Raw genomic sequence first — 576,716 nt, 5'->3', positions numbered from 1 at the left:
GGGTGGTGCAGGCCTTCAAGGGGGTGCAGGCCTTCAAGGGGGGACAGGCCTTCAAGGGGGGACAGGCCTTCAAGGGGGGAAAGGCAGGCAGGCAGGCCTTCAAGGGGGGACAGGCTTACAAGGGGGGGGAGAAGCTACAAGGGGGTGGGACAGGCCTTCAAGTGGGGGACAGGTCTTCGGGGGGTGCAGGCCTTCGGGGGGTGCAGACCTTCAAGGGGGGGACAGGCAGGCAGGCCTTCAAGGGGGGGGACAGGCCTACAAGGGGAAGGGACAGGCCTTCAAGGGGGGTGCAGGCCTTCAAGGGGGGACAGGCAGACCTTTAAGGGGGGACAGGCCTTTGGGGGGGGGACCATGATTTAGAAGTACACGGAGGGAAGGGGGTGTTCAAAGAGACATGCATATGCCAAACTTTGGGGGGGGGAAGAAATAATGGGTCTGAAAATAGAGGAGAGGGAGAGAGATGATGGACCATCGGATTTAGGGAGGGAAGGAACAGAAAGGGAGAGAAATTGGACACAAGGGATGGTGTGGAGGAGGGATAGAGATACTGGATAGGAGGGTAATTAGGAAAAGAAACGGAGAGATGGTGGACTCTGGGATGGTGGGGAAGGAGGGAGAGATGCCGGATGAAAGGGTATTTAAGAAAAGGTGGATCTGTGGAGGGAGATGAAAAAAAGGAAAGATACCAGACTTCCTGGGAAGGGAAGGGAAATGGAAAGGGAGGACAGAGTTGGCAGATGGATGGTTAGCATGCAGAAAGAAGGAGACCCTGGCAAGCAAGTTATCAGAAGAAAACCAGAGCCTTGGACCAACAAGATTTGAAATATAACCAGACAACAAAAGGTAGAAAAATTAATTTTATTTTCTGTTTTGTGATTATAACATGTCAGATTTTAAATGTGTATCCTGCCAGAGCTGGTGTTGGACTGCAAACGTGAGCTAGGATTTAACAGAAAGAGGAAAAGTCCTTTTTGTTTCTTTATTTTATTTACACCACAGCGCCAGTGTGGTTAGGAGAAGCCAAAGGGGGTGAAAAAGCTATAAAACCCACCAGGAGTTTTGAAAAAAATCACCCAACTGGGCAGGAAAATCGAATTGAAAAACCAATTCAATAGGGCTGAATCGAATCAAAATTTTTTTTTCCTGTATCTGGCAGCATTAGTTTGCGCTACTGTCTTAGACTTTAGGACCTGGGATTGGGGAGAGATGGCATCCTCAGTACTTTATAATGCAAGTGAAACGAGGATTTGGTCAGACTTTTGAAGGGTCTGCAGAAAAAAAATATTGTATAGGCTGGGGACATGAGACAGCAGGAAATGGGAACTTTTCTTCCTTCTATTTTTGTGAATGGAAAGGCTGAGGATGTCAGAGAGGTCAGTTAAAATATGTGCTTTATAAGAAAATATAATAATGTGTTTTATAAAGTTTATAGCATAGCTGGCCTACCCAGTGAGGTGTTCCTAGTGGTGATGGTGGCAGCGTGTCAATGTGTTGAGAGGAAGAGGTGGTCTGGGAAATTCTGCTGAGCAAACTCCGGGCCCATTTCCACCCCCCAGTTAGTCCACTCCACTCAACTGATTCACACACTGAGTGGGTCTTTGGGTGTTGTTTTGGGATCTCTTCCAGTGGTTTATCTCCTTCTGGTCCAAGGAAGGAAACTTTGTTATCCTTAGCATTGACCTACAGAATATGTTTGTAACAGCGCTGCTTGTGTGGCATTAGGCTATGTAGTGATCGAAAGAAAAAAACAGACCTTTGCACATTTTTGCACTATATGGTGGGTGTATGAGGAGATTCACATTTCCTGCACAGCTAAGTCCATGTGAAGTTACCTTGTGCTGTATTTGACATCTAGCAAGGTCTCTGTTTGAAAGGAAAGATCTAAACTTAAAAATGAAGTGGCCAGAAGTTATGGTAAAAGCAGATAGTGTAGCTGGTTTTAAGAAAGATTTGGACAAATTCCTGGAGGAAAAGTCCATAATCTGTTATTAAGACATGGGGGAAGTGTCTGCTTGCCCTGGATCGGTAGCATGGAATGTTGCTACTCTTTGGGTTTTGACCAGGTATTAGTGTCCTGGATTGGCTACCATGAGAATGGGCTACTGGGCATGATGGACCATTGGTCTGACCCAGTTAGGCTATTCTTATGTTATGTTCTCATCTATAGGGGCCTTTGTTTTCACTTCTTATTTTAATGTATTTTTTTTCTGGGAACTTATCAGTGTTTTTTATAATGGGAACAAAAATGGAAGAGAATTAATGTGTGTGGAATGGGGGGTAACTAATTTCTTCAGCTAAATAATTCAATCCACTTCAAACAGACATAGGAGAACTTGTGCACCATTCACACACCCTCCAACCAAAAACGTCAAAAGAAAAAAACTGTTCGACAACCTCCTAGCCATTCGAGCTGCAACACTCGACCCCCAACTCTACAACCAATTGATATCAACCACAGACTGCAAAACCTTCAAAAAGAAATAAAAACCCTTCTATTCAAAAAACACATAAAACCGAACTAAGACAATCAGAACTGTCCCAAGCATCACCTGCAACTACTCCATATGTACTTCTAATGTCATGACAATTTAGACATAATTTATGTTATGTTATGTTTGGAATAATGGTTACATATATGAGGTTCAATAAAAGAAAATTTTCACTGCCTGTTTCTATTCTGACCATTTATTCCATTTCATGGTTATTGCAAAAAAAAAAAAAAAAAAAAAAAAAATTTTTTTACATGGGGGGGGGGGTGTCAAAAAATGATGGGCCCCGGGTGCCACATACCCTAGGTACGCCACTGAGCCAATGGACCAACTTCCTAAATTCTGAGCGTTGTTTTGCCACTGCAGCTGAAAAGAGCGTTATCTTATTTCATTAAGTGCCAATTTGCAGAAACAAAATTCTATGTTTTCACATTGTTTCAGATCATTGATTAAACCATATCCACATCATTCTCTTCTTGGTTGGCTGACATCTTTTCTGCACCCCTTCATGTAAGTGCCTGCTTTCCTTTATAGAGCATGAGCATAATAGGATATATGCCCATACAAGCACATTGGTGTGAACCTCTATGCCAACCATAGAACTGCATAGGTGCCAGTGATATATGCATAACTTATACCATTTCCTGCAGTATTTTATCATTTATATTATAGTTTCTATAGGGGTCCTTTTACAAAACGGTGATAGAAAATGGCCTTAGCAAGCTCTTACACTTGTCTTTCTGGTGTGCTAAGGCCATTTCTACCGCAGCCAGAAAATGGGCAATTTTCCATTTTCCCAATTAGTGACCATGTGCTAATGTTGCCATTAGCAAGCAGCCATTACAAATTAACACGTGTCCTTCCTGCCACCTATTATGTAGATTTTAAGGGCTCACATACTTATCCTGTGCTGATCAGTTAACAGGTGGCATTGCCAACGCACTGATAGCACAGAAATGCCCACTCTCTGCCCCCCCCCCAACACACTCTCTTGTCTACAAAATAAAAAATATTTTTTAACACACAAGTAGTAAGCATACATTTGAAACATACTGCAGGAGGCCTCAACTTATCCTGCGGTGAGCCATTTTAAGCTTAGTAAAAGGACCCCATGGTATTTTATAAGCTATGTAGGTGCACTGTTACAGAATTACTCCCTTCAGGTCCAAAATGATGTTGAGACTAATAAAGTGGTCAAATGAAAGTTACCGTAGTTTCTTTCTATTTCATATCAGTGGAAAGTGTCTGAAGTGTCTCATATCTTTAAACAGAGGGAAAGACTTCCAGAGGGTGAAGTTGCTACAGAACTTTTACTTAACAGAGATGAAAGCTGTAACTCATCTGCTTTTCTTCAGGAGGCATTATTCTACCTGAGGACTGACATATATCAAGTGATTCAGATTCTAATAATGCAAAACAAAAGGCGGGTCCACCTGTAAGGCCTAATATGTGCAGTACTGCTGCCCGATTTGCTGATTCGAATCAATTCATCGATTCACTTTGGTGAATCGATTTGAATCAATTCATTTTCTGAAAAAATCAGACTCACTGATTCATTGATGACTCCCACCTACCCCCATGGTGAAACCTGACATACCTTCAGGCCTCCTAAAGCAGCAGCAACAGCGGTGGCAGTGGCTGGTCAGCAGAGGCAGCACCCTGAATGGGCTGCCCGACCTGCCCTGCTGGGCCTTCCCTCTGCTGCATCACTGATGATGTCACTGATGACACTGCAGAGGGAAGTACTGGTGGGGCAGGCTGCAATCAGCTTATTCACAGCGCTGTCTCTTCAAGACTGGCCACTGCTGCTGCTGCTTTAGAAGGCTCAGAGGTATGTCAGGTCTCACAGTGGAAGGGTTAGTGGGATGCTGCTGCACAGGGGGATGGGAGGGAGGGATGGACAGCTGCTGCACAGGGGGATGGGTGGGAGGGGAAGAAAGATGCTGCACATGAAGGAGAGAGGAGAGGGGAAGAATTGTTGGGGTGGAGGAGAGGAAGGGAGAGATGAAACAAAGAGGTAGAAAGGGGTGATATGGAAAAATCCTGCATGGGGAGAGAGAATGGAAATGAGGAAGTGAAAGATGCTGCATGGAGAGGAATAGAGAGGTTTGACCGAGGGCAGGGAGAGCGAGAGAGAGAGAGATAGTAGACAGTGGGAAGAAACAAATGTTGTATATGGCAGTGGAAGATAGAAAAAAATAATTTTATTTTCTATTTTGTGATTACAATATGTCAGATTTGAAATGTGTATCCCACAAGAACTGGTGTTAGACAGCGAGCGTGAGTTAAGACCTAACAAAGAGAAGAAAAGTCCTTTTTGTTTATTTTGTTTACTCCATAGCGCCGGCATGGGGTTGGAGAGGGCAAAGGTGGGTAGGGTGGGTGGAAAGGCTACAAAATAAATCTGCCAGGATGTTTAAAAAAAAAAAAAAATGCCTGATTGGGCGGGAAAAGTGAATCAAATCTAATTTTAAAAAAATTGATTTGACAGGCCAAATTGAATCAAATCGAATCAAAAAATTTTTCCTGAATTGAGTAGCACTAGTGTACAGATTGCATTAGCAGTGAATTTCTGGACTTTTGATTTTCTGTATGGACTTTACTAGACTTAAATGTGTTGTCTTCCAAATTATTAATTTGTCTGAAATTTGAGAGTGGATCAAAAATTAAAGGCAATTTTATGTATGTTTTTATGTAAACCACGTAGGTTTTATGTGGTATAAAATATTTTTAATAAATAAAATTGTTAAATTATACAATAACTGGAACAGAGCTAGTGAAATATGTACTCGTACATTGCCTGTTGGATAGTTCGTCCACACAAAGTGCAGCGCTCGACCTTTAGTCGTGTGGCAGCCGTGAAGTCAGAAACATGGATGCAGTGTGTGGCACAGTGGTTAGAGCTACAATCTCAGCACCCTGAGGTGGTGGGTTCAAACCCATTGCTGCTCCTTGTGACCCTAGGCAAGTCACTAATCCTCCACTGCCCCAGGTGCATTAGATAGAGCCCACCAGAACAGATAGGGAAAAATGCTTGAAGTACCTGTATGTAAACCACTTTGAGTGTAGTCGTAAAACTACAAAAAGGCAGTATACAAGTTCCTATCCCTATCTATTGCAAAATGGCATCATTGAAGAACATGCAGTAGTGCACTTTCTATGGGCAGAGGGAGTAAAACCTAATCTAATCTTTCTAATGTAGTGTTTTTTTTACACACCTAGTCTCTTGTTGAGATCTTTAAATGACAATAGAGTAGCTGTTCCCCATATTTCAAAGGCCCACCTTGCCTCAACCAGAAATGGTGCATTTTTCTACTTAGTTCCAATATTGTGGAACAATTTACCAGTAGAGTTAAGGAAGGAAGAATCATTTCAAAATTTTAAGAGACATCTAAAAGCATATTTTTTTCAAATGGCTCTCCCAAATTGAATAATGGAATGGGGACCGCAATCTGCATTAATTTGTATTAATTTGTACTGATTCGTGTTGATCTGGATTTATTTATTTCATATAACAGTTTTAGTGGATATGTTTTAGAATTGTTAATTTCTTTGATGCTTTCAAGCTCTGCCAGTGACGGATCTGTGACGTGTGCTGTGCCGGGAGTTGTATTAAGACCTGCACTAAAATATGACTGTTTGCTATCAGGCCGCTTCAGAGACTTTTCTATCTCTTAAATTTGTTTTATTTTATTTTTATCTTCTTTCATTCTTTCTATTTTCTATTTCTTTGATTTTTGATCATGGAAATGTATTATATGTTGTTATTATTTATTTTTAGTTTATCAGGTACTTTAGCTAGATTATGAGCCTTCGGGATAGATAAGGAAGTTTTTCTCAAGTACCTAATTTCATTTTAGTTTGATACATTGTAAACCGCTTAGGTCAGTAAAATGCAGGAGCAGTATATCAAATCTTAAATAAACATAAACTGCCAGATATTGACTCAGTATGGACTTACCACCATGAATCAACAAAAGATTTATGATTGGGTAAAAAGGTTTAAAGCGGGAAGAACAGGTATAACTGACAAAGATTGTTCTGGTCACCCATCAACATCGCACACACAAGAGCGCAATGACAGGTCGGATGCCTTGATTAGAGACAGATAACAGTGTCTCAATTGGCTGCAAATTTGGATATCAGCTATGGGTCTGCATTTGCCTTAATGCATGATGACTTGGGATACAGGAAAGTTTGTGTACAATGGGTTCCCAAGCAGCTTACTGATTTGCACGAGGAACAGCGTGTGGAGGGTGAGACCCTGTTCCTGAGATGGTATGAAGGATATCCGAGTATTCTGGAGAGAATTATCACCGGCGATGAGACATGGGTGCATCACTGCAACCCAGAGAACAAAAGCCAAAGCATGATCAAGTAAAGGAAGCAATGCTCACCTGGCTAGTTGACGATACAACAAATGTGTCATCTTACATGGGGACTATATGGAAAAGTGATATGTTCAATTGCACACAGTTACTTCTATTAAAGCCATTAAATGTATTTTGCCTTTACTTTTAATATACCCTCGTATCTCACTAAAATATAAGTATATGAGTATTTTCCTTTTGGGAACAAACCCATCTAGGCATGTTATATGGTTTATTTTTTGTTTGACTGGAAAACTTCCAAACACTTTCACAAGCCTAGAGGCCTTGAAGGACTAACTTTTCTCCCTGCCAAGAAAGAACCCCCAGAAGCTCCCTGCAGAATTGGAGGGTAGGGAAGGAGCTAGAATTAGAAAGGGAAATTTGATTTAAAATGCCTTCAGAAAAGGGAAACAAAAGTAATGAAAGGAAAAGTAGATCTTTGAAGAAAACAAATGCCAGGAATTCTGGGGAGAAAAAGAGACAAGAGGGTGCTGAAGTGTTCTCAGCCTAACCAAGAAGAGAATGATGTGGATATATTTCAATCAATGATCTGAAACAATATCAAAACATAGAATTTCATTTCTGCAAATTGGCACTTCATGAAATAAAATATTCTTTTCAACTACAGTTGCAAAATAATGCTCAAAATTTAGGAAGTTGGTTGGGCTGAGAACATTTCAGCACCCCCTCGTTGAAGTACAGCGACCAGTGATGATGCAGGACCAGATGACATTAGAGAAAATCTGTCACATGGGGATGCTAATACTGACTGCAAGTGTGCGACCCAGCTGGAGGCCCCAAGAGTAATGAGTGGACCACAGTCAAAGATCAGAGTCTGGAGAAAAGGCGAAATGAATGAAGACATTGTAAAGAAGAGCAGTGTAAGAAGAAGGATGGGGAGGGGGGAAATTGAGGGCTCTCGTGCATGCTACATCCTCAGCAAGTGTGGAATCTTCACATTGGCATATTCAGAAAGAACACAGCCTGGTCTTTTTCCCTGCCAGGTACTTGTGACCTAGATTGGCCGCTGTTGGAAACAGGATGATGGGTTCTCAGTCTGTCCCAGTACAATGATACTTACCGGTATTTATGTTAAGTGAGCATGTGTAAAACAGCATAACACATACCTGAACAGATGCAAGCTAGAATTCCCAGAGCAACATAAAAGTTGTATTTTATTTACAAAAATGACATCATTGGAGGAAACACTTTAAGCTTCACAGGGCAGTAAGAATGTATGCTATTATTTCCAACTACTAAATGAATGAAATATGATCTAGCACAGCAGCCACAAATGTGCAAAAAAAAAAAAAAATCAGAGATGCTTGCCACTTAAAAAGAATAGGCAGAAGTGTAGAATAGAGTATAGGCAGCAGAACGCTTTATTGTTTGGAGGGGCCTGAAAGCTCCGCCCCTGACCCTGCCCAATCTCCACCCCAGAACCCATCCCTATAATAGTACTAATTGTAATACAATTTTTTCCATCCATTTTTCATATATACACATAATATAATCTTATTAACAACACCTGAATGGTTAACCACAAAATTAAACTACACAAACACACAGTATGCTTCTAAACATTGCCTTATTTCCATTTCCTATTTATAAACTTTTAATACAGTTACAATACTACTTGATTCTACAAAAAGCAACAAAAAATGTATTTCTACCTTTTGTCGTTTCTGCTTTAATCATCTTCTCTTCGCTCTTTTTTCTATGCAGCGTTTGTCTTCTCTCCCTTCCATGCAACATCTGCCCTCTCTGTGCCCCTTCCACCCAGCCTCTGCCCTCTCTCTCTGTCCACCCTCTCTCTGCTCCTTCCATCCACTGTCCGCCCTCTCTCTCTTCCATACGGCATCTTCCCTCTTTCTATGTCCCTTCAATAAACTGTACAGTATATACTGTGCCCCTTCTCTCCTTTGTACATGATTCATTTCAGCTTCACCCCCTCTCCATTTTTCTGTCTTCACCCCCTCCCCTATGCTCTGGGATCTCTCTCTTCTCCTTTCTTTCCTGCCCACTCCACCCCATGGTCTGGCATCCTTCCCTCCCCCCATGCTCTGGCATCTCTCTCCTCTCTGATCTCTCCCTCCATGCTGCGGCATCTCCTCTCCTTCCTTTCTCTCTGGTCTGGCATTTGTCTCCTTAGTTTCCCTTCTCTCCCCCATGCCCCGGCTTCCCTTACTCCCCCTCCATGGTCTGGTATCTCCTTTCCATTCTCTCCCTCCCAAGGGCTTGGCATCTCTCATTCCTCTCCTCTCCCATCTCTGGTCTTCTTTCTTCCTCTTTCCCTCTCCCCAATTGGGCACAGAAGCATTTCTTTTCTCTGGTCTTCCTTCTCCCTCTTTCCCTCTCTCTCCCCAATTGGATGCTGCTGCAGCATTTCTCTTCCTCTTTCCCCCCTTTCTCTCCCCCAATTGGGCGCAGTAGCAGCATTTCTCTTCTCTGGTCTTCCTTCTCCCTCTTTTCCTCTCTATCCCCAATTGGGTGCAACAGAAGAATTTCTCTTCCCCCCCTTCCCTGGTCTTCCTTTTCCCTATTTTCCTCTCTCTCCCCAATTGGGTGCAATAGAAGAAATTTTTCTTCCCCCCCCCCCCCATTCCCTTCCCTTCCCTGGTCTTCCTTTTCCCTTTTTCTCTCTCTCTCCCCAAAAGGGTGCTGCTGTAGCAGAATTCCTCCTCCACCCCCCCCCCCACGCGGTCTCACACAGCCATCGGCAGCATTTCTAATTCTCTCTCTGCCACCAGCTGCAGCAAGTAGCAGAATAAGCTATACCGGCTGCTAGAGGACATCGTCCGGTAGGGCTTGGGGATTCCCGCCAGCCATATCAAATGTGTGAGAATTTTGGTTGGGGAACTGAGAGGGCTGAAAAGAGCAACTTCTTGTACCCTCCACTGATTTGGTTGGCAGGAGATGAAACCTGCATGGGCACAGGCACCGTGCACCCCCCCCCACCCCCCCAAGTCTCACACAGCCATCAGCAATGCAGCATTCACAACTCGCTGCTCCTGCTTGCTTCGGGCCTTACTTGCTATGAGGTCCCACCTACTTTGTTTCCATGAAGACAGGACCCAGCAGCAAGGAAGGCCTGAAGCAAGCAGGAGCAGCAAGTTGAACGCCTCCCTCCCTGCCTTATCTCCCGCCGACGCCATCTTAGCCAGCAAGCGACTTCGCTCATGCTCTGGGGCTCTAACACTCTACTTGCCGGCTTCGCTTCTCCTTCTTTCCCCCTCATGATGTAACTTCCGGTTTCATCAGAAAAGGGTCAGGAAGCCAGCAAGCGCAGCGTTAGAACCCCGGAGCATGGGAGAAGTCGCTTGCAGGCTGCGGCGGGAGATAGGGTATTTTTGGGGAGGCCTCTCATTGCAGAGTTTCCTTTTAAATTAAAGAGACTTGACTCATGCACATTTGCATTACGTAGGTATTTAAATGTCTCTCAAGAATCCAAATCGCAATAACAAAATATAAATACAATCAGCAAAAAAATTGTTATTAGTCTAGTGGTGGAGATACCCCATGAAAGTACATTTATAATAGATGGAGAAAAAGCCTCAACTTATCAACAATATACGGACAGCAACCCAATGAGTTCTTAAGCCAGTCCTGCTCTGTATCATAGGCAAAGAAACTCCACATGTTTCAAAATGTAACTTTTCAAAATGGGACCAAAGCACAGGGAGCCAGAAAAAGAACAAAACAGTTCACTTATCTTCTGATGATGACAACAACAGCAGTGAGTAGATCTTCCTGCTATAGCACTTCTCACGCTGAAAAAAGACAAGATGTCACCAACAAGGCTCTTGTTTCACCGAACAACGGCTGCATCAGGGCAATCACATTCTCTCCTGCTCCGTCCACACCCGGCTCAGAATGGCGCTGGAATTTATACTTCCGGGTTCATAGGGGTTACTGTCAAAAAACTTTATTTACTGGAACAAATGATCTCACCATCAGTAGAAGGCACACCATTCTACTTTCTGATTAAGTTCATTAGGCCAGATAGTTTTCAAAAAGAAAATAGACCGCTGTTCACTTTGATATAACAATCTTTTCACATCCCCACGACGAGCTGTAAGGGGAATATGATGTAATACAAAGCACCTAAATTCCTCAAAAGAGTGATTTTTTTCAACACAATATCGTGTGAGTATATCTACCTGTCTTTTGTGTGAAATATTAGAACGATGTTCAAACAGCCTTGTTTTAAGACCGCATGCAGTATGTCCTATGTAGCACAGATCACAAGGGCAGAGTATTGCATAAACTACTCCAATGCTTTCACAAGTAACAAACTGGGTCATCCTGATACATTTTCTTCCGGGTATGCAAATTTGGTCTCCCTCATTTAATAAAGAACAAGCAGTGCACTGGTTACACCAAAAAAAGTACAACCCTCCCTCCTTCCTTCTTTGTCCAAACATCCGCAGGGCACAGCAAATCTTTCAAATTTCTATTCCGAGTGAATGCAATTTTAAAATCCAAATCCTGACAGTTTTGCTTAGTTTGCAGCATGGGCCATAAAGATTTAATCTTTCTACCAAGCTGCTGTGATATGCCAGAATATCGTAGAACACATGCTATCGAATCACTCTTGTCTTTCTTTGGTCTATATTGTAACAATTGTTCCCGAGCACTAAACCTCGCCCTTTTATAGGCTTTAGAGATGATAGACTTTGGGTATCCTCACTGTTCATATTTACTTTGTAACAATTGTGCATTATTCACAAAATCTTCAGTAGAATGACATATTCTTCTATACCGGAAGAATTGTGACACCGGCACAATTGTTCTTCAGCATGATAGGGTGCATACTAGTGTACTGCAACAAGGTATTCCTGTCTGAAAGTTTCGTAAAGACAGATGTTACAAATCTACCATTATCCTGTATGATTTTCACGTCCAAAAACATAATTTCTACACTGTCACATTTTATTTCAAATTTAATTGTGGGGTGGCAGCTGTTTAAATATTGAAAAACACTTTCAAGATGTTCCTGCGTCGAGGTCCATAGCAGAAAAATATCATCTATATACCTTCTCCACACTTTAATATGGACCTTGAAACTCGATGCATATATCCAGTCTTGTTCAAACTTAGCCATAAACAAATTTGCTATGGAAGGGGCAAACGATGCCCCCATTGCCACCCCCATTGCCACGGTCAACTCGTCTTCATCATGGGTCCCTAAGTATGGTGGTTGAAAAAAAACTCGCAACAAATTTTTGCATGATTCTATAAAGTCCGTGAAAATGTCACACTTCTGCAAAAGCTGTAGTGATAATGTTAACAGCAGTTAACATAGCTGATTTTTTTAAAAAAAGGTTTGGGCAAGTTCCTGGAGGAAAAGTCCATAATCTGCTATTGAGCTAGACATAGAGAAAGCAATAGCTTGCCCTGGATCAGAAGCATGGAATGTTGCAACTATTTGGGTTTTTGCCAGGTGCTTGTGACCTGGATTGGCCACTGTGGAAACAAGATTCTGGGCTAGATGGACCATAGGGATGACCTAGTAAGGTTATTATTATGAGTGTGCAGTGGATGGTGAATAGGATCAAATGTTTTTACTGCATGTTAAACTGTTAAAATGGCAGAAAATGCAGTGTAGTTAAAGCCACCTTAAGAGTGTAAGCTAATTGCATCACATTATGGATTAAATCTACAAATGATGCTGAAAAAATTAGTGCTGACTAAACACAGTGTAAAGCTATGATTCTTGTTATAAAGTTTATAAGCCAGTAGTATTTTAAACATTTTCAAATAAATCTAATTTTTAATTTGCATTATGTTTCAGAGACAACAGCACCTCAGGAAAAAAAACTTTTTGAATCTATTAATCGGTTCCCTGACGCAGGATCAAAATGGGCCACGTCGGAACCTGCAATTTAAGATAGGTTTGTCATTTTGGAATTTTTGACTCCATAAGAATGTGATAGACGGTGGGAACACAGAATAATGAAAATTGTGATATCAATTGAAATATATTAATATGTGATGATTGGGTGGTGATGCGATATTCTTGGGGTTCGCCCCTTGTTTTTGCCTCTATGTCTCTGAGCATATTCTTTCTATTATAAGTTGATATGATGTTTGAAAGAAAGAATATTTGAATATTAAAGAGTGATTTTATATCAGATTTGCCATATTTTCTTTCATTCATACAATATAGAGTACCAAGTCTGTGGTCGCTCTTATTTATTTATTTGATTGAGACTAAACAGACTGAGCATATTCTGTAAATAGCGCTCAAAGTTAGGTACCTTTTAAGAACATAAGAACATAAGAAACGCCCTCACCGGATCAGACCGAGGTCCATCCTGTCCGGTGATCCGCACACGCGGTGGCCCATTTAGGTACTCCTTTTTGAAGACCCGGATTTACCGTATCCCTCAATACGATATGCAAGAAGGTGTGTATCCAACTTTCTCTTGAATCCCAGTACAGTAGTCTCCTCCACAACCTCCTCCGGGAGCGCATTCCAAGCACCCACCACACGCTGTGTGAAACAGAATTTCCTGACGTTTGTCCTAAACCTGCTGCCACTCAGTTTCAGGCTATGACCTCTTGTCCGTGTCACCTCTGAATATTTCAGCAATGGTGCCTCCTGGTCTATTTTATCAAATCCTTTTAATATTTTAAAGGTCTCTATCAAATCCCCTCTCAGTCTTCTCTTCTCAAGGGTAAAGAGTCCCAGCCTCCTGAGTCTATCTTTGTAGGTCAAATGTTCCATTCCTTTGATAAGTTTCGTGGCTCGCCTCTGCACTCTCTCCAGCAGAGTTATATCCTTTATAAGGTATGGAGACCAGTATTGGACACAGTACTCCAAGTGCGGTCTGACCATTGTTCTATAAAGTGGCATTATGACATTTTCCGATCTAGTCGTAATCCCCTTTTTAATTATGCCCAACATCCTGCTCACTTTCTTCGCCGCCGCTGCACATTGTGCCGAAGGTTTTAGGGTACTGTCAATCAGTACCCCCAAGTCCCTTTCCTGTTCGCATTTTGCTAACTTCACCCCCAACATCCTGTACTCATGTTCCTTGTTTTTCTTTCCTAAATGCATCACCTTGCATTTGTTTATGTTAAAGTTCATTTGCCACTTTATTGCCCACGTTTCCAGCTGGTTCAGATCTTTCTGGAGGTCCTCGCAGTCCCCTAGAGAGCCAACCGCCCGACATAGTTTTGTATCATCTGCAAACTTTATTATATTGCATGTTATTTCCTCTTCCAGGTCGTTTATAAAAATATTGAACAAGATAGGCCCAAGAACCGAGCCCTGGGGCACGCCGCTAGTCACTTTCTCCCAGTCCGAGAAATTCCCATTTATGCTAACCCTTTGCCTTCTGTTTTCAAGCCATTTGCCAATCCATCTGTGTACTTCCCCTCCTATTCCATGGCTTAGTAATTTCTTCATAAGTCTTGCATGAGGGACTTTGTCAAACGCTTTCTGAAAGTCCAAGTAAATTATATCCACTGGTTCTCCATTATCTATCTGTTTGCTTACTTTCTCAAAAAATTGTAGTAAATTTGTCAAACATGATTTCCCTTTCCTGAAGCCGTGTTGACTAGCCCTTAATAATTATCTTCCCTGGAACCGATGTGAGGCTCACAGGTCGGTAATTTCCTGGATCCCCTCTTGAGCCTTTTTTGAAAATTGGAATGACATTTGCTATCCTCCAGTCTTCTGGTATTTGCCCAGTTCTAATTGACATGTTAGCTACTGTTTGTAATAGTTCGCCAATTTCCTCCTTAAGTTCCTTTAATACTCTCGGGTGAATTCCATCCGGTCCAGGGGACTTGTCGCTTTTTAGTTTGTCAATCTGAAAGTAAATCATGTCCAACGTCACGTTCACTGTTGTTAGGCTTTCCTCTGTGCCCCCGTTGAAAACCTTCCCTGTGTCTGGCATTATTGAAGTGTCCTCATTTGTGAAAACTGAGGCAAAGAATGAATTTAACCTATCAGCAACCTGTTTGTCCTCTTTAATTGACCCTTTCTTTCCATGTTTGTCGAGAGGGCCCACTGCCTCTCTTGCTGGTTTCTTTCCTTTTATATATCTAAAAAAGGGCTTAAAGTTTTTGTCTTCCAGCGCTATCTTCTCCTCATAAACTTTTTTGGCTTCTCTTACCACTTTATGACACTTTTTTTGGTCTATTTTGTGACAGTTCCAGGCTTCCTTCGTTTTTTCTCGTTTCCATTTTTTAAACGAGTTCCTCTTCTCCCTCACTGCATCTATTACCTCTTTGGATAACCAAGCTGGTTTACCATTGTTCTTTTTACGCCTTCCTTTGGATATCCTTGGAATATGTAGATTCTGTGCTTCTGTGATGGTGTTTTTCAGTAGAGACCATGCTTGTTCAACTGTTTGGATGTCTGCTGTGCCCTTCCTAAGCCGTTTTCTAACCATAGTTCTCATTCTGTCATAATTTCCTTTTTTGTAGTTAAAGGTCGTGGTTTTAGTCTTGATTGGTTTCCCCTTACCGGTGCCAATGGTAAAATTGATCATATTGTGATCGCTTGTTCCTAGAGGGACCGTAACTTCTACATCTGCCGCCCTTCCAGCAATGCCATTTATGACCAAGTCCAGGATTGCATTTCCTCTTGTCGAATCTCCTACCATTTGTTCAAGGAAGCAATCGCTTAACATTTCAAGGAATTTTAACTCCCTGCTGCAGTTTGACGTTGCCAATTTCCAGTTGATCCCCGGAAAGTTGAAGTCCCCCATGATCGTTGTATTTCCCGATTTACTTCTACGAATAATTTCCTCCATCATTTCATTATCTGTTTCCTCAGTCTGTCCCGGGGGTCGATAATAAAGTCCAATTTGTATATCTGCTTTTTTTCGTCCAGGAATCTTTATCCAGAGAGACTCTAGTTTACCATCTGCTTCTGTATCTCCTTCTCTAACAAACTCTATTTCTTCTTGGACATACAGGGCATTACCTCCCCCTTTTTGCCCGATCCTATCTCTTCTATATAGTTTATATCCTTTCAATGCCGTGTCCCATTCATTCTCTTCTTTCCACCATGTTTCTGTTATTCCTATGATATCGAGATGTTCTCTACTTGCTACTTCTTCCAGCTCGCCCATTTTGTTTCCTAAGCTTCTGGCATTCGTGTACATACATCTAAATCTCGCTAATTTCCTGGATTTACTAGTTCTCACATCCTCTTTTGAATCCTCTTTTGTATCTATTTGATCTTTTATGGAAGATCGCTTGGCACCAGGAACTGCGCCTAACTTTGGGCATGAGGATTTACACCAAATCTCTGATGTTAGGCGCAGATCCCCCTTATTTCATAACAATGTGCATAAATTACAGGAATACTCCCGATCTCAACAATGCCCCTCCCATGGTCGCACCCCAAAAATGCATACATAAAATTTAACTGATGCTAATTAGTGCAGATAATTAATAGCACCTAATTATTGGCGCTAATTGGATGGTGATAGCAATTGGCAGCTGGAAAGGGGCCTAAGTCTCTGATTGGCCCATAGAATGGGATCTAAGCAACCTGAATCAATCAGAGCCTTAGGCTCCTCCCTGGCACATCCCAGGATGCCATATTGCTGCTGCGGGAGTGGGGAGTTGCATTTGCAAGAAGAAATGGGTATTCCTCCTGCCATTTTTGCTGATTTGGGGGGGGGGGGGGCATCTCATAGTGCTGGTTCATCGAGGAGGAAGGTCCCGTCATTGGTAGAGGGGTGCTTTTTTTCTTTTTATGGGACAGATGTTTTGCATGTGTAACACATGCAAAATATCTGTGCCTTTGAAAAAAAATATGAAAAAAAATCAGGCAGACCTGTTTTTTCCGACAGCTAAAATCCCTGTTTTTTTGGTTTTTTGGTTTTTTTTTTGCATAGCCAAGTGATGTTAATGCCTCAATCGCTTGGCTACTCTGCATGGGGTTTTAGCTAATTTGCATGGCCAGATTGGTAAATGGGTGATCGAATGGAAAAACATGCGGTGAATCAGGTCGGTAATAGCGATCGCCGCTAAAGCTGTGAAAACAGCTTTAGTGCATTTGGGGGCTATGTTTTTAGTTCTTTGATTTCCAAGTTTTGAATTGTAACCTGCTTAGTATTGCAGTAGATAAACAGGTGGAAATAGTCTAAATAAATAAATAGCATATCGTTGAGAGAGCCCCCAACAGTTAGTGCAGCAGTTTTGCATTTACAGTACAGTCAAACCTTGGTTTGCGAGCATAATTCGTTCCAGAAGCATGCTTGTAATCCAAAGCACTCGTATATCAAAGCAAATTTCCCCATAGGAGATAATGGAAATTTAGACCAGTGTTTTTCAACCTTTTTACACCTATGGTCCGGCAGAAATAAAATAATTATTCTATGGACTGGCGATTGAAGAACACTGGGCTAAGTCGCGGGCCAGACCCCGCCCATCTCTACCCAATCTCCACCACAGACCCCGCCCCCATAATAGTACTAATTGCACCTTGCACGTCCCGTGCCTCATCTGGAAGCCTTCCCTCTGACGTTGCAATGTCAGCGAGAAGGCTTCCGGTTCAGGCGCAGGATGCCCGTAGGAGCCACTGCCCGTGGCTTTGTGCACTGAATCAGTTAGGAAGAGGGAGCTGGCTGGAAGATAACGCCGCATCGATCGCACCGTGGACCGGTGGTTGAAGAACACTGTTTTGGGCCTGATGCACGTGCTGGCCCTGTGGACCAGCAGGAAATTTCTGTGGACCGGCACCGGTTCATGGACCGGTGGTTGAAGAACACTGATTTAGACGATTCGTTTCACAACCCACAAACTTTAATACAAAATACTATATGTACTCGTATTGCAAGACCTCTCTCGTTTAGAACAGTCACTACACTCCCACAGCATCAATAAAAGAAGAACCATCGGCTCAGTTATGATGATTTGACGTGTGTATACTGTATGTACTTGTATTGCAAGACCTCGCTCGTTTAGAACAATCACTGTACTCCTGCAGCGTCAGCGAAAGAAGAACCATCAGCTCAATTGTGTTTTGCTTGTCTTGCAAAACACTTGTAAACCAAGTTAGTTGCAATCCAATGTTTTACTGTACATTAAATTAAACCAACCCATGACAACTGCAAAACCATACAGCCTTTTAGTAAACAGATGCCAATCTGAATTAGACTGTTGTACACTTGATTTTTTGGGTAAGTGTTGGAATCAACTGCACTTTATTTTCAAAGGACAGTTAGAACAGTTGTGAAACAGTTTGAACCCTACCTGAAATAGGGACTATATATCTTTTTAAAAAAATAAAATCTGCAATCTGAATCTGAAACAATATATTTTCGCACAAGTACATTTTTTATTTATATGTTTGAAAATAAAAATGTGGTCAGTAGCAAAGCCAGGTTCTTGCTGTTGTCGCCTGTGCTTTAAATTGCAGTGTGAACCTTAACTTGTTCTTCTTCCAAATTGTTGACAGATGTTGGGATCATACCAGGAGTCAAGAAAAGTCCAGGCATGTGAAATGAAGCTCAATACATTAAGATAACTTTCTGAAAAGAAAAGAAACCCCTTCCTCTCCCTAATTCATGTACCGTACATCACAGAATGATCAAATATGACTCTACTAAATACTATAACATGGTAAACCTTAGTTGCTTGTTGGTGTTCAAACGGTGCCCAGCTAACTCCCCAAACTTCACTGTGAAGTAAAACCTTCTGCATGGAAACAAATGTAGCAGCCAGCTCCAGATGTTTACATAAGATATGCTCGCACAGAGTTGCATGTGTAGAATGAGTATTTATTTTTCTTTCCCAGATTGCACATTGACATTTATACATGTTCTAGTTTAGCAGAAAATGAAGAGAGCCCTGGCATTTCTGGAAATGTTTAGCAAAAGCAAGCATGTCCCAGTATGATGCAGCAGGGTACTCGGTAGTCTCAAAAGGCTTTTTGGTGCGAGTCAAACATTAAGGTGTTATTCCTTTATAGTTTATATTCATTATTCCTTTATTCTGTTTTGATTTGAATTGTACAGTTAAGCAAGGGCAGGACCGAGTTAGTGCATATATTTTGCCATTTTTTAAAGCTGTATTTTATCATTAATCTGAGGTGCAAGGGGGTGCTGAATAGGTCACAGCCCAACCAAGAAGAGAATGGCGTGGATATGATTCAATCAATGATCTGAAACAATGAAAAAAAAAAAACCCCAGAGAATTTCTTTTCTGCGAATTGGCACTTAACGAAATAAGATAATAATACCCTTTTTAGCTAAACTGTCAAAATAATGCTCAGAATTTAGGAAGCTGGTTGGTTGGGCTGAGAACTTTTCAGTACCCCAACCCCCCTTATATTTTGATTACTGTATTGTTGTCAGCAGCTTTGGGTTAAACTCCTGTTTGAAGGTCAGTCTACAAGTTTAACATAACATATGGTATGCGCATATTACACCATTTTTACGACAGCTACATCGGTTGCTTGTGATGTTTAGAGTACAATATAAGGTGTTGACAATTTTTCATCAAATGTTATATGATACCATATCAATGTATTTTAAGAGGGGAGTGACTATCTATCAGCCCAGTCAGTCATGGCAACCAGAAAATGTGGCACTTATGAGAAGTAATGTCAATCCGAGATATGTTGAAACTAGGGCAACTGTTTTCTCTTCTGCAGAGGTCAAACTCTGGAATTCCTTGTTGGGCCAGCTGAGGATGTGTGCTGACAGGGTGGGATTTAGAAAATTGTTAAAAAACCAATTATTTAAAAAAAAACCCAATTATTTTATGAGATCGAAATGAACTCTGAAGCAGAATGGACTACAGACTTAGGCCCTCTTTTATCAAGCCTCATTATCACCGGCCGCTGCGGGAGAAGCTCCGATGCTCATAGCGGTTGGCGATAAAAAAAACCCTAACGCGGCGTGACAAAAGGGAGCCTTGATTTTTACTGTGTTGTTTTATTTATCACTAGCTGATGCCCCGGCGTTGCATGGGTATTTAATTATAGCAATAACACTGTAAATGGATTCAAATAAAGATACTTTATAGTGGTGAATGAAATTATTTTTTACAGCTTTATAAAAAGTACAATATTCAAATTATAATGTGAAATATTTGACAAAATGAAAACAATACAACTAACACAAAACTTGATTATAAACAACATTTTTAGTTTCACCTCCAGGAGCAAGAACATATAAATTCTTGGGTGAACCCACCCTTGAGCAAGCAACATAGAGTTGTCCATGGGAAAAACAGGGGGATCCTAAATCCACTCCACAGTATGTAATAGTCTGTCCCTGTGATTTGTTGATTGTGATAGAGAATGCAAGTCTCACTGGAATTTGCAAGCTCTTAAACTGAAAAGGAAGATGTGTTGCAAGTTTCATTCAAATCGGGCAAGCCGTTTTTGCGTTGGCAGCTTTTTACATTTTTTCCATTGACATGAATGGGTGAAATCTGATTTTCTGTTTGTAGCTCCGCCCACGTATGCAGGAGGGCCACGAGACCCACAGAACATATCACCCCAGGTAGTGAGGGTTCTGCATACCAAGTTTCGTTCAAATCGGGCAAGCCGTTTTTGCGTTGGCAGCTTTTTACATTTTTGCCATTGACATGAATGGGTGAAATCCAATTTTCTGTTTGTAGCTCCACCCACGTATGCAGGGGGGTCGCGAGACCCCAAGAACATATCACCCCAGGTAGTGAGGGATCTGCATACCAAGTTTCGTTCAAATTGGTCAAGACGTTTTTGAATTACTGTGAGAATGGCAGCTTTTTACATTTTTTCCATTGACATGAATAGGTGAAATGTGATTTTCTGTTTGTAGCTCCGCCCATGTGTGCAGGAGGGCCGCGAGACCCCCAGAACATATCACCCCAGGTAGTGAGGGATCTGTATACCAAGTTTCGTTCAAATCGGTCAAGCCGTTTGTGAATTACTGTGAGAATGGCAGCTTTTTACATTTTTTCCATTGACATGAATGGGTAAAATCTGATTTTCTGTTTGTAGCTCCGCCCATGTGTGCAGGTGGGCCGCGAGACCCCCAGAACATATCACCCCAGGTAGTGAGGGATCTGCATACCAAGTTTCGTCCAAATTGGTCACAGTGAGAATGGCAGCTTTTTACATTTTTTCCATTGACATGAATGGGTGAAATCTGATGTTCTGTTTGTAGCTCCGCCCACATGTGCAGGTGGGCCGCGAGACCCCCAGAACATATCACCCCAGGTAGTTGGAATTACTGTGAGAATGGCAGTTTTTTACATTTTTTCCATTGACATGAATGGGTGAAATCTGATTTTCTGTTTGTAGCTCCGCCCATGTGTGCAGGTGGGCCGCGAGACCCCCAGAACATATCACCCCAGGTAGTGAAGGATCAGCATACCAAGTTTAGTTCAAATCGGGCAAGCCGTTTTTGCGTTGGCAGCTGTTTTACATTTTTTCCATTGACTTGAATGGGTGAAATCTGAAGTTCTGTTTGTAGCTCCACCCACGTGTGCAGTTGGGCCGCGAGACCCCCAGAACATATCATCCCGGGTAGTGAGGGATCCGCATACCAAGTTTCGTTCAAATCGGGCAAGCCGGTTTTGCGGAGGCAGTTTTTACATTTTTTCCATTGACATGAATGGGTGAAATCTGATTTTATGTTTGTAGCTCCGCCCACATGTGCAGGTGGGCCGCGAGACCCCCAGAACATATCACCCCAGGTAGTGAGGGATCTGCATACCAAGTTTCGTTCAAATCGGGCAAGCCGTTTTTTGCGTTGGCAGCTGTTTTACATTTTTTCCATTGACATGAATGGGTGAAATCTGATTTTATGTTTGTAGCTCCGCCCACATGTGCAGGTGGGCCGTGAGACCCCCAGAACATATCACCCCAGGTAGTGAGGGATCTGCATACCAAGTTTCGTTCAAATCGGGCAAGCCGTTTTTTGCGTTGGCAGCTGTTTTACATTTTTTCCATTGACATGAATGGGTGAAATCTGATTTTATATTTGTAGCTCCGCCCACATGTGCAGGTGGGCCGTGAGACCCCCAGAACATATCACCCCAGGTAGTGAGGGATCCGCATACCAAGTTTCGTTCAAATCGGGCAAGCCGGTTATGCGGAGGCAGTTTTTACATTTTTTCCATTGACATGAATGGGTGAAATCTGATTTTATGTTTGTAGCTCCGCCCACATGTGCAGGTGGGCCGTGAGACCCCCAGAACATATCACCCCAGGTAGTGAGGGATCGGCATACCAAGTTTCGTTCAAATCAGGCAAGCCGTTTTTGCGTTGGCAGCTCTTTACATTTTTTCCATTGACATGAATGGGTGAAATCTGATGTTCTGTTTGTAGCTCCGCCCACGTGTACAGGTGGGCCGCGAGACCCCCAGAACATATCATCCCGGGTAGTGAGGGATCTGCATACCAAGTTTCGTTCAAATCGGGCAAGCCGTTTTTGCGTTGGCAGCTGTTTTACATTTTTTCCATTGACATGAATGGGTGAAATCTGATTTTCTGTTTGTAGCTCCGCCCACATGTGCAGGTGGGCCGTGAGACCCCCAGAACATATCACCCCAGGTAGTGAGGGATCTGCATACCAAGTTTCGTTCAAATCGGGCAAGCCGTTTTTGCGTTGGCAGCTGTTTTACATTTTTTCCATTGACATGAATGGGTGAAATCTGATTTTATGTTTGTAGCTCCGCCCACATGTGCAGGTGGGCCGTGAGACCCCCAGAACATATCACCCCAGGTAGTGAGGGATCCGCATACCAAGTTTCGTTCAAATCGGGCAAGCCGGTTATGCGGAGGCAGTTTTTACATTTTTTCCATTGACATGAATGGGTGAAATCTGATTTTATGTTTGTAGCTCCGCCCACATGTGCAGGTGGGCCGTGAGACCCCCAGAACATATCACCCCAGGTAGTGAGGGATCGGCATACCAAGTTTCGTTCAAATCAGGCAAGCCGTTTTTGCGTTGGCAGCTCTTTACATTTTTTCCATTGACATGAATGGGTGAAATCTGATGTTCTGTTTGTAGCTCCGCCCACGTGTACAGGTGGGCCGCGAGACCCCCAGAACATATCATCCCGGGTAGTGAGGGATCTGCATACCAAGTTTCATTAAAATCGGTCAAGCCGTTTTTGCGTGATCGCGGCACATACATACATACATCCGATTTTATATATATAGATTATGTATGTTTCTCTTTTGGAAACTGTCTATAGACAGTATATAAATTTTAAAATAAATAAATGACAAATGGCTCCAAAGTTTAATCCCTATTGGGGCAAGCTGTATTGCCAGTTACTGTCAATTACAATTACATACCCTGAGCTGAAATAAGGGTGCTCCACAGAAGGTGAAAGCATTCACCTCACCATACCCTGCTACTTAAAATATAGCCATTACTCTCCCCATATGTCGTAAGAGGACAAACAGATTTCTGTCTGTCAGGGGTAGATGCACAAAACTCCAACGCTGTTCCTCTATAGTGCTGGAGAAACACATTTATTTTAATGGCCAATGCTTAACACTAACAGCTAAAGGGTTCGGGACTTCCTGGGGGATGCCAGGGACCCCTCCCAACTCCTCCCAGCTAAAAATAATCCATAGTGGTCCACCAGACCCCTCCCAACCTCCCCCCCCCCCCAGTGTTCCAGCCAAAAAAAATTCTTGGTAGTCCAATGGCTGAGCCAGGCCCCTCCCCTACCTCACATGTACCTTTTTGGCACAGGCAGGAGGGACGCCTATTCCCTCCTACCTCAGGGCCTGCCCTCTTCAAAATGGCAGAGCTCTGCCCCTGTCCGGTGCAACCTGGATGTACTTAGAGGGGCTTAAGCCCAATATAAGAAGAAATTTTTTTTTATAGTGCTTAGACCCCTCCCAATGTATCCCAGGATGCACAGGATAGGGGCAGAGTACTGCCATTTTGAAGAGGGCAGACCCTGCTTGCGCTGAAAGGGTACATATGAGGTAGTGGAATGGTTGAGGGGTTGGGAGGTGGGGGGGCCACTAGACAACCAAGATTTTTTTTTTTTTGCTGGGGGGCTGCTGGACCCCTGGGTTTTTATGCTTGGGGGTTTATGAGGGGTTTGTTAGACCATCAGAGTTTTTTTTAAGATTGGGAAGGGGGCTGTGGGAGGGGTCCACTGGATCACCAGGGATTTTGGGGGGGGTTGGCTTAGGAAAGGTTTGGGGATGTGATTCCCTGACTTTCCTGTCAGCATCTGAGTCAATCAATGCTCAGGCATGGACAGGAAAGTAAGACAGGGGAACCTACTAAGAGTGCTGAGCTGGAGTTTTTTGTATGCCTATTGTTCTGGGCATTACACGGATCTGCTAATGAGCTTGTTTTAATACTAACAAGCTCATTAGCATGGGACTTTTGGTCTCTGCTTCTCTGCACAGCAAAAAAGTGGTCACAGGCCTCTGTGCATTGGTCATAGAATGTTTCATTTATATTGGCTAAAATGAGTCAAAATGAAAGGTTGCACCTCAGAGATAGCTCAGCAGTAATCAGTACCTCCACTAGATGTAGGTATGCAAACTTTTGACATGGAAAGCTCTTGAAGATTTTAGAGCCCAGACCTGATCCTTCTATTGGGCAATAATTGTAGGAGGAGACATCCCTGTGGAGAGAAAACGAGGAACTATAAAATCCTAGTTCTAGGAAGTGACCTTTTCTTTGGCTCTGCTCTCAGGCCACCTCACAATTAAACAAGAGGAACTTGAGTGACTAACACAGCCAGTGCAGAGGGGAGGGAAGTAGTGAAAGAATAGGGATAGAGCATATTACATTGATGCCCATTGGAGGTTCTGGATAGCACCCAAACACCACACTGGAAAATGAGAGGAGCAATGGAAACCATCTATCCATACCCTTCATTATTAAGATAGACAGAGAAACAGAGAAACATGATGGCAGATAAAGGCCCATTCAGTCTGCCCGTCCACAACATCCACTATCTCTTTTTCTTCTTACAAGATCCCATATGCCAGCCCACACTTTCTTGAATTCAGACACAGTCTTTGTCTCCACCACCTCTACTGGAAGCCTATTCCACGCATCTACCATCCTTTCTGTAAAAAAGTATTTCCTTAGATTACTCCTGAGCCTATCACCTCTTAACTTCATCCTATGCCCTCTCACTCTGGAGTTTCCTTTCAAATGAAAGAGATTCGCCTCATGTGTATTTATGTCATGTAGGTATTTAAATGTCTATGTAAATGTTTATAGCTCATATTGAAAGTTGCATTTTGCTAATGTGGAGTTTTTTTGCCTGTGATATCTAATTAAACAGCTAGAAATTCGATTGGATTGTCATTAGGGCAACCCTACCGCTTGGCTAATAACATTATTTTTTTCTTTTTGGATAAATTTAAATGTCTCTATCATATCTCCCCTCTCCTGCCTTTCCTCTGAAGTATACATATTGAGATCTCTGAGTCTTCCATTTTAGTAGCCTTCCTCTGGTCTGACTCCATCCTATTTATATCTTTTGAAGGTATGGCCTCCTAAATTGTGTACAATATTCTAAACGAGGTCTCACCACAGTCTTTTATATAGGAGTATTAGTACCTCCTTTTTCCTACTGGCCATTCCTCTCCCTATGCACCCAAACATCCTTCAAGCTTTCACTGTCTCTTTTTCAACATAAAGAAGTTTTTCTTCACCCAGAGAGTGGTGGAAAACTGGAAAGCTCTTCCGGAGGCTGCTATAGGGAAAAACACCCTCCAGGGATTCAAGACAAAGTTAGACAAGTTCCTGCTGAACCAGAACGTACGCAGGTAGGGCTGGTCTCAGTTAGGGCACTGGTCTTTGACCTAGGGGCCGTCGCGGGAGCAGACTGCTGGGCACGATGGACCACTGGTCTGACCCAGCAGTGGCAATTCTTATGTTCTTATGTTAACCTGTTTGGCTACATTAAGATCATCACATACCACCACAACCAAATCACATTCTCTTTCGTGTACAAAAGTTATTCACCCCTAAACTGTACCGTTCCCTCAGGTTTTTACAGCCCAAATACATGACCTTGTATTTCTTAGCGTTAAATCTTAGCTGCCAAGTTTCAAACCATTCCTCAGGCTTCACTAGATCCTTCCTCATGTTATCCATAGCATCAGGGGTGCCTACTCTAATGCAGATTTTGGTATCATCTGGAAAGAGGCAAATGTTACCAGATAGCCCTTCAACATTATCACTTACAAAAAATGTTAAAAAGAACAGGCCCAAGAACCAAACCTTTAGGCACACCACCAGTAACATCCCTTTCCTCAGAGTGATCTCCATTGACCTATACCCTCTGTCACCTTCCACTCAACCAGTTCCCGACCCAGTCCATCACTTTGGAGCCCATCCCAAGTGCACTCAATTTATTTATTAGATGCTTTAATGGAACACTGTCAAAGGCTTTGCTAAAATCTACATACACCACATCTAGCACACTCCCTCTATCCAATTCTCTGGTCACTCAATCAAAAGCATGGAAACAATCTACTTCATAGGTTCTTGCTAGGTACTTGTAATTAGGATTGGCCATTATTGAAAATAGGATACTGAACTTGATGGACCTTGGGTTTGCTCAGTAGAGGTCACAGTAGCCATTTTGAGAAAAGACCACCAGGGATAAACAAGGTAGATTCATGGGGCTGAGGGTAGACTTATACAGAACATTCTGTCATCAGGAATGGGAGTGAGGAAGCACCAGAAATCTAAATTCTGCTGTCCAGCAGTTAGCTGGGCATCAGCCAATATTTAATCTGGTTTGCTAACCCACCACTAACCAGTTAAGTACCAGTTCCACCTAAGCTCCATCCATGGACCGCTCCAGCACTAACCAAATAGTGCAGGGGTGATTAGAGCTAATATTCAGTGGCACTGTCCATTAAATATCAGTGTTTAGGTTGGCACACGTGATATAACCCAGCAAGAGGCTTTCCTGCTTGGTTTGAACATTGGACCATTAGAAACTGACTATACCATTCCAACTCTATATAATTTAGCACTGCAAATACTCTATAACAGGGGTGCCCACACTTTTTGGGCTTGCAAGCTATTTTTTAAATGACCAAGTCAAAATGATCTACCAACAATAAAATTTTTAAAAAAACACAAAGCACATTGAAAGGCAGAGAAAATGTTAATTATCATTCATATTCCAGGGTTTTTTCAAAGAGGTTAAGGCAGATGACTCTATGCAATGTCACCTCAGTAACAACCATACAAAAATAGAGAAATATACCCCCTTCCTTTTTATTAAACTGCGATAGCAGTTTTTAGCGCAGGGAGCTGCACTGAATGCCCTGCACTGCTTTCGACGCTCATAGGCTAAAAACCGCTATTGCGATTTAGTAAAAGGGAGCCATAATGCAAAATAGAGACAGCAGATATAAATTCTCAAAATGGACACATTTTGATCGCTAAATTGAAAATAAAATCATTTTTCCTACCTTTGTTGTCTGGTGATTTCATGAGTCTGGTTGCACTTTCTTCTGACTGTGCTTCCAATATTTCTTCCCTTCTTTCAGCCTCCTGTATGCTTCCTCTCTTCCAGACCTCATTCTCTCCCCCAACTTTTTCTTTCTTTCTCCTGGCCCCCTTCTTTCTTTTTGTCTCCCTGCCTCCCTTTCTTTCTTTTCTCTCTCTCCATGCCCCCTTTCTTTCTGTTTCCCTTCTTTCTTTGTCTCCCTGCCCCCCTTCTTTCTGTCTCCCTGCCTGCCCCCTTTCTTTCTTTCTCCCTGCCCTCCCTCAAGCCACTAGGTTTGCCGCTGCCACCATCAGGGAACAGGCTCCCAAGCCACTAGGTTTGCCGCTGCCACTGCCATTGGGGAACAAGCCCCCAAGCCACTGCTGCCCCAAGCTCTCCCTGCAGAAGTGTTGCGCTGACCAGCATTCCGCTTCCTGACATCAATTCTGATGTCGGAGAGGAAGTTCTGGGCCAGCCAGGCAGCGACTGGTTGGCCCAGAACTTCCTCTCTGACATCAGGAAGCGGAATGCTGGTCAGCGTGACACTTCTGCAGGGAGAGCTTGGGACGGTGGTGGGGGACGTTAGGGAGAAGAAGGCTGATCGACCCGGTAGATCGGGATGGCAACACGAGTCTATCACGGAGCCCTGGATAGGCTCCGCGATCGACTCGCGTTGCCTTCCCAATCTACCGGTCGATTGCAATCAACGTATTGAGCACTCCTGCTCTATTATATCAATATATCAATCCCTCACCTCAGCTACACATGGAAAACACAGACCAACACTTAAAACATTACAAATTAGAAACAAATGTGCAGACCAAAAATGAAATAGAACACCCAAGAAACCAGACTCCTTGAGCAGTGGAACACTGAAGAAATAAATAAACATGCATTTCCTCTTATAGTGAGCAAACTACAGACATAAGAAATTAGAAATGCATATATTCAAAGCTGACATATTTCATTCTCTAAAAACTGACAGTAATCTTTATTGTACCTTTATATATTCCCACTTAGGTTGGTTTTGGTCTCTTGTTACTACTTTCTATTATTGATCTTTTCCTAAATCCTTTTCCAGGGTTTTATTTTCACTATCTCCTCTCTTCCTGTCTTCTTCCCTTCCTCTTCTACATCTGCCTCTGATGGTAAACCTTCTATTTAGGAACACAAAAAAGTACAAAGGGCCTTCAAGTTCTTGGTAAACCTGCTATAATGATGCACCCGACACAGGCCGCTTTTCAGCATTTCCAAGTGCATCAGGGGGTCAGAAGGTCCTGTAATTCAATATAAAAGATCAAAATACTCAATGAACAAAATTTTTGCCCAAACTACTGAAAAAGAAACATACTCAGCTGAGCTGCTTTCCAATGGTTTTTTGAATTGGAAAGCAGAACCTACACGTGTGCAGCTCAGCTCTTTATGGCACCACATTAACTAGTCTGACTGTGTTTCGTTTTCAGCAGTTTGGGCAAAATATTTGTTCTTTGAGTATTAAGATCTGAATTACAAGACATTCTGACCCCTGACACAGGTGGAGATGCCAAAACACGGCCCATTTCGGGTCCATCATTAAAGCAAGATTACCCAGAACTTGAAAGCTCTTCGTGTTTTTTATGTGTTCCGTTGTGGTTTCTACTTTGAATCTCTCTTCTTTTCTATGGTTTGAATCCTTTTATTTAATCATTTTCTCTATTTCTCTCATCTGCCGTTTTATTAGGACCAGAATAATACTATAGTGGGTCCTAGGAAAACTTGCATTGGTGGGTCCTTATCATGGACCCCCCCTCCCCCCCATTTAGTGCTTATCTCTCCAGAACCAGCATGGGGAAAACTGCATGGCCTAGTTCTGGGTGTCAAGGCAATAGCAAGTTGCAATCACATGCTTTGAGCAGAGTGGCCTAGTTGAGCACTAGACTGAGAATCAGAGAAGTTAGGAAATCATATATTTATCTTACATTGTATCTGGTATACTATAAAACAGAGATGACAAGGGTGTGCTGCACCAAAGAATGAGTTTCAAGGGAATTCTATCTGAGTGTGATCATATGATAGGGCCAAGCGGTCAGCACCCGTCACATATCTTACCTCAGGCACCTTTGTACTTCCATCCTGCTACCAGCAGGTCGTGTTAAAATAAACAACATGGTTAAACACACTTCATTCATATACTCTTAAAACTTGTGATCAGGTCCCTCCAGGCTTTTCCTGGTCATCTCTGGGTCCTCTTTGGACTCCCCGGTCTTCTGGTTCTCTCCTCACCCTTCATTGGCCCTTCGGGTCTTATGGCAGCTTCCAGTACCATTACCGGTCTCTCTGCTGGTCACTACTGGCCTTGCTGGTCCCTTGCCAGACCCCCTCAGCCTTGGACCTTGACTTTTCTGGCTCTTCTTTTGGGGCCACCGCTGCTCCAACCTCTTAGGTCCCCATAGGTCCTGGATACATCTTCACTGGTCCCTCTGCTAATCATCAAACCTGAGCCCCTCCCTAGACTCCAGCCTCTACCAGACTGTCTGGCTATTCCTTCTTCCAGGCCCTTCCAGTCACTCAGACATCTTTTCCTGGACGCATACACTGAGGACTCTCCCAAGCATTCAGTCATCTTATCCCAGATACACACCCAGAAGACTTTTCTGATCTCCCAGCCAGTCTGCTCTCTGTGAGGACTGTTCTGTCATTCGCTCCCCTGGTCTCTCACATCACCACCAGTGATGCCAGTTGTCAACCCTGGGATACCCTCCTGGTCACCCCCAAGGTCTACTGGGCAGTTCAGTCTAACAGACATACTGACGGTTAAGTAAGAGACCAGCATTTCTCCCCTCGAGGGTCGCCTGGTTCCTGAAGGAACTTCTTATTTTCCTAGCTTTCTGCTTTGGACCCGTTATTTTCAGCAACATTGTTCCCTCAGAGTGAGTGGACAGCTCCCAGCAGCCTTTGCAGGATGTCCATGACTGAGATACTCCTCTGTCCTCCTAAACCCTCTGCTCCTCCTCCTCCTTTCTCTATCTCTGTAAATAATACTGTCATTGTTCCAGTCTCCTCTGCTCGCAACCTTGGAGTCATCTTCGATTCTGACCTCTCATTTTCTACGTATATCCAACATGCTGCTAAAACCTGTCGCTTCTATCTCTTCAATATCACCACAATTTGCCCCTTCCTCTCTGAGCACACTAGCCAGACCCTTGTCCAAGTTCTCGTAGCCTCACGCTTAGATTACTGCAATCTACTCCTAATTGGTATCCCTCAGTGTCGCCTCTCCCCCTTGCTGCGCGACTCATCTTCTACAAACCTTGTTACGCTCATATCATCCCTCTCCTTAAGTCACTTCTCTGGCTCCCTATGTGCCATCATATACAGTTCAAGATCTTATTGATGACCTACAAGTGTGTTCATTCTGCTGCCCCTCAATATCTCTCCTCGCTTCTCTCTTCTTATATACCTCCCAGAGAACTCCGTTCCTTAGATAAGTCACTCTTAACGTTACCCTTCTCCTCCACTGCCAATTCCAGACTTCGTTCCTGTCATCTAGCTGTCCCCTATGCATGGAATAAATTACCTGAGTTTGACCGTCAAGCCCCTTCCCTTCCTTTGTTTAAAAGCAGACTGAAAACCACTTTTTTGATATAGCTTTTAATCCTTAACCCTACTCCTCTGCCCTCCAACCCAGACAGCTGATTAACTGTTCCCCTTAACTGTATCCATGACATCTTGTTTGTCTGCCTTGCCTGTTTAGATTGTAAGCTCTTTCAAGCAGGGACTGTTTTCTTACTCTTTGTGACTCTGTACAGCACTGCGTGCATGTGGTAGCGCTATAGAAATAATTAATAATAGTAAAAGTAGTAGTTATGCAAAATAGTTCCTTCTTTTTGTTGCTAAGGCTCCTTCCACTGGTTAGTGACAGGAAAAAAGACTACGTCTCCTCAGCTACTGCTCCAGCCTTCCCCTGAAGCCCATTGGCCAGATATTCCTTAGCCAGCCAATAAGCTGCAAAGGAAGCAGAACCAGCAACTTAGGAGACATCATTGGTCAGACAGACTTTAGCCAGCCAATAGACCACAGGGGAAAGCATGAAGGAAGGTTGATGTTTCCTAAGCTATTGGTCTTACTTTGCAGCTTGATTTTTTTTTCCTGCTTTCTCCTATAGCTCTACATCCCGAAGATTTCAACTCTGATTGCAGTGACACCTATGGATAGAAGTCCATTAAGGGCTAATAGCAGGGAACAGAGAAGAGCTGCAGTGTAGTTCAGAGGAACTTCCTGCCTTTGGTCTATCATAGGGAAGAGGAGAAATGCTAAGATAGGTGTAAAATCCCCTAGTGGTAATGTGATGCAATTACATTACATTGTATTACAATTTGATGTATTAGATGTTATAATCACAGTCAGATGTTTGAATGGGTTCCCCTTCAATTCACACCAACACAGAGTTTAAACATTTAAATATTTGTATTTATTTGTTGCAACTTAAAAAAAACAAAAAAACAATTGAGGGTGAAAAAAACTAAATAAGTATGTCCAACAATTGTTATCAGATGTTGTTTAAACAAGGTAAATTATATTTAAATATAACCCCCTCCCCCTTTTACAGCTCCTATGCTCTTAGGAATTCTATGAGCATCGGAGCTGTTACCACTGTGACTGGCACTAAAAACCACGCTAAGCTTTTGTAGAAAGGGGGAGGGGGATGAATAGCAAAGCTAACTTACCATTTAGATGTGATCAAATTTACATTGATTACACCATTATAGTTAGTGGTAATATTCAAACTTCAAACAAACATTTCATGCCTTTCAACTTAATACCAACTTTGTTCCAGGATTTCTAGAACCAGAGGTAAGTATTTGACTAGGTGACTTTTTTAAAACCAGAAGTGAATTCTGTGAGGAAAGGGGAACAGTAGAGTAGTCTCTTCAGGAAAAGATTATTCTCTTCAGAGTATATTAATTCTTACTAAAAGTATTTTTCTTCATTGTGATTTTAATGTTAGGAAGTTTGGTTTGTTTTGAGTAAGGGATATTTTGCCTTGTTAACCTTCTCTGTGTCTATGATTTATTTAGGGCAGGCTAGAGAGACCAGATTCCTGGAGACTATACAGGATTGCTTCATGGATCAACTTGCCAGAGAATCGACAAGAGGGAATGCCACTCTGGATCTAATCCTAAATGGGCTAAGAGGACCTGTGAAGGAAGTGGAAGTAGTGGAACCGTTGGGAAACAGCGATCATAATATGATCAAGTTCAAAGTTGAAGTAGGAATACCGAAGGGAAAGAGAACCATAGCGACAACTTTTAACTTCAAGAAAGGAAACTAAGAAGCGATGAGAGTAATGGTAAGGAAGAAACTTAGGAACACCTCAAAGAAATGGCAGATTGTAGAGCAAGCCTGGTCTTTATTCAAGGACACGGTGATCGAGGCGCAAAATCTGCATATCCCAAGATTCAGAAAAGGATGCAAAAAGAATCGAACAAAAGACCCGGCGTGGATAACCAAAGAAGTGAAGAAAGCGATAGGTGATAAGAAGAATTCATTCAGGAAATGGAAAAAGGGCAAAACCGAGGAGAACTGGAACGAGCACAGGAAGTATCAAAAAGAATGTCACCGTGTGGTTAGAAAAGCCAAAAGAAAATATGAAGAAAGGCTAGCCAAGGAAGCACGAAATTTCAAACTTCTTCAGATATGTTAAAGGGAAGCAGCCGGCTAGGGAGGAGGTGGGACCGCTGAATGACGAAAACAGGAAGGGAGTGGTAAAGGAGGAGAAAGAAGTGGCGGAAAGACTAAACATGTTCTTTTCGTCTGTATTTTCAAAAGAGGACACATCCAACATACCGGAACCTGAGCAAATCTTCAAAGGAGACCAAACAGATAAATTAACATCCATGGAAGTAAGCCTTGAAGACGTACGCAGGCAGTTAGAAAAATTAAAAACTGACAAATCGCCGGGCCCGGACGGAATTCACCCAAGGATTCTGATAGAACTAAAGGAGGAAATAGCGGAACTACTACAGCAAGGGAAAACAGGAGTGATCCCAGAGGATTGGAAGATAGCCAATGTTACACCCATCTTTAAAAAGGGATCTAGAGGTGACCCGGGGAACTACAGACCAGTGAGTCTGACCTCGGTTCCGGGGAAAATGGCGGAAGCGCTGATAAAAGACAGCATCGATGAGCATTTTGAAAGAAATAAACTTACTTCATTTCTTCGAAGGAATTAACAAATGGATGGACAAAGGGGACCCCCATAGACATCATATATTTAGATTTCCAAAAAGCCTTTGACAAGGTACCCCATGAACGCCTACTTCGGAAACTGAAGAACCATGGGGTGGAAGGAGACGTACATAGATGGTTGGCGGGTAGGAAGCAGAGGGTAGGAGTAAAGGGCCACTACTCGGACTGGAGGAGGATCACGAGTTTTTAGTTTTTTTTTTAATTAGGATTTTATATACCGCCTATCAAGGTTATCTAAGCGGTTTTTACAATCAGGTACTCAAGCATTTTTCCCTCTCTGTCCCGGTGGGCTCACAATCTATCTAACGTACCTGGGGCTATGGAGGATTAAGTGACTTGCCCAGGGTCACAAGGAGCAGCGCGGGGTTTGAACCCACAACCCCAGGGTGCTGAGGCTGTAGATCCAACCACTGCGCCACACACTCCTCCGCAGGGGTCGGTGCTCGGACCGCTGCTATTCAATATATTTATAAATGATATAGAAACAGGGACGAGGTGCGAAATAATAAAATTTGCAGACAACACCAAACTATTTAGTGGTGTTCGGACTAAAGAGGACTACGAAGAATTACAAAGGGACCTGAACAAACTAGGGGAGTGGGCGACAAAATGGCAGATGAAGTTCAATATAGAGAAATGTAAAGTATTGCATGTAGGAAGCAGAAACCCGAGGTACAGCTTTACGATGGGAGGGATGTTATTGAGTGAGAGTAACCAAGAAAGGGACTTGGGGGTAATTGTGGACAAAACAATGAAGCCGACGGCACAGTGTGCAGCGGCCGCTAAGAGAGCGAATAGAATGCTAGGTATAATCAAGAAGGGTATTACAACCAGAACAAAAGAAGTTATCCTGCCGTTGTATCGGGCAATGGTGCGTCCGCATCTGGAGTACTGCGTCCAATATTGGTCGCCTTACCTTAAGAAGGATATGGCGATACTCGAGAGGGTTCAGAGGAGAGCGACACGTTTGATAAAGGGTATGGGAAACCTTTCATACACTGAGAGACTGGAGAAACTGGGGCTCTTTTCCCTGGAGAAGAGGAGAATTAGATGGGATATGATAGAGACTTACAAGATCATGAAGGGCATAGAGAAAGTAGAGAGGGACAGATTCTTCAAACTTTCGAAAACTACAAGAACGAGAGGGCATTCGGAAAAGTTGAAAGGGGACAGATTCAAAACCAATGCTAGGAAGTTTTTCTTCACCCAACGGGTGTGATAGGACAGAATACGGTATTAGGGTTCAAGAAGGGATTGGACAATTTTCTGAAGGAAAAGGGGATAGAGGGGTATAGATAGAGGTCCTGGACCTGTTGGGCCGTCGCGCGAGCGGACTGCTGGGCACGATGGACCTCTGGTCTGACCCAGCTGAGGCACTTCTTATGTTCTTATGTTCTGTCAGGTACTGGATTTGTGCCTAGGGAAGCAGAGGCTACTACAATGGACAGTGGCAGTTTGGGCTGTTCTGTGGAAGTTTAACAGCCTGACAGCACAACAGTCCCCTGTGTGGAGCAGCAGTTAGTGTTGGGCTACCATTTGGTGAGTTGTCTGCACAACCGGAAGCGGAGAGAGAAGCGGAGAGAGAGGCAGACTGTGTGGAGGGGGTCAATAAGAAGGAGAGGAGAGCTGAGTGGAAACAGGCAGAGGAGAAAGCAGCAGGACAGGAACAGACCGACCAGAGTCGAGGGGAAAGAGGTGAGAGATAGCTCCGCCTACCCCCCGACGTCACCAGCTGACTCCCCCATAAAAGGGGTCGAGCCAACGGCAAGGAGACCAGCTCTTTTCTTATTCTCTTACTGCATTTAGGAGGTGCTGAGCGGTTTTAGCTGACCCGAAGCACGTGGAGAGAAGGTGCAAGCCGAGCTGGGATAGCGAGGAGCTGCAGGGAGAGAGGCAGTCTGAGCGCTGAGAGGCAACAGGGAGGAGCGGAGAGCGGAGAGGAAAGAGTTGAGAGAAGCGGAGAGAGAGGCAGACTGTGCGGAGGGGGTCAATAAGAAGGAGAGGAGAGCTGAGTAGAAACAGGCAGAGGAGAAAGCAGCAGGACAGGAACAGACCGACCAGAGTCGAGGGGAAAGAGGCGAGAGATAGCTCCGCCTACCCCCCGAAGTCACCAGCTGACTCCCCCATAAAAGGGGTCGAGCCAACGGCGCGCAGCCGTTCGGCGCGCGGCGAAGGCGAGCGGCAAAGGCGCTCGCCTTAGCGAGAGCGCCTTTGCGAAGGGCCTTTGCAAAGGGCCTCAAGGGAAGAACCTTCAACTTTAAATCTGTACTTGAGCTTCTACAACTACTAATTACCAAATTAACTTCAATTTAACACCCAACTTCCTACCGAATCTTTCCATTCTCTACCAAACCACCAAGCACCTACAACCTCCACACTAAGCAGGCAGACCTCACCAGTCACTTTCCTCAAACCATTTAAATCAGGCAGACCTCCCTAGCCCACTAAGAAATAGACAGTCTTAACTAACAATTATCTGACTACTAACTACCTCTATCTCTCATACCTCTACACTAGCTAACCTATAACCTCAACACTATCTAACCTATAACAAATTAACTATAACTAATTATCTAAATAAAAATAAAAATATATATATATATATAAAATTAAAAAAAAAAAAGGGGGATTGCATAATAATTTACACCTTCTAAAATGGCAGGTAGAACCAGAAACAGCAAGACTTCAATCAAGACAGACAGTACAGTCACCGGGGGTATCCAGGGGGTGGCTACGGCACATGTGCAGATGGAGGGAAAACCAGGACGGAGTACTGAGATCTCTTGAAAATGTCTACAGTCGCTACACAGACGGATGCAACGAATCAGCTAGACGAAAACCTTTACTGGAGCTGAGGAACCTGAGAGAGGAGGTCCAGCGCTTAAGAAGCATTCGAGACGATGAGACCTTCATCGACGGCGTCATTCAGGAACTGTCCCAGATCACCAAACAGGAACCTAACGGGACCATACCCACGACACCCAGACAAACTACCAATCCCGATACCTCCAGACCAACCATCGGAATACAGGAGGAGGCTGGAGACGCTGACTCCTGGCAACTGGTAACTTCCTCCACAGGAAAACGCAGAAAACCTTCCTCATCTTCTGTCTCTTTCTCTCACACACAGGGCTGTTCTACATCGACCCCGCAGATCACCTTGAAGAACAGATTCCAACTGCTACAGGTCGGACCTGACAACGAGGTACAGAGAGATGATCAACAGGAGATTCCAGTTCCAGAGACAACAGGACGACCCACCCCTAAGAAGCGCAGAGTGGTTGTCATTGGAGATTCGCTACTGAGGGGCACCGAGGGACCAATCTGCAGACCAGACTTGCAATCAAGAGAGGTTTTCTGTTTGGCAGGGGCCAGGATCCGGGATGTAACCGCTTGCCTGGATAGACTCTTCAAACCTCAGGATCACTTCCCCATGATCCTCATACACGTCGGAACAAACGACACAGCCAGGAGCACCCAGGATAGCATACCGGCAGACTTCAGAGCCTTGGGTGAGAAGCTGAGGAGGATGGATGCACAGGTGGTCTTCTCCTCGATCCTCCCTGTAAGGGGCAAGGGCAGAGCCAGGGAGGATCGCATCCAGAGGACTAACGACTGGCTGCGAGATTGGTGCAAGGAGATGAACTTCGGGTTCCTGCAACATGGAGAAACATTACTAGGACTACAGGGACCAGATGGGCTACACCTGACTAGAAGAGGGAAGAACGTCCTTGGACACCGACTGGCACGCCTACTTCACAAGGCTTTAAACTAGGTATGATGGGGGAGGGTACAAGCACAAACAACCTATCTGACGAGCTATGCCATCAATACTTTTCTGAGACTGGGGTAAACAAACACCACAATTCTGGGTCTGGGACTGGGACGAGTAAACACATTTCTAAGTATGGGGCGAGTACACACATTTCTAAGTCTAAGGTAGGTTTACATTGTAATTCTGGGTCTAGGGAGGATACACACATTGCAAGCTATACTGAAAGAATTAAGGTAGCTCAAACAGGTATTCCACCACAGGGTACGAACACTTTCAAACAAAGGGTAGGTACACATTGCTATACTGGGTCTAGGGAAGGTACACAAACTCCAAGTAGTACTGAAAAGGTCCATGCAGCTCAAGCAGGAACAGCCCCAGGGAGGCATAGCAAACATACTACATGGAGGGCTATGTACGTCAACGCCCATAGTCTGGGCAACAAGATCCTGGAACTTGAGACTGAAATGAGAAACGCTGACCTGGATGTGGTGGATAACTGAGACCTGGCTCACTGACTCCCACGGGTGGGACATGGTGATACCAGGATACAACCTTCTTCGCCAAGACAGGGAGGGCAGAATGGGAGGAGGTGTAGCAATATACACTAAGGATGATATTAAAGTCACCAGAATCACAGATATCAGGTACACAGGTACCCTTTGGGTAAATTTGGCCAGGGGGAATGACAAATGCCTGTATCTTGGCATAGTATACAGACCCCCAAGGCAACAGGATGACATAGATATAGAATTAATAGGTGACATAGAGAATATCACCTTACGTGGGGATACAGTTTATTAGGAGACTTCAATATGCCTGATGTGGATTGGAACACACTTTCCTCTGCATCAAGCAGCAGCAGGAGACTATTGAACTCTATGAAGGGAGCTAAACTGAGGCAACTGGTATTGGAGCCAACAAGGGAACAGGCAATACTGGACCTATTGCTTACCAATGGCGAAAGTGTCACTGAGGTCTCAGTGGGAGATAAGTTGGCCTCCAGCGACCACAACATGATATGGTTCAAACTCAGGAAGGGTTTTGCCAAAACTAACACATCGACCAGGGTCCTTAGCTTCAAGAACGCCAACTTTGAGGGTATGGGGGATTTCATCCATCAAGCACTACAAAACCGAGCAGGAACAGATAACATAGAGGAATTGTGGTCGACTCTGAAAACTACCATTCAGGAGGTGACCAATCGCTATATAAAATCAGTGAGTAAACGGCGCAGGAACAATAAGCCACAATGGTTCTCAGCGGAGATCTCGGACCTCATAAAAGAGAAGAAAAAAGCGTTCATCTCCTACAAACATACAGGATCTCAGGACTCTAGAGAAGTCTATTTGACTAGGGCAAGAGCTGTCAAAACAGCAGTTAGAGAGGCCAAATTCCGAATGGAGGAAACTTTAGCAAAGAACATCAAGAAGGGCGATAAATCCTTCTTCAGGTATATTAGCGACAGAAACCGCAGCACAAGCGGGATAGTACGCCTTAGGAAACCAGACGGGAACTTTGTAGAAGCAGACTCGGAAAAAGCTGAATTGTTAAACAAATACTTCTGTTCGATCTTCACCCGCGAGGCGCCGGGATCCGGCCCTCAGCTACAGAAAAAGGATGGCTCAGTGGACCCGTTTAGTAATTTCAAGTTTACAACAAGCAGTGTCTACTGTGAACTGACTAAACTCAAGGTTAACAAAGTAATGGGGCCAGACAACCTACACCCCAGGGTGCTCAGGGAGTTAGGGGACGTCCTGGCGGAACCACTATCCGCTCTCTTCAATCTCTCCCTTAGTACAGGTAGAGTCCCGTTGGACTGGAAAACGGCTAACGTCATTCCACTCCACAAAAAAGGTTGCAGAACAGAGGCTGAGAACTACAGACCAGTGAGTCTCACATCTATAGTGAGCAAACTAATGGAAACCCTAATCAAACACCAATTAGATAAGATCCTGGATGAGGAGAATCTACGGGATCCCCGTCAACATGGATTTACCAAGGGGAAATCCTGCCAATCCAACTTGATCAGCTTCTTTGACTGGGTGACGGGGAAGCTTGATATTGGAGAGTCCTTGGACATTGTATACTTGGATTTCAGCAAAGCATTTGATAGTGTCCCACACCGCAGGTTGTTGTGCAAAATGAGTTCTATGGGATTAGGTGACACTTTGACAAAATGGGTTGGGGACTGGCTTGGTGGTAGGCGTCAGAGGGTGGTGGTGAATGGCACCCCCTCCGTAATGACGGCAATGATCAGCGGGGTGCCACAGGGCTCGGTCTTAGGCCCGATCCTTTTCAATATCTTTATAAGGGACCTGGCTGAGGGGCTTCGTGGTAAAATAACGTTATTCGCCGATGATGCCAAACTGTGTAACATAACAAGCAAGAGCACAACGGACAATATGAAACACGACCTACTCCTATTGGAGCAATGGTCAAAGACCTGGCAACTGAGTTTTAAAGCCAAGAAATGCAAAGTCATGCACCTTGGCAGTCAAAATCCATGCGAGACTTACACCCTAAATGGCGAGATCCTAGCAAGGACGGTTACAAAACGGGACCTAGGTGTGATCATCAGTGAAGACATGAAGACTGCCAATCAAGTGGAGCGGGCTTCATCTAAGGCTAGGCAGATCATAGGATGTATACGTAGGAGTTTCGTCAGCCGTAAGCCTGAAGTCATTATGCCGTTGTATAGATCTATGGTGAGGCCCCATCTGGAATATTGCGTGCAATTCTGGAGGCCTCATTATCGCAAGGATGTTCTGAGGCTTGAGTCGGTCCAGCGAATGGCCACCCGGATGGTCTCGGGACTCAAGGATCTCCCGTACGAGGAACGGCTGGACAAATTACGGCTATACTCACTCGAGGAACGCAGAGAGAGGGGAGACATGATCGAGACGTTCAAATACCTCACGGGCCGTATCGAGGTAGAAGAAGATATCTTCTTCTTCAGGGGTCCGACGGCAACAAGAGGACATCCATGGAAAATCAGGGGGGGGAAATTGCATGGCGACACCAGGAAATACTTTTTCACCGAAAGAGTGGTTGATCGCTGGAATAGACTTCCACTTCAGGTGATCGAGGCAAGCAGCGTGCCTGATTTTAAGAAGAAATGGGATTGTCACGTGGGATCTCTGCACAGAGTTAAATAGGGGAGGGTTATTAAGGTGGGCAGACTAGATGGGCCGCGGCCCTTATCTGCCGTCTTTTTTCTATGGTTCTATGTTTCTATGTTTCTAACCGTGGGTAGAGTGGGTTGGCTGTGAGGGAGATTGTATGTGAAAGGTGTTTGCTCGCTAATGTACGGTATGTGAGAGAGGGACTTACCTGTTGGGGTTATTTTTGTGTGGCACAAAGAGGTCTTTCTGTTGAGGTGTAATTTTGCCAGGTTATTTCTTAGTAGGCTAGTTTGGGGGAGCTGGCAGGTGGTTGGTCTTTAGTTCACGAGGTGACTGGCTGGTCTGTGTGCCACACGTTTGGGCACTTCTGGAAAGGTTTGAGGCTTTGATGCTGAATTCTGGTGTTGGAGGTAAGGAGGGAGTTGGGAGGTGTCAATGCTGCAATTGGGTGTTTGTTTTTACTGCTAGGCAGAGTTGCGGCCTTCGCAGATTTTGTGTTCCCGTGTCTGAGAGCTGAGGAGCACTGGCAGCTGCCTTTGCAATAGTTGTGTGCTCAGTGGCTGCATGACTGTATGACATCACCATTTTCACAGTATTGTGGTTTTAAATTTTGTTTGGAGTGTCAATAGGGGCCATCTTCCTAATTCTCCTTTTGTGCTGTGGCCTTTCTGGGTCTCTTAGGACTTCCTGTGACTGGTGTTCTTTCTGTGGTGATTCAGCACGGTATCAGCGGCGATTCAGCACGGTATCAGCTGTCCTGATTCGTTAACTTAGCTGGAGAGGACCTGTTCTTGGTGTTTCAGGTGCATTCATATTATGTACTTGTGGTGTTTTTCTGGGTATGTGGTGTGTGTGTGTTAGGGGGAAATACATCTTGAAGCTGGAACATTAGATCATTTACTATTCTGTTGTCCATTGATTCTTTCTTTTTGGAAGTTAATTTGGGGGCAAATAAATAATTTTCTGGAAAATCCGGTTGAATTAACTTATCATTCTGTGTTATTTGGCACATCAATGAGGGCTAAGAGCCAATTATCTTCGAACAATAACAAGCTAAGCTATTACTCATCATAGAAACATAGAGTATGACGGCAGAAAAGGGCTGTCAGCCCAACAAGTCTTCCCACTCGAATAACTCACCCCCCTAAGCACTTCCTCGAAGTGAACCCACATGTTTATCCCATTTATTCTTAAAATCGAGCACGTTGTTGGCCTCTACTGCCTGAAGTGGAAGATCATTCCATCGATTAACCACCCTTTCGATGAAGAAATACTTCCTAGTGTCACCGTGAAATCTCCCACCCTTGATTTTTAGCGGATACCCTCTTCTCGCCGTAGGTCCTGTAAGGAAAAAGATGTCTTCTTCCACCTCAATGAGGCTAGTAATATATTTGAACGTCTCTATCATGTCTCCCTTCTCTCTGCGTTCCTCAAGAGAGTATAGTTTCAACTTACCTAGACGTTCTTCATATGGGAGATCCTTGAGTCCTGCGACCATCCTGGTGGCCTATTGCTGAACCGACTCCATTCTCAGCACATCCTTTTGATAATGTGGCCTCTAAAATTGAACACAGTATTCCAGATGTGGTCTCACCATGGACCTGTACAGTGTCATTACCACATTGGGCTTTCAGCTGATGAAACTTCTCCAGATGCATTTGTCTAGCCTTGGATGAAGCTTTCTCCACTTGATTGGCCATCTTCATATCTTCACTAATGATTACTTCCAGTTCCGTTCTGTGACAGTTCTAGTTAAGGTCTCACCATTCAGAGTGTAGGTTCTGCATGGGTTTCCGCTACCAAGGCGCATAACTTTACACTTCTTGGCATTAAAACTCAGTTGCTAAATAGTAGACCATCACTCCAGTAAAAGTAGGTCCTGTATCATAGTGTCAGGCACGGTACCTCCGCCCACTACACTGCATAATTTAGCATCATCGGCAAATAATGCAATTTTTCCCTGAAGCAGGAACCCAGGACCAATCCCTGCGGTACTCCACTGAACACCTCCGACGTTTTGGAGGGAGTACCATTTACCACTACCCTTTGAAGTCTGCCACAGAGCCAGTCTTTAACCCATGCAGTTAATGTTTCTCCTAGTCCCAGCGAGCTCATCTTGTTCAATAATCTACGGTGTAGGACACTATCAAAAGCATTACTGAAGTCCAGATACACTACATCCAGGGACTCTCCCTTATCTAGTTTTTTCATTACCCAGTCAAAGAAGCTGATTAGATTGGATTGGCAGGACCTTCCCTTTGTAAATCCATGCTGATGGGGATCCCTCAGCCTCTCATCGTCCAGAACCATATCTAATTTGTGTTTAAACAACGTTTCCATAAGTTTACACACTATTAAACATAGAAACATGTAAGACTTACCGGCCTGTTATTTGCAGTCTTTGACCTGCATCCCTTTTTGTGAAGCGGAATGACGTTAGCTGTTTTCCAGTCTAATGGGACTTTTCCCATGCTCAGGGAAAGATTGAAGAGCTTGGCTAACGATTCTGCTAGGACATCTCTCAATTCCCTAAGCACTCTGGGGTGCAACTTATCCAGTCCCATGGCTTTATTCACTTTGAGCCTTGACAATTCTTGGTAGATGTTGCTGGTGGAAAATTCAAAATTCTTGAACAGGTCTTCTAAGCTCTCCCTTGTTTGCAGCTGTGGACTGGATCCTGGCATCTCACAGGTAAAGACTGAGCAGAAGTATTTGTTCAGTAGTTCGGCTTTATCGGAGTCCGATTCTGCAAAGTTGCTATCGGGTTTCCTCAGGCACACTATCCCGTCAGTATTCCTCTTTCTATCACTAACATACCTGAAAAATTATTTATCCCCTTTTTTAATATTCCTAGCTAAATTTTCTTCCATCCAGAGTTTGGCGTGTCTGACCTCTGTTTTAACAGTTCTAGATTTCTTTAGATAAGATTCTTTGGCTTCTGGTCGTTGTGATTGTTTGCAGAATACAAATGCTCTTTTCTTCTGTTTTCGAGTTCCGAGATCTCCACAGAGAACCGTTGGGATTTGTTATTTCTCCGCTGTTTACTCATGGTTTTTATAAAGAGGTTGGCTGCTTCCTGCAGGGTAGATTTCAGAGCTGACCACATTGCCTCCGCATTATCTGTTGTGTCTTGGTTTTTCAGCGCCTCATAGACAAAATCTCCCATGCTCTTGAAGTCAGTGCCTTTAAAGTTAGGGCCCATAGTTGACATGTTCGACCTCGTGGATCCCTTCCTGAGGTGAAACCACACCATGTTGTGGTTGCTGGAGGCCAATGCCTCACCTACCGAAACCTCTGTGACGCTATCTCCATTGGTGAGTATCAGGTCCAGAATTACCTGATCCCTGGTGGGCCCCAATACCATTTGTTTGAGTCGTGCTCCTTGTATAGAGGTTAGTAGCCTTCTGCTGCTGCTGGTCATAGCTGAAAGTTTATTCCAGTTTACATCCAGCATGTTGAAGTCCCCCAACAGTACAGTGTCTCCACGCAGAGTGATAGTTTCGATGTCTTTGATTAATTCTTTGTCTATATCGTCTTGTTGTTTAGGAGGTCTGTATACAATGCCAGATACAGGCATTTGCCACTTCCCCTGGCAAGGTTCACCCAGAGGGACTCCCCTGTATACTTGACACCTGTGATTCTAGTAACTTTGATTTCCTCCTTGATATATAGCGCTACCCCTCCTCTGTTTTTGCCTACTCTGTCTCGGCGGAGTAAATTATATCCTGGTATAGCCATATCCCGTCCATGGGAATCCGAGAACCAGGTTTCAGCTAGTGCTACCACATCTCCTCATTTCCGTCTCTAATTCCAGAATTTTATTGCCTAAACTGTGGGCATTAATATACATAGTCTTCCATACTTCGTGTTTGCCTGGTCTGTGTGGAGATTTTCCCGTTTGACTTAGTTTGTTCCTTTTGAGTTAGTTTGTCCCCTGCAGTACTGTCTGCAACGTAAGTACTTACCTCAGACTCAGTAATGGAGTGGTTACTTACCATACCGGGATGGTTACTTACCTCCCCCAACTCACCTAGTTTAAAGCCCTTTGGAGCAGGCGAGTTAGTCATCTACCAAAGACATTCTTCCCTTTTCTAGTCAGGTGAAGCCCGTCCGATCCCTGTAGTCCTTGAAGTGCTTCTCCATGGTCCAGGAAACCGAAGTTCATCTCTCTGCACCATCCGTGTAGCCACTCTTTTGTCTTCTGTATACGATCTTCCCTGGCCCTACCCTTGCCTCTCACTGGAAGGATGGAAGAGAAGACCACCTGCGCTCCCATCTGCTTCAGCTTCTCACCCAGGGCTCCAAAGTCTTCGGGTATCTTCTTCGGGGTGTTCCTGGCGGTGTCGTGAGAAATTGGAAAAATTGGGATAGACTGAATTATAGCTTTTGGTGGAACACCCTATGTCATATATTTTAAATGGAAAGAGTAATTGCCATGCAGCAGGGGAATTTTAAGAAATTTCAGGCTATTTGGGAACCATTAACAAAATATTGTAATGAATGAATATAATTTTTTTCCCCTTAAATATGCACATCCAAGGTGGGGGGAGAAGGGTGGGGGGTATTTTGGTTTTCTTATGAATGCAAATAATGTGGAGAGGGGAGGGTTATTATATGTCTTCTTATGTTTGATGAAAGTCATTGTATATGGGGGAGGGAGGGTTATGGGATCTGAATTAAATTTTAATAGGATATTAAATATAAATTGTTCTTATATGCTGTTGCACTTGAGTGTTTTTCAGTCCCAAGGTTCAACAAAATAAAAAAGTATATATATATGTGCACACAAAAATAAAATTTTTAAACATGTTTTTACCAGTAGCTCCACTTCTTGCATTGGGTACTGCTGAATTGTTGTCCTGCCACCTGTCTGGAACCAGTAGCTCCTTGGAAAATCCAGATGGTTGCTACCTTCCTATCTGAAGTTTCAACACACAGAGTTTCAACGCACAATATCTGAGCCACCTCAGCTTTATCTGTAAATACAAGCATTTGTGATTCAGAATTAATGAAGTTTCTCAGTAATTACCTCACAGTCTCACACACAGAACCTTCTAGTATATCATAAATACTGACTGGAAACGGCTCTGCACCACAAAATTTCTTAGAATTCTAAGTCAAGAAATCACTCTTAGGGGTTTAGACCTTCAGTTCTCAAAAGAACATTTAGCTTTCAAAAATAGTTTCTGATTCTTCAAGCTTCGCACAACTGTGTATACTGGTTAAGGAAGGTCTCAGCAGATTAGTAATCAGAAAAGACTGCAGGAATGCACTCCAGCAGATAAACTGCTGAATATTATTACATACAACATTTGTTGTAAACACCAATAATACTGGGCAATCTGAGTTGAATCAGTGGTCTTACACAGTGAAGAGATTAAAATTTTCTATTTCACAGTACTTAATACTTCTTTTTAGCAACAGAAGTCACAAAATTCCAGTTTAAACTCTGGTATTGAGAGAGGCTATGGTCAGAGATTGAACTGAGGGAGAATGAAGAGTAGCACTATTCCCATTCTTCACAAAAAATTAAAATTATTGTTCCTCCACTATATCCCACAGGAGGTAGGTAGAAATGGTGGGGCACTGGGATGTGTGAACCTAAGAAGTGCCTCAACAGCAGGAGCAAGACGTGGTAGGAGGCCACTGACAAAGTTGGAGAGAGGGAGAAAAGGGACATGTCTCACAAACTCTGTGTTTCTTGATTTGGCTTTGTGGTGTTTCTTCTGTTTAATTGCTGAATCCTTGCTCCCCTCTTTACTCTTAGCAAAACTCTGCAGCCATCTCCAAGGTCTGAACTTGGTTCCTTGAGCTGGGTGTTTGTTCCTTGGCCACTGGAGTGATATCATGCAGGCAGCCGAGAACATAGTGGCTTAGTGTGAGTGCAAGTTACTGTGCCCTGGGCTTCTGGAATATGTTTTCCCACTCAGTTTCAAACTGTGATCCTTGCTGGACTTCCAGAGCTCAGGGTGAGCATGTGGCAAAGATTCTCATGTGAACACTGCAGGCAGTGAGTGGCCATTGGCGTGGAATCTGTGAGTACCAAGGGAAGTGCTGCAGTACAAAAGAGGATAGGAAAACAGAAATGTGTCCGGAGCCAGGGAGAGCAGAGTAAGGAAAATTATCCAAGCCTGTGGTCAATAGAGAATCACAAATTGAAGATGAGTTTAAACTACTAACAAAATGAAGCGGAAAATGAGAAATGGGAAGCAGTAAAGGGATGCTAAACCTGCAACCAGAGCATAAGAATTGCCTTACTACTGGGATAGACGGAAGGTCCATCAAGCCCAGTATCTTGTTTCCAACAGTGGCCAACTGAGGTCACAGGTACCTGGCAAACTCCCAAGGAGTAAAACAGATTTTATGTTGCTCATCCTAGGAATAAGCAATGGGTTTCCCCAAGGCATCTCATTAATGGACTTCTCTTTTAGGAAATTATCTAAGTTTTTTTTAACTGATTTCACTACAGTCTCTGGCAACAAATTCCAGAGTTTACACATTGTGTGAAGAAATATTTTTCTGGTTTGTTTTAAATCTACTACTTAGTAGTTTCCTTGCTAGAGAAAAGTGTACTGGAGCTTGCTGGGAAATAGAAGGCTGGATCAAGGGGAAATGAGAAGCAGAACAGACTATAAATAAAGCTATTAAACTCCCTGCCTCTAAGAATAAAATATCAAGGGGTCCTTTAACTAAGGCACTCTAGCCATTTTTGCGTGTGCTAAATATTAGCATTCATAGATTATAATGCCTTCATATACTATACTATACTATAATGCATTCATATACTATACTATAATGCATTCATAGACTATACTATAATGCATTCATAGACTATAATAGATGCGGTAGCATTTAGCGCACTAATATTTAGCACGCGCTAAAATGGCTAGCGCACCTTAGTAAAAGGACCCCCAAATTATGCCTGTACATGAGGAGAAAAAGAGTGCAGAGGGATTAGGGAGATGGGAAAGAGGGCAAGGAGGATCAAGGAAGAAGAAATAGGGGAAAGTGAAAAAATTCTGAGAAAAGAATGTGATGTAGATGGGCTGAGGGAAGAAGAGGACTGGTTGGAGAAAAGTACTATGAATGGCCAGAATGAAGGGGGAGAGAGAGTATGATGCTGAAAAGTTGCGAGGGGGAGGACAGAGTGGCAGGACCCTAGATTTTGATATGTCCACATTACCCACCCTGTTCTTGACATTTAGATATAAACATAGAACCATGATGGCAGATAACGGCCAAATGGCCCATCCAGTCTGCTCATCCGCAGTAACCATTATCCCTTCTTCTCTCTAAGGCTTTCTTAAATTCAGACACAGTCTCTGTCTCCACCACCTCTTCCGGGAGGCTGTTCCACGCATCTACCACCCTTTCTGTAAAAAAGTATTTCCTAGATTACTCCTGAGCCTATCACTTCTCAACGTCATTGGTCTGACCTAATATGGCTGTTTTTATGTTCAACAAACCCCAGATATCTCTTGGAACAACCGCAGGCGATAAGTATGATGTCAGTGTTTGTTTTATATGTTGGGATTATTATTTGTGTATGTTTGATCGTGGTCTGTCAGGAATAGTAGTTTTACGGGATATTCGTTTTTGAATAAAAATAAAAATTGTCCTGATGCTGCTTCATTGGGTTTTCTCAAGCCTTTCTCAGGAGATGTACCAAATATTTTCTGTTTCTGGAACAGGAGCAGCAGATACAACAAGCTATGACTGAATTCTATGAGCTGGCACACTTCCCCTCTCTGCTCAGAACCACTGACTGCACACACATAGTCATCAGACCACCTACAGACAAGGAGGCTATCTATAGGAACCACAAGTATTTTTTCCTTAGCATGCAGGTGGTCTGCAATATTTCAAATATAATAACAGATGACAGTGATTGTTATCCAGTCACAATGCCTACATCCTGTTACAACTAAACCAACATAAATGCTTTAAGAATGGCAAGATCACCAATGGATGTTTCTAGGTGAGCACACAACACCCACCTATGTTCTAAAAATCACCAACAAGCTATTATTCTCCCTACATATGATTCTCACTATGTAATCCAACCAGCTCTGCAAACCTCTGGGACCACCTATGCAGTGACATGCCAACTCCCATAACATCAAGTACACAATCACTCATATTCTTACTGCTCTTTCCCTTGCTGGTGACAGAGGCTATCATCTCAAGACCTAGCTGATGACCTCCACAGTCAACCTGGAAGGGACAGCTGAAAAGATGTACCGTATAATGAGGCATACAAGAAGAACAGGGGTGTGAGAGAGAGAATATTACCATGTTGAAATATTGCTTCATGTGTCTGGACAGGTCAGGGGAAACTGTTCTACACCCCAGGCAAAGCTTGTGGAATATTTATAGCTTGCTGCATGCTCCACAATCTAGCCCTCATTCACAGGATGCCTGACCCAAAGGGACCCAATACTGCCAAGCACAAACAGTGATCAGGAGGGGAAAGATCTACAACCCCAGGACCCACTGGTGTGCTCTGGTTGCAAGGAATGAACTCATCGAGACATATTTCTTGTGCATAAGTAAACATATGTGCTCAGAAATACAGAAACACCTCCACCCATGTGTCTTAGTATGCCAATATGTTCACTGTGTCCCCAGTAACAAACATTCTTCTGCCATGTGTGTCAGTGTGCCAAGGTGTTTGTTATGCCCCATGAACCTAGCCCCCCTGTGCCCTATGTGTGTGTGTGTGTGTCACACCTCTCATTCTCCTGTCATGATGGCACATTAAGGTAGCTGAATGCAGGCTTGTGCTGCAGTGTAGAGATTACTTTGATATCAAGAGTTGTCCTATAGAGACTGATCTACCTTTATTTGTATATTTTTATATACCACCTATAGCCTAAGTGGTTTATATTCAGGTATTCAAGTATTTTTCCCTATCTGTCCCAGTGGGCTCACACTCTATCTAATATACCTGGGGCAATGGGGAATTAAGTGACTTGCCCAGATTTACAAGGAGCAGTGTAGGATGTGAACCCACAACCTCAGGGTGCTGAGGCTGTGGCTCTAACCACTGTACCACACACTCCCCTTACCTGGCTTCCCCATAGAAGTTAGCTGCATTTCTCCACTGTGGTGAGGCTCAGGGATAGGGTGAGATGTACTGAAGAGGCCAGGGCACCAAGGTGACTGATGAGTATGTCCCTGATGTTTGTAGGCACTTCAGTAGCTGGGAGAGCAAGAATGCTAGGTTATGATTCAGGATCTGGCTGTCAATTTCAGTGTCACTCAGTCATATCCAATGTATCTCACTGACTTCTGCACTGAGCAAGGTATGTTGCCACTCAATGTTGTGTCCTTTGCCTCAACCTCCTCTGGCTGATGGCCACTCTCCTCTACTGGCTCCCTTGCAAGACCCTCCTAATTTTCCACCTCCTCTTCCTCTGATGATATATCTTCTGGCTCCTCCACAATAGATATGCCTTCTTCACCCTCTTCAACATGGTCTTCCTCCTATGCAAATTCCTCAGCAAGGCCCTCAAGTACCACTCCCTCTGGTACTCACTGCCTGCTGGTGTTCACTGCCTGCTGGCTACCTGAACATTCTAGGGATTAGCTCTGTCCTCCCTGCCGCCATTTTCTCCAGCCTGGTTTCCTGCTTCAGCATCTGCAGGAGAGAAAATAGCAAATTGTAACAATATAAAAGTTTGGTGACTCATGAATGCACAGGTGAGTGTCTGGTGTTAAAGTGCATATCATTCACTGTTGCTTTGTAAGATATGCCATTCCTGCTGAACAGACTGTAACTTTACTACATCCTTTAAAAGAACAACTGTTAACCTTTACCCTTTACCATGTCTTCATAGGATGTCTAGTGGCAAGACCAAAAGGCTAGATTTAGTAGCCAAGTATGTACGTGGAGGGGCATAATAATAAAAAAGTCTAAGTCCCCTTTTGGCCTAAGGCCTTAAACGTTGGAAATAGAAGCAGGGAAAATGTCCATTATCAAAAAAAAGTCCAAAAGGATGTTTTTTTTATAATGACCTGCCTCTACGTTCAGCTGTTTAAACGTCCAAACCACCACAACGTCTACACTAACACCATATAATCAACCTAAAAAAAAGCCTAAGTCCCAAACGTCCAAAACAAGGGCTTTTAGGCGAAGGAGGAGCTAGTCCTTCACCTAAAAGCTGGATTCTGTAACCGGTGTCTGTCAAAAACAACATCAGTTACAGAATCCCCCCCCCACAACGATCGGGGAAAGAGGGAGCCAAAGCCCTCTTGCCCCGTGGCACTCCCGAACTGCCCGACATTATCGGGGCAGGAGGGAGCCCAAGCCCTCCTGCCCCACGGCACCCCCAAACCCCTGATGAAGATTGGGGCAAGAGGGAGCCCAAACCCTCTTGCCCCGCGACACTCTCGAACTCCCCAACACTATCGGGGCAGGAGGGAGCCCAAGCCCTCCTGCCCTGCGGCACCCCCGAACCCTCGATGAAGATCAGGGCAAGAGGGAGCCCAAGCCCTCTTGCCCTGCGGCACCCCCGAACTGCCCAACACTATCGGGGAAGGAGGGAGCCCAAGCCCTCCTGCCCTCGACGCAAGGGCCCTCCCAACCACTGATCCCCCCCCGGCCGACCCGCGACCCCCCGGCCGACCCCACGACCCCCTCCCCGTACCTTCAAAAACGTTGGTCAGATGGATGGATGCCAAGCCCGTCCGTCCGACAGGCCAGCCATCCCATATGCCCATAAGCCTAAGGCCCCGCCCACAGGAGGGGCCTAAGGCTACTGGGCCTATTCCGGTTGGCCCAGGCATCTCAGGCCCCACCTGTGGGCGGGATTTGAGCCACCTGGGCCAATCAGGTCCTAAGGCCAGCCATTCAACAGGCCAGCAAATGGATAAGAAGGCCCTGGAAACACAGTTAAGAGCACAAAGAGAATGAAGTTCAACCAGAGACTGGGAAAAGATGATTAGAAAAATAAATTCAGAAAACAAAGGTAGGAAAAATTATTTTATTTTTCTAATCATGTTTTCCCAGTCTCTGGTTGAACTTCATTCTCTTTGTGCTCTTAACTGTGTTTCCAGGGCCTTTTTATCCATTTGCTGTTTTTTTCTCCTTCACTTTCTGCCCTACATCCATCTTTTTACTTAAGTGGTTTCAGGGATACTATAGTGTAATATAGTGGCGAAGTCAGAAAGAGGTAGAACGTCGCAGTCCAAACCAGAATGTTACATCAGAGGAGGGGCAGGACGTGGCAGAGGGAAAGTGCATCAGAGGCTGTGAGCTGCCTGGCAGAAATGCTTCAGCACTGGCGATCCTCTGCAGATGGTAATTAACTACTAAAGTTAGACCGGGAAGGCCAAGGGGATGCCAGACAAGGGTGGAAACAAGGAGGAAGCATGCCGGCCTTCGGGGGTGCCCCTAAAACCACGGGGCTGAGGGCAACTGCCCTATCTGCCCTCCTAACACTGGCCCTGTGGTCATGTGATGTCCCCAAAATATTGGGGGTGCTCGGGTATCCACTGCACCCACAGAGCTGATGCCTATGCCCAGGAGCCAATCCAGACCACCAGAATAACAGCTTCTGATATTGGGGGTGCTTGTTTATCTACTGCACCCACAGAGCTGGCGCCTATGCCCAAGAGCCAATTCAGAGCACCAGAATAACAGATTCTGCTACAGTCAGAATGTGGTCCAACTAACATGGGTTAAGGGGCAGTATTATATAGGATTTTCTTTATTATTAGCCAAATGGTCAGTCACGAGTCATCTCCTGCTAACCTTTGGGATCATGTAATAAAACTTTTTTAATGTTTAAGTATCTTTGATATCTTGTTTCCTTATCAAGCTCATGACACCAGTGGTTGCAAAAATGCCATTCTCTTTCCTGGGAAAGGAAAGGAGTGTGTAGTGTGGTAAATTTCTCAGGTTTGCTATACAGTCACAGCCAGTATTCTTAATGGGGGAACAATGAAGTGTGTTTACCCAGCTGCTAATCAGCCATGTGGCTCTTAGTCTCATCTCTGACCTATCCATGTGAAACTGTTATCAGAAGAAAGAAACAGAAAAGCAAGATCCCTTTAATTTTCTAGTTCTGTAGAAAGTGGGGGCAATTATGTGGGCTACTATCACAAAGTTAAAAAAATTCACTATATTATCAGTAAGCCTCTTCCAAATTACCATGCTAGTTTTATTATTTGCCACAATCTCTAGGCCCATACAAAAGAGTGATTTGAGCCAGCCAGAAAGCCCTACAAGGACACCACAGTAATTATTTATATTCATAGAAAAGCTCAGGAAGAAAGGTCTGGGAGAAAGAGTGAAGAGAAAACATCAAAGAAGCCTGTATATTTTAACACCTTTTGATGAGCCCATTTAGTTTGTAAGGTGCCAGGCCTAATCGACATTTTAGAAGAAAAATATCCTCTTCTCTCTCCCTATAGTTAACTCTTGAGGTAACACAACTCTGTAGGCCACATTAGTTTTTCTGCTCAGTGCCTAAAAAAAATGTAAGGTGTCAAAAGTGTTTTTATGAAAAAGTAAAGACATGTAAGCTCATAATACAAAAAAACATAGACGTCCAAAAAGCATCCTAAATCGGCACTTGGACGTCCTAATCATCAGGACGTTCAAATGCCGATAATCGAAACTACAGTGGTGCCTCACACAACGAACTTAATTGGTTCCAGGAGCAAGTTTGTTATGCGAAAAGTTCGTTATGTGAAACGCGTTTTCCCATAACAATACATGTTAAAAAAAATAATTCGTTCTGTAGCATAAAATATGCTAAGATGACATAAAAAAAGATAAATTTTTTGTTATTATTTTTATTTAGATACATCTAAAAACATACATCTCCCTGTCCTTTTACTTCCACTATCTTCCTATCCCATCTCTATTCCCTTTTGTCCCTCTCCCCATGATCAATCATTTCACCACCTCTCTCTTCCCTCACCCTCAGGGTTCAAGATTGCTTCCACTCTTTTTCCTGTTGTTCTCTCTGCCTGTCACCCTATGATTTAGAATCCCTTCTGCCCTTGTCCAATATTTCCCCTTCTCTCCCTCCCTCTCATCCCCTGCTCCAACATACCGTATTTCGACTGCCCTTCCATCCCCAGGCCTGCCAACTTCCACTCATTTACTGCTTTCTCCCACCTCTGCCAAAGCCCGCCCCCCTCCCCCCCCGCAGTGATCGGCAACACCAGGCACCCCCCCTCAATCGGTGAAACAGGGCCCCCCCTCGATCGGCGAAACAGGGCCCCCCCTCGATCGGAGAAACAGGGCCGGCGACTGCTTTCTCCCACTGCTGTTGAAGTCTGTAAACAACTTTAACACAAGCCACGGGGCTCTAACAGTGCGTATGCTGCCAACGGCTTCCTTCCTCCTTCCTCTCCCCTCATGATGTAACTTCCCATTTGGTTGATGGAGGAGGAGGAGGGTAGCCGGTAGCGTCACGCACACTGCGCGGAAGGATGCAGCTCGGGCGACTTCGTTGTGTGAAACGAAATTCGTTGTGGGAAGCAAGACCTGAAGTTCGTTGTGCGCAGCGTTCGCTGTGTGAGGCGTCCGTTATGCGAGGCACCACTGTATCTTTCTGGACATCTAGTGAGGTGTCCCAGCCTTTGTGCATCCAGAGCATGAGATGGGCATGGTGGATGCATGCTATGGGCAGGCTTTGGGCATTCCCAAGGGTGGGTTAGACATGGACATCTTGCAGTGATAATCAAATATTTTGCAAGACAACTTGCACGTTTGGAACTAGACCTGTTTTAGAAGTGTCTAAGTGACACAAAGGTGCTCAAGCTGACTAGATGACCACTGCATGCATCAAGAAAAGACACCCCCATACTTCCCCAGTGTTCACTGTCTCCCTTCCATCACACAAAAATGAGAATAAAAAGGTATATACCTGTTTCTAAAATAGCAGCATCTGGTATGGAAAAGCCTATTACAGCAGTACACAAGTGTCTTAAGTAGCCTTGTGGGTGGGCTAGTGGACCACAGAGAGGAGGGCACAGGCACAGGAGGGCACTACTCTAACCACTACATTTATGGTAGAACCTGTGAGCCCACCCAAGACCTACTATACTGCCATATAGGTGCCACCTGCAGCCATAAGTGCTATTGGGATGGTACACAGGATGGTATAATAGGGTTGTTGTTTTATTTTGGATTTTATTTTTTTTGGGGGGGTGGGGGACTCACCAAAAATTATAAGGGGGTTATGGTGAGATATACAGCTAGCATCCTTTATGTAAAGTTCATAGCAGAACCCTCTAAGGTGTTCCATTGCTCTGTTGGGATTTCTTTGTGGCCAGTCCATTACTATGCTGGCCCCACCCATATCCAAATGGTCAAGAATGGGATGTTTTCAACATGAGTGGCTTTTTATCAAAAATGGGGTATAAAGTTAGATGCCCCGGTGGCCAAGACATCTAGCAGTTTGTCATTTGAAAATGGACATTTTTGTTCCTCCAACTTTGGACGTTCAGTTGGAAACATCCAAGAAGGACATAGACCTTTTTTTAAAAAATGCCCCTCCATAGTCTGTTAGTTAATCCCTCTCTTACACACCCTACTCCAGGGTGTCTCCAACAGATATTCCACCAGAATTCTTTTCCGCTTAAAATTCCCAGTATGCAACAATATAAAGTCTACCAGGTAAATTACCTTGTTTATCCAATATCAATTAGCAAAATGCTGGAACCAACTACCATTTATACTACGATCTTGTGATCACTATCTCAGGTTCAGAAAACTTTATAAAGCATTTCTGTACGAAGACAGGGAGCCAACCTAGAAATGCAACTCCTGGGACCTAATGATGAGCCAATGATAACCTACTTGATCTTATAACTATGTATTTGTAACTATGACCTAACTGTATTAATAACTGTACTGATCGGTGACAGGTCAATTGTGCGCCGACAAAAACACGAAGACAACTCAGCGCAAAGACAATACCGCGCAAAGACTATAGCGTGCGAGACAATTGCGCTCAGTTGTCCTGCTCGTGCACATTACAGAAAATAATTTGCACTCAATTGTCTTGCGCTAGCTTGTCTCCGCGCTCAGTTGTCTTCGTGCTCAGTTGTCCTTGCGCTCAATTGACTAGCGCTCACTTGTCTTACGCTCAGTTGTCCGCGCCCGATTGTCTTGCGCGCAATTGTCTATGAACCGTACTGATCTACCTGTACTAGCAACTCTATTGAATGTCCATGTCAAACTGTCCATTGTAACTACCTGGTTAACTGGCCCAACCTCTTGTAATGTAATCTGACCTTGAACTGAATAGGTAAAGGCAGAATAGAAATCAGATTAATTTAACATAGCATAACATAATAAAAGTTGTGTTTTAAAATGAACAAGCATCCATTTGGCTTTATAATGTTGATGCATTACAATATCATGTCTGATCAGAGACAGCATACTGCAGTGTTCCTGGGAGACCCCCCCAGCCAGTCGGGTTTTCAAGATATCCCTAATGAATATGCATAAGACAGATTTGCATGCTTGCCACATCTATTATATGCAAATTTATATCTTGAATATTCATTAGGGATATCTTGAAAACCCAGCTGGCTGGGGGACCCAAGGACAGGTTTAAAAACCACTAGCATACAGTATTCATTCCTCCCCTATTTCAGCTGCCATCAGAGGAAAAGCCTATTCAAAAGGGAAAAGGAAGGGAGGAAAGAGTGAAATGATGCTACTAATATGTTATTCTACTCTCAAAATTCATGAAAAGGCCATTTATGCTACAGTTCTGAGATACTTCCTTTCAATACCTTTCTCTTTTTCCTAAAGGTATGGAGGGGGCATAATCAAAAGATATGTCTAAGTCTGTTTTGGGCCTAAGTTGCTAGTCGCCCAAAGTCGAACATGGGAAAAGGTCCATTTTCGAAAAATACGTCCAACATATTTTTTTTTTTCAAAAAATCGTCTAACTGTACATCCAGCCGTCTGATCGTCCAGACCACTAAGTCGTCCATCCTTATACCCCATTTTCATCCAAAAATTTGTCCAAGTCAAAAACACCTAGAAAAAGACCCTTTGGACATGGATGGGGTCAGCAAAATGATGGAGTGGACATCCAAACATTGCACCAGAGCAATGGGGTACCTTACAGGCACTGCTTTGAACTTCACAAAAAGGTGCCACATATACATCTCACCACAACAACCTTATAGGTCATGGTGAGCCCCCCAAAACACCCCTCAGAACCGAATAGACCCACCAGTCTACCACCCCAATAGCCCTTATGGCTGCAAGTGCCACTTATATGCCAGTACATAAGAGTTTGGTGGGGGGGTGCACATGTTTCACCATGCTTGCAGTGGTTAGAATGGCTTATGGGCCTGGGTCCTCCTTTCCATGGTTCACTAGCCCACCCCCCAGACCACTTAAGCCACCTCTGTGCAGCTCTACTAGGCTTTCCTATGCCAGGCTGCCAGGTGGTGATATTCTGGAAGCAGATATGTAAAGTTGTTATTACGATTTTTATGGCAGTGGGGAGGAGGGGGGGTCAGTGGTCATTGGGGGAGTATGTAGGGGTCTGTACTTTGTCCCTACAGTGGTAATCTGGTCACCTTGGATACCTTCTTGTGACTTAGACCTAGTTTTAGATGGCATAAGTCACAACGTCCAAGTTCCATCTAGGCAGTGTTATAAAACTTTTGGTTTTACATGCAGTACAACTAAGTCTAGGACAGCCCATGTCCCACCTAAATCCAGCCCTCACCACTCTTCCTAAAACGCCCCTTTTAACTCTGGGCGTGCCGCAGTACTGTGAAGGCCTAAGTCATTTTTAGATACTTCTAAAACCCGGTTCAATTATCGGCACTTGGACGACCTGTCTCACTGATCATCTATGTGCCGATTTAGGCCGGTTTGTAGATGTATTTCCGTTTCGATTATGAGCCCCATAATGTATGCCTTATTTGTATTCACGTACTAATATGCAGCCTCTTTATTCCTTTCCGCTGTCAGTAATATAAATCATACCAAATTAAACAGCATTTATATCGTTTGTTTCTGTATTCAATAAAAACAATTTTTGAAAAAAAATTTTGAAATTTTTTTTTTTAAATTTTGAGAATGTGCCAACCACCATCCATTTGATTCTAGGCTCGGTCACTCGAGCGGCAAGTTCATGCTCATTAGACTTGTTTTTATATATTGTGCTTGTGCTTAGTGCATTTGTGCATTCTATGTGCAATACATAACTTCTACCAAATCTTTTTTTAAAAAGGGTAAAAATTTTGTACTTAGCTTCATGCGTTATTTCTACATGAGAAATGCATTATCTCTTCTTAGAATGTCCGGTAGGGACCTGTCAGCTCCGACATGTTTCGCCCGAAGGCTTTTTCTTGAGAAGAGGTTTTTTTTTTGAAATCTACAAATTGGCTTTTTAGCAGAGTTCTTTCTCTGAATCTCTGTGATACTCATCAACAGCTCTTGCGTTACAAAAACATATGTCTTGGAAAAGCAGGGTACGCAGCAGACACCCTCTGTTCAGATCCAGCCTTCAGCAAGTGTTAGTAAACTCTAGCATTATTTTGAAAGCTGTCAGTATCACCAAAAAGAAATAATACCTAGCTCTCTCTCCCTTTTCAGCCTCAAACATTCATTTTAGCATCCTGTAACTTGAAACCCTTACTTTAAAAGAACTGTGGGTGGTGTAAGCTATCCAGTCTGCCACCTAAATCATCTGCCCCTCAATGTTTATCAGCATTCTGACATGGTCACTTCCTTTTATAGCTGAAAACTGCTATTTACTGACTCCTTCACATCTGATAAAATAGGCTCTTAACAGGTGGTACAACTGCCGAGCAGCACTCTGAGCTGCCTGTGTGCCTTTGTGCATGCGTGTGTGTGGTCTCACGTTACCGAGCCCAAGCAGTGCCCACACACGAAGCCCTTGTAAAACTTCCAGTGTATGATATTGGCCTGCATTGTCTGTTCGCAGCAAGGTAAACCAGTGTTACAAATGGGCAATTCTCTATCTGCAGGCCAAACAGAATTATGAGGGGCCAAGTGAGTTTACAGCCAGCAAAGCCCACCGCTTTATTTTCTTTATATCCTTGAATAAGAAACGTTGCTCCTGAGCTGCTCTTGCATTCTCCGACTCATAAATGTTGCCTGATATCTGGAATGTTTGGAGGACTGAAGGCAAAGGCAAATGCTTAAATCACGGCAAAACAAAGGAAGGAGATGAATAGTGACTCGGAGGTCACATCACCTGCCTTTTTCCCTGTCGTGTATTCTTGCATTAAATCTGCTTCTGGTCATACATTGCATAAGCTGGCTGCCCTGGATATCACAGGGGTGTTTGAGGCACCCATAAACAGTCCACAAAACTCAGCACGACTAGGTGATCTTTTATTAAAGTTCTGCACCAGTTTCGTACTACAATTATCTTTTGCTGCTGCGATGCTTACATATAGCAAAACTTGGTGTGTGTTTGTGGGTGGGGGGGGGGGGGATCTGTATTAGTCAAATGAATCACCTTTAGTATTTTGGGAGGTGAACATCAGAGACATAGCAGAAAGCATGTAGGGCCAAATTTATTGACCAAAGCTTTGTCTGGAACGTTGAATATCATCGGCCATCAATATTTCTTTCTTTTAGTGTCTGACTTTCTTTAAGATCAAAAAATATATGAAATATATAAAGAAACAACAGGGTAGAAACAAATATACCCCTCCCCCTCCCTTTTATGAAGCTGCATTAGGCTTTTTTTTTAAATCACCAGCCGCAGCAGTATTAGCTCTGACGCTCATAGGAATTCTATGAGCGTCAGAGCTAATGCCACTGTGGCCAGCGATAAAAAAAAGTCTAACGCAGCTTCGTAAAAGGGTGGAATAGTTCATTATGAGTATGCCACAGATGTATAATATGTATTATTTTAAAGTTCAGTGTCCATTTCATTAATTGCAATATTGTTTATACATTTTTTTAAAAACTCCTTAGAGGGGTGCCATTGAGCCCATGACAGTCACCATATTCTTTAAATGGCTGCCACTATGTGTAAAACAAAAAATAACAAAAACAAAACACCTGGATATATATCAGCAGTATCCAGATAGTGACTAGTACTGGATATATGGAGTTTCCGGTAAGTACTGTAGGTATCCGGAGCACAACAATACTTAGTCGCTATCCAGAGAACCAGCCAGCCTACACTTAGGTTGGCCTTTTTCTACCCTAAGATATGTGGATACCTATCCATATGATAACACTGAAACTTACCGCTATCCAAATGACTGCTGGCTCCTCCCCAATTCCGCACAGGAATGGCTCTAGCACTATCCAGATAGTTCTACTGAATATTGGTCTCACAGTAACATAGTAAACAATAGTACATAAAAGACCCTCATAGTCCATCCAGTCTGTTCAACCATGTGGCCAGAGCTGAACTATTTGTATGTTATGCACTTTTCTTAAAGAGTGTGTGCTATTGGGGAAATTCTATAAATGGCGGGTAAAGTTAGGCGCAATCCCATGCCCAAATTTTGACATGGAAATGAGTTCCAATAGATGCAAGGAGCCACAACAGGAATGAAATGACAGATTGGATCAGGAATACGCATGGAGGGGCATAGTTAAAAAAAACATCTAAGTCCCCTTAAGGCCTAAGGCCCTAAATGCTGAAAATATCAGCAGGGAAAATGTCCATTCTCAAAAAAAAAAAAAAACACCATTCAAAATGAGGGTTCTTTTTTAGAATGGTCTACCTCTACATTCAACAGTTTAAACACCCAGATCACCACTACGTCTAAACTTACAACACATTATCAACCAAAAAATAGCCTACGTTCCAAACACCCAAAACAAAACCTTTTAGGCAAAGGAGGGTCCAGTCCCCCAACCACCCCACTGCCACCCCTCCACCCCCTCACCCCAACACCCCCTCACCCCCAACGCCCCCTCAACCCCAATAGCCCCCCTTCACTTATGGTTAGTTGGCCAGGCGGACAGGTCCCAAGCCCATCCGCCGGGCAGGCCCGCCATCCTCTGAATAGCGGGCCTTAGGGCCTGATTGGGCCAAGCGCCTAAAGCCCTGCCCACAGGAGGGGCCTTAGGCACCTGGACCAACTGGAATTGCCCCAGTTGCCTTAGGCCCCTCCTATGGGCGGGGCCTTACCACATGGGCTGGGTTGGCCCCCATGTGAGTAAGGCCCTGCCCACAGGAAGGGCCTAAGGCAATTCTGGTTGGCCCAGGTGCCTAAGGTCCCTCCTGTGGGCGGGGCCTTAGGTGCCTGGCCCAATCGGGCCCTAAGGTCCACCATTCGGAGGATGGTAGGCCTGCCAGGCAGATGTGCTTGGGACCTGTTCACGGCCAACTAACCATAAGTGGAGGGGTGTGTCGGGGGTGAGGAGAGATGTCGAGGGTGGGGGTGGGTGGTCATGGGGTGAGGGGAGGTATGATCAGGGATTGGGAGGCCATTTGGGATCCCTCCTGCCCATATTTTAGGGGGGTGGGGGGGTCATGCATTGGCAGGAGGGTTTGGGGGTCCCTCCTGCCGGTATTGGTTTGGGAATGGAGGGTCACGTCTCGGCAGGAGGGGTTGGGCTCCCTCCTGCCGGTATTGTGTGGGGGAGGTGTATCGTGGCAGGAGAGTTTATCTATCTCTCCTGCAGCAATCGCGATCCCCTGAACTGCCGTGAACCGTGGCAGTTCGGGTGGGAGGATCATGGCAGGAGAGATGAGACATCTCTCCTGCCATGATCGTTGCAGTGGGGAGTGGGCAGTTTGTCGCAGCCCCTTTTCGGCACTTATACCTGTTTTGACATGGTCTAAGTCAAAACATATAAATTCTGACTAGGCAACCTGCTAAAGGTTTTGGTTATACTTGCTGTAAGTCTAGGTCAGCCCACCTCCCCCCCTCTAAAAATACCTCTTTTCGCTCTAGGTGTTTAGAGGTAGGGGAAAGGCCTAAGCTGGTTTTAGATACGTCTAAAATCAGCTTTGATTATCGGTACTTGGACGATCTGTCTTTTTGATCATCCAAGTACCGATTTAGGCAACTTTATGGATTTTTTTTTATTTTATTATGAGCCCCTTACTGTATTGAAACAATTTTAGTGAGTCTTCACTCATTGCCTATATCTGCTCAAATTGATTTTAAGGTACTCTGATTTATAAGTGGTGGCAGACGAAGAAACTGGTAATGATAAGTAACCTTTTCAATCTATATCAGCCAATTTGAACATTGCACTCTGATGAGAAGCTCTGCTTGGAAGTTCCATCTCTGAAACAGGTGAAATTGACTCGATTTTGTCGTTTGATGATTGCAGTGCAAGGCGTTCTGTTGTGGAACACATTACCGTTTGAGGTAAAGTGTACTCTGTCCTTGCTGAACTTTAGATAGTTGATTAAAACGATGTTGTTTGAGAGATATTTCTCATGTAAATGGGAAGGCTGAGGTTGAATCCTTCTATTGCTGCTGGTCTGATATCTCATTGTATTCTGGTTGTTTGTGTGTCTGTTATTTAGTATTATCCATATGTTTTAAATTATGAGTGTTTTTTTGTAACTCGCTCAGAATTGTAAAGGTATTAGTGAGTAAGAAATCTTTTACATAAATAAATAACCCTGGAGATCTAGGTGGCTGCCTAAACCATAGGCAGCAAAACGCTTTTTTGTTTGGGGGGGCTCAAAAGCTCCGCCCTAGACCCAGCCCCAGACCTACCCAAACTCCGCCCCTAACTCCACCCCATAATAATAATACTAATTGTAATGCAATTTCTTCCATCCATTTTTCATATACACACAATATAATCTTATTAATACATAATGGTAACCATAAAATAAAATTAAAAAACCCCGCAAAGCACACTGTACGCAGAAAAAATGTTAATTATAATTTATATTCGGGGGCTTTTCAAAGATGGCAAGGCAGATGACTTTAAAATATGCAATGTCACCTCAGTAACAACTATAGAAAAATAGACAAATATATTGCAAAATATAGACAGCAGATATAAACTCTTAAAACGGACACATTTTGATCACTAAATTGAAAATAAAATCATTTTTCCTACCTTTGGTTGTCTGGTGATTTCATGAGTCTCCGGTTGCACTTCCTTTTTCTGACTGTAAATCCAATATTTCTTTCTTTCTTTCTTATACAACATTTCTTTCACAATCCAGCCCCATCCCCTTTGGGTCCGGGTCTCTATCTCTTTTCCCTCTGCTTACCCTCCCCAGATTCAGTGTCAGTTCTCCTTTGTACCTACCAGCACCTTTGTTCCAGGTCTTCCTCTCTCTTCCTCCTCTTTTATGATCTTCCATCTCTCTGTTCTTCCTCAGGGTCTCTCCCCCCTCTGTCTGCACCTCCCATAGTCCAGCATCTGCCTCCTGTGTTTCCCCTATGGTCCAGGCCTTTCTCTCTCTGTCTTTCTTCTGCTTACAACCCCCCCCCTTTCTCTGCCTCTCTCTCTCTCTCTCTCCTTCTTTCTTCTCTCCCTCCCTCCTTCCTATGTCCCCCTCACTGCCTTCCAGCCTTTGTCCCATCCCCTCCCCCGAAGCCTCCCTGCCTCCCTTCCACGCCAAAGCCTGGCCTACCCGCCGCCGATTCTTCTTCCCCCTCCAGTCCACTGCCGCTCGCCACCCACTGCTGCACCAAATCCAAGAAGGGAAGGAAAGGGCCAGGCACTTGCAGTGGTGCCGGCCCACAAGCCTTCCCCTGACGTCAATTCTGACATCAGAGAGAAGGTCCGGGCCAGCCAAGCAGCGATTGGCTGACCTGGACCTTCACTCTGACATCAGAATTGAAGCCGGGGGAAGGCTTGTGGGTTGATGGCGTGCATTCACTGCATGCGCCTGGCCCGTCCCTTCCTGCAGTTGTGGCGGCAAGCACCGGCAGCGGGTGGGGAGCAGCAGTGGCAGCGGGTGAACCCTGACCTACAGAATGGGCAATTTTTGGGAAGGCCATGGCCCCTGTGGCCCACCCTGTTCTGACGCCTATGGCCTAAACCCTTCCTGGATGCTGATTGATGGGACACACAAAATTATTTATTTGTTTGGATCCAACTTTCATGTTGGGGGCCTGCCAAAAGCACACACCAGACCATACCAGGTATTACACTTAAAACTCTACTTTACTCTTCTTATTAGTGAAAGAGGCACTCTTGAATGTTTCCAACTGTCTAATAATTCAAACTTATATACAAACTTTCCAGTCCTTAGAATGAATTGGTCAATGGGAAGAAGAAAATCCAAAGACCCTTTTGACACCAAAAACAAATCTTAAATCCCCTCTGGGGGAATAGCTACTGCCACTATGCCATCCCCCTAGAGCAGGGGTGCCCACACTTTTTGGGCTTGTGAGCTACTTTTAAAATGATCTACCAACAATAAAATTTTAAAAACACAAAGCACACTGTACGTAGAGAAACAAATGATCATTTATATCCGGGTTTTTTTCAAAGAGGTCAAGGCAGTTGACTTTATACAATGTCATCTCAGTAACAACTATACAAAAATAGACAAATATACCCCCTCCCTTTTTACTAAACCGCAATAGCGGTTTTTAGCGCAGGGAGCTGCGCTGAATGCCCTGCGCTGCTCTCGATGCTCCCGATGCTATTGCGGTTTAGTAAAAGGGGGCCATAGTGCAAAATATAGACAGCAGATATAAATTCTCAAAACGGACATATTTTGATAACTAAATTGAAAATAAAATCATTTTTCCTACCTTTGTTGTCTGGTGATTTTATGAGTCTCTGGTTGCACTTTCTTCTTCTGACTGTGCATGCAATATTTCTTCCCTTCTTTCAGCCTCCTGTATGCTTCCTCTCCTCCAGACCTCATTCCCTCATCCAACTTTTTCTACCTCTCTCCCTGCCCCCTCCCCTTTCTTTCTTTCTCCCTGCCCCTTCTTTCTTTCTGTCTGTCTTTCTCTCTCCATGCTCCTTTCTTTCTGTCAACCTGCCCCCCTTTCTGTCTTTCTCTCTCCATGCCCCCTTTCTTCCTATCTCCCTGCCCCCATTTCTTTCTGTCTTTCTCTCTTCATGCCCCCTTTCTTTTTCTCTTTCTGTTTCCCTTCTTTCTTTGTGTCTCCCTGTCCCTCCCCTTTCTTTGTGTCTCCCTGCCTGCCTGCCTCCTTTATTTCTTTGTCTTTCTTTCTCCCTGCCCTTCCCCAAGCCACCACCACCGCCATCGGGGAACAGGCCCCCCAAGCCACCGCCGCCAAGTTCTGAGCTCTCCCTGCTTCCAAACACCATAAAGAGGATGCAGAAGTTCCGGACCGACCAGCCTTCCCCACCCGACGTCAATTCTAATATTGGTGGGGCAACTTAGAGGGTGCTGCTGTGAAATTCACATAAATGGTACCAGATGTATACCCCCTTCTAATTTATGGTGAACCCTCCAATACTCCCCTAAAACCTATTATATTCACCTGTAGCTCTTATGGCTGCAGGTGGGTATAATAGCCCTTATGGGTGCAGGTGGCACCTATATGGCTGTATAGTAGGGTTTTTGTGGCCTCACACTTTCCACCATAAATATAGTGGTTAGAGAAGCTTATGTGCCTAGGTCAGGAACTGGTTGCGTGGAAGGCGACAGAAGGTAGTGGTCAATGGAAATCTCTCTGAGGAAACATAACATAACATAACTTTATTCTTCTATATCACCACAATCAAATGATTTCTAGGCGGTTTACACAGAAGAGAACTGGACAATCAGCAAAATACAAAATATTAGTAGTAAAAGTACAACATGTTATCGGAGGAAGTGATCAGGCAGAGTACGGTACAGGGATTCAAACAGAGACTGGATGGATTCCTGAGGGATAAAGGGATCATGGGATACTGAGAAAGCTAACCAGAAAATAAATGTAGAAACCCAACCAGGTCGTGCAGGTGCAAGACCGGAGGGCTAGGACGTTGATGGGAAGATAGGACTCAATTAGGAAACCGAGGTGGCATGGGGGCCCCTTCTGGTGATTTAGACAGGTCGTGACCTGGGCCGCCGCGGGAGCGGACTGCTGGGCAGGATGGACCTATGGTCTGACCCGGCGGAGGCACTGCTTATGTTCTTATGTTCTTATGTTCTTATCTAGAGCAGTGATTCCCAACCCTGTCCTGGAGGAACACCAGGCCAATCGGGTTTTCAGGCTAGCCCTAATGAATATGCATGAGAGAGATTTGCATATGGTGGAAGTGATAGGCATGCAAATTTGCTTCATGCATATTCATTAGGGCTAGCCTGAAAACCCAATTGGCCTGGTGTTCCTCCAGGACAGGGTTGGGAACCACTGATCTAGAGTATAAACAATGTAAAATTTTTGTTATGAATAAAACTTCAGTTAAGAAATGAATTTATCAAATAGTACAGTCTTAATTTCTTTTCGAAAGGGATGTTACCAGTAGTGTGCCTCAAGGTTTGGTTCTTGGGCCTGTTCTTTTTAACAGTTTTGTAAGCGATATTATTGAAGGGCTGTCAAATAATATTTGCCTCTTTGCGGATGATACCAAAATCTGCAATACAGTAGACACCCAGGATAGTGAGAATAACATAAAGAAAGGCCTGATGAAGCTTGAAGAATGGTCTGGAATTTGGCAGCTAAAATTTAATGCTAAGAAATGCAAGGTCATGCATTTGAGCTGCAAAAACCCAAAGGAATGGTACAGTTTTGGGGGTGAAGAACTTTTGTGCATGAAAGAGGAACAGGACTTGGGTGTGATAGTATGTGATGATCTTAAGGTGGCCAAACAGGTTGAAAAGGCAAAGGAGAAAGCTAGAAGGATGCTAGGGTGCATAGGGAGAGGTATGGCAAATAGGAAAAAGAAGTTATTGATGACCCTGTATAAGACTCTAGTGAAGCCTCATTGTATACAATTCTGGAGACTGCACCTTCAAAAAGATGAAAACAGGATGGAGTCAGTCCAGAGGAAGCTACTAAAATGCTCGGTGGTCTTCGTCATAAGGTATATAGGGGCAGACATTTATTTATTTAGATTTTTATCCCAACCTCCTGGAAGCTCAGAATGGGTTACAACAAAAAACATACACAGGAGGTTAAGGGCATGACTGGTCACAAAACATGACATATATGGGAGGAAAGATGTAAAGAGGAGTCTGAATGCTAGTATTTATTCAGTTGAAGAGAAAGGTCTTCACTGCTCACTTAAAGATTTCAATATGTATACTTTGGAGGAAATGCAGGAGAGGGGAGATATGATAGAGACGTTTAAATACCTACGTGGCATAAATGCACATGAGGTGAATCTCTTTCATTTGAAAGGAAACTCTGGAATGTGATGGCATAGGATGAAGTTAAGAGGTGATTGGTTCAGGAGTAATCTAAGGAAATACTTTTTTACAGAATAGTCTCCCGATAGAGGTGGTGGAGACAATGACTGTGTCTGAGTTCAAGAAAGCATGGGACAGGCACGTGGGATCCCTTGGGAAGAGATGGAGATAGTGGATGCTATGGATTGGCAGACTGGGTAGGCCATTTGGCCTTTATCTGCCATCATGTTTCTGTGTCCTCCTTTCTATGGTTCATTAGCCCACCCACCAGGCTACATAAGATAACTGTGTGCTGCTTTATTTGGCTTTTCCATACCAGGTGCTGCTGTTCTATAGATAGGTATGTACTGCTACATTCAAATGTTTGTGGGGTGGGAAGGTACCAATGACCACTGAGGGAGTGCGTATGTGTGTGGGGGGGGGGGTCAGTACTTAATCCCTCCAGTGTGTATCTGGTCAGCTTGGGTTCCATTTTGGCATTTAGATGTTTTTAAAACAAGTCTTGCTCTGGGTGACTAAATTCCATCCTGGACGTCTTGGAAAATGTTTAATTTTCAGCCATTGCCACAATAGGTTTTTTGCCATATTTTTCTGGTTCTATGCCTGGTGTAAGTGTGGGTGCCTACAAATTAGGCATGCCAATACTGTGTTATTCCAGTGTTCTAGACAGAAAACAGAAGAAAGCAAGTCCACCACAGATAACTCCAAGCAAGAAGACAACAGTGGAGCTAACAGAAACACAAACCAAATTAGAAGTGTCTCTACTGTGAACTTTATTGTATCAATAGAGAATTAATTCATATGACTTTATCGACAGTAGGAACAATGTTCATTTGGTTTATGTTTCCATCATTCCAGTATTCTATACAAGAATCTAGGTGCCTTGGTTCCACTGTAGAATAAACTTCTACCATATAGCCTCAGAGCTCCTAAATGGAGACACCCAGTAAGGGCTCTAGCTAGAAATGTGTAGCCGATCTGGCCACACAGGATGCAAGGAAGGTGGGGCACCAAAATTGGCTGTTGGCATCCCTTGCTCAGCGCTGATGTGCTGGGTGCACTTGTTGGTGTGCTACATAGACTTCATTTCCGGGCCACTATGCTCCTGCACCTAGTCATAGAATTTCCCCTTTTGTGATCCAGCTGTGGGGAAGTGAATCAAATGCCTTTTTGTAGTCAATTCAAGCTCATAAAAAGATTTGTTGTTTTTTTGCAATGATGCAGGAGCATGAATGACTGGATTATTGTTATTATTTGGGGGATTGATATTGAAAGCACTTTCACCAGGCAGGAGAGGCTTGCTGCCCAGTTTACTTGGGCTGGCCAACCCTGGGGCATATGTTCAGAAGCACCTAACAGGATATTGCTCTGAATATCTACTTGACTACATCCTAGAGTACTTAGGGAGTTGAGAGATGTCCTTGCGGAACCGTTAGCTATGCTTTTCAATCTTTCCCTGAGTACAAGAAGAGTCCCATTGGACTGGAAAACAGCTAACGTCATTCCGCTGCACAAAAAGGGATGCAGGACAGAGGCTGAAAATTACAGACAGAGGCTGAAAATTACAGTCTCAAATCGATAGTGTGTAAACTTATGGAAACGTTGATTAAACACAAATTAAATACAATCCTGAATGGTGAGAAACTAAGGGATCCCCACCAACATGGATTTACAAAGGGAAGGTCCTGCCAATCCAATCTAATCAGTTTCTTTGACTGGGTAACGAAAAAGCTAGATATGGGAGAGTCCCTGGATATCGTGTACTTGGACTTTAGTAAGGCTTTTGACAGTGTCCCGCACCGTAGGTTAATGAACAAGATGAGTTCTTTGGGATTAGGGGAAATATTGATGGCATGGGTTAAAGACTTCAGAGGATGGTGGTAAATGGTACTCCCTCCGAAACATCGGAAGTGATCCCATCCTATTTAATATCTTTGTACAGGACCTGCCTCACGGATTTTGAGGTAAAATTGCATTATTTGCCGACAACGCTAAACTGTGCAACATAGTGGGCAAAAGCACAATGCCCGACAGTATGACAGGACCTACTCTTACTGGAACAATGGTCCGCAACTTGGCAACTGAGTTTTAATGCCAAAAAATGTAAAGTTATGCACCTTGGCAGCAGAAATCTATGCAGTACCTACACTCTGAATGGTGAGACCTTAACAAGAACTGCTGCAGAACGGGACCTGGGAGTAATCATTAGTGAAGATATGAAGACTGCCAATTAAGTAGAGAAAGCTTCATCCAAGACTAGACAAATGCTGGGATGCATCCGAAGAAGTTTTGTCAGCTGGAAGCCCGAAGTTGTAATGCTGTTGTACAGGTCCATGGTGAGACCTCATCTGGAATATTGTGTTCAATTTTGGACAATATTTAGTTCAAATTTGGACAATATTTGGAGGCCACATTATCAAAAGGATGTGCCGAGAGTGGAGTCAGTTCAGCAAATGGCCACTAGGATGGTCTCAGGACTCAAGGATCTCCCATATGAGGAACGTCTAGGTAAGTTGCAGCTATACTATCTCAAGGAACGCAGAGAGAGGGGAGATATGATAGAGACGTTCAAATATGTTACTGGCCTTATTGAGATAGAAGAAGTTATCTTTTTCCTTATAGGACCTACGGCAATAAGAGGGCATCCATTGAAACTCAGGAGAGGGGAGATTTCATAGCAACACTAGGAAGTATTTCTTCACCGAAAGGGTGGTTGATCGTTGGAATGATCTTCCACTTCAGGTAATTGAGGCAAGCAATGTGCTCGATTTTAAGAAAAATGGGATAAGCATGTGGGTTCACTTCGAGGAAGTGCTTAGGGGGGAGGGTCCTTAGAGTGGGCAGACTTGTTGGGCAGTGGCCCTTTTCTGCCGTCATATTCTTTTTTTTTTTCAATTCTTTATTCATTTTTTCATCCTACATCAAGTACACAATATTACATCAATTGAATCATACACATCACTTGAAATTCTTTCTATTGTCATCTTAAATACATAAAATATCTTCCTCCCCCACTCACCCTTTTCACAGATATTATAATCAAAAAATAACATAAATGTGCTATATTCATAGATATTGATTAAACCTATATTATAACTATATACCACCCCCTCCCATAATTATAATTATACTTTCAATGGAAAAAGGCGTCTAATCATTACAATAAGTTGTCAATGGCCCCCAAATCTTCTTAAAATTATTATAATTCCCTTTTTGTATGGCAATTGTTCTTTCCACTTTGTATATATGGCACAACGAATTCCACCAGAAAGTGTAATTAAGTCTTGTGTAATTTTTCCAATTTCTGGTGATATGTTGAATGGCAACTCCTGTCATTATTAATAAAAGTTTATTATTATTTGATTAAATTTGACTTTTTATTCTCATTGACGTCCCAAATAGGATTGTATCATATGAGAGAGCTACATGGTTTTCTAATAAACAATTAATTTGTGACCAAATTGATTTCCAAAAGGCCATGATACAGGGACAAAAGTCATATTCTATGTTTCTATGATTCTAGCTAGGCACACTCAGATCCTTAAAGGAAGAAGTAACCAACTTGCTAGTCACACACATGCAAGGACTGTCACCGGCTGCATGTACTAAAGCATATTTTTCCATTCTACCCTAGCTGAGATCATTTTCAAGCACATTTCTGACCTCATGTGTAACTTTTTTTAAATTAATCTCCTTATTTTCTAATTCTATCTATCTATATGTTCCATTTTTGCTTACACCATATGCTGTCTATTAATACAGTAGTTTACTTGTTTAAAAATACATGGTTTACCACCCTTCAACTATTGTCAGAGTGGTGTACAATTAATAATTATATAACATAGTAACATAGTAAATGACGGCAGATAAAGACCCGAAGGGTCCATCCAGTCTACCCAACTCTATAAATTCATGATTTAAATTAAATTGCCCCTTTTCTTAGATATTTCTGGGCCAGAAATCCAGAGCTCTGCCCAGTATTGTTCTTAGGTTCCATCTACTGGAGTCTCCGTTAAAGCTCACTCTAGCCCATCTAAACTATTTCAGCCATCGAAGCCCTCCCCAGCCCATCCTCAACTGAATGGCCATATATGAGACATAGATTATACAAGTCTACCCAGTACTGGCCTTAGTTCAATATATACCCACTATTTTCTGATTAGAGATCCTCTGTGTGTTCATCCCATGATTTTTTGAACTCTTGTCACCGTTTTCCTTTCCACCACCTCCCTTAGGAGGGCATTCCAGACATCAACCACCCTCTCCGTAAAGAAGAATTTCCTAACATTACCTCTCAACCTCAAATTATGCCCTCTGGTTTTACCATTTTCCTTTCTCTGGAAAAGATTTTGTTCTATATTAAAAATCAGTTCATAGTTAAAATTTAACAGTAAAATTCATCATCTCATATAAACAAACAATTACCAAATAAATAAAAAATAATGCAACAAATAAAACATTAAACTCCCCCCAAAAAACCAAAGAGGATGACTGAAACTACGTTAGCGCACTCAACTAACCCCACTTTTTACTAAGCTGCGATAGAGATTTTCTACTGCGGCCCGGAGTGCTAAATGCTCCGATTCTCATAGGAATTCTATGAGCATCAGAGCAGTGTCGGAGCATTAACACCCCGGGCTGTGGTACTAGAAAAGGGTCTAATTGCCTTTTCAATAAAATAAGTTTTCAATTTTACTATGCTATTCCGTATGAACATAAGAAAGTTCTTCTTCACCCAGAGAGTGGTAGAAAACTGGAACGCACTTCCGGAGTCTGTCATAGGGGAAAACACCCTCCAGGGATTCAAGACGAAGTTAGGCAAGTTCCTGCTGAACCAGAACATACGCAGGTAGGGCTAGTCTCAGTTAGGGCGCTGGTCTTTGACTAGAGGGCCGCTGCGTGAGCGGACTGCTGGGCACGATGGACCACTGGTCTGACCCAGCAGCGGCAATTCTTATGTTCTTAATGTTGACATTGTAATATAGCATTCTTTGCCATACTTTATACTGTTATTTGAATATTTTTACTGTTGTAATTGTCTGTTGCCTATGTTTGCCTTATTTGCCTTGAGTGAATTCCTTCAAAGAGGTAGCAAAAATATCCCAATAATTGCCATAATTAGTGCTGGGGTGGTCCAGGGCAGAGTCAAGGAGGAGGTAGGATTTATCTGGGAGCTGCTGAATTCAGCAGTGGTACCCAAATACCTAGAGCAGTAAAAAAGACTGCATTAACTTAACCAAGTAGCTATCTGAGTACTGCCGTGAATATCAGCAGCCCTCATGTAACTGCTGGTGGTCGCCTTGTGCCCAGATGTTGAGAGCTGATACATGGATATGGGCCAGCACTAAATATCTGGGTTTAATTTAGCCAGCAATGGCCAGTGTTTAAAGAAATGCTGACTGCCACTGGCTGAATACCAATTCTTCTTCTTCTTTATTATAACTAATGATAGGTCCAATATTTATAGGATTTATGCTCCCAACTTGAGCCCTTTTACTAAAAAAGAGTTAAGAAATGGGCTTAGTGCTCTTTAATGTGGGACTTTCCTGCACAATAAGCACATTTCTTATGCAGTCCAAAAATAGGGCTTTTGAAGGTCCGATGCAAATGTTTCCATTAGCACATGAGACTAGCGAAAAGAAAATTAATGCAGGAGCAATCCCCCCCCCACCCCCCGAATCTATATGTGTCGCCTAAAAAGTCAGCTTGCATGCACATGACATCATCATGTCACATCCACTTATGCACAGATGCCTTTCTGCCTGACGAACAGGCTGTGTGGGGGAGGGGGGGGGGAGGGGATGGGACCTGGGGGGACGGGACTAGAGGTCCTGATTTTACTGATGTAAAATATGATATCCTTAACATGGATCAGCATCCAAAATGTTAATTTTTATTTATTTATGTGGTTTTATATCCCATCTTCCCAGGAGAGCTCAGAATGGGTTACAAGTTTATATACATAACAAAGCATTGTAAAACATAACATGGAAAACATGGTATGGTATGACCTGGCATGATGAGCATTGTATGATAAAACATAGGATGGCTGCTTAGCATGACAAACAGAGTATTATATATAGAAGCTTAGCATAGCATAATAAACATAGTATTACAAACGTGGCTAGCTTAGTATGGCAGACATAGTATTATATATACAAGCATAGCAAAAGGATTCAACAACCAAGCATTTTACAGTTTGGATTTAGCAACTGTATTATGAGGTTAGGAGTAGAGGTCTGCATGGGAACGGGGATCGCGGGAATCCTGTGGGTCCTGCGGGGGTCCCGTGGGAATCCTCCCTAACCCACGGGACTCCCACGGGGACCCCACTCTGGCCCACGGGACTCCCACGGGGACCCCCTCTAGCCAAAGGGACTCCCACGGGGATGGAAGATTTTGGAAGCAGGGTTCATCTATATAATATAATGGACACGTCAGCCTTAGTAAAAGAGGGGGTTTATAAGTTAATTACCTGAACAGAAAACAAAAAAAGGGTTCCACCAAAGAGATTCCACAAGGAAAGCAGCAGCGCAAACACAAAAGAAACTGTGGAATTGATGATCTTGTCACAAGTAATTGCTGCTTTTTATGGGGACGGGCAGGGATGGAGGTAATTCCTTGTGGGGATGGGTGGGGACGGAGAGGATCCTGACGGGGACGGGTGGGGACGGAGAGGATCCTGGTGGGGATGGGCAGGGATAGGTGGGATTTCTGTCCCAGCGCAACTCTCTAGTTAGGAGCCTCTTGATTATTGGTTCAGGTCAAAGTTTGCATTTGTGTACATTTTATGTAAAAAGTAAAGTATTCACAGTTCTCCTGAAAGTTAAAATTCCTTCCAATGCTCTAGTAGGTGATGTGATTAGGTTCCACAATCTAGTCTAGGTTAGAATTGGGAATAAACTCTTCTACGGGCATTTTCTAAGTGAAATACCTTGGTGAAATATACAGTCGTCTCTCTATTTGTGAGCAGAGAGATTGGCCAGGGACATAAATTAATCATTTCTTCAGCATATAATCTGGGATCATATTGTGGAAGAATTTATAGGCATAAACATGCTCGAGAAATGGGCCACGACATGGCAAATGAGGTTTAACGTGGATAAGTATAAGGTGATGCATGTCGGTAACAAAAATCTTATACACAAATACGGGCTGTCCGGTGCAGTACTCAGAGAGACCCCCCAGAAAAGAGACTTGGGAGTACTGGTCGACAAGTCAATGAAGTCAATGAAGAATTCGATCTATAAATACTGGTGTATTGGTATGTCGGGTCTTTAAAGTAAGAAGGGCGATTTTACATGGTAAGTGTTTCCCGCTCTACCAGAAAGACGCTTAGGGCCGCCTAGGTTTGCCTAAGGCTACCGCCTAGCCTTAGGCAAGATTAGGCGGGCTTGCGGGCCTCCCTATGCTCCCGAAGGCACCTTCAATATAGGTGGCCTGCCTGGGGAGCATGTTTTTAGAAAACGTGCCTCCCGATTGGCTGATTAGACAGCTGTAGGACGCCTATAGCTGCCTACAATTGGGATGCACTTTGCAGAATCAGGGCCCTAATGTCCTTTTGGTGTAAATCTTTATATAGTGAATTGCAGTAGTCGATTTTGGATATTATAAGAGAATGAATTAGGTTATTGAGGGAGTTAGAGTCAAGGAGAAGAACTAAGGATCTTATCATCCTTAATTTATAGAAACCGTTTTTAACCAGAGCACTAATTTGAGGACGGTAAGTAAGATTGTTGCCAATGAGGATACCTAAGATTTTTACTGTCGAAGTAGATTCAAGTGGGGTTTGATCAATAGAAATTGGTGAAACTAAGTGCTGGCCCTCCTTCCAAGGAAAAAGAAAAGTACTAGTTTTTGTGATGCTTAACGAGAGCATGTTTGAGTTTAGCCAGTCATGAACTTTAGTTAATTTACAGTTGATAGAAGCAATATCGTTAGAGTCCGAGGGGTCGATAGTATGAAGAAGTTGGAGGTCATCAGCATAGGCATACACTGAAAACCCAATGGATTGACAGAGTGTTAACAGTGGAGCAAGATAAATGGTGAAAAGCATTAATGGCCTTAATGATTTAATTTGCTTAATCGGTGCTAATAAGCTTACTGGTAATTAGCTTAAATTAAAATTAATTGTCAGTTAGGAACCTAACTTAGTCGACACCTACTAATTTAAGTTAGACGCCTAGCCTGAGGCACCTACCAGAAAGTAGACATGGTTAAGGACAGGTCTTGGGGATGTTTTCCATGTGGGCGCCTAACTTAGACACCGTTATTTAGGGCAAGAAAACCCTGACATAATTTAGGTGCCGTTTGACACTATTATATAAATGGTATCTAACTGAAGATTGATATCCACTATACGCCACGTACCTCAGCGCATATATTTTAGACATCATTTATGGAATCGGGGCCTGAATATCTGGGTCTAATTCAGCCCACGACAGTCAAACACTGAGTGGTGTGAGCTGATATTGACTGGTAGGAGCCTAACTTAGGAGTTCAGTTTTTTTGAATATCGCGCCTGATTTGTATATAGCGCTACCAGATGTGCAAAGAACTGTACAGAGCAAAATAAGAAACAGTCTCTGCTCCTTGGAGATTACAATCTAGTCAAGACAAACAGAAAAGACACACACACACACAACCCCCCACCCCCCACCCCCCAAGAGGCTTTGAATTAAAACAGTGAGGCCATAATAAGGGAATGTTGTCATTGAACTGGAAGAAAATCTCTCATTCTTTATCATATGAAAGAAAAAGCACTTCCAAGAGCTCTGCTGGAATGTTATTTTTCAGCACTTCACTAGAGCTCCACTAATTAAGCTGGCCATTCTGATATGTCAGATAGATTCTTAGATGCTGGAAATGTTAACTCATGAGACAAACATGCTAGAGATGTCAGTAGAGTGCTGGAGATTTGGAGGTTATGCTCTGCCTAACTCTGGAGGTTGCAGGTATGAATGACTAATGAAGGTTTGGCCAGCAATGCAGATCTTAAACTGGAAAGCAAACAAAAGAAGAGATTTATTTTTTGTACCCAGAATTCTTTTGCCTCTGTAAATTCTATTAGTGGAAAATAAAGATGAAGTTGGGGTCTTTGTGTAATCTGAGACGGTCGTGCTTAGTAGAACAAATACTGTATTTGCAGCTTTATGTTGGCTACAGGAAAGTGAAATTTGAGCTTCTTTCATTGTTAAGCCAGGAGCCTTTAATATATAATGTTGAAAATACAGCGTTTTTTTTTCAATTTCACTTGCCAAAGCTATTTCAGATGTCAAGAAGGGACCTGTGCGGGCTTGAAAGTTCATGTAGTACATCTTCTTTTATTGATCCTTTAAAATATATAAGGGCAGATATATAAGGGCATTGCACTATGGCACATGCCACCCCAACCTCCACCCCCCTAAAAAAATTGAATTTCATCTTTAGAATGTCACTACAGGGGGAAGTTATCAAGCTTGGTTATGGCTCTTAACCACATTGTTTTCCCCCTTAGTATGTGTTAAAAGGCACTAATGCATGTTCCAGGTCCATAACACACGTCACCATGAGGTAAATAGTAATGAGAATCAAATTATGCAAATACATATAAAGCAGGTTATTACTATGCAAATTCTATAACATGGCTTGTGGCTGGAGCTATTTTACTGGCTGCTAGAGTATGAATAAGATTTTTGTTTTTAAGTCTTTATATGATTAAACTTTGGAAAAATTAGTTTATAGTTTGAGCATTTCTAAATCATTCCTTACTTCTCATAGTATTAATTGTTTTAAACTTAACTTTCCATCAGTGCAAACTTTCTGCTGAAAACATTTTCATGAATTTATATTTGCTTACCAGGCAGATTTTGTCTGGAACAAACTACTTTTTCGAATTAGACAAATCAACATTTACACTCAGTTCAGAAAGAAATTGAAAACTTTGTTTACATTGGATGATAATTAAGATGGATTAAGAGCTGGACTATTTCTTGTCTTATTTATCAAGCTTTTTTGTAACTTTGCCTCAAATAGAGGTTCTCTTAATTTTGTAATCCACATTTAATCAAGAGAAAACTGCAGAATAGAAGTACAGTACTAATAAAAGGATAGAATAGAATAGTTTTAGGAGCATCAGGCTACAAAGCCATGGTCTGATGCTTCTAGGCTTCTTCTTAAAGAGATCGGGTACAGTTTCTTCGAGGTGCTCTCAAGTCCCTCTTTCCCCAACATAAATTCCATTCCTGGGCCCCAACTCCCAATTAAAGTGAGTGATGTGATAATAAATCATGGTTATTTACTTGTAATATATGTTATACAGGAACTGCAGGTAGATATTCTCACAGATGAGTGACATCATCCACAGAGCCTGTTTTGCTTAGTTTGATTAGGTTTTTCTTATCCTTTTCCCTCTCCTTCCTCCCCTCTTTACCCAAGATACTCTTTTCCTTCTTCAAGTTGCCTAGAGCCTGTTTAGGTTTGTGAGACACACAAAGATTAGATTAGATTAGAGCCCTGGTACGGATAGTGTAAAAGTGTACTGTCACTTAAAACTTCTTCAAAAGTCTCAAGACTGCCCGTACCACACATGCACTGGCATCTTCCTGCCCAATGTTGGCTTGTGAGACTATCAGCTAAGTAAAAAAGCAAGAAGCCAACTAGGGGAGGTGGAAGAGTTGTGAAAATATCTGCCTGCTGTCCCTGGATAATACCTGTTACAGGTACGTAACTGTGCTTTATCCCAGGACAAACAGGCAGCATATTCTCACAGATGGGACTCCCTCGCTAATATGGAAGGGATGGAGGGAAGTTGGCATCTAAACAGAAAATAAATTTTGTAGAACTGCTTGACTGAGCCAACTATCCTGCCTGGAATGATTCTCCAGACAGTAGTGGGATGTGAAAGTATGAACTGAGGACCAGGTTGCTGCTTTACAAATGTCCTGAATGGAAGTGGAACGTAGATAAGCTACTGAAGTTGTCTTTGCTCTAACTCAGGGGTCTTAAAGTCCCCCCTTGAGGGCCGCAATCCAGTCGGGTTTTCAGGATTTCCCCAATGAATATGCATGAGATCTATGTGCATGCACTGATTTCAATGTATATTCATTGGGGAAATCCTGAAAACCCGACCGGATTGCGGCCCTCAAGGAGGGACTTTGAGATCCCTGCTCTAACTTTATGTGCTGTGACATGACCTTCCAGCGGCAGCCCAGCCTGAGCATAGCAGAAGGACATGCAGTCCGCCAACCATGTAGTGATTGTTCTCTTAGTTACCAGAGTTCCTAGCCTGTTGGGTTTAAATGACAGGAAACAATGAGTGGAAATTCTATGAGCCTTGATCCGATCCAGGTAGTAAGCTAAAAAAAAGTTTACAGTACAATGTGTGGAGTGCAGCTTCACCAGGATGAGAATGTGGTCTTGTGAAGAAGACAAATAGAACTATAGATTGGTTGAGATGAAATTCCAAGACTACTTTTGGTAGGAATTTGGGATGTGTGAGAAGGACAGTTTTATCATTATGGAATATTATAATGCTTGTAGAGACATATGACATTATAGAATGTCATATGCTTATAGAGACAAGTGCTTGTAGTTTACTAACCCACCGTGCAGAAGTGACACGACTGAACATCTGAACCAGCTCAATGTAAAAATGCAAGGCGTTGGAAATACAGTCTTATCCCTTCAACAAGCAGTGTTTGCATTTGAAAACAAGCTAGAACTCTTCATCACTGACATTGAAACTGGTCGTTTACTACACTTTGAAAAACTGGGAGAGTTTAAAGATGCATGCACAGCAAGTGACCCTGCTTAACATCTTGATCTTCAGCAGCTAGTGGGCTTTACATCTAATCTCCTGCAGTCAATCAAAGCGCGCTTTGGAGAATTTTGTGAGCGCGCTCGTCTTTTTAAGTTCATCACCCATCCACATGAGTGTGCAGTGGACAGCGCCAACCTGAGGTACATCCCCGGTGTCTCCGTCAGAGATTTTGAGCTCCAAGCTGCTGACCTGTAGGCCTCAGACATGTGGGTGAATAAGTTCAAGTCACTGAATGAAGATTTGGAAAGACTTGCACGACAGCAAGCAGAGTTGGCGAGCAAAGACAAGTGGGGAGAAATGAAAAAACTTCAACCCGCAGACCAGCTGATTGTCAAAACTTGGAACGTGCTTCCCGTCATATACCACACACTGCAGCGTGTGAGTATTGCTGTACTGACAATGTTTGGCTCTATGTATGCATGTGAGCAATCTTTCTCACATCTAAAGAACATTAAGACCAACCTATGATCACGTTTAATGGATGGAAGTCTCAACGCCTGCATGAAACTTAACCTCACCACGTATCAACCAGACTACAAAGCCATCAGCAAAACCATGCAGCACCAGAAGTCGCATTAATGGTAAGAACTACTGTATTCATCATTGGTTAGCAACAGCATAACAACGTTATTAAAAAGAATTCAGAGACTTATTGTACTTTAAAAGTGTTGGTCTTAAATAAAATGCACACATTTACTTGTATTTAGTTTTAAACATATTGTATGGCTCTCACGGAATTACATTTTAAAATATGTTGTGTTTATGGCTCTCAGCCAAAAAGGTTCCTGACCCCTGCTCTAAAGTATACATATTGAGATCTTTAAGTCTTTCCCATACACCTTGCAACTGGTCTCCAGAATTGCACACAATATTCTAAATGAAGTCTTGCCAGAGTCTTATACAGAGGCATCAATACCTCCTTTTTCCTACTGGCTATACCTCTTCCTATTTACCCTAGCATTCCTCTAGCTTTCACTGTCACCTTTTCAACCTGTTTGGCCACCTTAAGATCATCACATACAATCACACCCTACTTCCGCTCTTCTGTCTGTTCTTCGCCCCATAAACTGTACCATTCCTTTGGGTTTTTGCAGCCCAAATGCATGACCTTGTATTTCTTAGCATTAAATTATAGCTGCTAAATTTCAGACCATTATTCAATCTTCGCTAGGTCTTTCTTCATATTATTCACGCCATCCGGGATGTCTACTCTATTGCAGATTTTGGTATCATCCACAAAGAGGCAAATTTTACCTGACAGCCCTTCAGCAATATCGCTTATAAAAATGTTACAAAGAGCAGGACCAAGAACAGAACCTTGAGGCACACCACTGGTAACATCCATTTCCTTTCTCCATTGACCCTCTGTCATCTTCCACTCAACCAGTTTCTGACCCAGCCTGTTACTTTGGGGCCCATTCCGAGGGCACTCAGTTTATTTATTAGGCATCTGTGTAGAACACTGTCAAAGGTCTTTAGTCTTTTTCAGTATGAAGAAGTATTTAGAGTAGAACCCCTGGCTTTTCTGCAAAAGAGGTATTGTGGTTCAATGGTGTTGAGCTGTAGAAGGGTTGAGAGTTCTTAAAAAGGAGGGTTGTCTGTTGGGAATTGAAAGAAGAGTCTTTTGGAGGATTGTTTGGGGGTATGCTTTACAGGTGATAAGTGTAGCCCTGTCTCACAAGTTGTGGGGCCCAACTGTCTAATGCAATGAGGGCCTAACATTGATGGAAATGGGTGAGATGCCCCCAATGGGAAGAGTGTGAGGTAGAGACTGTAGGATACTGGCTAAGCTCTCTAGACAAAGGTCAAAAAGATTGTTGAGATTTTTGTTGTGGTTGAGGCTGGGTCTTTTGAGACTTTTTCTGTCTTGGATGCCTCTGTGCAAGTGTCCTGAATGTAGTGGAAGATGGTATGTATCTCCTGGGAAGAAGTGTACCTGGGATTGAAATAACATTTGGGAGGCTGAACCTTGGTGGCTTGAAAACAGGGAGTGTTAACATGTACTGCTCATGCCTAGTGATTTTTTTGTGCGGCCTCATCAAACTTTTCACCAAAAATCTCATCTCCAAAACATAGGATATTGGCCAACCTATTTTGTTCTAGATCTGAGACCCGCAACCAAGCCTGTCTCCTCATGGCTCTAGAACAGTGTTCTTCAACCTTTTGACACCTATGGACCGGCAGAAATAAACTAATTGTTTTGTGGACCAGCACCGGTCCGCAGACCGGCAGTTGAAGAACACTGGGCTAAGTCATGGGCCAGACCCCACCCATCTCCACCCCAGTCCTCGCCCCATAATAATACTAATTGTAACACCATTTTTTCCATTCATTTTCCATATATACACACACAAACACAATATAATCGTATTAACAACACATAATGGTTAACCACAAAATTAAACTTCACAAAGCACACTGTATTCTTCTCAATATTCATTCCTACCAGAACACAGATAACCCCATGCAAATATGGGACCAAAAACTAAAAGTACTAATATATACAAACAAACCCTATGATGCAAGACTCTGCATGCAGTACATCCACCAGAGAAATAGAAACAAAAGCATTTCTTTCCGAACAGTGCAAAATATAGACAGCAGATGTAAATTCTCAAAATTGACACAATTCAATCACTAAATTAATAAATAAAATCATTCCTCCCTATCTTTGTTGTCTCCCTCCCTCCATGCTGTGCCTTGCCTTTGGCCTGCCCCCCATTGTTATCTTCGGGCCGGCTCCCTCTTCCTCAGTGCTGTGAGCAGCAGCTCCTTGCATGTCCCACGCCTCATCTGGAAGCCTTCTCTCTGACGTTGCAACGTCAGAGAGAAGGCTTCCGGTTCAGGCGCAGGATATGCTTAGGAGTCTGTGCCCATGGTTTTGTGCACTGTAGCACTGAGGAAGAGGGAACCGAGCCGAAGACAACGCTGCATCGATCGCACCGTGGACTGGCGGCTGAAGAGCACTGTCTGGGGCCCGAAGTACATGCCGGCCCTGTGGACCGGCAGGAAATTTCTGTGGACCGGCGGTTGAAGAATGGTCTGAAATTTGACAGCTAAGATTTAATGCTAAGAAATGTAAGGTCGTGCATCTTGGGCTGCAAAAACCTAAGGGAATGGTACAGTTTAGGGGGGTGAAGAACTTTTGTGCACGAAAGAGGAGCAGGACTTGGGAGTGATAGTTTGTGATGATCTTAAGGTGGCCAAACAGGTTGAAAAGTTGACAGCAAAAGCTGGAAGGATGATAGGGCGCATAGGAACAGGTATGGCCAGTAGGAAAAAGGAGGTATTGATGTCCCTGTATAAGACTCTGCTGTATAAGACCGAAATGCAAGGGACCTGGGGAGAGGAAGAAGCGATATGGATTGCTCTGAAAAGAGAAGATGGAACTTCTATCTACGTGGGTGTAGTCTACAGACCTCCGACTCAATCGCAGCAAATTGATAAGGATCTGATTGTGGATATCCAAAAGTTTGGAAGGAAAGAGGAGGTTCTGCTGTTGGGAGATTTCAACCTGCCGGATGCGGACTGGAAAGTTCCGTCTGCGGAATCGGAAAGAAGTAGGGAGATTGTGGATGCCTTTCAAGAGGCTCTGCTCAGACAAATGGTGACGGAACCCACAAAGGAAAAAGCGATATTGGATCTGGTCCTCACAAATGGAGAGAGTATCTCTAATGTTCGAGTGGGTGCTCACCTGGGTAGTAGCGATCATCAAACGGTTTGGTTTGATATAACGGCTAAAGTGGAGAGCGGCCGCACGATACTTAAAGTCCTAGATTTCAAACGTACGGACTTTAATGCAATGGGAAAGTACCTGAAGAAAGAGCTGTTAGGATGGGAGAACATAAGAGAAGTGGAAAGACAGTGGTCTAAGCTGAAAGGAGCGATAAAAATGGCTACGGACCTTTATGTGAAGAAAATCAATAAAAACAAGAGAAAAAGGAAGCCGATATGGTTCTCCAACCTAGTGGCTGAGAAAATAAAGGCGAAAGAGTTGGCGTTCATGAAATATAAAAAAACCCAAGAAGAGGAGAGCAGAAAGGACTACAGGGTGAAACTGAAAGAAGCCAAGAGAGAGATACGTTTGGCGAAGGCACAGGCGGAAGAACAAATGGCTAAAAATGTAAAAAAGGGAGATAAAAATTTTTTCAGATATATTAGTGAAAGGAGGAAGATAAAAAATGGAATTGCTAGGCTAAAAGATGCTGGGAACAAATATGTGGAGAGTGATGAGGAGAAAGCAAATGTGCTAAACAAATACTTCTGTTCTGTGTTCACAGAAGAAAATCCTGGAGAAGGACCGAGATTGTCTGGCAAAGTTACACGAGAAAATGGAGTAGATTCTGCGCCGTTCACGGAGGAGGGTGTTTATGAGCAACTTGAAAAACTGAAGGTGGACAAAGCGATAGGACCAGACGGGATCCATCCCAGGATACTAAGGGAGCTCAGAGAGGTTCTGGCGAGTCCTATTAAAGACTTGTTCAACAAATCTCTGGAGACGGGAGTGATTCCTGGGGATTGGAGGAGAGCGGATGTGGTCCCTATTCATAAAAGTGGTCACAGGGATAAAGCAGGAAACTACAGGCCGGTGAGCCTCACTTCAGTTGTTGGAAAAATAATGGAAGTGTTGCTGAAAGAAAGGATAGTGTATTTCCTTGAATCTAATGGGTTACAGGATCCGAGGCAACATGGCTTTACAAAAGGTAAATCGTGCCAAACGAACCTGATTGAATTTTTTGATTGGGTGACCAGAGACCTGGATCAAGGACATATGCTAGATGTAATTTACTTGGATTTCAGCAAAGCCTTTGATACAGTTCCTCATAGGAGGCTGTTGAACAAACTTGAAGGGCTGAAGTTAGGACCCAAAGTGGTGAACTGGGTCAGAAACTGGCTGTCGGACAGACGCCAGAGGGTGGTGGTTAATGGAAGTCGCTCGAAGGAAGGAAAGGTGACTAGTGGAGTCTCTCAGGGTTCGGTGCTGGGGCCAATCCTGTTCAATATGTATGTAAGTGACATTGCTGAAGGGTTAGAAGGAAAAGTGTGCCTTTTTGCAGATGATACCAAGATTTGTAACAGAGTAGACACCGAAGAGGGAGTGGAAAATATGAAAAAGGATCTGCAAAAGTTAGAGGAATGGTCTAATGCCTGGCAACTAAAATTCAATGCAAAGAAATGCAGAGTAATTCATTTGGGGATTAATAATAGGAAGGAACCGTATATGCTGGGAGGAGAGAAGCTGATATGCACGGACGGGGAGAGGGACCTTGGAGTGATAGTGTCCGAAGATCTAAAGGTGAAAAAACAGTGTGACAAGGCAGTGGCTGCTGCCAGAAGGATTCTGGGCTGTATAAAGAGAGGCGTAGTCAGTAGAAGGAAGAAGGTGTTGATGCCCCTGTACAGGTCATTGGTGAGGCCCCACTTGGAGTATTGTGTTCAGTTTTGGAGACCGTATCTGGCGAAAGACGTAAGAAGACTTGAGGCGGTCCAGAGGAGGGCGACGAAAATGATAGGAGGCTTGCGCCAGAAGACGTACGAGGAGAGACTGGAAGCCCTGAATATGTATACCCTAGAGGAAAGGAGAGACAGGGGAGATATGATTCAGACGTTCAAATACTTAAAGGGTATTAATGTAGAACAAAATCTTTTCTTGAGAAAGGAAAATGGTAAAACCAGAGGACATAATTTGAGGTTGAGGGGTGGTAGATTCAGGGGCAATGTTAGGAAATTCTACTTTACGGAGAGGGTGGTGGATGCCTGGAATGCGCTCCCGAGAGAGGTGGTGGAGAGTAAAACTGTGACTGAGTTCAAAGAAGCGTGGGATGAACACAGAAGATTTAGAATCAGAAAATAATATTAAATATTGAACTAGGCCAGTTACTGGGCAGACTTGTACGGTCTGTGTCTGTGTATGGCCGTTTGGTGGAGGATGGGCAGGGGAGGGCTTCAATGGCTGGGAGGGTGTAGATTGGCTGGAGTAAGTCTTAACAGAGATTTCGGCAGTTGGAACCCAAGCATAGTACCGGGTAAAGCTTTGGATTCTCGCCCAGAAATAGCTAAGAAGAAAAAAAATAAAATTAAATTAAAAAAAATTTAAATTGAATCAGGTTGGGCAGACTGGATGGACCATTCGGGTCTTTATCTGCCGTCATCTACTATGTTACTATGAGACCTCATTTAGAATATTGTGTACAATTCTGGAGATTTCACCTTCATAAAGATAAACAAGATGGAGTCGACCCAGAGGAAGGCTATTAAAATGATCAATGGTCTTCATCATAAGACTTATGGACAGATGTAAAGTGTTTAAGGTGATGTGTATATCTAATGATTTCTGTTATTCTTATTTATTTATTTGGTTTTATATCTTATCCTCTCAGAAGAGCTTAGAATGGGTTTCAAGTTTACAAACATAATAAAGTGTATTTATACGAAATGATGACAAAGATGGCAAAACATAGTTAACAAAGCATGGTATAACATAATATGACAAAACATGATATGGTGAGACATATCATGGCGAGCATAGTATGAGGCAGAACATAGTATTACAAGCATAGGCTAATTACAACAATCCCGTAAATCATTGGCAATGGAATGCTGTTTTTTTTTTTGGGGGGGGGGGGCCAGGGGCTCCGTCCTAGGCCCCAGCGGAGTCTTGCAGCACAACCTCTCACCAGCTCCCGACTCCCCCACCCACCTCCTCCCGGTGCTGTACTTTTAAATCTTCGGGCAGCTGCCACGCAGCATCACCAAGCAGGCCTGCCCCGGAAGTAGAATGAAGGGTTCTGGGGCAGGCCTACTCATTGATGCTGCACAGCGGCTGCCTGAAGATGTAAAAGTACAGCACCAAGAGGAGGTGGGCGGGGGAGTAGAGCCATAACCGACCAGCAACCAACAATGTTTTGGGAGGCCTTGGCCCCTGTGGCCTCCCCCCGTTCTAACACCTGTGCTGTAAATAATCCCTCCTTTGCAAGCCAAGGAATTTTTGTGGTCTCTATTTCCAGTGAAAAAGTATTTCCTATTGCCTAAGAAGGATATATTTGACTCCATGAATCTGCTGCTTTTGTGCCTCATATCATACGTAACCCATTACTTAAGAGCTTCTATTTCACTGGAAAACCCTTACTTCTTGTGCATTACGTAGTTATGCTTATGAATTATTTGAATGGTTGCTTAAAGTAACAGCCATTGCCATGGACTCATGCTTCTTGCAATAATTTGAAGGTAAAATCTGTAGTATTGTGTACTTTGTTGTGGGGCCAAAAGGTTTAAATTTTGCAGCAAATCTGTGGCATGACTGAAATGTAAAATATCCCATATATTGTCATTGAAATTGTTTGAACTCATTGTACATATAAAACAAATGTTTCCTTTATAATTAGATAGTGAAAACCATATTATTACAGCTTCCTGTGTATATATAACAATGTCATTTTTCTTCAGATCTCTTTTGTGTTCCTGGTTTTGATGTGGGGGGGAGTGTTATTTAGCACAAATCTCTTCACTTCCATAAAGTGAACCGTCTTGAACTGTTGACATTCATTCACTGATAAGAGCTCAGTAGACAGGCAGAAGTATATAATAAATAGTGCTTTAATCTTAAATCCTATGTTGCTTTCATCTCCATCCGTTGAGAATGCTAATTTTCTCAGTTTCTAGCTCTTTCATGGAAAATAAAGATTATTGAACCTCCCTGATCAGTGTGTTCATAATCAACACTAAACCCAACATTTTTTTCTCTGCAAAAGATTTTAGTTTGAATTTTATTTATTTTTTTCTCATCACTCAAAAAATAATACAAAAGATGGAAAAGATTAAAAAATGGGAAAATCTGTATCAGTAAGTCCACTATGTAAAAATTAAGACATTTATTTATTCCCATATTCTGTATAGGACATCCAAAGATGGGCATGTACCTTAGATCCACACGCAAACTAATTAATTAATCAGTGTTAATAATTCAGAATTGGTGTTAATTGGCTCTCATTTGGGTTTAGGTATGGATCGGCCCTTCAGTGGCATATCAAGGTCAAGGCAATGGGGGCGGTCCGCCCCGGGTGCAGACCCCATGTGGACCACGCACGCATGCACAGTTCTGCGTTTCTCTGCCTCCACCCCTGCTAGGCCACCACTGCTGCTGCTTCTCCTCAGCTCTTATAGACTGGCAGTGGCGGTGAGAACCCCCCTCCCCATCAAAATCAGGATCGCAGCCAGGTGTGTGGGGGTGGGGTGGGCAGTCTGCGTTGCCTACCTATATCCTTCCCTTTCGATGATAAATCCACTTCTGGAGCAGTAGGAGATCTCTGGATAGATTGGTTGGAGACATCCACCAACGGAGTGACTCTGAGTTTGGAGGTCTCTATCAGACACCGGGACAGAAGACCAGTTGCTTATGACCACTGGGACGATAACGCCCATTGAGGTTGTCTGAGATGGGGATGGGTAAATGAAACTACATAGACTAAGGAGGCCATGTGACCGAGAAGTAACATTTGATGTGCAGTCAGATGGCAACAAGAAGATGCATCTTGGCAGAGCCATAGGAGCATGATGAGTCTGCTGGAGAAGGAAGGACGAGTTTGGTTCATATCCAGAACAGTTCCAATAAACTTCAAATCCTTTTCTTTCCACTCCCCTTATGTACTTTCCTTCTATGTACTTTTTCTTTAAAATTGTAGTTCTCCCCCTCTTTCTTATTGTTTCTTGTGGCTTTAAAATGCAGTTACCCAAGTATCTAATATAATAAAATGATAGGCCGCGCATGCGCACTAAAAAAACGTGTTCCCTGATCCCGTCGCGGAAACACGACTGCGCATGCGCGCCCCTGGCTCTCACTGTGCACTATGCTCAAGCTGCCGCCACGGCTCCTCTCTCGAACCGCAGCGGGATCGAGAGAGGAGCTGCGACAGGGGCTTTCAGGACAGAATATGATTACCATGTTTCTTTAGGCAGCCCCGGTTGTTTACTTGGATTCAATGTCAGCATTAGGATTCGCCGGCCGCCAGCCGTGAGAGCCGGGTGAGGAAGGCCACCGCAGCCTCGCGCCTAGGTAGGGGGACAACAATCGCGCTTATGCTCAAGCCGCCGCCACGACTCCTCTCTCGAACCGCACCAGGATCGAGAGAGGAGCTGCGGCGGAGGCTTGAGCATAAAGCGCCATTGTTGTCCCCCTACATAGCCGCGAGGCTGCGGCGGCCTTCCTCACCCGGCTCACATTGAATCCAAGTAAACAACCGGGGCTGCCTAAAGAAACAAAGTTTCACGGTGCTTGGCCCGCCACACAATTCCTGCCATTGCCGAAATTTGCCCCACCGTTCCTTCCCTTCCTCCATCAGGTACAGTTCAGCTCCGCCTATGTTAAAAGGAGCTGCTTTGAAATTGGAGCCCTGCCGCCACCGTAACACGTTCCCTCTGCCGCGGTCCCATATGTCAGAGAAGGGGCGGGACCAAGGCAGAGGGGAAAGTGCTATGGCAGTGGCAGGCCTCCGATTTCGACGCGGCTCCTTTTAACATTGGTGAATTCACTGCACCTGATGGAGGAGGGAGGGAAGGAAAGGTGGTTGTGCGCTGTTGAGCCCCTCTTTGCCCTCAGACCCTCTCCTAACTGCTCCCTCCTGACTCAACCACTGGGGGGAGGTGCCTGTCTTCAGCTGCAGGGATGGAGAGAGGGAAGAAGAAAGAAAGGGCCCTGGCAAGCGAGTTATCAAAAGCCAACCATAGCCTGGGACCCCTACATGGTATGAATAATGACCAGACAACAAAAGGTAAGAAAAATAATTTTATTTTCTGTTTTGTGATTACAATATGTCAGGTTTGAAATGTGTCTTGAGGGAGGCTGCCGCCACGGCTTTGGACAGAGGGGTACCATTTTCATGGGAGCCGGCCTTCGGAGAGGCTTGGGACGCGGGGACGGATGCGGGAGGGGCTGCCGCTGCGAAGAGCTTTGGTGGGGGAGCCAGCCAGACCGCGAGTGTGGGGCCGTTGTAAGCGCGGATTGGTCAAGGAGCCGCCGTTGCTGAGGCTTTGAAATTGCTCTCCCACCGTCACTCCCTCCCGCCCCGGCTCTGCCTCTGCCCCTGCCCAGGTTCAAAAGCAGGAGAGGCGGTCATCTAGCACCCGTTAATCTAACTGGCTTAAACACTAGTGTCCTATATTGTATAATGTATATTTAATTTTTTAAAATGTTAGTGTCCTTTTATTTTTTATTTTTTTTACTTTTTGTACAACGCTTTGTATCTTAGGATAAACGTTTAATCAAAAACATGAATAAACTTGGAACTTGGAAGACTGAGTGGGTTCCAGATGGATTTTTGATAACTGATTGCCAATCTGAGGAGGTTGAGGAGTTGAATTCTTGCATTCAAAGTGTGTTGAGCCTGTTGTGTAGAGATTTTGATTAACCGGTCGTCTAAGTAAGGGAAGCGAAGGATTGCAACTATCACCACCAAGCACTCTGTGAATACTCTGGGCACCGATGCCAGCCCAAAGGGAAGTACCTTGTATTGGAAGTATCCTGTTCTCATACAAAAGTGAAGCAAATTTCTAGGAACTGTGAAGATGGAAATATGAGTGTAAGCCTCCTTGAGATCTGCCTATACTCTCTTTGAAGTCATGTCTGAATGTATTGACTAGGACCCCTGATGTGCTGGGAGTTTCTCCCCTCCCCCAGCCCAGGTGAGAGGGGAAGTATAGGGAAATGTGATGTTAATATAATAGCTTAACTAGTTTAATTTTTTCCTATGATGCATCTCTGTAATATTAACTCTTTCAGCACAAAGAAAAGCCAGTCACACACAGGCCAAGAATTATAACATAGTAACATAGTAGATGGCGGCAGGTAAAGACACGAATGGTCCATCTAGTCTGCCCAACCTGATTCAGTCTAAAAAAAAAAATTTCTTCTTCTTCTCCTTAGCTATTTCTGGGCAAGGATCTAAAGCTCTGCCCGGTACTGTTCTTAGGGTACAACTACTGAAGTCTCCATCAAAGCTCACTCCAGTCCATCTACACCCTCCCAGCCATCAAAGCCCTCCTCAGCCCATCCTCCCCCAAACGGATATATACAGACACAGACCGTGCAAGTCTGCCCAGTACTGGCCTTAGTTCTTCTATATGTACTATTATTTTTTGATTCTAGATCCTCTGTGCTCATCCCACACTTTTTTGAACTCCGTCACCATTTTCCTCTTCACCACCTCTCTCGGGAGCGCATTCCAGTCATCCACCACTTTCTTTGTAAAGAAGAATTTCTTTACATTGCTCTTGAGTCTCCCACCCCTCAACTTCAAATTATGTCCTCTATTTTACCATTTTCCTTTCTCTGGAAAAGATTTTATTCTACATTAATACCTTTCAAGTATTTGAACGTCTGAATCATATCTCCCCTGTCCCTCCTTTCCTCTAGGTGTACATATTCAGGGCTTCCAGTCTCTCCTTATACGTTTCAAGTTTCAAGTTTTATTTATATTTGATTAATCGCTTAATTAAAATTATTTCTAAGCGAATTACAATGTATGAGTAAACATGATACTAAAATAGTAAATAACATGAAATAATATAAAATTAACAATTTATACAGTAAATAAAAAACAACATGATACTAAATAGGAAATAACATATGAAATATTATAAAATTATAAAATAATAAAATTGAGAAATTTACTTAACAAATATATAGTAGACTAATAAGTTTATAAGTAATGTAAAATATATTTACATGTAGGAGGAGCTCATAAGTCATTCAGAAGTTAAACATTAAACTTTAAAGGCATCCTTGAATAAAAAACATTTTAAATTCTTTTTAAAGTCGCTTAAATTATTTACCACTTCTCTTAACTGAAAGGGTAAGTTTCGGCGCTGATACAGAGAACATATCTTGACGGCGGGTTCCAATAATTTTTAAAGAGGGAATCGTTAGAAGTTTATGGTTATTTGAACGTAATGGACGTGAGGTATTATATGGAATAAGTAGTTTATTTATAAATTGGGGTTCATTAGTGCTGAGGGTTTTGAATGTTAATAATAGGATTTTGTAAGTAATCCGATGATTTATGGGGAGCCAGTGTGATTTAATCAGAAAGGGAGTGACATGATCATATTTTTTTCCTTTGTAAATAAGCTTAACGGCAGTGTTTTGTATAATTTGTAAACGTTTCTTTTCTTTATATGTAATATTTAACAGTAGAGAATTGCAGTAATCGAGTTTAGAGATGATCAATGAATGAAGTAGGATATTTAGCGATTTCGGTTCTAAATATTTTGAGATTGATCGGATTAAACGGAGTCTGTAAAAGCATGATTTAACAGTATTATTTAAATGATCATGGTAGGAAAGATTATTGTCAATAGTGATACCAAGTATTTTTAAAGATGATACAATCTCAATAGACATATTGTTAAGAGTAAAGGGAACCTGTAGATTGATTCCTTGTTTCCAAGTAAACAATATAGCCTTAGTCTTTTGTACATTTAGGGCTAACATGTGTGTAGTAAGCCATTGTTGGACTTTTTCTAGTTTTGAATTAATTTGTTGAATTTCTTCTTTATTTTCAGGATCTAAAGGGTGAATAATTTGTATGTCATCAGCATAACTAAACGTAGTAAATCCTATAGATTGGCATAACGTTAGTAAAGGAGATAAGAAAATATTGAACAGTAATGGCGATAAAATGGATCCTTGTGGGATATCATAATTAAGAGAGTATGGTTTAGAAGTAGAGTTGTTGAAAGTCACTGTCAAAGAACGATTGGATAAGAATGATTTAAACCAGTCAAATATTTGATCACAAATTCCAATGGCTTTCAATCTTTTGTCGCAAACCTCCTATCATTTCCGTCGCCCTTCTCTGGACCACTTCAAGCCTTTTTGTGTCCTTCACCAGATATGGTCTCCAAAACTGAACACAATACTCCAAGTGGGGCCTCAACAACGACCTGTACAGGGGCATCAACACCTTCGTTCTTATCTAGCCATTGAGCTAATCTAAGGGGAATGGAAGAAATGCAGAAAAATGCTAACACAAATATAGGCATTTCATTCTCTTCTGTTCTGGTTAACAACAATTTTTTCTCTCTTATGATTCTCTGTCTCTCACAATCTTAGATTGCAATAAATAACTACCTAGACCTGTTTTCTGCGAATTTTCTGTTTTCTGTTTCTCTAACAGATAAGGCACATTATGGAGTCATGTAAGAGCAAAAGAGGACCCTTATGTCATAAGGAGACATGGGTAGCCATGGAGATGTGATCTACTCCCCAATCAGTGACTTCTAAATAAAAAAAAACAGTCCTGTTAGCAACATGACAACTGGTACAATTTAGTTTAACTACACACATGCAAGAGTCAGAGCTAATGAATATGCATTTTCCTCTACTGAGAAACCTATACATATGGAACGCCAAGTGTCAGCAAGCAGGGGTCTTGCATTCACCCGACACTGGAATTCTGTGTTAGGAATGCAACACCTCTTAGGGGAATTTTATTCTTTGATCTAAGAGGATGTTCTGCCAGGCGAACAGATCTTTTCTCTCCTCTGTCTTTGTCTTTATTTCCCTGAAAGATTTATATCTACTATCGTAGTGAATATTACTGATAACTCGTCTAAAAGATTGTTTCAGATTATTTTCTACCTTGACAAGTACTGAAGTAGTTCTACAAAAGTTTACTATTGATCAGCCTAAAGTTGAAATTTTAGCAAGTTATTTCCAAGACAAAATAAATAAAATTACAGGTGCATTTCTATTAGACAAGGATAAATTGAATTATATAGAGAATGACTCTGGATGAGGTTTTAGGTGACTGATGCTGGAATACATTTGAATATGTGATAGATAAGCATATTACTCAATTATTGAGAAGGTTAGCTAAAAAGTGTTGTGCACTTGACGCTTGTCCGTTATATTTTTTGAGGATAATACCACTAAATTTTGTGAATTAGGTTAATACAATGTATTATATTACAAGAGGGTTTCTACCCTAAAAAATATTTTGGATATTTTGTTACCTTCTATTCCTAAGACAATTATGACCAACTAGCTTTATAGCCCGTTACATTAACGGGTGCTATAATATATGTGTGTGTGTCTGTCTTTATTTTTTTCTCTCTCTGTCTCCTTAGGCGCTTTCTGTATTTCTGTCTTTCTTTGTTTTGGCTGTCCACCACCACCCTTGCGTGCTTCCCCTGTCCATTCTCCCTTCCTTTTACCTTCCCTGTGTCCTCCACCACCCCTTCACTGCTCCCCTTATCCAGCAGCAGCCCTTCTCCCTTTGCTTTACCTCCCCCCTGTCCATCAGCACCTCTTCCTGCTCCCCCTGTCCAGCAGTAGGCCACCCTTCCTTTTCTTCCTCCCCTATCCATCAGCACTGCTTCCTGCTTCCCCTGTCCAGCAGTAGGCCTCCCTTCCTTTTCCCCCCCTGTCCATCAGCACCTCTTCCTGCTCCCCCTGTCCAGCAGTAGGCCTCCCTTCCTTTTTCCCCCCATCCATCAGCACCACTTCCTGCTCCCCCTGTCCAGCAATAGGCCTCCCTTCCTTTTTTCCCCCCCGTCCATCAGCACCTCTTCCTGCTCCCCCTGTCCAGCAGTAGGCCTCCCTTCCTTTTCCCCCCCTGTCCATCAGCACCTCTTCCTGCTCCCCCTGTCCAGCAGTAGGCCTCCCTTCCTTTTTTCCCCCCATCCATCAGCACCTCTTCCTGTTTCCCTGTCCAGCAGTAGGCCTCCTTTCCTTTCCCCCCCTCCATCAGCACCTCTTCCTACTCACCCTGTCCAGCAGTAGGCCTCCCTTCCTTTCCCCCTCTATCCATCAGCACCTCTTCCTGCTCCCCTGTGCAGCAGTAGGCCTCCCTTCTTTTTTTCCTCCCCTGTCCATCAGCACCTCTTCCTGCTCCCCCTGTCCAGCAGTAGGCCTCCCTTCCTTTTTTCCCCCCATCCATCAGCACCTCTTCCTGTTTCCCTGTCCAGCAGTAGGCCTCCTTTCCTTTCCCCCCTCCATCAGCACCTCTTCCTACTCACCCTGTCCAGCAGTAGGCCTCCCTTCCTTTCCCCCCCTATCCATCAGCACCTCTTCCTGCTCCCCTGTGCAGCAGTAGGCCTCCCTTCTTTTTTTCCTCCCCTGTCCATCAGCACCTCTTCCTGCTCCCCCTGTCCAGCAGTAGGCCTCCCTTCCTTTCCCCCCCCTCCATCAGCACCTCTTCCTGCTCCCCCTGTCCAGCAGTAGGCCTCCCTTCCTTTCCCCCCCTATCCATCAGCACCTCTTCCTGCTCCCCTGTGCAGCAGTAGGCCTCCCTTCCTTTTTTCCCCCCTTGTCCATCAGCACCTCTTCCTGCTCCCCCTGTCCAGCAGTAGGCCTCCCTTCCTTTTTTCCCCACGTCCATCAGCACCTCTTCCTGCTCCCCCTGTCCAGCAGTAGGCCTCCCTTCCTTCCCCCCTATCCATCAGCACCTCTTCCTGCTCCCCTTGTGCAGCAGTAGGCCTCCCTTCCTTTCCCCCCCTGTCCATCAGCACCTCTTCCTGCTCTCCCTGTCCAGCAGTAGGCTTCCCTTCCTTTCCCCACCCCCCACCAAAGCAGAATCTCCCCTCTGTCTATCCCCCCAACAATCCAGCATCTCCCTTCTCTCTATCTCCCATCAATCCATCATCTCACCTCTGTCTCCTCCTGTCAGCCACTACCGTTCGCCATGTAGTCGATCCGCAGCCAGCAGGCGGGGTCCAACTCCAGCGCGTCGCTCGCGCACAGCAGCGGGAGCAGCGCTGCCATCGGGAGCCCTTCTTGAGGAGGCGGGACAGGCTGCTGAGGAGCTTCGGGGACTGCTAAGACGGCAGAGACAGAGCGGCCGAACTGAACTGGTGTCCCCCCCCCTCCCCTGTGCCAGTGCCGCTCTCCCTCTCAGCGGGCCGGGACGGAAAAAGAGGAGACTGTTGTGTGGTGATATATAAGCGCGCATGCGCACTCTTGTGGCCACATCGCGACAGATCAGGGAACATGGCTTTAGAGTGCGCATGCACGCTTACCATTTTATTATTATAGATTGACCAATAGCAAGTATGCCGTGGATTGCTAAATTGCATGAATCATTGGTTAATTATCAATTGAATAAATTTGTCACTCAAGTTGGAGTATTATATTACACTCAACATGGTTTTAGAGCCTTTCATAACACTGTTGTTAGAGATGGTTTCAGCTGTGCGGGAGCACTTGAGCATGGGGCAACATGCAGTGTTAATGCAGTTTGATGTTTCCGCTGCATTTGATGCTGTGGATCATCAGTTAATGCTATTTAGCTTGAGTGAATTGGGTATTTCTGGTAATGTTTTTCAATGGTTGAAAGGATTTTTTTGAAGGTAGCAAGAAGCACTGAATTATCTGAAATATGGAAAGCTAGATGTGGTGTGCCTTAAGGTTCACTCTTACACCTTCTTTATTTAACATATATACTGTTTAAGAGAATTAGGAAAAATATTTTCAAATTTAGGCTACACAGTATATACTAGTGCAGATGACATATTTCTACTTATGGAAGCGACTATAAATGTTCTTGAATATATCAGTCAACTTATAGGCAAAGTTAGAAATTGGGCTAGGAAAAACTTTTTCAAATTGATTATAGCTAAGACAAAATTTATTGATTTTGGAAATTATGAGACTATCTGTATGAATGAAGTTAATATTGGGTGAAGTTTTGAGAATAGATAATGTATCTAGAATCTTAGGTGTAATCCTGGATTCTGATTTAGAATTAAATCATCATATGAGAATGCTCTCAAAAGAATTCTTTTCCATCTTCGACAACTGAGAGTTATAAGACCTATCTTGTCACAATCCAGTTTTCAAATTCTTTGCCAATCGATATTAACATATTTGGATTATTACAATTCAGATTACAGATGTTTCAAAATACAGCTGCCAGAGTAATCTTTCATTTAGAAAATTTGAAAGAGCTTCACCTCTTTTGTGCAAATCGCACTGGCTTCTGATTAGGTACAGGATTAAGTTTAAGGTATCATGTCTAGTACATAAGGCTTTATATGGTAATGCTCCAAAACAATTAACATCTCTTTTATGTATTCCTGCTAATTTTATTACTACACAGATTAAGTATAGCTTTAAACTTCAGTTTCCAACTGTTTTTAGAGTAATTAGGAAGAGTCAACCGGTGGGATCATTTTCTTATCAGGCAGTTCAGATGTTTTAAGGACTTACTTTTTTAATAAATATTATTCTTGATATTTTATCTCTTACTCACAAGGCACGCTTTTGAGCATCATGGACTGAGTATCACCACTAATTAAGTGTCAGCTTTGCCTAAGCTCCACCTACAGACAATCACTTCAATAATTGAACAATGCAGCAGTGCTCAGAGCTGATATTAGCACTGTCTGAATATTAGGCAGGAGTTTCTCTTACCCACTTAAATCATGCTGAGTATCGATCCCATAAATCTATAAATATTTGGGGCCAATGATGCATTTTTGCAAGATTGTTGTGGGAGGGATGATATTGGATTGAACATGACTTTTGAATGGACGTAGCAAAATTTGGGGGAGAAGGGGAATTAGGAGCCTTACAGTTAGGGTGGAGGGGGGAGATAAGACAAAACCTGAAAGTTAATTGAGGGAGTGGGTGTTAAGGGAAAGGACTTGGGGGATGCACAAAACTTACCGATCATGTGCTAATCATCGCCCAAACTGGTTTGACCAGTTTAGCGATCAATTGGATCGGATTCCCCGATGCACAAAACTGCCCACTGCATGTTTTTCCCTCGGTCGCACATTTTCTGATTAGTAACATCCTATGCAAAATAGCCAAGCAATTGATGCATTAGCATCACTTATCTATTTAGCATTGGGTTTTACTGATCATAAAACCCAATTGCTCTAGACCTGTCGGTACCTGTGTTACCAAAAGGTCTGCGGAAGGGGGAGGGTTCATTTTTTTCAATGGCACAGATATTTTGCGTGTATTACACATCCCCCACTGCCGCCGCTGGCCTACCCCAACAACCCCCGACAATTATGCCCCCCCCCCCGACAAATGCAGTAACCCCCTTAACAAACGTGGTGCCCCACCCAAACCTAAACCAAACAGCAGGAAGGATGTCCACTCCCTCCTGCCATTAAGGACCTCCCCCCCAAAAAAAAGATGGCAGGAGGGATGCCCACTCCTTCCTGCTACTGGAGGACCCCTTCTCCTTGAGGCCCCCTCCCCCATACCTTTTGTTGTGTAGCAGGAGGGGTGCTCAGTCCCTTCTGCTTCCTCCGATGCACTGTCCAGAATTCCAGGCCTTAGGCCACTCCCCAGTGTATCATGTGATACACGGGGAGGGGCCTAACACCCTGATTGGCTCAGATGCCTCAGGTCCCTCCCTTTGGAGGAGTCTTAGGCATCTGAGCCTATCTGGCCTTCCTCAGGCTCCTTCCTGTATCCCAGATACAAGGGGAGGAGCCTAAGGCCTTGACAAGTGCAGTCAAGCCAATCAGGGTCTTCCTTAGGAAGGAGCCTAAGGATGTCCCTGATTGGCTCAGACTTCTCAGGCCTCTCCCTTGGGAGGGGTCTTAGGCATCTGAGCCAATCAGGGCCTTCCTTAGGCTCCTTCCTATATCCTAGATACAAGGGGGAAGAGCCTAAAGCCAATCAGGGTCTTCCTAAGGAAGGAGCCAATCAGGGACTTCCTTAGGAAGAAGCCTAAGGATGTCCCTGATTGGCTCAGATGCCTCAGGCCTCTCCCAAGGGAGGGGTCTGTGGCATCTGAGCCAATCAGGGTCTTAGGCCCCTCACTGGTATATCATGTGATGCATGGGGAGGGGTCTAAGGATCAGTGTCATAGTTGGAGGGAGGAGGAGCAGGAGGTGTTCTCAGTACCTCCTGCTCCCAATTTTTAAGAGGTATGGGACAAGGAGGCCTGGAGGAAAAGGGGTGCCTCCGGTGGCAGGAGGGAGTGGGCATCCCTCCTACCTTTTTTTCGGGTGTGGGGGAGTGAGTTCCTTTGTGGCAAGAGGGAGTAGGCATTCCTCCAGCCATTTTGCAGTGGGTCGTAGGGGTGGACGGTGGCTCAGGGTGCCAGCGCAGGGAGAGAGGACATGGCGCGGGGGGATTTTTTTTAATGGGACAGGTTGTGTTTAACACACACACAACATCTGTGCCATTCAAAACAAAATAAAACCAGAAGCCCTGACAGCAGTGACAGGAGGCTGCTTTCCCTGTCACTGCTGTTAGGGCTTTGTTCGTGTCAATAACATAGCATAACATGAGAATTTATTTCTAAACTGTAATTACCTTAAAGTTCAATGCGGTTAACAAAAGATTAACTCAAAAACATAATTCAAAATGATGGATACATTAATATTAGGAACCAAGAAACTTAGAGAACAAAAAGTCTTGAGTTGTTTCCTATAGTGAAGATAAGAAATAGATGAGGATAAGAGCTGCTTAAAATCTTTATCTCACAATGCAATCTGAAAAGAAAAAGTTCTATCATGATATCTTTTATACCTACAGCCCTTGAATGGTGGAAAAATGAAGAAAGCTTTGGTAATACGTGAATAATGCGTAAAGGAATAAAAAAACAAATCTGTCATGTAAGAAGGGACCTACCCATCAGTACTTTGTAATAAAGACATCCCAATTTAAAAAGAGCTTGTGCCTCCACAGGCTGCCAGTGCAGTTCATGATAACAATGCATGATGTGATCATATTTCCTCAATCCATTAATGAGCTTAAGGTTTTCTTAGTATTTGCTAAGTAAATGATATTACAATAATAGTCACTGAGCAAGTGAATCAATCGTGTTTGCATGCAAATAATTTGCATCTCCATGGCAGAAGGGCCGGTGGGCTTCACATCACCAGAGGTCTGCTTTTCCCTCTTCTGCCAGTGAGGGGTAGAAACCCTGCTGGAACTCTGCATTACGTCTAGCCACTCTGCTGGTAATACATGTATACAAAGATGAAAGGATAAACCAGCAGACAGACAGGCATTCGATAATCGGCACTATCACTTCAATGGCTGATAACCACAAGTTTCTCCAGCAATGTGATGGAGGAAAGGCCACTAGTAATTTTGCGCACTAGAGGACCCTAACACACTTCCCAGTTGCTGCAGGGAATGTAACCTTTAGTGGCTGTGCTTCAATGCAAATCCAGAACACGCAACAGAATTCTTTAGTGCCTTCTGTGCCACATGTGACATCACACACTTAGGCCCAAATTCTGTAACCAGCGCCTAAAGTTAGGCACTTATTTCGGAGGCGCCCAACTGATAGGCGCCTATCTAAATTGAATAACAAGCTCAATTAAACTTTTTAATCATCACTGATTGAAACATAGGTGGCTATCAAGAAAGCACGATTCTGTAGCAAGGCGCCTCTAAAAATTTAGGTGGCCTTCAAAAAAATAGGCACTATGCATGTTAGGCATGAGCGTGGCTATATTTTAGGCGCCTTGTTGCAGAATCGCTGCTCTTAAGCATGCTTAAGCGCTCAGCTGGGCACCTACCTTTTAGTTGTGCCTAGAGCTGGCCTATTTCTTGGGCGCCTCAAAAATAGGTTCTACTCAGTGTGATTCATTAAACGGCACCCGATTTTACTTGAATCGCACTGAACAGTGGCCTAATGCGCCTAACTTTTGGCTGCTTCTTATAGAATTTGCCCTTTAATCTTAGGGTTGCAAGCTTTCCTCTATGAAAAATAGGACACTGGGCCCCACCCCGTCCTGTCTCCAGCCCCTAGCTCCGCCCTATTCTACTCCCCCATCCCATCCCCACAGGAAGCTCCCCAAGCTCGGGACCATGTCTGCGTTTGCGTGGATGTTGACTTGATAACATCACATGCATGCATAAGATGTCAGTGCATTCGAAACATAGAAGATGACGGCAGATAAGGGCCATAGCCCATCAGGTCTGCCCACTCTACTGACCCACCCCCAAGTCTACTATCCTAGGGATCCCACTCCTGGTGACAGGTTCCCTTGGCTTAACCCTCTAAGGGATCCCACATGGGCATCCCATTTGCTCTTAAATTCGTTGACGTCCACGCATGTGTAGACGACCTCCAGATGCGGCCATGAGGTCATGGACTTTCAAAATCTGGACAAACTCCCAGGTTGTGGAAATCCCTCCTGGCACGGGTTTTCCCAGGCGTCTGGTAACCCTACTTAATCTGCTATTCTTAATTAGATGAAGCAGTGAAAAATGTTTCTGTCTTTAAACAAACCTCCCCCCCCCCCACCTCGCATACACATATGCACAAACATACATGCATTTTGCAAACCATGCTATTCTGGTTCCAGAACCACTAGACACGTACATCTGTGCAGCACAGCCCGGTCTGACAAATAACATCTTATTCTTTTTTCATTAACCAAGTCAAAAAAAAACCCTCCTGTATTCATTCAGAAAAAGCCAATTTGGATTTGTTTGTTCCAATATGCTGGGTAGGAAGGAGGTCACAAATGAAACTGAGCATCAAAGAGATTGCAATGTGTGTGGTCCACAAAGGAAAGGCCACCACTGCAGATTTTCATGTTTCATGATAAGAAAATAAAACAAATTGGTATATGTTTGCTCCAATCACTTTTGCTTAGTCAGAGTTCCAATGTGTTGCTTGAGGGAACAGAGCTGAGCTGGGTGGGGAGAAATATTTTTCTAGGTAAACAAAAAAACATTGGCTATTGATTTAAATCTTAGTAAAGTTCTCAAACTTAGAATGCACAGTATGGAATATTGAAATTAGAAGCATATTATCCTATCCATGATCTTATTCTAGACAATAACAAAAGAATATAATAGAAAAAATGTGATTTATACGTGGTGTAGAGGTCTAATAGCCATTTTGCTCCTACAGGAATTTAGATTATTTGTAGGTTATGATATAATGAAACACGCAAGATAACAGTAAATAAAACCATGGCCCACCCAGACAGTTAGCTTCTGCCTTTCTATTCTGCAGTCATAGGTCTTAATTCAGTGGTGTACCAAGGGGGGGGTGGTCCACCCTGGGTGCACGGCTTGGGGGGGTGCACAGCCAGCCAGGTCCGGGTCCTCCTGCCCTTCCTTTACCCCGGTCCGCACCCGCAATCTTACCTCCCCGCTGCTGCTGCTAATCGCCGACAAGAATTCTTCTTTCCGACGTAAATTCTGATGTCGGAGAAGATGTTCCGGGCCAGCCAGGCAGTGATTGGCTGGCCCAGAACGTCCTCTATGACGTCAGAATTGACATCAGAAAGAAGACTTCAGTCGGCGATTAGCAGCAGCAGCGGGGAGGTAAGATTGCAGGCACGGACCGGGGGAAAGGAAGGAAAGAGGCGCTTTCTTTTTTTCTGCGGCAGGGAGGGAAGGATGTAGGCAGGCAAGCTGGCTGGCTTTAGCGCGGCAGGGAGGGAGGGTGATAGGTAGCCAGGCAGACAGGCTGGCTTTGGGGGTGGACAAAATCTGGAAGATAGTGGGGGGACATAAGAAGGAGGCATTGGGGCACTAAGGACACGGGAAGGGGGCACTGGGGGCATTATGGACACAGGAAGGAGGCACTGAAGGCAATATAGACACAGGAAGGAGGCACTGGGGGCACTATGGACACGGAAGGAGGCACTGGGGGCACCAAGGACACAGGACGGAGGCACTGGGAGCACTAAGGACATGGGAAGGAAGGAGGGAGGGAATAGAAAGGGACAATTGTTGGGCCTGAGTGCAGAAAGAAAGAAATGAAAGAAAGGATACACAGTCAATTAATAGATGTCCCCTTTTGATGAAAAAATAAATGGTCATGTTACCTCTGACTTACTTTCTCTGCAGCAGAGTTGGCAGCCGCACTGAGGTGCAGGAAGGTCCCATGATGATTGTAGCTGCCGGCTGCCAGTTCACCCCACTCCGACGTACTTGCTCTGGAGCAGACTCAGCAGCTACATGCTGGAAGGTCTCGCGATGACTCATCTGTTGGCTCTGCTCCGGAAGAAGTAAGTTACGTTGGAGGGGGTGGACCCGGCAGACGAAGTCATTGCGGGACTTTGCCACAATTCCCTGCGTCTGCTGGGTCCATCCCCTCCGACGTAACTTACTTCTTCCGGAGCAGAGCCAGCAGATGAGTCATCGCTGGACTTTCCAGCATGCGGCTGCTGAGTCTGCTCCAGAGCAAGTACGTCGGAGTGGGGTGGCCTGGCAGCCGGCAGCTACAGTCATTGTGGGACCTTGCTGCATGAAGGGAGAGAAAGAAGCAGGATTGCTGGAATGGAAGAGTGGTGGAGGGAAAGAAAAGGGGCAGGGTGGTATGGAAGGGCGGTGCTGATGGAATTGATGTACAGAAAAAAGGGAGAGACATAAGGGGGAAGGATATTGGAGGGAAAGAAAGGGGACAGATGCTGATTGAAGAGGGATGGATGGCGAGAGAAAGGGCAGACATTGGATGGTAGTGGGGAGCCAATGCTGGATGGAAGTGCAGATGGGAGAGATAAGGGAGCAAATGCAGGAAGGAAATGGGAGGAGAGAAAGAGGGAGCAGACGCTGGATGGAAGTGGACAGAGAGAGGAGAAGGTACTAAATGGAAGTGTTGGAGAAAGAGGGTACATGATGGAAGGAGGGGATAAATAAAAGAAGGGCACATGATGGGGAGAAAAGGATTGAATTAGGGAAACACTGGAGGGGTGAGGGAAAGAGGTGGCAAGCTTTAGGTAGACAGTAAAAAAGGACATTGATGAGAGGGTAGTAAGAACGTAATCTAGACAGATGCAGAAAATAAACTGAAAAGGAAAATGAGGGAAAAAAGGGAAAGGGATTGCAGAGGAGAGGTGTGGGAGAGGGAAGGAGAGGAGAGAGATGCCAGACCAATGGGGGTGAAAGGAGAGATAGAAGGGGGAGGCATACAGTTTCTGGAAGGGGCATAGAAGGAGAGAAGATGCCATATAGGGGAAGAGAGACGGCAGACAGTGGATGGAAGGAAGAGAGTTACAAGAAGATGAGGAAAGCAGAAACCAGAGAAGACAAAGGTAGAAAAAAATTTATATTTATTTATTGCTTTAGGAGACATGTGTCACTGTTTCTGTGGTACACTGTATGCAGAATCCAGCTTCTTACTGGTTCAATTTAACCTTTGTCTATATATTTCTATTTTATCCCCCCTTTTACAAAACTGTGGAGCGTTTTTTAGCGCCAGCCGTGGTGGTAGCAGCTCTGATGCTCGGAATTCTATGAGCGTCAGAGCTGTTACCACCGTGGCTAAAATCACACTACAGTTTTGTAAAAGAGGGAGGGGTTAGTTTGTGATTACATATTCCATACTAGGCGAAGGTGTTTTCTGTGTTCTGTGTGTTCGAAAGACATGTTTTTTTGTTAGGATTGACTGCAGGATTGATGTGTACTAGTCTGGCTTGTTTAGTTTTACAATGGGTGTATTGATGTTGTATTGCTCACTGCAGTATGTAAGATGCTGTCTTTTCCTAGGTACTCATGTGTGACATGTGGCTTGTTACTAAAAATCATGTTTTTGTACAGAGGGGGAGGGGTGTAAAAAAAATGATGGGCCCCGGGTGTCACATATGCTAGGTACGCCACTGCTTAAATTATCTAGTTTTTTCCTTCTCTTTTCCACTAATATTCATTTGTATTTCTGTCTCATTTTCTCTGTATTTTCTCTGCCCCCTGTCAAATAGGAGCCAACTTTTTCAAAATGATTGGGGGTGCTGAAATCAACACAATATCCTTCCTGTCCCTGTTTCCATCAAAAAGGAAAAAAACATCCTGGGCTCTTTCCGACCTCTTTCCCCGTCCCTTGACTCTTACCCATTCATAGCCCACCAGATTCTTCAGACTACCTCTTGATTTTTTACCAGCAGGATTGGGAGAATGGAGGCCAATGCCAGATAGGCTTGTACAGTCTGTGTCCCGCACATGACCAGATCCAGCATGGGGGACAGAGGCTGATACTAGACAGACTTGTCTGTGTCCCGCATGTGGCCAAATCTAGCATGGAGGAACAGAGACCCGCAAATGGAGAGACAGATGAAGGTTTGAGAACCCCAGGGTGGTGATCAGTTTATTCTAACATACTGCAAGTGTGGGGACTGTTCAGCTTAGAAGGGAGGGAGGGGGAAGGCATCTTGACTGCTAAGTTGAATACTATCAGCAGTACACCACTTAACAACCCCAATATGTTTGGCTATCTATATGGTCGGCATGGTGGTAACTTCACATCCAGCATTTAAATATTGGTGACCTGAGCCTACACGGAGTGGTGGGCAGGGTTCTGGTCATCTTGTTGGGCAGACTGGATGGACAATGAGGGGGGTCCTGCCATTATTTAGAAACATGATGACAGATAAAGGCCAAATGGCCCATCCATTCTGCCCATCCGCAGTAACCATTATCTCTTCCTCTCTCATAAGAACATAAGAATTGCCACAGCTGGGTCAGACCAGTGGTCCATTGTGTCCAGCAGTCCACTCACGCGGCGGCCCCCAGGTCAAAGACCAGTGCTCTAAATCAGTGGTTCCCAACCCTGTCCTGGAAGCCTACCAGGCCAGTCAGGTTTTCAGGATAGCCCTAATAAATATGCATGAGAGAGATCTGCATATAATGGAGGTGCCAGGCATGCAAATCTGCTCCATACATATTCATTAGGGCTATCCTGAAAACCTGACTGGCCTGGTGGTCCTCCAGGACAGGGTTGGGAACCACTGCTCTAAATGAGTCCAGCCTCACCTGCGTACATTCCAGTTTAGCAGGAACTTATTCAACTTTGTCTTGAATCTCTGGAGTGTGTTTTCCCCTATAACAGACTCCAGAAGGCATTCCAGTTTTCTACTACTCTCTGGGTGAAGATGAACTTCCTTACGTTTGTACTGTGACAAACCGGCTGGATCCTCAAGGTTAGTCACAGAGAAATATAGGAAAATATACAAACCCAGGTTCAGAAGGGCTGACCAAGTCAGGATCAGCTGACTATCCTGTAGAAAGCGAGGAAGAAATGGAAATAGAACAAAGAAGCTATAACTTTCCTGATGCAGTACTAAAGCCAGGCAGGAAAGTTCTGCCCATTAGGCAGAAGACAGATCAGCAGGGTGCCCAGAAAGAAACATTCAAGCAGAGGGAAGGAAACTCTCCCCCCTGCAGCTACAGGGGAGTGGTTTGAGACTGTAGGATTAAAAGGGGCAAAGTTTACTGGCCGTATAGCACCAGTGCAGATATCAGTGCTTGATATCAGATTAGCTAAACCAGTGTTTTTCAACCGCTGTTCCGCGGCACACTAGTGTGCCGCGAGATGTTGCCTGGTGTGCCGTACGGTCAGGGCCGCCATCAGGGCAGTACCACCAGTCTAGGGAGAGGGGCGGTCCGCCCCACGTGGACAGGAGAGAGCTGGACGGGGGACCCGCGGAGTTCAACACATCTCGAGCCGCGAGGCTCGTCTTCTGTTCCTGCCTGCCCTGCAGCTAACATATAGCCGATCGCAAGCGTTCCCCAATGTCAGCGCTGACGTCGGAGGGAGGGCTTAAGCAAAGCCTGCCCTCCGACGTCAGCGCTGACGTCGGAGAATACTTCCGTTCGGCTATTTGTGTGCGGCATGGCAGACAGGAAGCAGAAGACAAGCCTCGCGGCTTGAGCTTCGTTTTGCTGAGAAAGTTGCAAAGATGGGCTGGGAGGCAAACACGGAACACAAAAGGGGGGAGGGAGTGCGTTTTGGACACAAGGCATGAACTTGGGAGAGAGGAAGGGAGGGAAAGAGATGCTGAGGTGGGGGAGGGAATGGGTTTTTGGACACAGAAGGCATGGACTTGGGAGAGAGGAAGGGAGGGAAAGAGATGCTGAGGTGGGGGAGGGAATGCGTTTTTGGACACAGAAGAAATGGACTTGGGAGAGAGGAAGGGAGGGAAAGAGATGCTGAGGTGGGGGAGGGAATGCGTTTTTGGACACAGAAGAAATGGACTTGGGAGAGAGGAAGGGAGGGAAAGAGATGCTGAGGTGGGGGAGGGAATGAGTGTTTGGACACAGAAGAAATGGACTTGGGAGAGAGGAAGGGAGGGAAAGAGATGCTGAGGTGGGGGAGGGAATGCGTTTTTGGACACAGAAGGCATGGACTTGGGAGAGAGGAAGGGAGGGAAAGAGATGCTGAGGTGGGGGAGGGAATGCATTTTTGGACACAGAAGAAATGGACTTGGGAGAGAGGAAGGGAGGGAAAGAGATGCTGAGGTGGGGGAGGGAATGCGTTTTTGGACACAGAAGGCATGGACTTGGGAGAGAGGAAGGGAGGGAAAGAGATGCTGAGGTGGGGGAGGGAATGGGTTTTTGGACACAGAAGGCATGGACTTGGGAGAGAGGAAGGGAGGGAAAGAGATGCTGAGGTGGGGGAGGGAATGCGTTTTTGGACACAGAAGAAATGGACTTGGGAGAGAGGAAGGGAGGGAAAGAGATGCTGAGGTGGGGGAGGGAATGCGTTTTTGGACACAGAAGAAATGGACTTGGGAGAGAGGAAGGGAGGGAAAGAGATGCTGAGGTGGGGGAGGGAATGAGTGTTTGGACACAGAAGAAATGGACTTGGGAGAGAGGAAGGGAGGGAAAGAGATGCTGAGGTGGGGGAGGGAATGAGTGTTTGGACACAGAAGAAATGGACTTGGGAGAGAGGAAGGGAGGGAAAGAGATGCTGAGGTGGGGGAGGGAATGCGTTTTTGGACACAGAAGGCATGGACTTGGGAGAGAGGAAGGGAGGGAAAGAGATGCTGAGGTGGGGGAGGGAATGCGTTTTTGGACACAGAAGAAATGGACTTGGGAGAGAGGAAGGGAGGGAAAGAGATGCTGAGGTGGGGGAGGGAATGAGTGTTTGGACACAGAAGAAATGGACTTGGGAGAGAGGAAGGGAGGGAAAGAGATGCTGAGGTGGGGGAGGGAATGCGTTTTTGGACACAGAAGGCATGGACTTGGGAGAGAGGAAGGGAGGGAAAGAGATGCTGAGGTGGGGGAGGGAATGCGTTTTTGGACACAGAAGAAATGGACTTGGGAGAGAGGAAGGGAGGGAAAGAGATGCTGAGGTGGGGGAGGGAATGAGTGTTTGGACACAGAAGAAATGGACTTGGGAGAGAGGAAGGGAGGGAAAGAGATGCTGAGGTGGGGGAGGGAATGGGTTTTTGGACACAGAAGGCATGGACTTGGGAGAGAGGAAGGGAGGGAAAGAGATGCTGAGGTGGGGGAGGGAATGCGTTTTTGGACACAGAAGAAATGGACTCGGGAGAGAGGAAGGGAGGGAAAGAGATGCTGAGGTGGGGGAGGGAATGCGTTTTTGGACACAGAAGAAATGGACTTGGGAGAGAGGAAGGGAGGGAAAGAGATGCTGAGGTGGGGGAGGGAATGCGTTTTTGGACACAGAAGAAATGGACTTGGGAGAGAGGAAGGGAGGGAAAGAGATGCTGAGGTGGGGGAGGGAATGAGTGTTTGGACACAGAAGGCATGGACTTTGGAGAGAGGAAGGGAGGGAAAGAGATGGTTGTGTACACGGGGAATAGAAGAAAGGAGAATTTTTGGTCATAGGGAGGGAGTGAGGTACAGATAGTGGCATACCAGGGTGGGGGGGGCGGTCTTCCCCACCCCGGGTTTACGTCCCAAGGGGGTGCACAGCTGGCCACCCTCCAGTGTTGTCCCTAGGCCGGCAAACTGCGGCTCTTTAGCCACTTGAGTGCCACCGCCGCCATCGGGAACAGGCCGGCGCCAAGTTCTCCCTGCTTTTCCCTGTGGGGCCGGCCAACTCTCGCCACTCGCGTCAATTCTGACGTCGGAAAGGACGTTCTGGGCCAGCCAATCACGTCCTCTCCAACGTTAGAATTGACGACGGGTGGCGAGAGTTGATCGGCCCTGCGGGGAAGAGAAGCAGGGAGAACTTGGTGCCGGCCTGTTCCCGATGGCGGCGGTGGCAGCATTATAAAATACTTTCTTTGTGTTTATTTGATTCCTATATATTTATATATAGTCAATATAGGCACAGTTAAATTTTTTAACTTTTTCTAATGGTGGTGTGCCTCGTGATTTTTTTCATGAAACAAGTGTGCCTTTGCCCAAAAAAGGTTGAAAAACACTGAGCTAAACAACGTGGAGCAGAACAGTTGAAGAACTGTGGTGTCAGATTACCAAACCTCCTTGCCTGTTCACAGCTGCAGTTCTGTGTAAAGTAATTAAGGCTGCCTGCTTGAGCAGTCTTGAGGGAGAACGCTGCATAGAAGATTGCTCCGTTGCACTGTGAAAACTCGGGCTAGCCTTACTGCACAAGTTCAGATAGCCAGTTTCACTGAACAAGAATAAACTGGCAGAGCTGTTGCTCTAATAGCAAATGGCTTAAGACAATATCTAACTCTGGTGAAGAGGACTGTTGGGACTATGTTATATGCTGTACTAAAGTCCAGAGCAAAGAAGTTTATATTTTGTGTTTTGAGAAAGTTCTTTTGTATTCCTGTGAATGTAAATTCATGCCACCGGAAGTACCTGGAGGGGCATGGGAGTGCTGTGAGCAAGGCTTTAATAAAGCTCAGTATTTCACCTTGAGCCCGCACAGAAGTTGTGCTAGTGAGCAAATCCAGGTATCCCAGTTGAATGGTTTCCTCTACTTCAAAGGGGGCTCACGCCAGTAGTTGAGCGTATGTTGCTGCCTGGCTACCTAAAACCGCTCGGCCAAAGCATAGGTGGTGACAGTACGGAATCTATCCCCTTTCAACTACCTACCTTGGAGAGGGTGAACAATCTGTCTTTATCTGTTAAGCCTGTTCCCTTCAGTATTTTGAATGTTTCGATCATGTCCCCTCTCAGTCTCCTCTTTTCAAGGAAGAAGAGGCCCAGTTTCTCCAATCTCTCACTGTACGGCAACTCCTCCAGCCCCTTAACCATTTTAGTCGCTCTTCTCTGGACCCTTTTGAGTAGTACTTTATCCTTCTTTATGTATGGCGACCAGTGCTGGACACAGTATTCCAGATGAGGGTGTACAGCGGCATGATAACCTTCTCCGATCTGTTCGTGATCCCCTTCTTTATCATTCCTAGCATTCTGTTCGCCTTTTTTAATGACAACGCACATTGCGCGTATGGCTTCATTGACTTGTCGATCAGAACTCCTAAGTCTCTTTCCTGGGAGGTCTCTCCAAGTACCGCCCCAGACATCCTATATTCGTGCGTGAGATTTTTGTTACCGACATGCATGACTTTACACTTATCCACGTTGAACCTCATTTGCCATGTCGATGCCCATTTTTCGAGCTTGATTATGTCATGTTGCAGATCTTTGCAATCCCCCTGTGTCTTCACTACTCTGAATGACTTCATATCGTCCGCAAATTTAATCACCTCACTCGTCATACCAATGTCATCATTTATAAAGAGATCCCATGTGCCTATCCCAGGCTTTCTTGAAATCAGACACAGTCTCTGTCTCCACCACGTCTTCTGGGAGACTGTTCCATGCATCTACCACCCTTTCTGTAAAAAAGCATTTCCTTAGATTACTCCTAAGCCTTTCATCTCTTAACTTCATCCTATGCCCTCTCATTCCAGAGCTTCCTTTCAAATGAGAGACTCAACTCGTGCACATTTACGCCACATAGGTATTTAAATGTCTATCATATCTCCGCTCTCCTTCCTTTCCTCCAAAGTATACAGATTGAGATCTTTAAGTCTGTCCCCATACGCCTTATGACAAAGACTATGCACCATTTTAGTAGCCTTCCTCTGGACCGACTCCATCCTTTTTATATCTTTTGAAGGTGCAGCCTCCAGAATTGTACACAATATTCTAAATGAGGTCTTACCAGAGTATACAGAATTGTACACAATACATATTCTACCTCAGGGAATCACAAAATTTTGCCTTCTCTGTCGCTATTCTACATCAACCCCGCCCCATGACCCCAAGCCCTGACAGCAGAAGCGCTCCTCTATCTGCAGCCTGTGCATTCCTTGTATGAGGAAAGACTAAAAAGGTTAGGGCTCCTCAGCATGGAAAAGAGACGGCTGAGGGGAGATTTGATTGAAGTCTACAAAATACTGAGTGGAGTAGAACGGGTACAAGTGGATCAATTTTTCACTCTGTCAAAAATTACAAAGACTAGGGGACACTTGATGAAGTTACAGGGAAATACTTTTAAAACCAATAGGAGGAAAAAAATTTTCACTCAGAGAATAGTTAAACTCTGGAACATTGCCAGAGGTTGTGGTAAGAGCGAATAGCACAGCTGCTTTTAAGAAGGGTTTGGACAATTTCCTGGAGGAAAAGTCCATAGTCTGTTATTGAGACAGACTTGGGGTAAGCCCTGCATATCCTGGATCGGTAGCATGGAATATTGCTACTCTTTGGGTTTTGGCCAAGTACTAGTGACCTGGATTGGCCACCATGAGAACGGGCTACTGGGCTTGATGGACCTTTGGTCTGACCCAGTAAAGCTATTCTTATGTTCTTATTTACTTGTGTATCCCTGGTTGATGTATCAGTTCCTTCCCCACTTCTTCATTATCTACAATCTCTTCATGGGATATCTTTTCCTAGTTATCCAGTGGATCAGACTGGAGTATCTCTCAGAATTATTAGTGGGTGGCATTGTCTATCAGTGACTTTGATTAAGTTGAACTGTGAGTGATCAAAAGAACTGAGGCCTAGATTCACTAAACTGCCCGATTGTGCCCAATCCGTGGCTGATCCACGGCAGGCTGACTGATCCACAACGGGTCAGCATGCAAGTGGGGGCAATCGGCGGAATGCCCCCCACCGACCACATGGATCGCTAGTGAGTGATCCTGAAGCATGCACAGACCATCTTCTTTGCCTGTAGATGGTCTGCGCATGCTCTCCGCACTGGAAACTGTTTTTGTTTTTTTTTTTAAACTCCCCTCTGCCTTCTGTCTTTAAAATGTGTTGCCACATTTCCCATGCTTTCAGGAAGTGGCTACCCAAAGTTTAGACTCCAGTGGGGGTGTTTGCACTCGTGAAAGGGCTGTGATTGGACTTTTTACTTTTCGCGAGCCTGTGGTTTTAACCCGCAGGTTTAAAGTGGGTTAAAACCACGGGCTTGGCTACAGGGAAGGGCAGTGAATTGGGGCAGAGAAGAGAGTTGGGGTAGGAGAGAGAATTGGGGCGGCTAGCAAGAGTCGGGGCAGAGAGCGTGGGGCTACAAGCAGAAGAATCGCAGCAGAGAGCAGGTAACAGAGTTTTTTTGTCTGCAGAACAGGAGAATTGCGGCAGGGAGCAGAGAGCTTTATTAATATTGTCGGCAGAGAGCAGGAGATGCTTTATTGGGGCAGAGAGCAGGGCTGGTGGAAGTTGGCTGGGATTTCAGGGCGGCAATGGAGCAGGAGAGTCAGCAGGGATGTGTGCGACTGGTCCTCAGCAGTTGCTTGTTTTGGGATTGACCAGCCTAGTTGGTGTTCCTCTTTTTATTTTTTTTAGTGAATTGCTGCCTGCCTACATTTGCATGCCGTTCCCTCTCATTTGCATGCTCGGATCGGATCGGGTGCGGGAGAAAGGTTAGTGAATCGGGTTCGGGGTCGCAAAGGGTTCGCTAAGTGGTCAGTACTTGATCGGTGGGCTTGACTTCAGATTTGCCATGATATGCTTGGTTGTAGCCACTTGAACTATTAGCTGTAGGATTGCAAGCTGGCTGCAACCTGCAGATAGTTTTGAATGTATATTTGGACTGAGTATGGCTTGTCCTCCTGTGATTGTTGCAAATGGTGCATGATGGGGGATGGGGACACTAGGAAAAGAGTGGTTCTGTGGGGGCAATGTGTGTGATATATATTTTATGTAAGCATATTGGGTCTTTCCCAAGTGTCCAGTGTCTTACTAGTCATGTTAGATATAGGATACTGTCCAGTTATCGCCAGTGTATAGGTGATCATCTTGAGTGCTATGGTGAGAGTGTGTATAGGGGAGGATATGAGTGTGGTTTGGTGTTTGGGATGAGTGAGAGGCTCGGGTAGTTTGAATGATAGGGATCTGGAACTGGATGGGGACCTGTGCGAGGGTTAGTTTGTTAGCTACTTTAAGGAATAATGTGGCTAGATGGAATATTGTATAGGATGTTACAGGAGTAAGAATCCCAGCAAGTTTAATATTAAAGTAGTTAATCAAATTACTTTAATATTAATTAATATAAGTATGCAGTAGGGACAAGATAAAAGATGACTTAGTGAGTTGACAAAGGATGCAGGATTTGAATTTAGCTTAAGTGGGGGTGTGGGCTGAAGGGGAGAGGGGACCGAACATCCATGCCATGCGTGCATTGACACGTGTGTTTGATGCGGAGAGGGGAGGATGAGGTAAAGAGGTGGGTACTGAAATAGGATCGGAGAAATGAAAATTAGAGGAGCTGGAAGGCAGTGCAGCTGGTGGAAATGAGAGTCTTGGACAAGCACAGATGAATTTCTCAGTTGGGAACCTGCAATTTCTGGGAGATGGAGGTCAAAGAGCTGGTGCTCTGACCTACTGGGAGAGGAAATGGCATGTTTGGGAATGTTTTGTAAAGCCAGTTCGACTATTTTAATGAAATGTAGCAGGTATGTCGTCACCAAGAAAAGCAACAAAGTTCTTTAGGCTTTGCGCAAGCATGAATGTAAGAGATTGGTGGATCAGGAGCATCATAAACTGGAGTAGGATTTAGTTGGTGAGGTATTCTTTGAATCTTCAGGAGAGAAAAAAAAGACAGAAATAGTCTACTGTGTAATGAACTGGTGGACACACCACAAGTTGTGGCGAAAGACATAAGAACATAAGAATAGCCTTACTGGGTCAGACCAATGGTCCATCATGCCTAGTAGCCCGTTCTCATGGTGGCCAATCCAGGTCACTAGTACCTGGCCAAAATCCAAAGAGTAGCAACATTCCATGCTATCAATCAAGGGCAGATACCTTATAGTGAAATTACAGATACAGGACTAGGAATTGCTTATTGTAGTTATCTATGCTCCAAATGTACAAAACCTAAGATTTAATAAAACTACAGTGTACAAAGTCAGTGTGAAATTTTTGGACTTGCTGATGATCATTGCAGGAGACTTTAATATGATTTTAGACTTAGACATAAACAGATCCCGCCAAAAGCACAATCACAGAATAGGGACTTAGAATTAGTCAATGTGTGGCACAATGTGCATCTAGGATTATATACATTTAACCTGAAGCCATGCCACAATATCACACACTGAATTACTGGTACATAGTCAGTCAGTAGAAGAAAGAAGGTGTTGATGCCCCTGTACAGGTCATTGGTGAGGCCCCACTTGGAGTATTGTGTTCAGTTTTGGAGACCGTATCTGGCGAAAGACGTAAGAAGACTTGAGGCGGTCCAGAGGAGGGCGACGAAAATGATAGGAGGCTTGCACCAGAAGACATATGAGGAGAGACTGGAAGCCCTGAATATGTATACCCTAGAGGAAAGGAGAGACAGGGGAGATATGATTCAGACGTTCAAATACTTAAAGGGTATTAACGTAGAACAAAATCTTTTCCAGAGAAAGGAAAATGGTAAAACCAGAGGACATAATTTGAGGTTGAGGGGTGGTAGATTCAGGGGCAATGTTAGGAAATTCTACTTTACGGAGAGGGTGGTGGATGCCTGGAATGCGCTCCCGAGAGAGGTGGTGGAGAGTAAAACTGTGACTGAGTTCAAAGAAGCGTGGGATGAACACAGAAGATTTAGAATCAGAAAATAATATTAAAGATTGAACTAGGCCAGTTACTGGGCAGACTTGTACGGTCTGTGTCTGTGTATGGCCGTTTGGAGGAGGATGGGCAGGGGAGGGCTTCAATGGCTGGGAGGGTGTAGATGGGCTGGAGTAAGTCTTAACAGAGATTTCGGCAGTTGGAACCCAAGCACAGTACCGGGTAAAGCTTTGGATTCTCGCCCAGAAATAGCTAAGAAGAAAAAAAAAAAAAAAAAAAAAAAATTTTTAAATTGAATCAGGTTGGGCAGACTGGATGGACCATTCGGGTCTTTATCTGCCGTCATCTACTATGTTACTATGTTACTATGTTACTATGTTACTATCATGTAGTTTCATTTTCAGGAGTACATTAGGCCACACTAGGACCTACTGAAGTATCAGATCACACCTTCATACGAGTAGACTTGGAGAGTCTTGGGGATATCCTGGGCAGAACAAATTGGAGATTTACAGCAGCCTTTTAGGAATACTTAGAAAGTCTCCCAACTTCGGCTTGTTAGCTTAACTCCCAACATATCGACCAACTTCTATTATTTTGGTATTCAGCAAAGATGGTCCTTTGGAACAACAAAGGTGAGCTTTAGAATAGAAATTATGAAGTGTAAAAAAGCAAAATTATGTGTAAAAGAACAAGTGCAGAGGGACACGAAACATATGTTGAGGCCCTCACTACAGATATTAGAGGGAAATTCTTTGCCATACAGAATTCTCTTAATATTCTTCTTCATGAAAAAAAGAAATCCTTCAGTTATATTTATAGATAGATAGATATAATAATATTATTTATTTGTTTAGTCATTTATTTAGCCTGTCTTCCCAAATGAGTTCAGAATGGGTTACAAGAGTACATTCATAGTATGGGTAGGACAAACTTTGATGAAGAATACATACTTTACAGCATTTATAGTATAGAAAAAGGGAGTGTAGATTATAGCATTTACAGTATAGACAGAACATACAGTCTTAAAAATACAGACTTAATGGACATAGGGTGGATTCAATTGTAGTGTTTTCAGTGTAGATATACCATGGAGGTAAAATACAGTAGCTTTTCTTAGCAGGTGGGAGCATCTTTGTTGGAGAATGTGGTAGTAACTCTGGTTATATTTGTGGTAGCTTGTAAGTTTTTAGTGAGATTCCGTTTGGTGTAATTAGGTGGTGTCTTTGAGATCCATCCGTCAGGGGTGTAGATGCGGGTCATTAAGGAGCTGGGTTTGTAAAGAGGAAGGTTTTTACGGCTTTCCTGAAGTTCCAAAGATTGTCTAGTGTTCTAACGGATGGAGGGATGATGTGCCATAATCTAGATATGTAGTGCTACTAAGAGCGTCTTCTGGCTGTCTCAGACGTGAGTGAGCGGCCAGGTGGCAGGATCAGCCATTTTTCTGTTTGAGATCTCAGTGATCGGTCAGGGACATAAATTTGTAGTTTTGATGCTATGTAGTTTGGTGTCATCTTGTGGAAAATCTTGAAGGCTAACACCAAGGCTTTAAAAGCGCATCATTTTTAAATAGGCAGCCATTGCATGGAAGTTGGTGTAGGGGTGATGTGGTATTATATATTTGGCAATAAACCGGGAAATATGCTTGCACATTTGGTGAAAGCATGGACAGGAACAAAGAATGGTTTGATGCTATGGACTCAGGAGGGAGAGCTCATAAATGAAGCTCCAGCCATAGAAGAGTTTTTTTAAGGCTGTTACAAAAGAATTTACATTGAAGAGTGTCTGCTTCAAAGTATTTTATCAAGTGCGATTACTTGGCCTTATGTCTAAGAAATCAGATGAACTTAATGCACCTAGGCCCAAGAGTTGCAATGAGTGATTAAGGATCTTAGGTTACATAAGGCCTCAAATCCATATGAGTTCAATAAAGAGTTTCAAAGACTTTTACAGCTTAAAATATGTAGACTTGAGTATTATCAGGCAGTGATAACACAGGGTACTTTTACCTCTAAACTCAAAAAAGCACTCATTTGCGTGATTTTCAAAGCCTAGTGGTGATGTGATGTAATTACATTACAAATTAGTTATTACAATTAAATGAATCAGAGGTTAATTACATTACATTACATTACATTACATTAGGGGTTTCTATTCCGCCATTACCTTGCGGTTCAAGGCGGATTACAAAAGGTTAATTTAAAAAGGACAGAATTACAATGATTATCTAGAGAGGTAAGTTGTAGATCTTAAGGGCATTTAGAGGTCGTGTTGTTATTGCTGTTTCAGGAATTTTTTGAAAAGTGTGGTTTTTATTTCTTTTCTGAATGTCTTATAGTCTGGGGTGGTCATCAGAAGGTTGGAGATCTGGTTGTCCAGTCTTGCGGCTTGAGTGGCTAGGAGGCCGTCGTGTAGTTTTGTTCTTTTTACTTCTTTGATTGGGGGGGGTATGAATGGGGAGTGCGTTTTTCTGTGTCTGGTACTGGGTGCTTGGATGAGGCGATTGTTCAGGTATGATGGGCTGTCTCCGTGTAGGGTTTTAAATAATATGCAGTAGAATTTGAAATGGATTCTTTCTTGGATTGGGAGCCAGTGTGAGTTGATGAAGGCTTCAGTGATGTGGTCATGTTTTTTCAATGAGAAGATGAGTCTCAAAGCTGTATTTTGGATTGTTTGGAGTTGTTTTATCGTAGTTGCAGGACATGGAAGGAAGAGTATGTTACAGTAGTCCAATATACCTAGTATTAGTGATTGTACTATAAGTTGGAATTGTGTTCTTTCAAAGAATTTTCGGACTTGTCTCAGGTTTCTCATGATTGCGAAAGATTTTTGAATTGTTTTGTTTATTTGCGGTTGCATTGTGCAGCATCTGTCTATGGTCATGCCTAGTAGTTTTATGGTGGTTTGGATGGGATATTTGGTTGCGTTTATGTCTAGGTTGGTTGTGGTTTGGATCTTGTCATTTTCTAGGAGGATGAATTTGGTTTTGTCTTGGTTGAGTTTAAGTTTGTGATTTTTCATCCAGGTTGTGACTGCTTCAAGTGTTTGGTGAAGTTTGTCTGTCATGGTAGGTTTAGAATGGTCATATGGGACGAGGATGGTGATGTCATCCGCATAACTATAGGAGGTTATGCCTAGATTATCCAGATGCGTTCCTAGAGAAGCAGTGTAGAGATTGAAGAGGGTGGGGGATAGTGGAGATCCTTGTGGTACGCCGCAGGGGTTTGACCAGGATTCTGACTTTTCTTTGTTTGATTTTACACTGTAGGTTCTGAGTTTTAGGAATCCTTCAAACCAGGAGTATACTTTATCTGAGATGCCTATTGCATCTAAGATCTGTAGAAGGATGTTGTGGTCTACTAGGTCGAATGCCGCCGATAGGTCCAGTTGTATGAGTAGCATTTTTTTCCCTGTACTAAGTTGTTGTCTGACGGTATCCATAAGGGAGCCTAGTAGTGTCTCTGTGCTGAAGTTTGTTCTGAAGCCTGATTGCATGGGGTGGAGTAGGTTATGGTCCTCTATGTAATTGGTGAGTAGTTTGGCTACTAGGCCTTCTATAATTTTGACATATAGCGGAATTGAGGCTATAGGTCTAAAGTTAGATGGGAGGTTTTGTGGTGCTTTTGGGTCTTTTTGGATTGGGGTGATGACAATTTCGCTGAGGTCAGCAGGGAATGTGCCTTCTGTGAGCGTGAATTGGATCCATTGTAGAGTTATGGTGCGGAATTTTACACTAGAGGTGGTAAGGAGATATGAGGGGCAATGGTTGAGGTCACAGGAGGCATGGCTGTATTTTTTGTAGCATTTGTTGAATTCTGACCATTGTATGTTAGGGAATTGAGTCCAAATTCTGTCTGCTGCGATTGCCTCTTTTCCTGTAGGGTGGATTGTGATTGGATTTTGATGGGATGGGTTTAGGATGAGTGTGGCTCTGGTGTTGGTGATTTTGTTCTTGAAGTGTTCTGCTAAGAGGGTGGGTGATGGTGGAGGTGTGTTCGAGGAGGTAGTGTATGGTTTGGTGTCTGTTAATTCTTTCAGGATTTGGAATATTTTTTTGGAATCTTGGGTTTCCGTGCCTATGAGATTAGTATAGTAGCTTTTCCTCTTATCTTTTAGTAGATTTTTGTATTGTTTGTTGATTTTTTTCCAATCGGTTTTTGTTTGATCTTGGTTCTTTTTTCTCCATTTTCTTTCTAATCTTCTACACTGTCTTTTGAGTTGGAGTAATTCATTATCAAACCATTGGTCTGATTTCCTTCTGGTTCTGGTTTTGGTTTGTAGGGGTGCCAGATCATCAAGGATGTTGGTGGATACATTTTTCCAGTGGGAGATGAAGTTTTTTGGGTCGCAGTCTTGGATAGTTTCGTCTACCTTTGACCAGAAAATGGTTGGGTCGATATGTTTGCGTGAGGTATATGTGGTTTTTTTTGATTGAGGTGTGTGTTTGGTCTTGGTCCAATTGATGTTGAAGTTATAAATGTAGTGGTCTGACCATAGGGATGGGGACCATGTTCCGTTAGGAGTTTGGATTGCTGGATTGGATGGTTGGTGAGACATGAATGCAGCAATGTCCAGTTGATGACCTTTTTCATGTGTGGTTTGTGGGTTTAGGATCTGGAAGGATAAGGCATTGAGGAAGGATAGACAGTTATTTGCTGGTGTGGAGGTTGTGTCTTCTAGGTGTAGGTTAAGGTCTCCTAGGATGAGGTTATATTCAGCTGTTAGTGAGTTTTGGTAGATGAAGTTTTCAAATTCAGGTCTCACTGTGGTCCAGTTTCCTGGTGTTATGTAGCAAAGCAAGCAGTTTAGAGAGTTTTTTAGTGTTGGGTTTGTGAGTTGACACGCTAGGAAATCCATTTGTGGAGTGGATGTTTTCTCAAGTATGTTTAAAGTTAGGGAGTTCTTGAATATTATTGCTAGTCCTCCTCCTCTTTTTTTCTCTCTGCAGGTTACTGTTATTTTGTATCCTGGTGGGCATACTTCTTTTATTCTAGGGTCTGTGTCTGAGGTTAACCAGGTTTCAGTGAGGAATAGGCAGTCAAGTTTTTCTGTTTTTATCCAATTTTTTATGTTTTCTGTTTTGGGTCCTAGTGCTCTGATGTTAACATAGGCACATGTAAGGGAGGTCGTGTCAGTCTGGGGAGTGTGAGTTGTTTCCGGGTATATGAGTGTTGTGGGAGATGGATGAGATTTTGTTTTCGGAAGTGTTGATCTTCTTCTCCAGGTAACAGTGATGGAGTGTTGAGTGCTGGCGTGGTGGTTCGAGTTTCTTGATGTGAGTATTCTTCTGTTGGGAAGTTGGAAGTTGGTTGTACTGGAGGATGTGGTAGTGGTGGGTAAGTTGTTTGCTGCTGCTTTCCAACTAGAAATGAGGAGGATTATCAAAAGGGTGGCTAGTGTGTGTGTGTGCAGGGAGAGCTTCATTTTTGAGCAGGGCTCCCACGCTGGCCCGATCTGGCTGGCTTCTGTGAAGTGGTGCGCTGGGTCGTTTTTAAATGTAATATGTCCTCCGGCTGGATTGGGGGGGCGGAGCAGGGCTCCCACACCGGCCCGATCTGGCTGGCTCGAGTTGGTGTTGTGCGCTGGCTTTTTTAAGGTAAAATGTCCTCCTGCTGGATCAGGGGGGGCGGAGCAGGGCTCCCACGCCGGCCCGATCTGGCTGGCTCGTGTTGGTGCTGTGCACTGTGGTAAAATGTCCTCCTGCTGGATCGGGGGGGGGGGGGGGGGGCGGAGAAACAGTTGAAGAAAAACAGGTAATCCTTGGTGGATTTAAACAGTGTACAGAGTCAGGGTTGAGTAGTGATTGTGGACTAGGGTAGGATGAAACTTGACATGTGTGGTGAGACTTGGTAGGAATAAGATCAAGAAGTTTGAACTGCAGGTGGCCTTAGGTGACGGAGCTGGACTCCCACGCGGCCCGAGGTTCTCTCTCTGCAGCTGAGGGACGAGTCTCGCGTTGGGGCAGCTCCCGGTATCGATGGTGCTGCCCTGTAGAGTAGCGCTGGAGAGAGCTTGGTTGCAGGGGGTTTCGGGAGGCGGAGCTGGACTCCCACGCGTCCCGAAGCTTCGTCCCTGCAGCTGGAGGGTCGGACAGTGATGGGGTAGCTCCGGATTCAATGGAGCTGCCCGAGAGTGTAATTAACGTAAAAACCAAACAAAGTAATTAACGTAAAAACCAAACAAAGTAATTAATGTAAAAATCAAACAAAGTAATTAATGTAAAAACCAAACAAAGGTTAAGCCGCAGGAGGCCTCGGGTGACGGAGCTGGACTCCCACGCGGCCCGAGGTTCTCTCTCTGCAGCTGAGGGACGAGTCTCGCGTTGGGGCAGCTCCCGGTATCGATGGTGCTGCCCTGTAGAGTAGCGCTGGAGAGAGATTGGTTGCAGGGGGTTTCGGGAGGCGGAGCTGGACTCCCACGCGTCCTGAAGCTTCGTCCCTGCAGCCGGAGGGTCGGACAGTGATGGGGTAGCTCCGGATTCAATGGAGCTGCCCGAGAGTGTAATTAAAGTAAAAACCAAACAGAGGAAGGCAGGCAAAGCGCTGGGGTTTCGGGGGGCGGAGCAGGGCTCCCACGCGGCCCGAGGTCGGAAGAGATGTGCAGGCAGCTCCCGGTGGCAGAGGAGCTGCTTTTAGAGTAAGGCAGGCAAAACGCTGGGGTTTCGGGGGGCGGAGCAGGGCTCCCACGCGGCCCGAGGTCGGAAGAGATGTGCAGGCAGCTCCCGGTGGCAGAGGAGCTGCTTTTAGAGTAAGGCAGGCAAAACGCTGGGGTTTCGGGGGGCGGAGCAGGGCTCCCACGCGGCCCGAGGTCGGAAGAGATGTGCAGGCAGCTCCCGGTGGCAGAGGAGCTGCTTTTAGAGTAAGGCAGGCAAAACGCTGGGGTTTCGGGGGGCGGAGCAGGGCTCCCACGCGGCCCGAGGTCGGAAGAGATGTGCAGGCAGCTCCCGGTGGCAGTCACAGTCTGATGTTTCAATACATTTCTCCTTTAATCCACACCAACACAGGTGTTAAATATTGTTTTTATTTATTACAATTAAAAATAATAATAATTGAAGGTGATAAAACTAAATACAGATGTGCAACAATTATCAGAAGTACTTTAAACAATGTGAAATAAACAAATTTAAATATAAATGAACAGCAAAGCTAATTTACCATTCATGGGTAATCAAATTTATATTGATAACACCATCATAATAAGCAGTGATATTTTTAAACCTCAAGAACATGTGACGTCTTCTAGCTTAAGACCAACTTTATTCTACTTGTAGTTTACAAATAACTGCAATTACAGCTTACTTTAAAGAATCAGAACAGTATTACGAGTTATTATCTTAACCAAAACTTCACAACAAGTTGTAAATGTGAGCTTAATTCTTTCCTAAAATATTTGAGTTTCTTTTACAGGTACTTCCACAGATTGTTTCCAGAACCACAGGTATGTATTTGACTGCCACTTTCTTGTGTTGGGTGCCATTGAATTATTGTTTGGCCATCTGTCTGGAACCAGCAGCTTCTCTGAAGATTCAAAGGTTTGCTACTATCCTATCTTTAAACAAATGAAAGAAAGAAAACTCATAACCTCCCTTAATTAATGCAGACTAAAGTCAGGGTCTTCATAGGCTAAGGCCATGTATTTCTAATTAACCCCCCTTTTACAAAACCATGGCGAATATTTTAGCGCCGGCCATGGTGGTAACATCTCCAGTGCTCATAAAATTCCTATGAGCATCGGAACTGCTACTGCAGTGGCCGGTGCTAAAAACCATGCTATGATTTTGTAAAAGTAGGGGGGGGAATTTTACAAAAAAACAAATAATTATTTTATCCCTAAGCTGATCTTCTCATTAAAAGAAATGTTTCAGACATGAAATCAGCACACAGGGTTTCAACACATATATTCACACAGTATTTGATCAACCATAGATTTCTCTGTGTATCAATCAAATATTTTGATGCAGTAATTATGAAACTGTTCAGTAATTATCTCACAATCCCACAGCTTCCCCATCAGAGCCTGCTAGAATATCAGGGATACTGACGGGAAACACCTCTGCACAGCAGAACTTCTTAAAGTTCTAAGACATAAAGAGACAACTCAATTTTTTTAGCCTTCAGAAAAAAAAAAAAAATTTCAAAAAGTTTTAACTTCTTCAGTGTTCATCAGTGTCTCAGCAGATTAGTAATTAGAAAAGGCTACAGGAGTTCACTTCAGCACTGCAGCAAAGAACTGCTAAATACCAAACTAGATGAAAATCATTTTTTTCTTTTTAATCTCCAGCGAGTTAAATTCTCCGATGTTTATAGGAATTCTACTTCTACCGCTGTTTAGTAAAACCCAGCATTAATTAAGAAATTAAGGAGGGAATTCATTCAGTTACATACCACATCCTCACCATCCTCCTGTACTACCTTAAGCACTTTGCTCTCCTTCAGGCTCACCATGAGATTCCCTGGGGCTTTTAATGAGGCAGCTTAATTTCAGCTTCCCCCAGGCTTCTACTCTCACTCTCTCAAAGTGCTCCCATTTTCATGCCCTTAACATCTAAGAGATTCAGGCTTGGGCAATATTCACACCTTTGTCATCCGGGCCTCTGCTTCCTTCAGGAACTGGCTTCCATGGTAACTTCTCCATTACTATTGCTTACTGGAAATGCAACATTTCCTACAGGAGACACTTATTTGTTTTTTAAACAATAGTATGAGAAAAGGATTTGGATACTAAGAGATGTCACAGACCCTTCAGGGAGCCCAGAGTCATCCCAGGCCATGTGTTTTGAAGAGCCATTATTTGCCTATTTATACTTATGACACTATATACAGAGTCTGTTAGGTGCCATCGACTCATTTTCGAGTCCTAGCAACTTGATAATGATATCAAGTTTTCATGGCAAAATACAAGAGTAGATTGTCAGGCCTTTCTTCTGCGCAGTATAAATTTGATGGTGTCACCATTGTTGCATCAAACGCAATCTTCCACTTCCATTACTGCCCACCTGCTGTTGCCCAGATCGGTGGTACATTGTTAGTCTGACTTCTACGCTGAAACCTGTCCACCTTGGGAGACCCTGCTGGTAGTGAAACTACCGAAGGCTTCACAGATGCAAGCAAGCCCCAGTGGCACAACAAGCCCATGTACCATGACTGGAGTCCACCAGCACAATATTTGCAGGAAGAAATAGTCCAAGCCTTAGTGACCGTCCTAGGCTTAGAGCTAGAGGCTAAGCCCATGTAGTACTTTACCACTGTTCTGTAGAGAAGACAATACCAGAATGTAATTTCCAAGAGATAACGGACAAATAGGCCAGGGAACTGAACCCTGAGGTAACAAATGAAACTGTCATAGATGCCTTATGTGGCGTAAACTCTTGGACAGATAATGTTCCAATGTGTGAAATGCAATATAAATTTATACTTAGTGCTCATTCCACTATTACAGGCTTTTAAAGCAAGTATTGTTGCAAGTGATGGATGTCTGAAATGTGGTGAACTAAGCATTCCTTTGGATCATCTATTCTGGGGTTTTTTTAAAATTCAAATGTTTTGGAAAGGAGTGGTAGATGCTTTAGCAACTAGTTTGAATGTGACCATTCCTGGCATAGATGAAAGACTCCTTTTTGATGATTATACAAATATCCCAGATCAGGACATTGATCCTAGTTTGTTGGTGCAAAGGGCATCCTTGATGGTGCAGAGATGTATACTGCTTCAGTAAAGAAAGCCTGAGTTCCTAAATGAGTTTATGGAAAATATAAATCATTTTGGATGATGATATTAAATAAAATGGCAGTGGATGAAACAAATGTGACAAGATGCGAGACGTTTCTCAGTGTTTGGGAGCACCTTTAGAATTTAATTCTACAAATAGTCTATGGTTATTTGTTTAGAGCTTTTTGTGAAAAAGGTCCATGGGCCTTCTGAGATGAGTTTCTGTTCTGTATTCCTTAAAATGTTATAGGGAGGGCACATTTTTGAGTACTGGCTCCCAATGCATACGGTTATTTCACAGAGATGTTAGAAGTTTACGGAATCTATTCTAGAGCCAATATTTTAGCTATGTCTCCAATCTCTCCTTTATAACCGAACTACTTAAACAAGTTGTAGTTCTCCAAATTCTTGACTATATTGAAAAAGCCTACATGTAGCACTCTAGGCAATTCAATTCCACGTTGAATATGGCATGGAATCTTTGGACTCTGGCTGGAAAGCAATTATTGTTTGTTAGATCTAAGTGAAGCTTTCAATCTTATTGACCACTCTCTTCTAATTGCTTGCTTTCAAGTGCTAGGTTTAGGGAATAGAGTAAAAACATGGTTTACATCTTTCATTAGCAGCTGAACTTTTAAAGCATGCACAGTACAATACAAGATTTTCTATTATTTTCTTCTTTTCAACCTCTTTCTTACTCCACTTATGACAATTGTCCAAAGTTTGGGCTCACCAGTTTATACTATATTGACAACATTCAGATTGTGGCCTACAATGATCAAGACCACCCAAATGGAGGCCCTTTAAATTCTTGTCTGGATGTTGAAACTCAAACTGAACCCATTAAACTCTGAATTCACTTAAACTGCCAGAAAGATAACTCCACCAGCTATTTATCTTCATATTCTAGGCATTCCTATAGTAGTGTAGAACTTAGTTATCTCCCTAGGGGTCTGCGTGAAATTGGTCCTCATTTTTGAGGCCCAAATCACTGCTATTGTGAAGATCACATTTTTTGCAGTACAAATAATCTACTCAATCAATCATTATTTAAGCTTAAGATCTTTAGCTCTTTATTCATGCACTTATCATGAATAGAATAGATTATTGTGATGTTCTCTTCAACAGACTAAATAAATATCCCTTAAGCAGCTCCTACAGCTTTTCTAGAAACACAACTGTCAAATTACTCTACAATGCTCACTGAGTTGACCAGGCCACCCTGCTTCTAATCAATCAACACAGACCATTTATCTCGTACAGAATCAAATGAAGATCCTTTTGCTGGCCATTGGATAATTCACACTGGGTTGCCTGTCTATTTAGCCAGCCAACTTATTTTCTATGTTCACAGTGATTACTTCATTCATCTCAGGCTAACTTATTGCTAATTATCCCACCTACCAGAATTTATTTGGAGGTCACACACCATACTGCTTTTGCTAATCTAGCTTCTTTCCACTGAAACACACTCTCTCATGATCTCAGATTCAAGTCATGATCTCATGATCTCAGATTCAAGTCATCATAAAAGAATTATAAATCTGGCTTTAAAACATGGCTCTTCACAAAGGTCTTTCCATTAAATTTGCAGATTTGTCTGGGACTAATCACTGGACATGATGGCATAACCTTTCTGCAATGTTAAATTCTCCTTTCCATAGATTTCTACCCTTCCCTTGAGCAAAAACCAGTCAACTTCGTCTTCTATTACGTTTCATGGACTCCTCATTAATCCTATGAGTTTTTGCAATATAAGTTTGCAAGGCAGTTAATCAAGTCTTCCCATAAACTAAACTAAGGGATGATGGCGAGTCAACATAAGAGGTGAATAGTGTACTAAGGCAAATTTTGCAGCATGGTCTTATGGTTCCTCCCTATAAACAGTTAAAGAACATGCTCATAAATGCAGTACTTTTGAAATATTTTATCAAATGATTTGAGATTTGAGCCAATTTAAAAAGAGTTTGAAGACATTTAATTTAGATGTGCTTTTTTGGCTGAAGTGAGGGGGGTTGTATGTTTTAAGTATTACAATTTTAGTGTAGTGTGACTGCACAACATATTACCTGGATATTGTGGTATATAAATGTGAACAAAATCAAAATGCACAGTTTCTCCCTGGTGTTCTAGAAGCAACAATAAAGGGCAGCATTTTTCAGATCCATAAAAGATATGAATTATTCCAGACACTGCTAATGTAACACTTCATAACTGTCATCCCTTTCTGTAGAAATGAAAGCATGACAAGCATTATTGAAAATGCTGAGAAAGTAACCCCTATTTTACAAAACCGCAACACGGTTTTTAGTTCCGGCCGTGGCAGTAACAGCTCCAACGTTCATAGGAATTCTATGAGCATGGGAGCTTTTACCACCGTAGCTGGCGCTAAAAACTTCACTGCAGTTTTGTAAAAGGGGAGGGAGGGGGGGTAAATAAGACTGCCTTAAATACCACTTCATTTAATTTTCTATGTCTGGTAAATTTTCCCAGTAGAAGGCAGCTGTAAGGAGAGATGAGTAGCTTCAGACAGAGATTTTTTAATTTTTTTTTTTTAAATAAGCAGATTGTAAAATTTTCTCCCAGGTTCACTTTCAGATACCACAAGGTGAGTATCATTCCTGTGGATTTTTTTTTATTTTTTTTTACACGTTTAGAGGTCTAGCTGACAAAAACTTACTGTTTTACCAACTCTCACTGACAAATTAATGCCATTCTTTCAAAATGATACACTGGCATTTCCTCCTTACCAGTTATCTGTGGGAAGCAGAATTTCTTCCTAGAGACCACACAGGACGGTCCAAAAATAGTCTCCACTATTTTGTCATTTCTCAAAAGGTCATGAGCACTGTTGTCCACAGGATGCTGGCAAGCTGAATGATGTGACTAAGCTCATCTTAACTCTTAGGGCAAACTATACCATAATATGCCAGCATGATTTTGTCCTAGGGATTTCAGATAAAATTATTTGGAGTATGAGATCACAGGGATCCAGAAGAAGCTCTGAGACCTGCTATTGACATGACTGTACTACAGTAAGCTAAAAATGAGATATAAAATAGGGGGGGGGGAAGGGACTTGCCAGGAGTTGCGTTTCAAGGCTATTTGGCCAGATTCTATAAAAGACACCTATAGTTAGGCACCTAGACTTTTTAAAAAGCTTAGTCGGTGCCGACAACAAGCTTAATTAGTTTGATACGAGTTGGCTTAAATTAACAATAATTACTTTCTAGGTACCTAACTTGGCACCTACCATGTTCAGCTAGGGGCCTAGTCCAAGTTGCCTACCTGAAAACAGGGCAGATCTTAAGCAAATCATGGGTGTGTTTTGTGTGTAGGTATCTAAATTGGACTTAGGCGCCAGTATTTAGGCCAAGAAAATCCTGGCATAAATAGGGAGTGCCTATGGGTTTTGATGCCTACCGGCTCCTAAGTCCAATTTAGGCACCTCTAGGTACAGTTCTATAAATGGCACCTAACTCATGATTGACATGTTCCTTGTGGTCTATGTTTTAGGAACTGAAAGGGGTTATAGCTGAACTGCTTCAACTAATAGCCAATCTGTCGATCAAATCAGGAAAGATTCCGGAAGACTGGAAAGTGGAGAATGTTACGCCGATCTTCAAGAAAGGTTCGCGGGGAGATCTGGGAAACTACAGACCAGTGAGTCTGACTTTGGTACCAGGAAAGATGGTAGAGGCGCTGATAAAGGACGGACACGAACTAATGAGGACCAGCCAGCATGGCTTCAGCAAAGAAAGATCTTGCTTGACAAACTTACTGCACTTCTTCGAGGGAGTAAATAGGCAGATAGACAAGGGTGACCCAGTTGACATCATATATCTAGATTTTCAGAAGGCATTCGACAAGGTCCCATATGAATGTCTACTTCAAAAAATTGCAAGCCATGGAAACGAGGGTGATATATTCACATGGATTAAAAACTGGTTGGCGGATAGGAAACAGAGTGGGGGTAAATGGACAATACTCGAACTGGATAAGCATTACTGGTGGAGTGCTGCATGGTTCGGTGCTCATGCCTGTGCTCTTCAACATATTTATAAATGACCTAGAAATTGGCACGACGAGTGAGATGATTAAATTTGTGGACGATACAAAGTTATTCAGAGTAGTGAGGACACAGAAGGATTGCGAAGATCTACAACGAGACATAAACACACTCGAGGAATGGGCCGTGAAATGGCAAGTGAGGTTCAACGTGGATAAGTGCAAGGTGATGCATATTGGCAACAAAAATCATATACACGAATACAGGATGTCAGGTGCTATACTCGGAGAGAGCCCCCAGGAAAGAGACTTGGGAGTACTTGTAGACAAGTCAATGAAACTGTCTGTGCAATGCGCAGCAGTGGCAAAAAGGGCAAACAGAATGCTAGGAATGATTAAGAAGGGGATCACAAACAGATCTGAGAAGGTTATCATTCCGCTCTACAGGGCCATGGTACGCCCCCACTTGGAATACTGCATCCAACACTGGTCGCCGTACATGTAAAAGGACATAGTACTACTCGAAAGGGTCCAGAGAAGAGTGACAAAAAAGGTTAAGGGACTGGAGGAGTTGCCGTATAATGAGAGGCTAGAGAAACTGGGCCACTTCTCCCTTGAAAAGAGGAGATTGAGAGGAGACATGATCGAAACATTCAAGATATTGAAGGGAATTGACTTAGTAGAGAAAGAGAGATTGTTCACCCTCTCCAAGGTGGAGAGAACGAGAGGGCACTCGCTAAAGTTAAAAGGGAATAGATTCATTACAAACGCAAGGAAGCTCTTCTTCACCTAGAGAGTGGTAGAAATATGGAACACTCTTCCAGATGCTGTTATAGAGGAAAGCATTCTTCAGGGATTCAAGAAAGGGTTGGATAAGTTCCTGCTGGACCAGAACATAAGCAGGTAAGACTAGACTCAAATAGGGCACTGGTCTTTGACCTAAGGGCCACCGCGTGAGTGGACTGCTGGGCACAATGGACCACTGGTCTGACCCAGCAGCGGCAAATTTTATGTTCTTATGTTCACCGTTTATCGGGGCCATTGTGCAACTGGAAAACCAGAGTAGCTGAGGGAAACTGTTAGGTCAACCAAAGCCAAACATAGCCAATATTTGTTACTTACCAATTGTAATAGCTTGCTTTTTAACATGCGATGCATAGAAGTTATAATATAATCAAGTAATCAGGTGCACATCTAGTTTTGTCCCAAGGATCTTTTTAAGTTTGAAGTTTAATACAATTTTGATTAAAATGCATTATCATTTATTCAATGTTATGTACAAAATTTAAAATAGGGTATAACAAACATAGTATTTGTGGAAAAAATACTGAAACATAGACTAGTACATGATGACAGGAACAAAAGGAAAGAGGGAAGAACTATAATGCATATGGAAAGGAGAACATAAACATAGATGGCAGATAAAGGCCAAATGGTCCATCTAGTCTGCCCATCCACAGTAACCATTATCTCTTTCTCTCTCCAAGAGATCCCACATGCATATCCCAGGCCCTTTTGAATTCAGACACAGTCTCTGTCTCCACCACCTCTTCTGGGAGACTGTTCCATGCATCTACTACCCTTTCTGTAAAAAAGTATTTTCTTAGATTACACCGGAGCTTATCACCTCTTAACTTCATCCTATGCTCTCTCATTGCAGAGTTTCCTTTCAAATTAAAGAAACTCGACATGCACATTTACATTACGTAGGTATTTAAATATCTCTCAAGAACAATATCTTAGTGACAATTAGACAACAATTACAAAAAATGTCAGTCATCAGCTGTGGGCTACCTCTCCAAGATCTAACATTAAGATCCGAAACAGGTGGAGAAAAAGCCTCAAAATCTAATATGACTCAGCAATCTTATATGATTTACAGCTGGCATTCTTGTTGTCATTGGCAAAAAACTCACACCCGCAGCACAATGTTAAAAGATCTAAAGAGGGGGAAACCCACTACTGTGCATAGTAATAATTTTTAGTTTTTAGTCTTTAAATCATTTTTATAAATACAAAAATACAAAAAAAGCTGAAAAAGAAGAAGCAGAAAACACATGGAGGGGCATAATCGAAAGGAACGTCTAAATCCATTTTCGTCTAAGTAGCAAGTCATCCAAAGTAAAAAACAGTCTAGGACATATTTTCGAGAAATACGTCCAAAATATTTTTTGTTTCAAAAATCGTCTAACTATACATCCTACCGATCTAATCGTCCGAGTCGCTAAATCATCCATCTTTATACCATATTTTCATCCAACTTTTCATCCAAGTCAAAAACACCTAGAACAAGCCCTGTTGGACGTGAGAGGGGTCTGCAAAGTGATGGACTGAACACCCAGACATGACCCCTAAATAGTGGGGTACCTTACAGGGTACTGCTGTGAACTTCATAAAAAGGGTGCCATGTCTTCTCCTCACTACAGCTCTCTTATTCAGGTCATGGTGAGCCCCACAAACTACCTCCAGAGCCCCCTAGACCCACTTATCTACCACCCCAATAGCCGTTATGGCTGCAGGAGCCACTTATATGCCAGTACAAAAGGGTTTTGGGGATGTATAGGGGAGTGCACATGTTTAAGTATCAATGCAATGATTACAGGGGCTTATGGTCATGAATCCTCCTCTCCATGGTCCCTAACTCACCCCCAAGACGGCTTTAGCCACCTATGTGCTGGACAACTAGGCTTTCCTATGCCAGGCTGCCAGGTGATGATGGTCTGGAGGCTGAATTTTAAAGGTGTAATTATGATTTTTATGGGGTTTGGGGGTTGGTGATCACAGGGGTAGTGTGTGTGTGGGGGTCTGTATTATGTGTTTGCAGTGCTTATCTGGTGACTTTAGGTAGGTTTTTGTGACTTAGACCATGTTTTAAATGGTCTAAGTCACAACATCCAAGTTCTGTCGATCCTGGGCTGTATAACTTTCGGTTATACATGCTGTAAGACTAAGTCAAAGCCGTCCCACGTCCCACCCAACCCCCGCCCTCGACACTCCTCCTGAAACGCCCCGTTTAGCTTTGGTCATTCAGCGGCACTATGAATGCCTAGGTCGTTTAGAAATACGTCCAAAACCCGTTTTCATTATCGGCACTTGGATGTATTTTGACAATGTTCGTCCAAGTGCCGACTTAGGCCTGTTTTTGGATGTTTTTCTCTTTCGATTATGAGCCCCTTAGCTCTGGCGCCAGAGAACGCTACTGGAAGAGATCTGCCGGTACTGAATGAACTTCTTATTTTCAACGGTGTTCCTCAGTCTCTCACAGTAAGCTACCAAGTCCACAAAAGAGCCAAACACATCCCCAACAAGCATTCATTTCACCAAAAATCATTTGGTTTCTTCAGGGATTCTCAAATCAGCTTCCAACAGCCTGGGATTCTCTAATCAGTTTCCAACAATTTTTGAGGCTTTTTCTCCATCTGTTTTGGATCTTAATATTAGATCTTGGAGAAGTAGCCCACTGCTGGTAAGTGACATATTTTGTAATTGTTATTTAAACATCTCTATCATATCTCCCTTCTCCCGCTTTCCTCCAAAGTATACAGATTGAGATCTTTAAGTCTGTCCCCATAAGTCTTATGATGAAGACCACATACCATTTTAGTAGCCTTCCTCTGGACCGATTCCATCCTTTTTATATCTTTTTGAAGGTGCGGCCTCCAGAATTGTACACAATATTCTAAATGAGGTCTCTCACCAAAGTCTTAAACAGGGGCATCCATACCTCCTTTTTCCTACTAGTCAGACCTCTCCCTATGCAACCTAGCATCCTAGCTTTTGCCATCACCTTAAGATCATCACATACAATCACACCCAAGTCCCGATCTTCTGTCATGCATAAGCTCTTCGCTCCCTAATCTGTACCGTTCCCTCAGGTTTTTGCAGCCCAAATGCATGACCTTGCATTTCTTAGCATTAAATTTTAGCTGCCAAATTTCAGACCATTCTTCAAGCTTCGCCAGGTCTTTCTTCATGTTATTCACACCATCTGGCGTGTCTACTCTATTGCAGATTTTCGTATCATCCACAAAGAGGCAAATCTTACCTGACAACCCTTCAGCAACATCGTTTATAAAAATGTTAAAAAGAACAGGCCCAAAACAGAACCTTGAGGAAATAACAGTAGGTTAAAGCACTTATAATTTGGTGACCTTGTAGCTTTACTGTTTGAATGCATCTTTAAAAAGAAAGCATTTAAAATTACCTTTAAATTTATCTAGATTGGTTTCTTCTCACACCAAAAGACCTCGGGACATAAAATGATCTTTATCTTCTTTAACTGTTCCCGGACTTCAGCGTGTCCTTTAGAGCTTGATTACTCTCACTGTTCTAAGATTTATACACCCACCTCATATTAATCTTTTATGTTTATCAAACACTACTCTCAAACCAATTTTTGGGCACTTGAAATAAATAGCTACTTATTGCCGATAAACATTTTTACAGCTTACTATCTTAGAACTATTCTAGTCCATCGGCCAGGGAGGAATATATCCAAAATGTTTTGCCACAAAATGGCTTTTTCAGGGATCTTCCCTACAATAAAACAGAAATACTTATTTCCCTGCTTTTAAAAAAACACACTTTCAGTTGCCCAGTAATTACCACTTTAATTCACCTTATCCTGCCAAAAAGCCACATGTTCCAGCTCTTTTTGGACCAAAATGGCCACAGCGCATCCAACTTTCTCTTATAACCCGCCTTACTGACGTCGCTATCACCCACCAATCAGAATCTCCCTCGGACTAAATCAATGACACCTATTCAATCTCCATGTTTAAACCGAAAGGGACTGCCATATTCTATGTATAAATCCAGTACTGCTCTTTAAAGTTTGAAATCTTTTCAGCATTTCCACCCTCCCTCCCCATCCTCACTATATCTATCATTCTCCATTTAATATCTTCAACCTGAGGTATTTTGGCAAAAGTTATAATATGTTTAAAGCAGCAGTATTCAAATGATCGTATTGAACTATATATTCCCAGGCCCTTACTCAAAATTAGTTATGCAGTTAAGCATTTACCAGCAAACACATATTTGGCCTTTCGATGGACTTTTAAAAAATTTATAGATAATATTGGGATATCTAAATTGCTTCTAGATTCCCAAATACGTTTCCTCTATTTATGAGATCCATTAGGAGAAAAGTGAGGACAGGCCAAAAAAATATCTGGATAGTAGGGATATTCAGTTAGTTAGCAGACAAGCTAAATCAATAGTGCTGGCGTGGTGAGTACAGTTTGTTTATATTCAGTGTCATGACCCCTATATGGAGAGTGGTGTTGAAAATAGGTAATGTTAAGCACTCAGTTTAATATAGTTCACTCATCAACTTAATATTGACCCCTTCCATTCTAATTCTGCTTCACTTTTGTTGTCCCAGCATATCATATTATTTACCCCGAAAAATTTGAATATTTAAAAAGGGATACAGGATGCCATTCTCAGGAAAGAGAGGTAACCATCAATATAAGAGCTCTCTGACCCTTCCCAAACAAAACCATAAGGGCCCCTGGCCTGTGTTCTCTTGGAAATTTTAAATTAGAGACTTGGAGCTTGGAAACATACTTTTATCCTCTCCAAAACAAAAATTAGGACTTTCAAGCTCTGTATAATCCCACCATCGCTACCACCACCTCCAAAATCTAACACAACCAAGAGCCTCCAAAATTTAACTTCCTTCCAGCTTAACATAATTTAGGGATACCAGCTCTCTCCTGCTGGTTATAATAATAATAATAATTTATTTTCTTGTATACCGCCCCACCAACAGTTCTAGGCGGTTCACAACAAAGAAACTGAAACATTTCAGCAGATCATACAATTTCAAAAACACACTTCTACATACATCAGTCAAATGCAGCAATAGCTAAGATGCGATTTCAACTCATTGCTATCATTAAAACATAGGTTACAAACAATTATAAAACACCATCGTAATATTTTTTTTAAAAAATCAGCATTCTTGTTTATCAAATAGATAAGTTTTTAATAATTTCCTAAATGTTTTTTTGGAGAATAAATTGGTAGATGTGAGGCCTGAAAAGGATTTTGAACTTGGCAGTAAGGTTCATAATTACAATTTCAATTATGAGCAGCGGGAATGTGGCTTTGGGAACTCTGCATCCTATTTTTTATTTTTTGTTTTAGATAAGTTCAGTAAGATGTGTATTGATGTTAATTTTTGTATATTTTTTATTTATGTTTTGTATTATGTTTTGTATTATGTGTTGATTATTTTTTGTATATTGTGTGTTTTAAATATGTTTCAGATTGTAAGCCGCCTTGCAGGTTTTCCCAAGAGCGGGATAGAAAATTTTAAATAAATTTAGAAACTTGGAAAACATGGAATTGCTGTTAATGTATATCCAAATCACATCAGTAGTAGACTCAAAAATTAAATCTCATAAATGCTGGCATAGGAGGTAATAGCATTCCTATGTCCTCTTCATCAAAACTCTCTCAACACTAGAGCCATCAGAAGTGACCCTCCAAAGAACTGGTTTAATGGAGGTTTTCTGTCGCAGGGCTTCCTCATCAGCTCACGTGTGGAGGCCAGGAGGGGAAGCCGGACACCAGTGGGAAGCCAGGGCGAACACACAGGCCTTCCGTTGGGGGGGGGAGCAGTCCTTCAGGATGGGGGGTGGGACAGGTCTTCAGGGGTGGGATGCAGACCTTCAAGGGGGACAGGCAGGCCTTCAGGGGTGGGATGCAGGCCTTTAAGGGGGAACAAGCCTTCAACGAGGGACAGGCCTTCAAGGTGAGGTGCAGGCCTTCAGGGGGGGACAGACCTTCAAAGGGGGGGACAGGCAGGCAGGCCTTTGGGGGATGCAGACCTTCAAGGGAGGGACAGGCCTTCAAGGGGGGGGAGACAGGCCTTCAAGGGGGGGGAGACAGGCCTTCAAGGGGGGAGACAGGCCTTCAAGGGGGGACAGGCCTTCAGGGGTGGGATGCAGGCTTTTAAGGGGAGGGGGACAGGCCTTCAGGTGGGGGACAGGCCTTCAAGGGTGACAGACCTTCAAAGGGGGGACAGGCAGGCAGGCCTTCAGGGGAGATGCAGGCCTTCAAGGGGGGAGGAGAGGCAGGCCTTCAGGGAGGACAGGCTGGCTTTCAGGGGTGGGATGCAGACCTTTAAGGGGGGACAGGCCTTTAAGGGGGGGGACAAGCCTTCAAGGGGGAAACAGGCCTTCAGGGGTGGGGTGCAGGCCTTCAGGGGGGGACAGACCTTCAGGGGAAGGGGCCCCTGGTGTTGAAGTACACAGAGGAAGGGAGGGCAGGGGGGTTCAAAGAGACGTGCATATGCCAGACTTTGGAGGGGAAGAAATAATGTGTCTGAAAATAAAGGAGAGGGAGAGAGATGATTGGCAATGGGATTTAGGGAGGGAAGGAACAGAAAGGGAGAGAAGTAAGACACAAGGGATGGTGTAGAGGAGGGGAATAGAGATACTGGATAGGAGGGTAGTTGGGAAAAGAAAGGGAGAGATGGTGGACCCTGGGATGGTGGGAAAGGAGGGAGAGATGCTGGAGGAAAGGGTAGTTAAGAAAAGGTGGATCTGTGGAGGGAGACAATAAAAAGGAAAGGTGCCAGACCTCCAGGGGAGGGGAGGGAAACAGAAGGGGAGGACAGAGATAGCAGATGGATAGTTAGCACGGAGAAAGAAGGAGACCCTGGCAAGCAAGTTATCGGAAGACAATCAGAGCTTGGGACCAACAAGATTTGAATAATGAGCAGACAAGAAAAGGTAGAAAAATAATTTTATTTTCTGTTTTGTGATTACAATATGTCAGATTTGAAACGTGTATCCTACCAGAGCTGGTGTTAGACCGCAAACGTGAGCTTGGATTTAACAGAGAGAGGAAAAGTCTTTTTTGTTTGTTTACTCCACAGTGCCAGTGTGGTTAGGAGAAGGCAAAGGGGGTGAAGAGGCTATAAAAGGGGTGAAGAGGTTATAAAATAAACCTACCAGGATGTTAAAAAAAAAACCAACCCCAATTGGGCAGGAAAATTGAATCAAATTGAACCGAAAAACCAATTCAATAGGCTGAATCGAATTGAATCTAAATTATTTTTCCCTGAATCGGGCAGCACTAGCATCCACTATCTCCTCTTCTCCCTAAGAGATCCCACGTGCCTGTCTAGAATCAAGCCCATTCTGGAAATATCATTTATCCTGAGCAGAAACTGTGACAAAAGTTCACTTTTTCCCCTTTCTGACACATCTTTGCTAATTAAAATGTTTGCCATTAGAGAAGCAACCAAGTGAAAGCAAAACCTTGGTGTATGGTGTGGTTCGCTTGCAGTTCGTTATAATATATAGAACTTGGGTTGAAAGACCAATTATGGACAAACAGCATTGTCCCCCCTCCCCTTCCCCCCAGGTTTTGCAAACAGTAAGCCTCATTTACCATTAGTAATGCCAAAATTGTTCAATTGCAAACTTAGCATTCACTACAGGATTTATTCACCAGTGTATGCTACCACTGACTATGCCTCTAGTACATCCACATAATCCTCAGTCCCTGCAATGGGACATTTCATTAATATTTCAGTGAACTAGGCCAGATGTTTAAACTAGCACATTTTATGTAAAAGAAATCCTCTGTCTTGGCCAAAATATTGAGCCGACTCCCTTATGCATGCAGCCCTAAATCTTACATTGCAGAGTTTTGTTTTATCTTGTTCAACCACACTCCTCCTCCCCAGAAAGTGATAGCTTGCCATGTTGTATTTGGTCCTCACTTTGATGGAAATTAAATAAATCATGGCACCCTTTTTTCTATGATTCTCCTGATCTACTCATTTAGCAGTCAGCCTGGACACACACGATGTGCTGGCTCAGTTCCCTTGGATTTCAGTCTTCCGTAGAGTAGGGTTTAGAATTTCTACCTCATCCAAACCATCACTGTCAGGCTTGCACAGTTCTATTTTTCTTTAAAAAAAAGAATCTCTGCATTTGAAATCTTCTTCTGTTAAAAAAAAAAAAAAAAGCTATAAGTTTAGAAAAGAAAGCAAACTAGAATTTAAAAAAAATCAGCCAATTTAGACATTCTGGGGCCACTATTCAAAAGATTTGATCAGCTAACGTTGGGGCCCTTATTCAAAACCATGTTAAGCACTAATGCACGCTTAACATAGGAAAAAAGGTTTACCATAAAAAGTGTTAAAGTGTTTTATGATAATCTATATAAAGTGATTAGACAACTTCCTTTCATGGTATATAGTGCTTATTATAGAGAGTGCCACTATTGTACATTGACGACAGCATATTTTTCACAGACATAAATTTTCTACGTAGGTAATATTGATTCTTCTATTTGTCCTAAATATGACTTACAAGATAATTTTCTATCTCATGCTTTTCGGTCTTGTAATTCTATATAAAGATTTTGGCATCAGCTCTTGACTTTTTAGAGCAGGGGGGGGTCAAAGTCCCTCCTCGAGGGCGGCAATCCAGTTGGGTTTTCAGGATTTCCCCAATAAATATGCATGAGATCTATTAGCATACAATGGATTACGGCCCTCGAGGAGGGACTTTGACACCCCTGCTTTAGAGGAAGCTTCTGAATAAGTCTATTTCTTTACTAGTAGGTTTATTATTGGGAAATTTGGAACATTGTGGTTCTCTTTTGAAGGGGGAGGGGTTGTACTCTATTATATAAAGCTAGCATTTGGGGGAAAAATGTATTATGTAGATCTGGATACGTGATCATCCTCTGTCCTTTTGGCAATGACGTAATGCATTTCATATTTTAATGATGTGGGAGGCACAGGATGCAAGTCTTACAGTTAAACATAAAAACTATTTCGGTTCCTGTGCCCATAGTATGGTTCTTAATGATTTACAATTGTGAACGTTGTCTCTTTTGTGAATATCTCTCATGTGCTCCCTTGGGTTGGGGGATAGGGGTGGTTAGGGAGGTATGGGAGAGGTGTGGATGAGGGGTACTTAGTGTTTATGGTTGTGTTTCTCTGAGGGGGGAGACTTTAAGAAATCTTCTACTTCGGTTCTTAGTATTGCTAGTATTGTATTTTATTTTATTAATGGCTGGAATTTGTACGATACTTTCAATGTTAATATATCTTGTTTTCTCTTTTTCAAAATATGTAATAAAAATAAGTAGTACTGCTTGTAGAGTTGCTGGGTTAATTTTTGTTGCTTTATAGAAAGGAATTTTGTTTAGAAGCATTATGGAAGGTAATTTTTGAAAGAAGCTTTTTACTGCTGGACTTGTTTTTGTAGCTTTAATATTAGAAGTTGAAAGGGGATAAAGCTAAATACCTTTTAAATTCACAGCTCTTCTTCTATGCCACTGTAAGCAATCTATAAGCTGATAAGGGGTCACATGCAGGGATCGCTTACAGCACTCCTGGTATGCAATAAACCAGTGCCTGGGGAACAAGTATATGTGTATTGATATTATCTATATATATATATAAGACTCTGTTCTGTATTCCCAAGATCCAAAGTCTACTCTGTACAGCCCAATCCTAACAAGCAATGACCCAGGCTGTGTATTATAAAAATAGAAGCTTTTATTTGCAGTACAAGCTAGCATAAATACATACAGGTTGGAAGAAATAAAAAAACTCTTCTGCTTATCTACCAAGAAGAGCAAACACACAACAGACTGCTCACTAGGCCACAAAGGGCTAGATGCACTAAAAATGGTTGTTAAGACAGTGCAGGTCACTGGGTGATAATTTTTTAGCCGATTTCTAAACAGTGATCGATGTTCAAATGGCTTCCCATGCAAATGATCGCTCGCTTAGAAACCGGCTCTCATACATGCGCAGAGCCGGTTTGAGGAAGCCCATACAGCTGAGTGTCAGGGGAAGCCCCATAGCAGCTTCCTGCCACTCAGCTATTTGGGGCTTTTTTTTTTAATGGCACAGATGTGCTTGTGTTACACACGCACAAATATCTGTCCCCATTTTTAAAAAATTCAATCGTTTCCTCCCCTCCCAACGGCCTCTGGAACCAAAGTAGAGGCAGGAGGGATGCCCACTCCCTCCTGCTGCTGTGAACCCCCCACCTTGCACCGAGCCAAACTGCCTCCATAGGACCCCACTCCCCATAATTTAATAAATGCCTATTCCCTCCTCCCACTGCAATCCCCCTCCCCGCCAGGACCCCCCTGAACTAATCCCTCCTCTTCTCCACTTAAAAAAAAATTGGCAGGAGGGATGCCCTCTCCCTCCTGCCACCAAATGCTCCCCGGGCTCTCTACATTAAGATGACAGCATACACCTAAGGCCCCTCCCAGGGAACAGGCCTTAGTTGTTTGAACCAATCAGGGCCTTAGGCTCCTCACTCTGTATCCTAGGATGCACCACGCAGAGGGCCTAAGGCCCAGATTGGCTCAGACACTTAAGGCCCCTCCCTGTCAGTTTTTTCAGGTTGCTATTAGTGATTCGATTATGGCATGCAATGTTAGGCCATCAATTGGATAGCTTGTGTTAATATTAATGACCTCATTTTAATAGTAATTAGGTAATTTGCATGCCTAGAGGCCTATGGGAAATTATATCACTCTGACCCTGGCATGGGAAGGCAGATAGACCCTTAGTGCAGGGAGACTGTGTTAAGTATCCCTGATATGTTTTAAGTTTCCCTGATTGAATCATGACTAGCTAAAAGGTGTTAATGTCTGATTAAGAGGGTGCTTAGGACAATGGTGCACAGATCAAGCCAGAGACTTAATCCCATCACCATGCTTGCAGATGTCACACTCTCCTTTGTCAATTAAATTGACCATTGTCTCAAACAGTTTGCAAGTTCTAAACAGAAAGATACTGGGAGATACAATATTTTCTCTAGTCAGAATAAGATTCCAAGGTATAAAAGCCTGCTCTCTGCTCTATCAATATGTCTCTTCTTCTATCAAGCTATCAGGAGAGGGGTCTTGGCCCTCTCTCTCTCTTTCTATCTAGCTATCTCTTGGCTCTTGGCTTGGCACTCTGGCTCTCCCTCTCTCTGTCTATCCTTCCCTTTATCTATGGAACACAAAGCTTAGACCATCCCCCTTTTCTCTTTCTCTCTGCCTTTCCCTGCAACTTCATGCTTCCTTCTGGACTCTGTAAGGCAGTGAGACTGCTTTGCTCTCTGCTTAAGTGTAATGCTCTCTGCTTAAGTGTAATGCTTATAAATATTACTTTTCTGTAAGACTATTTCTATAATATATTCTTTATATAATCACCCCTGGCTGTGCTTCTTATTTGATTCTATCCCTAATGAAACTTCTGTGAAGGTATCGGGACCGCGGATTGTAAGGCCGTTCAAACATAACCCCTCCAACCTAACATTGTGGAGGTGCGACCATCCTTACATTTTATTATCCTTACAGACTGCATGGCTTATATAGAAAGGGAAGGCTTTGTCCCTCCTACTATTACACAATACATTGTTCAGAAAGTTTCAGGAAAGTCTCAGAATGTCCTAGGTGGATGAAATCATCTTTTGAAGACCACATGAGTCTCCCCTAGTCTTTGTAATTTTTGAAGGAGTGAAAAATTGATCTACTTGTACCTGTACCTGTACTCCACTCAGGATCTTGTAGACTTCATTCATATCTCCCCTCGGCCGTCTCTTTTCCAAGCACCTGAATATAATAGTTTCTTTTGGATGTAAGATGGCTTTCTTATAACTATTTTGTCATTATTTACAGATGACATTCAGTCGAACAGTCATCTGAAATTTGACAGGTCTTCATGTAATCAGATGGAACTTGGCTGAGAGTGAGTGCAGACTTTCTGCAAAGATGTTATGGCATCAGCAGTATATGAAAGAGCTGAATGCCACAGACCAACCTTTCTCAAGAAATTGACTAATGAAAAGAATGACAGATTCTAAATTATATAATACTCTCCCTTTCTGAAGGTAAAGAAGAGATTGAAGAAACCTTGGAGCATCTTATTTAGAGATACCCATATGCTATAAAGGTAAAAGAATCAGAGAAATTTGACCTCTTAAGTGGTGCCTTAGACTAGAGAAAGAAAAGGAAGGTACAGAGCTTCTTTGAAGAAGTCAATCAGAGGGTAATTGGTGCATATCACTGAGAGGGGGGTACATGTCAGGCTCCAGTTCTCAATCTCACCCATGAGGCGAGAATATCTAATGACTAGAGAATTGCCTTATTTGCAGATCCTAAAGAGATCCTAAAAACCTGCAAGGGACATTGGGGTTCAGGGATTAGTTTAAATTCCAAGGAATCACAAACACAGATTTTATTTCATCTCTTCTGTGGCCGCAACTGAGAACAAACTACCAGCTGCATTTCTGTTTATTCTCCTACTACACATTTTTCAGTAAATTTATATTGGAATGCCACATCAGCTTTCTTGTGATTTTATTTAAACAGTTTGCAGTCAGGCTTCTACTTCTTAGCACCTGGGCTTTGAAATGAATCTTCCCCCTCAGTGGAAAGCCATGGTAGGAATTGAGAACGAAGTGGAAATAGAGAGATGAGACATTCCTGAAAGTGAATGTGGATCTTAAGAAGGGGTTACATTTATTTTCAATGTTGTTCATCCAGCTACTATTTTGAATGCGCCAGTCATTTACTTACCCCTAGATTATTTCTTAGAATAATGAAGCCGTCTGTGAGAGCAGAGAAATGTAGGATTTATCCTCCTTGAATGAATGGGATTTTTAAGCTGAGACCGGAAAAATGTTTGACTATGATTCCAAAGAAGTCATTCTGGCTATAACTACAGTTTGAGGAGCCACTGAAAAGTTCTCAGCCCAACTAATAAAGTTGGGGCAGTCTCCATCGAGGGCTATATACTTAGTCTAGTGATTTCCCACTTTTTTGTTATGTATTTTTCTGACAGAATGGAAAAGTGGAAAATCACTGGACTAAGAGTATATAGCCTTCGATGGAGACTGCCCCAACTTTGTTGATTGGGCTGAGAACTTTTCAGTGGCCCCCTCATATGTAGATATTTATAAGAGAAATAGATGGGTGTCTGGAGGACATGAAAACCAGTGCCTTTCTGTCTAAAAAATAATTAATATGAAACCAAAAAGTATTAATTTTATAAGTCATCATTCCCTTTACCATTGCAAAACCAAAGCAGCTTATTAGTAATATAGTACATTACAGCAGATAAAGCCCACCAGCATGGCCCATTTAGTCTACTCACTAAGGTGCCTAGGGTTGAAGCTGCTGCTCCATGCTCCTTTATGCCTTTTTGAAGTAGGAAAGTCATTTGTTTTGCTTTCAATAGAAATGCACTATATTTCAATTCTATCCTGTTATGTAGGAATACTCAGGGCACAAAAATCATCATTAAAATCCTGTGGGTTGCTGTGGAGCCTGGGCCAATCAGAGTCTTAGGCCACTCCCTCCCAGTGCATACCGGGTAGGGGCCTAAGGCCCTGATTGGCTCAGACACCTAAAAACATGGAATGAACACTGAAGATCTCTAATTAGAAAATGAATGGTATAAAACAAACTAAGGCCAATACTGGGCAATCCTACACGGTCTGTGTCCTATATATGGTGATTTGGTTTAGGGTGAGCTGGGGAGGGCTTTGATAGAAGCTCCAGTAACAGGATGGTTAGGATAAGCTAGAGTAGGCATCAATGGCAAATCTAGTAGTGGGAATCTATAGACAGTACCGGACAAACTTCTATGGTCTATTGCCCAGAAATATTTAAGAAAAGACAATTAAACCATGAATGTATAATGAGTGTTACTATTGGGAAGACTGGATGGACCGTTCAGGTCTTTGTCTGCCATCATTTACTATAATACTATGTTATCTTTATCTACAGGTTTATTCACACCTTCAAAGAAATGAAGCAAATTGGTGAGGCATGACTTCTTTTAGCTGAATCCATGCTGATTCTGTCCTATTAAACCATGTTTTCTATGTGTTCAGTAATATCACTCAGAAAGATATTGGAATGAATTGGCCCCAAGAATAATCCTGCGGCATACCACTGGTAACATCTTTTCCTCAAAATGAGCCCCGTTTTCCAGTACCCTTTGTTACCTTCCGCTCAACCAGTTACTAACCCAGTCTGTGAATTTTGGCCCTATATAAACATAGACAAACAAAATATATACATTGAAAGCACAGTATAAAAGTGCATGCTTTAATATGTTGGCACTTGCATTACTGGAAAACGTGGGGTTTGGACAAAGCATACTTGTACACATGCAAATTATAAAATATACTAATCTCTCTCATACTCTATTTATTTATAGTATTTATATACCACTTATAGCCTAAGTGGTTTACTTTCAGGTACTCAAGCATTTTTCCCTTCTCTGTCCTGGTAGGCTCACGCTATCTAATGTACATGGGGCAATGGGGGGGGGGGGGGGAGGATTAAGTGACTTGCCCAGGGATAGTTATAGTTATGCACAGTTTTGGTCTAGGGTCATGCAGTATATGATCAGGCTTTTGGGTACTTCAATTTTATTCTCTTGTCTAGGTATTCTATTTGGGGAAACATCTTCCAGTGGGATCTGTGGTTTGGAGAGATGTTTAGGCAGGTGGAGTGGGGCATACATGTTTAATTCAATAGTGGTATCAAGACAAGCCACCAAGTTATTGGCATTGGAGAAATAGAAACAGAGAAAAATGAAGGAAGTTAAAGACCATATGGCCTATGTAGTATGCCCAACCATGCTATCCACTATCCCCTCTTCTCCCTTAGATATCCAACATAAAAATTTTGACTAGAATCCTGGCATGCCCCTCCGCTACCTTGAAACGGCCCTGCAAAGCAAGGGGCTCATCTGAGAGTTGAACCCAGGACCTCTCACACCCAAAGCGAGACTCATACCACTGTATTTCATTGACTGATGATGTCAGATACCAGAGATGATGGGACAACCTAAAATCAGAAGAGAAGATTATTTGCCATTTGGGACTCATATCTGCAGAATCATTCACATTGAGAATGAAGAATGATGCAAAATGACTTAATTGATTTGCCCCATTTGAAATTCTTTTTTAGCGTCACTCATAGGGGATGGTGTTTGTGAAAGGAGTTTAGGGGAGTTGAATTTTGGAGGGTGGGGGGTCATAAGAGCACAGTCCTTCTACTAATTTGTTTGTATTTGATTGATGTATAAGTTGTCTGTTCCTTTGTACATCAATAAAAAAAGATTTGTACCTAAAATAAACTTATCTAAACATGTCTTTAAAAATTATAGGTGTGGACATTTACATCTTCTTCAGGGCAGGTATAAATATATGTGCCTGAAATGTAAGTGTTATTTCTACCCTTACGATTGTATTTTATAAAGAGAAGAAGAAGGTACCTCTTAATCTTTACAAAATGAACTTAAAAGAGGCGGCTGAAAACACACTTTAGGTATGCATCAGGTATGTGTATTGAAGCACTGATCCATCTGCCACCAAGCTTGTCAGTACTAGAAATATTTCAACTGATTACAACCTATAGTGACTTCAAATCTGATAAATTATAGGAAATGACTTGTAAAATCCCCTGATGCTTTCTGCTTCCAAATAATACCATTTCCTTATGTAATGAATGAGAAGGGTTACAGAAGAAGATGCAAAAATATAGGAAGCCCCATTTTCCGTCTAAGGCAGAACCACTTTCTCCAGCTGTCCAGATCCAGACATGATTTCTCCTGCCAGAATAAACAGTTCTCAATCTCCACGTCAGCTGGTTTTGCAGTGAGTCAATCATAAAATTTGATCCTGATGACTTTATAAATACACTTTCTATATATTTGAATAGACCCCATTAATATATTGGGCAAAATTGTCTGTTTGTGTGTGTGTGTGTGTTTGTGTATATTATCACAAGCAGAAGGGTAATGGCTTGATTGCATTTATGGCATTCCTAAGCCACCAAAGCTCTCCCAGGGGAACATGAAAAATCCCATGTTTGGAAAGAAAAGAGCTTGAAAGGTCACCTTTATTTGGAGGCTTAATTGTTAGTCCCTCATTAATCTTTTATTGCAGGGATTAAGGAAAATCTATGAGAAAAAGAATAAAGTTTCAGATAAATACACTTTCAAAAAGCTTCAGTTAAAAAAGTGAAAAAGTAATAAACTATTTCTCTAGTATACTGGTTTGACTTTCTGTTGCTCTTGAAATTATAGTGCCTTTTGTAACCTCCTGATTTTCTTTCATTCCCGTCATTTCTCAGTTTTCTTGCCTGTTCTCTTCCAATATTACTCAGAACAGGTTACAGAATTTCATAGACTACAAACATGTGACATAAACACAGAGCATTCACATTTAACTAAACAACTCACAATACATATATTTCTGGATTCTATATATGTCACCCAGGTCTGGGCGCCTACATTTGGGCACAATCCCATGCGGTGGCGTAGCAAGGGAAGGAGGTGCCCAAGATGGTGGTGCTTGACATCGCTGTGTCATGTGCCTACCTACTCTTCACTGCCACTCGAGCACTCTCCCCCTCCCCCATGTACCTCTTGAAATGTTCACCACTTCCTGCTTACTCTGGCCTCAGCTCACTTCTGATGTCCCGTGACCAGGAAGTGACATCAAAAGGGAGTTGAGGCCGGCACGAGCGTAAGGTAGAAGATGCTGATCATGCCAGTGAACATTTCAAGAGGTACATGAGGGCATAGAGGAGGAGAGGCACTGGTGACCCCACCAAGATGGCACCTGGCGGTCTGCTCCCCTTACTATGTCACTGATCCCAAGATGCATGCACAACTTTTAATTGGATAATGAGCCATTAACAATCAATAATTGGCCACTAACAACCGATTATTGCTGTGAATTGGCACCCAAATCCCAGAGCCTACAACTCAGAAGGGGACGCAGCATGGGCATGTCAGGGGCATTCCGAAAAGTTACATGCATTGTTAAGAACATAAGCAGTGCCTCTGCTGGATCAGACCAGAGGTCCATCGTGCCCAACAGTCCGCTCACGCGGCGACCCATCAGGTCCAGGACCTGTATAGTAATCCTCTATCTATACCCTTCTATCCCTTCTATAATGGGTCAGCACACCAAACTTGGGTGCCAGGATTTACAACAGGTTTCAGCAGGCATAAGTTTGATGCCCAAAGAATCAGCACTAAGCACTATTCTATAAAGGTCACCTATCTTTTATGGAATAGAGCTTAGCGCCAATCTTATCAGGAACCCATTTTTGTGTCTTTAACAGCAGTATGCTCTCTTTCCATTATCAATAACTTAGATTTATGCACTATAAATAGTGAAATAAAGCAAGACAGAGGAAAAAGCCTCAGCACTCTGGTAAGCCTCTAAAAATAGCTCTACCTCTCATGCTACATCGCTGACATAATAAACCTCCATTAATCTTGCTCAGTTTCCAACAGTGTGAAAACACCACCACTTGCTCCCAAAAATACACAATACATTTTTGGAGAAGGTCCCTCCAATGGTGGTTGATGTTTCATGGTATCCACCACTTCATCAGGGCAATAGGACCTTTAAAAAATAATGAAGCAACAAAAGTACCAAGTACCATCCAGAATTGGGAATAAATGCTTTATTCTTGGATGGGGTCATACTGGACTTAGTGCTTACAAACGGGGAAAGTGTTTCTGATGTTACAGTGGGTGATCATTTGGCATCCAGTGATCACTGCATAGTATGGTTTAATATTAAGATGGGTATAGAGAGGGCTCATTCAAAAGCAAAGGTTCTGGACTTTAAAAAAAATAACTTTGTTCGGATGGGAGTTTACGTCAAGGAATTGTTGTCTGGGTGGGAACGTCTGTAAGGAGTGGAAATGCGGTGGGCAAAACTGAAAGGAGCGATTGTAAGGGCGACAAATCTTTTATAAGGCAAGTAAGTAAAAGTAAGAGGAAAAGAAGGCCACTTTGGTTCTCAAAAGTAGTAGTTGAGAAGGTAAGGAATAAGAGGTTAGCTTTCATAAACTACAAAAGATTGCAGAAAGAGGAAGACAGGCAAAAATATCTGGAAAAGTTAAGAGAGGCTGGTCGTGTAGTCAGGAAAGCAAAGATGCAAATGGAAGAAAAAATAGCTGACACCGTAAAACGGTGAAACAAGTCATTTTTTAGATATATTAGTGATAGGAAGAAGTGCAAAAGTGGCATTGTGAGACTCAAAGGTGAAGCAGAGGAATATGTAGAAGCTGATAAAGAAAAGGCTGAATTGCTTAATAAATATTTCTGTTCTATGTTCTGAAGCGCCGGGAGCGGGACCACAGAAGACAAACGTGAATAGGGATGGAGGAGTAATAGACCCTGATCGATTTTCAGAGGGTTGTATTTGTGAGGAGCTAGCTACAATAAAGGTAGACAAAGTGATGGGGCCAGATGGTGTACATCTGAGGTGCTGAAAGAACTTAGGGAAGTTCTGGTAGCTCAGCTGACTGACCTTTTCAATGAGTCTCTAGAGTCGGGAGTGGTACCGGAGGACTGGAGAAGGGCGGATGTGGTCCCTCTCCACAAAAATGGAAGTAAGGAAGAAGTAGGGAATTACAGGCCAGTTAGTCTGACTTCTGTGCTAAGCAAATTAATGGAAACACTTTTAAAACAAAGAATGGTCAAATTTCTGAAATCCTGTAGATTACAGGACTGGGAGCAACATGGATTCACTAGAGGTTGGTCTTGTCAGACAAATCTGATCAATTTCTGTGACTGGGTGACCAGAGAATTGGATAGCCCTTGGGATGGGTCACAAAGTGATGGGTTGGGTCAGGAACTGGTTGAGCGGAAGGCGACAGAGGGTAGTGATCAATGGAGAGTGCTCTGAGGAAAGGGATGTTAACAGTGGTGTGCCTCAAGGTTCTGATCTTGGGCCTGTTCTTTTTTTAACATTTTTATAAATGATATTGCTGAAGGGATGTCGGGTAAGATTTGCCTCTTTGCGGAAGATACCAAATTCTGCAATAGAATAGATACACTGGATATTGTGAATAACATGAAGAAAGACCTGGTAAAGCTTGAAAAATGGTCTGAAATTTGGCAGCTAAAATTTAATGCTAAGAAATGCAAAGTCATACATTATGGCTGCAAAAACCAGAGGGAGCAGTACAGTTTAGGGGGTGAAGAAATGTGCAAGATGGAAGAGCAGGACTTGGGTGTGATTGTATGTGATGATCTTAAGGTGGCCAAATAGGTTGAAAAGGTGACGGCGAAAGCTAGAAGGATGCTAAGTTGCATATGGAGAGGTATGGCCGGTAGAAAAAAAAGGAGGTATTGATGCCTCTGTATAAGACTCTGGTGAGACTTCATTTAGAATATTGTGTACAATTCTGGAGGCTGCACCTTCAAAAAGATATAAAAAGGATGGAGTCAGTCCAGAGGAAGGCTACTAAAATGGTGTGTAGTCTTTGTGATAAGGCATATGGGGACAGACTTAAAGATCTCAATCTCTCCTGCCTTTGGAGGAAAGGTAGGAGAGGGGAGATATGATAGAGTCATTTAAATACCTACATAATATACCATATTTTTTGCTCCATAAGACACACTTTTTCCACCCCAAAAGAGGGCGTTCCTCTTGTGGAGTGAATACTCCTCCACACACCCCCTCCGACATTCTGCAGCTGCTCGTCACCCCCTCCATCGCTCCCCACTGCTGCTGCTCTCTTACCCACTTGCCGCCGCAGGAAAGGAAGAAGGGCCAGTGGCATGCAATTGGGCCCACAAATCTTGCACCGTCAATTCTGACATCGGGGCAAGATTTGTGGGCCCGATTGCACGCAGCTGGCCCTTCTCTTCGTGGAGTTGCGGCAGCAGGAGTCAGCCACTTTGCCGTGTTGGCAGCAGCGTCAGGCGTGCGAGTTGGGAGCGCTGAAGTGCAGGAGTGCAGGAACCTTGTTTTGGTCGGAGGAGCCGGCTGTTTTGACTTCCGTTGAGGGATCTCCCAGGATTTTTGGGCTCCTGGGACGTCAGCAGTGCTCCAGTTCCTGTGGTGTGGCCTTGAGGATCTTGACAACCCATTTCTGTGGCAAGTTCAGTGGGGCTGTGTGTGTGGGTGTGGGGAGCTTGGTGCGGGTGTGCTAGTGGCACTGGTGGGGCACGGCCTGGGAGGTGAGCCTCTGGTTATTTGGGGTAGTGGGGTGTTGGCAGGTTGGGGTTTTCCAGGGTTTGGTGAAGATGTTTTTTGTGCTTCTTATGGCGCTTGCTAAAAGTCTGGTTCCAGAGGAGGGAGGGGTGGTGGAGCTCGGATGGGTCGTTCTGCAGTGGTGGCAGTGCCTGTTGGCAGACCAGGGAGGAGGAATCGGCGTGGCAGGGAGGAAGGCAAGCTTTGTTGAGTTGCAGCAGCAGTGGGCGAGCGACGGACCAGGGAGGAGGAATTGGCGCTGGAGGGAGGGAGGAGGGCAGGCAGGCTTCAGTGCAGGAGTGAGGAAGGAAAAGGCTGGAAGGCAGTGGGAGGGGGCAAGAACTTGGGACATAGGAAGGAATAGAAAGAGACAATTGTTGAACCTGAATAAGGAAGGAAAGAAAGAAAAAGAAAGAAAGATAGGAAGGACTATCTAGCGAAACCAGAAATCACCAAACAACAAAGGTAGGATTTCAATTTAGTGATCAAAATCTGTCTGCTGCAGTATATTTGTCTATTTTTCTAGGGGGCTGGGTTCAGAGGCACAATTTGGTTCAGAATATTTTTTCTTGGTTTTTCCTCCTCTAAACTAGGGTGTGTCTTATGGAGCGAAAAATACGGTAAATGTGCATGAGTCGAGTCTCTTTCATTTGAAAGGAAACTCTGCAATGAGAGGGCATAAGATGAAGTTAAGAGGTGATAGGATCCGGAGTAATCTGAAGACATACTTTTTTACGGAAAGGGTAGTAGATGCGTGGGACAGTCTCCCGGAAGAGGTGGTGGAAACAGAAACTGTGTCTGAATTCAAGAAGGCCTGTGATAGGCACATGGGATCTCTCAGAGAGAGAAAGGGATAATGGTTACTGTGGATGGGCAAACTAGATGGGCCATTTGGCCTTTATCTGCCGTCATATTTCTATGTTTAAAAACAACAAAAGTGAAACAAACTGTAATAGATCGCCAGCATTACATAAAAGAGTTATAAATAATACATACATGTATAAAATCTATATTATATAAACATATGGACAAATGGTGCATTAATGAAAATCAAATAATGAACAGTGTGGTTATATGAAAAATGATAATTAAGCACTGACCCGTGAGGTTTGAAGAACCAATGTAATTTACCTCAAAGTATCAATAATAACTTGAGAACATAAAGTGAAAATAAATAAATAATGTAAACTAGTGAAATGAACATGTTGAATTGTCCTGTAGGAATTAGATACAAAAAACCATTTATTTATTTTAAATCTTTATTCATTTTTAAACTTATAATAAGTGTGATAACATATCCATACAAATAACCATAAATATATCAATTAATAATCAACAATGATACATATAATATTCTCTTATCTCCCCCCTCCCCACCTTTATCTATCATATAATCAATACTTATACAACATGTAACAATAAAAATACCCTCCCTCCCACCCCATAATTGAACTTGTAAATTTAAGGGAAACAAGATTTTTCTAATCATTACAATACTTTGTTAATGGCTCCCAAATATCTTGAAATTTCCTGAAACAACCCTGTTGTATTGCAATAAGTCTCTCCATTTTATAAATATAACATAAGGAGTTCCACCAAAAATTATAATTTAATCTATTCCAATTTTTCCAATTATATGTAATTTGTTGAATGGCAACCCCAGTAATAATTTGTTATTATTTGTAGATCTGACTTTTTGCTCTCATTGCCATACCAAACAGCACAGTATCATATGATAATGCCACAGGGTTATCTAATAAACAGTTAATTTGGTCCCAAATTGATTTCCAAAAATTCATAATGAATGGACTATAGAATAATAAATGATCTAAAGTCCCTGCTTCGAAATGACAGTGCCAACATTCATTAGACTTAGAGCTATCCAATTTTTGTAAATGAACAGGAGTCCATAAAGCTCTATGTAACAGAAAAAAACAAGTTTGTCTCATGGATGCCGACACTGTACATCTCATCCTCCAAGACCAAATTCGTGGCCATTGAGATGCATTAATTTGATGCTTAATCTCAATGCTCCAAATGTCTCTCAGACCTGTATTTGGGAAAATAAGGTCTCGGCTTACGCGGATGATATTGCTCTATTTGAGAAATCCTGAGACAACCATTCCTAGCTTACTTAAAATGATTGAAAAATTTGGAAAATTTTCAGGTTACAAGATAAATTGGAGTAAATCAGAAATTCTTCCACTCAATGTCCATTGTACAAAAGGATTGTTTGACTCATTTCCCTTTCTTTGGAGGGAAGATGGAATAAAATATTTAGGCATTTGGATTAAAAATACGTTGGAGGAAACAATTAAAATAAATGAAAAATTGTTAATACAGAAGGTTACAGAATTGTGTAAGCAATGGAATCCTTTACAACTTTCATGGTGGGGGAGAATCCAAACTATAAAGATGATGATCTTGCCTGTGGTTTGTTATCAGTTGGGTATGTTGCCGGTTTATTTTCAGGGGTCCTTTTATAAAAAGTTAAATAGTATTCTTATAAAATTTATTTGGCTGGGTAAAACTCCTAGAGTGGCCTTGGTATCTTTACAAAGACCAATTTCAGAGGGAGGGGTAAATTTTCCCAATTTTTATAGGTATCATCAAGCCTATATTTTACGCCAAGTTATGTATTGGGTTCTCCCAGAGCTCATGGAAAAACTTCCAGATTGGTTATGGCTAGAATGGCAACTCATGTCTCCATTACGCCTTTGTCATGTGCTCAGTATCAAAATGCCTAGTTATAGTAAAGATAATTGCATATTAGCTGATACATGGAAAACATTACGGTACGTAAGTAATTTAACAAATATTCCAATTCACAAATCTACAAATCAATCTATTTGGGTGAACTCCAAGATTCAAATTGGCGGAGAAAGACTTGTCTGGAAGCATTGGATGATAGCAGGAATACGTATATTAGAGGATGTTATTTCTAATGGTAAAATGCTTGAATTTTCACAGTTGCAGCACAAATATGGCCTTACTAAATCAGAAAGTTTTAGATGGTTGCAACTGAAGCATGCCATTCAGGTGGGGTTCCCTGATTAGAAAAACCTTAATAATCAATATAGTCTGGAGTTCCTATTTTTTCAGACAGACTTCTTGGGTCACCAGGCCGCTCAGTGGTATAAATTATTAACTGGACTTATTAAGAAAAAAACAAAAAACCATTTAGAAATGGTGTATGTTTAAGATATCATTAAAATAAATAATGGTGATCATGCAATAATGAATGCAGTGACTAAGCACTATGAAACATATAATCAACTTGCAGCACATGTTGCATCTTTATATAATTACATTACATTAGAGATTTCTATTCCGCCATTACTTTGCGGTTCAAGGCGGATTACAAAAGAGTTATAAACGATGGGTTACAATGGAAGATCATTGGTCATTTCTAGAGAAGGTGAAGAGTAGATCAGGTAGTATCTGTGTGGCAGGAAGAAGGAGGGAGGGAGGAAGGAAGGTATTTGTGATGTTAGGACTGTTTCAGGAATTTCTTGAAGAGTATAGTTTCTATTTCTTTTCTGAACATCTTGTAGTCTGGGGTAGTTATAAGTAGATTGGAGATCTGGTTATCTAGTTTTGCTGCTTGGATGGCCAGGAGGCCATCGTATAGTTTTATTTTCTGTTTAACTTCTTTGATTGAGGGGTGTGTTTTTCTATGTCTGGTTGAGGTAGTTTGGATGAGGCAGTTGTTCAGGTAGGTTGGGCTGTCGCCATTTAAGGTTTTAAATAGCATTCAGTAGAATTTAAATAGTATTCTTTCTTGGATTAAGGAGAGCATCTACCGACATGATTAAAAGAGTGTCATGAATGAAAATGCTTTAGGAGTAAAGCAATTTAACAAAATCACACAAATAGATAAGCATCAATAATACTAAAAGCAGTATATTACTGTTATATATTTTTTTAAAAAAGTGCATATACATACTGTTACCAATGATGTCGTTAAGCAACTACGTGAAAACCTTCGCGTAGAGAGCACATAAAAAACAACTGGCTCATATCCATATTACTATTAGTCAGTGTAAACAAGATAAAAAGATAAAACCACCAACAGCATTAAACAATGGTAACTGCCAAAGGCTAAAAGTTACTGAGCTTGTAAATAAGGTTTATAGGTTCCAAAGCTTGTAAATGAAATATTAGGCTCTTACAGCCGCCGCACTAACAAAAAAGAGCTGTGAACTGTTGGGACTATTGCATGGAAAATATGAAAGTCATATCCTCATGAGTAAATGTAAATAAAATCAGAAAGCCAACAACTATACATTGCAGTCTTTAAAAGTGAAATATATGAAATCTTGTAGCCAACGTGCCTGCACAAAAAGATGGGAACCATGGCATAAACACTCCAGAACTGAGAAAGGGCCCCAATAAGATAACAATGGCAGTAAATATAAAAAAATTGGAGCTCTAGAAAGGTGGTAATTGTCAAAAGAATGAGCTATAAAAAGGTTATCAGCAGATCTAAATCATACATACACTTACCAATACCTTGTCTGCAAAGAAAATGCCAATCATCATCATCAATCTTCAATCAATCATCAATCTAAAATAATAAAACGCTAGCCGCGCATGCGCACTCAACTGCGTGCTTCTGTGATCCCTGTTCCATGAGATGTAGGTCCGTGGCTTTGCAGGAGTGCGCATGCGCGAGTCCCCAGCCTTACTTAAGTTTCCAGCACCTACCACTCGCCGCTAGTGCTGGACTTCCTGCTCTCCGTGTCGGCTCTTCTCACCCTACCTCGGACTTAAACTGCTGTTGTGAGACATGTCAGGCGGGGATCGACAGAGGAGCTGCGGCACCTTTTCAAACCCTCCCCAGCACTGCCACCATCGTTGCTAAGTTTTTAAAGTCCGGAAAAGCCATCGGCCGTGAAGTATGCAGGTGGCATACTTCACGACGATGGCTTTTCAAACCACCCCCCCCCCCCCCAGCATTGGTAAGTTTTTTTTGTTTGGTTTTTTTTTAAACATGGTAGTCCAGCAGTATCCCTACCTCGCTCTCGCGGCTGCCAACGCTGGAGGGAGCTTTGTTGTTAAGGCCTGGCTTCTTCGGGCAGCAGCAGCATTTAAAATTCACTGCTGTTGCCAACTTCAGGCCTTACTCTCTGGCGGGTCCTGCCTACTTCCTGTTTTCATGAAGGCAGGACCGGCCAAAGAGGAAGGCCTGAAGCCTGGCAACAGCAATGAATTATGAATGCTGCTGCTGCCCGATGAAGTTCAAGGAGGAAAGGGAGCAGAGGGGGAGAGAATGGCTTGGAGGGAAGAAGACATAGCAGGGCATGCAGAAAAGGGGGAAGGTATGCCACACCAAGTGAAAAGGAAGGGGGAAAGGAAGGAGGAGATGCCATATGGAACAGAGAGAGAGAGAAGGCGGACACTGGATGGAAAGAGAAGAGAGGGCAGTGAATGGAAGGGGAAAAACAAGAGGGTGAACAGTAGATAAAAGGGGTGAGAGAGGGAGACAGACACTGAATGGAAGTGTGGGGGAGAGGAGGGACAGCTGCTGAATGGAAGTATGAGGGACAGGGGGAGCAGACGTTGGAAAGAAGTGGGGAGAGAAAGAAAGACAGATAGTGGGAGGGAAGGAGACAGAAAGGAAAGAAAAAAGAGACAGGGACAGGGAGAGAGACAGAAAGAAAGAAAGACAGCGGCAGAGAGAGACAGAAATAAAGAAAGACAGATAAACATATATTCTAGCACCTGTTAATGTAACGGGCTTAAAGACTAGTAGTGCTATAAAATGCTAGAAATCAAATAAGACTGGTGTAGTGACCTGTTTTAAATACTACTGAACGTGATGAGCATATATGAAGTCAGAGTGATTTAGAGAACGCCATTGGCTTCAAAAGTAGAATATTGTGTACAATTCTGGAGACCGCACCTACAAAAGGTAAAAACTGGATTGAGTTGGTCTAGAGGAAGGCTACTAAAATGGTCAGTGACCGTCATCATAAGGCATATGGGGACATACTTAATATATATACTTTGGAGGAAAGACGGGAGAGAGGAGATAAGACAGATACCTACATGGCATAAATGTGCATGAGGCAAATCTCTTTCATTTGAAAGGAAGCTCTGGAATGAGAGGCCATAGGATGAAGTTAAAAGATGGTAGACTCAGGAGCAGTGTTCCCTCTAAGCGGGCGGGTGTTGTGAGCAAACTTTTTTCACTGTGAGCTAAAAATATCGGGCGCCAGCAAGTTATGAGCCAAATAAATATGTTGCTTTCTACCACAGAACTTCCTTACGTTTGTATGGAATCTATCCCCTTTCAACTTTAGAGAGTGCCCTCTCGTTCTCCCTGCCTTAGCTACTAAGTCTATTCCCTTCAGTACCTTGAATGTTTCTATCATGTCCCCTCTCAATCTCCTCTGCTCAAGGGAGAAGAGGCCCAGTTTCTCTAATCTTTCGCTGTACGGCAACTCCTCCAGCCCCTTAACCATTTTAGTTGCTCTTCTCTGGATCCTTTCGAGTAGTACCGTGTCCTTCTTAAAGTACCAGTGCTGGACGCAGTACTCCAGGTGAGGGCGTACCATGGCCCGGTACAGCAGCATGATAACCTTCTCTGTCTCTTCAGTCCAGCATCTGCCCCTTCCATTCACTGTCTGTCTTTCCCTGCCATCTCTCCTCCTGCCCCCCCCACCCCCCAATTTGGTCTAGCATCCATCATCTTCCTTCTGTTCCCCTCATGGTCTGGCATCTCTATCCTTCCCTCCCCCCTGTGGTTTTTAGCATATCTCTCTTCTCATTTCCTCCACTCAGATCTGATCATTCTCTGCTCTCTCTTCCCTTTTCTTCTCTGGTCTTCCTTCTCTATTTTCTGCCTCCATCTAAATTAAATTCTTTCTTACTATTTAGTCCCGTTTCCCTCTTTTCACTGTGTCTACACACAGCTTGTCACCCCTTTCCCTCACCCCTCCATTATCTTACTATTTTCTTCCCCCTTTATTTATCTCCTCCTTCCATCCAGTATGTGTTCTTTCCCCACTTCCATTCAGCATCTGCTCTCCCTTCTCAACTGACATCCATCTGCCTTCTGCTCTCTCTCCCTTCTTCTCACTTCCATCATCTGTCCCCTTCTCTCTCTCTCTCATCTCCTCCATTCCATCATCTGCCCCTTCTCTCTCTCTCTCTCTCTCTCTCTCCCCCCCAACTTCCATCATCTGCCCCCCTTCCCCTCACCTTTGTGGGTCACTTTCTTTCCCCTGAGGGTGGCTCATGTCACAGGGGAAACTTTGGCCGAGCAGAACCGCTTGATTGACAGTGGAACTTACTTGATTGATGTCGATGCTGGGGCCCGTTGCCGTTTGAAGGAAAAAAAAAAAGGTGGAAAAAAGGAACCTGTAAAGGCGAGAGGAAGGGAAACCTCCAGGACAGCTGCTTTTTGCCCTCCTTCAGCGGCCCAAGAGTTCAGACCAGCAGCGGCAGCTCTGTATGCTTTTAACTTCGGCACAGAGCTGCCCCTAATCAATAGTTTAGCGCGGTTTCATGAGGCAGCCTCGGGGCCTTTGATAGCCGGCCCGCTTCGATGATGCGATGTGGGCCGGCCTAGCAAAGGCCCCGAGGCTGCCTTATGAAACCGCGCTAAACTATTGATTAGGGGCAGCTCTGTGCCGAAGTTAAAAGCATACACAGCTGCCGCTGCTGGTCTGGAGGTGCGGAGACAAGGCAGGAGGCAAACGCGGTGGAAGGCAGGAGTCCCGGCGAAGGCAGGAGTCCCGGCACAGCGACTGCAACAGGAAGTTGCAAGTCAGCTGACGCCGGCCTTTCGTTGCGGCGGGGACCGAATCCTTCGCGGACCGGCAAGATTTTGTTTGCGGACCGGCGGTTGAAGAACTGTGCTCTACACTGTGTGCGCTGTGACGAGAAACTTGTGCGCTGCGAGGTAATATTTTGTGCGTGAGCGCACCCCAGCGCAGCTTAGCGGGAACACTGCAATCTAAGAAAATACTATTTTTTACAAAAAGGGTTGTAGATGTGTGGAATAAGCTCCTAGTAGAGGTGGTGGAAACAAAGACTGTGTCCGAATTCAAGAAAGCATGGGACAGGCACATTGGGTCTCTTAGGGAGAGAAGGAGTTAGTGGATGCTGCGGATGGGCAGATCAGATGGGCCATTTGGCCTTTATCTGCCATCATATTTCTTTGTTTCTTTTGACTACCTACCCTCTGGAATTCCCAATCCCTACCTAAAACTCTATAGCTTCAAAAAAATCTTGAAAAATTCAAAGCAGACTTTAAAACATTCCTATCTAAAGACGCATTTCAATGAAGGCGATTATGGAGGTGGGTACCTGAGAAACATGTGAACTCCTTTGTGTTCCTTAACCGCCCCCCCCCCCCCTTTCATCCTATTGAAATTATAGTTCCACCCATCTAACCCCCACTGTCAAGTCTTCGTGTATAAACACTCTATTCTTTATTTTCTTATTTTAAAATTGCAAGCTGACTTGAAAGTTTTTACCATTATGTGTGGGATAGTACATTTTAATAAACTTGGAAGTAGAGTTCACCCTCTAATGTTCCTCTTACAAATGCATGTTATACCTTATGAATGCCTATTTGTAGAATACCACTTATATAAAGTTGTGGTCAAGATTGATGGCGTTTCACTACTATTAGCTGTGTTATAGGGACCCATCCTTGAAAAAGCGTTTGTCGTGAAACATGTTGGCAAAAGCAGTCCCTAACAGTAACCACAAAAATAAAGCTAAGTACTTAAAATTAGAACACATTAAGTAAGAAATAATATTTATAAAGTTAAAATAAGTATTTAAAATTAAAAATGAAATTTATCCAAAGAAGATTCCGCACATCAAGCTTAGTGTGATGAAATTGTTTTGAACGTGGAGTGGTGCATCAGAGGATAAAAGTTAGCATTTAGTTGGCTTGATTCTGAGGGGGATCGGGTCTATGTGAGGATTCTGTTGAATGAATGCTTACGAAGCAATATTTTGAACAGTGCGGTATTATTATTTGTAGAATGCAACATAGATTCCTAAATGATGTTTTCATGGGTTAAGTGTACACTAAGGCACCTATAAGATGAACTTATCAGTGTGGGTTCTTGTTAAGGCATGATATTTTACTGCAGCCCCAGTTATTAGTAACTAGGTCTTACTGCACAAAATGGGACCGGTGCTAAAAATAGCACAAGTTAGTAATAAAATAGCAAGTCTTAAAGATAGCGCACATTGATAACTACACCCTTAGATGTCAGTTTGGGTATATCAAAACTTCAAGCCTGGGCTCAGTCGGTCCGGATGAAGCTTAATACAATTATTATGGTTAGGCCCAAAATTGGATTGTCTTACCCTTTCTATAGCTTTGGTTTCTGGATCCTCCTTACAGATTGAGTTTTGGGAGTCCTCTTTGACTCCTCTCTCTCTTATAAGGATCAAATTAACTCTGTGGTCAAGAAATGTTTTTTTTATCTGTGTTTGTTGAGGAAGGACAGACACCTCTTTCATCATCTTCATTTTTCCATATTACTGAGTAAAACCAATGGTCCATCTAGCCCAGTATCCTGTCTTCATGGTGGCCAATCCAGGTCACAAGTACCTGGCAAAAACCCAAATAGAAGCAACATTTCATCCTACCGATCCAGGGCAAGCAGTTGCTTCTACAAAGTCTATCTCAATAGTAGACTATGGAAATTAATTTGAGCTCCAACGCTGTCATGTCTTCTCCAATCTTCTTGACAGCGTTGGAGCTCAAGTTGTCTTTTGTCAGCTAAGTCCTTGAACGTGCCTCCGGGTGACTTTGCCCTTTTCTAAACCTGAGCTGTTCTGTGAGGGAGTGTTTTTTTGCCAGTGAAAGTATTTAAAGCAGTTTTGATTTGTACCTTTTGGTTCTATACTGCTACATTAGTCTGAAGCTTTTTCTCCCTCTTTTTGGGTGCACGCTGGGTTTGAAGAGGGGGGTACCTCGGTGCCATGATCACACAACATTTTGACTCATTATATGAACATATTATATGTTGTGCGTCCTCGTATAATTGGTTTACAAATAATATATAATGATAAAGCAATACATTAAAACAAAACACATTAAGGCCCCCTTTTATCAAGCTGTGTTAGGGTTTTTTTAAATCACCGGCCACTATCTTAAAAGCTCCAATGCTCAAAGGAATTATATGAGTGTCCTGGCTTTTACCTCAGGGGCCGGTGATTTTAAAAAAAACCTAATGTGGCTTGATAAAAGGGGGCCTAAATGTCACTGCGAAACCCTCCCAATCTGCATACAATTCCAAATTTAACTAGTTAAGTGGAAGGTTTCAATGTATTTTCTACAATGACACCCAGATCTTTTTCCTGGGCACTTACCCCCGAAGGTGGACCCTAGCATTTGGTAACTATGATTTGGGTTATTCTTCCCAATAGGCATCATTTTGCATTTGTCCACATTAATTTTCATCTGCCATTTGGACACCCAGTCTTCCAATATCCTAAGGTCTGCCTGCAATTTTTCACAGCCTGCATGCGTTTTAACTACTTTGAACAGTTAAGTGCCATCTGCAAATTTAATTATCTCACTTGTCATTCCAAGTTCCAGATCATTTATAAATAAATTAAATAGCACCGGTTCCAGAACAGATCCCTGCGGCACTCCACTATTTACCCTTCTCCATTGAGAAAAATTATCATTTAATTCTACCCTCTGTTTTCTATCCGATAACCAATTCCTAATCCACAATTGAACTTTGCCTCCTATCTCATGACTCTTTCATTTTCTCAGGAGCTTCTCTTGAGGAACTTTGTCAAAAGCTTTCTGAAAATCTAGATACACTACATAAACTGGCTCACTGGCTTACAGTAATTGAAATCACTTATTATTATACCGTTGCCCAATTTCCCAGCTTTCCTAATCTCTGAAAACATTCCTTCATCTGTCTGCTCATTCTGTCCCAGGGAATGGTAGTATAACCCTATCTGTATATTCCTTCCCTTAACACATGTAATTTCTATCCATATGAATTCCACACTGCTATCTATGTCATGCAGAATGTCTATTTTGTTTGATTCAATTCCCTCTTTAACATATAGTGTAACCCCCTCCTCCCTTCAATTTGATCTACTCTATCCTTGCAATATAATTTGTATCCAGGTAACAAACACAGTGTCCCATTGATTGTCCTCCTTCCATCAGGTCTCTAAGATGCCTATTAAATCTATGTCATCATTTAGTGCCATATACTTCAACCTCTCTTATTTTATTTTTTAGGCTTCTAGCATTACTTCAAACTGTTTTTTTCTTGCATCTACAGGCTACTGAGAAGATGACAGGGATAATTTGAGTCTTTACTCTGCCTTCTTCTTAAGCACTCCTGACTTTCTTTCACCATTATTGAAACTTCTCTATTGAGACTCCCTAAATATCTAGTTTCAATAGAATCCTTCAAAGATACTCTACACTGAACCATCCACTCCTGGTTGACTATCAGCTTTCCTCAACATCTTAGTTTAAAAACTGCTCTATCTCCTTTTCAAATGTTAGCTCCAATAGCCTGGTTCCATCCCGGGCCAGAAGGCAAAGAAAAATAATTCCTAAAAATTGCAGCCGTGCCACCCAATTTTCATGACTGCCTGCAATCTCTGACAATTCCAGACTTCGGTCCTTTCATCTAGCTGCCTCCTTTGCCTGGAATAAATTATCCGAGTTTGTCCACCATGCCACTTCCCTTGTTTAAAAGCAGACTGAAAACCCACCTTTTTGATATAGCCTTCAATCCATAACCCTACTCCTCACTGCCCACCAGCCCAGCCAGCAGATTAACTGTTCCCCTTAACTGTATCCATGACATCCTGTTTTTTCTGTCTTGCCGGTTTAGAGTGTAAGCTCTTTCGAGCAGGGACTGTCTTCTTTGTGACTCTGTACAGCACTGTGTATGTCTGATAGCACTAAAGAAATAAGAGTTTCTTTTCAATGATGCAGTTGTAGAGGACATTTGTTGGAGGAAGGACATGTAAATAGATAACTGTTGGTATTCTTATCTAAGGAAATTTCCAACAGGGGTGCAGGGTGTAAGACATATTAATAATGCTTCTCAAACAGCAACAAGGTCATCAGATGTTCAGATTTGGGTGAATCCTACTATGGGCTGTATTGTATGAAGCTGCAAAGCTTAATACAGCAACAGCTGTGATGAAGTTTTCATTTATTTTGTTTTGTAACCAACATGGGAAAAGAAGAATGCAATTAACTATTTGTGTCATTAAATAAAACTTTTTGCTTTTTTTCCCCGACTCTGTACTTAGACTGTAATGTTCTCATTCATCATTTTGTACAAGATTTACTAAAAGGCACTATCTTGTTAACCCTGTCATGCATGCATGTCCTTTAAAGCAGGTCCCATTTTCTACAATTGGACCTATCAAAAATGTTCCTTAATGGCTCTAGCACAGTGGTTCACAACCCTGTCCTGAGGGACCCCCCAGCCAGTTGGGTTTTCAAGATAACCCTAATGAATATGCATAAGACATATTTGCATGCCTGTCTCCTCCATTATATGCAAATCTCTCTCATGCATATTCATTAGGGATATCCTGAAAACCCAACTGGCTGGGGGTCCCTTAGGATAGGGTTGAGAACCACTGCTCTAGCATAAGCCAATGTTGTAGTGGACCTTACTTAATCTAGCCTTTACTGTGATTTGTATATTACAGTGATCTTCATTGTCTTGCAAGAGTCAAGTTAGCAAAAGAACTTCAGTATAAGGGCCCACAGCATTGCTGGACAAAGAAAACAGCACACTAATATGGTCAGCCTGCCTACTCAAGTACATTCAGACTGGCTATTTTCAAAAAATGTAAATTCTTCTGCTCTCTATATAATCACTAATTCTTATTATATTTTCCTTTCTTTAAAACTCTTGTAAATCGTGCTGAGTTCTATCTCTATAGAGAAGATGCGGTATATAAGCTTAAGGTTTAGTTTAGGTTAATTTCTGTAACTAAAACAGTCTCTCCTCCTATATATTTTCCCTTTTCCTAAGTTCATCTCTCCCTATACATTTTCTATTCCTGTTCCTCAGGTCCTCTCCCCAACATGTTTTCCTCCAGCTCCATTCCAGCTTGTCCCAATCCCCATCCCCATCCTTACAATTCAACCTTTACCATTTTTTCTCCACTTCCAAACCTTCAGATTGGCTCTCCCCCCAGTATGTGAACCGCAGGCTGGTTGGCAGTGCCACTTCTAAAACAGCGAGTCTGTTTTTTTCCTGCTAAGTGCTCAGCAACCTGGGTAGTGCTGGGTGGAGCATGGATGGAGCTAGAACAATCCTGGAACTTATCCAGATAATGTCAACCGTCAGTTACTTATCCAGTAGTTTCTCTGGAGAATTTAAGACACCAGATAAATTAAGACTTCTTTTCTGCTAAGTTGTCTGGGAAGCACATTGAATATTGCAACTATCGAGATATATTTCAGCACTGATCGCATTATTCAGATATTCATTGCAGGCCACTGTCTGGATAGTAGCACTAAATACTCAGATATATAATACTCAGCTGGCATTTTAAAAAGTAGTGGATTGATATTGAACATAAGAACATAAGGTCTTTGCTGGTTCTTCGTTTTGTTCAATATTTAGCACTTAACTTAGTCTTTGACCTGGGGGCCGCCGCGTGATCGGACTGCTGGGCACGATGGACCACTGGTCTGACCCAGCAGCGGCAAGTCTTATGTTCTTATGTTCAATATCAATCCACCACTTTTTAAAATGCCAGCTGAGTATTATATATCTGAGTATTTAGTGCTACTATCCAGACAGTGGCCTGCAATGAATATCTGAATAATGCGATCAGTGCTGAAATATATCCCGATAGTTGCAATATTGCTCTAAATGTTGCAATAGTTGCAATAGTGCTCTAAATGAGTCCAGCCTCACCTGCGTACGTTCCAGTTTAGCAGGAAATTGTCCAACTTTGTTTTGAAGCCGTGAATGTATTACAAATACATAAGAAAGAGAAAACCTGGGAGAATTACATTGCATTACATTAGTGACTTCTATTCCGCCTTTACCTTGCGGTTCAAGGCGGAATGATTACAATACCAAAATTCAGTGATAAAGTCAACCTTAATGCATGTCTCTGTTGGAAAAACGTGACCCCCCTATTGAAGACCAGTCATCAGTTCATATTCAATAAGGTCTTTCTAGCCTATTTATTGTTGGGCAGTACACATAGCACTTTTTTCCAATATTGAAACTTTGTCTCCATATATACAAATGTCCAGCACTTTCTGTTACTCATTCCCCACAATACAATGTCCACACCCCAGAAAATGTAATTTACAAGACCTCACTCGAAGGATCACAGACAACTGTACCCCAATGACCTTTGTGGTGGCTTCATCTTACTTTGGAACAGCATACTGATCTATTACTGAAGAAATGCTTTTCGGTGCTTTGGAAACTTCGCACCATTAAGAAATATTTTGATGAGGCTTCATTCTGTCTGTTAGTGCAGTCATATGTTTTAAGTATTCTTGACTATTGTAATATTATCTATCTGGTTGCCTATAAGAAAATTTTTAGATAATTGAGAGTGGTTCAAAACACTGCAGTTTGATTGATTTTTGGTTTGGAAAAAATGGGAGCATATTACGCCATATTATCAGAAACTTCATTGGTTGCTGATTGAGGCCAGAGTTTTGTTTAAGTTTGCTTGTATTTGTTATAAATCAGTCTTTGGCTTGTCGCCTGGCTACCTTCTTTGCCATTTTTCTTTGAACCACTCAAATAAGTCCACACGTAGAGTTTGTTTGTTTACTTTTCCATCTGTTAAATTATGTTGTTATAAAAGATTTCTTGAGAGAACTCTCTCTTTTCAGGCTGCTAAATTGAATGGTTGGTTTGGAAAAATTAAGCTAGGAGCTTCCCCCTATCTTGATTTTAGAAAATTATTGAAGTCCCAGTTATGTGATAAATTTGTATCCTAATTGTATTCTGTCGTCTTTTTAAAATTTTATGCATTTCTTATGTTTTATTATCTGATGTATTTCCATTTTATATTGTATTCTTCGCTGTATGATCAGTTTTTATTTGTTGTGAACTGCCTAGAACCATTCCTGGTTAGGCGGTATATAAAAAATAAAAATTATTATTATTATTAATTCACAATCAATTCAGGATTTGTTTTCATTCTCAATGGTAAGGCTGTTCTCACGTTAAAATCGATCTGGCACATATCTGATTTAGAGGGTGCCGCCCACTAGATTTATGATGGTGAACATAGTGTCGCTGAATATTCCTTCTGACTGCCTCAGCAGTATCTGAACAGTATCGGGATGGCCCATATGCAGAGCTTGGGTGGAGCTGGAGGATATCCCATTACTAATGTTATTCAGAAAGGCTGTCCTAACTTTGAATATGCTGCTAACTGGTCAGAACTGATTACTGGATTTCCCATCTGAATATCCAGTAGGGGGAATATAGTAAACCAGTAGTGGTTAGCGATATTGTTGTAATCACTGGCTTTATACCTGGATATTCAATGCTGGGCCATGTCCAGGCACCAGCATTAATATCCGGGTATGTGTGGCCAGCTGGCATTTATCCAGACAAGAGCAATTATTCAGCTTTAACTGGATAAGTTAAACTGGACAGTGATAGGATCGTTTTTCATACAGTCCTATTTGTCAGATTAATTTATCTGGTTAAGTGCTAAATATTGGACAAAACGAAGCCAGCAATGACCTATTTGTACTTATAACTATATATTTGAATCTATGACCTTACTGTATTAATAGTTATACTGACCTACCTATATTAGCAACCCTGTTGAATGTCCACGTCAATCTGTCCATTGTAACTTCCTGAGTAATTGCCCCAACCTCTTGTAATATAATCCAACTTTGAACTGAATAGGTAAAGGTGGAATAGAAAACCTGATTAACATAACATAAGTGTGTGGGAGTGTGTGGTGCAGTGGTTAGAGCTACAACCTTAGCACCCTGAGGTTGTGGGTTCAAATCCTGCACTGCTCCTTGTGACCCTAGGCAAGTCACTTAGGGCTAGATTCACAAAACTTACCAATCGTGTACCGATGGTTTTGCGATCACTTCCCGATCCGATTGTCGCCATCGATTTAATAAACGTCAGAGAAGGGGGCGGGACTGCGGCAGAGAGAAGAGAGCTCAGAAGACCCGACGGTAGCTTGCATAGATCGCTAGCACTAGCGATCTTATGCAGGCTAATGGATTTAGGTAAATTTGATGCTGGGAGGCCAAGGGGGAAGCCGGACACTGCAGCACTTCCCGACTGACCCTCCCTCCTCGCCCTCTAAAGCAGGAGCAGCAGCAGCTGGCCAGCAAGAGCAGCGCAGCCATTCCTGCTTTAGTGGGCCAGGGGGGAGGGACCGAATCGGGAAGCCGATTTTTTTATTCTTTTAAATCAATTCGAATCGGTTCACCCGAAGTGAATCGGTGAACCGATTCAAATCGTGAATCGGGCAGCACTATTGTACAGGTCTTCAGGGGGGGACAGGCAGGCCTTCAGGGATGGGGGACAGGCAGGCCTTGGGTGCAGGCCTTTAGGGGGGACAGGCAGGCCTTCGGGGAGGACATGCAGGCCTTGGGTGCAGGCCTTCAAGGTGGACAGGCAGGCTTTGGGTGCAGGCCTTCAGGGGCGACAGGCAGGCCTTTAGGGAGGACAGGCAGGCTTTGGGTGCAGGCCTTTAGGGGGGACAGGCAGGCCTTGGGGGCAGGCCTTCAGGGGTGGGATGTAGGCCTTCAGGGGGGGACAGACCTTCAAGGGGGGACAAATCTTCAGAGGAATGGGCCCTGATGTAAAAGTACACAGAGGGAGGGAGGGAGGGAAGGGGGGGTTCAAAGAGTTGTGCATATGCCGGACTTTGGGGGGAAGAAATAATGGGTCTAAAAATAGAGAAGAGGGAGAGAGATGATGGGTAATGTGATTTAGGGAGGGAAGGAACAGAAAGGGAGAGATGGCGTGAAGGGGGGGATAGGGATACTGGATAGGAGGGTAGTTGGGAAGGAGGGAGAGATGCTGGATGAAAGGATAGTTGAGAAAAGGTGGATCTGTGGATGGAGACGAAAAAAAGGAAAGATGCTAGACCTCTAGGGAAGGGAAACGGAAGGGGCGGACAGAGATGGCAGATGGAAGATTAGTACGGAGAAAGAGGAAAGAAGGAGACCCTGGCAAGCAAGTTATCAGAAGACAACCAGAGTCTGGGACCAACAAGATTTGAATAATGACTAGACAACAAAAGGTAGAAAAAAATCATTTTATTTTCTGTTTTGTGATTACAATATGCCAGATTTGAAACATGTATCCTGCCAGAGCTGGTGTTAGACCGCAAACGTGTGCTAGGATTTAACAGAGAGAGGAAAATCTTTTTTGTTTGTTTACACCACAGCGCCAGTGTGGTTAGGAGAAGGCAAAGGGGGTGAAGAGACTATAAAATAAACTTATGGATGTTTTTAAAAATCACCCAATTGGGCAGGAAAATCTAATCAAATCAAATCGAAAAATCGATTCAATAGGCTGAATCGAATCAAAATTTTTTTCCTGAATTGGGCAGCACTAGTGTGGGGGTCTGTTTTATGTGTTTGCAGTGCTTATCTGGTGAGTTTAGGTGGGTTTTTGTGACTTAGACCATGTTTTACATGGTCTAAGTCACAATGTCCAAATTCCGTCTAGGCTCTGTTGTAAAACTTTCGGTTATACATGCTGTACGACTAAGTCTAAGCTGGCCCACGTCCCGCCCAACTCCCGCCCTTGACACGCCTCCTAAAATGCCCCATTTAGCTTTGGTCATTCAGCGGCACTATGAAGGCCTAGGTCGTTTAGAAATACGTCCAAAACCCATTTTTATTATCGGCACTTGGATGTTTTTGAGAAATGTTTCCTCCAAGTGCCGACTTAGGCCGGCTTTTGGACGTTTTTCTCTTTCGATTATGAGCCCCATAGTACTTAGCTCAGGTGTAGTTTCTCTACCCGGCCATCTGAGAATAATACAGTTTACGATGGAAGATCTCCGTTTTGCTCTCACTCTAAACAAAGAGCTTCTTCAGGAAATGAGCGTTTTGCGATTGCCAGCACTATCCGTTTTTTCAGTGCATCCTCGGTATATTCTAGCTTTTAATGGGCAGCTGGCATTTTTATACATTCTGACCCAAATGGCAGAGTTTCAGCCCTGATGGGGTTTTCTTCCTAAATCACTCTTTTTAATGCCACGTTTAATTTATTCTCCTTCTGCCCTCTTTGCTGGTTCACTGTTGAACATTTCTTACATTGGTATACATTTTGCAGTATATGTACAGATAATAAATGTGAGTGCATAGTACTGGAGTTGGATAAGATTAAGCATAATGTCCTCATTTGAAGTGAATGTTAACAAAAATCTTAAGAAAAACCAGCTGAGTGCTGGAGAATGGGTAAAACCTGTGTTTACAGAATATGTGGGTGGGCAGCTCCAGAACTGTTTATGTGTACAGGCCTAGAGAAAAACAACAGTATGAATTCCAACCGCTGTGAACCAGATGAGAAGGTATGCAGCAACCAGCTCAATGGACTGAAGTGCAGGAATAGACTCCCTGGGGACAAATCATCACAGAGACAGACATGTCAAGGAAGTGCAAAAATAAACAGAGAAACCTACAGCTACACTGCTCACTTACTATGTGCCTATGTCCTTCAGTCAAAATTATTCACCCAAAATTATTTTGAATATAATCAGGAATTTTACCAACAGACACAAGGAGAGGCCATGGGGGCAACGCTAGCCTCCTTGGTTGTTACCCTTTAGGTAGGGAGATTTGAGGAGAAGGAAATTTATGGCTCTAAATATTTTTCACATATTTTATTGTGGAGAAGGTTTTTAGATGACGTCTTTTTCCTATAGACAGGGTTGAAACAAGATCTAGATGAATTTTTGGAATGGATTAATACTCGAGATCTACATCTCCAATTTTACAGCTACTTGTAGTTTGGACACTTTGGAGTTTCTGGATGTTTTAATAACAAAACAGGGGTTAAAATTAAATACTACTCTTTATAGAAAACCTATTGTCCACAATACACTACTCCATTTCTCCAGGTTTCACCCATATCGTTTAAAGTTTAGCCTCCCGATTAGCCAATTTCTAAGAGCAAGGAGAGTATGTTCAAGTCTTAAAGATTTTAAGACAGTGGCTATTGATTTAGAACAGCGTTTTGAGACAAGAGGTTACCCTAAAAGATCTATCCGCCAGGCTTACCTTCAAGCACGTTATGCTCAGCGATCTTTGTTGCTACAAGAGAAAACTGATAATCAGAACATGGAAAACTTGGTATTTGTAATGCCATATTCAGAAGCGTCAAAAATAATGATCTCCTCTGTTAAAAAGTTTTGGCATAGGCATTTGCATAGGCAGCTAGTAGATCCTCCTATGTTCGCCTTTAAAAAAGGTAGAACTATTGGACAAATATTACAACATAAGGGGAGAAATATTCAAGAAAAAGACATCCATCAAGCATGTTCACATTGTCAATGGTTTAGCTCCACAATTGAAGGGTATGAATGGAAAGATCCTCAAACGACCCAGACCATTAGGGCACATTCTCACACAAATTGCAAATCAGTTTGAGTAGTTTATATTATAATCTGTCCTTGTAACCTTGTTTATGTGGGATGCACTAAGCGTCCCATTCATATTTGTTTGAATGAAAGCGCACCTTGGAAATCCTATGGGTAGAAGTTCCATGCGCAAAGGGGAAATAGAAAGTGATAAGAGTGCATCACCATCCACATGACCAGGATGAACAGACAGATTCAGAAATGTTATCAGAAATTAGGGAGGCTAACAAACTGGGTAACACAATAATTAATGATTATTTCAATTACCCTGATAATGACTGGATAAATGTAACATCAAAATATACATACTAAGGAGTTAAAAAATTCCTTGATGGGCACTGCTTAACCCAAGGGAGAAGTTGATAAAATATAAAGAGCAGAAACAAGAAAGAGAGGTACTCCCCTTTGTCATGATATTCAAGTCTGTCCCTTCAACTTCAAAAAGTTATTTGCCCACATTTTTCTATATTAAAGGTTCATCCATGCTTTGAGGATTCAAACATGATTTTCTCATTTCAACTTAATACAAATTTATGTGATATATTGAGCCCCAATGTATTCAGGAATGAGACATCATCTACAGAGAATGGTTTGAGTGGGCATCAGAAATGTGGCCATTGTATATTATGTCCACTGATGACAGAGGCCAATGCATTTGAACACCCTAGAATGCATAAAATCTACCATTTGAAAGAATGTACTACCATGTTTCCCTGAAAATAAACCTTCCCCAAAAATAAGCCTTAGCATGATTTTTGGGGTAGGTCTTAATATAAGCCCTACCCCCAAAATAAGCCCTAAGATCACCCCCGAAGCCCTTCCCCCCGCCCGCCCGTCCCACCGCACAGCTGAACCCCGCTGACCCTCCCACCGCAGAACCGACATACCTCCCTCCAAACAGCAGCGTTGGCAGCACTCTAAACAGGCTGCTTCGTAGTCTTCTCCCGCCGGGTCCTACCCTCTGCCGCATCACTGATGATGTCATATATAGAAAAGCAAGGGGGGAGAGGTAGAGCACACGAGGGGAAAAATAGAGTAAAATGTGCCACATAGCATAATATTTAGAATTTCTGTAAGGAGTCCTGCTTTCTGAGGAAAATTGGTAGGGATTCCATAATGTTGGTGCTGCCACAGAGAATATGGATTTATGAGCGGTGTCGTAAATAATATCACATAGAGAAGGAACAGATAAGAAGCATTGATTAGTGGATCATAGTCTCAATAACAGATTATGGACTTTTCCTCCAAGAAATTGTTCTTAAAACCAGCTACACTATCCGCTCTTACCACAACCTCTGGCAATGCGTTCCAGAGCTTAACTATTCTCTGAGTGAAAAAGTATTTCCACCTTTTGGTTTTAAAAGTATTTCCCTGTAACTTCATCATAGTTTCATAGTTTATTAAAATTTGATAAAACGCTTCTCCTGCAATACAAAGCGTTGTACATTAATATTTAAATATAAATAGGGTACAAACAGCAAATAATAAAATAGACCTTCCGAGACCGACATACTTGGTTGGGGTTACGACATGAAAACAGTAGGAAAAAGGGAAGAACTACAATTTGTCAAGAAAGAGCACATAAAAGGGAGGAACAATAGGAAGAATATGACAGGGCAAGTGATAATGAAAATTATATATACAGTGCTCCCCCGCGAATCTTGAAAAACCACAAATACGGTTTTTCATTTGGGAGCCTGAAGAGGGCAGCAGAAGAGCAGCCGGAGTGCCGCGAGTGCAGGAAATCACAGTTCGCTCCGATCGCCTCTTCCTGCACGAAGTCAGGCCTTATCCAATCAGGAGCTGCGTGTCAAAGCAGCTCCTGATTGGATAAGGCCCGACTTCGTGCAGGAAGAGGCGGTCGGAGCAAACTGCAAGTGATTTCCTGCACTCGCAGCGCTCCGGCTGCTCTCTCCTGCCTTTCCTGCTGCCCTCTCCTTGGCGGTTCGCAGTCCAAAAATACCGCAAAAGACCAGGACCGCGAACCGCCAACCGCGAACAACCGGGGGAACACTGTATAAGATAAATCAATTGTAGGCATCTTTAAAAAGAAAGCATTTTAAACTACTCTTGAATTTATCCAAGTTTTGTTCACCTCCGAGGTATAAGGGGAGAGAGTTCCAAATTAAAGTGGCGGTAACTGAGAAAATAAGAGATTGACGGGTGCCAATTATTTTTAAAGATGGACCATTAAGGGCTCCTTTTACAAAGGTGCTTTAGGGCTTTAACGCACGGACACCACGCGCTGAATTGCCGCACGCACTAGACATTAACGCCAGCATTGAGCTGGCATTAGTTCTAGAAGCATAGCATAGGTTTAGCACACGCTAAAATCCTGTGTGCGCTAAAAATGCTAGCGCACTTTAGTAAAAGGAGCCCTAAGAGAATGTTGCGAGGCTGATCTTAAGGTTCTGGGGGGATCATATGGAATTTATAGTCTATCTATAAATGCAGGTGCATTAGTCTGTAGTGTTTTGAAAGTTAGAAGAGCGATTTTATAGGTTATTCGGTGTGGGATTGGCAGCCAATGAGCTTTCTTCAACAAAGGGGTGACATGATTAAATTTTTTTCGAACCCTAGTCTATGAGAGCTAGTCTGGTTAGAGTCAAGTATATATTGTAGTGCAGGGGTGCCCAACGCGTCAATCGCGATCGACAGGCCATTCGCTCAGGCGACCCCAGTCGATCGCACAGCAGGTTCCCTTCTTCCCTTCTCTTTTTTTCCCCTCCTGACTGGTCCGCCTCTTAAAGAACGCTGGCCAATCAGAGTGCTGGAAGGGCGGGGTGAAGGTCGGTGGGGGACGGAGCTCAGCGCATCACAAGAAATAGAAGCCCCTGTAATGATTGAGGTAAGAGCGAGGCCTAATGCTGCCCGATATACAATTTTAAAACCCCCAAAATCGGCCTCCCAATCAGTGGCGTACCGAGGTGGGGCGGTCCGCCCCCGCCCCGGGTGCACGGCTTGGAGGGATGCACAGCCGTCCGGGTCCTCCTGCCCTTCCTTTCCACCGGTCTGCGCACGGGGCTCGCACCCGCCGCCCAAATGGTGCTGTTGGTTATCGCGAGACTCGCGGGAGTTGACGGCACCATTCGAGCGTCGGCGCAGGACCAGGCAGGCGCGAGTCCCGAGTGCGGACCGGGGGAAAAGAAAGGCAGGATGACCCGGACCTGGCCGGCTGTGCACCCCTCCAAGCCGTGCACCCGGGCGGATCGTCCCCCTTCTAAATCCACTTGTCTTTTATTCAGTTCAACTAATGAGCATTGTGACAGGCAGTTCTTATGGGGCAGTTGTTGGAGGTATTTCTTTGTTTTTCTGTGCCTAAGTATTCTATTAATTTAACTTCCTTATTCCTGTGGGGATCTCCAAAGGGGACGAATGGGAGACGGCCGGTGGCAGGTGGTACTTTAGCAATTCTTACAGGTTGCCATAGGCCTCAGGAGCTGTTTTCCCTCTGCCGTGGTCCTGCCCCTCCTCTAAGTCAGAGACAGGCTTGGGGCATAGGGAAGACAGCTCCTGAGGCCTATGGCAACCTGCAAGGATCGCTAAAGTACCAGCGATCCTCTCTGCAGACTGCTCTCTGCTGGAATTAGGTAAATGGATGTGGGGAGGGTAGGCCTTCGGGGGGGGGGGGGGTGCAGTCCTTCAAGGGGTAGTGCAGGCCTTCAGGGGGGGAATCAACCTTTGAGGGGGAATGTGCAGACCATCAGGGGGGGGGGGGGGGGTCAGGCCTTCAGGGGAGGGAGGCTGTATATTTGAACATAAATATTTGAACATAAATACAAAGTACACTCGGTGTATATATATATATATATATATATATATATATATATATATATGTTTAGCATTTTTATTGTTGGTAGATCATTTTGATTGGTCATTTTAAAAGTAGCTCTCAAGCCCAAAAAGTGTGGGCACCCCTGTTGTAGTGGATGCATTCTTGAATTGTGATACTGTCAAGGCTGAATAATCTGATTTCTTGGTTGCCTTATGTCAATGCGTATTTGTGCCCTTATAACTTGGTTCTCCCCCATCTTGCAATATTTTTCCTTCTCATGTCAATTAAATTTCTCAGAGTTGTTCTATTATATGAAAAATTCTTATGCTTTGCAACTATCCCTGTTCTTTCCCTGCCAGCCTCTTACCCCTCCCCCCACATGATTGAAAATAGTGGCATATGAAGAGGTGATGATTTTGCTGTGCCTACCATGAAGGAGAGGCTAAGGTCCCAAAGAGGAGCTGCTAGTGATCCTCTGAGAAGACTGAGAGAATCCTAGACACTGTCCTATCTTGCCTGGCATAAGAGCCATAATTGTTTAAGTCTTCATAGAAGAGTAGATTAAAAAAGCAATGAGCTAAGATGCAGGGAAGCCAGGGTTCAAACTCCGCTAGTTTCATACCAAGTGCTGGGTAAGTGGTGCAGCTGCACAGGGCAAAAATATGAAGGAGTGCAATAATTGCTCCCAGCCCACCCTCTTCTCTCATTGGCAGCAGTGAATCAGGTGGGATGGAGACAGGGCAGGATTAATTCTTTGAGGGCCCCTAGGCACACAAGTATACTGGGACCCCCCTGGCCCTCCTCTGCCTTACCCACACCCCACCCATACCCCGCCCCAATTTATCTCTTTTCTTATTGACTTCTATTTCTTTTTTTTTATTCAAAACAAAGATTAGCATACCAGAGCACAGTTTTTCTTCTATGCAACTCCCAAACATCTCTGAACAAATCCCCCTTCCTTCCCTTCCCACCTACTTACCCAGGACTTTAACTCTGAACCCTTTCCATACATATATAAAAGTGTTCAAATATATTGTAAAGCAGTAATACTATCCAAAATATAAGTCTATATTAATAACCAAGTTTACAACACCTCTCAACTGCCTCACTCTATGTCAACCAACTGTTACCCATATGTATGTATAAACAACCAAATCTGTAACTCATCTAGTATGTTCCACTCCATGTATGTTAACTTGTAATGAAACAACAAGGCAAGCAGTCCACCAAAGAATCCAACAAGAAAAAAAGAAGATCAGCAGAAAATAAGGAGATTCAAATCAGGTTTCTTAAAGGTGCTCCCAAGAACCATGCCCGATGTATTCGCCAAACAAGGAGCAGGGTGCAGAGATAAGGATGGGTGCCAGCGCCCCCATCCAAAATGGCACCTGGAGTAGACCGCCCCCCTTACTACACCATTGGCCCTAAGCAAACATATCTGAGGACCTCCCTACTTAGACCCCTCTTGCCCACCATTATTTCATCTTTCCAGAATTAGCAGGAAAAAGTGCAGAATCTGTTTCCCTGAAAATAAGACCTATCCCGAAAATAAGCCCTAGCATGATTTTTAAAGATGCTCCTAATATAAGCCCTACCCCCCAAAAAAGCCCTAGTTAAGAATGAGAAATGGAAATAGGAGTGGTTGAAACACAAACTAATACACTACAATCTGTCTCAGTGTCTGCAATTAAGGATTCCATATTGTTATTTTCTAAAATGGAAATGATGGAAAACATGTATAGGGGAAGGAATCTCCGCTTGGTTAATTTCCCAATATCTCATTTGTTATCTTCTGAAATATTGTTAAGGAAATACTTTAAAGAAATATTGGGATTACCTAATGCGGAAAACTTCCCATTAAGTAATTATTATATACCTCAGAAAAAAAACCAAACTGACCAGGAAGTGGACCATCTAGTAACAGACGAAGTTAATCTTACAGAGTTTTTGGAAGATACTCAGGATGTTATTCAGACTAGGTCTACTTTGGTAATAATATGTATGTCTGAGACAGATAAAATGTTGATAATGAAACTTTACTTCAAAAATAGGCTTACCAAGTTTTGTGGAGACTTGGTCAGCATTTTTCCTGATGTCTCAAGAGCTACACAGTTAAGAAGAAAAGAATTTTTGAAATTAAGAACAAGAGTGTTAGCTCTTGAGGCATCATTCTACTTAAAGTTTCCTTGTAAATGTCTTGTTAAGATACAGGACATTGAATATGTCTTTTGGGACCTCATTCAATTACAACAATTTTTGGTAGCTCGTGAACAGAAATGAGTTTCTTTTTTCTTTTAATTATTTGATGTTTCATCTCTGAGAAAATGGTAGGATGTCAAGGTCTTATACAGTAGGAATGATTAGGATTCATATGAATTCAACCCATTTCTTTGATTTCCTTTTAAAAATTTATGGTAAAAAATGGTAATGTGTCTCTCCAGATAGTGGGCTTTAAAAGGATTGTTTGTTTGAGTATTGTATTATATAAGTATTCATTTTGTGAAACCATTTTCTTTGATATCATCTGATATTATTAAATGTATTAAATTTATAAATTAAAAAAAAAAAAAGAATGAGAAATGGACATTGACATGGCAAATGAAGTTCAAAGTAGATAAGTATAAAGTGATACATGTCGGTAACAAAAATCTCATGCACAAATACAGGATGTCCGGGGCAGTACTTGGAGAGATCTCCCATTAAAGAGACTTGGGAGTTCTGATTGACAAGTCGATGAAGCCGTCTGCGCAATGCGCGGTGGCGACATAAAGGGCGAACAGAATGCTAGGAATGATTAAGAAGGGGATCACAAACAGATCGGAGAGGGTTATCATGCCACTGTACCGAGCCATGGTGCGCCCTCACCTGGAGTACTGCGTCCAGCACTGGTCGCCGTACACGAAGAAGGACATAGTACTACTTGAAAGGGTCCATAGAAGAGTGACTAAAATGGTTAAGGGGCTGGAGGAGTTGCCATACAGTGAGAGATTGGAGAAACTGGGCCTCTTCTCCCTGAAAAGAGGAGACTGAGAGGGGACTTGATCGAAACGTTCAAAATACTAAAGGGAATAGACTTAGTAGTTAAAGACAGACTGTTCACCCTCTCCAAAGTAGGGAGAACGAGAGGGCACTCTCTAAAGTTGAAAGGGGATAGATTCCGTACAAACGTAAGGAAATTCTTCTTCACCCAGAGAGTGAGTCTGTTATAGGGGAAAACACCCACCAGGGTTTCAAGACAAAGTTGGACAAGTTCCTGCTAAACTGGAACGTACGCAGGTGAGGCTGGACTCATTTAGAGCACTGGTCTTTGACCTGAGGGCCGCCTCATGAGTGAACTGCTGGGCAGGATGGACCATTGGTCTGACCCAGCAGCAGCAATTCTTATGTTCTTATGACCCCTGAAGCTCCCCCCACCCAGAATGTCTCAGACTCCATTCCTGCCCGATTCACCAAAAAAATCAGACTTGTCGATTCAGCAACCCCCACCCCGGTGAGACTTGACGTACCTCTGCTCCAAGGCCTCCTAAAGCAGCAGCAGTAGTAGCACTCTAAATGGGCTGCTTCGCAGCCTTCCCCCTGCTATGTCACTGATGACATCATCAGTAATGGAGCAGAGGGAAGGCTATGAAGCAGCCCATTCAGAGCACTGCTGCTCCTACTGCTTTAGGAGCTTCGGAGAAGAGATCTGTCAGTCTCACGGTGGGAAGGTCGGTGGGGTTCTGCTGAACATGGGGATGGGAGGGAGGGATAGAAAGATGCTGCACAAAGGGATGGGTGAGAGGGGAGGAAAGATATTTCACATGGGGGGTAGAGAAAGGAAAGAGGAAGAATTGGAGTGGAGGAGAGGGAGAGATGATTGTTGTACATGAAAAAAATAAGCCATCCCCCGAAAATAAGCCCTAATGCATTTTTTGGACCCAAAATTAATATAAGACACTGTCTTATTTTCAGGGAAACATGGTAGCAGTAATACGGTAGTTTGTGAGTGAGCATGGGAACAATGCAAGTACATGCTTTGAATGGAGAAGCTTAATGGTTAGAGCTGGAGAGCAGCCAAGTTGTCCGGTTCATATGGGAAACTCAGTCCTAGATTTCTACAATCCTATCCTGGTACATAATGGGACCTGAACTGCTGATATCAATTGGTGCTATCAGGGACTGCAACTACTAATTCAGAATGCTGCAGAACTGATAGAAGGCTGCAAGTGGTGTGACCACATTACACCCTTCCTGCAAAAACTATACTGGCTACCAGTACCCTTTAGGCCTAAATTTAAAACTCTTTGATTTTCAAGGTCCTCCCAGAGGGGCCACGTCTAACTCCAGACTTCTCTACTTCAGGAAGCAGGTGAAAGTCTGGCTCTTCACCAAGTCTTTAATACATAGGGTGGTTTACTATACACTCATTCTGCACCAGGACTAGCTTGCTACACACACTGTAACTAAATCAGTTCCTTATATCTTGTTTAACTGTATAATCAACTTGCCTTGAGTTTAGACACCCATCTGTTTATCCCAATTGATTCTGTACCACCCATCTTGTTCCCATCTAATAACTGCACTTGACCCTTGGCTATTGAATAAACTGCACTTGCCCTTAGCTATAGGATAAGCTGAATCGTAGATTAGCATTAGCGTCATATCTGTTATTTTAATATTCTGATATATACTTATTAGTTGTTTCATAAGTATTATGCTGACATTGTATTATATCTCTCATTTGAATTTCATAGTTCCCATACTGTTCTCAGGTTTATTTATTTCTTGTTATACTGTGTATCACAAGTATCTATTCTAGATGGTTTACAATAGGTTAATAAAAAAAAAGGACAAAGTATTATCTAAAAAACTGAGGAGGGAAGACAGATGGACAAACATGACTGACAGATGTCCAAGAGAGAGGTTGGAGGATGGAGGTAAAGTTACAATAAAATTAGCTTTGGAAAAGGGTTTTAGGTAGGAAAAAATAGTAGGTGAGGGAATCTCTTTCTCAGAAGGGTATGAGATGGTTAACCTGTATAGTCCTAATCTTTTTCAACAACCTCCACCCCAGACCACACACTAACTCCACAGCTCTTGCAGCTCAGCCCCTCTTTCCTGTGACTAGAGCAGCCTTCCCATTGGCTGGATCGTACCACAGCCCAGCTCAACCCCTCCTTCCTATGATTAAAGCATCTTTCCCATTGGCTGGATCCTCCTACAGACCACTCACTAGTTTTACTGATTCTCACTAAAGACCCTGTGCAGAGATCTGCTTCCCCCACAATTGGGGTCACCAGATGTCCGGATTTACCTGGACATGCCCTCTTTTTAGAGAACCGTCCAGACACCTGGACGGGTTTTCAAAATCCAGCAGTTTTGAAAAGCGTTGAGCTTGGGGCCATGTCTGGAGGACCAATGGTCCATCAAGCCCAGTAGGCAGTTCTCACGGTGGCCAATCCAGGTCACTAGCACCTGGCCAAAACCCAAGGAGTAGCAATATTCCATGTACCGATATAGGGCAAGCAGTGGAATCCTCCATGTCTTTCTCAATAACAGACTATGGACTTTTCCTCCAGGAACTTGTCCAAACCTTTCTTAAAACCAGCTACACTATCCACTCTTGCCACATCCTCTGGCAACACGTTCCAGAGCTTAACTCTTCTCTGAGTGAAAAAAAATTTCCTGCTATTGGTTTTAAAAGATTTTCCCTGTAACTTCATTGAGTGTTCCCCTAGTCTTTGTAATTTTTGACAGAGTAAAAAATCAATCCCCTTGTACCCATTCTATTCCACTCAGGATTTTGTAGACTTCAATCATATCTCCTCTCAGCCGTCTCTTTTCCAAGCTGAAGAGCCCTAACCGTTTTAGTCTTTCCTCATACGAGAGGCGTTCCACCCCCTTTACCATCTTGGTCACTCTTTGAACCTTTTCTAGCGCCACTATATCTTTCTTGAGATAAGGATACCAGAATTGAATACAATACTCCAGATGAGATTGCACCATGGAGCGATACAGGGGCATTTAGTCTTGTTAACCATCTCTTTTTTAATAATTCCTAGCATCCTGTTTGCTTTTTTGGCCGCTGTCACATATTGGGCGGAAGGTTTCATCGTATTGTTTACGATGATACCCAGATCCTTTTCTTGGGGCTAATCTGTGCTCAGCTCATATCCCCACATTTATTTGAGCCCACAAGCTTTATTCACATGCATTTCACCGAAGTGTTTGCAAATCATGCACTGAGGGATGAACACTCAAACACTTGGGAGAAATATCTAATCCATCACAAAATTTGTTAAATATATCAATGAATTTCTGTGTGAGTTGGCTTTAGTAGATTCTAAAAACTGCAAAGTCAATCTATTCTGAAAAGTAATAAGGGCTATGGGGGAAGGCCTTCTGGTAATTCTGGCTTTCTGGACATCTACAATCAAAGTGTTTAAGCCCGTTACATTAACAGGTGCTAGTAAAGCCTCCTTCCCTCACATGTCCCCTATTTTCAGCCCCAGTTCCAGCTCCAAACCCATTTTTACCTCCCCCCCAAGACCTCTTCTCCCATCTTTTCCCTTTCAGCCCCAGCCCCCTTTTATCACCAGCAGCATTTCTCTTCCCACTCCACTTCTCTGTGCAGCAGCAGCAGCAGAAGCATATCCTCCCCCTCCATTTTCGTGTGCAGCAGCAGCAGCATTTCCCTCCCCCAAGCCACTTCCATGTGCAGCACCACCTCTTCCGTGCTCCCCTGTCCCTCTTCCCTGCTCCCCCGGTCCAGCAGCACCTCTTCCCTGCTCCCCGGTCCCTCTTCCCTGCTCCCCCTGTCCAGCAGCACCTCTTACGTACTCCCCCTGCCCCTTTTCCTTGTTCCCCCTGTCCAGCAGCACCTCTTCCCTGCTCCCCCTGTCCCTCTTCTTTGCTCCCCTGGTCCAGCAGCACCTCTTCCCTGCTCCCCTGGTCCAGCAGCACCTGGTCCAGCAGCACCTCTACCCTGCTCCCCCTCACTGTCTTCCAGACTTTGTCCCACGCCCACCCTCTGAAGTCAGCTTGCCTGCCTGCCTGCCATCGCCCTGTGCAGTAGAACTCTCTTCACCCCGCCAGCAGCACCTCTTCCCTGCTCCCCGGTCCCTCTTCACATACAGTATTTGTAAAATGGCCTAAAACAGAAGTCTCAAATGGAGTCTACCTACCTCCCAATTTTTTCGTTACCGTCACCTTTGTTCTGACATGAACGACTATAAGTTCAAAAGTAAATAGCTATACGGGAGACTAAAAAGAAGGGGCTATCCTACACAGATTTTGAGAAAAGCTTATAAAAGAGCCAAATTTCTCAACAGGGACCTACTGTTTACTCCAACAAATAAAAACAGTGAAGAAAACTTAGTGACATGTATTTTACAATATTCACCAGGTATTAATGAAGTCACCAGGATACTTAGGCGACACTGGGAAATTATGGCACTACACTCCACTTTTACTGATACTCATTTTCGGATCGCATTCACGAGGCAGAAGAATTTTAAAGAACTTTTAAGTCCTTCAGATCTGAATAAATTTTCTGGACCTCTGGTGTCTCCCACTGGTCATCATAAATGCGATAAATGTTCCATTTGTCAAGTCACCTTGGAACTTAACAATATTTTTGTACATCCATGAACGGGGCAAATTTTTAAGCTAAAACATCTGACTACCTGTACTTCTTCTTTTGTTGTATATGTGTTCATATGTCCTTGTCCTAAACTTTATGTAGGACAAACTACACGTCCATTTAAAACACGAGTCATAGAACATAAGAGCTGTCTTCGCAACAATAGATTACAGGCTCCCATGGTGACACACTGTTTGGAACACAATCATACATTTTTTGACCTACGTTGTTGTGCTATTAACCACGTAGTAGATAATCTGACTACTAGACCTCAACGTCTTTTACAAGCAGAACAATTTGGGATCCATAGATTAAACAGTGAGGAACCCGTTGGTCTAAATGTTAGATCTGATTGGAACATTGTTTTTTAACTTTTGGTTCTCAGTTCTTGTTCTTGGTTACAGTTTTTTGAATGGAATTTTCTTTTAACAATAAAATATGAGAAAACATATTTATAAAAACAACATAATAACGAGAAATCATCAAAAACATCTATAAAAGATAAAAATACAAAAGTTAAAAATAGAATACATAAATAAATAAATAAAAAGAAATATATATATATATATATATTTTTTTTGGGGGGGGGAATTTCCAACAGGATTTTAGTTAAGAACAAATATTGCCTTATCAAGGAGTTGTCTTATGTTATTGAATTTTCTGCTTTACTATTATCAGTACTCACCACGAAATAAAAACATAACCAATACCGGCATTTTTCAGCCGGTCTGTTACTTCCGGTGCTGATGCATGTTTACGTTATTGCACCGGAAGGATTTAATCTGGTTTGCTTGTCATGTCGCCATCTTTGGATCTTTGAGACGCGATCGGCGTCGGGATGAGAGGTATGTTGCCGGTTTTACAATGTATGAAGATTGAATACGTACCGGATTTTTAACTTTAATTTTGATTTGAATGTTTTGTGTTTTTTAGTGTGATCGGACTTGTTACACCCTGAGGCAGCTTGATAGTGAAACGCTGGCCACAGTTGGTGTACCGATCCTTAAAGAAGAAAGTTAAGTTATCTTCTTCTATTTCACTCAATTTTCAAAGCAATTATCAAACACACTGCTTGGACCATCTAAACAGGAGGTTTTGTGCCAGTGAAGTGACCGTTATTCCACCATTGTGGAGGTGGGCGGGCCCCTGTTTGAAGCATTTTCCTCCATCAAGACTGGTCTCTGCTTGTGTTCTATTACTGTCATACCATTATTTATTCCATCTTGGTGAAAGTGTTTTGTTTACTAAAACAGAAGTCTGCCATATTGCATTGCAGTTACAAAATGATTTGCAGTGGATCTTTGTACCTGCCTGCCAGCCATCCCCCTGTGCAGTAGAACCCTCTCCCCCCACCACTATCGCCGCCATACAGCCGACCCCAATGACCCTCCCACCGCGAGACGACCATCAAACCTACTGGCTCCAGCAGTCTTTCAGAGACGCCGGCAGAGGAAATCAGAGCATGGGAAGGCTGCGAAGCAGCGTCTTTAGTGTGATGCGGCCGCTGCTGGAGCTGGGAAATTTGTGCGTCTCACAGTGGGAGGGTCAATGGGGGTTTGTGTGCGCTGGGAAAGGGTGCAGGGGGGAGGGGGCAACGACGGTGGCGATCATACAGTGAGGGAGGGAGGGAGTTGACACGCACATGCGCACTCTTGCCGGCCGCGGACCTACAGATCATGGAAAATGGAAAACGGAAGCACCCAGGTAAGAGTGCGCATGTGTGCATAGGGTTTTATTATATTAGATAGATAGATAGATAGATATAATTTTATTTTTTTAATTTAAGATCACTGGAAAAATTAAGTCTAATGACCAGATTATATATTCAAAAGGTAAAAAATAAATTAACGAAAAAGCACTATAGTAGATAAAAACAATACAAGTTCTCAGGATAAGGGATAGTCCCAAGCACACAACAGTTCCTTTTTAAAAGGCATTTGCTAATTAATGCAGAGAAGGTCAGTAAATGAGTAGGACATGCTTCATTACAGCTATCCCATAGCTACTCTAAACCTAATTTTGCAACAGCATGGGAAAGAATGAAAACTTCTTAAGCCGGTTGCCCTCAGCTCTGCGACAGGATAATCTTAGGGAAACATTTTACGGTGCGTCGTTTGAAGAAAAGTGCATTAGTCTTTACTGAAAAAACGTTTGGTTGACCTTGAAAATAAAGGCATTCATGGGAAGTATGAGTAGAAGTTTTCATTATTCCTTAAGCCCTGCCTTCAGAGACACAAAAAATTCCACCCTCCATTGCAGCTCCACAATACCCAGTTGCTAGGCAACTGATCTTTTATGGTGGATCGCCATGGATACTGATGTAAACAAAATCATAAATCCCATTACCTAGCTAAATACTAGCACTGTGCTACAAAAGGAGCAACAGTGTAATTTTCTTGTTTTAAAAAAGATAATTTAAAATAAAGAGGTGAAGCATTTAGAGCTGGTACAGTTATCACATTGGCAGTAGTCTTAATTAATTATGCTTTATTATGTTGATAGTTAATGAGAGGGATGGATTTCCTACATGTGAAATGCAATGTTAATGTCCATTATTCATGATAAATAATTAGCAAGGCCTACTAAATAAACCCTTAGAGTTAATGACAAGAAACTCCCCAGTAAGCTCAGTGTTTCTTCCTAGGCCTGCAGCTAGCAGAGCAAAAAAGAGGAAGTAGTAAAGAAAAGTTTTTGCAGAAAAAACTGTTTCACTAGAGCTACAGATTTCCGAATGATTCTGTAAGCATACACATAGGAAATATCATGTGGGCTTCGCACATGCCACAGAACGAAACAAAAATAATTTTTTAAAAAACTTCCAAATCTGAGTGTGAATAAGAAAAGAAAGATTGTGACTTTTCAAGGAAGATGGTCCTTACTCCAGGAACAATGATAATAATAATAATTATGATAGAAGTAGTGGCATTTATAATCCACTTTTAACCATCAGACGAGGAACAGAAAGTCTATGCCTATCACTCATATTCCCTGGACATTATAATTAATGAAACAGTAAACAATAGTTATATCATCCAAGAGGCTAAAAACTTAAATCTACTTGAATTTATATATTACACACATGGGCTCCTTTACTAAGGGGTGCTAGCGGTTTTAGTGCGCACTTAGCACATGCTAAACGCTAACATCTCCATAGAGCTTGCGTTAGTATTTTTCATTTAGCGCGTGGTTTGCATGCACTAATCTTTTGTGCGTGCTAAAAACGCTAGCGCACCTTAGTAAAAGGAGCCCATACTTTTGCTTTGAAAATTACCCCTCAGAAATTATGCACACACTTTTGCACCTGATGTGTACCACAAAGAAATATTCTGAGTTATTTTCAGATGTGCTTGTACATATTTTTAAAAGTGTATGTATAAATGCAATCCCTTCCCCGAAAATGTCTCTACCCAGTTTGGAAAAAGTTCTGCATACAGAATACAAGCTGTATGGGAGCAATTGTACTGAGTGCCAACATATAGGTTTCAAGTACATACAAACATGAATGCCAATAGTCCAACAATACGCTATACTTTAAGCATATATTTTCAATAGTGAGCAATTTACAGGTGGGCATTCACATGGGTTGAGTCTGGGTAGAGTATGGGCGGAGCTTACAGGTTCAGAGGCAACTTATGGAACACTGTAAGTCAGTACTTGTCAATATTCTTTATATCATTTGGTAGTTGTGTGCCAATCATATTTTGAAGAGAAGCAAGAGTACTATGTTTCTTGAGTTGTAACCAGCAAGAATTGTAGTTACATTTGAATCAGTGATAATTGAACAGATTTGGGAAATTGACACTTCCTTTGTCTTTTGAGAGAAATAATTTGGATAGTGCTATGTATATGTAGTCATTTACCGCTCTGTAGGACATCAAACAAAATGTCTATTCAATGTTTTGTAAAATGCAGTCTTATAAAATATAGGGAAAACCAAAAAAGCTTTGTGGAGTGACGATGTTCCAAAATGGACTTTATTTGAAAGTGTCAAAGTTCCAAAGGTACACTGAAATCATCCACATAAAATAAATTCATCCACATAAAAATAGGTTATCCACATAAAAGCCTTAAAGGACCTAGTCCGCTAGGGATACAGGACCCAAAACGGTCCGCATTTCAACAAAAAGTCTTCTTCAGGGGTCCTGGGGGTCCTATAAAGGTGAATACGTGGGAAACAATTGTGTGGTGAACCGGAATTGAGACACTGCTTGCGTTTGCAATAGGACTAGGTCCTTTAAGGCTTTTATGTGGATAACCTATTTTTATGTGGATGAATTTATTTTTATGTGGATGAATTTATTTTATGTGGATGGTTTCAGTGTACCTTTGGAACATCGTCACTCCACAGAGCTTTTTTGGTTTTCCCCGGATTTTCTTCTCTGTGGATATTTTGGGATCAATTCCTTTTGTTTTTTGCCTGTTGCTTTTTATAAAATGTAGGGAAAAAAACAGTATGTTTAGGACAATTGATATTTTGATTGCCTCAACTCTGCCCCACCATGATAACCACTTTGGTTTCCAACAGGAGCAAAGGTATTTGATCTTATTAATAATTTGTTGTTGATTAGACATAATAGTAGATCAGGTAGGATTTTCCAAACCAAGATATTTAATACCTTGAGGTTGTCATTTAAAAGGAAAAATTTCAAATAAGCCCTTTTTAGAGTGAACATTTAAAGTAGGACCTTTCACTATGAGCAGTTAATTTTATATCCTAAAAAGAACTGAATTTATCAATTAACTCTAATAACTTCTGTATAGTAGAATTAGGTTTGGTGGTCAAGTATAGTAGTATGTTGCCTGCGCATGCAGAGAATTTATAGTTGATATTACATATATTACCATATATGTCATTTGTTTATTTTATGATCAAAAGTACGGGTTCCAATGCCAGATCAAATAAGAGCGGTGACAGAGGACACCCCTGACGAATGCCTCTATGTAGATAAAAAGGTTGTGCCAGAATGTTATTGACATAAAGGCAAGCTGATGGACAAGCATATGATGTTTTGATCATATCACAAAATTTAGGACTAAAGACAAACAGTTCTAGAACCTGAAACATTTAGGGTTCCTTTTACTAAGCTGTGATAGCATTTTTAGCGCATGCAGGATTTTAACGCACGCTAAACCCGCGCTAAGTGGCTAGAACTAACACCAGCTCAATGCTGGCGTTAAGGTCTAGCGCAGTGGTTCCCAACCCTGTCCTGGAGGACCACCAGGCCAATCGGGATTTCAGGCTAGCCCTAATGAATATGCATGGAGCAGATTTGCATGCCTGTCACTTCCATTATATGCAAATCTCTCTCATGCATATTCATTAGGGTAGCCTAAAATCGCTATCACAGCTTAGTAAAAGGAGCCCTTAGTTTCACTCGACTCTGTAAAATGCCTTCTCAACATCAAGTGGCACCAAGAAAGCTGGGATATTCATTCATTTAGTTATTTGTGTAAGCAGAAGACAATCTTGTACGTTATTAAGAGTATGTTACCAATATAACCAATTTGATCAGGTTGTGTTAATTGTGACATACATTTTGCATGAATTTTTGCAAAAATTTTTCCATCAATTGAGTGCTTTGGAAATAAACTTTTGATTTATTCATGCCTGACATGCTGGAAGCCTTTTAGACCACCTCTACTTCTTCTCTCAAGTTTCCTCACATAGGAGTTTTTCCTTCCTAGTTCTCCATTTTTTTTTTCTCAGCTGGTTATGGCTGTGGATAGGATGGCATATATATCATGCCAGTTTTGAAGAAATTGTACTGGCTGCCAGTAGCATTTCGGATTATTTCTGTCATTCATCAAACTATTTGCTATCAAACACCATGGTATTTTTGCCAAGTTGTTCCTATCGGTCAAATAGATCTTTGCGATCTGAAAACCAAAGGTTATTGGACCCGATGCAGATACTAAGGCAATGTTGAAGTACTAAGGCAATTGGACCCGATGCAGGTACTAAGGCAATGGCTTTCTCTATTGCTGCAATTATGATTATGTTCCAATTGATTTCAATTTAAGAAACAGCTAAACACCCAATTTTTTGTTTCAGCATTTCTGTGATATGTTGGTTGATTTTTGTATAGAAGAACTTAACCCCTCCTTTACAAAATGCACTAGCATTTTTAGCACTGGCTGCCACAGTCACAGCATTCCTATGAGCATCTGAGCCGCAGCTGGCCCTTAAAACGCTAGCACGGCTTTGTAAAGGAGGGAGTTAATTATGAGTGAAGATTTTAATTTTTATATTCTGATGTTGATTTTATGTATATTTTAATTTTGTAAACCGTCTAGTAGTTACAGTATATAATTTTGTAAACCGTCTAGTAGTTACAGTATATAAATTTTTAAATAAATAAATTTGATATATTTGGAGAACCCCCAAGTATGGATAAGACTGTTATTAGAGCTTCTGTCATAGTACCTAGCACAGCTTTGGAGGAAATCATGTCATTATAAATTTTTAGGCGATAAGGAGTTAAAATGGGTTTAAATGTGTCATAAAATGCTGCAGTTAGGCTGTCCATGCCTGGGGTCTTACCTTTCTGTAATTCTGAGGTAGTCTTATCAGTTTCCTCTGCTGTGATATCAGATTCTAACATATTGCATTCATTATCAGAGATCATAGACATGACAATTATTGACAAAATGCTATCAGAGGGGCTTTCAGATGTGTTGAAGGATTTATAAAATTTTACAAATTGTTCAACTATCTTTTTTGTATTAGTAAATTGATACCAGTGCGATTATTGATTGCAGATATCTTTTCCTTTTATTTCTTTCCTTTTGATGATAAAATCTTACCAGCTTTATTAGAGGATTCATAATAGATTGTTTATTGGATAAATTTTATGCTGAACTACTAGCCACCAGAGCAACGAATATAAAACGAATATAATATAATATAAACGAATATAATATAAACGAATATAAACGAATATAAAACATCTCCAAGCTACTGACCAAGACAACCAACTAACAAAACTTTCAGGAAAGAACTGAAAACTATGTGTTTCAAAAAATTTGTCATATGATCTAACTAAACCTTATAAACCCTTCCCAAGATCCCATCGCCCATTCTATCCATCAATTCTTGTAAGCGCATTCTATCTGTTCAACTTTGTAAGCTCCCTGGGAATGCCCAGACCAGTTCTTTTTGTACACCGCCTAGAACTAAAAGGTATTAGCGGGATAGAAAACAGTAATGTAATATAATGTAAACAGATCACCTCGTGCTTTATTTTTTTTCCTTAATATATTACTATATTTAACTTTAATTTCCATAAGATTAGTACGAGTGGCATGAGACCATTTATTTATGAGTTGGTCCGCATGACATTTTAATGCAGTTTCAAATTCAGTGTGATGAATTTTTGTTGTTTCTGTAACTTGGCAGCATAAGTCATGATAAACCCTCTTAAAGTTGATTTTAATGCAGTGTTGTTTTAATGCAGTGTCGATCGGCTGCTTGATAGAGGCTATGTTTTAGCAATAGTATAGCAGCATTGCAAGCTGATTTAAAAGTGTCTCATCAAGCAATTAAAGAATCTACCGAGCCTTCTTTAAGCTTAAAATATTCAGTGGCAGTTTTTATCAACTCTGATTTAAAGTTTTCATTTGCAATAGTGAGGCTACAATACCTGAGAGAACTGCCAATGAAGAAAAATAACCTGAACTCAGTAGTTTATCTAGGGTGGGAAGTGTTTAATTCTATCTCCAAAGATTAGATGTATTCCTTTTATGAAAGGTCTAAAACTCAGCAGCATAGCATGGGAAGGAGGCCCACTGGGCAATGGTACCTCATCTTTGTGCCATGTGCTCACTGCACTCTTCTCCGCTGTAGCCATGCCTGCCCACATTCTTTCTCAGGTGGCAAGCAGCATCTCTAATCTGCTGCTCCCACCAGCCTCAGCTTTCCTTCTGACATCATTTCCTGGGCCCAATACCAGGATGTGACATCAGAGGGAGAGCCGACACTGGCGCAAGCAGCAGTTTGAAGATGCTGCTTTGAAGATGCTGCTCACTTCCAGTAAAGATTTAAAGAGGTAAGTGAGGGCAGAGAGGAGGTGAGATGCTAAGATGGTACCTGGTGTGGTCTGCCTCCTGTACCCACCCCCACCCCTGCTAAGATCTAAGGCTTTCTATGAGAATTCCATTACATATCAGTCAGTGAAGATTTGGAACTCTCTATCACAGGAAATTATTATATTTATTTTATTTTAACTTTTGAAAATAGTTGGTCTTATTTGTTTAAGAAATATTTGTTACAATAATACTTTGTTAAATTATGTTATAGTTATTGTATTAGCCTGATTTTATTACTTAGCTTCTTAATTTGTTATCTCACTCAGAACCTTGATTTAGGGATAAAGTGGAATATAAAAACCCTAGCAACAAAATTGACATATATGGAAGACAGCCAAGGTAATAGATATCTTTAATTGTATTCAGACAGGACTTGACTTTTGTATGTGTCCAAATAGGATCCAAGACAGTATTAGTAGCCACTGTTTTGGGTTTGGCTAGGAGCCAGCCGCAGCAACAGAGTATTGACAGTGATATGTGAAAGAAACAGAGATGAATAGACTTAACTAGTGCTAGATTAAAGCCTGTAAAATAACAGGTGTGCACATGCTGAATCATAAAAATACAGTATATTCTTTTCCTTGCAACTCTATAGGTATGACTATGTTTATACAGACACCAAAGCACACCTTCAATCATGTTACCATAAACCCATTGTTTAACTAAGGTGGTATTGCCTGGGACTGCCTATAAATGAGGGAATGATTAGTGCACTCTGACCTGGAACTCCCTAGTTGAGAATGTTCTAGAGACTTTTAGTCTGTAGGAGGATAAAGGCAGCAAGCTATAGACCCTACGTGTTGGAGGGAACATCCACCTGTCCTTGTCCCTGTATTTATTCTATTATCCTATTATACTTAGTAAAGAAAATGGTTCAAGAGAAGACTACTGGAAGTTGAAACTCCCATTGATAGAACCTACTAAGAGCAATGCTGGAGAGTAGTTAACTACATAGTTAAACTACTTCTCAGCAGTTAATTCAAAAAGTGTAACCATTCAAAAATAGTTGGTAGTTGTCTAGTAGTTAAACCTCATTTTTAGTAGTTAAAATAAGCCTGTCCAAATATAAGCCAAGGTAACAGTGTCCCCCCTGAAAAAGGATAGAAAACTATTCATTTGAGTATAAACTGGGGCATTATACTCTGAGATGGTGGGAATCGGGATGCTGTGAACATATGCAGATGCTCAAGGCCCCATACTGGTCCAGCTTGCTTTCACTTCCCTGTCAGCAGCAACCAGAAGGGAGCTGTAAGAAATGCTGGTCAGTGTAGAGGGAGGATGTACAGGAAGCAAGAGAGAACTGCCAGTCACTGTAAGAGGAGGGGGAAGCAGAGAAATTTCCAGTTTGACTATAAGCCAAGATCCCAATTTTTGGCTTTTTGGGGCTCAAAAATCTGGGTTTATACCGTATTTTCACTCCATAAGACGCACCTGACCATAAGATGCACCCATGTGTAGAGGAGGAAAAACCAAGGAAAAAAATTTGGTTCAGAATTTTTTTTCTTGGTTTATCCTCCTCTACACATGGGTGCGTCTTCTGGTCTGGTGGTCTGAGGATGCTTTAGGGACATGTGGGTGATGCAGGAGCATGCATCAGGGCAGCATTTGAGCACAGGAAGTGCAGGAGTTTGTGGCTCTGGAGCTAAGTATCCAGAGAGAGTGAAGAGCTTTCTGCAGCCTTTGTTACTTGCTGCTGGCTTCCCTCCATAAAGAAGACAGTCCCTGTGCTTCAGGCCTCAGACATCCCTTCCTCTCCTCCCTCCCTTTCCTCTCTGGCTTCCCTCCATAAAGAAGACGGTCCCTGTGCTTCAGGGCCTCATACCTCCTCTCCTCTCCTCCCCCTCCCTTTCCTCTCAAGTGTTACGAATGCCAAGACACTCCCCCCCACTCCCACAGGGCCCATCTCCCTTGCTGCTGTGGAGTCTGGAGGCCATGGTATCCCCGTCACTCACCATCGTAGCAGACCTTCTTCCCTCTGCCTTGACTGTATGCCATGAAGCAGGCAGAGGATCGATGAATTGGCAGCAGAGAGCAGGAGCATGCGGGGGAGAGGGTGGGGCCGGGCACTAGGAGCAACCTTAACCTGCGGCAGGGGGCAGAGCTTGGCTCTAGCATCAAGGCAGGGGGAGGCGTGCGCCGTGGGGCTTAGAGAAGAGAGCAACCCGAAGTAAGGAACATAAATGCCTAGTGGGGGTATGGCCAGCTGCATCATCTTGAAGCACATTGTAATTGGCTATGGCGGGACCTGCCTTGGTCGCTGCTGCTCTGACCCAATAGAATGATCAGAGAGGTGGGGCTCTGTGAATTTTGGCTGAGGAAGGAGCGGGGCTGAGTGTGAGGAAGCAGCATTTAAGAAAAGGTACTGGGGAGAGGTGTTTACAAAATGTATTTGCTTCATAAGATGCATCCACTTTTCCACCTACTTTTTTTGGGGGAAAAAAGTGTGTCTTATGGAGCGAAAAATACAGTAGTTGAGTATATATAGGGTTACCAGACATCCAGATATCCTTTTTGACATTTGTGCTGGTGGCAATGAAGAAAATGGTAGTTCATGCTCAACAGAGTCCAACAGCCAGTCACTTTCTGAGTCAGATCTCTATTTGATGAAAAGATGAATCATAGAAACAGATGTCAGATAAGGGCCACGGCCCATCAAGTCTGCCCACCCCAATAACACTCCCCTACCTTTCTCTGTGAAGAGATCCCACGTGACGATCCCATTTTGTCTTAAAATCAGGCACGCTGCTGGCCTCAATTACCTGTAGTGGAAGATTATGCACTGACAACGTTGACACCAAATGGTTTCACAAGCACAAGAAAGGTGCCAATCATACATTCAATTTTGTGGCAATTACTGATTGCCGTGAAGCATGAAAAGGTTTGCGCTATAAGAGAACGTTTGACAGGGGGCCCTGAGGAAAATACAGATTATTAGTAATGCAAATTGGAATACTAAACTTGCAGATATTGTTGAAGAAAAGGCTGGTCTTACATTCCTCAATCCAGCCTGCACAAGGTGGGTTTCAGATTACTTTAGGGACAACTATCAAACTCTCAGATGAGGTTAAATACCTGGGAGTCATTTTAGATGCCCACTTGTCCTTTCAACCTCACATTCTTGCTATGATTAAGAAGATTTATTTTAAATTACGATTGCTGAGCAATCAAATCTTATTTATCTGGTGCCAATTTTAAGTGCGTGCTACAATCTGTAGTGTTGATCAGTTTGGACTATTGCAATTTGGTACTCTTAGGTGTTCCCAAGAGTGCGATTCATGTGCTAAAAGTTGCACAAAACTCGATTATTCGCGTTCTGTTTGATATTGGGAAATTTGACCATGGGTCTGAATTTTATGTGAAACTTTATTGGTTGAAGATTGATTTTAGAATACGATATAAACTGCTGTTGCTAACTTACCTTTGCGTAATGGTGCCGAGATATTTGATCAACTGCATATCTGAGTATGTACCATCATGTAGTTTATGCTGTGCTCAAGCTGGAGAGTTATATGTTCCTACTATACAGCAGGCAAGGTTGAAAGTCACAAGAATGGGAGCTTTTCTTATGCTAGTCTAGATGCGTGGAATGCTATTCCATTGTACATCAAAAAGCAAAAAGATGTGATTGTTTTTAAGAGGCTTTTGAAGAGGCATCTTTTTTGTGAAATGAAGCATAGGTGTTGAGCATTTTCATTGGGTAAATTGTATGATATGTTGATGAAATTTATGCATGTGTGTCTTATGGCTATTTGTAATGCTTATTGTGAATGTGGAATTGTAACTCACTTTGTTAAAGGGGGGTATAACTAAATAAACCATAAACCATATGTTTAGCCATCAATCAATTGGTTATACACTTTCCCCTCTGAATCCGCGATTTTAAAACAAAAAACCCATTGTAATTTTTCGGGCTATTTTAAGCCCTGTAAGCCCCCCCTTAAGCCTTACCTGGTGGTCTAGCGGGTTTCCGGTGATAGAGCGATCTTCCCACGCTCCTGCCTCATGCAGATCGCTCACAGGAAATGGCTGCCTTGAGCTCCCGTCGTAGTCTCGAGAGTCTACGGGAGCTCAAGGCAGCCATTTCCTGTGAGCGATCTGCACAGGGCAGGAGCATGGGAAGATCGCTCCTGCCCCGAAAACCCGCTAGACCACCAGGTAAGGCTTAAGGGGGGGGGCTTACAGGGCTTAAAATAGCCGGGGGTAAGCAGGGGTTAGGGGCAGAACTGGCCCGAATATTATTCATGTTTTTTTTTAATATTCGCGGGCTGGCTCTGCCCCTAACCCCCGTGGATATGGAGGGAGAAGTGTAATTGGAGTGGAGAATACACAAAAATGCCAACAAAAATAGGACTAGAACTGATGACTGATACTGAGATGGTGTTCTACATCAGTGTCATGAAGCCATTGACAGCTGCAATTAATATTCTGCAAGCTGAAAATGACTGCTAGATTGGACATATAATCCCCATGATAATGGGAATTCAGTCAAATTAAAGGGATTGGCTGATGATGTCAACTTGGATAAGAGAATGCTCTGACATAAGGAATTGCCTTGAGGTTTGGTCCATTTGAAGATGATGACTGCTATATTGCAACAATACTTGTTCCGAAGTTCAAGTTGAGATATCTACCAGAAGAAAAATAGAATGAGACGATGTAGCTGCTCGTTCATTCTGTGGCTGCAATAGAGACTGAAGTCAGAGCTAGTAGTATAGTTCCACTTTCATTTGTTCAGGCGTTGCGGTCAGCCTTCAAGGAAAAGACTGCTACTGGAGGTGAATATGTTTAAGCCTATTAACGCACTTATATACTGCCCTTTGTAATACCATCAAGGCAGTTTTTACATTCAAATACTCTAAGTATTTTTCCCTATCTGTCCTGGCAGGCTCACAATCTACCTTTGATATCTGGGGCTCAAAATCTATCTATGGTACCCAGAGTCACAGAGAGCAACATGGGAATTGAATCTGCAACCTCAGGGTGCTAAGTCAGTGGTTCTAACTGCTAGGCCACTCCTCCTCCTCCTTCTTTGATTTTCTATTCACTTCAGGACTGCCTGATAAGCAGCCATGCACTTCAAGGATTTTCCATTTATCCCCTGATGAGCCAATGAGTTGGCGAAACAAGATCACTTGTTGGGAGGTTTGAGGAGACGTAACAGCGTTGGAATTCAAATCGTTCCTTTCCAGCTAAGTCCTTGAGTGTGCTTCTGGGTGGCAGTTCTCATTCCTGAACCTAAGCTGTTTGTGAGGAGGTTTTTTTTTTAACCTATGACACTATTCAAAGCAGTTTATCTTGTACATTTTGGTACATGCACTGCTACTTTAATCTGAGGCTTTTTTCTCCCTCGTATATTGGGTGCATGCTGGGTTTGAAGTGGGGTGCCCCTCAGTGGCCATGACCATACAACAAGTCTTGTGGTTATATGTGAAAATATTTTCTATTCACTGCAAAGAACAACCATTCAGCAGCCAAATCTGGAACAAAGGAAGAGATTGAACGTTACCTGGAATGTTCAGACATTTCCACAAACAATTTGCTTGCATTTCTAAAAGTGGCGAAAGCTTTTATCATGTTTAACGCTGCACTTGCTAGCAGTAGAATGATTATTTAGTTGCTCAGACAAATTTAGTGCTAATACAATCCTATCTTAGTGACAATAACTTTAAGATACTATGGGGCTCATAATCGAAAGAGAAAAACGTCCAAAAACCGGCCTAAGTCGGCACTTGGATGAACATTTCTCAAAAACGTCCAAGTGCTGATAATAAAAACGGGTTTGGAACGTATTTCTAAACGACCTAGGCCTTCATAGTGCCGCTCAACGTCCAAAGCGAAATGGGGCGTTTTGGGAGGCATGTCGAAGGCGGGAATTAGGCAGAACATGGGCCGGCTTAGACTTAGTCGTACAGCATGTATAACAAAGGTTATACAGCCCAGGATCGACGGAACTTGGACGTTGTGACTTAGATCATGTAAAACATGTAAAGCATGGTCTAAGTCACAAAAACCCACCTAAACTCACCAGATAAGCAGTGCAAACACATAGCACAGACCCCCACACACTACCCCAGTGATCACTAACCCCCCCACCCCCATAAAAATTTTATTCACAACTTTAAATTTCAGCCTCCAGACCATCATCACCTGGCTGCCTGGCATAGGAAAGCCTAGTCGTCCAGCCCAAAGGCGGCTTAAGCCGTCTTGGGGGTGGGTTAGGGACCCATAGAGAGGAGGACCCATGCCCATAAGCCCCTGTAATCACTGCATTGATACTTAAACATGTGCACTGCCCTATACACCCCCAAAACCCTTTTTTACTGGCATATAAGAGGCTCCTGGGGTGGTAGATAAGTGGGTCTAGGGGATTCTGGAGGTGGTTTGGGGGGCTCACCGTCACCTATAAGGGAGCTGTAGTGAGGAGAAGCCATGGCACCCAGTTCACAGCAGTGCTCTGTAAGGTACCCCACTATTTAGGTGCCGTGTCTGGGTGTGCAGTCAATCACTTTGCAGACCCCTCCCACGTCCAACAGGGCTTGTTCTAGGCGTTTTTAACTTGGATGGAAAGTTGGCTGAAAATGTGGTATAAAGATAGACGATTTAGTGGCTTGGACGATCAGATCGGCAGGACGTATAATTAGATGATTTTCGAAAGTAAAAAAAAGTTGGACGTATCTTTCGAAAATGTGTCTTAGACTCTTTTTAACTTTGGACGACTTGCGAGATGGACGTAAACGGACTTAGACGTCCCTTTCGATTATGCCCCTCCATTTGTTTAAACTGAAGTGACATATTGAGAATTCTGAGACTTTATACATAAAGCAAAGTATTCATAAAGCATTAATTAGTGATTTGCTGAGAATTTATCAACTCTTCATTTAAACATTAAACACATTTCTTCCTAAGTGGAATGATTGTGCAATTGATTTTAAGGCAAATTAAAATGCCATTGACGTTGTTAACTTGTACAAGTTAATTATTTTTACAGTAGTTAACTCCGTTCCTCAGATAAGATGTTTTTAGCTGTATCCTTTTCCTCCACTGCCAATTCCAGACTTTTGCTGCCCCGTATGCCTGGAATAGACTGACTACCTGAGACCATGCATCACACCCCTTCCCGTCCCTTGTTCAAAAGTATGCTGAAAACTCAACTTTTTTGAGTTTGCCTTCAACTCATAACCCTACTCCCCACTGTCCTCTGCTCATCACTCCAGCCGGCAGTTTAACTAGCCCTGCTAACTGTAACGTCTACCCTAGCATCCTGTTTGTCTTGATTGATTAGATTGTAAGCTCATTTGAGCAGGGATTGTCTCCTTTGTGACTCTGTAGAGCGCTGCATACATCGGTAACACTCTAGAAATAATTAATAGTAGTAGTAGTTAAACTAATACAAAAGAAATGTAGTTAACCAGATAGTTGAACCACTTTTTTAGTAAACTAACTATAGTTAAACTAAAGTAGTTGGAACCTAGCACTGGATAAAGAGACACACAATAGGTGAACTTTGGGAGTATGATGCAGTTTTTGGCAACCACCTTTTATGGTTCAGTATATTCAGACAATCAGGTCCGGATTTTACAAATGGCGCCAGTATTGGCAGCCGCCTACAAAATGGCCGCTGATCACATGTCAATCATGGCTATCTCAAACATAGGCGCCCAAAATGTAGGCCAGAGCTTTTGAGGCCTACATTTACGGTGCCTCTGTTTGACATGAATCATGTCTACAGAGGCGCCTAAGGATGTCTAAGGTAATTTCCAGAGTTAGCCACACCTACTTCATCCTTAGGCGTTCTAAGCAGCCCCTGTAAACTCGATCTAGGCACAAGTTTTGTAGGCATCTCTAGGCGCCTGCATTTTTTAATAAACTATTTTAAATTCATTTTTGAATGGCTTTTCCACTTAAGTTAGGTGCCAATAGGATAACTACTGGTGCCTAACTTAAGAAGCATCTGTACATTAGGAGCAAAGGAAAGGTAGCATGCAATCCTTTGACATAAGGCTGGTTATGAAGATGCAAGCAACCGGATGAGGCCTTGATCTGCATCCATATTTGTATTATCTTCATTGTGTAATGGGTGAACATTTCTCCACCGTTCATACAGAATCAGCACGAAGACTGGCAAAACTGTTTCCCAAGAGAGGAAGATGCAATAGAAGCGCTGGTAATAATTCATCTGATGACAGTATTCAAACTACAATTATGGAATGCAAGTGTTTCTAATTTTTATTGTGCAAAAGCCTGTGATTAATTTATTTTTTGCATGAATTTTGCTTCAGTTATCTTCTCTGTGGAAGAAAGCGATTATTAAGCAGGACCAGTACAGATTTGCTTAACCAGTGATTTTTGAAGGTTTGTTTCTATTCCTACATAGTATGTAGGAATAGAAATGTTTTACTTCAGCCAGCAATTTGAAGGCTACCTGATCAAGGTACTGTTCCTTCACACTTATTATAGGTGTTGCTACTTCTGCCTGGCACCTGAATCAGCACTGAATCTTAGAGGCTAGACTTGAACCCATGCCCAAGGAGAAGCCTACACTTCTGCGTGCTTGAGCTTCAAGAATCCAGGTTGGCACCCTGACACTTGAGAGTTCGTAACCCGATTTCCTCATGCTTTTCAAAAGAATGGCTACATAGGATATTCCAAATTAATAAAAGGGCTGGTGTGGGGCGGGATGTCCCCCGTGGAGTTTGCTGAGTTTGTTGCCATTCCATGCTATCATTGACTTCTTTGTTTCCTGGAGTCTGGGAACCCTGTTAGCCTTATTGTGTTTGTCACTGCCACACATTTTAAAAAATTAGAACATCCTCCAAGAGCCAGATTCAACCATAGTGAGGAAAAGTAGGGCCGCCTAGAAAACTGTGGGCCACATTAGGCCTATGGACTGTAGTTTGGAAACCTCTGCACTATACATTAGACCAAAGCTCTACAAATCCAGAGCATCAGGTTGTCATGGCACCTAAAAATTGCACCCTGGTGCCTGGGGATTTCATCACAAATTTCATTCCCTTTGTATGAGCTTCTTTTACCTTGGCAGCATGATGACCAAGCTCTCCATAGGTTTCAGCCCCACAGTGCTTGAAGTTTGGATCTCACGGTTTCAAGTCTGGAGAGGGGTGCATGAGAGAGATATGATGAGGGCTGGAGAGGGGGCCATGAGACAGACTGGGTGAAGGCTGTGAGAGGGGAGTTATTTGAGAAACAAAGTGGGTGAAGGCTTAGGCGGGGGAGGAGGGGGGGTAATGAGAGAGAATCTGATTGGGTCCCAGCCAAGGGTGATAGGTGAAATAGAGGCAATTGCTTTTTTGCTTCACTTATCTAGAGGGCGCTGTCACATAGCTGACAGCATGTTTTGGGAAAGGAGACTAATGACTTCTGCGATGGTTAGCAAAGGCACCAGAAGCAAGAAAGGTCTTAAACTGTGGCTCCTAGATTTAATGAAAAAGTTTCAAGGCCTGCATTAGACTATGAAAAACTGAGTCCATTCAGATATAGCACTGCATTTTTGCTGGCCATTCAATGCAGCTCCCTGCGCTAGAAACTGCTATCGTAGTTTCATAAAAGGAGGCTTTAGTGTGATAACCCAAGGTTTTAGTATAAAATTGGCCAAATTTGAGATGCTGTAATCTATCGTCCACAGTTTTACCCTTAATAAAGGCTATCCGAGGAAAATCCAAAAAGCACTGGTACAATCGTAAGATATACCACTGTTTTCTCAAACTTCCAATCAAATGTTGAGCTACTTTTGAAAAGGGTAAAATACACTAACCCCCCTCTTCTATTAAACTGTGCTAGCAGTTTGTAGCACAGAGAGTCGCGCTGCTTCCAACGCTCATAGGAACTCTGAGCGTCGGGAGCAGCATGGGCCATTCAGCCCGGCTCACCGCGCTAAAAACTACTATCGCAGTTTCGTAGAAGAGGGGGGGGTAAGTCCTCCATATTTTCTTTTCAACGTAATTGATGTTGAGCAAAACATGCCCGTAAGTATGCCTGATGGACAGCCCTTCTAGGGTATCCTCTCATTAAAAAATATTGTTTTAAACATTGTGCTTGGCGCTTAAACTCCTCTAATGAAGTGCATATTCTTCTAATTCTCAAGAACTGGGAAAGAAAATGTAACAAAGTGTTCTGTTCAACAGATTTTCTAAAAAGTGTAGTAAAAAAAGTGTTATTTTTTTTAACATGGATGTCCAAGAGTTGGGAGTTTCTCCCATTAAGCCATTGAACAAAAGTTTTCAATTCATTTTCAGATCCCGCCCAAAGGAAAAAAATGTCATTCAGAAACCTACACCAAAGAGAAATAGATTTAAAAAATGATGTATAAACATAAGTCCGTTCAAACTTGTCCACATACAGGGTTGCTACTGAGGGAGCTATTGCAACCCCCTGAATTTCTTAACAAAAATAATTCTCACAAATCACCCACTGTGCTAATCGCATCAGAAATTCAGTATAGATTTGAGATACTCCATTCTTCTCCAGGGTCTCAGGAATCACTTGTCATGCCCCCTCTTGTGGAATTTGAGTGCAAAGAGAAACTACATTCAAAGTTACCAACCAGACATCTTGTATAGACCCCCTATATTGATCTAATATATTCAAAAAGTATGAAGAATCTTTCAAATATGATTGTACCTTTACTACTTCCTTGCATAAAAAGACATCCACAAACTTTGATAGTGGTTCCAACACAAATTGTCTAGTATTTACTATTGGTAGACCCAGAGCACTTCGTAAAGTTTTATGACCTAAAGGGACAAAATATATTCCAGTTGCTTCAGATGTTTCTCCAGTACATATTGACTTTCTTAAGAGCGAGCATTCCCTGTTTCTATAAAAAAAATTCACCCATTCAGAGATCTCCTCGATCAGTTTAGGAGTGAGATCCTCCTTCATTAATTTACATGCATTCAATTAATTATCGCATAGCTTTTTTCTCATATTGAAATCTATCCTGAACTACTGTGGCTCCCCCTTTATCTGCTTTGGTAATCAACACCATTTGAAACATTCCTCCGATATCCGTGATTTGATGGCATCCGTTCATATATATCTAAATTCTTCAGTCTAAGAGATCTTATGGCAGTAGGCCACTTGAATCTCTTCCATTAGCTAGCCTAGTCATTACCAACAATAAAACTGCTCTGGCAACATAATCTTCAATACCCTCATTCTTGTTCTGTTGGATCACGGTACTTTGTGCCTTGAACTTTCTCATGCCAAAAGAGACATAAGCAGCAGTTGCCAAGTGAAGCAAGGAAAAACCAACCTGTTTGGCCACACCAATAGCTTTTTCCATCTGCTCTGCATATTCTGGCTTAATACAGAGGTAAAGAATTATAATCAGTTCCTCCGCATTCGGTTTTTCATCCTGCTCTAATTTCCACAGCACCACATAGGCTTGGGGAAAATGATTGGGGTCTATCTTGCTTACCTGCTTAGCCATCACTTCCATATCTGCCTGGGATATGGGCTGGTAGCTAACAGTTTGAGTGACCTTTCCCTCTATGGGGTGAGACTGTGATACCTTTATCACAGCTGACACAGGCTTAGCCATGGTTAGATTTGTCTGACTGCATACATGGAAGTCCAGTAATGGCTGAAATTTGCAATCGGGAGTCCTGAAGCTCTTGTTGCAAGACCTGTATCTCCTTATGACAATGGGCATGATCAGTATCTTCACCTAGAGTCTGCAATGTTAATTCTCTAACTAAGGGCTCCTTTTACTAAGTTTTGCTAGTGGTTTTAGAGCGCGCTTCGCACATGCTAAATTGCCCCGCGCGCTAGACGCTAACGCCACCATTGAGCTGGTGTTAGTTTTTGGCGCATTGTGCCGGGTTAGAACGCGCTACTCTGCAGCGCGCACTAAACACGCTAGCGCAGCTTAGTAAAAGGAGCCCTAAATGTTTTAAGACTGGTGCCTGGCTTGCAAAGCTGCAATCTGAGTTTGCGTTTGGCTTTCTTGAGCTATTTGCTGCTGTAACTGCTGTTTTAGGGAGTCTGACTGGTAACATAAGCAAGAATTCTGTGTTAACAAAAATTCTATTTCCTGCTCTCTTATAGCACATTCTCTATATTTTGCTTGTAACTTATCCCTCAATTCTGCATTTTCCTTTAACATTTTCTTACATATGGATCATATTAATCAAAGACAAGCAGAATTTCTTTTACTCTCTGTCTTGACTGAATATAATGAACAGTACTTTTCAAATTTTGTTTCAGTATCAGAAGTAGTGGTGATGTCATCAGTTACATAAAAGTTCCGGGGATCACACATATGTCCACTGTTCTAGGTGTAGACAACCCCGCTTTATTCAAGCAGTGTATAGTGATCTCTTATGTAAGTGTATCAGTTCTCTTCTTATGCAAGAGCATACCTATGCACTAAAAATTCATTAATCCACAGGTTGGTAAAGGGGAGAAACTGGGAGAGGCTTTGTGTATTAGAAATGCTCTCATTTATGGAGAAGAGAGGATTAGAATGATAGCTAGAATGGCATTAGTTTTATAGGTGTACAGTAGAGATTACTGCTATGAAGACCACGCTTCAAAACTATGCCTGAATAACAAAGTGGGCTCCAACCTCTAACAGGATGGAGGTTTATAGTGGAAATAAGAGGGTTGTTAGAAGATTATGGTAGTCAGGTACCAGTTCCAACACACTTTAAAGTATGTCTTCATCAGGGTACATGCTGAAAGAAAAATAGAAATAAATTAGGTTTGGTTACCAGAATAGATGTGTAGTGACTATTTCACTAATACCAACTAGGATGTTATTACTGAAACAAGATATTAAATGTTCCTATAAAACAGTACAATACCATCTCAGTATTAATTTAACTCTTAGGAAGGCAATATTAATCTTGGCCATATATTTTAACCAATAAAAATATAACAAGAAACTATATAATACAAATAGATGTTAATTTGGGAAATGCACTACCTACTTACATATAACTCAGCTCTGTGTAATATTTCAGGACAATATATTTAGAACATTAAGAAAGAACTAGAATTTTATTTTTACAGAGCAAGTTTATTTACAAGATTATGAAGGCAATGAGTAATTTTAGTAACAATTTAAAGATCTTTAAACAAGGGAAATATGCTACAAGATAAAATATTGTTAGAGAAGCAGAATGATTAATTAAGCTGGATTAAAAGTAACTCACTGATAAAGAACCAAAATTATTTTCTCTTATTTTTGCTTCTGGTTAGAAGTTTGGAGGAAGTCTGTTTGCAAAGGATAGCTTGAGGAGATGTCCTTGCTGAAAGAAACATTCCTCAGTTGCAGAATAGCTGGGAGTTAAACATGGTGTATTGGGTGCAGATGAGAAGTCCAGCAAGGTGGACAGGGGTCCAGTGGAGATCAAAAAAGGGAGGAGCTTAGGTGAATCTCTACTTTTTAAGGACTATAGGGACTGGAAGTCAGGTCCAATCACAACTCAGGAACAGTGTCCAATCACAGCTCAGGAATTCAGTTCCAAATGGTTCTTTGTTTCCTGATGACCAGATACTGACAGGATTGAGAGGGACTGGGAGTTTCAGGTAGTTGGCATCTCTTTTGCTATATCTCAGTTTCTGAATGCTTAGGCAATTAACACTTTTGTTCCAACCCCTGTGTCTTTTTGTTCTACTTCAGCCTCTGTTTGCTGTTCATAGCTTAGAGAATAGAGTTCTGTTTGAGACTTCTGCACGTTCTATTATTGTACATATCTTCCAGAGTAAAGTTCTGTTTGGCACAGGTACCAAACCCAGCTATCTTTTGTATTCACTGAAAGGGGAACTTAACTTCTTTGTTTCAGGCTTGCAATATTATGAAGACAGATGGCTAGAACCTTTCAAAGCTTGAGAAATAATTTAAATAAGTCTTAGCTATAATTTTCTTAGATTCAGATACCCCATAAAATTAATCATATCATGCTACATACCTAAAGGCTCAAATTGCCCTACTATCTAACAGAGACATAGGGCCCTCTTACTAATATGCGTTATAAAATGGGCTTAGCATGTTTTAATGTGGGATATTCTCGTGTGCTAAGCCTATTTTTAATGCTGTTCTAAAATACTGATTTTTCATCTTTCTTTTTTGTCAGACTTGCAGCACATGAGACCTGCATATAAATAAATAAATTGGAATGTGCTAGCTGGTTAACAGAAAACAAAAGAAAACTGATGTTCAAGATATTGGCTTTATTAAAAATTGAACTGGGCAATCCACATAAAAATACACTGGGAACTCTGGACCCAACACGGTCTGTGCTTTGACAATGCAGTCTTCCTCAGGTGTCCTATGAATAATAATGTAATAAAATAAATATAATGTAATGTTTATGGAAAACTTGTGTATTTTGAAGTGAAATTAGGTCCAAATTTATATATATTGTATTAAAGTGACTGGTGCCGTCATCTATAGATGTGGATGGACGAAGTCTAAGCATGTTGAAAAAATGCATAGTGATGACTAAGATGTCAAAGGCGGTGATGGGGAGGATGAAGTGGTGAAGTGTGAAAGGTTGTTAAAGCAAATGACAATAAAAGTTCTTATCGTGCATAAGTGACACTTGATATTGTCTAGAAAGAAAGGAGGGGATAATATAACCAAACCCAAAGATAAAGTAACTTTGAAAAAAGGAAGTATGTACCTTGTAGGTCCCTAGGATAAAAGTTCATGGATTAGGGCATCGTCCAAATGAACTAAAAATCCAATACAATAAAAATAAGTATTAAAAATATATATAAATAAATACTTGAATTATCTGATAAAGAAGTTGCAATACCTGCTACATTGATTGTGACCTTGGACCTTGGCTATTACGTTGGAAAAGAACTGACTTTTGAGACTATTCTTCAAAAATAAAGAGAAAAAGTTTCTTGATTTAAAGATACAGATGTTCCCAGATTTGGCAAGAGATACACAAAGACGTAGAAAAGAGTTTCTATTATTAAAACCTGGAGTTTTGGCTCTTGGGGGAACTTTCTATCTTCGACATCCCTGCAAATGTATAGTTCAATATAATTCTCAGAAATATGTTTTCTTTGAGCCAAACCAGTTGACGGCCCATCTCTCCTTGTCCCGCATGGAGAAGGGGAAAGAATGAGGGCTTCAAGATACTAGACGCCTGAACATCAGTTAACCACGTACCAGTTATCTTTAATGAATAGTTCTTTGTTAATTCCGTTTATTTTACATCATGGATCATAATGGTGGACTTGAGAGATTATACAAAAATTTGGTTTCTATGTAAAATTATGAGGTTTTTTTGTTCTTTTGTTGTAATCACTTTCTGTACAAGATTTATCTTGATTTGTTAATTTGAAATTCATAAATAAATAATAAAAAAATATATATATATATATAAATAAAGATAAATACGTATCAACCTACATCAATAATTTAAGCCAAGGTACAACAGAAATCTTAGCTGATGTATAAGCTCAAAGGCCCTGAAAAACCTATTGATGTTCAATGGTGATATACGCTAAAATGCAACGGAGATCATTGTATAATCATGGACAGCTCTGATTTAAGCTAAAATGCAACAGAAATCATTGTATATGTATATCATAAACAGCCGGTCATTAAAATTCCATGAAGGGCATTAGTGCACTCCTGTGAAAATGAGCAGGAGACTGACGTTAAATGAAGAATGCTAGTGGTTAAGTATGGGATGAAAAACAACCGTGGTGATGAATCTACATATGCTAGACAAAACTGCAGTAGAGTGTAGGACAGATAACCAACATATAAATCTTCTTAATGCTGTGCAAACCCTTATAAAGAGTGCAGGACAGAAAACCAACAAAAATATAGGCAGAACCGTATGAATGCTAAACCTTCTAAATGCTAGACAAGACAACGATAGAGTATAGGACAGGTAACCAACATCAGTATACTGTATACATCAGTATACTGTATATGTATACTATATACAGTATATGGTATACTGTATACCAGAGCTGCCCAAGTCCGGTCCTCGAGATCTACTGGCAGGCCAGGTTTTCAGGATATCCACAATGAATATGCATGAGAGAAATTTGCCTGCACTGCCTTCTTGGTATGCAAATCTTTCTCATGCATGTTCATTGTGGATTTCCTGAAAACCTGGCCTGCGAGGACCGGACTTGGGCAGCCCTGCTGTATACCATATACTGTATACCAACATCAGTATATATTTTAGAAAAATGGGAACGTACCTGAAGAAAGAGCTGTTAGGATGGGAGGACATAAGGGAAGTGGAAAAACAGCTTTATGTGACGAAAATAAATAAAAACAAGAGAAAAAGGAAACTGATATGGTTCTCTAAACTTGTGGCGGAGAAAATAAAGGCAAAAGAGCTGGCGTTTGTGAAATATTTAAAAACCCAAGAAGAGGAATACAGAAAGGACTACCAGGTGAAACTGAAAGAAGCCAAGTGAGAGATATATCTGGCGAAAGTGCAAGCAGAAGAGCAAATGGCTAAAAATCTTTTCTGATATATTAGTGAAAGGAAAATGAAAAATGGAATTGCGAGACTAAAAGATGATATGAATCGATATGTGGAGAGTGATGAGGTAAAAGCAAACATGCTAAACAAATACTTCTGTTCTGTGTTCACAGAAGAAGATTCTGGAGAAGGTCTGAGGTTGTCTGGCAAAGTTACACATGAGAATGGAGTAGATACTGTTCTATTCATGAGGAAAGTGTTTATGAACAACTTGAAAAATTGAAGGTGGACAAAGCAATGGGAACGGACAGGATCCATCCCAGGATATTGAGGGAGCTCAGAAAGGTTCTAGCAGTTCCTATTAAAGATTTGTTCAACAAATCTTTGGAGATGGGAGTGGTTCCTGGGGATTGGAGAAGAGCGGATATGGTCCTTATTCACAAAAGTGGTCGCAGAGATGAAGCGGGGAAACTACAGGCTGATAAGCCTCACTTCAGTTATTGTAAAAATAATGGAAGCGTTGCTGAAAGAAAGGATAGTGAAATTCCCAGAATCAAATAGTTACAGAATCCAAAGTAACATGGTTTTACTAAAGATAAATCATGCCAAACAAATCTGATTGAATTTTTTGATTGGGTAACCAAAGAATTGGATCGAGGGCATATGCTAGATGTAATTTACTTAGATTTCAGCAAAGCCTTTGGCACAGTTCCTCAAAGGAGGCTCTTGAACAAACTTGACAGGCTGAAGTTAGGACCCAAAGTGGTGATCTGGATTAGAAACTGGTTGATGACAGACCCCAGAGGGTGGTGGTTAATGGAATTCACTCAGAGGAGGGAAAGGTGAGTAGTGGAGTCCCTCAGGGATCAGTGCTGGGGCCAATCCTGTTCAATATGTTTGTGAGTGACATTGCTGAAGGGTTAGAAGGAAAAGTTTGCTTTTTTGTGGATGATACCAAGATTTGTAAAAGAATAGACACCAAGGAGGGAGTGGAAAACATGAAAAAGGATCTGCAAATGTTAGAGGAATGGTCTAATATCCGGCAACTAAAATTCAATGCAGAGTAATGCATTTGGGGATTAGAAATTAGAAGGAGCCGTATGTGCTTAAAGGTGAGAGGCTGATATGCACGGATGGGGAGAGGGACCTTGGGGTGATAGTGTCTGCAGATCTAAAGGCAAAGAAACAGTGTGACAAGGTGGTGGCTGTTGCCAGAAGGATGCTAGGCTGTATAGAGAGAGGCGTGACCAGCAGAAAAAAGAAGATGATGATGCCCCTGTACTGATCGATGGTGAGGCCCCACTTGGAGTATTGTGTCCAATTTTGGAGACCATATCCAGCAAAGAACATAAGAAGGCTTGAAGTGGTCCAGAGGAAGGCGACAAAAATGGTAAGAGGTTTATGCCAGAAGATGTATGAGAAGAATGGGTAAATGTGAATCGATTATTTATTCTTTAAAAAAAATAAAGTCTAGGGCACACACCATGAATTTACATGTTGATATTCTTAAAACAAATAGGTGAAAATATTTTTTTCATACAAAGAATAGTTAAGCTCTGGAACTTGTTGCCAAAGGATGTGGTAATAGCAGTTAGTGTATCTGGGTTTAAAAAAAGGTTTGGACAAGTCCCTGGAGGAAAAGTCTATATCTGCTATTAATATGAGGAAGGCCACTCCCAGGGATCAGTAGCATGGAATCTTGCTACTATTTGGGATTCTGCCAGGTGTTTGTGACCTGGACTGGTCACTTTTGGAATCAGGATACTGGACTGAATGAACTATTGGACTGACCCAGTATACCTATGTTAGTATGTCTGAAGCAATCCTCTTGTCCAGATTACACTACAGTAGACAAGCATTATGAAATAAAATTAACCTCTGTTTTAGGCTAAGGAAATTGTGATCTTTGTGAGATTTATTTTTTCTGCTATGTGCTATTGCTACGAAACGATCATGAGAGTAAGAGATGGGAACTCTGATTTTGAATTCTCTCTATGATCTCCTTTCTGTTACCTCAGCCAAATCATTTTTGTATGCTGGAAGAATAACTAGATAGGACCAGCAATGCGGTTTCTTCTCCTTTCAATCCACTTCAGAATGTATCATGGAGTTTCCATCTACATGAAACATTCTGTGATACTTCAGACACGATTGGCTGTAAATTCCTGGACCAACATCAAGTTGGGACTCTATTCAAGAGTAAAATAGCGTTATGTATCGAATATGGGTATCATTACTACGGGGTCCTTTTACAAAGGTGCGGTAGCGGTTTAACACGCGGAATACCGCGCGTTAAACCGCCTGTCGCGCTAGTACCTAACGCCTTCATTGACGAGGCGTTAGGATTTTAGGCTGCCGCGGTGGTTAGCACGTGATGAAATGTCCGACGCGCTAATTCCCGGAGCGCGCCTTGATAAAAAGGAGCCCTATGGTTACAATCATTATCCCAAAGTAATAATTTCCTTTGATGCACACACTCCTTGAACTGCTAAGTAAATACTGAATAGTCCTATAAGCACCTGAGAAGTCAATGCCGATTGCACAGTTAATCCTGGGACTTTTTTATTTTTTTTGTAAGTGAAGCGATGGCGCTGGCACCTAATTTCCCTTTAACTGTTGTCTGGAATATAGTGTTTCTGTTGCTCTGTTTCATCTCCATTCTCCCTGCTTCCTTTTTCTTGTGGTGGGGACCTGGCACCAGTTGTGGTGTCTGTGGTTTCTGAAACTCTTCTTTGTTTGCCTCTACCTCCTTCTCACTCATAAGAGGCTTCCCTTTTTTTTTTTTTTTTTTTTTGAAAGAGTAGGTCAGAAGATATGAATAATCTTTTGAAGATGGTACGAAACGCTGCAGCCCGCTATTAACTTCCATTCTGACGTGCTCTTCAAATCGTCTTCCCTTTCTATCATAGTCCTTTGAACAGACACATGTACCATATTGCTTCAGTTACTAAAACGGGTTTACTATATACACTGGGGATTAGTGGAGAGTAAATTCCCACTAGCTGTGGTTGGCTTATTTCCAAGGCAGCTCTGTTTGAAGGATTCCTTGCACAGATAAGGGAGTTTTTAGAAATAGCTTAACCATGTTCTTCATTTTTGCTTGCATTTCTTGCTAGGTTTCACCCCAATTATTTTCATTTATCTAATTATCAAACTCATAGAATCTCAGGATCATGCCAGAATAAACTCCATACTGCACACATTAACTCTCTGATTTAGGAGGTCAATGAATTCTGGGGGAAAAAAAAAATTGTGTGAAACATTTCCAATACAAACTATGGGCTCCTTTTACAAAGGTGCGCTAGCGATTTTAGCGCACACACAGGATTAGCAAGCACTATACTGCCTGCTCAAGAGGAGGCGGTAGTGGCTAGTGTGGCGGCAATTTAGCGCACGCTATTCCGCATGTTAAGTCCCTAACGCACCTTTGTAAAAGGAGTAGAGAGTTGCTCGGGGACAGAAATCCCACCCGTCCCCGTGAGGAATCCCACCTGTCCCCGTGAGGAATCCCCTCCGTCCCCGCCCGTCCCCATAAACTTCAGAAATAGTTATTTCATTTAATTATGCTACTGAATTAAAGGCTCTGGTAGAGACCCATTTACAAATAAGCAAAGAGACTTTATTAATTTGGAAATATTAATTGGGAAGAATACATACTTTGTAAATGGGTTTCTACAAGAGCCTCTAATGTAAATATAAATAAATACTCAGCTGATGAGAACCCCCAAGCTGTCAGCAGAGGACTTCCTTTGCAGTTGGCCAGGGGTCCCTTTTGCCAAGCTTGGCAGGCAGCAGTAGCGTCCCTGAGTCACAGATGCTGGCACTTCAGTGGCTCATGGATGCTGCCAAGTGACTGCTGCGCATGGTGGAAGGGAGTTCTGGCCGTCTCTAGAGGAGGTCCTCTGCTGGCGGTGCTTGGGGATCTCCACCAGTCACAGCAAGTGTTAGCAAGTACTTCAACACTGTAGAAATAAAACCAGAAATGCATTTCCTTTTCCTTTGAACACAATACAAAGACATCTGCTATATACATTTCCCAAAGCTAACATATTTTAGTCAATAAATTCCGTTTTTTACCCTTGTTGTCTGGAAACTTATTTTTCCATCAAGTTGGTCCCGGTTTCTTTTTTACACTTTCCCATCTTCTGTAAATTCTTCTGTTGCTGTCCATTGGTTCCTCCTACCATGGCCCAGCATTTATCCCTCTGTCATCCCCGGACCATGTGCAGCATCTTTTGCCCCTGCCCACCAACTCAATGCCCAACATTTCTCCAGCACCATGCCACATCCATTCCCTTCACCACTATGTCCAACATTCCTCCCTTTTGCATTCCTTTCAATCTGTCATACTGTACCCTTTCCACCACAACATTTCTCCCTCATCTTTTTCTTCCCTATCATCTGTACCTCACTCCCTCCCTAAGACTAAAAATTATCCTCTTTCTTCCATTCCCCATGTACACCATCTCTTTCCCTCTCATTGACACACTCACGCCCAATTCTCCCTTTTACATTGTATTTTTTTTAACCTTCTATCTATTACTTCAGACCTATCAGTTGACTCATTTCCATTCTGCACTTATATAGTCCTGCACTTTGATACACACACTAACAAAAAGAATTCTTAAATGCTGATTTCCCCTTAAAAAACTAGATAACAGTACACTATGATATGCATGTGGTTATAAGTCAATAACACACACACAGAAAATACAGAACGGGCCATCTAAAGAAAGCTAACCCTCCCCCCCCCCCCAATGCTGAAAAGCAAAAATCCAGAGAAAGTGCAATAAACTTTGAAAGGACAAAGCCTAAAGGAAAGCCCCCCAAAATGCATTTAAATGATCACTTACCAGATATGTGTTCTGAATACACAACACAAAACAGCCCTGTTTCTCCCGACTGACTGAGCTGCACTTCTTTGCAGGGCAGCGAACCCTGCCTTTTTTGCCCCCCCCCCTCCTGTCTCCCAAGTGCTGCACTTTTTCAGGGCAGCGGGCCCTGCCTTTTCTCCCCCCCCTCCTGTCTCCCAAGTGCTGCATTTTTTTCTCCCCCCCCCCCCCCCTCCTGTCTCCCAAGTGCTGCAGTTCTTCAGGGCAGCGGGCTCTGCTTTTTTTGTCCACCTCCGAGGCTCCTGAAAGACTTTACTGCTCCCGAGTGCTGCACTTCTTCACAGGGCAGCGGGCCCTGCTTGCTCCAAGTGGCTGACCCGAAGCCTTACCTCCGACGTCAGCTCGGACGTTGGGGGAAGACTTCCGGGTCGGCTACGTGTGATGTGCTGGGAGCAGAAGGGCAGAAAAAGAAGATGAGCCATATGGCTCAAGCTGCCTCCCAACCCCGCGAGATCCCCAAGACCATGAGGGGCATCCCCCATGGGATCCCCGTGACCCGAAGGTCGTCCCCGTTCCCATGCAGCTCTCTAAAAAGGAGCCCTTTGTTTTATGACCAAGTCCTCTAAGGGATGTGTCAGAAATTAAAATAAAGAAAAAATATGTAATAAGTCCTGGACTGTGGATATTGGTCCACTAGAATTTTGTTGAGCTTATGCGTCCAAGTAAATAACACTATAAAATCAAGTAACGGTGGACAAATAAGTGTTTTGAACTGAATTCTGTAAACGGTGCCCAAATTTAAGCAGTGAAAAAATAAGCGCTATTCTACTCACAACTTAATTTTCATTTGTGGTAGCAAAATGTTTGTTGTATATATAGGTATGAATTGAATACAGCAACTCAGTATGGTTGGAAAATTCATTTTGAGAGGATTTGGGAACCTGTTAAAAACTGCATAAGTTCATAGTTTAGATTTATATTGCTAATGAGAAATTTACTTGGCAGGAATGACCTCTTGTCCTTATCTCTTGAGTTTATTATGGAATTTTGTTTCTTGTTTCCATTATTTTATGTTCCAATTCATAGCATTCATGTTTTGTATGCACCTCCGATTCAAAATGTTTCTTTACTCTGCTGATGTTTAATTTCATTTTATGTATTATAAGGAAACTAATAAACATAATTGAACTAAAAAAAAAAAAAAAATGCTATTTTATAAATGGAGCTCAGGGCCAGAATCCATGCCCAATTTTGGGTATGAGGATTTACACCAACTGAAATCTGTGCCTCAATTAGGCACCGATCTGCCATATTCTATAACATTGCGTGCACATTCTAGGAAAGCCCTTGACCCACCCATGCCCCTTCCGTGGCCAGGCCCTCCTTTTTGGATCCACAGTTAAGAATGCACATGCACATCTGTATAGAATAACAACTAGGAAGGTGCATGCAGAAATTCAGATTGCTGCACATTTTTAGCACCACTAATTGATGTGAGTACCCAATTACGGCCCATTATGTTTCAAGTTTCAAGCAGCATCGGTGGAGTGTTGGAGAGGATGCAGAGCGGGAGTGCGTCGGAGCGGACTGAGTTGGAGGTGGTGGCTGTTGGCGGTGGCGCTACCAGTACCGCAGCGGTTGCAGTGGCAAGCAGTCACTGGGGCGGTGCAGAGCTCGCGGACATCAGGGGAGATTGCTGCAGGAGGCGTCTCTGTCACGGAGGAGGGACCTTCAACTTCGGGTAATGTGGTGCCTGCTCTGGTTGCTGGGGGGAAGAAGTCTATGAAGTGGGGGAGGGGTCGGTGTCGGCGGAACACGTCGTCTTCTTCGAGCGGGTCTTCATCCTCGTCTTCTTCTTCTTCCTCTTCTGTATCTTCGACTCCTGGTGCGGCGTGCGGGGGAGAAGGGGGTCACTCATTGACGGGGGTAGGCCCGGTTCTGCATGGGGAGGGTCGTGGCGTGCCAGCACTGGTGGCTTTGACGGAACTTTGGGAGAGGGTTCCCCGCGACCTGCATTGAAAAATTAGGTGACGCTCCTGTATCAATATTTTTCGACTCATGGAGGGTAGGGCGCTTAGGCGGAGTCGAAGGAAATCAAAACGGGAGGCCAGCACGGCCAAGCCCTTGCTAGTGGCGTGGACCATTCTTAACTGGGTGCATTCTTTTATGCAGCTTGCAAGTGTTTGGGGGCATGCCCATCCCGGTGATTATGGATTACTGTTAGCTTACGCGGACTTGGTGCTTGACGCGTATCAGCGATTCGGGGGCTGGAAGTGGTTGAACTATGACGAAGTGTTTCGGGACAGGATGGAAGAGAACACCCATAAGTCGTGGGGTATGCAGGATGTTAACCTGTGGCTTACACATTTGTCCTCCAAGTCTGGGTCTGTTTTGTTGAGTGGAGGGCACGAGCCGGCGGATTCCATGGGCGGTGGGCGTCTCTTTTGGTCCGGGGTGGGGGCGGGGTCAGGCGTTGTGGCGAGCAATGATCTGTGTAGGCGGTTCAATAAATCGAGCTGCCCCTTCACGGACTGTCAGTTTCGGCATGCGTGTTCGCAATGTGGGCAGCAGCATTCTCTCCTTAAATTCCCCAAGAAGATGCCCGGCGGGCTTTCAGGAGTCGGCAAGTAGGGGTGGGCCGCGTGAAGTTCCCACGCCTGTTTGGGTGGGAGCACTGCGACTGTGGCTGAGATGTTTTAGGCCTGTTCACATTGCAGTCATGTTGGAGCGAGGTTTTCGGTCGACTTTGCGATTCCATTTTGTGGGGAGTTGTCCAGTGTCCGGGTTCGCAACGAGTCTTCAGTTTCTCATCTGTGTGGTGTTGTTTATCGTAAGTTGGGGGAGGAATTGCGGTGTGGGCGGATTGGGTTAGTCGCTGCTCTGTTTATGGGGGGGGGGGCTTTAAGGTTACAGGTTCAAATAATAGAGCAGGTAGAATACTGGCCCATAAGTTGAAAAAAAGACAACTTTGCAACGCCATCACTCGTGCACAGAGCCCAATTGGAGATTGCACTACTTTAGATCATATTCAGCAAGCTTTTATTAACTACTATCATCAACTATATCAGCCTGAACATATAGTGGAAGGAGCGGACATTCACGCCTACCTGGATCCTATACAGTTATCTGGTCTTACTTCTGGTGAAACCATGGAACTTTCCCTCCCCATTATAGTGGAAGAATTAAAGATACAGCTAAATTTTATAAGACATTTTGAATGATTTGATCCCCCCCTTTGTTGCATTTTTTAAATACTTTGGTAGATAGGTAGAAATTGCCTTATTCATGGCGTTTAGCTGGAATAACTTTGATATTAAAACCAGGTAAAGATCCAATAACCTGTTCCTCTTATAGACCTATTTCACTGTTAGATGTGGATTATAAATTGGTTTACTAAGATTCTAGCAAAACGTTTACAAATCTATATGCCACATCTAATAGTTGATGAGCAATCTGGTTTTGTAAGAGGTCACCAGACTTTTGATAATATTTGACAAGTTTGTCATATACTGTGTCAAGTTGGTGGTTGAAATGACTCGACTCTCATTTTGGGTATCGATGTCGAGAAGGCATTTGATAGGGTTTATTGGCCCTATCTATTTCAAGTATTAGAAAAGATGGGGATATCTGGCATTTTCTTACATTGTCTCTGATTGTTATATACGGCCCCTTTAGCTTCAATTAATATCAACGGAGGATATACTGAAAGCTTTACCTTGGGGAGGGGGACCCGTCAAGGTTGTGCTTTGTTATCGGTGCTTTTTGCACTAGTAATAGAGCCTTTGGCACAATTGGTGCGACAGACTTCTAATATCTCAGGAATAAGTTGCGGTAGATTGGAGACAAAAATATAATTATTTGCAGATGATATTCTTTTTACAATAAGAGATCCCTCCACCTCATTGAAAGCTAAAGTAGAAGCTCTTATGGCTTTTGGACAGATGTCAGGATTTCGGATAAATATGTCTAAGTCAGAAATTCTAGATATTACCTTGTCAGATTTAGATCGCGGATGGATTTCGAGTAATTACTCTTTCAAATGGGCACAACAATCACTATGATATTTAAGGATTAATTTAACAAAGCATGTTGAATTGCTATATGCTGCTAATTACCCTCCTCTTTTGAAAGCGATCTGGCAAGATATGGAGAGATGGAAACATCTAAATATTTCCTGGGATGGTGGCGCTCCCGAGGTTGCTGTACCCTTTTTCAGCTTTACCGATTCCTCTATTGAAAAAATTCTTTCTACAATTAGAACGGAAGATATTTGCTTTTATTTGGCAATATAAGACTCCAAGAGTATTCTGAGCAATGATGTACCAACCTAGGAAATTGGGAGGAATGATAGTACCACAATTTCGATATTATTATCAAGCAGCCCAATTAGGATATTTAGTTAATTGGAAATGAGATAAGGGAAAATCAGGGTATGTATGGAACAGGAGATATTGGGTGCACCTCCATTATGGGCGATACCCTGGCTCCAACTCCCAAAACTTTCTGTAATACTTAAGAAGTCAAACCCTGTATTACGACATACTCTTGATCTGTAGATCCAGGTACGCAGGTGATGTTATGGGGGAAAAAATTATTTAATGGGGGCAGCTATTATACATATACCTAACTTTGTTCCAGGAGAAGATGTGGCCTGTCAACTTTGTGAAAAGAAAAGTCTTCAAACATTAGGCCAACTTTTGGAAGATGGGAAAATTGACTCTTTTGAAATATTGAGAAAAGAATATGGTCTCGCATCAAGTGATTTATTTTATTAAAGATAAATTGAATGCTTTATCAAAAACGTAGTTTTTAGAGAAATAACAATTGTTTAACAGTCGGACTTAGAGAAGGCTATGACAAAACAGAGTGGAAGGATCACTAGATTATATAATGCACAATTGGAGCATCTTAACTCTCCTTTGAAATACAGACACCGCTGGGAAAAGATTATAGGCAAATCTTATACTGATAAAGAATGGTTTAAAATATTACATTCTCTTTTATTTGGTACTATAGTTAGCAATATGATAGAGAGTGGGTTTTTTTGTTGGTATTATACACCAGTACGACTGCATGCCATGTATGGGAAAGGATCAGATAAATGTTGGAGAGGATGTGCAGAAGTGGGTATTTTTGAACATATTTGGTGGTATTGTACTAAAGCACTAATTTATTGGGATAAAGTAATTTCCTTTATTGAAGAAGTACTAGGTGTTGAGATTCTCAAGACAATGGAATGCTGCTTGTTGAATAAGGGACAGTTGCCCTGCCTCTGAAATAGCAGAAATGGATACATCTGATAATGACAGCAGGTCGACTTGTCCTGGCATCTGCTTGGAAACAACCAGATTTACCGGGGCCCCGAGTATTATTAAATAAAGTTCAATATATACAACAAATGTCAAAACTGACTGCTCTTAGGAGAAATCAGATACATAATTACAACACTATCTGGGGTACGTACGAAACCTGGATTAATTCCCAAAAAGATAGTCCTATTGATTTTTCATAGTTTTTTTTTTCTTTTATATCCTATAAATCTCCTGCACACATCCTTCCACTGGGATGGGTGGGTTGGGAGGGTTGAGAAGATAGTAGCTATTAAAGGTATTTTGATATTTTTAGTATTTATCATAAAATAAGTTATGCAATGAATTAATGTATTGCTTTATATATGAATATATAAACTGGATGTTTTTAATTGTATTAAATTTTTTAAAAAAATCAATATGTATACTTTGGAGGAAAGATGGTAGAGGGGAAATATAATATGTGGCATAAATGCACATGAAGTAAGTCTCTTTCATTTGAAAAGAAACTCCAGAATGAGAGGGCATAGGATAAAGTTAAGAGGTGATAGGCTTAGGAGTATTCTAAGGAAATACCTTTCTACAGAAAGGGTGGTAGATGTGTGGAATAGTCTCTTGGTAGAGATGGTGGAGACAAAAGCTGTGGTCTAAATGCACTAAAGTCACCGATCGCCTAACGATCATTGCTAAACCGGTTTGGCTGGTTTAGCGACCGATTGTAATTGCCGACCCAATGCATAAAATGGCTTACCATGTGTTTTTCCATGCAATCACTTATTGATCAATCTGGCCAGTTAATATTAAAATGCCATGCAAATTAGATAAATACCATGCAAACTAGCCAACAACGCGATGCACTGGGATACAGAAGGAGGAGCCTAATGTCCAATGTCGCTTGGCAACGGGAGAGAGTGGACATCTCTCCCACTACAGGGGGGGTGTTGTGTGGCAGTGGAAGAGAATGGGCATCTCTTCTGCTGCTGGGGGTGGGGGTATCGCTTCTCAAAATGGCTTTTCTAGCAGTCTCCAACACTGCCATGCCAGGGTTTCAAACAGTGCTGTCACTGTACCAGCACCCTGGACCAATCGCTAATTTTTGTCACCAAAAGCCAACGCTGCTCTTGAAGAATGGATTGACGATTTTGAAGAATCTACCAGAGTGCTCATTTCAATATTGAAGAGCCCATTTGCATGGCAGTGTCGGAGACTGCTAGAAACCTCGCTAAAAACAGAGATAAGCTATTTTGATAATCCGCCGCTAAAATGTGTGTAGGCTAAACCATCAGAAAACAGTTTAGCGACAGCGTTAATCTTTTGAGAATCTTGGCCAAATTCTATCCCCTTTCGCTTCCTCCCTTATCCTTTGAGAAAACAGATGGTTAGTATAGGAAGAGTTCTTTGGGGACAGTATGGGAAAGAATTAGTCATGTATATAATATTGTAACTCAAATATGAAATGAATATTTTTAAGTGATATTATATATCTTCACTTTCATAGAAGATAATGGGTATCCTCTTTCTCTCTTTTACTCTCCCTGTTTTTTCTATGGTTTTCTGGATGAGAGTAGCACTACAATAGTATCTATTAATCCACTAGGGGCTAGATTCACTAAGGCCATGGATCAGATCAGATACGATCCATGGCCAGGGGGCTGATTTATGAAGCACTCTTAAGCAAATGAGGCCATTCGGAATCACAGCCCCAACCGACCACCCGGATCGCTCTCCAGCAATACTGACACATGCATAGACTTTTTTTTTTTAACTTTTTCGTGAGCCCGTGGTTTTAACCCGCTTTAAACCCATGGGTTAAAACCACGGGCTCACACTGCGGGGAAGGCAAGGAGAGTCGGGGCAGAAGCAGGGCAGCGATCGGGGCAGACAGAGAGCTGGAAAGTCGGGGGGAGAGAGCAGGAGATGCAGTCGGAAAGACGCGAGTGACTGGTCCCCAGCAGTTGCTTATTTTGAGATCCGTCAGCCCAGTCGGTGTGCCTCATTTTTTTAGTGAATCGCTGCCTGCCTATATTTGCATGCCGTTCCCCCTCATTTGCATGTGCTTATCGGATCAGAGGATGATCGGGACAGAGGTCAGTGAATTGGGTCGCAAAGGGGTTGCTAAGCGGTCAGGATTTGATCGGTAGGCTTAGTGAATTCTAGCCCTAGGACACTTATTAAGCACATAATCAGGCTCTTCTTGAACCACAATGGAAGGTTTTAATCACTGGCTTCAATCAGAGGATATAATATAGAAGAGACCTCTTTAATTATTTTCAGTATAATATCATAAGGGTAGCACCTGTCCTCTGCAAATTCTCCTCCCACCCCCCCCCCAAGTTATGAGAGGCAGAAGAGATAAGCAAAGAATTAGGGTTTAGTGCATAGAGTAAATATAGTGATTTATTTACTGTTTCTATGTTAAATACCAGGCACACCAGGGACCACACAACATGCAGTGTCCTTGTAAATCCAAACATAAACACACAAAACAAAAGCCTGACTCCAGCCAGAGCTCAAACTAAACACTTGCTGGCTTTACCTGCCATTACAGGAAGCCTCACTCAAAACTAGTTTATTCAGAGAATTTAACAAAACCCTGCTCTTAGATAGAGATAGCACCCCAAACAAACAAACCGCCTTTATCAGCAGTGGATCAGCACAAGCTTAAAACATGTTCTCTCCCTCTCTAGCAGTCATCCCAGGACTTTTCTCATTCTTTTTCCTCTAGTTCAGATTTTAAAAGGCCGTTGGCCTCATCGGTCAACAGCATTCGAGTAGTCATTAAAAAGAAAACAAAATTTAAAAACCAATAAACTTTCCCAACTATCACCACCATAAGATGCTTCAGACCAAAGGTCCAGTAAGCCCAAAATCCTCTCTTTGGCAATGGCCAGCCCAAATCGCAATTACCAGGCAGTATCCCAAGGAGTAGATCTATATCTTATGACTTATGACAGGGGTGTCAAAGTCCCTCCTCGAGGGCCGAAATCCAATCAGGTGTTCAGGATTTCCCCAATGAATATGCATGAAATCTATTTGCATGCACTGCTTTCATTGTATGCTAATAGATCTCATGCATATTCGTTGGGGAAATCCTGAAAACCCGACTGGACTGTGGCCCTCGAGGAGGGACTTTGACACCCCTGGCTTATGCCCAGAGGCAAGCAGTGACTTTTCCAAGACAACATGGCTAAATAGTGGTTTATGGATTTTTTTTCTGCAGGAACTTGTCTAAACCCTTTTAAATCCTGCTGTGCTAACTGCCTTGACAGGCACTTATTAAGCAAGAAAAGCCACAGTTTAACTTCATGTAGCAAGAGATTTCTCTCCAGACTACAGCTAACCCTATCTTGCTGCAGGCTAGAAGTAACCTGTGCTACAATCAAGCAGAGCCCAGGATACAACTGGACAGAATTAAAAGTGCCTGTCCCTGTAAGCACAACCCTTAAAATCTGCTTCATCCTACCAGAGCTGTCAAGTTCCCCAGTTCCAAAATGGAGCTTATACACTAGTCCAGGATTCCTAACAACCCTATCCTGATGCACCAGTTCTCTTCAGAAGTATAAGCCCCATAGGCAAGTTTCAGCCTTCTCTTTCTGGTTTCACTACAGGGGCAACTAAGCAACAGGTAACATTTAGGAAATCATCCTATTACAACAATCAATCTAACTATTCCTTGTCTTTCTTAAGTGGGGTTTCCAACTACAGTTGTTAGTATCAGATAACTATCTTGCTTCAATTATTATTTTGTACTTTGCAAAGTGTTTCCAGTATATCAAGATTCTTTCCTTAAATCTCTTTATTTTAATTGGGAGCAAATCTACGAGGGGCGTTCAATAATTTATCTACTACAGTAGGACCGAAGAGTTTTCAAAAAATTTTTGTTTTATTTTTCAGTATAGTCCTCTAATAACTCCATACACTTCATCCACTTTTCCTGCAATGACTTTAACCTCCTATGAAAATAATTCTTCTTTTTGACCGTCAAACCAGGGACGTCACAGCTTCCTGGATGTCTTCATCACTTGAAAACCGCTGTTCACAGAGAGATTTCTTCAAAACTTGGAACAAGAAATAATCTGAGGGAGCCAGGTCAGGACTGTAGGGTGGATGGTTCAGCTGCTGAAAGCCACATTCTCGGATGACAGCCTGTGATTGTCATTACATGTGCCCCAGTGCATTGTCATGAAGAAGCAGCACACCTGCTGTGAATTTTCCTCGTCTTTTCTCCTTGATTGACTCCTGCAAAGCGATCATTGTGTTGATGTAACTCTCCCTGGTTATGGTTGTCTTTTGTGGCATGAACTCCAGAAGCAAAAGTCCTTCATCATCCCAGAAGACAGTTGCCATGAATTTGCCTGCAGATTTGTCTTGAACTTTTTTGGGGTGGTGGATGACTTGTGCTTCCACTGCATTGACTCCATTTTGAACTCAGGATCTCTGTGATAGACCAAGTCTCATCTCCAGTCATCAAACGATGAAAAAAAAAATGTATTTGGTCTTCACGGAGCATCTCCAAATTCTCCTGACAGCACTAGAGCCTCATGGTCTTCTGACATGGCGTCAGCATTCTTTGAACCCATCTTGCACTAACCTTGGACATGTCCAACTTAATACCTGCCAAGATGCCCATTTCTTCAGCTATTCAGGAAATCTTAATTTGTCTGTCTGACAAAATTAAATCCTAAACTGTCTTGTACATTTCTGTGTGAGAGTCATTTTCAATGGACTCTCAACCCCACTTAAACTGCTTGCTCCAAAATTTTATTTTGTAAGATGATGGCAGACACTGCAGTCATGCATTCATGGATCTCCTTTGGCTTTTTTTCTTCTTTTGTGAAAAATTTTATCACTGAACGGCAGTGGCGTACCAAGGGGGGGGGGTAGGTCTGCCCAGGGTGCACACCTTGGGGGGTGCACAGACAGCCAGGTCTGGATCCTCCTGCCCTACTATGCAACTGGACCTGCACCTCCTTCCTTACCCCGGTCCGCGCCGCTGCAGTCTTACTTCCCCACTGCTGCTGCTAATCGCCGACAAGAAGTCTTCTTTCTGACGTCAATTCTGACGTCAGAGAGGATGTTCCGGGCCAGCCAATCACTACCTGGATGGCCCGGAACATCCTCTCTGATGTCAGAATTGACGTCGGAAAGAAGACGTCTTGTCAGCGATTAGCAGCAGAAGCGGGGAGGTAAGACTGCAGTAGCACGGACTGGGGGAAAGGAAGGAGAAGCTTTTTTTTTCTGCGGCAGGGAGGGAAGGATGTCGCCAGGCAAGCTGGCTGGCTTTAGCGCGGCAGGGCGGGAGGGAGATAGGTAGGTAGGCAGGCAGTCTGGCTTTGGGGGTGGACAAAATCTGGAAGGCAGTGGGGGACATAAAGAGGCACTAGGGGCACTAAGGACACGGGAAGGAGGCACTGGGGGCACTAAGGACATGGGAAGGAAGGAGGGAGAGAATAGAAAGGGACAATTGTTGGGCCTGAGTGCAGAAAGAAAGAAATGAAAGAAAGGATACACAGTCAATTGATAGATGTCCCCTTTTGATGGAAAAAAATAAATGGTCAAGTTACCTCTGATTTACTTTCTCTGCAGCAAAGTCAGCAGCCACGCTGAAGTGCAGGAAGGTCCCGCGATGACTCGTCTGCTGGCTCTGCTCTGGAAGAAATAAGTTACGTCGGAGGGGGTGAACCTGGCAGACACAGTCATTGTGGGACTTTGCCACAACTCCCTGCGTCTGCCGGGTCCACCCCCTCCGACGTAACTTACTTCTTCCGGAGCAGAGCCAGCAGACGAGTCATCGTGGGACCTTCCAGCATGCGGCTGTCGAGTCCTTTCCTGAGTAAGTACGTCGGAGTAGGGTGGATTGGCTGCCGGCAGCTACAGTTATCGCGGGACCTTGCTGCATGAAGGGAGAGAAAGGAGCATGACTGCTGGAATGGAAGAGTGGTGGAGGGAAAGAAAGAGGGCATGGTGGTATGGAAGAGTGAAGCTGATGGAATTGATGTACAGAGAAAGGGGAGAGACATAAGGGGGAAGGATATTGGAGGGAAAGAAAGGGAGCAGATGCTGATTGAAGAGGGGTGGATGGAGAGAGAAAGGGCAGACATTGGATGGTAGTGGCGATACCAATGATGCAAATACAAAAAAATGGTGTCTAAATAAAACAGTCTTAGCCAAAATACACCAAAAATTAGATGAAATGAACAAAGCCTGGAATTGGCAGTGGATGAGAAGGATGCAGCTAAGAGCAGTTGATCTTAGGAACAGAGTTCTCTGGGAGGTGTATAAGGAGAGATACTGAGGGGCAACAGAATGAACACACTTGTAGGCTAATAATAGGAATTTGAACTGTATGTGAAGGCAGATAGAGAGCCAGTGAAGTGATTTAAGGAGAGGGGTAACATGGGTATAGCGAGGCTGGTAGAAAATGAGTCGTGCAGCAGAGTTTTGCACAGACTGTAGGGGGAGAGGCGGCACAGTGGGAGACAGACCAGTTAGAAGTAGATTGCAGTAATCTAAGCATGAGGTTATGCGTGTCCTCAGAAAGGAAAGGGCAAATTTTGGTGATGTTGTAGAGATAGAAGCGACAGGCCTTAGTAGTTTGTTGGATGTACATAGAAAATGAGAGGTCGGAATCGAAGATGACTCCAACGTTGCAGACAGAGGAGACTGGACGATGATAGTATTCTTTTTCTTTTTAATAATTTATATTCCGCATATCCTATAATTCTATGCGGATTACAAATTATTCAGGTACTCAAGTATTTTTCCCTAATTGTCCCGCTGGGCTCCCATTCTATCTAATGTATCTGGGGCAATGGGGATTAAGTGATTTGGGGGTCCCGGTTTATATTTGGGCCAGCGCCTCCCTCCCAGAATTATTGCAGGCCACTGCCAGGCTCTGCACCCTGTCCCCCCTCCCTGCCTTGTCCTCGTACAAACTCTGCTGATTCCTGGTGGTCCAGATGTGCAGCGTGAAGGAGCAAGCTTTCTGTGCTCCTGCCCCGCTGCTAACCCGGTCGGTGGTGGCTGTCACGAGATCGGGTTTCTTCAGCCGCTGAGCGGCACCAAGCAGGAGCGCACTTTGGCACTGCTGCTCAGCGCTGAGCGGCTTCTTGACAGGTTCCCATGAATTCTCGAAAGCCTGATTGTAGAGGATCAATAGTCTGTCGAGATGAAAGGAAGTCAAGGCAGCAATGGAGGACAGCCCGCACGAGTAACTTGGATAGAAACAGAAAAAGGGAGAAAGGGCGATAGTTGGATTGGCAGGTGGGGTTAACAAGGAGTTTTTGAGAAGCAGCTTAACCACCGCAAGTTTGAAGTCATCGGGGACAGTTGCCATGGATATGGATAGGATGAGGATATTCCAGATGGAAAGGATAATAGTATGTGAGATGAGGTGGGAAGAGGGTCTGAGGAGCATGTAGTAGGCTTCAATGAGGACAGAAGTTGTGCAGTTTCTTTCTTCCTCTATAATTTCAGGGAAGGAAGAAAAGTTGGCAGTAGGTGAAGGAGGGTCAAGAGGGTGGGACCAGGTAAGGGAAGGATATGCGGGTGCATCCCGAGTTGTTTGGGCGAAGGATGAAGGGATGTTGTGCGCTTGAATGTCAGGAGAGTGGATGATGGAAAGGGGAGAAGGATGTGAGTTTGTGGCAAATTCAAAGGTGATCTTTTCATGGAAATATTCAGCCATCATGTGGGGAGAGAGAGCTGGAGGGGTCAGGGGAGGGACATTTTGAGGAGGGCATTTAGTGCGGTAAAGAGACGGCATGGATTGGAAGAAAGGGAGTTGATTAGTTGGATGTGGTAATCTTGCTTGCACCAAAAAAACCCACTGAGCATTATTCTATAAATGGTGCTCAAAGTTATGTGTATATATGCACACACTGGTATAATTAGTGCTCAGAGAACCATTTTTGCTTATGAGACCGATGGGTAAGCACAATTTAGCCCACTACTAACATGGCTCAAATTCTTAATCTTTGCACTACTGTCTATATGCTCTGTGTGCACCCATACATTGAACATTTAAGTAAAATCAGAAGAGGAGAAGAGGGTGCACCTTTAGTTCATCACTGGGTACGGCAAAATCATTCCTTACAAGATTTGAAATTTGTGGTTTTAGAAACAGTTGGCTTACCCCGGGATGGGAATCTTGCAGGGAGATTGTGGAGAAGGAAGTAGGAGTGGATATTTAGGTGGCAGGCAGTTGAACCCATGGGGTTAAATACAGAGTTAGAATGGCGGGCATTTTTGGGATTTTAATCAGGATGATATTAAGTAGGTTTATAGTGGCTGTTCTGGCCTTAAAATCTGAGTGTAAAACTCGTTTGGAGTGTTATCCTATGAGTAGGATGATAGGTGGAGTTTAGATGGGTTGCATCAGGGTTGAGTGCCGGGTGTATAAAAGGGGTAGAGTTTGTAGGGTCAGCGTCTTAGAGAGAGCAGCTAAGTAAAAACAGGTACTGTGTGTCAGCATGTGCCAGACGTTGTGTAAAAGCAATGGTATAAAGTTGGTAAGAATACTGTTGATATTGTTTTTATGTTTTGCAGACAGGGTGGGGGCAGAGTTGTGCCTGTGTTAATGCGGGTTCTCTGAGGCAGCATGGCGAAACGCGTCAGAACCCGTTGAACCCCTTCACTTAAAAGCTAAGTCTGTTTACTCAGCTATTTGAAGTTATTTAAAGCTATTTAAAGTTGGTGAATTAATTCAAAGTTTAAAGTTTATGAAAAGGTTTAGCATACAGACAGTAGTGTAATGATTGTCACTAAGGGCTCCTTTTACTAAGCTGCGCTAGCGGATTTAGCGCGCGCGCTAGACACTAACGCCAGCACTGAGCTAGCGTTAGTTCTTGGTGCGTTAGGTCTTGGTGCGCGGCAATGCAGCGGGCGCTAAAAATGCTAGTACTCCTTAGTAAAAGGAGCCCTAAGTTTGTGGTGCTAATTATACCAGTGTGTGCATATATACATATCTGTTTCTAGTTCAGTGCACCTGGGGTAAACAATTATTCCCGAATATATTTGGGCCATTTACAGTATATCATTCAGCATCATGAACCATGCTTAAATGTAGGCACAGCCATTTACACCAGAGGAAATGTGGTGCCAATCTTCATGCCTAAATTAAGTGCAGATTCACCGCTTATTCTACAACTACACACAAAACTTGGAAGAATTTCTGCCCTCCCCCCCAATCCACCCATGACCCTCCCATTTCTACACTCCTTTTTTCTTGCATTTCAAATTTTAATTAAAACCAGTTAGCGCTAATAATTGCTTAAGAACCCAGTTATTGGAGCTAATTGACTGGTTGTTCAATTAAATTTTGCACACACAATTTCTAGTGCTTTTTACAGAATTCAAGGGAAAAGGCACACAAAATTGTGTAATTGAAAGCCCCGCCCATGTATACGTCCCCTTGCATTTACATCCTATAGCACACATGTGCACCCTTATTCAACAGTACTTAGAGCACTAATGCACTACTCTTCTCTGCATTTATATTCGTGAAGAGAAAGAAATTTGTAGAATTGCCTTTAGGTTTTCTATTCCACCTTTACCTGTACAGTTCAAGGTCGGATTACATTACAAGAGGTTGGGTCAGTTACCCAGGACGTCACAATGAACAGTTTGACACGGACATTTAATAGAGTTGCTAGTACAGGTAGGTCAGTACAGTTATTAATATAGTTAAGTCATAGTTACAAGTTCAAGTAGGTCATTGTCGAGTTATCTTTATGTCCCAGGAGTTACATTAGTTTAGAAATGGTCTTTTACAATTATCATTTTAGGGTTGGCTCTCCGTCTTGGTACAGAAATGCTTTTAAAAGTTTTCTGAACCCGAGAGAGTGGTCACAAGATTGTAGTGTAAGTGGTATTTGGTTCCAGCATTTTGCTAATTGATATTGGATGGATAACGTAGACTTTATATTGTTGCATGCTGGGAATTTTAAGTAATCCAGATGCACATAATTCTCAGATGTTTGCAGTAGTCCAATTAAATCAGGGGTCTCAAAATCCCTCCTTGAGGGCCGCAATCCAGTAGGGTTTTCAGGATTTTCCCAATGAATATGCATTGAAAGCAGTGCATGCACATAGATCTCATGCATATTCATTGGGGAAATCCTGAAAACCCAACTGGATTGCGGCCCTCAAGGAGGGACTTTGAGACCCCTGAATTAAATGGTACTTCATTTGATCAGAATGTACTGTATGTGAATATTTAATCCTTTGATTGTGTACATACTGGGTCAGATCAGTGGTCCATTTAGTCCAGTGTCCTGTTTCCACAGTAGCCAATCCAGGTCACAAGTACCTAGCAAAAAAACAAATACAGTGGTGCCTCACACAACGAACTTAATCCGTTCCAGGAGCAAGTTTGTTATGTGAAACGTTCGTTGTGTGAAACGCGTTTTCCCATAACAATACATGTTAAAAAAAATAATTCGTTCTGTAGCATAAAATATGCTAAGATGACATAAAAAAAGATAAATTTTTGGTTATTATTTTTATTTAGATACATCTAAAAACATAATTGTTTTTTAAAACAACACACATTTTTTAAATTTAAAGACAGACTAAGTAGAGTCTAATTTTACAGTGAGAGGGCAGAGTCTCAGCGGCAAAAACTGGGACTTAACTGTTCATTTTTTTTTTTTTTTCTACCGTGTTTCCCCGATGATAAGGCAGGGCCATCAAATAAGACAGCCCCCCCTTTTTAGAAAAAAATGTAAAATAAGGCACCCCCCCCGCAAATAAGCCACCCACCGATACCTGCGCTTACCCGAATCGGGTGGTACGGTGGGTGACTCCGTGTGGTCCCTGGCACCCCCGACACGATCGGGGCAAGAGGGAGCTCAAGCCCTCTTGCCCCCCCGACTCCCCGACACGATCGGGGCAAGAGGGAGCTCAAGCCCTCTTGCCCCCCCGACTCCCCGACACGATCGGGGCAAGAGGGAGCTCAAGCCCTCTTGCCCCCCCGACTCCCCGACACGATCGGGGCAAAAGGGAGCTCAAGCCCTCTTGCCCCCCCGACTCCCCGACACGATCGGGGCAAAAGGGAGCCCAAGCCCTCTTGCCCCGCCGATTCTCCAACTCCCCGACAATATCGGGCCAGGAGGGAGCCCAAGTCCTCCTGGCCACGGCGACCCCCCTAACCCCACCCTGCACTACATTACGGGCAGGAGGGATCCCAGGCCCTCCTGCCCTCGACGCAAACCCCCCCTCCCCCCAACGACCGCCCCCCCCAAGAACCTCCGACCGCCCCCCCAGCCGACCCGCGACTCCCCTGGCCGACCCCCACGACACCCCCAACCCCCTTCCCCGTACCTTTCTGTAGTTGGCCGGACAGACGGGAGCCAAACCCGCCTGTCCGGCAGGCAGCCATCGACGGAATGAGGCCGGATTGGCCCATCCGTCCCAAAGCTCCGCCTACTGGTGGGGCCTAAGGCGCCTGGGCCAATCAGAATAGGCCCGGGAGCCTTAGGTCCCTCCTGGGGGCAGGGCCTGAGGCACATGGTCGGGTTGGGCCCATGTGCCTCAGGCCCCGCCCCCAGGAGGGACCTAAGGCTCCCGGGCCTATTCTGATTGGCCCAGGCGCCTTAGGCCCCACCAGTAGGCGGAGCTTTGGGACGAATGGGCCAATCCGGCCTCATTCCGTCGTTGGCTGCCTGCCGGACAGGCGGGTTTGGCTCCCGTCTGTCCGGCCAACTACAGAAAGGTACGGGGAAGGGGGGTGGGGGTGTCGTGGGGGTCGGCCAGGGGGGTCGCGGGTCGGCTGGGGGGGCGGTCGGAGGTTCTTGGGGGGGGGGCGATCGTTGGGGGGGGGGGGGGTTTGCGTCGAGGGCAGGAGGGCCTGGGATCCCTCCTGCCCGTAATGTAGTGCAGGGTGGGGTTAGGGGGTCGCCGTGGCCAGGAGGACTTGGGCTCCCTCCTGGCCCGATATTGTGTGGGGAGTTGGGGAATCGGCGGGGCAAGAGGGCTTGGGCTCCTTTTTGCCCCGATCGTGTCGGGGAGTCGGGGGGGCAAGAGGGAACCAGGCGGAGAGAGGGCAGTTAAGCGCAGTGCCTGCGCGGAAGGATGCAGCTCGGGCGACTTCGTTGTGTGAAACGAAGTTCGTTGTACGGATCAAGACATAAAGTTCGTTGTGCGCAGCGTTCGCTGTGCGAGGCGTCCGTTATGCGAGGCACCACTGTAGTAGCAACATTCCATGCTACCAATTCTAGAACAAGCAGTGGCTTTTCCCATGTATATCTCAATAGCAGACTATGGACTTTTCCTCCAGGAACTTCTCCAAACCTTTTTTTAAACCAGCTACCACACCCTCTGGCAATGCATTCCAGAGCTTAACTATTTTCTGAGTGAAAAAATATTTCCTACTCTTGGTTTTAAAAATATCTCCCTGTAACTTCATTGAGTGTCCCCTAGTCTTTGTAATTTTTGATGGAGTAAAAAAATCAATCCATTTGTACCTGTTCTACACCATTCAGGATTTTGTAGACTTCAGCTATATCTCCCCTCAGCCATCTCTTTTCCATACCTAAGAGCTCCAACCTCTTTAGTGTTTCCTCATATGAGAGGAGGTCCATCCCCTTTATCATCTTGGTCACTCTTCTTTGAACCTTTTCTAATTCCGCTATATCTTTTTTGAGTTTCAGTGACCAGAACTGAACACAATAAGTAAGCTGACCTTTTACCTAGTAGAGCCCTTCTGCTTGTGGACACTGCAGTTGTCTCTGGTAGACACAGTGGTACTGGTGGAAATCTTGTTAGTATGCTGCCTCCCAGTCCTCAGGATCATATGGATTGGTCCTCTCATCTGCACTTGCAAATTCAGAACAGAGCCTCACTACATTTTCTCCAAATAATCTTCTATAGACTAGGTGTAACAGTGTACCTTCAGTCCTCAGGATATTAATGGGTATGTGGCTGGGGGTTAAACTGGGAGGGGCTGGGGTGGAACAGGACAGAACCCAAGGTGGCTGGGGTTTTGCAGGCCAAAATATGGTAACCTTACCTTGAGGGAGTCTACAGGATGCCACCACTCCCCTAGCTGGATACTCCCTTACATTTTAAGAACTACCTTAATATAGGTAGCTCCTCCTTAATGGGAAATGATGGAAGGGGGAGTCAGGGTGACAGGAATCAGGAAGTAAAAAAGGGCAGGGCCAGAGCTAGGTCAGTGAGGCCCAGGGGAAAGAAGGAGAGAGAGGTGATTCCCACTTGCACCTTGACTACAACTCTTAGACACTCGGCTTGGCTGAGGTAAGCCAATCTTCCTTTAGTTGCCGAACACCTGAGTGTGTTCTGAGTTCTGACTGGGCCAGACTCTGTTCCCCGACTGAGGAAAACTGTTGAAAGACTGTGTTTGGAAGGGGCATAGCAGTCACAAGCCATGGTCCATGTTTTGGCTGTCAGCTACAGTCCCCTCTTAGAACTTTTTGAACAAGAGACTGTTCCATGTATGCCTGGCCCTGTGAAGAAACAGGGTACATGATTTTCCTTTCCTTTGAGTTAATAAAGAAGCTTCCATTACCTTTTGTGCTTGTGTCTGGCTGTTTGTGTACTGGCCCAGACCCAACCCCACTCATGCTGTTACAGTCTCCCTGTAGCTCTTTTGCTTCTTTTTATCCTGGGTTTCTCCCTACCTCTTCAGGCAGCCTTTCGGACAGCCCAGCCTCCTCCTGCTTCTTACTTACAAAAGCTCACTTTGTTTTCTTTGGGATGTACGTTCATTAACATGCATTCAGTTCATTATCAAGCCTTAAAATATGTTAATGTGCAGAGTATTCTCCAAAGGTAACTTGGACCATCTGTAATAGAAAATATTTGTTTAGAGGCAACAGGGAAGGCAAACTAAATCTGGAGGGAGCAAGCCAACAGGAACATAGCACCTTTCGAGATCTCATGAACAGGGGATCTGCTCTTAGATCCAGGAAATATAAGGAATGGGATACCAAGTCCCCAGGTGAATGTTTGGTAGCAGTACCAAACAAAGGTAAGAAATTGTGTGAGGGTTATAGGATAGGATTACCATATGACTCCAGGAAAAGGAGGACGGATTGAGACATCCGGGTTTTACTTCCAGTGAAAGCAATGGAAATAAAACCCGGATGTCTTAATCCGTTCTCCTTTTCCTGGAGCCATATGGTAACCCTACTATAAGATAGTATGTGCTCTAGAGCAGCACTACACAGTTTCCTAAGTAATAGGAAAACCCTGCCCCCTCCACCCTTTTGACCTCCACACTGATTTTCTTTTAAGATTGGGAAGGGGACAACTTTGGTGCCCCCCTGGCTGGGCCAGCACCTTGTGCTGGAACATAAACCACATATCCCTAGAATTGGCCCTGATCCCATGGCGTGGCCTCTGCCTTTCACTTGGTTATAAAAGGCACTACAAGAAAAGTCCCGAGAGCCTTTTATACACTATTCAATAGCATTATTCAACCAATTCTATATGGGAGTGAAGTGCAGGATACGAGAGAACTCCCAATAGAAATCCCCCTCCCAAACTTGCATTGTATAAAACATGCTCTGCATTCATAGAAACTGTCTCAACAATGGGCACAGAATAGGATGTTTCCCTTTACAAAATATTCGATAAAAATAATTAAATTCTGGCATCATCTCAGCAATACGTATACCCTCCTCCACCAAGCAAACTATTATAAAACATAAAGCTCTCCCAAAGACACTCAGAGCCTATGAAGCAAAGCTGCTATACAAAAATAGGACTGCAAATATTATACTAAATCCTCGAACATCAACACACTTCTTATTGGGAAAACAGAACAAGCCAAACACACATGCAGACCCTCACCAAATGCAGACTAAGGAAACAAAAAATTAGGAAAAGATATAGGGAAAGTCAAAATTCAGCTGGAAACCCCGAGAAGCCAGAGGAAAAACTCCATTGCTGAGCAAAATGCAAAGAAATAAGAAATGAACATTTCCATAGCTTATATATTGCAGGCACTGAAAACCTCTTAATTATGAGCTTTCCATTTCTCAGTCTCAGACCCAGTTTTGACCATTCCATTTGCCTTGTCTCTCACCTCTTCCCTTTGAGCCTCCTGGTTCCTCTGTTGTTCACTCACTCCTTAGTTTCTTATTTCCATCTTACGTCAAAATATTATTTCCAGACCTTATCCCTGCTCTAACCCCAGCTCATTCTCTGTAACTCACCTGCCCATGCCTCAAGCCCCTTTATTTTATCTCTTACTCATTGCCAACGTTCCCATTATCCCTTTTTCGGAACCCTGTCTAAAGCTCCCATCCTGCCCACTGCATCTTAGCCACGCAGGGAAGGCAATGGACAGGTCATGATTTTAGAAGCTCTGCCTCACTTCCACCCTGTATGGCTGTACTGCCCATACATAGCTCGCTATGGCCTTGCCCTTTTCATTTACTGTCCAGCAACTGCCACCTTCTCTTGTCCCTTTCACAAATATTTCAGATATAAGTTCCTCCATCCCTTTGTATCCCTCTACCTGAGAAGCATATATTGATCCACCCTGTGTCCTGTGTGTCTGGGGAGAGTGTGGTGCAGTGGTTAAAGCTTTAGTCTCAGCACCCTGAGGTTGTGGGTTCAAACCCATGCTGCTCCTTGTGACCCTGGGCAAGTCACTTAATCTCCCCATTACCCCAGGTACATTAGATAGATTGTGAGCCCACCAGGACAGACAGGGAATATGCTTGAGTACCTGAATAAATGCATGTAAACCGTTCTGAGCTCCCCTGGGAGAACAGTATAGAAAATTGAATAAATAGATTGCAAGCTCTTTTGAGCAGAGACCGTCTCTTATATTTTTAATGGACAGCGCTGCATGCATCTGGCAGTGCTATAGAAATAATAAATAGTAGTAGTAGTAGTAGAAGTAAGATTAAGAGGAAAAATTGACTTCACATGTTTCCTGTCTTGAAGATGGCTACAGATAGATCAGATTCTAGTCTGTCACCTAGATGCCAGCTTTTCATGACTTTGCTTCCGGTCTTTGTACTGAACTACAGCCTGTTCCCCATCTCACTGCCTGCTGGTGCTTTGAACCTCCTGCTAGATTTACGACCTTGCTTCTCCAAATGCAAGAAAAAGATCTGGGTGACATAGTGGACAATATGCTGAAATCTTCTGCCCAATATCACATAACATAAAATTTTATTTGTATACCGCAATAAACCGTGAAGTTCGATGTGGTTAACAGAAGTCAACTGAAAAATCATATATAAGAGTTGTGGATACAAGTAACGTAAGAGTACAAATAACAAACAATCATAGTAAGGTTGGAGTCGAATACAATAGAAGTAAGGTAATACAAGGTGAACCCAAGAAATGAACAGGGTTAGAGTCTCGGTACAGGTAGTAAGAGAAGAAACAGTCCGTACCTAGGGCTGTTCCTTGGTCTAGACCAGGGGTGTCAAAGTTGGTCCTCGAGGGCCACAATCCAGTTGAGTTTTCAGGATTTCCCCAATGAATATGCATAAGATCTATTGGAATGCACTGCTTTCATTGTATGCTAATAGATCTCATGCATATTCATTGAGGAAATCCTGAAAACCCGACAGATTGCGGCTCTTGAGGAAGGATTTTGACACCCCTGGTCTAGACTCTAGAGGAGCGTGAGAGACTCGCAAAGAGGGCGCAGGGTTTTGTGATTTACAAGGAATTTGTTGGACAAGTATGTTTTTAAACTTCGCCTGAAATACACGTATGAAGAAGAGGAACCTATAATGGGGAGTAATTCCCAGCTGTAGTGAGCTGCTTGATAGGATAGTAGTTTTGTCACATAAGCTTTCTTAGGTTTTATTTACAGGGAGAGGTAGGCGAAGATGGAGCGCAAAAGGCAGGTTGGAGAAGAAATCAAACATGATGCTAAAAATTATTAGAAAAGGGATGGTAAACAAGACTAAAGCCCTCCTTTACAAAGCTGTGCTAGCGTTTCATATAGCTTTCAATCCTTAACCCTACTCCTCTGCCCTCCAACCCAGCCAGCTGATTAACCATTCCCCTTAACTTGTCTGTCTTGCCTGTTTAGATTGTAAGCTCTTTTGAGCAGGGACTGTTTTCTTATTCTTTGTGACTCTATGCAGCGACGTGTGCGTCTGGTAGCGCTATAGAAATAATTAATAGTAGTGGTAGTACTGCGTTCAGTTCTGGTCTCCTTATCTCAAGAAAGATATAGCGGCACTAGAAAAGGTTCAAAGAAGAGCGACCAAGATGATAAAGGGCACCTCTCATATGAGAAAAGACTAAACAAGTTAGGGCTCTTCAGCTTGGAAAAGTGACGGCTGAGGGGAGATATGATTGAAGTCTACAAAATCCTGAGTGGTGTAGAATTGGTACAAATGGATCAATTTTTTACTGCATCAAGACTTATAAAGACTAGGGGACTCTCAATGAGGTTACAGGGAGATATTTTTAAAACCAAGAGGAGGAAATATTTTTCACTCAGAGAATAGTTAAGCTTTGGAACGTGTTGCCATTGGATGTGGTGAGAGAGGTTAATATAGCTGGTTTTAAAAAAGATTTGGGGAAAGCCCCAGCTTGCCCTGGATTAGTGGCTTGGAATGCTGCTACTATTTGGGTTTTTGCCAAGTACTTGTGACTTGGATTGGCCTCCATGAAGACGGGATACTGGGCTAGATGGACCATTGGTCTAACCCAGTAAGGCTATTCTTATGTTCTTATTGTTGCCCCTCTTTCTCTAGAATCCACTCTGCCTCTGACTTTCTCTCCGCTCCCCATCTGGTATATGCCTTTTTGGCAGCTGATATCTAGATGATCAACTGAAAAAAGGAGTGGCTGTTTTAGGTGAACACCATGCTTCTTGTAGGAAACGGATCACAGGGTTTGACCTCACAGCATGATAGAGCCATCCATGGATCCTTCAGTATCAACACAGTTCTATAACATTCTTTCTCATTCCCCTTAGAAAAACAGCTCTCTAATCAGATGGAAGCAATACCTAGAATCTTTGAATCACTGCTAAGTAAAACTTGAACTGGAACGAACGCAGGTCTCGGTTAGGGCACAGGTCTTCAACCTGGGGGCCGCCGTGTGAGCGGACTGCTGGGTGCGATGGAACACTGGTCTGACCCAGCAGCGGCAATTCTTATGTTCTTAAGTTGCCTACTGTAATTCTTGACTCCAGCTTTTTCCTGATCCTTCTTTGTTCCCAAGTATATCACTTCGGCAGGGTGTCAGTTGCTGAATTTGTTATCCAGTTCTGCACACTGCTGCCAAAAGCAGATTAAATTGAACAGGTTCCTTCTATATGCTTCTGTATGGCCTTATTTGAGAGCATTAAGAATGAACTAGCCTGCAAGGAGATACCTACAAATCTGGAATTATTTATTGCTCTTGCTAGTAAAATAATGTTCAGCTCAAAGAATAGCAGCGTGAAAGGGATCATTCACAATAGTTTGCTCCACTCGTTAATTCCTAAGTTCCAAGACAGCCATGCCCACCTCACAGAGCAAAAACGCAAACATTGTTTTACTTAATATCCCTGCACTGTGGCATTACATGCCATTTCAGGAATCATGGCCTGGAGCGACAGAATAATGGACCCCTCTAGGTGGAGAAAAGAGGAATACTGTGAAATGGAGCACCTCTGTCCACTCTAGGAAGCCAAGTCTCATGATTCCTGTTACTCTCTTCTGGAATACTTTCCTATATGTATATACATTTAGGGGCATTTTACAAACACTAAAATGTTTAAAAAAAAACAACAAAAAAAAACATACCCGGCATAAATTGGCGATTGGATGTCCTATTCGCCAGGACATCCAAGTGCTGATTTTCAAAACCATCTTTCTGGACATCTTGCGAGGCATCCTAGCCACTGTGCATCCAAAATTCAACAGGGACGTGTTGGAGGTGTGTTCTGGGTGGGCTTAAACTTGGACATCTTGCGATAATAATTGAACTTTTCTAAGACTTAGTTGTTCTAAGCTAGACCTGTTTTAAAAGCATCTTAGTGCCAAAAAGGTACCCAAACTGACCAGATGACCACTTGAGGGATTAAATTATGAGCCCCCCCCCCACTTCCCCAGTGATCACTAACCCCCTCCCACCCCATAAAGATCTAAATGAAGCAGTACATACTTGTCTCTAGAATAGCAGCACCTGGTATGGAAAAGGCTAGTAGAGCTGCCTGATGGGTAGGCTAGTGAACCATAGAGAGGAGGATCCAGGCCATAAACCACTCTAAACACTACATTTCTGGTGTAAAGTATGAGGTCACCAAAACCCTTCTTAAGGGCTATTGGGGTGGTAGACAGGTGGGTATAGTAGGTTTTGGGAGCGTTTTGGAGGGCTCAGCATAAATTATAAGGGGTATAAGGTGAGATGTACATCTGATCTGGCACCACCTCTAAGGTGCCCCATTGCTATGTTGGGATGTCTGTGTGGCCAGTCTATTACAATGCTGGCCCCTCCTACATCCAAATGATCTGGATTTGAATGTTTTGAACGTTGACATTTTTGTAGTCAAAAATGGTGAAAAAATTGGTTGGCCTAAGGTTGAATGTCCTGGCGGCCAAGACATCTATGTAGACAATTTAAAAAAAAAAAATTGGGGCATTTAGCGGTTTTGCTGGTTTCAAAAGGGCTATTTTTCCACCTCTGATTTTTGGACTTCTTACAGGAAACATCCAAAGTCAGACTTAGACATCCTATCGAAAATGCCCCTCTATGTATAGGTATACCCTCAGTGCTGTTACCAGGAGATTTCATAGATCCAGCCATAGCTCATAGCCTTAATATTTTACTTATCTTTGCCCTAATATTTTCCCTATCCAGTCCCTGAATGATAAACCCCTGTGCGAGGAGTTCACTGCCAATAAATGGTTTCCCTTATCTTAAAAGTGAAGAGTCATCACTCTGAACTCAGAACCCTACTAGAATCTTCTGCTTGCCCAATAGACTTAAGGCTCCTTTTACTAAGCTGTGCTAGCGGTTTTAGCGCGCGCTACATTGCCGCACACGCTAAACGCTAACACAGCATTGAGCTGGAATTAGTTTTTGGTGCATAGCGCGGGGTTAGCACAAGCGGCAATGTAGCGCACGCTAAACATGCTAGCGCACCTTAATAAAAGGAGCCCTTAGGATTTCCCAAGTTGGAAAAACAATCTTTCCATTTATATCACCTAAAGGGAAATTTCTGTAGTTCCCATTTTTTGCAGAAAACTGTTTCCATGTTGTTACCCACTACAGATTATAATGTACTGTATATTACACATCTCTTCTCCTGATAGTGAATATTCTTCAGAGGAGTCTATGACAATTGGTAGGAAGACAACTGACAGGGCGACAATTCATAGGATACGACAATTGGTGATTGCGAGAGGCCCGATTATGCTGCTCTTCGAGCAACACGCTGGATTTGTGCTTACAATGTATAGATGTGAAGTATTCCAACACCATCTAGTGGATTGATTTACCTATACCCCTGATGCAGGCTTCGGTGTTAAAGCCGAAACATTGGAACTCCTGTTCCTTAAAAGATACTGTACTTCTGTCTACTCGCAGACCCTGAACTTTTTTTTTTTTTCAGATCACCATGTAAGTTCTTCACACAAGTCTGGGAGAGAAGCTATTCCTACCTACGTCAGAGCAGAAATTTCTTATAAGGCCTTCTCTTCCTCCAAAACTGCCAAGAATATGCAAGACAGAAATTTTCAGTTTGATTTATCTTCAGGATAATTATCCATTCGTTTTGTCTTTGACTATGAATTATTCAAATTATTCAAGCCTATTGAAATCAATGGGGAAATTAATTTTGCACTCTAACACTGGGATTGTCCATCCAAATTAATCAGACCTGGCAAGCATTTGTCAAAGAAGCAACAGCACTTCATATCGAGTAGCATGAAGATCCATTGGAGCCAAAAGAGGGGCAAAGAGCACTAGCATTGGCATGAAGACTCCAAACCAACATCAGAGGGACAAAGTGACACTAACCCAAAGCATTGGCAGAGGGCAAAGCAGAACTGACATTGGCAGGAAGACCTTAAGATACTAGGACAGAGGTAAAGTAACACTGTGAGGGAAAATGGGTTGATGTCAGCATACTATGACACCAACATTCAAGCTTCTGCCTCGTGATCTCTCTTTTTCTTTCATGGGCAAAAATAAAGGTTAAGCATAGGGGAATTCCTCTGAGCAACTTACCAGTGACACAGATAAGTATTCCTGATATGTTTGCAGGATCGTGTGTTCCAGTGGAGTCAGGGAAGTCCATTACTGCTGTGATTGAAGAGGGAGCTTCAGCACACTTGAGGTTGAGGATTCCCTCTATCCCAATGGTCGTGTGCTCTCAAATATGCCATATTCTGCTGCAAAGCTTGGTGGAAGAGTTGGAGTAAACCCTAGAAGCAGTTTCCCAGGATTGTCTGCTAAGGAGATGGAGATTTTGGTAGTAGCTGGTGCTAACAAATGGCAGATTGTGCAGAGGACTCAGGTCTAGGGTGTCAGCAGGGTCTAGGGTGAACTCAATTGCCCTCAGAAAGGAAAGGAAGGCTGCTAAGAAGTCAGCAGCCTGTGAAAGTGAAGAGCTGTGTTCACTTCTGAGGGTGTACACCTTCTCAAACGTGGTTATCACATTAGAGTCCATATGACAGGAGAATGTTTCAGGGGAGCATACAGTGAGTCTGAAACTGGCGGCCTTGGAGATTTATCAGGAGGAGGGGAGTGCTCCAGGAAACTATAGAGAAGCTGGAATAGACAATAGTAAAACATGCTGGGAAGCTTTAGAAGGGCAACAGCAGTCAGTTAATCCTTAATGTTTAGTTCAAAATAGTGTCTTGATACTTTGGAAGTTGGAACACTGTGAAAACAGTTTGAAGAATTTGAACTTGGATTGCTCAACCCCTGTGTCTCTATTCTATCACCCATCACCTAGAGATTTGTTTAAAACATACCTATTACAAGATGGGCAAGTTACCAATGGAGGTTATTCTGCGTATAAACAAGATTTTCTGTATTTCCTTTAAGCATCAGGTGGCTCAAGGAGAAGGGAGAAATGTAAGCTTTATGGATCAAACTCAGGTACCTATGGACAGCTTGTACCTTACTTCTTATCTTGAGCAAGACAGAAGAGTTGTGGCCCTGAGACATCTCCTTTGCTGTTTAATCTGATAAAGATGTAGCAAAGACACTTTTCTTCAGAATCAAATATGATTAGTAATTCAATAAAGTGGGCACTAACATTTATGTAAAGGGAATGGGTCTTGATTTACTGCTTTTTCTGTGTGGTTTATACAATCAAAGTAGTATACAAGGGGCAATGAAGTATTAAGTGACCTACCCAGAGTCATTTGGACCTGCAATGGGAATTGAATTCACAACCTCAGGGTGCTAAGGAATCTGCTCTAACCATTAGGCCACTCCATCTGATTAGGCATATAAACATTTTGCATATTGGCTAAAACACTGCCTAACTGGAATTCTGTAAATATGTCCATATCTTATATAGCATGTATTTTACATGTAAGTGTTCATGTAGGTAGAGCCTGGGCAGAGCATGGCCAGGACTCAACTGCACATAACTTACAGAATATTATAAGTCTTGTGTGTATCTCTAGCCTTTAGGCTCAAGCACTTACACCAGCTCTATGGCTGATATAAGCACTTGTGATCAGTGATATAGCAAGGGTAGGAGGTGCCCGGGGCAGTGGTACCCTCCTCTCCGCCCTTCCATTCCTTCTAGTGATTGGCTGGCCTGGAACAACCTCTCCGACATCAGAATTGACGTTGGAAAGAAGACTTCTTGTCGGTGATTAGCAGCAGCAGCTGGGAGGTAAGATTGCAGGCGAGGATCGGGGGAAAGGAAGGAGAGAGGCACTTTTTTTCCCGTGGCAGGGAGGGAAGGATGTAGGTAGGCAAGCTGGCTGGCTTTAGCGTGGCAGGGAGGGAGGGAGATAGGTAGGCAGGCAGGCTGGCTGGCTTTGGGGGGGGTGGACAAAATCTGGAAGGTATTGGGGGGTTCATAAGAAGGAGGCACTGGGGGCACTAAGGACATGGGAAGGAGGCACTGGGGGCACCATGGACACATGAAGGAGGCACTGGGGGCACCATAGACACAGGACGGAGGCACTGAGGGCACTATGGACATGGGAGGAGGCACTAAGGACACGGGAATGAGGCACTGGGGGCACTAAGAACACAGGACGGGGGCACTGGGGGCATTATGGACACAGGACGGGGCACTGGGGCATTATAGACACAGGATGGGAGCACTGGGGGCACTATGGACACAGGATGGGGGCACTGGGGGCACTATGGACACAGGATGAAGGCACTGGGAGCACTAAAGACACAGGATGGAGGCACTGGGGGCACTAAGGACATGATAAGGAGGCACGGGGGCACTAAGGACACAGGATAGAGGCACAGGGAGCACTATGGACACAGGACGGAGGCACAGGGAGCACTATGGACAGAGGACGGAGGCACTGGGGGCACTAAGGACACAGGACGGGGGCACTGGGGGCACTAAGGATACGGCAAGGAGGCACTGGAGGCACTAAGGACATGGGAAGGAAGGAGGGAGGGAATAGAAAGGGACAATTGTTGGGCCTGAGTGCAGAAAGAAAGAAATAAAAGAAAGAATACACAGTCAATTAATAGATATCCCCTTTTGATGAAAAAAATAAATGGTCACGTTACTTCTGACTTACTGTCTCTGCAGCAGAGTCAGCAGCCGCGCTGAGGTGCAGGAAGGTCCCGTGATGACTCGTCTGCCGGCTCTGCTCCGGAAGAATTAAGTTACGTCGGAGGGAGTGGACCCAACAGACGCAATCATTGCGGGACTTTGCCACAACTCCCTGCGTCTGCCAGGTCCACCCCCTCCGACGTAACTTCTTCCGGAGCAGAGCCAGCAGACGAGTCATCGCTGGACCTTCAAGCATGCGGCTGCTGAGTCCGCTCCAGAGCAAGTACGTCGGAGTGGGGTGGACTGGCAGGCGGAAGCTACAGTCATCGTGGGACCTTGCTCCACGAAGGGAGAGAAAGGAGCAGGATTGCTGGAATAGAAGAGTGGTAAGAAAGGGGGCATGATGGTGATGCTGATGGAATTGATGTACAGAGAAAGGGGAGAGACATAAGGGGGAAGGATATTGGAGGGAAAGAAAGAGGACAGATGCTGATTGAAGAGGGGTGGATGGCAAGAGATATTTTTAACATTGTATTAAAGTTTAACTAACCTGTTATTTGTATTATCTTTTTTTTTTTGTAAATCGCTTAGTAAATTTAAATAAGCGATTCAACAAATCTAAAATAAACTTGAAACTTGATAGGGCAGGCATTGGATGGTAGTGTGGAGCCTATGCAGGATGGAAGTGCAGATGGGAGAGATAAGGGAGCAAATGCAGGAAAGAAATGGAAGGAGAGAAAGAGGGGAGCAGACGCTGGATGGAAGTGGACAGAGAGAGAAGAAGGTACTAGATGGAAGGGTTGGAGAAAGAGGGTACATGATGGAAGGAGGGGATAAATAAAAGGAGGGCACATGATGAGGAGAAAAGGATTGAGTTAGGGAAACACTGGAGGGATGAGGGAAAGAGGTGGAAAGTAAAAAAGGACATTGATGAGAGGGTAGTAAGAACATAATCTAGACAGATGCAGAAAATAAATTGAAAAGGAAAATGAGGTAAAAAAGGGAAAGGGATTGCAGAGGAGAGGTGTGGGAGAGAGAAGGAGAGGAGAGAGATGCCAGAACAATGGGGGTGAAAGGAGAGATGGAAGGGGGAGGCATACAGTTTCTGGAAGGGGCATAGAAGGAGAGAAGATGCCATATAGGGGAAGAGAGACGGCAGACAGTGGATGGAAGGAAGAGAGTTATAAGAAGATGAGGAAAGCAGAAACCACAGAAGACAAAGGTAGAAAAAAATTTTCTATTTATTTATTGCTTCAGGAGACATGTGTCACTGTTTCTGTGGTGCACTGTATGCAGAGTCCAGCTTTTTACTAGTTCAATTTAACCTTTGTCTATGTATTTCTATTTTATCCCTCCTTTTACGAAACTGTGGAGCGTTTTTTAGCGCCAGCCGTGGTGGTAGCAGCTCTGATGCTCAGAATTCTATGAGTGTCAGAGCTGTTATCACCGTGGCTAAAATCCACACTACAGTTTTGTAAAAGAGGGAGGGGTTAGATTGTGATGACATATTCCATACTAGGCGAAGGTGTTGTGTGTGTTCGAAAGACATGTTTTTTTGTTAGGATTGATGTGTACTAGTCTGGCTTGTTTAATTTTACAATGGGTGTATTGATGTTGTACTGCTCACTGCAGTATTAAGATGCTGCCTTTTCCTAGGTACTCATGTGTGACATGTGGCTTGTTATTAAAAATCATGTTTTTCGTACAGATGGGGAGATGTCAAAAAATGATGGGCCCCGGGTGTCAGATATGCTAGGTACGCCACTGAGTTGCTCACACTGGCGAAGATTCAAAGAGATACAGTGGTGGGAAAGGGAGGGCATGAGCATGTTGGGGGGGCGGAGAAGTTCTAGTGCCTCCACCAAGACAGCACCCGGGGTGGTCTGAACCCACTGCTCCCCCCTTACTATGCTACTGCCTATGATAAATTACAAGCACATATATTACTGTTACACTAGTATCCTAAAAAGGAAAATAGACACCTTCTGCACCATAGACACTCTTAAGGCATCTAAATATAGACACACAGTTTTAGAGTTACTCAGGCTAATATTCAAAGCGATATAAGTGGGCAAGAGAGGTTTCTGCCCACTTAAATTGCTTGGGGCTGCCCAACCAATATTCAATGGCACCTAATCAAGTACTACTCTTGAATATCAGCTCTGACCGGCCACATTTAAAATGGGCAGGCAGTATAAAGGGTGGATTTGGGGAGGAGCCAGTAGCTATACAGGTGTCAGTAATATTCAAACTGGACAAATTTCACTTGATTAACTATGCAGACCCTGGCTGAATATTTCTGGGACTCGTATATCATTTCACAAAGTTCACGCCTTCCAATTCCTCTCTCTTCAAATATTGCCAACATCTCCATAACTTCCTGTTCTGCCTCTCACCTGCCCACTTCCAACATGGCCGATGAGTGCTGATATTCAGCAGGACTGTCCAGTTAATTGCCAATGAATTTCGGAGACTAGGCAAGCACAAGTGATTCAAATGGGCAGATTTTCTTCCTGTTTAAATCTCTTTAAATATCTCCGTTAAGATTCTAGAATCACATGGTATCATGATAATTGCAGAGATACTTCCATATACGTATCTCCTTTCTAAGTACGTGTTCAAATTTGCCCAAAGTTATGGAAGCACATGTTATCAACTTGGGCTACCATTAAGACATGTTATTTTACTGTTAAATTCCATTAGTAGTAACCAGAACTCACTGCATAAAATGGAACCTCTGCTAAAATAACATGTTAGTGTCAGATAATAGGGTGGAGGAGAGGGAGGGAACATGTTAGGTATTTGGGGAACATAGGGAGACTCAAGAGAGTTGTTGGACATGGAGGGAGGGGAATCAAAGGTGCATGAAGGGCATATGCTGGATTGAGGGATTGTAAAAGGAGGTTTTGGACATGAGGACATAGGGAGATGGAGGGAAGATGTTGGATATAAAGGGAAATGGGCAGAAGTAAGTCATGAGGAGAGATGGGAAGAAAGTGCAGAGAGTGGCTGTTGGGAGATAGAGATGATATAGAGAGATGGAAGATAGGGGGTACAGTGAGGGCATATTAAGATGGAGGGGAGATGCTGGACATGAGAGAGACATAAGGAGATGTTGAACACAGAGGCTTAGGGAGATGGGACATATAGATGGAGGGGAGATGTTGTATATGGGGAAGCATAAGGAGATAAGAACATAAGAACATTGAAGAAACAGAAATGGAGGTGAAATGTTGGGCACAGGGACAGAGGAAAATGGACAGGATATGCTGGACATTGAGAGGAATAGGGAAAGAGTACTGATGGTGGTCACAGGAGGTGGAAATTGAGAGACAGAGGAGATGCTGCACATGGGAGGTGGGTATTAAGAGAGATGAGATGCTGGACTCAGGGGGCATAGGGAGAGTTAAGGCATATACTAGATATAAAAGGAGAGAAAGAAGAAGGCAGATACTGGACACAGGCAAGATATACAGAGAGAGAGGGGAGAAAGAGAAGCATGTGGGACACAGAGGAGAAAGGGAGGGAGATGCTGAGTAGAGTATGATAAAGCAAATAGGATTCTAGTCAATAAGAGCATAACTGAATCCCGGTGATTCCATGAGACCCTGTTCCAGACACTTCCCCTAGGCCAAAGGCAATTCTAGAAGCTATTTACCTGAAGAAACAAGGGGACAGTAAAGAAAGAGCATATAATTCCCAAGTCCCTGAAAAAGTATAGGTGAGAATGAATTGCCCAAGGAGGAGGAAAAGCTGATCTGGGAATCTCAGAACGAGGAAATTGATAGCCCTATGGAAGAGGAAGCAGAGGAGCAGGAAGATATGAAAATAAGCCAGAAACCTTGAGGGCACCCAAGGGAAAGGGGGAGAAAGTTGTGAGGAGCATTCTGTGTGGGTGGTGACTTTCTCCCTTACACACAGGGGGAAAATTATAAAACCAACGCCTAAACTTAAGTGCTGGTAGGCTCCCTACCAACGCCTAAATTAACTGAAAAACACCATTAGAAACTGCAAAAAAACAGCAAGGCATTAGAATCACACATACGTAGGCAAATTAGGTTGCTGAATACCAAAGTAGGTGTGGCCAATGCTAGAAATGCTGTTAGGCGGACTAAAGTGCCTACATAGGCATGACTCACGCAAAGGCGCCTGAAATGTAGGTTTGGAAAACCGTGGCCTACATTTCAACCGCCTTATCTTTACCAGGGAAATCCTGAAACTAGACTGCAGCTTGCCATCAGCTGATCGCAGCATGGAAATCCCCGATCAGCTGAGCCAGCAGGACTCGCCGAAACTGAAGCTTCAGGAAGTCCTGCCGGCTCAGTTGATCGTGGGAAATTAAGACCGTAAGAATAGCTTTACTGGGTCAGACCAAAGGGTCATCAAGCCAAGTAGCCCGATCTCATGGTGGCCAACCCGCGAGAATGGGCTACTGGGCTTGATGGACCCTGCTGCAATCAGCTCAGCTGGCTATGGCAGGCAGAAGACACCCCACCCTCCCAATTGGCAGGAGAAATGCCACTCCCTCCTGCCTGAATGCCCCCCCCCCCACGACACTTCCCATACTTTTACTGGAAGACCGGCAAGAAGGATGCCCACTCCCTCTTCCCGGTCTTCCAGTAAAGGTATGGGGGTTATTGGGAGGGGAGTGTTCAGGCTGGATGGAGTGGGCATCCCTCCTGCTGATTTCAGGTGTGGGGGTTATGAGGGGGTGTCTTCAGGCAGGAGGGAGTGGGCATCTCTCCTGCTAATTTTGGGTGTAGGGGAGTTGTGGGGGTTGCTAGGCAGGAGGGAGTAGGCATCCTTCCTGCCAATTTCATATGTGTGTGTGGGGGGGGGGTGTCTTCAGGCAGGAGGGAGTGAGTATCCCTGCTGCCCATTTTGGGTGTGTATGGGGGTGTCTTCAGGCAGGAGGGAGTGGGCATCTCTCCTGCCAATTTTAGGTGTAGGGGAGTTGTTGTGGGGGTTGTTAGGCAGGAGGGAGTAGGCATCCCTCCTGCCAATTTCATATGTGTGTGTGGGGGGGGAGAGTCTTCAGGCAGGAGGGAGTTTGCATCCCTCCTGCCAATTGGGGGGGGGAGTCTTCTGCCCGCTGCAACCAGCTGATTTGATCCAGGGGAATTTCCCCTGATCACTGAGTCACTGGCTTTGAATATCTGGGGCTAATTCAGCATGTGTTAGCCTCCAAAATTTATGTGGCCCTGACTGATATTCAGCAGGATCCGCATAAGACACTTATGCAGGCCCTGGCAGAATATCAGCTGAAACACATAAGCATATGGATCCTCCCCCCCCCACTGGAAGCAACAAAAGACCCCTCTGGATCCCCCTGCTTTCCCTCCATCCTTGGAATTGCAAACCCTTCCCCTTGATGTCAGTGGGATTTCCTGCCTGTTTGCCTGGTGGTCCAGTGAGATAAATGGGTAGGAGGAGAAATGCCCACTTGCTCCTTTCCGCTGTGGCAGCTAGACACTGCAGCCATATTTGGGCGACATTGCTCCTGCCCATTTCCTCACTGGAGCACAAGGCAAATGGTCAGATAAACCCATTGACATTGGGGGAGGAGCTTGCTTTTCCAGGAGTGGGGGATGGGGAGGCAGAGAGGTCTAGGGTGATCTTTTGTTGGGGGGGAGCAGGTATCAGAAGGGGGAACCTTGGAAGATTTTCAGGAATCGCAGAGTGATGGATCTTGCTGTGCTTCCGGGTAGGAGGGAATGAGGAGGATCAGGGGTTGGGGGCCGGATGTTCCAGGGTGGATTGACAAGGAGGGGGAATAGCACAACATAAAGCGAGGACCCGGAAATTAACCAGGCAAGGCCGATATTCAAACTGGTGCCCAGGTGACTTTACCGCATAAAGGGCTTCTTTTACAATGTCATGCGGCAAACACTCTGACATCCATTAATTCCCTATAGATGTTGGAGCGATTACCGCAGCAGCAGTCGCTAGTGTGGCTTTGTAAAAGGGGGGGAAAGCAGGGATAGCCTTTTCTCTGTCCTAACTTTATGTAGTTTCTCGGATGGTTAGTAGACTAAAAATCTCTGCTAACCAGCTAGGTGACCACACCGTCCTAATGCCACCCCTGGACCACCCACAATCTAGCTGTTTTCAGCATGGGCAGATAGAGGGGTTATTCAGCAGAAGCACTGCCCAATTAAGTGCCACTGAATATCCTTGGTTAGCCCTGAACAAGCAATTTAAATGGCCAGGAGCCTACTGTAAATCATTTTGAAAATCGAGCCCAAGGAGGCCTGAAGGCGCAAGAGACAGAAAGTGAGCCAGGATGGGGCAAAAAGGGGGCGGGAAGAAAGCGTGAGAGTGAGGGAACAGAGGAGAGGGAATGCTAGAATGTAGGACAAAGCTATCAAAGGGAGAGAGGCGCAAGAGGAGGAAAGACTACATAAGCCTCTTAATGGAAACAGGTTGCAATTTTGTAAGCAAAAGCATTTAAAGTAGGGGGAAAAAAACATTGCCCTAGCCTTGGTGCTTTGAGACATATTAGCATTTGGAAATGAGCTCTACCTTCCCGGGAACTGCTTGAGTGTTCACTGACATCTCCATGGTTGAGCAGAAACCTAAAAACTGTCTGGATGTTCAATTCTTATTCTAAAGAATTATTAAAAAAAAAAAAAAAAAAGATTTTGAAAATTCCCTCACTTCAAAGGCCATTGCACTTTTCTATTGAACTGACCTAAAAGAAATGTACAAAGCTTTCATTTGTGTATTTTCCAAGAAGAGCCATGTCTGAGCTGATAATGAAATGCGCTCCTGACTGCAGGAAATGCTGATGGTGGGGGGGGGGGGGGGGCCTTATTTATCTTGTAACTAACATTTGTTAACCGGGGATTAGCAGTAGATCAGCATCTTGTAATTACGGTGGCTGTTCCATTCCTGGCTATCTGCATGAGGCCAGTGAGTCGCAAAATTACAGACTGGCCACCCTGGAGCACAAAGATTAAATCAGCCACATCCCCCCTCCCCCCAGGCATCACATTTGGATGATTATCCCAAAATAAGACATTCTAGCAAAAAAAAAAAAAAAAAGGGAGAAGTTTATGCTCCCAACCCCAGAGCCACTTTCAGCCCCTTGTTGTTGCTTCTAGGTCAATAAAACCTGGGTGGCCTGGACACAAGGTTTTCCATTCTAGCAGATTAGGAAGCAGCTCCTAGGACAGCCTTTTTTTTAAAAAAATATCTGCCATCCTCAAAGCCTTTCATATATTTCCAAATACAGTGAGGCAAAAAGTTGCATCTCAGCAGACCGGACAAGCATACTGCTTTGGAAAAAGCAACTTTCTTTCTCCTATTTTTGAAAGCAAACCAGAGATATGGATATAGGAGATAATTTTTATATGGAAGATGCCGAAAGTTAGGTAGGTTCCTCATGCATAAATGCTGCTATTCTGGCTCTTTACACACGTAACTGACAATATGTATGTGCATATCTTCAATAGTATGGACTATTGTTTACGTGGGTAGGGTCTGGACACTTACAAGGGTAATATACAGAATATTGTAAGTGACACACCTGTCTCCTACGTATGAGCATTTATGCCATTTCTATGGCTTCTATAAGTGCTTAAGCCCAAGCTCATACACATCTAAAACCGGTTGTGCTAGTATTCAAAATCTACTAACAATTCCATCCATAAGAATTGTTTTATGATATGACCCGCAACTCCATCTTCTCTGTCACGGCCCCCACATTATGGAACGCTCTCCCATCAGATATTAGACTTGAAAATTCCCTTGACAAATTTAAGTCCAAACTAAAATGCTACCTGTACAAAGACGCATTTGAGTCATAGATAGGATAATTCATCTATCATTAACCCCAGGCTCAAATACCTAATTTTAACCAGACCTTATATATAGGTCACAACCTCCTTTAGCCTCTTTTTAGGCTTAGCCATATTTATAAAATATTCTTCATCATCCTCCTGATGTTGTTTTTTTCCTTTTACTTTCCTCAAAGATTGTAGTTCACCCCTCTTCCCTTTTGTATCGCTAATTAGTTGTGTACATGCATTGTATGTTTATGTGTACAAATTGTTTTATTTTTGTCTCCTAATTTTAAGTTGTCATACGCATTGAAGTATTTGATATTGCGTGTACAGCAAACTTTTAATAAACTTGAACTTGAAAAGACTTTTCTATGTAGGGATGCTTATCATACCTAAGAAAGGATGCTTTACACAGCCAACATGATCAGCTTTAGTAATGAATAAGAACCGCTTTACAGAGGCGACCTCCCCCCCTCTTATGTTCTTTCCACTCCCACTTACCTCCCTTTTAATTTTTTCTTTTACCTCAATGTATTTTTTATCATCCTTCCCTTTGATTCCTATCGTATCAGTGTACCTTGTCTCGTCTGTTTATCTTCTTTTAGCCATAGAACATTTCCCTTTACTTTTATTTTGAATTATATTTTATCCTTTTAAATTTAGTATTGTAAACCGTCTGGGTATACTTTGATAGACGGTATATCAAATATAAAATAAACTTGGAAACTTGGATTGTATTAAAGAAAGTAAGTGCCTACTTTTCTTTCTAGAATAGGCTCCAGATAGGTACCTCTTTACAAAACTGCGCCCATAAAGTTTAATTTTAGTCAAGCAAATTTAAAAAAAAGAAGAAAATGGCTCAACTGCTACCTTTAGAAAAGAAGAGGGATTCAAAGTACAAATCACATAGGGCCTTCAAGTTCCAGGTAATCCTGCTGTACCCAGAACTTGAAGGCCCTTTATGCTTTATTTGTGTTTCAACTGCTACCCTTGCAAGACAGACATAAATATAGAATCGAACCCCTCCACCCTCATGTAGTTACAGCATTAATCCTAAATGTCCTATATGATGAATTCGGGATTCCCCTTTGCTGCTAACTCACTGAGCAAGTCATATGTTTTTCACATGTGTTTGCAGGACCCCATTAACAAGAAGGTGTTTTGTCTTCATCTTGCTTTCCTAACCAACATTACAAAAATGGAGAAGTAGAAGCTTCCAACGTAATGCCAAGTAGGAATATGCCATAGTCTTCTTGCATTTCATTATTTTCGCTAATCCTCTTTTTTGTAAGCTTGAAAAAGCCTTTTGTAATGTGGGCAAGGTCTGGGAGTGGGAGAGTTTAGCATTATGACATCAGCAAGGTATGAACTCAAACAAGGCTGGGCCTATGGCTGAGCTTAGGGCATAAATGGTGAAAGCACTTGTGGGGCTTTCATGTAGGAATCCTTGTGCAGAAGTTACCATGTGTGCAAGCACTTTACACCCAATGTATAATATGTAGGCACAAAGGAACCCACAGCCACTATTCCTTCGAAGCTGAGCTGGCATCTTCCAACTGCATTGCTGCCAATATGGGATGGTGCTTCAATATGGTGACCCGTCAAAAGTGCGCCAGACTTTGGCACACTGACAATCCTGCGGCAACATTTGCGCACAGGACATATGCGCACCGCCGTTTCCGCTGTTTTTAAGCCTTTCCATTAGTGCTGTGAGGGGTATGATGGGGAAACCCCCACTACATTTACAAGTCCTCGCACTCACGTTGGGAGGAGGGTGTGGGGGGAACCTCCCCACTACACTGAAAACTCCCGTTTTCCTTTCCGTTTTCACTGTTCGGGAGTTTTCTGTATATTTGGGGTGTTCCCCCACCAAGCCCCCCCCCAACGGGAGCGCGAGGACTTGTAAATGTAGTGGGGGGTTCCCCCACACACCCTCACAGAACTAACAAAAAGCCTTAAAAATGGCGGCACGCATATGTCCTGCGAGCAAATGTCGCTATGGGATTGTCAGAGCGCCAAAGTCTGGCGCACTTTTGACGGTGTACCTTCAATATTAGTATGTTTTCAGTCACTAGAGCAGTGTCTCTCAAACTTTTTATTTTTTTAGCTTCAGCACACTAAACAGACCAAATGTTTTTTTCTGTGGCACATTATAATTTAAATTATAAAATTGCAAAACCAACAAAAAAATTAAATTTGAGAGTTATTTCTTTAAGCTATGTATGGGTAATTGTAACAACGGTTAGACTAGCCCCCTCCTTTCCAAAGCCGCACTAGCGTTTTTAGCACAGGCCACTTCGGTAACAGATCTGAGGCTCATAGAATTCCATGCATTTTATTCTTATAGCTGGATATTCAGTGCTGACATCTAGCTGGGTACCAGCACTGAATATCAAGGGAGTTAGTAGCCTGCTAGGAGTTACCTGGGTACCACTTATATTCAATGGTGGTACCTGGAAAGGTACTCAGTTAATTTAGGACAGCGTTTTTGTCTGCTAAACACTGTACTTCATATGAAGCAGCTCCGAGAATTTGGAATGAATTACAAATAGACATCAGAGGTTGCTCTTACCTGAGGTTTTGGAAAATGATTACGATCTGGCTTTTTGAGAAATTAAACATTTATAATTCTGAGGGTTCTTTTACTAAGCTGCGGTAGGCACTAGCACGTGTTTACCACAGGACATATTCTAGTATGAAGAGAAGCTAGCCAGGGAAGCAAGAAATTTCAAACCATTCTTCAGATATGTTAAAGGGAAGCAGCCGGCTAGAGAGGAAGTGGGACCGCTGGACGACGGAGACAGGAAGGGAGTGGTGAAGGAGGAGAAGGTAGTGGCAGAAAGGCTTAACATGTTCTTCTCGTCTGTATTTACAAACGAAAACATGTCCAACATGCCGGAACCTGAACAATTCTTCAACGGAAGTCAGGCAGAAAAATTAACATCCATAGAACTGAGCCATGAGGACGTTCGTAGGCAGATAGAAAAACTAAAAACTGACACATCCCCGGGTCCGAATGGCATACATCCAAGGGTTCTGAAGGAATTAAAGGATGAGATAGCGGAACTACTGCAGCAAATTTGCAACTTATCCCTGAAAACAGGCGAGATCCCGGAAAATTGGAAGATAGCCGACGTTACGCCCATCTTTAAAAAGGGATCAAGAGGTGACCCGGGAAACTACAGGCCGGTGAGCCTGACTTCGGTTCCGGGGAAAATGGCAGAAGCACTGATAAAAGAAAACATCGATCAACATTTTGAAAAACATGAACTTCTGATAACCAGCCAGCATGGTTTCTGCAAGGGAAGATCGTGCCTAACGAACTTATTGCACTTCTTCGAAGGGATCAACAAACGGATGGACAAAGGAGACCCCATAGACATCATATATCTGGATTTCCAAAAAGCCTTTGACAAGGTGCCCCATGAACGTCTACTCCGGAAACTGAAGAACCATGGGGTGGAAGGAGACGTACATAGATGGATCAGAAACTGGTTGGAGGGTAGAAAACAAAGGGTAGGAGTGAAGGGTCACTACTCCGACTGGAGGAGGGTCACGAGTGGTGTCCCGCAGGGCTCGGTGCTCGGGCCGCTGCTATTTAATATCTTCATAAATGATCTAGAAACAGGGACGAAGTGCGAGATAATAAAATTTGCGGACGACACCAAATTATTTAATGGAGCTCGGACTACAGAGGACTGCGAAAAGTTGCAAAGGGACTTAAACAAATTAGAAAAATGGGCGGCGAAATGGCAGATGAAGTTCAACATTGAGAAATGTAAAGTATTACATGTGGGGAGCAGAAACTCGGGGTACAACTATAAAATGGGAGGGATGTTATTGAATAAGAGTACCCAGGAAAGGGACTTGGGGGTAATGGTGGACATGACAATGAAACCGTCGGCACAGTGTGCAGCGGCCGCTAAGAGAGCGAATAGAATGCTTGGTATAATCAAAAAGGGTATTACAGCCAGAACGAAAGAAGTTATCCTGCCGTTGTATCGGGCGATGGTGCGCCCGCATTTGGAGTACTGCGTCCAATATTGGTCGCCGTATCTTAAGAAGGATATGGCATTAGTCGAGAGAGTTCAAAGGAGAGCAACACATCTGATAATAGGTATGGAAAACCTGTCATATTCTGAGAGATTGGAGAAGCTGGGTCTCTTTTCCCTGGAGAAGAGAAGACTTAGAGGGGATATGATAGAGACTTACAAGATCATGAAGGGCATAGAGAGAGTAGAGAGGGACAGATTCTTCAAACTTTCGAAAAATAAGAGAACAAGAGGGCATTCGGAAAAGTTGAAAGGGGACAGATTCAAAACAAATGCTAGGAAGTTCTTCTTTACCCAACGTGTGGTGGACACCTGGAATGCGCTTCCAGAGGACGTTATAAGGCAGAGTACGGTACTGGGGTTCAAGAAAGGATTGGACAAATTCCTACTGGAAATGGGAATAGAGGGGTACAGATAGAAGATTACTGCACAGGTCCTGGACCTGTTGGGCCGCCGCGTGAGCGGACTGCTGGGCACGATGGACCTCGGGTCTGACCCAGCAGAGGCATTTCTTATGTTCTTATGTTCTTATAGTGTCTTGTGGTAACATGCACTTGAACACCCTATAATAAAATTTTTCTGATAGAGGCATATATGAGGGCAGGGTAGGTAGGCATAACAGCATAAACCAGTTAGCACTACTTGGGGTATTACTGTGTGCTACTTGATTTAATGCACTGCACTGCATGCGTCTAGCAGCGCTATAGAAATAATACTTAGTAGGAGTGTAGGATGAATGTGGGGGCCCTTACCACCTACAAAATAGGAGGAGATAGGGACTCGCACTAATGGCAACACGCCAATAGCGAAATTAGTACATGGTCAATAATTTGGAAAATGGAAGAATCGGCCTTTTTGCCAGCTGCGGGAAAAGTGGCCATAGCTTACGGGAAAGAACCGCGTAAGTGGGGCACCAAAGTCACTTTTTGCCGTGATTTAGTAAAAGAACCTCTAAGTGCACCATAATTTTTAATTTAATTTTGATGTTTGGTTGATCTCTTTTGGGGGGTTTTATGTTTTGTTTTGGAGTTTTTTTTAAAGCTTTATTTATTGTATTTGATGATATTTTGTAATTATGTATAAAAATTAGGCCTTCTTTTATCAAGCTACATTAGGGGTTTTTTTTTATCGTGGGTCGCTGTGGTAAAAGCTCCGACGCTCATAAGAATTCTGTGAGCGCTGGAGCTTTTACTGCAGCGGCCTACGATAAAAATCCCTAACGCACCTTGTTTTTAAAGAATTCTGCACATCACTTTAACCCTTACTGGATTGATATGTAGCAGTGTATACAAAGCTGTATAAATTAAAGTAAAACTAAAATCAGAAAACTTAACAAGTAACATTGTGAATTAACATGACAATGGCTGAAGCAATCAGACTAGGAGATATTCCAGGCTGGTATGCATGAGAAATAAAGAAAAGATAGCCCCCCTCCAACCCCCCATTCTTCCTGCTTCCTTCCTTTAGGCACTTGTCTGACTGAATGCTGTTGGTTAACTTTACATACTGATTGAGCAAACAAAGTTGGGCTTGTTATAATCCATAGCATTCCAAACTGAGCCTGCTAATTGTAAGTACAGTGTATTCAGCTAATAATCTAGCCTTTCAGCTTTATGGAGAGGTGGGGGTGCCTTCTTCATTTAAAAAAAAACCCAACACAGACACAAAGATTGGAAAGTGAAATAACATGCATTTTCATTGCTTCCTTGCAAGCCTGTGCAAGGCATTTGTGATTCATTCAAAATAAATTTTAGTCAACAAGTGACTCTGGTTTACTCTTGAATAGGTGCCTGGTTTGCTTGCGCAGTCTCCTATCAAACAGTGTATGGACATGGGAAGAATATTGCTTTTTTTCTTACCATAAAAAAAGACCACACACATGCTCCAATGTGGAATAAGTATTTGACCTAATTCAGAAACAGAGATATGCTCTATTTTCTTATACTTCCAGGAATTGCCTAAATGACTACAGTAATAAATTACAGTCAGGGGAAGTATTAATATACTACTCTGTATACATTAACGCACATTATTGCACAAGAAACAAACCCTTCCCAGAGGAAAGAAGGTTCTAGAACCGGGAGACAAGATAATAAGTTCCAAGGAGGTAAACTCAGGAGCAGTTTTTAAGCCTTTCCATTATTGCTGTGAGAGGTATGGGGGGAACCCCCCACTACATTTACAAGTCCGAGGCTCCCGTTGGGAGGAGGGTGTGGGGGGGAACCTCCCCACTACACTGAAAACTCCCGTTTTCCTTTCCGTTTTTGCTGTTCGGGAGTTTTCAGTGTATTTGGGGTGTTCCCCCACCAAGCCCCCCCCCCAACGGGAGCGCGAGGACTTGTAAATGTAGTGGGGGGGTTCCCCCACACTCCTTCACAGCACTAACAAAAAGCGTTAAAAATGGTGGCACACACAAATGTCCTGCGCACAAATGTCGCCATGTGTTTATCAGGTGGGTTGTGCACCATCTGTGCTCACACTGACCCAATGGAAATAGTTCAGGCTGGATCTCAGAAGGTGATGTGAAGTGGTAGGGTTGCTATGGCACCATGGGCCCCCAGCAGTAGTCCTAATTGGGAACCCCTCCATATCAAGGGCAGCCCTTCCTCCCTACTGACACCATTCATAATGGAGCAGTGAAAGCAGCATAGGGTCCACAGTCTCTAAATGTGCAGCACTGTCTGTCTCTTTGGACCCCTCCTCCTCCCTCTGTCTCAGTGCTTTCTATGCAAAGGAGGGGAGCTGTGAGGACATGCAATGCTGCAAATATTTAGGCACCTTGTGCCTCTGCTGCTGACACTGCTCTGTTTTGTAATTCTTTATTAATTTTCAAAACTTATAAAAAGTGCAAATAACAGCACTAATATTCTTACAAATACTAAAACAAATTACCCTTCTCCCTCCCATGTTTTCCTCCCACCCTATATGGATGTGTGTGAAAATCCAATTAAATCTAGGAACTAATCATTTTTGCATTTGACAAATGCCTCCAATGGACCCCATATTTCTTTAAACCTCTTACTGTTTCCCATTTGTTTCCATTTCATCCTTTCATCCCTATAATACAAACAAAGTGTTTCCCATCTAAAAGAAAAGTTTAACCTATCACAATTTTTCCAGTTCCTAGTTATCAATTGCATGGCCACCCCCGTCATAATAATAATAAAGTCTACTTTTATGTGCGTCCATTGGACTCTTAAGTTTCAACAATGTCCTAAATAAAACCATGTCACATAAGACAATGGAATAGAGCCACCTAATGTCATATTGATTTTGCCCCAAATTGACTTCCAAAAATTGAGTATCAATGGACAATAAAATAGCAAATGATCCAGTGTCCCTACTTCAAGTTGACAGTGCCAGCATCTATTAGACTTTGAATTATCCAACTTTTGTAAACGAACTGGGTTCAAAATATTCTATATAACAAAAAAAACAAGTTTGTCTCATAGATGCTGATGCTGTACATCAGTGATTCCCAACCCTGTCCTGGAGGAACACCAGGCCAATCGGGTTTTCAGGCTAGCCCTAATGAATATGCATGAGAGAGATTTGCATATGATGGAAGTGATAGGCATGCAAATTTGCTTCATGCATATTCATTAGGGCTAGCCTGAAAACCCAATTGGCCTGGTGTTCCTCAAGGACAGGGTTGGGAACCACTGCTGTACATCTTATTTTCCAAGTCCAAATCCGTGGCCATTGCATAGCAGAAATATGCTGTTTTGTTTCTATATTCCAAATATTTTTTAAGCTTGTTTTTAGGTTTATTATTCAAATAATTCAGATATTAATTTATATCACTTGGCAGCCTGATGTCCTTGAAAATCTGTCCTTGAAAACCCGGCAGACTATACTGATTTGTTATTTTGCGCCAGTCAGGGAACCCCTTCTGAATGGCCTGTTTCAACTGCAACCTTTTATAACCTTGAGATTTTGAAATATCGAATGATTGTTGTAACTCCAATAAAGAAACCATTTTTCCATTCAAAATTTCATCATTTAAAGTTCGTTAGCCTGCCTGTAACCAATGTTTCCATAGGATTTTAGACTTGCTGATTTGTATCTTGGAGTTTAACCATAGGGATTGACATTTAGGGCTCCTTTTACTAAGCTGCGGTAGCGTTTTTAGCACGCGCTGAAGATTAGCGCACGCTAACCCCCAGCGTGGAAAAACTAATGCCAGCTCTATGGAGGCGTTAGTGTCTAGCTCACGCAGCATTGTAGTGCGTGCTAAGCGCATGCTAAAACCGCTAGCGCGGCTTAGTAAAAGGAGCCCTTGGTTTGCTGTGTCAGAATAGGAGTTAAAGAGCCAATAAACTTTAACGTGATCTATGTTGAATGAAAAATAATATTGTCCTTATATATTCTAGGAAGCTTGATACTCAATATATGGTTAAGACGAAGTGGGGCCATAAGATGACTTTCCAGAATCAACCAATCCTGTAGATTGTCCATGAGTTCAGGAAGGATCCAATACATACCCTGACATAAAATAAAAGCTTGATGATATCTGTAAAAATCTGGAAAATTTACCCCTCCCGCCAACTGAGATTTTTGCAGAGATACTAAGGCTATTCTAGCAGTTTTACCAAGCCAAATAAATTTTGTAATAATCCCATTTAATTATTTATAAAAAGAACTCTGTTACCAAATGAGTAAGTTACCAGTTTATTTTCAAACTACAGGCAAAATCATCATTTTGATGGTTTGGACTCTCCCCCACCAAGAAAGATGTAATGGATTCCAATGCTCACACATTTCTTTGACTTTCAACAATAAGGATTTTTCATTTACTATAATTGTATCTTCCATTGTCTTTTGAATCATTAAACCTAAGTATTTAATTCCCTCTTCCTTCCAAAGGAACGGGAATAGATCAAGTAATCCTTTTATACAATGCAGAGATTGCCTCTGAGGCATTGAATTGAAAATACTCATTCATTTATATTTGAATTTCCTCAAGAAAGTTTGAGTCTGCAAGCAGTATATTACTAAACCTCCAAACAGGTCTATTAGAATCTTTTCAGTGAACTAATATTCTATCCAAATTCCAGCATGAACCGACAAAATGATAGGATCTATGTTGGCTTTTGTAACCTGTTGAATTAAATGATCTGAAACAAAAAAATAGTCAATTCTTGAAAATGATTTATGAACTTGGGAACAAAACGTAAATTCTCGAGCATTGAAATGAAAAATCTGACATATATCCTTTAATCCACATGTCTGCATAAGATTATCCAGACCAGTGGCGTACCTAGGGTATGTGGCACCCGGGGCCCATCATTTTTTGACACCCCCCCCCCCCCCCATGTAAAAAAATTTTTTATTTTTTTTTTTTTTGCAATAACCATGAAATGGAATAAATGGTCAGAATAGAAACAGGCAGTGAAAATTTTCTTTTACTGAACCTCATATATGTAACCATTATTCCAAACATAACATAACATAAATTATGTCTAAATTGTCATGACATCAGAAGTACATATGGAGTAGTTGCAGGTGATGCTTGGGACAGTTCTGATTGTGTTAGTTCGGTTTTATGTGTTTTTTGAATAGAAGGGTTTTTATTTCTTTTTGAAGGTTTTGCAGTCTGTGGTTGATATCAATTGGTTGTAGAGTTGGGGGTCGAGTGTTGCAGCTCGAATGGCTAGGAGGTTGTCGAACAGTTTTTTTCTTTTGACGTTTTTGGTTGGAGGGTGTGTGAATGGTGCACAAGTTCTCCTATGTCTGTTTGAAGTGGATTGAATTATTTAGCTGAAGAAATTAGTTACCCCCCATTCCACACACATTAATTCTCTTCCATTTTTGTTCCCATTATAAAAAACACTGATAAGTTCCCAGAAAAAAAATACATTAAAATAAGAAGTGAAAACAAAGGCCCCTACAGATGAGAACATAACATAAGAATAGCCTAACTGGGTCAGACCAATGGTCCATCATGCCCAGTAGCCCATTCTCATGGTAGCCAATCCAGGACACTAATACCTGGTCAAAACCCAAAGAGTAGCAACATTCCATGCTACCGATCCAGGGCAAGCAGACACTTCCCCCATGTCTTAATAACAGATTATGGACTTTTCCTCCAGGAATTTGTCCAAATCTTTCTTAAAACCAGCTACACTATCTGCTTTTACCATAACTTCTGGCCACTTCATTTTTAAGTTTAGATCTTTCCTTTCAAACAGAGACCTTGCTAGATGTCAAATACAGCACAAGGTAACTTCACATGGACTTAGCTGTGCAGGAAATGTGAATCTCCTCATACACCCACCATATAGTGCAAAAATGTGCAAAGGTCTGTTTTTTTCTTTCGATCACTACATAGCCTAATGCCACACAAGCAGCGCTGTTACAAACATATTCTGTAGGTCAATGCTAAGGATAACAAAGTTTCCTTCCTTGGACCAGAAGGAGATAAACCACTGGAAGAGATCCCAAAACAACACCCAAAGACCCACTCAGTGTGTGAATCAGTTGAGTGGAGTGGACTAACTGGGGGGTGGAAATGGGCCCGGAGTTTGCTCAGCAGAATTTCCCAGACCACCTCTTCCTCTCAACACATTGACACGCTGCCACCATCACCACTAGGAACACCTCACTGGGTAGGCCAGCTATGCTATAAACTTTATAAAACACATTATTATATTTTCTTATAAAGCACATATTTTAACTGACCTCTCTGACATCCTCAGCCTTTCCATTCACAAAAATAGAAGGAAGAAAAGTTCCCATTTCCTGCTGTCTCATGTCCCCGGCCTATACAATATTTTTTTTCTGCAGACCCTTCAAAAGTCTGACCAAATCCTCGTTTCACTTGCATTATAAAGTACTGAGGATGCCATCTCTCCCCAATCCCAGGTCCTAAAGTCTAAGACAGTAGCGCAAACTAATGCTGCCAGATACAGGAAAAAAAAATTTTGATTCGATTCAGCCCTATTGAATTGGTTTTTCAATTCGATTTTCCTGCCCAGTTGGGTGATTTTTTTCAAAACTCCTGGTGGGTTTTATAGCTTTTTCACCCCCTTTGGCTTCTCCTAACCACACTGGCGCTGTGGTGTAAATAAAATAAAGAAACAAAAAGGACTTTTCCTCTTTCTGTTAAATCCTAGCTCACGTTTGCAGTCCAACACCAGCTCTGGCAGGATACACATTTCAAATCTGACATGTTATAATCACAAAACAGAAAATAAAATTAATTTTTCTACCTTTTGTTGTCTGGTTATATTTCAAATCTTGTTGGTCCAAGGCTCTGGTTTTCTTCTGATAACTTGCTTGCCAGGGTCTCCTTCTTTCTGCATGCTAACCATCCATCTGCCAACTCTGTCCTCCCTTTCCATTTCCCTTCCCTTCCCAGAAAGTCTGGTATCTTTCCTTTTTTTCATCTCCCTCCACAGATCCACCTTTTCTTAAATACCCTTTCATCCGGCATCTCTCCCTCCTTCCCCACCATCCCAGAGTCCACCATCTCTCCGTTTCTTTTCCTAATTACCCTCCTATCCAGTATCTCTATCCCTCCTCCACACCATCCCTTGTGTCCAATTTCTCTCCCTTTCTGTTCCTTCCCTCCCTAAATCCCATGGTCCATCATCTCTCTCCCTCTCCTCTATTTTCAGACCCATTATTTCTTCCCCCCCCCCAAAGTTTGGCATATGCATGTCTCTTTGAACACCCCCTTCCCTCCGTGTACTTCTAAATCATGGTCCCCCCCCAAAGGCCTGTCCCCCCTTAAAGGTCTGCCTGTCCCACCTTGAAGGCCTGCACCCCCCTTGAAGGCCTGCACCCCCCCTTGAAGGCCTGTCCCCCCCCCTTGTAGGCCTGTCCCCCCCCCTTGTAGGCCTGTCCCCCCCTTGAAGGCCTGCCTGCCTTTCCCCCCTTGAAGGCCTGTTCCCCCCCTTGAAGGCCTGCACCCCCTTGAAGGTCTGCACCCCCCCCGAAGGCCTGCACCCCCCTGAAGGCCTGCCTGCCCCCCTTGAAGGCCTGCACCCCTTGAAGGTCTGCACCCCCCCGAAGGCCTGTCCCCCCTTGAAGGCCTGCCTGCCTGCCTGTCACCCCCTCCCCCTTGAAAGCCTGCTTGCCTGCCCGCCCGCCCCACCCTGAAGGCCTGATGCCCCGACCCACCCCGAAGGACCGCTCGCCCCCCTGGCCTCCCCGCACCACCTATGAACAGCCGCAGCAGGATCGCGAAGTCAGCGTCAGCGATCCCTGCGCTGCTTCCTGCGCCACGGTCCCGCCCCTCCTCTGACGTCAGAGGAGGGGCGGGATCGCGGCGCAGGAAGCAGCGCAGGGATGCTGACGCTGACTTCGCAATCCTGCTGCGGGCTGCTTCACAGGTGGTGCAGGAAGGTCAGTGGGGCGAGCGGTCCTTCGGGGGTGGCGGGGGACTGACCGGCAAGGCCGGGAACACCCCCTTAGGGCTGGTACCCGGGGCGGCCCGCCCCCCCCGCCCCCCCTAGGTACGCCACTGATCCAGACCTAAGGATTTTAATTGTCTACTCAGTTTTTTATCCATCATTGGATCTATTACAGCATTGAAACCTCCAGCTACAATTAAATTAGATGTAGCCAATGACAGAATTGTTTGTTGGAGCTTCTTAAAAAATTCCGCCTGATTCGTATTTGGTGTATAAATATTTAAATGCATCAGGGTATCATTTCCTGAAGTCATATTAATATAGAGCTGTCTACCCAATGGATCAACCCAAAAGTTATCAAATGTAGCAGAGATCTTCTTATTAATCAGGATTGCTACACCTGTCTTTTTCCCAATTGCAGGAGCAAAAAAACAATGTTTCATCCATCCTCCTAATTTGGCCGCCTCCATTGCTGATAAATGGGTCTCTTGTATAAAGTAAATATCCGCTTGTTGCTGTTTCAGAAAATTAAGTATCTTTTTCTTCTTGATGGGATGATTGAGTCCATTAACATTCAATGAGTAAAATTTTAAAGCCATTTAGTTAAATATGAAGGTATTTGTGACTGGAAGCTTGATATCATATTCTCAAATTGTGAAATTAATCTTTCCACACACATCCAGAACCCCAATATAAATAACCCCCACTCTCTCCCATATCCCATCCCTTAAAATAATACAAAAATTTGGATGCAAGCATTAGACTTACAGTTTCCAACTTCTTCCAAATGCCCTAAATCCTTCCCAACCCTCCATATGCGCTTAAATACAGGCGAATTGACATATTCCCTAACACCTTGTGATTACCATACAATACATTGAATAAAGTTACTTAAATCATCCCTCTAATACGTTAATATAATAATAAACTTTCATGTAATCCCATTCACACTTAAAACAATCTGTTAAACAATACCCCCAGTTTAGCAAAATATATATATAATACATATATAATAAATAAAACATAGCAATTATATAAAATATATGTACGATAATACATAGCCTACAACATATTCCATATAAAAATTAATTGAAGACATTTATCTGTTAAAAAGCCTAAACACATGAACATGCTAGAACTATTACCAGCAATTTGCGCAATAGTTTATCACCTATTTATTACCATATATTGCAATTCATAAATACTTTTGTTTATTGCAGCAACCAATCAACCAATCAATTAAATCGATAGTGGGAAATATCCAAGAGTCAAGTAAAATAATAAAGAAAATAAACTGAACTATCAATGTTAGTATTCTCTCAGTAACTAAATATTCCATAAATATCAAATCATTATAAGTAGCTAAAATTGAAAGGTGAAATCAAAAATAATATTAACTGTCCATTATCATTATAGAGCATTACATAAAATATTTTTGATTCCTTTAAGTGTAACTACAGACCATATGATCTTACTCAAAAAATAATCAGTGAACCCCTATCCTGAATTGATTTTGGAGATCATGCTATCAAGTCTCATGACACTAGTGATTAATTCTGCCTTTTGTATTCCAAACATAAGAACATAAGAATTGCCGCTGCTGGGTCAGACCAGTGGTCCATCATGCCCAGCAGTCTGCTCCCGTGGCGGCCCTCTGGTCAAAGACCAGCGCCCTAACTGAGACTAGCCCTACCTGCGTACGTTCTGGTTCAGCAGGGACTTGTCTAACTTTGTCTTGAATCCCTGGAGGGTGTTTTCCCCTATGACAGACTCCGGAAGAGCGTTCCAGTTTTCTACCACTCTCTGGGTGAAGAAAAACTTCCTTACGTTCGTACGGAATCTATCCCCTTTCAATTTTAGAGTGTGCCCTCTCATTCTCCCTACCTTGGAGAGGATGAACCTGGTCTTCAATGATGATATGAAACTCCATGAAGGCGAACTTCCCAACAGCCATACAAAACTAGAAAGGCAGTTAATTCATGGCCCCATCTGGCATTTGATTTCCTACAGATGACTGCTTGCTGGTATGTTTGATGTTGGACTTATGTTCTATCATTCTTGTTTTAAAAGATCTAGTCGACATCTCCACATAAAACTTATTGCAGGGGCAAGAAATAACATATATTATGTAATTAGAAGAGCATGTAAGGAAATGCTTGAGTGAATATATATTCCCGTCATTTGGATTTCTAAATTCCTTTAGAGATACAGTGATCTCACAAATACTGCATTTTCCACAATTGAAGAAACCAGCTGGTAACACATTTTTATCAACTTGGTCTTCTGTGTTATACATAGTGGGAGATAAAATGTCCTTTAAGTTTTTGTCTCTTGAGAAAGCAATACGTAAGTCCAAGTCTTCAAAAATGGGATGAGTTTTGATGATTTTCCAATTATCTTTCACAATGTTGGCTATCTCATTACCATGAGCTGAATACTTTAATACACGTCAATAAGTCTTTGATTTCTTATCACTATTTTGGGCTTTATCCTGTAATAACCAATCCCTATGATAATACTTCGCTCGTTTAAAAGCTTTCTTTATGATGTTTTTTTGGATAACCCCGACTTTCCAACTTGTGTACCAAAATTTGAGCTTGAAATTTAAAGTTTTTTATTGTGGAGCAGTTACGTTTTAAACGTAAGAACTGAGAGAATGGTAAGTTCTTTTTTAGACTGACTGGGTGACAACTATGAAAAATTCAAAAAGGTATTCCTGTCTGTAGATTTTACATAAATATCAAAATCAAAATGATCTTCTTTTTGGATAATCTTTAAGTCTAGATATTCTAACTGATTGCAAGAATGGTGCATGCTGAATTTTAAATTTAAATCACAACTATTCAACCATAAAGTAAACCGATGTAAATCTTCCTCTGTACCACTCCAGAGCATCAACACGTCATCAATGTATCTAAACCAACTGCTAATACAACTTTCAAAAGGAGAATTTTGTATCCAAACGGACTCAAACTCAGCCACATATAAATGGAAACACTATCCCCATCGCCACTCCTGTTTTTTGTTTATAAAAATTTTTATTGTACAGGAAAAAATTCTCTTTCATTGCGATTGTTGCTAGTTTCAATAAAAAATCAGTTAGTATAGTATGTGGTCTCTCTCTTTTGTTCAAGATTTTTCGAATAATATCCAAAGCTTCATCCTGTGGTATCACTGTGTACAATGAAGTTATATCAAAAGTCACCAAAATGAATGGAAACAATTCTTTCGGAATCTCATTCAATTTCACCATAAGGTCTCTTGAATCTTTTATATATGACTTGATGTGCACAACTTCAGATTTTAAAAATTCATCAACAAACTTAGAGAGCGGTTCTAAAATCGAACCCCATGATGACATTGTAGGTCTCCCCGGGGGATCTTCTAAGCATTTATGAATCTTCGGTAAGGTGTAAAACACCGATACTGTAGGAAATTTGTTGTTCAAAAATTTATAATCTTTATGAGTTAAAAAACCATCTAGGACTCCTTGATCCGTTAATTTTAAAATCTCTCTATAATCTCTTTGTAGGATCTAAAGATATTTTTTCATATACACTTTCTTCATTCAATTGTCTCATATTTTCTAAATCATATTTGTTCTTATCTAGTATTACTATGGCCCCACCTTTGTCAGCTTTTCTTATTATTATAGACCTATCAGTTTTTAATGAATGAATTGCCTGTATCTCTTCTTTATTTACATAGAATTGTGTCCATTTTATTTTTTTAAAAGGACAAAGTCACACTTGTTTAAAAAAAGGGTGGAGTGGCTTGGAAAAGAACAAGGGCAGGCAAAAAGCTGCTACATATAGCAGTAAAACTCAGCCAATAAGCATATGCAGTAAATTATACATTTAAGTACCAATAGCTAAACAGCAAGTAATAAAAAATAAATATGCATGAACTTTCAGCAGTGGAAATTATCCAGTCAATATTCACAGTCAATTATCCAGTCAATATTCCAGCCAATTATCCAGTCAATATTCAAACAGGCAGGAGAGGCTGCTGCTTGTTTAAATCACACTCTGCAGATCAGCCACTGAGACTCTGATGAGCCTTGTTTGAAGTGGGCTGGAGAGGAGAGTTCCAAAGGCAGAGGAACTGGCAGCTATCCGGGTACCGGCAATATTCAGTGCTGGTGCCCGCATAGCTAAGTGACCAAATAGGGCATAATAAACTAAACTAAACTAAGCTTTAGGTTTATATACCGCATCTTCTCCACTGATCACATACCAATGCAGGTACTTGCATAGCTGTCAGTGGTGAACTATAGTACATCTCTCACACTTGCTCCCTTCCCTCCCAAGCCCCTCCTACAACCTGTCACCACCATTACAAATCCTCCCCCCCCTCCCGATTCCAAACCTTCCCCCTAAAGACCCCGACGTTACACAAATTACTCCTCCAGACCCGATTCCGATCATTTCCCACCCCCCATGATTAAGTAGGCTCTCTCTCCCCCCCTCCCCCCGGCCTACCTTAAAGTCCCTAGTGGTGAAGTCAGTTATTGCGGCATGAGGCAATAACACTTGTTTCTGTTCCTAATGGCTATTGATTTAAAATGGAAGCCGCAACTCTAGCAGTAGTCTCATGGTGCTATCGCTAGAGGTCAGCCAGAGTCATGGCCACCATTTTAAACCAGTAGCTGTTAGGCACAGGAATCAGTGGAGTTTACTCCTCTCTTGAGTACCTTCTTGGAAAGTGGAAAACAAACAGCGAAGGATATTCTGGTGTTCAGTGCCTTTTATTATGCATCAAGACTCGACACAATCGTGTTTCGGCCCCAAATGGGCCTGCTTCAGGAGTCTAAACAAACATGGACCTTAAAGTACACCAGAGAAGCCTCGTATATGGAGTGAGTTCAGAATAGGGGGAATTAGAAATAAGGGTAAGATTTTTGGTAATGCTGTCAGGATTCAGAATTGGGGGATTGGAAACAGGGGGAAGGAGAAGGATTTTGTGAAATACTGTTAGGGTACTTAATACTCAAAGCAAACTGAGATCTTGATAGATCATATAGTCCTTAAACTTAAAAACACAAAAGGTCTACCATTGTGCAACAGTAAATGAAGTTAATTTGATGGTTATGAGCCCCTTTTACAAAGTCACAGTAGTGATTCCCCTGCAGGAAATGCACCAAAACCCATAGGAATTGAACAGGCTTTGGCACATTTAGTACATCAGCATTGTTACCACAGCTTTGTAAAAGGGACCCTATATTTAGAGGAAAAATGGACCTCAGAAATTAACAGTATAGATATATATATAAATCTGACTTTCAGTGGCTCCAATCATCAATCACTGGTTCGTAAAAAAAAGACATGTTTTTTATGATCTGTCTTTTAACGTGATGCTTAATGTGCACAAGTATTTTAAAAACAATCATTGAAATGACTAGGCACTTATGTATGACTCACAATTATAGAGAAGAGCAAACACTAGTTAAAGGGCCCATTTCACTCCTTAACTAGAGCTTCCTCAGGGGTTAAATCATCCACTATTCACTTGTTGTTATCACTTCACACACTCTTCTATACTGCATTGTTAGCTCACACATTCTTCATGTCAGACTTTGTGACTGAGAACAGAAGACAAGGAGCAGACCATATGAAGAAAAGTTGGGGGGGGGGTTAATGAAACTCCCAGGAGACAGTGCCCAACGTAGTTGTGTTTCACCAACAAGGCTGTATCAGGGGCATACAACCAACTGGCGACACATAGCAGGAAATGACATCAGAGGAAGCACTGAGACCAGTGTAAGTAGCAGGTAGGAGATGTTGCTCGCTGCCAGCAAAGATTTGAAAAGATGGGTGGGTGGAGAAGAGGAGAGGTGCCAGCACCCCCGCCAAGAGGTATGTGGGGTGGGATAGGACTGGGCCCCCTGCACGTGGCAGAGAACAGTACTGGGTGCGCACGACGACAATGCCAGTCACCCTTGCTACAGGTGCCTCCTTCCCTCGCTACACCACTATGTGCATGTCAGATTTGTGCCTAAGTGCTATTCTATAACCAAACTGTACACATACTGTATCTCCAATAAAGCATAGTTTGTAGGCAAGCATACACACGGGCAAAGTCCTAGCAAAGCATGGGTCAAGTGAAAAGTTAAACTTATGGACAACTACGAGGGTTGATTCACAATTCATGGCAACTTTTTTTTTTCTCTCAAAAATTTGCTAACACTGGAAATCTAATATATATGTTTGAAAGTGTGTGACATGTACTTCTTAGTGTTGCCACCAGATAAGAAATGAGTGCAGGCGTCTATGATAGGGGTGAAGCACAAAACATGACATTTGAAATCATCATTTTATTGTGGCATACAGTGTACAACTTTTTATCTTGTTCTGCCAAGAGAACAAGCTCAGAATCACCACCTCCTTCTTCACCCATCAAAGCGATGCCTCTACACCTGGACATCCCCAAATGGTCAGCATCACAACCAAATTGACTACATCATCTGCAAGCAAAAATAGAAGGGATTGATTTTCTCTACAAAAACACTATCAGGCGCAGAGTGTGGATCTGATCACCAACTCCTTGTAGCTAAAGTCAGGGTCAGACTATGCAGGAAAAAGCATCTAGACATGCAGAGGAAGTGTGATGTCAGTGAGATCCCTCTGCAGTAAGCAATCAAAGTGAGTAACAGGTTCAACCTGCTCAGTCAGGAAGGAGGGGGCCCAGATGAATTGTGGACAGAGATCAAAGGAATCATCACTGAAACTGCTCAAAAGCATGTGCCATACAAGAAGCCAGTACATGGTAGGAACTGGTCAACTGCAACCACCCTCCAAATCTCTAATAAGAGGAGAGAGGCTAAGGGCAGGTTGAAAGAGGTGAGGAAACTCAATGCTGATTTCCAAACAGCAGCCAGGAAAGACAAGAACAACTTCCTGAATGCTTGATGCATGAACCTCGAAGAAGCATATAAGGGCCACATCAGGGAATTATTTGTCATGATGAAACACGAGAAAAAGCCTCTCAGCACACCAATCAACTATCAAAGACTGTGATGGGAATGAAATTAGCAACTGGCAGGACATCAAGAAGAGATGGAAAGAATACACAGAGGAATTATACATCAGCACTAGCATTGGCTACCCTGAAGAGCTTGGGGGTCAAGAGGAAGTAGAACCAGATCTATTGGAAAGTGAAGTGGACTGGGCACTGAGGTAGCTGCCAAACAACAAAGCACCTGGCATTGATGGAATCCCTGCAGAGCTGCTCAAATCAGTTCCAAGAGCTACACTGACAGCACTATGCCGGAAGATTTGGAGGACTTGAACATGGCCAAAGGACTGGAAAAGATCAGTTTTAATCCCACTGCTGAAGAAAGACAATGCCCTGATCCGCCATGCCAAGGTGCTTCTAAAGATCATCCAGAGGTGCTTGAACAACATCCTTGATTGAGAACTTCCTGATGCCCAAGCTGGATTCTGTAAGGGCAGAGGGACCCATGAACACATCGCAAACTTGAAGTAGATCATTGAAAAGGTGAGGGAGTACCAGAAGAAGCTCTACCTATGTTTCGACTTTGTTGAGCATGACAAGCTTTGGAAAGCACTGAGTGAGGAAGGAGTGCCAGTGCACCTGATCAGATTAATCAGTTTGCTCTACTACGATTAAAAAGCTATAGTGAGAACCAGGTATAGAGATACAGAATGGTTCAAGATCAAAAAGGGTACAAGACCAGGATGCATCCTCTCTCCTTTTCTTTTCAACTTCTATGCAGAAGTAATCATGAGGAAGCTGGACTTAGATGATTCAAGTGTTGAGGTGAAAATAGGTAGAAGAACCATCAGCAGTCTGAGATTTATCAGATGAAACTACCCTGCTGGCAGAGATTGAGAAGGACCTCAAGAAGTTGATCTTGAAGCTAAAAGAAGAAAGTAAGAAGATGGGGTCTTTACCTGAATATCAAGAAGACCAAAATCATGACTACTGCCAACAAGAAAGTCCACATAAAGATCAACAAAGAAAAAATAGAAGTAGTTGGCAGCTTCGTTTTCCATGGAGCCCTCATTGATCACAGTGGCCATAGTGGTCATAGTTTGTCATAGTTACAGTGCAAGATTTTTCAATACAAGTTTTTATCCTACCGTAACAAATACTGAGGATCCAATACCACTGGCCATAGACAGGGGAGTTAGATGAAGAGGTATGTTTTTATTCCTTTCCTAAAGTTCAGGAGTCCTTCAAGGGATCTGATCTGTGGCAAATCACTGTTCCTGCAATTTGGCATGTTCCTTTCCTATGAGGACAATAGGTCCATGTGCCTTCACCTCTCCATCTGTTTCATATGTTTTCCAAGGTCTCTTCTCCCCTCACTTTTATCCTCTATTCTGCTCCTTATTGCCTCTTCTGGAGAAATAATAGAATGAGCTTCTTGGTCTACCATTCTTCCTGCTCCCCTTCCCCCCACCCATCTGAGAACCTCAATTACTGGTCTCTCCAACTTTGGCCTCTCCCGTTACCCCGACCCCAGTATTGACTAATCCTACCAGGACTGTTTTCCTGCCTGAGAATCACCTTTTACAAACAAGAAGAGAAGTTCTTTTGTCACAACACCAAGGAATGGTTTTCTCTGTGAAAATTCCCAAGTGTTTTACAGAATGAAAGGGATTGTTTAGGTTTAAAAAAAAAATTGAAGACCTACTTGTTTCAGTGCTCTGGTTGAAAGCTTGGTGTTAATGGAGATGGGGGAGGGGGAACGGGGAAGATAATGGCAGTACTGATGGTGATTCTTATTATTTTTGCCTACTGTAAAGTACCAGGGGTGGATACAGATTGACAGTATATATATTTGAATAAATACATAAAAGAGAAATGTAAAAGCAAAGAGTTACTGGCAGTGAATTAATGACATCTCTGGTGCATCCAGCCTGGATAGTTCTTCATGCTACAGTAAAAATCAGCTTCTGAGAAAGTGTTACCTTGATTTTCCTCAGTAGGTCAACTTAACACATTAAGGTTCTACCTCTTTCTTATCGTAACTCATATCTGCTTCCTTGCCTTCAGAGAATAATTGAACAAGTGACTCCAAACAGAATCCTCCAATTCCTCACTAGTTTAATACAAAAAGATAACACAACTACCAAGTTCGGAAACAAAATGCCAATCAGTAACTCTTAACTCCATTCAATAATGGAGTTAAGAGTTACTGAATGGAGTTAAGAGTTACTGAAGGACATTTAGAAATGAACTTGCACAACACACAGTTTAGGAGGGGGGGGGGAAATGTTACCACTGTCTTTTTCTTCTATTCATTTTACACATTGCAACGGCAAAATTAGCGATCATGACTTCCCATCTCATGCTCTGTGCACAATCTGAATGACTGCCAACACAGGAGCAAAATTTTGTGTGGATTAAATTCCTGGAATCTCCTTGCCATGAACACAAGTGTTATAAAAGGGTGCTGAAATGGAATGATTCAAATACTGCTACATTCACCCCCTTTAATTCCTTGAGCCTTCCTATTTCCTTTGGATTTATTAACTTCTGAAATCTTTCAGGGTGCAGTGTAGGCCAATACAGCGAACAATTTAACACAAGAGGCAGGGGTAGGCTGGTATTTAGGCACACCTGTAAATACTGGCACAGGTAGTAAGCCTACTGTGCTCTTCTATGGGCAATAAAATGGGAGCCTGCAGGTGAACAGGAGATTGATCAGTGTGGTGCCTAATTTCTCTAAACAGGGGTAGTGAAGTGTAATGACATCCTGTGCTATTACACAGACACAACACGCTGGAATTCCCTTACTTCCCCTCACCCTTTCATTCTCTTGTGCTCTCTCGCCGATACTGATTCTGGAAACTTGTTGGCATGACAATTTATACAAGTGTTGCCAAAGTAATAATTGAAAAAGGACCATTTTCAGTAATTCAAGCAAGTGTTAGGGTCATTGGGACTTTTGCATGTGCATGCTTTGTGGCTAATTTCTGAAGGAACACAAGTAGTTTCCTCATTAAAAAAAAAAACACAAAAAACTGGTTATGAGGAGCAGAGTTACCATGTTACCCTGGTCTAAAAATGAGATTTTGTTTGGTCAGTGCTAGATTTCGGAACCTACTGTATATCCCAAAGCACTGTGGTATTTGTAGCTTTTGATTCTTCCCTTGGACATAAGTGCTGGAGAACCCATATGGCTTCAGAATAGGGTGGTCAATAAATATAAAAACTATTTAGAAGAATCCTTAAATTAAATACCGAATTCCCAGAACCTAACAGTAAATTTTACTGGAATTCAAAAAACTAAACATTAAACAAAACAAAAGAAAGCAAAATAACATTTAACATATAAAAATGTTTTTTTTTAATTTTCAACTATGATGTGCTCAGTCAAAACCACCCATCCAGCACTGGCAGCAGTTCATTATATGGATGTTGTTTAAGCATCATTGCACGCCCTGCCTGCCTACCAATATTATTGCTAGATTATCACACTCTCAATGTTCAATAATTACAGATCAGAACATGTTGAAAACGTGGTACTTAGCTCGTCTCTATGCTGCGGTAAGGCGAAATGCTGTCCATTTAAAAATGAACCACTGCCGGGATAGCCCAAATGATCAATTATTTAAATCCCTTAAAGTGATGATCCATGTCCCAAAGGAAAAAAATGTTAAAAATTCCTGTGCAAAATCTTCAAACAGTCCACGATAGCAGCTTCCTCAACACCGATCGTGTTTCCCAAAACCTGCTTCATCAGGAGGAAGACGTGATATCTGCAGGTTAAAATAAGTGTTTCAAACATCTTATCATGTGAAAAAAAAATTTCAAACTGTATTGTCATAAATATAAATAACTCTTTAACTATATTCTTCAAAATACCAAAATTCACCTTTGGGGCTCGCATAGGATTGTGAAAAGAAATACGGGCGCTGTTGTCTTCAAGTGCACCCAACTCCACCGTTCTTCCATACAACGAGGTGACGATTATATTATGTCAACTCGCCATGATGTACAAAACCCTGATTAGACACAACCCACTTCCCCCGAAAACGAGGGAGATTCAAAAGATGTAGGTTCACTATAGATCAGAATAGGGTTGCCAGAAACTCAGGAATATAACGAAAAGCTGACTCCAATAAGAGACTGCTATGCAGAGTGGTCAATAAGGTATGTAACTCGCTCAGAGATGTGAAACTCTGGAAGGAAGGTTGTTAGACCTCCCTAAAAAAGAGTTCACCTTCCAGTCATTGCAGGTTGATAAACCTATGATCACGCTCCAAGGCACTGGAATATATTTATATAAATTTTTTTTTTTTTTTTAATCCTTCAAAGTGCTTCAAATATGGGAAAATAATATCTTCTCATCTGTTTATCACAAGCGCGCCATCACTGCATTGGTAAAGTATATTAAAGTTCACTTAGCTTTCAAATTAAATTCAAGGGGTCCCGACGTGGCCCTGTTTCGATCCCTGCTTCAGGGGACCCAAATGTGGATGTTCAATAAACTTGATGTTGTAAATTATGCACAATATTTTCAACTGTTCGTGATGAAATCACATCTATAAACATAAAAAATTATTATCTAGTTACGTGTGAGTGAGCACACATACTCACACGTTAACTACTGCGTAGCAATCATTCATGCGGCAAGACATGGACTAGAAAACACATCACAAACTTAACATACCGCTGCTGGATCTTAATGTACATTCTGAAAATTCTAACCACCAGAATGTACATCAAGATGCTAACCCTAACCCTCCCCCTGTTCTGCCCCCATTGCTCCCCAGCCCTGCCCCTTTCTACTCCCAGCCCTGCCCCCACACACAAACCTTTTCTCTTCTTCCCCGAGTCTAGGCCGCTTGTGGAGGGCCTCCAAGCATACACAGATGTGACCGGATGACATCATGCGATTGTGTGTGTTGTCGTGTCACATCCAAGCATGCTCGGAGGCCCTTCACACGTGGTCTCGAGATTGGGGCCATCCAAAACCCAAACAAACTACTGGGTTCTAAAAATCCGTTCAGGCACCCGGACAGTCCTTTAAAATGAGAACATGTATGGATTTTCTGAAACGGCTGGTAACCCTACACTTAACTGGTCAAGTATTTATTTATTTTAAAAACTTATTTCCCGCTTAAAACTAAGCAGGTTACAAAAACAGATACATAATGTTATCACGTAAAAACAATACACAAAACACACAGTAAAATAATTCTTATGTCATTCTAAAACAATAAAAATTCTTAAAGTACCTACTCTGCCCCCTGAACACCCCCAAAATTGCCAGTTATGACAAAGACATTAACTGGGGGTTTTGGAGGGGGGGGTATCCGCAGCATTAACCAGTTAAATGCCACTGAAAATGACCAGTTAGCCCCAAACATGATTTAACTAGCCAGGAGCTATTTCTGGCCAGTTAAATTGCATTGAATATCAACCCTATTAATCACAAAGTACATATGTCTCACACAATCTAAGAAAACGTACCAAGTCTTAGTGCACACTTATTTGAGAAACAAGGCAACAATGCCAGTTAGGTTCTATTTATAACTAAAAAATTTTGTTTATTAAAATGGCATATCTCTGGCAATATGAAATGATAGAAAGATGTGGTTTGTTACATTTGAATCATCTTCTTGATTCTTAGCCAGCTGAATAACTCAATTTCTAAGACTAAGGGCCAGATTCACTAACTTGCCCGATCGGGGCCCGATCCAGGCAGGTCCAATGAATTCACAGATATGCAGATGGGGTGATCGGAGGACCTCCAGCCTGGCACTTTTTATTTTCTTTTCTTAAACTTTTTTACAGCCTGTGGTTTTAACCCGCTTAAAGCCTGCGGGTTAAAACCACGGGCTTACACTGCGGGGAAGGGTGGGAGAGTCGGGGCAGGCAGGCGATCAGGGCAGCTACAGTCGGGGCAGGCAGGCAGATTGGGGAAGCAGGGGATCAGGGCTGACAGGGCTGAGAGCAGGGCGGCAGAAGGCACTCAGAAAGGGCTTCAGCGACTGGTCCTCAGCAGTCGCTTTTTGGGTTGATCGGCCAGCATAGTCGAATCGGCAAATTTGTTTAGTGAATCACGTCCCTGCGTATTTTGCATGCAGTTCCCCTCATTTGCATGCGCGGATCGGAATCGGATCGCAAAACTGAATACTGCAGGCGGGAAATCGGGTCGCAAAGGGCTCGCAAACCGATCGGTACACGATCAGTTTGCTTAGTGAGTCTAGCCCTAAGTCCCTTTTCTTGGATTATGACACATTTATGTACCCAAAACACAAAATATAGAAATGATAATAGAAACATCCTCATCAAAGACCAAGCAATGAAAAGGAGAAAAAAATCACAATGGCTAATGAAAGCACAGTGCAGCAACATAAGTAAGACATACTGAAGAATGATCCCTGTCCTATCTAAATGAGTTCTCATATTTTGTTTCTTTTCCTGTTTAATCAATCCACTGGTCTCTTCCCCCCACCCCACCCCACCCCACCTCCCCACCCCCTTTTAATGAGCGCAGCTGCTGCATCTTTACTCTTTTCATTTAGTAAAAAATGTAAAAGGTCAGAGATCTGTTTACACCCCTAATGATGAGCTATGGCAAGATGAATAAACGTTTTTGGTTGGAGCCATAAACTTGTCCGTGTTCCTGAGACAGCTGTTAAATACATGCTGTTTAGTTGTTCGGACAGCTTACGCCAGTTGGGATGCAAAGGCCTTAATAACATGCCCTGCAAAAACTAGCTGGAGCCCGAACTTGATTGAAAAGACATTTTAGATTCTGCCAACAGTTTGTTCTTCTTATCAGAAAGAATCAATATTTATTTCTTCCCACAGGCCACACACACTAAAGAAGCATGTTTTCCCTTCCCTGAACTTCAGATAGCCCAGACTTGCTTAGAGAAATCTATCTTATCACCCTGGATCTAAGGTTTCAAAGAAGCAGGAAGTGAGACAGAAAAGATAGCAGAAGGAAAGCCTCTCACTTGTCCTCAGCCCTTGTCACAGCTGCAGAATAACCAGCACTATGCTTTTCTTTCACATAAAGCTCTTAAGTGGTAGACATGGAGGGGAACATCAGGCCTACCATGAATTATGCAGAATTTAGGGACAAACCATCTCTTTCAATCAGTAAAACAGTCCATTTAAATCTGTTTCCACATTGTCTCCAGATAGGGTGTTACCAGTTGTCCAGATTTAAGTGGACCTGTCCTCTTTTTAGACGACTGTCCGGGTGTCCAGATGGATTTTTAAAACTCAGCAGTTTGTCTGGGTTTTGGAAGGCTCCGGGCCGCGTCTGGAGGGCCTCCGAGCCTGCACTGATGCGATGCAATGATGTGATGTGCATGCATGTGATGTCATCGTGTTGCATCTGTGCATGCTCAAAGGCCCTCTAGACAAGTGGTCTCAAACTCGTGGCCCACGGGCCACATGCAGCCCGCCAGGTACTATTTTGAGGCCCTCGATGTGTTACCATTGTTCAGTAACATTGCTTGCTTCACTGCTGTAACCTCACGCAAGCGCTTTCCTGCGTCTGTATGCGATTGTGAGGTGAAGAGGACAATTGCGTACAGACGCAGTAAAGCGCTTGAGTGAGGTTACAGCAGTGAGGCGGGCAACGTTTCAGAACATAAGGTAGCCACTGGAGGCAGTGCAGCTTGTGCGTGTGTACATAATCTCGTGAACACTTGTGAAATTCGGCACCTCTCCTGGCAGTGACTTCTTGATGTAAGATGGCGGCTGTGTCCAGTGCTGGAGGAGGTGAGAGCTGAAGGCGGTTGCAGACATGACCACCGGACACTTAAGGCACAAATTTTCCAGACACAAGTCGGATATTGATTCTCCCCTCTACAAAAAAGCCTAGAGGATTACTCCAAAATCTTGTCTCTTGCAGTTGATACTTTAGATTAGAATCTAAATCACAATTTTGCATGAGGTAAAACTCTTTATAGTTTATAAATCTTTCCTTTATTACTGCTGATAATTTCAACTGTACACAACTGAAAGCAGTGCAAAATGCAAAAAGTGAAAAACTATCTAAACTTCACTTTCTGCAAAGGGTTTGAGTTTGAGACCACTGCTCTAGAATAGGGATGCCCAAATGGTTGACCGCAATCAACCAGTAGATCGCAAAGGCAATGAGAGTCGATTGCGTTGCCTTTGCAATCTTGTTCTTCCTGCCTCCCCAAGCCAGGCCAGGTGCGTACAAGTGCCGAACCCATAAGCCTTCACCTCTGAGGTTAATTCTGATGTCAGAGAGGAAGTTCTGGGCCAGCCAATCGTTGGCCTGGAACTTCATCGCCGATGTGAGAATTGATGCCGGCAGGGGGGGAGGGGGGGAGGGAAGGCTTGTGCGCCCGGCGCTTGTACTTGTCAGGCCTGGCTCAGGGAAGCAGGGAGAAATCGGCATGGTGGCTTGGGGGGAGCAGGGAGCGAGAAAGAATCGGGGAAGTGGAGAAATTGTCACGATGGCTTGGGGGGGCAGGGGGAGAGAGAAATAAAGACATAAAGAAAGAGGGGGGCAGGGAGAGAGAGAAAGAAAGAAAGAAAGACAGGCAGGCAGGGGGAGAGAGAAAGACAGAAATAAAGAGGGGGCAAGGGGAGAGAGAAAAAAAGAGAGACAGAAAGAAAAGGGGAGGGAGCAGAAAGAAAGAAATATTGGATTTACAGAAGAAGGAAGTGCAACCAGACTCATGAAATCACCAGACAAAAAGGTAGGAAAAATTATTTTATTTTCAATTTAGTGATCAAAATGTGTCCGTTTTGAGAATTTATATCTGTTGTCTATATTTTGCACTATGGCCCCCTTTTACTAAACTGCGATAGTGGTTTTTAGCGCAGGGAGCCTATGAGCGTCGGGAACTGCAAGAGGCATTTAGCGCAGCTCCCTGCGCTAAAAAACGCTATCACGGTTTAGTAAAAGGGGAGGGGGTATATTTGTCTATTTTTGTATAGTTGTTACTGAGGTGACATTGCATATTTTAAAGCCATCTGCCTTGACCTCTGAAAAAAAAAAAGACAAATGCAAATGATAATTAACAGTTTTTCTGCGTACAGTATGCTTTGTGTTTTTTAAAATTTTATTGTTGGTAGATCATTTTGACTTGGTCATTTTTATAGTAGTTCACAAGCCAAAAAAGTGTGGGCACCCCTGCTCTAGACACAGTCCTGAGCTCAGGGAAGAAGAGATGAGGTTTGTGTGGGGGCGGGGCTGGGAACAGAATGGGGTGGGGCCACATCTTTTTTTGCTTGAACAAATCTGCACATTCCCTCCCTCTCTCTGCACCCTGCCCCATCCTCCTAACTCCTCTGGTCTGGTGGTCCAGATGTGCAGCGGGCAGGAGCGAGCTTTCCTGCTCCTGTCCCGCTGCTAACTGACCGGTCGCAGCTGGTTTCTTCTGCCGCTGAGTGACAATGAGCAAGAGCATGCTTTGACGCTCTTGCTCAGCGTTCAACGGCTTCTTCGACTGGCTCCCGCAAATTCTGATTGGGCTTTCAAAATTAGAAGAATATTGCTGGGAACAAAGAAGCTGTTTCTGGCAACTTTAAGGTGACATGGCACAGAACTGCTAAGTTACCTAGTTCCAGGAGGAAAATTTAAGACCACTCCTGGGTTTCTGACAACTCTGTCCTGATGCATTATTGGTCAAACAATACTGATTTCACTGGTAGAATCGTAGACTACAAATATCTTGCTGCTTTGGGGTATAATTTAAAGACTAGGACTGTCCAAAACATATTCTTCCCCATTCGCTCCTGCATACATCCAGCTCCAGGTCAAAATAGCTGTCAGGACTTCCAGCAACAGTTTCGAGAGACTGTCACTTGCATGAGCAATAGCAGTCATCCTCACTCCTTCCCATGCCAGTTCCTTCACAAGCATTTTTGACCAAAACAGAAATAAGGCTGAACACAGATTTCTGAACAGTTTCAGCACTGAAACCAAAACCAAAGCTGAAATTCAGTCAGCCTCTAAAACACACTACCGTACATATTTATTTCACTTCCTAGCCAAAATGTGCTGCTGGTATCACCTCCTCAGTACTGCTAAAAATATTGAGCCTTTCATGTGTGGGAGCAGGAACAATGCATGTACTTTTTGTCACATTGAGGGAGGGCAATTTTCAAACAGCTGATATGCAGCCCAAATGATTTTTACCTGCCTCAGTCATTTGGAAAATTTGCACTCCCTCTGTAAAGAAGCCAAAGATAGACTATGGTATTGTGTTCCGGTTTTATTGCAGGCTGACAAAGTTGTTTCTGTTGTGGCCAATGCTGTCAAATAAATCCTGTTTGGTTTATTCACTGGTTTGTTTGATCTATGGGTTTCACCCACCCCAGCCTCCCACACTTCCCTTTCCTCTTCTCGTTCAAAGAGTGCAATATCCCCTATTAGTATGTAGAGTCCTCTAGGCTGCTTCAGTAGAATAAAATGTGCACATACAGTACAATAGGGAGGTTTCTTGGTTAAGAAGATTCCCCAAGAGTGGTATAATCCCTTGAATGATGTGTCGGCCCATCAATAAGGGCTGCTGTAATTGAGCAGAAGTCACAAGATTTGAGAGATGTTGGCCAAGGATCAGGAGAGGTAGCTTAGGTGGTGTAGCTCTTCAGGATGTCAAAATGCTGAGGGGCACCCATGGGCTATGCTCTCAAGCTCCAGAAAAGTGAGACAGCCCTTTCTCATCTTCCACCACGAATATCAGATCCAATCGCTTCTGCCTTGAAGGTTGGAAAAATCCAAAAATGGATTCAGCCGTCTACTGTGCTCTAAAGCAGGGGTCTCAAAGTCCCTCCCTTGAGGGCCGCAATCCAGTTGGGTTTTCAGGATTTCCCCAATGAATATACATTGAAAGCAGTGCATGCACATAGATCTCGTGCATATTCATTGGGGAAATCCTGAAAACCAGACTGGATTCCGGCCCTCAAGGAGGGACTTTGAGACCCCTGCTCTAAAGGATCCTCCAATTCTAAGTTCTAGGAGAAAGAATCCATATCTGAGTAAATGACACCATCTAAATACTATTTAAACTTTATCAAGGGATAAGGATACCAAATTTGTCAAGCCAAAAAAAGAGGACGCCTGACCCCGCCCATGTCCCACCCCCCCTCGCCACACCCAAAGTATCCTGCCCCCCACCCTTGCCTGCCACTAGCCTGGCTCCTAGCTCACCCCACTCCTCCTGTGCAGCCTCTCTCTCTCTCCAGTTCCCCACCCGGGCCACCCCGGAGTTCAGTTGGCTCTCTGAGTCTTCCCTGTCCCCACATACCTCCTCCGGCGCTGCAATCTCAAAACTTTGGGCAGCTGACAGCATTAGTGACATGATCCTGCTTAGGGCTACCAGACATCCGGATTTCCTCAGACATGTCCTCCTTATGAGGACACGTCCAGGGGTCCGGATGGGTTTTCAAAACCCGGCACTTTGTCAGGGTTTTGAAAAGCTTAGAACAAATCGCTGTCAGACAGGAGTGCATCCACGCATGCGCAGATGCCACACCATGTCATAACACGCACACGCGTCTGCACGTAAAATCATCACGTTGCATCCGTGCATGCGCAGGTACGCTCCTGCCTGATGAGAGCGGATAGGGGGCGGGACTGGGCTGGGGCTAGGGCAGGGATGGATGGAACTGAGCGAGCCTGGGGGGCGGGTCTAAGGGTCCGGATTTTCCAAACGGAAAATCTGGTAACCCTAATCCTGCTGCCATCAGCCTGTCCTGGGAGCCTTCACTGTGCAGCACTTCCTGTTCCGGCTTAGGCGGGATGCTGCAGAGGGAAGGCTTCCAGGGTAGGCTGACGGCAGCAGGATCATTTTGCTAACACTGCCAGCTGCCCGAAGTTTTGAAATTGCAACACCGGAGAAGATACACAGGGACAGGGGAGACTCGGAGAGCCTTACCCGAATCCAGGGTCCCTCCAGTCCAGGAAACAGTCCAGTCCAGGAAACAGTTTGGACACCTGCCAGTTCTCTAAAAAGAGGACATGTCCGGGTAAATCCAGATGCCTGGTAACCCTATCAAGGGTTGAAGAGAATTCTTGAAGGTCCAAAAAAGGCCTTTAGAGAGTGAAAGACTCCCGAGGAAACTAAGGGAAATTTCCACAAATGGAAAAGGCAGATGAAGGTCAAGTCTGCATACTGCATATCACGTTATTATCATATGCTACAAGTAAGGGTGTGGTAAATCTTAAGGGGAAGAGAAACGCATCCTAATGTTGAAATTAGCATGTTAATCAAAAGTATTGCTAACAGTATTTATAACATATATTGTCCCAAGATTGCATCATATTTAACTGCACATAGGTGGTTTGCATGAATGACTACAACATGCACAGAGAAGCAGATGCAGCTCTGGCCAGCTTGTTGGGTAAACTGGATGGATCTTGTAGGTCTTTATATGTGTCATCTCTCTATATTGCTCAAGGTGCATGAAAATCTGAGTGTTTGGATTTTTCCTCTGCTTTGCACTTGACCTTTGTGTTTTTGTGAAATGGACTGTATAAATTCTAAAGACAGCCCTCTTACATTTTGTGTGTAGAGTTACGAGAAGCATCAGAATCTCTTTCCATTACCCTTGCCCTTATTTTTTCTGATTCCGAATAATAAAACCAGAAGAGAATGAGAGCCAAGCGGTGTCAGGTCAAAATTGCGGAAGACAAAGGCGCGTGCCGACAACTGAGCGCAGTGCGGAGGCGCGCGCCGAAGAAAATAACTGTTTTTAGGAGCTCCGACAGGGGTGTGTACAGATCGCGCCGCGTTGTGGGAGCGTTGTGGGGGGTTTGGGGGGTTGTAACCCCCCACATTTTACTGAAAACTTCACTTTTTCCCTAAAAACAGGGAAAAAGTTAAGTTTACAGTATAATGAGGGGGGTTACAACCCCCCAAACCACCCACAATGCCGCCGCGATCTGTATTAAGTAAAGTGGGGGGGCTCCCCAACAAAACCCCCCGGAGCCCCTAAAAACTGTCATTTTCTTCGGCGTGCGCCTCCATCTTGCGCTCAGTTGTCGGCGCGCGCCTTTGTCTTCCGCGGTTTTGTCTACGAACCGAGCCAAGCAGTGCTCAGGAGCTCCCTCTAATGGAAGGAGTTCTTAGAAAGTGAAGTGTGAACAGAACTCTGTGGTTAATTCTATAAAATTGCCTGAAGTTAGGCTCTAAAGTGCTGAGTGCTAAGTGTGATGCGTATGCCAGCAGTTATAGAAGACCGACACAAATCCATATTTTAGTGACTAATTTTTGTTGTTAAACGCTTACGCCATGTAAAAAGCTGGTGTAAATCTCACAAATAGAAAGACCTGTCCCCTCCCATTTCCATGCCCCTCCCCCCCCCCCCCCCCCCACTTAGCAGTTGTACACTAAAAGAATTACAGTAAAACCTTGGATTACAAGTAACTTGGTTTGCAAGTGTTATGCAAGTCAAGCAAAATATTTGATTAAAGTTTAACTTGATAAACAAGCAATGTCTTGCAATACAAGTACGTATAGTATACAGTACACACATCACATTGTCAGCTCCTACTGGACTAATTCATCTTCCTGCACCCTGACTGCAAAGATCTCCTACTTCTCTACTTCCTCAGGGGAGATATGATAGAGACTTTCAAGATCATGAGGGGCATAGAGAAGGTGGATAGGGACAGATTCTTTAGACTGAAGGGGACAGCAAATACGAGGGGACATTCTGAGAAACTGAAGGAAGATAGGTTCAAAACAAATGCAAGGAAGTTCTTTTTCACCCAAAGGATCGTGGACACTTGGAATGCGCTACCGGAGGAAGTGATCAGACAGAATACGGTACAAGGATTCAAACAGGGATTGGATGGATTCCTGAGGGATAAAGGGATCGTGGGATACTGAGGGAAGAGCTGGGAGGTAACACAAGTATAGGAAGTAAATCAGGTAATGAGTATAAACTAACCTGGTCGTGCATGTGCAAGACCGGAGGGCTAGGACTTCGATAGGAAGGCAGGACTTAAATGGGAAACCAAGGTGGCAAGGGAGCCCCTTCTGATGATTCAGACAGGTCTTGACCTGTTTTGGGCCGCCGCGGGAGCGGACTGCTGGGCGGGATGGACCTGTGGTCTGACCCAGCGGAGGCACTGCTTATGTTCTTATGTTCTCACACATGCTGTATCACCTCAGAGCTGGACACTTTTGTTTTCACCTGTTCTTTCCACAACGCTTTGCTGTACAGTTCAACCTATTTACTGAACAATACAACCTACTCCACACCTCTGGTAACTAATGATTCTGTGGACATTCCAGACTTTATTTCATATGCTGTGCATCCACTCCCTCTTGGTATGGGGAGACATTTCACAAGCTGCTGAATTTTACAGAACTCCATTGAACAACTTAAGAAAACCTCTAAAAAAGTGAATCATACCATCACTTTTGAAAATGGACAGATTGCACAAACTGTTGAAAATTTGCTATGAGACGCTCGTGTCTCAGTTTGGGAACTTTTCTTTGAGTATTTGCCCACTGCAAATCATGTGTTTAATATTTTAATTCACCCTATCGTTATCTTAATTATTGTACAAATTTTGCTATGTATTGTTATGATTTTCCTTTGCTGTAATATGAAACACATGTACATTTCTTTACAACGCATATCCCACAAAGTTCCTCCTAGCTTTTAAGACAGTTATACATGAATTTCCAGAATCTTCTCTGACACTTGCTAATTTGGTTCTAATTTGGTTGATTTGGCATGGCCTATTGCATTGCATACCAGGGTCAGACATAATATATGATCTCATATCCCATACTCTCATACTCATGGCATCTTGGTACCTTTATGCCTGAACCTCCTGAGAAAGCTTCCTGCATCCCTTATGCAAGATTCATTCGCTCAAAGACGGGTAAGATATAGCATATTGGGTGTCCCCGCCCACATGACTATACAACCTAAGATAGAGGTCTGAACTCATAATGAGAACTGTTTATCTTCATAGCTTGGAGATTGTGCAGGACAAGGGGACATGCTGATATAATGTTGGAAGTAAGAGAGGCAAACTTGCTGTTTACAAAACAGTTGCAGAAGTGCATGCCATATAGAAGGGTCCTGCAAGTTTGCCTTCATTTCAAAGAATAATAATACAAATTAAAATTTAAAAAAGTATGGGAGATGTCAGTCTCAGCATTTTCAGTGGGCCTAACCAATGTCAGCAAAGACCTATGGGAGATCATATCATTCATGTCTGATCTTAGGACATGTCATTGCAAATAGCCTAAATTAAATTAGAGCTTAAAGGTAACAAAGGACCTTGGTACAATTAAGAGGTGTGAAGAGGTATTAAGATGTGCTAAAATGTGTTATAGTCTGTTGCTTAAGATGGACAGTTTAAGATATACAATAAGTCCAGGTGCATGAGAAATTACATTTGACTCCAGTCTGTAAGGGACAGGTTCGTCCTCTATTCTTCTCCCGTCTCTCACACCTCACCCACCTTCCTTATCAATTAAACTAACCATCGTTTCAAACAGTTTACAAATTATAAACAAAAAGATACTGGTAAATACAATAGTTTCTATTTATTCCAACCTATAAAAGCCTCCTCTCTGCAACACCCCTCTCTCTCTCTCTCTCTGGAACCCAAAGCTTGGGACATCACTCCCCCCACCCCCGCTTTTTCGCTCTACCTCTCTCTCTTTCTTTGTCCTCACAGCACCTATTCAGGAAGGTGTCTTTGCTCTCTCATTCACAAGAGCACAGATGCAGTCTCTGTATTTGTAAAGCTTATTTCTATAATTGTAATGCTTGATGTATCTTTATAAATCTTGCTTTTCTATAATATTAAGCTTATTTCTGCACAATATATATATTCTCTATGCAAGCACTCTTAGTGATCTTTGTCAGTAATTTTACTTCCTACTGAATCTTCAACAAGGGTATCATAGAAACATAGAAGATGACGGCAGAAAAGGGCCACAACCCAACAAGTCTGCTCACTCTAATGACCCACCCCCTAATTTCTTCCTTGAAGTGATCCCACATGCTTATCCCATTTTCTCTTAAAATCCAGCACGCTGCTGGCCTCAATTACCCTGCAGTGGAAGACTATTCCAATGATCAACCACCCTTTCGGTGAAGAAATACTTCCTGGTGTCACCATGAAATCTCCCACCCCTGAGTTTCAACGGATGTCCTCTTGTCGCTGTAGGTCCTTTAAGACAGAAAATATCCTCTTCTACCTCAATACAGCCCGTGACATATTTGAACGTCTCAATCATGTCTCCCCTCTCTCTATGTTCCTCGAGTGAGTATAGCTGCAACTTACCCAGCCGTTCCTCATACGGGAGATCCTTGAGTCCTGAGACCATCCTGGTGGCCATTCGCTGAACCGACTTCATTCTCTGCACATCTTTTTGATAATGTGGTCTCCAGAATTGTACACAATATACTAGATGAGGTCTCACCATGGATCTGTACAATGGCATTATAACTTCGGGCTTCCGGCTGACAAAACTTCTTCGGATACAACCCATCATTTGTCTAGCCTTGGATGAAGCTTTCTCCACTTGATTGGCAGTCTTCACTAATGATCACTCACAAGTCCCGTTCTGCTGCAGTTCTTGATAAGGTTTTACCATTTAGGGTGTAAGTTCTGCATGGATTTCTGCTGCCAAGGTGCATGACCTTACACTTTTTAGCATTAAAACTTAGTTGCCAAGTTGAGGACCAATGTTCCAGTAAGAGTAGGTCCTGCGTCATACAGTCGGGCACTGTGCTTTTGCCTACTATGTTGCATAGTTTGGTGTCATCGGCGAATAATGTAATTTTCCCTCGAAGCCCCTGAGCCAGGTACCTTAAGAAGATATTAAATAGGATTGGACCCAAGACCGAGCCCTGCGGCACTCCACTGATCACTTACGACGTTTTGGAGAGAGTACCGTTCACCACCACACTCTGAAGTCTACCTTTAAGCCAGTCTTTTACCCATACAGTTAACGTTTCTCCTAATCCCATCGAATTCATCTTGCTCAATAACCTGCGGTGTGGGACACTATCAAAAGCCTTACACGGCATCTAGGGACTCCCCCATATCCAGCTTTTTCGTTACCCAGTCAAAGAAGCTGATCAGATTGGATTGGCAGGACCTTCCTTTTGTAAATCTATGTTGATGGGGATCTCGTAGATTCTCATCGTTCAGGATCATATCTAATTTGTGTTTGATTAGTGTTTCCATAATTTTACTCACTATTGATGTGAGACTCACCGGTCTGTAATTTGCAGCCTCCGTCCTGCATCCCTTTTTTTGGAGTGGAATGACATGAGCTGTTTTCCAGTCCAATGGGACTCTTCCTGTACTTAGGGAGAGATTGAAGAGCGCGGATAACTGTTCCGCCAGGACATCACTCAACTCCCTAAGCACCCTGGGATGTAGTTTGTCTGGTCCCATGGCTTTGTTCACTTTGAGCTTTGAAAGTTCATAGTAGACGCTGCTGGACGTAAACTCAAAATCTTGAAACGGGTCTTCTGTGCTTTCCCTTGTCTGTAGCTGTGGACCAGAACCCAGTGCCTCGCAGGTAAAGACTGAGCAGAAGTATTCATTTAGTAGTTCGGCTTTATCGGAGTCCGATTCTACATAATTCCCGTCTGGTTTCCTAAGGCGCACTATCCCATCTGTGTTCCTCTTTCTGTCACTAATATACCTGAAGAGGGATTTATCCCCTTTTTTAATGCTCTTTACTAGATTCTCGTCCATCCAGAGTTTGGCTTCTCTGACTGCTGTTTTGACAGCTCTAGACTTGGCCAGATAGTCTTCTTTAGTCTCTCGTTTCCCAGATTGTTTGCAGGAGATAAATGCTTTTTTCTTCTTTTTTACAAGGTCCGAGATCTCCACAGAGAACCACTGAGGTTTATTGTTTCTCTGCCGTTTACTTACTGCTTTTATATAGAGGTTGGTTGCTTCATGTAGGGTAGATTTCAGAGCTGACCACATTACCTCTACATTATCAGTTGCGGCCTGGTTTTGCAGCGCCCGATAGATGAAATCACCCATGCTTTTGAAGTTAGTGCCCTTAAAGTTGAGGACCTTTGTGGATGTGTTAGATCTAGTGAATCCCTTCCTGAGGTGAAACCATTCCATGTTGTGGTCACTGGAGGCCAACTTATCGCCTACCGAAACCTCTGTGACACTTTCTCCGTTGGTGAGTACTAGGTCCAGTATCGCCTGATCCTTAGTGGGCTCCAATACCATCTGTTTGAGTTGTGCTCCCCTTATGGAGGTTAGTAGCCTTCTGCTGCCACTGTTCGTAGCGGAAAGTGGGCTCCAATACCATCTGTTTGAGTTGTGCTCCCCTTATGGAGGTTAGTAGCCTTCTGCTGCCACTGTTCATAGCGGAAAGTTTGTTCCAATCTGCATCAGGCATATTGAAGTCCCCTAACAACACCGTGTCTCCATGCAGAGTGATGGTCTCTATATCTTCGATTAATTCTATATCTATGTTTTCCTGTTATCTTGGAGGTCTGTATACAACACCAAGATACAGGCATTTGTCATTCCCCCTGGCCAGGTTCACCCAAAGGGATTCCCCGGTTTACTTGATGTCTGCGATCCTGGTAACTTTGATGTCCTCTTTAGTGTATAGTGCTACCCCTCCTCCTGTTTTGCCCTCTCTGTCTCGATGAAGTAAGTTGTATCCCGGTATAGCCATATCCCACCCATGGGAATCCGTGAACCAGGTCTCGGATATTGCTACATCTAGGTCGGCGTTCCTCATTTCTGTTTCTAATTCCAGAATTTTATTGCCTAAACTTTGGGCATTAACGTACATAGCCCTCCATACTTTGTTTGCTTGGTCTCCGTGGCGATTTTCCCGCCTGAGTTAGTGTACTTACCTCAGACTCAGAAATGGAGTGGCAACTTACCCCACCAGGATGGTTACTTGCCACACCAGTATGTGAGTGAGTACTCTTCCCCAACTTACCTAGTTTAAAGCCCTACGAAGCAGGCGGGCTAGTGGGTGTCCAAAGACGTTCTTACCCCTTCTGGTCAGGTGGAGCCTATCTGGTCCCTGTCCAGAAGGGGTAAGAACATCTTTGGACACCGATTAGCTCATCTGCTTTGTAGGGCTTTTAATTAGGTAAGTTGGGGGAGAGTACCCACTCACATACTGGTGTGGCAAGTAACCATCCTGGTATCGAACCCGGGACCTGGCGAATTGTAAGGCCGCTTCAACATTACCCCTCCAAACCTTACATTTGGGGAGCTAAACCTTACATACATCATCACAATTGAGCAGATGGTTCTTCTCTCTCTGACATAGCGGGAGTGGTAGTGAGTGTTCTAAACGAGTGAGGTCTTGCAATACAAGTACATACAGTATTTTGTATTAAAGTTTTTGGGTTGTGGAACGAATCATCTGAGTTTCCATGATTTCTTATGGGTAAATTTGCTTTGATTACAAGCATGGTTTCGGAACGAATTATGCTCGCAAATCAAGGTTTCACTGTACTTGCTAAAGTTATAGAATTAAAACTAAGAGCAGCTATATGTGTATCTATAAATTAGAGCCAATTGGCACCAAATAACTCCAATTATAACCTATTTTGGTAGTCAGTGCCAATTAATGCCTCATTTAACAATAACGCTACGCATGTAGCTGCCATTATTCTATAACTTGCATTTGCAAAACTGCAGGCTAAGTGCAAAACCGTGCGTGCAAAATTATAGAAGTAAGAGGTTCTTTGCTCCGAGTTCCTTTTGTTCATCTTCTGTCCTGGAAAGGTTGCAGGGGAACAAGGTTTATTTATTTCTATATTTGGATTTTGTTCACACCATTTTCACTAGTAGCTCAAGGTGAGTTACATTCAGATACACTAGATATTTCCCTAGCCCTGGAGGGCTCACAATCTAATTTTTTGTAACTGACTTACCCAAGAGATCACAAGAAGCAGCAGAGAGATTTGAACCAGGCACCCCTGGATGTTGAGCCCAGTACACATTTCCATAAACTATCTTTCTTACCATTTTGTACTAGTGCTGCCTTTTTTAAGCAACTCTTGAATTATCCCACTGTACACTCAACATTATCGATTTTGAGGAGAGTGGTGTTGTACTTGGGGCTGGAGGCTGAATTGCCATCCTTGGTTACTATATTAGGCAAGCCTGAAAATATAGTAACATAGTAGATGACGGCAGATAAAGACCCAAATGGTCCATCCAGTCTGCCCAACCCTACCCACTCTTTACAGTACTCCCCCAAAATTTATGGTTGCTCTGTTCCAGGAACACCCGCAAATTTTGAAAAACCGCAAATACGGTTTTGCAGTGGATCAAAGGCAGGAGAGGGCAGCTATGGCGGGTGCTGAAAATCAGGTACAGGATCATGCTTAGTATTTTCCAACTGCCTCTTCCTGGTACTAAAGTCAGGCTTCACCAATCAGGAGCTGCTTTGAAAAAACCACGAAAGACTTAGTCCGCGATTTGTGAAACAAAAAATTAGCAGGGGAACACTATACTGATTTAATTTAAATTTTCCTTCTTCTTAGCTATTGCTGGGCCAAAATCTGAAGCTCTGCCCATTACTATGCTTAGGTTCCATCTACTGAAGTCTCCATCAAAGCTCATTTCAGCCCATGTAAACCATCCCAATCATCAAAGCCCTCCCCAGCCCATCCTCAGCCAAATGACCATATATGGACATAAACCATGCAGTCTGCCCAGTACTGGCCTTAATTTTTTTCTGATTCAAGATCCTCTGTGTTCAAGCATTTACGAAAAGATAACAAAACAGGAATATGACAAATCTGCTCGGTGGACCTGTAACAGGTGCTGAGATCCAGACCTCAAGAAGCAAGAAGGTACTTACGGGCAATCAAGGAACCCCACTACTTTTGGCTATTCCTGCCACATGGCTTTAAACACTAGCACCAGTTTTCTTGAACTGAATTCTCCAAGCTACTGGTAACCACTAGAATCAAATGAGCACTGGACTGATTTTTCTTTCTTACATCAAGTTGCTCAGTAAAGGTTTTACTTGTGAAGGACTGCAACCAGGTGGACTATGCATTTTTCCTGCCGAACCGCAAATTGAGCTCAGAAACCTAGAACTCCAAAAGAATGCCTTTCTATCCAGGGCCAGATTAAAGGGTAAGTCTAGTAGGCATATACTTCAGGCCCAAGGAGGGAGGGGGCCCTGATGCACTGCTTTGATGACATCATGGAGAGTTTGTGACTGAATGGTTACTCTGAAGCTGGCAAACAAGTGTGCTGAGCGACCTCAAAACATTTCAAAAAGAAATCAAAACCATGCTTTTCAAAAAATTTATCCAGCTATCTTAACACCCCCCTCCCCCTCCTCCCAGATAAATTCCCCTCCCAAAGCCTCCACCTAGGTAATCTCTTCCTCCTCAAAACACCAACCAAGAATACAGATCCTGAAATGTAATGTAATCTTATTTGTAACCTATTTGTTATATTACCTAGAAATGTACAGTCATCTTACTATCCCAAAAAAAAAAAAAATCTATTGTAACTTCATTGGAAATGTCCAGTCAGCTCTTTTGTAATCCGCCTTGAACTGCAAGGTATAGGCGGAGTCACTAATGTAATGTAATGTAATGTATTTCGGGTTTCTGTACTAGGAAAGCCATGTGCTACTACTGCCATGTCTGTTTTGTTGAGCAGTGATCAGGCACTTCTCTGTTGCTGTTCGCAGTCGTGAATACCCATCAAGAGTTGCTTCCTGAATACTTGAGAGCTCCCTAATGTTACAAGTATTTGCATCCTCTTTTGGTGGCGCATGCTCCTCCTTGTTCTCCTGCTCCTATTCCCCTCCCCCCCCAACCTTGTTCCTGGGCTATGGATAAAACCGAGCTGATCCAGAAAGCCAAGCTAGTCAAGCAGGCTGAGTGCTACGACAACATGGCATCCTGCATGAAGTCAGTAATGGAGTATGGCGAGGAGCTCTCTAACGAAAAGCTCAGTTTGCTTTCCACCACCTATAAGAATGTGGTGGGAGTGTGGCACTCCGCCTGGAGGTTCATCTCCAGCATTGAGCAGAAGACCGAAGACCCTAACAAGCTGCAGATGGTGCAGGAGTACCTTGAGAAAATGGAAGCTGAGCTCCGATCTATCTGTAAAACTGTCCTGGTGAGTGCTTCCTTTCAAAACATAGCTAGAAGGAGGTGGAACATAGTAGATGAATAGGTAAAAACCAAAATGTGCCAGTACATTTTACCCAGTAAATGGATAAGGTTTTAACTGGTGTAGGAAGTAGCTTTTCAAAACGTGGTAAACACTGGAAATACCTCTCCCTGGACAGTGAAAGAGTTTGTTCAATGTTGGAGATGCTCAAGCATCCACAGAGTTGGTTCCTATGATCAACTAATGCTCCCTATAGGTTCACCTCTCCCTAGCACACACCAAATGACGTGTGTGTCTCTACCTTTTCTAAAGACCTTTGGTCAGGGAGTGGCAAAGGAGTATTGGCAGTCTCCGTGCATGTTGTCAGGGCTGATCAAGAATCAAAGCTGGAGGCCGAAATGGAAAGAGCTTGTTTCTTTGGATCATTTAACTACCTCTTTTAGGAGGGGTGGGTTAACCTGTATGGGTAATATGATAGAGATCTTTAAAATACTGAGTGCAGTAGAACAGGTATGTGGGACTTGCTTGACTAATCTTTCCAAAAATACTAGGATCAGGTGGCATGCAGTAGCGTAGCTAGGGAGGTTAGCTCCTGGGATGGTAGCATCCAGCATCACCACACCATGCCACCCCTGCTCTTCCTGTCGTGCTGTACACCCCAGCCCCTCACCACTTGAGTGCTTCCCTCCATCCCACCCCCATCCCCGCATACCCCTGAAATGTTCGCCGTCTCGAGCAGCACCTTCCACCTGCTCTAGCCTCGGCTCCCTTCTGATGTCACATCCTGGTCCTAGCATAAAGTCTGTTTTACTTTTTGGGAACTTGCTAGATACTTGTGACCTGGGTTAGCCACTGTTAGAAACGAGATACTGGGCTTGATGGCCCTTTAGTCTGTTCCAATATGGCATCTCTTTTCTTTTCTTCTTTTTTCTTACTGGGTCTGGGCCCCATAGTTCTAGGAGGCCCCGTGGTTTGGCATCTCCCACCTATTTCCCAGCATTGCCTGATGTTAAACCACCCCCCCCCCACACACACACACACACACACATACACTTACCATCCAGTCTACAAAATCTGATGCTCAGATGGCAGTAACTCCTATTGGCTGCCTCCGAGCAGGGCTGGGGTAGGGCATGGTTGGAAGTGGTGGCGGGCAGGGCGGGTCCAGAGAGCCCAGAGTACTTGTGTGCCTAGGGCCCATCGAAGGATTAATCCTGCCCTGTTTCTACCCATTCATGTAATAATAATAATAATAATTTATTCTTATATACCGCCAAAGCCATAATAGTTCAAGGCGGTTTACAAGAAGTACTGGACAAGCAGTAGAAAATACAATGAATAAAAATAAAATTAAACAGAAATACATTAAGAGAGAAGAATGAAATTAAAAACTGATAAAACCTTATGATATAAATCGATCAAACAGCTGCATTTTTACCAATTTTCTAAAAGTATAAGAAGAAACAGGTTTTAAAAAGTTGGCCAACCAGTTATTCATTATGCCTGCTTGAAAGGCAAGAGTTGTATCCAAGAATCTTTTATATCGGCAGATTCTTACAGTCGAGTAACTAAACAAATGGATATGACGTGTAGGTCTTTTGGAGCAGTCCAGAGAAAAATATGAGACCAGATACTCAGGTGCCATACCAAATAGTGATTTAAAACAAATACAAGCAAGAGAGCACATGGATTAGGTATACCCCACTTATCCCTGAAATTCTGCAAGCTAGATGAAAAGGGGATACCTATAAGAACATAACATAAGAACATAAGCAGTGCCTCCGCTGGGTCAGACCACAGGTCCATCCTGCCCAGCAGTCTGCTCCCGCGGCGGCCCGAACAGGTCACGGCCTGTCTGAGTCTCCAAAAGGGGCCCCCTTGCCACCTTGGTTTCCCATTGAGTCTTATCTTCCCATCGAAGTCTTAACCCTCTGGTCTTGCACATGCACGACCTGGTTGGATTTCTATACTTATTACTTGGTTTGCTTTCTATACCTGTGTTACATCCCAGCACCTCTCTCAGTATCCCACGATCCCCCTATCCCTCAGGAATCCGTCCAATCCCTGTTTGAATCCCTGTACCGTACTCTGCCCGATCACTTCCTCCGGTAGCGCATTCCAAGTGTCCACGACCCTTTGGGTGAAGAAAAACTTCCTTGCATTTCCTTGAATTTCCTAAATTCCTTTATCGGTTTTATGATATAGAACATAAGAAAGCAAGCCCAATATCCTGTTTCCAACAGTAGCCATTCCAGGTCACAAATACTTGGGAGTGTGTGGTGCAGTGGTTAGAACCATAGCCTCGGCACCCTGAGGTTATGGGTTCAAATCCCACAGTGCTCCTTGTGACCCTGGGCGAGACACTCAATCCCCATTGCCCCAGGTACATTAGTTAGAGTGGGAGCCCACCAGGACAGTTAGGGGAAAATGCTCGAGTGCTGTAATAATTTGTAATACACATAGAATTGTAGGATATGCAGAATATAAATTATAGAAAAAGAGTATTCCAGGAATAAGTGTGTCAGCCCATTTGTAAGGGCTGATACAATGCTTGCTTTTGACTTGGATCAATATTCATGGAAGACTATAGTTGTCCCCCATCCCAGATTCCATGTTCCAGACCGTAGTTAATTTTCATGCTCTGCAACTCAGGAAGGTTAGATCTTTATCTTTTCAGGGAATACCCTGCTAAAGAAAGGTTGTAAACATTTTAATTCTTCACTTTGAGTACAGAGTTGTACCTCTAAACAGTGCTAACTTTCCTTTCCCTCTTCCCTCACTTATCTCCTGGTGTCAAAGGCTGATGAGGAGCTGGGGATGTTTGAAAGCTTACAAAAGTTGAGGGGTCAATATTCAGCAGGAACAGAAGGGCAGAGATAAATGTTTAGGTTTAGGACAGCCATTCATGCGGTGAACACAGATTTAACTGGCTAATGCTGAAAATCTGGTTAATCAACTAATCTAACAAGCTTGCCCAGTCACAACCCAACCCTTCCCAGTTTATAACTGGCTACATTTACAAATGTGTTGTCTATATGTTCAATTATTTTTATTATAAAAACAGTAAAGCACACCAGTACAAACAGTATAGGCTTTTGTTATTAAAACAGAACAACTATCTACCTCCCCCCCTCCCCCCCACTATCCCTTCCCACCCCAGGAGTCCAGTACCACAACAAAAATGGAGAGCAAGAGTTAAACTTAGAGGTTCAATAATCTGCTGCGGGCATGCGGAGTAAGATCCTGCCAGAAACGCTCCTAGGTCTGACAGAATCTACGACCAAGTTCACAATCCAAATCTCCCACCAGTCTTCGTTCCAATGTAGCATGAATTATCATCAAGGAACGCCACTGTACATATGATGGGGGATCGTGGGATAACCAGTTAGTAAGTATTGCTTTTTTCCCCATCAAAAGCGCTCTAGTGACGAAAGCCGACATGCCCTTGGGTTTGGGCGTGGTTATATTGTAGAATCCGAATAGTGCTCTTGGTTGTGGAAGCCATCGCCTACCCCATAGTATCGTAATGTAATGTCCCAAAGATCTCCAAAACTGTAAAATTTTAGGGCAAGTCCAGAGCATATGGCCTACAGAAGCGTGAGCCTGATCACATTTCGGGCAGGAATGAGATGCAGTAATCCCCATCCGAGCTGCTCGTTCCGGCGGGATGTAGAGTCGCAAGACTATCTTTAATTGCATTTCCCAATGCGTAATGTTAGGAGAGACCTTCTGAATATGTTTCAAAACCCGCTGCAACTGCTGGTCCGTTAAAGTACATTGCAAGTCCTCTGCCCATGTTGTTGCTAAGATGGCCAAATTAGTGCCCGATTGACAGTCCCGGACTCCCACAATGTGAAAACGAAGAGGAACCCTCTGTTGTGCAGAAAGACTGAAAAGTTCCGAGAGGGCCTCCCGGGTAACTTCGGTCAGTTGTTCCCCAGGTAGAGACTGAACATAATGTCGGATCTGATAATAAGCAAAAAAGTCAGTTGGTTGTAAATCAAATGTCTGACGTAATTCCGCAAAGGTGGCTATTCTCCCCTCCTCCAGAAACAGGTGGAAAAGATATTGTAATCCCAGCTCAGTGGCGTACCTAGGGTATGTGGCACCCGGGGCCCATCATTTTTTGACACCCCCCCCCCCCCATGTAAAAAATTTTTTTTTTTTTTTTTTTTGCAATAACCATGAAATGGAATAAATGGTCAGAATAGAAACAGGCAGTGAAAATTTTCTTTTATTGAACCTCATATATGTAACCATTATTCCAAACATAACAAAACATAAATTATGTCTAAATTGTCATGACATTAGAAGTACATATGGAGTAGTTGCAGGCAGTGGCGTACTTAGGGTATGTGGCACCCAGGGCCCATCATTTTTTGACACCCCCCCCATCTATATGAAAAATATGATTTTTAGTACCAATCTACATATCGCACCACAAGAGTGTACCTAGGAAAAGGCTGCATCTTAAACACTGCAGTGAGCACTAGAACACCAACACATACATTGTAAAACTAAACAAGCCAGATCCCGCACAGTCAATTGGTCCTGTAGTCAATGCCAACTGAAAACTATGTCTTTTTCATACACACAGAACAGAGATACACCCTCGCCCAAAATGGAATAATCACAAACTAAAAATAGAAATATGTAGACAAAAGTTAAACTGATCCGCCAAGAAACCAGACCCTGGATACAATGCAACACCACAAAAAAACAGTAACACATGTCCTCTAATACAGTGCAAAATATAAAGACAGTAGATGTAAATTTGAAAAAACTGATACATAACAATCACCACTTTATAAATTAACAAATAAAAATAAAACAAATAATGAGATATAAAAAAATACAATTTTATTGGACTAATCCCCGTAAGCTCGGTCCCCATCCCCGCAAACCACCTGATTCCATCCACACAAGCCTTGAATTGTTTATATTAAAGTATAAAAAGAAACAATATTCTGTACAATTGTCAATTTATAAATCAGCGTCTTCTCCCCACTCTCTTCCCCATTTCCCTTCAGCATCCTCAGCCCACTCTCTCTCCACTTTCCTTCAGCGCACGCACATAAAAACAAGCAAGTAATTTTATATCATTTTCATTCTATTCATTCATAGAAATTAAAGTCTAGATAATGCCAGTCACATAACAAAACATGATTTTACAAAAATAATTCCCTGCAGTCAAGCCTGCAAGGATTATTAGATGTCTTTCAGCAGTTCCCCTCCCTCCCTCCCCCTTACCTTTGTGGCCAAGTCAAAATGATCTACCAACAATAAAATTTTAAAAACACAAAGCACGCTGTACGCAGAGAAAATGTTAATTATCATTTATATTCCGCGGGTTTTCAAAGAGGTCAAGGCAGATGACTTTATGCAATGTCACCTCAGTAACAACTATACAAAAATAGACAAATATTCCCCCTCCCTTTTTACTAAACTGCGATAGCGGTTTTTAGCGTAGGGAGCTGCGCTGAATGCCCCACGCTGCTCTCGACGCTCATAGGCTCCCTGCGCTAAAAAACTCTATTGTGGTTTAGTAAAAGGGGGCCATAGTGCAAAATATAGACAGCAGTTATAAATTTTCAAAACGGACACATTTTGATCACTAAGTTGAAAATAAAATCATTTTTCCTACTTTTTTGTCTGGTGATTTCATGAGTCTCTGGTCCTTCTTCTGATCCTTCTTCTTTCTCTCTCCCCCTGGCTCCCCTCTTTATTTCTGCCTTTCTTTCTCTCTCCTCCTGGCCCCCCTCTTTCTTTCTGCCTTTCTTTCTCTCCCCCTTGACCCCCCTCTTTATTTCTGCCTTTCTTTCTCTCCCCTTGGTCCCCCTCTTTCTTTCTGCCTTTCTTTCTCTCTCCCCCTGGCCCTCCTCTTTCTTTCTGCCTTTCTTTCTCTCCCCCTTGACCCCCTCTTTATTTCTGCCTTTCTTTCTCTCCCCTTGATCCCCCTCTTTATTTCTGCCTTTCTTTCTCTCCCCCTGGCCCCCCCTCTTTATTTTTTCCTTTCTTTCTCTCTCCCCCTAGCCTGCACAAAGCCATCGTGCCGATTTCTCCACTTCCACGATTCTTTCCCTACCCTCACCCCCAAGCCAGCAGCCGATTTCTCCCTGCTCCTTCCCCGTTGTCCTGATGTCCTGAACTTCATCGGGCAGCAGCAGCATTCACAATTCACTGCTGTTGCCCGCTTCAGGCCTTCCTCTCTGTCGGGTCCTGTCTTCATGAAAACTGGAAGTAGGCAGGACCCGGCAGAGAACAAGGCCTGAAGCCGGCAACAGCAGCGAATTGTAAACGCTGCTGCTGCCCGAAGAAGGTAATGGAGCACCGAGGCAGTCCGCTTCTCCCCCCTCCCAGCCGAACCCCCGCTGACCCTCCTACCTCCCCCCCCCCGTGAACCTTTCCGACCTTCCCAGCGAGAGCAGCAAACCTCCTTCGCGGCTTTCTCCTCCCTCTGCCGCGTTACTGATGACGTCATCAGTGATGCGGCAGAGGGAGGATAAAGCCGACGCTACTGGAGGAAGGTTTGCTGCTTTCGCTGGGAGGGTCAGAAAGGTTCACTTGGGGGGGGGGAGAGAGATAGGATGGTCAGCGGGGTTTCGGCTGGGAGGGGGGAGAAGCGGTCTGCCTTGGTGCTCCAAGGCCTGGCGCCATTACCTTTTTCGATAATGGCGCCGATGCTGCTTTCGCTGGGAGGGTAGGAGCGCGATAGGGACCGGGCCAGCTGTGCACCCCCCCCTAAGGCGGCACCCGGGATGGACCTCCCCCTCGCCCCCCTTGGTACGCTACTGCCCTGGGGAAACAGCCTGCAACAAGATCGCGCGATGCCAGAAATCTTTGCCTGCTTCGGCTGTTTCCTCCGCCGCGGTCCCGCCCCTCCTCTGACATCAGAGGAGGGGCAGGACCGTGGCGGAGGAAACAGTCGAAGCAGGCAAAGATCTCTGGCATCGCGATCTTGCTGCAGGCTGTTTCCAGACGCGACACCCGGCGCAGGGGGGGGTAACTGGACCGGACCGGGAGCACCCCCTCAGGGCTTGGTACCCGGGGCGGACCGCCCACCCCGCCCCCCCCCTTGGTACGCCACTGTCCCAGCTTACCCCACCTCTGGAAGGATGTATTTTGCAGTCCAGGCTGAAAAGCTCCATTGCCCTGGATGGGTAAATATAAGGAAACCCCAGAAGACAACTTTGCTGTTTTACATACCCACTTCCAGGTTCGCCATGCCGGCGCAAATATCAGGTAGGGAGACACCAAAGGACGTATCCGTGGGTCCGCCACATGCAAGAAATAGCTTACATGGTACGGAGCCAACAAAGATAATTCCAAAGGAGTAGCAGTGAAATCTGATGTCCCCCTAAACCAATCATTAAGATGTCTCATCTGGCATGCCATCGCGTACCAACGGACATTTAATAAACCATAGCCCCCTCGGTCCCTAGGTAAGCACATCCTAAGAAATTGCATACGGGGTCGTTTACCACCCCAAATGAAACATTGTAAACCTTTAATTAGACGTGCATTATGAGTATAGGAGAGGAGTATTGGTAACACCTGAAAGCGATATAACCATTTGGGAAAGAGCACCATATTAAAAAGAGCCACCCGTCCCGCTACTGAGAGTGAGAAAGAGGACCAATTTTGTAGATGTTGTAAGGTGTCTTGCATTAGGGAATTAATATTACTGTCGTAAAGAGTTTTGAGGTCTCTGGGAATCCAAATTCCCAAATAGCGAATCGATGTTGTCACCCATGCAAAAGGAAATTCTCCCACCCATGTCTGCTGTAGAGCTGCCGGACTAGCTAGAGCTACAGATTTCTGATAATTCAAAGTAAAGCCCGAGTAGAATCTAAATTCCCGTAGCGCCTGCAGCAGATGAGCAATGGAATGAGTGGGGTTAGTCAGTGTAAATAATACATCGTCTGCAAAAGCTAACACTTTGATAGTGCTGTCCTCAAAGTCCACTCCCACTATGTCGGGGTCCAGCGTCACTGTCAAACCCCCAGATGCAATATATGGCGCTCAAAAATGGATGCCCAACTTTGTGCACACATCAGAGATGCACAGATAAATACATTGAATAATGAGCACTGGAACATCAATAATTGGGTGCAGATTCACGTGGATCTGAAAAGGGGTGTGTGGCCAGGGCATGTCAGTGATGCTCTGCAGATTTGCGCATGGATTTATAGAATTTGCCTTAAGCACGCCTAAACCTAGGTGCCTACATTTCAGCAGGCATAAAGTCTGGTGCCTAAATGTTTGGTGCAGAATTGGCACTAGGCACGATTCTATAAATTACATTAGAGCTTTCTAGAATCACGCTCAGCACAGATATATTGGGGCTCTGATTTTTGAGCACCATTTATAGAATTCCCTTCAAAATGTACAGACAGCAGAGGGTATATTTAACTGGTTAGGTTTATCTGGTTAAATGTTGATTTCAACCACATAAATATTTTGAATTGTGACCCCCCTAAGTGAATGGCTTGTCATGTGGCTTGAAGTCATCAAACACTTTTCTGTGTACTACCATATGCTTGGTAGAGTCTGTATTAAGCCACAGAGTAATTTCTTGCTTTTGTGCTGGTTACTTTGAGAAAGCCTGACTCTGGCAACTCCAGAAAACCAACTTTAGCTGATGTGTGGGTGGCCTTTGGTTTAATTACCCATACAGTGCTTGCATCCAGATGATGAAGAAATGTTCCTCTTCTGAAGTAAGCTTCTTCTGTTTTTTTCTTATCTCGGGGCAATGTCTTCAAGCAGAAATGTGAGGGCATAATTCCAAATGTTGCTGTTACTCCTAGGTTTTCCTTCAGGCTTTATTGCTGGTTAGTATTTCCTACATACTAATGTTCTTTTCTTCACAGTTCTGCTGAGTGATGATGTGTGCAATGACATCTTTAAACGTATTGATAAAAATATCACCATTCTGCAATCTCAGCCACAGACCAGCATGCATAACAAATGTCTTGAGCTGCCTGAGAACCAATGATCCTGAAACCAAGTGTTATTTTAATAGTTTCCAGCTTTCCTCATTTAATTTTATTTAATTTTTTTTTTCATACTGCTGATTTGAGCTTTAACCAAGTGTGCACCTTTGTTTAGTCAATGTTGATTCCGTTCAGAAGTTGTACGCTTTTGTCCACTGACATGGTGAATTTGAAGGTCAGCTTAGCTAAACTCAGTTTTTGGCTTCAGATGTTGTTTAGACCTTCTGGATACTGTTTATAGCTTAATTTATTTAACTTGTGCAATAAAACTGTTTGCTAAAGATCATTAGAGAGGCAGAAAACAACCATATGGTTAATGCATTCCTGGCCTGTCACTTGTTTTTCCATGGTTTTGTTTGTCCAGTAGACCCATACATGGCAGTCTCTTCTTAACCCTTCAAACTTTGGATATTAACTGCTTTCTAAGATCACTTCCTTCTAAGATATATTTGGCAAGTTTTGCAAAGGTCTAAGGTATATATTTGAACAATTAGGCACTCAGACCTTTGATTTTAAAACGTTGCTGGCTCTGTGTACTTAAATTTAGGAAATCATAGTATAGGTACGTATATCTTTTCACCAGCCCCTTTTGAAACCAATATAAAGAATAACTCAATACAAATATATATGTGCATTACAGAGGTAGGGTTAATAAGAACATAAGAACATAAGCAGTGCCTCCGCTGGGTCAGACCTCAGGTCCATCCTGCCCAGCAGTCCGCTCCCGCGGCGGCCCAAACAGGTCACGGCCTGTCTGAGACACCAGAAGGAGCCCCCTTGCCACCTTGGTTTCCCATTGAGTTTTATCTTCCCATCGAAGTCCTAACCCTCCGGTCTTGCACATGCACGACCTGGTCGGATTTCTATACTTATTACTTGGTTTGCTTTCTATACCTGTGTTACATCCCAGCACCTCTCTCAGTATCCCACGATCCCCCTATCCCTCAGGAATCCGTCCAATCCTTGTTTGAATCCCTGTACCGTACTCTGCCTGATCACTTCCTCCGGTAGCGCATTCCAAGTGTCCACGACCCTTTGGGTGAAGAAAAACTTCCTTGCATTTGTTCTGAACCTATCTCCCTTCAGTTTCTCCGAATGCCCCCTCGTGCCTGTTGACCCCTTCAGCCTGAAGAATCTGTCCCTATCCACCCTCTCTATGCCCCTCATGATCTTGAAGGTCTCTATCATATCTCCCCTGAGCCTCCTTTTTTCCAGAGAGAAGAGCCCCAGCCTATCCAACCTCTCGGCATATGGGCAGTGTTCCAGCCCTCTTACCAGTTTCGTTGCTCTCCTTTGGACTCTCTCAAGCACCGCCATGTCCTTCTTGAAGTACGGCGACCAATATTGAACGCAGTATTCCAGATGTGGACGCACCATAGCTCTATACAATGGCATGATGACTTCCCGCGTCCTGGTTGTTATGCCCCTCTTTATGATGCCCAGCATTCTGTTGGCTTTTTTTTGCCGAAGGAAAATCCGGACCCATGGCCATGCCCCCAGGTCTGCCCAATTCCGCCCCGTTCCACCTGTGTCAAGACCCGTTCCACTCCAGCCCCGCCCCCAGACGGCATCCGCGCCCTTTCCAAAGCAATTTTGATGGAATGCTTTTCAAAACCCGGCAAAGTGCCGGGTTTTGAAAAGCCATCCAGACCCCCGGACATGTCCTTGAAAAGGAGGACATGTCCGTGGCAATCTAGACGTTTGGTAACCCTATACAGAGGGCCCTGCAAAAGTAGACCCGCGCTGGCTGCTGTCTTCAATCCATAATCCTACTCCCCACTGCCCACCACCCTAGCCCGCAGATTAACCGTCCCCTCTTACTGTAGCCCCATCCTGCCATTCTGTTTGTCTGTCTTGTCTGTTTAGATTGTAAACTCTTTCGAGCAGGGACAGTCTCCTTCATGACTATGTACAGCACTGCATATGTCTGATAGCGCTTTAGAAATAATTAATAGTAGTATATCAAATAAATTTGACATTTGACTACTACTGTATTTGGGCTTCTTCCAGGTACTTGTGACCTGGATTGGCCATTGTTGGAAATAGAGAAACATAGAAACATAGAAAAAGACGGCAGATAAGGGCCGCGGCCCATCTAGTCTGTCCACCTTAATGACCCTCCCCTATTTAACTCTGTGCAGAGATCCCACGTGACGATCCCATTTCTTCTTAAAATCAGGCACGCTGCTTGCTTCGATCACCTGAAGTGGAAGTTTATTCCAGCGATCAACCACTCTTTCGGTGAAAAAGTATTTCCTGGTGTCGCCATGCAATTTCCCGCCCCTCACTCAATGACATGGGGACAAATTTGTCCCTATCCCTGCAGGAACTCAATTTCCCCATTCTGTTCCCATGAGTTATGTTGCTGTCCCTGTCCCTGCCCCATTCCTGTAAGCTCTGCCTTAACCACACAAGCCTCGAACACTTATGATTTTAAAGTGTTTGAGGCTTGTGCAGATGAGGATGGAGCTTGCAGGAATGGGGCAGGGACAGGAAAAGAACGTGCTGGGATGGTACAGGAAAATGAGTTCCTGCAGGGATGGGAACAAAATGTATCCCTGTGTCATTCTCTAGTTGGAAACAGGACACAGGGCTTGATGGACCATTGGTCTGACCTAGTATGGCTATTCTTATGTTCTTTCTGTATGTTCTAGCTATAATAATAACAGCAAATTAATTTCATCATCCACCAGCCCCCAGATCTGCTCATGAATTTTAATTCAAGAACCACTTCTGAACGCAGACACCCAATCAGGCAGTGATGATCTGATTGAAATGAGACCTGTACTCTGTGCTTCCTAATTCCTATTGCTCTTCCTGCAACTGGTAGTATTACTTGGTTGAAAATTACAAGTATCCCATGCCCCTAGTAGAATTCCAGGAGTCACAAGGCACAATTGTAGTATTACTCTGAACCTAATTCCCCCCAATCATCTCAACTTAATCTTGAACTTATTGTAACACTGATATCTGAGGATTTTAAGTTTTAAAGCCTGCAGCTGTAATATAAAAATTGATGCTCAAGACCTGCTCACTCCCCATTTTGGAGAAAGAGTGAGAGAGTGCTCTCCCTGTCTCCCATACCCTGTCATCTCCGTGATAGACTCGTGTTGCCATCCCGATCTACTGGGCTGATCAGCCTTTCTCTCCCTGACCTCCCCCACCTCCGCCCCAAGCTCTCCCTACAGATGTGTCGCGCTGACCAGCATTCCACTCCCCGATGTAAATTCTGACGTCGGAGAGAAAGTTCTGGGCCAGCCAATCCCTGCCTGGCTGGCCTGGAACTTCATCTACGACATCAGAATTGACGTCGGGGAGTGGAATGCTGGTCAGCATGACGCTTCCGCAGGGAGAGCTTGGGGTGGCGGTGGCTTGGGGGCCTGTTCCCCAATGGCGGCGGCAGCTGTGGCAGCAAACCTAGTGGCTTGGGGGGCCTGTTCCCTGATGGTGGTGGTGGCAAACCTAATAGCTTGGGAGAGGGCAGGGAGAAAGAAAGAAAGGGGGCAGGCAGGGAGACAGATAGAAGGGGGCAGGGAGTCAAAGAAAGAAGGGAAACAGAAAGAAAGGAGGAACAGCGAGACAGAAAGTAAGGGAGCATGGAGAGAGAGAGAAAGAAAGAAAGGGAGGTAGGGAGACAGAAAGAAAGAAGGGGGGCAAGGATAAAGAAAGAAAAAGTTGGGGGAGAGAATGAGGTCTGGAGGAGAGGAAGCATACAGGAGGCTGAAAGAAGGGAAGAAATATTGGATGCACAGTCAGAAGAAGAAAGTGCAACCAGAGGCTTATGAAATCACCAGACAACGAAGGTAGGAAAAATTCTTTTATTTTCAGTTTAGTAATCAAAATGTGTCCTTTTTGAGAATTTATATCTGCTGTCTATATTTTGCACTATGGCTCCCTTTTACTAAACCGCAATAGCGTTTTTTTAGCACAGGGAGCCTATGAGCGTCAAGAGCAGCACAGGGCAATCAGCGCAGCTCCCTGTGCTAAAAACTGCTATCACAGTTTAGTAAAATGGGAGGGGGTATATTTGTCTATTTTTGTATGGTTTTTACTGAGGTGACATTGCATAGAGTCATCTGCCTTGACCTCTTTGAAAAACCCTGGAATATGAATGATAATTAACATTTTCTGTGCCTTTCAATGTGTTTTGTGTTTTTAAAAAATTTTATTGTTGGTACATCATTTTGACTTGGTCATTTTAAAAGTAGCTCGCAAGCCCAAAAAGTGTGGGCACCCCTGCAATACAGGAATCGGTTAGAGGTGGGGATAGGGGGGAAAAGACTACTGCAAGCTGAGTAAAGATGGATTCATTGTTTCCATAGTTTACATCCCAAGGGTCTGAACACCACGATAAACTGGCAAACATTCTTTTGAATGCATTTTTCAGGTCATTTCATCAACTTTTGTTGGTATTCAAAAATACTTATCTTAAGTAAAATGTATGCATTGTTGACGGGTGTCACGTGACTGTCATCAAGATGGCTGCTTAGCGATCCCGCTCCGCTCCAGCCCGCGACGAAAAACAATTCTTTCTGCCTCATCGGGAGCTCTTTCGGTCAGTACTCCTCTACCTTACCCGCGAAAATGACCTCCAAGTCGGCTAAAGCCGAAACCGCCGCCACTGCAGGCTCTTCCACTGTGCACACCGCATCTAAGCGGTCTAAGCACGAGCCGCCGTCCCCCATTAAGGCCTGCCCTGCTGAATCAGCAGAACAAAACGCCTCCATTGCAGCCGATCTACACGTGCTCCGTGGCCTTATGCAGGAAAATTTGGCTGCCACAGCCGATATTAAAAATGAAATGGGCAGTATCATGTCCCAGCTCAAACTTCACAATGCGCGAATAGATCTTACAGAGGAGCGTCTGGCGACCCATGACTCCCAGTACCTAGAAATTCAGCGTGAACTCCGCAAAATAACTCTGCTTCAGAGTGATTTGGAAGATATCTCCAATCGTATGCGCCGGAACAACGTGCGCTTGATAGGTCTGCCAGAAAATTCAGAAGGTAAAAATATTCTAGAATACCTTCATACTTTTATTCCTACCATTTTGAAGCTTCAATTTACTCCTCCACTTGAAATTGAGCGCGCGCACAGAGTACCTTCTGGGCCTCCAGCTCCCTCCAAACCACCAAGACCCATTGTCCTAAAAGTACTTAGGTACCCTCAAACTTTACAGATCCTACAAGCTGCAAAGACCAATCCCTCCTTAACAGTGGAGGGCAAAAGAATTCTGTTTGTTCCTGATCTATCTAAACCTTCAGCACAGAAACGCAAAGCCTTCCTCGCTATGCGGCCCCGTCTCAAAAGCATTGGTGCACAATACGGGTTGTTTTACCCTGCCAGAATGCGGATTACTTACCGCAATTCCACGAAAAATTTTGATGATCCACAAGAGCTGACAAAATTCCTGGATGATAATACCGGTGACATGACCTGATTTGCTTTTACTATTGTACTGAACTTCTTAATGAGGCTCAGCTTATCTGCCTTTTCTACACTCGCCTGGGCTGGAGAGTGAGCTCGCTGAGTGCATCTTATCAGCATGCGATCCCATTTTTGGATCTTTGTTTGTTCTTTGTTCCTGAATTTATTCAGCATGAATCATTGTTCTATTTTTTGTCTGTGTTTCTTTTTCCTTCCCCAATGCCTCTCTGCTCTGGAGTATATACCTTATTTTGCCATCACACTTGGACTTGATCAGTCGTCTATTTCTACTGATACAGAGTTCCTCGCCCTGTTCTTCGAGAATTTTTCTACATATCTATGGTCAATATAAATATTGTTTCCCTTAACGTTAAGGGCATCTCTAGTCCCATCAAGAGGAAAAAAATTCTTCATTACTTTAAACATCTTAGAGCAGACATTTGCCTCATCCAAGAATCTCATCTCAACCTGGAAGAAGCTCAGAAATTATCTGGAGGCTGGGTTCAACACTGCTACGCTGCTCCAGCCAAAGGGAAGAAAAATGGTGTTATAACTCTATTAAACAAATCCCTCAACTTTCAACTCTCCTCTCACAAATGTGACTCTGATGGTCGCTGGTCCTTCCTTGATGGATCAATTGATGGAAAACCTCTAAAACTCCTCAATATCTACGCACCGAATGCTGATGACCCCTCCTTTTTCCAATCCTTTCATACCATTTGTAACTCCGCTTTATTAACAGATACCATAATAGCGGGAGACTTCAACTTCCCCTTAGATCCATTTATTGACAGATCTTCCTCCTGTCGTCCATCCAAACTCAGGGCACGCTCGGCAGTCTCCAACCTTATGTCAACATATGGTTGGTCTGACCTCTGGAGAATATTGCATCCAACATCAAAGGACTTCACATTTTATTCTGCGCCTCATCACTCATTCTCCAGGATTGATTATATTATGGGCTCCAAGGATATTGTCAATATCACCACATCCGCGAAAATACATGACATCACCATCTCGGATCATGCAGCGGTCTCTTGCTCTCTAAACTGGTCGATCCTCCCCAAATCAAGGCAATGGAGACTGAATACCTTTCTTCTGCAAGATGACTCTTTCATCTCACACATCAAGAATGAATCTCAAGCGTTTTTCCTCAATAACATCTCCTCTGTCTCTGACTTTTCTATCGTCTGGGAATCATACAAAGCTTGGCTACGAGGTGAATCGATCAGTTTTGCTGCTTCTCGACTCAAGCAGAAAAAAGCATCTTTACACCAGCTTGAATCCGAAATTCATACGCTTGAAACCCAACTCTATCATATCTTTGACTCCTCTACCTACAAGAAGTTACAGCAACTGAAATTTCAATATAATGAAATCTTTAGTTCACTCGCATCTGCCTCTATATTTAGACGCTCTGCAACATATTATGCATCTTCCAATAAATCTGGCCACCTTCTTGCCACATATCTTAAAGGCAGACGCTCTAAACACAGAATCACTCATATTAAATCTTCATCTGGTCAACTACATACTACCACAAAGGACATCCTAGAAGATTTCCGCTCCTTCTATGAACAGTTGTACACATCGGAATCACCTTCATCTGAATCGTGCATCATGGACTTTCTCCACTCTCTTGACCTCCCTTCCCTCACCAACTCTCAACAACATTCCCTGAGACGACCTCTTTCTCCAGAAGAAATTACTATGGCTATTTCTTCGATGCCTCCTGCTAAAGCACCCGGACCTGATGGACTTCCCTCTGAATTCTTCAAATCCTTTGCCCCCTTCTTGACGCCACACCTTCTTACCTATTTTCAACATCTAATCGACTCACCTGACAAGTTACATCGATTTCTGGAAGCGAATATCATCATCCTCCCGAAGCCGAATCGTGATCCTCAACTAGTGAAGAATTATCGTCCTATTTCCCTTTTGAACTTGGACTATAAAATTTTTGCTAAGATATTAGTTTTACGATTAGAACAAATCATGCCTAGTCTGATACATAGAGATCAAGTAGGCTTCATGAAAGGAAGATATGGTGCTGACAATACTAGACTCTTATGTCATGTTCTCCACTCCGCCCTGTCAAATGCTCAAGATTCAATAATTGTTTCCCTAGATGCGGAGAAAGCCTTTGACAGGGTGGAATGGAAGTATCTTTTTTGTGTGTTGTCTCATTTTGGTCTCCCCCAAACGTTTATTCATATGATCTCTCTGTTGTACAACAACCCCATGGCTAAATTGGTAGTTAACGATGATACTTCAGCACCCTTCACGTTATATAGGGGAACCAGACAAGGTTGCCCAATGTCTCCACTATTGTTCAACCTTGCCCTCGAACCCCTTCTTGCGGCTATCCGCCAATCCCCGAATATTAAGGGGATTACAATTGCCAATGTAGAAATCAAGATTTCAGCTTACGCTGACGATGTACTTCTGTATCTAAATAACCCACAATCTTCGCTTTCTTATTTAGCTCATCTTATCTCTCTCTTCTCTACGATGTCTGGTTATAAAATTAATTGGGACAAGTCCGAAATTATGCCTTTACATGACCCCTGCATTCCTTTCCATAACCCATTGTACCCCTTTACTTGGGTCTCCACTGGGATAAAATATCTGGGCCTTCCTTTTAACAAAGACATTACATCCTCATCTCAAGCTATAGCCACCAAACTACTTTCTCAACTTAAAGATACCCTAGCCTCTTGGTCTCCTTTACACCTATCTTGGTGGGGGAGACTAGATACTCTAAAAATGATGGTGATACCTAAAATCACTTACATCTTCAACATGTTTCCCCTTATGCTTCCCCTTTCTCTTTACAAACAACTCGAAAGCCTCATGCTCCGCTTCCTCTGGAACGATAAACCACATCGCATCTCTCTCCAAAAACTAAAGGCTCCTAAACAATCCGGGGGAGTCAACTTCCCAGACCTTCGCTATTACCATAAAGCTTTCATCCTGAGGCAAGGTGCAATGTGGCTTTCCTCCCTGAATACCTCCGACATTCCCAACTGGCTCTCCCTAGAAATGGCACTCTTACACCCTTACCCACTTTTGAGAACCTTGGGCTCCACTCTTCTTCAACAATTCCCTCATAACCCCATCATACAGACCACTCATAAAATTCTCATTGAGCTTGACAAAAAGCTAGACATCCCTTGGTGTAAATCTGCCTACTGCCCCATATGGCATAATCGCCAATTTCTAATAGATAAAAAACCTATTGTATGGCCTACATGGTTTACCAAACGCATCTGGTGTATAGAATCCATTTGTCATTCTGACGGCTCCTGGCTAACCTTTGAGGAGCTCATGACAACCTTTTCTCTTGCAGAATCACAATTTTACAAATGGTTACAACTACGCTCCTCCATAAAGAAATCAGGATTCCGCACTTCTATATCCGACTCTATCCCCACACTGTTTACCCTCTCCAACCAATATCTAGATATTGGCCACACTGCTTCCCACTTTTATAAACTCCTTATATCCCACTCTCCTAATCCTACTCTTCCCCTTTTAAAAACCTGGGAACTGGATCTTGAACAAACCATATCTGAAGACGACTGGTCACGTATCTTCCGATCTACCTTTCACACTTCCAGATCAGCATCTTTTCTCCAAAGCATGTTCTTTCTTTTGCATAGAGCCCAATGGACTCCAATCAAATCTCACCACATAAATCCCTCCTATTCCAAGAATTGTTGGACCTGCCATAAAGAGGTAGGTTCTTTACAACATCTTCTCTTTTCCTGCTCTTCGATACGTTCCTTTTGGAATGATGTTTGGAAAACCATTTGCTCCGTTTTCCACATTAACATTGTTCTCACCTATCAAATGCTTTTACTGAAGTCTTCCGCCCTGAGGTCCTTGCTTACTGAAGATGACGCCTATCTGATGGACTTTTTGCTCTCCCTAGCTCTTAAGGTCCTACTTAGTTCTTGGAAAGACCTTACTCAGGTCTCCCACTCCCAATGGTGGAATTTAGTTTGCCTTACTTATCGCACTGAAGCTTACTTGGCTAAATCCACATATAGATTCCCTCAATTCAAATCCAGATGGAACTCATTGAGGCTATTTCTTCATATACCTATTCTTTGATTTCTCTGACCCCTTTTTCACGTTTGCTTTTATCTCTTCTCCCCTTTATTTTCAATTGATTCATGCTGTTAAATTGCCTTTTTTCTCTACTAATTGTAAGATCATGGGTTATACGAATGTTATCTATATCATTTATAGTGTCACAACTACTTTACCGTGTTGCTAGTTTACTTATATCTGTATTTATGCAACTTGTATAACTCTAGTTCTATTCTCATCCTTCTGTATGTATACCTTATTTCAAAAACTTTTTTCAATAAAAAAACCTTGACATAAAAAAAATGTATGCATTGTTGATTGAGTGTATACAAAAACTTTTTTCTAATTTTTCAATTTTTTTGTTTCAGTAAGTCATTAAACAATTTTTTGTTGAACTGTTCATCATTTGATGATTTCATTGTAGCTCGACTGCATTATTTGTAGGCTGTTTTTAAAAAAATTCCATCCACTCCTTTTTTTAAAATAAATAATTAAATATTTCTATGTTAGAAAACTTTACTATAAAAAGTCTACTTAACTAAGCACTTATAATTTGTATATGCATGGCCAAACGGCAGCTTCTGGTTTGTCTGCATGCTTATAGCAAAATATGGGTTTTCACTGCTTTTAGCCTTAATTTATATAGCTCCTTTAGATCACGCTATGTGCTACTCTTTGGTTTCCCTTCACTAGGGGCCGCTCAAGAGTTGTTTATCACATCATTACATCTTAGATGTTGTACATCGTGTACCGGGTGGGGTGATTTAAAATCTAGATGCCTCTGTTTTGCAGTTCACCATTATTTCTCCACAACATTGTGAGGGAGTTTGGCTTCCCGTTGTTGTGTTACGGCAGAATTTTTGGCCCACGTAAATACCCTAATAACATTATTAAGCATAACTAGCTGATGCCCCGGCGTTGCAAGGGTATTTAATTATAGCAATAACACTGTAAATGGATTCAAATAAAGATAGTTTATAGTGGTGAAATAAATTATTTTTTTACAGCTTTATAAAAAGTACAATATTCAAAAAATAATGTGAAATATTTGACAAAATGAATACAATACAACTAAAACAAAACTTGATTATAAACAACATTTTTAGTTTCACCTCCAGGAGCAAGAACATATACATTATTGGGTGAACCCACCCTTCCCACGTGTGCAGGTGGGCCGCGAGACCCCCAGAACATATCACCCCAGGTAGTGAGGGATCTGCATACCAAGTTTCGTTCAGATCGGTCCCACAGCTTTTTACATTTTTTCCATTGACTTGAATGGGTGAAATCTGATTTTCTGTTTGTAGCTCCGCCCACATGTGCATGTGGGCCGCGAGACCCCCAGAACATATCACCCCCGGTAGTGAGGGATCTGCATACCAATTTTTGTTCAAATCGGTCCCACAGCTTTTTACATTTTTTCCATTGACTTGAATGGGTGAAATCTGATTTTCTGTTTGTAGCTCCGCCCACGTGTGCAGGTGGGCCGCGAGACCCCCAGAACATATCACCCCAGGTAGTGAGGGATCTGCATACCAAGTTTCGTTCAAATCGGTCATGCCGTTTTTGAATTACTGTGAGAATGGCAGCTTTTTACATTTTTTCCATTGACATGAATGGGTGAAATCTGATTTTCTGTTTGTAGCTCCGCCCACGTGTGCAGGTGGGCCGCGAGACCCCCAGAACATATCACCCCAGGTAGTGAGGGATCTGCATACCAAGTTTCGTTCAAATCGGTCAAGCCGTTTTTGAATTACTGTGAGAATGGCAGCTTTTTACATTTTTTCCATTGACATGAATGGGTGAAATCTGATTTTCTGTTTGTAGCTCCGCCCACGTGTGCAGGTGGGCCGCGATACCCCCAGAACATATCACCCCAGGTAGTGAGGGATCTGCATACCAAGTTTCGTTCAAATCGGGCAAGCCGTTTTTGCGTTGGCAGCTGTTTTACATTTTTTCCATCGACATGAATGGGTGAAATCTGATTTTATGTTTGTAGCTCCGCCCACATGTGCAGGAGGGCCGTGAGACCCCCAGAACATATCACCCCAGGTAGTGAGGGATAGGCATACCAAGTTTCGTTCAAATGGGTCAAGCCGTTTGTGAATTACTGTGAGAATGGCAGCTTTTTACATTTTTTCCATTGACATGAATGGGTGAAATCTGATTTTCTGTTTGTAGCTCCGCCCATGTGTGCAGGTGGGCCGCGAGACCCCCAGAACATATCACCCCAGGTCGTGAGGGATCAGCATACCAAGTTTAGTTCAAATCGGTCCCACAGCTTTTTACATTTTTCCCATTGACTTGAATGGGTGAAATCTGAAGTTATGTTTGTAGCTCCGCCCACGTGTGCAGTTGGGCCGCGAGACCCCCAGAACATATCATCCCGGGTGGTGAGGGATCCGCATACCAAGTTTCGTTCAAATCGGGCAAGCCGGTTTTGCAGAGGCAGTTTTTACATTTTTTCCATTGACATGAATGGGTGAAATCTGATTTTCTGTTTGTAGCTCCGCCCAGGTGTGCAGGTTGGCCGCGATACCCCCAGAACATATCACCCCAGGTAGTGAGGGATCTGTATACTGGTCCCAGTCTTTTTTCTGCTTTCTTCTACCTATCTTCTCTCTTTCCATGGTCTGCTGGCCATTTGCCATTTCTCCTATCTCCTGTCTACTATCATTCTTCCTCCACATATGTTGACCTTTCTCTTTCAACTTTTTCTTTAATTTGTTTCTTTTCTGCCTCTCTGCTCATTGATAATTATTCTACCTTCTCATCCTCCAGTACTTTTCATCCACCTATCAACATTCCCTTCTCTCACTCATTTCCTAGTCCATTCCCTCACTTTCACCGCTCCCATTCCCCTGTCTTTCTCCTTCACCATTTTCTTATTCCATTCTGATTTCACCTACAACAGCATTTCAGCATTCTGTCTCTCACACCTTCGTCAAACTCAGCTCCTTCCCTGGAGGTCATCCTTTCCCCTGTATTTTATCCCCACCTAGTCTCCAACATCCCCTTTAATACCTCCCAACTCCATTTCCATTCTCCTCTTAATCATCTCCTTGCCAACCCCTATCACTATGCCCTACATCTCACTTTCTCTCTGTCCTCCCTCTCTTAGTTCAGCATCTCCTCTCCCTTCCCTTCCCTTCCCTTCCACTTTCATAAGCCAGCATCTTCTTGTTCTCTTTTCATTCCCTTTAATCCTCTACCCTAGTCCAGCATCTCTCTTCTTCCTCTCCCCACAATCCAGCATCCCTTACTCTCCAAATTTTTCCCCGTCCCCGTGGGAATTAATTTTCCCATCCTGTCCCCGCAAGTTATTTTCCTGTCCATTTCTGCAAGCTCCATCCTCATCTGTACAAGCCTCAAACATTTTAAAATTATAAGCGATTGAGGCTTGTCCATTTAAGGCAGGGACAGTAACAGTGACAAAACTTGCAGGGACGGGATGGGGAAATTGAGTTCCTGCGGAGACGGGAACAGATATGTCCCCATGTCATTCTCTAGCACAGATATCATTAATTAGGAACAGGAACTTATAGGACCCTCCCTTCCCCTTATATCCATAACAAAAGTAAAATGAGAATAAATAAGCGGCATCTACACAATCTTGTTTGCTGTAACATCCAATTACAGTAAAATCTTGGTTTGCGAGCATAATTCGTTCCAAAAACATGCTTGTAATCCAAAACACTCGTATATCAAAGCGAATTTCCCCATAAGAAATAATGGAAACTCAGACAATTCGTTCCACAACCCAGAAACTTAAATACAAAATAATGTATGTACTTGTATTGCAAGACCTCGCTCGTTTAGAACAGTCACTACACTCCCGCAGCGTCAGAGAGAGAAGAACCATTGGCTCAGTTGTGATGATGTGACGCGTGTATACTGTATGTACTCGTATTGCATGATTTTGCTCGTTTAGAACAGTCACTACACTCCCGCAGCATCAGAGAGAGAACCATTGGCTCAATTGTGATGATATGATGTGTGTATACTGTATGTACTTGTATTGCAAGACAATGCTTGTTTATCAAGTTAAAATTTAATAAAATGTTTAGCTTGTCTTGCAAAACACTTGCATACCAAGTTACTTGCAATCCAAGGTTTTACTGTAATTCCAAAAAGTGCTCAGAAATAGCTAAGAAGAAAAAAATTTAAAAAATTTAAATTGAATCAGGTTGGGCAGACTGGATGGACCATTCAGGTCTTTATCTGCTGTCATCTACTATGTTACTATGTTGTACTGGTAGAACTGTCGCTTTAGGTTCTCTATTACCAACAGATGCTACCATTAGGAAGGATTTTGCAGGTCTATATCCTGTAGTGGCATTCCTGAGCCTCCCCCCTTCCAGAAGAGTCTGAGTTTTCCAAATCTTTTTTTTTTTTTTACAATTACAACAGCATTTACATTCCACTACATACCCAAAAATTATTGAGTCTGTGTGGATTAACAATTTCAAGTTAGTCAGATACCAGCAAATGTACATAATAGTTGAATAATTACATCACATATTCTTGAAACAAATGTACCTTTAAAAGTTTGAGAATAGATTTAAATCCGACACCCTTAAGTGATAGATATTGTAAAGCACAAGAGTCTTTTGATCTAAGGGAACAGTTAGAAGGCTTAATTAATATAAGATTCCAGAGAATAACCATATAACATCTTATGAACCAATGAATAAACCAGGAGAAAGAAGTTAGGCATCTCTGCTAGCAGCATCAGAGTACAAACGTAGACTTCAAGTTTAGTGAAATTTAGGAATCTGAATATGAAAACTATCTGTGAAGGTGAGATGGATAGATCACGCTTGATGCGATAACATTTATATTGCACCGAAGAAAGTGCCACGAAAACTTGATGATGTTCATCAAGTCGCTAGGACTCAAAACACGAGTCGATAGCACCAAGCACATCAGGTAATCTCAGTCTCCTAATGAAAGCATCTGAGCAGGATGGTGATAAGTCAAATGCGCGCAAAACTAAAGCGCGCGGACAATTACGCAAAAACAACTGAGCGGAAGACAATTGCACGAAATGACACTTGAGCGCAATGATAATTGCGCGCATGACAAGTCAGCGCAAGACAATTCAGTGCATGACAGGGAAAAGAAAAACACAAATAAATGATTACAGGTGGTAAACTTAGGGCTCCTTTTACTAAGCCACAATAGGGCTTTAACGCGCAGAATAGCACGCGCTAAATTGCCGCATGCACTAAACCTTAACACCAGCACTGAGCTGGCGTTAGTTCTAGCCGCGTAGCGTGGGTTTAGCCCTTAGAATAATGTAAATAACAGAACTTACTGAATGTTACATACCTCTAGTAGGTGGCCTGGTTGTATTAGCAGAAAAAAAACAGGTGAAAACCCCACAGCAAAAGAGAAAGACCAGGAGGAGAGAGAGGAGGGATGAAGCAGGTTAGCTTGGATCAGAGGAATAGACACTGCGGGCACAGGAAGAAGGCACTAGGGGCAAAAGACCACAATACTGCAAATACAATATAGACCTGTGCCCATTTACCTAGCGCTATAAAGTCCTGTGCGCTATTGTCTTGAACTATAAAGTCCTGCGCGCTATTGTCTTGCGCTATAAAGTCCTGCACGCTATTGTCTTGCATGCTATTGTCTTGCACTATAAAGTCCTGTGCGCTATTGTCTTGCGCTATAAAGTCCTGCACGCTATTGTCTTGCATGCTATTGTCTTGCACTATAAAGTCCTGTGCGCTATTGTCTTGAACTATAAAGTCCTGCGCGCTATTGTCTTGCGCTATAAAGTCCTGCACGCTATTGTCTTGCATGCTATTGTCTTGAACTATAAAGTCCTGCGCGCTATTGTCTTGCGCTATAAAGTCCTGCACGCTATTGTCTTGCATGCTATTGTCTTGCACTATAAAGTCCTGTGCGCTATTGTCTTGAACTATAAAGTCCTGCGCGCTATTGTCTTGTGCTATAAAGTCCTGCACACTGTTGTCTTGCACGCTATTGTCTTGCACTATAAAGTTCTGCACGCTATTGTCTTGAACTATAAAGTCCTGCGCGCTATTGTCTTGCGCTATAAAGTCCTGCATGCTATTGTCTTGCATGCTATTGTCTTGCACTATAAAGTTCTGCATGCTATTGTCTTGCGCTATAAAGTCCTGCGTGCTATTGTCTTGCACTATAAAGTCCTGCACGCTATTGTCTTGAACTATAAAGTCCTGCGTGCTATTGTCTTGCACTATAAAGTCCTGCGTGCTATTGTCTTGCACTATAAAGTCCTGCACGCTATTGTCTTGAACTATAAAATCCTGCGCGCTATTGTCTTGCGCTATAAAGTCCTGCGCGCTATTGTCTTGCACTATAATGACTTGTGCGCATCTGTCCACGTGCGTTTGTCTGCGTGCAATTGTCTCAGCTCTTAACATCATATGAATGTTATCATAGACAGTATACCTAACTTTACTCAAAATAGCTTTTTCTTCAGTCCAAACATCTATTTGTTTTACTACTGACGGTGTATGTTATCCCAGTAAACATGTCACTGTTTGAGAAGAAGCAGCAATGTTAGGCGTACCTTGAATGCCACCACTAATAGGATGGAAAAGAAAGTTATTTTTCCTTTTCTTTATTTCCAGTAGCACTGTCTCTTACAAAGTCATTTTTTTGAACAATATTTGTAAACACACATAGGAAAGTTTAGGAAAGATTAGATTACAAAAATGCACCGACATACATAATTCTGTACCAGCACTAAGGACAGAAACAGATGTGCATACAAACTAGGAATAAGAATTGCTGCATGGCAGATCACTCCACATCACAGGCCTTTGATTGGCTCTCCAGAGGTCAGTCTTGACTGGCCAGGCTATCAATGCTTCCTGTTTCCAGCAAGGTTTTGCTAGTTCAATAACTCTGAAAGATTAGCTGCTCCATGTCCATTTTCATTAGTTCCAGTGGATCTGCAGAACTTGTTGGCAATTGGATTTATAGCAACAGCATCAACAGAAGGCAGTCGAAAGCATAAGGAGTCACCAAAAGGACCACAGTTTCAGTCTTACTGAAGAAAGACCTGACTTGGCTAAGTTTCAGCTACAGCCTGCATCAGGTGTCATCAAAATCTCAAAGATTCAAGGAACACAATGATCTTACAAGAACAATAAAGAATTCCTTGCTTGTCTGGCAGTTTAGTTCTGAAAGAAACTGAAGCTTACTGTGTTTTTGTTAGCAGACATGGGAGAAACCACTGCCTGCCCTGGACCAGTAGCATGGAATGCTGCTACTCCTTCGGTTTTGGCCAGGTACTAGGGACCTGGATTGACCACCTGGGCTACTGGGCTTGATGAACCATTGATCTGACCCAGTAAGGCTATTCTTATGTTCTTATGAATTCCTTATTAGTGTTGTAAAATCATTCAGTTCCTTGAACGTCTGAGATTTTGATCACCCCTGATGTAGGCTGTAGCCAAAATGTGGCCAAGTTGTGTCTGTCTTCAATAAAACTAGGTCTTTCTTCATTAAGGCCCCCTTTTATCAAACTGCAATAGAGCTTTTTACCACAGGCCAGCATCGGAGAATTTACCTCACCAGCCAGCGGTAAAAAGCTCTACAATTGTTTGATTAAAGGGGGGGGGGGACTAAGATTGAATGCACAGTTCTTCTGGTGTACTCCTTTGACTACCTTCCGTTGTTGCTAGATATTTTTGTGGAGGTGTTCTATTCTTTAATTGGAATTACAGTTCATTAACTAAAATTAAAACAAACACAAAAATCCTTTGGGTGCATTAATGATTGTGTACACTGACAAACTAATTCCAATCAGCATCAATAGATGCAGAACCCAATAAAGTGCTGTAAATAGGAAGCTTATAGTCTAAGTTAATAATTACATTATGTACAATCTTATATCCCGCCGAATCCTCATTAATTAGAGTTCTAGACAGATTACAGGTAACATATTGTTCCATAGAATTTTGTATAGAGTTAAATATATTACAAAGAATACACACGCTACATAGAGTTATCAAATTGTTATCAAATAATATATACAGTCTGAGGTAATATATCATAAATAGCAACTGACCTTTAACATTGCTTTGTTTTGGGTGACTTGTATTATTCGACTGAGTCTCTTTGGACCCCTGGTAGAGATTTATTAAAAAGCCATGTTTTTAGATTTTTGTGAAACAGTAAAATCGATGGGAAGTGTAAAATTGATGGGAAGTGAGTTCCATGCTTTTGTTATTTGGTAATTGAAAGATTTGCTGTAAGATGTCTTGTATTTTATATCTTTCAAGTTGGGAATGATAGGGTCATCTTATTAGATTTCTGTTGGTTCACAGATCTACCTAATAGTTTAGTAAATCTGGGAAAGCCACTAGAGACATCACAGCATAGTTTGAATATTATTCAGTTTTCTATCTGTAATTGGTGTAGTTCTATAAACAGTGCTGTGATATGGTCAGTGCTGCAGTGTTTTGTATCAGTTTGAGGGTTTTTTTAAATTAATTTCACGGAGATACCAGAGAGTAAAGCATTGCAGTAGTCTAGTACCGTAGTAACAATATCATTGACTGTACTAGTATTCTGTAGTGCTGTTGGAAGAAGTAGGGTCTTACCCTTGTTAGTGTTTATAGTGTAAGAAAGGATTTTCGGACTAAGTTGTTAACATGATCTTCAAAACTTAATGAGCTATTTAAAGTGACTCCCAGTACTTTGAAGGTTTTCTCAATGCTGAAGCTGGTTCCAGTTGTCAGAGTAATAGTAGATGGGATTAGGTGTGTGTGTTGCCCAAACCATAATAGTTTGGGTTTTTTCAGTGTTTAGAGAGATATCTCCCTGCCCATTCTTGCACTTTAGTTAGTGTTCTGGACAATTCTGTAGTCATGCTTGCTTGGTTAGAAAGACATCATCTGCATATGAGAAGATCCATTCCCCTGGTCTGAGTCTTATTGAATTCAATGTGATCATGAAGATGTTATATAATAGTGGTGAAATGGTAAGAACATAAGAACCTTGTGGTGCTCTACATGGTGAAGACCAGTAGTCAGAGAAGGCTCCATCTTTTAACACTCTAGCATTTTTTTGTCGGGAAGCATTGGAACTGTTGTAACACCATTCCTGAGATTCCTGTTTCAGATAGTCTATTTAGCAGCAGAGTGAGGTTGACCATGTCAAATGCTGCTGAGACATCGAACTGCAGTAGTAACATTTGTTTACCTGTGCTTAATACTTATTTAACTCTCAATATCAGATCAATCAAGCATGTGTCTGTACCCATGTTGGGAGGGTAATAGTAAATTCCATGTTGAAATATAATCCTTTAGTTGGGTGGCAACTACAAACTCTATCAACTTTGTCATGAATGATATGGTCTGTAGCTTACAGCTTGGGTTAGGTCTGGGTTTGCTCCTTAAGGGATGAGTATAAAGCAGAATTTCCCAGAATTCCTCCTAGAAACATCCTTGCACTAGTATAGAATTAATCATCTTGATCAACCGATTCAGTGCTTCTTTCGGCATGTCTCGGTATAGGTGGGATTAGAGAATGACACGGGGAAAAAAATCTGTCCCAGTCACTGCCCTGGAAGTTGCATCAGAGGAGAAGCTTCCGCCCACACACGCGCAACTGCACGTACGCTATGGCGGCTTTCAACAAGACTGAAACCTTAAAAAACACACCCCGAAGGTAAGGGGGAAGAGAGGGAGATAGATAGATTTGGGTGGGTAGGTAGGAAAGAGGGAGGGGATTACACGTGATCGGTGACCGTGCGTGTTCCCTCCATTAATTGTAGGGACAAGGCCATTCACCGCTCCATGGGGCAGTGAATGGCCTAGTCCCCGTACCTGCAGTGAGCACCTTTCCCCCTCCAACATTTTGGCAGGTTACCAGCTGCTACTTGCGGCTAGCCACGGGTAACATCCACTACTACTACTGGTATTCATTATTTCTATAGTGTGACCAGATGCATGCAGCACTGTACATTAAACATGCAAGAGACAGTCCTTGCTTGAAAGAGCTTACAATCTAATTATGACAAACAGGATAAAAAGGGTGAATCTATACACACTGTTCAGGTAGGGAATTACAAAGGGAATGATGAAGTGGATAGAGTAGGGGACTATAGAGAAATGACAAATGGATAAGGGTGCTTTACAAGTAGATTGGGTTAGGACTTAAATGCAGCTTCAAAAAAGTAGGCTTTTAGCATGGATTTGAAAACTACCAGAGAAAAAAACCTGACATACCAAGTCAGGCAGTTTGTTCCAGGCATACGTTGCAGCAAAGTAGAAGGGATGGAGTTGGCAGTAGAGGAGAAGGGTATAGATAAGAGAGGCTTGTCCAATGAACAGAGTTCCTGGAGCAGAGTAAAGGAAGAGATAAGAGAAGAGAGATACTGGTGAGCTGCAGAGTGAATAAACTTGTAAGTAAATAGGAGTTTGAATTCTATGTGGAAATGGACAGGGAGCCAGTGAAGTGACTTGAGGAGAAGAGTAATATGAGCATAACAATACTGGTGCTCATTTGTTTTCTTTTCCATCCTTGAAGGGTTGTATCTATAAGAGATTCCTAGATAGAACATTATCATTCCAAGCTGGTAAATGGACTACTGTATATACTCAAATATAAGTCGATCTGAATATAAGTTGAGACCCTCATTTTCCCCCCAAAAAGGAGATGCTAGAAGGAAGTTTGGGGGGTGAGAAAGGGGAACAGACACTGAATGGAGGGGGTGTGAGAGGGGAGCAGACTCTGAATGGAAGTGTGGGGTGAGAGAGGGGAGCAGACACTGGAAGGAGAGAGAAAAAGGGCACAAGTAGGATTAAGGGAAGAGTTAGATACTAGAAAGGGTAAGGGAAAGAGATGGCAAGCTGTAGGTAGACACAATGAAAGAGGATAATTGAGGACTGAATAGTAAGAAAGAATTTAGACAGAGGCAGAAAATAAATTGAGAAGGAAGACCAGGGAAGAAAAGGAGGAAGAGAGAGATTCCAGAGCATGGGGGGAAGGGGAGGAGACAGATACCAGACCTGGGAAGAGGAAAGGAGGAAGGAAATAGAAACCAGATCTGAGGGGAGGGAAGGAGGAAAGAGAGATGCTAAAATCTGCTGTGAAGAAGGGAAAGATGGAAGGGAAGAAGACAGATGCCACACCATGGGGAGAGCTATGGGAAGTAGATGGATGCCAGACCAATGGGGGGGATAGATGGAAGGGAGAGGCAGACAGTTTCTGAAGAGACATAGAAAGAGAGCAGATGCCATATGGAAGAGGCAGAGAGAGGGCAGATAGTGGATGGAAGAAAGAGAATGATGAGATGAGGAAAGCAGAAACCAGACAACAAAGGTAGAAAAATAATTTCTATTTCTTTTATTTAATTGTTTTTGCTTTAGGATAGAGTATGATTGTAGCTGTGTTGATAAACATTTATAAATAGAAAAAATAGAAATAAGGCGATCCTTTTTATTGGACTAATTTTAATACATTTTTTTTATTAATTCAGAGACTAAAACTTCCTTCCTCAGGTCAGGACAGGGATACTGTAACAGCAGTATAGTTTACTGACTTGAAGAAAGAAGTTTTAGGGCTCCTTTTACTAAGCTGCGATAGTGTTTTTAGCACGTGCAGGATTTTAGCACGCGCTAAACCCGTGCTACGTGGCTAGAACTAACGCCAGCTCAATGCTGGCATTAAGGTCTAGTGCGCATGGTAATTCAGCATGTGTTAAAACTGCTATCGCAGCTTAGTAAAAGGAGCCCTTAATCTCTGAAAGCTAATTGAGAAATATATTAGTCCAATAAAATGGCGAGCACTCCATTTTCTTCCCGCCATGCCCCATGCCTCCTACCCAAATGCAAAATATAAATTGGTGGCTTCCCAAAGCCCTGCCAGTTGAAGATTTCTTCTTCTAGAAAGGAAGGGGGGATTTGTTCAGAGATGTTGGGGGTTGCATAGAAGAAAAACTGTACACTGACACTGATATGGTAATCTTTGTTTGTTTTGAATTTTAAAATAAAAGAAAAAAAATCAAGTAGAAATAAAGAAGTAAATAAGAAAACAGATAAATAATTGGGGCCTAGTATATTTGGGTGCCTAGTGGCCCTCGAAAAATTAATCCAGCCCTGGGAGCATGCTAGCATTCACTTTTTACTCATAACTACGTTGTTTATGTTTTATCTTGGAATAATTCCCCCAATTCTTTGCATAAGTCAAGGCATTTTTGCTCCAGTCTTTGGAAACCCATACTCTGCCTCTTTCTTGAGAACAGTATTTATTTCCATCGCTCAATAGCCCGACACTGAATCTTGAAAGAACAACACTGTCCACCACATACATCCAGTTTTTTCTTCTTCCAGGGAAAAAAGTCACTTCCCTGCCTTGGTTTATGCAGTAGTTTTCCACCCTGACTTAAATTTAGCTTTGCGTAGGACACCACAAGATCATTCTGCATGTCCTTTCCAGGCGGATCACACTGACACCTGCCACAGCTGCATGTAAATGGAACTGTTAACCTTCTAACATGGGGTTTGTTGTGTTAGCTAACTCCTCCCTCGCCTGCAGGTGAGGTCTGCTTTTAATCCTCACAACATGAGTCAGTTCTGGGCAACTTCTTACGGCAGCAGGGAGCTTGTTAACATCACTTGGAAACCATGTGTCTCTTCTTTTGCATATTATCCTCAACAACCAAAAAGGAGGAGGAAATTATACTAGCCACAGAAGAGCAGGTTAGATTGTGATAAAAAAGAAGAAAAAATTGCCTTAAATAGATTTGATAGTTTCCATTATATGCCTGTTAAATGTTTACCTCATTCAAAAAAATGGATTTAACAATTTTATGATCCTTGAGCTGAAATGCTATGCTTTTCTTGGTATTTCTGAGAAAGGCATAACAAGTCAGCTGTTTGAGGCCTCCCATGCAGTTTTTTTCTTGACAGGGCAGTTTTTCAGTTTAAGTCCTCCCTCATTTCCACAGGCCCTAGATGCCATGAATGGACCATATCCAAATGTTAATATTGTTATAAAAGCTGATTCTTAGTTGGCATTTTGGTGTTTTATGTGAATAAATCATTTGACCTAATTTTGAAGCTGATAGAAAACAATCCCACTGGTTCCCGATTTTACAGTATACTATATTCAATTCAAAACTCTGTTCCTAATATTTAAGGCTTTCCATAAGCGCTCTCCAGAATATCTTTCATGCTTGACTATTCCATATTCCCCAGCTCGTGTTCTCAGATTTCTATACAATCATCGCATGGTCCTCCCTGGACTACACTCGGCTCAATTAGAGTTCACTCGAGATTCTGCCTCTCACATTACATGCTGAAGGATCCCTCCAGAAATTTAAATCCCTTCTAAAAAATCTGGCTCCTTGAGCTCGCTTTTTCTTCTTTAGTTTTGTCTCTGAATTGTTTCAGTCAGTTATGGTATATCAAATTGTGAGAAAAGATGGCTCAGTACGCTGGCGTATGCTCATAACTTTGGGCACCATCTCTAGAATTGGGGGGTAACTGGTTTACACAGGAATACCATGTGAGCCATTATCACCTACAAAATGAGTGGTTGTAAATACTCATGTGGTAATTTTTTAATGGCTACAAAAAAAATGAAAAATTAGCTATATTATGGCTGCTGCAAAAATAGACTTACCATAGCATGTGAGAAAAACTCACACAAAGGCATACTCAGGCCACTTTCTGCTGCAGCTTAGTAAAAGTTTCCCTAACCTCTGAAGAACCAAAATTAGAATACAAGAAAAAATATATTTTTACATATGAAATGCATAATTTAAAGAACTTATACATGTTTTTATTTCACGAGTTAACAAGTGGCGGACTGATGAACATACAGTTTAGTCAGAAGAAACAAAATAAAACAGCTGGTGTCCTTTCTCATGTGTATTGTATGGAGCATGTGGGCAGAGTCTGGTGATGCAAACACGTTTATTTTTCCTTCCACGTAGAAGAGATTCAAATTCTTAACTATAGCTAGAAAGCTAGTATGTATGAAATGTTTTTGCTGGAAATCCCACCCCCTGCCACTAGAGGAGTTGTTCGCTAGGAACACACAGGGCTTGAGCCCTGAATCTACTCATCAGTGCCACAAAATCTTATGCCTAGAATTCCCACAACATCCTCTCTCCAGCTCAGCACGCCTCTGCTGTCCCTAGCTTACTCACCTGCAGAGAGAGGATGCCGCTGATGAAGTGGCTTCTCTTCTGCACATCATACCCTTCCCCTTCCAAAATTCTGTTTCCTCTATCTTGGGAATACATGTGGAATGGTCCTTACCCTGCTGCCTTCTCCTCTGCCAGCTTCCTTCTGAAATTAGAACAGTGACCGGCCAACCAGTCTTGCAGAGCCCCCTTTTTTTTCAAATCTTTATTAATTTTCAAATATTAAACATAAACGAATCAGGAAAAGCACTTTAAATATACAAACATTCTGAAAACAATCATTTTCTCCCACCCCCTCCCCCCTTCCTCCATAAAAGTACAACCACATATAGAATTTCAATAAACTAAATACAAAAAATAATGATACCTTCCCACTTGCAGAGCCCTTTGTGGTTTTAACGTCAGGCAAGGAGCACTGCTCACCCAATTTTTCTTGGTGGTAATGGGAGGAGGAGGGAAGAAAATTTCATTCCAAGGGCTTGGGGAAGGCTAGGAAAAGTAGTGATGCCAGAAAGGGTAGGAAGGATGAGGCCCGCAATGAATCTCTCTGCATATGACCCCCACAACGTCCACAGACCACCCCTCCTTGTAAGAAGGTACATCAAAAAACATTGTTTTGAGTTCCAATAATGTTGTTTAGTTTTTGGTTTTATGTTCCTTTTTCTGGAGGAGGGAATTCATAGCTAGCCATCCTTGTGCCTGCCTACTCAAAGCCTCAGTCTCCCTCACACACTGGCAGCTCAATGAAGCAAAATAGATGTGTACAAATCCTAACCTCACCCTCCACACACACAAACACACCACCACCACCATCAACAACAGGCAGCGAGGGCAGAGCGGAGACAGAGAGGAGGCGTTGGGAGGCTCAGCAGCAGCGTGCTGAGACTCGGGGAACCAGCAAAGGCGAGCGGCAAACCTTTCATCGCATCGGGGTAGGCGAGAGTAGCTCCGCCCACCCCCACCGCGTCAGCAGTAGGCGCCCGGGAACCCCTCCTTAAAAGGAGGCGAGCCGACAGTCGAGCCACTGCTTACAGGCAGCGAGGGCAGAGCGGAGACAGAGAGGAGGCGCTGGGAGGCTCAGCAGCAGCATGCTGAGACTCGGGGAACCAGCGAAGGCGAGCGGCAAACCTTTCATCGCATCGGGGTAGGCGAGAGTAGCTCCGCCCACCCCCACCGCGTCAGCAGTAGGCGCCCAGGAACCCCTCCTTAAAAGGAGGCGAGCCGACAGTCGAGCCACTGCTTACAGGCAGCGAGGGCAGAGCGGAGACAGAGAGGAGGCGCTGGGAGGCTCAGCAGCAGCGTGCTGAGACTTGGGGAACTAGCGAAGGCAAGCGGCAAACCTTTCATCGCATCGGGGTAGGCGAGAGTAGCTCCGCCCACCCCCACCATGTCAGCAGTAGGCGCCCGGGCCCCCCTCCTTAAAAGGAGGCGAGCCAACGGCGCACGGCAAAGGCGCTCGCCTTAGCGAGAGCGCCTTTGCGAAGGGCCTTGAGAAGGGCCTCTAATAGGCCGAATCTATACTCTAAACTCTTTATATAAAAAAAAAACAAACCCCACATTTCCTCCACACTCTAAACTCTTATACACACTCACTCTCTCCACATACGCTTTTCTTACACACTCTCATCCAGGCAGATAGTCTTCTCCTGACACTCTCTATTCTCTCTCCAACTCCCTATTCTCATTACTTTTCTATTTTACACCTAATCTCTCTACCTTTGGATATGGCAGGGAGGACGCGGAGTACCAAGACTACCATTCAGTTCATCACGCCAACGTCCGGCGGGATCCAGGGGATGGTGCAGAAGGAGGAGGGTGGCACTGGACGGAGGGCAGAGGTTGCTGTGCAGACCGAGACCGCCCCCCCAAACCACGCTACAGTTTCTACTCAGACAGAGGAGATGGAGCAGCTGACCAAGGACATCCTACAGGAACTATGGAGCCTCAGGGAGGAGGTGCAGCGCTTAAGGAGCATCAGGGAGGACGAGGCCTTCATCGACGGAGCCATCAAGGAGATTTCCCATTTGGCAGAGCTGACCCATGACGGATCCATCCTCGAGACACCCAAGTCTCCAGTTTTAAATTCCACGATTGGGGTGCAAGAAATGATAGGGGATGCCGGCCCCTGGCAGCTGGTAACCTCCTCCACGGGAAAACGCAGAAACCCCCCCCCCCCTTTTCTCACTTCCTTTTTCTTCTTTTTGTCCCAAACAGGGTAGCTCTACTTCTTCACCACAACTCAGCCTGAAAAACAGATACCACGTCTTCCAGGACATTACTACCGAGGAGGTAGCGGAAGAGGCTCGGGAAGACACTCAGCGCACAACTTGGATTCCAAAACACGCTGATCAGCCCCCCCGGAAGGAGCGCAGAGTGGTAGTCATTGGGGACTCCATGCTGCGAGGAACCGAGGGTCCAATTTGCAGACCAGATTTGCAGTCAAGGGAGGTCTGCTGTCTCCCTGGAGCCAGGATTCGTGACGTCACCACCTGTCTCGATAAACTACTAAAACCTAATGACCATTTCCCTATGCTTCTTATCCATGTAGGTACGAACGACACTGCAAGGAACACCTCCGAGAACATACCCGATGACTTCAGAGCCCTGGGTAGGAAGCTGAAGCAAACAGGTGCACAGGTGGTCTTCTCATCCATCCTCCCAGTTAGAGTCAGAGGAAGAGCCAGGGAAGAACGCATCCAACGTACCAACGAGTGGCTTCGCAACTGGTGCATAGAGATGAACTTTGGATTCCTGGACCATGGAAAGGCACTCCAGGGACTGCAGGGACCGGACGGACTTCACCTGACCAGAAGAGGTAAAAACGTACTTGGCCACCATCTAGCCCGCCTACTTCACAGGGCTTTAAACTAGGTAAGTTGGGGGAGGGTATCCACTCACATTCCAGAGCAGTAAGGAATCATCCTGTGGAGGCGAGACACAACCACTCTTCTGTGCCCAAGGTAAGCACCCATAATACGCATGACAGCCCTAGCAAACACAAGGGATGGAGGGCCATGTATGTCAATGCACACAGTTTAGGCAATAAAATTCTGCAATTGGAGACCGAGATAGTGAATGCCGACCTAGATGTGGTGGCGATATCCGAGACCTGGTTCATGGACTCTCATGGGTGGGATATGGCTATACCGGGTTACAGTTTACTTCGTCGAGACAGAGAGGGCAGGTTAGGCGGAGGGGTAGCGCTATACATTAAATAAGGCATCAAAACCACCAGAATCACGGACGTTAAGTACACCGGGGAATCCCTCTGGGTGAACCTGGCCAGAGGGAGAGAAAAATGCCTATATCTTGGTGTAGTATATAGACCTCCAAGACAACCGGAAGACAAGGACACGGAACTAATCGAAGACATAGAAAATATCGCTCTACGGGGGGACGTTGTACTAATGGGAGACTTCAATATGCCGGATGTAGACTGGAGCACACCTTCAGCAACAACCAGCGGCAGCAAGAGGCTATTAGCCTCCATAAGGGGAGCACGCCTCAATCAAATGGTAATGGAGCCCACTAGGGCCCAAACGATCCTTGACCTAGTACTCACCAATGGGGAACGCGTCTCAGAAGTCTTCGTGGGAGATAAGCTAGCCTCTAGCGATCATAACATGGTATGGTTCCACCTGAGGAAAGGTTTCCATAGATCAAACACTAAAACAAAGGTACTCAACTTCCGAGGAACAGACTTTGCACGCATGGGAGTTTTCGTCCATCAGGCGCTCCAGGACCAAACTGAGACAGGGAATGTGGAGGATATGTGGTCATCCCTGAAATCTGTCATACATGAGGCAACCGGCCGTTACATAAAATCATCACATAAACGGCGAAGAAAAGACAAACCCCAGTGGTTCACCGCAGAGATCTCACGTCTTGTTAAGGAGAAGAAAAACGCATTTGCTTCCTTCAAACGCACGGGGAAAAGCAAAGATCAACTGCTACACAGGATCAAGTCCACAGAGGTCAAAACGGCAGTCAGGGAGGCCAAACTTCGAGTGGAAGAAACTCTAGCAAACAACATTAAGAAAGGGGACAAATCCTTCTTCCGGTATATCAGTGACAGGAAAAAAAAACACAGACGGGATAGTACGCCTGAGAAAAACGGACGGGAATTACGCAGAATCGGATCCCGAAAAGGCTGAACTACTGAATGAATACTTCTGCTCGGTCTTCACCTGCGAGGCGCTAGGGTCCGGCCCTCAATTGAAGCCACAGTCAAACACAAAAGACCCGTTTCGGAATTTTAAATTCACACCCAGCGAGGTTTACTCTGAGCTAACAAAACTCAAGGTGGACAAAGCCATGGGACCGGACAATCTGCACCCCAGAGTGCTCAGGGAGATAGGTGATGTCCTGGCAGAACCGTTAGCCGTGCTATTCAATCTCTCACTGAGTACAGGGACAGTCCCCTTGGACTGGAAAACAGCTAACGTCGTTCCTCTGCACAAAAAGGGTTGCAGGACAGAGGCTGCAAATTACAGACCGGTGAGTCTGACATCGATAATATGCAAACTTATGGAAACACTGATCAAACGCCAATTGGACACGGTCTTGGACGAAGGGAATCTACGGGACCCCAATCAACATGGATTCACCAAGGGTAGGTCCTGCCAATCAAACCTCATCAGCTTCTTTGACTGGGTAACAAAAAGACTGGATGAAGGAGATTCACTGGACATAGTGTACCTAGACTTCAGTAAAGCTTTTGACAGTGTCCCACATCGCAGACTGTTAAACAAGATGAAATCGATGGGGTTAGGAGAGACTCTAATGGCATGGGTCAATGATTGGCTGAGTGGCTGAGTGGCAGACTTCAGAGGGTGATGGTTAACGGTACTTTCTCTGAGACATCGGAGGTGACTAGCGGGGTGCCGCAGGGCTCGGTCTTAGGTCCGCTCCTCTTCAACATATTCATAGGAGATCTGACTCAAGGGCTTCAAGGTAAAGTAACATTATTCGCCGACGACGCCAAACTATGTAATATGGTAAGCGAGAGCAATTTACAAGATAGTATGGCGCAGGACCTGCGTACATTGGAATGCTGATCCTCAACCTGGCAGCTGGGCTTCAATGCTGGGAAGTGTAAGGTCATGCACCTACGTAGCAGAAACCCGTGCAGAACTTATACCTTGAACGGGGAGACCTTGACCAGGACTTCAGCGGAACGAGATTTAGGAGTAATCATTAGTGCAGACATGAAATCTGCCAATCAGGTGGAGAAGGCTTCCTCAAGGGCAAGGCAGATGCTGGGTTGCATCCGTAAAGTTTCATCAGCAGAAAACCTGCTGTCATAATGCCACTGTATAGGACCATGGTGAGACCTCATCTGGAATACTGCGTGCAATTCTGGAAGCCACATTACCGCAAAGACGTGCAGAGGGTTGAGTCGGTCCAAAGGATGGCCACCAGAATGGTCTCAGGGCTTAAAGGTCTCTCGTACGAAGCAAGACTAAACAATTTGCAGCTCTACACTCTCGAGGAACGCAGGGAGAGGGGAGACATGATTGAGACGTTTAAATACGTCACCGGACGTATAGAAGTGGAAGATAACATTTTCCTTCTCAGAGGCCCCTCAACCACAAGGGGGCACCCGCTCAAACTCAAGGGCGGGAAATTTCACGGCGACACCAGGAAGTATTTCTTCACGGAGCGAGTGATTGATCAATGGAACAAGCTTCCAGTACAGGTAATCGAGGCCAGCAGCGTGCCAGATTTTAAGAATAAATGGGACGCCCATGTGGGATCCCTACGTGGGTCAGGGCAAAACATTGGCTAATCTTAAGGGGAGGGTCTATAGAGTGGGCAGACTTGATGGGCCTTGGCCCTTTTCTGCCGTCATCTTTCTATGTTTCTATTGCTGCAGGTAGAGGGACCCATGTAATGGCTACATATTATTCATTTAGTCCAGATTCTATACACAGAGGGAGAACCCGTCCGTCCGGCAAACAAGGTTAGAGGGGGGTCCAGGTGGGGTTAGGAGGGGTTCTAGTGGGGGTGCGTGGGATCTGGGTGGAGGTGGAGGAGGGCTATATGGGGTGGACTGGGAAGTCTATGAGGTGGGATTGGGCAACCCTCCTGCCGGCAATCTATGGGGGGTGGGGGTTTGGGCAGGAGGGATCTACGGGGGGGTGGGGGGTATTTGCCGGGCAGGAGGGATTGGGCATTCCTCCTGCTGCGCGATCTATGGGGGGTTGTGGGGTTCCGGCAGGAGGGATTGGGCATCCCTTCTGCCAGTAGTCTTTGCGGGGTGGGAACAGGTTGCTGCTAAACTTATCACAGCAGGGACATCCCTTGCCATGATAAGCTCAGCGGCAACCCAATTCTTTAACCAGCATCTATAACATGGATGTCGGTTAGAGAATCGTGTTCTTTTTAGGCGGGCCTAGGTGCGATTCTGTATAGGATGCCCGTTGGCTTCTGAGACTGGGCATTCCCAAAATATTATAATAACGAGAAACACATTTATTCCGTTCACCTTTAGTAACTTTTGAGCAGGAAGAAGGTAAACGCAGGCTACCAACTTTCTGGATTGTCCGGATCAGCTCTTACCAAACTGTCTGTGGCAGTGTCTCCATTTGAGCAGCCATAGACAATTATGTGACCCTCAACTCTACCTTGTTATTTCTGACCATCATGTAGCACCACCTGCCTCCTACAGAACTTGTACAGATGTTGTTAAAATGCACAATAGACATATAGTGTAGGCCAATGACATTTCCCCCAACCTCCCCACCCCCATTCTGTTTCTGAACCCCAATGCAAATTTTGCAACCTTATTTGGGGTCACAGTTTGGGAACTGGTGGCCCAGGCTGAAGGGTAAATGCATGAGGGGACTGTGGATATCTTTTTCCTCTATGGAGTTGCTGTGATGGGGAAAAGGTGATCAGTGAGGCCAGCTTCTTTTTTTTCACCATAGGGCTTCCAGAATATGAGGGAGATCGGGGCTTAAGGCAAGCACAGGACCAGTTAGCTAAAAGGACAAAATGGAATCAATTTTTTTTGTGTGTGTGTGTGCCAGACTGAAAATAACGCAAAATGAAACAAAAAATGTCATTGTGTGTTCCATTGTTTAAAATGACAGACATCCAGAAGCAACAGCATGATCCATATTTTGCCAACAACGGCATCAGCAACTGGGGAAGATGGGGGTGAGGCTGGTGATTTGTTTGTTTTGCCCCTCCAACCAAAAATATGTTCCACTGCCCCTGACTTTCCAGTTACATGAATATTTAGATTCAAGCAGGGAACTCTCTTTTTTCTCATCCTCCAAGCCCATCCTCTGCCAGCTCATCACTTACTATCTCTAGTGATGTCAGACAATCTACCAGTCACTTTCCAATGCAACCTTCTCCATTGCTTTCATGAATGCATGGTGACACATCTCCTCAAAAACTTTTTAATAATCCTTCCTTTTCTGCTATTGTCCCTTGTCCTTCTTTTCCTTGGTTTATCTCTGTTACCTTAATATATTTTTCATCTCATAATATACTTTTTCTGCCTGTTGGGTTTAATAAGGTGCTGGTTGCATCTTCTTTGACTATTCAATCTCTTCCTTGGTCAGAACATTATTTTACCACTTTTCAACTTTACTATCTATCTCTTCAGGTCGTGCCCAGAGTCAGAAATGTGTGGAAAGGGTACAAAAATTTAACAAGGATGAGATTTTGACTTCTATAGATTCTTGTTTAGAACCTTCAGATTATGTATCATGGGCCAGAGATATACTTTATTGATTAAATTCTGTCTGCACAAGTATTTCATGATAATTCTGCTTCTAAATTATAATCTAAGATCTCTACTAAACTTTTGGTGAACCCCTAGCTTATGACAGGATAACTGATTTGTATTCTAACTCCCCATAGGGGCAGGAACTGTCCGTGGGGGAGGGGGGAGGAATGTTCAAGTGGGAATTGACCTGGATCATTGGTCTTCGCTAATTTTTTAAGCAAGGGCTGTTTTGGGTTCAAAAGAACTGAAGGAGAGCTGTCAAATATCTTCCTACTTGGGTAGGGTTGCCAGATTTTCCGTCTGGAAAATCCGGACCCCTAGACCTGCCCCAGAACCGCCCAGTTCCACCCATTCCCACCCTGGTCCCGCCCCAATCCTGCCATGGTCCTGCCCCAGCTCCGCCTCCAATCCCACCTCAGCCCCGCTCCCGCTGCCTGCTCTCATCAGACAGGACACCCGTGCATGCATGGATGTGTCATGTTGATGTCACATGCATGCACGGATGCCCTACTGCACAAAGGAAAGCTTTTCAAAACCTGGACAAAATGCCGGGTTTTGAAAAGCTGTCCGGACCCGTCTGAATCCAAAAAAACCCATCTCCTCCGCGTACCCCTGACTCCTCAGCAGCCTTGTGGTGGACAGGACAGGAGAAATCCCTTCTGCCTCCTATGCCTGCTGAAATTGTCAACTACACCTCCCTCCCACTTCCCCCACATACCTTTCAGGTCCCTGGTAGCCAGCCAGTGCACAGAGCAGGAACGATCTTCCTGCCCTTCTGCTCCATTCGAAGCCGCAAGCAGGAATGCTGAGCTTCCTGCTGCTTGTTTCTGGCTTTGAGCAGCATGCTGGGACTTTTTTCGAGAACTGAGTTGCATTTTGACCACAGACCTTAAATAAATTGTTTGTATACTGATTTCAGAGGTATCCTTCAGCCCCAATATCTGGTAGGTCCATTGCACAATGTTTCTAGAGGAATATGCTATGTTAAATAGGGGACAGGTTTTAGAATAGGATATGGTATGGAATACTTGCCGGTCTCCATCATAGACTCCATATATAGCTATCTGATCAAGTAATAAACTAATTATTCAAAGAGATTTTTGCTGATTTATATTCCAGCTCTGAAGTGGATACTCTGGATGTGGAGTTCTACCTATGAAGTTTGGATCTCCAAAAGATAACGAATGCAGAGACCTATGAACACAATAAAACACACTCTTACTACATCTCTTTTAGAATGTACTCACAGCAATCTCCCGACTCCTCTGGAGGGTACCTTGTGTCCTTTACAAATTTACTTCCTCCTGTTCATTTATCCCAATGGCACTGGAAATGATGACATAATATTCAATGAAGGAGCGCCCACCACTCTACCTCACGGTTGATACCATGAGGCATTACTGTTTGCCACTGGAAAATCCAAGCCTGTTCTTTTTTCCATAGGCAGGCCTGCAAATTGCCTCCCCATGGCAGTTCAAGTACCTACAATATTACAAACTTTAATTGATCAATGGCATGCGCTTTGTCCAACCAGTGTTGAGTCAAGGGGGCCAAAACATCGCCCCCATCGGATTTTGCTAGTGTGTTTTATTGTGTTCAGAGATCACTTTGGAGTTAAAAAAGTTTCAAACAAAGTGGGTTCTCTGAAGAAGCCGGACTGGCGAAACGCACCAGAACCCAGAGGATTTGGAAAATTCATTTGAAATAAGTGCTACTAAATACCGTAAGTGATACAAATAGAGATGGATCATTATGGCCACCAAAAAGTGATACCTAAGTGCAATGATTGAAAGAAAAAGGCACAGCTTTTGGGGCTTCACCCCGCTTGTGATGTTTTCACCAGTAAACGGTCCTGAGCACTTTTTCACACTTTTAATGTGTTGGGCTTTTTTTAGATAGAAGTTGGATGTTGTTTGTTTTTTGTTTATTATGTCACCTTGGCATTTTACGTTTTTGCTACAGGCCCAAACTCCAGTTCTTCCACAGCATTTAAGTCTAGTGTTATTCTGTTGCCTTGTAGAATTGTGGAGGGTTTGGCCAATTGGTAGTGGCAAGATCTATTTTGTACAGATCAACTAACTACCTTTGTGGAGAAATAATAACTTAGGGCCTCTTCTATTAAACTGCGCTAGCAGTGTTTAGCGCAGTGAGCGCGCTGCTCCCGACGTTCATAGAGTTCCTATGAGCGTTGGGAGCAGCGCGAGCCATTCAGCACAGCTCTCTGCGCTAAAAACTGCTAGCGCAATTTAATAAAAGAGGGGGTTAGTTTGCACCAAGATTAGACAATGCAACATTTAATCATTGAGCAGACAAGGGTGTATTATTAGTAGAACATTTGTATAAAGAGGATGGACATAATAAAAATGATTTAAATGTATAAAGAGGATGGGGCTTGGTTAAGTTTTTTAGAATGAGAACAAAGATTTGCATGTGGAATCTAAAAATTATTATACATACATAGTAACATAGTAGATGACGGCAGATATTTATACTGAACTTTGTAAAACCTGTATAATAGCTTTTGACATGAAAGAGGGCATTATAGGGGCCTGCTAGAGGGGAGAAAAGTAGACTTGGGTTCTCAAGTGGGTCCCCTCAATATTAAAAAGCTGGTTGCTCAGATATCACAAGTAGGGCATGATAGTAGCCTATGGGAATGTATGTTTAAGGTTCTTCACTGAGCCTGTCTTACCCAAGCTGAATTACATAGAGCAGGATACATACAGTAAATACTCAATTATGCCTTAAATGCAATAAGTCAAATAATAATTTCATCCATGTGTTCTGGAGTTGTACTGCTATCCTTTATTTTCTGGGAGCATATTTTTTGGTATTTGGAATCACTGTTTGGACATTGCCTCTCTGTTCACCCACAGGACCTCTATTGGGAAAGGTGGAGGGTTCTGTCAGGCTCAGTAAACACACATGAAGGATTTTTTTCAGAAAGCCACTATAATAACCATCAAACGACTGAGAGTCATCCAAAATGCTGCAGTCCGTCTCATTTATGGCCTCAAGAAATCAGACCATGTAAGCCCATATTACAAAAAACTACACTGGCTACCTGTGGAAGCAAAGGTCATTTTAAGTTTGCTTGCCTTTGCTTCAAAACCATGACAGGTTCATCCCCAACCTATCTGTCTCACCAATTCGAATTCCCAGGCACAACTACTTGTTCACTTTTCCATCCCTAAAGGACTACACCTACAAAAGATACCTCGAAAGAACTCCAAGCAGGCAAATGGAACAAATGTTTAACCAACTTCATCTCAAATGCATTTTCGTACCAAACGTTTAGGAAGTCAATACAAACTTATCTCTTTGACAAATTTCTCTTACCCCACCTCAACCTGATGTACCGGTACTTCCAAAACACTTCAAGATAAACCTGACTAAACCTAACATGCCAATTGTCACCTGCCGGGGTCCCGGGAAACTTGTGGAGGACCACCGACAGGCGGCGGCACGACCCGGGCGCGGCTCCCAATGTGGGAGACCTTACTGATGTCCCAATACTTTGGTTTCGCTATAATAAACACCAGCGAAAGTCAATTCAAATCAAAATGTCAAAGATTTAATTTGTTACCAAAAGGACAAAAATAGAAAAAAACGAAAAATAATACCAAGAAGCATTACCACTATTTTCCTTTTGTTTCAAAGACAAAAAAGGTTTCTCTCCTCCAAAAGCAGTTCAATGGAAGAACAGAAGTTTCTGTATCAGGTAAGTTCATATGAGTCCAAAATAAGGTTCTACTAGCTTTCCCCAGCATTGAACCCTCAATTCAATAAGAAAAAAAAAAATAGTCCCAAAAAAGGAAAAGTCCTCAAGATTATTCTTGAGTCCTGGACTTTCAATCATACAGTTTTGTTTCTTCACCAGGCATTCATATACTGCATTGCAAAACAAACTTCAAACATGAAAAGAAAGAAAATGTACTATTGCGGTCGTTTGTTATTTCCAGCAATGGCACCTCTGCAGTCCTTTCCACTGTTGGGTAACAGAATTGCTGGTTCCCCTTTCTTAAATAGCTTTAACAAGCTCCCGCAGAATCCCAACCCTTAGCTCTTCGGGGATCCTACCCCAATTCTGTAAGTCCCTTGAAGTTAAACAGGTAACAGGGAAACTGCTCCACAAGCCCAAATGAAAAACTTCCTTCAGTTTCTCCTGGCTTTTGCACAGCTGGAGTGCAGCAACATAATCAATGCTAAATGCTGGTGCAGCACTGCTCTGAGCGTGGCTTTGCAACAGAACCAAAACTTTTGCACACAAAAACAAAATAGTTTTCCAGAAAACAGTCCCAACCACTATCTCCTTATAGAGACCTGTACCTCCAGTCCTTAGTGAGAGACTGCCAAGCTCACATCCATGTCTTCCACGTTTTCAGCTTCAGGCAGATTCCATTCAGACGTGTCCATGCTCTCCAGAGCACCCAACTGCTCTGCTGACTCTTGAGGTATAGAATCCTCACACTCCATAGGTTCCGGAGCGAGGTCTGGCCTTTGCCTGGCCCATAGAACCTTCTCTGCCAGGTCCTCATGCACAGCCTCCCTTACTGATTTGGAGAGCTGTTTAAGAGTGTTTGTGCCACTCCCTGTTCTAGGTGTCTGTGTTCCTAGCTTTCGTGCTCTTTGGCTCCCCCTCAGGTTGCTGGGCAGAATGCAACTGGGAGCCTGATTAAATCTCCTAAGGGAGCTGAGTTTTTTTCTAGAACGTGGAGTTAATCTGTATTCTAGCTCCTGCTCAGGCTCAGATGGCTCAGGATAGGCAGCTCTGCTTTCAGGATCTCCTGCCTGATCATCCTCAGTCAGTCCCTGGTCTCGGTCAAAGGATTTAGTATTGGGTTTTACTCTGACAAGATCGTCTCTGGGAGCGGAAATGTCACACAATGTAATTTTGAAAGTTCTCTGTACTGTCACTGTCTGTATAATAATAATAATAATAACTTTATTTTTATATACCGCACAGTTCTAAGCGGTTTACAAGGGAAGAGACTGTATACAGACAGCGACTTTACAGTCTCATCCCTTGTGAACCGCTTAGAAATGTTTATGGTATGGTGGTATATAAAAATAAAGTTATTATTATTATTATTATTATTATTAATAAATGTGTTGCACACAAACTGTCAGACCCAATTATTGGCATTGGCAGAATGAATTTCACACTTTGGTGCTTCTAGAATCCCATGCAGCTTGAGATAATCCTTGGAGTAGGAAAAAAATTCCTTGTCATCTGGGAATGCTACCTTCAATCTTTGTCACATAAGGCATGTGGTAGAGTATTTATTGAGAAGGGTGTGTGGCCTAGTGGTTAGAGCTGCTGCCTCAGCATCCTGAGGTTTCAAATTCAATTCCAGCCTGCTCCGTGTGACTCTGGGCAAGTCACTTAACTCACCATTGCCCCAGGTACAGTTATATTGTGAGTCTGCCAGGACAGATGGGGAAAACACCTGACTACTATTCTGTAATTTGCCTAGAAACTGAATGATAGTCCAGAACAAATTGGGAGACTTCTGGACTATCTTGATAAGGTTTGAGTGTATTGTATTTTATAGATATGGCCTAGTAGATGGCCGAGGGAGGGATGTGGACTTTGGATCCAATTCTACAAATGGCGCCAAAAAAGGGGTACAAACCCCCCCCCCCCCTTGCATTAAGTGCTATTCCATAAACAGCATTCAAAGGCTGGCTTTTACAAAGCTGCACTGCCAAGAAGTGTACACTAACTGCCTCTTTTACAAAGCCGCACGACAACAGCCCCGAAGCCCTTTAAATCTCTATGGGCTTCGGGGCCATGAGAACAGGACAACCGCTAGTGCGGCTTTGTAAAAGAGGCCTTAAATGCCAAGGTGCCCATAGGACCTGAAAGAAAGTGCCATTTATAAATCATGCTTAGCACTGGGACCCATGTCTAACTATAGGCACAAGGATTTATACCAAGTACACCCTGATGTAAATTTTCGTGCCTAAATTAGGGGTGGATTCCCACTTTTCTGTAACATCGCAAGCAAATTGCAGGAACGCCCTTGACACAGCCATGGCTCTCCCGTGGCCATGCTCCCATTTTAGAACCTCACATAAATTTCATTAATTTAAGATGATTGTAATAGAAATTCAAGTGATGTTTGTAAGTTTGTAAGTTTAAATGTTATTTCTGATTACACTTGTTGTAAGTTGTAAAAATGAATAAAGAATTTTTTTAAAAAATTTATGCACTGATCCCAGCACCTAAAAGTGCCTGTGTAAATTTTAATTAATGCCCATGAGCACCGACAATGGATTAGTAGCACTCAATAATTTGTGCTAACTGGTTTGTTGTTCAATTAAATTGTGTGTGAAAATATGTATAAATTATGACTTCCTTTATGGATGAAGGTGAGAGGTTATAAGAAGCTAAACTTCTTCCAGCCCGTTGTTGAATGTGAATACCTGGGAAGCAATGGGATGGAGGACAAGGGGGAAGAAGGAGCTGAGACCATTTGGGGGAAAACTGGAATGTAAAAAATTATGACGACTCATGTTATGGTTTTGGATTGTTTCTTGTTTTGTGCAAAGTCAGTCATAAAATGTTTGAACATTTGGGGGCCCTTTCTGAACATGTTGACCTCCACGACTTGTAGCAGGGTTTTGGCTGGCAGGTATTGATTCTAATAATAAGGATGTCCTCTCCTTATCATTCCCACGATGTATAAGGGTGGGGAGTTGGGGGGTGGGTGAGTAGTTTTTGTGCCTCTACAGCTTTGTTGACTTGTTTATATCGATAATGTATTGTGTTGTCTGTCTTTTTTTTAGGGAGGGGGGAGGTTGCAATACTGTATTTACATATTTGAAGCTTGAATAAATACATTAAAAAAAAAAACCAGTTTGAACATAAACTGACAATGATAATATTCAAAGCCTTTCACAAAGGCTTATGTATCTGTCAAGTCATTTACAAAGGTACCCTCTATATAGGTGTTTCCATTCTTCTCAAGGGCATTTATTAAGAATACCATCAATTCATAAAGTTATAAAGATGAAAATGGAGGGCAAGGGTCTTCTAAGTGGCTGCACCTGAAGAAAGGAATAAACTTCCACTGGAGTGACAGTTAGAGAATTTAAATGTGCAGCACTTGCTTTTGGACATCAGTTGAAGATAATTCTTTTTTCCTTTGTAATGTTCTACTAGTAGAAAAAAATGCATCCGATCTGGTTGTTATAAAAGCAAGCAGTGGTGGGGAGGGGAAAAAATTAGCTTGTGAAGGAATTCTCAAGGATCTGAAAGTGCATTGGCAGATTTCATTAGCTTCTCTCAGAGGGTCTAGGGAATGGGGATTGATTGAATTTGTATACATTGGGCCCAACTGTGTTAGATGTGTGTTTTTGTCTATTTTTATGTGATTGTAAACTGCCTTGATTGATTACAATCAAATTTTGGCAGTACATAATATTTTATAAACAGTTTAGTATCATGGGTTAGTAAATGTTTCTTTGTCTTCCCAAGGCCAAGAACATTTTGTGTTCCTGGCCTTAGTATCTTGTAAAATGAACAGAAAATGGTGAAAAATAGCTTACCCTAATCTCTAATCCTTGCTATACAAAATGATGAAACTGCCAGACCCCCAACTCTTTATTCCTTCTAAAAATTATGGATCCCATCAGATTCTCTCTTACCCCTGATCTCTTTTTAAAGAGTAATACTGAAGATCTTCATAAAGCCCCTCCTCAATCCCTTTTTCAAATAAAGAGCACCTTATGCTCCCTGCCCTGATTCTTTTTCCAAATGAAGTGCACCCTCTGCCCTCACCCCCTTCCCAATCCCTTTTCAAATTCTGTGAAGCACCCCCAGATCTTCCTTCCGGGAATGTATTGACTAGTAGGGGACAGCAGAGATTCCTGGTTCTCTCCTGAGCCAGCAATTTCCTCTTTATCCATGGCATTCTTGGGGTCCCAAGACAACAGCTGAGAAAGAAGCTTGCATGGCTGCTCTGATAATATCATTGCTGCTACGTTTTGTTGGATTCACAAAAAAGAGAGGCTGACTCTCGGGAGCACAATGACCAATCAGGGACTTCTTTAGACTCCTCCCTAAGGAAGTCCCTGATTGGCTCAGGCGCCTCAGGCCCCACCCAAGGGAGGAGCCTGAGCACCTGAGCCAATTAGGGCCTTAGGCCCTTCCCTGTGCATCACATGATGCACCAGGATAGGGCCTAAGGCCCTCATTGCGGAGCAGGAGGCCGAAGGAGCAGGAGGGATTGAGCACCCCTCCTGCTTCCAACTTTAAAAGGGAAGGGGAGGGAGTGTCCGCTGCTGTCTGGTGGCAGGAGGGAGTGGGCATTCCTCCTGCCGTTTGTTTCGTGGGGGGGAGAGGAGGAAGGAAGGAGAGAGAGAGGGCCCCATGATGGCATTTTTCAGTGTGGGGGAGATGTTCGGTGGGCGGACGGGAGGAGGTGTTTGGCCGGCTGTGGATTGGTGGGGGAGGAGGGGCCATTGGCGCCGATGGCAGGAGGGACCGGGCATCCCTCCTGCCATATTTTCAGCACAGTGGGGGTAAGTGTTGAGTGGCAAAAGGGAGTGGACATCCCTCCTGCCATTTGTGGGTTGCAGGGGGGGCGTGTTTGTCAGGGGGGCGCATTTTTTGAGAGGTCTGCCTGTCTTTTATTCATTTTTTTTATAGGACAGATATTTTGCTTGTGTAAAACACGCAAAATATCTGTGCCATGGAAAAAAAAATGAATAAAAAAGACTGGTAGACTTGTCAAAAAACCTTCAGACTTGTTGGTAAAACAGTTACTGACAGGTCTGTAGCAGTCGGGTTTTAGGATAGTAAAACCCGATTCAAAATAGCCAAGCAAATGTTAATGAATCAATCGCTTGGCTATTTTGCATGGGGTTTTACTAATTTGCATGGGTCGGGTCGGATCGGATTGGACAACACGCGGTGAGCTGTTTAGTGAATCGGGCTCACAGAGAGGCAGGGCGGCAGAGAGCAGGACGCTTTTTGCACAAAGGAGATGTTTTAGTTTGATGGGTTTACTTTTTGATACTGGGATTTCAGTGCTGCAGGGCTGGGATTTCAGGGCAACAAAGAGCAAGACAGTCAGCAAGGACGTGAGCGACTGGTCCTCAGCAGTCACTAAATTTTGGATTGGCAAGCCCAATCGGTGTTCCATCTTCTGTTTAGTGAATTGCTGCCTTCTTACTTATGCATGCCATTTCCCCTCATTTGCCTGTGTAGATTGGATTGGATCAGGCAGAAGGTTAGTGAATCGGGTCAGAAAAGGCTCGCAAACTGGTCGGGACACGATCGGTGAGCTTAGTGAATCTAGCCCAAAGTTAAGACAACAAAAAAGCTGTCATAACTTTATCTGTTGAGCTAACTAGGCACAGGTACAGTTATTTTTATTTGATATACCACAATTATTAACAGGAAATGTTAAACCAAAGCGGTTTACAATAATAAAAACAGAGATCTTCAAGAAAGGTTCGAGGGGCGATTCGGGAAACTACTGACCGGTGAGTCTGACCTCGGTACCAGGAAAGATGCGTAGAGTCGCTGATAAAGGACTGCATCATTGATAACCTTGATGGACACGGGCTGATGAGGACAAGTCAGCATGGTTTTAGCAAAGGCAGATTGTGTTTGATGAACTTGCTGCACTTCTTTGAGGGAGTAAACAGACAGACAAGGGCGACCCGGTCGACATTGTATATCTGGATTTTCAAAAGGTGTTTGACAAGGTTCCACATGAACGACTACTTCGTAAAATTGCAAGCCATGGAATCGAGGGTGAAATACTTACGTGGATTAAAAACTGGCTGGAGCATAGGAAATAGAGCGTGAGGGTAAATGGACAATACTCAGACTAGAAGAGCGTCACCAGTGGGATGTCGCAGAGCTCGGTGTTTGGACCCGTGCTCTTCAAAATCTTTATAAATGATCTGGACATTGGAATGATGAGTGAGGTGATTAAATTTGCGGATGATACAAAGTTATTCAGAGTAGTGAGGACACAGGGGGTTTGTGAAGATCTGCAACGTGACATAATCAAGCTCGAGAAATGGGCATCGACATGGCAAATGAGGTTCAATGTGGATAAGTGTAAAGTGCTGCATGTTGGTAACAAAAAATCTCATGCAAGAATACAGGATGTCCAGGGTGGTACTTGGAGAGACCTCCCAGGAAAGAGACTTGGGAGTTCTGATCGACAAGTCAATGAAGCCGTCTGTGCAATGTGTGGTGGCGACAAAAAGGGCAAACAGAATGCTAGGAATGATAAAGAAGGGGATCACGAACAAATCGGAGAAGATTATCATGCTGCTGTTCCTGGCCATGGTGCGCCCTCACTTGGAGTACTGCGTTCAGCACTGGTCGCCATACATGAAGAAGGACACGGTACTTCTCGAAAGGGTCCAGAAAATAAGCAACTATAATGGTTAAGGGGCTGAAAGAGTTGCCGTACAGTGAGAGATTGGAGAACCTGGACCTCTTCTCCCTTGAAAAGAGGAGACTGAGAGGGGACATGATCGAAACATTTAAGATACTGAAGGGAATAGACTTAGTAGATAAAGACAGATTGTTCACCCTCTCCAAGGTAGGGAGAACGAGAGGGAACTCTCTAAAGCTGAAAGGGGATAGATTCTGTACAAACATAAGGAAGTTCTTCCTCGCCCAGAGAGTGGTAGATAACTGGAACACTCTTCCGGAGTCTGTTATAAGGGAAAACACCCTCCAGGGATTCAACACAAAGTTGGACAGGTTCCTGCTAAACTGGGACATATGCAGGTGAGGCTGGACTCATTTAGAGCACTGGTCTTTGACCTGGGGGCTGCCGCGTGAGCGGACTGCTGGGCAGGATGGACCACTGGTCTGACCCAGCAGCGGCAATTCTTATGTTCTTATGATAAAAACTAGTGAAAATAAAAATAAGACTAACAGGGCAATAAGAACATAACAGGAAAAACAAACTAGACACAAACGGATTGACATGGGAGGGAAAGGTTACAATGTAATAAGGGAAAGAACGTAAAGGGAAACAAGAAAATGTTTTGTTACCCGCTTAGGAAAATGTTGAAGACTCAGCTATTTGTTAATGCAATTTTTCTGATCAATTGATTTATACGACATCGAATTTATGCTACACTGTATATGTCAATTTTATTTTATTTTGTGTAGACTTTTAACATTTTATGTATGTAACCCCTTGTGAACCGTTTTGGATAAAAACGGTATAGAAATTTTAAAAATGAAATAATAAATAATAGTATCAAAAAAGAAAAAGGTTAAAGGATTCATGTTAACCATAGAAAAAGTAAGTCTATAAGGAAGGTGTTTCAAATGCCTTTGTGAAGTAATAGGTTTGCATTAATCTGGCCCTGGCCCATTCAGAGCCAGAAGCCGGATATGGCCCCAGTATTGAATGTCTGGGCTCGGTTTAGCCTAGTAAAAATGATTGACCACTGGGTGGCTCAATATTGCCCCTTTTGCTCCTAAATGTATGCTCCTATGTTTTCTTCCTATCGTGCCTTAATGTCAGCCAAACTGAGAGCTGAGATCCGGCTGACAACTCATCATACTTTAAGAAGCTTCAGCCTGGTTAAATTGCTAGTGACTGCCAGTCAATACTCAGCCAGCAGCGGTCAGAGGTTTATTTTTCTTACGCATACCAGTATGTAGGGTTGCCAGATATCCTCTTTGCAAAAAAGAGGGCACTTGGAAGCCATTGCACATGTGTGCGTATGACATCATCACGGTCATGGCCGCGCATGCGCAAAGACTTCCAGACACAGCCTCTGAGCTCAGGATTTCCAAAACCCGGACAAACTGCTGGATTTTGGAAATCCTTCCAGGCGCCCAGGCAGTCCTTTAAAAAGAGGACATGTCCAGGTTTTCCTGGACGTATGGTAGCCCTACTGGTATAGGTGGAATTAGATCTGGCTATTCAATACCGGATCATGCCCGGCCACCAGCATTGAATACTGGGGCCGTGTTGGCTGACAGATCTTATGCAGGTCCCAGCCAATACAGAACTTCTATGAGGGCCAGCTTTTTCACCGGGAGGTCTCAGCCCGCCCATAGCTCCACTCAGCCCTCCCAAAACTCCAGCCCCACTCACCATGATGGTAGCCCACGATACCTGCAGTCGCTTCCTCTTCCAGCGACACCAGGAGACATCGTAATAAAAACATCTCCTGCTGCCCTGGGATCAGTCCTGCAGCTCTTATCATGATGACATTTTAAGGCATTTCCTGCTGCTGCTGCTGGAAGGGGAAGCTGCTCAGTGGGAGATCCCAGCTCCCCAGCAGGAGTGCAGAGGATGGCCTGCAAAAGCGGGAGTAGTGGGAGACTCAGCAGGTCTACCAGTATTCCTTCCCCCATGATCCAGATGCCCCTCCCTCCCCTTTTAAAGACAGGGAGTCCAAACCAGACCCCACCCCTGTAGTCCTCCACCAGACCTGCCTTTTCTTGCCCTGGTGATCTAGGGCAGTGTTTTTCAAACTTTTTTGGGCAAAGGCACACTTGTTTCATGAAAAAAATCACGAGGCACACCACCATTAGAAAATGTTAAAAAATTTAACTCTGTACCTATATTGACTATATATAAAGTAATTCTCTTGAATAGGATTCAAATAAACACAAAGAAAGTATTTTATAATTACTTTATTATGAAATATTAAGTAAACAGAATAGTGAAAAATTATAAAATACTTTATTCAGTGCGAAACCTGGGCCTGTTTGGCTGAACACAAAGCCGATATTCTGGCTGGAATCGAAGAAAGACACACGTAGCTCTTCGTCAACAGCTCTCAGTCTCTCTCTGTATTTGGTTTTTATAGCATACAAAAATAGACAAATATACCCTCCATCCTTTTTATTAAACCACAATAGCAGTTTTTAGCGCAGGGAGCTGCGCTGAATGCCCAGCGCTGCTCTTGACGCTCATAGGCTCCCTGCGCTAAAAACCACTATTGCGGTTTAGTAAAAGGTGACCATATTGTAAAATATAGACAGCAGATATAAATTCAGAACTGTGCATAGTAAGTGAAGGGAAGTTTTCATCTCTGGGAATTTACCCAGTTAACTATTAAGTTATTTGGGCAAATTCCTTTGAAAACTGTGGTAATACTGCCTCCACTTTGCTAAATTTAAAATAAAATCATTTTTCCTACCTTGTCTGGTGATTTCTGGTTGCACTTTCTTCTTCTGACTGTGCATCCAATCTTTCTTCCCTTCTATCAGCCTGTATGCTTTCTCTCCTCCACACCTCATTCCCTCCCCCAACTTTTTCTTCCTCTCTCCCTGACCTTTCTTTCTTTTTTTCTGTTTCTCTTCTTTCCTTCTGTTTCCCTGCCTGCCCCCTTTCTTTCTCCCTGCCGTTCCCCAAGCCACTGCCACTGCCGCTGCCATCGGGGAACAGGACCCACCAATGGATAACAGGCCCCAAAGCCGACGCCGACGCATGCTCTCCCTGACGTCAATTCTGCAATCGGAGAGGAAGTTCCGCCCAGCCAGGCAGCGATTGGCTGGCCCGAACTTCCTCTCCGACTGCAGAATTGACGTCGGGGAGAAGAAGGCTTATCGGCTCGATAGATTAGATCGCCAAGACAAAGTGAGTCCTAGGTGATCGACTCACTTTGCCTTGGCGAGCTACTGGCGCCCCTGCCTCGGGCCCCCTGTCAGCTCCGGGCCCCTGAATGCAGGACTGGTAGTACTGCCCTGATGGCGGCCCTGCGGCTCACCAGGCAACATCTCGCGGCACACTAGTGTGCCGCGGAACAGCGGTTGAAAAACACTGATCTAGGGGGACCTATATGCAGGAGCAACAGGCAACAAGCTACTAGTAAACATCTGGCATAGGGTTACCAGATTTTCCATCTGGAAAATCCAGACCTAAACCCACCCCCAGGCCCACCCAGTTCTATCCACCACCCCCTGTCATACCCTGGTCCCGCCCCCAATCCCACACCAGCCCCCTCCCCCCCCACTGCCTGCTTTTGTTGGGCAGGATATCAGCGCATGCGCGGATGCTCTACTGTGCAAAGGAAAGCTTTACAAAATCCAGGAAAAGTACCGGGTTTTGAAAAGTCATCCAGACCCCAGCACATGTCCTTAAAAGGAGGACATGCCTGGGGAAATCTGGAGCTGAGAGAGACAGAGAAGTACATAGAGGAGACCTATAGAGATGTTGTAGAGAAGTCCCACTTCCAGTCTGGTAGCCCCTGTGCTGCCTTGGAGGATAGAGATCTCCTAGAAGGAGAGCATCACCCTGGTGAAGTAGGAAATAATCCTGTAGCTAGGACCCGCCCACCAGGGAATGCAATATCCTCTCACACCAAGGATGTGCCTCCAGGGGCTTCTGCTCAGGAGGGAAAAGTTAGGACAGTGGTTGTAGTTGGTGATTCGATTATTAGTCATGTAGATAGCTAGGTAGCTGGTGGGCATGAGGATCGCCTGGTCACTTGCCTACTTGGTGCGAAGGTGGTGGACCTCACGCATCACATAGATATTAGATAGTGCTGGGGATGAGCCAGCTGTCCTGGTACTTGTAGGTACCAATGATGTAGGAAAATGTGGGAGGGAGGTTCTGGAAGCCAAATTTAGGCTCTAAGGTAGAAAGCTGAAATCCAGATCCTCTAGGGAAATCTGTGGGACCATTGGATGATCAAGGAGCAAAAGGGGTGCTCAGGGAGGATAAGGCCATAGCGGAAAGACTGAATGAATTCTTTGCTTTGGTCTTTACGGAAGAAGATGTAAGAGATCTCCTGAACTGGAAATGGTTTTCAAGGGTGATGATGTGGAGGAGTTGAAAGAAATCTCGGTGAATCTGGAAGTTGTACTAAGCCAAATTGACAAGTTAAAAAGTGATAAATCGCCAGGACCAGATGGTATACATCTCAGGGTACTAAAAGAACTCAAACATGAAATTGCTGACCTGCTGTTAGTGATCTGTAACCTGTCACTAAAATTGTCAATAATACCTGAAGATTGGAGAGTGGACAATGTTACGCCGATTTTTAAAAAGAGCTCCGGGGGAGATCCAAAAAATTACGACTGATAAGCCTCACTTAAGTGCTGGGCAAAATGGTAGAAACATCTATAAAAAATAAAACTGTGGAACACATAGACAAACATGATTTAATGAGATGGAGTCAGCATGGGTTCATCCGAGGGAGATCTTGCCACAACTATTTGCTTGACTTCTTTGAAGGTGTGAATAAACATATGGATAAAAGTGAGCCAGTTGATATAGTGTATCTAGATTTTCAGAAAGCTTTTGATAAAGTTCCTCACGAGAGGCTCCTGAGAAAATTAAAGTGTCATGGGATAGGTGGCAAAGTTCAGTTGTGGATTAGGAATTGGTTATCGGATAGAAAACAGAGGGTAGGGTTAAATGGTCATTTTTCTCAAAGGAGGAGCGTAAGCAGTGGAGTGCCGCAGGGGTCTGTACTGGGATCGGTGCTATTTAACCTATTTATAAATGATCTGGAAATTGGAATGACGAGTGAGGTGATTAAATTTGCAGATGACATTAAACTGTTCAAAGCTGTTAAAACGCATGCAGATTGTGAAAAATTACAGGTGGACCTTAGGAAATTGGAAGACTGGGCATCCAAATGGCAGATGAAATTTAATGTGGACAAATGCAAAATGATGCACATTGGGAAGAATAACCTGAATCACAGTTACCGGATTAGTTAGGGATTAGCGCCCAAGAAAAGGATCTGGGTATCATCGTAGACAATACGATAAAACCTTCCGCCCAATGTTACATTACATTACATTGATGTCTTCTATTCAACCAATACCTTTCAGTTCTAGGCGGTTTACAACAAGAAATTATCCTGGGCATTCCCAGGAAGAATGCAAGGTTGATAGCTATAGTATGCAACGGGATCTGGGAATGGTTGATACAGTTTGGTTAGATCATTTGACAAATTTCTTGAATAGTATGGTTTTCAGTTCTTTCCTGAAAGTTTTGTAGTTGGGCGTCATGGTCAGCAAATTTGAGACCACGACGCCCAACTACAAAACATTCAGGAAAGAACTGAAAACCATACTATTCAAGAATGTGCGGCGGTGGCCAAAAAAGCAAACAGGATGCTAGGAATTATTAAAAAGGGATGGTTAACAAGACTAAGAATGTTATAATGCCCCTGTATTGCTCCATGGTGCGACCTCATCTGGAGTATTGTGTTCAATTCTGGCCTCCTTATCTCAAGAAAGATATAGTGGCACTAGAAAAGGTTCAAAGAAGAGCGACCAAGATAGTAAAGGGGATGGAACTCCTCTCGTATGAGGAAAGACTAAAACAGTTAGAGCTCTTCAACTTGGAAAAGAGAAAGCTGAGGGGAGATATGATTGAAGTCTACAAAATCCTAAGTGGAATAGAATGGGTACAAGTGGATCGATTTTTCACTCCGTCAAAAATTACAAAGACTAGGGGGACACTCGATGAAGTTACAGGGAAATACTTTTAAAACCAATAGAAGGAAATTTTTTTTCACTCAGAGAATAGTTAAGCTCTGGAACGTGTTGAAGAGGATGTGGTAAGAGCGAATAGTGTAGCTGGTTTTAAGAAAGGTTTGGACAAGTTCCTGGAGGAAATGTCCATAGTTTGTTATTGAGAGAGACATGGGAGAAGCCACTGCTTGCCCTGTATAAGTAGCATGGAATATTGCTATACCTTGGGTTTTGGCCAGGTACTGGTGACCTGGATTGGCCACCATGAGCTTGGGCTACTGGGCTTAATGGACCATTGGTCTGACCCAGTAAGGCTATTCTTATGTTCTTATGTTCTAACCCTAATCTGGCGTTCCAGGAAAGTCTTTTCCATATATGGAAAATTCAAGTTTAACTGCAAAGACTTGATGAGCTTTTCTAAAATGTCACAGCTCTAGTGAAGGGCTTTAGAAATTATACTGCAAGTCAAGGTAAGGGAAAAATCCCAGGTGCTGGGATTCAAGTCATGGAGGGTAAGTGATGGGATTTAGAACTCGCTTTGGCATCACTGCACACCTTGACCAGAATCTGAGGAACCTCTACTAATCTTTTTGCATTAACGATAATGCCTCTTTTCTCATAATGTATAATGAAATGCTACCTTAAGCAACATGCAAAAACAGACACAAGAAAGAAAACATGTCGTTATCTGTTTCTATGCGTTACTCTAAAGTATATTATTCTTTTTTTGAAACTTACGGTAATCTTAATTGATCAAAATTATCCAGTTTTTGTCTGGATTTATTGTCTCCCCAAAACTGGTTCTGCAAGTGTGCATGGGCAATTCTCAGTCTTAACGAATCTGGTAGAAATGTTTTCCGGAAAATTAGAGGACTTGCAGACAGACAACTAGAAACGCAGAAACTTTGAATACTGCAACAGATCTTAACACCCATCTAGTCTGCTTGGTGCATAATTTCTTCTTGTTCCAGTATTGTAGACCCCAACTGAGCTCCAGCTTTATCCTTGTTTCCTTTTTACCAAGGATCTTTTATCTTTATGCCATGTCTATTTGAATTGTGCTACTGCTTTTAACTCTGTCACCTTCCCTGAGAGGCTGTCCAAATGGATCCATCACCCTTTTTGTTAAGAAATATTTCCCAATCTTCTGTTTCTATTGCTATTGAACCTCATATCATGGAATCATCTCCCATGAAATGCCCATGTTGCTCTACATACAATCTGCTGCCTGAGGCGAGGGATGAGCTGGTAGCCCCCAACCCCAACCCGAGCATCCAAAATAGGGGGGGGCAAGGGCTGCCACAACTATTAGGCAAGACTGGCCAAATGCTTATGGCAGCAGCTTCTTAGAGGGTAGTAGCTTCAATAACACAGTAAATGACAGCAGAGCCTCACGTCCTACTCCTTTTAGGCCCAGGTCATCCATGTTTAAAGCAAAACAATAGATCCTGCCAGACAAACTCAAAGAACCATATTTCTCGCCACACATACTTTAACCTGCTTTTCAGCAAAAACACAACGGAGATATATAATGCTCAAACAACAAGGAACAAAATGAGAAAGAAAGCAAAAGAAAAGCTCAGTTTAACACACCATAATAAAATTAGTTATATGGGAGCTGATATTCTACCTCCCCACAACGTGCAGATCAGAACTAGAACATTTCTCCATGGAAATCAACATACAAAAAAAAAAAAAATCCTGATTTTCATGTTATCTGAGCAATAGCAACACAAAGCTCTCCACTACCAGGCACATTGTGAAATACAAAACTGAAAATGGGCTCCATATTTTGTACTGAATACAGTACAAAGACATCTGTAATTAATATTTCCTAAAGCTAATCCTCTATAATAAAACCCTAAGCGCGCATGCGCACTTAGGACGGCATGTTCCCTGCCACGGTGGTCCCTGGGTCCGTGCCAAATTTGATTTTCAAACACAGAGGCAGGGAACACGCCGGCGAATCTCCCTTCCCGCCCTCACTCCATATAACAGCGGTGTCAAACTTGCGGCCCCCCAGGAACTGTTCTGTGGCCTGCGGTCTGGCCGGTTCCCTTACCCTTGCCGAAGTTATTTTTAAGTTCAAAGCCACCACGGCGGCTCCTCTCACGAGCTGCACCTGCGTCGGAAGCCTCTCTGATGTCATGTCAAAGAGAAGGCTTCCTACGCAGGCGCGGATCATGGGAGGAGCCGCCTTGGCAGCTTTAAACTCAAAAATAACTTTGGCAAGGGTAAGGGAGGTGGCCAGAAACGCTACTGCACAGGGAAGTGGAGTGGGGGGAGGGAAATGGTGCTGCTGCTGCTGCACAGGGAAATGGAGGGGGAGGAAATGCTGCTGCTGCACAGGGAAGTGGAGTAGAGGAAGGGAAATGCTGCTTCTGCTACTGCAGCAGCACAGGAAAATGGATGGGGAGGGAATGCTGCTGCTGCTGCACAGGGAAGGGGGAGAAAAATGCTGCTGCTGCACAGGGAAGGGTGGGAAGGAAATGCTGCTGCAGTACAGGGAAGTGGGGTGGGGGGAAATGCTGCTGTTGCACAGGGAAATGGAGGGGGAGGGAATGCTGCTGCAGCTGCACAGGAAAGTGGGGGTAGGGGAGGGAAATGCTGCTGCTGCATAGGAAAGGGTGAGAGGGAAAAACTGCTGCTGCACACGGAAGTAGGGGGGGGGGAGAGGGCCAGGGGGCCAGGGAGCAAACTTGCTTTGCTGTGGGGGGAGAGGTGTGCTGGGGGCAGGGAGCAATCTTGGTTTTATTTGGGGGGAGACAGAAGGGGGCCATGGAGAAAGACAAAGAAAGGCAGACATGAGGCCATGGAGAGAGACAGAAAGACAGGCAGGCAGCGCACGAGAACGAAAGACAGTGGGCAGGGAGAGAGACAAAAAGAAAGACAGACAGGGGGCCAGTGAGAGAGACAGACAGACAGCGGGAGAGAGAAAGAAAGAAAGAAAGATAGACAGCGGGAGGGAGAGAGACAGAAAGAAAGGAAGAGATAGGGGCAGGGGCAGGGAGACAGACAGACAGACAGACAAAGGGGCCAAGGAGAGAGACAGACAGAAAGAAAGACAAATAGACAGCGGGAGGGAGAGAGACAGAAAGAAAGGAAGAAAGAGACAGGGGCAGGGAGAAAAACAGAAAGACAGACAGACATTCATCTATTCTAGCACCCGTTAGTGTAACAGGCTTAAACACTAGTACAGTATATTTCAATTAATACATTCCAAATAAAACACTTTATTCTACCTTTTGTTTTCTGGAAGGTTTCATATTCTACTTATTATGCTGGTTCCAGTTACTTGTCTGCTTTCCTGTCTTTCTTCTTCATTTTTAACTTCTACCTTTGCTGGTATATTTTCTGTGTGTGGTTGGGATTGCTAGTGCTGAATACTGCATGAATTTCCTGCCGTCTCATCCTAGCTCTCCTTTTTGGTGTGCCAAGCTTTTCTGCACCCAGTGCCCCAAATGCCTTTTACTTAGAGGTGCCACAGATCCTGCGCAGCAAAAGCACATTGCATTAAAAAAGAAAGCAGCCATGGTGTGGAGTCCGCAGGGATCCTTGCTTTAACTCCTGCAGACCTCATGGATCCCGCTCATCCCCCGAGGTATGCAGAATTTTAAGGCCATGCGGTAGAGATCCGCAGTCTATGGGGTCCGTGGAATCCTCATTTTAACCAGTCCCCAATGTGCATGTGACAGTGGTGTGTGCAAAGGGAAAAGAAATGCTTATATGGGGGTGGAGAGAGGTAATGGGAGAGGGTGAATATAGCCTGTGTGTGGGCAGAGCGGTGTGTGTGTGTGTGTGTGTGTGTGAAATGTGTGTTTGTATAGGGCAGTGGGGTTAGGGTAGGGGGGTTACGAATGGATGGACGTGCATGAATGTGAGGCATATGTGGCTGACCTCAGCACTCTCTTCCCTCCTCACCCTCTCATTCCTTCCCCCCCCCTCCTTTTATCCCTCTCTTCTCCTCCCCCATCCCTTTCACCAAATGCAAAGGTATTGACCTTCTGTCAGCGTGCTCCACTTTTCTGTGGTGTTTCACATTCAGCAGGTGAGACTTAAGAATCTCTGCTGGTACTCTCTGCTAGAGAATGATATGGGGACAAATGTGTCCCCGTCCCGTTCCTGCGAGTTTTGTCGCTGTCCCTGTCCCATTCCTGTAAGCTCTGCCTTAACCACACCTGCCTCAAACACGTGCCACAAGGAGCATAATTTAAAAAAACGTCTGTCCCCTTTTGGACTACGGCCTTAAACGTTGAAAGCAGAAGCAGGGAAAATGTCCATTATCAAAAAAAAACGTCCAAAAGGAGGTTTTTTTGATAATGGCCTACCTCTACGTTCAGTTATTTAAACGCCCAGACCACCATTACGTCTACACTTACTACAGTGTTTCCCTGATGATAAGGCAGGGCCATCAAATAAGACAGCCCCCCTTTTTAGAAAAAAATGTAAACTAAGGCACCCCCCCCCCCCGCAAATAAGCCACCCACCGATACCTGCGCTTACCCGAATCGGGTGGTACGGTGAGTGACTCCGTGTGGCCCCTCCGTCTACCGTATTTGCCTCCATGGCTGCGTGCCGCGCCTCATCATGAAGTGAAGAGGAGGAAGTGACAGGACTGCAGCGCGCACACGTGACTCCGCGCAAGGAAACACAGGCAGCTTCCCTCATCCCTCCCTAACGGAGACTGCAGGAGTTTGTTCACGGCCAGAACATCCAAAAGTGAGACACGCAGACAGGTTTCTTTTGCTGTGAGCAATACCACTTACTGTATATAAAGCCTGTTTAAAATGCATACGGTATATAAACAATGGTTTCACATTGTCAAATCCCCTCTGATGCTGCACTACAGAATAATCTCTTTACTGTGTTTCCCTGATGGAGAACATTGGGGACATTAAATGGTACAATATATGGTATGATGGATAAAGCTGGCCATACACGGTACGATTTTTCGGCCGACCGATTCTTCAGCCGACCGTTTTCTTCCTCCAACGAACGCATTGCGAACATACCTATCGCAAACGTAATAAAATTCTGTTTTTTTTCAACAATAACTGTGTACTGTAGTCTTCTTCATGGGTAAATAAGGCATCCCCCCGAAAATAAGCCCTAGAGCATATTTTGGCCTTCCAAAAAAAAATAAGACAGTGTCTTACCATCGGGGAAACAGGGTACATATAATGAACCCAAAAAAAGCCTAAGTCCCAAACGCCCAAAACAAGGGCTTTTAGGCGAAGGACGCGTTAATCCGGTGTGTGCGCTAAAAACACTAGTGCACCTTTGTAAAAGGAGCCCTAAAAGATGTAAAGATGCATTAAAGAGTGAAGGTGACAATGAAGATCGTTGAGGGAGATTGTGTTAGCAGCCGCATTATTGTTATCTCATATTATTCTCCCCTGAAGACGCGCTTGCAAAACAGGGTCTCCTGTAGGGAGTGTGGTAAACTGGTGTGGCGATTTTTGTTATTTCTGATTGGCTGCCGTACGGAGATTGATTGACTTTCAACTTCAGACAGTGTTCGGTTGCCTGATTGTAGGACTGGAGCTGTTGGATGATTAGAGCACAGCAGAAGAAACGTGGATGTGAATCTTCCAGGACGGACACATGTCAGCTTTAGAGAGTGCACTGCAGTGCACTGCACTGATCAGTTAAGTAATTGTTTTTCATGATTTTTTTTGCACTGGGATTTGGATTTTTCTTCTCACCCCATTGGACTGATGGCTCCGCTTTTCTAACAGTTGCGCACTTTGGCATGTGGAGTTGTGAGCATTGTGTTTTGCCAAAGTGCGTTTGAATTTTTCCTGTGCTCAATCGACTCCGTTTGATTTTTATTTTGTTTTCTCCTTTTGAAGAATAATTGGCCACACCAATATACTATTTGAGATTTTTTCCTGACGTGGGTTCCAATAACTGTTTTTTTTTTATATGGAAGTTTAATGAGTGGAGTTTTGTTGGCCTATGATTAAGGTGTGCTTGTTTGACTACTTCAGGCTTGCTTGAATTGAATATTGCATGTTGACACTGAGGTCTTTTTTTCTCCACTATTTGCCTGTTGAGGACAATTTGGAACCCCTTCAGAAGAGAGTATAGTTCATAGTTGAGGATTGATATTATTCTTGCTCTTGTCCTTTGGGAATTGATTGTTGAGGGAACCCCCATATGCTGGCTGCCAACTTCCTGACAGCATTGAGTGCATCCTAACTTTATATGATCTAGACGAAAAAAAAACCTGAAACCATGTTACAACATCCCCCATAATTCTAATATAATCTAACAATCTTAATAGTAATAAATGATCGACCAGATCAAATGCACTGGAAAGATCAAGCTGTAAGATCAAAAATTATATTCCCCTTGAACTTGAGTTCTTATATTATCCTTCATCTTTCCTAAGACTGCAAATTTAACTAAACATTTACAGGGATAAGCAAGTAAAAATGAAGCACCAATAGATCTGACTGATTTTGTATAGTGTAGGGATCACAATGCTAAGGGCCTATTGATTATAATACTTTGGCCCTCTTTTACTAAGGTACACTAATCGATTTAGCGTATGCTAAACACTAACGCGTGCATGTTAGTCTATGGACGTATTAGCGTTTAGCGCGCATTAATTGGTTAGCGCACCTTAGTAAAAGAGGGGGTTTGTATTCCTTCTTTAATTGTTTCAAGCTACACTTTCCTATTTAAATTGTGGTCTAAGGAAATGTATACAGTGGTACCTTGGTTTACAAGCATGATCCGTAATCCAAAACGCTCGTATATCAAAGCAAAGTTCCCCATAGGATATAATGGAGGCTCGGGCAATTTGTTGCTGCTGCTGCTGCCGGCGGCCGACATAAACATAACAGAACTGGGGCGCTGGGGCTCTTTCCGCAGCCAAATCAACCTCACTGGGGCCTTGCAGCTTTAACTTCTTTTTTGTCTGTTTTGTGCCGTGGGTACCTACATTCATGATGGCTTTCTCCTCCTTCTTGCCGCAGTGCTCGTTCAAAGCCACGGACAGCGGTTCCCACGTGCCCCCCGCGGCCGACCCGGAAGCCCTCCCTGTGCCGCGGTGCCTACCTTCATGCCGGCTTTCTCCTCCTTCTTGCAGCAGTGCTCGTTCAAAGCCACGGACAGCGGTTCCCACGTGCCCCCCGAGGCCAACCCAGAAGCCCTCCCAGTGCCGCGGTGCCTACCTTCATGCCGGCTTTCTCCGTCTTCTTGCCGCAGTGCTCGTTCAAAGCCACAGAGAGCGGTTCCCACGTGCCCCCCGCGGCCAACCCGGAAGCCCTCCCAGTGCCGCGGTGCCTACCTTCATGCCGGCTTTCTCCGTCTTCTTGCCGCAGTGCTCGTTCAAAGCCACAGACAGCGGTTCCCATGTGCCCCCCGCGGCCAACCCGGAAGCCCTCCCAGTGCTGCGGTGCCTACCTTCATGCCGGCTTTCTCCATCTTCTTGCCGCAGTGCTTGTTCAAAGCCACAGACAGCGGTTCCCACATGCCCCCCGCGGCTGACCCGGAAGCCCTCCTTGTGCCATGGTGCCTACTTTCATGCCGGCTTTCTCCTCCTTCTTGCCGCAGTGCTCATTCAAAGCCACGGACAGCGGTTCCCACGTGCTCCCCGCGGCCGAACCGGAAGCCCTCTCTCTGACGTCGCAAAATCAGAGGGAACATCTCCGGGCCAGCCACAGGAGGCATGCAGGAGCTGCCACCCGCGGCCCCGAGCGAACACAACAAGGAGGAGGGAGCCAGCAAGAAGGCAATCCTCCAGGAGCGGCAGAGGGAACAAAAGTATTGCCCTCGAGCGGGCTGCCCGGTGCAGCAGGTTGGACACCCTAAAAGGCAAAACTGAAGTGGAAGAGAATCAGAAAGAAAATCTGCAGTCGGTGTGCGTGCATTGCAAGGTATGGAGAGGGGGATGCGGGATGTTTTACTATGGGACACGCTCGTATAGCGAGTCAAAGCTCGGTTTACGAGTCACAGATTTTACAAATGTTTTGCTCGTCTTGCAAAACACTCGTAAACCGCGGTACTCGTAAACTGAGGTTTGACTGTACATATTTTCTTTATCTTTTTATTTTTTCACTTTAGAACTTTCACTGTGTTGCTGTAACAAGAGTTTATCTTGTAATATTATGTTAAATTAATAAAAATATAAAAAAAATTATAATAATATATACCTTCCAGATCACTTCAGTCGCAACCCCAGCATCTACTTACAACACCTTCCTTACGCCACATAAATTATGATACAATCCTATCCTCCATTTTTTCAGTAACTGCCCCCTCAATCTGGAATTCTATCCCAACCCATATAAGAGAAGAACCCCTACTTGATTGCTTCAAATCAAACCCCCTCTTTTACTCAGGTGCGCTAACCGATTAGCACGCGCTAATTGAATTAGCGCAAGCTAAAGGCTAACGTGTCCATAGACTAACATGCACATGTTAGCATTTTGGCTCATTTCAGACAGGATTCCCCTTCCCATTGTATTAGCTTAGGTGTCTCGCTTTCCTATACATTTAATGGAGTCCTGTTTCTTCTATGTTAGTTATGTCTCATAAATGTTAATTTGTATCAATAGTTTGTATAAACCTCATTTTTATAAATTGTACACCGCTTAGAACAGTGTTTCTCAACTTCTTCAAGCCAAGTACCCCCTATGTCTAACAAATAGCAATAGAGTACCCCGCCCAAGCTCTGCCCCAGACTCACCCAGGTTCCGTCCCTGACCCCACCCCCATAATAATACTATTAATTGTAATGCAATTTCTTCCATCCATTTTTCATATACACACAATATAATCTTTCTTTTTTTTTTTTTTAAATTCTTTATTGATTTTTTTTATCAAAAACAGTGTCATACAAATGAAAGAACAAAAGATATTCCACATATTCCACTATTATCTATACAGGTAACATAAATATCATTTAATAATTTCATTTTCCTGCATATAATAATATCATAATATATCCTAATATACAATACAAATAAAGAATAAAGTTACCCAAATATCACTATCAATATTTATTCCCCTCCCTCCAACCCCCCACCCCCCTGGATGTGTAAAGATAAATAAACCAAAGAAAAGAAGACATATGATGAAAATACATTATTATGTTTTTACAAATTTAGTCAATGGGCTCCAAATTTTATTAAATACCTCACTAAAATCCCTACATTCTGCATTAATTCGTTCATATCTGTATGTAGTACACACATTCACCCACCAAAATGTATAATTAATTCTATCATGGTTTTTCCAATTACTTATAATCAATTAAATGGCTATACCTGTTAGGATCATAAATAGACGTCTCTTATATTTATCTAGAGTGAGTTTCACATGTAAAATTGTTCCACAAATTATAACCTCATATGACATTGGAACATTTGAATCTAGTACTAAATTTATTTGTCCCCAAATTGACTTCCAATATATTAATATAAATGGTCAAAAATACAACAGATGATCCAAAGTAGAGAGTTGCGCGGGGACAGAAATCCCACCCGTCCCCACCCGTCCCCGCCAAAGACCCACCCGTCCCCACCCGTCCCCGCGAGGAATCCCCTCCGTCCCCACCCGTCCCCGCGAGGAATCCCCTCCGTCCCCGCCCGTCCATATAAACTTCAGAAATAGTTATTTCATTTAATTATGCTACTGAATTAAAGGCTCTGGTAGAAACCCATTTACAAATAAGCAAAAAGACTTTATTAATTTGAAAATATTAATTGGGAAGAATACATACTTTGCAAATGGGTTTCTACCAGAGCCTCTAATGTTTATAAATTTTTATCAACACAACTAATATACTACTTTATCCTGAAGCAAAATAAAAAAAAAGAAATATAATTCTTTTCCTACCTTTGTTGCCTGGTTTCTGCTTTCCTCATGTTCTCATTCAATTCCTTCCATCCACTGTCTCTCTTCCTTCTGCATCTTCCATTTGCTCTGTTACTGTGCCTCTCCCTTTCTTCCCCCTTCCAAATTGGTCTGGCACATCTTCTTCTCTCCGCTCCCCCATAGTCTGGCATCTGTCTTCTTCCCTGCCAGTGTCTTCTCCCTACTCTCTCTTCCCCATTTCCTTTCAGCGTCCTGCTCCCCCCCATCTTCCCCATGTCCTGTCAGCGTCCTTCTCCCCCCTCTGTCTTCCACATGTGCTTTCAGTGTCCTTCTCCCCCCTCTGCTTCCCCATGTCCTTTCAGCGTCCTTCTCCCTCTCTGTCTTCCCCATGGCCTTTCAGCGTCCTTCTCCACCCACCCCCCCGTCTTCCCCATGTCCTTTCAGCGTCCTTCTCCACCCCTTTGTCTTCCCCATGTGCTTTCAGCATCCTTCTCCCCCCTGTCTTCCACAAGTGCTTTCAGATTCCTTCACCCCCCCCCCGCCCTTCCCATGGCCTTTCAGCGTCCTTCTCCACCCCTTTGTATTCCCCATGTGCTTTCAGCGTCCTTCTCCCTCCTCTGTCTTCAAGTGCTTTCAGAGTCCTTCCCCCCCTCCTCCCGTCTTCCCCATGGCCTTTCAGCATCCTTCTCCCCACTCCTTCTCTACCGCCCCGGGTGCAGTACAGCCGGCCAGGTCCCCTTACTTTTGTGGCACTTCCCCGACCGACTGACAACAGCCCCGGTCCGACAAACCTCCCTGCCCTTAACTGCGAATCTAAATTACCTTATTACAGCTGCTGTAAGAAGATAATTTAGATTCGCGGCTACAGGGCAGGGAGGATTGTCGGACCGGGGCTGTTGTCGGTCGGGGAAGTGCCACAAAAGTAAGGGGACCTGGCCGGCTGTGCTGCAACCGGGGCGGGGTGTGGCGGGGCGGACCGCCCCCTCCCTTGGTAGCCACTCGAACCGCGAGGCTACTCTCCTCCTTACCTGCACTGCCTGCAGCACAGAGCCAAACGGAAGTCTTCCCGACGTCAGCGCTGACGTCGGAGGGAGGGAGGGCTTTGTTTAAGCCCTCCCTCCCCTCCGACGTCAGCGCTGACGTCGGGAAGACTTCCGTTCGGCTCTGTGCTGCAAGCAGAGAAGGTAGGGAGAAGAGCCGCGCGACTGAGTACATCCAGCTTTGTTTAAGCCCTCCCTCCCCTCCGACGTCAGCGCTGACGTCGGGAAGACTTCCGTTCGGCTCTGTGCTGCAAGCAGAGAAGGTAGGGAGAAGAGCCGCGCGACTGAGTACATCCAGCTTTGTTTAAGCCCTCCCTCCCCTCCGACGTCAGCGCTGACGTCGGGAAGACTTCCGTTCGGCTCTGTGCTGCAAGCAGAGAAGGTAGGGAGAAGAGCCGCGTGACTGAGTACATCCAGCCCCGCAGGAACCCCGCGACCCTCGGAGGCGTCCCCACGGGATCCCCGCGACCCTAGGGGGCGTCCCCACGGGATCCCCGCGACCCTAGGGGCGTCCCCACGGGATCCCCGTGACCCAAAGGGGGAACCCGCGGGATGCCCGCAGGTCCCGCGGGATTCCCGTCGTCCCCGTTCCCGTGCAGCTCTCTAATCCAAAGTCCCTATACCTAATGGTAAACACAAAATTAAAAAATACAAAGTACACTGTATGCAGAGAAAATGTTAATTATCATTTATATTTGAGGGGGGGGGGTCAAAGAAATCAAGGCAGATGACTTTAAAATATGCCATGTCATCTCAGTAAGAACTATAGAAAATCAGAAAAATATAGTGCAAAATATAGACAGGAGAGATAAATTCTCAAAACAGACACAATTCAATCACTAAATTGAAAATAAAATAATTATTCCTACCTTTGTTGGCTGGTGATTTCATGAGTCTCTGGTTGCACTTCCTTCTGACTGTGCATCCAATATTTCTGTCTTTCTGCCTCCTGCACACTTCTTCTCCTCTGAACCTCATTCCCTTCCCCAACCAACATCTCTCTCTCTCTCTGTCCCTCCATGAGTCCAAAATTCCTCTCTCTCTCATCCCTCGGATCATATGCAGCATTTTTCATTACTGCCCACCAGCCCCATGCCCATTTCTCCTTCTATCATCCCTCTCCAGCACCATGCCACATCTCTCCCTCCATCACTATGTCCAATATTCCTCCCCCTTGCCTCCCCTTCAATCTATTCCTCTGTTCGCTCTCCACCGCCATATCCAACATTTCTCCCTCTTCTCCTTCTCTTCCCCATGCATCTCTACCTCTCTCCTCTCTCTGCCCAATTTTCCTCTTTCTTCCTTTCCCCCTGTGCCACCATATCTTTCCCTCTGACTCACACACTCATGCCCAACAATTCTCCCTTTCTATTCCCTCCTTCCTGTGTTCCAAGTTAGTGCCCCATTCCTCCCTCCCTTTTGTGTCCCATGTTCATGCTACCTCCATTCCTTCTGAGTCAAGTTTGTGCCCCTTCCCCTCCCTGCCTTCCAGCCATTGTCCCAGATTCATGCCCCTCCAGTGCCCCAACATGCTCCTTCCCCCCTCCTTTCTCCCTTTGACCCAGAAAGATTGTGTCTCCTTACTTGTTCAAGCTACACTTGCTCCATCTGCCTTCAGTGGCTTGCTGGGGGATAGCGCAAGCAGCGATTCACATGCTGCACATGGCTGACCCACAAGCCTGCCCTCCAATGTCAGCGAGAAGGTTTCCGGGTCAGCTACAAGCAGTGTGTGAACTGCTGCCAGCTGTGCATTCCCCCAACAAGCCACTGAAGGCAGGAGAGAATGCGGCAAGGAGGTAACTGGGAACCTCCCCCCCCCCTCCGTTCCCGCTGACCCAGAAGACTGTCCTCTAATGTCTGCTCTGACATCAGAGGGAAGCTCTGTGGGTCGGCTTCGGGAGGGGTGGGCAGGGATCCCTGACAGCACTTTCAGCGGGTGGGGCAGGCAGCAAGGAGGGATCCCCAGTGGTGGCAGCACAGCTTCGATAGGCAGGCAGGCAGGAAATATTCTCCATGCCATGTGCCTCCAACAAGTGACCTGGATATCCCCAAGGGTACGCGCATCTTGTGTTGAGAAATACTGGATTAGAATGTAAGATAGGCAGTATAACAAACCTTAAATAAACTTTAAACTTGAAATTTAATTGTGATTGAAGGCAGGGGTCTAGCTAGCAGTCCTTTGGGGGGGGGGGTGCCACACATTTCCTCTCCCTCCCCCTCCTCTGCATGAGGTCTCATACCTTTGCTGGTGGGGATGCCAAATAGAGAATGACATGATGGCTGTTACCGGTGGCTAGCCGTGGGTAATCTGCCGAAACATTGGGGGGAAAAAAGTGCTCCCTCTGGATACAAGAACAAGACCATCCACCGCCCCATGGAGCGGTGAATAGCCTTGCAGTTAAGGGAGGAAACGTGCGTGGTCACTGATCACACACAGCCCCTTCCCTCCTTCCTACTACCTACCGGTCGCATCTATCTCCCTCTCTCTCCCTTACCTTCGTAGCGCGTTACAGTGTAATTTATTCAAGCCGCCGTAGCCTGCCTGAAGTCGCGTGCATCTGCGGGCAGAAACTTCTCCTCTGATACAACCAGAAGGGTCAGAGGAGAAGCTTCTGCCCACAGAAGCACGTGACTTCAGGCAGACTCCGGCGGCTTGAACAAATTACACTGTAACACGCCACGAAGATAAGAGGGAGGGAGGGAGATGGTCGGATCGCCCGAGGGGTGCTGAAGGGCGGTGGAAAGGAACAGATGCTGAAGGGAAATGTGGAAGAGAGAGTGGGGAGAATACGCTGAAGAGAAATGGGGAACAGAGAGTGGGGAGAAGACACTGAAGGGAAATGGGGAGAAGACGCTGAAGGGAAATGGGGAAGAGAGAGTGGTGAGAAGACGCTGGAAGGGAAGAAGACAGAGATGCCAGACCATGGGGGAGCGGAGGGAAGAAAATGGATGCCAGACCAATTGGGGGGCTGTGGAGGGAGAGATGGAAGGGAGAAGCACAGTAAAAAACAAAAGAAAAAACTGCAGACAGTATGTACAAGATGTACAAGTACAAGATGCAGGCTGTGTTTATTAAACCAAATATAAAATGCGGTAACTATTGTCATCCTTTATTTTACAAACCCTGGGACCCAACATGGTCCGTGCTTCAGAGAACACGCCTTCTTCAGGGGTCCATGAGTTGTAAAGGTTAAAACAAACCGCAATATAAATTGGTAATAAGCAAAGCACCTGTGTTAAAGCAATCAATGCGATCCAACTATACACCGCAAAAGCGAGATGCTGGATAGGCACAGTAACAGAGCAAATGGGTTTTAACCCACTTAAGTCCGCGGGTTAAAACCAAGGGCTTGCAGTGCGGGGAAGGATGGGAGAGTTGGGGAAGGCAGGCAGGCGTGTTCGGGTTCTGGGCTGGAAGGCAGGTGTGTTCAGGGCTGCAGGAGGCATTCGGGGCAGCAAGAGATCGGGGCTGACAGGGCAGAGAGCAGGGCTGCAGAAGGCAGGGCAGTCGCAAAGGGCTTCAGCGACTGGTCCTGAGCAGTCACTTTTTGCGAGCACAGTCGGATAGGAAAAAAGTTTAGTGAATCGCGTCCCTGTCTACATTTGCATGGCCTTGCCCTCATTTGCATGCGCAGATCGGAGGATGGTCGGAAGACAGGTAAGTGAATTGGGCCGGGGTCGCTAAGGGGTCGCAAACCGATCGGTACACGATCGGTTTGCTTTGTGAATCTAGCCCTTAGTTCCTAACTGAAAGCCAGCTATTTGGGGGGGGGGGGGGGCATTCTAGAGGGAGAGTTGGCACTCATTCAGTTAAGTGTCAATTTCAGCACTTAACCAGCCAGGGTAACCACATAAATCGCAGTCCTATCTTTATCTGGTAACCCATAGCAAGCTTAAGTACTGAATATCAACTTAATTGGCTATGTGTTAGCTGGTAGATATTTAATTCCAAAGCCCGGCCAGACATGTCCTGGCATTAAAAATCTGGGAATAACGCTGGCTGTGGTCAGAAAAATGGTGGTGTGCACAGTCTAGTTTGGACAAGATGGGTAGAAATAAGAGCACTGGATTCGTGGTCCAGGCTACAACCAGAGAGGAGACTCCATGTCCAACCTAGTCAGAGGCAGTGAGGTCGGGCTGGGGAGGGACCACTTAAAAGAAGAAATAGAAGGCAACAAGATCCTGGTGAATTAAGCTGCTTCTGTCCAACAATGAAAGGGTAAAGTTGAAACACCGTAAAGAAAAACAAAACATCCAGGAATATGGAATTTGTATACAGTACTCTCCCGCAAATTCGCAATTCAGAGTTCGCGGGCCTCAGTCATTCGTGGGTTTCTTTGGGTTTTTTTTCTCCTTATTCCTCCTGCTGCTTTCGATCCACGCACACACCATCACCTCATCCTGTCAATTATTATTAGCACCTGCCGCTGTGAGGGAGATTGGGGGGAGGGGGGGAGAGAGGAGATTGGTGGCAGTTGCAGCGGTAGAGCGCGCCCACGCGATGGAGCCTTGCAGCCGACGGTGACCAATGGCAGCAGCTGCTCGGCTGAGATCGATGCGCCGTCACCGTGGAAACGAGAAGCCAAAAACGGAGCGAGGAGGTGGGCCCTAAAAGAAGTTAGGCATTTTTGTACCACATCCATTTTTTGCAGTTTTTCACAATTTGCGGTCAGTCCTGGGACGTAACCCCTGCGAATTTTGGGGGGAGTACTGTACTGCCTTTTTGTAGTTACACAGCCACACTCAAAGCGGTTTACATACAGGTAGTTCAAGCGTTTTCCCTATCGACCCTGGTGGGCTCACAATCTATCTAATCTACCTGGGGCAGTGGACTTGCCCAGGGTCACAAGGAACAACATGGGGATTGAACCCACAATCTCAGGATGGGCTGTAGCTCTAGCCATATGGTTGCACTTTCATTCCGTTTTGGGTACGATGTTTTAGCAAGTCTTACAATAAAGAAATACTATTGAAATTTGCAAAAGTATGAATGTTCAAAGGTTAGAACTCGAAAGCTATATAGTTCATGCCTTTCACATATTCATTAGGCTGGGCAGATGGCAGAAAAGTTAAGATCATTCATCTAAATCAGCTATATGCTTACAAGGATACAAACTGTCAGAGCAAGGGCCAGTGGCACAGTATCAAAGAAATACCTTGTGCTGTCACAGTTTCAGCTGCCAGACAGCCACAGGGTAACTATATCACACTTGCTGAGATTAGTTCATTGTACATTTCTGAATTAGTGGCCAGGTACACTATTACTCTACAATTTCAACCGGTATACATTTTTAGTTTTAAAGCTTAGTTAGAAATATTCACAGACCATTCAAGACCACTTGGATCTGTCGTACGCTTAAGCGGTATAACAAGTTTTAATAAAACATCCATGTGTCTCATGTTTCATTTAGAAGTACAGTATAGATAGACCATATCCAGACTAAAAATACACTGACTGTATCATTCTCCAGATTTATATTCAGACTTCCTTTATTGCAGACTGTTGTTAATTCAAAGGGGATGGGATTATTTTCCGTATTCATCAATTTCTTGATCTGTTTGGAAACAACAACAAATAATCTTTCCAAGCACTGGGAAGCACAAATGTTTCTTGTTTTTGTTCAAATACTGTTGCTTTCTTGCAAGAACTAGTTCTGGAATTCTGTAAAGAAAACGATTTGTCTCCGCTTGCTTTGCTTTACCCTTTTTTTTTCCAGAATTTACATTCATATATCTTTCCTCCCCCCCCTCCCCCGTTTCCCCACTTTTTCCTTTTTATCTTTCTTTTTCCAGGCAGGGCAGAGCAGGGGCCAGTTGCTGATTGCCTCTGTTTACCCTGCAGGGCTGGGCTGATTGCTGATAGTGGGATGGTTGAGTTTACTTTGCTTTCCTTTTTGGAGTTTATTGTAAAGGGGTAAAGTTTTTCGGGTCCATCACGTGACCCTGACAGGTCCTGCCTATTGAGAGCCAGACCACCCACATGGAGACGATGGAACTGCTTAATAGAAACAGGCATGTAATTGTGAGACCTTCCAGCACTCCGCAGAATGCCTGCAACCCATGCAGAAGGATTATTACACTCTCAGTTCCTGATTGCAAGAAATTGATGTGATATTACGGGACTACGTACCATTGAAACCCCCCCTCTCCCCTTCCCACCCCCCAAAAAAACAACAACCCATAAATCCCCGCCGTTCCTCTGCAAAAGCCACCGGGGATTCGCAAATCAAGAAGAAAATGGTAAGTTGGTGGGTTGTTTTTTTTTTTTTAGCACCACAGTTTAAATAGAACTGAACAAAAAAGCAGAAATCCTGGAGCTTGCATCTGAAAAGTGAGTTCTTGGTTGCTGGCATCGGTTGTGTTGTGATGCTTAAATTGGGGGGGGGGGCGAGCTAAAGGAGGAAAATCTTGGGCGGGGGGGGGGGGCGATTTATTTGTGCAACAAGGAGATTCTAAATGTACTGTACATATAGGGGCCGGGAGGCAACTTTGTCTTTCCAGGAGGGAGGGGAAAGGGTGAAATTGATCAGTGTTCATTTCTATGCAAGGGGTCTCCTGGATCCTATTTTCACGCATGGAAGGGTCACCCCTCAGCTTCCGTTCCTCGGCCCCCTCCGAGCTCCTGACTCCTAGTAAGTTTTGAAGGAGGAGGAGGGGGAGAGAGAAGGGGGGGGGGGGGGAAAGCACCGCATTATCTCCTGCAATACAGAAGGCTTTCAGGGGCCGAGGGGGAAAGTACAGTTGCACTTTTTTTTTTTTAAGGGGACACAATGCTATATAAGTGATGTTTATAATGTATGCATAGTTATATATAGCTGTTCCATCTCGTATAAGCTCATTACCACAGTATTCATGGCACTTTTAGAACCAATGGCCTGACCGAACTGAACCATCCTCCCTTCCTCCCAGTCCTGGATGTTTTAATATACACAAAAGCTCAGCATCCTTCACTAAACGGTCAATGGTGCTATTAGAGCATCTCTGGTTCCCAAACAGCTGATCTCCTCCCCCCCCCCCCCCCCCCCCCCCCACGATAGATAAATGCAGCTGATGCACTCGTACTGTCTCCATTATTTCACCCTAGAAGTACTTTGAAGTAAAGGTTTAGATTAAGACGGGGAACAAGGCATCTTTTGCTTTCCAGACAGGGCCACCAATGTGATGAGTGTGTATTAGCGTGATAAGGGCTACTGGTGTAGGATGTGATGCTGATCTGACAATTTGGACTGCAGCAGCTAAAACAGTGTTAGACAGCGCTTTGGAAAAATAATTTCTTATTTTTTAAAAAAAACCGTATTTGTCCTCAGAGAGAAAAATCTGACTAGGCACATTACCAGGAAAGAAAGAAAGAAAGAAAAAAATCTTGTCTTCCCCGAGCTTGTGTTTTTATATATCTATTTCACACATGCACACACCTTTTTCTTTCCTCCTGCCTCTGCTGCAGTGTATAAAAAGTCCTATTGAGACATGTAGGCGTGATGTGTAAACCGGATTAGCAGCCTGAAAGAAAGACACACAATGAGGCGGAATTCTCTTACTTCCTTTTGATTTCTCACGCCTATATCTCTAATAAATTTGTTGCTCCAGCAGCGGGTCAAAGGGATCGTGCTCCCTCTCCCAAGACACACGAGACTCGAGATGGCAGAGATCAAGAGAGGAAGGGGGGGGGGGCTTGTGTTTGCCAAAATTGCACGTTTCGGATACACATTTGGGTGGCCAGGGAGGCTCCGAGTTGATCGGTTCTAAGGGTTCCCTTATTCGCCCAGTGGAGTCGTATGGCATTCTGCCAGAAAACGGATCCACGCTGAGGACAGGATTTGCGGCGGAAATGCAAGACGCGCTTGACTGGCGGCGCTAGGGTTTGCCGTCGAGTCTCGTGGAGTGACGTGCGAACGTGCCCCACGGGGGAACGCATGTCTCGCAGCAGTGACGCCGAACGCACCCGAGGGCTCCTGGCCGCGCGCTGCACGCTCTTCCGACCTGGCAGAGCGGTTTGGGTTTAAAACTAGTAATTAGCCGCATTATTTTTGACAAGTTGGCTGGACCAGTTCCATTTCGTCCAGTAACTTGGTTTAAGGAGGAACGAGGAAGAGGCAGCAGCCCAAGTTCTCGGTTGTCTCCTTTCTAAATAGTCCCTTGCAGCGTCTCGGCTTTTCACTCAGGTTGTTAATATACCGGGCTGCGCTGTATTGCGGAAGCAATAGTGTTAAGCGGAGAAACAACGGACAAATCTGAGCCCTTGGGGGTGGGGGGAAAGTTTTGTTAACAAATGACTCGCAGCTCACTTTAACACTCTTTGGGTCAGCCTTATCAAGGGAAAACGAACGCCCCTGTATACCTCTCTTAAGGGAATAAAAAAAAACCACCCCACATGTTTGTATAGGTTTTCCCAATATACCACTATGTTTCATTCATTTCAGCAGAGAGCATTTTTTTATATATATATAATCGTGATTTGCTCGTATTGAGAACACGTTACACAATCCACATCCAAGTGTTTGTGTATAAAGAAGTCAAAGTGTTTTATTACATAATAGACCTGCCAAAGAGAGATCTCCAGTGCCTGTACGCTGTATCACTAGTATGGTCTGTTTTGGTACTGACTTAGCTTGCTAAATAAAATCAAGATTCATGAATGGAATTTTACATCAGTAGAAATAACTTTTTTGGGTTTTTTTTTTTTTTTTCATTTAATTCAGAAAGTCATGGCGTTCTGGCTTGCCCGGTCCCAGGCAAATGGAGTGCTAAAAACAGTGTGGGGGCAGGGAGGGGATCTGTAAGTGAGCTAAACCTTGTATAGAAGAGGCACGTTTGGTGAGCTTTTTCTTCCAAAAGTGCGTTTTATATCCGATCTGTAGGATTCTGGTGATTTGTTGAAGTTAACAAAACCAGCTGTGAGGCACAGTTACCTGCACTGGGCATGCATATTAAAGCCAACAATGCAAATGTAAATAGGGCAGATTGATTAGGGACAACATTATCACAGGGAATGTAGCACTCGCATGCATCAGCAATGAGGCAAATTGGGGGCAGGCCTGTCTCTGACCACCCAAGTAGAGACAGACTTTTTACACTGACACCTCTTCCTTTTTTTAAACATTACAGAAACAAGGCCAATTAGATCCCCACAGTAATTCATCTCTTGTGTATGAAAAAAGCAGACCACAGGGAGAGAAGCGATTAAGACAGTGCTTGTTTAGTTTGAGTCTTCAGATCGAGTTTTGGAACCAGTAGCAGGAATTTACTGGCAAGGCTATTGTTTCCCTGTTTGAAAGAATTAGAAGTTAACCGCATCAAACAGGAAAGGAAAAGGGGGAACCGGCAAACTTGACGCTCACAAAGCAAGATAAAAAGAGGGAACCTTTTATTCTTGTCTCGGTTTAATGTAGTGTTGTAGCTCGGGCTTGCTCAAGAGGAACTCTTCATGCATGTACCTTGATGTTAAGTCCCACCTCGAAATACCTACTTTTGGCGGTGCCCATCACATAGTCATTAAAAACCCCCCACAAAAACCAATCAAGATTCAAACAGAAATTTATAAAATTTTGACCCATTGTTTATAAAATCTCAAATAGGAGCATATCTGGCCTCTTTCTGGATTTGTTTTAAAACGCTTCCCTCCTTCCCATGCAAGCCAATAGAGTTGCTCTCTAGTCATGAAGGCTTTTGATTGTCTCTGGAATTGAAAGAAAGTGTTTGAGGATTAGGGAACAACTTCTTGAAACTAATTTCAAGATGTTCTAGTTGCAAAAATGTCTTGTTGGAAAAGACCCTTTATGGTTCTGAATATAATTTTTTAGACTCACAGACATTTCGAATTCTGTGCTTATTAAATGGCATGTCAAATGTGGCAACCATACTCTGCGATGGCCAGTCGCTCGTTATGTAAGCCTACTCTGAACATAAGAACATAAGAAGTTGCCCCCGCTGAGTCAGACCAGAGGTCCATCTTGCTCAGCGGTCCGCTCCCGCGGCGGCCCATCAGGCCTAGTGCCTGAACAGTGATCCCTGATTAATTTTATAACTTACCTCTAATCCCATCCCTATAATCTACCTCTACTCTTATCTGTACCCCTCAATCCTTTTGTCTTCCAAGTACCTATCCAAAGCTTCTTTGAACCCCTGTAGCGTGCTCCTGTTTATCACATCCTGTAGTGCGTTCCATGTATCCACCACCCTCTGTATGAAAAAGAACTTCCTAGCATTTGTTCTAAACTTCTCCCCTTTCAATTTCTCTGAGTGTCCCCTTGTACTTGTTGATCCCCTTAATTTGAAAAATCTATCCCTGTCTATTTTTTCTATGCCCTTCATGATCTTAAAAGTTTCTATCATGTCTCCTCTAAGTCTCCGCTTTTCCAGGGAGAAAAGCCCTAGCCTTTTCAGTCTGTCAGTATATGAGAGGTCCTCCATACCCTTTATTAGCTTAGTTGCTCTTCTTTGAACTCTCTCAAGTACCTCCATGTCCTTCTTGAGGTACGGCGACCAGAATTAACATAGAAACATAGAAGATGACGGCAGAAAAGGGCTACAGCCCATCAAGTCTGCCCACTCTGCTTACCCACCCCCTGTCTATGCCCTAATGACCCAATTTCCTTATCTTGACCCTCGTAGGGATCCCACATGGGTATCCCATTTATTCTTAAAGTCTGGCACGCTGTCTGCCTCGATCACCTGCACTGGAAGCTTGTTCCAATGATCAACCACTCTCTCTGTGAAGAAATACTTTCTGGTGTCGCCATGAAATTTTCTGCCCCTGAGTTTGAGCGGGTGCCCTCTTGTGGCCGAGGGTCCCTTGAGAAAGAAAATATCATCTTCCACTTCGACACGTCCCGTGAGGTACTTAAATGTTTCGATCATGTCTCCCCTCTTCCTACGTTCCTCAAGAGTGTAGAGCTGCAATTTGTTCAGTCTCTCTTCGTACGAGAGACCCTTGAGCCCCGAGATCATCCTGGTGGCCTTCCGTTGAACCGATTCAATTCTGCGCACATCTTTACTGTAATGTGGCCTCCAGAATTGCACACAGTACTCCAGATGAGGTCTCACCATGGCCCTGTACAACGGCATTATGACTTCAGGCTTTCGGCTGACGAAACTTCTATTGATACAACCCAATATCTGCCTTGAACACAGTACTCCAGGTGCGGGCGCACCATAGCACGATACAGTGGCAGGATGACTTCCTTCTTTCTGGTCGTGATACCCTTCTTAATGATACCCAACATTTTGTTTGCTTTCCTTGAGGCTGTTGCACACTGCGCCGACGCCTTCAATGTTGTGTCTATCATCACTCCCAGGTCTCTTTCAAGGTCGCTCACCTCTAGCGCTGATCCCCCCATTTTGTAAGTGAACATTGGGTTTTTTTTCCCCTATATGTACGACTTTGCACTTCCCTATGTTGAAACTCATTTGCCATTTTTTGGCCCATTCTTCCAGTGTTGTCAGATCTTTTTGGAGATCTTCACAGTCCTCCATGTAATTTACCTTGCGATATAGTTTGGTGTCATCCGCAAATTTAATAACCTCACATTTTGTTCCTGCCTGTGAGGTTATTAAATTTGCGGAGCAGCTCAACCCGTGCACTGACATCACCCTGAGCATCCCTATGAGCTGATTGGGGGGTGTGCTAGAGAGGGGGCAGGGCTTAGTTTGTTACTGAGGGACCAACATAAGAGAGCTGGGTCTTCTTTTACTTACCTACCTCTCAGCTGTTATTCTCTTCCTAGCAGCAGTTTTCCAGAAACCAAGGGAACTTTCTCCATAAGTGAGAGGGAAGAGAAAGTGTAGTTACTTACCTGTAACGTAGGTTCTCCGTGGACAGCAGGATAGTCAGCCACATATGGGTGTTGTCCCAACAGCTCCCAATTTGCGGATAAGCTCTCCAATAGCTCAGAGAGATTTTTTTTTTTTTTTTTTTCTCTGAGCACGTGCAGTGCCCGGGCCCCACTGGGCATGCCCGAGCCCCACCCATTTCCCCCTGCTTCCCCCTAATCCCCAGGATGTTCCTAGCTGTGGCCGGGTCGGCCGTATGGGGAGGCGGGTGGGTTGTGTGGCTGACTATCCTACTGTCCACGGAGAACCTACGTTACAGGTAAGTAACTACACTTTCTCCTAGGACAAGCAGGATGAGTCAGCCACATATGGGTGACTCCTTAGCTGAGGGATGTACCGACTGGACCTGCGCCTTAGCGCTTTGTGCATCCCTCGCCTGGCTGTGGAGGCCGAGCCGGGCAGGGTAATCAGGCAAAGCAGGTGAAGTTGTGGAAACAAGGTTTTAGATATAGTGCTGTGTTAGCTAAGCAATAATACTCACAGAACAGTAAACTGGTCAATGACAATCAATGAACAGTGAGAAACCAACTGGTCAACATGACCATTCGTACTTGCATGTGAGAATTCATACTTGCCTATTCCACATTCAGTCTAGACAGGAGTGCTGGAAGACCCACTTAACTCACAGAACAGTGAAACTGGTCAATGACAATCAATGAACAGTGAGAAACCAACTGGTCAACAGTGACAATTCGTACTTGCATGTGAGAATTCATACTTGCCTATTCCACATTCAGTCTAGGCAGGAGTGCTGGAAGACCTACTTAATCAATATCTATAACACCCTACTTGATCAGTATTTGTCGATATTTATAACACCCTACTTGATCAGTGTTTGTCAAGGCTGTGCTAGTGGTTGCTGTCCCTCCCGGGAGGGAAGAGCCACTTCCAAGACTGCTCGGCCGAATGCATTTGGAGCGTGGAATGCTATGTCGAGGCAGTAGTGCTTGGTGAAGGTGTGCATGGAGGACCAAGTGGCTGCATTGCAGATGTCCCCTATTGGTGTGTGGTGCAGATGAGCCGTTGTGTTGGCTATGGTTCTGCGCTGGTGGGCGTTGGCTCCCACCTGCGGTTGATGCTGCGCTTTTCTATAGGTGAAGGGGATGCACTCTTATATCCAGCACGAGCGCCTGCGTTTGGTGGCCGGAAGTCCTGGTCTGTTTTGGTCGTAGGAGACGAACAATTGAGGCTTGTCTAATCTGCTGCATAGTCAGGGCACGCACACAGTCCAGGAGGTGTTGCTGAGGTGGCAGTGTGCCTCCCTGTGGGGAGAGGTAGAGTGCCGGGAGGCAAGCTGAAGCCACCTTCGGCAAGAATCGGGGGTGGGTTCTGGGTACCACCCTGTTCTCATGGGGGAGTGTGTCGGCCGACACGATGGTCAGGGTTTTCCCGGCCAGGAATACGGGATCTGCCTCCCTCAAAGGTTTGAAGGGGTCGATGTGAGCTGATGCGGCACCAAGTTGAGGTCCCATCCGGGCGGTGGTAGTCTGACCGGTGGGTGCAGATTGGACAGTCCCTTCATGAAATTTTGTGATTCCTGGATGCCTCGACACTGGTTTGTTGTCTAGGCCAGCGTGGTATGCCGCGATTGCACTTAGGTGGACCTTGATGGAAGTGGGTTTTAGGTCCCCCTGAGATAAGCTCAGTTTGTACTGCAGGATGTCCGGTATGGATGGGGCAGTTGTAGGGGTCTCGCTGCGTGTCTGTGCACTGGTAGCGGAACCTTCTCCCTTTCAACCCATAACGTTTTCTGGTTGAAGGTCTTCTGGCTGCCATAAGTGTGTGCTCCACGTCTTGTGGTAGGTTCATCCTCTCATCATCCATGCAGTCAGGGCTAAGGAATGCAGGTCGTGGTGGAGGGTAAGGTTCCTGCGTTGTGTAATGAGAACTGCACTGATCGGGAGGGGGGAGAGGTGGGTGAACCGCTATCCCTTGCTGGAACGGGAACCATGGTTGCAGGGGCCCGAACAGGGCAATCATGATCACCGTTGCTCTGTCCTAAAGAATCTTCTGCAGGACTTAGGGTGTGGCGGGTAGGCATATAAGAGTCCGTGGTTCCAACTCACAGACAGGCCGTCGGGGCTGAGACGGCGATGGGTTGATCTCTTTGCGCAGAAGGTCGAGTATTTTGAGTTCGGTTCGGTTGCAAACAGGTCGATGCTCGGTGTGCCCCAGGTGCTGAAGATCTTCATCGCCGCTGGGTTGAGACACCACTCTGGTGTCTGAGTCTTTCTGCCAGGTGGTGAGTCTTTCTGCCAGGTCGTTCTGCTCCCACGGGAGGTAAGTTGCCTGGATGGGGCATTGAATGGAGTTGGAGAACTCCCACATGTGGCAAGCTTCCTTGCAGAGCGAGGTTGACCCTGTCCCTCCCTGTTTGTTGATATAGTGCAAGGCCACCTGGTTTTCTGTTTGGGTGAGTACTGCCCTGCCTGTTTGAAGGTTTCGAGGGCATTCCCTATGGCCCTGAGCTCCAATAGGTGGGTGGTCAGAGGTTGGGTACACTGGTTCCAGTGACGTCTGAGGTGCCCTTTCAGGGATCTCATGAGTAGTCTGGTGTGCTCACAACAAAGACCTGAGCGTGCTGACGATGAGCTGCTGGCAGGGATGCACTGGGCCAGGGATGTCATGGCGTCGATCTGGTAGTCCCGTAGGACGGCCTTGGTCTGCGTGGTGTCGATGACTGCCCAGATGAACGATATCCCCTGGGTGGGTATCAGGTGGGATTTCATGTAGTTGATGAAGAACCCCAGTTCTTGGAGGAGGGTTATGGTGGTTGACGGGGCTGCCAGCTGTCGAGATAAGATAGGACACGCACCCCTTGAAGGCGAGGATGTGCCACTGCCACGCACTTTGTGAACACTCTTGGAGCCGTTGAGAGTCCAAGGGGCAGGACCTTGTACTGGAGGCGTCTGTCTTGGCTATAGAAGCGACGATGCCTCCTGTGGGCTGGGTGCATGGGATACTAGCCAATACTCGGGCTGTAACAGGGCCAAGACTGTACCCAGAGAGTGCATCTGGACCTTGTGTATGCACCTGTTGAGCTTGCAGAGATCCAGGAACGAGGGTTGTCCTTGTCCATGGTGACACGGGGGTTCCTGGAGTAGAAACCCTTTGGTGATCTCCTCTGCTCGTCACCGCCTCTATTGATTCTGCCGAAGCAGGTCCTCTCCTTGCTGCAGGAAAATTGGGTCGTCAGATGGAGGGTGCCCCGCCCACTGGGGGGGGGGGCGGGATTGGAGACTAATTCGGAATCCCTGCTTGATGATGCTGAGGGCCCACTGGTTGGTGATCCTGGACCAAGCCTTCGCAGACAATCTGATCCTGCTGGGCCGGAGGGTGGTCAAGGTTCTGTTTTTGCCTTGGGGAGAGGGCTGCCCTTGGATGCCCCTGCCCCTCGGGCGGTGCTTTTTTGCGTAGCAGTTATGTTACTGTTGCGAGCGCTGGGGCACAGACTGCTGCCAGTGTGGACTGGCTCAGTAGTGAGCTGGAGTCCCTATTTTATTTTATTTATTTATTTTCTCTCACTGGCCTCCTGATAAAGCCGCATCTGGAACTGGAGCGCAGCAATTCTTGCGCTCAGCATTGCGCCCTCGAAGGTCTTTTTCCCCGTGGAAACCAGGGTTTTTCAGGTCCTTCCCTGACGGGGGTTGGAGAGGGGGGGGGTCGTGCTGCCCTGTTTCTCTTAAGCTACCGCAATGTCCATGTATGGCTGCTGCGGGTTGTCGAATCCCTGGGCTGGAAAGATCTAGTACTTCAATCCCAGTCTCCTTGATGTTGGTTGCCCTGAAGAGGGAGTCAGCCAAATCTTGTCTCTGCGTGAAGTACTGGTACTGGTAGTTCAGGCCTTGTAGTACTCTGTCTTGGGTACTTGTTGTCCACCCACGTGGATCTTGAGAAAGGCTGTGAGTTTCTGGAGGGACTTGGGGTGAGTCCTCGTTTGTGGGTTTTCTTTTTTTAAATACTGAATTATTTATTTATTTTTGTAGGTGGTGACTCGGGGCATGGCTGGAGGCTGGTGTGTAGCTTGTTCCTCTGTTGCTTGGGTGCATGGCATGCCACTGGACCGCGCCATGTTGTTGTGCATGGCTCCCTCTAAAGGGGGGCATTGTGGGGAGTGTAGCCCGCTGAGAGAGGAGTGGGTCAGCAGGAGGATTAACTGTGGCTGCTGGTCCCACCCCTGGTGGTTCGCAGGTTCATGTGCTGTTCCACTTGACTGGTTGGGTGGCTCCATGTACCCCACCGCCCTTCTCTGTCCTTCTTGAGAGGGGGGGAGAGCCTGCAGAGAGGGGGCAGGATGCACCCCTTCATCTGTGCCAGTGCTCCTGGCTGCGTTTCCCACTGTGCCTGGAGGCAGAGAAAGAGGAGTGATAATGCCTCTTGAGTGGGCTTCTCCTGCTGTACTGCCTATTGTATATTAAACTGTACAGCGCTGCATATGCCTTTCAGTGCTATAGAAATCATGAACAGTATCATAGTCCCTCATGCTAGCTGGAAAAGCACTCTGCCTAGGTTTTATGAAGAGCAAACAGCTTTTTAGACTGAGGAGTTTCAAACCCCCACCTTTGGAGAGGCATGGTCTGACCTGCCACATCTCTGATGATATCAGCACCCTGCTGAGAAAGGCAGACTCCTGGTTCCCAACATGAGAGGGGGATGGGGCGGGGTGGGAGAGGTGTGAATTGCAGACTCTGCAGGACCCCAAGAGGGAAAGAAACATCGAGTTGGTTTTTTTTTTTTTTTTTTCAGCATGTCCTTTACAAGCTGAACTCTGGGGCAGCATGTCTCCTACTGGGGGGAGAGGTCTGCAGGTCCCCTCCAAGGGAAAGAAGCATGGGAGATTCTTTCGCCTTAAATTCAGATTGGGAGGAGGGTGGGGCAGAGCCCTCGGGGCTGCAACAGATTATCAGAGGTTTTCCCAAAAACAAGCAGATAGGACTTATCTTTGAACCCCGATCGGCTCCCTGCAGAGGCTGGCTGTAGTGGCAACATGCAGGGACTTCTGGAGAGATCTCTCAGTCTGGCGAGACTCCTATCGGCTGCCCTGCAGAGGCTGGCTGAAAGCGGCAACATGCAGGGACTCCGGGAGATATTTCTCTACCGGGCCAAGTGCAGGCGGGGGGATTAGCTGAGCCAGGGCATCCTGGAGGCTCCTTGCCACTGTAGCTTGTGGATCCCCCGCTGCTGCATTCCGATGAGGATGGCTGCTGGAGGAAGATTCTCGGGCCTCACTTCTCTTCATGAAGTCTCTCAGTGCCCTCTTCCTTAGCTTGCGTGCACGTGGTGACATGTGCGCACAATGCAAGCAACACGGAAACCTCGAGCGCCGGATCCAATCAGTGGGCGCACAATTCATGAGGATCCAGTGTGTTCATCCTCCACCTGCATCCCAGTTGTTTCTTTAGATGATTCAGGCATCTTCAAGTTGATGAGTAGAAAAGTTGTAATGGAGAGCTGTAGAAAATCCGACCGATGGGAACGGGCGGAAACTAAAGACTGGGGATTAGGGGGAAGCAGGGGGAAATGGGTGGGGCTCGGGCATGCCCAGTGGGGCCCGGGCCCTGCACGTGCTCAGAGAAAAAAAAAAAAAATCTCTCTGAGCTATTGGAGAGCTTATCCGCAAATTGGGAGCTGTTGGGACAACACCCATATGTGGCTGACTCATCCTGCTTGTCCTAGGAGAAAGGAAAGACTCTCGTCCAGATTGCAGCCACTCGTCCATTGCTTTGCTTTTGCTCTTGGCACAGGGTGCACATTGAGGCATTCATGGTGGTCAGAGCGGCAGTTTTCCAGGTCTGGGGGATAGGGTACTTTTCTTTAGCCTCCTTCTTTACTTTTAATTGGTTTTGGTCTTTTCTTGCTTGTAATTGTGGTACTTACTGCTGTGCTGCTTTGTGCAAGCTCTGTCCCAGTTACATTAATTTCACTTTCACTACATGGAAGAGAAAGGTAGCTGGAGTCTAGAGCCTTTGACCAAATGAATTTCAGGTATTGCCCAATGTCTTCCTTGCTGTCTTTCTTTCACATGGAGAGAAATGTGGCTAGAAGTCTGACCAAATGAACTTCAGGTATGTTTTCTGGTCTAATTCGGGGCCCTATCATTTCCAGAACTCTTTCTCCCTTTCTCCACTTTTGTAGCTCACTCCACTTTTATTGCCTGACATTTCCCTCTTCCTTTCCCTCTACCCCTAGCATTTTCCAGTCCCACCTCTCTTTCCTCCTGTCCCCCATGGGACTTTCTCTCCTCCTCCTCTCCCCTCACCCCCCTATGGTCCAACATTACTCTCTTTTCTGTTATACTTATCCCAACACTAAGCAATGGTATGGAAAGGGATGCTGCATCTCTCCCTCCCTTCTACCCCCAAACCAAACATTTCTCACTCTCTTCTCACTCCTTCCTTCCCTTCCCTCCCCAAGTCTAGTTTCTCTTTTTTTGTTACAGACTACCATCTTACTCTTCCTCTCCACCACCCTAAGCATACCATCTCTCTCTTTCTCTTCCCAACTGCCATCCCATTCAGTCCCATCAGGGGAATCCCTGGATGTTGTGTACTTGGACTTCAGCAAAGCATTTGATAGCGTCCCACACTGCAGGTTACTGAGCAAGATGGGTTCAATGGGACTAGGTGTAACATTAATCGCATGGGTTAGGGACTGGCTTAGGGGTAGACGTCAGAGGGTAGTGGTTAACGGTACCCTCTCCGATACGATGGAGGTGACCAGCGGAGTGCCTCAGGGCTCGGTCTTGGGCCCAATCCTATTTAACATCTTCATAAGTGACTTGACTGAGGGGCTGCGAGGTAAAATTACATTATTCGCCGATGACGCCAAACTATGCAACATAGTAGGCAAAAGCTCATCGGACGAAGGCACAGTGCCCGACAAAAGCTCAATGCCTGACAGTATGGCGCAGGACCTACTCCTGCTGGAGCATTGGTCAAAGATTTGGCAACTAAGTTTCAATGCCAAAAAATGCAAGATCATGCACCTTGGTGGCAAAAATCCATGCAGGACTTACACCCTGAATGGCGAGATCCTAGCAAGGACTGTAGCAGAATGCGACTTTGGCGTGATCATTAGCGAAGACATGAAGACTGCCAATCAGGTGGAGAAAGCTTCCTCCAGGGCTAGGCAAATCATGGGTTGTATCCGCAGAAGTTTCGTCAGCCGTAAGCCCCAAGTTGTTATGCCATTGTACAGATCCATGGTGAGACCCCCATCTGGAATACTGTGTGCAGTTCTGGAGGCCGCATTATCAAAAGGATGTGTGGAGAGTTGAGTCGGTTCAGCGAATGGCCTCCAGAATGGTTTCAGGACTCGAGGATCTCCCGTATGAGGAACGGCTGGATAAGTTGCAGCTATACTCACTCGAAGAACGCAGAGAGAGGGGAGACATGATCGAGATGTTCAAATATGTCACGGGCCGTATCGAGGGGGAAGAAGATCTCTTTTTTCTTAAGGGACCCTCGGCAACAAGGGGGCATCTGTGGAAAATCAAGGGTGGGAAATTTCATGGCGATACCAGAAAATATTTCTTCACCGACAGGGTGGTTGACCGTTGGAATAATCTTCCACAGCAGGTAATTGAGGCCAGCAGCATGCCAGATTTTAAGAAAAGATGGGATTGGCATATCGGATCTCTTCATGGAGGTAGATAGGGGGTGGGTCTTTGGTGTGGGCAGACTGGATGGGCCTTGGCCCTTTTCTGCCGTCATTTTTCTATGTTTCTATGTATCTCTCCCTCCCTTCCTTCCTTGGGTCCACCATCTCCCCCTTTCTCTGCCCAAACTGTCCTCCCATGCCATCTCCCTTTCCCTCCCTACCTCCCCTGGGGCCACCATCTCTCCCTGTCTCTTCCCTCCCTTCATCTTTGTCCATCTTTCTCTCCCTGTCCTCTGTTTCCAGGCCCATCATTTCTTCCTCATCTTGTCTCCCCACGCCCAATCCAGCATTTTTCCCTCTCTTTGAATCCCATCTACTTTTTATAAAACAGCTGCTCCAGAGGCCCCATGAATCGGCATATCCTCCTCTTCACCCATCCGAGGTACCCTTCACCTTCCCACAACACTTTTTAAAATGCATTTTGTTGTGCAGGGGGGTTAACCAGTGTGGCAGTGACTCTAATATGCTGCCAGTGGCCTCCCCGGCACTGCCCTTCTGCAGTCTGCCCAGGCAGAAACAGGAAGTTGCTTCAGAGGGAAGTAGACAACAGCTGAGGCACAACACTGGGGATTCCAATATATCAGAGTTGCTGCTACACCAGAGCATTTTAAAATTGTTGAGAGATACCTTGGATGGGGGTGGAGAGGAAGTCATACTAGGCCTTGGGGCCCCTGGGAGCATGTCCCTGTGCAGCCACCCCTCTCATCCCTACCTAAGACCAGCCCTGGTCTAATTCTTTTGTTTTCTACTTGCCCACACAGAGAGAAAGGCAGTCAGAGTTTAGAATCTTTGGCAAAAATTGACTTTCAGGTGTTTTCTTGTGTAATTCCTTTGTTCTGCTAAGGCAGCTGATGGTTACAACCTTTAAACCAGTGTCTCTCAAACTTTCTCAAGCTGGGGCACACTAAAGGTAGTGGCCACGGCTTGAGGCACCCAAAAGTGTACGGACGTCGCCATGATGACATCACGCATATGCATGACATCATCACGTTGACACCGGCGCATGTGCAGAGGCCCTCCAGATGGGCCCTGAGATGCCAGTAGGGGGTGCCAGCAGGGAAGAGGGCCGGAGAGGAGAGGCACTGGTGCCAGCTGATTGTCTACAGCAGTGTTTCCCAACTACTTCAAGCTAAGTACCCCCTAAGTCTAACAAATATCAACTGAGTACCCCAACCACAGACCTCCCTAGTCCCACCCAAGCTCTGCCCCAGATCCCATCCCCTTTACTAATTGTAATGCAGTTTTTTTCATTCATTTTTCATATACACACAATATACTCAGCAGGTATAGATTATCAAAACTGACACTTTTCAATCACTATATTGAAGATAAAATCATTTTACCTACCGGCGATCCTCTGCAGGCTGCTGCAATTAGCTTTAAAGGTGAGACTGGGAAGCCAGGGGTGAAGCCGGAGGATGCTAGAGAGAATGGGGAAACATGCAGGCCTTCGGCGAATCGGGCAGCCCTGGCACCTTACCGCATAGGGAAGTCAGCTGGCAGGTACCTCTCTTCCTCCCCAGTGTGCCGCAGGTGGTGTGCCTCGGCACACAGTTTGAGATACACTGCTTTAAATAAATGAATCTCAGATAATGATTTGTGGTCTTCTTCTTTTCTTGTACTATCGCAGTTTCTCCCTTGCTGTCTTTCTTCCATATGAAGATAAATGCAGCTAGAGGTTAGAGTCTGATCAAAGGAATTTCAGGTAGCTGAAGGTTAGAAGAGCCTTTGACCAATTGAGTCTCGCTTATATTTTCTAGTCTCATTCGTTTTATGCTACTGCCCAGTTTTGTTTTATTTCTGTGCTGTAGCTATTGTTTTCTTGCAAGATGCTCAGGACTGTGAGTAAGCAGATTCCTTGCAGTGGAATAATCTTTATTTTTAAGAACTAAGGCCCCCTTTTATCAAGCTGCGGCTTGATAAAAGGGGAGGGGGGTTGCTGTTTGACTCGCACCTTAACCACACTTCATAATGTGTAGGGGGTTAAGTTCTGTTAGTAGTTAGCAATTCTATTCTATGCTTTATACTTTGCTATGCTTTGGTACAAGGTTCAGCCTCTTCCTATGCAGTCCTCTGCCCCTGCTCTGCAATAAGTTTAGACCCTCCCATCTGCTCCCTTATCCTTGAATACATTCCCAGTTTTCATGGGTCCACTTAGACATGCCATGGTTGGTCACTCCTACTGTGCCGATTCCCTCTAGCTGACCCGGTCCTGGTATTAGTTTGCCCTGTGCTTCTTTTTCCTTGCTGTGTGGGAATGTGACCAGGAGACATGCTTGTGCTCCAGAGGCATATATATATATGTCGTATGGCAGTTAATAAATGGAGCAGCTCATTCTGGTTAGTTGCCATTTTTTAACCCAGTAGTCTTAGGTTCCATTTTGAACACTGCCATTATTTAGCATCTTGATGGAGCACTCCAGAGTGCATAGGTGTATCTCTTTAGGGGGTGTGAATATCCTCCTCAGGGACTCGGGTAGACTCTTAGAGCAGGGTAATAGAAGCATGATCATGTCAGCACTGTTAGCCCTTGATTATGTGGCATGTGTAGCCTCCTTCCTTTTTTCATATGTTGTAAAGGAAAAGGTCAGTCCCAACGCTATCATGTACCTACTTTGGTAACCCCCTACTACTGACTGGATAAATGGCCTATCAGGAGATGGTTCAGGCACTGCTGAGGGGAGCTGTTTTTGAATCTAGTCCTTGTTGAGTTGATACAAAATACATCCATAAAAATTATTATTAACAGGAAGAAATTTTACCATGTTACTCCTCTGCTGAAAAGTGCGCATTGGCTATCAATTCCACACCGAATTATATTTAAAATAGCTATTCTCTCTTTCAAGTCTCAACATACTAATGAACCGGCCTTTATCCACAAGCTCCTTATTCCACATAAACCTTCAAGAGTCTTAAGATCTTCATCTCAATATCTTTTTTTTATACACCAACCCTGAAAATTACCACCCTGCGTCAAGCCACTTCATTTGCAATTATGGCCCCTACAATATGGAATTTCCTGCCACTTCATATCAGGGCGGAAAAAAATTTAGATAAATTTAAGGGAAATCTAAAGTGCTACCTCTTCCGAGATGCATGTAACTGTTGAATAGACTTGGAAACAGCCAAGGTTATTTTATCATCTTTATCCCCTAGCTTCCCTATTGTGGTTTACCCTTCTTGTTCTCTTTTCTTTTAAATTGTAGTTCTCCCCACTTTCCTATTGTTTCACGTTTGTGATGTATTGTTTAGTCTGCACTCATTTGTTCATTGTTTTCCCCTTTTTAATACAAATTGTAAAACACTTAGAAATCTTGATTTGCGTTTTATCAAAATTTTAATAAACTTGATGTGAGAGGTAATAGTGTCGGGCCACCGGGCAGCATGATCATATTGACCAAATTAGAACTATAACCTAGAAATTTATCCACTCTGTGGAATTCATTCACACTAGTATGGCCCAAACTGGAAGAAAATCTCTCTACCAACTGTCTGGACCTTTGCCTGTGCTGCTTAATGCTTGAGGAGCGTCTCTTTCCTTGCACAATTTGCAACAGTACTACTTGGCCTGTAACTCCATAGTTAACATCATTCAAGTGTTTTTTTTTTCACTGGGCTCCTGTGTCAGCCCTTTCTTCTATTTTCATCTGGTGGGTATGGGAATGGGGGACTTGTATACTGCCTTTGGCATTTCAAAACTTACATTCAAAGTGGCGGGCACTGGCAGATTAAGTGACTTGCCCGGGGTCACTGGGATTTGATCTCACAACCTCTGGGTGCAGAGGCAGCAGCTCAACCAGTGAGCCACAGCCCTTCCTTACAACATCCCTATAGATATGCAACGTCCCTATAGATCATGACCACTCCCTTTCTGTAATTCCCCAAAGGCCACACTATAATGCTTTTCTATGCTGTGTTATAGTGATATCACATAGACAATGGTTTCATCTCATTGTCCTTTTCCTATTGAAATTCCCTACCTCCTGCCCTTTAGCCTGATTTGGGAATGGCCCAGTAAAGGTTTATTATACCACTTTAGTCCTGGTCTGGGATTATCAGTCTCTCATGCTGAGGTTGCATTTCCCCTTTTCTTAACCAAACAGGGCTGGTCTTGGTTCACTCAGGGTCCCTCTTATTTTGAGCTATGCAGCATACCTTCTTTACCCCCCCTCCTTTTTGGCATAAACACCGCTAATGCTTTTTAATTTTTTTTAGATACTCTGTTGTCTACTCATGCATAGTCTAGTGAATTATCATTAAAACCTTATATTGAACCCTACATTTTACTAGCAACCAATGTAGTTGCTTCAAGATTGGTGTTATATGCCTTGAACAGTTGCCACCTACTAAAGCTCAGGCTGCTGCATTTTGAATTAACTGTAATGCTTTAACTTTACATTTTGCCATTCCTAGATATAATGCGTTACGGTAATCCACTTTACAGAGTACAAGAAAGACTCTGCAAAATTGTCTGAAAATCCAATTGCGAAACCAATGGTGTAATTTTTTTAAACATGATGACTGTACCACTTGTATTCACAGGAATTTTTCTACAGCCCCCATCCCTTCAGCCAGGGTTTCATCCCTCCCCATGTTTGCAGCCACCCTCCTGATCCTCCTATAGTTCAACTTGGCTGCCTTCATAAATTAATCTCCTGATGTACATCGTTCCTTGTTCTCTCGAAACTGCAGCATGCAATATGCTCCTATGTCAGTTTCTTATGATCAAGTAGGTGAACTCAATGCCTTTGTGGCTCTAGCTCATGAGTTCTGGGCCCAATAGTCAGTGCCCAAAGCATCAAGTGCATTGATTGGCTTCAACCTCCATTCCTATGACCGTTAGGAGAGACAATACTTCCATGTGCTTTAAGACCCTTGTGCATCAGCTTGTGAGCTGTCAGCATGCATTAAATCATAAGTTAGGGCATAGTTTGGTCCCAAAGGGATTTTTTTCTCCCCTTTAAGTTATGTTCATAAGGGGACCATCTAACCTTGGTTACCCTGTCCTAGCTGCTGGCAATTTCTCTATTTATACACTATATTTATTGAGATGTTTTATCATGCATTGTGTAGACATTATAAGTATTGTACCATTGGAGACAGCTAGATACTGTATATACAACATGAAGTTCTAATGCTGTCATGTTATTCTGAGGCTTTTTCCTCCACTATTTGCGAATGCCGGAAACTCTGGTGTTTATTCCTACTGCTTGGCTGGAGAAATAAGTGTAGCTGTGCTATTTATTAATATTACTGTATTAAGGAAGTATTGTACTGACCATACCATGGTGGACATTCACTATTAATTCTCTGCTCTTGTAACTGACTCTTGCCTATGTACGGAATGTCCTGTCTATACACAGTTTATGTTGAATTTCTGCAAAAACTGGTCAATGGCCCATAATCAGTAAGCAAATGTCACATACGATTTTCTTGTGGGATGTTCTAAACCAATTTTCACATCCCCTCAGAACCTTTCCTAACACCTATTCAGGAAGACTAGCCTCCTTGACTGTTACTTTTCCCGAGTCCCACTCTTCATTCCCGTCTTGATTCCTGCAATTTTACACCAGTGCATAGTTGCGTGTAGTGTCAGTGCTGGTGCCAGTGGCTAACCAAATCCTGGCTTTGGCAGCAGAGTTCATAGCTGTGGGGAAGCCGGTTATCTATTGCTATCTCCTTATTGCTTGCCTCCGGTTGGCTATTAATGATGCCTCCTGGGAGGAAAGCTCTTGTGGTAGTTGTATACCCCGCTAGCCAGCTGTGCTGAGACTGTGGCAACCATGGCATATGCTTTGAAAGTGACCACCAAAAAAATATTGATTACGTTGGCCACTGGGGCCAGTGAGCCCAGCCTGGTTTGTTCTCTCCTCTCTACCCTTTCTGACCTTTGATTCAGCTGTCACCTTCTCCTGGTTTTGACGCTTCTTGCTTATGCTGAGCAGTGGCTACATCTTCCTTCTCCAATACTGCATGCTTGTCTCAGCAGTTCAAGTTGAATTAATTAAACGTTTCTCGAGGACAAAGTGTTCTTTGCATGCTGCAGTTGGTGTTAGTTGTGTGGAATTGCTGGCCCTCGGCTAGGACAGTATAATTATTCCCTTACTGCAGTTTGCCTTTCTAGGCCTCCTGGCTGCTTGGGGAGGTAGCACCTCTGGGTTATGACCTTGAAGGATCAAGTAGGAAGCTGTGCTAGGTCTGCTAAATCAACATGCTTGGGAAACATAATGGGTCTGCATGATGCAATCTTCTGTTAGTTACAATCCCTTCCTTATTCTGAAAAGGCACAAACTTCTTAGTTTTCTTGGTACACCCAAATGATCGGTTGACTGCACTTCATGCTTCAGGTGGAAGGTTACTATATATACTCTAATATAAGCTGAGATTTTTAAACCAAAAAAGGCTAAAAAATGGGGGTCTTGGCTTATATTTGGCCCAACACCCACCTGCCCCCATCCCGGATCTTGTGCCAGCCTCCGCCAGGCCTGCCGTAAGACCTGGTGGGCCAGGACAGGAGGGATCCCTCCTGCCTCCTGTCCTGGCTGACTGTGATGATTTTTACCTCCCCCGCGTACCTTTCAATTCCCTGCTGGTCTAGTGGTGAACCGAGCAGGAATAATCCTCTTGTGAGGAGCCACTAGCTGAATGGCTGCCGCGAGTTCTCATTGAGGGATAACATTGGTGGTTGTTAAACTCTGCAGATTGGAAAACCTGATGCTAGCTGGTGAATAGCATGGCAGGTCACTGCTTGATTTCAGATAAATTAACTCCCTAGCTGATATCGCAAAGTGGGGAGGTTGTGATAAGGACTGTTTGATTCATGGTTCAGGTACCCTACAACATTGTTGGGTTTGTTAACTTAATAAAAGCTGCGGCCTATTATTCTCCGAATCCTGAGTATGACTGGTTTATTTTTTTTAAATTATTATTTATTTATAGAATTTTATAATATTACCAAGCATATACATCTTGTACAGTAAAGTGAGATCAAACAACATAATAAACTAAATTTACAGAATTAAGATATACCACAATCATAATTCAATTTGAAAATAAAGATAGATAAATGAAGTAATAATAATCTAGTTGATCACACACTAGTCCTCCATGTATTGGATCCAAGATTTAAAGAGTAGAACAAATATAAATCAAATAAATTAAAAGCAAATGCATGTCTTACTACAGTGCGGGGGGCTAACCTTCCATGGGCGCTGTTATTCCTTTCTCAAGATGTTTCGCTGAGAGAAAACTAATCAGTTGAGACGGCTCTGTAAAAATAAATATCTAACCACACATTTACCGGTACATGGATATCTCAGAAAGAAAATACCCCCTATTTGAGTCACTCCAGGTTTTAGAAGTAGAAATTCTTTTCTTCTCTTTTGAGACTCTCTAGAGACATCAGGAAAAATCTGAATATGATGTCCCAGGAAGTCTTTGGACCTATTTTTAAAGAAAAGTTTTAATATCCAATCCTTGTCTGGAGCCAAAGGCACAGACAACAAGAGAGTGGCTGGAACAGCCAATTCTCTATCCGATTGTTCCAGAATTGCGGAAATGTCCAATGATCTGTCCCGGGATTCCTCAATCTTTCCTTCTTCTTTGGATTGGGGCTTGGCAGGAAGATAGTTCACTCTTGTAAGAGGAGGTAAGGAGCTTTCAGGAATTTCCAATATTTCCAAAAAATATCTTTTCACCATTTCTCTGGGAGAAGTTGACAAGATCTTTGGAAAATTTATAAATCTCAAATTGTTAATTCGACCATTATTCTCCTGAGCTTCCAGCTTCCTCCTGAGTATTATATTATCTTTAACCAGCAAATCTTGATTTTGTTTTAAAGATATTAGCTCCTTACTTGTATTTTGTGACTCTGTTTTTAATTGAGATATATCCTGTTTTAACACTTTTATTTCATCTTTTTGTTCTTTTAATTCCTTGTCCAAACTTTTTATTTGAGGATTTAAAGAATTCCCCAAATTCACTACCAAGTCCCATAATGCTTCAAGTGTAACTTTAGGGGGTTTTGTAGGTGAAAAAAGTAGTAATGGTGTAGTGTCTAACTGTTCTGAAGTTAGCTTTACCTCAGTGGAGTCTTGTATTCCCCCAACCTCTGTTGTCCCGGTCGCAGGTCCTAGCAGAGAGAGCCTGTCACTCTGCATTGTTATGTTCGGCGAGCCCTCCATACTAGCCTCTGGAAACAAAGAAGCTACCTCCTCGGGTGCATTCTGGTCCCGTGGAGAGCTGGCTGCTTGCGGCGTCGGTTGAAGGGGTGGCGTCCTGACGTCGGGGCTAAGAGTAACATCGAGCCCAGGGGATCTCACCACTGCGCTACTCTTCGGCGGCGTCCCTAGCGAGCTGGCACCCGACTCTTCCTGCTCCCGCTGTAGGCGTCGGAGGAAATCATCTATGGTGACCGCTGGGGTTAAGGGTCGCCGGGAGGCTCCTCCGACGTTCCTTCCCCGTCTTTTCGGCATAATTACAGGTAACTCTCGACGGCGTCCTCACTGCAGCAGAGATGCAGCGGCCATCTTGGATGATGACTGGTTTATTTATAACCCCCCTTTGTCTGCACACCTAAGTGACTGCCTGGTGTAAGCTGAGTGAAAGGGGCGCACATCACATTTGTTGGTTTGAGAGCAGAGGCGGGACCTAGTTTGATCTGAGAAAGCTGAAGCAAGCTGCACCAGACTTTTATTCAGTAATTAATTCCACACACACTTTCTGTCTGAACCAATTTTTTTCTGTCCTTTAAATGTTTTAGGCACAGTATATTTTATCTTCACTGATCAAGCAATAATTATTTACAGTTCTTTCCTCCTCTCTCCAATAATAGATGAAAATATAATTAAAGGTTACTTTAATTCCTTTAGATCAGTGTCCCCCCAAACTTTTTGACGCAGCGGCACATTAAATTCGGTGCTGCAGCTGGAAGGCATCCAGAAGTGCGCGAAAGTTGACACGAGAACATCATGCGCATGCGTGCCGCGGCGCACAGTTTGCAATTACACTGCTTTAAATGGTGAAACCTACTCGCCAGGTTGCTGAAAGTCTTTCAACCACACAAGTTTACCTGCTGTTGATATTGACAGATGTTAAGTATACATACGTCAGTATTCAGTTATTATTCACTTAGTTTTTTCCCAGCCTTCTTTAGTTGGCAGGTGGCCACAGTAGACAAGATGGTAATGTATGGTAGATGGCTCTACCCTTTAGGCCTCTGTATAGATGGAAAGGGGCACTCTGGTTGTTGTAGCAGAAATACAAACTGACCTCCTGCTTTTAGTATGATGAAGGGGTAGACAGGTTCCCCATTCCTGTCCACTAAAACAAGGCAGCAACTGTTTTATTTATTTATATTAAGTATTTATATACCACTTATAACTTAAGTGGTGTACATTCAGGTATTCAAGCATTTTTCCCTGTCTGTTCTGGCAGGCTCACACTCTGTCTAATGCACCTGGGGCAATGGAGGATTAAGTGACTTGCCCAAGGTCACAAGGAGCAGCATGGGATTTGAACCTACATCTTCAAAGCGCTGAGGGTGTAGCTCTAACCACTGTGCCACACACTCCCCGTTTCTTGTCCCTGATCCTTCTTGAATCCTTTCTCCTTTAGCAAATGCCTTTTAATGGTCAAACTGTAAAGGTATGAACCAGCTGATTCTTTCAGTTAGGCGGCTACTTCAGACATATGCAGGGTTACCAGATTTCCTCTTAAAAAAAAAAAAAGAAAAGAGGACATATGGCCCTGTCTCATTCTACCCCCAGACCCTGCCCCACACGGACCCTGTGTCTCCTTCCCTGAGCTCCAGGACATACTTAGAGGGCCTCTGCGCATGCGTGGATATCAAAGCTATGACATCACGCTCATGCGTGTGATGTCATTACATCAGTATCCTTGCATGCGCAGAGGCCCTCCAGACGTGGCTCTCATCTCTGGGCCTTCCAAAACCTGGACAAACTGCTGACAAATATCTTGCTACTTGGGGCCGTGACACCAGTAATACTTCACAACAAATCATTTCTACCAGAATACCTGGCCTTGGTCACATGTGCAGTACACAGCTAATACCCTATGCAAATACAGGACCACAAATGAAACCCTAAGGTGCCAGACTCTGTATGCAGTACAACACCAGAGAAATAGAAAGAAATACATTTCTTCCGGAACAGTGTAAAATATAGACAGATGTAAATTCTGAAAACTGACACATTTCAATCACTAAGGGCTCCTTTTATTAAGGTGCGCTAGTGTTTTTAGCGCACGCAGATTAGTGAGCACTACATGGCTAGAACTAATGTCAGCTCAATGGTGGCTTTAGCGTCTAGCGTGCGCGCGTTAATGCCCTAACACAGCTTAGTAAAAGGAGCCCTAAATTGAAAATAAAATCACTTTTCCTACCTTTGTTGTCTAGTGATTTTTATTTTCAATCATTTTCCCAGTCTCTCATTGAACTTCCTTCTGTCTTTGCTCTTAATTGTGTTTGCAGGACCTTGTTATCCATTTACTGTTTTTCTCTCCTTCACTTTCTGCCCTACATTCATTTTTTAGCATTAACTTTTAACATTCAACTTTCTTCCATTTTTTTTGCTTCCTCCTCAGATCTATTACTTTTCCATGTCATCCTTTCCCCTCTATCCATTTGCATTCTCTCCTCCCTCTATCATCCATGTATGCCATCTCCTCTCTCTTTCTTCTCCATTCCCATCTATCCATAAAGAGCATTTCTTCCATCTCTCTTCCCTTCCCACCCCTCCCATCCCTGTGCACCATGTCTTCCCTCTCTCTCCTCTTCCCCTCCATCCCTGTGTACCATATCCTCCCTCTCTTTCACTCTCCTGTAGTCTGACATCTGTCTTCCCCTTTCCTCTTCCTATGGTCTGGGATCTTTATTCTCTCCTTCCCACGGTCTGGCATCTCTCTCCCCTCCTTCCTTTCCCTCTCCCCATTTGTGGTATGGCATCCCTCTTCCTTCACCTTCCTTTCCCTGGTCTGATATCTTTCTTTTTCCTCTCCCTTCCCCATCCAGTGGTCTGATATCTCTTTCCTTCTCCGGAAACAGGAAGCAGTAGTAGCAGTGAGAAAGCTTCTGGGTCACCAAACATAGCATGTTTGCTTCACTCATGCTGCTGACAGCCAAATGTTACAGCAGCGCCTGATGAGAAAGCAGCGGATCGGGGGAGGACTCTGGATAGGTATGGGGAGGGAGAGGTTAGGTACGGGGGGAGGAGAATTTCAGATAGGTGTGCAAGCAGCTATAGGGTTTCCACGGGCAAAAGTTGTAAAATTAAAAAGCCAGACTCCTGTCACAGACATCAAAAAGGTCTTCACACACTTCTACTAACTTCCAGCTCCTTCTAAACTGTCAGTTCCAGAGATTTCCTATACTGGAACCTTCCTTAGATTAGCTGGACCCATTTCTAGCAGGTTCAGGAAATTCTGAGTTCAGCAAAATGCCACAGTTAAAATGGGCCCCAGGAACAGTGCAGGAATAATTTGCAGGCACCTCTCCTATTGGCTAGTTGATCTCTTCTTTCTACCACAGCCAGCAATGAGAACACTGACACCAAATGGACTTTTAGGGAACAGCAGTGAGAATTCAGGCAGATTTACTCTGCTGAATTTCTCATAATGTTGCATATGCTATACTATAGTATGTGTATTGAGTCGAGTGACACAAGTATGTGCGGCCTGCCTATGTTACTAGGTATTTTCTCCAACTGGAGACAGGGAAATGTCTGACTGTATCTTGCTTTGATCTGCCAATGAAAATGTAGGAATTCACTAAAGACCTGTGGTTTCAGCAGTATTTGTAGGAACATAACATTTTTGTATTCCATTGTCTTTCTCAGAATTCTAAATTAAGTCTGAAATTCATTGCAGGAGAATATGGTGAAATCATTTAGCTTAGCAGGGTTTAAAAAAGGCTTGGATAATTTCCTAAAAGAGAAGTCCATAGGCCATTATTGAGATGGCTTGGGGAAATCCGCTGCTTATTCCTAGGATAAGCAGCATAAAATCTGTTTTACTACTTGGGATTTTGCTAAGTACTTGGTACCTGGATTAACACTGGTGGAAATAGGATACTGGGCTTGATCGATCTTCAGTCTGTCCCAGTATGGCAATTCTTATGTTCTTAAGTCTTCTGAGTACTGTATGTCAAAGTTGAATAGGCAAGATGGCTCATTTTAGTTTCACAAAACAATACTGGGTTTAACTGGTTTATAGAACCCAGTGTATTAAGCTATGAATAGATACCACATAAAATACTCCGGGTGTATTTCACAATTTATACTTTTAACAGAGAACCACTGTTGAATAAAGACCGTATGGGAAACGAGCCGTTTTAGTGGTGGGCTCTCTAGCTCACTGTACGGTCTCGATTCAACAGTGGTTCTCTGAGCACAAATATGTGACTTCTGTTAAAAGTATAAATTGTGAAATACATCTGGAGTATTTCATGTGGTATCATTTTAGTTTCTGCTACACTTTGATATTCGGAATACTCGCTAAATCTGTAAATTAAGATACTACTAGCGGAATTCTGCTCGACTGCACAATGCAGAATTTGTGTAGAATCTCCCTTTTCTGCGCAGAATCTCCTTCCTCCATGATGTCCATCCCTAAAATGTTATTTCTATGGTCACAACAGTGACAGCGATTCCCACATGCTGCCTGCCGCTAACACGAGCACCTCTCCTTTGCCACGGAGTGGCTTCTGGGTTGGTGGCAGGCAGAATGTGTGAATTGCTGCCGCTGCTAAGACCGGTTGAAGCAACACCTTAGTGAGAGAGTGGGGGAGGGGAGGAAAGAGTGAAATCCTGCACATGGGGAGGAGGGAAAAGGCTTCAGGCGGCCTGTCCCTCCCTCATCATGGCTCTGGTGCTGCTTTGTGGCCTGTGCCTGGCTTTGGCTCTGCAGATTTACACCAATGGCTGGGCTGTGCAGATCCCTGCTGTGCCCAAGAGGCAGCTCACGTAGCCTGGAGGCAGCGCTTCATTTTCCTGGGGCCCGTCGGTACCGCCTACTTTATTGGTAAATAAACAAAAGGAAGCAATATTAAAACACTGCCGATAAATAGGAGGAGCCTGAAGGATGATGTGTAATAGACTCCAGGAGCCTGAGAAGCAGAGACGCGGGAGGGGTGTCTACTTGCTCCAGTACTGTCTACTTGCTTGTCATTATCCTCAACCCTCTTCTAAGTGCTCTCTACCTGCTTGTCATTACTTTCTTCCTGCCTCTCGGGGGCCCTCTATCTATCTGTCACATTGCCATCTCTGTGCTTTCTACCTGCCTCTCACTTTTTCTTCCCAATTCTCAGTGCCCTTGAGTTGTCTGTCACTTCCCTGTAACTCTCTTTTAGTGTTCTTTACCTGCCTAATGCTGTCTTTTTCCTGATTCTTATTGTTCTCTCTCTGTCTGTCACTTATCAGGTCTGCTGTAAATCATGTAAACAGGTATGGTTATATCACAGAAAATTGGTATATCTAAGGAAAAAGGAGGACGGAGGGAGAGAAGATGGAAATTTGATAGGTAGCTGAAATGTGAAAAAGAGGAGAAAGATGAGAGGTAGAAAAAGAGCTAAAACGGAATGATCAATATGTCGGAGGTAGATGTAGTGAGGGAATAGAGGAGAAAAGACAAATTTACAGCAACCATTTGAAGGAGAATTAGCAGACAACAGACACGAAAGCAGAAAAGAGAAACTGGAAAAATAAAACTTCCAGACAACCAAGGTACAGAAAAGGCATTTTATTTTGAATGTTTTAAATGGAATGCAGATAATAGCAAAAATGTTGTTTACATTTTGACAAACTTTCAGAATTTTGCAGAAATTGCTCATTTTGTGCACAGAATTTTGAATTTATTTTCCACAGAATTCTGCAAGGCGTAATAAGATCGAAAGATTATTGTTTACAAATAACTGATACGGACTGCCTGTAGCAGAACAACATTAGAGAAGGTTGTAGAATAATTGAGCATCCTATAATAAATGATTGAATCAGAGTAGTCATTTTCAGGACGATTTGTAAAGCTCAAGACTCATCAGGGTGCTATGATTTTATTTTTTATCCTAAATCTTGTATGGGTGCATAGCATTGTTGTGTCAAAGAATAAGATAACGGGGATGTGCAGATAACCTAAGTATGGGGGAAGAGTGTGGCGCAATGGTTACAGCCACAACCTCAGCACCCTGAGGTTGTGGGTTCAAACCCACGCTGGTTCTTCTCACCCAATCCCCTCAGGCACATTAGACAGATTGTGAGCCCACCAGAACAGACGGGGAAAAATGCTTGAGTACCTGAATAAATTCATGTAAACTGTTCTGAGCTCCCCTGGGAGAACAGTTTAGAAAACTGGCAGCACTGAGCATTGGAGGTTTTAGCTATACAAGCCAGTCCTGTCAGACATCACTATTGGTTGCTGGCAGCCAGCGTGTGACACCATTGGGCAGCGTGAAGAGGCAGAGCCCAGAGTAAGGAATTTACTATGGCTTGACCGGCATCAGTGCATGCAGCAAGAGGAGTGCGCAGAGGTAGACAAGAGGTGGACTGACTTCTCAGAGCAATATGCAGCTTTGGATTCTCTAGGAAGCACATACACCAAAAAACCCACAAAACTCCTGTGACTATACTCCCACAGAGAACAGAGGATTTTATTTAATTGCTTTTATTTTTGCTTTCTTTTTTCTACTAATTCGGTGGCTTGGTGCTGACAGTCGCAAACAGTGTGAAGCCAGGAGCTTGGACCACCATAAGACACACCCATCACGTGATCCTTCTTGGGATCTGCCACCTCCTCCTCCTTTCAAAATGGTTCTTTGTGGATAATTTTCCAGCCAAACAAGTGTTGGTGTCACAGTGATGTTGCCGACCCAACAGATTCCAAACACAGAAGACTCCAGATGTTAAACTTCTGCACATGCTCTAGGGATTTCTGCCATACTGTAGATACTGTACATTCCATTGTCCATCAGTTACTGTCTTTCATCTGGCTTCATTTCTGGGTGGGGTGGCAGAGATTGTGTGACTGGAAGATCCTCTGTCCTTGGAGAACCACCATTAAGGTAAGACACTATTTATTCTTCATGGACAGAGGATCTTGCAGCCACACAAGTCGATGAAGCCATCTACACAATGTGCGGCGGTGGCGAAAAGGGTGAACAGAATGCTAGGAATGATAAAGAAGGGGATCACAAACAGATCGAAGAAGGTTATCATGCCGCTGTACCGGGCCATGGTGCATCCTCACCTGGAGTACTGCGTCCAGCACTGGTTGCCGTACATGAAGAAGGACACGGTACTACTCGAGTCCAGAGAAGAGCGACTAAGATGGTTAAGGGGTTGGAGGAGCTGCTGTATAGCGAAAGATTAGAGAAACTGGGCCTCTTCTCCCTCAAACAGAGGAGATTGAGAGGGGACATGATCGAAACATTCAAGGTACTGAAGGGGATAGACTTAGTAGATAAGGACAGGTTGTTCACCCTCTCTAAGGTAGAGAGAACGTGAGGGCACTCTCTAAAGTTGAAAGGGGATAGATTCCATACAAACGTAAGGAAGTTCTTCTTCACCCAGAGAGTGGTGGAAAACTGGAACGCTCTCCCGGAGGCTGTCATAGGGGAAAACACACTCCAGGGATTCAAGACAAAGTTAGACAAATTCCTACTTAACAAAGACGTACGCTGGTAGGGCCAGTCTCAGTTAGGGCGCTGGTCTTTGACCAAAAGGGCCGCTGTGTGAGCGGACTGCTGGGCATGAGGGACCACTGGTCTGACCCAGCAGCGGCATCTTTTTTGTCTTATGTCAAACAAATGGTATCTTTGTGGGTTTGTTTGTTAATTCATCGCTGCAATCTGATATTTAAGATGGTGGTGGTGAGTTGAAGTCTTCATCTGAAGAGTTTAATACCGCCTGTCCAAAAGTAGAGTCCAAATGAGAAAAACTGTCTATGCAATATTGCTTGTAAAAGTAGGTGGGCTTGACCAAGTTGCTGCTTGACAAATTTCATGCAAGGAAGCTCTCTGTAAATGTGCTTTTGTTGTAGCCATTGCTCACAAGAAATGAGCTTGTAACTCTTGGAGTTGGAATAGATATAATTTGTGAGTAATAGAACAGTATGCAATTTGCTATCCAGTTTGATAAAATCCTCTTACTTACTACATATGGAGCCGGTTGTCTACAAATAGATGAAAATAATTGAGAAAGCCTTCCTTCTAAAGATGTATGGACAATGCTCTTTTACAGATTAACTGATGGAAAGATTCTTCTCTAGAGTTCTTATGTGGTAGAGGATAATAAATTGGTAGTATCACTGTTTGATTAATATGGAAGTCTATTACTACTTTAGGAAGGAACTTTGGATGGATACACAATAAAACCTTGTCATGCAAAGCTGTGTATAAGGCTGATAATACACTAAAACTTGAAGTTCACTGATGTATCTAGCTGATGTGATTGCTAGAAGAGATATGATTCCATGTCAAATATTTGAAGTCAGTAGAATGTAAAGGCTCAAATGGGAATTTGAGGAGTTGTCACAATATTAAATTAAGGTCCCAAGTTATTGTCGGTTGGTTGATTGGAGGGCAGAGATTGAAAAGGCCTTTTAAAAGTCTCTTCACAATTGGATGACGTAACACTGATTGATGATCAGTGCCATCATAAAACACAGGCATTAATCTTTATGAAAGAAGATGATAGTCCCAAATCTGAGAGGTGTGTAATTGAGCACTTACACAGATCTAAATGTCTACTTGTACAACAAAGTTCAAAACTTTTCCATTTTCCATTATAAGATTTCTTGGTAGAATTTTTTCAGGATACCAAAAGAACCTTTAGTACTCTGTGTGAGAAACCTGGATTGTCAAACATTTCAGCTGAAGAAGTCAAGCTGTCAGAATGAGTGACTACAGATTTGAATGGAGATGAGTTCCTTTGTTTCAAGCTATGAGGTCCAGTTCAAGAGGTAACTTGAATAGACTTTAAGAAGTCATCTTGAAGAAAAAAGGAAACCATGGTTGGCAAAGGCCAATAAGATGCAATCAATATGAGAGCTGCTTTGCTGCGAGCTTTCTGGATGGCTCATGATATCAATGGAATCGGGGGACCCTGAATCCAAGGTATTTGAAAAGCATCTGGTGCTATCTGATGAGGGAATGGTATTCATGAACAGTACTTGAGACACTTCACATTCTCCAGAGATGCAAAGAGATCTATGGTTTGGGGGGTCACAATTTTTGACACAGGTAGGCATATGAGTGGTCTTTACAGACCACACACTAGTTGATAACTGAGTGAATCTGCTAAAATAATTCTGTTCCTGGTTTGAGAGATCCTAGTATGTAATATTTGATGTCTATCACACAGTTCTAAATCTTTATCGTTTTCTGACTTAGAGGGGCATTTTTGATAGCACGTCTGAGTCCAACTTTGGACATTTTGAGAAAAATGTACAAACATCAGGTGAAGAAATGTCCATTTTTGAACCCGTAAGATGTCTTATCTTATTTTTTCAAAAATGGCCCAGCTAGTTTTGTCCAGCTAGACATCTAATTGTTGGTGTTTTTTTTTTTTTTTTGCCAATTGAAAAAAAGTTTGAATTTAAAATATCCAAAACAATCCATTTGCATATAGAAGGGCCTAGCATTTTAATGTACTGGCCACACAGACATGCCAGCAAAGCAGTGGGGCACCCTATGAGGCAATGCTGTGAACTTCACATTAAGGGTGTTAGGTACACATCTCACCATAACCCATGTACACCATATGGTGAGCCTTCTAATCTCCAAAACACAACCTACTATCTACTACCCCAATAGCCCTTATGCCTGCAGGTGTCATCTATATGGCAGTACAATGGGTTTTGGTGGGATCATACTTTACACAAGTGTACTAATTAGGGAGGCATATGGTCCTGGGTCCCCTTCTCTGCAGTCATTTCACTGCCCACCAGGCTACTCCAGAGACTTGCTTGCAGCTCTACTAGGACTGGCCATAATATCTGTAGTGGTCATAGAGACTGATATGTACTGTTTCATGCAGATATCTGGGGGGTAGGAGGGGGGTCAGTGACCACTGGGGGAGTGTACAGGGGCCATATTTTCATCCCTCCAGTGGTCTTCTGATCTTCCCTCCAGTGGTCTTCTGATCAATTTGGTATCTTTTTGGCCCTTATTCATTTTAAAAACAGGTCTAGCCCAAAACATCCAAACTGTGCCCTGGACATTTTGTAAAACATTTGATTATTGCTGTAAAACGTCCACGTTCTAACCCTGCCCAAAACACACCTCTAATATGCCCCCTTAACATTTAGACATACTGGAGACAAAATGACCAGAAAGATGTCTAAAAAGTCATTTTTGAAAATGCCTATATGGACGTTTTGACTAGTAAGATGTCCAAGTGCCAGTTTATGCCATCTTTTGGATGTCCATGTTTTATGAAAATGAGCCCCATAGTGTCTTGAATCCTACTCTGCCTTACTTGTTTATATAATATATGGCTACCTAATTGCCCATCCTGATTGACCTGATACTTGGGATGATCTTGAAAAGCTTGTAAAGCTAAATGAACTGCTCTGAGTTCCAACAGATTGATACTGACCAATGACCTTGCTCTATAAGATGTTCAAGTGGGCACCCAGGTGACTTTGGACATATTTATCAGTTGAATGATAAGTACTGGAGGTGGAAAACTCTGCCTCTCATAATGCTCTGTGGACATGTCAAGGGTATCTTTGTTGAGAGTGGATGGGTGTATTGATACTACCTGTCCTTGACATACCATTGGAGAGTTCTAATCTGCAATTGAGCGTATGATTCTTATTTGCAAATGAACTGTTGCTGCCATATGGCCTAACAGCACCAAAAGTTGATGTGCAGTAATGACTGTCTTTTCAGATAGATGTTGAATTTGAAGATTCCTATGGCATCTTTTGTTATGATCAGCACTCCAGTTTGAGTGGGAATGAGACTTGTTTTCTCGTAATTTATTAGAAAGCCTAGTCCATTCAGTAATATTGTAGTTTGATTTAGGGCTGTGATTGTTTCTTCTGGGGACATTAGCCTTAACCAACCAATCATCCAGATAGGGGAAATATACAAATCCCTTGTTTGTGGAGATGAGCGATTACCTCTACTACACATTTCATGAACATTTGAGGAGCAGCCGAAAGGCAGGACTTTGTATTGCTTAGCCTACCCTGCAAGGGTAAAGCTTAAAAACTTCCTGTATGCCTGATAGGAACATGTAGGTAAGCAACTCTTAGATCCATGGAGACTAACCAACTGTTCTGTAGCAGCGGCAAAATTGTTTGTAGGAAGTTCATCTTGAATTTCTCTTTCTTGATAAATTTGTTTAATCTCCTTAGATCTAAGCTCAGCTGCAAACTTACTTGTTTCTTGGGTATCAAGAAATATCTTAAGTAGAAACTCTGAGTCGGATGGTGCTGAGGCACTTCCTCTGACATTTGCTTGCAGAAGCCATTCTATTTCTACTTAGTAGCTGTTGGACACATGAAAGAGGGAGCTGAGATGGTTTAAATTTAAATGATACCCTTTTTAAAAAAATAATACTGAGGATCTATGAATTGTTGGTTATGCTGGACTAAAGGTTTTTAAAATAGCTGAGTCGTCTTCCCACATTGGCTTCTGAGATCTTTTGTCCTTGGAAGAATGTTGGCTTTGCTGATTCTTAAACGGTTTACTAGATCTTTGGTATAAGAGCAACTATACTGATTTGATTTCTGTCAGCATAGCTATTGCTAGCAATCAGCATTTTCAGTTGGCATAACTAATGTCAGCAAAGGCCTATGTTCTTCAGAGCATAATGAGTTTCCTTGGACTGATAATAAGATGACTTCTTATTCGACAATCTACCCTGTTTGATATTATCATCTTCTAATGTATCAAGAGTCGCTTTGCAGTCTTCCTTGATGGAATCTATCAACTGTTATACCTTAGCTCCGAAGAGATTCTTTCCATCACAAGGTGGAGTGTCTATTATTTTTTCATGGACATCATCATGAAGAGCTGAGGACTTCAGTCATGCTAAACAACTGGATGATATTCCATCCCTCTTATGGATGTATCATATGAGTCGTGTGATGCCCTTATATTTTTAGAGCCGTCTTCCAACTCAGATAACTGAGATGTTAATATAGATTTCTCTGACAATTGTAGAGAATCTGCAACTGCATGTAGACATTCCACTATATTATACTGGAGGAAATTCTAAAAGGTGCCTAAATTTTAGTAAATTGGCTTCAATTATGAGCTCTAACAAGCTCATAATTGAAAAATAATTAAAAATTAATTGGGTGATAGATATCTATCTTCATAGGCGTAATTCTACAAAAGATAGGTATGCTTAGAGACAGAGAAGGTCTTAGGTGCCACTAGGCACAATTCTCTGAAGGACTTAGGTATAAAATCATAGCCTACATTATAGGCATCTAAGTTTTAAGTTAGGTGTGTTTCTGTAATAGGCGCCTAAGTGTGACTGACAAGAGACAGGCGCCTATATTATAGATGGCTATCTTTTTAGATGCCATAAATTTCCTCATTGTGTATAATGAAATTGGACTACTATTCTAGCAGCAATCATGGGGTTCTGATGCACCTTTTCCCCCATAAAATCCATCATTTTTTATTTTTTACAAAAGGAAAATTTGAATATTCTTTTGAACTTTTATATTTTCTTATGGCCAAATTGACCACCATGGATTGATGAGGGAGCTGTAACTTTTGATGTCCTATGATTTTTTGCACTTGGTATTTCATGTCAAGACTCTTCTTTGTCAGGCAAGAGATATTTGGGATTAACCAAATTTCTTTATGGTTCTCTAACAAGAACTTATGGATTGGTAAAGTGATTATCTCCTTGGGAGCATCTAAGTATTGTAGCCCTTGGGTCAAGCTTTGAAGAAGATGGGATTTGAAGTGTTTAAAAAAAAACATGAAGAAGAAAATCTCCTAGGTAGCAAAATCAAATAATATACAGAAGTAGATGTGGACTGAGAAATTTCCTGCACACAAGTGTAAAATAAAAAGCACTCTCTTATTAGCAAAGCACTGACAGATAAGTATGGTGACCCCTGAAGCAGACAGTTCTCAGCCATAACACGGCCCCATGTCCAGTCTTTTTATCTGTCGGTGCTTTGCTAATAAAAGAACGTTTTATATTTTATACTTATGTACAGGGAAAGTTCTTAGTCCACTCCTACTTCTATATAAGGGGCTCATTTTCAAAACAGAAAGATGTCCAAAAAACTGCATAAAGTGGCACTTGGGCATTTTAATTGCCAAGACATCCAAGTGCCGATTTTCAAAACTGACTGTTTAGATGACTTGCAAGTCATTTGCCTTCCGGTACATCTAAATCTTAAGAGGGCGTGTTAGAGGTGTGTTTTGGGTAGGATTAGGGCAGCCTTAGGACTTTGACATCTTGCAAGGATAATCAGACCTTTTTGAAGATGTCCAGGGTATCATTTGGATGTTCGGAGTTATACCTGTTTTAAAAGCATCTAAGTACCAAAATGTTACCCACTGATGAATGAAGGCATGACCCCACTACCACCACATTCTCCAGGTGGTCACTGATCCCCTCCCACTCCCTAAAGATGTGAAAGAAACAGTACATACCAGCCTCTATGACAGCTTCAAATATCATGGGAAATCCTAACAGAGCAGCAAGCAGGTGTCTGGAGTAGCCTGGTGGACGGTGTAGTGAACCAAAGCAAGGAGGATCCAGGCTCATATCCCACCCTACCCACTACATTTATGGTGGTAAGTGTAAGGCCACCAAAACAAACTCAAAACCTACTGTACTGCCTTATACGTGACACCTGCAGTCAAAAGGGATATTGGAGTGGTAGACAGATGGGTATAGTAGGTTTTGAGAGAGCTTTGGAGGTCTCACCATACAATATAAGGGGGTTATGGTGAGATGTGTACCTGGGATCCTTTATGTGAAGTTCACAACAATGCACCCTAAGGTGCCCCACAGCTCTGTTGGCATGTCTGTGTGGCCAGTCCATTAAAATGCTGGCCCCCTCCCTCGTTCAAATGGGCTTGTTTTGAACATTTTAATTTTCAAAAATGGCCAAAAAAGACAGACATCCTAAGGGTCAAAACATGTAGACAAACTATTTTTGAAAAAAAGATAGATGTCTTGTGGTTTAGAAAATGGTCATTTTCCCAACTAGATTTTTGGATGCAGAAATATCCAAAGTCAGACTTAGATATCCTATTGAAAATGCCCCTCCACGTGTTTCAACATCTACTACTACTCCTACTATTAATTATTTCTATAGCACTACCAGACGTATGCAGTGCTGTACTGCGGTAAAGACTTTGGATACGTAGTATCCTTTGCTTGTTCCATTTTGACCGGCTCTGGAGGAGACTGAAGGCAATCCAAATGTTTCTCTACTGGATTTAGAGGTGGAACCAGGAGAACATTCATTATTAGAATGCACATTTTGATCTTCAGAAGACTCACTCCAGTCAGAATATGCTTCAGATGCTATTAAAGAAGAGGTCAAAATAGACCATGATCCATTCTTCTACATAGGAGATGATCATAGTAAATTTGTTTCTAATGAAGATAAAACTTTCTTTGGTGAAGCAGGTTGTAGAACAAACTTGCTGTTCCAAATTTTTTTCACACAGATCCAAAACTCCACTTGGGAATTGAGGGGGTGCTCTATGACATATGCTTCATATGTACTGACAACTGTGGAGGCAAATCAGTAGATGAATGTCTACTGATTTTCCGATGTCCCAGTGTTCTGTTTTCACTGAATGAGATGTGTACCTATGTTTCAAATGATGTGAATGAGATGAACGATGCTTGCGCTTGTGAGCACTTGTCTGCGCTAAGCCGAATGAGAACTGCTACTGGAAGTAGTTCTCTGCACAGTGGATAGCTGAGAATCTAAAGGCTTAAATAGTAGGCGGTGCTGAGGGATTCCTCTCCTTATACACAGCCAATGACGTCAGAAGCAGTATTGACAGCTGCAATACACTCTGCTGAGCAGAAATAGTTCCTGCACCGTGAGAGTTTCCCTCTGTGGGGAAAGCATTCTCTGCCTCTTTGGTGCAAGTGCTGATTCTGAATGACCAGACTGAAGCTTTACCTGAACTCATTATGGTGAAGCGTTAGAACTTGAGGTAGGCTTAATCGGTAAAGCATACGGAAGTGCCAATATTGATGGCTGCTCTGTTTGCTTCTTGCTGTGTGAAGATTTACTCCTTAGTGACAGGATCCTTAATCTTATCCTTACAAGATTGTCTAGATTTTTTAGATGTTGAGGAAGATGTACGATGATAGAAGTATTAACATCTTCAGTATTGCAGATAGTCATGTAGTCTTTGACTACAGGCTGTGTTCCCTCTCAGCTAAAGAAAGCTATTGTGTGACCATTATTTAAAAAATCGTATAGATGGGTCAATGGTAGACCATTTTCGTCCTATCTCATCGCTAAATTTTTTGGCTAAGGTGTTGGAAAAAGTAGTATTGGAGCAGCTACAAGACCTTTTGGAGGAATTTCATATCTTGGATGATTTTATCAGTTTGGTTTTAGACATAAGTATTCTAAGGAATTGCTACTACTTTATGTTCTGGGTGAGGTTTAGATTGTGGTGAATGTTATTTTATGATTTTGTTAGACATCTCATCAGCGTTTGACACTGTAAGTCATCAAATCTTGTTGACAAGGCAGTGTTCTCTAGTTACTGGAGGAATAGTTTTGGATTGGTTTCAGTCATTCTTGGAAAATAGGACGTTTTGTGTAGAGGTAGTTCAGGAGAAGTCCAGTTGGTCCACAGTAACCTGTGGTGTTCCTCAAGGTTCAGAGTTGTCCGCCGTACTATTTAACTTCTATCTGTTACCTCTCTGTAAGGAACTGCACAAACTTGGGGCTAGTTTTCATCTATATGCAGATGACATCCAGTTTCTGATCCCTGTGAACAATTCAATTGATGCTTTGAAGGACCTCAATAATTGTTTTCAAGTGATTTAAGGGCTGGTTGCACCAAAATCAGATGAAGTTGAATGTGGCAAAGACAGAAGTCTTATTCGTGGGCCGTGACAGGCAGTTGCTGTTGTTTTCCTCAGAGATAGTGTTAGATGATGCTGTCATTCCTGTATTGCATCAGTGTAACTTAGGCATAATTTTGGATTCAACTTGCCCCAGGTCAAGTCAGTGGTGTCTTGGATATTTTTAAATTTTTGCCTACTATGTAGATTAAGAGATTTCTGTCTGTAGATAAATTTAAGACCATTATTAGCATGATGCTGACCCCAGTATTTGACTACCGTAATGCTCTGAATTTAGGTTTACCAAAATATGTGGTCAAGGCTTTACAGGTTGCTCAGAATGCTGCCATTTTTAAGCTTGTGAATGATGATGGCCTGTTGATTTTGCGTTCTTTGTTGCAATTTTTATCAGCCAACACGAGTGTTAAGGTCTATGGATAGGATGGGTTTTGGATGTGCCATCTTTGAGTGTGGTGAAGTTTTCTGGGCTCCGTAAAACTATGCTGACGGTACAAGGACCAATGTGTTAGAATGCATTGTCCTTTGAGATAAGGCAGGCGTTGGGTATTTTGCAGTTTAGCGAAATGGTTAAACTAGGTTATTTGAATGAGTTTTTTCTTCATAATTTGGTTTATAGTTTCTGTAATTCTATGTTGAGTCTGAGGGTTTTAGGTTTTATAGTGAATGGTTGTTAGTGTTTTGATGCCTCTGATTGTATCACCTTTTAACTTTAATTGCTAAATATTGTTAGTGTTTTTAAGCTGTATGTTTTTGTAAGTTATTTTATTATGCATGTTGAATTGTAGGATATGCGGACTATAAATAAATAATGGAGCAATTTGACAAATGGAAAGTAGAAAGTTGCCTGGAGAAGATGGTAATACATCCCAGAGTATTAATGGAATTGAAAAAATGAACTGGCAGAGCTATCATTAGTAATTTATTTTTAAAATCCAGCATGGTACTGGAAGACTGGAGGGTGGCAAATGTGACACCGAATTTTTTAAAAAGGGTTCCAGAGGTGATCCGGAAAATTATAGACCGATGAGTCTTACATTGGTGCTGGGAAAAATGGTAAAGTATTATAAAGAACAAAATTACAGAGCATATACATAAGCATGGAATAATGAGACAAAGCCAACATAGATTTAGCCAAGTGAAATCTTGCCTCACTAATCTACTACTACATTTCTTTGACGGGGTGAATAAACATGTGGATAAAGTTGAGCCGTCGATAGTGTACAGTATATTTGGATTTTCAAAAGCATTTGCCAAAGTACCTCATGAAAGACTACTGAGAAAATTAGAAAGTCATAGGTGGATTGTAAGCCACTTTGAACTTTTTGTAACGGCGGCATATCGAATTTTAATAAACATATTATAGGTTAAGAACTGATTAAAGATAGAAAACAGAGAGTAGGGCTAAATGGTCAATATTTTCTATGGAAGGGGGTAAATAGTGAGATTCCCAGGGCTCTGTGCTGGGACCACTGCTTTTTATCAATGAGATACAGTGGTGCCTCGCATAACGAACGCCTCGCACAACGAACGCTGCACACAACGAACTTCATGTCTTGATTCACACAATGAACTTCGTTTCACACAACGAACTTCACACAACGAACTTCGTTTCACACAACGAACTTCGTTTCACACAACGAACTTCGTTTCACACAACGAAGTCGCCCGAGCTGCCGATGTATTGCATCCTTCCGCGCAGGCACTGCAGGCAGTCGTTAGTCACTGCGCTTAACTGCCCTCTCTCACTGTATACAGTCGTCCTTTTAAGATAAACTCAATATTTTTTATATATCATGGCTTCTAAAAAAAGCAGGAAGGTGATTTCTGTTGAAATGAAACGGGAAATAATTAGAAGGAGTGAATGTGGGGTAAAACAGTGTGACCTCGTCAAAGAGTTTAGCCTCAGCAAGACCACCATTTTCACCATTTTGACAAATTTATCTTTTTTTATGTCATCTTAGCATATTTTATGCTGCAGAACGAATTATTTTTTTTAACATGTATTGTTATGGGAAAACGCGTTTCACATAACGAACTTTTCGCATAACAAACTTGCTCCTGGAACGAATTAAGTTCGTTGTGTGAGGCACCACTGTAATTAAATTTGTTGATGACACAATGTGAAAAAACTGCAAGAGGACTTTGCAAGACTGGGAATCAAAATGGCAGATGACATTTAATGTGAGCAAGTACAAAGTGATGCAAGTAGGAAACAGGAACCCCCACACTATAGTTACTTGATGCATGGATCCATGCTAAGAGTTGCCACCCAGGAAAAGGATCTAGATGTCATTGTTGATACATTGAAACGGTGGCGGCGGTGGCTAAGAAAGCAAAATAGTATGTTAAGAATTATTAGAAAAGGAATGGAAAACAAAGATGAGCATGTTAATGCCCTTGTATCATTCCATGGTGCGGCCGCACCTCAAATACTGTGTGCAATTCTGGTCGCCACATCTCAAAAACAGATATAGCGGAATTAGAAAAGGTACAGAGACGGACGATGAAATTGATAAAAGGAATGGTAGGAATTCTCCAAACATGCGTGTGCTTGGAATCTGCTGGGTTGGCAACTCTACAATGACGTCACCGTTTGTGTGGCTCAGCGACGTCACCACTTGTGTGGCTGCAAGACCTTTTATCCATGGAGAATGTGTTACTGCTTTTTTTTTTTTCAGTGAAAACAGTGTGCGCCTTAAAGTTGCAGCACCCCCAGCGTGACTGCAGCTATGCACCCTACTACATCTGCTCCCCCCTCCTTTTTAAATGCTGGGGAGGAGGGTTAAATCTATGTGGCATTTGCAAAAACTTTGTATAAGGAGACAAAAATATTAAAACATGCAAAAATGCAGAGTAAAACTTTTATCTTATCGGTTATAAGTAGAAAACTTCTTTAGCATACCTGATAAATTTTTGAGTGGTAAAGGAAACACAAGGAATACAAATTTATCTAGTTTCAGTATTTAAAAAAAATCAGTGTTAAATGCCAGTTTATCAAGTTTGACATTGAGAAATAGTATTGTAAAAAAAAAGTTCCACTAAAAACACAAAAGTGGCTTAGACACAGCCCCTATGTGTGCAGAGCAACGTCCAACTATATTCATTGTTAATGAATAGTCTTTAGATAACCATGTAATAAGCGAGCATACCAGGGTTTTTGTGTGTGTATTCCGATAACATTTTTAAAAACTGTGACAACAGATCCAATTTGAAAGACTTCGCTTTACTTTTGTAAACTTGTTTTTAACTGTACGCTTGCATTGCAAGAGAACCAAGTCTTGCATTTTAATAATAATAATAAAAAAACAAAAAAAAGCTGGCACTCCGAAGCGCATTATCTACTGTCCTTTCATTATGTGTGGATGCCTGAGAATCCAAGCTAGACCTCCCAGTAATTCGCTGGAGCTTATGGCCAAGTTTTTGTTTTTTTTTCCTTTTCTTTTTTAAAGGACTGGGAGAAACCGTCTGAGCCCCACATCGCATTTGTTTTGTGCTTTCCTGCTAGATGTGTGCGTTTACCCTAAAAATCATATATCTTTCCATATGCATACAGTATAGTTGCAGAAAGTGAGTGTATATAAAACATATCTTGAGAAAAAAAAATCTTCTAAAGCGACTCACAAGGAGCAGTAGAAAGAAGAGGAAGAAGCAGAAAGGGTTGGGGGGGGGGGCACATTCTTAATGGCAGGATTGCATGCGAGAAGGTTGGATCTCTTTAAGGCTCCCCCTGAAGCTGGAGATGCACACACAAGGCTGCCTGCCTGGGTGGTCTCTCTACTTTGGTGAGCTGTTGCTAAGCAGCTAATAATAGTCATGTTTGCTGAGTAATTTCAGCCCTCTCCCAGCCAATCGCCTCCAAGAAACTCAAGCCATCTGACAGCCCCGGGGGCGGGATTTCCACTCTTTTTCATTTTTTCCTCCATTCGCCCCGCCTCCTTTTTTTCCCAAATGGAGAGAAAGCTTCTCCCGCCCCCCCCCCCTCCCTTCTTCATCTCATCTATTGAATCAAGCTAACAAGAGCAGCAGTAGCAAAAGAACACAAGACTTGAGTCCCAGGGCCCGGAGTCAGGAAAGAGTGCTTAGGATTTCGCATCATTTTATTTTTTTTTTTAATGCATAGTCTTAGTATTCCTTGTATTTTTTTTTCCCTGGGCTCTGCTACAGTACTCCACCCCCCCTCTCTCCTTTACCTGGTGTGCCAGTGCAGGATGGTACTAGGCGACGGGAGAAGCGATCCGGAGAGCTGCTTCCCCTCTAGCGCGCAGAGCTGAGAAGAAACGAGCAAAAAATAATAAACAGCCGAAGACTTTTTCTTGATTTGCTTTCTCTGCCCGGGTTGTTTGTTTTTCTTTCTTTGCAAAAGGAAAAAAAAAAAAAAAAAAAAACACTGAACAAAGAAAGAAGAGGGAGAGCGCTCAAGCACACAACTGCAAGAAAAAGAGACGCAAGATTTATATATATATTTTTTTTAATATATGGATTTTCTTTTTGCCGAGTAGATCCCGCGTTGAGTTTAAAAAAAAAAAAGGGCAGCAGAGAAGCGGGCTCGATCCGAAGCGGGAGCCTCTCCTCCTGCTGCAGCGGCGGCGGCAGCTTCTCTCCTTCTGGATGCGGGATCGGGCGGCGAGCTCCGGCGCACGAAATGTGGGCATGGGAGAAGGCGCCAGGTCTGCCTCGCCGGGAGCAGCATGAAGAGAGGAGCCGCCAGCGCCTGAGCCAGAGAGGCAGCCCGCCGAGCCCGAGCCGGCGACATGGCCTGGGCCATTAGCGCGGCGGCGCCGCCGCCGGGGGCAGACCGCCAGCCCGGAGGCCGCCACCGCCGCCGCCCCCACCGGAGGAACCGAGCCCCGCCGCCGGACCCGCACTACCTGCAGCGGCCGAGCTACTGCGACGCGGCGTTCGCCCTGGAGCAGATCGGAAAGGTACCTTCCCTTGCCCTGATCCCTCTTGCCTGCTCTCTGTATTCTTTCAGTGAAAAGATGGGGGGGGGGGGAGTTTGAAATGTGCGGGGAAGGGAAAGGTTGGGGGGGGGGGAGTGCTTCGGTTCTGTGCATGTTGTTCGCTTGTGTCCCCAAGGAAAGTTCACGGCGGGTTTTAATTTTAGTATAGATTTTCAGCCGATCCAAAGCCTACTCCCCCCCCACAAAAAAAACACCCCAAAACAATCTACCTGCCCCCTTCTCTCTCGCTCACCGGTAATTTGTTGTAGAAGGAGTTAACGTTTGTAAGAAATTGCCACCGTAGATGTTGCTTGATTTCCTCCCTCCCCACCCCCAGCCGATTTCTGACCTGATGCAACCAAAATGCGGGTCCGGATTCGTGGCCAAAGCGTGAAGTAAACACACGCCGAGCCGTTGCCCTGTCCTAAAGTGGCGTATGTGCTCCGGGAAGCTGATATATTCCTCCTGGACTTACGATCTGGTAGGGGGGGGGGGGGAGGAAGAGGCAGAAATCCATGTGGCTGCCCTCTTCCGTTCACAAATATTGTCGTAAATTGCAGATGGCTGCTGCTCTCCTAATTCAGATCACACAGCTCTAAACTCTGTGGCAATGAATTACCCTTAAAGCCTGCAATGAAAATGCTTTGACCACGTGGATGATGATGATGATTTTTTTTTTTTTTACTATACAATGTGCTGCAAATGTGCTTCAATGAAAGTTATGGTTCTGAGCTCTTCCAGTGGATTTCAGACAATCCCCCCCCCCCCCACACACACACACTTATTTTTGTTTAATTTGGGCTGTGCAGTAAGAACACACAGTTCAGTTTACTTAGTGTGCTGGGAATTTGGGACGAGTACATTTTTGAGTGTGGCATAAAATAAGAGATTCAGAGCCAGCAGTTTGTGGCAGGCTAGTTTACCTTTCCAGGTGGCTATTCTGACACTGGAATCGTAAACCTAAATGTGCCTAGATTTTGGTTAGTCCTGATTGTTGACATTTCCTTGTTGCCTTGCTTGGAAGCTGTGCTGTAGCTGGATTGGGATTTGCTTTTCTGTTATTTGAAGACACTTTTACTCCAAATCTGTTTGCACCCATGGCATATCTTGTATTTCTATATATATTACCCCCTCCCATCATTTTGTGGCATGTAAATATACCCTTCCCAGATTTTTGTGTTACCTTTTTCTAATTCCTGCATTTCAAGCTGGCTGCATTTTTTTTTTAATTGCAGGGGAAGGCTACTGGAAGGAAGGCACCTCTGTGGCTAAGAGCGAAGTTTCAGAGACTATTATTTAAGCTGGGCTGTTACATTCAAAAAAACTGCGGAAAGTTTTTGGTTGTGGGCCTCCTCATATTTGGGGCTTTCGCTGTAGGATTAAGGGCAGCTAATCTAGAGACCAACGTGGAGGAGCTCTGGGTAGAAGGTAAGAGACCATCTTTTCCCTCTGCTCACCCCTCCCTCTTTTTCTCGCTGATAAAGATATTCCTGTACCAACAATACACCTAATGCAAAAAAGCAAGCAACAGCAGAACCCCCCCTCCCAACCTGCTCACACCAAGGAAATTGTTTAGTAGCCTGGCTAGATGCCAAGTAGGACCTACAAAGAGCTTGCTTGCTATAGTCCATCCTTGTGCAGGGTCTTTTTCTGAAGGGGAGGGGAGATCGACTTTTTTTTTAATCCATTTGGCAACAGTGACCCTTTTGGTCAGAATTCTGCTGCAGTAAGATAAGGTGTTCTAGTTGACAGCTTTAATTTTTTTGTGTGTCAATTAATGCAAGGCAGAGATGTGCTAAAAAAAACCAAAAAACACCTTATTAATATATATTTTAAAAAAGTATTTTTACTTGTTGTGTGTGTTTTATAATGCTTGGGGCAGAGCCTGTGGGGGAGCCCCTTTGATAAGAAATTGCTGAGCACCTCGTCCTTGCTTTCAAGAGCTCTGGCAGCACAGTTTCCCCGACAAAAGCCGCCATTTTACACCAGGCTGTGTGCCCCCAGCAGTAGAAGAGCCTCAGTGCAGCCCTGAGAAGGCGCTGTGTGTGGTCCTGTTTTTTTGGACAGCTTTCAGCTTTGAAAGGAGAAAAAAACCCATTTGTCTCAAGGTAAAAAAAAAAAAGGAGGGGGGAGTGAAGCACAGATTGGAAGGCATGTTTGCAAAGTAGATTAATGTTTCCTAGCGGGTGGGGAGGGGGGAGGCTTATTTGATGGAATTATACTTTTAGAAGATTGCATTTTCAGAAAAAAAATGTGTTTTGAGTGAGTAGGCTTAAGGAGGAGAAATACATTCAATTAAGATTTTTTTTTGTGGACTTTGATCTGTATTCCATTAGTCAACCCCTACCCACACCCCCCAAAAAGAGGCACATCTAAAGAGTTTCTCTCACCCTCCTTGAATGTCGGAATCTTGACGTTTCTACAGTTTGTAGGAAACTTATTTCTTTTTTTTCACATTTAAAAAAAAGTTATTCTTATGGTAAGACAAAGCAAATGTTTGCCATAGTTACTTTATTTTTGTATTTGGACAGCAAAACCTCTCTTTAAAGTGTGTGTGGGGTAGCTCCCCAGAGAAAAAGAATAAACAGCTTAAGAGCTGTTAATTTTGAATATTACAGCATTGTCAAGTTGTGCCTGTACACACAGGGACCAAAAGCAAGGTTGGGTATCAAGGTAATAATGCACTGGGCAAAGTATGCCTTAGCGAAATTATCTGGTGGGGAGAAGGTGAGCTAAATCTCAGATCTCTTCCATCATTTACACTAAAAGGTACTGCACACACTTGCCAGCCTAGGTCCATTGAATCATCAGTGGAGAATAATTTGAATTCCATCCAGCACCTCTTCATCTTCCTGACCTAACCAAAGCAGTCTTCAAGGCATCTTCTCATGCAACCTATCAGGCTTTGTAAAATTATATATACATATAGCAGTAAAGAGAGCACCCCCTTGTGGCCATTGGCGGAATACAAGACATGTAGCCCCTCCCCTCCCCACAGATGCCCCTAAATAAATAAATAAATATACTTTTTTTTTTTTTTTTAGTACAGCTTAGAGTTAAAAGCCGTATGATTTCTTCTTTTAAAAAAAAGGGCTAGTTTCACAGAATTAGTGAATGGAGTTTGATGCTAAGGCCTATGGTACCCATTGTGTTAATATCCTGGTGCGTGACAGAAATGGTCTGTGTGTCTATATGCTTTCTTTTGTTGTTTTTTAACTTTAGGCATATGAGTTTGATCATATTTCTTCCAGAAGGTCATGAAAACTAAGGCTTCTTATTCATGGTAACTACATTGGACCCTTTCAGGGAAAGAAAAAGTTGCTTAAGGGTAAATGGAATGGGACTTGATATATACTGCTTTTTCTGTGTGGTTTACACAATCAAAGCAGTTCACATATTTTATTTTTTTACTCTCGTTTAGATTGTCAGGAGTTCACTGTTTCAATAGACCTGTGCTACTTAATAGCTCTCTCACATGCCACAGGATACATTTAGCAGTCACCGTCGATCAACGCTAATATAATTTTTTAAGTGAAGCGCTCAATTAAAAGCCAGCACAGGCTAGTAAAGGGACCATCATGGTACTTGCCATTCCCAATCCACCGAGGTAATCTTTAAACTGGATTTCACGGTTACTACACATTGACTTTTACACCTTATTTACCTAGGGGCCAGGAAATAAAGCGTACCCTCCTGAGGAAGCTATCGTTGCGAAACTCGAGTCGGGGGGGGAGGGGGGCTGGCTCGACACACAGTGCTGGGGATTAATGTGGAGGTTGTAGTCACGCAGAGGCATTCTACAATGAAAAACAAGTCCACCAAGATGACAAATATAAGGTAAGTGATGTGTAAAAGTCAATGTGTAGTGGCAGTGAAATCCAGTTTAAAGATTACCTCGGTGGATTGGGACCGGCAAGTGCCATGATGGCCCCTTTACTAGCCTGTGCTTGTTTTTAATTGAGCACGGAAGCTGGTGGTCTGAGCACTTCAGTTAAAAAATTAACCCCCTCTTCCACGAAACAGCGCTAGCAGTTTCTAGCGCGGGGAGCCGCGCTGAATGGCCCGTGCTGCTCCCGACACTCATAGAGTTCCTATGAGCGTCGGGAGCAGTGCGGGCCATTTAGCGCGGCTCTCTGCGCTAGAAACTGCTAGCGTAGTTTCTTAGAAGAGGGGGGTATGTTAGTGTTGATTGAAGGTGACTCTTAAATGTATCCCGTGGCACGTGAGAAAGGGAATTTTATTTTTTAGACAGGTACTTATTTTTGTGCTTGGGGCAATGAATGCAGTGTTAAGTGACTTCGCCCCAGAGTCTCAAGGAGCTGCAGTGGGAATTGAATTTATTAGCTCGGGGTGCTGAGGCAACTGCTGCAACCACTAGGCCACTCCTCCACCTCTGCTCACTTATCCTAATAAAAAGAAAATGTGTAAAGTGTCAGATATTGTGGGCGTGTTGCATGGCCATTTTGGTCCTGGCTTTACTTTGCATAAATATGAGCTGGGTCTCAGCTGCAGTGCCTGGTTGCTGGGAACAGGGCGCACCAGACCTTGTTGGCTCAACGAGCAATGCTTGATTCAGTGCCTGGGGCAAAAATTGTGTCGCCATGCTTCTGTCACGCAGAATGTGAAGGATGAGTTTTGCCTGCTCTGTTTTCATGGTCCGTCGCCTAAAATGGTCACTGCTCATTTTGATCTTAAAGGCAAATTGAAGAGCACTTTTCCAAAACTTCCTCGGTCCATTGTTTTCTTTGTCGGTTTTGAATTATGCGATTAGTTTCGTTAAAGATTCATTTACTATACCCTGTGCCAAAACTCACTCAGTCCATGGTATTTTAATGACTTTGTATTGAACACTATGCAAAAACTCGGCAAAAGCTGCTGCTTATTTTTCTTAAAACTGCCGCTGATGGACTGAGTTTTGGGAAAAGTGCACTTCAATTATATTTTCCTTTATTTGACTACAGACTTTTGTCATGTCTGTCTCAATATTGTAGCCAAGAAAGTATTTAATTTGCATTAATTCACTCCATTGTCAATTTAGGTTTCATCAGGTTTAACCCTTTCAGGACCATAAGGATCGTAGGCCAATTTTTGTGGTTTTGACGACATTTTTATGGTAAAAAGGGCTTGCAGATGCCAAAAAATTGATTTTTTTTGTGAAATATCATTATTTTTATTTAAAAAAATCACACTTCTGGCTTATGGACAGTGTGGCAAGTGAATCTTCTCGTCAATCTAGCAACGACGCTAATGAATGAATGTCGGAACCAGTTTGTTTACATAAAGGCAGTATCATATGGAATCCGTACATATCAAATTTAGAACTGTAGACTATCCCAATCAAAATTTATAGGATTTTAAAGTTATGGGACAAATATGTCCCTTGGTCCTGAAAGGGTTAAGGATGTGGTTGTGCTCTTCTCCCCCCCCGCTGTCTCTACCAGAACAGTTATTTGGGTCCCTTCAATGGACAACAGTGAAACAGAAAGCTCATTTCAGGTTGGCGTCCCTTGACACCATCTCTGCTAGCAACCTCCCCCCTTTTTTGTATCATATGTGTTAATTGAAAGGGGGATGCATCAGCACCCCAGCATAAGAAAAACAAACCAACCAGTAATCCAAACACATCCTGCATTATCCCTCATACCAATGTATGTAGTCCAGCCTCTACCTCCCTCCCACCAAGTTCATTACTTTGGACAGGAGAGCTAAAGTTGGGGAGAATTCTTGTGCTTTAGATTAAAATAGTGACAGCCTAGCAGCTATGTTGCCATATTGCTACAGATCAGTTCATTTTTGTGACTGTGTGGATGACAAGAGTATGAATCTGGATCTGTTATCTGGGGAGCCAGAAGGGAAAAAAAAAGCATTGATAGGGCAAAATTAGTGGCTTATGCGCTGCAAAGTGATAGGCTGCTTGCTGTCCATTTATCGGTGCTGCATTTCCCTTTTAACGCCTCATTTCCATTTTGCATCTCTTGTAGGTTTCAACCAGATATTTCTCCTTCCTGGTGTCAAATTCGGTAGCTGATGTGTGGAGGGCTTTTTTGTGTGTTGTGGTGGGGGTTGGTTCTGGTACCAGAACAGGCAGAGTAGTGTGAATGTGAAGTTGATGCACCTGTTGATATGAGCCACTGGTTTGTACTAGATTCTGGAACTCATTTTCTCATCCCGCCGAGTTCTCTTCCTGTCCCTGCCCCATTCCTGCAAGCTCTGTCCTCATCTGTGCAAGCCTCAAACACTTTAAAATCATAAGTGTTTGATGGTTGTGCGGTTAAAGACAGAGCTTGCAGGAATGGGACAGCAACAAAATGGACGGGACGGTAAAGTTGAGTTCCTGCGGGGACAAATTTGTCCCCATGTCATTCTCTAATCCTGACATCATTGGCCTTGGTATGTGGTTGCCCATCTATAGGGAAAACATGCCCAATGGTATGGGCTTGAAGTGTTGGTATTAAGTTAAAAGACACAAATTAGAGACAGATAGATTACTTCCCCCCCTCCCCCAAGTCTTGACTCCTGTAGATTTTTATATTTTGAGATTTCTCTTTAAATTTAACAGTTCATCTGCCTTCTAAACTTTCATCCCATCACTTTTTGCTCATGGTTTTGTGTGTGTGTGTGTGTGTGTGTGTGGTGTTTTCCCCTCCCCCCACAAGGGGTTCAAATGATCTGGTCATGAGCATAGGGGCTACACAAATAAAAGAAACATATTTCAGGAGTTAAATGTATAAACAGACTGCAGTGAGACACGGGGTGAGAGGGCAAGGCATCGTGGGAGACTGTAGGGAAACAATGCTTCTCCTGTGCTTGAAAGCTTGCAAAGAGAAAAAAAAATTAATCTTTTAGTAGTTTGAAGGGATACTGAAGTTAATGCAATAATTCTCAAGCTGATAAATCGTATTCACTTTACACTTAGCTTGCTGCTGGCTGAAGGTGAATGCGTTGGTTAGAGCAGAAGGCTGCAAACCTGGTGAACTCCAATAAAGACTTCCCCTCCCCCGTTCTCTACAGTTCTTTGACCTTGAGGAAGTCACTTAGCTTCTGTGTGCTTAGATGATTCTGGCAGAGTTCCTAACAATTTGAGGTGATCTGTGCAATGCAATATGAGCCCCATGCAGTGGATGGGGGGAACTGTTTTCAAGAAATTTCCATCAAAGCTATATGGGTTGGAGGAAAAACAGCCAAGAGGCTCTTTGCATTTCAGCAGTGTGAATAAATCCCATGCATTTCAGCAGTGTGGAATAAATCCCATTTAAGGAGAGGTGTATATATATCTGTTCCCATTCTCTGGCATGTACTAGGGACATATGCATCAAGTTTACTACCTTTGCTAAGACTTGCACCTGCTGCTACCCAGTTGAATGCAACTGACTGGGTCCGTCTACAGATTTCCAGCATCATTATCCAGGTGGTGCCAGGTCAGCCTCTAGTGACTTAACACCATTATCTGGAGAGCGCTGGTGTGGTCCAGGGGATGGATCCTGGGTGGAGTCCGGATTTATCTCAAGTCAGTGTAGAAACTGAATACAGGCACACTTTTGTCTTTATCCAGCACTATTTTGGTATATGTTTAAAACGGTTGGCGGAGTTTAAATATTTAACTTAAATGGGTTATTAGTAAAGGTGGTGAAGGCCCATCATTACAACAGATTTTTGTTCACAGTAAGACAGGTAGAAAGTAGTGATGGGAAAAAGGTTGCGATGTGGGCTACAGAAGGTGGGAGGAGGGGTGGTTAGCACTGGACTGCATAGGAGAATTTATATGTGTTTGAGCCGTCATTCCTTAACCATTTTTCTGTGATTCTTGTGTACCTTGAAACATTGATAGAGCACTAGTGACTTTAGTTTGATTTGGAACACTTGGTACGTTCTGTTTCATTTACACAGCATACTTTTTCTTTGAAAAGATTTGAGGGGCATTTTGAGGCAATGCAAAAGATGCTAGACCTGTAAGAAACTTGTCATCAAACTCTTTGGGTTTTGGGGTTGTTTTTAAAAAAAAGTTTTTGGGAATCTTTTACTAAGGGAAAGGGATTGGGACAGTATATCGCCTTTTTTGTAGTTTTACAACCACACTCGAAGCCGTTCAAGCATTTTCCCTATCTGTCCTGGGGAGGCTCACAATCTATCTAATGTACTTGGGACAGCGGAGGATTAAGTGAACAGTGCGGGATTTGAATCCATAACTTCGGACTGTAGCTCTAACCACTGCGCCACACTCTAGGCACTAATGCATGCCTAACGCTGCTTAAAATGGTGCAGCATGGGTATTTCGGGGGTGGAGAGCGGGCATTCCTATTCTAATCAGTCATTGCATCCACATTAGCGCACGTTAACTGGTTAGTGCAGGAACAACACGTGAGCCCTTGGGGCTAGATTCTATAAAGGACGCCTACATTAGATGCTGCTAAGTGCCCTAGTCACTGACACTTAGTTGACACCTAATTAAAATCCTTGCTTAACCTGGGTTGTTTTAATTAGCTTAAATGATGTGGCAATTCATTGTGTCATTGAAGTTAATTGATAAATTTACAAAAAAAAAAAAATTCCACGAGGAACTCGAGCATCGGTAGGTGCTGTCCCAAGTTGAGGCGTCCTTTTCCTATCTGAAAAGTAGGCATGGTTAGGGGTAGATAATAGCAACTCCAGACTCGGTCCCTTCTTTCTTGTAGCACCGTATGCCTGGAACAGGCTGCCTGAATCAATACATCATGCTCCATCCCTAGCAGTATTCAAATCCAAGCTAAAAGCCCACTTTTTTGAAACTGCTTTCAACTCTTAACTCCCATTCACCATCAGATACCTATACTCATCAGATGCCTATACTAGAGGTCTCACGGGAATGGGAATTGCGGGGGTCCCACGGGAATCCCCCCAACCCACGGGGACCCCCCTCTGGCCCATGGGACTCCCATGGGGACCCCCTCTAGCCAACGGGACTCCCACGGGGATGGAAGGCTTTGGAAGCAGGGTTCGTCCATATAATATAATAGACATCAGCCTTAGTGAGGGGGTTTATAAGTTAATTACCTGAACAGAAAACAAAAAAAGGGTTCCACCAAAGAGATTCCACAAGGAAAACAGCAGCGCAAACACAAAAGAAACTGTGGAATTGATGATCCTGTCAGAAGTAATTGCTGCTTTTTATGGGGACAGGCGGGGATGGAGGTAATTCCTTGCAGGGATGGGTGGGGACGGAGAGGATCCTGGCGGGGATGGGTGGGATTTCTGTCCCCGCGCAACTCTCTAACCTATACCCACTGTATCATTTCCTCTACCATAATCTCCCCAATCCTGAGATGTCCTGTCTCTCTAAATTAGATTGTAAGCTCTTTTGAACAGGGACTGTCTATTCTACAAGAGTCATTTCATAAAACATCTAAATTTAAAAAAAAAAATAGTGTGCATTATTTATTTATTTATTTATTTTCAAGTATTTCTTTACAATCCTTCAATATAGTCTCCCTGCTTTGCAATGACCGAGTCCCAACGTCTAGGAAGCTTCATTATTCCATCCAAGACACCGTGTTTGTTCAGTTGCCGAATTGGTCGGGTAATGGTGGAAGAAAGCTCTTCCAGAGATGCAAAACAATGTCCATGCATAGGTTGTTTCAACTTTGGAAAAAGGTCGAAGTCTGATGGACTTATGTCTGGACTGTAGGGAGCATGAGGTAACACCTCCCAGCCATATTCATGTAGTTTTTCAATGACGACATTCCCTATGTGCGGGCGAGCGTTGTCGTGAAGAATGAGTGACCCAGCCAAGAGCAACAAAGGTCAGGTTTTGTGCATTTTTTGCAAAAAATTTTGATAAAATACACTGCTGTGACACTTCTTCCACATGGAACTTTGTCTGTGATGATGATGCCTTCGTGATCATAAGCAAAAATCATCATTTGTTTGACTTTTGATTGAGCTTGTTGAAATTTTTTTGATCTTGGAGAAGATGGAGCTCTCCAGTTGTTGGACTGTGATTTCAGCTCCGGCTCAAAGTCTCTGACCCACATTTCATCAATAGCAACAAAGCAATTCAGGAATGCCTGATCTTCAATGTCTAATCTTTGTTTTAGCATGGTTGCATTGTCCAGGCGTTTCTGCTGCTGTTCAGCAGTCAAGCAGTGGAGGACCCATTGCGCAGAAATTTTTCTCTTTTTTTTTTTTTTTTAAATCATTTGTCAGAATTCGGTATACTGATGTTGGTGGAATACCTGTGGTTTCAGAAAGTTCCTCGCGTGTCGCATGACGATCTTGTTCAAGACCATCAGCCATGCATTTCACACATCGTTCATCGGTTCGGTTGTTGATTTCAGCCTTCCTGGTCTTGCATCATCATCTGTGCTCACACAACTACTCTGAAGATGAGTGGCCCACTGAGAAACTGTACTTCGGTCCACTGTTAACTCACCGCAAACTTCACGTAATGCACTGTGAATTTCTGTTGGGTTTTTGCCTCGTAGGGTTTCAATCTTAATGTATGATCTCTGATCGTCAACAGACACAGTACCCGAGACACCCGCAGCCTCCATTTCTCACACTTGTTACAGCCACACTATGTGCACTACAGAGCTCCTAAGTAGAGAATGACATGGTGACAAAATTCATCACCGTTCCCATCCCCGCGGGAAACCATCTTCATGTCATTCTTTAAGGAGAGAGGGAAGAATCAGAGTATGAATGGCCACAACCACTGACCCGCAAACTTTGCTTTGAAGAATGCTGGTGTAGAAGGACCGAGGTTGAAACAGACACTACAGAATGACAGTCTCTGGTATCCAGAGCAGATATTGTGATGTCATAATGCCTCATTCCACCGGTGCCTAAGAGCCAATCACATCAGTGATGTCACAATGGCTTCATTATCCTTGGCTCACATAAGAATCAGAGTATGAATGGCCTCAACCACTTACCCTCAAGCTTTGCTTTGAAGAATGCTGGTGTAGAAGGACTGAGTTTGAAATAAACACTAAGAAAATGACATGGGATTATTTCCCGCGGTTATCCGCGGGGACGGGAACGGTGATGAATTTTGTCACCGTGTCATTCTCTACTCCTAAGCACTAGTCCTGCTGCTTCAAGCACTGAAGTGAAAGTGAAATAAGGTTTACTGCAATTGCATCATCCTCTCCCCAATGTTGCCAACCTGTGCATTATTTATGAAATGACCCTTGTATGTTAAAATGTACAGCGCTGCGTACACCTTTTAGCGCTATAGAAATAATAAAGAGTAGTAGTCGTAGTTGACATAGGCATTGCTAGGCATCTGAGTTAGGTGCCGGTAAATTAGGCCAAGTAAAACCTGGCCTAATATACCGTTACTTACCTCTACGATGCCTAAGCATGCCTAGTGGTGTAGCAGCGTATCGCAAACTGTGTACCGCCCAAGATGCCAGGTTTGCTGCGAGAGGCACGTCCTGTAGGCCGTCAGCCTGTGCCTCTCCTTCTCTCCACACCTCTTCCCTTCCAGCACCCCCCACTGGCGGCTCAGGGCCCCCCCGTCTGGATGGCCTTCGCACAAGTGATGATGTTGCACTGGCGTGTGGCATCGTCGGGTCGATGTCTATGCACTTCCGGCTGCCGCAGCCACCGCGTTGAGAGTACTGCGGCTTTGCAAAGTTTGTGAGACACTGCTTTATAGAATAGCCCTTACTACCTGCAAAATGGGTGGCAGTTTTTCTTGGGGTTTTTTTTTTTTAAAGTGGCTGTGACCTAACGGCAACATTAGTGCATGGCCGTTAATACAAAAAAAATAGAAAAAGTAACCGTTTTACATCTGCAGTTAAAATAGCCTTAGCAAGTTGCCTTGTAAGGCCATTTTTTGCTGCAGCTTAATAAAACATTCATTTAAACAGCCTGAAAGCTATGTACAATCAGGTGCAGTAGTTATTTTTCCGTCCCTGGAGGGCTCATTATCTGGTACAGTCCAGGGTGGAGCCAGGATTTATCTCACGTCAGCGTGGAAACTGAATACAGGTGCTAATACCTTTATCCAGCACCGAGTATTTTTTGTATACATTTAAATTAGACTGTGGAGTTTTAAATATTTAAATAAATACTGCCTGTGATTTGCTTCCATATTTGTGGTGGTAGAAATTAATCTGGGGTCCTTCCCTAACCACATTAGAACTCGTGTATCCATAGCTTGCCTTTCTCTTTTTTGCCAAAGTGGCGACGTTAAGGAAGCATCTTGAATGGACTTTCTTGGCCAGTTGCGGTTCCCTAATCACGTTCTCCTGTTCATTGGTGGTTTGTTCATGCCTCTTCCAGGGTTGGCAGCCCCCTGAACATCTGGCTCTCCTAAGTAGTTGCCCATCCTTGGAAGGGCCTATCCCCAAACCCACTACCCAGGATCATGATCGGAGGGGTGTTTTCCTTTATAGTTTCAAGTTATATTTATTTTTGATATAATGCGTTACATGTAATATCAATGCGGCTTATATCATGTTGGCTATAACAGGATACAGAAAAGTGGGGAGAGGAGGGAGAAAGGAGAAGGATGAAAATACAATATGGTAGTGAAGTAATAGAAGGACAAAGATAGGTAGAGGTGATCTTGTGCTGCCATGCAGGCCAGCATCCCAATAAGTCTGTAAGAATAGATGAAGGTTTATGTATCAAAATTCACATCTCTAGCAAGCGCCTGGTTAGGTTTTTTGGGGTAGGGTTTTGTTTTGTTTTTTTTAGAAGTTACTGCTCTTTCAGGGTAACCACAAGGTGCAGTTGACTGAATACTTGAGATTGTACCAAGGTGACCATCTTGATTGGTTGAAGCAGAAGGTTGCTGTGAAGTGCCCAGAAAACGCGGCGCTCATACGGTGAGGTGTGGTAATAATTAGCGCTCCATAGGATTTTTAAAATCTTCTTTTTACCACTAAGGTGCGCTAGCGTTTTTAGCGCACGTAGGATTTTAGCGCGCTAACTCCACGCTACGCTTCTAGAACTAACGCCAGCTCAATGCTGGCGTTAAGGGGTAGCGCGAGCGGCAATTCAGCGCACGCTATTCCGCACGTTAAAGCCCTAACGCGCCTTTGTAAAAGGAGCCCTAAGTTTTGAATGCAGTAGACACTCAACTCTAAAACTCAAATAGGTAAAGGGGGATGGAGCTTGATGTAAAATAATCATGAGTTTGTTTGCATTACAGTTTGTGCTGTATTTCATAACACTGACTCGTGCCACCTTCTCAGACTCCTTTAGCCAGGGGAGGGCGACTAGTCCTCGAGGGCCACAACCTGGTCAGCGTTTCAAAATTTCCACAAAGAATATGCATGAGACTGATTTGCATGGCTGCTTCCATTGTATGCAAATAGAGCCCATGCATATTCATTGTGGGAATCGTGACAACACCAACTGGTTCGTGACCCTCAGACTGAGGTTGCCCATCTCTGCCCTCTAGCTTTCTGCACTGAAATACTCCACATCAGATTTTTATTTCCTTTCTAAGAAAGATCAGATCAGTGAAACAGCCTAAAACATTTCTTTTGGTCCAGCAGCTGTTGTGACTGATAAGACGCAGGCCCTCACTAGGCTCGGACACCACGTCTGAGGACGTGGGGCTGTTTTGACCCTCCAATGGGTCCAGAAGCTTTAGTCCATGCAGCGTAGTGTTTTGGTTACATGTAAGCCTGTTTGGAGGCTCCAGAAATAAGACAGCTTCCAGATGTGAGCTCCGACTGATCCGTTTGTTTAGATTCTGTTCCACAGCTAATGCCTAGATTAGCGCTAGCTGGATGAAGCTATGGGAGGTTTGTCTGGCTTCAACAATGGCATGTTTATATTTCATCTGGATTTCTTTTTCAAAACTGACCTCCCTTTGACCCCCTGGAGTTATGTCCAGTAGGATACTGGCTTGCTGAGACCTACTGTATTTCTTTCTGGTGTCTGGGACTCCACTGTGCATGTCTTGTCATTTGCTATGCATATTCATCTGATTTGGGGGGTGCTAGGTTTATAAGTTGACATTTTGGGGAGACTGAGTTGTTGCCCCTGGGGGTGTGCAGTTGTGCTGCTGATGAATTAAGCAATGCTTGGTCTTGTTCCAGCCCTTTTGCAACTTGTACAAAACAAAAGCAGTAATACTTACAAACCTGTGTGGTTGGTTTTTTTTCTAACTTCAATATATATTTCATTTTTGATAAACAAATTCATGTTCACCCCTGTTTAGCTCCCTCTCATCGCCAGTATAAGTGACACATTTAGAAAAGGATGTACAAATTGTCACGCCAATAAAGTTTCTTGAATTAATACCCAGGACCTGCTCTGCTGATGCGTTTACTAGAGCCAGATTCCGGTTCTTGAGTGACTTGTGTGTAATGTGTAAGCAGAGCATGAACATCTGGAAAGTGGACACAGAAAGATGTAATAAGTGTATGCCTTTTAGGCTTAAAGCAAGAGTAAAAAATAAATATTAAGATATTCACAAGTCTCCCTTTTCATTATATAGGACCTCCAGAAGGCAGCAACAGAGACCACAAACTGCTGCTTTAAAACCTTGGTTCAGCAAAAATATAGATGGGGGGGTTCAACCAGGGCAACTTCCCTGGGCCCTCTGTGCCACAGGGTCCCCCAAAATTAAAGAAAAGGCAGCCTGCCAATGTGGCTTTGGGGTCCCCTGTCAAATTTTTGCCCTAGGCTACAGTATGTCCAACACAAGCCCTGACAAAGTAGTCAACAGAGGAAGACAAGTAGCCCCCCTTTCCTCTGGAGTCCCTCTTAGGCTTCATTCTCCCCTTTGCAATTCCATGTACTCAAAGATTGGCAGTTATTTGGGGTAGTCACATGCTGGGCAAAAAAGAACTGATTTGGCTAGTGGTATGACAGTGTCATTGTTGAGACAGTCCTGGGAAATTTAAAGAACCTGCATTTTCATGTGGCCATTAAACTCTTTCTGTTTTGCAGTGGTGGTGGTAGATGTGCAAAGTTCAGAGGCTACGGACTTTGTTCTGCTTTTGATATCTGTATTGCTACATATTAAATGTCGCTTTATTAAAAAATCATGACGTGGCTGTGTTTTGCCCTCAGACTGCATCAGGGGTGCAATTAGGACATACACTTTCCCCCTCTCTATTTGCGGTTTTGATGTTCGCGGGTTTTTTCCCTAGCCGCCCCCCCCCCCCCCCCCCGGAGAGACGCTTGTTGACAGCCCGCATTAAAAAAAAACGGCCCCAGGACTTGGATCGGGGCAAGGAGGGAGGCGGAGGGGGGGTCATCGGAGGCGGAGGGGGGGCCATCGGAGGCAGAGGGAGGCCATTGGAGATGAGCAGCTACCCCAGGAGCACGGACCTTACCTGGTGGTCTAGTGGTGATGCGGGGCAGGAGCGATTTTCCTACACTCCTGCCCCATGCAGAGCCGTGATGTGAGTTCCTGTGGTCTCGCGAGACTACAACAGGGAGTTCCTGTTGTAGTCTCGTGAGACCAAGGGAAATCACAGCACGGTTCTGCACGGGGCAGGGGTGTAAGAAGAACGCTCCTGCCCTGTGTCACCGCTAGACTACCAGGTAAGTCTGGGGGGAGGGGGGGTGTTGGAGCCGGCCCAAAAGTTATTTGCGAATTTTCCCTATTCGCGGGCTGGCTCTGCCCCTAACCCCCGCAAATAGGGAGGGAGAAGTGTACTGTAGATTCTAAATAAGCAAGTTAATCCAGCAATATTGGAACTACAGTGCCACTCTTCCTTACTATCTAGTAGAATTTAGCACAACTCTGATGCACCTCTGATGCAGCCTGAAGGCGAAACATGGCCACATCAGGGTTTTTTTGTAAATAAAGTGTCTTGGCAATCTTGTGCTTACAGAAATGTTACTTTTAAATGAATAGGCTATCTTGATTGAATCTCTCACCCCACTCTTTGCTACAGAAATCTTTTTTTCTTATTTTGGTGGTGGTATGGTTTATTATCCCAGGACAAGCAGGCAGCATATTCTTAACGCATGGGTGACGTCACCGACGGAGCCCTGGTACGGACCTTTTTAACTAGAAAGTTCTAGTTGGCCGCACCGCGCATGCACGAGTGCCTTCCCGCCCGATGGAGGAGAGCGTGGTCCCCAGTTTCTTCGTTTCCGCGGAGCGAAGAAGACGCGTGTTTTTTCAACGGCCGTTGAAACTACCTTTTTTGCCTTCCCGCTCGCGAATTTTCTTGTTGTTTTACTTTACTTACCTTCGGGTTCCCTTTTATTTTCTTTTTAAAAAAAATAAAAATAAAAATTTTACTTTCTTTTTTCGAACTAGCCCCGGCGGGGCCTGTTGCCACTATACAGGCCTCCGAGTTTGATTTTGCGGAGGCCGTATTCCCATTCATGCCCCCGCAGCCAGGTTTTAAGAAGTGCCAGCGGTGTGCACGCCCGATCTCCCTCACTGACCCACACAATTGGTGCTTGCAGTGCTTGGGTCCTGAGCATCGGGCGGACTCCTGCACCCGCTGTGCCACTTTTAAAAAGCGAACACTTAAGAATCGCCAGATTCAGCAGAACATCCTATTCGGCACCGGGTCTGCGATGGAATCCTCTGCGTCGACGGCGGTACCGCCAAAATCGACACCCACCACTTCGACGACGCCCGATCCGACATCGGCGCCGCTGGCGCCAGGTAAGCCAGCTAAGAAGCCTTCCTCTTCCCTCGAGTGCCCGCCAGCCACAGTGGCGGCACCGACCATACCGGCTTCACGCCGGCCCCGGAAACGCTCTGCCCCGATCTCAGTGAGTGCCTCGTCATCGGCCTCCTCATCGCCGGGGCGTGGAGCGGCACCTATGGAACCGAAACAGAAGAAAGCGGTTCCGGTGCCACCCCTGGATGACCGCATCGCGGCCATCCTCCAAACACAATTACAGGAACAGCTGCAGCATCAACTCCAGCACCTGTTACCCACTATCCTGGCATCGCTCCTTTCGGTACCAGACCGGCCCGAGCCCCGCGCCGAACAACCGGTATCCACTCCATCGGTGCCACTTAATACGTCCATGCCGATTCTCTCGGCTGAACAACTCCGTGCCCATCCTGTAGTTCACTCACATACCACTACAGATCTGCCTCGGGACCGGGCGGGGCACCGTTCTTCCCGAGACCGGGACCGACACCGATCTTCCTCTCCCGGTACCGTTTCGGTGCGCTCGGGCAAGTCTCTATCTAAGACCCACCATACCGAGCCTTCCACCCCGGTTTCTCGGCATGCGCACCCGGAGGTCCGGGACCCGGACTTATGGGAAGAATCCCCCCCCGGTACCGAGGAGGATGTCTCCTCATCGGACGAGGAACCCTCAGCGCCCGATACCACTTCCAAACCTGAGCAATCCTCGTTCTCCAAGTTCCTCAGGGAGATGTCAGCGGCTTTGTCTCTCCCTCTTGAGTCAGACTCCAAAAAATCTCAAGCCTTTCTGGAGGCCCTGGATTTTGAACAACCACCTAAGGAGTTCCTCAAGTTACCCGTGCATGACATACTACGGGAAACCTTTTATAAAAACTGGGAGAACCCTCTTACGGTCCCCGGGGCCCCCCGCAAGTTAGATAACCTTTACCGAGTTATCCCGATCCCGGGGTTTGATAAACCTCAATTGCCCCATGAGTCTCTCCTTGTTGAGTCCACCTTGAAGAAAACTCAGGGCTCCAGTGTTTATGCCTCCACCCCTCCTGGCAGGGAGGGCAAAACTATGGACAAGTTTGGCAAGAGGCTCTACCAGAATGCCATGCTGGCCAACAGGGCGAACAATTACACGTTCCACTTTTCATTTTACATGAAACACCTGGTCCAACAGCTGCCCGCCCTTCAAAAATATCTTCCAGAGAGGAAGATTCCACTTTTCCAGCAACAAATTTCCAGTCTTCTTCAACTGAGGAAATTTATGGTCCGCTCTATCTACGATTCCTTTGAGCTGACCTCTCGTGCCTCTGCCATTGCTGTCGCCATGCGCCGCCTGGCTTGGCTGAGAGTATCGGATTTGGACATCAACCACCAAGACCGTCTAGCCAACGCTCCCTGTCTTGGGGATGAACTTTTTGGGGAGTCCCTGGATTCCACCACCCAGAAACTCTCGGCCCATGAGACCAGATGGGACACCCTGGTTAAACCCAAGAAAAAGGCTCCACCTGCTCGACCTTACAGGCCACAGTCCTCATATCAACGCAGGTTCTCAGCCAGACCGCTCAATCCGCCTTCGCAACAACCTAGGCAGCCCCGCCAGCAACAACACCATACCCAGGCTCGTTCTCAGTCCAACCAAACTGCCAAGCCTCTTCCACCTTCCAAACCCTCTCAGCCCTTTTGACTCTTCTCTCCAGGGCATAGCCAGTCTCCCGCCTTCATTGCCTCTTCCTCAACCAATCGGAGGCCGTCCCCACATCATCCTCAGCCGTTGGGAGGTCATCACATCGGACCAGTGGGTCCTCAACATCATCCGCCACGGCTACTCTCTCAACTTCCAGACTCTTCCACCAGACAATCCTCCCGTAGAGTCTGCTTCTCACTCCTCCCAAACCCCCCTCCTCCTGAGGGAGGTCCAATCCCTCCTTCTTCTCAATGCCATTGAAGAGGTGCCTCCGGACCAAAGAGGTCAGGGATTCTACTCCCGCTACTTCCTGGTTCCCAAGAAGACAGGAGACCTCCGTCCCATTCTTGATCTCAGGGACTCAACAAGTGTCTAGTCAAGGAGAAGTTCAGAATGCTCTTCCTTGCCACGCTTTACCCTCTTCTCTCTCAGCACGACTGGCTATGTTCCCTGGACCTCAAAGAGGCCTACACTCACATCCCAATCAATCCGACTTCACGTCGCTACCTACGATTTCAGGTACAGCACCGTCACTATCAGTACAAAGTGCTACCTTTTGGGCCTCGCTTCATCGCCCAGGGTGTTCACCAAGTGCCTTATTGTGGTGGCGGCCTTCCTCAGGTCTCACAACCTCCAGGTGTTCCCCTACTTGGACGATTGGTTGGTGAAAGCACTTACGTCTCCACTTGTGCTACAAGCCACTCATCACACCATCTCTCTCCTCCATCTCCTGGGGTTCGAGATCAACTACCCCAAGTCGCATCTACTTCCCACACAGCGACTTCAGTTCATTGGAGCAGTTCTCGATACCACACTAATGAGGGCGTTTCTCCCCTCCGACCGTCAACGGACCCTACTCCACCTCTGCGTCAGGTGCTCCTTCATCACTCCATTCCTGCCCGACAGCTGATGGTCCTCCTGGGCCACATGGCCTCGACGGTCCATGTGCTTCCTCTGGCGCGACTCCACCTCAGGACACCTCAATGGACTCTTGCCAACCAATGGTCACAGACCACGGATCTTCTTTCTCATCCCATCTCTGTGACATCATCTCTTCAGCAATCTCTTCAATGGTGGTTGAACTCCTCAAATCTTTCCAGGGGTCTACTCTTTCATCTACCCCCTCACTCCATGATCATAACCACGGATGCCTCCCCCTATGCGTGGGGAGCTCACCTGGGAGATCTACGCACCCAGGGACTCTGGACCCCTCAGGAGTGTCAACATCACATCAATTTCCTGGAACTCAGAGCCATGTTCTATGCTCTCAAGGCCTTCCAGCACCTTCTCTGCCCTCAGGTCCTTCTCCTGTGCACAGACAATCAAGTCGCCATGTACTACATAAACAAGCAAGGCGGCACTGGATCTCGCCTCCTTTGTCAGGAGGCTCTCAGCATCTGGACCTGGGCCACGGCCCGCAATCTCTTCCTCAAGGCTGTCTATATCCAGGGCGAACAGAACTCCCTGGCCGACAATCTCAGCCGCATCCTTCAACCTCACGAGTTGACTCTGGACCCTTCAACACTCCACTCCATCTTTGCTCGCTGGGGCACTCCGCAGGTGGACCTCTTTGCAGCGCCTCACAACCATCAGCTACCCCAGTTCTGTTCCAGACTCTTCTCTCCTCATCGTCTGACCCCAGATGCATTCCTGCTCGACTGGACGGATCGGTTCCTCTATGCCTTTCCTCCACTACCTCTGATGTTGCGGATGTTATCCAAACTCCGCAGGGACAGGGCCACCATGATTCTCATCGCTCCTCGGTGGCCTCGCCAACACTGGTTCTCCCTCCTGCTTCAGCTCAGCTCCAGGGAGCCCATTCCTCTTCCTGTGTTTCCTACTCTACTTACGCAGCAACGTCAGTCTCTACTGCATCCCAATCTGTCTTCGCTCCACCTGACAGCTTGGTTTCTCTCGGGCTGACCTCTCCAGAGAATCTGTCTCAGCCTGTCCGTCGCATTTTGGATGCCTCCAGGAAACCGGCCACCCTCCAATGTTACCATCAGAAGTGGACCAGGTTCTCCTCTTGGTGTCTACTGCATCATCACGATCCCACCTCATTAGCGGTGGAAACTGTACTGGACTATTTGCTCTCTCTGTCCGACGCTGGCCTCAAGTCTACCTCAATCAGAGTCCACCTCAGTGCCATCACTGCGTTTCATGAGCCTATCCTCGGAAAACCTCTCACGGCTCATCTACTGGTTTCCCGGTTCATGAGAGGCCTCTTCAATGTCAAACCACCTCTGAAGCCTCCTCCTGTCGTCTGGGACCTGAATGTGGTTTTATCAGCCCTCATGAAACCCCCTTTTGAGCCTCTTGCCACAACTTCGCTCAAACTTCTAACATGGAAGGTGTTTTTCCTCATTGCCATCACCTCTGCCAGGAGGGTTAGTGAGATGCATGCACTGGTCACCGATCCACCGTTCACTGTTTTTCACCATGACAAGGTGGTTCTGCGTACCCATCCTAAATTCCTTCCCAAGGTGGTCTCGGCTTTTCACCTCAACCAGTCCATTGTGTTGCCTGTCTTTTTCCCTAAACCCCATTCTCATCCTGGGGAACAGGCGTTGCACACGCTGGATTGTAAGCGTGCCCTTGCATACTACCTTGACCGTACCAGGGCTCACCGCTCGTCCCCTCAGCTCTTTCTGACCTTCGATCCTAACTGTCTAGGTCGTCCTGTCTCTAAACGGACGCTTTCCAACTGGCTTGCTGCCTGTATTGCGTTCTGTTATGCTCGGGCCGGTCTCTCACTGGAAGGTGCTGTCACGGCCCACAGGGTCAGAGCTATGGCTGCTTCTGTGGCTTTCCTCCGTTCCACGCCCATCGAGGAAATCTGCAAGGCTGCCACTTGGTCCTCAGTTCACACGTTCACTACTCACTACTGTCTGGATGCCTTCTCCAGACGGGATGGACACTTCGGCCAATCTGTGTTACAAAATTTATTTTCCTAATGGCCAACCATCCCTCCTCCCTCTCTGTTAGCTTGGAGGTCACCCATGCGTTAAGAATATGCTCCCTGCTTGTCCTGGGATAAAGCACAGTTACTTACCGTAACAGGTGTTATCCAGGGACAGCAGGCAGATATTCTTACGTCCCACCCTCCTCCCCGGGTTGGCTTCTTAGCTGGCTTATCTTAACTGGGGACCACGCTCTCCTCCGTCGGGCGGGAAGGCACTCGCGCATGCGCGGTGCGGCCAACTAGAACTTTCTAGTTAAAAAGGTCCGTACCGGGGCTCCGTCGGTGACGTCACCCATGCGTTAAGAATATCTGCCTGCTGTCCCTGGATAACACCTGTTACGGTAAGTAACTGTGCTTAATCAGGTTTCCCCAAATTTTTTTGTTAAATTGAGTAGTACAGGGGGTCTGTCTAATCACAGCAGTTCTGGAGAAAATCTGGTGGGGTTTTTTTTCATTGGAGTGTTTATGAAGTTATGTAATGTAGTCTTTAAATTGGCCAATGTAAGATTAATCCGGAGGCTTGAAGAATGGATCTAGGACAGAGGTTCTCAGACCAGTCCTCAGGACACACCCAGCCAGTCAGGATTTCAGGATATCCATCATAAATATGCATGAGAAATTTGCAAGCACTGCCTCCAAGTGTACATATCTAATCTTGTGCATTTTCATGGTAGATATCCTGAAAACCTGACAGGCTGGGTGTGTCTTGAGGACTGGTCTGAGATCCACTGATCTGGGGTGATCTCGATTGCATTATTTTCACATTCATTGTAAATTGGACCAACAGTCATTTTAATTAGAACCCTGTTGGTAATATATCCCAAAATGAGTGTGGCCTTTGGTTGGGCCAGCATATTGTTACTATTTTCTGAGCTTTGATTATTTATTATTTAAATCGTACAGTCTGTGAAAACCAATTTCTGCCTGGAATCCAAATGTAAAAATTTGGGCTACAAAGGAAGATGCTCATCTGGGCCAAAAGCCTTCAGTGGGCCAAAAGATTTAGCTAGATTTTCTTTTTTTGTGTGTGTGGTTCAGATGCCCCTGTATGATCTTTTCCACTCCTTGCTGATGGTTATTAGAGTCACAATCTGGGACATAAAGCTGGGGTTGTGCCTTCGCCTTTTGATAATATCCAAAATTTTAGAATTGTCCCAATAGAAACTTGTTAGATGAAGAGGCTGAGGGGAGAATCCTGGATGCTTTTTTTTTTTCTTCCCTAAAACTTTGCACCATGAGGGTTTTCATTCCATTCTGTTCCCTTGGTGAAAATACTTTCAAAGCATAATAGAGTAGTTCACAACTTTTTTGTTTTCCTCCCTAACTACCACAGCTGGTTTTCACTTGGTAATTGAATACGCACCCAAAACTTTTAGTGAAATGAGCCACTGTGAAGTTGCACATGGGTCCTTCCTCTCTCTCTCTCTCCTCCTCCTCCCCCCCTGCCTTTAAATCATTGCTTAAGGGTTTCTGGCCCCTAGCTCAGGAATCCTGCCCAAAAATGCCAGATGTATTACACAGTCACATACTGAAATGTAAACACTGCTGTCTGCCATGAGAGCAGGGTGGTCCATATCCTATAAAAAAAAAAAAAAAAAGAGAGAAAATTCCGCTGCTCTGAGTTTAGGCCGGTAGTTGTAGTGTGTTGGCTGTAGAACCAGGTTTTCTAGAACTATGAGAGCACAGATGAATTAATGCTCTTGGGTTGCCAGACAGAATTGAAGAGCAGAATGTGACTTGGGATAGGATGGCTTAATTCAGCTAGAATAGATAATAAAATGTGAGATGTTAGAAAATGCCACACTTTATATTGTCACTTGAAAGCTAAAAGGTTGTAAGTGTGCTTGATGCAAAACAGAAGACAAGAAGCAAAGTTTTAATGTTCTTGTTATAGATCACCAATAATATACCACATTTTTGAACAGTAACATAGTAAAATATCACACTGAATACCATATGACATGAGCTGAATATGTCTGTCTTAATTTCATGCAAAAATTGCACATACAATACTCATGCTTTCAGGCAACTATATGTAATATATATTTTTTCTTAAAGCTTTAGTAGTGTGTGCATGCTTTTTCTTTTTTCTCTTCCCCCCCCCTCAAAAAAACGTCTCGTTCACCGTGAAGAGTGAATGCAAGCGAGGGAGGCCTGGCTTGTTTCAGGGCCTCAATGTAATGGAAAGACTGGATGGGCAGGCTGCAGAAATTTATAAACATCCTCAGGATGAGGTATTTGGCCGTCCTCGGATTTCTTCCCAGGCAAATACTGCTGGGCTCTGCCCTTTCTCACTACCCGCCACTCTTTCACATTGGTTGGAGTATTTCTATGTGTGCTGAAGGGGGCATTGATTGGATTCATGGGCTGAGTTCTGAGATATGAAGAGCACCTTTTCTCGGGCATTTCAATAGCAGGCTTGCTGAGGGTAGAGAAGATGCCCTTGAAGTTTCAAGGAACCCCACTCTAGTCCATTTCAAGTAATGCAAGGGATTTGAAAGGTTATGAGAATAGAAGAGACAGGGAAGAGTAATTATAAATGTAGAAACATTATTATTATAATACAAGCACTTGAAATGGAGTGAGTGGCCTTGTGGGGTGCAGGAGGTGGTTTGAAGTATGACAGACTTCCAAGGCTGAGAGTCCTGTGTTGAGGGAGAGGGGGCATTGTTACTTCAAATTCCCAGTGAGGAAAGGAATCATTCCTCTGTTGCTTACTTGGGTTAAGTGAAAAGACCTCATGGGGCTGCACAGAGTCAGATCATGGAACTTCCTAGGCTGCAAACAGCCTGTGGGTCATATCTTTTGTACTCCTGTCTTAAGTCGGTACCGATTTTGTTTTCCAAAGCCTTTCAGCTTAGCAGTTTTTCCTTTGCCAGGAATTTTTGTGTAAATTGGGAAAGGGAATGGGGACTTGTATACCGCTTTTTGGGGGCTTTGGTATTTCAAAGCTGCCATTCAAAGTGGTGGGCACTGGAGGATTAAGTGACTTACCCAGGGGATTTGATCATTTTATATTTGGGTCAGCACCCACCCAACCCCTCCCAGACTTGTTCCAGGCCTCACGGCCTGCCTTATGACCTGGTGGGCTGGTACAGAAGGGATCCCTCTCATCTCCTGTCCCGGCCAACTCTGCCAATTTTTTTACCTCCCTCCCGCCTCCCCTGCGTACCTTTTTGAATCCCTGGTGGTCCAACGGTGTACTGGGCAGAAACGAGCTTGCCTCTGAATAGCCGCCTCGAGTTCTCACGGCCCAGCAGTGTACTGGGCAGGAGTGAGCTTTAGCGCTCCTGCCCGGCCCTGAGCCACTCCCTGAATGGCTGCCATCAGTTCTCACGAGTCCTGCGAGAACTGGTGGCAGCCATTCAGCGAGTGGCTCAGTGCAGGCAAGAGCACAAAATGCTCACTTCTTCCCGGTACACCGCTGGACCACAAGAACTCGCAGCAGCCATTCAGAGGGGCTCAGCATGGAGCAGGAGCATGAAAAGCTCGCTTCTGACCGGTACACTGCTGGACCCACAGGGATTCAAAAGGGTACGCAGGGGGAGGCGGGAGGGAGGTAAAAAAATTGGCGGAGTCGGCTGGGACAGGAGATGAGAGGGATCCCTTCTGTACCGGCCCACCAGGTCATAAGGCAGGCTGGGAGGCCTGCAACAAGTCTGGGAGGGGTTGGGTGGGTGCTGACCCAAATATAAAATGAGACCCCCATTTATGGGCCATTGTTTTGGCCTCCAAATCTCATCTTATGTTCAAGTATATACGGTTTCTGTCAGAGGGAGGATAATTCTGAAGACCCAGCAGAGATTAATTTGGAGGCATTAAGACTTGGCAAAGAAAGCAATTTGGAGAGTTTGGGAGAATGGAAATTTTTAATTTATTTGTTGTCAGATAAAATAGGGTCGTAGTGCCTCCATACTGCAAGGTTCAGTGGCCTTGAGATGAGTTTGGTGAGATGCAAGGCTCCTCCCCAGTCCCACCTGGTAAAACACAGCAGTTGCTAGTGACAACTAAGTCTGAATTCACTTGCTTTGGGTGAATTTCTTCAAAAAGAAGTTAAATCCCAAAAGAAATAAATAGGTTTGGATTTAGAAGGACCATTTCCAGGATAGCAATTCCACATGAGAATTGCAACAAGTTGAATAGACTCAACCCATATAGTATTTTATTAGCTTTAAGTTTTCATTAAACTTTTTAATCTTTTTGGGCCTTCCTCGCTGTGGCAGTCTTTTACAACCGAATGCTCTCGCTTCCTCCACAGATTTTTTAAGTCTCGTGTAGCTTGGTATTCTGCTTTAAGCAGAGCCGCTATATAGAAAAAGTTGTGCAAAAAGAAACCCCAGAGAGTTTGATCTTTAAACACGGAAGCCTGGGAAACCAGAACTGCTGAACAAACCTCCTTTAGAGGAAATTTCTGTTACAAAGTGGAGCTGCTGGATTGTTTGAATGGAGGCTTATGCCTGTAACAGTCCTATAGCAATGAGGGAATGAAAAGGGGGGGCGCTAATGTTCCAGTCCATGGAATTGGGGGGAAAATGCCGGAAACTCTTGGCCATTCCCACTCTGGGCTCTGCCACTGCTCTTCGGTCTTTGAGGTTGAGTCGTTCTGCATCCCCTGTATGTCGCCCTTTCCCAGCTGTAGCGGTTCCGGCTACAGCTTTGTTCCTCCTTCCCTCTCCCCATTCAGCAGCTGTCACCAAGGATTTCTGAAGATCTTAGATTCAGAGGTACGATGCCCCTTTTGCCTGGTCCCTCCCCTTGATTCTGCACTCCAGCCTCCACCTATTTCTACCCTGCAAACTCTTCTTCCTCCTCCAACCCATGAAAAATAGTCATTTGCACTGACATCACACATTTTGCCCCCCCTCCCCCCCTGTTAATGTGAAAACACAAAAACGCACACTTCTAATTTTTGGTGTATGAATGCACATGATAGTAATTATTTTTTATAAGAGCTTGTGAAAAATATTTAATGCCACTTCCCATAGCGGACAAAAGCTTGAAACTTGAGCGAATGTTGATGAGGACTAAATATCTATTAACTGCTTGAGATTTGGAGAAATGGAATGACCTTTTTCCTCCTTTTTATTTTCTCCCCCCACCCCCTTTATTTCTCTTTTTTAATACAGGCTACAGTTTCACATGGCTTGCAAAAGAAACCCCTCTCCGTTTTTGTTTCCCACACCAATTGATTTATCATTTTGCTTGCAAGCAGACTTAGAATGTTAGGGCAGGAACACACTCACTTTTTTCTCGTAACTTTTTTGTTGTGGACCGAAACCAGTTGACTTGAATAAATTTTTCTGTGGCCTGAATGAAGCCAGCAACGTGGAAAAATCTTGCCATTCAGGCCTGTCTGAATGTACATTTCAGCCACACAGTAAGCTGCATTGGTAGGCAGTGGACTGCTAAATACAACCATTTTTTGCAGCCAATAGTTAGACAGGTGATTAGCATAATTAGCAGAGAGTAGGCTATACATATGGAAATGCTAAGTGTGTAAATGCCAGCTGCAGTGTAAAATTTATGTCAGGGGTCGACAGGGCTGTGCGAAAGTATTGTGTTACAGCTGCAGGTCAAAACTGCCATTGCTTACCCGCTTTTCTCTCTGCGGTGAATGCGCCAAACAGAAGAGAAAAGAGAGAAATATAACAGATAAGGCTTTGATTGAACTGCCCAGCTCTGTGCAAAAAGGGGAAATCCTCCTGTTAAAAAAAAAAAAAAAAAAAAAACTGCACTGAAATGTGTGTTTAAATTTTGCTTCATGCCACCTCCAAATATCACACTTTTTATATTTGATTTTCTCATTTTATTCTGGCTTTCACAAGAGGCAGATTTTTATTTTTGTTAATTTTTATTTTTCTTAAAGGGCTGGCTGGGGAAGGTTGAAATGTTGATACAATTTTATTGAAAAAAAAAATAAAAAATCCAAAAACCAACAGTGCCCAGTTCCTTTCATTCCTTCATTGACACCCTTTTTCTTAACACCCATACCTTCATTCTCCTTCTTTGGGGGCATCTGGGGTGGCTGTTATTACGTTAGTCTTTTATTCCGCCAATACTTTGAGGTTCTAGGCGGATTACAAAAGAGGTGATCTGGTGAAAATATTGCTGGTGATAGCCACAGATCCGGCCCTTTGCCTTATAGGTTGTGCATGAATCATGAACCTCCTGAATAACATTGTATTCTGGTTTTTGTCACAAGCTCTTCTTTTTTTTTTTTTTCTGGTACTGTGTACAGGGGAGGCGCTCAAAGCTTTCTAAATTGAAAGGCTAATGCAAAGTACCAGTATCTTTGTCCAAGTAGCCCATTGCTTTGTTATGTTTTTTACTTTTGCTATTTTAATGGCTTAGTGGAATATTTTGTATTTGAGGATATATATTTATACCTCTGCTGGTAGAGATGGTGGTGACGAAAATATAGCTCACACCATGCTGACCTGGCAGTGAAACTTCCTCACAGCTGCAGGGGGTCCTTATGAATCGACCCCTAATCCAGCTAATCCTGATTGTAACAAAATCATGAAAGTGGCCCCCGGTGATGTGTTTCCCTGCACAGATGCAGCAAAGGAGCAGTGTTTGGGAATCGCTCTGCAGTGTGCAGTATTTCACCCCACCCCCACCCCCACCTTTCCCCTCTAGCTGCCCTTTGTATCCTAGCTCACTGCCCCACCTCCCTTGTGGCCTGGACTGGGAATTTGGTGATCAGAGAGTAAAGAGAGCAGTATTTGAAGGCCGGGGCTGATGTCTGCTCCTCAAAAGCAGAGAGCTGAGAGTAAATGTGATATTTCTCTTCAAATCTGATATTCATGTGTTATGTTTCTACTCCTGTTTGCTCACTTGCAGTAGGTCTGAATTTGCTCCCTTGCAGCAGGTTTGAATTTGAGTTGTACAAGTTGTGATGAGTGGTGGTGGATTTAAGCCTTCACAAGAAAACTAATCAGTAGCAATGGGCAGCGTATGTGATGGAAGGGATGAGATAAAGAGTGTATGTTCAAAGATTCTCCATGCGATTCTGTGGGGGATGTGGGGGAGCCATTATTGAGCTTGACAGGGCCGGCCCCAACCATAAGGCAGACTTGGCAATAGCCTAGGACAGGGGTAGGCAATTCCGGTCCTCAAGAGCCGGAGCCAGGTCAAGTTTTCAGGATCTCCACAATAAATATGCATGAGATAGATTTGCATCTCAAGGAGGCAGTGCATGCATATCCATCTCGTACATATTCATTGTGGGTATCCTGAAAACCTGACCTGGCTCTGGCTCTCGAGGACCGGAATTGCCTACCCCTGGCCTAGGACACCAGCTTCTGGGGGACAGCAAAGAGCAGCTTCAGTCAAAGCAAAAAGTAGATGCACAGCCCCTTAAATTCAAAGAACCATCAATGTGAACTTTTTACCTGCAGCAAGGATAGGCAGTGGGCAGTGTTCAAAGAGCCCATTTATCTATGTAAATGATCTTTGGAAATTTTACTGTTGTCAACTTTGGATGCAGATTCTGTTTCAGTAGACTTGAAGGTCCTGATGGTGCAGTATATTGGGGTATTTAATATTATCATGTAGTGTTTTGAAGTGTGGATGTGTACCAGGATAGAGCCCAACTGAATCGGGACCTTCAAGTTCTACTGAAACAGAATCTGCATCCAAAATCGACAGCTTGGCTTTGCCAGAAACAGAAACTGTAAATGAAACTCTTCTCTTCTTCCCCCAACCATGACCAAAAAAGTCCTCCTGAGCTGACCCCCCCCCCCCTCCCCAAATATACCTTAGAAAGTCCTGATAATCTAGTGGCATCTTTAGGGGCAGGACTAAACCCCACTTGTTCCTGCCCTTTGCTGCTGCTTCATCACAATGGTTACTGAGATTGCTGCAGGTGATCTCAGCGGCCATGTTGCGACTGGAAATAGTGCAGGCAGGAGACTTGATGGCCTCCTGTACTAGGCACCCCTGTAAGGATGAAAATTTCTCTTTTCTGACAGCCGTAGCCCTACATGTAGGCCAGGAAACTGGTGGCTGTGTTAAGGGTGTGGTTGGCAGCAGGAGCTGTGAGAGGGAGCAGGTCTGGTGCTGACCTGCCCTGCCCTGCCCATGTCCAGTAGTGAGAGCAAGTCCAAGACACTGTAAAGCTTTTCAGAGGCAGGAGCAGATGGAACAGCAAAACAGCTACCTCAGGAACACAGGAGTCAAGGGGGGTGTCTTTTCCTTCAGCCCACAAATGTAAAAAAAAAAAAATTCTCCCTGGTCTGGCATCTCTGTCTTCTTCCTTCCCCCCCCCCCCCCATGCCTTTGGGTCTCTTATTCCCCCTCCATGGTCTGGCATCTCCTTTCCTTCCTTCTTTACTCTCCCCATGTATCTCTCTTCCCTCTCCTCTCATCTTCCTTCTCTCTCCCTCTCCCCAATCAGGTGCAGCATTTCTCCCTCCCTCCCTCTTTGTCACCCCCAGTTGGCAGCGCAGTGTTCATAACTCATTGCTCTTGCCTGCATCAGGCCTTCCTCTCTGCCGGGTCCCACCTATTTCCTATTTCTGCGATGGCAGGATCCAGCAGAGAGGAAGGCCCGATGCCAGCAAGAGCAGTGAGTTCTGAATGCCAACTCTGCTAGAAGAAGTTCCCAGAGTTGGACTATGGCATCGGCCCTCACTTGGAGCACCCTCTTTTGGGCTGCACCTGGGCAGAGCCCCCCCCCCCCTTTGTATGTCACTGCGGGTACATGGTGGTGGATCCAGTTGTTGGAGCATGTCAATCAATGTGGTCCCAAATGTGCTTGATTGAATTAAGGTCTTGGGAATTTGAAGGCCGGGGAAGTAGCTGGAAGTTTTGGTCGTGCTCTGCGAACCACTCGTGAACAATTCTGGTTGTATGACATGTCGCATTGTCCTGTTGAAAGATTCTATCTGCCACAGGGAAGACCGCCAACATGTATGGGTGTACTTGATTAGCAAGGATGGAGAGAGACCCATATCGGTTGAGAATACCTTCCAGAAGTATCAAGGGACCCAGACCATAACACTGCTGCCACCAGCATGTGTATGTCTAATAATGGTTAATGGGTGTTTGTTCTCAATAGTCTCACACCTGACACGCCAACATCCATCTATTTAATGAAGCTGAAAGAGTGACTCATCGGAGAAGGCAACCCTCTGCCAGTCAGTGCAAGTCCAATGTCGGTACTGCTATGGAAATTGCAGCCGTTTTTTGTGATGACCCCTCAGGAGAATGGGTGTAGTCTCCGGCCATCTGCTCTAGAGTCCCATTCACAACACGGTTCACTGCACAGCCATTTTGACACACATCTGGAAGTCCCCTGGTTCGTTTGGTTGGTGAGTTGCTCCACTGTAGTGCGCTGATCGTCCCGTACCAACCTGCATAGACGACGTTCACATCTCGCATAGATGACTCATGCTGCCACACAGTTACCACATCGGGTTGTCAAAAAGGTTCCATTCATCCACTCACAGTACACTTTAAACACAGCAGCCCGTGAACAGTTCACACACTCTGCTGTTTCTGAAATGCTGCCGCCATTAATGGTGAGATCCTAGAGAGGACTGTAGCAGAACGTAACTTAGGGGTGATCATCAGTGAGGACATGAAGACTGCCAAGCAAGTGGAGAAAGCTTCATCTAAGGCTAGACAAGTCATAGGATGTATACGTAGGAGTTTCGTCAGCCATAAGCCCAAAGTCATTATGCCATTGTATAGATCCATGGTGAGACCCCATCTGGAATACTGTGTACAATTCTGGAGGCTGCATTACCGCAAGGATGTGCTGAGACTTGAGTCTGTCCAGAGAATGGCCACCTGGATGATCTCGGGACTCAAGGATCTCCCGTATGAAGAACGGCTGGAAAAATTGCAGCTATACTCACTCGAGGAACACAGAGAGAGGGGAGACATGATCGAGACGTTCAAATATCTCACGGGCCGTATCGAGGTGGAAGAGGATATCTTCTTTTTCAAAGGCCCCACGGCAACAAGAGGGCATCCGTGGAAAATCTGGGGTGGGAAACTACACGGTGACACCAGGAAATACTTCTTCACCGAAAGAGTGGTTGATCGCTGGAATAATCTTCCACTACAGGTAATTGAGGCCAGCAGCGTGCCTGATTTTAAGTCAAAATGGGATCGTCACGTAGGATCTCTTCACAGAGAAAGGTAGGGGAGGGTTATTGGGGTGGACAGACTAGATGGGCCGTGGCCCTTAACTGCCGTCTGTTTCTGTGCCCTTGGCCCGGTAGCCAATGATCATGCCTTTTTCAATATCTGATCACGTTTTTTTCCCTATGACAGTCACGGTTGCTATATTGGCAACTTGCTGACATCCCACCTTAAATATCCACAAAGTCTGCGTGTGACATGTGCATTCGTTCATTGTGCATCCCTGAATTTGGAGGTAGGCAGTGGTCATAATAATGTGACTCGATCGTGTATGTAGAAGCTGATAAGGCTGAATTGCTTAACAAATATTTCTGTTCTGTGTTCACAGCTTAAGTGCCAGGAGTGGGATCGCAGAAGACAAATGCAAATAGAGATAGAGATGTGGTTTTCAGAGGATTGAGTTCATGAAGAGTTAGCTAAACTAAAGGTAGACAAAGCAGTGGGGCTGGATGATGGATATCTCAAGGTGCTGAAGGAACTTAGGCAAGTTTTGGCGGCTCTGCTGGCTGACCTTGTCGACGCTTCTTTAGAGTCGGGAGTGGTACCAGAGGACTGGAGAAGGGCAGATATGGTTCCACAAAAGTGGAAGTAAGGAAGAAGTATGGAACTACAGGCTAGTAAATTTGACTTCTGTGTTAAGTAAATTAATGGAAACTATTTTAAAACAGAGAATAGTGATGTTTCTGGAATCCATGGATTACAGGACTGGAGGCAACATGGGTTTACTAGAGGCAGGTCTTGTCAGATAAATCTGATCAATTTCTTTGATTCGGTGACCAGAGAATTGGTTAGAGGGAGTGCACTAGACGTTGTGTATTTAGATTTTAGCAAAGTCTTTGACTGTGTTCCACACAGGCATCTAATAAATAAGCTGAAAATAAGATGAGTTGAGTGGAAGGCAACAGAGGTTAGTGGTCAATGGAGATTGCTCTGAGAAAAAAGATGTTAACCAGTGGTGTGCCTCAAGGTTTGGCTCTTGGGGTCTTTTTAACATTTTTGTAAGCAATATTGCTGAAAGGCTGTTGGGTAAGATTTGCTTCTTTGTGGATGCTACCAAAATCTGCAATAGAGTAGACACCCCTGATGGTGTGAATAACATGAGACAGTCAAACAAAGGACCTAGTAAAGCTTGAATAATGATCTGAAGTTTGGCAGGTAAGAAATGTAAGGTCATATATTTGGGATGCAAAATCCCAAGGGAATGGTATAGTTTTGGGGATGAAGAACTTATGTGCACAGAAAGAGGAGCAGGACTTGGGTGTGATAGTATGTGATGATCTTATGGTGGCCAAACAGGTTGAAAAGGTGATGGCGAAAGCTAAAAGGATGCAAAGGTGCATAGGGAGAGATATGGCCAGTAGGAAAAAGAAATTATTGATGGCCCTGTATAAGATTCTGGTGAGACCTCATTTAGAATATTGTGTACAATTCTGGAGACTGCACCTTCAAAAAGATATAAACAAAATGGAGTCAGTCCAGAGGAAGGATATTAAAATGGTTGTTGGTCTTTGTCATAAGGCGTATAAGGACATACTCAGTGATCTTAATAAAATATACTTTGAAGGAAAGACGGGAGAGGGTAGATGATAGAGATGTTTAAATAGCTATGTGGCATAAATGCGCATGGACAAATGTTTCATTTGAAAGTAAGCTCTGGCATAGGATGAGGTTAAGAGGTGATAGGCTCAGGAGTAATGTAAAGAAATACTTTTTTACAGAAAGGGTGGTAGATGCATGGAATAGTCTCTCAGTAGAGGTGGTGGAGACAGACTGTATCTGAATTCAAGAAAGCATGGGAGAATAGGAGATAATGGATACTGTGGATGGGTAGACTGGATGGGCAATTTGACCTTTATCTGTTATCATGTTTCTCTGTGCTAATGGCTCAGTGGTAGTGGCCTGAATCCCAGATCTTTTTGGATTGTTTGGACTGGCAGGGTTTGAGATGCTGCAGAGACAGTGTTCTTAGCTCTTGGGAGGGAATGGCAATCATATGAGTGGGATTCAGCTATACTTCTACATTTCTGTGATTGACAGCTGGTTCTAAAGAAATGGGGTCGGATTAATCAGGGAAAGATCTCTTGCAGCTACAAGTGAGGAGAGAAGGTGTGGAGAGTGTGGCGCAGTGGTTAAACTACAGCCTCAGCATCCTGGGGTTGTGGGTTCAAACCCACGATGCTCCTTGTGACCCTGGGCAAGTTACTTAATCCCCCCATTGCCCCAGGTACATTAGATAGATTGTGATCCAACCGGGCCAGACGGAAAAATGCTTGAGTACCTGAATAAACTCATGTAAACCGTTCTGAGCTCTCTTGAGAGAGCAGTATAGAAAATTGAATAAATAAATATGTATGAGCCAACCTTGCCATAGGAAACAGATTGTCTAGACCAGTGTTCTTCAACCTTTTTACACCTTTGGACTGGCGGAAATAAAATAATTATTTTGTGGACCCGCACTGGTCCGCGGACCCGTGCTTGAAGAACACTGGTGTAGACTCAAATGCCACTACTAAACTACCATAGGAAAGAATGTATAACTTTTCCTATTGGGAGGCTACAAATAAATTTTTTTTTTTTTTTAACAATTTTCCAAACATGCCACAAATGGCATAAAATTCAGCAGATTTTGAGTAAAATCTAAGTACTGATTGGTCACAAGAAAATTAAATGTTCTTTTGATCAGATGTCGATCATTTTGGGATTAGAAAAAAAGTACAAGTTTCCCACTTTTTTTGGAGCTTTTTGCATTAGTCTTTCATTACTAAAATAGTAGTCCTTTTAAAGACTCACTGAGGGCCTGACAAACCTTAAAAAGAATTATCAAGGATGTTTTTTTTAAGAAATAAAGAACAGAGAGAAAAAAAATCCTGTCCTTCCCACCCCGAGTACTAAATACAATATATAATTTCAGGAGAGCATAGTCCCTTGCTGTTCGCGTAACTGCCGATCATTGCTGCCGCCAGACCGGTCTGTTCACCGGTTCAAGGAGTCTCTAGTCTCCAGCCCACACAATCGGGACCTCACCTTACTGAGAAGTACAATTGAGTAACAAAGGCCTGCTTCTCCTCAGCCTACCTGAAAGCTTGGGAAGTCACATCTCGCGCTTTCTATCTTACTGCTCCAGCAGCAGCAGGACCTTCATTCCTTTTAGCCAGGTCTCTTAGACAGCCTGAGGAAGACCGGGAAAAGAGCAGCGGTAACTTTCTGTGCAGCGCACAGCAGCTACCTTCGAACAGCGCAGTCGGCGGACTCACCACGTGGCACCCGCTTCGCACACCTCCCTTTCGAGGTGTGTGCCTCTGGCTCTCCAGTAGCCTTCTTTGACACAAAATTACCCATCAGCCACCATGCCAGGCTCACGCGAACTCCCCTTTAACAGTCCTGGCGCTGTCTGGAAATGTTAGCGTAAGTCGTCCACAAAGTAAATAAGCGTGTTTTTTCCCAGCTGATCCTTCACGGACTGGCAGGAAACTTTTCCGGACCGACACCAGTCCATGGACCGGCGGTTGAAGAACACTGGTCTAGACCAGTCCTCGAAACACAGCCAGCCAGTCGGATTTTCAGAATATCCACAATGAATATGCATGAGACAGATTTTCATACATTGGCGGTAGTGCAAGCAAATTTATCTCTTGCATGTTAACTGTGGGTATCCTGGAAATCTGACTGACTGGGTACATCCTGAGGACTAGTTTGAGAACACCTGGCTTAGATGTTTTTGAGTATACTGACAACACAGCTGCCTCCAGGCATCTAGTAAAGTGCCACAAAGTGGACCTAAGACAGGTAGTAAAAACACATTTTAAAAACAGGCAGTGTTTTGGTGTGACGGGAGGGGGTGGAAATAAACCAGTGCAATTGCCCTGGAGACCCCATACCGGTATGAAGCTAAAGGAGGTAAAGCCTGCTTGTGATTTTAAAGACTTCATCCCATTTAACTGCCCCAGGCCTAACTGGTGTCTTAAAGCTGGCCCCTGGTTTTAAGCACTAATAGCCAATAACACAAAACGTAATTTTGTCTGAAAGGTTACTTTTAAAGTGATATAATTTGAATAGTGCCATCTGTACACTGGTACAGACTTGTGCAGATTCTAATGTCAAACACTTTGGGAGCCTGCCAAAGCCTTTGCCAGTCCATATATCATTTATGTTGCCCATACAAGTATAAATCCTCCAAACTCCTCCCCTTGTACTCCTGTCTGCTTCAGCGCAGACAGGAAGTCAGCACTTGTATTCATGTTTTTCTGCCTTCTCTTTTTTTTTTTATCCTCTAGCTTCCAGGGATTATTTTTTTCCTATGCATTCCTTTACTCCTTGAAACATAAAATACCATGTCTGTTTTACAGCCTGCTGAAAGTTTAATTTACTTAACCTCCTTTTTCTACGAACAAACTGGCTAGAAAAATTTGGCTGTGGTGGCTGCTTTTAGCAGGCCAGAGGGCTTTTGAGCTTTATAAGTTTTAGGGGCACTTTCTTTCCATTATTAAGGAAAAAAATGCATTAAGTTAGTCCAATAAAATGGTGTCACCTTTATGTTTTGTTCTATTTCTATATATTATCTTTAAGAGTAGGCTAAAATGGCTACCACATCATTTTACTCATTCCTAAGACGCAAACTTTAGGAACTGTATTTTCCAAACACGAGTTTTAGTAAAAACTTAGGTGCTGGGGTCGACTCTGCTTAAGTGCAAGCCCTTCGGACCGGTTTGCCACATGCGCTTAAACGGAACGTGCACTTAATCGGAGTACCATGTGAAGAGAGTCGAGCACCGTCATTTTTCTCACGAGATCAGCAGCTCGGGGGCAGGATTCCGTGCTTGCATCGATCACTGCCATCACATATCTTAGGACGAGTGACCTGTAATCACGTTTGAAGTTTGCGATTATCCCTTGGTTTTTTGTTGCTTTCATATTCAACAGGCAGGCACCTTGAAGCCAACAGCTTTGCTATGTTTGAAAGCGGTATATAAGTCTCTATCGCTTTAATTGGGAGACGATACTGTAATTTATCTGTGTGAGCAACTGCAGAAGGACCTGGAGTACACCACTCTCAGGGGGCAGGCCCTTCCAATTTATGTACAAGTATACTGTAACAGCTCCTAAGCGGCATCTGACATCAGCATGGTGACACGTTCAACCAAAGACAATGATTTTTGTCCATGCGATGCCACGGTACAGTTCCGAAAGTTCAAACACATGGCCAGGCCTAGACTGCTGTTCCGAAACACGCTGATCATCTATGGGATTGCTTTTAACCGGAGTGAACGCTACGTGAAAGAATACAGGTGGGACCTACGACATCAGTGTGCATAAGCGGATTGTGTGCTTATCAGAATTGCAAATATCCTGAGTTTATGTCCATTGACTTTAATGTAAGAAAAACATGTCCATGATGGTTAGGTGCGGATAACCGAAGCGTGCACTTATCCAACGTGCACTTAGGTGGAGTCGGCTGTATATAGAGAGAGAGAGCTGTAAAAGGGATTTGCATGGGAGGACAGGGATGTGTGCATGTCTGTGTATTTTTAGGTCAGATTCTTGGAAGAAAGTAGGGGCCTTGAGGAGGAAGAAGCACCACACATAAAATCATCACAGTGGGCTACGTAGATACTGAGACTTACCTATTTTGTATTTTTTAAATTTATTTTTCTTTATTGGTGGTTGTAGTGCTTTTTTATATTTATTCTATTATCATGAACTAAACTTGGATGGTAAGTGTCCCTGGGATTGTGGGTTCAAACCCCGCACTGCTCCTTGTGACCCTGGGCAACTCACTTAATCCCCCAGTGCCCCAGGTACATTAGATAGAGTGTGAGCCTGCCGGGACAGATAGGGAAAAATGTTTGAGTACCTGAATAATTTGTAATCCGCACAGAATTGTAGGATATGCGGAATATAAATAAATAAATACAGTAAAACCTTGGTTTGCAAGCATAATTCGTTCCCGAAGCATGCTTATAATCCAAAGCACTCGTATATCAAAGCAAATTTCCGCAAAGGAAATAATGGAAACTCAGATGATTTGTTCCACAACCCAAAAACTCAGAGAGAGAAGAGCCATCGGCTCAGTTGTGATGTATGTATACTATATGTACTTGTATTGCAAGATATTGCTTGTATATCAAGTTAAAATTTAATAAAATGTTTTGCTTGTCTTGTAAAATACTTGCAAACCAAGTTACTTTCAATCCAAGGTTTTATTGTAAATCACATCGTATTGTACATCACAACTAATCTTATTGTGAATCGGACTGAATCCTAGTTGAAAATTGCAGCATAGAAGAAAAATGTATGGTATAACAGATGGAATTTTGGATCTTTTTCTAAAAAGAGAAATGTGTGGGAGCAGTATGAGGCACGATTTCTGATTTGTTAAAAGGTTGGGTTGGGTTGGGGACGGGGGTAAGCAGGGGGACTTTGGTAAGTCTCCTGGTCTACCTTTTGAAATGTCTACAAAAAGCCAATTTTATATATGATTAGATTGTATTCTACTCTTGTCTAGAAGCGACAAAGTACTTGAGCTCACTAGTGAGACACTACTTTGCTGGAGTAGGTGTCATTGGCATTATTTAGAATTTCTCTTCTGAATGTGGAATGGGCAAGGTATGTAGGATGGCGATTCTCGAGATCCCGAAACCTGGGTTATCGAAGGCATCCAGGCTCTGTGAATGAAATCTGTTTCATAGGACGAAAGTGTAGAAATATACTGCGACTGTTCAATGGGGTAGTCCTGAAGAGAAGATTTATTTGTAGCATTTGCAGGGATGGGCAAATTCATTCCTTCAATAGACAAAGAATGGACATGAAGGATTCCAGTGAGGATGCACAGATTCAAGCATTTGGATGCTCCTGCTTTTTCTTTTATAGGCGTTTCTTTAGGGCAGAGGAGTAGCCTAAAGCAGTGGACTGGGAACCAGAGGACTTGGGTTCAAATACTGCAGCAACTCCTTGTGGCCTTGAGAGAACCACTTAACCCTCCAGTGCCTTGGGATGGCCAGGGGTAGCGCTGGCGACTTCAGGCTTTTGGCTTGCCATGGAAACAACCATTTACAGTGGCCTCTGTAAGCTGTTCATGGCTTGGTGTATGTTCAGAGAAGACCGAAAAAGTAGTTTCTTTAGAGCCAAGATTTGGTTATATAAGGAGCTGATATACCAAAAGGTTCTTCCCATTTTGTGACTATGCCTAAAATTTTCTCATTTCCTTTTGAAGTAAAATCATTGGAGCATGTTGTACTTTTTCTCCAGTTGTGCAAAGCTTGAGTTTTTGAACAAGCTTTACTCAGTAGATAACCATTTAAGGGTAGTATGACTTTGTAATATTTTAATGTGTACATATATTTATTAGGTTGTTTTTTAAGTACACTTCTCCCTCCAAATTTGCAGGTTTAGAACTCGCAACTTCAGTTATTTGTGAGTTTCTAAATCCTGACCCACCCCTGCCTCCTGGATCTCTTCACGCTGTACCTGGTGGCCCAGCGATGAAGCGGAGCAGGAGCGATCTTCGTATGCTCCTGCCCCGTGCAGAGCTGTCAACAAAAATGGCTGCTGTGAGTTCCCGCTGTAGTCTCGTGAGACCATGGAAACTCATGGCAGCCATTTTTGTTGACGGCGCTGCACAGGGCAGGAGCGAAGGAAGATTGTTCCTGCCTCGCTAGACCACTAGGTAGGGTGTGGAGAGGTCCGGGTGGTAGGGGTGGGTCAGAATCGGCCCTAAAAATTATTTGTAATTTTTTCCAGATTTTTCGGGCCGGTTCTGTCTCTAACCCCCGCGAATATGGAGGAAGAAGTGTAATTTTATTTGTTTTGTTGTTTTTGTAGCTGCTTTTGCAGGATGGACCCTAAAGGCCTTTAAATGAATATAAGCCACTAAATATATTTCATGTATATTTCATTGCATAGTGCCTAGGGAATGGAACAGTCTGAGTACATTCGTTGACAACAGAACATACAGAATTTTAAAAACTGCTGAAAAAGCATCTGTTTTGCCAGATGACATATAGGGTATGAGACTGTGTGGTTAATGAAGAAGAGACAATGACAGTCTGTTTTGTGGGTGTATTTATTGTTGATTTTATATATAATTTTGTAGTTTTGTATGTTTTTGTATGTTTTATCCTGCCCTGGGTAAGGGCAGGATAAAAATAAATAAACCAAACCAAATAAAGATGCCCTTTTCTACTGGGTCTTTTCAGAATACCTCATGCCAAGGCCCTTAAATGTAAAACCCCAATCCATAATTTCAATTATCCAGGGATAAACCTCCCTCTCACTGCAGGACCCTTCAGCTAAATGGTGCTATTCCCTGTGTGGTAAGTTTGGCAGGCCCTGGGTTAGGAAACTGGCCTTTATGTTGACTATAAACAGGTAGCTGCTTTGGGCAGGATCAGAGAAGGCAGCTTGTGAATTTCACTGCTTCTCACCATTTACAGCAGTGGTCTCAAACTTGCGGCCCGGGGGCCACATGCGGCCCGCCAGGTACTATTTTGAGGCCCTTGGTATGTTTTATGATAATCACAAAAGTAAAATAAAACAGTTTCTTGATCACATGTCTCTTTAGCTATACTGTGGAGATGGTGCGGTATATAAACCTAAGGTTTAGTTTAGTTTAGCTATAAATTACAATATTATTATTAAGACTTAGCCAAAAGGAAAGATTTATAAACTATAAAGAGTTTTACCTCATGCAAAATTGTAATTTCTTTAATAAGACATTAACTATTTTTTCTGCGGCCCTCCTAATACTTACAAATTGAAAATGTGGCCCTGCAAAGGGTTTGAGTTTGAGACTACCGATTTACAGGATTTGTAGTAGCAAAGTGAATACTGGCAGGGAACATGGGATAATAATATAAGAATGGCCATACTGGATCAAGTTGATATCTAGCCCAGTGTTTTGCTTCCAACAGTAGCCAGTCCGGGTCACAAATATCTGGCAGAATCCCAAAGAGTAGCAGAATGCAAGAGGGCATTGACTTAGGACCCTACTTTAGGAATCTGAGGGAGACATTTGAGGAGAGAACTGTAGAAGAAATCACAAGCACCAAGAGCCTCTTCCCTTGGGTGGGGGGTGTAAAATGAGGATCTCATGGATCTTGCAGATCCAAAGTGCTCGGCCTTAAAACAAAAGTGCTACCTTTGCTCTAGGAGCCGTGGTTGATAATGGAGCCCGAGTCTGGTTGCCGCGTGTCTTCTCGGTGTTCTGAGATTAAGGGAGAGGGTCAGGGTACTAGGCAGAGAATCACATACAAGTTGAAAATAAATCACGTAACTCATCTCAATCTACTCCTCTCCTGTCTGTTTATTACAGAATGCCTTTTCTTTGGCACTGTTTATGGATTTGTGGGGGTATGTGGAAGGGGGTAAAATGAGTACCTAAGCCGCAACCGATCCCAGAATCCTTGTTTTACCCCCTTCCATGAACCCTACAGATCCTACGGATCAATAGCTGTTTGGGTATAACAGCAGGGTCCACAGAATCTTTTTTTATCCCCTGTTTATCCCACAGATCCCATGGACCTCATGCTACGGCACCCAAACGTAAGGTAGCACTTTTGTTTTAAGGCCATTCACTTTGGATGTGCAGGATCCTCATTTTGCCCCCTTTTTCCCTTTCTGTTGCCATAGCCATTCAGCCCCTGCATGTTCTCACAAGGCACTGATGGGGGTCTTTTCCAGTGCTCAGAGGGTGAAATTAGATAAATGCAAGGACAGAATGGTATGCCTTTTTATCCTAAGTATTTCCATCCATGTGCTCTCCTTCTAGGACCTGAACTACAACTGTTAAGTGCTTTCTGCTTTCTATTCTTAATATATCGGCTGTCTGGCTATAGGTTTTGTAAACTGATATCTATTCTCGAGATCTTAATTAGTTAAATTGTTATCTGTATTTTGGTGTGCTGCTTTCTTCTAACCTAGAGCCCCTGCCTCAGTCAAAAAAAGCTCCCACTCTGCCTTGTACTGATAGTAGAGAAGATAGGTTTTTCAAAGTCTCTTGTCTTTCACACTGCTAACCTTTGCTAAAATTTTCTAACTTAGCTACTGAACTGTGGACAAGCTCTGCAAGGTTTATTTTCTATTGCCAGTCCTAGGTAAGAATGTAGCTTTAAATCTTACAGCTGGTTATATTGAAGAAACTGCTATACTAATTATTGGGAGTATAAGTTACAATCAAACTCTACTGGAATCTATCAAGTGTCTCGCTGCTTGCCCCTCTTACAGACGTTTTTGATAGGGAACTTGGCTGACTCACTGGAACTTATAGTCCCACCCACCCTCTCAACATCCACCCCACCCCTGGGTTTGCTACTCATATATAGACAACCCTCGGTTACATACAGGTGATTTTGTAGACTGTTAACCCTATGATAGTACAGTACACCTGCTCTTACCCATTCCAACCAATCAAGATAATTGTGGTGCTTTAGTTCTAAGACATACCATCTGGAGGCTTAAGGCTTGCTCCATCTGTCTTCAGCTTACTAGTATAAAAGAGAAGCTCAGTAAACTTAAGTAGGGATTGAATTTACCAATTTACCACCACTGCCTCAAAGAATAAGACCACTCTGGAAAAGATGGGTTACAGTAGGCACAGGAGGACTATAACTTGTGGCACAGAAGCATCTATCCTCACAGTTCCTTTGCTCCATTAGAGCACTGTGATGCTCCAGAAAAAGAACTAGAACCCATGAAGGTAACTCAAGAAGAAAAGCACCCCCTTCAAACCCCCCACACCTACACAAATAAGCTCATACCAAAAAATTATTGCTGCTAGGGGATTCTATTTTCGGAGGCATTAAGAGCGTAACGTAGTGCAATTCCTCTCAGAATCTTCATATACCAGAAGTACCAGGCAAATGACTATAATTTAGAGAAGAAACTAAGGATTCTAATACTGATGTTATTGTCCACTTGGGAGCAAATGCTCTGGCCAACAAGGCCCCACTTGTAGTGCAGAGAGCTATTCAGAAGCTTTTTCAGAAGTACTGCCTACATATGGAAAGGGAGAGGAAAGATGATAAAATACTGAGAATTTCAGTAGGTGGCTCAAAGCCTAGTGTCATCAAGAAGGCTTTAGTACATAGGAAGATGGCTGCCTTTTACTATGGCAGGGAAAAAAAATTCCTTGCTGAGAAATTAAGGCACTATGTTTATAGACATTTATACTAGAAGGTGGGAGTGGCATATGGATACAGATTCCTTGCAGTGGTCACCCCCAGCAAAAGACAAGATGTGATGGTAGTAAATAAAGCATTGTAAACAACTATCTTAACAATGCAGTAGGAAGAAACACTAAACAAAAAAACTATAGAGAAAATGAGACTGCCACTGAAATGTAGATGGAAAGCAATGACCACATATGCTCAAAGTCTAAGCAACAAGAGTTCATGATCTGCAAGCCCTGATGTTGGAGGTGAATTTAGATATTGTTGCTGTCGCAGAGACCTAGTTCAGCGATTCCCATGGATGGGATGCAAACATATCTTTTTAGCAAGGATAGAGATGGTCGAAAAGGTAGAGGAGTAGCTCTGTATGTGAGAAACAATATCCAAGTGACTGAAATGCAAGTGGGCCTAGGGAAAGGAAGAAGCAATATGGATTTCCTTGAAATAGGATGGAACTTCTATCTATATGGTTGTTGTCTACAGACCTCTGACATAAATCAGAGCAACTTGATAAAGATTGGTTGCAAATTAGAGAATGACACGGTGACAAAATTCATCACCGTTCCCGTCCCCGCAGATAACCGCGGGAAACCATCTTCATGTCATTCTTTAAAGAGAGAAGGAAGAATCAGAGTATGAATGGCCACAACCACTGACCCACAAGCTTTGCTTTGAAGAATGCTGGTGTAGAAGGACCGAGGTTGAAATAGACACTAGAAAATGATATGGGATTATTTCCCGCGGTTATCCACGGGGACGGTGATGAATTTTGTCACCGTGTCATTCTCTATGGCAAATATCCAAAATTTGGGAAAGAAAGGAGAAGTATTGTTGTTGGGTGATTTCAACTTGCTTGATGCAGATTGGAAAGTTCCATCCGCAGAATCGAAGAAGTAGAGAGATTGTGGATGCCTTTCAAAGTGCTTTGCTCAGACAAATGGTGTGAAGGAACCCACAAAGGAAAGAGCGATGCTGGATCTAGTGCTCATAAATGGGGAAAAATGTTTCTAATGTCCTAGTGGGTGCCTACCTGGGTAGTAGTGATTATCAAACAGTTTGGTTTGATATAACAGCTAAAGTGGAGGACAGCCACACAAAACTCAAGTCCTGGATTTCAAACATGCAGACTTTAAAATGGGAGAATGCCTGAAGAACCGATGATAGGAGGACAGACGAGAAGTGGGAAAACAGTGTTCCATGCTGAAAGGAGCAATAAAAATGACTGCCAACCTTTATGTGAGGGAAAATAAGTAAAAGCAAGAGAAAAAAGGAACCGTTATGGTTCTCCAAATGAGTGGATGAGAAAATAAAGGCAAAAGAGTTGGTTTTTGTGAAATGCAAAAAAACTCAAGAAGAGGATCACAGAAAGGAATACTGAATGAAACTGAAAGAAGCCAAGAGAGATATCTGGTGAAGTCACAAATGGAATACCAAATGGATAGAAATATAAGGAGGGGAAACAAAAATGTTCAGGTATATTAGTGAAAGGAGACAGGCTAAAAATGAAATTGTGAGACTGAAATAATCTATGAACCGCTATGTAGAGAATGATGAGGAAAAAGCAAGCTAAACAAATAGTTCTGTGTTCAAAGAAGAAAATCCTGGAGAAACATAGAAACATGATGGCAGATAAAGGCCAAATGGCCCATCTAGTCTGCCCCATCCGCAGTAACCATTATCTTTTTCTCTCTCCAAGAGATCCCACGTGCCTATCCCAGGCCCTTTTGAATTCAGACACAGTCTCTGTCTCCACCACCACTTCTGGGAGAGACTGTTCCATGCATCTATCACCCAGCAACAGCAGCATGATTGAATGGCAAAGGTACACATGAGAACAGAGTGGATACTGCACCGTTCATGGAAGAAAATATTTTAAGAACAGCTTGAAAAATTTGAAGGGGTGCAAAGCCATGGGACCAGATGGAATCCATCCCAGAATATTGAGGGAGCTCAGAGAGGTTCTGGCAGGTCCTCGAAAAGATTTGTTCAGTACATCCTTGGAGATGGGAGAGGTTCCATGGGATTTGAGCAGAGCGGATGTGATCCCTTGTCACAAAAATGGTGACAGCGAGGAAGTGGGAAACTTCAGTTATTAGAAAAGTAACGGTAGCATTACCTTTTTATGTGTATAGGAGAGCAGCTCGGTCACCAGTGCACTGTGTTTGGTCAGAAAAAGTCCAGGTATTTTCCTCTGATACACAGGGGCACTAATGGTTTCAGCTCACACTTTGCTTTTATTTTTATATATCTATATAGGCCTCTATTCTTTTGCTTTTAATAACTTATACTGTATATTCAGGAAGCCGGTGCCCATGCTCTGTGCTGGTGAAGGGCCTTGGTGAGCGTCTGTGCGTGCTCAAGGCCTGCTGGCTCCCGCTCTCTCCAGGATTCTCAAAGGGAGTCCAGCAAGCCTTGAGCATGCGCAGACGCTCACCAAAGCCCTTCACCAGCACAGAGCATGGGCATCGGCTTCCTGAGTCCCGGAATTGTAAGGGCGATCTGGGGCGGGGGGAGCGGGTAGTGGAGGATAGGAGTGCTGGTCATCGGGGTAGGGGGAGGAAAATAGCAAGGCTAGTCATCAGGGAGATAGCAGTGCCGGTCATCAGAGAAGGGTGGAGGATAGAAGTGCTGGACTTCAGCGGTAGTGTGGGGTGAAAAATAGCAGCGTTGGTCATCATCAAAAAGGAGGCTCGAATATAAACGGAGGCCCCCATTTTTGGGCCACTTTTTTGGCCCCAAAGTCTCGGTTTATATTAAAATATATACAGTAACATTATTATTATTATTTTTTTTTTTTATTTTCTATTTAACATCACAAACTCTCACACACGTTCCAAACTAAGAAGCAGGATTTTTTGTTGTTGGGCTGGTTTTTTTGTGTGTGTGTTTATTTTTTCTCTATATTTTTCAGCAGGGTGAAAGCAGCATTCTTGGTGAAAGTACTGCATACAACCTGAAAAGGGATAGAATCTGATATACTGCTTTTTACGATTGCAATCAAAGCAGTTAACATATTATATAAGTACTCATTTTGTGCCTGGGGCAGTGAAGGGGGTTACATGACATGGCCAGACTCACAAGGAGCTGCAATGGGAATTGAACCCAGTCCCTCAGATTTTCAGGCCACCGCACTTCACTAACCATCAGGCTTACCCTTCCGAGTAATCTCCAAACTGCAGGCCTGTTTTTTTCCTCATCGAACTTTTTGGTGTCTTGATCTCGTCGATCTCTCTCTCCTGCTGTGACCTGTGTTGAAGTTTGAGCCTAAGAGTTTTGTTCGTTGTTTAAGAAAAAAAAATTGAGATTTTGAGTCTCTATTATGTACCGTTTTCATTAGAGAGTTCACTGGTTTCCGAGTATAATTATTACTGTTGTCTAGAGGATTAGTATTGTGGACTCTCTTGCCAAGATGGGTAGTGTTTCAAAGCAGGCAGTGGGCTGGAGTGGGCCTGTAGGTATGGGTATCAATGGTTTATTGTTACCTCTTCACTACCGAGGGCTTTTCCAAATGGATCAATTACTTTTTCAAGTCAACTGAGGTGCTTTATTTGCTGGCGTGAAACAGAGGACGAAGGAGAGAACATAAGAATAGCCTCACTGAGTTAGACCAATGGTTCATCTAGCCCAGTATCCCGTCTTCATGGTGGCCAATCCAGGTCACAGGTACCTGGCAAAAACCCAAACAGTAGCAACATTCCATGCTACCCAACCCAGAGCAAGCAGAAGCTTCCCCTATGTCTGTCTCAATAGAATACTAAGGACTTTTCCTCCAGGAACTTGTCCAAACCCTTTTTTTTTTTTTTTTTTTTTTAAACCCTAGCAACATTAACATCCTCTGGCAATGTGTTCCAGAGTTTAACTATTCACCAGATGACTTGCAAAAGGATTTGTTTGGTGGGGGTGGGGTGGAATTAAGAAAACCAAAGTGGAGAAGATAGTGTCTCTGTCAGGGCCAAAACTTGGGTTTCTCCTTCAGATTCATATTTATGGTTTGGGGATCCATCTACATCCTAGTCCATGTTATAGGGACTTTATCTGCCAATCATTTTTCCTTTCATTTTTAGCCAAAATTTGATCTTCTCAATTCAGAGCAAACGTACCCTTTCTTATGATGCCAGGAGGCTGGCTAATGTGTTTATATACTGTATACTTTAGTACAGAAAATATCAGATCACCTTTGTTAGTAAATTTGCATTTGCCCTTCCCCCACACACATATTTTAATGACGCATCTATATTAGCTGGGGGTGGTAAGAAAGCTCAATCATCCCTCTCGCAAAAAAAAAAAACAACCCTCCCCCCTTTTACAAACCGTGCTAGAATTCCTATGAGCATCAGAGCTTTTACTGCCGCAGCCAGCGTTAAAAAACATGTGCTTTTGTAAAGGGGGAGGGGCTAAATGAAGGGAAAACAGCACTTTCCACAATATCCTCTTAGTACCTCTTCCAACCAGTTTTTGTGAGTTTTCTGTTCCGACATGCCCTTTAAGTGATACAAATCAAGATACCCAGCGATAGTACCTGTGTTTTGTTTTGGGGTTTTTTTTTCCCAAAATCATTTTTATTAAGTAATTTTCAATATACAAGAATGAATAATAGTACCTGTGTTTTTGAGAATGCCAACAAGTGGGTTTATATCCTCCAATAACTCCTTAAGTAGCTGGAAAACAAACATGTGCATGTCTGATCTTAAATCCCAAAGACTGGAAACTCTAATTACAGTTTGGCCAAAATTTGTTTCCAGTGGGTCCTAGTTTTGCTGAGCTGATGTATAACACATACATAGGACATGCGTTTCACGTTTTCTAGCGGATGTAGACTAAGAAATATAGCTGAGTAATTACAGTCTATTTTTTTAGCACTAGGATTTTTAAATTTACGATTCATATCTCAGGGTATTATCCGGCTCTCTTTCTACCTGCATGGACCAAAACCAAAAGTGTTGGAAAAATACTGTCAAATATTCAATTTAAAAAAAAACTGCACACTTGATTGAATAGGTTTGAAGAATTCTGGCTTTTAAGTTCTCTCATCTCGCTACAGCATATTCATGATGGTGGATGTTTTAGAGTAGGGGTGCCCAAGTCCGGTCCTCGAGATTTACTGGCAGGCCAGATTTTCTGGATATCCGCAATGAACATGCATGAGAGAGATTTACCCGCACTGCCTTCTTGGTATGCAAATCTCTCTCATGCATATTCATTGCGGATATCCAGAAAACCTGGCCTGCCAGTAGATCTCGAGGACCTGTTATAGAGAGTGGCCCTAGAGCCTCCGTGAGAGTGAATAGCCATTCATGCAGCTTTGCATATTTTTTTTCTCTCTAGTTGGTGGGCGAGTGAGCCGAGAATTAAATTATACACGCCAGAAGATTGGAGAGGAGGCCATGTTTAACCCCCAGCTCCTGATTCAGACGCCACAAGAAGATGGTGCTAACATACTTACGGTGGAAGCACTCCAACAACACCTTCATTCTGCACTTGAAGCAAGTAGAGTACAAGTCTACATGTACAACAGGTAAGAGACGGGTCTTCAGGGTTTCAGCTATTAGTTGGCATTTTTCGCTTAAACCAAAAATCGCAGCATGTCTTGAAAGAAGGGCGTGCATCGTGGTTTGGAAGTGTTTGTTAAACCATGCTTGCCAAACAAAATTTGGAAACTTGAGATTGTAGAGCTTCTCATTGGCATAGCTGACATTCTTCCCAGAAGGCGCAACCTCTAGTTGTCCTCATTTTCTGATACTAAATTTTGACTTCATGTGCTGTGTAAAGTGATGAAAGCAGCCTCCTAATCTATGGAACATAGATTGACTCGTTTGTGCTTTGTGTTTAATTTTGTGTTTTTTGGTCTAGTGTATGATTCAAGGTAAATCACTAAAGCGCATAACCCAAGATAAGGTGAACATGGTTTGCAATAACCTCATTACCGGTTAACACAGTATAATGGGGTAAAGTTAGCACCACCCATGTTAAACATTAGCTTGAGTGAATGCTTCACTGAATAGTCTTCTGTGATTCCCAGTCCCTCCATTTTGCCAAGTAGAACAGTAACCTTTTTTCCCACATTTTCTCTTTCTTGTGAAAACTTTCAACCAGCAAAATCAGAAATGTGTTTCTAAGCCATCTGGTCTTAAGGTGGCACTGTGCCTGTTTCTGAAGCATTGATTGGTGAAGTGCTCCGAGACCCCGGTGTCATATGGTTAAAGATTTAAATTGAGGTTGAGAACCAAACACCATGCTTCTGATACTTTTGTACAAACCTTTCCTCCTACCCCCTCTCAAAAAGGCATTGATCTGGCTGGTGTCCTTTATTGAGTTGGAATTTGGAGCAACATCTTGGTATGGGTATTTTAATTAAAGGCCTCTTTTATAAGCTGTGCCCCTGCTAGCTTCTTGGGACTGGCCAGATGGTGTTTATGCCGAGGTAATGTTACTGGAAGATTTAACCGAATGCCCTGTCCTCAGCCCTTTGCCAATCGGTGATGCCATATCCTTTTCCTTTTGCAGGCAGTGGAAATTGGAACACTTGTGTTATAAATCAGGCGAGCTTATCACAGAAGCTGGATACGTGGAGCAGGTATGTTTATGTTTATTACACATTTGATATCTCGCTTAATGCAAGAGGCAAGTGGATGTGCAGTAAACAAATATACATCATTTTTCCCACCTGCTTATTTTCCTCCTCTGCATCATGCATCTGTCAGAGCATGTTTTGATGAACTGTTCTGTGTTCCCTCACAAGATAACTTTTGTCTTTCTTCTTAGCAGATTATAGAATCTCTTTATCCTTGTTTGATTATTACACCATTGGATTGTTTCTGGGATGGTGCAAAACTACAGTCAGGGACTGCATATTTACAGTAAGTGAACTTCTGCCTTCTGTTTCCTATTTCTGTGCTCTGCACGCCTATCATCTTCATTACAAGCAAATCTCCTTTCATGCATATTCATTAGGGCTATCCTGAAAACCTGACTGGCTGGTGGTCCTCCAGGACAGGGTTAGGGACCACTGCTCTAGGATGATTCATTGTGGCCGTTTCATCACGGCCAAATTCTGAAGGGCCGTTTCAGCGCTGAATCATCATCCTACATTGAAACAGCTACAAAGATTTGTTGGGTCTGGAAGCTATAACAGGGGGACCTTTGAATTTTGGTGATGCCCCCCCCCCCCAATTCATATCTTCCCCTTCCTCCCTGTCGTGACAGGAATCTCAGCCTGACTGCATTATGGGGGATGCGATGTCCCCCCACACCCCTTCAAAATTCCTTACTTCCCCCCTCCTCCCTGTCTGCGATCTGCCAGCACCTCTCCCTGCTTCTATGGCAATAGAAGGGGACAATTCGCGATCTGGCACCTCTCAGGCAATTGCCCACCCCAAATTCTTCCCTCCCCCCTCTCCTCCCTACTTCTATGTCTATGGCAATAGAAGGGGACAATTCGCGATCTGGCACCTCTCAGGCAATTTCCCCCCCAATTTCTTCCCTCCCCCTCTCCTCCCAGTCTGTGATCTGCCAGCACCTCTCCCTGCTTCTGTGTCTATGGCAATGGAAGGGGACAATTCGCGATCTGGCACCTCTCAGGCAATGCCCCCCCCCCAAAAAAAAAAAAATCTTCTCTCCCCCTCTCCTCTCTGTCCGCGGTCCGACAGCAACTCTCCCTGCTCCTGTATTTGCGGCAACGATGGAAGAGGACGATTCAGTGCTGAAACGTCCTGCAATGACACAGCCATAATGAATTCTCCTATTCCTTAGAGGGAGAGGATGACTGTTTGATGAAGGCTTGCTTTTGAATTTATCCTAAAGAGTTGTAAAATGCAAAGAAAGGCTTTGGAAGTGAATTCTTTGAATAATAATACTTTTTTTAAAAAGATGACCCTTCAGGTGAGAATGGCAAGGGAGTGACGGGGAACAACCCCATTTCAGTCTCAGTTGAAACTTAAAAAAACAGAAAAAAATGTGTTTCATTTCTTTTATATCTTTCTCACACTGTGATATGCTACATGGCAGCAAGGGTTGCCATGTGCAGACATTTTTAGTTAATTCTGAAATGATGTTCAGAATTATTGTTCTGGTCTTATTTTAAACATCTCTTAAAGTGCAGTTTTAGACAGGGAGTGAAGGGTTTTCTGGTGGGGAGAATTGGAGTAATGACTCGAGCCTGGTTAAGCAGATACAGTGTGGTTTAAACCACAAGCGAAGAGATCACCAAAAGCTTTTCTAGTCTGTAAGCCTGAGATTGAACGGGGAGAGGGGGAAGTGGCTTTGACAGTGGTGATGGGAGGAAGGAAGTTGTTTGGTTAGCTACCATAGTGCTAAGATAGTATTAGTGGTAATAAAGATCAGATATTTTGACTGATTACATTTTCCAAAATAGTATTTAGACCCGGCAAGTGTAATATGACTCCTTCTGGGTTTCTCTTCTGTCCAGCTCTCACACCCTCCCCTCTAGCTGCGTTTTACTCCAAAAGACAAGCTGTGCAAGGATAGCCATAAAGATGGGACCAAAACAATAAAGTACAAACAAAAGAGGATTTTTTTTTCCACGTTTTTGCGTACTCTCCGCACCCAAGATCCTGGATACTGAGAGGAATTGCAAGATAAGCCTGCATACACTTCTCCCCGCCCCCAATAACTTGTTGCTGTTTCCTTGAAAGCAATAGATGTGGTTGGAGTATAATTTAGCAAGGCTATCTCTTATCGTCCTCTGAGGAAAACTGTTCTAGGAAGCAAAATTCACTTGCACCAGGAGATGAGAGAGATCGCGTTTAATCCCCAGCTCATGATTCTAATGGCTTCTGGATTCTTGTGTATGCACTACAGTCTCCAGACACTGGGGACACACAGTTGATGGCAGATATGACAGCAACCTTAGGAGGATAGTTTTTTGGGGTTTTGTTTTTTTTTTTTTTTGGGGGGGGGGGTCAATATGATTTATGTGGGTATAAATTATTTTACCTATGTAGGAAAACTACCCACCCTTCCACATTAGAAACATGAAGCAGATAAAGGCCAAATTGCCCATCCAGCATCTGCTATCTCTTCCTCTCCATAAGAGATCCCATGTGCCTGTCCCATGCTTTCTTGAACTCAGACATAGTCTTTGTCTCCTCCATTGGGAGACTATTCCACACATCTACCACCCTTTCTGTAAAAAAGGATTTCCTTAGATTAATCCTCAGCCAATCACCTCTTAACTTCATCCTATGCCCTCTCACTCTGGAGTCTCCTTTCAACTGAAAGAGATTCTCCTCATGTGTATTTATGCCATGTAGGTATTTAAACATCTCTATCATATCTCCCCTCTCCTGCCTTTCCTCCAATGTATGCATGTTGAGATCTTTAAGTCTGTCCCCATACACCGTATGATGTAGACCATCAACCATTTTAGTAGCCTTCCTCTGAATCTACTCCATCCTGTTTAGATCTTTTTGAAAGTGCAGCTCCAGAATTGTACACAATATTCTAAATGAGGTCTCACTAGACTCTCATATAGGGGGCCTCAATATCTCCTTTGTCCTACTACCTCTCCTTATGCACCCTAGCATCCTTCTAGCTTTCGCCGTCGCCTTTTCATCATGTTTGGCCACCTTAAGATAATCACATACTATCACACCCAAGTCTCACTCCTCTTTTGTGCACAAATACTTGTAGCTTCTTGGAGAGGAAGTGGGTAGTTTATTCAGAAGTTGTTGGGGTTTTTTTAACCATGCCCTAAGTTGATAGAGGTGTTTGAGTACAGTATAACCATGACAATTTTCAAGTCTGATGTACATGCAGACTCTGAAAACTGGAGGAAAGACTACAGGCAACAACTATGCTTAAACTTTGCATCCATGCTAGCAGCTTTGAAAGTTACTCTCGTATAAAAACTTTGCTCATTGTTAAGAATATTTGTTCTGCGCTTATTCTGAAATCTTCTTCTAACCATAGTTTGATTGTTTATCCTGAATCCTTCTGTGCAGACTGCACAGCTGTGTGACTGTCTGCTTCCAGGATATCAGAGTGTTTTTTCCCTCATTCCTGGCTGATTTCTTTCACAGAGGTAAACCCCTTTTTCGGTGGACAAACTTTGACCCTTTGGAATTCCTGGAGGAGGTAAAGAAAATAAACTATCAAATGGACAGCTGGGAGGAAATGCTGAACAAGGCCGAGGTTGGTCATGGCTATATGGATCGACCCTGCCTGAACCCTGCGGATCCTGACTGCCCAGCCACAGCCCCCAACAAAAATTCAACTGGAGTAAGTGTGCCCGTTCCAGGAGCTCTGTTCCCACCTACTGCCCATATGTGCATGGGTTTTTACAAGCATTAATACTTTTAAGCATTAATGAGTTGAATGCTTAAAAGTATACTCTACAGGGGACGTGATAGAATTGTTTTTCAAGGGCTTTGAATTTTGTCACAGAATAAAGTTATGAAAATTCTCCATGAAAAGTGCAGTGTGTTTTTCTACCATTGAATAAGCAGATGTTTCAGCATGGCATCACTCTGAAGAAATTGTCTTCACAAAGCTATAGTGGGAGAAGTTATCGTGGGTCACCATTCAACTTCTTATTGCCAAGTCTGCCAACCACTTTTAAGAAGCGACCCAATCCTTAATGTTTTATCCCTCTCCCTCTCTTCTTTTTAACCCTAGTTTTGGTGTTTTGTTTTGTTTTTCCTCTTTAACAATGTAACTTTGCCCCCACCTTTCTTCTTCAATCCCCACTCTCATGTATGTCTTTGTAAAGCGTCTACAATGTTCACTTTTCCCCCTTTTATAAGCATTATTTTAATTCTTCATTTTATCATAGCGTTGTAAACCGGCTAGATATTTGTTGATGATCGGTATATTAAAAATAATAAAACCTGAAACTTAAATTTGAAACATGTTTAATCCCACTGATAAGTAACCAGATCTCAATTGTATAAAATGGGATCCATTCTGAAATGGCATGAGTTAGTGATAAAATAACCCATCCTAACGGTAACCCACATTGATAACTGGCTCCCCCTTCGTCATGCAGCAGTTAGGAAGTAATGAAAGCTTTTTAAAATCCTTGTTTGGAAGGTGTGTAAACTGTTTTCTCAAATGTCTCCCCTCTGGGGTGAGCCAAAAGTCACACTGTATCTTGTGCTTCCAGCCTCTCGACGTAGCCCTTGTTTTAAGTGGTGGATGCTACGGATTGTCCAGGAAGTACATGCACTGGCAGGAGGAGCTGATTGTCGGAGGCACGGTGAAGAACAGCAGTGGAAGACTAATCAGGTAGGCTTGTAACTGTGAACTGCTGGCTCATGGAGAGGTCTTCATGAGGCGTTTGGCTGTTGGTCCAACCTCTACTGCACCTTCTGTACGGGGCTCGAAGAAGCTTGGTCAGGCTTGGCATGGCGTTTTCGTACGTTTGACAAACATCTCCTGCCCCCATGATCTCTACTTTCTCTTGCTAGGCTTGTGGAATCGTTTTGCTGGAAATACTATTTCACTCCCTTTGGTGGAGCTAGCAAAGAGGTCTGTTGCTGAAACATTCCTGGGCCCGTGACTTCATGCCACATTTAAAGTGTACGGTGTAAAAGTGGAATAGATATAGGGTCTCATTTGATAAAGGATTTCTTCCCTTAGGCCAGGGGTGTCAAAGTCCCTCCTCAAGGGCCAAAATCCAGTCGGGTTTTCAGGATTTCCCCAATGAATATGCATTTCATGCACTGCTTTCATTGTATGCTAATAGATCTCATGCATATTCCTTGGGGAAATCCTGAAAACCCAACTGGATTGCGGCCCTCAAGGAGGGACTTTGACACCCCTGCCTTAGGCGCAGAATTTGGAGAATCTTTCATGAATTAAGCCCTTAGAGGAAGGCCTAGGGATGTGGTGATCTGTAGCCACAAATACAAGAGGTATAACATAAGTGACAGGGGGCTGCCTGCAGATCATCTAAAGTAAAAGTACAATTATCTGAGCGGCATAGGGAGAACACAGACATTTTCTGACAAACAGTAATTGCCCTTTGTGTGCTGCATGGATTCCTGTTGAATGTCAAAGAGCTCGGTCTGCTAATTCTTGTCTGAGGAGAGCCTGGCGATCCTTTGCACGCCAGCTGCGCATGTCGAGGTCTGAGTGCCTGTGCTTCATGTGTTTGTTTCTCAACCTATCGCCTTTCCTAAACACAGGAGAAAATAGGCTACATGTTTAATATCTGTAGCCCTGCAAGTCTGGGCTGCTCATGTAGCATACTCCCTCTGCCTCTGTTTCTAAACCCAAAAAAAACAAGGCTCAGGTTAGCAGCTGTCACCCTAGTAATGGAGGTTCTGCCCCCCTGTAAGATCCTCTGGACTCCTGGAACGGTGAAGAGTCATGAAGCCACTCAAGCACAGCTGGCTGTCTCCTGCTTGGGGCTCTGGTATTTAACTTGAGAATAAGTGTATGAATGTCTGGCTGCATACAGGCGAGAAGTGGAGATAACATGTTTAGGGAAAAGTGCACAAACTCTCCCATAAGAACTCTTTGAGCAAGATGCTTAAATAATGCCCAGTTAATGGTTTTTGTATGTCCTAATTTTTTCCCTATGATGCTTCTTTTACAGTGCCCAGGCTTTACAGACCATGTTTCAGCTCATGACCCCCAAGCAAATGTTTGAGCACTTCAAGGATTATGATTATGTTTCCCATATCAACTGGAATGAAGACAAAGCTGCAGCTATACTGGAGGCCTGGCAAAGGACATATGTGGAGGTAAAGTGCAAAACTGGCTTGGGCTGAACTTATTTTCCCTCCCATATCTGCTTTGCTCACTCTCTGTTGGAAGGTCTATAGCTACTCTTACTACTGTTCTAGTGTAGGAGTATCCTGCTTAGAACCGAATGACTGAACCGGCCTGGTGCTTTGCTTGAACCCCAGTCAGGTGTTATGTCCTGTGTCAGCTGGAGATGAGGATACAGCGATAAAAACAGTATTCACAGCTTTGGAAAGGTACATAAGTGTAGTCCTGATCTTTGCTTTAAAAAGGATAATTAGTAGCCTCATTTGCAGATAATTAGTAGCCACATTTGCAGCCGGTGCTGGGCAAAATAGTGGAAACAATTATAAAAAATAAAATTGTGGGCCACGTAGACAAACATGATTTAATGGGACAGAGTTAGCATGGGTTCAGCCAAGGGAGAACTTGCCTCACTAATTTGCTTGACTTTTTGAAGGTATGAATAAACATGTGGCTAAAGGTGAGCTTGTCAATGTAGTGTATCTAGATTTTCAGAAAGCTTTTGACAAAATTAGAAAATTAGAGTCACAAGATAGGAGGCCATGTTTAGTTGTGGGTTAGGAATTGGTTATTGGACAGAAAACAGAGGGTAGGGTTGAATGGCCATTTTTCTCAATGGAGGAGGGTAAATAGTGGAGTGCCACAGGGACCTGTTCTGGGACCGGTGCTGTTTTAACTTATTTATAAATGATCTGGAAATTGGAACAAGAGAGGTGATTAAATTCAGGTGTTCAGACTTAGCTTGTGTTGCAAGATCTGATGCTGACACGGGGGGGACATTTAATGAATTCTATAAGTCTGAATATTTAAATGAATTCTTTAAAATGAACAATTAAGAGAAGTAATAAGAGGAAAAGTTAATTGCCAGTTATTAATGTGGAACTAATGAGGATTGCAGCCGCGAGGTGTTATGCTACACCAGTGGCAATCTGAGGATCCCGCATAAACAGGGCATTACATTGTTGAAAACTTGGATTACATATCAATGCTCGAGAATGGGATTATGTTGTAGCCTAAAAATATTGGCGCCAAATAAAATCTATGCTTAGCGCTATCCTAAAACTGCCTTTGGAGTTAGGAGCAATTTATAGATTATCCCAGGACAAGCAGGCAGCATATTCTTAACGCATGGGTGACGTCACCGACGGAGCCCCGGTACGGACATTTTTAACTAGAAAGTTCTAGTTGGCCGCACCGCGCATGCGCGAGTGCCTTCCCGCCCGACGGAGGAGAGCGTGGTCCCCAGTTTCTTCGTTTCCGCGGAGCGAAGAAGACGCATGTGTTTTCAACGGCTGTTGAAATATCTGATTTTGCCTTCCCGCTCGCGAAATTGTCTTCCTTTTTTCTTCTTTTTCCTTCGGGTTTCTTTTCCGTTCCACTTGCAAAAAAAAAAAACAAAAAACTTTGCTTTTTCTTTATTTTTCGGGCCGGCCCCGGCGGGGCCTGTTGCCACCATACAGGCCTCCGGTTTTGATTTTGCGGAGGACGTGTTTCCCTTCATGCCCCCTCAGCCGGGCTTTAAGAAGTGCCAGCGGTGTGCACGCCTGATATCTCTCACTGACCCGCACAATTGGTGCCTACAGTGCCTGGGTCCAGAGCATCGACACCTGCACCCGCTGTGCTACTCTTAAAAAACGTACTTTAAAAAATAGACAGATCCAACAGAATATCCTTTTCGGTACTGGATCTGCCATGGAATCGGCCGCACCGTCATCGGCGCCGCAAAAGTCGGCACCGACTACTTCGACGACGCCTGATCCTTCCTCGGGGTCGCTGGCACCAGGTAAGCCGGCTAAGAAGCCTTCCACTTCCCTTGAGCGCCCTCCTGCCACACCGGCGACGCCGGTACTCCCGGCATCACGCCGACCCCGCAAACGCTCCGCCCCGATTTCGGTGAGTGCCTCGTCATCGGCATCCTCATCGCCGGGGCATGGAGCAGCACCTATGGTACCGAAAAAGAAAAAAGCGGTACCGGTGCCCCCTCTGGACGACCGCATTGCGGCCATACTCCAAAGCCAATTGCAGGAGCAACTACAACAACAACTTCAACACTTGTTGCCCGCAATTTTGGCCCCACTCCTTCCGGTACCAGACCGGCCCGAGCCTCGCACCATACCACCGGTGTCGACACCATCGGTACCGTTGAACACCTCCATGCCGGTACTCGCGGCTGAACCACTTAATCCTCCAGTGCAAAAACGCTCTGATGCTGACCCTCCCCGACATCGAGACCAACACCAGTCCCCCCAAGACCAGGACCGGCATCGGTCTTCCTCCCCCGGTACCGTCTCGATGCGCTCTGGCAAATCTCTCTCTAAGACTCGCCACACTGAGCCGTCTGCACCACCGTCCCATCCTGCGCACACCGACGTCAGGGACCCGGACTTATGGGAAGAATCCCCACCCGGTACCGATGATCAGGCTTCCTCGACGGACAAGGAACCATCGATGGTCGATACCAGTTCCAAACCTGAACGGTCCTCATTCACAAAATTTCTAAAGGAAATGTCGGCGGCTCTGTCTATCCCTTTGGAATCCGACTCTAAGAAGTCCCAGGCTTTCCTTGACGCCCTGGACTTCGAACAACCTCCCAAAGAATTTTTAAAGTTACCCTTCCATGACATCTTACGGGAAACTTTTTACAAAAACTGGGAAAACCCTCTCACGGTACCGGGTGCCCCTCGAAAACTGGATAGTTTATACAGGGTCATTCCTATCCCGGGGTTTGACAAACCTCAACTACCCCATGAATCCCTTCTAGTGGAGTCCACCTTAAAGAAAACCCAGGGCTCCAGTGTTTATGCCTCCACCCCTCCTGGCAGAGAGGGCAGAACAATGGATAAATTTGGCAAGCGCCTTTATCAGAATTCCATGCTTGCCAACAGGGCTAATAATTACACCTTCCACTTCTCCTTCTATATGAAGCATTTGGTGCAACAACTCTCCTCCTTACAAAAGTACATCTCTGAGCGTAAGGTCCCGGTTTTCCAACAACAAATCTCCAGTTTGCTCCAACTCCGGAAATTTATGGTGCGATCCATTTATGACTCTTTTGAGCTGACCTCTCGAGCATCTGCCATGGCTGTTGCCATGAGGCGTTTGGCCTGGCTGAGAGTTTCTGACCTCGACATTAATCACCAAGACCGCCTGGCTAACGCACCTTGTCTTGGTGATGAACTCTTCGGGGAGTCCCTGGACTCAACTACCCAGAAACTATCAGCACACAAGACCAGGTGGGATACCCTGATCAAACCTAAAAAGAAGACTCCACCTGCTCGCCCCTTCAAACAGCAGTCTTCCTACCAACGCAGGTTCTCGGCCAGACCTCTCAACCCGCCTCAACATCAACAGTCTCGCCGGCCTCGTCAGCAGCACCAAACTCAGGCACGTTCACAGTCTCACCAACCTGCCAAGCCTCTCCCGCAGTCTAAACCATCTCAGCCCTTTTGACTCTTTTCTCCAGGGCATAGCCAGTCTCCCGCCATCATTGCCTCTTCCTCAGCCGATAGGAGGACGCCTTCAACTCTTCCTCACCCGTTGGGAGGTCATTACATCAGACCTGTGGGTCCTCAACATCATTCGCCACGGCTACTCTCTCAACTTCCAGACTCTTCCACCAGACAATCCTCCCATAGAGTCTATTTCTCACTCCTCTCAATCCCCCCTCCTCCTGAGGGAGGTCCAATCCCTTCTTCTTCTCAATGCCATCGAAGAGGTACCCCCAGACCAAAGGGGTCAGGGATTCTACTCCCGCTACTTCCTGGTTCCCAAGAAGACCGGAGACCTCCGTCCCATCCTCGATCTTCGGAACCTCAACAAGTGTCTGGTCAAGGAAAAGTTCAGGATGCTCTCCCTTGCCACGCTTTACCCTCTTCTCTCTCATCACGACTGGCTATGTTCCCTAGACCTCAAAGAGGCCTACACTCACATTCTAATCCATCTGACTTCACGTCGCTACCTCCGATTTCAGGTACAGCACCGCCACTATCAGTACAAAGTGCTACCCTTTGGCCTCGCATTATCGCCCAGGGTGTTCACCAAGTGCCTTATTGTGGTGGCGGCCTTCCTCAGGTCTCACGACCTCCAGGTGTTCCCATACTTGGACGATTGGTTGGTGAAAGCTCCTACGTCTCCGCTTGTGCTACGAGCCACTCAACATACCATCTCTTTCCTCCAACTCCTGGGGTTCGAGATCAACTACCCCAAGTCGCATCTCCTTCCCACACAGCGACTTCAATTCATTGGAGCCGTCCGCGACACCACTCTGATGAGGGCGTTTCTCCCCTCAGACCACCAACGGACCCTGCTCCATCTCTGCCGTCAGGTGCTCCTTTGTCGCTCTATTCCTGCTCGGCAAATGATGGTCCTCCTGGGCCACATGGCCTTGACAGTCCATGTGCTTCCTCTGGCACGACTCCACCTCAGGACACCTCAATGGACTCTGGCCAACCAATGGTCACAGACCACGGATCCTCTTTCTCATCCCATCTCTGTGACATCGTCTCTTCAGCAATCTCTTCAATGCTGGTTGAACTCCTCAAATCTTTCCAGGGGTCTACTCTTTCATCTGCCCCCTCACTCCATGATCATCACCACGGATGCCTCCCCCTATGCGTGGGGAGCTCACCTGGGAGATCTTCGCACCCAGGGTCTCTGGACCCCTCAGGAGCGTCAACATCACATCAATTTCCTGGAACTCAGAGCCATGTTCTATGCTCTCAAGGCCTTCCAGCACCTTCTCTACCCTCAGGTTCTTCTCCTGTGCACAGACAACCAAGTCGCCATGTACTACATAAACAAGCAAGGCGGCACCGGATCTCCCCTCTTCTGTCAGGAGGCCATCCGCATCTGGACCTGGGCCACGGCCCGCAGTCTCTTCCTCAAGGCCGTCTATATCCAGGGCGAACAGAACTCCCTGGCCGACAATCTCAGCCGCATCCTTCAACCTCACGAGTGGACCTTGGATCCTCCCACACTCCACTCCATCTTTGCTCTCTGGGGCACTCCTCAGGTGGACCTCTTTGCAGCTCCTCACAACCATTAGCTGCCCCAGTTCTGCTCCAGACTCTCCTCTCCTCATCGTCTGACCCCAGATGCATTCCTGCTCGACTGGACGGATCGGTTCCTCTATGCCTTTCCTCCACTGCCTCTGATGTTGCGGACGCTGTTCAAACTCCGCAGGGACCGAGCCACCATGATTCTCATCGCTCCTCGGTGGCCTCGCCAACACTGGTTCTCCCTCCTGCTCCAGCTCAGCTCCAGGGAGCCCATTCCTCTTCCTGTGTTTCCTACTCTACTTACGCAGCAGCATCAGTCTCTACTACATCCCAATCTGTCATCGCTCCACCTGACAGCTTGGTTTCTCTCTGGCTGACCTCTCCAGAGAATCTGTCTCAGCCTGTCCGTCACATTTTGGATGCCTCCAGGAAACCGGTCACCCTCCAATGTTACCATCAGAAGTGGACCAGGTTCTCCTCTTGGTGTCTCCTGCATCACCACGACCCCACCTCGTTGGCGGTGGAAACTGTACTGGACTATTTGCTCTCTCTGTCCGACGCTGCCCTCAAGTCTACCTCCATCAGAGTCCACCTCAGTGCCATCACTGCGTTTCATAAGCCTATCCTCGGAAAACCTCTCACGGCTCATCCACTGGTTTCCCGGTTCATGAGAGGCCTCTTCAATGTCAAATCACCTCTAAAGCCTCCTCCAGTCGTCTGGGACCTGAATGTGGTTTTATCCGCCCTCATGAAACCTCCTTTTGAGCCTCTTGCCACTACACTCAAATTTCTGACGTGGAAGGTGCTTTTCCTTATAGCCATCACCTCTACCAGGAGGGTTAGCGAACTGCACGCACTGGTTGACGACCCACCTTTTACTATTTTTCACCATGACAAGGTGGTTCTGCGTACCCACCCTAAATTCCTTCCCAAGGTAGTCTCGGACTTCCACCTCAACCAGTCCATTGTATTGCCTGTCTTTTTCCCTAAACCCCATGCTCATCCTGGGGAACAGGCGTTACACACGCTAGACTGTAAGCGGGCCCTTGCATACTACCTGGACCGTACCAGGGCTCACCGCTCTTCACCTCAGCTCTTTTTGTCCTTTGACCCTAACCGTCTGGAGCACCCTGTTTCTAAACGGATGCTTTCTAACTGGCTTGCTGCCTGCATTGCGTTCTGTTATGCTCGGGCCGGTCTCTCACTGGAAGGTGCTGTCACGGCCCACAGGGTCAGAGCTATGGCTGCTTCTGTGGCTTTCCTCCATTACACGCCCATCGAGGAAATCTGCAAGGCTGCCACTTGGTCCTCAGTTCACACGTTCACTACTCACTATTGTCTGGATGCCTTCTCCAGACGGGATGGACACTTCGGCCAATCTGTGTTACAACATTTATTTTCCTAATGGCCAACCATCCCTCCTCCTTCTCCGTTAGCTTGGAGGTCACCCATGCGTTAAGAATATGCTGCCTGCTTGTCCTGGGATAAAGCACAGTTACTTACCGTAACAGGTGTTATCCAGGGACAGCAGGCAGATATTCTTACGACCCACCCACCTCCCCGGGTTGGCTTCTTAGCTGGCTTATCTTAACTGGGGACCACGCTCTCCTCCGTCGGGCGGGAAGGCACTCGCGCATGCGCGGTGCGGCCAACTAGAACTTTCTAGTTAAAAGTGTCCGTACCGGGGCTCCGTCGGTGACGTCACCCATGCGTTAAGAATATCTGTCTGCTGTCCCTGGATAACACCTGTTACGGTAAGTAACTGTGCTATATGTGTAGCACCTGTCCGCATGACTAACATTTTGGGTGCGGCTATTTATGCCAGTGAAGACCAGGCATAAATGCTAGCACCTAAACTGCGCATGGATTGGGCGTATTCTACAACAGTGCGCCTTTTACGCCTGCCCATGGTCATCCGCCCCTGCCCTGGCCATGCCCCCATTTTGAGATCCGTGCAGTAGAATGTACACACTCCATTGTAAAATTACGCTAAGATTGTGTGCGTAAATGCTAATTGGTGCTAATAATTGCTTGTTAATTGGGCAGTTATCAGTGCCAGTTAATCCAGTTGGACGTGCAAATCAGCAATGTGCACGCAACTTTGGTTGCAGTATATAAAATGTGGGGGTTTGTTTTTGAGGGCTTTTCTTTTTAGGTTGTTGGCAGGCAGCATTACTGCGCAAAACCTGGAAGAAACCCCCTCCCAAAAAAACAAAACAAAAAAATCCCCCTCAAATGTGCTAATTTTGCATTTAGCATATCTTACTAAAAGTACACCGGTATAGCATGGCCACGTATATAGGACTCAATTTGGTAAATGATGCCCAAAATTGTGCCAAAAATAATGTGTATTAAGGGCCTAATTCTGTTAAAGGCACCTAACTTGTAGGCGCTGGTTGGCGCGGTTTATTGAATTACACTAACGTTGCCTAAGCGGCCTTAAGCATCACTAGGCTTCCTAGTGGTAGGCGCCATTAGACTAGAGTTTTTCTGGCTGAATTTACTGGTGCCGAACATAGCTAGCTAGCGATGCCTAGGTTCACCACCCCTATTCTCTTCCTCTAACCATGCCTACTTTTCAGGTAGGCATCATTAGGTGCTGCGCAGTATTCTGCGCAAAACTTATATTAAAATAAATTTTTTTAATTGGTTTTTAATGGTGTGATCAATTACCATGCCAAGTAAACCAATTTAAAACCAATTAAAGTTTTGTGCGGAATTCAGTTGGGCGTCATTAAGCGTCCCCAACTAGGGCGCCTAGCGGCACCTAACCTAGACACCATTTATAGAATTTCCCTCTTAAGTGCCGCGAGATGCTGGGGAAGAGAAGAGGCGTCGGCGCCAGCTGTGACTGCCTACAGGATGTGCCTCTCACGTTGAGAGGCACACCCTGTTGGCAGTCCGCTGGTGCCGACGCCTCTTCTCTTCCAGCACCCCCCCCCCCACCCTGACTGGCAGCTCAGGGCCCCTTCTGGAGGGCCTTCGTGCATACACGGATGTCAATGTCCTCGCTCTTCCGGATGCCGCAGCTGTGGGCACCCTGTTTAGTGTGCCACGATTTCGCAAAGTTTGCGAGAGACTGCTATAAACGGTGTTCCAAATTGGATGCCATTTATAGAGTGGCACTTTAGGGCTCCTTTTACTAAGGTGCGCTAGGGCTTTAACACGCGGAATAGTGCGCGCTACATTGCCGTGCATGCTAGACCCTTAACGCCAGCATTGAGCTGGTGTTCTAGAAGCGTAGCGTGTGGTAATTTCCTGCATGCGCTAAAAACACTAGCGCGCCTTAGTAAAAGGAGCCCTTAATGTCAGGGTCCATGACTTCGATTTTGGGTCTGAGGATTTACAGCAGCTGAACCCTGCAAATCCTAGAACTACCACTGACGTGCGCATGGCCCCGCCTCCTTTTCAGGATAGAATAGTGTAATTCTAATTAGCTTCAATGCTTGTTAGAGACCAATTATCAGTGCTAATTGGATTAAGAAATTAAGTTGCATGTGCAATTTTGAGTACTGTATATGGAATTAAGATGATAGTGTGCAAGGGATGCGCACGGTTTGTAAAAACATGTGTAACGCATGTGTTATGTGCGTGAAAATATAGTACTCGGTGTCCCCTTTAGTGACTTTGGTGAACTCGGCTGCAGCATTGCTCGTTCCAGCATGCAAGTTACAGAAGAAGCATGGGCACTGCTGTCCCCGTCGGCGAGATCTTGGGGTGAAAGGTGATCTGTGTAAATGCGGGGGGTAGAGGATGAAAGCATTTCTTGGTCCTTTTAATAACCTGACAGATTTTACAGAAACAATTTTTGGTTCATACCTGAAATGCTGGGCTTTGGTTGAGTAATGCAGTGCTCTTATGGTGGATTTTTTTTTTTTTGGGGTGGGGGAATGATGTTTACTTTAGCAGCCATGGCCCAGCTTACCCACTGCTGTGCAAAACTTGCTGTTTTTCTCTCTTTAACCTGCTTTTTCTTGCTGCATACTCGGAGCATGTGAGCAGCGGGCATAAAATGAGAGTTTTTCCAGAGTGTGACTTGTGGTAGGGAAAGTGTCTGGAAAACATTAGCGAGGCCCAGAATCTGTTCACAGCTGCAGTCCCATTGGTGAGGTCATGTGACATTAGCTGGCCTTTGTTTCCCAGGCGGTGACCTCTGCCGAGCTGCTCCTGACCTCTGTGAACTGCCAGCCAATTAAAAGCCCAGAGAAAGAGCGGCATGCCTCCCCCCCCTCCCCGCCCTAAAGAATTTTGTTCTTTTTCAATGAGAGCATTGCGGGCCAAGCTGCTGAGGATAGAGTACAAAACCAACTTCAAATTTTGGAACTGAAAAGAAGTTGGCTTTGAATGGGGCCAGGATTGTGGTCGCACTGTAGGGCACAGGAGTGTAATTTGGACAGCACTATATGGTACATCTGCGTCCTCCATTACCATCTGGGTGGCTTATTTTTTCAGTGGTCGGTGCTGAGAGGAATAAGAGCATTAAGCAGATACATATTTCTTTGATTGTACCTGGCAGGTCAATGTAAAGATATTTTTTGGATTTCCTAAACATATATGGAGGTGTGTGATATTTTTTTTTTTTTTTTCCAATTTCCATGAGGTAACCCGGTTTTGATTTTTTATTCTTTCTTTCTCTTTCTGTAGTACATTTTTTTTTTTTCTTTCATGCTTTTACTGATTCTTGCAGAGCCGTTGGCTGAAGTTTTTTTGTATATTTTTTTAAATTTTGGATTGATATGCACATACCCCTTCTTTTACTAAGGCGCGCTAAATGCTAACGCGTCCATTTATATTTTATGGACGCGTTAGCATTTAGTAGATGAAGTCTCCATCAAAACTCACTCCAGCCCATCTAAACCGTCCCAGCCGTCGAAGCCCTCCCCAGCCCGTCCTCAACTGAATGGCCATATATGGGACATAGTGTTCCCCCGCGAATTCACTGTTTGCGAATCGCGGACCCAGTCATTCGCAGTCTGCTCTGACCGCCTCTTCCTGTAGTAAAGTCGGGCTACACCAATCAGGAGCTGCGTGTCAAAGCAGCTCCTGATTGGGTAGCCTGACTCTATTACAGTAAGAGACGGTCGGAGCAGACCGTGAGTGATTTCCTTCACCCGCCGGCGCTCCAGCTGCCCTCTCCTGTCTCCCCAGCTGCCCAAAAAACGCATTCACGGTTTTTCAAAATCCACCGGGGTCCTGGAACGGAACCCTCATGAATTTCGGTGGAGTACTGTACTACTATCCATTCAGTCATGTCCGACCCTTGGATACTTGGTAGGCCGGTCCTCACCGTTCTTCCTTGTTTTCCACAGTTTCTTTCAATTGCTTGATGATCATTCCCGTCTCATTCTTGATGGTATCCAGCCAACAGGCCTTTGGTCTCCCCTGCTTCCTTTTACCACTGCCCATTCCGAGTAGCACCTCCTTTTCTAGTGAATTTGCCCTCATCACATGTCCAAAATAGGTCAGTTTCTGTCTGGTAATCTTGCCTTCCAGGGACAACTCTGGGTTTATATGATCAAGCAACAAACATATTTATCGCGGTTAGTGATCCTAACTGTCCATGGGATTTGTGGAAATCTTCTCCAACACCCCAGCTTGAAGGCGTCGATTTTTCTTCTTTCTGCTTTCTTGAGTGTCCATGTCTCGCAGCCATATGTCGCAATTGGGAACACAATGGCAGTAATCAGTCTGTTTGATGGTGACTGAGACATCCTTGCACTTCCATATTTGGTCCAAGCTCACCATGGCTGCATGCCCCAGTGCTAATCGACGCTTGATCTCTGCTATTGAATTGCCACTGTGATCAATGAGGGGCCCAAGGAAAATAAAGCTAATATGCATATGTTGGGGGGGAGGGAGTTGCTGCATTGGCTCCCTATAAATTAAGGAAACCAGAATGAAGAACAGGGCCTGTGAGTGTTTTGCTCCCTTCCTATTGCAACACACGTATTTGTAGGTCTCCCATGGTGGTGCTTGCACCCTGGGCAGCTGCACAGGTTTACCCCCTCCCTCCAGGCCTGGCCAATTTAAAGACTCTGCCTCATGGCTGAATAAGAGGTTTTAGACCTGTGTTGGAGGCACAAGGGGCTTCTAAGTTTTCAGTGCCACTGGCGATGTCTCATTCCCTAACTTGAAGTCTTGCTCCCTTCACAGCAGCTGGGATGCTCTTTTACACTTGGCAGAAGTTTGTTGTTTTGTTTTTTTTTAAAATCTGTCTTCATCAAAGAAAATTTAGGTTTCATTTTTGCCGGTTCTCACCTTAATGTTGTAATGTGCAAGATACAGAATTGTGTTCTAGTATCCTCAAAATTCGTATTCAACCCAGGCTTCCCTCGCACTCCCCGCTCTCCTACCAAAACATACATTAAAATATATATCGTGTCTAGCCCCCCCAAAAAAAGAAAAGGTGTATTCCAACCAAACATTTATAAAAAATAAATTAAAGGGTATTGTTTTCAACATGGACCCCCATTAAGATGTGTTACTTTACTACTAACTTGTGCTGTTGTAAAACAGGGCCCATTTTATGCAGTGAGACTTGGAAGGCCATTTTCGATAGGACAGGTAGAGAAAATGGCCATTTCCAAAACTGTAGGACCTTGATCTTTTTCAAAAATGACCTGCCAGGTGTCTTGGCCCTGTTTTCGAAGAATAGGACATCGGACAAAACACATCCGAAGCAATCCATTTGCATATAGGAGGGGGCCAGCATTTTTAATGAACTGGCCACACCCACATGCCAGCAGACCATTGGGGCACCTTAGAGAGCACTGCTGTGAACTTTACTTAAAGGGTGCTATAACCCCCTTATAATGTACGGTGAGCCCTCCAAAATTCCCCCCCCCCTAATCTCCCCAGCATATTCATTGGGGAAATCCTGAAAACCCGACTGGATTGCGGCCCTTGAGGAGGGACTTTGACATCCCTGATATAGAAACTCAGTTTTGAAAATGACTACTTGAATGTCTTGGCCAATAAGGCGTCCAAGTGACCCTTTATGATATTTTTCTGGATGTCTTTCTTTTTTGAAAATGAACCCCCTAGTTACTAATAACAGACTAACGGTAAACACGCCTGGACAGTAGTCCATATTGATAATTACCCCCTCCTCAGATTACAAAAATATAAGAAAAATAACACCCCCCCTTCCAAATTAGCAAAGAGAACAAAAACTGTTTATACTGTCCCATCAAAAAATATTATCTTCCTGATTTGAGAAGTTATCTTTTCCCATGACTGATTCAATCCCATCTGTGTGTGCTTTGTTACTGCTATTCCCTCTACCATGGCTAATTGATTCACCCAAGTTGTTTTATGTTGCTGAATGTTGTTGAGGTTGGTTTGTTTTTGTTTTATGAGCATTTTTGAGATGCAGTGCATTCTTATGAGCTGTTAAGTTAGAAATCAATGGTATAGTAGATGGTTTATATGGCTGTCCTCCATTTTAGCTGTTATATCAAACTATAATCTATACTATAATATCAAGCCAGCAAAATTGTTTACTGTGAGGTTTTATTCTAACAGAATAAACCAAATTTTGCTGTTTATCCAGAGAAGTGAAGATACAGTAGCATTCTTTACAAACGGAGAGTTCAGGAAAGAAATAAACAGAATATGTGACAGTAAGAATCTGTTTATGCAGTAAATAACATAAGAATAGCCATACTGAATTAGACCAGTGGTCCTTCTCGCTAAGTATCTTGTTTCCAACAGTGGCCGGTGTCAGGTCAATAGCGCGCCGGGGCAAAGGCGCGCGCAGACAATTGAGCGCAGTGTGGAGGCGCGCGCCACAGAAAATTACTGTTTTTATGGCTCCGACGGGGGGGATGTGGGGTGGAACCCCCCCACTTTACTTAATAGAGATCGCGCCGCGTTGTGGGGGGTTGTAACCCCCCAAATTTTACTGAAAACTTCACTTTTTCCATGTTTTTAGGGAAAAAGTTAAGTTTACAGTAAAATGTGGAGGGTTACAACCCCCCAAACCCCCCACAATGCCGGCGCGATCTCTATTAAGTAAATTGGGGGGGCTCCCCAACAAAAAACCCCGTCGGAGCCCCTAAAAACTGTAATTTTCTTTGGCGCGCACCTCCGTCTTGCGCTCAGTTGTCAGCGTGCACCTTTGTCTTTCGCGGGGTTGTCTATGAACCCAGTGGCCATCCCAGGTCACAAGGACCTGTCAGAAACCCAAATAGTAGCAACATTCCATCTGATCTCAAGACAAGCAGTAGCTTCCCCATGTCTGTTTCAATAACAGAGTATGGACTTATCCTACAGAAATATGTCCATATTTGTTTGCGCAGGTGTTTAGTTTGGATTAGTAAAAGGGCCTCTAATGTAAAACCATGTATGTCTCTGTGGTCGGTAATTTTGTTCTTTTATAATGATATCTGCTAAGTATTTTGCCCAGCACTGACATTAGGCTCACTGGGGTGACCCATTGTGAAACTATTAGGAAATTTAAATTTTAATTGGCTTCAGTGCAGTGGCAAAGTTTGGGCCCTGGGACTTGGAGCGTATTCCTCGAGTTCTCTCTGATTGGTTGAGTCTGCAGTTAGATTTGAGGAATGTCTATAGTGAATAGGCAGGAGATATTAGTTTATACCAGTGGTCTCAAACTCGCGGCCCGGGGACCACATGCCAGGTACTATTTTGAGGCCCTCAATATGTTTATCATAATCACAAAAGTAAAATAAAACAGTTTTTTTATTATATGTCTCTTTAGCTATAAATTACAATATTATTATTAAGACTTAGCCAAAAGGAAAGATTTATAAACGATAAAAAGTTTTACCTCATGCAAAATTGTCATTTCTTTAATAAGACATTAATTATTTTTTTTCCAAGGCCCTCCAAGTACCTACAAATCCAAAATGTGGCCCTGCAAAGGGTTTGAGTTTGAGACCACTGGTTTATACTGTGTCTCTGTTTTTTTATTTGTAGCTATATCTCTTGCATATTCTCTGCCGATATCCTGAAAACCCAACTGAAAGAGTGGAGTCACTAGGACCAGTTTGGGACTCCTGCCCTAATGTGATGGGGTTTGTTTTTGTGCCATCAGTAGTGGAGAGCTCCAATGGATGGTCATTAAAAATTGCTACTGTGATTTGTGTAGCACGCAAACACCAGATTTATACCACATTTTCAAGAGTCGTGATGCACAGTCCCTGCTCATTAGTGTTTTGCAGACAAGACACACACTGAAAAACCATTTAAGAGGATAGAGCGGGTCAGTGGAGAATTTGTGTTATCATAAAATGTGATGTTTTTATTTAGTGCAAAGGGGCACTGAATCTCCAATCCCCTGTAAAACAGGTAAATTCTAAAAGCTCGCCTGTGTTCGGTTTCAGAGGGACATTTAATGACTCCTCCAGCTTGAAAATAGTAAGGAAGTGTGGATCTGGGTGGACTATACTTTAGCAGAGGGAAGAGCCGTTTTTTTTTAATATATAAAGTTGTAAGCAAATAGTAGATTTAACTAATCTAATCTAATCTTGGATTTATATACCATGTCATCTTCCCAAAAGGAGCTCAAATCGGTTCACATATAATCGATAATCGAAGTGAAAGTAGTTAGATTAGAGAGAAATAACTTATTAATGAAGACCCTCATTCTACATCTTAGAGAGAAGATAACTAATTTTCCTTAGAACAATTTTCTAAGAACTGTTGAAATAACAGTGTTTTCATATCTGGAAGGAGAGAAGAGCCCTAACACAAGAGGGAATCCCATTTGAAATCATTGTAAAAGAATATGAGAAAGATCAAGTAACATTACCAATAGATTTTATTCCTTTTAAAGATGGTTCATATGCCAAAAATTAGATCTTTGCTTTGGTCACAATCCAAGCTATATAAGAAAAACAGGACAAGGAGAGGCAGAGTTGTTAGAAACTCACCCCACGCCTTTCTTGCTACTGAAATGTGTAGGGTGGAATATATAACTCTTAATTCCTAAAGGATTGCCACGAGATGCATCTCTCCTGCCGCGATAGTTGCAGTGAGGGGTGTGCAGGTTTCCGGGGATGCTGAGCTGATCGCGGCCCCTATTCGGAACTTATACCTGTTATGACTTGGTCTGTCAAAACATATAAGTTCCAACTGGGCCAGCTCCCTAGACGTTTGGTTATACTTGCAGTATGACCAAGTCTAGGTCGGCCCACCTCCCCCACCCTTTCCCCTCCTCTAAAATTGGTATCCGAGACACTGCGTTAAAATGGTTCGCCTCCTTCCTGAATTATAGATCCCAAAGCATACTGCTCAATGATGCGAGGGTGGGTGGTGGGGTGGGGAGTAGAATATTATAGTTGAGAGGATTTGAAATGTTTCACTGACATTAATTTGTTTATATTTGCTGGGTATTGTTATTATCCCAGGACAAGCAGGCATGATATTCTCACATGTGGGTGACGTCATCTACGGAGCCCCAGCGCGGACAGCTTTTCAAGCAAACTTGATTGAAGTTTCAAGTTTGCTACACTGCATCACGCATGTGCATGCCTTCTTGCCCACTAGAGGGTGCATCCCCACCTCGTGGTCCTCAGTTCAGTTTTTTCCGCGGAGCCAGAAGCCCTGTGGATTTTGTGCTCTTCGAATTTAACCTTCTGACACCGCGGCTGTGTGTTTCTTTCACGGTCGCTGTGCTTAATTTGCTTTTCTTTCTTCTTTTGTTTCAGTTTTCGTCGAAAAAATAAATAAAATAAAATAAAATTATTTTGATTCGGCTCCGGGGGCTCTCGTTCGTTCCTGGCCGGTTTTTGTGTCCATGTCCCGTCCTTTGACGGGCTTTAAAAAGTGCACCCGGTGCGATCGGTTGCTCTCAATTACCGATCCTCACCGGTGGTGCTTAGTTTGTCTGGGTCCTGAGCATCCTACCGAGTCCTGTGATAGGTGCTCCACTTTTCAGACTAGAGCCCTCCGCCAACGCCGTGCCCGGATGGCGGAGCTCTTCTCTGCGGACCCCGCGGCGGGGAACGCCGTGATCCGTGCCTCCGTGGTGCCGCATGCGCAGTAGGACCCTGTGGCGGTTTCTCTGTTGGCCTCCGTTCTCATGTGCATACGCGCCAATGGCTTCCCCACTCCCACACCCCAATCAGCCTGCGCCTCGACGAACGGTGCACAGACAGGGACTAGCAGCGTTTCCCCAGCCCAAGGCCAGACCAGCAGCGCAAGCAGCCACGGTTTCATCAAGCAGCCGCGGACAATTTGCTAGGCTGGCCCACTTCGATAATGTGAGGTGGGCCAGCCTAGCAAAAGCCCTAAGGCTGCCCAGGCTAGCAGATGCTGGACAGGGGGAGCAAGGGAGAAAAAGGGTACTACTGGACAGGGGGGGAGGTAAAAGTAAAGGAGAAGGGCTACAGTTTGACAGGTGGAAGGGAGAAGGGCTGCTAGCACCCGTTAATGTAACGGGTTAAAAAACTAGTATATTATTTAAAAAAAATTTTTTCAAGTTAAAAACAAATACTAAAGAAATGAGCAATGGGAGTGATGTTTGCACGTTGTATATGAATTTATTATACGCCAGTGAATCACAGGCTTTTAGTCATTTTTGAATTCTCTTTAGGTTTCTTCTGTATACACATGAGCCAGTAAACACGTTATTGATGAACCCTTTTGATTGTATCATCTCAGTAACTGGCTAGATTTTGAGAACTATGAACTGTTATGCCTCTTTTCAGATCTGAGAGTTATTCCAGTGACGCGGTCTCCCATAAAACTTGTTTGACATTTATTTCCGGTGGACTAATGCAAAACGCCCAGTATCTTTTTGTTTCTGACACCAGCGGTGGTAATTTATTCTGCAGGTTGTCCATCGAAGTGTCGCCCAAAACTCTACCCAGAAGGTGTTATCTTTTACCACAACCACCCTGGATGATATCCTGAAGTCCTTCTCTGATGTCAGTGTTATACGAGTGGCCAGTGGTTACTTATTAATGGTAAGAAATTGGGAGATTTACTGAAAAATAAAAGCACTCTGTGACCTTTCCATCTCATTGCAATTCAGCCTTTGTATAAAGGGGACATCTAATAGCAGGTTGCTGGCATGTGAAAGCTACTTAGGTGTCTATGTATCTTACATAAAATTCTAGGGGTTAACCAGCAGCTAGTTTGAAGCAGCGGACAGTTTTGCCTGATGGGGAAGCAGATGTAGGCATTGGCTGAAAGCCCGCACATTAATTTATAAGCTGCATGTATAAATTGCAACTCTGTTCAAACCCTGCCGCCAAACGCGCCAGCATGCTGGTTGTGTTAAAAGCACGCACCTCTATGGCATCGGAGTTCTTAAAATGTTGCTTTTGTTTCTGTGGCAGCTTGCCTACGCCTGCCTGACTATGCTGCGGTGGGACTGTGCCAAGTCGCAGGGCGCGGTGGGGCTGGCAGGTGTCCTGTTGGTTGCATTGTCTGTGGCTGCCGGGCTGGGTCTCTGCTCGCTGATCGGGATTTCCTTCAACGCCGCAACAACTCAGGTACTAAAGGGGGTTATTGGGCTGGCTATGGCGCATGGTTTCTTTCAGGCTAGGGAAACACTTGAATGAATGTATTAAAACTGAAGGAGACAAAAAGCATTTCTGCCTGTGTCCCTGTCCTCAGGGTCAGGGATTGCAAGAAACGAGCAGAACCTGCAAATCATGTGTGTGTGTGGCTGCTTTAAGGTACAATTTAGTGTAGAAAGTATTTGTACATATTTGAAAAACATTTTTTGTATGTTTTTTTATTTTCAAATGTCTTTCTATTAAATTATTACTCCCCTCCTTCCCTACTGTAACTCTGCAAAGAAGGTGCCATAATTAAAAATATGGGGGAGTAATTAGAAAACCTGGATCTATACAAGATCATTTGTTTAGTCCCCAAATCATACAAAAAAAGGAGAAAAGAAAAACCTTTTTTGTATTTTCTAATACTACGATCTTGTACCTTTCACATAAATCTACTTTTGCCTTCAATCAGGGGGAAGGAGGTGTCATCCCAGCTCTTTCTGGCCTGTCTGGTTTTCAGGAAGTTCACGGTGAATAGATGTGAGAGATTTGAATGCACAGCTATTGCTCTATGTAGATAGCACTTCTACCTCTTCACTGAAAACTCAAACAGGCTGGGAGGGTCTTGAGTACCAGGTTGGAAACCATGACCTTAAAAATTTCACATCTGTCTCCCCCCTCCCTCCCCCCGGCAAGTTATGGGATATTTGGAATTATTAACATTGGCTTGCAGGGCTGTTGCTCACTGTCTGGCTTGTAGGCTTTGACGATCTGCTTTGTTCCTTTCCTCAAGGTTTTGCCATTTCTCGCTCTTGGAGTCGGTGTGGACGATGTCTTTCTTTTGGCACATGCCTTCAGTGAAACGGGGCAGAATAAGAAAATACCATTTGAGGTAATTTGTAGACACTTAAAACAAGACGCATTTCAGTAATGATAGAAAAGAGTTTTGCACTGATGAGTTCAGCAGTACAGTCAGCTGCCTTGGTCTCTTCTGGGATAACTGCTCGCTTTCTGAGGCGTTGCGTGAAAAGTCAAAAGAAAACAGATTTGTGACAGTGAAATACTTAGTTGTGGTAAAAACATCATATGGGTGGAGCGCCCTTGTATCCAGAATGGATATTTGTCAAATGGAGAAGCCTGTGCCATCCGTGGGGACCCATTTTATCTTATAAAAAAAGAGTGCAGACTAATTTTCCTAGGCTCTTTGCTGCTGTGGCTCAGCTGTGTCCTTGGTATCTACTAGTGTGTTCTGTTATACGCTGGTCTGGACTAGCTAGCAAAGAATCCATGTAAAATGTTTGAAGCGCCCTCTGCTTCAAACAGATGGCTCTTAAGAGGTGAATTTGGGGTGGGGGGAGAATTGAAGAGTCCAGGCCCCTTAAAGTGTCTTATATTGGTGTAATATGGTTACAGTATGGGGATGGATGTTATTAATATCTCCCTTACTATACCACTGCTGATCAGCCAAGTTCAGTGGCCAAATTGGGCCTTGCAAAAAGCAGGTCTATCTTTGGCTGTTATAACTTAGCCAGCCAGCACTTAAAATTGACATAGCTGGCTAAGTTTGAGCCAGCAAAAGACAGACGGGATATTCAATGGTGGTCACTGGAAATGACCTAGCATTGAATATTGGTGGTTAGCACCAACCACGGGAGGTAGCTGGCCTCCTTCCCATGGGCTCAATATCAGCCCCGTTGTGTTTCTGAAGCAGAATTATTGTTTACTAGCTGGGGTGGAGTTTCTTGCAGCCCTGTGTTTGAGGTTTCCAATATGCCCCGAGTACATTCTAATTATGAAGGAATGCATGTTGGGCCACTGTGGGTTTTATTTGTTGGTGGGCTGCAGTTAACTACATTCTTGTTCGTCTGTGCACTTTTTACATCAAAAGCAAAGGTTGCAGTAGGCCGAGAGTGAGCTGTCCCCAGCTTCCTAAGTGGAGTTAAAGCCTTTTGTGGTCCCGGGGGGTTTATTGCACCATGTTTTTTTTTTATAAGGAGTTGGTTTGGAGTTCCATAGGCCTGCTGATAAGTGCTAAAAGGTTGGTATGGGAATATGTGCCATTTGAAAATTGTTGTGAAGGTGCTTGAGAGATGAAATCCACGCCATTCTTGCCAGGCAACTTTTTCTCTGCTTTGCCTCTTTAAAACTGTGTTCATGATTGTCAGATGAAGTGATCTTGACAGTTGTGTGCTCTGTGGTACATTGTGGCTTGTGAATTATTTATTACCAGCTGCTCTTATTTCTGGTTGTAAACACAGTTGTGGTTTTGTGAGATGGCACCATGCAAAGAATCACATATTCAAAAATTGCCTACTGCAATGTTAGCACAAAGTTCCATGCAGAACGAATGGTACCTAGCTGCTGGAGTTTGGCACAGGCTTGCAAATCCTTTTGCATATCTGGATGAATTTATGCCCTGCAGGATCCTCTTAACCCCATGATATACAGTAAAACCTTGGTTTGTGAGCATAATTTGTTCCAAAAACATTCTTGTAATCCAAAACACTCGTATATCAAAGCGAATTTCCCCATAAGAAATAATGGAAACTCCACAACCCAAAAACGTTAATACAAAATGCTGTATGTACTCGTATTGCAAGACCTTGCTTGTTTAGAACAGTCACTACACTCTTGGAGTGTCAGAGAGAGAGAGAGAAGAACCATCGGCTCAGTTGTGATGGTGTGATGTGTGTAAACTGTATGTATTTGTATTGCAAGACCTTGCTTGTATATCAAGTTAAAATTTAATAAAATGTTTTGATTCTCTTGCAAAACACTTCTATACCAAATTACTTGCAATCCAAGGTTTTACTGTATTCTGATCATTTGAGAGAACATTGAACACAAATATCATCTGGAGTGGGAAGGGAAAGAAGAAAAATATCACATGGGCACATAGGGATACGACAGACTCCAAAGCCTTGTTTCCTTGAGCAAGCAGGCCGAAGACTAGTGAACGCAAGGCTACCCTATTGGCTACCCTATTGTCTCCTGTCCAATTACAACATAGCCCAAACTTGCTTAATCGAGGAACACTCACTTTCACTAATGGAACATGTCAAAATGGAAAGAAAATTATGCACAGGGGTGCGTAAAGCATCCAGAATAGGAAGCGACAGATAGAGAATTGTTCTGCTGCTGTAACAAGGCCCATTTGACATGCCTTTTCCAATGCTTGTGTTTTGCAGGATCGGACTGGGGAATGCTTGAAGCGAACTGGGGCCAGTGTGGCTCTAACCTCCATCAGCAACGTCACTGCTTTTTTCATGGCTGCCTTAATTCCCATTCCAGCTCTGCGTGCCTTTTCACTTCAGGTAATCGCTGTCTGTACATTCTATCTGAGTGGATGAATCTTTGCTATTAACACTTTTTTTTTTTTTGTTCCCTGTACTGAAAATATTTCTGTTCTGTGTCATGTTCATGCGATAGTGACCTGTGATCTGCTTACCTGAGCTGACCTTATGCTAGGATTTGAATTTTATTTCCTCACTTTCCAAATCCTGAGCTAAAGGTGAGTTAGGTACAGTAGACGTTTCTGTTTCTAGGAAGGCTTATGCTTCAAGTATGTGTCTGAGACAGTGGAGGGTGAAGTGACTTGGCGCAGGAGTGTTAGTGGGAGATGAGAGCTTGGTCCCTAGTTCTAAGCTCATTTCTTTGCCCACTCTGCTCTTGCTCTTTCCTTTTTTTAAATATTAATATTCTGCAAGACTTACTTTTTTTTAAAAATAATTTTCTTTAGTAAGTATTCATAATTTGCTATGGTTACCCTATTTCTAAACATGGATTTCTTGGATTGTTTTTGTTAAAATTGCATTTAAAAAAATGCTTTAAATGTTGGTTAATCATGATGAAATTTGGATCTAGCTATGTAGCTCCTTGATGTTGGTATCTGTATTTGTGTCATGTGAATGACTTTGGGAACTTGGGGTGAGTTCAGGGCAACATAATACAGGGGGGGAGCATGATCATTGAAAAATTATTTCCTATCAGGGCTGAGAGATGCTACCTCTAGACTAGCCAGTTAGGTTTTCAGGATATCCTCAATGAATATGTATGAGAGGCAATGCATGCAAATCTATCGCATGAATATTCATTGTGGATATCCTGAAAAGCATTGTCTGGGTGTGTCCCAAGGACTTGATTGAGAACTCTTGCTCTAGACCTAGGAAATCAGTAAGATGTAAGGGCTTGCCCACCTAGGCCTTATAACTGTTCTGTTTCTCACCTTGCTCTTTCCCTTCTTATTGTAGATAGACACCATAATGCATAGAGAGATAATGGGGAAGAATGAAGTATAAAGCCCTGAAGCTGTGGTCTCTCACCTTTTTGGGATTAGATATCTAATTACAGGTTTTTAGGCTTCTCGGAAGGCAGTGTCTTTGTGTGCTCTTCTGTGGCAGTAGTCAGGAAGCCCAGGGAAGATGAATGGCCTGGGTCATCGTGAATGGTGTCTGATAACTCCTACTTCCACTGTGCTTCCATTCAAAATTATCTCTACTACTACTTATCACTTACCGTATTTCCCTATGTATAGGCCGCAGGAAATGCTGATTTAGGTTTAAAAACTCTTAGATAGGCCGTCCCATGTTACTAGCCGCGGCTTATCTAAGCGTTTTAAAACCTAAAACAGCCTATACAATGAGGCGGCCTAAACATTACATTACATTACATTACATTACATTAGGGATTTCTATTCCGCCATTACCTTGCGGTTCAAGGCGGATTACAAAAGGTTAGTTTAAGGACAGAATTACAATGAATTACAGAATTACCGAATTACAGAATTACAAAGGTTAGTTTAAAGACAGAATTACAATGAATTACAGAATTACCGAATTACAGAATTACAGAATTACATGAATTATAATGAGTAGCTAGAGAGGTAGGATGTAGATCTTAAGGGCTTTTAGAGGTCGTGTTGTTATTGCTGTTTTAGGAATTTCTTGAAGAGTGTGGTTTTTATTTCTTTTCTGAACGTCTTATAGTCTGGGGTGGTCATCAGAAGGTTGGAGATCTGGTTGTCTAGTCTTGCAGCTTGAGTGGCTAGGAGGCCGTCATGTAGTTTTGTTCTTTTTACTTCTTTGGATGGGGGGGGTATGAATGGGGAGTGCGTTTTTCTGTGTCTGGTATTGGTTGCTTGGGTGAGGCGATTGTTCAGGTATGATGGACTGTCTCCGTGTAGGGTTTTAAATAATATGCAGTAGAATTTGAATTGGATTCTTTCTTGGATTGGGAGCCAGTGTGAGTTGATGAAGGCCTCAGTGATGTGGTCGTGTTTTTTCAATGAATAGACGAGTCTTAAGGCTGTATTTTGGATTGTTTGGAGTTGTCTTATCGTAGTTGCCGGACATGGGAGGAAGAGTATGTTACAGTAGTCCAATATACCTAGTATTAGGGATTGTACTATAAGTAGGAATTGTGTACTTTCAAAGAATTTTCGGACTTGTCTCAGGTTTCTCATGATTGCGAATGATTTTTGCGTTGTTTTGTTTATTTGCGGTTGCATAGTGCAGCATCTGTCTATGGTCATGCCAAGTAGTTTTATGGTTGTTTGGATGGGATATTTGGTTGCGTTTATGTCTAGGATGGTTGTGGTTTGGATCTTGTCATTTTCTAGGAGGATGAATTTGGTTTTGTCTTGGTTGAGTTTAAGTTTGTGATTTTCCATCCAGGTTGTGACTGCTTCCAGTGTTTGGTGAAGTTCGTCTGTCATGGTAGGTTTAGAATGATCGTATGGGATGAGGATGGTGATGTCATCCGCATAGCTATAGGATGTTATGCCTAGATTATCCAGATGAGTTCCTAGAGAGGCAGTGTATAGATTGAAGAGGGTGGGGGATAGTGGAGATCCTTGTGGTACGCCGCAGGGGTTTGACCAGGATTCTGATTTTTTTTTGTTTGATTTTACACTGTAGGTTCTGAGTTTTAGGAATCCTTCGAACCAGGAGTATACTTTGTCTGAGATGCCTATTGCATCTAAGATCTGTAGAAGGATGTTGTGGTCTACTAGGTCGAATGCCGCTGATAGGTCCAGTTGTATGAGTAGCATTTTTTTCCCTGTACTAAGTTGTTGTCTGACGGTATCCATGAGGGAGCCTAGTAATGTCTCTGTGCTGAAGTTTGTTCTGAATCCTGATTGCATGGGGTGGAGTAGGTTATGGTCTTCTATGTAATTGGTGAGGAGTTTGGCTACTAGGCCTTCTATAATTTTGACATATAGCGGAATTGAGGCTATAGGTCTATAGTTAGATGGGAGGTTTTGTGGTGCCTTTGGATCTTTTTGGATTGGGGTGATGACAATTTCGCTGAGGTTGTCAGGGAATGTGCCCTCTGTGAGCGTGAGTTGGATCCATTGTAGCGTTATGGTGCGGAACTTTACACTAGAGGTGGTAAGGAGATATGAGGGGCAGTGGTTGAGGTCACAGGAGGCATGGCTGTATTTTTTGTAGAATTTGTTGAATTCTGACCATTGTATGTTTGGGAATTGAGTCCAAATTCTGTCTGCTGCGATTGCCTCTATTCTTGTAGGTTGGATTGTGATTGGATTTTGCTTGGAGGGGTTGAGGATGAGTGTGGCTCTGGTGTTGGTGATTTTGTTCTTGAAGTGTTCTGCCCCTCCCAAGTAAATACCTTCGCTGGCTGCCTCCTGCCTTGTCGCGGCCAGCAGTGCAGGGCAGGAGCATTCTTTTCAGCATCCAGCTGGCGCCGCGCTGCTTCCTCAATGCCTGCGCCAGTTTCCCGCGAGAACTGGTGCAGGCATTGAGGAAGCAGTGCGGCGCCGGCTGGATGCTGAAAAGATCACTCCTGCCCTGTACCGCTGGCCGCGATGAGGCAGCTGGCAGCCATCCAGGAGGGAGCTGCAGGTATGGGGTACTCCACGGCTGATCTTCCAGTGGGGTGGCTTATCTACGATGTCTTTAGATAGGCTGCCCCATATAAGGAAGCCTCACCCACTGCAGGGGATTGTAAAACCCATGTATAGGCCGATGCACAGATAGGAGGGACTTAACAGATGAGCAGAGCTCACCGGAGGGGGGTGGGGAATTATATGGGGGAGATAAGTGAAGAGAGAGAGTGAAGGGCAGCTGAGTGAGTGCATTTATAGGTCAGTAAGTGGAGTTTGAATCTCTCTTCTTGTGATATGAATCCACCACATCTTTGGATATCTCTGTTTTCTTTCTGAGGTGTCTGGATCTATTGCATGTATTTTATTTCTTTGTGGACCTAATTGTAGTACAAGGTTATTTGTATTTTGTGTGTTAAAACTTAAATGAAAAAAATCAAATATAACTATAACCCCGACTTTCAACCTGTGCTAGTCAGCATTGGGTGCTTTAGTGTCTGGCTGCAGTGGGCTTTTTGTGCCCATATACATAGTGCTGGACCGTACCCGAATACTGGCACTGAATATCGAGGTATAATGCAGCTGATTTGTGCTGTCCTGACCTATCCAGATAGTTAGTGGCCTGCCTCTGAATATCGCCACTAATCAAGTAACTATGGGCTCTGCCTTAGCTCTTCCCCAAAGCACCTTAGCACAGTGGTTACCAAGCCTATCTTGGGGGCTTCCCAGCCAGTCAGGTTTTTAGGATAGGCATAAAGCTATTCATGAGAGAGATGTGGAGGCAGTGCATATTGTTTGTTGAAAGCTTCTACACTGAGCTTCTGTAAAGGTGTTACAATTCTGAGTTAGCATTTTCTGGCAAGGTTTTCAGCACTGACATAATTAAACCGTATCAATGCAGAAGCTTCTGTAAAGGTGTTTTCTGAGATAGTTTACATATGAAATTGCTCATGAATATTTTTTTTGTGGATATCCTGGAAACCTGACTGGCTGGGAAGCCCTCGGGAAAGGTTTGGGAGCCACTGTTCTAGTGCTATCCAAATAACGCCAGAGCAATCGCTGATAATTTCCAGTGGCATTTTCTGAATAATATCCACTGAAAATTCAAGCTGGCCCTGGTGATTTGGCATTAGGTGTGGCTTCTACCTTGATGTGCTGTTTAAAATTGACTTCCTAGACTTTTATGGAATTGGGTGAAAGGGGGGAGGGGATTTTATATACTGCTTTCTGTGGTTGAAATCAAAACCATTTATGTGTTATATAGATGTACTTATTTTGTACCTATAGTAATGAGAGGTTAAGTTACTTGGAAGCACCAAACAACAAAAACGAAAAGAGAGACTGATGTTCTATGCAGAGGGGCCCAAAAAATGCACACACAATTCAATTCAACTTGAAAATATCTGCATAAAAGCTTTATTATGTTTGACTTCTGCAATCATATTAGGTGCTCAAAATGTCGCTATTAGCACCCAGTCACTTCTGATTTCAGCAAACTACTGCACGAACAACATTGTCTGCAGTGTCCCCAGGGATTGAAGTGTGTGTACATTTTTTTGGGCCCCTCTATATATATATATATATATATATATATATATATATATACACTCATTGGTTATTTCTTTATTTGATTTGCATAATTTGCATTTTATATCAAATCATCACCGTTTCGTAGTTATATACACACACCGGTCGTTTTAGCATCCTATTCATATGCTCACTGTTATACACCCCTTGTCTAGTTTATATTAATTGGTTCTTTTAAATCGTATATGTATACATATCTGGCATTTGTTGCTATTTGTAAAGGACCCCTGAAGAAGACTTCTTGTGCCGAAACACGAACCGTGTTGGGTTCCTACTTGTTTATGGGCCCTCATACGTTGGGGCTCCTATTCAACGATATTACATTTTATGCATGGTCATCTGCTGTGTCGATTTTGACTGTTAAGTAAACTCAACTGTCATCCGGACCTTTTGTTCCACTTTGTTAGGTTAAGTTACTTGCCCAGAGGTCACGAGCAGTTGCAGTGGGAATCGAACTCGGGTTGCCTGGTTCTCACTGTCACGCATCCTCACCTTGCCTCGGCTGCCTTTTAAAGCTCTGGCAGGATTTTTCCTTTTATAGGTATAGTTTACCAATCAAGAAACAAACTTTTGAAAATATTTCCAGCAACATAGAAATACTGAGTGTATAAACATAAAGCTTAATCCATTAGTGCAGTTGCCAAAGGTTTAAAAAAGGAGAAAATCTCTTAAGCCAGACACACAGAGCAGTTAGAAATTGTACACAGCATCTGCAAGGATCCTTTTGGGATGCAGGGTGGGGGGCAGTATGTCTCCAGATAGATTTGTATTGCACATACCATGAGAGCAGTGATCCTCGCTCTTAGGCCAGGGTAAAAGCCTTTTACCCTCTGAAATTTACTGCTAATGCTTGCTGTAGTACTTGCATCCTTTTAAATAACCTCCTTGTGGAGTTCATGCAACCTGCTCAGCTATGCTGGGAAATTTAGATTTTAATCAGATTGTGGCACCCCCTCCCCCTCCCGGACAATGAGAAATATTTTTGTATCTAGCTTGCATGACATGCTATGGAATGGGTGGCTTCTCTGAAAGTTAAATCACTACTTTTTCTCTCTTTTCTTTTTTTTTTTTTTTTTTTAAAGCTAGGGGTCATAGAAGGCCCCAGGAGGATTCCTGTAACAGAGCACTGTGCTGCAAGAAACAATTTATAGCCTAAATTGATCTCTGGCACAAAATGGAAAAGCCCTAGCTTTGTGCAGGACAGTCTTTGCGTGGGGGTCTCCCCCCTCCCCCTTCCCCCTTTCACTTTTCTTGCTGCATGAACTCTGATCTGCCCCATTTTTCTTAATACTTGTGGCAATCCGTGCAGCTCGAGGGATCAGCAGTGGCCGCAGGAGGCAGCCCTAAGATGAGCCCTTTCGTGATCATAGCTGGGGAGTCCAAAAGACAATTCATTAACATTTGTGGCTCGTTTGCACCAGGTTTTGAGGTTTCTGCTGGGGAAATATCAAGCAAACAAACTGTGGCCTGAATTCCGTAAATCTTCGACTAATGTTCGAGGGTATCTGTGTAGTGTGAAGGCAGGAATCGTCTCTCAAGCGCTCTCTCTTTTGCATGTTTTTAGGAAGATATTTTTGCCTCCCAGGCTTCACCTGGCAGGTGATGTGTTTAATCAGCTTTCGATCACTTGGCCCTGCGGTACTGCAGTGGGTGGTCTCTTTACATTTGAGTCTCTCTCCTTTTCTACCCTAACCTCATTCTTTTCACTTTCATTTGTTTCGACATGTATGCAGTTGGGAGTTCTGCTGTTTTTTTGACACTTTTTTTTTTTTCCTATCCATGTTCCAGAAGCCCTGAAATATATAACTTTATTTCCTTTTCGGGAATACTGTATTCTTGTTGCATAGAGAATGAATTGGTGAAAAGAACAGCTGCTGCCTCGGTGAGAGAGCTCTCAAAGCCTCCTGAGCTCTTTAGTCTTTTGAGTTGTTCAGTCACTAAAGGAGAATAAATGGCTCCCCAATTTAGCTTACAGATACAGACTTCTCTTTTACCTATGCTTTCTCATTTCTCCTCTTTTCTTCCATAGGATGCCTCACATGGGGGTAATTTTTGTATCAGGGAATCTATGTCCAAATACAAAAAAAGGTACTTAAGACAATGTACATGCTTATGGGGGCTCTTTTTTTTTTTTTTTTTTTTTAAAGATAGACGTCCAAATGATCGGCATAAACTGGCCCTTGGACGTCTTACGAGTCAAAACGTCCAAATGGGCATTTTCAAAATGAACTTTTTAGATGTTTTGTCTTCAGTGCATATAAATCTTAAGGGAACTTAAGGGAGTTAGAGGTGTATTTTGGGTAGGATTAGGGTGGGTTTAACACTGGGCCGTTTTATAGCGATAATCAAACATTTTACAAAACGTCCAGGGCACAGTTTGGATGTTTTGGGCTAGACCTCTTTTTAAAATGAATAAGGGCCAAAAAAAGGTGCCCAAACTGATCAGATGATCACTGGAGGGATGAAAAATATGGACCCACACACTCCCCCAGTGGTCACTGACCTCCTCCCATTCCCCAAATATCTACATGAAACAGTACATTTCTGTCTCTGACAGCTGTAGATACTATGGCCAGTCCTATTAAGTTCACAGCAGCGCCCCCTAGGGTGCCCCACTGCTCTGCTGGCATGTCTTAGGTGGCCAGTTCATTAAAAATACGGGCCCCTCCTACATGCAAATGACTTGTTTTGGACAGTCTTAATTTGGACCTTTTTTTAATATAATGGACATCTTAACTGGACAAAACGTCTAGCTGGGCCATATTCGGGGAAAGAAAAAGATGTCTTGCAAGTTCGAAAATGGACATTTTATCCACTTGATTTTTGGATGTTTTTCTCAAAATATCCAGAGTTGGACTTTAGATGTCCTATCGAAAATGCTCCTCGGGCATCAACACCTAATCCTCAAATTTTTACTCATCCAGAAACACAGCTGTAAGACTGATTTTCAACCTAAAAAAAAATGATTCGATCTCGACCTTCCTCAAACAACTGCACTGGCTTCAATATCATTCCGGATAAACTTCAAAATATCATGCATCCTACACAACATATTGCATGGAAACTCAGCTGCTCCTCTTATACAGATTTTCTCAGTGGCCTGGTCCACATCCAGAAGAATCCTTAACAGAATTCAAGTGAACCTGCCGTCCATAAGGAACCTTCAGTACAGACGAATTTTCAACTCCATTTCAACTCTATTTGGGAGTAAAAACCTGGAACGATCTCCCAGAAACAATCAGGAAGGAGACCAACTATATACCTTCTTTGACAACTAATTGAGATCTGTCTTCTCTCCTATCCTCCTGCCTCTTCTTCCTCCCCCTTCCCTTCATGTTTATTCTTTGTCGCCTAGAGCTTGTATAAGTTTGTGTATCTTTATAAATTGGGCACCTACTGTAGAACCTGCACTTGAACATAAGGCTTCCTTCTGGTCAAAGGAGACGTGTTCTCTAAAATACCCTGTGCCTGGGAATGCTTGTGCACAGACCATATCCAAGTAGGCACACACTTTTCACGGGCCTTTTTTTTAATACATGTATACTCCCCGTGTTGTAGTTTTGTGACGGGCTCTTTTCCTGCTGTAAATCCTGCCTTATCAAATGGAACTCCATATCATTCTCATCTTCTACCCAGAATTTTGACTTTAGACGTTGGAATGAAGGCTGTTAGCCCTCCCATGTCACTGTTGATAAAGCTTTTCCTTTGAACCCTAAAAGCCTTCTTGCAGTCTTCCCATTGGCTTGCTGGAGCCTGTTGATTTATGGCTCTTGGGGCAATCTCTTCAAGTGGGTTAATTTGTGTATGTAGCACAGCAGAAAGGAATCTCACCCTTAAACCTTGCTTTTCCCAGTTTACTGTTAAAAGCTCCTCTCCAGTACAGATACAGGTCTAAATGACCTAAAAAAATATGGCAAGTGCTGACACAGACCCAAAAAAATTTCAATTGTTGGATATGAGCGTTGACTTCACAGGTCTGAGAACTTTTTTTTACCTGTCGTGAAGAGCTTAAAAAAAAAACAACCCCTTGGGGGTGTGTTGCCATTTTTATGAGACAGAGCCCACCTCAAGAGGTCCCACTGTGTGCAGCAACCAGGGGATTTCCCTCTACAGCCTTTGCCCCAGGCCAACAAAGAGGACCGCAGTCGTTTAAATCATTTCAGCCGTTTCCGCAACAGCCAGGTGCAGAAATGGACGATCCCGCTTGCATTCCACCGAATCTTCTGCTCCAGCATTCAGATTTTGTTGCAAGGACGTTTCCTTTTAGATGTGGAAAAACAGTCCCAGATTGTGTTTTGAGGTTTAAAAAAAAAAAATATTCACATGGCAACTGTTGAAGGGAGGTGAGGAGTCGGGCACATTCACAGTCTAGGTATATTGACTCCTATTAATCTCGCCACCATTTTGTGGCCAATGCTTTAACCATTTTATACCTGTTTTTGAAAAGACAGTAAAAATTTTTTTTTTTGGGGGGGAGGGAGCTGAGTATTCTGTGCAAATATTGAAAGAACCCCCCCCCCCCAGATGGAAAGCAGAGTTGTAAAGGAAGCACAGATAAGCAGGCAGCAGTAAGTTGGAACTGTGCCACCACCTCCAGTTCTGCTCTTCACCTCTGGCTATGGAATACACCCACTCTCTGTGTGGTCTGTCAGAAACAGCAAATATCCATCCACACACAGCCTGGGCAGGGCCCCTCCGTGACTGCAGCACAGACGGCCATTCTTCTCATCCATCACAAGAGCAGCAGCAGCACCGGCTGCAGCTTAACACTGGCTAGCAAACAGAGAACATAGCTTTCCTAAGGCTGAATAGGTGGCTCATTATTTTTTAAACTAGGAATTTTTTCCCCTTCAATTTCCTAACCACCGAGAGAATAATTTTGTAAGGGTATCTTTGCGCCTATATGACAGGATACTTGTGTAATGAGGTTCTCGTAAAAGTACGTGAAATAAGAATGAAAACAAGTACACACAATCAATTCGTGTGTAGGTAAGTTTGGAGGAGGAGAGGTTGGGCAGAGCACAGGCAGAGGTGCGGTTTACTTGGTTTATTTTATATAATACTCAAATATTTTTTTAGGCCTTTTCTGAGACCTGTAAATATCTGTGGCTTCATTGTCGGTGATTTTTCTGGTTTGACTGGACCAGTTTCATAAAGTCACACGGGCTAAAAACAAGTACCTTTCTTGCCCTCTCAACCTAGGGGACCTACTCTAAATTACCCTCCTAAGGGCCGTGTTTACTAAACATTAGTGCATACTACCTCCTGTCTGTGCACGCGAACTGCCACGACACCCCTAGAAATAAGACAAGTCTGCTGTCGGTGCTGCCAACATTTTAGAAAAATGACCCAAGTGTGTACAGGCCACGTAATGTATAGGTGTCCTCTTTAAAATTCCAGAATCTTCCTTTGAATTATGGATTTTTAAGAGAGCACTGTGATGTCATTGAGCACTGTCACTTCTCTAAAAAAAATGCTATAACTATGTGCTCATGGTTCATGTCCCCTTTGCACAGGTAAAGATTAAATCCCTTGAAGGACTCCTTAACTTTAGGAAAGCATAAAAAACATACCTGTTCACCTAACTCCCCCCCCCTTCCCCTCACGACCGATAGATTACAAAGAAATTCACATTAAACATAGAAACATAGAAAAATGACGGCAGAAAAGGGCCATAGCCCATCAAGTCTGCCCACTCTAATGACCTCCCCCCCTCGACTTTACCCCTCTAGAGATCCCACATATGTATCCCATGTGGGCAGACTAGGTGGGCCGTGACCCTTTTTTGCCGTTATGTTCTATGTTTCTATGTGGGAAGAACATGGGCATCTACACTATACTGTAGATTACCTGTGCCCTTGCCTTACTGGTGTAATGGCGGGTGTGTGCCAGATTACGCTGGCTGATGTAATGGCGGGTTTGTGTCAGCTTACGCTAATATTCTACAGCATAATCTGGATGCCCGGATGGTGTTATAGTGCCTAAAAGAATTGCCTCCTAAGAGCATCCACTTGGAAGGAAGCCATCTAAAGGGAGTGCAGCGTGCATCGCACAAGACCAACTAATCAAAGAGTTGGATAACTCTGCAGTCATTTCCTTATGCCTGGCGGTGGGAACTTACTAGTGCCAAAAGCTTAGACCTCCTACTGTGTGTTAACTGGTAAAGGCCTGACTTGTGCCTGTCAACTTTCATCTTCTCTTTAACCAGTTCTGCTTTTGACAGATTCAGGATTTGGGGTTTTCTCTTTCTCCTGTTCACCAGCTCCTGGTGACGTGTGGAACTGTGTGTCTGTTCAGCTGCTTTTTTTTTATTTTCTGTGTTGAAAGGTACAGATCAGTGATGCAGACTCTGCCCTTTCTTTCTCGCTCCTAGGCTGCTGTGGTGGTGGTGTTCAATTTTGCCATGGTGCTGCTCATCTTCCCTGCCATTCTCAGTATGGATCTGTACCGGCGCGAGGATCGCAGGCTTGATATCTTCTGCTGTTTTGCAAGGTAAAAAGCTCTCTGTGGGGCTGACGGAGCAACAGATTTGTTTGATTTTTGTAATCCCCCCTCCCCCAAGGTGTGTACATGGTGCAAAAATCTTAGAATCATTTGATCTTTATTTTCTGGTTTTCTAAACCTTTTTTTTTTTTTTCATACATCTATTTTAATAGTAATAAAAAAAAGTTTTAACTGTGCATTAGAACCTTTTTACCACACAGATTAATCTAATACAGTGTGCAGGAAATCAATTTAACATACCATATATACTCGAATATAAATCAACCCAAATATAAATCGAGGTAACCTTTATTCCCCCAAAAAGGAGAGGATAAAGGTTGACTCGCCTATAAACCAGGGGTGTTTATATTCAAGTGCCCTCCCTTGCACCCAGCCCTTCTTTCCTCCCTTCCTTCTTTCCTTCTTTCCTTCCCTTCTTACCCAGTCACCAGTGCCCACTATAGGCCTGCCTGAAGCCCTGGTGGTCCAGTGGTGAATGGGGACAGGGTGATCCTTACTGCATCCTGTCCCAACTGACTCTAAACCACCCCACCTGACCCCTGCAGACCTTACCTTTTAAAGCCCTGGTGGTCTAGCAGCAAAGCGGAGCAGGAGCGATCTTCCTACACTCCTTCCCTACGAGAGCCGTGATCAAAAATGCCTGCCATGAGTTCCTGTTGCAGTCTTGTGAGTTCTCATGGGGCAGGAGGTCTACAGGAGTCAGGAATTCAGGGTGGTTTAGAGTCATCCGGGACAGAATGCGGGAAGGATTGCCCCTGTCCCGGCTCACTGCTGGACCACCAGGGCTTCAGGCAGGCCCAAGGGAGGCCTGCAACAGGTCCGGGCGGAGAGGGGCGCAGACCAAATATAAACTGAGACCCCCATTTTTGGGCCCTTTTTTTGTCCTAAATATCTCTGTTTATATTCGAGTATACAGTATACGGTACATTAATTACAAATTAGCACATTTCTTGGTGTGCCAGCAAACTGAATATGTGCCTAATGAATGCACATCCCTTGAGTGATAAATTACTTTTATCAAATAAAGGTGACACATAGTGTGTTGGGTAATGTCTTACCTATGATTTGGGAGGGGGAGGATTTTCTCTGCACCAAAAACAAAGAATGTTTTGCGGCTTAACCTTAATTTTTTTTTTTTTTTTTTGGTTCTTGCCTCCCAAAGTCCTATTCACTGTGATCTGGCTACTTTACATGTCTTCAGTTTCTTCACATTGTGTCCTTCGTCTTTCTTGCACTGGATTCATACAGTTCAGAAAAAGGAGAATAAACCTTTTATGAGATGAAGCTCCAGCTGTCACTGGCCAAAGCCGTTTGAAGTGGTTTTCTGTGACACATTTGTTTTTGGTCCAGTTAAATTCCTTGAGTCCCTATTTTATTTATATAAAGCACAACTCCTCTGTTATGGCATTGTAAAACCCAACTTGTCTGCATACAGTGACTACCTCGAAAGGCTTTTTGCAGTCTGTGTGCAAGCGCAGGGGGGGTTATTTCTGGTTTAAGGGTCATACAGTGGGTAGTAGATGGAGAAGACCCTGCCCTTAGTCAGAGTGAGTGAGAAGGAGACAGTGTGACAGCACAGGTTGTGCACACAGAGCTGTTCTAGCAGACCCAAGGACAAGTAATGGCAACTCTTTGTTTTTAATGCACTGGACTGCCACCTAGTGGCTATTGCCAGCATCCACAGATGAAGCCAAATACAAAAAACCCCGGTCCTGTAGATTCTATAATTTAATTTTCCTGCAGAGACATCCTTTTTACACCCAGTTTGTCTCAGTAAATGAAAGATTTAGCTGCTCTTTCAGCTTTGTTAGGGGGCCATTCACTCTGCACTCTGTTGAAGTGTTAGGAGAGCTGCTCTTTTCAAGTCATTTGAACATCAGACAGAATTAAAGAGCAGAAGCTGACCAGTTGGGAGTCACGGCTTTGCTAAAGCATGCTGTACAGAGAGCCGAGAGGGTCACACGGGGAATAGTTCATGGTATTTCAACATATAAGATTGAGCACAAGGCCAGTATTAATCCTCACCATGAAACTTAATTGGTTTGCACAGAATAGTATGACATCTTGAAGGGGACTGATTTATAAATTGCTCTATATGTATTAAAATTATATTTTTGATCACATTTAACTTGGAATTGAGCCTCCTTTGCATATGTTTATGGACCTGTTTTTCTGCACTGGCATGCTGTCATTAGCTGTGATACAGAATTGCAGTCTCCTGTTTTTCAAATTTTTGGGATCCACAAATGTAATTTTAAAGTGTAGCTTAGTAAACAGCAAAAAAAAAAAAAAGTTAAATCTAGCACAATACCGTTTTTTTTTTGTAATTTAAAGGTGGCATTTATTAAGACATCCAGAATACAAGGTAACATTAACAACTGATATCAGATAAGCAGAAACAATTCCATAACACAGATTACTACATCTTTAGTAGTCAAATGACTACAGTCTGTTTGTCTTTAACCTCCAGTCTCCCCCACCCCCCCTTTTTTTTTTTTTTTTTTTACAACTTTTAAACACCTTCCCCCCCAACTATGTCATATTTTAAATTGAAATATTTGCTCACCAAAAGTTGACTGCAAGAAAATAATTGTATGGGGTTTTTTTTTTGGGTTTTGTAGCCCTTGTGTCAGTAGAGTGATTCAGGTGGAGCCTCAGGCCTATGCCAGCAACCAAGACAATGCCTGCTACAGCCCCCCGCCACCCTACAGCAGCCACAGCTTCGCACATGAAACGCAAATCACCATGCAGTCCATGGTGCAGCTGCGCACGGAGTATGACCCGCGTACCCAGGCATACTACACCACTGCACAACCCTGCTCCGAGATCTGTGTTCAGCCAGCTGTGGCCCTCGTGCCTCAGGGTGGCCTCGGCAGTCATGTGCCAGAGAGCGCCAGCTCTACCCGGGACCTCCTCTCTCAGTGTACAGACTCCGGCGTGCCCTGTCTCGAGCCTCCCTGCACCAGGTGGACTCTGTCATCCTTTGCAGAGAAACATTATGCACCGCTACTGCTGAGACCGAGAACGAAGGTAACACACGGAAGCAGATTTTTGTCTCAGTTTGTTTTTCAAAATTCATTATCGTATTTGTTTGTGGGGTGTTTTTTTTTTTAATTTCTATCTCCATCCTTTCCCCTCTATAACACACCTGTTGCAATAACATCCTTTTGGTTAGGAGCCATAGCCCAAGACACATTTGAAACTCAGTGCCCGTAATTCTATTAACAAGCAAAGTTTGTGCACAAGTTATAGTGCCAGTTATGTGTATAACAACACTAATTAGCATTTAATAATTAATTTGCCATAATTGGTATTAATTGGCATTAATTTGCAGTTACCTGTGTAACTGCCCTTAGTTGGCACACTAAAAACAGTACAAAATTCATAGTGTACAACTTCAGGATGACATGGGGAGGGGGGGGCATGCGTAGCACTTATGTGCACAGGTTCTAGAATATCATCAGTTATTCACCTAACAGATGACAGTTAGTTGCGAGCATTTACACCAGCCACTGAGGTAGTGTATGCACTTGTGCCTTAAGTTAGGTACATACCTGTGGACCTATGCTAGTATTCTATAATGGCAGTGTATGTTTGACCGCAGAAAGACCTGTGCCAATTTAAGAAACTGTTGAAGCGACACCTCTTTTGTCAGATGAAATACGCCTCTTAATGTGGTGGACTTTTATGGCATTGATTGGTAACAAAATCATCTTCCTTAGGGCGCTCTTTGTGATCAGTTTTTTGCTGATGAATATTTTTGTTAATGATTGTTTTGTTAAGTGTTTTTGTATATAGTTTGTATTTTTGCATTTTTATTATTTATGTAATGTTTTGATCTACTTTGTATAAAGGCAGAATATAAATAATAAACTATTGTGCACATAATTGCCAATATAGAATTTGCGCTTAGGGCTCACCAACCCTATACCTAATTGTAGGCAACCTGTAGAGAATTGTCTCCTATGTGTGTGTTCTTTGTTTAGCCACTAGGTGTCTGCAGTGGCGTATAAGGGGTGGGGGCGCCATCTTGGAGGGGGCGCCGGCATCTCTCCGCCTCCTCCACGCCAAGCTCACACTCTCCCTTCCCCCACCCCCACCTCTTTAAATCTTCACAAGTATGAGCAACTTTTCCAGCCTGCTGCTTATGCCTGCTTGGCTCCCTTCAGAAATCACTTCTGGCTCGCAGGGCGAGGAAGTGATGTCAGAGGGAAGGCCAACGTCAGAGCAGCAGGCTGGAGAAGCTGCCCCAAGCTTGTGAAGATTTAAAGAGGCACGATGGGAGAAAGGGAGGGCATGAGTGTGGGGTGGGGCGCCTCCTACCCTTGTTATGCTACTGAGTGTCTGTGTGAACCGATGCTTAGGAGGCCCTGGCTCTGCTAGCCCAAGGAGTAGAAGATAAGCTGGTAAATCTAACCCTAGTCACTGGCATAGCAGCACATTGCTGGGCCGCCCTCTCTACTGAGGTTTTTATTGTGTACAAGTGTTTGTAACTGGTATGAAGCTGCACTATAGTACTCCCAAGTTCTTGAGAGAATTTGAAAAGCATGAGTCAAGCCAGGAGTTTTGATTTTCCTTTGTCCTGGTGTTTTTTTTCCTGCTGCAGGTGGTGGTGATTTTGTTTTTCCTGGTTTTGCTGGGAATTAGTCTCTACGGCACCACGCGTGTCAGGGACGGGCTGGACCTTACGGACATTGTGCCCCGGGAAACGAGGGAATATGATTTCATTGCCGCCCAATTCCGATTTTTCTCTTTCTACAACATGTATGTGGTAACACAGAAAGCGGACTATCCTCACACCCAGCACCTCCTCCACAGTCTCCATCAGAGCTTCAGCACTGTCAAGTACGTGTTGCTGGAAGATAACAAACAGCTTCCCAAAATGTGGCTGCACTACTTCCGAGACTGGCTGCAAGGTAAGAGGAGACACATGCTCTCTAGCTTGTGGAGGGGTGGGAGAGCCACGCTTAAGATTTCTGTGTGGTTGAGGGTGGTTGTTCAGGATAGTAAATATTAAGAGACCCGAGAAGCCAACAACAAGATAATAAATGAACCCACTCAAAAATATATAACTAGACATTGCACAGATCTGCAGAGGGGGCAGGGCCTGGGTGGGATAAGGGTAGGGATCTTGGTTTCATGTATAACTTGCATAGTACTGTGACGTTATGTGTGTGCCTGCTGTTTTTAGGGACTCGCATTGTACACCAGATCTGTGGATGGTTTAATGGTACTTAAATGTTAGTTGCACTGACTTTGGTTGTACTAATGTTTTATAACAAAATCTGGGAGTCCGGTTTCTATTATGGACTAGGTTCATACCGTGGGTCCTCGGGACACCTAAATGGAAGCTCCTAGTTTATAGAATTGCCATCAAACCTATAGGGATATAAATAATCAGCTGCAAAATGTATGTACCGTATTTGCCGGCGTATAAGACGACTGGGCGTATAAGACGACCCCCCAACTTTTACAGTTAAAATATAGAGTTTGTTATATACTCGCCATATAAGACTACCCCTTCTTCCGCACACCTCTCCTTCTAATTCCCTTCAAGTCCAGTAACAGATCTCCCTTTTCCAGCACCTTCCCTGCCTCCTACAGTGGCTTCCTCCCCTTCCAGCAGCTCTCTGTACTTGCCTGCAGGAAGTTGCCGGTAAATCACTGCCCTGGCAAATTGGAGAGCTGGTGGGAGGGGAGACAGCCACTGTGAAGGCTCCCCAGGATCTTGTTCGCACACGCTGACCATCTCCCTCCACCTGCACCTGAATCTGCAGCTCTCTCCGGTCTAATCGCAACTTCCCCACGGCCCTCTTCAGCAACTTGTTTCAACTTCCTGTTTCCGAACAGGCGAGACTCAGAGAGGGAAGGCCCCGACGTTGGCAGCCTATCTTGATCGCCTGAGGCTGGGAGGAACATTAATCAACAGGAACCGCAGTCGGCAGGAAATTTAACTGCCGACTTGATCTCGCCGGTCCTGCGCGGACCGGCAGAAATTTTCTGCGGACCGGCGGTTGAAGAACTGTGTGTTAGGGCATGTAAAGTAAGGGCATGTAAACAGTACCCGGCGTATAAGACGACCCCCGACTTTGGGGAGGATTTTAAGGTACTGAAAAGTCGTCTTATACGCCGGCAAATACGGTATTATGTCAAGCTGGGCCACACAAAATGCAAATAAGAGTAAAATGTTTGTTTTCGATGTTCCGCTTACATCTGAATATTTAGCGATACTGGCTAAACAGAGCCCCGGTAAACGTATACATAATCTGAGCTGATCTAAATTAGACATTAGACACAGCCAGCCTGTTCTATGGAATTTTACTTCATATATGATAAATGTACTGGAGGGCTGATGAAGTCGCCAAGCTGGCATTTGGCCTTTCTTGCATGCCAGCGGGTTGCCACCTTTTGGTTAAGCCCATGCTGGGTCAGTTTCTGAGCTTCTTTTAAGTCCTTTTCAGATTCTGGCATAGACGCCACTGCATTGGGAGAAGTTCACTTGTAGGCCTTCTGTGTGTTTTGCGCTTCTTCCCCACCCATAACGAATAACTCTTTGGTTTAAAAACAGTAATCTCATACATAAGAACATAAGAAGTTGCCTCCGCTGAGGCAGACCAGAGGTCCATCTCGCCCAGCGGTCCGCTCCCGCGGCGGCCCATCAGGCCCATTGCCTGAGCAGTGGTCTATACCGATCTATACCCTTCAATCCCTTTTTCTTCTAGGAATCTATCCAAACCTTCTTTGAAACCATTTAATGTTTTCTTGTCTACAACAGCCTCCTTTTTGGTTTAAAAACATTAAGTTTGTTTGGATTAAGGTTTTTTTTGTGGGGAGGGGATGGAAAAAAATCCTGCTATCAGTAATAAAGCACAGATAATGCATGAGTAGGGTTTGGGAGAAAGCATCTTTTGATAGGTGGAACACTGAGATATTGAGAAAAAAGCCTGGAGAAGCCCTGGGATGCGAGGTCAAGATTTTGCCTTTGCCGCCAACTCAAAGTGAACTGCCCAGCAAACCAATCTCCCTTGCTGCTCTGTACCCAGTTGTATACGAGTGGTGATAGTATTTTCCCTCTCTTACAATCTTTGCACAAGGATGTGAAACCAGGCCACAGGTCTCGCGCTTTAAAATTTGGAGGGGTTAGAATTAGCATCAACTGCTTTTTTGCTGTTAGTTGCCAGATTTGTATCTACGCTTTGTCCGATGCAGAGAACTAAAGAATAGCATTTTGGTCTAAGCTGGTGGCTTCCTTCTTTTCTGTGAACAATTGCTTTCATACTAAGAATGCAAAAAAGAATTTTGCTCCCATGCATCACCAATGTATCTAAAATGTTTTTTGGTCTGTAATGTGTCTCATTGAGACAGTGGTAATGAATTTTCATCTTACTTAGCCACACTTGAACTCTGTATGCAAAGAAAGCATAAACCACTGAAGTGTGGATGTTGGAAAGAGGCTTTTTAAATCAATTGGTGTGTTGCTATAGGGAAAAATAAACATCTCTGTATTTCGAAAAAGTGCTCAAAATTTCTCCCCTCCCCTCCCCTCGATTTTTAAACATTTAAAAAAAAAAGATAACAAATTCTCAAAAAACTGACACCCCCTGAGTGTTGAACCACAGGGCTCTTCATGCTCGCCAACACTATTCAGTCTACTTATGCAGTCTCTGGGAGCTTCAGTAGAGCAAGCTGGAATCAAACACTTCATCTATGCCGATGATACTACAGTTCTCACCCACCGTCTTAAGCTTAACAAAATAAAATTCTTCTGGATAGGCTCCCACAATGACCCGAGATACTCTCCAACTGTCTAGATGAGAATAATTTTGCCCCGGAATTACACTCCTGCTTACTAGGAGTTGAAATAGACAACGCCCTAACCATGCATCAACATGTACGATCCATAGTCAAAAGAATCCTTCCTGATCACGAGAAAACTCGGATCTGTAAAAAAATATTTCGACTTCAAACCATTCCGGATCCTAGTATAATCACTAATCTTATTGAGACCAGACTACTGCAATCTAACACTCGCTGTCTGTTCCAAATTGGTCACAACGTGTCTACAACTAGTATAAAATTCAACAGTTCAACTAATTTTTGGACTCTGGAAATTTGAATACTTACAACACTATTACAATAAACTGTATTGGCTGTCTACACAAACAGAATAAAGTTCAAGAACCTCCTCTAACTGAAATTCCCAATGTATAAGAGCCTGAAATCTACCGTGTCTCTCTGTGCATTCATTACCAAGTTGCAAATCTTTAGAACAATCTTCCTCTGAAACTGCAACTATGCGATCACTACCTCAGCTTCAGTAAACTATTAAAAGCTGTTCCATGGACCATGGAACCCACCATGTACTAAAGCCCACACCGACCCAGAGGCAGGAAACCACTTCAGGACCACACATCTATCTACTACAGACAAAACCTGCCCCAATCAATGACCCACTTACCATGGAAATTATTACCCTAACCACTGTAATTCCCAGATCCTGTCTCTTTGATTCTGTAATCCGTCCTTGAACTAAATAGGTAAAGGCGGAATAGAAAGGTCATATAACATGATATTAGATTCAAATGTGGGCTGCGGCATTTTATTATTTAATTGGATATTCAGTGCCAGCTAATAATCTAGTTATTGGCACTATATTTTCCTTGGTTATTTGGGTACCAGGGTTTAATATCGACTGTTCCCAGATAACTTCCTGTTTTGCCCTGCCCCCCCCCTCACCCCCCCCCTCATCCCCCCTGAGCACCTCGGTGCTACTCAAATAGTGTCATGATGGTCTGACAGTTTTCAACAGCATTATACTACTGAAATCTGGATGTGGTACTTCTCCGGATAGGAGCTGCTTAATTTGTAAAGTCCATGGATGGAGGATTTTGCTGTGAATAGATTTGTTGGCAGTCTTTTTCAGAATGCTGAAAACATTACCTGGAACACTGAGTCTCAACCTACTCCTCAGGATACACCCAGCTCATCAGGTTTTCAGGATACCCACATTAAATGTACATGCGAGAAATCTGCATGCACCTCTGTTATATGCAAATCTAACTCTTGCATATTCATTGTGGGTATCCTAAAAATCTGACCAACTAGGTGTGCCGCAAAGTCTTGGCTGAGGACCCCTGACCTAGGAGAATATGTCCATGAAGAATGCCTTACTCATCTGTCAAGGAAAGAGCTAATTTTACTATAAGACAGGGGTGTCAAAGTCCCTCCTCGAGGGCCGCAATCCAGTCGGGTTTTCAAGATTTCCCCAATGAATATGCATGAGATCTATTAGCATACAATGAAAGCAGTGCATGCAAATAGATCTCATGCATATTCATTGGGGAAATCCTGAAAACCCGACTGGATTGCGGCTCTCGAGGAGGGACTTTGACACCCCTGCTATAAGAGATGAGGAGAAGTGGGCCTGTGTTTTGGGACTTCAGTGGTGGTGGGGAGGCTCTGGGAGCTTCTTTGAAAAAAGAACCTCCAAAAATGGTCCAGTTATGTTTAAACTTTATGGGTCAGGATGATCTTTTTTCTTTTTTTTTTGTGCTTTGCTCTGTTCCTTTGGAGGGGGTAGGGAGTGGTGTTTGGCTTTTTCTTAATTTTTGGGACGGTGACTGGAGATGTAGATCAACCTCTCTTTTAAAACCCAGAGGAAAATGCAGACCCAAGCTCCCCTGTGTGCTGCGGCTGGCTGTGCCACCCAGGGATTCAGGCTGCTTACTGCTAGGATTGTTTGCGCTTCGCTGGAAACTTGAGTTGTGCCTAATTGGTTCCTTCTGTCTAGCAGCTTGATTTTAGATCATCTTTTCCTTTTCTCCCCCCACCACTTTTTTTTTTTTTACGTCACTGGCAGCACCAGCAATACTATATAAATAAAAGAAACCTGAGCATTGGTGGAATATATACAAAGCACAACTTGATAGGATGTGAGTGATGTGTGTGTTACAGATGAGTTTAAAATGCACGGCATTGTGTTTTTGCTAGTTAGGCTCTCTAGGGTTTGGTTTTAAACTCTCCCTCCTTCCTCCTCCCCCCACCCTTTAAATTGAAAGAAAATGATTTGGTTGGGCTGTTTTTAATAAAGGGGGAGGGTTGGTTTTTTAATGGTTGGTGTCTTTAAAATATCAGAGATCCCTCCAGCTCTGCCTATGAATTGCCCAGAGTACTCTTCTGGTAATCTGGAGAGGGCAAAAATAACGCCATGAAAATTCAACTCTTCTATTCTGGGGCATCAGTAAGGCAGCAGAAGAGGTCAGAGGTGTTCTGCCTTCTAATTCCACCCAAAAGTCAGGGGTCTCGGGTTTCCATAATGGGAATTGCCAATTTACTACTAATCTAATCTAATCGTTGATGTTGATTTTTTTTTTTTAATACCGATTCATCCCAACAGGAGGGCTCGACTCGGTTAGCAAAATATTAATAAAATTATACTGGAGATTAGAACAGAAACGATATTTTTTAGTCCAGAATTTTATCTTTTATGATTGATTATTTGAAAAAGAAGGATCATTTAGTAAATTTCTGAAATAAATATGTTGTCAGTATTTTACGAAAAGTGGGTAGAGGAGAGAGAACTCTAATTACAGAGGAAGGTCATTCCAAACTTTTACGAATAAAAAAGAAAATGATCGACAAAAATTGGCCATAGCTTTTTATTCCTTTAACAGTGGGAAAGCCAAGTTTATATTTCTGTGAGCTCCTAAAATCAGTTGCACATTTAAATTAGATCCTCCAGTACTATTACTATTTATAATTTCTATAGCACTGAAAGGCATACACAGCACTGTACATTTAACATTCAGTAGACGGCCCTGCTCAGAAGAGCTTACCATCTAAATTTGGACAGACAGAACATCACAGGGTTGGGGAGTTTCTGGTAGGAGGAATGATGATGGGTATCTGACAGTGCTTGGGAGTTAAGAGTTGAAAGCAGCTTCAAAAAAGCGAGCTTTTAGCTTGGATTTGAATATTGCTAGAGACGGAGTATGATGTATTGACTCTGGCATGGCAAGAAAGAAGAGACGGAGTCTGGAGTTGGCAGTGGAGGAAAAGGGTACAGATTAGAGGGCCTTACTTGATGAAAGGAGTTCACGGAGGTGGGCGGCATAGGGGGAGATAAGTGAGGAGAGCTATTGTGGGGCTAGAGAGTAAATGCACTTGTAAGTCAGTAAGAGGAGTTTAAACTGTATTTGGAAGCTGATGAATCTTTTTCTTTAAAAAGTTTGTTTCCTGAGATTACAAAAGAGAAGAAAGAATTCAAGAAAAATAGTTACATTAAAAAAAAATATGAATAGTCAAATATAGGCATATTTTTTTGAACACTGGATTTCATGATCTTATAAGAAAATCATCCCTCACCATCCATCTTATCTTTCTAACCTCCCAAAAGGTAAAAACAGTGTCTCCAGCTAATTGATGATGGTGGTGGCACTCTATAAATTCTTTAAGCTCAGAAGGTAGAGAAAAACATGCAAAACCCACAGTTTGTGCCGAAAAAGAAACCCATTCCCAAAGCCAGAGCTCTGGGTCTTAATGCAATACAGTACAATATAACAACACAACTTCTTATATCCCGCAATTTTCAACAAGGAATCATTGTGGCTTACAGCAAGATGAATTACATTTGTGGTATAGTGCTGTTGATAAGCGAGTTTAACATTGCTGGGTTAGTTTAAGGATGGCAGTCTGTGGGATGAAGAGGGTTGGGAAGAGTTGAGTCTACTGGGGGAACTTTATGGGCTCCTTTTTACAAAGGTGCGTTAGGGCCTTAATGCGCGGAATAGCGCACGCTAAAATGGTGTGATACTTGCAGGCGTGGTAGATGGGATTAGTTTCTGGCTTCTTTGTCCCATTCAAGCAGCCTATCTTCTTGATAAACAATCCAGTCTGGCTGGATGCTTAATGTATGTGAATTCTGTGCAGGAGCACAGAATTCTGCATCAACATTCCAGAGTCAGATTGATATAATTTCCCATAGGCCTTTGCTGACATTGATTAGGGCAACCAAAACTGCTGATTGCTAGCAATGCCAGGGCTGACAATCCTGATCCAATTCTCTGTTCACCCAGTCAATTTAAATGAAACGCAATTGCATTGTTTTTCCAACTATTATCTAAAAGATGTGTGTTTAATTTTTGGACAGTTCTGTAGTTAGAACTGAGAGTAGGTTTTCTATGGAGGAATTAGCCACATGGGGGGAATATGGCATCAGTATTGGACATGTGTCGCCATTTAGTACTCAGGGGCCCCTGGGGGACAGGAGAGCAACATTTTGTTCTGCTCATGGAATTAGATGTGATAAGGAAGCACGTAGGAAAAATGTCATTGGGATCTCTTTCTTACAAGTTAGTGATGAGATGTATAACAGAATTCAGACTTATGGAGCTATGGTGTGAATACTTCTGTAGTGACCCCTGAAACTGGACCAGTCTTCTAGCCGTGTAAGGCTCCACTTTGGGCAAGAAAGCTTGGCTTGTTCCAGTCTGACAGGGACCCCCTACACCATAAGACCATGAATCATGGCTTTGGTGTATGAAGTTATTGTGGGATATAGGGCTCTCTAGGACAGCAGACGGGGAAAATGACAGAAATTCTTTCACAGGAAGTAAAGGGGATTTTGTAATTTGCTTGTGGCTTTGCTGCTCTGTTAGAAGTGGGAGAGTGAGTACACAGATCTTGGCAGGCTGTTTTCTAACTTGTTTCAGTGCATACAGGGGTGCCACACTCCTATTTTTCAGGCCCTGTCGGGGAATGCTTGTGGTGAAAATGTTTGCTCTGTGGAAAGTTTTTCCCGGTGACCACCTCTTTTTATTTTAAACTGGCAATCTTGGCAGGACTAAAACACTCTGTGAGGTCTGACCATGGTTTTTCCTGTAGACGTGGAGTGAGAGAAGCACATCTATAATTCAATCTGTGGCGCATCCACTCTGACCAGCTTTGGGTCGCTGTGTGCCAGGGTGGTCAGACATGTATTCATTTACAGGCACTGGGAAGTGTTTGTGTTGAGTATTAGCTTCAGAAGGGGCTACATGGGATTTAACATTTTAAAAAGTGGGGGGAACCTCGGTAAATTGGAATAAGTGTGTGACCCTCAACCTTGTTTTCTCTTCCACTGTGCTTATTGCTTTACAGCTGTAACTTACCTCTCAGATGTGTAATGATGGTTTGATTATAGCTTCTTGGTGCAGCTGTGAGGTAAGCTGAGGATCTGTTTTCTCCCTCTTTGCTTCCCGGGACGTGTGGTTTCTGTCATCTGTTCTCAGAGCCTGCTTGTGCCGAGCTGTGGTTTCCTGTTTCAGATCTGATCCAAATTACCTGCCTGTACGAACCCGCTTTATGTATTTATGTGTGTTTGTGAGTGTGTGTGTGTGTGTGTGTGTGTCCTGTGAGGTGTTTCTCTCCTCTCCTTTTCCTGTTTTTACCCCCCTCCTGCTTGAAAGATGGCAGAGAGGAAGAGAACAGCTGAGTGAATGGGTGTTGGCTGTGATCTTTACATGGGCTGGCAGGGGATCCCAAGACTTGTATTAGCTGCACAAGTTGAACAGATGGAACAAATTGAGAAAACAGTGTTCCCTCACACTCTGCTAGGAGCAGCTGAGGTTTTGTTTTTTTTCCCAGGTATTTAAAAAATAACAATTCAAGAAACTTTTGATACAGAAAAAAAGTAATATAACCAAATAATATAGGAAATAGTGGATTTTTCTTGCTTTTTTACTATCAGGGAAGTCATTAAAGTCCTTGAGGGAAAGAGAAGGCACGATTTTAAAGAATAGTTGTAACTAACTACTACAGAAAGAAAATAAAAACCAGCTAAACTTCTCATCGTGGAGTAGACATCACAGGCATAGGTAAAGGTGAAGCAGAGGATGCAGCAGTCTTAGAATCCCAAAACTGGGTCAAATGTGAAAGTTCAAAGAAAACATTCCTGAAGGAATTTAACTTAAGTACACGTTTGCAGGGCACAATTACTGAACCCTCGACCTAAGCATAAGAAATTTCTGTCTTCTGTTCTGTGTGGCTTGGGCTATATCAGGAAAAATTCTAATCTTATTATTCAGAAACAAGGCATCTCTATGGCAAAAAAAAAAAAAAAAAAAACCCACCTTAAAACCTAATCACAATCGGGCTCCAATACAAAACTTAAAATCAGCATTGTTGGTACAACTTCTTTTTCTAAAGTATGGGAGTTTAACTCATCGAAAGAAACATTCAAATCAGCAACCACTACCTGCTGGTCAGTCAGAGTCTTTTAGTTTAGTAAAGATAGCAAATCAGTGGATATGATTCCTCAGAAACCTTTAAAATTTCTGAAAGATAACATTTAAATGTAATCAGGGGAGCCACTAAGAGTGCCTTAGGAAAATGAATACATCTGAAAAGTCTTCTGCCTCAAAGCGTTTTCCAAAATTTTCTCTTCCGTAAATCACCTTTAATCAAATTTGTTTGAATTTCCAAAGAATTTTTAACCTCTGCTTCCAAACACTCAAGTTTTTTCTCGGGAGGGGGGGGGGGGGCGGCACTTTTGTTCCAAAACAATAAGTCCATTAGAATAATCATTAAGTTGAGTAGACAAAGGGTCAATCAAGCTTTTGAGTTAAAGAAAACTCTATTTTAACCATAAGTTCCCAAAGGGAATCTAAAGTAATAAGCTTAGGTTTCTGAATAATAAGCTGCATATAAGAATCATAAGAACATAAGCATTGCCTCCGCTGAGTCAGACCATAGGTCCATCATGCCCAGCAGTCCGTTCCCGCGGTGGCCCCCCAGGTCGATGACCTGTAAGTGATCTATTACTCTAAAGCATTTGTACTGTGTAGTACCCCTCTAATTGTACCCTTCAATCCCCTTTTCCTTCAGAAATTTGCCAAGTCCCATTTTGAAACCCAAAATCGTGCTCTGCTTTACGACCTCCTCCGGAAGTGCATTCCAGGTGTCCACCACCCTCTGAGTGAAGAAGAACTTCCTGGCATTTGTTCTGAATCTGTCTCCCTTCAATTTTTCCGAATGCCCTCTAGTTTTTGTTGCCCCTGCCAGTCTGAAGAATCTGTCCCTCTCTACCTTCTCTATACCCTTCATGATCTTGTAAGTTTCTATCATATCCCCTCTAAGCCTCCGCTTCTCCAGGGAAAAGAGCCCCAGCCTGTCCAGAACCGGGGGAGGGGGAGGGGAGGGGGAGAGATCTGCTGCATCACCTCTCTACCATCATTCCTTGCCAATGAAACGCATTTTAGGGGAAATGAGGGTTCGAAGGAGGAAGAGGCGTCTGGAGAATCAAACTTCATTTTATTCACACACATTGCTCTGACTATACCTGAGCAGCTAGACTGGCTTCATCATCAGAGATGGGGGAGTGTTCCCCTCTAAAGCTGTGTGTGCGTACGTACACAGGTCATAAAGGGAACACACGTACCTAGCAACTGTGCGCACAAATTTTTTTTCTAGCTTTCTTTATTGTGAACTTAGGTCAAGGCTGAAAACTTGTGCGCAAAGGGCCAGTTTTTAGAAATAGTGTCTGGGTGCGCCTAGGCCAGAGTCTCTGCCAAATCAACTGCTAGGCACCGCTTATAGAATCATGCCTAGTGGTGCCTAAGCAGACTTGGGCATCGCTAGATGCCACAGAGGTAGGTGCCAGTATATTAGGCCAGGTTTTTTTTGGGTAAAGTTCAAGTATGGTTAGATGGTCTGATTCAACAATCTGCACCTTTAGAAAATTGGTTAAGACCTATGTGTTCAAAAAAATTTGTTACTTGACTGAAGACTATCTTATAGTTTCATACTGTATTTTTTATTATTGAAATATTGTGCTGCCTTTTTGTGTGCTTTGTATCACTGAAATGTTCAGTCCTTTTTATTTTGTGAACCGCCTAGAACTTTTTGGGTGTTAGGCGGTATAGAAAAATAAAGTTGTTATTATTATTATTTACATTCACGTACTCAAGTGGGTTCACACTCTGTCTAATATACCTGGGGCAATGAGGATTTAAGTGAATTGCCCAGGGTCACAAGGAGCAGTATGGGACATGACCCCACAACCTCAGGGTGTCGAGGCTGTAACTCTAACCACTGCGCCACACACACCCCATATAAGCCATACATATTTTTTCTTCTCCTTAAAAAAATGTATTGGCTAAAACGTTCATCTCCTGAGCTATGAGATTTCTCCTCCCCCCCCCCCAGGGTTACAAAGTTTAAAGCAAAGCAAGAGGTTGCTTTTGAACATTCTCAAGTACCACTATTCCATAACAAATTATCTGAATTCCAAGATGTGCAAGGAAGGGGATTCACAGTCTCTTCAACTCTTGCACTGTGGTCAGCCACTAGCAGTGAGATGTCAGCTTACAGGGACTCTTCGGACCTGTAAGCCAGAGGAATGTTTAGAAGATGGCATTTGCTGGCAGTGGTGTTAGTTCCTCTCTGCACTCTTAATTTTTGAACTTCTCATCTTTACTCCCGCCAGGTCTTCAGAATGTTTTTGACAGTGAATGGGAAGCTGGGAAGATCACACATAACAACTACAAAAATGGCTCCGATGATGCTGTCTTGGCCTACAAGCTTCTGCTGCAAACGGGGAATAGAGACAAGCCCATCGATGTCGGTCAGGTAAGATGATATTGTCATCTTGACCTCTTAACAGGTGGAAAGATGCACTGAGATAGAACAAAAGGTCGTTGTTACCTTAGTGATTTATTCAGTCAGCTCCATAAATTGCGCTCATTCAAAATCTCAGCCGGAAGAGTGTATAAGTTTAGCTAGGTGTCAACTCGTTTGTGCAACATGTTATGTCGACAAGAGGGGGGAGAGGGTTAGTTATCCCCCATTCAGGGCTAAAAGACAGCATAGCACTGTGCTACCCTTTGAAGCAGGACCGCAAAAAAAGGTAGTGCCAGAGATTCAGCAATCCCACATAAGCTGAAATTCCACTTAGACTTATCCAAATATTTTTTTTTAGTAGTGACCACCTAGTTGGATATTGCCTTTGGATTGGAGGTGTGTGGAATTTTTGACTAAACCCTTTGTTTAATTAAAAAGACACTCCCATTCGGTGCCTGTGGAAAAACGTTAAGTGCTAAACAGCTAGAGGGGAGCTATACTGCCCTACTACTGTAGTAATGAACCATTGGATCATGTTGCAGGGGAAAGAAGAACATGTGTGTGTATGTAAAATGTTCGAGGGGTGGGGTTGTTTTTGTTTGCCAAAGGCATGGTATGACCACGTTTAATTCCAGTGTCTTGAATGGGAAGGAGGGTGTGACACTTTCTCGTCTTTCCTTTAATTATTGGGTTTTAGTATTTAATTTCCTCGCTCCTGCAGTTTGAGAGACCCATAACAATCAGATAGATTTCACTCAGTAAGAGAGTTGTTGAACTGTAAAAAGCCAGCTTTCTAAGCTGCTGGGCAGAAAGCTCTGTCTTGGCCATTGTGTTGCCCTAGGCGTGTTGCATGGGATTGCCTACAGCCTTTTCAATCCAGCCAGGTTTGCCAAATGAATGGTTTTCAGCTTGCAGAGTGTAGTTACTACAAGGTCCTTGTGTGGTCACCGAGATTTTTGTACAATGGTTGTCTGAGAGGCTGTAGAAAGGGTCACACAGACTTGGGGGGGGGGTTCCCCCTAAAACAAATACTCGCTCTGTTCCCAAGTAGGTGTGTCTGTCACATTTGTGGATGGATGCAGTGACCCGTCTTTCATCAAATCTGCATATATTTGCATATTGCTGAAGTTGCACTCAACAATAATTGCTTGTATCTTTATCTGCTACTTAAGTTAAGCTTCAGAAATATGCTTGTAATTGGGCTCCTGGAAATTGTTTTAAGAGTCAGATATGTTAGACTAATAACAAATGCCAAATATATTTATGAGTTACACAGACTGAGGGCACTGCCACCTCAGCATGTGCTAATACCACTTACGTACATTATTGGTAAATAGGCCTCATTGCCTAAAATGGAAGTTGTAATAAATAAAGGTCTATTAAATTTGTGTTTTACTAAATTTAATCCTGAGTTTGCTATTTAGCGAAGTGCTAATTTTGATCAGTATTGAATTATATAGTTAGGCTTATGGCGAGGATCCTTGGGTCTTCAACACATATTGAGAAAGGAAGATTTGCCTTATTTACTGAATACATTTATTGATGAGATTTTTAAGATGCTTATCTAAAGCTTCAAATAACCCAGCAGGCCTTATTGTGTGTGAGGGGTGGAAGGCAAGGACAGAATTATGCATTTGGACTTCTAAAGTTTGTGTGTAACGTTTTCATGGTGAAAATCCTCATGCAAATTATTCACATACTTTCTTCGAGTCAGTTTTCAAAGGGAACCTTCTTTTCAAAACGGATGTAAAGTCTGGCGGTAAAAACTACACATGTTTTAAATTTACACCCAAGTTGCACCCATTAAACTAGGTTTGACTTGAAAGCTGTGGGAGTGTCTTGTGCCTGGTCCTGGATTGTAATGAATTGTATGCATCCCGTGAAGCCTTCTTATTAAAGAAAGAGAAGCTTCTGCTTTCTGCAAGTTACCCTGTTTTGCTAGAATTAGAAGGAATTTATTGGTTATAAGAAAAAAAGTTGCATCTAGTTAAATTGAAGAAGTGTAAAATAGCATTTTTATTTTTGCTTATTGAAGGATAATGTGCAGATTAGATTTCTAGCTCTTAGAATTCTATATCATAAAATACATTGTTTTAATAAGGTATTTGGAAAGGGATTTAGTTTGAGAAACAGATTTGTTGGACATATTTGTCTTGCTCAAATTTAATTTGCTATTGCATAAGAGAGCCAACCTCCCATTAGTACAGGGTCATGCAAGGCTAAAGGGTTCTCCTATGACAGCCTTGAGCTTGTAGGACTGAGTTAACCTACTCTCTGGAAGCACATTCAGCCTCTTGTCACAAGTCCAGGCCTAAGGTCAGAACTGAGCAGAACACTCGATGTGTTCAGGTTGAGATACAGAACCTGTGCAGGGTGATGACAGGGTTAATAGCACACTACCACCAGGTCCTGACACAGGGTGATGTGAATCCTACTGCCAAATCTGGATAATTAAATACCCTTGAGTTCCTTATGTGAAGTATACAGAGGTAGATATGGATGCATTAATGCTAGGAGATGTCTCATTCCCTAACAGAGCAGGACTAAATCCTGCAACTGTTTGCTTATAGAGGAGCTCTGGAAAGAGATCATGTAGCATGAGGTTGCCCCAGAGGTCTGGGCTGTATCTTGCTGCCAGGACAAGGATGTGGATTGGCATCCTCCGTAGGAATCACATGGCAGACAATCTTCTGCCATTTTATTGTCTTCAGTAAAAAAATAAAAAAAAATATTGGGTTGCTGTGCCTGCTGGTGCCTGTTAACTAAGGAAAGAACAAACAGTAGAAAAGACAAGAAGATTTCAAAAAGTGTATTATAGCAAAATGAGATTTGCAGGTGGGTGAACAAGCCACTTCATCTCGCTTTCCAAGCCATTAGTTGAATTTCTCCCTTATGCCTTCAGGGTAGGAAAGCCTCACTTTTCAGTGATGATCTTGACACATTTAAGTGCTTCCTTTATTTTGTATCTAAGCAAAATTACTGTGTTGGGTGCCAGTTTTTTTAGCTTGTATTAATTGCACAGTTATTTAAGGTACATGTGCCGCCAAGTCCTGTGCCGGTTGGAAGCAGGTTCAGGAAAGGGAGGCTATTTAAAGACGATACCCCAGCAGGCTGTGTTTGGTCTGTACCTAGGTTTCTTGTGGGACAGAAGTTCCTGAACTTTGTACCTCTGAGCTAATTTTCTCCTAACTGCAAGGAGGAAAACTGTAAGGCAGCCATGGTTGGGGGATAATATTAGAAGAACAGGGCCCTGCCTTTCCAAAGATGAAGATATGCAGTTGCTATATATTCCATGGACTAATTGAATACAGACCTTTGGAATTTAGGTTTGGACCTTTTTATTCTTTCTTTAATAAGCACACCAGATTTGTGGGGGTTTTTTTTTTGAGGGGGTTCACTTTGTAGTTTGCATCCAGTTGGCCCTTGAGCATGCTGAGCTGCATCCTAAGCATTGGACAATTTTGAATACACACTGCTCAGAGAAACAAGATGGGGTTCTTTGTTTTCATAACACCTTCATTCCCAGGGTGGCATTTCCTTCACTGTTAACAGCGGAGGATAACAGTCCACATGCTAAAAAACCTAGCCAGATTGTTTTTGCTATAAATGCCTCAACTTGCACTGCAGGGAAGGGAAGGGGAATCTCATAGGGTCTTTTGTCTTAAATAGTGAAAGGCAATTTCTGAGATGAAACTAAATCTGCTTAGTTCAATTTGCTCTTAAATGTAAATGAGTGAGCAGTCACATTGCTTGTTTTAGTTACATTTTCATGGGTCAGGGTGTTGGCTTCTCAGACGAGAGGGTCCTTTACACATGGTGAAATAATGGCAAAGCCTAGTGGGCCCATCAGAAATTTGTCCTGTGGTCTTGTACCACTGTGGGTGGTTAAGAATATAAAGTCACAGAGACAACCCAGCACTGGCTTACTCCTCTCCTTCCATCACCCCTCATGTCTTTCATCTAACCTTTCCCTGACACCACCCTCCACAGCTGTCTCTGGCATATCTAAAAATTGGCTGCTGTTTCTCTGTCTCTACTAATAGGCTATTTCATATCTTGGCTTCCTCTTCTATCCTTAAAAAAAGAAAATCATTCTTAACTCAGGGCCATTTCAGCTTCTGTTCACTGTTCTTTGCTAAGACCAGAGTATTGAGGTCATAACACCCACAAACATCCTGCTAGACCTAGAGAGGGGTTGAAGATTAGCCCAAAGCCAGGCCCTCCCGAAGAAACCATAAAATTAAGAGGGTAGTATTTCTTTAAATTATTGGCCTTTTCTCCCTTTAAAGATACATAAGGATATGGCCTAGCACTCTACACAAGTGGTTCCCAACCCTGTCCTGGAGGACCACTAGCCAGTCGGGTTTTCAGGACTTAATAAATATGCATGAGAGAGATTTGCATGTAATGGAGTGACAGGTATGCAAATCTGTACCATGCATATTCATTAAAGCTATCCTGAAAACCTGACTGGCTGGTGGTCCTCCAGGACAGGGTTGGGAACCACTGCTCTACACCCCCTTTCCCCACCCCCTACTAGCTTTAGAGTTGTGCTGACTGAAATACCTCAAGGCAATGAGCCGCTACTTCCTGCCACAAGTGACTGTACCATGGGAAATGTTAAGGGCAGAACCCTTATCTGAATGGCTTCTCATCTGTTCACTTTTGCAGTTGACAAAACAACGACTCGTGGATGCAGATGGGATCATTAACCCAAATGCCTTCTACATCTACCTGACAGCCTGGGTTAGCAACGACCCTGTGGCCTACGCAGCCTCCCAAGCCAACATCCGGCCTCACCCGCCTGAATGGGTTCACGATAAAGCCGACTATATGCCAGAAACGAGGACAAGAAGTAAGTGGTACTATAGCTGCAATATTTAGAGTTTATGCTGCTCCCCCACTGCGCCACACTTCCCTTCCTCTTCTGTGAGGCGCAGGAGTTGACTGACACAATAACAGGTCTGAGAAACTAAAGAGAACAAGAGGTTTTAACGAAAACCTCTAATGATGCTGCTCTGTCATCCACCACGTATCAGAACTTTTGAAGATGTAGTGACAAGCAAATGTCAGAGTACTTTTATAATAATAATAAATTTATTCTTGTATACCGCTCATCCACAAAGTTCCAGGCGGTTAACATCAAAGAAGAACTGTACAATCAGTGAAAGGTACATCAAATTAATAAAAATGAATGACAAGATAAAGAATACATAGTTATTTAACAAACTTATCAAACAAATGTGTTTCTAAAAACGTTATAAGAATCTGTTTAACAAATAAGGGGCTTAACCAAGAGTTCAGTTTACCTAGTTGACCTGCAAATGTCCTGTTCAAAAATTTCTTGTAACGACAGTTCTTAACTGAAGGATACATAAACATAAACTTATTACGAGTGTTTTTTAACGAGGTATAAAAATTAAATTGAGAGGCTAGATATCCCAGAGCCAAACCAAAAATAGATTTATTTTATGGATACAGATTAGCTCTTCAGATTTTTTTCTGTGTTGTCTGTAATCTACACATGTTAAAAATAAGCCATGCAAGGATTCACATGTGGGTATAACTGAGAAAGAAAACAATTCATTTTCAAAGAACAGGCCAGAAATGGGAATGTGGGGAGGGAAATCCGTTGTGGCATTTTTACGTTATCTCCTCCTTAATTATTTCCGGCCAGTTCAGAAGGAATTTCTGGCTGGATGGGCAGTAAGAGTGCTTCCAGTCTCTAGAGCACTTGCTGCAGTGTTCAAAGCCACTTTGTATGGAGGAGAGACTCCCCCCCCCCTCCTCAATGTTAGTCTCTGCTTGCTCAGGTGCTGCAGGCTCTGCTGCAATTTAACTTGTGGCTGCATGAGGGGTAGTGGAGGGAGAGTGGTGCTGGGAAAGACAGATTGATAGAGATAGGCTGGGCTTAACCCCTGGAAACTCGACTGGATATGACAGGCGAGGCTTTCTGCACCATCTCCCATCCCTAGAGCTCTGTGGCATTCAGCCAAGTCTTGACGGAATGAAAATTTATAGTTCAGATCATAATGGAACAAATCATGTTTAGCAAAGTCAGTTTGCAGGAGCCTGCAGGGTCTGGAACATACTGTGGCAGCAGCTGACTGCCCCAGCACCGTGGACCATTTTTCTTATTCCTGCTTCTATGGGCTAATAATGTTGCAGAAGCCTAAACACAAAAGTTCACGAACAATTAAAAAGTTCACCATAACATAAAAGCAACCAAACATTTTAGGTTTTCCCCAGAAACTCTCGCTCCAGTGAAAGCAGAGGCATAGACGGGACTAATTTTTATAAAACTGTTTCTAAAGCCCATCTTAAATGCAAGATGTGCACAATTTAAAGACCTTTCTTGCATATAAGATGGGCTTTAGAAACAGTTTTTTATATATTTATATATATTATGTTATATTATATATATATAAAGTATATACACATGAAAAATGTGCACCAAATTTTGTTACATAAACCCAAACAGATCCCTTTATGCTATCTGAACATATTATAGGTTTTCTGGGGATATATATGGCTTGGGTGGACCTGAGGTGGAGTCATGCTTAGAGTATATGCCCATATCTTTCTGCTCCTTTCGAAACAGGTACATAATTTTACCCATAGAAACATGATGGCAGATTATGGCCAAATGGCCCATCCAGTCTGCCCCACCACAGCATCCACTATCTCTCCTATTTTCCCTAAGAGGTCCCATGTGTCTGTCCCATACTTTCTTGAATTCAGAAACAGTCTGTCTTCACCACCTCTTCTGCGAGACTATTCCATGCACCTATCATCCTTTCTGTAAAAAAAAGGATTTCCTTAGATTACACCTCAGCCTATCACCTCTTAACTTCATCCCGTGCCCTCACTCTGGAGTCTCCTTTCAGTTGAAAGAGACTCGCCACATAGAAATGTTTAAATACCTATTGTATCTCCCCCCCTGCCCTTCCTCCAAAGTATACATATTGAGATCTTTAAGTATGTCCCTATACACCTTATGATGTAGACCATCAACCATTTTAGTAGTCTTCCTCTGGACCGACTCCTTCCTTTTTATTTTTATTTTTATTTTATTTTTATTCATTATCGTTTTATTCACAAGTAGTACAACTTGATAAAGTAATACTGAGTCATAATCCATCATGTAGAAACAAACAAGAAATATTCACATTCCTAAAAAACAAAACCAAATCTTGATGGTTATAACTTCTTCATAGAACTCAATTTAGAAGAACGATCCAAAAAGAATTACAGGGAGATTATCAAAGTGAAATTACATATTATAAAATAAAAGAAAGGCTTAATACGTCTACCCCTCAGATTTTATTTGGAGCTAGATTCTCCACCTCTGATTAACCCCTTAAGGTCCAAAAAGGATCTTAGATGATCAGGTGCATAAAAAACATATTTTAAACCCATGTACTTAACTAAACATTTACAGGGATAAGCTAAAGTAAAAGTAGCCCCCAACTTCTTTGTATCTTCTCGCATTGCTAAAAACAACTTACGCCTTTCTTGTGTTGATTTTGTAATATCATGGTGTAGCCATATACGTTGACCACAGAAAGGCTTACCTATTTTTTAAAGAATAACCTCATAATTGAATTAAGATCTTGCTCAAATATAAAATTTACAGTTAATGTAGCTCTGTCTTTTACATCCGTATATGAATATTCCAAGACTGCTGTTACATTTTGTAAATCTATTTCTGCTGGTAAATTCCCAGAGAGTGGTAAATTTTCAGACACAAGTACTTCTTCCAAACCACTATTTCTTTTGGGTGTAGGTAAGAAATAAGCCTTATTTATAGGTGGTAATTGGTCTGGTGGAAAGGACAAATTCTCAACCAAAAATTTTTTGAAGATATCAATCGGTGTCAAAGAAAAAATTTTTGGACAGTTCAATACTCTTAAATTTAATCGACGATTGTAATTTTCAATCATTTCTATCTTCCGTAAAAGAGTGGTCTGATCTCTGATTATAGTAGAAATAGAGTTTTTCAAAGGAATAGTCTCAGTCTACCTTTTCCTTCAAAACATTCTTGTTTCACCTTTTCAATATTAGAAGTAAAGGAGTCTACTTTAGTTACCTGTACTTGAACATCTGAAGCCGTCTTCTCCACCTTCTCCTCCATTCTCCTTATGGCCTCCAAAAGGATATCCAGGGTGTTAGCTGGGGTTCTTCCTGAGGCTTTAGCTTCCTCAGAGTTTTTACTCCCCTGCTCTCCAGTCGAGAATGTAGCTCCGCCCGTTGCCTTCTCCGGAATAACTCCCTTCTTCCCTCCGGAGAACGAGTCACTACTCTGCCCACCCGCTGGACAGAGTGGTGCAGAGATCGTTGGTGACAAAGATGTCTCAAGATCTAAGGGCTCGAGTGCTCCCTCACTCGAAGCCACCACGGAGGTCTGCCACCACTGGGGAGTCTGAGGGTCAGCCGCATCCCGCAGCTCAAAGAAACGCCGAAGTATTTGCTGCCTGGGTGATGAGGTAAGGGCTGCAGATTGAGATATTCTCACGGCCCCTTTCCTCTTAGTATAGGCCATTGTCAGAAAATTACAATTCTCTTGAAGCAAAAACGGAACAGCCGCTGCTACACGTCCGCCACCTTGGATCGTTCACCCCGACTCCATCCTTTTTATATCTTTTTGAAAGTTGGCCTCCAGAATTGTACACAATATTCTAAACGAGGTCTCACCAAAGTCTTATACAGGGGCCTCAATACCTCCTTTTTCCTACTGGCCATACCTCTCCCTATTCAACCTATCAGCCTTCTAGAATTGGTATTTGGACTGCATATCTAGCTCCCACAGTGCACATTTTATAAAGATGCGTGGATAGTATCATTGTCTTTTGTAAAATAAGCTCTCTTTTGTATATTTCACATAGGCAACCCTGCTACAACATCAAGCCCAAATTAAGTTTTTTTTTTTTTTTCCATTGTATTAAATTTTTCCTATTATGGTAATTGTTAGCACAAAAAGTTTGCCGCTTAGCTTCTGAGTCAGAGCATGCTTTCTAGTTTAATAAAATGGCTTTCTTTATTGCCTTCTAGTGGAATGCATGAGTTTTTATTTAAAGCTGCTTTTTTTTGATCCCAAGGAATGGCACATTGTGAGAAGAAGCAATTGGTCTCTTTTAAACAATAGCACATGCTCACCACCGCTTATGTTGCATACAGTATCACCCAGCTTTGGCATATCACATGACCTTTTCATTGCCCTTCAGGTTGTGGGGGGGCTTGTTCTGATCATAGTACGAAGGAGAGATGTTTGGGCTTTGACTGGTATCCCACTGGGAGAACTAGCACTAGTTAATCTTTTACAAAACTTTCTAATGTTATTTTAAAAGCAGTTTCTGTACCGGATCCTGCCTCCAGATACTGATAAAACAGTTTATACTTGACATTTAACCGTTTAATTTTTTTTTCCCCACCTCCAGTTCCAGCAGCTGAGCCTATCGAATATGCCCAGTTTCCTTTCTACCTCAACGGCCTGCAGGAGACCTCGGACTTTGTGGGGGCGATAGAGAAAGTGAGGGCCATCTGTAACAACTACACCCAGTTGGGTGTTTCCAGCTACCCCAACGGCTATCCCTTCTTGTTCTGGGAACAGTACCTGGGGCTCCGGCACTGGCTGCTGCTGTCCATCAGTGTGGTCCTGGCCTGTACCTTCCTAGTCTGCGCTCTCTTCCTCCTGAATCCCTGGACGGCTGCGATCATAGTAAGTCAACAAGAGTCTTTGTTGTGGTGGGATTCCTGGCAAGGGTCTGGCCTCATTCAGGAAAGGTTTGTTTATGTCTAGGCCACTGAAGGCGCATGTACCTTACATCATTCATGCTATGTTTATTCGACTATGGATAGAGATGGGGGAAAGCTGGGGGAAACTGTCTGGTAAGAGAAACATGCCTTTAAACAAAAAAATAGGTTGCATTTGTTTTACTTAGCTTTGAAACTTTCTCACATACTCATCTGACATCTAAAGCCCCCCTCCAACCTAATCAAACCCTGGATGCATAATGCCCTCCCCCCAAAACAACAACAAAAAGAAAGTCTGCGTTTTTAAAGTTCTGTGACTTAGCTTTTCATGTTTGTTTTTCTGGTATTTGTCTTTTCATTTTGTTTTCCATTTGTTGCTTTATATCTCTTAAGTGGAACCTTTAGCCAACTTCAAATGTGTATTGGTCAGAATGCGGATAATCTGTAAAGTGACTGCTGTGCTGTCTGAGTCAGTTCTCAAGTGACTTGTAGCATTAGTGTGTTTAAAAATGCTAGTGATTATACCTGTGTCTCTGTCCCTATAGTTGTGCCTGTATGGACATGTGCTTTGTGACCTGAGCAGGTATGTGGGTTGTATAGAGACCCTATTGAGGGAAGGCTAGTGAGCTGTGCAGGATAGTTCCTAGCTGGCAGCCCCCTTACCACTTAGACATGCAGAGCAGGGGTTGGTCAATTACCCCATTGTAAATGGTCATTTTTCCATTGTTTTGCTTACAAATCAGTTGTTTGTAGCCGTCCGTCTTGAAAAGAGCATTTCAATTATTTGTCTTATCCTGCATCGCTCTTATCCTTATTACAATATGTGTGTCTTATTTCCTGGCATCAGAGAGCTACTAAATCTGCTCTCTGGCCTCTCCTTCTCTGTCATAAAGAATTTACTGGGCAGATGAAAGGGAACGGTTTTTTTTTTTCCAAAAGATTATTATCCCAGGACAAGCAGGCAGGTATTCTCACTAGTGGGTGATGTCATCCGACAGAGCCCCGATACGGACATCTTGCAAGTATGTCTTGCTTGAAGAAACTCAGAAGTTTTGAGATGCCCGCACCGCGCATGCGCCAGTGCCTTCCCACCCGATGCTCCGGGAGTGTCTCCTCAGTTCTTTTTCTTCCGCGGAGCTGAGAAGTCTATCTTCAATTTGCGCCCATTGAATCTCTTTTTTTTTGCCTTCTTTTTTGCCACGGGTTGAGTTCTTTTGGCTCTCCTGTGCATTTATTTCTTTCTTTGATTTCTTTAAAAAAAAAAAAAAAAAAAAAATTTTTCCTTCCGATACCGGGTCGGCCGCGTGGCTGGGGCCCCGCGCCTTCGACCTTGCGGCGGAGCTTTTCCGGCCTATGTCCCGGCCGATCACCGGTTTTAAAAAGTGTAGCAAGTGCCAGCGCGCGATTTCGCTCACGGACCCTCATCGACGCTGCTTACAGTGTCTGGGACCGGATCACTCCCCGAAATCATGCCGGCCTTGCTCCACTCTGACGGCGAGAGCGTTTAAGCGTCGCTGTCTGCTGTGGGAGTCCATGTTCAAGATGGAAGCTTCATCGGATCCTGTAGCTTCGACATCGACAGGTGCTTTGACTCCTTCTGCGAAGCCCTCTGCCTCCCCGGCTGCTTCGGGCCTCCTGAAACCGGCGTCGTTCACACCGGTTTCGGCCCCGGCTTCGGCGCCGGTGCCTTCATCCGTCTCCTCGGAGCAGGTATCGACCCCGACAATTCCTCCGGTGGTGCTCAAGGTGCCGAAGACTGGCAAGCAGAAGCACGTAGCACCCAAAGAGCGCGGAGACCATGCGGAAGGGCCCCCTTTTGGTGCGGATCCCTCCATATTGGCTTCGTTGCGGTCCATCCTGGAGGCTCAGTTCGTGGAGTTCATGCAGACCATGGGACCTCGGCTGATTGCCACCATCCAGGGTGACCTTCCAGCTTCGGCTTCGAGGGGCGGACCGCCCCCTCCTCCTCCTCCTCGCCGCACGACCTCGTTGCTCGGTGAGGAGGAGCGGCGAGCGGTGTCCGGGTCCTCGAGGAGGTCCTCCGTTAGCGCTGTACCTCCTTTGGAACCGATTCCCTCGAGGAGGGCCTCCCTTAGTGATATGCCTCCCTTGGAACCCATCCCCTCGAGGAAAGCCTCGTTTAGTGACCTGCCTGCCTTGGAACCGATTACTCCGCCCCATGACTCAGTACGGCGTCCACCTTCGGGGCCACCCAGTCCTGGGCATAGCAGGAAGCAGGACGAGTTCTTCCGAACCCCCTATCAAACCTGGGCGGCGTCGGGAGAGGCGCCGACTCTGCCGCCTCTGCGATCGACGGCATCGAGTCCAATCTGCTCCTTGGAGGCGTCTGACCCAGTTTCTCACAGACGGGCTCGATCCCCTTCCTGGCATCGGGAGGGGCATCGATCCAGACATTCTTCGAAGCATTCCTCTCGACACTCGACCATTTCGCCTCAGAAGAAATTGCCTCGGTTGGGGTATGCGGCTTCGACTGGGTCTCCTCCTCCGGGCCCGGAGTTCGAGGACACCGAGGTTTTCTACTCGTCCTGTTGCTCGCAGGCCTCTCTGGAGCCTGAAGCCTCTTCTTCTTCTAGTCCGTCTCGCAGACCGGTGACGGCGGACCAACTGTCTTTTTCCTCATTCCTCAGACAGATGGCGGATGACATGGACATTACCCTCGATGCTGGGTCTTGATACTCCAAGAAGTACCTCGATACCATGCACTTGCCTCGTCCTCCGGCCGAGTCCTTGCGCCTTCCTCTGCACAAGCTCCTCGACCAGACCTTCATGAGGTGCTTCGAGTCTCCTTTCTCTATCCCTGCAGTCCCTGGAAAATTGGATGCTCGGTACCGCACGGTACATCATAAGGGCTTCGAGGGTCCTCAGCTTTCTCACCAGTCCCTCCTGGTCGAATCCTCGCTCAAGCGGTCTCATCCTGGCCAGGTCTATGCTTCAGTGCCTCCGGGCTGCGAGGGCAGAACCATGGATAAGTTTGGTCGACGCATCTATCAGAATTCGATGATGGCGTCTCGAGTCCTGAATTACAATTTCCACTTTGCAGCCTACTTGGAATTTTTTCTACCTGTGCTTCGGAAGTTCACACCATACATCGAATCCCAGGCTAGGTTTGAGTTTGAAGAAGTGGTTGCTTCGCTGTCCCAACTTTGGCTTCAGTTAATGCAATCTGCCTATGATGCGTTCGAGCTCTCCGCCCGAGCGGCGGCCTGCTTGGTGGCGATGCGCCGGTTGGCCTGGTTGCGGACCATTGATATGGACCCGAATCTTCAGGACCGCCTGGCGAACGTCCCGTGTGCTGGGGCGGATCTTTTTGACGAATCCATCGAGACTGTCACGAAGAAGTTGTCTGACCACGAAAAGTCCTTCCAATCCATCCTTCGGCCGAAGCCTAAGCCTCAGCAGTCTCGACCTTCTCGTCCACCATTGATTTATCAGAGGCGTTATCAGCCGAGGCAAACTCCACCTGCGAGGCAACCGGCGAAGCGCCAGCCTCCCCAGAAGGGTCAGCCTAAGTCTCAGTCGCCTGCTGTCCCTAAGACCACTCAGCCTTTTTGACTGTCTCGTCGAGGGCATAACCAACCTCGTTCTGCCTCCCCCTGTTTTTCCCATCGGAGGGCGCCTCCATCATTTTTATCATCGCTGGGAGGCCATAACAACCGACCTCTGGGTCCTTACTATCATCAAGGAAGGATACTCTCTTCATTTCCATCGGGTCCCTCCGGACCACCCTCCAAGAGAGTATCCTTCCAACTTGACTCAGACCACCCTTCTTCTCCAGGAAGCTCAGGCTTTGCTCCGGCTTCGTGCCGTGGAGCCGGTCCCGACGGACCAACTGAACCAGGGGTTTTACTCCCGGTACTTCCTTGTTCCGAAGAAGACGGGCGACCTGCGACCCATTTTGGACCTCAGGGCCCTCAACAAATTCCTAGTCAGAGAGAGGTTTCGCATGCTGACGCTTGCTTCTCTCTACCATCTCCTCGAGCGGAACGACTGGTTATGCTCTCTGGATCTCAAGGAGGCCTACACTCACATTCCCATTCATCCGGCCTCCCGCAAGTTCCTCAGATTTCGGGTGGGACATCTACATCTGCAGTATCGAGTGCTTCCATTCGGCCTGTCCTCGTCTCCCAGAGTCTTCACGAAGTGTCTGGTGGTGGTGGCCGCTGCACTCCGGAACAAGGGTCTTCAGGTATTTCCATACCTCGATGACTGGCTCATCAAGGCCCCGTCAGCTCCAAAGGTCATTTTGGCGACCTTGACCACGATCTGCTTCCTGCAGAGCCTGGGCTTCGAGATCAATTTTCCCAAATCTCATCTGCTACCTACCCAGTCCCTTCCCTTCATCGGGGCGGTACTGGACACCATTCAGCTTCGAGCATTCCTTCCTCCTCAGCGCATGGATGCTCTTCTTCGTCTCTGCCAGTCTGTGTCTTCTCGCCAGTCCATCTCAGCGAGACACATGATGGTCCTCCTGGGCCACATGGCCTCTACAGTTCATGTGACACCCTTGGCCAGGCTCCATATCAGAATTCCTCAGTGGACCCTGGCTTCTCAATGGACTCAAGTGTCAGACCCGTTGACTCGACACATCATAGTCACTCCTGCTCTTCGGCAGTCTCTACTTTGGTGGATGACCTCTTCGAATCTATCCAGAGGTTTGCTGTTTCACACTCCTCCTCATCAGAAAGTTCTCACAACTGATTCCTCGACCTATGCCTGGGGGGCTCATCTGGATGGGCTTTGCACTCAGGGATTCTGGACCAGTGCGGACCGCCTCCATCAGATCAATCTTCTGGAGCTCAGAGCCATCTACTATGCCCTTCAAGCTTTTCAACATCTGCTTCACGACATGGTGGTCCTCATCCGTACAGAGAACCAGGTCGCCATGTATTATGTGAACAAGCAGGGGGGCACGGGATCGGCCTCCCTCTGCCAGGAAGCTCTCAGAGTCTGGGATTGGGCAGTTCGCCACAATGCCTTCCTCAAAGCTGTCTACATTCAGGGGAAGGACAATGTCTTGGCAGACAACTTGAGTCGTCTCCTCCAACCTCACGAATGGACTCTCCATTCCAACCCCCTTCATCAGGTCTTTGCACAATGGGGGACGCCTCAAATAGATCTTTTTGCGGCTCCCCACAACTTCAAGCTGCCTCAGTTTTGCTCCAGGATCTACTCTCCTCATCGACTCGAGGCAGATGCCTTTCTGCTGGATTGGGAGAATCGATTTCTGTATGCGTTTCCTCCATTTCCTCTCATTCAGAAGACTCTGGTCAAGTTGAAATCAGACCAAGCCACCATGATTCTAATAGCTCCTCGGTGGCCCAGGCAGCCTTGGTTCTTCCTTCTACTTCAACTCAGCAGCAGGGAGCCATTCCTTCTTCCAGTGTTTCCTTCACTGCTTACTCAGCATCAGGGATCTCTACTTCATCCCAACCTGCAGTCTCTCCACCTGACAGCTTGGTTCCTCTCAACATAACTCCCCACCAGTTTTCCCAGGCAGTGAGGGATGTCTTGGAGGCTTCCAGGAAGCCTGCTACTCGTCAATGCTACTCCCAGAAATGGACTAGATTTTCTTCATGGTGTATTTCCAATTCTAAGGAGCCTCAGCGAGCTTCCCTATCCTCTGTGTTGGATTATCTTCTACACCTGTCTCAGTCCGGTCTCAAGTCGACATCTATACGAGTCCACCTGAGTGCTATTGCGGCTTTCCATCAGCCTCTACAAGGGAAACCTCTCTCTTCTCATCCTGTGGTTTCTAGATTTATGAAAGGACTTTTTCATGTCAATCCTCCTCTCAAACCGCCTCCAATGGTTTGGGATCTAAATGTTGTCCTTTCTCAGCTTATGAAACCTCCTTTTGAGCCTCTGAGCAAGGCTCCACTGAAGTTTCTCACTTGGAAAGTGGTTTTTCTCGTGGCCCTCACATCTGCTCGCAGGGTCAGTGAGCTTCAGGCCTTGGTGGCGGACCCGCCTTTCACTGTTTTCCATCATGACAAGGTGGTCCTCCGTACTCATCCGAAATTCCTACTAAGGTGGTCTCTGAATTTCATCTCAACCAATCCATCGTGCTTCCAGTGTTTTTTCCAAAGCCTCATTCTCATCCTGGAGAATCAGCTCTGCACACTCTGGACTGTAAACGTGCTTTGGCTTTCTACTTGGATCGCACCAAACCACACAGAACTGCTCCTCAACTTTTCGTCTCCTTTGATCCAAACAAGTTGGGACGACCTGTATCGAAGCGCACCATCTCCAACTGGATGGCGGCTTGTATCTCTTTCTGCTATGCCCAGGCTGGATTACCCCTTCCCTGTAAGGTCACAGCCCATAAGGTCAGAGCAATGGCAGCCTCTGTAGCCTTCCTCAGATCGACACCGATTGAGGAGATTTGTAAAGCTGCCACTTGGTCCTCGGTTCATACATTCACCTCTCATTATTGTCTGGATACTTTCTCCAGAAGGGATGGACAGTTTGGCCAAACAGTGTTACAAAATTTATTCTCCTAAGTTGCCAACTCTCCCACCATCCCATTGAGGTTAGCTTGGAGGTCACCCACTAGTGAGAATACCTGCCTGCTTGTACTGGGATAAAGCAATGTTACTTACCGTAACAGTTGTTATCCAGGGACAGCAGGCAGCTATTCTCACGTCCCACCCACCTCCCCTGGGTTGGCTTCTCTGCTAGCTACCTGAACTGAGGAGACACGCCCGGAGCATCAGGCGGGAAGGCATTGGCGCATGTGCGGTGCGGGCATCTCGAAACTTCTGAGTTTCTTCAAGCAAGACATGCTTGCAAGATGTCCGTATCGGGGCTCTGTCGGATGACATCACCCACTAGTGCGAATAGCTGCCTGCTGTCCCTGGATAACAACTGTTACGGTAAGTAACATTGCTTAACCCTTTGTGCAATCCACCCCAGTATGCCTGAAGCCCATAGTTTTGGCAGCTGATTTCTTGCGTCCTCCCCATTTTCAGTAATCTCTGGAGTCTTTGCTCTGCAGGGGCTGCAGCTTTTGATTTTACTGTTTGGGGTGAATGATTACTATGCTACCCTCTCCAGCAATAGCCAGGGCCTATCAGCTAGTGCATGATCACAGGCTACCCAACTGATCTGCCTGCCCCATGAGTTTACCAAATAGGAAGCCTGGGTGGGACTACTGATAAACTCATTCTAGTCACACAAGAAATAGTGGGAATGGACAATGAACACTCCACGTAGGATTACTGGTATAAAAGAGTCATGTTTATTCCAATAAAAGGACATATAAAAACTGTGGACCTGACACAGCACTGTGTTTCGGCAAATCAAAACGCTTGCATCAGGGGTCACTGTGATATTGTAATCCAAAAAAAACCCAAGTCCTTTGTCAGTATAAGGCTGGATGAAACAAACACAAAAAGTCGAGCGCTAAAAACAGTTTCATCCAGCCTTATACTGACAAAGGGCTTGTTGTTTGTGGATTACATTGTCACAGTGACCCCTGATGCAGGCGTTTTGATTTGCCGAAACACAGTGCTGTATCAGGTCCACATTTTTTATATGTCCTTTTATTGGAATAAACATGACTCTTTTATACCAGTAACCCTATGTGTAGTGTTCATTGTCCATTCCCACTGTTTCTTGTGTAAACTTGTACTAGTCACAGGTCACTTACTTCATTGCCATGCTTTTCAGGCAGTGAGGTAAATCATTGGGGGGAGCGGTGTTGGTTACCTATATTGGGAAGAAAAAGGCTGGGCTTCTCAACTATAAGCTTGTTAGATGTTAAGATTTACCTTCTGTCTTCCCTTGACTTTCATTTCTCCCTTTCCACCTATCTTCACCTTTTTCCTCTCCTAAAAACTTCTATACAAGCTTATTTTTCTTTTCTTCCTTAAGAATCACAACTGTTCTACTTTTTCTGGCCTTGTGTAGGCCATGGTTGTTTCTCTCCAGGCCCTGGTCAGATCATTGCCTTGCTTTTCTCCCCCTCATTCCCTGTTAGGAACATTTCAATCTGCCACCAAACTGTCACCCCACTTCCACCCTTTAAAAGTATCAGTTCACACCATCACAGACATGCTTTACATTTGAAGAAGGGGATTTAGGTGGAATCAAAGGCTCATGTACCTGAAAAATTTACAAGGTACAGTGTAAGCCATCACCGGCACAAAATGTTATTACCCCAGATTTAGCAGATCTTCACTGGTTCAGGATCTTAGCTTTAGTGTTTTGGGCGGCTGATCTGCCTGATGTCATGGTTCTGTCTTTCAAGATCCTTTAAATCACTATGTAACCCAAAAAGGGATCTGCTCTTCTCACCATGTTCTGTGTACTTCTTTATAAAGGGATCTGAGATTTGTAGAAACTAAAAAGGTGTTTTCTTGTGTAGGCCCAAGCTTATGAAATTCCACTTCTAAAGAATTAATGAGGGATACATATCCAAGTTTTAGTTCTTTATATGCCACCTCTCAAAGCAGTTTTTACATTCTGGTACCCCATGCATTTTTCTCTATCTGATGTGACAGGCTCACAATCTACCTAACATACCTGGGGCAGGGTTAAGTGGCTTGCCCCGGGTTTGAGCTTTCACAAAATGCGAAGTATGAATTTTAAGTTGTCCTGCAAATATAGGCTGTATTTAAAACCCTTTGGGGTGAATATTTATTTAAAAAGCATTTATCTGTATGGCAGTACCTCTCTCTGGACAAGTGTGCTGGCAGGGACTATTAGTGGTGCTGAGAACGATTTGGCCAGAGAGTGCCACAGTGGTGCATGATGCAGGGCCAGCAGTGACCCAGGTTAATGGTCTGAATAATCACCATTAGCCAGTTAACAATCTGAATCAAGTGAGCACAGGAAATATCATTCATGCTCTAACTGCACCTAATTAGCTATCTGGATTGGGATTTGAATATCCACCACAGTCTGGAAAACATGGTCAGTCTATTTGGATATTTGGCATTGGCTGCAATCCAGACACTGGTGCTGAATATGTGCATTTGTTTTCTTATTGCCACCGGTGGCGTGTTGCTTTTTTGTTGGGTTGTTTTTTGTTTTTTTTAAAGGGAATAAAGCAGGCCATAGTGGTTGAATGATTTGGCCTGTGTGTGTAAAAACCTTTTTAAAAAACTTAAAAGAATGCAATAGAATTTACTTTTATTTAATTTTTGTGTACTAGCTGATACTTGGTGAAATTTACCAGAGGACTTTGTCCACTCTTCTAGCTCCTGCAAAGCCCCCCCCGCTGTCCCCCAGTCCCAATGCAGCATGAGCCAAGTATGCATTCTCAATTCCCCCTCATTCCCAGAAATCAGTCTCTCAGTGTCCTCCAGCTCCCCATCTTATATATTTTTTTCACCCCCCCCCACCCAAATAACTCCTGTCAATCTGAATGTTGTCCATTTACTCTTTTACCATATCTGCTCCATCACAAGTCCAGAGTACCCCTTCTTTGCCCTGTGCGCTACAGTATTTACAACTCTGACTTACAGCAGAATAGATTTTCCCCTACATGGATGGGAACAAACCCTACCCGTATTCGTTCCAATGTCACAATGACGAGCGTGACCTAAGTTTCCAAGTTTATTAAATAATTTGATTAATCGCCTTCTCTACATTCAAGGCGATGTACAAAATAATACAAATAATTATAAACATAGGTAAAATATTGTATAAATAAACAATGTTACAAAAACAAACACAATTTAAAATAAAAATTAAGTTGTTACGTATTATATTGAAACAACGGGAGAGTTCATTAATGGTTACATTCTATATTAAATTCAAAATACAAAGGTAAAAACATGGGGGGGGGGAAGAAAGACAGTAAAAAAAGTGGATAAAAAATAATAAAAGATCATTATTCACTAAAAGCATCGTTAAAAAGGAAACTTTTGAGCTTAATCTTAAATTTTTCAAGGTTCTTTTCTTCTCTTATATGTATTGGGAGATCATTCCAGGACTGAGGAGCTGTCACTGAAAAAATAGTGAGCCGTCTAGTATTAATAATTTTTAACGAGGGAATGGTCAATAGATGTTGATCCTGTGATCTCAATGTTCTAGAAGTGGTATATGGAATTAAGACTCTATGGATAAAAGCGGGAGTTTGAAAAATGAGAGTTTTAAACGTGAGTAGGCATATCTTAAATAAAATGCGGTGTGCTACAGGAAGCCAATGAGATTCTTTAAGTAAGGGTGTGACGTGGTCAAATTTTTTTGCTTTGTGAATTATTTTAATAGCGGCATTCTGCACAATTTGAAGACGTCTAATTTCTTTATGAGATAAACCTTTGAATAAAACATTACAGTAATCGAGTTTAGAGATGACTAAAGAATGAATCAGAATGTTGAGAGATTTTGTACATAAGAATTTAGAGACAGAGCGAATTTGGCGTAGTCTAAAAAAAGTAGATTTAACGACGTTACTTATGTGGTCATGGTATGATAATTTATTGTCAAATATAATACCTAAGATTTTAATATTTTGTTGTATCTGTAATGGGTTACCATTAATCGAGATTGGGGTAATAAATGAACTACTATCCTTCCATGGGAAGAGCATCACGTTGGTTTTGTGAATATTTAATGATAACTTGTTAGTATCCAGCCAGTGATGAATCTGATCCAATTTGTTATTTATTGCTGTTATTTCCTGTGTATTCTTGGGGTCAATTAGATGTAATAATTGTATATCATCGGCATAGGCGAATACCGAAAAACCAATGGATTGACATAAAGTCATAAGTGGAGCGAGAAAGATATTAAATAAAATAGGAGAGAGTATTGATCCTTGAGGGATACCAGACTATAGAGGAACAATTTTCAAAGTAGGATGTAAACCAGCTAAGGACTTGATCAGTCACACCTATGGAGTGAAGTCTGTGTATTAAAAGAGTATGATCAATGGTATCAAAGGCTGAGAATAGATCGAGAGAAATCAATACAACAGAGGAGTGGTGATCCAGATGATACAGTATCATTGTAGTCATCCCAATCAAAGAGTGCTCTGTAGAGTGGTTTTGTCTGAACCCGGTTTGATTTGGGTGCAAAATGTTGGTTTTTTCTATGTATTCTGATAATTGATTATATACAATTTTTTCTGTTATTTTAGCCAAATATGGGATGTTAGCAATTGGCCTGTAGTTGGATTTTATATCGGGACCAACTTTTTGATCCTTTAAAACAGGTCGAATGGTCGATTTTTTCCAAGCTGTTGGAACTATACTATGTTGTAAACAAAAGTTAATTAAAGTGTGTATATAAGGACCAAAGATAGAGAAATATATTTTGATGGTGATAGGGGGAATGGTTTCCATAAGGGGTCCTTTAAGGTTAACAGATTTAATAATTAATTCTAAGTCTTTGAGACTAGGAAGTTTGAAATAGGAACATTTTGAATTTAAAAAAGAAGGCCTATCAAGATCGAGTGTTGAAATAGATTGTTGTTTTGATATGAAATTTTTCCTGATATTATTGACTTTTTCGACAAAACAATCTGCTAATTCTTGAGCTGTAGGAAGGGGCTGAGTGACATGAGGCAAGTTTTTGGATTGCTGATTGATAGATTTTAGAATATTATATAGTGTAGATGTGTTTTTGGCCTGTATAATTTGTCTGGAAAAGTATGAAGATTTAGCTTGAACTATTTTTTCTTTGTAGTATGTTGCCTGTTCTTTAAATTTTGATAAGGTGAATTGGTTTTTATTTTTCCTCCATATTCGTTCCAATGAGCGAAGTTGCTTTTTAATTAAGTCTAATTCAGTATTAAACCATGGATTGGTTTTCTTTCTATGTGAAATATTTTTTATTTGAGTTGGAGCCAATTTGTCCATTAACATCTGGGTTGAATTATGCCATTTACAAATGAGATCATCTATAGAGACTGAATCAAGATTTCCGAAGTCAAGACTAAAATTTGATAAAATTAACTCAGATGAAAGTTTACTTAAATCTTTAAACTTCTTAGCTTGAGGAGTTTCTTTTAGTTTACGCAGTGTGGCTTCAAAAGTAGCTGATATTAAAAAGTGGTCTGACCAAGGTACAGGTTGAGAAGAGTGAAATTGAATTTGAAATTTGTTAAATGAAGAAGTAGAAGATAGAATCATATCAATCGTGTGACCTGCTATGTGAGTAGGTACTGAAAGTAATGGAGAGAGGTCTAGCAGTCCCAGATGTGAAAGAATGTCTTTGGTAAAGTTATTATTATAATCTTCGAAATGAATATTAAAGTCCCCTAGAATCTAAGGGTTGACAGTTGAAGAACCGAAGTCAAATAACAAAGATTGTAAATGATATAGGTTATTGCTATTGATTGGTGGAGGAAGGTAAATCAAAAGAACATCTAGCTTAGGTTTGGTCCGTAATGAAAATTGTAGATATTCTATTGGGGAATTTAAAGAGGAAGAGTCTAAGCTATTTACTAATGCGTTTCTAAAAATAACTGCTAGACCCCCACCCCGTTTTAGTAGGCGGTGGTTAAAGATAAAGGAAAATCCTGGGAGGCAGGCATATGTAAGATAAGCTTCCTCCCCCTCGGTGAGCCAAGTTTCTACTAAACAAAATATATCAAAGGATGATTGTAGAATTAGATCTTTCACCAAATGATGTTTATTTTTTAAGGAGCGAACGTTTAGTAATCCTATTTTTGTTTGATTAGGTTTTATAGAATCCATGGTTGTAATTTTTATTAGATTAGGGTTTTGGGCTTGGCTGTAATGTATTGTAAGGAAAAGCTATTTTAGTAAGTTTTGAAGGCCTCTGCCTATAAAAAACAGGGATTTCAAATGTAGGGATATCCATTTCCAGAAGGTATTTGGGTGGAAACTGCCAAAAAGTGCTAGGGGTTAAGATTAAACTAAGATAAAAGTTGAATATAAAAAAGAAAAGCCAAAACAGTGTTTGAATGTGCTTACTTAGGGTTGATTTGACCTCCAACAGCAGTCTTGCAAAACTGTACTGGAAGTCTCGGAAGCCATTTTGAAGCAGGAGCAACTGAATATCAATCCTGTACACACGGTTCACAGTCATTCGCGCACGGGACAAAGCCGCGCCGACATTTGAGCCCAGACAATTGGGCGCAAGACTCCATCGCGCCGCCGGAAAACTTAATTTTAAAGAGCTCCGACAGGGTGTGTGAGGGGGGAACCCCCCCCCCCCAGTTTACTTAATAGTGTTTGCGGTGCCGTTGGGGAGATTTAGGGGGTTGGAACCTTCCATTATAGAGGAAACTTAACTTTTTCCCTATTTTTTTTTTTAAGGAAAAAGTTAAGTTCTCTGTATAATGTGGGGAGTTGCATCTCCCACACTCCCCCAATGGCAGCGCAAACAGTATTAAGTAAAGTGGGGGGCTTCCCCCCTCACACACCCCCCATCAGAGCTCTTTAAAATTAACTTTTACAGCGGCGCATTGGGAGTCTTGCGTGCAATTGTCTGGGCCGAAATGTCGGCGTGGCTTTGCCGGCATGCTTTTGTCCTGTCACCATATATACTATCTATCAGTGATATAGTAGCCCGGAGGGAGCTGCTGCTGAGGGGGTGGGTGCAAAGAGGGCAGTCACTGGGAAAGGGGGTGACAGAAAAGGGATACCTTTTTTAGGGGGGAGATGGGGGGGGGTAGAACCAGTTTCTTTTTCATTTTTGGGTTCAGCCAAACCCAAGTGGCCAATTTTGGTCACAGATTCAGTTTTGACAGACTTTCCGTACGACAGTTATTGTTTGACATGGAGGTAGTACCAGGGAAACGGTTGTCATAAATAGCAATGGAAAATGTGATTGATAGTGGACATATCTGGCGTTAAATTGTTGGATGAAGAGCAGGGGGAGCTGTTTTATCTGACTTCAATGAGATTTGTTTGTAGTGGGTTCATATCCTGACTCTCTCTCTGGTAGGAGGCTGCCCGGGAGATTGAAACCGTGGTACTTCAAATTGTACATTCTTCATTCCCTCTAAAACCTCCTTTTACTTTTGTCCTGTCTGTAGGTGCTGGTCCTGGCTCTGATGACTGTGGAGCTCTTCGGAATGATGGGGTTGATTGGGATAAAGCTGAGCGCGGTACCCGTGGTCATTCTCATCGCCTCCGTTGGCATAGGAGTAGAATTTACTGTCCATGTTGCCTTGGTATGTTGAACCCATCCCTGTGTTGCACCCCAAAAAAAAATACATCCGTGTTTGTTTTGTGAATGAAAAATAAAAACACCTATTGTAAAGTGGGAGTGAAGGGATGATGGAACAATGAGCTAAGAATCAGGGAAGCCAGGATTCAAATCCCATTATACTTTGTTTGAAATGTTCCATAGCGTTGGTTACAATGGACAGTTGCTAGTACAGATAGATCCTTACAGTTGCTAATTAACACCCCCCTCCCATTTTACAAAGCTGTGTTAAGCTTTTATTATCACCGGCCGCGGCGCTATTAGCGCCAATTCTCATAGAATTCCTATGAGCGTCAGAGCGAATACCCCCACGGCTGGCGATAAAAAAGCCTAACGTGACTTCGTAAAAAGGGAGGGGGGGACAGTTACAGATACATAGTTGCAAGTTCAAGTACATAGGTCATCATTTGCTCATGTCCTAGGAGTTGCATTAGACAGTCTAGAAATGTGTTTTTACAATTACCATTTCAGTTATGTCAGGGTTGGCTCCCTGACTTGGTATAGAAATGCATTTTAAAGTTTTCTGAATCTGAGGTAGTGGTCACAAGATAGTGTATGTAATCTCAGAAGCTGTGGAGTTGCTCATCAGATTTAAAGACCCTTTTACTAAGGTGCCAAATGTGCACCCATTGACCACACATAAATTGTTTTAATTTTAATTTTTTTTTTTTTTGAGAGGGCATGCTGGGGTGGAGAGTGGGTGTTCCTGCACTAAACAGCACATCCATGTTAGTGTAAGAATATAAAATGGGTGATCTGGTAAGTTCTCAGGTGGTAACTTTTTTTTTTTTTCTGGCTGTCTGCTAATGGCAACATTAGTACATGTCCATTAATACAAAAAATAGAAAATTGGCTATTTTATGGCTGCAGTAAAAATGGTCTTAGCATGTGAGGGAAAACCCAAGGGTATACTAAAGCTATTTTTTACCTCAGCTGATTATGTTTGTTAATTTACTTATATACCACCCTTCTCAATACCTTCAAGATGGTTTTTATATTCAGGTACTCTTAAGTATGTTTCCCTATCTACCTGGGGAAACGGAGCAAGAAGTGACTTGCCCAGGGTCACAGGGAGCGACATGGGGATTGAACCTGCAACTTCAGGGTGCTGAAGCGGCAGTTCAAACCACTAAGCCCCTCCTACTTAAGTAGCGGAGACTTAGAGGAGACATGATAGAAACCTTCAAGATCATGAAGGGCATAGAAAGAGTAGACAGGGACAGATTTTTCAAATTACGGGGAACCACAAGTACAAGGGGGCACTCAGAGAAATTGAAAGGGGAAAGGTTTAGAACAAACGCCAGGAAGTTCTTTTTCACTCAGAGGGTGGTGGATACATGGAACGCGCTACCGGAGGATGTGATAAGCGGAAGCACGCTACAGGGCTTCAAAGAGGGTCTGGACAGGTACCTGGAGGAAAAAGGGATTAAGGGGTACAGATAGGAGTAGAGGTAGGTAATAGGGATAGGATTAGAGGCAGTTACAAATTTAGTCATGGACACTGTTCAGGCAATTAGGCCTGATGGGCCACCGCGGGAGCGGACCGCTGGGCAGGATGGACCTCTGGTCTGACTCAGCGGAGGCAACTTCTTATGTTCTTATGTATAAATTACTTTTTTTAATTTATTTTGGAAGGTTTAATGTGACTAGGATTGAGGGCGGAGAGCATCTTCCCTCCCCCTCCAAAAAAAGAGGCCAAGAAACTAGTGGAATATTGGATAGATACAAAATGGAAGTGTTTTTTTATGCTTAAAGCGATCCAAACCCAGTTAGTCTGCTTGGTTTCCTCTCTTGCACGCAGTAGTTCAAGAAAGGGATTGGAACTTGTATACCGCCTTTTTGTAGTTTTACAGTCACACTCAAAGTGGTGGGCAGCAGAGGATTAAGCAACTTGCCCAAAAGTTAGCTTCATTCCCCACACTAAGAATTCTATGTGCCATTTTGTGCTACCCTAGTTTCTGTTCCCCCCCCTTTTGCTCCTTAACCGTGTGAGCCGAGTGGCACCTCTTTCACCATTTTTTTGTGAACAAATTCTTTCCAGTGTTGCTCCTGAAGCCCCTCCCCCACCTCATTTCATGACCCCTTGTTGTAGAACGCCTTTTCCTTCAAATGAAATTCAGCTCTACCTCATGGTATGATCCATCTCCTGGCTAGATGGGCTTGTTTCCAGTGAACATGTTTTTCATAGAGACGTGCCATAAAATGCTGTACAGGATGCCCCTGTATAAACAGCTGGGAGCAGGATTGCCTGAGAGCAGATGCTAATCCTGTTTGTACTGGTTTGCCTTGGCTAGACTGTCGTAGCTGATCATGTTCCAGCCAGATTGCTCATTGACGCTCCATTTCAGTACCCATCTTCTGTTCCTATTTCATTCTGCCCTCACACCGATGACATTCTTCTCTTGATTTATTACAAGCTTTGGGCTGTTTTCTGTGTGTAGGCTCCTTCCTTCCAAAATGCAGTGATCCTTTAAGACCCATGTTGCATAGCGGCTCAGTGTAGGAAATGAGATGTCCAGGCTGCAGTGTTGACATTTCCCCAGTTTTTAACATAAGGCATTGCCAATTTAGGAGCCTTTTGTAAGATACAAGGACTATCAGTAAATGCATGTGTATTTTCCAGCATGTATAGTGTAAGTAGCAGTTTTCTAAAGCTGCACATAAAAACAAGTGGGAAAAGTATGTGAAGCATGTCTCATGAAATTCCTTCCAATCATACCCACACACACACACTATCTATTGATAAGATACAGAGATACAGAGATGAATACAGTGTTCCCCTTTGCGAATCGCGGACTCGCTAATTCACGGTATTCTCCAACCGCCTCTTCCTGTACTAAATTCAGGCTACACCTGTCAAAGCAGCTCCTGATTGATGTAGCCTACTGGCAACAGGAAGAGGCAGTCGGAGCATAACGCAAGTGATTTTGCACCCGCTGGTGCCTCAGCTGCTCTCTCCTGCCTCGGTGCCTCAGTTGCTCTCTCCTCCCTCGGCGCCCCAGCTGCCCTCTCCTGCCTATAAAAACCATATTTGCGGTTTTTCAATATTTGCGGGGGTTCCTGAGCCATGAGTTTGGGGGGCGGTAGGAGGAACTTACTTCTCTGGAACCCCTAGTCTGACTTTGCCCACTTTCAAACTTGAAATGTCTTTTTTACTGGGTTTACTATCTTGCCAAGCTTTAGCCCATTCCATTCCATTTTTAGAAAGTTATTTTGCCCCAGACAGAGATTCTGATCTCTGTTGGGCTGGAAAAAATAAAAGTGGTATCACTTGGAAGCCTTTGCATATAAGTACCAGCATTTATATAGATAGTTTCATTATTGCCTTAAAAAGCATGCATATAAGTAGAGCCAATTGAAATAATAATAATAAATAGGGGATTAAAGGGTATTAACCCCCCTCAATCCTTGCAAAGCCCTGGTTAAAACAAGCACTTTAAAAAAAAAAAAAATCTGTGCTTTCTTTGGAGCAGGTGGAATAGCCAGTAGGATATTTGTTTGTTTAAATCAGTGTATCGCAAACTATGTGCCGCCTGAGATTTCTGGTGTGCTGCGACACACTGGCGAGGAGGAGAGTAGTCCACGCCGAGTGCCTGCCTACAGGACATGCCTCTCACGGCGAGCTGGCGCAGCTTACTCTCCTCCTGGACGGCGTCTCTCCTCTTCTCCCTGTACCTCCCGGATCCCTGTAAGGGCGGGGACGCAGCCAGACGGGCCTCCGCGCATGCGTGGATGTTGGCGTGATGATGTCATGCATGCACATGATGTCATTGCATCGATTTCCAGGTGCCTTCCGGCTGGGGCACTGGTTTTAACGTGCCGCCGGCCGGAAATGTTCGCGAGACATGGCGTGCCTCCTTGAAATCTCCACGTCTGGGAGAATCCCCATGCTCCTAGTCTCAAACTATAACCGACCGACCGGCACACCTGAGACCTTCTGTCAACCACTACTTGTTCTCCTATCTACCGTAGCCATGCTGAAACCATTCTTAGATTCTCTATAGCTTGTGTGTTCTTAGTTTCTCCTCGCATGTGTGTTATCGATATCAGTCTTAAATTCTCTATAACTTATGTGTTGTGGATCCTCGCAACCAGTTCTGGGCTCCTGGGGCGAACGGCCTATAAAAGTAAATAAATAAATGGTCGAGTTCTGAAGTTATATTTACATGTGTATCTTCCTATGTAAATGGAGGGAGGAGTAGCCCAACGGTTAGTACAGTGGGCTAAGATCCTGGGGAACCAGGCTCGATTCTTGCTGCAGCTCCTTGTAATCCTGCACAAGCCACTTAACTCTTCATTGCCCTAGATACAAAACTTAGATTGTGAGCACTCTGAAGATGGAGAAAGTACCTTCATATAATGTATAAAGTGCTGCACACATCTTAGTAGCAGTATAGAAATGATTAGTAGTAAATGCCACTTGGCTCTTAAAATGACCTCCTTCCTCCTTTTTTTTTGTCATTTTTACAGGCTTTTTTAACAGCCATTGGAGACAAGAACCGCAGGGCCATTCTGGCATTGGAACACATGTTTGCACCAGTGTTAGATGGAGCAGTATCCACACTACTGGGGGTGTTAATGCTCGCAGGATCGGAATTTGATTTTATCGTCAGGTAAAGTGAAATATTTGTGCGTGGGGTAAGGGTAAATGGAGACTCTTTGTCTTGGACTGCTCCAGCTTTGTGTGCACTGCTTGCTGTAGTCGCTACCATGCCTGATGTGTTTGGATATGCCTACGTGTGAGCAAATCTATCCCACATCATGCTATGTATTCTTTTACTTTGCTATAAAACCCTTTCACTTTACGAATGTGTGCAGTTCTGGTCACCATATCTCAAAAATGATATAGCAGAATTAGAAAAGGTACAGAGAAGGGCGACAAAAATGATAAAAGGGATGGGACAACTTCCTTATGAGGAAAGGCTAAAGCTGCCAGGGCTCTTCAACTTGGAGAAGAGGTGATATGATAGAGGTCTATCAAATAATGAGTGGAGTGGAAAGGGTGGATGTGAATCGCTTGTTTACTCTTTCCAAAAATACTAGGACTAGGGGACCATGCGATGAAGCTACTAAGTAGTAGATTTAAAACAAACCGGAGAAAATATTTCTTCACACAACGTATAATTAAACTCTGCAATTTGTTGCCGGAGAATGTGGTGAAATCAGTTAGCTTAGCGGGGTTTAAAAGAGGTTTGGATATTTTCCTAAAAGAGAAGTCTATAGGCCATTATTGAGATGGCTTGTGGAAGTCCACTGCTTATTCCTAGGATAAGCAGCATAAAATCTGTTCTACTACTTGGGATCTAGCTAGGTACTTGGGATCTGGGTTGGCCACTGTTGGAAAGAGGATACCGGACTTGATGGACCTTCGGTTTGTCCCAATATTGCAGTTCTTATGCCTGTTCTTTTCACATGGAGTGACATTGTGGGTACTTTTGGGGCATTTTTTTCAATCTCTATAGACTGCAACCTAGAGTTCCTGTCTAGAAACGTTAACGTATACTGTATAGAAAGGAAGCTTGTGAACCCCTCATAGCATTAGATGAATTTTATAACAGTTTGATAGGCCTAGCAGGCACCTGTTTTAAAGCTATTTTTATAAAAGCACATAGGCCTCTTACATGTCTTTTATAAAATAGTATCTTGAAACCTGCAACAATCAAGGCGAAAATGGCGGCCCTGTACATTTGTTCCAGTTATTTTATAACTACCATGCATGTGTTGTGCTCCATGCAAACTCCTCCTTTGAACCTACCTATATCAAAAGGCCTGTACTTCTACCTAGTGAAGGAGGCAGGATGGGTGGAGCGCCAGGGGTGCTGGCATCTCTAACCCCCCCCCCCCAGTTGTCCCGGACAATGAACAGGGTCTCCTACCTGCTGCTTGTGTGGCCTCAGCCCTCCCTTTGACATTACTTCCTGTTCACGATACCAGAGGACGGGCTTAGCTGACACAAGAAGTGGGTAGGAGACACTGCTTGCTGCCGGTGACAACTAGAAGAGGTACGGAGGGATTGGAATACATTTAATTGAAACCCCCCCCCCAGTGCTAGGAGGAGGGGATGCTAGGCACATCCATCCTGGGCACCAGCTTCCCTCGCAATGCCACTGGCCACCTTGTGACTACATGTGTTTATGCGTGGGGTAATTTTATAAGAGACCACTTACACATCTACAACATGTGAAAAATCCTTTACGTATTTTACCCCTTGTGTGCAAAGGAGTGGTTTGCAAGGTTTTGCCCTGAAATTTTGCTAGAAATCTTGCATACCTCTGTCTCTTCCTCCTCCTTCTTTTCACCTCATTATCCCAAACTTCAGATCATGAAATACAGAGAGGCAGCCAGAGGGACTTTGCTTAGTGGTGAAGGCAAATCAGGTTTACATGTAGACTTAAAGCCCTTTACTTAAACCACGATAAAACTTGAAGATAGCACAGCTTAATGCAGGCCTCCACCATGTGGAAGCTAAAAATTTAATGTGACACTTATTGGGGGCATTGCTGGCATTTGCTGCATTAAATTGCAGGTACTACTTAATACTTTGCTCGGAGTTAGCATGTAAGTGGTCCTGCGGTAATTACAAAGGTGTCAGTGTGCGGTGTTTGCAGTATGTTAACCTCAAAATGCCTTCCATGCCCATTCTCTGCCCCCCCCAACACAAAAGCACTTATCCCCTAATTCTATAAGTGCTGAAAATTGTGCATGCAAATTTGGGCATGCAGTTTAATTAAACAAAATAATTAGCACAGGAGTACTACAAAAGTAACGGTGCCCCAGTAAAGCCAGAGCTTCCTAAACTGTGGGTCAGGACCCCAAATGGGTTCACACAACCCACTTTTGGGATCTTGACTTAGGTAGAGTCTCTATAGGAGCATCATCATTCTGTTTCACTGGAGTGAGAGGGGAGAGTCCCACAATTTTATTTGGCTGTGAGCATGAGGTCTCAGCCATAAAGATGCTCTTCTGTCCAAATGAAACTTGTTTTGGAAGAAAGGGAGTGTGTTGAATATGGGGCAAGGATGTTAACACAGTAGAAGGTACACGCATTTTGCTGTTACAGGTGTGTGAGGATGGATAGAGTGCTGTCCCAGGAGGCAGCTTTGAGCGTTTTATGAAAATATGCACCATATTTACTGTGACCTAATTTCAAAAAGAATAAATTAATCTATGACTGTTTCCCTCGGACTGTGTTTTCCAGCACTTTCTGGCACAGGTCCTTCTGGCTTTTTCCGGAACACATGTAAAACGATTGAGCTGGATTCAGTGGGACTCCAGCCTTCTGGAAAGGAATGGATTAGGTCGGCAGTGCGCTCAGCGAGATGGAGTAAATTAACAGACATTGTATACTCTAAGTGGACAGAGATATAATTGGCTTGTTTATTCTAGCATTAGATGGATGAGGTACAAATGTTACTACTACGCGCTGTTGATGTATCTCCCCCACCCCCCCCCCTCTGTCTAAAATCCCTGGTAGTTTACATTAGCGAGGACCGTGGGCTTGGCAAGTTTTGCTAATGTAGTTCACAAGTTCCAAGATGTTTAGAATATCCGGATATTTCTGTGTGCGGGGGATTTTTTTTTTTTTTTTTAAACAAGGAGCCAATTTTCCACGTGTTCCTGAAAGCATTCAGCAGCACAGATTAAGTAAAGTCAGAGGCATCGTGCTCAGTCTTATCCAAAGAGCCATGAGAAGAGAGAATCACAGCTATCTTTAACTCCTGCCCGTACCACCCCCCCACCACACAAAAAAAAAAAAATTTAAACCCCCACCTACCCAAGGCCGCACTCTTGAAGCCATTAACTCTAGAATGCGTCCTTTAGTTTAGTCTGAGCTGTGGCTGTGCCAAGTCCCAGCTCGTGAGGCTCTCCCAATCCTGACCGGTCTACCTTAGTGTTTATGAACGTTTCCAGACCTTGGCTCTCGGTGATGGGAAAGGACGGCCCCTTGTGCACTTTCTTCCTCTTCCCCCAGTGCTCCAGCCTTTGTCTGAAGGCTGGCATTTTGCATCGGCCAATTCAGGGATGCTAAATTGTTGAACAGAAGCATAGCTTGCTCTACTATTGTGGCATGCCCTTTAGTCAGTACAATGATGGAGCTTAGAGCAGAATGATCTGAATGTTTCTCTTTAGCAGAGAGCTCATTCCCGTTCTCTGGAGGAAGAGGCTGTGTTCCAGGCAAATGGGCAAAAGCTTTGAGGGGTTTGCACGGAGAGACTGTGATTAATGAAGAAATCGAAGGTGGGGTGGGGGGGGGGTTGTTGAGTCTTACCTGGCGTACTTGAGGGATTAATTAGCAATTCTGTTTACAGGCTGTCGAAGCATTTGATAGTGGATTAGCCGCTTGAGAGAATCAGGGCTGCCTGTCTTCCATAGACGAAATGGTTTTAAATTCTGTCCCCTTCGCTTCATTTGTTTGCTTCTGCTGGGGTTTCACTAATGGGGCCCCCCTCTTCCATTGTGTCCCTCCTTTTCCCATCCGCTCATCCATTCAGTTCACGTTCCATATTTTCCTGTTTGTGAAACACACACATAAATAACATTGCATGCCACGAGAGCTCAGTGAATTAAACTAATTTCTTTGTGTCTTTTTCCTCCTCCTCTTTTCTTTAACCAACACATTTGGGTTGTGGACTATAGCAAGCAAGGTAAAAATGCAGAAGAAAATAACGTTGCTGACATTGTGCAAGTTGTATTTTTAAGCAATCTGTGATTTTTTATTTATTTATTTTTTTTTACTAGCCTGTTTTTTATTTCTCTCATGGTTTTAAAGTTGTATCTGCTTTTTTTGTTTGTTATTTTTTTAAATGTCTGTAGCTGATTTTTTTTTTTTTTTCTTCGTTCCAGGTATTTCTTTGCAGTTCTGGCCATCTTAACTGTTTTGGGTGTGTTAAATGGATTGGTGCTTCTTCCGGTTCTGCTGTCATTTTTTGGTCCATATCCAGAGGTTAGTAATCATTTTAAGGTGAATTAACTGGTAACTTGCTTTGCTGCACTTTCTTTTGGCTCCTTTTTGAAGTATTTGTGTGTGTGTGTGTGGGGGGGGGGGTTCTGTAATATTTTTTGATTTCCATGTATAAAACAAAGCCTGAAAAGTTCTAATTGAACATTTCCCTTCTATTTAGTAGCATTTCATCCGACTAATCTGGATCCCTGAGGGCAAAAGATTGTGGCAGTGTGGGAGGAGGGAGGGCGAGCACTGGCTGGAATTGGGAGAAGGCACAGGACACAAACCCAATACCCCACACTCTGTAACCTTGAGCAAAACGTCTCTCTTAATGTTTTTTTAATTTGGGCTTTTAAATCAACTGCACTATAACTGGGGCCCAGCTGAAAACAAGCTATTTTGTCTTAAGCTGGTTTATGCGACAGAGATTCCATGATGAACATTTACTTCAAGTTACATATTTTATTTTCTAAGCAATGGAAAATTATATAGGGAAAAGGTGCTCCACAACTCCTCACTTGGTTTAATTTTTTTTGTTGTTGTTGTTAGCTAGCTAGAGCCAGAGACTTAATTCTAGATAACTTACCCTCCATGGCAGCCTGGTTCAAGTTCAGTCTTTTTATTGGCCTTTTGTTCAGATTGCAAAGCCATTACTGCCACTAACTGCATCAGTATTCCCCCAGTAGGGCACTGCAGTTCATTGCTAAAAGGTCTTAGGAGGAAATATTTTTTTTCATTCAGTGAACAGTTAAGCTCTGTGATCAGCACAGTCATCGTATCTGGGTTTAAAAATGTTTTGGACAGGTTCCTGGAGGGAAAAGTGCTATTGAGACAAACATGGAGGAAGCCGCTGCATGTCCTGAGATTGGTAGCATTGGAATGGTGGTGGTATTTGGGTTTCTGCCAGGTACTTGTGACTTGGATTGGCCACTTTTGGAAACGGAATACCGGGCTAGATGGATCATTGTTCTTCCCTAGAATGGCTATTATGTTATGTTTTGGTTCGTCTCTGACGCATTGGTGGGAGAATATGATTTCAAACGGGAGAGGGAGCCTTGATAAAGCCCTGTCATTTGGGCGAAACATGTTGGACAACTGATGTTTTCTACCCTCCCGACTAGCGTCACTAAGCTAAGTACTTTTAGCATATTTATATTCAAGTTAAGTTAATAGCATTTATGAGACATAAAAATATAGGTCCAGTGACGAAAGGGTGCATAAAGCCCCGCACTATGAGATACATTTGAGTGCGTGGTGGCCCTCGGAGGACCCATAAAAATCAACATTACTAATGCTCGTAGAATGAAGTGGGGCAGACTTGCGAGGTGACGTCTTGCATGAACGGATTGATCTATGTTTTGGTTCAGAGCATTGCTCAGCGGTTTCCCAATTACCCCAGTGCCATAAAACTACAGTTGCCTGTTTTATTTAAAATGAAAAAATGAGTAGGTAACCCCTGCGGAAAGGGTTGCATGTTAATTAAAGATGACCGGGTTTGTGTATAAGTATAGGTTTTATACACAACAGTAAAACCAGTTGTCCTCCATTCAGGTTTTGCCAACTAATGGAAGAGACCAGTTGCCCACCCCATCACCCGAACCACCGCCCAGTGTTGTGAGGTTTGCAGAGCCACCGGGACACGCCAACAGCGGATCAGATTCGTCCGATTCGGAGTACAGTTCTCAGACCACGGTGTCTGGAATCAGCGAGGAGCTCCATCAGTACGAAGCTCATCGCACCTCTGGCCAGCCAACCCATCGGGTTATAGTCGAAGCGACGGAGAATCCTGTCTTTCCCAGATCCACAGTAAGCGTATTACTTTTCTACCAGTGCTCATCAGCTGCAATAACATTTAATGTAAACTTTCTTTTTTATAATGGAGGGACTTTGCATCCCCTTAGAGCAGTGGTCTCAAACTCAAACCCTTTGCAGGGCCACATTTTGGATTTGTAGGTACTTGGGAGGGCCTCAGAAAAAAAATGTCTTATTAAAGAAATTACAATTTTGCATGAGGTAAAACTCTTTATAGTTTATAAATCTTTTCTTTTGGTAAGTTTTAATAATAATATTGTAATTTATAGCTAAAGAGACATATGATTAAGAAACGATTTTATTTTACTTTTGTGATTATGATAAACATACCAAGGGCCTCAAAATAGTATGTAGGGGGCCGCGAGTTTGAGACCACTGCCTTAGAGTGATACACTTTGAAGGTTAATCCAGACAGGCCTTCTAGTTTCCACTCTCTTATTTAATGTGGAAATGAAACCAATAAAGACCAGCACGGTCTATTTAGGGCTCCTTTTACAGAGGTGCGCTAGCGTTTTTAGCGCACGCACTGGATTGGCGTGCACTACCCGAAAAACTACCGCCTGCTCAAGAGGAGGCGGTAGCAGCTAGCGTGCGCTATTCCGTGCATTAAGGCCCTAACGCACCTTTGTAAAAGGAGCCCTTAGTCCGCCCAGTTTGGTGGCTGTGATTATACCTGCCTCTCTATACAGGTAATCTAATTTAATCTTTGATTTTTTTAATACCGATTCGTCCCAACAGTAGGGCTCGATTCGGTTAACAAAATATTAAAATTATACAGGAGATTAGAACAGAAACTATATCTTTTAGGCCAAAATTTTTTATCTTTTATGGTTGATTGTTTGAAAAAGAAGAATCATTAGTAAATTTCTGAAATAGATGTGTCTTCAATGCTTTATGAAAAGTGGGTAGATGAGAGAGAATTCTAGAAGATCATTCCAAACTTTTACGAATAAAAAAGAAAATGATCGACAAAAATTGGCCATAGTTTTTATTCCTTTAACAGTGGGAAAGCCAAGTTTATATTTCTGAGAGCTCCTAGAATTAGAGATTTCTTGTGGATTAAATGAGACAGGATCCAAAGGAGAGAAAATACCATATAGGATTTTGAAAATTACATTTGCACATTTAAATTGGATCCTCCAGTAAAGAGGAAGCCAGTTGAAGGGATCTCAGTATAGGTGTGACATGATCATATTTATGTTTCCCATAAATTAGTTTAGCTACCGTATTCTGGATAAGTTGTAGCCTCCTCAAATTACATTTACTTAAACCTACTCCTCTGTGCCTTGGTTTAGGGAAGTAGCTGCTGCTTTAGACAAGTTACCATTGTTGCCTTTGTTTCATAACAGTTGTTATGGATTCTCCTGCATCACTTGTATTTCACACCTCCATTTAGCCCAGGGGTGTCCAACCTTTTGACTTCCCTGGGCCGCATTGGCTGAAAAAAAATTTTCAGGGGCCGCACAAACACTAACAATAGCCAATGAGCCAAAAAAAGGTTGAGCAGGTCCCAAATTTGCAATCACTAATATAGATGATAAATGTATCTAATAATAAACCTTCATTAAAGGGACACTGTGGAGAGGAACCCTAAAAAGCAGTAATACTTACCCTGACTGAGTGATCGTCCACGTGCACCGCTGACAGTGAGAGCAGCCACAGGCTTCCACATCCCCACTCTGATGAGCAGGGTTCAGAGTTCCTGGTTCTCCCATTCACTTCTATTACAGCTACGGTGAGCCTCATCAGAGCAGGGATGCTGAATCAGCTGTCAGGAGAGCATGTGGAGGATCATTAAATCAGGGTAAATATTACTGCTTTTTTGGACTTCCCACTTTGAGCTTAGGCTCCCTCAAAATGAACATCTCCCCTGTTGTAGCTAGTAGGGATCCCCAAGCCTCACCAACTGACGGCCACCTCCTCCCTTCCAACTTCCCAAGTTCTGCAGCTGGTAGCAGTATTGCAGACCTGCTGCCTTCCCTCCTTCCTGCCCCCCCACCCACTCCCCCCCTTTGGCTTTCATGCGTGTATGAAAGCATGGGCAGCTTGAGGATATTGCCATTGGCTGCAAAGCTTGGAGATTTTGAGTTGCCAGACTGTTCAGCTATCTCTCAATTCTCCATCTTCTCTGTTTCTAGCTCTCCCATTTTCCATCTCACTCCTTTCCCAGCCTCCTATTCCCTTCTATCTACTCCCCATTACCACATTTCTACCACTGTATTCACTGCTCTTTCACTCATCTTGTCATTTCCATTTTGATCTCATCCACATGGCTCACCACTTTCAGAATCCCCCTTACTCTCTCCACTGGTCAGGCTATAACGCCGTTCCTTTCTTTCCATCACCTAGCATCATCTTATCCCAGCTCTCTTCCCTCCTGCCCTCCCATGGTTACATCTCTCCTCCTCTATCTCCATGGTCCAACAATTTGCTCCCTCTCTTTTCTGTTTTTCTTCTTCCCTCCCCCCTTGAAGTTGAACAATGAAATGGAGGAAAAAAAAGAGAGATGCTGCATCTCTCTGCCTTCCATCCACAGGCCTAACATTTCTCCCTCCCTCACATCCCCAGATCCAACTTCTCTCCCTTTCTGTTCCCAACTGTCCCACATCCCATCTCGCCCCCTGCCTGCCTGCCTCCCTTCTCCAGGTCCACCATTTCTTTCTTTCTCTTCCCAACAGTTCAAGTATCTCTTTCCCTCTTCCTCCGCACTACCCCAGGTCTAACTTCTCTCCCTTCAGACCATTGCCTACCATTTCTCTCTGTCCTCTGTTTCTGGTCCCATAAGCTCTTCCCCCCCCCCCCACGCCCAATCTGGCACCTCTTTTAATACCCTCCCACCCAAAAAAACCCATCTCTGAACAAATCCCACTTGCTTTATTCATCTTATCCTCACTCTCTTCTTTCTAGACAGCATCTGTCCTCGCTCTGTCTTCCATGCAGCATCAGCCCCTTCCATCCACTGTCTGCCCTGCCCCTTCCATTTCTCTGCTTTCTCCCCGTTCCATATGATATCTTCCTCTTTCTATGCTCCTTCCATAAACTGTCTATCCTGTGCCCCTTCTCTCCTTTGTATATGATTCAGTTCAGCTTCACCCCCTCTCCATTTTTCTGTCTCCACCCCTCCCCTATGCTCTGACATCTCTTTCTTCTCCTTTCCTTCCCCCCATGCCCTAGTACCTCCTCTGTGGTACCTCTCCACCCTCTGGTCTGGCATTTGTCTCCTTAGTTTCCCTTCCTTCCCCCATGCCCTGGCATCTCTCCTCTCCATCCAACTCCCCCTTCCCCTCCATTATCTGGCATTTTCTCTCCTTTCTTCCTTCCTTTCCCCTGGCCTGGCATCTGTCTCAGCATTTCTCCCCCCCCCCTCGCACACCCATCAGCAGCACAACATTCACCCCCAAATTACCCCTCAGGGCCAAGTGAAGCATTTGCTTAATACCGCTGATCCCTTACCCGTTCTCCAGCAGGGTCATGCAGAGCACTGGGTTATTGGTTTTGTCCATGGAGCAGCTTGTAGGTTCCACGTGGCCATGAACAGCAAGGGTCGGCACTTGTGCACATCAGGGAAGGGCTCGATGGGTACATGTGCCACCTGCAGCTGCCCCAGCCCAGCTCACCCCCAGCAGGGTCATCAGCTCCTCCTCAGTGGCCGTGTTGATGTTCGGTCACTATGGGCTCCCCAGGATCAGGCTTAAGTTATAGGCGGCACTGAACTTGTGGCTCTTGGAGCAAAAGCTCTGCCTGCAGCGTTTTCTCAAAGCCGCAGGCAGCGTCTTCCATGCGCCTCCTGCGGCTGATCTGGAAGCATTCCCTCTGATGTGGCAACGTCAGAGGGAACACTTCCGAGTCAGCCGCAAGAGGCACATAGGATCCGCAGCTCGCGGCTTTAAGCAAACGCTGCAGCAAGACGGAGGAGGGAGCCCGAAGAGGAAAACACCGCATTGTGAGCGGGGCTGCACAGAATTCTTCACGGGGCCGCGGGTTGGACACCCCTGATTTAGCCGCTATCACAATGCCCAAGAAAAAGGTATATGAGATCTTTCTCTAGTTCCTTCTCTTTCCCTTGTAGAACCTTGTTCTTTACACCCTGCTTTTCCACCGCTCAAGCAGGAACTCCTCTTTGTAGACGAGATTAAAGGGTGGAGGAGTGGGGCCACTTTACTGTTCTGTAATCCACTAAGGCATTCAGTATCCAGTGCTGTGTACAAGAAGCAAGAATCCCAAGGGCTTTAAGTCTTGTCATACAAACTCCCCACCAGTCACATACCAAGCATCTGGATCAGCCAAACCAGTTTTATTTATCTGAAATTTTCCAATAAACAAGATAAAGATGTCTCCTGTCTTCCACGTGACTCAAAGCTGTTTCTGTTCATCAGACACTTAAAAACAGGCAGTACTGAGCACCCTGAATTTGGTCCGAGTTCAAAGATACAATTTGCTATGGTGAGCTACATGATGAAATTCCAGAAATTAGGATGTCTCTTTTCTTTGTTGGAAAATCCTATGAGGGAAAATGGGCTAGGCCAGGAGATGTGTCCCTTGAAGCTGTGACTCCAATCTCAGCAGGCCACTTTAATGATATCAAACTACCACATCAGCATACAGGGCAAGATAAAAATCTCATAGTGGGCCCAAGGTAAACAAGTGCATTGGGCCTCTCCCATCATAAAATAAATACATTGTAAAACTTCTACAAATGATAGATAAAACTAAAAGCAGCAAGTAAGAAGTGCTGTTCTGTTCTTGCTGAATGGAGGACGTTACTTAAGAAGGGGAGAATAAACCATTCTTTTCTGTCAGTGGCTGACTTTCCTAAGAAAAGACCTGCCTTAGGAGCCCTGAAATAGTACACGCCTGAGAGGACCCCCCTCCGAAACATTTGGACCCTAGGCATGTTCCTAATCCGCCTGTGCCTTAATCCTGCCCTGCATGCTCTGGGTGGGAAACCTCGGGAGTTGCCTGGGAAATCCAAGCAGAACCTTGAGGTCTAATGAGCAAAATTTGTTGACCATTCCATCACTTAAGGTTATTAATACTAGACGTCAGTTTATTTTTTCGGTAACTGCTCCTCAAACTTGGAACGCTCTCCCAATTTATTTACGGAATGAGCAGGACCTGGGAAAATTTAAAAGTAATCTAAAAACATTTCTTTTTAAAGATGCTTTTTAATATTTAATTAAACAGTTCTTAAACCAGCGATTTTATTTTATTGTATGATGCGCTGTGGTTATTTATTTCCCTATTGTATTTTTCCTTTGTTTTGCTTTTCTTTATTAATTGTATTTCAAACCCCTATCTTACCTTATGTAATGAGTATAATGTATTAGTTATCTACCCAATGTTATTATTTAAAGTTTGCAATGTTTTGTCTCAATTTGACTATATTTTAATATGTTCATCGCTTAGAATTTGATTAAGCGATCAATCAAGAAAAATATTAAACTTGAAACTTGAAAAGGCACAATTGAATCAAAACACGGTCTTTGCTGTCCTGTTAATGGTGGTGATCACGGTGTGCTTGTATTAAACCGGTTTCTTGCTAAAATGTTTACAAACTAAAGCTGAACTGAAATTGGCTTTTTGGAACAGAGAACAAGACATTGGACCAGACAAGGGGTTCACAAACCTGTATGGGGGAACTCAGTCAGGGAGCCAGTTAAGTTTTCAGGATAACTTGCAATGAATATTGATGAGATTTGATTTACAGTCAAACCTTAGATAGCGAGTAACGTGGTTTACGAGTGTTTTGCAAGACGAGCAAAACATTTTATTAAATTTTAACTATAAAATGAGCGTTGTCTTGCAGTACGAGCACATATTGCACGTCGCGTCATCAGAACCCACAGTTGAAGCGCGCACATCTTGCGCTGAGCGCGGCTGAACGTTATAAAAGTGTCGCGCCCAATTTACCCACAGTTCAAGCACGCACTACATTCGCGTATCTTAAGCCGAGCGCAGCTGAACGTAATAGAAGTGTCGCACCCGATTTACCCATAGCTCAAGCGCTCACGCCATACAGTATTTGGTATTAAAGTTTTTTGGGTTGTGGAATGAATCGTCTGAGCTTCCATTATTTCCTATGGGGAAATTCGCTTTGATATACGAGTGCTTTGGATTACGAGCATGCTTCCAGAATGAATTATGCTTGCAAACCAAGGTTTTACTGTATGTATGTACACTGTAACCTGCCGGGGTCTCTAGAAGCTTGCGAAAGACCACCGACAGGTGGCAGCACGACCCTGGCGTGGCTCCCAATGTGGAAGACCTCACTGGTGTCCCAATACTTTGGGCTTCGCAACAATAAAGCACAGCGAGCCAAGTCAAATCAAAAACAATGTCCAAAGTTTAATTTGTCTCCAAAATTCAATGATTAGAAAACCAAAAATCATATAAAGAAGCAGTAGTGCATAAGCTTCCTTTTACTCCAAAGAAAAAAAAACAGATTTTTATCTTTCAAACAGTTCAATGAAAGAACAGCAGTGTTTAGGTTAGATAAGTTCACAGTCCAGGTTCTAGGGGCTCCACCCCGCACTGAACCACAGTCTCAACAAGAGAACACAAAATTAGTCCCAAAAATAAAAGTCCTTAAGAATACTCTTGAGTCCTGGACTTTTAATCATATAATCTGGTTTCTTCACCAGGCACTTAAATTTCACATTGTAAAACAAACTTCAATCATGAAAAGAAAAAATAAAACATTACTGCAGGCTCTAGTCATTCTAGCAACAATCCGTTTCCAGTCTTTCCCACTGTTGGGCAACAGAATTGCTGGTTCCCCTTTTTATTACATAGCTTTAACAAGCTCCCTCTGAATCCCACCCTTAGGTCTTCGGGGCTCCAACCCCAATTCTGTAAGTCCTTTGAACTTAAATAGGTAACTGGGAAACTGCTTCACAAGCCAGCAAACTTCCTTCAGTTTCTCTGGGCTTTTGGCACAGCTGGAGTGCAGCAACTTAATCAGTGCTGGTGCAGCACTGCTCTGAGCTTGGCTTTGCACACCAAACAAGAATAGTTTTTATCAATTTTCACAACTATATTCTTATACACCCCCATACCTGCAGTACTTAGTGAGAAGCTGCCAAGCTCACATCCATGGCTTCCTCGATGTCAGCTTCAGGCATTGTCCATTCATCCGTGTCCATATTTTCTGGAATACCCAGCTGCTCTGCTGGTTCCTGAGCAATGGAATTCTCACACTCCATGGGTTCCTGAGCGAGGTCTGGCCTTTGCCTGGCCCGGAGAACCTTCCCTGCCAGGTCCTCGTGTGCAGCCTCTCTTACTGCCTTGGAGAGCTGCTTAAGAGTCTTTGGGCCACACCCTGTACTAGGTGTCTGTGTGCCTAGCTTTCGTGCTCTTGGGCTCCCCCCCAGGATGCTGGGCAGAATACCACTGGGAGCCTGATTAAACCTCTTACTGTAACTGGGATTTTTACTGGGCCGTGGAGCTAACTCGTATTCTGGCTCCTGATCAGGTTCAGATGGCTCAGGATAGGCAGCTCTGCTTTCGGTATCCCCTGCCTGTTCATTCTCGATCACTCCCTGGTCTCGGGCACAGGTTTTAGGCTGTGGTTTCCCTCGGACATGACCGTCTCAGGGAGCGGATATGTCACAACACATACACAGTAAAACCTTGGTTTGCGAGCATAATTCGTTCTGGAAGCATGCTCGTAATCCAAAGCACTCATATATCAAAGCGAATTTCCCTTATATATACATAGAGAGAGAGAGAGTGCCTCCTCGGTATGTAGATCTTGTTCATAAATATTCATTGTGGGTATACTGAAAAACTGGCTGCCTGGGGTTTCCTCAGAATATGTTTTGTGAACCCTTGGTCTGGTCAAATGTCTTGTGTGGGAATTGCTGCACCAAACATTTGTGAGTCATTTTTATAAAGCATTTTCTGCATATAAGCATATTTTGCATTTGCAAAAAGGGCTTTTAGAAAGTTGCACAACCAGATGGGGTGGAATAGGTAGATGTGAATTGCTTGTTTATTCTTTCCAAAAATACTAGGACTAGGGGGCACACAATGAAGCTACTAAGTAGTAAATTTAAAACAAATTAGAGAAAATGTTTCCTCATTCAACATGCAACTAAATTCTGAAATTTGTTCCTAGAGAATGTGGTAAAAACAGTTAGCTTAGCAGGGTTTAAAAAAGGTTTAGATAATTTCCTAAAACAAAAATCCATAAACTGTTATTAAGATGGACTTGGGAAAATCACTGCTTATTTCTAGGATAAGCAACATAAAATCTGTTTTACTCTTTTGGGGTCTTCCCAGTCATTTGTGACCTGGATTGGCCACTGTTGGAAATAGGATGCTGGGCTAGTCTGTCCCAGTAAGGCAACTCTTATGGTCTTAGGTATGTGCATATAATTAAGCATGCCAGCTAGATGGCATGCACTTGTACAAACAGAACACACAGGCATTCACAGGGGAGAAATGCAGTGTATGCACACACAATCTGTGACTGTACATGTGTTTGTAACTAATAGGGGATCGTCTTAGGCGGTCATTTTAGGCATCGTTAAGTGGAGGAATGGCCTGGTGGTTAGTGCAGCAGGCTTTGGATTCAAACCCACACTGCTTCTTGTGACCCTGGGTAAGTCACTTAATCTCCCCGTTGCCCCAGGAACATTAGATAGGTTGTGAGCTCACTGGGACAGACAGGGAAAAATGCTTGAGCACCCGAATAAATTCTTGTAATCCATTCTGAGCTCCCCTGTGAGAACGGTATAGAAAATTGAATAAAGACACACTTTCTCCATAATGTTCTTTGTGATCTTGGGAAAGTTGACTTAAACTTTCCATTCCCCAGGTACAAAGCTTAGATTGTGATCCCACTAGGGACAGAGAAAGTACCTACATATAATGTGTATAGCACTGCATATCTCTAGTAGCACTATAGAAATGATTAGTAGTGGTAGAGTTTGTTTTATAGAGGCGCCTCCTTTACCTTTGTAAGTGCAAGATCGACACCCTGCTTATAAAGTATCCCTTTTTGTTTTCAGGTGCTACAGCCAGATACCAGACCCAAACCGTCGAGCCCCAGGTATCAGCCCAGCCAGGAGGTGGGATTACAGCGGCAGCATAGCAGGCAGCCCAAGCGGGAGCCAAGGGAAGGGCCGCACCCACCGCCTTACAGACCGCGCAAGGACGCTTTTGAAATGTCTACTGAAGAGCACAGCGGACCTAGTGCTAGGGACCGTTCGGGGCAAAAGTTCCATTCTCAGAACTTTCGAAACCCGTCATTCACTGCCACGGGCGCGCCGAGGCCAGCGTACTGCCAGCCCATCACTACTGTGACTGCCTCCGCTTCAGTTACTGTTGCGGTACACCCTTCCGTGCACAGCCATAACTTGCGCGGAGGATTTCCGTCCTACGAGGGGTACCACGAAACAAACTGCGGAGCTTTTCAGGACCCCCATGTGCCTTTTGGCGTTCACTGTGAGCAAAGGAACTCTAAAGTAGAAGTAATAGAACTGCAAGATGTTGAATGTGAAGAAAGGACTTGTGGGAACAGTTTGGATTAAGGTAACTTTCTGTGCTTTGACTTGATGTGTTTTGGGAAGTGCGTCACTTTGACAGTGGTGGAGTTTTGCTTTGCAGCAGCACAATTCATGCTGGTAAGATAGCTTTACAAGGAAATATAATTAGGGTTTTTTTAAATTTTTTTATTCACCCCTATATGTGGCTGCAAATAAGATACCTTTTTTCCACAATGTGCATACTTTTTACTTGAATTTTTGTGAAAGTGGGGTGGGGTAAGGAAGTAGAGGCAATGGTTTAGCCTTTTCAAAACTAAGACACTTTGAGGGTAATATTCAGCCTGCAGCAGTAAATGGCTTTTAAGCTGCTCACAGCCGCAGGCTGAACTAATTCTGGATATTCAAAGCCCCAGGACATTTGTGGCTCCTGAAATTAAATATCTAGGTATGTACACTGATCCAGAAGTTAACAAACACTGGCTGATATTCTGAGTGGTGCTTAATGGCTCTCCAGACTGTTAGGGAACTGCTAATTAACATGATATTCAGGTGCCGCAGAATATTAGCCGCTGGCTCGCTCGGTAGGATTTAACCAGGCAAGATTCTCTGCAGTTTTGCCTGTCCACTTCCTACAATCTAATCTTGAGCTATCTAGTGGTTCATATACCCACTACTTAGGATAAATAGGTAAGAGAGTTGTTCTAATTCTGCCTCCTCTTTTTTAAAGAAAGGAGGTGTCCTGAAAACAAAAACATATGATTTTTTCCCTTTAGTTTCCTAGTGGGAAACCGTCCTAATGAGAGAATCTCTTTTGGCTGTTTACCACCTCCACACACCCCATCCCCACCCCTCAACAAAATAACTTTAGAATTGTTTATCCAACTTCATTCACGTTTCTACCACAGAGTGACACCCAGTGGGAGTTTGGTTTTTTTTCTGACACCCTACCACCACCTATGAATTTCCTGTGCCTATGTTGCCCCTAATATAGACAATCTTTGCCTCCTACAAATAGATTTATTTGGTGCAGTAAAATAATGAAATCTCAGGTAGGTCATAGCATATTGCAGTGTCATTGAATTTTTAAAGCTGCTCTGCCACTGGTTAGTTGCCACCTTGTTTCCAATAAGGGGGAAAAAGCGGAACACACAAATAGATCTTGTGCATATTTGTTGGGGAAATCCTGAAAGGCTGACTAGGTTGCAGACTTCGAGGACTCGACACAAGTAGAGCTTGAAGAGATGTATCAACTGGGACTGTTGCTTTATTAATAGCTTGAAGTCTACAACCCAGTCTGGTGAGATCTATTTGCCTACAATGGAAGCAGAACACACAAATAGATCTTGTGCATATTCGTTGGGGAAATCCTGAAAGCCTAACTAGGTTGCAGACTTCGATGACTTGACACAAGTAGAGCTTGAAGAGGTGTATCAACTGGGACTATTACTATATTAATAGCTTGAAAAACAGATGAACTGACTACACAGCCAGTGTTTCTGCATCTAAGTGCCGTCCTCAAGAATCTACAAATAAACATAAAATTGTTTAAATACAAATTCTTAAAAGACATGAATACAGACCACTAATCTACATATCAAACAATTAAAAATGAAACAAGTAGTAAAAACTGTTAAATAAAAATATACATAGAGGTTCTCCTTCCTGCTACATAGTACTGTAAAATCTTTAGGGGTAATTTTGTATTTTTTTTTTCTCTGCAACTAAACTCTAGCTTTAACTACAGGAAAAGGGCTCCGACACTCATAGAATTCCTACGAGTGTCGGAGCAATGTCTGAGCATTTAGTGCGCCGGGCCGTGGTAGAAACCTCTACAGCAGCCTAGTAAAGGTGTGTGTGTGTGTGTGGGGGGGGGGTTAAAAAAATCTGCAGGCTGTATGAAAATACATTTATAACCACAGTCTGAATAGTAACGAAACTTCTAAACAGAAAAGTTCTTACTCAAAAAGGCAAAATGTGAATGTTCTCGGTGCAGATTTTCCCAGCAGTACACTAAAAAGAGCACCACGGCTAAGGTTTCTGGCTTTCAGTGATTTCTTTTTATTTCAGTGGCAAGGGTCATTCAGAGCTGCAGGCAGTGCCGACTTCTTGCAGCAAAGCAGAGGCGCTCGTAATTGTCGTTCCAAATGTCTGCAGTTGGTGTTGCCTGCAAATCTCTCTAATTCCATAGGTTGCCAAGTGAAAATACATGAAATCCAAAAGCCTTAACCCTAAAGGCTGTAGGTCGCATCTCCCCTACACCTATACATGCTCGGACTCATATTTAGACCACAGGAGATTGCTGGCAATACCGGAAATTCAATGCTGGCGCCGTTTCCGGCCACCAGCATTGGATTTCTGGTCTCTTTTGGGCCAGCCAGGATGTAGTCGGCTCTGCCAGTATTCAGTGGGCTAGCTGGCTAAGCATCAATGGTCAAAGATATACCGCCCTTTTAGGCTGTTATCTTTGGCTGCTGAACTTAGCCGGTGAGCTGCTGAACATTGGTGGCGATTGGCTATGGTGTGTGATTAGTTGGTCACTGGCCAGTCTGTAGACCCGATTTATTCATCATGCAATAGTCGGATATCCCTTGCTGAATATTGGTGGATAGCTGGCTTTGTGCTATTTAAATGGCTGGGAGCCGTTCCCAGCTATCTAAATAATGCTGAATATCAGGCCCACAATCTTCCTCCTCCTTCAGCACTATCTGTTCCCTGTCAGATCATCCCCTTGTAACACTCTCTTCTACCCCAACTCTCCCCCTTCAATATTTTCTCTTAGCTCGCATCACCTCACCCCTCCTGCATTCACATCTTGTCACCTTCCTCACTTTGTCACAGTATAACGCATATGTTCTCTTGCCCAGTCTCGCTCAGCTTAAATCCTGTTGCACACATTCCCCCCCCCCCAATGTTGGCTGATCTCTCCTGGTTGAGGAGGAAGGACTGTGGCCTACTGGTTGGGTTGAGCTGCTGCCTCTGCACACAGAGGTTGCGAGATCAAATCCCGGTGCTGCTCCTGGGCAAAACACTTAGGCCTACATTCACTAAACTCACCACTGTTGGGCGATTCATGGCCAAGTCTTGCTGAGCAACCGATTCACAACAGCTTCAGCATGCAAATGATGTGATCGGATGCACACCCTACAGCGATCCCGTGGATTGCTGTAGAGCGATCGAAACGCATGCGCAGACCATCCTTGTTGGTTGTAGATGCGATTTGGGCATGTGCTAGCTCTTAGCACAAGCGAGGTCAAGGGGGGAGCGGCGGCTGCAGTTTAGCTGGCCCTATGAGTGAACATTAATAAGGAATCATTTCAATTTGGCCTAAGTGCAGCCAGATTATATGGAATAGAACACGCTTGCAGCCAGATTGTGGAACAGAACACGCTTTTAACCACGGGCTCGCACTACACTGCGCTTTTTGCAGAATATATGTGGATTTTCTGGGATTTCAGGGCAGCAAAGAGTAGGAGAGTCGGCAGGGATAAACTGGGATTTCAGGGCGGCAGAGAGAAGGAGAGTCGGCAGGGACAGAAGCGACTGATCCTCAGCAGTCGCTTTATTTAGGATCGGCAAGCCCAATCGGTGTTCCTTCTTCTGATTAGTGAATCGTTGCCTTCCTACTTATGCTTGCCAGTTCCCCTCATTTGCATGGGTGGATCGGATCGGGTGGGAGATTGATCAGCCAGAAGGTTAGTGAATCTGATCGGGGAATGCTCGCAAACTGGTCAGGACACGATCGGTGAGCTTAGTGAATCTAGCCCTTAATCCTCCAGTGCCCACCACTTTGGGCTAGATTCACTAAGCAAACCGATCGTGTACCGATCGGTTTGCGAGCCCTTTGTGACCAGATTTCCCTCCTGCAGTATTCATTAACCTGTTTTGCGATCCGATTCCGATCCACGCATGCAAATGAGGGTAACTGCGTGCAAAGTAGGCAGGGACGCAATTCACTAAACAGATTTGCCGATTCGACTGTGCTGGCCGATCAAACTAAAGAGCGACTGCTGAGGACCAGTCGCTGAAGCCCTTTCCGAGTGCCTTCTGCCGCCCTGCTCTCAGCCCTGTCAGCCCCGATCTCCTGCTTCCCTGATCTGCTTGGCTGCCCCAATTGTAGCTGCCCTGATCACCTGCCTGCCCCGACGCTGTCCTGATCGTTTGCGTGCCCCCAACTCTCCCACCCTTCCCTGCAGTGTAAGCCCGTGGTTTTAACCCGCAGGCTTTAAGCAGGTTAAAACCACAGGCTGTAAAAAAAATGTTTTTAAAAAGTGCCGAGCCGGAGATCCAGCGCATCTAAAGATGGTCTGCGCATGCGCGGGGATCGCTATAGAGCAATCCGTGCCGGCAGATGGGGGCATTCCTCCGAACGCCCCCATCTGCATATTGTACTTTGCTGAATTCGTCGGACCCACCCAGATCGGGCCCTTTGAATGTCAACTTTGAAATGCCAAAGCGACAAAAAGACAGTATACAATTCCACAATCCCTTTCCCTTACCAGCTGTTCTCCTCCCAGACAGGCGCACACCTTCTACCCCTCTACATCTCATTTATACTTCCACACACCTCCCTTCCCACATTCACCATCCTATCATTGTCTCCCCTAGCTAATCTCTTTCCATATGTCTCCTTACCCTCTGTCTTCAGTTCTCACCCCCTCCCCCCCCCACCACCTCACACATCTCCTACCTCTTGTCTTCTCCAGTTCACTGCCCTTTCATACATGTTCTGCTTCTCCACTGTTTCCTCTCCCATTTTTCTCTACTCCCTTGTTACTTAAGAACCATAAGCATTGCCATACTAGGACAGACTGAAGGTCCATCAAGCCCAGTATTCTGTTTTCAATAAGTACATGGCAAGATCCCAAAAGAGTACATCAGATTCTCTGCTTGCTTATCCCAGAAATAAGTAGTGGATTTTCCCATCTTAATAATTAGTGATTCCAAATCAAACCGTATGTTTCATTGAATTTATAAGTGAACAGAAACCAACTCAACTGTTACATGATACAGAAGTTAAGCATGAAGCCACTAAGTAGTAAATTTAAAACAAATTGGAAATAATATTGTTTTCACTCAATGTTTAATTCAACTCTGGAATCTGATGACAGAGAATGTGGTAGAAGCAGTTAGCTTAGTAGGGTTTAAAAAAAGGTTTGGATAAATTCCTAAAAGAAAACAAAAGTCCATAAGCCAATCTTTGCACACAATTGTGTGCGTGTATTTTCACTGAATGGATTAAAAGTAAGCAGATCTTTGTCCCAGGATAAAGTCTGAAAATTGTCCTTTATCTCTGTGCTTCCTTTTTATAACAAATATGGTTTATTGTAACCAAATGACAGGCCTGGCACCTAAGTTAATCATTGTGCAGAACGTTTGATTCCTCTAGCAGTTTTTCCTTAAAAAGGAACTAAAATTTGATGCTAAACCTTAGGGCACATCCCTGAGTAAGATTGTAAAATCTGCATTTGGGATCCAGGCAGGCTGAGGGAAAGGAAAAAAAACCCTTATCCTGATGAACCTGCACAGTAATTAGAACCTGAATAGGCAGATGGCAAACTTAGGGTAGACCTGTAAGTAAATCCCCCAATTCTATAAATGCATGCTATTTGTGTGTGCATAGCCCTGTAAAAGAAAATCGCTCCCAATCCAATATTTTTTTACTCTGTTGACTGGCCCTCAGTCCTGTTCATTTAAAAAGTTAAGTAGTAAATATTGTACTTAACTAGATGAGGATAACTGGCCACACAAACCCGGATGTTCAAAGTCAGTGTCCGGTCACGGCCTAGCATTGAATATCTAGGAATAACACTTGACAGTGGCTAAAAGTAAGTTGACTGCCGCCAACTGAATATTTATGCCTATATATTTGCACATCATCTAAATAGATTTTATCTGGATTCAAACTGAATACCACCACTGTGTTAAGAAATGTAGGCCTCAGTCCTGGAATGTCCCCAATCCCACCTGCTAAACAGATTAATTTTGGGCTTACCTTTCCAAAATTTGTGCATCTTGAGGCCTGTCATTTTAAAAGAAATGACACAGACACACCTTTTTTTAGAATGCCTGTGATCTTAAAATAAATGAAACTATCTAGGAATTTTTGACAAAATATTGTACCAAATATAATAGAGAATTTTAATCATAGTGGAAAACAGTGTATGTGTGCTGCAGAAAACCAGGGACTGACTCTTTTTTACTTAAAGGTGTCGCATTTACTTTGGAGATGGGGGAAAGCAGAAGAGATTGTAGTTGAAATGCTGTTAAGGTTTGGCAAGGCTTGTCATGTGAGTTGGGAAGGCGCAGGTCTTCAGAAGAAGCTGAACTCCAGTCTATAAGACAACTTTTTTAATCAATAGTTTTATGTGCAGCTGTTTTATTTTTAATTAAGATTTTAATGATTAAAAAAGTTGTTTTATATAGTTGTGTGCTGCAGGACTTTTTCCTCTCTTTTCAGTTTTGTATGATTATTTTTGAAAGAGGTGAATGGTATTACTGGAATATTCATTGTGGCCAACCTAAAAATCAAACCCATTTTTGTAGATCTCAGAGATGCAGTAGGCCTGATCGTAACACACACAGTTTTTAACGCACTGTGGAGGCCTTCGTTAGAGTTTGAAGATGTTTCTAAGTTGCAGGTTAGGTAATAGTACAGCTGTTAATGTAATTTAAAGAAGTTTTAAAGTTTGAAGATTTATTATTTTTATGTATGTTTTCTTTGTACACTTCTCCCTCCGAATTCGTGAAAGCTAGGGCCAGAGCCGGCCTGTGAAATATGGAAAATTCACGAATAACTTTTAGGGTGACTCTGACCCACCCTGCGTCCCGGACCTCCCCAGACCTTACCTGGTCTTCTAGCGGTGACGCGGGGTAAGAAAGAGCTTGTTCCTATGCTCCTGCCCCATGCAGAGCCATCAACAAAAATGGCTGCTGTGAGTTCCCGTTTTAGTCTCGTGAGACCATGGGAACTCACAGCAGTCATTTTTGATGACGGCTCTGCACGGGGCAGGAGCGTAGGAAGATCGCTCCTACCCCACGTCACTGCTAGACTTCAGGTAAGGTCTGGGGAGGTCAGGGACGCAGGGATGGATCAGAGGCAGCCTTTTAAAATTAAGAGGCAAAAAAATCATGAATAACCGAATTCGCGATACTAAACCTGTGAATTTGGAGGGAGAAGTGTACTCTGTTTAGCTGTAAATGGGTATAAGTGTGGAAAATAAATATGCAAAATATTTAGCAAAGTGCAGGCAGCCTTACACCAGTGTGCCTTTTCAATAAATCTGGATGCAGCTTAGGGGAGAGGCAGGGTTTGCTGTTTAAAGTGGAAAACCTGTAATTTGTGTCGTCTTTTTTTTTTTCTGCTCTTCAGGGATGCATAGGAAGGAACAAGCATAGAAGGCCAAAGATGGGAAACCCTTCTTTCCAGAACTTTGAAAAGAGCCTCTGGAAGTGGTGGGAGAGGGACATGCTGCATCAGGACAACAGTGTTCCTTATTACTGTAACCTATTTGTATTATTGTGTTCGATAAGTCTATAAATAATTTAAAAGGTGTACACATGTGTAATATACAGAGATGAACATTGTTTGTAAAATAGCAAAACTGTTAGAGGGGGGGATGGGAATTTGCACAGCTCCCGTGTAGAGTGTGGACAATGATGATTTGTGCTCGGGGCTTCATTTTACGACGTTCTGTGCCACAATTAAGCTTAACCTTAGTCCATAATTTCAGCATACCTTGCTGCTGCTTAAATATTGTATAATTTACTTGTATAATTCTATGCAAATATTGCTTATGTAATAGGAAATTGTGTGTTGTGTTTTGTAAATGTGTCTATTGGTTTTAAAATATTTTAAATTTGTATATCACAAGGCTGTGGTAGTATGAACTGTTACTGTTGACGTTCAAACACGCTATGCGTGAAACTTCTTATAATTATTTTATTTTATTTTTTTTTCTGTTGATGAGCAGATATGAAGAAAAACATGCTAAGTAGGTTTAGCTAACTGTGGTTTGTCCTGTTGTAAGTGTGTGTGGGTAGGGTTAGCAGACATCCAGGAAAACCCGGACGTGTCCTCTTTTTAGAGGACTGGGTGCCCAGACAGACTTTCCAAAACCCGGTCATTTGTCCGGGTTTTGGAAAGCCCCAACATCTCGGCCATGTCTGGAGGGCCTCCGAGAATGGGCGGATGATGTCACACGCAGCTGCACATGCTCGAAGGCCCTCCAGATGTGGCCCAGAGGTCGGGGGCAGAATGGGGAGGGGCCATGTGTCCAGGTTTCTCCATGGAAAAATCTGGTAACCCTATGTGTGGGTGGGTGGTGTTTTCTGATGTACTGTAATCCCTTTTTGCTGTATTGTGGCCCATAGTGCAGGGATCCCCAAATCCAGTCTGAACAACCCCAACCTAGTCTGGTTTTTGAGATTTCTACTATGAATTGTGAGATCTATTTGTGTGTACTGCCTCTGTCGTGCGCAAATCTCCCATCCATATTTGCTGTAGAAATGTCGAGAACCAGCCTAGGTTGCAGCACTCCGGGACCAAATTTGGGAACCTCTGCTTTAATGTATTTATTAACCCCTTGGTGCTGGGAGTTCTGGCTCCTCTCTCCACTGGGTGCTAGTGTAACAGCCGTAGAGCACTTAGACTGCTGTCAGCAAGGGTGGAGACAAAAACGTGTCTATAATACATGTCATTTCCGGTGTCAGGTCAAAAGCACACCGGGACAAAGGCGCAAGCAGACAACTGAGCGCAGCGTGGAGGCGCGCGCCGAAGAAAAAGACTGTTTTTAGGGGCTACGACAGGGGGTCTGGGGGGGAACCCCCCACTTTACTTTATACAGATCACGCCGCGTTGTGGGGGGTTTGGGGGGTTGTAACCCCCCACATTTTACTGAAAACTTAACTTTTTCCCTGTTTTTAGAGAAAAAGTTACGTTTTCACTAAAATGTGGGGGGTTACAACCCCCCACAACGCCGCCGCGATCTGTATTAAGTAAAGTGGGGGGGGGCTCCCCAACAAAACCCCCCGTCGCAGCCCCTAAAAACAGTCTTTTTCTTCGGCGCGCGCCTTCATCTTGCGCTCAGTTGTCGGCGCGCGCCTTTGTCTTCCGCGTTACTGTCTATGAACCTCATTTCCTCTCTTTTGAGGTAGGGAAACACCTGATCTAGGTCACCTCAACAGGCTAGGCCAGCTCACAGATTTGCCCGCCCCCACCCCCACCCCCACCCCCCACAGCCTTGGCTTTCTAATAATGCTGAATGTGGCTTACCATACCTGAAAATATAATTGTGCTGTAAGTTCCTTCTCCAGAGAGCTTACAGTAAACGAGAACTAGAGATGGTGCCATACCCAAAGTTACAAGATGTCAGGATTCGAACCTTGGACATGTTTTCCCCTTTCATAAAGAAATTGAAACTGCAAGCCCTTAAGAGTAGGAGCAATACCAGAACTGAACAAACCTGCTAGAGGTGACCATGGACAGGTGGCTGCTCTGCTTTTGAGGCCTGTAATGTCAAGATGCAGAGCAGGGTTTCAATCATTTAAAAAAATATCAGATTTTTGCACCCTCCGTTCACCCTTCCACCTACTTGCCAATGAATTGTAGTCACTCAGAATAAGAATAAAAATACCTTTGTGTTCACACTGCACATACTAAAGTCCTATTTGATTTCTTTTTGGCATTTGATATTTTATATTAAATTTACTTAAAGTTAGCACTTGCTTCTGAATATCAAGTGTTAAAATTCCAAGGAAGGAATAAATGGAGGGGGCTCCACCCTTATTCTGGATGTTTACATAAGCTACTGTTAGGAGTCCCATTAAGGGTTAAATTGATCATTGCCTCCTTTTTCAGCTCACTGTCACAACTAAGACAGCAGGCTCCAATTTAGCATGGACGTTACCTCAGACCTTCTTATAAAACAAATTTCTGCAACAAAAACTGTTTGGTACAAATTGGAAAACTGCCTTCTATACTGCAGTGTCGGCCCTCACGTACAGCATGTTTCTCGCTATACTACTTTGCGGCCTATCGGCGATTTGGTTCCAAAATTCCACTGTCAAAGCCCTTCTGCCTGCCAAGCAGCATTTTCAGAGATAACTACGACAAAATTATGAATTAGATGAATTTATTTAGATTTCCTGAGAGCTAGACCCTGGTTAAGAGCTGGGGAAGGCAGGTTCAAGGAATGAAATTAGGAACCACTTTTCTTGTTCTTTGTAGTTTAGTTTAGGGGTTTTTTTTTCTTAATATTCTAGCATGTTCCTCTTCCTCTAAAGCTTCTTCTCTCTAAAAAAAAAAAATCTCACTATTGTATGTACTGTCTGCAATTTCTGCACAAAGTAAGACACACTTTCTCCTATAGTCACATTGGCAGAGGGAGAACTCAGTGGCCGGCAACTGTTCTAGGTTTGTTTATTTTTTTTAATTTTTTTTTTTTTTTCCTTTTGGTGATATTTATATAATTTTTTTTGTTATCATAAGAATGTTTTTTTTTTTTTTCTTACGGTATTTGTCATGCCAGTTTATAACAAACAATGCAGGGAATTTTTTTTTTTTTATATTGGAAACACTATTACAGCTATGTTCTACCTTCTTAATGGAAATGTAATTGTATAGAGTGCTTACTAATGTTAAATAGGAAAGAGAGTATATAACATTTTACATTTTAAGAATTCATTGTAACTTTTTTTTTTTTTTTTTTTGTGAGGAGTTAAAAAAGGAAAAAAAATATTCAAATTGGGTCTCAATGTCTGCCGAAAGGGGGCAGGGAATGGGTTTGTGTCATTTCAATTACAAAGATAAAAGTATGCCATATAATTTATTTATATGAAAATTTATTTTTGTAGTGTACATAGTAGTCATCAAGTCTTCTGACAGAAGTATATTTTTAAAGAGTTTATATGTAATTGATACCATGTTGTTGAGATGTGAAACATGATTACAGTGCACACATTGTAAATGCCAGTGGAAAGGGAAAAAAATGTTTATAACAGTGTTGAGAGGTTAAAGAGAGTGAATATAATATCCATTCTGTTTGACAATGTTTTAGTTTCCATTTGTGATCTAGCATGGTTCTTGTTAAAACCTTGAAAAGTGGAAATTGTACAAACTCTCTAAATATTAATGTTCAAACACTGATAGAAATTCTAACATGAATAAAAAACTATTATAACTTATCGACTCGGTGTGTTTTTGGTGGTTTTGAGTATGGATAGGGATTGATTTTTGTTTTCATCAAATGAAATCGGACACACTTTTGCGTAAAATACACTTTCTCAGTTGGAGCATCTCTAATAATGTCCTTCACACTTGGAGCAAGAAGAGAGCGGATAGGGAGAGCTTTGAAAGTAGTTGAAGTAAAGTGGGGGACCCTATTTTCCTTCCCCTTACAGACTTGTTTAATCTCTGCTGGGCAATTCCAACCAAACAAAACTGTGGAGAAACAATGTTCTTGGGCCTTCTTTTATTCAGTAAATCCTTACTAAAAACGTTGTCCACATTTGTCATTAAAGGACCCAACACAGGCTGTGTTTCAGCCCTGAACACACCTTCCTCAGGGATCCAGGATGTTTAAAATGCAGCTCTTTGCAAATGTGGAAAAGATTGAAAAGCTTGACAAACCAAATACTAAGCCCACCAACAGGGCACAAAATCGCAGTGCTGGGAAAGCAGTACTGGAGCTGTGGAAATTTGGGTCTTCTCTTTTTGTTGTAATCTCTGCTGGGTGCACACAAGTAATAGAGGAGAGGACGTGGCCCAGAGATTTGACCCCCACCCCTTTCAGGGCTACTCACTTTGGGTCCTTGAAGTCCACAGGCAGGCCAGAATTTCAGGATATCTACATACAATGAATAGAAAACAACTGATGCGACAGGAAATCTTTATCCCAAGGTTTATTCACTATAGTAGATTGTTATAGATATATCCAACCTATGGGGATAAAATAAAAATTATACATATATTCTAAAGGTGGTGCTACTTCCTTGGCACCCTGAGGTTGTGGGTTCAAAACCACGCTTAATCCCCCCATTGCCCCAGGTATATTAGATAGATTGTGAGCCCACAGGGACAGACACGGAAAAAGTTCGAGTACCTGAATAAATTCATGTAAACCGTTCTGAGCTCCCCTGGGAGAACAGTATAGAAATTAAATAAAAACATAAAACAAATGCTAGTTCTGGCACAACTTGACTATTGCAATTCTCTGTATGCACACAAACTCCAATAGATTCAGAACACTAATCAGACTGATAATTCAGCCTAAAAAAGTACAACCACATCTCTGCATACTACTGCGTGCTTCACCGGTTGCCTATAAACGCCCGAATCCAATTTAAACTATTATGCATTGTACGCCATGCACTAAACACTGATGCAGCGGAGCACATAATCCACCTGTTCTCCCTCTTCACCTCAACTAGGATAAACACCACTCACCAATTGATCATCCCCTCATCCAAGGGAGCGAAGTACGAGCGGTCATTCAATACCCTCTTCACGCATGTTGTCATCAGTTCCTGGAACACCCTTCCCACGTACATATGAATTGAACTAAACTACCTCACCTTCGGGAAAAGATTAAAAACCTACCTATTTGACAATTTCCTTTCAACTTAATATCTCTGTAGTCCTTGACCGTACAATCCCGTCCTTCACCGTGCAATATAATTGCCTCCATTTTACTACAATGTAACCTTCCTTTGCATTGTGTTGTAACTTCGCCCCCCCCCTTGGATTGGCCACCGTGAGAATGGGCTACTGGGCTTGATGGACCCATGGGTCTGACCCAGTAAGGCTATTATGTAATGTAATGTAATTTATTTCTTATATACCGCTATATCCTTTAGGTTCTAAGCGGTTTGAAGAAAATATACATTAAGATTATAAATGAGAAGTAAGAAGGTACTTAAAAAATTCCCTTACTGTCCCGAAGGCTCACAATCTAACTAAAGTACCTGGAAATTAATAAAGAAGAGAAAATAAAGATGGTTGAAAAAAGAAAAATTCTATGTGAATTTATAGGATGGAAATTAAACTGACAGTGAAGAACTGTATGAAAAATACATATGGAATGCAGTTAGAGAGGGTAGGTTACAATCTATTTATGGTATTAGTTTAATTGGAAGGTGTTAAGGTGGGTAATTCTGAAGGTAGTTGAATCTTCTGGAGGTAAAAGAGGAGGGGTTAAGATATTTGGATGAATTTTTTGAAAAGCAGGGTTTTGATTTCTTTTCTGAATGTTTTGAAGTTGTCTGATATTGTCATAAGATTGGAGATGGAATGGTTGATTTTTGCTGCTTGTGTTGCCAGAAGGTTGTCAAACATTTTCTTGCGTTGTGTGCCTTTGAGTGGGGGGAAGGCGAAAGGGTTCGAGGTTCTTCTGTGTCTTGAGGTGGAGATTTGGTTTAAGCGGTTATTTAGATAGGAGGGGGAAGAGCCGTGTAAGGCTTTGAATATGTATTTATGTTCTTCAATGTGATATATCTTTTTTCCCCCCACAAAGCCGCATGGGCTTTTTCCTGTAAATCGCCTTGAACCTGTACTGAAAAAGTATGATTTAAGAAATCCTGATTGGACTAGATTAGTTGCTGCTGCTTTCTTTGAAAGAAATGAGCTAAACTGGTGAAACCACCATTTCATAACACTTGGTTACTTTTGAGCCCCTGTGTGAGTGAAACATGGCCTGTGTCAGGCTTTTCTTTTCGTATTTTATCAATAATCATGAATAAACCTTGGGAGAAAGATTTCTTGCCTGACTTGCTGTTTTCTATCACTACATTGGCTCTTGTGGATTATCTGCTCTGTTGTTTTAGTATCCATAATGAATATGAACATAAGAATTGCCATACTGGGACAGACCGAAGGTCCATCAAGCCCAGTATCCTGTTTCCAATAGTGGCCAACCCAGATCCCAAGTAGTAAAACAGATTTTATGCCGCTTATCCTAGGAATAAGCAGTGGATCTCCCCAAGCTACCTCAATAATGGCCTATGGACTTCCCTTTTAGGAAATTATCCAAACCTTTTTAAAACCCCTCTAAGCTAACTAATTTCACCACATTTGCATATGAAGGAGGCAGTGCATGCAAATCTCTCTCTTACATATGAGAGAGGCCTGCCTGTGGACCTCAGATCAGAGTAGCCCTGCGGAGTAGATGAGCTAAACACCTTGCAGCCAGAGTTCACATTCTTCACCCACTTGAGCAAGTAAAATTTGCAGTTTATTGCAGCTTAACGTGCACCTTTGCACAGTAGATGCAAATCTAACCCAGCAACTATTGGGGGCATGCCCAGCATTTCTATCAGAGATACCACATTAAATTTGGAAATGGCAACTATTGCTGTCGGTAGGAGATGGTGTTTCATTATTGTATTTTCAATTACAAGGGATAGACAGGTTCCCTGGAGTCCTGCAGAGTTTGCCTGTCCCTCAGTATTGAAAATATAGTGAAACAGTGCCCCCTAGTAGCAGGACTGTAGATGAGGACTCCTACTCGACACATGTATTAGTGAGGGCTTCAAGCGTCGCCTACATGGCTTGGCTAGGCCAGGACACTAGAATATAGTCTCTGTAATATGTTAGCACTCTGGTTTATGAAATCTCTATTTGCATTTATATTTAACTGTATTCCCAAAAATCCAATTCCAAACCTCCTGTGCCAAATAGGATTACTGGCAAGCAAATAGTTTAGGCAAATAGTAAGGCTTTAATACTTAGAGAAAGTAGGATGCATAAGAAATAAAGTTTATTGTGATCTTCCATACCGCTACCAATTTTTTTTGTGTTCAATCTTTTTATTTATGTAATGGTAAGTACAAGAGAACATGGAACCAAGAACAAAGAAAATACCAATACACCAAGAGTGCAACATTGCAAGATAAGATAAAATGCAGCTACAGTTACCCACAAGCAATTATATGTATAATCAGCCTTGAAAATGATCATCACACACAACAGATAATTAGGAAAGTACTACAAGACCAACCTGTTGAGAAGCAGACACAAAATAAAGTATCAGGCAACACTTATTGCATCTTTGTAATAGAATAGGTGACTACATTTGGTCAAAGGCAGATAAGGCCTTCGTTTTTTCAGCAGCCACTTTCTCATATTTAACATACAGGCAGACAGTGTTCCACCAAACATTAGTATTTAGACTCGCCAAGTCGTTCCAGTTGGTAAGAATTACTTTGAGTGCCAATTGTAATAGACATGATAATAATTTCATTTGGTACTTATTGAGATTATCATCAAGAGCAGCCCCACCAAAAATTACCACAGCATAAGATAACACAGAGTGAATTGGCAGTATAGTACATATCACATCCCTTACATGCGACCAATAAGAAAGTAAATTGGGACAGTGAAAGAACATATGATCCATTGTACCAATACCAAAGTGGCATACATTAGAGTTTTTAATGTCAATCTTAGACAATTTATAGGGGGACCAATTTATAAGGGGACCAATAAGCTCTATGCAGGAGAAAGAACATTATTTGTGCCATAGCGGAGGACTTAAGTGATGATCGAGCACCTAACCATATTTGTTTCCACAATAAAGGGGTAAATGACAAACCCGTGTCTTTCTTCCATATACTACACAGAGCAGTCAAGGCTGGATATGTACCATCTCTTATTAACTTATACCAAGAAGATGCTTCTTTTTTTTTACAGCTAAACTCTATACACCAATCAATAATAGTAGACAACTCAGAAGTTAAGTGTTGCTTGGCAAAGAAAGCAGTTACACAGTGATGTAGTTGTAACCAATGAAAAAACTGGTTGCTTGGTAGGTTGAAAGTTGTAGCTAATTTTGAAAAAGGTATTGGAGAGGAATTTTCCATTAATTGGGCCATAGACCATATGCCCATTTTAATCCAAGATTTCCACTCAATGTACTGCCCCTGAATCTTAAGATATGGATTGTTCCAAATGGGAGAGTGTAGCGTTGAGTTCCATTGTAGCTCGGCTAAGTTGTCAATTGTTCTGATGGCACTTCTAGTAGAAGTGAATATAGGATGAGGAGATGCTGAGACTGAACGATTCATAAAGGTTTGATATGTAAGGGAGTCTTTACCCATCATGTCACGTTCCAATTGAAGCCATGGAGGAATTTGATCAGTACTCGGGATTTGAATCCATTGAGATCCCTGATGAAGAAGGAAAGCCACATGGTACTCATAATAGCTAGGAAAATTTACTCCTCCATGTTCTTTAGCTGCCTTGAGGTTTTTTTAAAGCAATCCGAGGAGTTTTATTATTTCACAAGAACTTAATTAGGATGGATTCCAATTTAGAATATACTTTGATATTGAACAAAAATGGGATCATGGATAAAATATAGTTGAGTTTTGGAGTCAGGAGCATCTTAATGGTGTCTAGTCTACCCCACCATGATAGTTTCAAGGGCGACCATCTCAAAGTCATAGTTGTAGCAACATCAAATAATAACTTTTCATTGTAGCTCGCTGTCTCCTCTAGTGTCGGACCAAATAAAACACCCAAATATTTCAATTGCAGGAGAGCTAACTTCAATTTCAAATTGGTGATGTTCTCACAGCTCACATGTTTATTGAGAGGCATGACCTCGGTCTTAGTGAGGTTTAACTTATAACCTGGTACAGCAGCATAGTTCTGAATTACTTGTAATACAATTGGAAGTGAGTCTGGCATGGTATAAATCAGTACGTCATCTACATAAGCAGATAGTGGTGTTTTAAAATTGCCCCTCTGGAAACCATTGATGTTAGGATGAGATCTAATAGCAATTAACAAGGGCTCCAGTACCAAATTAAATAATAAAGGAGATAGAGGGCAGCCTTGTCTAGTGCCGCGAGTGGGATGAAAAGGGGCAGAAATAGAATCATTGATCCTCAGTCTGGTAATCAGATTGTTGTATAAGATTCGTATCATTCTTATAAATCCTTCAGGAAAGCCAAACCACTTCATCACGTGAAAAAGAAAAGACCATTCAATATGGTCAAAGGCCTTCTCTGCATCTAGAGACATCACCAGTAACGGAGAGATGGAGTTCTGAGCGTGATATATGATATGTGAGAGAAGTCTCATATTGTCAGATGATAGTCTGCCATGCATGAAGCCAGTTTGATCTCTATTAATTAGTGATGGAAGCACCAGTTGTAGTCTAGAGGCTAGCAATTTTGCAAAGATTTTGGCATCCAGATTCATCAGCGAGAGAGGCCTGTAATTCTTGACATTAAGGGGGTCTCTATCAAGTTTCAACAGTACTATAATGGGTAGCTTCAGTGAACGAACCTTTAGTCACACCCGATGAAATGAGGTAATCAAAAAGATGCCACAACACCGGTACCAAGATGTCTTGAAAAGCCAAATAGAACTCATTGGGTAGCCCATCTGGTCCAGGTGACTTCCCTTTAGCCATAGCCTGCATAGATTCTAGAATTTGTTGTGGGGTTATAGGAGCCTGTATATATTTGACAGTGTGCAGTGAGGTAAGTCATCCAAGAAGTTGTTGAATCTGGAGTGATCCTGTGTTTCAGACATGTACAACACTTGGTAAAATTGATGAAATCGGAAGCATATGTCATCACAGTTCGTCCAAAGATAGCCATCATCAGATCTTATTGCAGGAATCGTGATTTTTTCCGATTTGATTTTAATATATTCAGCCAATTGATGACCACATTTGTTAACATTGGCATAATAGTGAGCAGATTTCATAAACACTTCCTTAGCTGCAGATGAGCTGAGCAGTAGATTATATTCAAATCTAAGTTTCTGCAATACTTCTAGGGAGGCAAAGTCTTGTATAAGTGATTTATGATGAGCCTCAGCATCTTTAAGTTGACCTTGTAGTAGTTGCTCCTGAAGTGCCAGAGACTTTCTCTGTTTTGCGACATAGGAGATAATCAAACCTCTTATGTAAGCTTTGAAGCATTCTCAATTCGTAGTCCATGAGGTATCTTCAGGTTTGTTCCTCTCAAAATACTCTGTAATATTCTTCCTCATCTCTGACAGGAAGAGCTCGTTGGATAAAAGACATGAGTTAAAGCGCCATACTTTATTCTTAGGCCTCATTCCTAAGTTATTAAAGGTAAGTATAATTGGTGCATGATCTGATATCGCTATCTCTCCTATAGACGCTGTGTTTACCTTAGTCATCAAAGCATAGCTAATTAAGAAGTAATCAATTCTTGAATACAATGAATGAGAGTTGGAGAAAAAAGTGTAATACCTCTCTTCCTGATGTAAGGTCCTCCAGGGGTCCCCAAGCTTCAAATTCACAAGTAAATCATGAAGTCTAAATCAAGACCTAGATTTTCTGTAAGGCACAATGGAGTTTCTATCAAACAATGGATTTAAAATCAGATTAAAGTCTCCTATGATGCAAGGATGATCACCTACTGAAGATATTAGTTCAGCCAACTCATCAAAGAAGGAGGGACAGTCTATATTCGGAGTGTAGATGTTGATGGCAACTATCTTAGAATGGCATATCAATATATCCATCTTCAGCCATCTACCATTGGGATCTGCTGAGTGAGCAGTAACAATAAAATCTGGTCTTCTTCGAACCACACTTTTTGTTCACTGCAGCGGCATATAAGGTTGGATAGCACCATTTTAAGGTCAGTTTGCTGGATTCCAAGGCAGATAAGTATGTTTCCTGCAAAAGTATAATGTCAGGGTCACATTTAGACACATATTTCAATATTTTTGACTTTTTGATAGAATTATTGAGACCCTTAACATTTAAGGAAAGACAGGTCACAGATATGTTGCGTGAGTGAAGAGGCAACTTATCATGACAGTTGAATGGATAAACATAATAATAACTGGATACTCCATAACTGGTGATGGAACATTGTTATAACACTCTGATGTATCAACAACTGTTAGCAGAAGTGCTAACATAAACCTATGAGTGTAGTGAGTGTTACAGGAAGCATAACGATACTGCTCCAGGACATACTAACAGTAGATAAGACAGAAATTACCAAGAACGTGGTAGAAAAATATTTAACTCTCATGCCTAACAGGCAATCGTATAGCGGTGCTTTACATCCTGAATTGTATTGTATTACATTCTATATTTTCATTTCTGTAATGTGAAAACTTAATAAACAGTTTTGAACTAAAAAAAAAAAAAAGCACAGTAAGATTAATGTGAACATATTACAGTGTATACACACAGGCAAGACAAGATGGATGAACCAGGACTATAATCCTGTAACCAGAAATATACATTAACATCAGGTATTGTCAATTGTAGAAGGCTGGACAGATTCAATAAATTCAGCTAGTTCAGACGGGTTGGAATAATCAGATGTTTTATTTTTGTACGTTACCCTCATACAAGCAGGAAAAAGAATACCGAATTATGCACCCATCTCCTTTAGTTTAGGGCGATAGGCCAGGAATTGTTTCCTGTATTTGGCTTTTTCTTTCGCCAGATCAGGGACGAACAAGAGTTTAGTGCCCTTGAACATTATCGGAGAGGGTAGCTTCGCATGCTGCATGATATACAAGGTTTGACCGTGGCGCAGCATGGACTCCACAATCGGGCTAGGGTAACGACTCTGTTGTTGTTTCTGATGCGGGACACGGAAGGCACCATCAAAGTCGAGCGGTTTGTCATCTCTCATTTTCAAAATCTGCGGAAGGAGGGCCCTCAATAATTCCACCAAATCGCAGGCTTCACGGCCGTCTGGGAGCCCTAGGAGACGAAACCCGTTGTGACGTGCTCTATTGTGTGCGTCTTCCAGTTTGTTCTCTAATTGAGTGACACGGGAAGACTGTCTCCGGAGCATCTTTAGAAATTCATCCGTTGCTAAAGCTTTAGACTCAACACTTCAATACACAGTTGGCATTTAGCAAATTTGCCTTTTAAACTGGATAAATCGTCCTTCATTTCCAGGACATCTTGTTTCCTTTCAGCCAGTAACTCACGAATACATCTGAGCTCCTCCAAGATGGTGGCTGAATCATCCTCATTCCTGCTCACACTAGTTTTGAGCGGCGAAGCAGGCTCCACGCTCTTCCTTTTATTTGGTTTAGTCGCAGCCATATTCAAGAAACAGCGACAGAAGTTTTGTAAGAAAAAAAAAGTAAGTAAAACTGATGATTTTGATGCTCTCAGTAAAGCCTCACCGGAGCTTGATCGTTAGGCTTCCATTTGTGATGGAGCTCACTAGCGCCCCCCCTATACCGCTACTAATGACTGGGGAGTCAATTCAGACAGTTTGTATGAGCTTCTTTAAAGGTGTTACAATGCATGAGCTTCTGTGAGGTGTTAAAATATATGGGCTCTATCCAGAGTTACAGGGGCTTCTGTAGCGGTGTTACAATACAGAGTTATTAATACCCGCATAATTATGCCATAATCATCCTACTTGTATGCATATATTTATACCAAATCGATCATCCTACATATATTCACATATAATACTAGGTTCACTATTGCAGCTAAGTACACAATATTTACACACCTATGTTTGTCTTTGAAATACTCTGTTAGTGCATATATATATCTCTCAATGTATTCCTTACTGTACACTATTTTTCTTTGTTTATTGTATATTGAAAATCAATAAACATATTTGAACTCGAAATACTATCTTCCTCAGAGTCTAGTTTTCTGGGCTTTGTCTACTTGGTAGTGGTGAGATCTGATCCCACAAGCTTAGGGTGCTGAGGCAGCAGCATTACCACTAGGCCCTCCTCGCTTCTAAACAGCCATGGTGCTCATTTTCAAAGCTTTGATAATGAGCCTCTAACATAAGAACATAAGCAGTGCCTCCGCTGGGTCAGACCAGAGGTCCATCGTGCCCAGCAGTCCGCACACGCGGTGGCCCATCAGGTCCAGGACCTGAACTGTAATCCTCTATCTATACCCCTCTATCCCCTTTTCCAACAGGAAATTGTCCAATCCTTTCTTGAACCCCAGTACCGTACTCTGCCCTATTACGTCCTCTGGAAGCGCATTCCAGGTGTCCACCACACGTTGGGTAAAGAAGAACTTCCTAGCATTCGTTCTGAATCTGTCCCCTTTCAACTTTTCCGAGTGCCCTCTTGTTCTTTTATTATTCGAAAGTTTGAAGAATCTGTCCCTCTCCACTCTCTCTATGCCCTTCATGATCTTGTAAGTCTCTATCATATCCCCTCTAAGTCTCCTCTTCTCCAGGGAAAAGAGTCCCAGTTTTTCTAATCTCTCAGCGTATGAAAGGTTTTCTATCCCTTTTATTAGACGTGTCGCTCTTCTCTGAACCCTCTCGAGTAACGCCATATCTTTCTTAAGGTACGGCGACCAATATTGGACGCAGTACTCCAGATAAGGACGCACCATCGCCCGATACAACGGCAGGATAACTTCTTTTGTTCTGGTTGTAATACCCTTCTTGATTATGCCTAGCATTCTATTCGCCTTCTTAGCGGCCGCTGCGCACTGTGCCGTCGGCTTCATTGTCATGTCCACCATTACCCCCAAGTCCCTTTCTTGGGTACTCTCCTTCAATAATATCCCTCCCATCGGATAGCTGCACCTTGGGTTTCTGCTACCCACATGTAGTACTTTACATTTCTCAACGTTGAACTTCATCTGCCATCTCGTCGCCCATTCCCCTAGTTTGTTCAAGTCTCTTTGCAATTCTTCGCAGTCCTCTTTAGTCCGAGCTCCACTAAATAGTTTTGTGTCGTCCGCAAATTTAATTATCTCACACTTCGTCCCTGTTTCTAGATCATTTATGAATATATTAAATAGCAACGGCCCAAGCACCGAGCCCCGCGGGACACCACTCGTGACCCTCCTCCAGTCCGAGTAGTGGCCCTTCACTCCCACCCTCTGTTTCCTACCTGCTAACCAGTTTCTGATCCATCTATGTACATCTCCTTCCACCCCACTAAAGTATATTGCCATTTATGTGTTTTTAATAAATAGATTTCATTACTTAATAATACACTAATAATACATTTGAAAACATTTACTGAAGTGTATTGCCAATTATGTGTTTTTAATAAATTGATTCCATTACTTAATAATACACAAAGGTTATACCTATCTAATCTGCCAAATTTTCTTTTTGTTACAAAATGTAGGCATATTTAAGGCCCAATCTGCTTCTCTGATATAGCGCAGTATTGAGGAAAAGTTTTCATCTGTAGTGAATAGGTTCCTCAATGGCAGACCTTTGCTGTTTTGGAGAGAGATTACCACATTTTTTGGTTTTATTAACATGAAATCACTTTTTTTTGTGAGTGCTCCTGAAAGCAAATTCAGTACCTGAAAATGGAAATGTTTCTGGAATTGTTTATGCTGTGTGATAAGACCCTTTCCTGCTAGTGAAAGCTGTTATTAAAAAGTCCAGACTTGAGAGATGGCAAACTTTTCCTCTGTCATGAACTGGACAAAATGCAGCAGTCAGGATGAATGCATGCCAAGGCAAAGCTGTTGCTTTTCTGTTCTTTCAATTTTCTTAGAGACCAAATGGTTTAATTCTCTCAACTAGGCTATTAATTGCATTGCAAAGTGACTGTCATATGTGATTAACTAGTGTGTGGAGCTGCTTTTCAACACATATAACCGAGTGGATGGACTTTCAGGATACAGCATCCCGTATTTTCTCCAATTTGAACATCTGTAATTAGATGTTATATATATTCTAGTTTATACATTCCTGTTTGGTGATAATCTGAGTCAAACAAAAAAAAAGCAAGGGTGGTAACATAGTAACATAGTAGATGACGGCAGATAAAGACCCGAATGGTCCATCCAGTCTGCCCAACCTGATTCAATTTAAATTTTTTTTTTTTTTTTTTTTTTTCTTAGCTATTTCTGGGCGAGAATCCAAAGCTTTATCCGGTACTGTGCTTGGGTTCCAACTGCCGAAATCTCTGTTAAGACTTACTCCAGCCCATCTACACCCTCCCAGCCATTGAAGCCCTCCCCTGCCCATCCTCCTCCAAACGGCCATGCACAGACACAGACCGTACAAGTCTGCCCAGTAACTGGCCTAGTTCAATCTTTAATATTATTTTCTGATTCTAAATCTTCTGTGTTCATCCCACGCTTCTTTGAACTCAGTCACAGTTTTACTCTCCACCACCTCTCTCGGGAGCGCATTCCAGGCATCCACCACCCTCTCCGTAAAGTAGAATTTCCTAACATTGCCCCTGAATCTACCACCCCTCAACCTCAAATTATGTCCTCTGGTTTTACCATTTTCCTTTCTCTGGAAAATATTTTGTTCTACGTTAATACCCTTTAAGTATTTGAACGTCTGAATCATATCTCCCCTGTCTCTCCTTTCCTCTAGGGTATACATATTCAGGGCTTCCAGTCTCTCCTCATACGTCTTCTGGCGCAAGCCTCCTATCATTTTCGTCGCCCTCCTCTGGACCGCCTCAAGTCTTCTTACGTCTTTCGCCAGATACGGTCTCCAAAACTGAACACAATACTCCAAGTGGGGCCTCACCAATGACCTGTACAGGGGCATCAACACCTTCTTCCTTCTACTGACTACGCCTCTCTTTATACAGCCCAGAATCCTTCTGGCAGCAGCCACTGCCTTGTCACACTGTTTTTTCGCCTTTAGATCTTCGGACACTATCACCCCAAGGTCCCTCTTCCCCGTCCGTGCATATCAGCTTCTCTCCTCCCAGCATATACGGTTCCTTCCTATTATTAGGAAGGTGTCTTTCCAACCGGTGAAAAAATTTTATTAAACTATTAAAAAGTCCCAACAAGGATCCGTGTTTCAGCATATAAAAACGTCTTTCTCAGGGGACACATGGGTAGTCGAATAACAGACAAATGAAGTCTCACTGAGGTTGTGTACTAACATTTCCATTAGCACGTTGTGATCACCACTAGGTATGATAAAGGCATGTATAAAATAATTGTTTAGCCCTCTGGAATAATAAACTTCTTTATTAGCTGATCTAAGTTTTATCCTTCTATATACTAATGAACTACAAAATACACAAAATTGATAACAATAACAAAAGACATAGTAAGCATACTAAAAGGCGGCAGATAAAGACCTGAATGGTCCATCCAGTCTGCCCATTAGTTATACCCTTTACAAATACATGATTAAATTAACTATTTCTGGGTCATAGACTGTAAAGTCCTCCTGGTATTGTCCTAGGTTCTAAATGCTGAAGTTGCGCTATCTACAGGGGGGGTCGCATTATCTATGGAGGGGCCAAGCTATCCACGGGGGTCACGCTATCTATGGGGGGTTCGCGCTATCTGTGGGGATGCTGCTTCTCTAGCCTCCTCCTCTCGCTCATCCGACGCCGCTCTCTAGCTCCCGACTCCCCCACCTACCTTTTTCCCAGGCTGGCAGCTGTAATTGAATCTTTGGGCAGCCAGCAGCAGTAGCAATGAGGTAAGCCTGCTGCTGCCGGCCTGCCCAGAAGTCGCCTCTCTGCAAGTCCTGCCTACTTGAGAACAGGAAGTCGCTGTGGAGAGGCGGTTTCTGGGGCAGGCCAGTGGCTCATCTTGCTGCTGCTGGCTGCCCAAAAATTAAATTACAGTGGCCGACCCGGGGAAGAGGTAGGTGGGGGGAGTTAGGAGAGCCAGCTAAACCTGGACAGACTCCCCCATTTTTAAAAAAACTGGGCACCCGGACAGTCCTCCCATAAGAGGACATGTCTGGGTTTTCCTGGACATCTGCTAGCCCTATGTATATAGCGCCATAATTTGAGCATGCAAATTGATGTACACAGTCGATTTTCATGCAACTTAATTAACAGCCAATCAGTGCTGACAATTGGCAATTAAACCTGATAATTGATGGTAACTAGCACTAATTAGAAGTTACATGCACAACTTGGTAGGCACATTCTATAAAGTGGTGCTTGTCAGTTCTAGTGTGCAAATCTCAAAAGGGAGCCTAGCCAGGGGAGGATCATGGGTAGATCGTAGGCATTCCTAAAAGTTAAGCGCACTGTTATAGAATATGCCTGATCCTTGCACAACTTGGGTGCATTAAAAAGTGGAAAGTCATTGGACTAAGGCCCAAATTCTGTAACCGGCGCCTAATGTTAGGCACCTATTTCGGAGGCGCCTATCTAAATTGAATAACAAGCTCAATTAAGCTTTTTAATCAGCAATAATTAAAACATAGTCGCCTATCAAGAAAGAGCGATTCTGCAATAAGGCACCTCTAAAAATTTAGGTGGCCTTCAAAAAAAATAGGCATGGGCGTGGCTACGTGTTAGGCGCCTTATTGCAGAATCGCTGCGCTTAAGTGTGCTTAAGCGCTTAGATAGGCGTCTAACTTTTAGTTGTGCCTAGAATTGGCCTTCAAAATACGGGACGCTCAGCGTGATTCATTAAACAGCACCCAATTTTACTTGAATCGCGCTGAACAGTGCCTACTTTTGGGGGCTTCTTATAGGATTTGCCCTTAAGTGTATAGCCCTCGATGGAGATTGCGTCAACTTTGTTGGTTGGGCTGAGAACTTTTTAGCAGCCCCTTACACAAATATCATCTGTTTCTCTCTACTTGGAAACAGATTTCTTTACCGGTTCTGGTTTTAAAAATATAGGAGAGGGCAACTGTTGATAGGCTTATAGCACATTTCCTTCATGGGATGAACAGATGTTTTGAGTCAAAGATATAGGGACTCCAGGCCTAATGTTGCACTATGATGAAGTACAATTGGAAAACAAATTGTTTAAGAGATCTGTGAAATAAAGAGGGTTAGAATCACCATTTTTCTCATTTTTCACTTTGCAGTTCTGGAATGGACATGAAATAGTAAGACATGAATTCTTATTCTATAACATTCTGAATGATT

The 576,716-nt window shown here is 43.5% G+C and overlaps 1 protein-coding gene and 2 long non-coding RNA genes across 5 annotated transcripts; 2 read left to right on the top strand and 1 right to left on the bottom strand.

Annotated features, from left to right (window-relative positions):
- The first annotated feature begins 226,596 nt into the window (after positions 1-226,596).
- LOC117368583 lies at positions 226,597-253,402 on the top strand. The gene is made up of 4 exons (XR_004540971.1): positions 226,597-226,673; positions 245,986-246,078; positions 250,367-250,469; positions 253,273-253,402. It is a non-coding gene; the product is annotated as an uncharacterized LOC117368583 (long non-coding RNA).
- Positions 253,403-267,610: 14,208 nt separating this feature from the next.
- Positions 267,611-402,974, bottom strand: LOC117352077. Of its 2 annotated transcripts, none has more exons than XR_004537574.1 (3): positions 402,871-402,974; positions 401,772-401,933; positions 267,611-268,772 (listed from the first exon to the last, which is right to left on the bottom strand). It is a non-coding gene; the product is annotated as an uncharacterized LOC117352077 (long non-coding RNA). The 2 variants fall into 2 exon arrangements; XR_004537575.1 differs by lacking the exon at positions 402,871-402,974 and adding an exon at positions 402,775-402,832.
- PTCH1 (patched 1) lies at positions 401,921-559,084 on the top strand. 2 transcript variants are annotated; one of them, XM_033928140.1, is made up of 24 exons: positions 401,921-402,503; positions 403,757-403,949; positions 450,372-450,561; positions 451,551-451,620; positions 451,812-451,903; positions 455,084-455,282; positions 456,166-456,287; positions 457,603-457,750; positions 474,574-474,705; positions 475,081-475,236; positions 476,039-476,137; positions 478,434-478,559; positions 490,050-490,168; positions 492,802-493,210; positions 494,787-495,096; positions 506,643-506,785; positions 511,448-511,631; positions 516,214-516,494; positions 530,505-530,642; positions 535,148-535,290; positions 539,522-539,621; positions 541,173-541,427; positions 550,445-550,967; positions 558,291-559,084. In XM_033928140.1, exons 1-23 carry the CDS (start codon positions 402,333-402,335, stop codon positions 550,964-550,966), a joined length of 4,302 nt encoding a protein of 1,433 aa, XP_033784031.1. In that variant the 5' UTR covers positions 401,921-402,332; the 3' UTR covers position 550,967; positions 558,291-559,084. The 2 variants fall into 2 exon arrangements, with proteins under 2 accessions (XP_033784031.1, XP_033784022.1); XM_033928131.1 differs by having other exon boundaries at positions 451,809-451,903.
- Positions 559,085-576,716: the final 17,632 nt, after the last annotated feature.

This window comes from Geotrypetes seraphini, chromosome 1 (assembly GCF_902459505.1).
Source record: "Geotrypetes seraphini chromosome 1, aGeoSer1.1, whole genome shotgun sequence".
Taxonomy (NCBI): domain Eukaryota; kingdom Metazoa; phylum Chordata; class Amphibia; order Gymnophiona; family Dermophiidae; genus Geotrypetes; species Geotrypetes seraphini.
Note: the sequence above shows the minus strand (reverse complement) of the source record. Positions and strands in the feature narration are given on the sequence as shown.

Bases quoted from the DNA above. Each gene is read 5' to 3' on its own strand.
- PTCH1 (XM_033928131.1), top strand. From the start codon at position 402,333: ATGGCCTGGGCCATTAGCGCGGCGGCGCCGCCGCCGGGGGCAGACCGC. The intron at 455,283-456,165 runs GTAAGTGTGCCC...TTGTGCTTCCAG, and splicing joins CCAACAAAAATTCAACTGGA to CCTCTCGACGTAGCCCTTGT. The intron at 541,428-550,444 runs GTAAGCGTATTA...TTTTGTTTTCAG, and splicing joins CTGTCTTTCCCAGATCCACA to GTGCTACAGCCAGATACCAG.